The 576716-nt window shown below is 42.4% G+C and overlaps 12 protein-coding genes, 1 long non-coding RNA gene and 2 pseudogenes across 41 annotated transcripts; 7 read left to right on the top strand and 8 right to left on the bottom strand.

The window, feature by feature from the left end:
• Positions 1-42095: 42095 nt before the first annotated feature.
• On the bottom strand, positions 42096-80293 carry PTPN11 (protein tyrosine phosphatase non-receptor type 11). The gene is made up of 16 exons (XM_084648712.1): positions 80118-80293; positions 73477-73599; positions 71237-71431; positions 69811-70003; positions 66004-66120; positions 65152-65265; positions 57210-57306; positions 56600-56679; positions 56312-56470; positions 52893-53024; positions 51329-51483; positions 51090-51157; positions 50040-50191; positions 46459-46571; positions 44949-45050; positions 42096-42321 (listed from the first exon to the last, which is right to left on the bottom strand). The coding sequence occupies exons 1-15, from the start codon at positions 80129-80131 to the stop codon at positions 44978-44980; spliced, it is 1785 nt and encodes a 594-aa protein (XP_084504838.1). The 5' UTR covers positions 80132-80293; the 3' UTR covers positions 42096-42321; positions 44949-44977.
• Positions 80294-81422: 1129 nt separating this feature from the next.
• On the top strand, positions 81423-89743 carry RPL6 (ribosomal protein L6). The gene is made up of 7 exons (XM_084649473.1): positions 81423-81503; positions 82500-82664; positions 82761-82859; positions 84029-84172; positions 84807-84855; positions 85505-85689; positions 86480-89743. The coding sequence occupies exons 1-7, from the start codon at positions 81438-81440 to the stop codon at positions 86630-86632; spliced, it is 861 nt and encodes a 286-aa protein (XP_084505599.1). The 5' UTR covers positions 81423-81437; the 3' UTR covers positions 86633-89743.
• A 24616-nt stretch (positions 89744-114359) lies between these two features.
• On the top strand, positions 114360-236329 carry HECTD4 (HECT domain E3 ubiquitin protein ligase 4). Its single transcript, XM_084649331.1, has 76 exons — positions 114360-114723; positions 138764-139281; positions 142625-142714; positions 143108-143238; positions 146305-146413; positions 147796-147934; positions 149561-149731; positions 156024-156216; positions 157876-158037; positions 158145-158258; positions 159929-160069; positions 160461-160693; positions 161216-161361; positions 164725-164795; positions 170320-170425; positions 171144-171264; positions 172382-172510; positions 173691-173815; positions 175213-175366; positions 177001-177101; positions 178158-178356; positions 179842-179961; positions 181254-181358; positions 182200-182363; positions 185654-185887; positions 186208-186400; positions 186565-186669; positions 187116-187204; positions 187764-187939; positions 189027-189162; positions 189313-189454; positions 189580-189746; positions 190759-190905; positions 191680-191864; positions 192728-192881; positions 194026-194306; positions 194665-194854; positions 197285-197366; positions 198126-198328; positions 198521-198656; positions 199307-199489; positions 199587-199757; positions 200159-200328; positions 200800-200915; positions 204165-204268; positions 204558-204719; positions 204814-204962; positions 205268-205347; positions 205473-205636; positions 206181-206418; positions 206889-207025; positions 207195-207321; positions 210106-210243; positions 210671-210807; positions 210960-211120; positions 212135-212316; positions 214116-214321; positions 214686-214816; positions 215101-215306; positions 216258-216437; positions 218059-219362; positions 220762-220969; positions 221855-222078; positions 222163-222314; positions 222603-222709; positions 223643-223766; positions 224623-224813; positions 225218-225364; positions 226568-226687; positions 226834-226989; positions 228629-228732; positions 229662-229883; positions 231405-231571; positions 231981-232176; positions 232922-233144; positions 233856-236329. The coding sequence occupies exons 1-76, from the start codon at positions 114562-114564 to the stop codon at positions 233990-233992; spliced, it is 13248 nt and encodes a 4415-aa protein (XP_084505457.1). The 5' UTR covers positions 114360-114561; the 3' UTR covers positions 233993-236329.
• Positions 236330-238808: 2479 nt separating this feature from the next.
• Positions 238809-273838, bottom strand: TRAFD1 (TRAF-type zinc finger domain containing 1). 6 transcript variants are annotated; one of them, XM_084649338.1, is made up of 12 exons: positions 273816-273838; positions 259228-259290; positions 256437-256572; positions 256308-256361; positions 252559-252973; positions 248136-248402; positions 247090-247160; positions 246174-246401; positions 243276-243405; positions 241827-242139; positions 240253-240325; positions 238809-239850 (listed from the first exon to the last, which is right to left on the bottom strand). In XM_084649338.1, exons 2-12 carry the CDS (start codon positions 259275-259277, stop codon positions 239806-239808), a joined length of 1782 nt encoding a protein of 593 aa, XP_084505464.1. In that variant the 5' UTR covers positions 259278-259290; positions 273816-273838; the 3' UTR covers positions 238809-239805. The 6 variants fall into 6 exon arrangements, with proteins under 6 accessions (XP_084505464.1, XP_084505461.1, XP_084505463.1 ...); XM_084649335.1 differs by lacking the exon at positions 273816-273838 and adding an exon at positions 272629-272775; XM_084649337.1 differs by lacking the exon at positions 273816-273838 and adding an exon at positions 261069-261141 and having other exon boundaries at positions 259228-259328.
• LOC311531712 (N-acyl-phosphatidylethanolamine-hydrolyzing phospholipase D pseudogene) lies at positions 249995-250822 on the bottom strand (annotated as a pseudogene). The gene has a single exon. The product of its transcript is annotated as an N-acyl-phosphatidylethanolamine-hydrolyzing phospholipase D pseudogene (transcript).
• NAA25 (N-alpha-acetyltransferase 25, NatB auxiliary subunit) lies at positions 272580-320983 on the top strand. 3 transcript variants are annotated; one of them, XM_084649333.1, is made up of 24 exons: positions 272580-272598; positions 278530-278615; positions 279511-279649; positions 283922-284040; positions 287471-287545; positions 288502-288609; positions 290074-290152; positions 291256-291367; positions 292801-292890; positions 293696-293865; positions 295379-295491; positions 297977-298184; positions 298731-298820; positions 300375-300555; positions 301880-301979; positions 307497-307648; positions 308393-308518; positions 308848-309091; positions 309306-309429; positions 309813-309878; positions 311374-311471; positions 312027-312137; positions 314008-314154; positions 317739-320983. In XM_084649333.1, the coding sequence occupies exons 2-24, from the start codon at positions 278556-278558 to the stop codon at positions 317859-317861; spliced, it is 2835 nt and encodes a 944-aa protein (XP_084505459.1). In that variant the 5' UTR covers positions 272580-272598; positions 278530-278555; the 3' UTR covers positions 317862-320983. The 3 variants fall into 3 exon arrangements, with proteins under 3 accessions (XP_084505459.1, XP_084505458.1, XP_084505460.1); XM_084649332.1 differs by lacking the exon at positions 272580-272598 and adding an exon at positions 272897-273282; XM_084649334.1 differs by lacking the exons at positions 272580-272598; positions 317739-320983 and adding exons at positions 272897-273282; positions 315591-315700.
• A 2871-nt stretch (positions 320984-323854) lies between these two features.
• ERP29 (endoplasmic reticulum protein 29) lies at positions 323855-330529 on the top strand. The gene is made up of 3 exons (XM_084649346.1): positions 323855-324223; positions 326892-327030; positions 328305-330529. Exons 1-3 carry the CDS (start codon positions 324095-324097, stop codon positions 328805-328807), a joined length of 771 nt encoding a protein of 256 aa, XP_084505472.1. The 5' UTR covers positions 323855-324094; the 3' UTR covers positions 328808-330529.
• A 419-nt stretch (positions 330530-330948) lies between these two features.
• Positions 330949-366067, top strand: TMEM116 (transmembrane protein 116). 5 transcript variants are annotated; one of them, XM_084649343.1, is made up of 11 exons: positions 330955-331085; positions 341642-341688; positions 341932-341995; positions 346480-346611; positions 352766-352870; positions 360836-360885; positions 361738-361821; positions 361923-362061; positions 363336-363480; positions 363618-363691; positions 365432-366067. In XM_084649343.1, the coding sequence occupies exons 2-11, from the start codon at positions 341675-341677 to the stop codon at positions 365615-365617; spliced, it is 993 nt and encodes a 330-aa protein (XP_084505469.1). In that variant the 5' UTR covers positions 330955-331085; positions 341642-341674; the 3' UTR covers positions 365618-366067. The 5 variants fall into 5 exon arrangements, with proteins under 5 accessions (XP_084505471.1, XP_084505469.1, XP_084505468.1 ...); XM_084649342.1 differs by lacking the exon at positions 330955-331085 and adding an exon at positions 340109-340456; XM_084649341.1 differs by lacking the exon at positions 330955-331085 and adding an exon at positions 340506-340988.
• A 6071-nt stretch (positions 366068-372138) lies between these two features.
• On the bottom strand, positions 372139-374367 carry LOC311531468 (disintegrin and metalloproteinase domain-containing protein 9 pseudogene; annotated as a pseudogene). Its single transcript has one exon. The product of its transcript is annotated as a disintegrin and metalloproteinase domain-containing protein 9 pseudogene (transcript).
• Positions 374368-377498: 3131 nt separating this feature from the next.
• MAPKAPK5 (MAPK activated protein kinase 5) lies at positions 377499-407664 on the bottom strand. Its single transcript, XM_084649006.1, has 14 exons — positions 407175-407664; positions 402799-402872; positions 400679-400754; positions 399082-399179; positions 397797-397905; positions 394761-394850; positions 393479-393574; positions 391999-392079; positions 388666-388853; positions 385873-385993; positions 385035-385165; positions 382765-382880; positions 381785-381889; positions 377499-381402 (listed from the first exon to the last, which is right to left on the bottom strand). Exons 1-14 carry the CDS (start codon positions 407208-407210, stop codon positions 381308-381310), a joined length of 1416 nt encoding a protein of 471 aa, XP_084505132.1. The 5' UTR covers positions 407211-407664; the 3' UTR covers positions 377499-381307.
• A 1708-nt stretch (positions 407665-409372) lies between these two features.
• Positions 409373-429785, bottom strand: ALDH2 (aldehyde dehydrogenase 2 family member). The gene is made up of 13 exons (XM_084649472.1): positions 429613-429785; positions 423116-423220; positions 420633-420773; positions 419455-419534; positions 418002-418113; positions 416413-416541; positions 415627-415740; positions 414269-414371; positions 413305-413489; positions 412752-412916; positions 412243-412400; positions 411166-411280; positions 409373-410087 (listed from the first exon to the last, which is right to left on the bottom strand). Exons 1-13 carry the CDS (start codon positions 429742-429744, stop codon positions 410055-410057), a joined length of 1572 nt encoding a protein of 523 aa, XP_084505598.1. The 5' UTR covers positions 429745-429785; the 3' UTR covers positions 409373-410054.
• Positions 429786-433581: 3796 nt separating this feature from the next.
• Positions 433582-463234, bottom strand: ACAD10 (acyl-CoA dehydrogenase family member 10). Of its 7 annotated transcripts, none has more exons than XM_084649054.1 (22): positions 463085-463187; positions 462418-462560; positions 462116-462313; positions 460993-461141; positions 459741-459935; positions 457040-457198; positions 456101-456260; positions 454372-454513; positions 452978-453046; positions 451395-451576; positions 450343-450493; positions 448305-448450; positions 446727-446900; positions 443811-444199; positions 442486-442626; positions 440780-440917; positions 439988-440078; positions 438525-438683; positions 437134-437306; positions 435383-435526; positions 434873-434950; positions 433582-434410 (listed from the first exon to the last, which is right to left on the bottom strand). In XM_084649054.1, exons 3-22 carry the CDS (start codon positions 462300-462302, stop codon positions 434276-434278), a joined length of 3162 nt encoding a protein of 1053 aa, XP_084505180.1. In that variant the 5' UTR covers positions 462303-462313; positions 462418-462560; positions 463085-463187; the 3' UTR covers positions 433582-434275. The 7 variants fall into 7 exon arrangements, 6 of the variants coding, with proteins under 6 accessions (XP_084505180.1, XP_084505181.1, XP_084505182.1 ...); XM_084649055.1 differs by having other exon boundaries at positions 463108-463187; XM_084649056.1 differs by lacking the exon at positions 462418-462560 and having other exon boundaries at positions 459780-459935; positions 463108-463234.
• A 60-nt stretch (positions 463235-463294) lies between these two features.
• BRAP (BRCA1 associated protein) lies at positions 463295-484275 on the top strand. The gene is made up of 12 exons (XM_084649059.1): positions 463295-463428; positions 464633-464794; positions 465640-465844; positions 466760-466949; positions 468596-468709; positions 469628-469776; positions 473876-473951; positions 474539-474677; positions 475191-475300; positions 476706-476795; positions 478786-478889; positions 480862-484275. Exons 1-12 carry the CDS (start codon positions 463347-463349, stop codon positions 481220-481222), a joined length of 1782 nt encoding a protein of 593 aa, XP_084505185.1. The 5' UTR covers positions 463295-463346; the 3' UTR covers positions 481223-484275.
• A 15200-nt stretch (positions 484276-499475) lies between these two features.
• On the bottom strand, positions 499476-505325 carry LOC311531811. Its single transcript, XR_014714282.1, has 3 exons — positions 505189-505325; positions 502385-502535; positions 499476-499678 (listed from the first exon to the last, which is right to left on the bottom strand). It is a non-coding gene; the product is annotated as an uncharacterized lncRNA (long non-coding RNA).
• ATXN2 (ataxin 2) lies at positions 505189-575184 on the top strand. 10 transcript variants are annotated; one of them, XM_084649544.1, is made up of 26 exons: positions 505189-505424; positions 516938-516974; positions 519167-519226; positions 519997-520068; positions 520375-520525; positions 527661-527675; positions 529923-530047; positions 531128-531219; positions 539834-540031; positions 540565-540743; positions 542468-542677; positions 544135-544194; positions 545961-546158; positions 547282-547389; positions 549163-549233; positions 550110-550417; positions 550992-551055; positions 552364-552516; positions 554871-554937; positions 556786-556970; positions 557631-557763; positions 562339-562392; positions 569029-569174; positions 570016-570243; positions 573643-573811; positions 574622-575184. In XM_084649544.1, exons 1-26 carry the CDS (start codon positions 505276-505278, stop codon positions 574648-574650), a joined length of 3261 nt encoding a protein of 1086 aa, XP_084505670.1. In that variant the 5' UTR covers positions 505189-505275; the 3' UTR covers positions 574651-575184. The 10 variants fall into 10 exon arrangements, with proteins under 10 accessions (XP_084505670.1, XP_084505667.1, XP_084505666.1 ...); XM_084649541.1 differs by having other exon boundaries at positions 544135-544314; positions 554871-554931; XM_084649540.1 differs by having other exon boundaries at positions 544135-544314.
• Positions 575185-576716: the final 1532 nt, after the last annotated feature.

The following is a 576716-nucleotide window of genomic DNA, read 5'->3' as shown; positions in this document are numbered from 1 at the left end:
TGGTCCAGGAATGAGCTACAGCAGCAGCAATCAGGGCAGCTATTGTAAACAGCCCACGGGAAGCTCTCCGCGGTTAAGGCAGACGGGTCAATAACTGAAGGATACGATGGTGTCAAGGGTTGGTTGTGAGGCTGAGGGACAATACCGAGTGCTCTGAGGGGAAGGAGGGAGGTCAGTCTCTGGGGGGAGATTGGATGTTTTTCCTAGAATGTACACACTGGTTCAGCAGCAAGTTACTGGGGGATACCAGAATCATTGATGGACGCTCTATGCCCCATGATCATAATTGCTTTCTTCTGGCCTTAAAATCTATAACTGAGACAAGGAGCCAGTTGGAGTGGTTGTGAGTGGGGGGTGAGAGCCGTCTAAGTCAGCGCCTAGGTACAGAGCAGAGACAGGAGGGAGAAAGTCACACCAGAATTTATCGGTCTTCACTTTGAAGGCAGTGAGGCCCTGGACAGAGAGGGAAGGAGGCAGATTAAGGTGTGTAAAGGAAGGGAGACGGTGGGGGAAATGGAGCAGCTCAGTGAGCCAGGGGGCAGCTCTGAATTCATAGTGGAAGGGACCCAGGTAGTTTCCCTGTGGAGGGGTCCAGCAGTGCAGGAGCAGAGTAAGAGTGTACAAGAGTGAGATGCAGAGTGGACAGGACAGACAATGCTACAGGAGCAAGGGGCAAAGGAGTCAAAGCTGGAGGAGAGAACAGAGCTGGGCAGGCTGTATTTTTGGCATCTAAAAAAAGCATATTTGGAACAACTAGGGAGGGAGGAGGAATCAAAACTTCCTTTACTCCTCATGGCACGTTTTCCTCCCTGCTGTGCTGGGCATGTGCATGATACACCTTTTAGGCCATTTTACATTAATCTTTGCAAGTTTATTGCTAATGAATAGTGCACACATACCTTCACACGCACACCATCACCCTCCAAGCCTTCGCTCGTTTGCAAAGCTGTCACGTCCTTGAGTAAGCCCGAACAGAGACGCAAAGGCTCCTACCAAGCAGAAGAGCACCTTGGTGACCAATCTGCACACTTCTTTACCTTTGCAGCAATAAACAGATAGCCTCCGCCAGACAGCTGCTGCAAATGTCACCTCTTTGGAGACAGAGAGACGCGGCGGCTGTTTTGCAGCATGTCAGTGCCATGAATTGGGATACAACATGGTGATTGCCTGGGAATTCTTTCCCCTAAAAGCACTTCAGCTCCCTTTGTCACCAGCCACTGAAACAGCAGTCCCGTTGTTTCCCTTGCAATAATGTGGCAGCATAAAGAGTGGGAGCAGTAGAGAATGGGGACCCCGGGATTCTTTTTCAGATGGGCTTGTGCCATGTATCTTCCATCAGATAAGAGTTATTCCCTTGTGGTCACTCTTGCACTGGGGTTCTCAAGTTAATGCACTGTTGTTTGATTCACCCATATGGCACATTGAAATTCTTATCTCAAAGGCCTATCGTGTACTTTGATTTCTGCATATAAACAAGCTATGATGGGGTGGACTAGTCTGAGAGGCCCCCTGCTGGAAGCCTTGGGGTTCTGTTACACCCATCCCAGGAAAGGAGCAGCAGAGCTAAGTCCTCCAAGCAGCCAATCAGAGAGACTGTGCAGGGAGCAGCCAATCAGGGCCCAGGAGAGCCATATAAAAAGGAGCTGTGGAGCTAGATACAGGTAGTTTCTTGCTGGAGCCAGAGGAGTGTAGATCAGGGGTTCTCAAACTGAGGGTCGGGACCCCTCAGGGGGTCGTGAGGTTATTACATGGGGGGTCTCAAGCTGTCAGCGGCCACCCTGAACCCCGCTTTGCCTCCAGCATTCATGATGGTGTTAAATATATAAAAAGTGTTTTTAATTTATATGGAGGCGGTCACACTCAGAGGCTTGCTGTGTGAAAGGGGGCACCAGTACAAAAGTTTGAGAACCACTAGTGTAGATGATGCTTTTGGATGGCCGAAGGGAACTGCAGCACCATGGACAGCTCAGTTCTGCCAGAGACTGTGGGAGCGAGAAGAGCCCTGAGCTAAGGGTGAAGCATCGGTGAAGGCTGGGACCAGGGGGAATTGGGCCAGGGAACCAAAAACAGTTTATTAAAGGGACACAGTGGTGCGTGGCTGCTATTCTTAGGGTCCTTGGGCTGGGACCTGGAGTAGTGGGTGGGCCCAGGTCCTGCGCATAGGCCACTGGAGAAGTGACCTACAGTCAGACAACAATAAAGCCCAGAAGAGGAACTGACCTGTTAGAGGCCCAGCTGGAGAGCTAGGGCCAGAACAGACCAAGAGGGCAAAGCCCTAGGGGTATAGCCCGATACCAGGGCCAGGACTGTTTAAAGACCGCCGACACACCCAACCAGAAGGGTTGCTCATGAGAGGTGGGTGCCACACCATTACATGAGCCTATTAACTATAATCTCTAGCTACATGCACCCTAATGAGGGATAAATCCTACCATCTCCACCAGACTCCCAATGGCCCAAACCACGCAATAGCCCCGTCAAGCCTGCCTAAGGAATGCAGATCATTAGCAAAATGAGTATGTCCCAGAAGCAGTTATTCATTATTTGTATTATGGTAGCACCTAGGAACCCCAATCATGGCCCCACAGTCTCATGTGCTATACATATATGTAATAAAGAAGATATTCCCTGCCCCCAGAGAGCCTACAGTTTACATGGCAGACAAGCCAGCAGGAAGGGTGCAAGGGTGAGGTAACAAAATGAGCAGTGTTGAGTAGAGAAGCCAAAGTTCCTAACTCAATCCATGCTGAATGGCCATTAAAAAAAAAAGACATGATGGCCAGGGAGAGCCTGTGTCCTCACTGCTTTCCACTGGCTATTGGTCAATAATTATTTGATAATTGAGGTGATTTACTCCTGAAAGGTGCCAAACTCATCACCCTAGAAACCAAACTCCTTCATCAATCCCTGGAACAGGCCTCAGGCCATTTCATTCCTTACCTAAAGAGCAAGAAGGTCAAATCAGTCTGTGGCCCATTCGCAACTGGCCTCTTGAGGTGAGGCGCCCAGCAAGCCAGCCGCTCTGCGCCAATTATGGCAGCGGGTTGTGTAACATGCACAACTGCCCAGTTAAGGACTGGGTTGAGACCAACCAATTTATTCCACTTAAGCCACCTGGCAGCCAGAAGCCCTTACAGAACGAGTGACCTAGAAGTGATGGGTAACCCTCAGAACCCTAGCTCCCCAGCCAGCCAGAAACAAAAGGACTCAACATTTTAAATAAAAAGGAAAGATCAAACTAGTCAATGGAAACAATATTAGTTACAAACTTTGACCCCATTCATTTAGCAGAGTGTTTGTGAGCGGAGCCAAATTTTCTGCACGTGTCTTTGTTGGTAGCCAGGAGCCATCAAATTGCCTGTGCAACGCTGCTCCTTGAACACAATGGAAAGGTCACCTGTGCAGGAGGCAGATCTGTGTCGGGGGCCAGTCCCAGACTGAGGAATGAACTCCCACAGGAACTGAAGGCCATCGCAAACCTCATCACCTTCCACTCCAAGCACAAGGCACATTTCTTCAGTCTGACTTCTCTGACAGTCACAGAGCAGTGTGGGTATTTTACTAAGTCCCCACGAATCAAAATCCTACCGAAACAAAACACTCCGCTGTGCGCACACTTCTCTTCCCCTTCCCCTCCAGGAAAGGGGATGAGAGAGAGAATGAACCACGCATGACAGATATCAGTCACGTCACTTCATGCACGACAGAGATGGTCCAATACTGTAGTGCTGAACGGGCCTAAGAACCTCTATCAAATAAAACAGAACCTTTGGAGAAAGCGGTAGTAGCTAAATGATGACCCAGTTAAACTGAAGATGATCAAACTTAAGGGTGACAAATATTCCCCTCAGGAAAAGAGTTCCCATCCTAGGTCAGGTGAGTGGAATGATGGGGGGAAAGGATTCTAAAATGCGAGATTCCCGTCTGGAAAAGAGGATTCTGACTGTTGGGCCGATTTTATTTCCTCTTAGGATGATGACAAACTGAAGGCTGAACATTATGGTTCTGCTTACAAGCATTCTTGCTGCAGCGAAGCCATAACTATGGTGTCCATGCCCCTCCTGTAGATTTACTGTTTTATTATGTGCTCTGCTTTCATGAGCGACTAGGATACTTTGCAAGTAAGGATCCCTTGAAAGCTTTAAAGCATGTACAAACCCTAGGCGGACAAAATGTGGCAATGAGGTGGGAAGTGATGGAAGACTGGTCAGAAATGGGTTTTGTGAAGGTAACTATGGTTATGCAGAGCTACAAGATTTGCACCTTTTGCTGTCATGGAAGAGCTGTGAGGTCCAGGGTATTGTCAATGTCTAGCATTCAAGTCATGAGTTAGGCCTCAAAATCATGAGATTTTAAAATTAATGCAGTTGGGTCCCTTGGTTTTCACATTTGAGTCTTTAGGGTTTACAGTTTCACATTTTTCTTCACAACCATGAGGGCTGAAAATGCATGTTTTATTCGTAGTAGTTAGTGGTATCTCCCACTAAGTGCCAGCCACTTTTGCAACACTTGAGGATGATCCATGCCCCAAGGAACTCAGAATCTAAGGAGCTAACTTTAAAAAAAAAAGGAAACCTGAGAGTCACACATAATCACGACTCCAGGAGCTGAGGCTTCAAGAAAAACACCACATATCACAAGAGTTTGCAAGAATGAGCCTAGGACAGGGCACCACGTACTCTAGAGTTCCAGTCTGGTCTTTGTTATTTACTCCCTCTGTGACCTTTGTCAAGTCCCTTAATTTCTATTCCAGCATTTCCCCAGGCAGGAGAGGATTGACATTCAACACATGGCTGAGGAAGGAGAGGACTCATTAAGAGAAATCCCTTTGAGGGGAAGCAAACCAAGCTACACAAGGCTTATGGGTGAATGAAGTTGGGGGAAAGAACCAACATTCACCCTCCCGGTAACCTTCTCAAAAACATACACTGTCCTAGAAGAGTAAATGGCCTCCAACCCAGCAGCTGGGGCAGGTACAAGCCCCTACTTCCTCTCAGATCCCGCCTAATGGCCCTGACGTGAAAAATATTTGATTAAAGAAGAAAGAGGGAGCAGGAACCCCACAGTGTGTTCTCTAAAGCCTGCTCTCTGGTGTGAGTGCTAGCCTGACAGCAAGGTCTCGTACAGCAGTGGTAACATTGTACATTACACCTGCCTGGGGAAATGGAGAAAGTATGAGACAGACCCATCTGAGCAGCTGAAGTGGAATGTGATATTTATGGCCTACATCTCAATTTGGGACCTAGGCAGCAGAGCTCGATGGGGCACGAATAGCCCAGCGCAGGCAGGGCACGCTATTTTCATTGCTCAAAGTGAATTGCACTAGCGAAATGAGACCCACCTGTTCCTCAGGGCTCTAGTCTCCCCGTCAGATGCATAATTGCAGTGCATTCAAGAGGAGCCAACAGCTGCAGCACGAGCCTGTAAAAAGCTGGCTGTGTGCTTGTCCCAATTTGATAATTAAGGTGATTTACTCCTGAAAGGTGCCAAACTCATCACCCTAGAAACCAAACTCCCTCATCAATCCCTGGAACAGACCCCAGTCTGTAGCCAATTGCTGGGATGCAATGACTGAGATCTGCAGTGGGCAGTTTAAGTCTTGAGTGCTGTCAGGCAGGTACTCCTAACAGGGAAGTTATTAGCTTCTTCTCTGGAGACACTTCTCTGGTCTCATCTCTTTGCACTGCTCATGGTCCCATTATGTCACCCTTCCCCAGTGATCTCAGCACCTTCTTCCAAGCATCCCACACCTCTTGGAACCCCCTTCCTACCCTTGTCTGACAGACCATCATCCTCTCTTCCTTTAAGGCTCTACTTAAACACCTCACTTCCAGCATGGTTATAGGCTTCCCCATAAAGACAAAATAGACAACAGAAACCAGGGGAAATTAACAAGATGTGAGCCATCTACCTCCATCCCAAGAGCTGGAATTGGTGTCTTACATACCTACCCACACCCTATCTGGGCATTTATACCACATTCATCCACATGGTAAATTTCACCACTCAATCACCTTGCTTCTGGTTGCCTCCCATTCCCTTACCTCCATCTGTAAATTGTCTATTTAGATGTTAAGCTCTTCAGGACATAGTCTCCTGTTCATTGTCTCTAAAGCGCCTGGCTCACTTTGGATCCCACATAAATGTCTGATGCTATATAAATAGCAAGCACCATGGGGTAGAATCGTACATCCAATAAACGTGACCTTCCCGTCCCCTTCTGCCTTTCATGCTTAAGGCAAGAAACCACTGTCATCTCCTGAGATATTTATCATCAGCTATGCCGAGCCAGCTCCCACCATGTTTGCATTCTATTGCTCCTAGAACTGACAGATTGGCACGTCTCATGCCTGTCAGGAAGAGCTTGCTATTGCAGGTGCCCATTAAGGGAGTCACACACAGGCACCAGTTGCAAGGTACCTCCTAGCGGATATGGTGTTTAATAAGTCTGTCCCTAGAAAGGTGATGGATGATGAGATTTAGCCAATGCAACTAACGTATAACTCCAGCACAGCAGGGAACCTGGTTTTCCAAAGCACGGGTTCTTTTTCTTTAGTAATAGCCGCTCTTTTGGTGTGGATAGTAAAATACCAGACAGGATGGGCCATCCCTCTGCCCCACAATTCCTCTGTTCCATGGTGTATATTTGTGTTATTCCAGCTGTTGATTTCCCCCCTCTCTCTCCTCCTCCCACCCCTGCCCTTCTCTCCAGCAACTTCACCTGAAAAAGCAAGCATTATTCACAGACCTGGGTGGCAAGTTCACTCTAGCAGCCTTTGACCATTGAAATTATTTCAGTTGTCTCCTCAAATGTGAAATACTCCTGGCAAACTGCATTAATCTGCACAATTCATTAGCTGTTTTATTTAATTGGGAAAGTTAAAAGTGGAAAAATATGTAAAGTTCTCCCACACAGTTCCTTAATGGTCTGAGTGATAAAAAATAGCCTACTAAAAAGGCTCTTAGAAGGGTATAGATTGGAAGTCAGCATGAAGCAAACCTTTCCCTCATCTGTAGCATAAAAAAGTAATCACAGAATCATTGCAAAGTAAATAACTTTAACACAGTCTAGAATTACTTTCAGTGACTTCATTATCGCTTATCCCTGCTGAGTGCGAGTTGCAATTATGTCTCAGTAAGAGACAAACCATTCTGTCCCCATTGTGAGGAGAACAGGAGATGAGCTTTGCTCTGACATGGAAGACACCTGCTGGAGTTGGCACACTATTTAGGATGAGGAATGATTGTTTTCATAAATAGGCGTGTTAATAACAGATTTTTGTGACCCAATGAGTGCTTTCAGTTCTGAGTGATAATTGGTTTCTATGATCTCCCCAGATGCCCCAGCCAAGATCACGGCCCCATTGCGCTGGCAAAATTGCACAGTAACAATGTTTCTCTGAATCATTTTAAAAGAGATTATGAAGGATAATCTCCCCAAAAGTCTCTTGATGGATTTCCATCAAATCTGTTTGTTGTTTACCCATCCAAGAGGCTTTTAAAGCTGACGTGGATAATGAGATACTATGTGTGAAGATTAAATAAACTCATTCGTAGCACAGGAATAATAATACCAGGCCACATTTTTCAAGCATGCCACGTTTCCAGAACGGTGCCACTGCGAACAGATAAGTGTTTTGATTAATGCTCCTTCTCGCTTCATTTCAGATTAAGAGGCTCCCCTTTGCAAACTCCTCCACCGTGACATTCAGCACAATTAAATTTATTTCTGCTTTTGTCCTTTGGAGGCAATGAGAGCTAATCAGGTCTCTACTCATTTAGACCCCTTACCTAAGGGATCAGGTCCTGTTTCCTCTAGTCAGCAAGAATGTTTAGGCTGTTTCCACCCCCTGCTTCAATTGACATTTGGCTGGGGCGTGCCTTGGGAACTATTGGCTGAATTTTTTAAAGATTTAAAGCAGAAAAATGGGTGAAAGCCAGTTGAAGATAAACCATCCCTTGTTATAGGTCAGCTTAGGCTGGTAATTTCAAAGGAACCCGTTAGGTGCCCCAATACCACTGAAATTCAAGAGGAGTCGGATGCTTAACGCCTGTAAAGTCGTTTGCAAATCTCAGCCTGAGCTATTAACCATGTTTCATTTTAAATAGAGTCCTAGAGTTTAAGGCCAGAAGAGACCACCAGAGCATCCAGTCGGACCTCCTGTATATCACAGGCCACTAACCCCCACCTACATGCCCCTGAATGGAGCCAAATCACCTGGAATAAAGTCTGACTGCTGTTTGGAGACTATCCTACTGTGTGCCAACGGCAGCGTGTAGAAGTGTCCAAGGTGCACCAATGCGTGCGGCCCCTGCAGTAGCAGAGAATTAATTTGGTGAGATATAGCAAGATGATCCTGGCAAGAGACCTGAGCCCCATGCTGCAGAGGAAGGCAAACAACAAAAACTCAAGGTCAGTGCCAGTCTGACCAAGCTGGGGGAGGAGGAAGGGACGAGAATTCCTTCCCAAATCCAAAAGTGACAATCAGTTAGACCCTGAGCACGTGAAACCAGCCAACACCGGAGAGATACCACTCTGTACTTCTTCAGAATACCGGTCCACCCTGTCCTGGGGTTAGTAACAAAAACAGATGGTTTTATTACCACCATTTTCAGAGAGAAAGGGCCTGGCCCAGGGTCAGCTAAAACAGGGTTCATTTTAAAAATAAATGTTACAAAACTAGGGTCCAAAATGAGGCTACTCACATGAGTAAGGGATCAGGAAGCACCTAATCCTTGCTATTCAGGTAACGTTTGTAGACGATGCTTTGTGAACACAAAGGGGTCTCTCAGTGTGGCATGATTTTGGCCAACCCATTTAAGAACAAAGAATATGCTCAATATACACATACCAACACACTTAAAAAAATGGACTTCAGGACGTAAAATTTTTGTACTGTCAGGGGGGGGGGAGGAGGGCTGTTTTCTTTGGTGGTTGCTATTTTTAGATTACTATCAAAGACTAAGGATTAAGTCAAACCATAAACTGCCTGAAGAAAGGCTGTGTTACTCTAGGAGATTGTTGTAAGTCTGCGGGGCCACATTATTCACAGTTACTGTGGTGTGGATGACACTAATTATCAGAGCACTTTTCTGTACTTGTTACAGCTTGTAAGTGTACAACACATCTTCACAGTAACCGCATCTGAGACAACTAGCTCCCAACCACCATTCTCCGAAGGAGTCACACATGGGAGTTTTTGCAAGTTAACCATGAAAGGAAAAGGTCTCTGATCCAGTGAATGGAAATAGCCGAACAGTGAGAAACAGCACCATCCTGAGGACAGAGGAGCAGGGTGGGCATTAGAAATGGACAAACCTGCCCCAGCTTTGCTGCTGACTTATTGGGTAACCTTGGGCAAGTCACTGAACCTCTGTGCCTCAGTTTCCCCAGCTGGGGATAATAATTCTCTCCTACCTTAGGCAAGGGGGTGATTGGGAGGATGAATGAATTGATATTTGCCCAGCATTTTGCAGAGTGCTGAAGTTGCATCCACTTACACCAGGTGTGAATTTGGCCCACACAGCACTGTTTAAGCGCTAAGTATAATTATGCTCCCAATGAAAACTAGGCTCATTTTAACAGCTGTTGGCTTCAGTTATTTGTTACTCCAGCTAAATCTCCAAACTCACAATATGGCCAATCCCAAGCACTGAAAAATCATGAGTGAAGACGCCCAAAATTATGAGATTGTCTTAAAGATCATGAGAGTTTTTGTCGTTATTTGTTTCCCCTTAATACATGTTGGGTTCTTTCTTTGCTTTCTGGGTTTTGAGCCTTTTGGGGAGGACCAGGTCACCTTTTCAAGCTTTTCTCTGCAGCCATGAGGGCTAGTAACATTTCTTTGTAATGGAAGCTGAGATTTTTATTTAGTCCCTTGACCACAGGAGCTGGGACTTTAAGAAAAAAAAACCCACCAACTATTGCAACACTCACGATAACGTCACAAGAGTTACTGGCAATGCTGCCATACAGCCCTATGCTCAGAGGTGCATGTCACCCACCATTAGATATGGGAAGGCCAAATCTTGAAAACCACCAAGCAGCCAGAACTCCAGCCCTGTGTGATTTGTTTAACAAGCTCACCAATTCCCCTCACACTTGAGACGAGTTGTGATTAAAGCACTGGGCTGGGACCTGGCCGATCAGAGTTGAGTTCTTGGCAACATCACAGCCTCCCCGGGTGGCCTTGGAGGAGTCATTTATCTCCGCTTTAGTTGCCATCTGTAAAATGGGAATTATAACAACACTTCTTTTCCCTAGCCTTTGTCTGCCTTGGCTGTTTAGATTGTAAACTCTCTGGGGCTGGGAGAGTCTGTACGGAGCCTAGCACAATGGGATGGCAATCTCACTTGGGTTCACAAGGTGCTATCATAATACAAGATGATTATTTCTAGTAGATTGGATGGAAGAGCCCAAATTAATCTACTGATTTCAGTGATGTTATACCAGGGAAGAATTTGATCCCAGACATTAACAGACATCCCTGTAGACTCAAAATTCCTTCAGCGCCAACATTGAGAGACAACAGAAATATTAAAGAAAAAGCAATAGTCCAACTCTTATAGAAGTGTGCCCTTAAAAAGCAACAGTCAAAAGCAGGACTTTCAGAAGAGTTGATAGATTTCCACTCCATACGGCTAAATGCAGTGCCTTGCATAATGACAGGTTTCAGAGTAACAGCCGTGTTAGTCTGTCTTTGCAAAAAGAAAAGGAGGACTTGTGGCACCTTAGAGACTAACCAATTTATTTGAGCATGAGCTTTCGTGAGCTACAGCATCCGATGCATCCGATGAAGTGAGCTGTAGCTCATGAAAGCTCATGCACAAATAAATTGGTTAGTCTCTAAGGTGCCACAAGTACTCCTTTTCTTTTTGCAAAGACAGACTAACACGGCTGTTACTCTGAAACCTTTCAGAAGAGTGTCTCTACTAGTTTTACGTATGATCAAACATTTAATGTAATAGGCTGCCGGGTGGGAGGAAGGGGGAGACAGTGCATAGAAGGCAAAATTTTATGCTGACCTTTACAGATTTGATTTTTCCCCTAGCCCACAGCCAAAGTGAGACATTTGTCATCGTTTTCAATAAGAACTACAACAGAAGAGCAGACAGTGGAAAGTCCCCATAAATAGACAGTGTTGTTTTGTGGTAGGATAGCAAAGCAGGAGGCAGCCTGCAAACATACCCTTCTATATGGTCATATGAAAATAATAAGAAACCCAAGCTGGCTGAAGAGCACCAGCTCCTTCCTAAAGATATACTAGGTGGTGGGGGGTTTACTGTTGCAAATTCAAAAGGCAAGTCAGCCTGGCCTCTGATCCAAGGAGCCCTCAGAAGGGATAATTAAAACTGAGGGAGAAGGCAAGGATTGCATAGTGTTGACTGTTTCTCCCCCACCCCCACTCTGAGCTTTCTATTTCTTTTCCCTGACAGCCGATTGAACCATGCTCATATTGAGCCAAGCTCTCCTCGGAAGCCAGCTGTCCTCCTACGCAGCTAGCAAGGAGCAACAAGAGCTAGGCATTATAGGTACTTCGGGCCAGGCTAATTCTCAACATTTTGTGCCCTTGCTAGCCATCTTGCTGCATGAGCCAGGCCTCCTGCTGGAAGGCCCCATCACACCCATACAGGGGAAAGAATAGGAAACCAAGCTGCAGTGCTTGTCCTGTAGATTCAGAGGGGGGTCCTGTCACGGGGTACATAACTCACCAGTGGTCTGGCGCCTCCTCCGGGTCACTCTGGGGATTAACGCTTGAGGTTGACACCCCACCTCTGCTGCTTGCTCGCCGTTGCTCTGTCTCTCTCACAGGTCTGCAGCTCCTCTCTCGTCCCAGGAACCGCAGCGTCCTCTTTGTGACTCAGCCCTCCGGCCGGGCCACTCACAGGTCCTCCCTTCCAAAGTAGCGAAGTCCTTTCTCCCTAGGAGTCCTAGACAGTCTTCCCTCTCACTGCACGAGGTGCCACTCCCTCAGCGGCTGGCAGGAGAAGCCAGGCCCACCCTCTACTCCAGGTTCCAATCCAGGGACCCTCAGCTCAGCAGTTCTGGGCTTTCCTCTCCAAGGCCTCACTGCTACCTACCTCACCTGGTTCCCCTTCTCTCTCTGGGTGTACTAGTTCCAAACCCCTTTCCCAGGAAGGGACTGCTGCTGCTGCCTGCCCCCCTGCAGCCTTTCCGAGCAGCCCGTCTGTTGCTAGATACCTGGCTTTATACAGACCCTGCCTGTTCCTCCACAGCTGAACCTGCTTCCCGCTAGTTCCCTGCTCCCTGGGTTTTCCTCCAGGTGCAGGCTGTGGAGTTAATTGGCCTGCCTGGCCACCTTAACCCCTTTCAGTCCTGTGTGGGGTGGTCACCCCATCACAGACCCACAGTTAGCACAACTTTCATGGCCACCCCCCTTCACTGAGTATCGGTAAATATCTGCCGCAGGCAAAGTTGGATAGGCTGGATTCACCAATTCCTTACTCCAGATTTGAGCAGTGGCGGATACATAGATTTCAGCAGAGTCACACCAGCATGAAACGGGACTAAGCCATAGGCAAACCCAGCCCTGGGACTGGTTTACTCTGACCTACGCACAGGCAACTGGCAATTCTCTTCACACTTAGATCAGTCTTACATCACGTGTCACTGTTGAATCCAGAGGAGAAACACCTGATTTATCAGTGGTGTAAATGAGATCAGAATCAGGCCCCTGAAGCTGTTTGTAAGCCAGTTTCTTGCATCATTTTACATATGAAGGAGAAGTGGGGAAGAGGGACGAGCCGCTCTGATCACAAGATTACTGTTGTAATGTAAACCAGAGCCAGAGGATTCAAAGTGAAGGTAGAAACTCTTTCCTTAACAGTTATACTGAAGCAACGCATCCCCTGGGTCTTTAGAGCCAACGCTGGATGATACTGAGCTCTTTATGGGAGGTGCTAAGTGCTCTCAGCTCCCACTCCGGCATTGGGGGCACTGTGTTTGTCACAGAACCAGGCCCGTCCACAAGAAAATGTCACTGGTTTTCGAAATGTCCGCACTAGATAGCGGTAGGCGTGATAGCAGAGGACTGTAAGCTCTTCGGGGCAGAGACAATCTAAATAGACAAGACAAAGGGGGGTAGGGGAAACAGCCATAAAAAGCCCAGCTCCCCCCGGGCTGCTCAGTGGTTGAATCCGGCCACATGACTCCACAATGGCTTATCTGCCCCGGGCCAAATGTTCCATTTCTAGGCACCCATCCAGCCGGGATCTGGATTGAAGATCTGGATTTTTGTTTAAATTAATTCCCAAGTTTACCCAATTAGGAAGTTTAGCTGTAGTTTTCTAGTTTACACTGCAGGGCACTGGATTAATTAGTCCAGAGATGATACTTCTCCTGCCGAGCATCCCAAGGCCTAATTACATGCGCTAATCCATGCTGCAAGACACTGACTGTATAAGATGATGCCATCCTGGAAACTGACCAAAGAGCTTTAGGCTTCATTCTTCCTTGTTAACTTATTCAGGTCTTTCACATTTACAAGAGGGCAAGAAACGTAAAATTTAAATTTAAACAACTGCACTAAAGCCTGTGACACCATGCAGGATGTGTGGAGCTAGGCTTAGAGTCTTAAAAATTATTATTATTTAATATTTATATTGCAATAGGACCAAACGGCCACACGCAGACTGGCACTGTTGTGCTAGGGTCCAGCACCAGGAATTGAACCAGAGACCTGCAGAGCTAAAAGCATGAGTTTCCACAGCTGTAGCTAAAGAACCAGGCTCTATAGAAACTGTAACAGACTCTCATCCTCTGCTGATTGGCCACAGACAGGGCTATGTAAGACACCCCGGGTCACACCAGATGCTGTACAGATACAGAATGAATGAACATCCAGAGGTAGCTGTGGGAAACACATGGACAGATGTGGCTGGTGTTATTCTGAGGTTCCCAGATCACAAAGAACCCACTGTTTTTATTGTTAAACTAGCCTGTGGGGAGGGGAAGAGAGAGAAACACAAAGATTTTTTTTCATGAAATGCAAACTACGCTACCTGATTCCCTTCGTAAGCCTATGAGCCAGCCCCTCAGCTGAGGTCAATCAGAAGGGGGCACACAGGGTGTGTCCTTGCACAGAGGAGCTTGCAGTGTTGAAAGTATACAGGCAAACTGGGCTGAATTTTCAAACATAATAAGTGATTTGTGAGACCTCCATTTTAGGGTACCCAACCTGACACATCCTTTAAGGGTCAGACTTTCAGAAAGTGCCAAGTACCCATCATCTGAAAGGTTTCAGCCAAACCAGTCTGAATGTACTAAATCCACATTACTTTGCTGCCGAGCTGCCATGGATTCAGTGCCAGCTTTTTTAAAATTCAGCTCCCCCTGTCTTCCGTTATTTTATTTCCACCTCTTTGATTCAACAGTCCCCCAACCTCATGTGCAAAACACAGCTTTGGGATCTTCGGTATTAAATGCTGGAAGAGAAAGACCAAATTTAGGATTGAATTCTATCCTCAACAGCTCCGCCTCCTCTCGAGGTGGGCTCTGCCCTTTATGTTTGGGACCAGTCACGTTGGCCAAGTAATGGAAAGGTTCCTTCGCTTCACCAAACTGATTTCCCAGTTTTGAAGAACGTGCCAGTTCTTTGTGCTTTGACTATGCGAACCGCCACCAGGGGCTTGTCTACACTTGAAATGCTACAGCGGCACAGCGACACCATTGTACTGCTTCAGTGTCGACTCTACCTATGCCAATGGAAGGGGTTCTCCAGTCTGTGTAGGTAATCCACCTCTTTGAGAGATGGAGCTAAAGTCAACAGAAGAATTCTTCCATCAACCTAGTACGGTCTATAGGGGGACTTAGGCTGGCTTACCTACATTGCTCAGGGGTGTGGATTTATCATACAGCTGAGCACTGTAGTTAAGATGACTGAATTTTCTAGTGTAGGCCAGGCCTCGGACCATGACAGCAGTGTCAGTAGACTGTAACCTGCCAAGCCCCTCTGAAACCTCCTCCTTTGGAAATGGAGTGCCTCAGTGGCAAGAGTGTCATTGCCATGAATTGGGACTGCACCTGTTCAACTTATGAATTCGGATTGATATTGTGAAGTCGTATTCCGAATAACTGCTACATCACGAGTACCTCTCTGGATGTGGATCAGCCACTGCTGATAAGCCCTGCAGCAGGCACGTACCAGACAGCTACAACAGGAAGTGTTGAGAAAAGCGTGGCAAAGAGATCTTTGCTGCTGGTTTAAGTCAATGCAAATACCTGCATAAGGCCGCATTACATCGACGACGAGTGCGAGGAAAGATCAGTGGCTGAAAGTCTCTCTCTCTCATCTGGCTCCTGAGTCCTTACACTGTCCCCTGAACCAGTTGCTATGGAGATTCCCTCCGATACTGGCCTGCTGTGCAATGAGAAATGCGGTGAGGCCGCGCCTGACAGTGCGTGAAAGAGCAGCGGCAGCGCTGGGTCTCCAGGGTTCATCCTGCCAAGGAAAGGAACGGAGAAATAAACCAGTTTCCGAGGAAGAGAGAAACAATTTTGCTGCCATAGTAATTCCTTTCAGGGCTCCTTCCTGGGAAAGATTATTAGCTGCTTTTTTCCTTCTTCAGTCTCACCAGCTTTTAAGAATCGACGGCCTTGCTTTATGGGAAATTCCTGCAGCACTGATGAGGAATTAAAGCAATATGTTCCTAGAGAAATTTAATAGGAATGACTCCAAACACAGAGAATTAGCTCCTTTCTATAGGTTCTTGGAGCCATCCTGTAGAAGCGATATAATTCTCCATTGAATTCTGTAGGATGGTCCAAACATTCTCCATTGAATTCTTCAGGGCTTTTCCAGGAGGGTAACACTACAGCCATATTTACAGGTGGTCAAGTCATAGAATCTCAGGGTTGGAAGGGACCTCAGGAGGTCATCTAGTCCAACCCCCTGCTCAAAGCAGGGCCAATCCCCAATTTTTGCCCCAGATCCCTAAATGGCCCCCTCAAGGATTCATAGAATCATAGAATATCAGGGTTGGAAGGGACCTCAGGAGGTCATCTAGTCCAACCCCCCGCTCAAAGCAGGACCAATCCCCAATTAAATCATCCCAGCCAGGGCTTTGTCAAGGCTGACCTTAAAAACTTCTAAGGAAGGAGATTCTACCACCTCCCTAGGTAATGCATTCCAGTGTTTCACCACCATCCTAGTGAAAAAGTTTTTCCTAATATCCAACCTAAACCTCCCGCACTGCAACTTGAGACCATTACTCCTTGTCCTGTCCTCTTCTACCACTGAGAATAGTCTAGAACCATCCTCTCTGGAACCACCTCTCAGGTAGTTGAAAGCAGCTATCAAATCCCCCCTCATTCTTCTCTTCTGCAGACTAAACAATCCCAGTTCCCTCAGCCTGTCCTCATAAGTCATGTGTTCCAGACCCCTAATCATTTTTGTTGCTCTTCGCTGGACTCTCTCCAATTTATCCACATCCTTCTTGTAGTGTGGGGCCCAAAACTGGACACAGTACTCCAGATGAGGCCTCACCAATGTCGAATAGAGGAGACGATCACGTCCCTCGATCTGCTCACTATGCCCCTACTTATACATCCCAGAATGCCATTGGCCTTCTTGGCAACAAGGGCACACTGCTGACTCATATCCAGCTTCTCGTCCACTGTCACCCCTAGGTCCTTTTCCGCAGAACTGCTGCCTAGCCATTCGGTCCTTAGTCTGTAGCTGTGCATTGGGTTCTTCCGTCCTAAGTGCAGGACCCTGCACTTATCCTTATTGAACCTCATCAGATTTCTTTTGGCCCAATCCTCCAATTTGTCTAGGTCCCTCTGTATCCTATGCCTGCCCTCCAGCGTACCTACCACTCCTCCCAGTTTAGTATCATCTGCAAATTTGCTGAGAGTGCAATCCACACCATCCTCCAGATCATTTATGAAGATATTGAACAAAACCGGCCCCAGGACCGACCCCTGGGGCACTCCGCTTGACACCGGCTGCCAACTAGACATGGAGCCATTGGTCACTACCCGCTGAGCCCGACAATCTGGCCAACTTTCTACCCACCTTATAGTGCATTCATCCAGCCCATACTTCTTTAACTTGCTGACAAGAATACTGTGGGAGACAGTGTCAAAAACTTGGCTAAAGTTAAGAAACAATACATCCACTGCTTTCCCTTCATCCACAGAACCAGTAATCTCATCATAGAAGGTGATTAGATTAGTCAGGTATGACCTTCCCTTGGTGAATCCATGCTGACTGTTCCTGATCACTTTCCTCTCATGTAAGTGCTTCAGGATTGATTCTTTGAGGACCTGCTCCATGATTTTTCCAGGGGGGATTGAACTCACAATCCTTGGGTTTAGCAGGCCAATGCTCAAACCACTGAGCTATCCCTCCCCCTCTTATTCAAGTGGTCCATGGCAGATCTTGCAATAAAATTCTGACTCCCGCTGCCCTATCTCAAGCACTGGACGCACATTCCCATAGCATACATGCTATTCCCAATGTATGTTCTACAGGATGCTCCCCTTAAAGCATCCTAACTCATGTGACAGAGTATTTTTCCATTGGTCTCCTTATTTTACCTGCCTCTGATAGTCCAGCCAAGCCAATGGAGAGAGATTTCACCAGGATCTGGAGAAGTCAGATGATTAATGTCAGCGCTGCCAAATGCGGAGGTTAATTACTGTGATCGAAAATATCTCGAGGGAAAACGCTACACACAGGTATTACCAATTAACCCAAAGATCTAAACTGCTGCAGTTAATAGAACACTACATTCGCTCTAATTACAACCTCTGCACCAGAGGCTGATACAGAGAGGAAAGAGAGAGTTTCTCCAACAGTAAAATTAAAGGTCTGCGCATTTCCTCTGTGCAGTTCAGGAGGGACGGATTTACTCCTGTCAGGAGGAGGGGACCTGCTCAGCTGATCACAGCATCCTGTGCTTCTTAGTATTAATGTGTACTATGGGTGTGCCGCAGGGCTCCAATCAGGATCAAGGTGCTATGCGCTGTACAGGTACTTATTACAAGACAGTCCCTACCCTAGAGGGTCAACAATCTAGCTTCCTTGCTGCTGAAGAATTAAACTACAGCAGAACACGACAAACAAAGCCAACTCCCTCCTCCATTAATTAACCTAATTATAGTGCTCAGCACACCCACACAGTGTTTTATCATTCCAAACCCTAATGCATCCTTGCAGCACTTTGGGGAGGTTGGCGAGCAGTACGGGGAAACTGAATCACAAAGGGAGTCAGTGGCGGTGCTAGGATTAGTACTCAGGAGTTCCTGGCTCCCAGCTCCGTCCCGGAGGACACTACCTCTTTGGCCTGTTCTATGATGACAGAGATCATTTAGCTGACTGGAGGGCCTAGTATTACAGCTTCCTAAAAGCCAGCTTCCAAAGGTACGTTGGGCAATGGACTAAGCATCGACTGAGTGCTGGTATCTGCCTGGGGATACTCAGCCCAGACAGCAGCCGAAGCCCTGACACATGGAGCCAGCCAAGCAGGAGCAAGAGATCTTGGCCTTTAACATGTATTCCATCACACAGAGACAACGATGTTGCTCCCCAGGTACCTCTCCTCTTCTTCGGGCTGAAATGCACACTCAGTAGTTATCATTGCTGGGGCAGTTACGCACAGGAGCGGCTAGCGTTTTCCTGGTCATACACACAGCATGGAAAACACTGCACCTAGCAGGCCATGTTCTGCTCTCAGTTACCTCCTGCCACCAGGCCCGCCGACAGCAATTCTGGGTCCCAGGGCAGAGTCAATGGGCCTGCTGGATGTGCTCTTCCGGCACGGCCAGGGTTTCCACATGCCCGCCTGACTGCCTTCGCCGCCACCGGTACTGGCCCGCCCGGGTGATTTAAAAGGGCCTGGGACTCCCAAATGCTTCCGCCACTACTGCAGCAGCGACTAGGGGCCCCAGGCCCTTTTAAATCGCCCCCTTTTCCACCCCCGTCAGCGGGCCTGCCTGCCACACCCAGTGTTCATTCATATTTGTGACAGGGGATGCACAGGTTTTAACTGGGAACCAAATTCACTCCACTAAGGGCCTGATCCAGAGCCTGAGGACATCTTTCTAGTGACTTCAGGGGGCTTTGGATCAGGCCCTGGATATTCAAAGACTTTAGACACAAGAAGCAAGGTTAAGAGTGTCAATTGTCTTGTGTGTTTCAGACAATATAGCTGCTCCAGCTTCTTTGGCTGAGTGTTATAGGAGAATTTACGTTGTCCCCTTGTTTCGCACATGCAGAAAGGGCAAAAAAGTGTATTTCAAGGCTAGATACAATGTGCAGGAAAAAATAGCCATGTCTTATTCTTATAGACAGAGCTCAGAATAACCTGTTAGCTCAAAATTTATTTCTCTCTTAAAATTGGCAGAGAGACTCTCTGACTGCCTGTCTTGGGTTTGTTGCAGATTCACATTGCATTTAGACATTGGTAACTGGATTGCGAAAAGAAATTTGGAGTTAGATTTGTACTCTTCACAAATATTCTGCTGCAGCTCTCCGTGTTTATACATGCCACCAAAAATTCTCCTCAGAAAAGAAAAATATGGAGGTCTTCAGAGCTGAGTGCGCACAGATATCAGGGGACCATACAGTCCGTCCTCAGGCAAAACTCCCATTGACAGCAACACAGCAAACGAACAGCAGTCCATGGTGATTACAGCACCTTCCAAGTGAGGATCACAAAGCACTTTGCAAACATTAAGTGATTCACCAGCACTGCCCTCTCACCTGGGTAAGTGGGGTCTTGCTGACCTCATCTCACACTGGGGCGCTTGACACAGAGGTGAAGCGATTGTCCAAGATTGCAGAGCAAATCAGTGTTAGAGTTAGTATTAGAACTGGGCTCCCAGTATTGCACACAGCCCCCGCCTCTCATGGTACTAACACTGACTGATCCTTCACACCATGGTGTGATGCCTCCCAGCAGTACCCGGGGTTGTGAGGCACCAACACATGCAATGGTTGACCACAGGGATAAGCACCTCCCACCTCCTGTCTGAAGAAGTTGGTCTCAAGGCACCCTACCTTCGAGCGTCCTGCCTTTAAACTACAAAGCCTAGAGAATAATGTTCAGCCTATTTGCATAACTCTTCCCATATCTGCCATGCGTACATCTCACAATCATTATGGCCACCCGCGTTCAGTAGAGACCTTAGATGACCCCATTTGGTGAATCTAGGCGACCCCGTACCCTCTGCCAGTTGGGATCAAGAGGCCATTGGGTCGCACAGGTGATTCATTGAATCTCACAGTACCAAGGGGTGAAGTGACTCGCTACCAATCAGAATGATAGCAGAGGGGGTGGGAAATAAGGGATGGTCACCAATGTTGCTAGGCAGTAAAGAACCAGGTCTACAGTGTTGGTGGCTCTTGAAGAGCTGAGTTCAGTGGACACCCTGAGTGACTCGGCCTCTCTGTGCCTCAGTTCCCCCCATTTACAAAACAGAGCTAATGACGCTTCCTTTTGCCCATCCTTTGTCTGCCTTGTCTAATCGCATTATACATTCTCTGAGGCAGGGACTCTCATATGTTTATACAGTGTCTAGCCCAAGGGGGTGTGATCTCAGTTGAGGCTTGTACATGCTGTTGTAATGGTCATTGTTCAGGTGCAGCTACGTGAGAAATGAGGAACTTAAATAAAACATACGTATAGGATTGTCCGTACCACCCTCCCCACACTCAATGGGCCAGAGCAGCTTGTGATGCTATTTTTAAAGCAGAGCCCCCCCCCCCTTAAAAACCATGGAGATTTCTGCTTAAAAACAGAGAGCAAGATAATATTTCACTAGAATATCATTAATTTCTTCAGAAAAGAGAGATAAAAGGCCATTTATACAAGGAATATATTCTCCACTTAACAATTGCATTACTGTTTAAATAATCTGTTTGTTCGTATTCCAAAGGCTGCAGATTTATACATCAGGTAAGATACAGTGTAATATAAGGGATGCAACATCTGAAAAAATTAAATCAAATGTCAGCACAGTTTGAGGAGGAAATATACTCTTATGATGTACAATCCTACCTCATCACAGCCTCGACTGTGCTAAATGCTAGTATTTTATCACGTCTATCAGCTTGAAAATTGAGCTGGGCAACTTGACTAATTAAAATGGTCCCTTTAACAAACTCTGGTTTTTACCATGCACTTCATTTTTCAGGTGGGACTGGCAAACATACATTTGCTCTTTCTTTCACTGAATATGCTGTGGCAAGGTTTGATATATTCCCAGGAGAAAGCAGCTCTGCCTCGGAAATTCTTTTAATACTCCCTCCTCCTCCCCGCCGCCATCCCTCATCTAAAATAGACAGTCTGGTCTCTGAAATATATGAAGCCTACCCCTTCTCTTATTAAAACTGATGTAGCTGTTGTACACCTTAAAAACAAAACAAGAATCTTTCATTTTCAATAACTGACCTACTTCAGAGCTGCTCACTTTGGAGAATGAGGTTATGTTTCCAGTAGAAATAGGAAAGAATTTATTATCTCAAACCAGGTACAGCATATTCCCATTGGTAATAACTGCTCAAAAAATTCATCAGGTGATGTGGCTCAGTGGATGATCAGCCAACCATTGGCTGCAAATACAAACAGCAGATTATGGGACGATAACAGTCCACCAAACCTGGATTTGTTCGTAGATAACATTTGCTGTTATAGTCTAATACACCCTACATAACTGAGCCTGATGAAACAATTCAGGAGGATGAATTTTCCAGTGCAATTGTGCAACTGATCTGAAACATTCTCTGTTATCAGTTTAGAAGCAATAAATCATAATATAAAAACACTTGGTGCAACAATCACAATAGAATGCAACAGGTACGTCCTCTATAAAGAAAAAATAAATTTTAAAAGGTTCATATAAAAATATTATACTATGTGCACATGGCTTTACACACAGTCAACAACAACCTCTTTACTTTTACGACTGATACAATTGCATAATAAAGAGAAGGACAGCGAGTGTATTTAGTGATAAGAACACTAACAAATCTCATCCAAATTCATTTAAATACTGAGAAACAACCCTCATACACTGGGCATACAGGAGGTGACATAATACATGTGAGTGTTTGCAGGATCCCAGCCTAAAAAAGTACCCAAACAAGGCTAGGCTTTTCGTAGGACCTACAAAATATTTTGTACTTGGCTTATTGTTGCTGCAGAGCTCACAAGGGAACAGATGATTACATTGACACCAACCAAGATGTTTGGGCACAATACTGTGCTATATAAAATAGTTTTGTTTTTTTTTAAAAAAGCTAGAAAACAATCTTAAATGGTTGCCAAATGGAAGGGTGAAAAGATTGGTAGCAGCAAATTGGCAGCAGTTTTCAGACTTGGGATCAGAAACAAAGAAAAAAGTAGAGCTATTAAAAAGGACCAGTCAATATCACTCGTCATTTTTTTTCTTTAATGACTTCTGGAAAATTAAATCTTTAGTCGGGGGACTTGCTAAGGCCACAGGTAATGGGCTGCAGAGTTTGATCACCTCTAGGTTGCTGGTTCAGATTCAATCCATGTTAGTATTGACCAAAAATCTTTACCATCTAATGCTGGGTAGCCTAGGCAAAAGGAGCCGCTGGTGTCAGTCCAGGTCCCAGCGGGACAGGTGTCCAGATGGATTAGAGCTGTGCTGAAAGCAAACCAGCCTGTCAGCTCTAATAACTGGCCTGCCCAGCTTTCACTGTCCCTGACTGCATTGTACCTGCTCCGAGGGCGAATAATAGGGGACTTCATTCTCAAGAGCAGTCAGTCTGACCCATTTCCCAAGCCCTGAATTCAATTTCAAAGCTTTTCCGTAACTAAAGAGTTAAATATTTATATCATGAGCAAAACTAAAAGAAGGAACATGGTCCCTGAAGAGCAGGTTTCTATCGCTTTCCATCCCTGCTAATAAAACAGTCACCGGCTGGCCTGTAGGATCATTACAATGAGCCATTTCATTGGCTCTCATTATTGCCTCTTTCCAGCCCTCCTGCTGGGAGGGAACGTTAAATGAAAAAAAGACTTCAACTCCAGCAGCTGCTGCTCTGCTCATAAACACAAAGCTGAGACGTCCAGTAACGTGCAAATCCAGCTCCCCGAGCGAGCAGCCTCCTCAGCATTGCTGCCCCCTCCTGCCAGGGCAGAATGGCCTCTCCCCCCCAGGATGGTAGGGCATCTTCTCAACCCCCATTTCAAGGAGACGTCTCTTGCTCACAAATAATAAAGGGGCACCCGGTAACTGTTAACGGTTTAAATGAATCACAAGAATGGTCTGTGACAATATTGGTACCGACCACCACATTTGGGAAGGGTGATAAGATCCAACAGGGCGGAAGTTTAAGCCAATCTCTAACTATTTGGAGTTAGAATGAGGCCTTCATGGAAGGCAGATGACTCCACATCTGCCTCCTGGAGCGTTTCTTGCACCTTCCTCTAAAGCACCTGGTCATTGTCAGAGCCCAGACACTGGACCGGGGCTCTGATATTTCTGGCAATTCTTACGTTAGACTTTTGCTTCCTGGCCTAATTTTTCCTCGGTCCTCTTTGTTCTTTGGCTGCATTTCCTTTTTCTGCACCAACCACTTTTCACGCTCTCTATCTACTTTTGCTTCTCTGCTTGTTCTTCCTGCGTGACATGAAAGCCTCCCCCAGAATGCTCGAGTGAAACAGCAAAGCACGGGCTGACTTTGAGAGGTGCTGAGCATCGAGGTAACAAGGGCTATGGGGCCCTGGCACCCACCTCTGAAAACATACATCAAGCCACAAGGAAATTGCTACCCCGCTGGCGTGAGCGCTTTCAAAGCTGTGGCATATCATTTACTGCCAAACCTCTCCTAATGAATACCAGACAGCCTGCCAACCGGTCATGTTATTTACCTGAATGTCAGATGCAAATCAGAGGGAAAAGCTTTGCCTTTCTCCCACATAATTTAGCCACAGTCTCTACAGTTTAAAAGGATTAGCCGCCCCTTGGTTTCCTGTTCCTTGTGCAATAGGCACAGCTCAGCAGGAGAAATAAATGGGGTTGGAGGAAGGGAGAAAACACAGACACATTTTAATGAACCAAGAGCAAAGACTGCTGCAAGAATGTGCTGGTTTCCTTCTATTTCCGATTCTCACTCCACTCCTAAGACGCTAATTCTGTCACTCACCAGATGATTTATGTACTCCACTTAGATGTCCCAAGGCACAGCTTGACAACAAATCCAAACGCAACACAGAACTAGAGCAGCGGCAGGCTGCTCGGAGACTGGGCGCACGGTACACCCGGACCGGCTGTGAAGCAGCAGTGTGGGCAGACCCTCACCGCATGTCAGTAACAGAACTGGAGACCCAGACGGGAAGCTTCACGGGCCAGTGGGTGAATTTGCACAAAGTGACCCTCAGCAGGGCAGACGGGCTTGAGTGACAATGACTGTGACTTCGGGTGGGGTTTTTTCCCCCAGTTCAAACCCTGGCAATAACTTGGTGAAATTCACCTGCAAGGACCAAAGATTGAATTTGGCAGTAAGCAATGCAGTGGGCAGATCCTTGCCCCTGCTAAGTCTCTGTGCTATTGGAGTGAGGTAGAGGTACTATAAACCTGCCCTGGAAGAGTGTCTGAGGGTTACCCCGGCACTGGAGGGGCATAAATCTGGTATAATCAGCCCCTGCTAGCCAGGGGGTAAGTGAGGACTGCCTGGGCTGGAGTGCAACGTGCTCTGTAGATCCCTGGCTGGCGCAACAGCCTCTAGGGAACCACTCAGGGTGACATAAAATAGAGCAGCCCTGTGGCTGCTGTAACTGGCACTAGGTCTGGTTCAGACTTCCGCAATCTCAGGATCGGAGGGCACATCAAGGTGGCTTAGAGCAACCTTTGCAAGATGCATGAGCAGTCATATGCAACGCTGTCCCAATAGAACCTTGAAAGTTTGCTGCAGATGCAAAGGAACCCTGTGCTCTCATTCAGGCCCATCCAAGCTTACCTTTCTAGACAAACTCTGGGAAGAGGAGTTATCTTGTTCATTTGGGTCTTTGGTAACTCAGACAGAACCAGCTTCATGGAAGATAAATGTGGAGGCACTATCTGGCCGGAGTCCCTCGGAGGCATGAATGACTCAGCTTGTGTTGTAGCACTGATTGCTCATATTTTAAGTGTGCTAAAATCTGAAACAGGCTCAAAATACAGAACTGCATATATTATCATCGGAATGTAAATATATCACATCACATGCATACTGTCAGCACTCGGCATTTATATATATTTTGTTACACTGTGACAAACTTTTTGACTGGCCAATTTTCATGACAGAATATATTTTGGGTGGGGATTACCTTTTGTATATATCACACCGTGTTATGCATTCACACACACAGACTGTATTTCATGAAACCCAAGTCTAAGCCATGATACTTTTTCCATGAGGATTTTTACGCTTCCCCGCATTTGGAAGGTTGCTCTCAAATTCCCTTCCTGTCGTTCACAATAAATGATGTGTTCAGTTCCAGGGTAAATAGGCAAGATGGGGAAAGTGTTGCCATAGTAACAGAGGGATGTCAGTGATGGGTATCCATGGCAATTGTTGCTAAGTTCTGAGAGATTTGTAAAATGCTTTATTTAAAATCATAAATTACCATGCAGCTGTCTAGCATGTTGTCTGTCCTGGTGTGAGAGACAGGGTGTGTGCACGCACACGCTTCTGGAATGAATGTTAATCATGCATGAGGAATGAGGCAAAGTTATTTTAAGGACACTCAGATACTGTGTAATGCTGTTTTGTGCTGTTAGCCAGAGAAGATTAACCCTCATTTTTGACGATTGTCTCTCCATACTGGTAAACTGCTGCTCCACCCTTAGGAGCGCCGGCTCTGAGGCCTGCGTGAGACAGGGAGATGAGAAACTAATGGGGGCACCACCCCAGACCCCTCCGGAGTCCATGGTTGGAGCTGGAGGCTGTAGGGACCTAGAACTGTACTTTGAATGCAAACTTCAGCCCACCAACTTCACTGGGCAGTACCGTGTCGGGATCAATACACATTAGTCCTGCCTTGGGACCAGCCTGGTTTTGTGGCTGTTAAAGAAGGAGCAGCAATTGTCTCCTTAATTATAAGGCTGCTGGACAGGACACTGAACTGCATGGACAACCCAATCAGGAGGCGCTTTGCTGTCCAAAGCAACATCCTACCTCCAGCTGTGGGGCTGTGAGCGGCATCAGGGAAAGCAGAGAACGCTGCAGACCAGCCCAAGTGACGCGGTCTGTTCGGTGACGAGGACCAGACAAACCACCGCACTATGCCAGCACCTCACCATCTGGAACCTATCTATCCTCACACCCCACTGTGAGGTAGGGCAGTGCTGTTATACCCGTATCACAGATAGGGGACTGAGGCACAGAAAGATGAAGTGACAGGGAGGCTGTGGCAGAGAAGAGAACTGAGCCCACATCTCCGGGTCCCGAGCCACAAGAAATTTAATCTTCACCCGGGGCATTTCAATAAATAAAGAGAGTTATTTTTTTAAAGTGAGACTGTGACCTCATGGCAAAAGGATATTACTCATTCCCTTAGCTTCTGTCGGGAACACAGCACAGCTCCATTCTACAGGGTCTGGTTCATTAGCTCAAGCAGCAGGTGACTCACACTTTGAACTGGGGCTGCCCAGAGCTCAATCCCCGCTGTCAGGCAAGATGGCATTCGTCACACGGACACGTTTGTAGCTGCTGGCTCTCGACAGTTAGTGGTTTTATCTAGTCCCAGTGACAGGAGCTGTGGACACACACATCCCACATCAAACCTACAGAACTACCACCAGCCTGCCTATCTGCTCAAATGTTGCACCAGTTTCTTGTCTTTTCAGGGGTGAATCCTCCAGGCCAAGGATCATGCCTTCGCATTTGCTTGTGCAGCCCTGGCACATTTTGGGCATCACTGCAATTTAAATAATAGAGCTTGTTGCTAACTTTCCAGTAGACGCTTTCCGCGCTGATTCATTTCATCCTTCTCTTCCTGGGCTGGAAAATCATCATCAACACGGCTTTAGTCTCCATGTAAAATTACAGCTGGTTCAAAGACATCTGGCAGCATGAGACTTCCTGGAGCTTGTTCCACTGTGTTTTTACTGGAGCAGCCCTAGCGGTGTGAATGTCCTGCCACCTCCCAGCTTCCCACTAGAGGCAGATAGCGTGTCCCCTCTTGCCACATCATGATCTACTCAGAATTCCTTGTCACTGAAATAAATTAAATACTTAAAACATACCAACCTCAAAGAAAAAGACATGCCCAATAGTGACTGAGCTAAAACAGAAGATTAGAAATGCTGTCTGCTCTCTGTGCTTTTCACGGTCTTTCCTGAGCCATTACTGATGCTCCGGGCAGGTTTGAAGGACTGCTTGTGTGTCTCAAATGTGTAATCGTGGGCCTTCTATCAGGAGAGATCTAGATCCCCAAGCAGTCTGCTGGGAAGATAAAATAAGGATTCAAGATCCTCATCCATGTACAAGCAGCCCACTTTAAGAGCATAGTGCAAGCTTGAACACAGTCTCTGCTTGGTGTGAATGATCCTTTGCCTTTGGCCACACTGCAAGCAAGACTGGATTTCAATGATGTACCAACCAAAATAGGTCATTACTTCCTCGAGGGAAGCCTAGCTCCAGGGACACCCTCTCCTCCTACACAGCAACACTGCAGGGTAGAAAGAAGCCATGAGCTCCACCCAGGGGCATCCTGCCCCATGCCCTGCTACAACTCCCACTTGCCCTCTTAGCCAAGACCTCTCCATTCACGGTTACAGGGAGTTCTTGAAGTTTGTAGTCTCTTCCCCATGTTAATTACAGCCTATTCTAATTTAACCACACTAATTGGCTTCTTGTTTTGAAAGCAAAGTGTGTCGGATTGGATGTCTGCATTAAACAACTCTCAACTTGGAAGAGGGCAGGAACTCACATTCAGTTGGACAATTATCACATGTAAGGGATAAATGGTTATTTACGTTGTTTTGTATGTGAGGATTCATAGATTCATAGATATTAAGGTCAGAAGGGACCATTATCATCTAGTCTGGCCTCCTGCACTATACAGGCCACAGAATCTCACCCACCCACTCCTGCGATAAACCTCTCACCTATGTCTGAGCTATTGAAGTCCTCAAATCATGGTTTAAAGACTTCAAGGTGCAGAGAATCCTCCAGCAAGTGACCCGTGCCCCATGCTAGAGAGGAAGGTGAAAAACCCCCAGGGCCTCTTCCAATCTGCCCTGGAGGAAAATTCCTTCCCGACCCCAAATATGGCGATCAGCTGAAACATGAGCATATGGGCAAGATTCACCAGCCAGATACTACAGAGAATTCTTTCCTGGGTAACTCAGATCCCATCCCATCTAACATCCCATCACAGGCCCTTGGGCCTATTTACCATGAATATTTAAAGATCAATTAAATTGCCAAAATCATGTTATCCCATCATACCATCTCCTCTATAAACTTATCGAGTTTAATCTTGAAGCCAGATAGGTCTTTTGCCCCCACTACGTCCTTTGGAAGGCTATTCCAGAACGTCACTCCTCTGCTGGTTAGAAACTTTTGTCTAATTTCAAGTCTAAACTTCCCGATGACCAGTGTATATCCATTTGTTCTTGTGTCCACATTGGTACTAAGCTTAAATAATTCCTCTCCCTCTCCAGTATTTATCCCTCTGATATATTTATAGAGAGCAATCATATCTCCCCTCAACCTTCTTTTGGTTAGGCTAAACAAGCCAAGCTCCTTGAGTCTCCTTTCATAAGACAGGTTTTCCATTCCTCGGATCATCCTAGTAAGCCCTTCTCTGTACGCAGCCCTTGCTTTTCCCTCTGGCAAAACTGATATCAATCGACAGCAGGTATGAAGTAAGGACTATATGTGAGAGTGCAGTGCTCTGTCTTTCTCTCCTACCCCTCCTAAAAGCAATGGTCCAGTCTATGCCTGATGATCCAGATAGGGAAACAACAATTGGCTTAATTTTAGTACATGGTCTGTCTCCCCCACCCACCTCCAATCTAAATTATGCAGAAATTTCAAGTTCTATACCAATGAATCAGGGCTCAACAAACCTTTAAATTTATTCTGCTGTATCACAGGAACATGTTGTCCTGAAATTTATAACATTAGGCAGATCTAGGCCTACAAAATGGTCCAAGCCCTAGAAATTTACAGTCACCAATGATTTGTACAACTATGAATTGCTATGAATCAAAAGGTTAATCTGCAGCCAGATCCTTGCAGAAGCATCCTCAGAGATCACTTTGAAATTTCATATAATGGTTAGCCAAATCTCTTTATTACACAGAGACCGTAGTCATGGCATTATGTAAATGACAGATCAGGAGGCTAAGCAGGGAATAGAAAATTGGTGCAGGAGAGCTGGAGCAGGAATTCAACATTAATCAATGTAAAGAGGGTCTTTTGTGGGATGCAGAATAGAGAGCAGCAATGCAAAAGAAACTGGAGCAGAGATAAAAATGAGTACCCCCCTCTCTGGCCCATGTGATGGATGAGGTGCCCCAGCAGAGAGGAGATATAATCTAAAAATCAGACTCACCTTTGGGGAATATGAATGGCCTAGCACAGTTCCAGTTAAGAAATCTCTGCTCGGTACATTAGCTACAGAGAATTCTTACTTGCCAGTTGGTACTGGAAAACATGGGTCTGGCTCCATGTCTCTTTAGGAATCTAGCTCTTCCAGCCTTGAACTATACCAAATAGCCATTGGTGGACCTATCCTCCAGGAACTTATCTAATTCTTTTATGAACCCGGTTATAGTTTTGCCCTTCAAAACATCACCAGGCAATGAGTCCTGCAGGTTGACTTTGCGTTATGGGATGAAGGTCCTGCCTTTTGTTTAAGCCTGCTCCCTATTAATATCATTGGGTGGCCCCAGGTTCTTGTGTTATGTGAAGTGGCAAAACAACAACACTTCCTTATTCACTTTCCCCATACCAGTCATGATTTTATAGACCTCACTCCTATCCCCCCTTAGTCATCTCTTTTCTAAGCTGAACAGTCCCAGTGCTTTCAATATCTCCTTGTGGAAGCTTTACTCACTTTTGTTGCCCTTCAACGTATCTTTTTCCATTTCTAACGTATCTATTTTGAGATGGGGCAACCAGAACTGCACGCAGTATTCAAGATGTGGGCGTACCATGAATTTATATAGTGGCATTATGATATTTTCTATCTTATTATCTATCCCTTTTCTGATGGTTCCTAATATTCTGTTCACTTTTTTGACTGCCAAGGCACACTGAAGGGATGTTTACAGAGAGCTGTACACAATGACTCCAAGATCTCTTTCTTGAGTGGGAACAGCTAATTTAGACACCATCATTTTGTATGTGTAGTTGGGAGGTTTTCCAATTTGCATGACTTCACATTAATCAAAATAATTTCATCTGCCCATCTGTTGCCCAGTCATCCAGTTTTGTGAGATCCCTTTGTAGCTCTTTGCAGCCTGCTTCGGACATAACTATCTTGAGTAGTTTTGCAAACTTTGCCACTTCACTGTTTATCCCTTTTTCCAGATCATTTATGAATATGTTGAATAGGACTGGCCCCAGTACAGACCCCTGGGGGCCCCTGCTATTTGCCTCTCTCCATTCTGAGAACTGACTATTTATTCCTACCCTTTGCTTCCTGTCTTGAACCAGTTACTGATCCACTTGCAAACTACCCCAAGAGTTGCGGATGCAAGTCCCTTATCTGTCTCCCAGCACTGCTAGCCTTCTCGGTCATGGGGAAGTCCAGTTTAACAGTATGCAGAGTGAATTCCTAACAGCTCTCTAAAACCCAGGCTTGTGCAGACATTTTGAGCAGCTGTCACTCTTAACAGCTTACTATTTGGCCCCTATCTCTGGGTGTAAACTGCAGAGAATCCTCTGAGCTCTATGTGAATCCTGGGTGTTAAAGATCATATACAATATATACCATACGTACCTTAGAGTATCCTGGCTTCCTTAACCCCTGCCCTTCTAGTGCCTCATTTACACATGCAAAAAGTGTCTCAGGATATTTTAAAGCAACTTCAACATATTTGCAACCCGGTTGGCTGAACAATACAGAGAGCGGCATCCGACTTTGATGCATTGTAAATACTCCAGAATCATTATCTCTGGAAGCATGATGAATGTGAATGGAGTGCGATATATCGGAAAGTCACTAATTACTATTCCTGAGGTCACTGCAAACCTCTGTGATTAATACAATAAAGTACAAGAGACTAAGGGAATTCGCACCGCTATCCAACTGAGGGCAATGCACAGTGAGTAATGCACTCTTCCTGAGCAGGGCTTTGGAGCGGAGCCCGGAGCTGGAGCGCAGAGAAGCTCCAGAGCAGTGGAGCTGCAGGTTTTTGCCTGGAGCTGGAGCGGAGCCGGAGCACAGCTCCAAAGCCCTGGTGCTGAGTGAATATTATGCACTCAGAACAAGATGGCATTCTGGGGAAAGACTCTGGGAGTCGGTGTGAGTTTGTGTCTAAGAAGCCCCAACAGATAGCTCTACTATTTACACACAAGCCTACTGAGAATACCTCAATCAGAGCAGCTGTCTGATGTGTTTAACCAGGAAAATTCCTTCAGTGTCTGCCTGAGAGTGCTAGCAGCTTATCGGACAGGAGCAAGAAAAGCATTTTGGTTGTCTAAGTGCATAGCCCAAGGGCTAAACGGTCCCTCTGCTCTTCAGGAGGATGGTCCCCTCCAGCTCCATGAAGAAGGACAACGCTGTGCTGCACAGGGCTGTAACAGTTCACGGAGGTCATTGTGAGGGGCAGAGCATTCACACTTGCTGCTCCAGGAGCACTTGTACTCTTCTCTTTCCCAGTTTCTGAGGTAGAGGCTCTAACTCCTGGCTAACAATCTGGACCTGCCATAAGCAGGAGCACCAAGACGCTCCCTGAGCCTCAGTTTGAGAGCAGGCCATGAGAAGCGTCAGTCCCAGAGCAAAGATTGGAAAGCAGGAGGGTCTCGCTCGGCTTCTTGGTCTCCAGCCAGATCAAAGTGTTACAGTCACAATATTTCCCACAGAGCTGGCTGGTTTGTTTCTTGTTTTTAGCATTAACACAGCTCTCCCTGCTTTCCATCATCGTGAGACGTTTCACAGTACGGAGTCAATAGAATGCAATGAACGGCTTCAAAAGACTTAACGGAACGAGCACCCTGTGGTGCAGGCAGGCTAATGGATCCAAGCACTCTGGAGCGTGCTCTTATGGAGATCATACCCATTCACAGAACCACCCCTTTCATCAGATGCCTTCCAGAGCAGCAGCAGGGTACCCTACTAAAATTCACCATGTGGAGCAGAGCTTTAGGAAGAAGAAATGCAGGGTCCTGCTAAGAGCTGCGTTCTTCTCCCTCCGCTTGGCATCCGTGAACTATCACCAGTACACACAGCAACAGGGATAGCTGGTGCAACTCAGGGCCAAGTAAGTGTGGACTGGGTGGGAATTCTGGATTTTAAAAGAGCTTGACACCAGATTTTGGCTCCACTCGGAAGATGCCGTACCCAACCAGGATGGGTGTCCAGGTTTGTATGTTGATGTGGCGGGGTGCACAAACCCCAGAGCTGCCAGGCAAGGGTTTATGAACTGCTATAAGTACAAGCAGTCCCACCCTGTCACTTCTGTAAGGCACAGCAGGCCGGTTGGGAGGGCATAGAAAGGGAAAACCCAGCTCACATGGGAACAGACCTTCACACCCCAGCTCCCAGAGAAGGGCATGGTTGAGGACAGGGACTGCTAAGACCACCACTGCCTGTCTGAGCCCCATGAGGGGGAAGATGGACCAGACCCCAAAGAATTACTTCAGAACTTTTACAAGTGATCCGCCAGAGGGCACTGCACAACGGCCTGCTGCAGGCTCCATGGGGGAAGGGAAGCCAGCTGCCAGCTTGATACAGTTGGGTTGTTCTCCTTTTCAGACCTTTCATAGCCTCGGATGGGAAAGACTCTTGCAGTCCTCCTCACCCAGACCTGTGCTGCCAACAGCCCGGACACAGAGTCCTGGAGGCCAGGTGAGTGTAGGGCCAAGGGGGCACCAAGGGAGACCATGTCAATGACCACTGGACTGCAACACCCAGCTCATTGCTGGACATGATCACCAGCAGGAACACTCCTCATGTGGCATGGAACACAGTAAAGACATTATTTGTGCAGCCTATTATCAAGCAAGTTCCTGGAAACTGAACAATGATTTAGATGCTGAGAAACCCATTTTACTTGGGAGTCTGCTACTCTCCAGGGGAGGCGTAAGGAGACATTGCCACGTTCTCTTGCCTGCTCAATTGCTGCTAGTTAAACTGTTTACATTTCTATAGCACCTTCTGTCCTAAAGTCCCTCGCAAACCACATGTCCATGCCCCACCACATTCAGATACTTCTGGGTTGGAGGACATCGAGCAGGTAAATAATTGACCCACTGCCCATTATAGCGTGGAGAGAAAGTGAAACAACCGGCACAAATCATTACCTATTATGAGGAGCCATGGGAGATTCAACACCTGTGCACAGGAGACAGGACCTCAGCTTTTCAGGTGCATCTGAGGAACACAAACTCTAAATGGCGTGGTACTCATTTTTATGAATGGCTGAGTCAACCATCTGGGAGTGGAACTGCATGGTTCCAGGGATCACAGGAATTTCAAGACTGCTGCTTCAACCACTAATCCATCCTATTCCAACTACTTAGGAGAAGGGAACTGCCTCCATTTATGAACGAGACAAGGTGGGGGAGGTAATATCTTTTATCGGAGCAACTTCTGTTGGTGACTGAGACAAGCTTTCAAGCTTACACAGAGCTCTTCTTCAGAGGCATTGCATTTCTCAAGTTTGTTTCCCACCTCTGGAATCAAGTTGTCTTTTGGGACACTGACTCTTTTGCGTGTCATACTTTCAGAGGGTCACAGATGCCCATTCTTCATTGCAGCAAAGTTTCAGGCAGGGAGCTCCATACACGCAGTATTGGGAAAGACAGCAGCCCACGGTGATGGTTTATCCCAAACGCCTAGCATGTACATTACTGAGTCAGTTTGGTTTACTAGTGATGCAGAGCTGGGAGCGCCATGTCCAGCCAGAGGCACAAAACAAAAAATGCAAAATCTGGTACCAGAAGTTCAGATGATGCATGCACACACACACACACACACACACACACACTTGTCATAAGTATTGAATTAAGCAGAAAAAAAATTAGACAATTTAACTAACATTCCAAATCTGTAGATTTCACCCTTCAAAGCTTGTCCTTTATTTAAAATGCAATTGAAAACATTCTTCTACAATAAGATGATATACAGTCTCCATTAAGATTTTATTAGGGACACTGTTTTCCCCACCCAGCTTCTTGTTATTACAGTGGAACAACAAAAAGCTGAACATTTTCTATAAACTTTGATTTACAACATGGAGACAATTAATTAAACACAAGATTTGCTATCCTTGGGCAGAGCTAAACCGGACGCATCATCAACAGTGAGCATAATCAATCAATATATCTAAGGTAGCCAATTGGTGAGCTGCTTTGCATACTTGGTCTGAAAGCAGCAGCCAAGATGTAGCCATTTGCTTATTTTAAGAACATTTAACCCCCTTCCCTGTAAGAGCCTTAAGGGGAAAGAAGGAGCACAAGACGTGCCAGTTTGATAAACATTACCTCTTGTGCTTCTTAACTATTTCTTCTCTCTCCTGTCTTGGTTAAAGCAGGAAATGAGATGCTGTATAACTATCATGGATACAAGGTGGATGTGTCTCAGACCCTGGGACCAACACAGCTACAACAACTCAGCAAATATCATTTACTCATGTTGCTGACCAGTATGCCAAAGGGCCTATTGCTAAGTAAAGGCCTATTAACTGAGCAAAACCCCTAGCAAGCTTTACAAATAATATGTACTCATAATGTTAAATTGTGTAGCCTTTATTAGGAACGAAAAATATGCAACATGTACCAGACAAGGGGAACACACGTAACGGTCACATGTATGATAAAAGGGAAGTTATAGAAAGTAAGTTTGCGTTATTGATCAGAGCAAACAGAACTGGGCTCAGACGGTTGTCAGCTGCAAATGTGGTTCCATAAGGATTGAGTACTGAATCTCACTCCTTGTTATGTGCTATTCTTAAATAATAAAAGCAACTTTATTAATAAGGCAATCAAGCTTCACTAATGCTGTCTCACTATTTTATTGTTACTGACTAAGACCAGATTACTAATCAATTTATTTTATATATAAAGTAGTGCTGTATAGACAAATAAGAGACAGGACTGTAAACTAAGCTTAGATACAACACAATTACTAGATGTTAAGGTCCAAAGGGCTCATTATGGTAACTTCCTGTATAATGCAGGCCAGAGAATTTCACCCACCCAATGAGCAATGAGACCAAAAAGGAGAAGGGGGTGGGGGAAAGCATTATGACACGATCCAGAGGATCTCCCTTATGTTAGGGGTAGATGTACTTACAGTTCAGAGAAATTTAAACATGTGAAGTACAGCAGAGCATATCACCCCTCGATGACATTCCTCAAGAGAGCTGTGTTCTCTTCACATGCAGAGTTTTGCTCAATGAACTGTTATGAACCCTACTCCATGGTCAGGCATGCGCCTATGGTGCCTCTGGAAATGGCTGGAACGTCACCTCCTTAGATGACTGTCAATGGTAACTTCTTCCACTACTACCATGAAGAGAGGTTTATACATATTTTATGTTTGCCCTTTAACAAAATGCAGACAAAGTTTCAGGCAGATGAAGCAGAGACACTATTCAACGTGCCTGAAGATGGCTCTAAAAACGAAGAGACTAGGTGTTGGTGTGCTTAAAAGCTCAGACTGCTGTAGCGTACAAGGACTTAACATGAAAAGTACGTCGTCCTGGAAACAAAATAGCAGCCTTACGCTGGCTGTGCTTTGCAAGACAGACATGTGCCAAATTGTTTGATTATAAACAGCAAATAAGCTGAGTAAAGGACACCTTCACTTTCCACCTTTCTGAAATCCAATGGTCTGAAATCTTTCAGGTTTATTTTGTTACCTATATGGTTGTCTGATCCTTTGTACAGCCAAATGTATAAAGAAATATCAATGAAATTCATCTTTCTAAGTACCCCACCCTGAACACTAGGGGCCAGATTTTTAAAGGCGTTAATGTACTCAGCATGGCAACACCTAACTGATTTAGAAACCTAAACCCCATTTTCCAGGTGAATTAAGGCACTCAGACACCAAAACCCCATTGACTGTGAATGGGATTTTGGTCACTAAGCACCTAAATCTTTTTAAAATGAGATTTTGGCTCCTAAATCAGCTAGGCATTGCAATGCTGAGTGCAGCAACACTTCAGTACCTTTAAAAATCTGGGCCTAATTTGTTGTATCATATAGTTTCTACCAAAGACAGGACAGGTGGGCAGTCTCAAGGGGAAAGACAACAATATGGTCATTAACTAGTTAACCACCCTTCTCGGTATTTGTATTTTTCATTCATCACCACTGTATCGGAACATTAGGTGGAACCCCCTGGGAAGCTCAGGATTTTCCTGTAATGGTTATCAGATATTCATAGAATGATTCACTTGTATCACGGTAAAGCCTAAAGGGTTCAGTAAGAGGGCCCCAGTGTGCAAGGTGACTGCACACACCTATAGTAAAGAAATAGTCACTGCCCAACAGGGCTCAATCTTAGTTACTGACAAGCTGCTACTAGTGGATGATACAAATGAGTAGAGATTGGTGGGGCGGTCAAAGTAAAAGAAGCCTGTTTGTACTTAAGTAGCTGGGTGTGTAACATATTGAGCAGCAGGATGGTGTGTTAGGGAGTGTGGTTCACGTCTATAAAACAGATTAAGACAATAAGTGTGGGAGGAAAGATATTACTAGAATTTGTCCAGGGAAGTCATGGGGCAAAGGTGAGAGGAACAGGATAGGAGCCATTACTATACCAGTCTAAGTCTCAGCCCAATACCTTAACCGTAAGGACAATCATTCCTTTGTTGATTATTCTGATTTCTGAAGTACAGTTCTCAAACTGGACTGAATCACTCTAACCCCCTAAGTGGTATGCATTTATCATGTAATACAGAAAAGTGGATCCAAACCCAACGCGCCCTTGTTAGACACATTCATACCATCTTACCCTGCAGGATTATAATCTTAAAACAGAGATGCTCTACGTGGCTACTGTCCTCATTTGAATTCAGCTTGTATTTAAAGGCTCCAGCAGTGGAGATTTGCTTTCTTCCCGATATTTCAGTGGATTATTTTTATGCCTTTCCATTGCTTTGAGACTGAGTTTGTTTTACAACAAACTTGGCTGATATTTCCTCTGTGTCCAGCTGGCGTCTCCTCACGCTGTCCATATCGCAATGCAGCGCCTGCTTCTTAAAGAGCACAGATTGGCTCATTTATATTTCCACAGATCAGCATCTGCAAGCACAATCTACCAAGGGGTTCGACTCAGTGTCATTGTTCCATTCATTGTAATTAGTTCATATTACTGTGAAACAGACTCAATATTGCAGGCTGCTTGGTTCTGGAGAGCCAACAATGGTAACAAAACACTGAGTAAGAGTTAGTTCCCAATTGCTTTTATGGTGTGATACTGCCTGGGTTGGTAGGTCTAAAATTAGACTGAGCTGCTGTATTTAGGCTTGGGGGCACGCATATCCTCTGCTCCACTCCAGGGAACAGGCAGAGCACTGGATTTTAAATGCACCCTGCTCCAAGTGCTTCAGAGATCCAAGGATTTCAATAGCTTTTGAAGGGCCGCAGCAGCAGCAGGCAGAAAGAAGCCTGAGGTGCAGCACAGCCCCTCCAAAAGCACCAGCACCTCCTCTGAATCACTGCGGGGTGCTGGCACACATCAGAGCCCTGCAGACGTGAGCGGTATAGTCGACATCTCTGCAAGAAACAAGGAAGCAGCTCGGAGAAGAAAACATCAGAAATAAATGAAAGCAGCAGCTTCCCTCCCTCTACAGTACTCAAATGAAGTTCCCCAAATACACAAAGGGAGGGGTGGGACCTCTGTTCTCTCTTCTCCTCCCCACTGAACTTTATATTCCCTTCTCCCTTTAAAAGGGTTCAGCAACACATTAAACATTCAGCTGGAGAGGAAGCTATTGCCCATCATGGCTTTAGGGATTTTCCCTGCACTATTTGAGTGCAAACAGCAGCAGATTTACACAGGTCCAGTCAACCAGGCACATGTCCACAAAGGGAGAGGAGGGAAACCAGACTCTCTTGTACATGTCCGATGAGGCACACAAAAAATCACAGGCCTCTGGAAGTTAAATGGATGAGTTGTACTGAGATAGAACTGAGTGTTTTGCTACAGGGCTATCCAATTTGCAGTGGGCAGTAAAAGCAGTGGGTTAATAACACTGAAATACCATATATTACAAAAGAAGCTTCGCTGTGCTCAAGCTGTTCTTGTGGGGAGCAAAGGCCCTCTACATAACACAGAGCTACACCATGGAGGGAGGCTGACTGGACTTAGATCAGAACCTCTTCCCAGTCTAGAGTGGGGTTACCTAACAAAAGAAACCTTGACTTTAATATAAGCGCTACAGAAAAAGAGTTGGAGTAATGGTCAAAAACCATCTTATAAGAAAAATTATTTTTATTCCTAATTTTTAACTCTGCTGTTTACAAATATGCTTTTATTCTGATAATATAACCTTGCAGCAATAAAAATCACAGCGCAGCTCAAAAAGCAGCTGAACTAACACCCATAAATACCAGCAGGGAAAACAATGAACCACCACTAATATTTCTATACAGGATCTAGTCTTTTAATGTCACATTTTGACAATTGTAAATGATCTACAGAATGTATGTGGGCAAAAGGCAATAAGTGAGTCTTTTGAAACACTAAATGTATAATAAAACAGCGCATCATTATTAACATTTACATGATTCACATCAAATTGATGACATCCTAAATGTCCTCCTTTTAAAGGATAGAGATTTTCAATAAAATATTACATTTCATTTAATACTCTGGTACAATACTTCATACATTGCAGGAAAAAATAAATGTACGGTCTAGTCCACCTAATAAAGGATCTTTTTTTTCCATTAGCCTGTAGTACTGTAATAAAAAAATCACAATAGTGTCATAAATAACCAGGTCTGCAATTAATTACATGTTTTGCTATTTTAAAATGGAAAAAAAATAAAAATTAATTTGAAATAATGAAGTTATGAAAAAACTGTCCTAGTACCAACTGTTTGATCTATCCCATCCCTACAATGAAAAAGGAAACAAGCTGTATAGCTAGGATACAGCTAATGAAGTTGTATTTTTGAACACACATACCTCAAGAGAAAAAAAAAGTTTGGTCAATAGAAGAATTAATCAGTCCTAATAAAGGTTACCTGAAATTAAAGTGTGTGTTATAAAACATTCAGTAAATGAGGGTCTGCAGCAGATTCTTGCTGGCATACAATATTGTGCCTTCGGAATTGGTTTAAATTTCCCTTGTGGTATAAAGTCTTCTACAATAGAACACTTCAAAACTGTATCCCTTTTCCATTCCATTATTACAGCAATAGCTTGTACAGTGATGTTACATTCGTTTTTAAAAACCCACTAAAAATACTAAATGAAACCCAAGTATCCATTTTCCCCCTGTACCACAGAACATTTATATCTTTTGTTTGATTTGTAATAAAACAACCAATGTTTAAAATAATACTAAAAGAGAAAGACACACTAAAAGAGTTACCCCTCTGTCGGCTATGTTTGAAAGGCAGCTGGTTTGTAACTTGCAAGATCCCCCCCTTTGGTTTTCAGCAGGGCTAGACACTCCAATGCAAAAGAAACAGCTTTCCCTAGCATACAATCTTTTGGAATCTTTTCTAATTTAAAAAAACAAAACAAAACACATTCATCCATCATGTGCTCTTTAAGATTAACACACATTCTAGACAAATGAGATTTCCCCAGTTCCAAGAACAAATAACTACAGAGCTGAGTTCCACAGACTTTAAATGCTATCTTATGATAGGCAACTTTATGCTGAATACATCACTATATTATTGGTTGCAGCCAATACAAGTCAATCTTTAGGACAAGTCACATTAGTGCAGTTCATAAGCTACTGCTTAGAGGATCTTCCTTTGAACTTTCATTTTGATATACACTATTTCTAATCCTGAACATGCTCTCCATTTCCTCCTGATTTAAAACCTGGCAGCATCCAAGGAAATATAGCACCACATAATGCTACACAAAATTTTCGATTAACAGATATTTAGACTGTTATTGAATTACTCAATTCAAAATCACAACTTGGCACTTAAATGATCCCTATTTAACCTTTGCAGAAAACGTCAACATGATGAAACTGTACACGGAGGCTGGGGAAGGAAGGGGACATAAAGCAAATATTCTATTTGTGACTGAACGAACACAAGTAGATGAAAACGGACTATCCTTTCATCAAGCCATAAGAATTTTAGCTCTACAGAGGGTGCAAATATTAACGACTGTGCTATAGACAATGACATTAAGACACAAATATTATGGTGTGCTGGTGACAGGAGTTCCAGGACCAGAAGACAAAGAGGTATTATAACAAAGTACAAGAGGCAAAGTAACAAAGTTCAGCGTAAAGTTAAGATGCACCTTCATTCAGTTCAGACAAAACACAAAATGTGAAGCATTTGACATTGCAAAGCATTCTCAGGGAAAGCTAATGCAATCCCCACATCAATGTAGGGAACACAAATGCTGCACTAATTACATTCCAGGCTTTTGTGTAATTTCACTAATATGGCCAATAATGTAACTTCATCACTCCAGCACCCTCACTGCACATACAGCAATGCAGTGCAGAGATTACCATTATCTGCACACTCTAAATAAAAATGATGATAATTCCTCAATACTACCTGATGGCGTCACCACAATTCTCAGAACTCCACCAGCAGTGAGGGGAAAGATGCTGCTAAGACACCACTGGACTAAGACACTCCTCGAGCCCCATCCTGCCATGAGCACACACTCAGCTGCTATAGGCTCCAATGGGAGATCCAGATTCAGACAACAGGACAGGGCAAAGTTTCTTTCATGCAGGAAACTGAGAGGCGTTTACAGCCCTTCTTCTGCAGATGAAGAAACCCATGGCACTGGAACAGCATCTCTCACTGCTGACGTCACTCTGGGAGGATTTTGTTTCATTAATAACAATCAAAGAAGTGTTTTTAGAGATAGATGCAGTATTTTTTTTAATTAAAACATGACAGCAAATTGGATGTGGCTCTGAAAGGCACTTTAGGCAGAATGTTAATGAAACTCCTGCCTGATGAAACAGACCAGAACAAGAGGCTGTTGACTGGTACCTGCGCTGCCCTTTTCATTAAGGCAATTTTAGGTGATAGCTAGTTTCCATAGAGTCCTTTTCCCCAGGCTACCGCCATTAGTGTAAGGCCTTACTGAGAACCAGAAGGCCTAATAACTGTATTTTTTAAGACGGGGTTCGTCAGCCTAAGGTAACAGCCTGCATAGGGGGTTACTAGTTTCATCGTTTTAATACGATGTCAAGGGTCATTGTGGAGCTTCCTAAAATGTCTCAACTCCACAGGTCAGAGCTCCTGCTTAGTAAATGAACACTGAAAAATTCACATCGGCAGCGTCCCCACAGCTGCTAGACAGCTGCCTTTTTTCTTTTTTCGACAGAGTGGCTGTAAATTGGTCTCTGGGGTACAGGTCGTCTAGAGAACGTTCTAGTCTGATACAAAGGGTACTTTTTGTAGTTACTCAAAAATAGCCCAGCCAGCAACTCAGCTGTCACAAAAAACACCTTCATCTCAAAGATTAACTGCTCCCCCCTGTCAAACTCAGACCAGGTTTGAAATGTATTAGGACTAATTTTATCATGTAGCTGACTATTAATGTGGGTGATCCACTGTCTTCGAACAATCAAGAATTGTTCCCATTAGTATTTTATTTTTATATAATCGGCTTCCCCACTCAAAAAAAATCCCCACAACTGCTCTGAGAAGAAATAATGCTAATAACCAGATTTTGAAACAAAAATGCTATTTGAAGGAAACGAACGCCAGTCTAACAGTTGGCTGGATTCACAATTAAGATTCTACAAAATATCTTTCTACATTGTAGAGAGGATTTCCTTTTTATTTGAAAAATGAGCAATTGTAAATCAGGTATTGGCGAGAAAGGATATTATGATCTTTAGATGGTCTTAAGTTTTGCTTATTATTGAAGGGTTAAACACCATAAATAAAAAGGTACCAAGCCTTCAAAGTTCACTCTTCATGTGAAGCTTGTTCCATCTCTTTCTTGACCTTTTTTAAAAAACAATATTCATTTCTGGGAAAGGGAAAAAAATTAAAAGCTCTTTAGAACCATATACTATAATAATTCATCATTCTGAATTTACATGGAAATACTTCATTTTGACACTTCACATAGAGGCATCCATCAGTTTAAAGAGATATAGTCTGGTCTTCTCCCAACTTTCATGTGGAGTGGCATATCCCACCTGTTCCATGTTTACTGTACAATTGTAAACATGTTCTGTCAAAGGGACAGTGACAGGTCTGAAGTCCTTTTTTAACACAAAAGGAAGAAGATTACCAACTTCTTAGTGCAGAAGCTGAAAGAATTAAGATCTAATTTACTTTTCACTATTTACGCTGTTCATTTTGCATTTCAGTTGGCTTGGACAACAAAAAAAAGTCTAAACTGTTAATTCTTGAAAGGGTCACCATAAGGTAGCTCTGGCCCAAAACGTAAGAATGCATCAAAAGAATATAGAAACCTAACTTTAGAATAAAGTTCACTTAAAACTTAAATTCAAATTGCAATGTTTCCAATTGAGAACAACAGTAGTAGGCTAGTTTATGAGAACCAGAAAGAGTGAAACAAATATATCCAATTACATTTGACTGGGGAGCAGCCAAAAAATGATACGTATTTAAATATAGGTTTCAGAGTAACAGCCGTGTTAGTCTGCATTTGCAAAAAGAAAAGGAGTACTTGTGGCACCTTAGAGACTAAATTGGTTAGTCTCTAAGGTGCCACAAGTACTCCTTTTCTTTATTTAAATATAGTGTAAGACAAAATCCAAGTACTTATTTGAGTGATGGTAAGGGTTTAATTTAGTGATATTATATCAATAATAGGATGAAGACCCTTCACTTCCTACTCCAGAGCTTTGGCTCCAATCTGCCCTGAGCTGGCAATGACAAAGTCATTCGTATCCAATTGTGACCTGAAGTCAGTCAGTGGTTTCAGTCCAGTTTCTTGTGGACACCTGTCCACATCATACAAAGACAGTTGGCACTCTTCTGACAGTGTCAGTAAAGAGGCCAAGGATTAGACAGACTGCTGCCTTGTCTCTTTAGGTGGTCTTCAAGTCCCCTAGCGTAGGCCAGGATCAAAGCGTACTTCCAAAGCAGCATGGGCAAGCTTACATTGCAGCTGTCTATGTTGGATCTGTTCCAGAGATAGAATGTTTTAGTCTTCAGAACTGTCTATGTAATTTCTTCTGTAAGCCTGCAGTTCACTTAAATTTGAAGGAAGGAATTCCATTTCCAACACACAGAAGTCAGGCTATTCAGAGCAAAGACCAGAGATCAGAGCTAATATTCCATCTTGCTTATGAAGTTTGAAGACAAACTCCCATTGTAAGTTAAAATTGGTTTTAGTAGTTTAACTCCCTTGAGGGCTGAGTGGGTGGCAATACATAACTGAGAGGATTTTAAGATGTGTACTGTTCCCTGGTTGTAGGGAATACTAATTAGGGAGCTATTGAAATGTAGACACCAGAACAGGATATACTGCAAAAACCCATTAAACAGATCATCAGACCATGACTTATCTAACAAATGCCCAGTTTATGGACCACTTTCCAACTCTGATACGGGTTACAGTCTATTGGGTCGGGGTGGGTGCTGGGTCCTTTCTATGCCATAATGGCTCTGACAGACCATTACAATCAATCATATAAAGGCCGACATAAAATCGTATATTTGCAGATTACTGGCCCAGCCACCTCTTCAAAGCAGAGGTGTTCTATCACATAAGCACATTAAACCCATATGCTAATATATTGTACAAAGTTTTAATTTAAGAAGTTTGAAAGTTCAATTATTCTCTGAAAGGGGGCTCCATGTACAAATGACCTCATGGACCCCCTATATTTATTCTATCACTGACCTCCAGAGTAAATTGGCTCAGATTACAAGTCCAAAATTATTCAATGTGATACAAAAGTGGCTGTTGTTGCAGACTCTTCCTGAAATCTAAAAGTTTATCTCATTCTTGCTTGCCTCTTACATTGGTGCCAAAAATAGAAATTCTCGTCAGAGGCAGAACAGCATCCACGCCACCCTCCCATAGCTGTATCAGCTCAGCAATGGGAACATGAGCATAAAACATTTTGAGTCAATAGATCAAAATGAGAGGATTTAAAAACACTTACAGCCCAATCCAGCAACGCTCACGAATACCCACAGACACAGTGAGTGCCACCGTCTCAATTCTGAAATGTATTTAATCCAAGAATCTTTTCTGTAGTGTGAGTTGGTTTAGCAGTTAAAGTTTCAGTAGATCCTGCAACCCTTGCTGACGTGCAATAATCAAAACCAATTTTAACTTATAATGGGAGTCTGCGTTCAAACTTTATAAGCAAGGTGGCATATTAGCTCTGATCTCTGGTCTTTGCTCTGAACGGTCTGACTTTTGTGTTGGAATTGGAATTCTTTCCATTAAGATCTGGCTCCGCTGGGTCCAAAATATTACCTTCCTCAATCAGTAAATCGAGTTGCTGTGAAAATGATGTTGAATACTTTAGCTGCTAAACCAACTGACACTATGGCAAAGATTCTTGGCTTAAATCCATTTCATGATTGAATTGTGATTATGTTAAAATATGCCATAGTGCAATAAAAGCAGCTTTCGGCCAGATCATACTAGAATTTTAATGCACATACCTTCCTTCGCGGGGAAGTTTCTGCACATCTCATCTGAAGCTTTTCTGCTGCTGCTGCATCAACCCCACGTTTTCATAGACTCTAGCACTGTCTTCTCTCATTCTAAAATGACAGATTTTTATAGGGAAAAAAGGTCAGGTTTACTACAAAATAAATACCTGTACACGATTCAATGAAGTTAGCTAATAACTTGTTCAATTCACTTCAAAGCACAGAGCATCTGGATTCAGAATATTGGCTGCATGACCCAGTCAATGGGGGCAGATTCTGTGACAACTCCACTCCATGCAAGCAGTGAAGTTGCCCACTTGAACATCAATACGGTTGCACAGAGTTAAGTCAGCACAAAACCTGGGACAGGCTGAAGTCAAGATTACAAGAGGGTGGCATCGCAATCTTATTACAATTCTAGTCACTGAGTAGGTTAACAAGAAAACCCAACACAGTAGGGAAACAGAATGACAAAGTATTAACGGATTTTCTCCTACCTTTCCGGCCAAGCTTTTGAGAACCAGGGGCCTTTTTCTTCACCACTGCACCCTCAAGTATGGAGGTATTAACCTTGGTGTCCTGGCTAAATTCTAACCTCGGTCACTGAATTCTTTCAATCTACATTTCCCCTAAGCTCAGATACCACAGTAATTGTCATCGTAGAAATACACAAAAGACAGACAGATCATTTCAATGGGGTATGGTATTCTTTACTTTCTGTCCTAAACTATTGTTAGGCAATACTGATGTATGCTTGCTAAACAGTTCCTCTATTCATTGGTGGTTGCAGGGACCCATGTACAATTTGTGCTCTATGAATAGAGCCGATATATTTTTCAGATCTAAGTGCTTCACACCCAAGATATCCTTTTCATATGTTTTAACCCAGGGATTCTCAACATTTTTCTTTCTGAGCCACCCCACTCTTCCAACGTGCTATAAAAACTCCACAGCCCACCTGTGCCACAACAACTGGTTTTCTACATATAAAACCCAGGGCCGGCATTGTGGGGTAACAAGCAGGGCAACTGACTGGGGCCCCTGGGAAGCTAAGTTGCTCAGGTTTTGGCTTCAGCCTCGGGTGCCAGTGCTCTGGGCCCCATGTTTCAGCCCCATGTGGTGGGACTTCGGCTTTCTGCCCTGGGCCCCAGCAAGTCTAACACTGGCCCTGCTTGGCGGACCCTCTGAAACCTGCTCGCGGGCCCCTCAGAGGCTCCCAAACCCCTGGTTGAGAACCACTGTTTATCACCAAGGCCCCACTTATGTCAAATGAAAAATCAGTGCATGATTGAAAAATTCCGTTTGTGAGGACACCAGAAAAAATTAATAAAGGACCCTGAAGTGAAAGTGAGTAGAGAAAGAGAGCAAGAGTTTGCTCAGGAAATTCCTCTTTGTTCTAGGATTAGAAATAAACTTTTACGAGGAAAACAGTCCACAATTTGACTCTCTATTGCCGGATCTGCTTGAATTCACAGGCATTTCAGAACTCACTTGTATACTTTGAGAAATTGCTACTTACTCTGGACAGGTTGGAGTCGGAGTGCATGGTGGAAGTGGGCTCTGATCCCCGCTTGTCTGGTCCGATAAAGAATATTTAATGTTCGTATATTCATGCCCTTTCCTCTTACTCTTCTGAAAAAGGGGAACACAAAAATTGAACAGGTTTAGAATGGTCAATGAAAACAGAACCCTACATTTTTAGAAGAGAAGAGAACAGATCTAAAGTTCAAGAAATTAAATATAAATTAGCCAAACCTACTTTTTTCCCAGAAAAGAGATTTTTTATTTTATATAAAAGTTAAAGCCTGAAAGATTTCACTTCTGTCACTACAACATGCAGTCTGGATATTGCTAGAGGTAATCTATTGGCAGCTTTTGGTAAAAATCTTCACAGAATGCTCAAACCCTGCCTGCCTGCCCGCCCACCGCCCCCCGTCTCAAACCAGATGTGCCAACTTCATGAGTTCACACACGTGAATATGAACATGAATGTATTTTCTTCATCCAAACCTGGCAAAAAGATCCGCCCTTCATCGTACAGTAGGCAGTGTCAGCCAGTGGGTCTCTAGGGCAAATGGGCATCATTCTCCAGTTTAGGATAGACATTAACAATAGCTAAATATACACCAAAGTCAAGGTTTAAACGGTCAAGTACGAGTGCAAGCCCCACTCCAGACTTTTCCAAGGTGTATTCTTGAAGTGCTCAGACCAGCAGCACCTAATGATCCAATGAATCCTATGACTGAGATTTGCAAAGCATCTTAGGAGACTTGGGACAGGTCTACACTGAAAAAAATACATCCCCATACCTATGTCCCTCAGGGGTGTGAAAAAACCCTACCTGAGAGACGTAGCTAGGCCAACGTAATCCCCGGTGTAGACAGCACTAGGCTGATGGAAGAATTCTTCCGTAGGCCTAGCTACCGCCTTCGAGAGGATTAACCACAGCAACGGGAGAACCTCTCCCATTGCTGTCGTGAGCGCCTATGCGGAAGCACTGCAGCAGGGCAGCCGCAGCAATGCCACCATAGTGTTTTCAGTAAAGACATAGCCTTGGATTCCTAATTCCCATTAAGGCAATTCCGAAAACCTCAGCCTATCTTGCTATATGTAGCTGCCACTAGAAATGGGATGTTCTCTACCACTTCCGCCTCCCACCTTCTCCTGACAAATCACTTGGCAGGGACCACGAGTCAAAACTAAGTATTTAGTTGTTGTAACCTTCCAAAAATCAGATTTAAGGGGAATAAAGGTTCAGACGCTGCCCCAATTTTAGAATCTGTGAGGTTCACACCTCTCACCTAGACACAGCTAGTAAAGGTCAATTTTATGCTGCAGGCTAAAATTGGATTTTGAATTCTTCTAACCCTGTGATAAATGCCAATTCAACCGGCAGGCGTATCTTAAGTGTAAAAGCAGCAGAGAAGCAGAATCAGAGTCTGCTCTGTTCTTTGATCTGACTAAATTAGAGAAAACAAACCATGAAGATGTAAATCTGAGGCTTTTCTTCCTCTGACTTCGCTAATTCGTTATAATTATTTCTCCTATTTAGTTTAATTATTCCTACCACATTTCCATTATTCCTCATTAGAAATAATAACTCAAGTTACTTCAGTGTTATAAAAAAAAAAATTACTGCTTCCAAGAAGAAAATTAACCAAACAAGTTTACTTTGTAGTTTTCATATATCCAGAAGAGACAGGCAATATTTAACATGCTACTTGATTACATCGAGACTCCAGAGGCTCTCAATGCCGAAAGGAAACAGGGAAGATTTCTAGAGTAGAGCTGGGCAAACGACTCAACACATTTTCTGAATTAGGGCAAGAATAAGATACTGAACTTGCTTTTCTTTCCACAACTATTTTTTTGGGAGGGGAGGTTGTTCCACTGGCAGAAAGGATGACGGAAACAGTAAATTTCACCCCCCAAATAAACTGAAAATTGGGGACAGAAGACACTTAGCTGCTTCCTTCAGTCTACTGCTGCTCCCAACCCATTTCCATCCATTTTTGTTCTTCTCTCTCATTGCACATGTGGAGCACCATCAGGTCATCACAAGGCTGCTCAGGATCACATTAGCTTCCTACAAGAGCTTCAAAGGGCTTTTTAGTCCAAAACTAGAAGCACTATTACTGTATTAGAGTAAAGAAAAGCTTAGAATCCAGTTTAAGTCTTGTTACCATTTTAGCACAGTAGTATAAATTTTACATGACTACAGATTTAATCTGACCATCACAGGAGAGAGAGATTCCTCTGTTCTAGTATCAGATGCTATTTAAAGGCATTAGTTCCATTTATATTGGAACTAAAAACAAATGCCAAGAGACAGTAGAGGCAATTTAGTGAAGGGCTGCAAGTGTATTGAACAATATATAATATTTGAGGGTAAGAGCTTTGCAGAGAACTCCGTGCATTTTCAAACTTCAGTGAGCTTTAAGGCAAGGTAGGACAGAGTCATAAAAGAAAAATGTTTGAAGCGCCTGGGGACTCCTGTTCTGCAGGTGGTGATTAGGTGTGTAACAGATGGTGTGAATAGTCTTGGAAGAGGGAGAAAGATCAGTAGCTTTAGCTATATAATCGTTGCAGCAGTATGGAGAACTGCAGAGGAGAACAGCCCCTGCTGTTCCAGACAAGGCTAAGAACCCAGGATGGCAGTCATTTAGGGTAAGGATTGAAAGAATGAAAGAGCCAAGGAAGAAAAGGACAGAAAAAGAACGAACGCTCCATCACAACACAATATAAACAATCTGCAAAGGCATTTTGGGGAGGCTGGAGCTTTCCAGAGCAAGGAATACCTCCATGATTCCACTTTAACTAATCCTGAGCTGACCAACGCTCATTCCAATGCAGTCACTCTACCTTGTTCCGAGGGGGTCTGCTCTAAATGCTCTCTCTTCCTTGGCTATTCTGCTGCAATAACATTGGCTCCATTGTTTAAAAATATTTCTTTCCAAAGACTTAAACTAAGCCCAACATATCCACCTTTTAATCACTAAACACTTAAAACGTTAGACTTCCAAAACAGATGTTGCCGTGACTGCTGATCGAATACAATTACTACACGTCAAACAGAGATTTAATGGAGAGACTTGAAATAACTCTTGAAATCCAGGTTACATACAATGAAGCAGAAGGGAGTCTTCTTTATTAAGACTGAGAGTCTTACTTTTCATTCCTTACACATCCTAACCTAATCAGTGAAGTTAATAAGAGTTCTGAGTGCACTAGGAATGCAGGACTGGGCCACAGATGTTGCTGCACCTTCCATGAAAATACTGGAGGTAGAAATAGTGATGGAGGAATCTTCTCCCACTCCTAGATGGCCGAAAACTAAGTGTTCTTACTACTTTAGAATTATCTAAATCCTTCAGTTTCAACAAGTCTTTTAAGATAGTGACTTGAAATAGATAGTAAAGCTCTTTGAATGAATAGTGTAATAGAACAAGCCTTTTCATGATATATATATAATCAACATACAGTAGATATGCCTCAAAAAGTCAGACGGCAATAGGGCAATTCTGCTTGTTCCCATCATCGCAGCAAGCTCCTAATCAGAATCACTGCACAAAGACCGTGGTAGGTTTGCGACCAACATACCTGCTCCTCTTCAATTCTACGCTGTAGCGTTTCAATGTAGTGCTGTACTGCCATGTAAATAAATCTGTACTGTGCTTCTGTTTGAACCATCCCTGACCGCTGCGATCTCACCATCTGAATGGTCTTTGGAACATCAATATCACAGTCCACACCTAGAAGAGACCACCAGTGTTAGGGCAGCAGTGTAACACACGCTCTTTTTGTTTAATTGTCAACTCTTTGGGACAGAGACTCTGTTTCCCCTTGTGAATATAAAACACACAGCACATTTGGGCACTCCTGTAATAATGATTTGGTGTGGAAATCTAAGTTTGACAGCCTTGCTTAGCCATTTGTACATAAACTTGCAGTACTGTAAAGACAAGATATCACGCTGTTCTGGAGGATGAAGGAACCGTCACTTTGTATTGCCATATTAGACTCCAAATGAAGTCACATCCAGTCTTCAGCTGAAAATGTTTATCATAATACAGAGGCACCAAGGTAAAGGTGGAATACTTGGAACTTAAAGAAAAAAAGTTCACTCCACCATAGCTGAGAAAGGAGACAAGCGATAAGCAGCCTTCAGATCAGGAAAGGCCTTATATCAGTATAGTATTAACTTTATGTTGAGTTATATAAAGGGATATTAACATGGCATTGTCTGTCCACTATAACTTCAGAAGAAGACCTCACAATTTGCCCTTGCAAATAGGAAACCAAGATCATTAAAATGCTTTCGACAGCAAAGATGGCAAACCGTAGGTACAAATGGATAGTCGCAGAATAAAGGTGCTGGCAAAAATTGGGTATGCCAGCAAAAAAATATGGAATTTACAAAATCACTGTAGGTGAAATGCAAAATCCTCGTTCTGGGCTTTGGCCACCGGTCTGCCAACCTAACACCCTCCCATCCCTTTGGGGTCAATGGGAGCACATCTCAAAGGATGTGATTTGTGCCAGGCACAAACATACACTTTGCAGCTTCTTCCTGATCTTCACCAATTGTCTCCTTCTCACAGATAATGGCACTTTCACAGCACTTGTGAAGAAACTAAACTGGGGACCTACCTTTTTCTCGGATTATGTCAATAAGAATATCAATCACAATAAAAGTTCCTGTTCGTCCAATCCCAGCGCTGTCAAAAAAAAAATTAGGAAGTGATTATGGTTTCCTTTCTGAATAGGCAATAAAGTCAGAGTAGCCCAACCTAAATAAGTGTCCAGTATAAAGATGTACTGGACTTCCAGACGATGGTATTAAGAAGAAGCTTATTGCAGACGCTAGGAAATAAGTTGCATTATTGTACCTGCAATGCACCACAACAGGTCCTGAATCAGCGATGCTTTCTTGCTTGTGGTGGACTTCCTCTAAGAAGTCAAGGACACCACCAGGATCACTGGGTACTCCATGATCGGGCCAGGTTCTGAAGTGATATTGCCAGACTGTTCTCTCAGTGTTCCCCTGAAAAAGAGCCACCACCACACGTGTGGAAAAAATATATCAAGAGAAACCCAACCAAAAGCATCCATTTACTCAGGATGAATCAGTCTTGGTTTTAAAAAAGGAAAACACAACGGATCAAAAACTAAAAAGGCCATGCATTCCTCTTGATTACAGTAAACTTCTCTCTAGCCTCCCCAACACCCACACTGCTTCCTTCCACTCCAGATGAACACAGCCTCCACAATAGTTCTTCCTGGCCTGGCAATCTGACCATGCCATCTGCTTTCTTGAATCCCTTCATGGCTCCCTGCTTCTCTACTGCATCAATCTTTAGCTTCTTGTCCTCACCTTTAGGACTCTGCCCCCAACCTTGACCTGACCTAACCTAACTTCAGTGGGATGATCTGCATGCTTTCGTACTTGCTGAATCAAGGTCTTAGTCTCTTACCACGTTGTGCTCTCCTCCCACCCCACCCACCATTCATGGTCTCATTCTGCCAGTGACATCAGCCTAAGCAACCTGTTTGCTTATCCCTCAGCAGTTTTTGCACCTTTTTCCACCCTCTCCCCTACACATAGAATGCTCTGCCAACCTAACACCCTCCCATCCTTCAAATCCTTCCTTTGAGAGTCACTTCTAACACTTTCAAGAAAAGTCAGTTTCCTTCTCATTCATACGTAAGTCAAGCACGCCATGCACATGCTTCTGCTGCATAATCACATACAGTAACCACGGCTATCTCCTCCCTCACTGCCACCCCATCGGTATGCAGCTCCTTCGGTCACAGACTAAGCTCTTCAGGGCAACGACCCTGGGCTATATACCCAAACTTAGCATGCTTTTGCGTACTGCAGAATAAGTAAGAAAAATAAAACAGTAAAACAATTAAACCTGGCAATATGGCAGTAGTGAATTGCTCTGGTACTGGCGAACAGGAAGGCTCCCACATCAGGAGCAGACTAACAACAGTCATTGCACAGGTACCTTACGAATGAAGGTGATGCAAGGCACTCATACTATAGTGAAGGGGCACATGTGAGCACCTAAATAGATTGAAGGATGGTTTGGTTTGCACTTAAGGGCAAGATCACCTTAACTTCGGGTCTCCCAGTAAATCTACAGAGACATGTTCTCTGCTGAAGTGCTTAAATATTGGCTACAAGAATCTGGAGAATAAAGACATTATTCCAAGCTCAGAAGACCAAATTCCTTGACTTAGAACTCGAGCCTCAAAGAGGGGGACCGGGCTTGATTTATTAAAACTAAAAGCCTGTTCCTGGACTCTCTCTTTGTGGCCAATAGAAGGTTTAGTCCTTTCAGCAATTATTTTTTGCAGCCTAAATTAGAAGATGAATATTTGTTAGAAACTCTAAAGGACTAACCAAAAAAAAAAAAGGGAAAAAAGAAAAGGTACTGACATACTTACCTGACCAACTTTAGAAAGTTTCAGTTCTCTTAGCGTATAGTCATGAGCTGCACTTTCCTTAACATTCCTAACACGCATAACCCCGTATTCCTTTAACGCATATTCATCAGGCCAGTACTTGACACACTTACTCTGGAAGATAGGACAAAAAAAAGTAATTACTATCTGATTTCATGGTCTATATAAATACAAAGTTCAGATAGTTACTAGCATGGTGCAGATTTGCTAAGACTAGCTTAACAGGCAAAGCTAGGTTTGCCTGTCTCACCCAAAGTCCATTCAGGGTGAATATTGCTTTTTCCTGTGCAAGATGGGGGAGAAAAGAGAATGTAAGAAAGCTCAGAGGGTCCAAGACAATAAGGATAGATTGGGGGAGGAGGGTTTGCTTTCTGGCACCATTCCTGATGATGTTAGCTTCAGCAGAGGACAAAACAAAAACAAAAAAACCACATCACAGTGACAGCGAAGAGGAAAGCCTAGAAGCATATGACACACTCACCTCAGAAGTACTTTTAATACATGGAAAACTTCAAGTGGAATGCATTAACCTCACAAGTAGCTCTAAAACCTAATATTTAAAGCTAATTTTAACATAAGTCAAAGGAACGGGCCATTTTTGGAAGAAGTTTGTCCTTCACCTCATTTAGAAATCAGAGCACAGAAGGTTCACTGGGCTCTTCAGGTCATCCACCAAGCAATGAGGAATTGTTCTCCATGGGGTGCAGAATGCTGTCTCTGTTGCTATGTAAGCTTGGTTCAGAGTGCTCCACTTCCCTTGGAAGACTATTCTATAGTCTGTGATGATGTATTCCATATAAAAAGGAGCAAGTCCTCCAGAACCAAGTGAAACAGTAATAGGGAATAGCTAGATACAATAATTCTTGAGAACCTAAGAATGCAAGCCTAGTCCATCTGTAGTAGACAGAGACAGATTTTCTAGCAATATCAAACACAGACCACCCACAGATTGCTGTAGGGAACAACTTCTCCATAAATGTGCATCTGAAGGTCAATAATTTCACTGCCAAAACTCAACGGCAGATAGAAAACACAACAGAGGAAAGGATCTTGCTGCCAACATGAGAAGATATTATGCTGGATGCATAAACATTTGCCAGGATGCTTTGGATCTAAGCTTTGGTTTTTCTTTGTTTGTTTGTTTGTTTGTATTTTCTGCAAAAAGCACAAGCTGCCCTGAAACCCACATCTTGTATTTAAGCAGACAGAGATAACAATTTGCAGTTTTAATGCACGATCCTGAACAAGGAAGCAGCTGCTGGCATAAAGAGTCTCAACGGTAATGTGTAATCTTAAAGAGTCATCAGTGTGGGAAAGGGGATGCATTGTACATCAACTCAGTGGATCCCTTCCAAGACTGCATTATTTTAATTTGAGAGAGACAAGGTGGGGACAATTATTGAGAGAGAGAGAGAGAGAGAGAGAGAATTATTTTAATTCGTAATGATGTGCTTTAGTTTGCTTCTCCTACTGCATATTTTGCAGTCTTAAGAGTCCTAGATAGATCTGAGCCAGTTTCAGGATCCCCTACTGCCTGAAGCAAACTGTTCCTAAAGTCATCCTCTCTGAGAAAGATACTTCCCTCTACCTCCTGCATATCAAAAAGCACCTTGGCCTGAGGTGTCATATCCAATCAGGCCAGCAATCAGTGTCTACTGAAGAGAAAAGGCTGAAGCATCTCTCAAAAACCCTGGACACATGATGCAGCACTTTAACAATCTGATTACTGAATCATTTTAAAGGGCTACGTCATTAGTGTGGAGAGCAGACCGGCACGATTGAGAGAGAGGTGCCAAGAAACTTGGGGAGTGTGCAGCAGAAGTGTTGACTGGTGGAACAAGGCGTGAAGCCTCTGCAAAATGGCTATTGCTAGAGCGGCAGCAGCATCTAGCAATCCTTTATGAAAGACAGAGCAAAAACTGAAAGTCAAGATGAGCCTGGCCCACTTGGTCAAACATCACAGAAGTTACAGGATCCTGAGAGTGCTCTGAAGCAGGACTCCTTTGAAGCCACCCAAAATCTCTTAATTTTGTTCCAGGAGTGAAGAAGCCAAGGCACAGCTCCTTCCAATGGGCCAGCTGGTCTTTCTTCACTGCACTCTGTACAGAGGGAACCTGTCACATAGTCCTTCATCAAGCCACCCCGGGAGAGGTATTGATTTTTTTTTTTTTTTAAATGAAGGGCAGGCAGGATTTTAACAACTCAGAAGTCAAAACCAGTTGCTAACCCACAGCCCTGTTGATGACAGGCTGGAGACTTTAAGGTGGGGGGAAATGCCAACAAAAACTACAAATATCCAGCTTCTGTACTAAGGGTATTAAAATTCCTCATTATTTTATATGGTCAAGCAAAGGAAAAAACATTGTCAATTATTTGTTACATAAGAGAGTACTAGCTATCTTCTTACTCAGCCTTCTTCCAGGCCCTCATCATGCTGAGTGAAAGGATATTTTCTTTTTACTGAAGACATGAGGTATAAGATTCAAACACAAAGTATCATATTCACAAAGAGAGAGAGGAAAGAATGCAGAAAAGGCACAGAAATTACAAGAACAAGTACAGACTATCAGCAAAAGTGTTTGCAAAAATCCAAGGCAAAGGACACCTGAGAGAGAAAACCAGGCTGCACACAAGTAGTGGGGTACTATTGTTACACTCTGTCAAGATTTCTGAGCCATTTCTCTTTCTTCTGTTTCCCTTCATCCACCTACCCACATGACAAGTTTAGGATCCAGAAACAGAGTAAGATCGCAGGACGGGGGAACAAATGAGATCTCTCTGCATTTAAAAGAAACAAGATGAAGTTCTGGGATACATAGCTGTAAAAGTTCTCTTTCAAAGTAACAAACATGCTGGTATTGCCTGAGCAGTTCAACCCTAGTGATCTGTGAGTCTCTAGTGAGCGAGCAGCTGTGCTCACGCAGAACATGGCTCGCAGACGGCACTTGGAGGCAGAAGACAGGATGTTAGAAATAAAAGTGCTAAATCATTCCTGCTTTGGGCTTGATACCAATAAGCAGCAATATTTCAGGTTCAAGCACACGGCATTAACTCCCTTACAGCGTATAGTCTGCCAGCCTGGCTGCACCAGTTCCTTCACTGTCCCCTCCCCTTAAGTAACTTTGCAGTAAGTAAACTCATGTAAGGCAGCTGTCACTTAGTCAGCCTTTATTAAACAAGAGCTTGATCCTGTAAGACGAGTGTGCCCCTTGATTCCAGTTGCTATCAGCGAGAGGAGAGGGCACTCTGCATCTTGCAGATCAGGGCCTGGGTCTCCAATGGCAGCTGCACCATGTCACCATTTTTAAGCTTGTAAGTCAACATGACTGAAGTCTGGTTAATCCTTACTTGTGTTAAAACTTAATGACTTTTACCGGGGTCCACCCAAGGTTCCATTTTACCTTTCCTCTTTCGACTTCTTTTGTTGTCATAACGATAACGCGAGAGTTCTCCTGGAATACCATTCTCCAGAAGTCATTCACTGTGTTCTGCAGGCAGCCTTGAGTAGCGATGTAACTTTTTTTTGGCTTTGAATTGTTGCATTTACTTTCAAATTCAGGCTAGAGATCAAAACAAATATCAGTGAATGATGTGATCTTAAAATAATTTTAATTTGTTTTTAGGAGGGGATACAATAGCAAGCATGCTCTGTGCCAGTGACAGATTGAAGGAGGCAATAACACACTTACCATAATAATATTAGCATTGATATAATCTGAAACTGGTTCATTTGGATCTCCATCATGTAGAACAACTCTGGTATGATCAACTAGAGGAAGGATAAGTAAACAGCATGTTAAACTGCTGCATTCTGTGATTGCTAACTAGCCAACTTGTAATTGGTTCCTTAGTACCAAACAAACAAACTACATAAAGGCCAACTTTTGCACGTACTTGACTACTTACCATTTCTAATAGCTAAGAAAATGGCCAGATGACTCAACCTTTCCTCTCTCCCTGCTCCCTAGGACAATTTCAAATTTCCGAAGAAATTAAAATCAAACATCAAGTTGTTTGTGTTCTCTTATTTAGTCAGTGCTTCATATTTGTAATTAATCTGAATATGAGATATATAAAAAGTATATATAATTATTCTGTCCTGCACCACTACAGCACAAATTAATCCTCAAACTTACTGAGCACTAGTGCTGATCACTGAGCAATAGTTTAGCTTGTTGGTGTTTTAATAGAAGAGCACTGTACTACTGGCCAATAATTATTAGCTTCCCCATGAAAGGATCCGTGAGAGTACCAGCCCAATGTTAACAATGAAACAAGAAAAAAGTGAATACTACTTACAAGGTAAAATGTTTTTGTATCTATTTTTGTTTTTGCTTTCTTGCCGTTGACCCTCTTTACGACTATATAGAAGTTTGCATTCTTGCTGTTGTAAAGTCTAGATGAAAAGGGCACAAACAGCTGGTTTCACTAAAACTTGCACCACACTGGGAATGATGAGACAGAGCACACACAACAGTGGCTGTAGAGAAAAATCTGACATTTGACTATCACATTAGACATCATTAGAAAAATGAAATCTCATGAGTCAGCATTCAAGTTGGTTTAATAAGCTTGGTTCAAAGGGTTAAACACACTGAATTAGGAAATTCAAAACAGCAGCGTTACTAGAAATAATATGTGATGGCTTTGAAGGCAAAAGCTTATGTATGGAATCCAAACTTTTGTAAGTCAAGTAACCATTGCAGCAGTAAGTTTCCATTCTCTTGCTTTGAGGCAGGTATCTCCATGTACAGGTTGGTCTTTTTTAAATTCAACTTCCTATGGAACTTTATATACAGAAACAATATTTGGTTACATAAACCTGGCATAGAATTTGTTGGTTTTTTTTAAATGCAGAAGTTTGGCAGTCTGAAGGAAACAACAAGCCAACTGCAAAATGAAAGTGAACGCCTGAAAGTGAACAGACTGAACCATGGGCCAGATCCTCCAAGTGTTAAATCTTCTGGCTAGATTTCTAACTTAAGGTAAGCATTAAAACATGATCACCTCAAGTCTAATTCCTAAAATCCACTATTTAGTGGTAACATGTTACAAAGAATTCAGAAATGAAGGAGTCTACCCATATGTGGCCATTCAGCATTTAAACAATTAAGTTAAGGGACCTCCCAAAGCATACTCAAAGAACTTGTGTCATCATATGAAGCAAGAAGCTGGGCTGGCATTTTCCAAGCAGTTTAACCAGAGAATCGCAAATGCTTTTACAAATGGTAACTAAGCTTCATAACACACCAGTGACATAGTCATGCCCATTTTGCAGATGGAAAGAATAGGCAGAGAATGATTTAAAGGGACTTGCCCAAAATCACAGACACTGGCAAAGCCCAGAAGAAAATCCAGGAATCTCAATATAAAGTCCACAGCTAACAAACAGCTAGTTATTGTTTCCTAGGCAGTGACTCACAAAGGGGTAGGAAATGTAGTCTAGGGGACTGAGCAGAGAAATGGGACCCAAGGAGCACCAAGTTCTAACCCAGTTTCTGATATGGACTCACTGCAGGACACAGAGAAAGTCTTAAGAAGTAAGGGGCAATCCCTACCACCTCAGACAGAGTTGGGAGTACCAATCAATGTTCACACTGCTTTGAAGGGAAAGTGCCAATACAATTAAAGCAAACAAAAGAGAGATGCTTCCCCCGCCCCTGCAATGACATGAAAAAAGAACTGAGCATTTCGCTCAGACGATACTAGATTTTTGCTAGAGTAGCTGCCTACATTAAGAAGGAAATTAAACATAGGGTGGATTAAGGAGTGGAGGTCCTCAAGGAGAAAGCGTGGGGGTGGGGGAGGGGGGGAGAGAAGAGAAGAAAAGAAGCCAAGCAGAGTTTCTGCCAAGTAGGTCTGAAGAACAGAGCCACAGATCATTGGGGGTTGGTCTGAACCCTCCTTCTAAGATTTAAAACTAAACATAAAGACACTTGCTTATATTTCTCCCAGCTGCTGAGTTAAAGGGAGGAGAGAAAGTCTGCTTAGCAGTCTGGTACTACTTTTAATGCTGCTAATAATTAACTATTAGAGAGACAAAGTGGGCAATGTATTATTTTTTATTGGATCAACTTCCATTGGTGAAAAGACAAGCTTTCGAGCTACACAGAACTCTTCTTGAGATATTACCTCACCCACCTTATCCCTCCAATATCCTGAGACCAACACGGCTACAACACTGCAAACAACAATTAACTTTGGTAACCATTTGAGCTCTATAAAGATAGTGTGGCACTTTGTGATCTGGACTTCTCTACCTGAACTGGATTCCTTCGGGCCCTATTTGGCTTTCTTCCTCCACTTCCGGCACTACCAATATGTAGCAATATTGCTGGGAAGTGCCAGAGACAAGCTGCCAGAGATTATATTGCATTGCCACAACACAAGCTTTCAAGAAGAGGAGTGGATTCTTGTAAGCAACAGCCAGGCAAATCCTAAATAACGAGGGAAGATTGCAGGGGGGAGTGTTAAGAGAAAAACTAACAAAGACCCTCTATAAGCAACTCTAGATGAAAACTAGAAGGCGATAAGAAGAAACATCCTTAAAATAAATATTACAGACTTGCTACAAACTATTCTCTCATCTCAATGCATGCCATACTAGAATAAAAATAATCAAGGCAGACATGTGCTACAATAGGACCAGAGAGCAAAATTAGCCCCCAGAGCAGTAACAGGACTTACACTTTTGCATGAAAAGTGCTATATATGCTTAACCTTAAGGAAGCCTTGAGGGAGGCAAGTATTATCATCCCCTTTTCACAGATGGAAAAAATGGTGACATAGCAAAAGTGAGCAGAAGGATGGTCCTGTGGCGTTGGGAAACCTGGATTCAATTCCCCACTCCAGCACAAAACTCCTATGTTATCTTGGACAAGACACTGAGCCTCTCTGCCCTTCAGTTTCCCCATCTTTAGAATCCAGATGGGATCTCTGTAGTGAAGTTGTGATTCTTAATGTTTGCAACATGCCAAGAACAGAAGATGCTCTATTAGTACAAAGGAGTAGTAGCAGTAATAATTTATGGTGCAAAGTTCTACAGAAGGTTCACTTCAGCTGATAACATGTGCCTGGCATAATGCAAGATTCTTCAGGGGCTTGGATAAGCCGATTACGCTGAACACCTAGTGTCTAAGTAGCACTTTGACGCTACTGTCACTGCACATTGAATTGTGTCCATTTTATTATCTGCAAGCAAAATTTGCCCCCGGGTTCTTTCAGCATGGGATTCAAACAGGAAAGACTACAAACATGTCCTTGCTTCATACAATTCATTATTATTGCTCTGTGCATCCCTGAGGAGAGACCCATAAGCAGCAGTGACTTGTAGCTAGCCCATTAAAGTTGTACGTAGTATGATAATAAATCTGGTTGCAATTATAAATGAAGGTTCTCAATTCACTATACCATCCAAGCACTAAATTCACCAAAAAGCCTTTTTTCAGAAGCAAAAGAATAAAGAATGCTGCCAACATCTCTATCCAGTAGTTGACAGGAAAACAGGGATTACATCCTTAAATATACTTAAAGAGAAAGTAATTTATAAGCACCATCTGGGTAGTAAGACCATAAATGGCACAAGCAGAGTTTCATGGACATCCTAGAGTCTTCCACAGAGATAGACAACTAATGGCTGTCAGAGCTGAATTAAACAGCAACATGAACATTTTATAAGATGGTTTCATTTCAGAGACCACCATATGACACTGTAAAGAGACATTTAGGATTAACAGAGCAATTTCCAAAAAGGCAGTGAAGGTGAAAAGAAGGAGGGATAAAATAGCTCACAATAAAGATTTTCTGGTTTTATAACTTTTTCCCTTTCCATAAGTTTTTGGCCTGGTGAATATATGTATTCAGGAAAGTCAGCGCATTTATCTACCCCATTTCTCCAAGGGCCAGCCACAATGAATCAGCTACATTACGAGTTTCTCTCCCAGTACTCCACCAGGCCACAAATCATCTCAGGCCAGGCCAGAAGGGGAAGCAAGAGGCACACTGACAGTGCTAGCTCTATGGTTACATAGATGATATACAACACATTCAGAAGGACACTGTATGGGAATGCTTAGCCCTCTGGATACATTACATTACACCCCTCCTGCACCAGTACTGACACACAGGGTGGAAACCAGTCTCTTCCATTCCTGGGCAGCACATAATACCACCACCAAAATCATTTAATCAGCCAGCACCACCTACAACAGGGAGAGGAGGAGGGAAATCAAGAATCGCTTTGGGACCTTTGCTAGTGAAGTCTGAGTACTGGAATGGTAAACTCAGAGTCCCCGGGAAAGGATGAGAACTGCAACACTCGTTTTTGTTCTTCAGCCAGATTGAAAAGCCAATTTATTGTGGGTTCAAACCAAGTCATGTAGCTGTCACATGCAACACAGTTTAAATGCCACGATATGGCAGCTATTAAAGTATACCACTGACCACGGTTTCTGCAGACATGCTCTTGTTCACATCCACGTGGAAAATTTAGCTAGAGCAGAATGTGGCTGCTTGCCTGCTTTGTGGAGCATATTTGCCTGTTCTGTATGGAAGCCAATGAATGCTAGTTTGATACACAGACCCTTATATCTCCTGGGCCCTTGTTATCCAAGGCTGCAATCCTTTCTCTCCACCGTCCCTCATTACAGTGATCAGCTGAGATAATTCTATTGACAGTCCCTTTTCTGACCTCAGAGGGCAGAAAATTCGTGGGAAGAGGAGACACTCAACTCTGAAAGAATGGTGACCAGAAACTCTGTTTCCTTCTTCCTCTCGCCTTTGTCTGATCAAGACCAAGAGACTGTTTATTTCACTCTCATGTTGGTAGAGAACAATTTCCTACCTCAGCTAGTGATGCTCCTTTGTGCTTTTCATTTAAGTCTCCCATGATGCCCAGCTGGCTGAATAATAATCATAAGGACTTTATTCAGCTAATGAATGCATTTGCAAATATATCCTCATCTGACAATAGTTATGCTCCCCACCCACTCTCAAACCCCTACAGTGTGCAAGAAGTTTCTCAAACAGTATTATGCAGCCGGAACCGGCCTTTTTATAAAAGAAGTTGACATCACAGGATTCCTTGATTTCCTGTCTCCATCTGCTGGTGGTATAATATATATTCCGTAATCAGTTAAAGAAATTCTTCACTATAAACCTGTCTTATGGGAACCACTTCACTATATTTACACCAGGGCCTTTAGAAATGGCTATCATCTTCATTCTTTTCCTGAATCACTCCAGTTAGTAGAGAAAGTTTCGGAGCCAGGAGTATCTCACTGTGGTTTGGAATATGGTATACCATGGTTGTATTTAACGTTTCTTCCATTTGAGGGGGAAAATAAGGAATACTGTTGAAACTGGTAATTTACGTACAGAGAAGCACTCAAATCAATAGGTTTTGTTTGTTTTTTTAAAGGAAGAAACCAGCACCAGATGCTATTAAAAATGTAGAAGGTACATACAATATCGCATGGAGAGGAGGAGGTGTCCCCCTTACTCCCTTTCTGGTAAGATGACGGTAATGCTAGCTCCAGATGGGAGGGGTTGCACCCAAACAAAATAATAATAAATTCCTAAGTAAAGCATACAGATTATACAGCTGTCATCCCAACACTATTTAAAATTAACCTGGAAAATGGCTCAAAGGGTCCCTCTTTGCAGTAGTTTTATTTTAGCATTCCCAAAATGTGAGTGTCAAAGAAGCAATGAATTCAAGGGCAAGAGAGAGTGTTTTATATAAATTAGCTGGACAGGAAGATTTGTATTGCAGTGAGTGTGTTTGACCAGTTGTCCATCACCATCCTGCCATGGTCAGCACACTAATACTTGGGGAGTTTTGTTTTCTAAATTGTTTATTTCTTTCCCCTCAGTTTAAAAAGGTATAATATAAAAAACTGAATGGGACAGCTTTTAAATGGATTATTTTCCCCATTTGCAGCCATATCAGTATTCACACATTAATTTCTTATTACTACTAAAAGGAACACTGAAAAAGCAACATGCTATGTTGGAAATTTTTACTAGTATTTACTGAGCATAAACTCAGGTCTGACATTTTGTTCTACTGCACATAATTGCTTAAGCAAAAACTTCACGGTCACATTTGTGGATTTTTTCTGAAATTTCTAGCAAGCGGAGTTATGTGAAAAATTATCCTGGATTCTATTTTCATAAGACCATTGTTGCTCAAAATGCATAGTCGATTGCCTGACTACACAAATATAGCCAATTTATACTTGAAGTCAATAGCAGAACAGTATAGAAAGGAAAAAGTTAACACAATATCAATCTTTCTCGGAAGTAGTTTCTCACAGTGCTGTTCAGGTCACCTTACACAGTAAGTGTGCTTCAAAATACACCCCTAAACCCTCTTATATTTATAACACAAGTGCTTACAAATTAGAAAGCACTTTATAGGTCACCTAAGATCTAACACAGTTTGTACCAGTTCTTTAATTTGTTGTTCTATATCTTTTCCTATGTCCCATATTTTAAACCAGTTGCCTGTGAAGGTAGCTGCACTAGGACATAGAACAAATATATCTTGCCTTTGACAGGCTTTATATTTGCTAATGCCAAAAGCTACACTTTGTTTTGCAGAGTGTTGACAGATATACATCTCTTGACGTAAGTGAGCGAAGTGGACAGAATTGTAGGAAAGACATAATACAAGTCAGTTAACTGTCCACAAGTTGGATGGAATACAATATTAATATGGTATACATATTAATATTGTATTGGCTAACACCATGTAACATATATGTATTGGCTAACACCACGTAATTGTAAAAACAATGCAGTCTTCAATCTAAACCACTGGAAACTTTCTAGTGCCATCAAGTATGGTTTTTAAAAAAATCTTTTCAAATTAACTGGCAATTTAAGCAGAGAGTTTTCTTGGGGAACAACTGCATTAAATTTTCTCCATGCAAAATGCAGTTTTTGCAGAAGAGAAAAGCAGGAATTTTCAAAAAAAGAACCAAAAGGCTTGTCTGCGTGAACACTTAGCTTACGGCAAGATGGGACGCGATACGACCCTACACTAGCCAGCCGCAGACTAGCTATCCCTGCTGACATGCATCAAAAATACGATCTAGTCCTCTTTGAAAACGGGAGTAGATCGAAGTGCAACTATTAATACAGGCCAGCAGAATCCACATAGACAACTAGACCATGGCAAGCTAGTGTAGGGTAGATTCACTTCCCAGCTTCTTGCAAATTAAATTTTTGTGTAGAGTTAGAGCTTGTCTACAAAAGCTACAGTGGCGCAGTGTAGATAGCACCTATTCCAATGGGAGGGGTTCTCCTGTCGGCATAGGTAATTCACCTCCCCGAGAGGCACTAGCTAGATCAATGGGAAAATTCTTCTGTCAACCTAGCACTATCTACATGGAACTTAGGTTGGCTTATCTATGCTGCTCAGGGGTGTGGATTTTTCACACCCCGACCAACATAGTTAAACTGACCTCATTTTCTCGTATAGACCAGGCCTCAGATGTCCAAATCCTACCAAATTTCAATAAGAGTTGGGCATCTATCTCCCACAGGCTCCTCTGAAAATCACAGTCAAATCCTATAAAAGCATAAACAAAAAAGTCACTATCTTGACTATTACGTCTAGCACAGTTGCTAACCAGCCATCGAATACCAGACTTGTTTGTACTTCACTTGTAAGGAAGGGAGTGTCATCTAGTAGTTAGAGTGGGGAACTGGTAATCAGGACTCCTGGGTTCTGCCACTGACCAACTATAGTACTTCTGCCTTTTTCTACTCATCAGAAAAAATTATCTACCACACTGGGATGTCACGAGGCTTAATTTTTTTGTAAAATAATTTGAAATCCTCTCACAAGAAGAATTAGAGAAATGCAAAATTATTCTCCTCTGGGACTTTCAGGAGAGCCTACAAGAATTCCCACTGAAAGACAACAGGACTTGGCGCCAAAATCCCAGCCATTCCTGTTAAGCAATGTCTTCCTTAGCCCAGCACAAGATCAGCTCAAACAGGGTTGGGAGACAATGCTCGGGGTTAAAAGAAAAGGCACACCTTGCAAGCACTCATCTTTGGCCGACACATGAGTGGAAGTGGCAAACTGGAGAAGGTGCAATATCTGGCACGGGGTGGGGAGCAAGAATAAAGATTTGAGGGGCGGAGGGCCCTAAGCAGCTGGGAAATTGTGGTAAAATTATAGTTCTATCACTGAGACTCACCTGCTTTACATTTGAAACATTTAAATTACCTCAAATTCTTCCCAGAAGCCTTGCTTGACTTTATCTGTGGTCTCTGCTAGCTTGCTTAGTTCTCGCACCCGGCTTTCAATCTCTGCAGCATTAATACGGGTTGTATTCAGGGGCTAATCAAGAAAGATATTTTATATTAAACCACAGCACAGCAATAAGAACAGGAGAAAGCTAGTTTACACAGATCTCCTGTATTAAACATATTGTATGTAGGTACCACTCAGGGTTTTAGGACCCAGACTTCACTCAAGATTTTGAAGCCCTTTTCTTTTTTAAATCAGATTCATGTGGTGGTAGTCACACAGTTTCATGGTTCCAGTTTCAGTGCATTAAGCTTTTTGGATTTTAAAATCCTTGTAGACCCAGAACTCCAATGAAGCCAAGGGGAGTTCTAGATGCAGCAGAAATGGAGAATTAGGTCCTTTATAGATGGCTAAAAAAAAAACTATAGCAGCTTAAATCCAATCATTGGATCACCCTGAAAGATTAAGATGCTGTTGTAAGAGAAAAGGAGTACTTGTGGCACCTTAGAGACTAACCAATTTATTTGAGCATAAGCTTTCGTGAGCTACAGCTGTGAGCTGTATGCTCAAATAAATTGGTTAGTCTCTAAGGTGCCACAAGTACTCCTTTTCTTTTTGTGAATACAGACTAACACGGCTGTTACTCTGAAACCTGTTGTAAGAGAGGACGGTAAATTCACTTTTGGTTTTAACACTGAATGAATGTCTTCCAACACCTTACAGAATGTAAGAAAAAGGTTGATCTCCCCCCACCACCAGCCTTCCCACCCCTATCTCCTGAGTTAATTAAATGTTTATGATCGAAGTTCTAGCATTTACTAAGCTCACCTGCTTGAGCTGTAGTACTGTGCCCAAAGTTTCTACCATGGGGTTCTTCTTATAATGTTCCACTAGATCTGTTAGAGAGTCAAATTTTTCCCCTCCGCCAACATCATATTTCAGCTCCTTCCAAGAAAGATATTCAAAATGTGCTCATTCATAGCAATGTACACAACAAACAATATAAAGTCTGCATTAATTACCTCTTTCAACTGTTCAACCAACCACAAGATCCCTTAAATGAGTACTTAAAAACCTATTTAACTATCCCCTGCCATTCCCTACTGAAATGATAAAAGCTTACTTGGTACAGTCATATTCCACTGAAAAGTTGTAATACATTTCTAATTAGAACATTTTAATGTTACCTGCTTTTTTTTTTTTTTTTTTTTTTTTTAGGATAACAGTGCCCCTATCTGATACTCACCCCAAGTAGAATACTTGAGGGATACAATCAGAGACTCAGATGTGAATTTGTGAATAAATCGAAACAAAAGCACCACAGAATCTACACTGGGTCCTGGAACGCAGGTATTGGTACTGTAGTCCTTGTTTAAAAAGCAAGGCAGCAATATAGTTACTATCTCATCTACCATTAGCATCTATGAGGTTGCCACAGATCAACTGAGGGCCTGGAGAACTCTAACAGTAACTTTAGTTCCCAAACTTTCATAAACTCAAATAATTAAACATGTTAAAACAGCTAATATACATAAAGATAAATGTTCATAAAGATCTGCAGCCACCTAGAAGATAATAGGGCGATAAGTGACAGTCCTCATGGATTTGTCAAGAAAAAATCAGATCAAACCAACTTAATAGATTTCTTTGGCAGGGTAATAAGCCTTGTGGAGAGGGAGAAACCAGGAGATGTGGTATATCTTGACTTTAGTAAGGCTTTTGATACTGTCTTGCACGATGTTCTCATAAACAAACTAGGGAAATACAACCTAGATCCGGGGTTCTCAACCTTTTCCTTAATGAGGCCACCCCCCAACTTGCTAAAAAATGCTACAGCCCACCTGGGCCACAACGGTTTTTCTGCATATCCAGTAGATTAAAAGCCAGGGTTGGCGTTGGGGGTAGCAATCAAGGCAATTGCCCAGAGCCCCACACAACAGAAGACACCGTGAAGGTAAGTTGCTCTGGCTTCAGCTTACAGACCTCAGCGGGGCTTGGGCTTTTTGCCCTGGGCCCAGCAAGTTTAACGCTGGCCCTGCTCTCTGGTTTATTTTGGCAGACCCCTGAAACCTCTCGCGGCCACCCGGTGGGCCCTGGACCCCTGGTTGAGAACCACTGACCTAGATGGAGCTACTATAAGGTGGGTGCATAACTGTTTAGAAAATCATTCCCAGAGAGTAGCTATCAGTGGTTCACAGTCATGCTGGAAGGACATAACAAATGGGGTCCTGTAGGGATTAGTTCTGGGTCTGGTTCCATTCAATATCTTCCTCAATGATTTAGATAATTGCATGGAGAATACATTTATAAAGTTTGCAGATATACCGAGCTGGGAGGGGTTGCAAGTGCTTTGGAGGATAGGATTAAAATTCAAAATTATCTGGTCAAGCTGGGGAAACAGTCTGAAGTAAATAGGATGAAATTCAATAAGGACAAATGCAAACTACTCCACTTAGGAAGGATCAATTCCACACATATAAAATGGGAAATGACCGCCTAGGAAGGAGTACTGCAGAAAGGGATCTGGGGAGTCATAGTGGAACATAAGTTAAATATGAGTCAACAGTGTCACACTGTTGCAAAAAAAAAAAAAAAAAAAAAAAAAAAAAGCAAGCAAACATCATTCTGGGATGTACTAGCAGAAGTATTGAAAGCAAGACACGAGAAGTAATTCTTCCGCTCTACTCCACGCTGATTAGGCCTCAACTGGAAATACCGTGTCCAGTTCTGGATGCCACATTTCAGAAAAGGCATGGACAAATTGGAGAAAGTCCAGAGAAGAGCAACAAAAATGATTAAAGGTCTAGAAAACATGACCTATGAGGGAAGGTTGAAAAAAAATTGGGTTTGTTTAGTCTGGAGAAGAGAAGACTCAGATGGGACATGATAACAATTTTCAAGTACATAAAAGTTTGTTACAAGGAGGAGGGACAAAAATTGTTCTCCTTAACCTCTGAGGATAGGACAAGAAGCAACAGGCTTAAACTGCAGCAAGGGCTGTTTAGGTTGGACTTTAGGAAAAGCTTCCTAACTGTCAGGGTGGTTCACCACTGGAATAAATTGCTTACGAAGGTGTGGAATCTCTGTCACTGGAGATTTTCAAGAGCAGGCTTGACAAACCCCTGCAGGGATGGTTTAGATAATACTTAGTGCTACCCTGAGTGCAGGAAACTGGACTAGAAGACCTCTCGAGGTCCCTTCCAGTCCTACAATTCTATAAATAAAGGCAGGAAATTACACCTCTACCCCAATATAACGCGGACCTTGGGAGCCAAAAAAATCTTACTGCGTTACACGTGAAACCGCGTTATATTGAACTTGCTTTGGCCTCTAGCATTTCCATTATTAATAGTCACTTCCCACCCCCTGACTGACCGCTTAGAACCCCCGACCCATCCAACCCCCACCGCTCCCTGTCCCCTGACTACCCCGACCCCTATCCACACCCCTGCCCCCTGACGGGCCCCCCGGGACTCCCACATCCTATCCAATGCCCCCGGTCCCCGTCCCCTGACGGCTCTGCCCCCAGAACCTCTGAACCATCCAACCCCCCATCCCCTATCCCCTGACCGCCCGCCGAGACCCTCTGCCACTTATCCAACCCCTCAGCCCCGGCCCAGCACCCTTAACATGACGCTCAGAGTGGCGTGTCAGATCAGACACGCTGACGCGCTGGTCTGCCGGAGTGCACAGCCCCGCCGCCCAGAGCGCTGCTTTACCGCGTTATATCCAAATTCGTGTTATATCAGGTCACATTATATCAGGGTAGAGGTGTACCTTGAAATTTGGACAGTATTTACTGAATGCAGCCAAAAACACAAAAACCTCTAACAGGCACTCTCAATTAGTTGCACCATTTCTGCCCCAAATTCCTGATTTCTCTATACTAGGCATGTGGGGAGGGTTGTTTTTGCTTTTTTAAAGACAAATAAAGGTATTACAAGAACTGTATTTTCTAAAATGGATTAAAGTACTTTCAACAGATTTGACCCTTTAACACCAATACTCGGGCACATATTAAAATGTTTTCAGAATAAAAATAACCATCAAGAATTAATCCTGGCATCAGATAGTTTAAACACATTCTTTAGTAAAGGCAAACTACCCTACCTGAAATTTAAACTGTAGGACAAGGTTTCCTTGGATTAAATATTTGCTGTATTTTGGTTGTTATTATGGAAAGACATTATGAAAAAGACAAAATATCCATCCTCCATAGTATAGCTACAAAAAAACCCCACCTGAATGGATTCTCAGATCTATTATATGAAAAGAGAAGTAGTAAGACAAGACTGCAACAAACTTAAGAGAGATTCATGAACGCGAAAGGCTACATCAGCAGAGGCTTTGAGACAGACTCTTGATGCAATCAAAGGGAAACCTCTTAGAAGCTCCTCAGCAATATAGATATGCTACGGCACGATTCAGTCAAAAAACCAAAATGCTACTAGAATTCTTGAAATTAGCAAAGAAGTCAATTTAAGCAAACAAACCATATGCTATACATACAGCACCATCTGACCAAAATCAGTGGACTGAATAGTATTGAGAAGTCTGTAATGCCTCTCCTGACAGAATAAGCATGCAAACCAGGAAAGAAGCCTTTACAGTCAAGAAGTTCCAGCTTTACTGTACCTGGCACCGAATCATGACATGGGTCACTTTCGATTTCCCATCATTACTCTCGCCTTTATCATCTCCTGTCCGGACTGAAAGAACAAAGTCTCCTGGGTGGCTTTGACTCTCTCTCACAAGGAAGCTTCCATGTTTTCCTTTTTCTGTTAATAACTTTTCAGCTTCTTTTCCAGAAAGGTGTCCATGAAACCACCTTAAATTTACAATAAATTAAATAAATAAATATAGTTGCCCTTCTCTTCACTGTACCCATGACTTAGCCCACCTGCTTTAAACAGCTATAACAAGCCAAAATGTTCATTCTAAACTGAGGTTTCAAGGGCTACAAGAGTTGCTAAGGATACACAAAAAACCTGGCAAAGTATAAACTTAGAAAAAATATGAATTGAGAGGGCGTGTGCGCACATACAGAAATACTTCACAAGTAATAAAACATTATCCAGAAAACAACTCTCAAAACAGAACTTTCATACACAGAAAACTGATTAAGATACTTGAATTCTTATGCATTTCAACCTTGGAAGAACGCCACCATTGCTTAATAAAAATCTATACAGATCACAAGAAAGAAATCCCAAGAGAAAAGTCAGCAAGAACTGAAGTGGGTTCTAATAAAATTTCAGTTACTGCAATTAGATACCTCAATTTCTCTCACGTATTTTGCCATTGCTTATTTTATGCACTTGCATGATTTCAGGGCTCTTATGTTAACAGAAAGTTTTCCTTACACACTATGAAATACAATTTCATCAGCCCTTATGATGGCGTGGTTCCATTATTTTTCCCTGCTTTTTCACTTCTGAGAATAAACTGACATCTACTAGCGGTAATGCTGACTAATGGGTCAGCCTAATTAATTCCAGTTTCTGAAGAGAACTAAATACATTTATTTCTGAAGAGTTCCTTCACTATACTTCCTTAGTAAGTATTCAAAGTCTGAGATCCTACTGATCATTGCGGTCTTGTTAAAAATGTCAGTTTCAGCAATCTGTATATTTGCATTTGACTTTTGTTTTCTTAAACCCACATATAATACACTGTTACCAAAATAAAATTATGCTCTGAAATATATACTGAAGTCACTGCAGTAACACATATAATTCTCTGAAGCTTTTGCAACCAATGAAATTTTCCAAGAAGGATCAGAAAGCAGGTTGTGTATTTTACTTATTTTTTTGTTTTAGTTACTGCAAGGTATAGGGCCTATCCTCTTCAGTCCAGATTCTCCCACCCTTACTCAAGTTGAGTAATAGCTTATTTTGCAAGTAGTGCCAAAGAAAACAGTTGGACTACTTGCAAGGTAAGGTACTGCCACCCTTACTTACACTGAGTAAAAGCAAATACTTAATGTTAATAGGAATCACATGCATACGTGGAAAGGAGAATGGACTCCTTCATATTTTTCACCACAATTTATCTCTCTAACCTTTCAGATGTAGGATCAGCACAATTCAGTGGATATTTTAACTCTATTACGTCTCCATTCTTTTCTTTGAGCTGCCCATGGTGTTCCATGTAATATTGGACTAACTCAGCCAATGTGGCAAATTTTTCTCCTCCATACAGGTCGTAGTAGTCTCCTGTGTTCTGGATCTTGATGTGCGTGACAGCTCCATTTCGCCTAAATGTTTATTGCACCAAAAAAAAGGCAACTTAGACAAGTTCGCCAATTTCAAACCAACCACTTTAAAATATTCCACTCTACTAGCTTGGAAATTTCAGTAGTTCAGTTTTATAGGTCAGTCATCTTCCAGCCGATGAATTGCAGCATATCTAAATTACTGAACACTGTGAGTGAAGAAACTATACCTTTAATAGCAGGGCAATGAAACAGTATCAAGGGTTACAAGAAGAGGAAGTGGTTGTTTAACAGTTAGTAGAGAAATAAGATTTTTTTTTTCCATTCCTTAATGGCTCCACTGAACCAAAACAGTCTTCATTACCCCACAGGGTACATCTACACTGTAAAAGAAGACCCACACGGCAGCAAGTCTCAGAGCCAGGGTCAACTGACTCAGGCTTGCAGGGCTCACGCTAGAGGGCTAAAAACAGTGTCGACATTCGGGCTTGGGCTGGAGCCCAGGCTCAGAGACCCTCTCCCTCCCCGGGTCTCCGAGCCTGAATGTCTAGACTGCTGTTTTTAACCCTGTAGCATGAGCCCCGCAAGCCTGGGTCAGTTGACCTGGGCTCTGAGACTTGCTGCCATGGGGTTTTTTTGTTTTTGCAGTGCAGATATACCCACGTCGTCCAATAGAAGCTGCACAGACCTCCTGTCCTCTACTTACAATTCTCATGACGGAGGGAAGTCTTCAGCATCCACAAGATGCCTCATTAGGGGTTCTGTGCTACCACTTTCTCCAGAGTGGAGTCCAGCTCTGCCCAGTATAGGAGTCAGGCTCTAGGAAAGGCTGGACAGACTCCAACTGCCACGTTCAAGGAGCAACCCAGACATCCTAACACGGTTCCCCAGCATGGGGATTTCCCTTAAAGACACGTCTGCTCCCTATAATCAGCCAAGAATAGCCATTGATGTAAGCAATTTGCCTCTACCTCCACTAATATCAATGAAGAGCAGAGATCAATGGCCATCCTGAGACCACCCTAGGTAGGACTTAGCAAATGGAATTCTCAGTCAGGAAACTTCAGCCTCCCCGCCCGCATAGATCTTTGATGAGGTCTCCTTCCCTTGACTCAGGTCCACTAAGACTACCTTAAAATCTAAGGCAACAATGAAGTGTCAGACATGCCTGTTTCCCCTTCCCTGTCCTCTAAGACAATGTGGGGATATGTACTCCAGAAGTCACATTTTAGATGAAGCTGGAATGCACGAGTTTACCTTAAAAACTTGGTCATTTCTCCTAACAAACATTACCTCAATACTTCCTTATTCTTGTTATAGGAAAGTATTTTGAGTGTGTGTGTGTGGAATGATCTCTATTTGACAAGCCACCATCCTATTCTAATTCAAATCCCCCTCACTTCTTCTGCAACCCCTAAGAAGTGAGACATTATGGAGGGAAGAAAAATTATGTTATTCCCTCCTTTGGGTTTTCTCCATGAGCCCTTTCTTATATGGGTTTTTAGCGGGTGGGCTCCTTGGGGAAAAGACTATATTTGCATGCTGTGCTGTACAGTGCCAAGCACATTTTTGGCACTAAGTTACACTGCAAATATCTATCTAAGGTACCTGGCAAGTTTTTAAGTACTATCAGCATAGCTAACGGGGTGATGAGGGGAGAAGAGAAGCCAGAATGCGGTATAAAGGAGCACAGATCTTACATGCACGATCTTGCTAATGCTGTCACCTCTGCTACTTTCTGGACAGGAACCCTAAGGGTTTTCTTTAAAAGGGTAGGGAATGGAGAAATTATGAACTGGCTGCCACATCACCTCTACCTTTCTGGCTCACTACAGAGCCAGGATCCACAGTCTTCCCAGCTCTGCACAACTTGGAAAACCAAAGGCATTTGGGTTCCTATGCAGAAGAAAATGTAAAACTATCAACATAACAGACTCAGAATTCAGAAATGGAGAACTTGTAGATGACACAAGGTCATCTCTCTACCCAAGCAGGATTGCTCTCCACAGAACAATGGCAATTGTAGACTTCTGTATGTTTGGGACAAGTGGGTATTAAGGACAGAGCCTCTCAAACACTTAACTTACCGAACAGAAAGTGTAAAATCTCCCGGGTTACTTTTACTGGGCCGGGCCAGAAAGCTGCCATCAACGCCTCTTGTCAGCAGTAAATTTTCTGCCTCCACTCCAGTAATATTCGGGTGAAACCATCTACACAAGATAAAGAAGGAAAATAATTTAAAACCAGAATCTCTCTTTAGATGATGCCACATTGCCACACAAATATCAGATAACATTAAAATCACTGGATGCAATATTGGATTTTAAAGAATTTTGTTATGCTCTGAAAAAAATCATCTCAAAAAAATGTCAATGTAATTCTAACTTGTACTTTTCATGTCACCAGTTAAAAGCAGGTTTTCTTCTACATATTGCTGAGATCCTCTGATAAGAGAGGTCAGATAAGTGAAAGTACTATACCCACACCATTGGAAACTGTTTATTTCAGAGGAGACATGATAAAAAGTATATAAAACAAATGGTATAGAGCAGAAGTCAGGCACTTGTATTTATCCTCTCATAACACAATAGCAAAATCACATTCAATGAAACTGAAAGACAACTAATAAGAACAAATACACGCACTCCTCACCACCACCACACACACAACTTGTGGAACTCGATGCCACTGGATTCCATGGAGGTCTACAGCTTATTAGACATACATAAGAATACTGAAAACATCCAAAGTAACATTAAGATAGTTTTATTTAAAAAGTAAAAATAAAACAAAACCTCATGCTTCAGGGCATAAATCGATCACCGACTGATGATGGGGGAATCAGGAAAAAACTTCCCTTGTGGACAAATTATTCCACAATTGTCCAAAATATAGCTTTCTTGCACCTTCCTCTGAAGCATCTGGTCCTGGCCACTGCCAGAGATTGGCTACCTGACTAGATGGAGCAATGTTCTGATCTGGTCTGTCAATTCCTATGGTCCTAAAATATCACACTCTTAAAATACAAAACACAGAGGAACATCATATTGGTTTTCACCACCCACAAGCAGCCTCCTGAATGACAAACAGTGGACCTCGCCGGAGAACCATATATGGCTTATATCTATAACTAAAGAGTTCAGCATCACCACCTATGGCATTACATTTCAGCAGACGTATTCGTAGTGATTTAGTTAACAAGTCCACGTTTTACATATCATCACACAAGTTTTATTCCTCTGCTGCAATACAGAAGTAATGCAGCATTAAGATGGCCAGCAACTCTACTGTCCACAAACACCTGTCAGGGATGCTCTTGATAATACTTAGTCCTCCCATGAGTGCAGAGGACTGGACTAGATGACCTCTCGAGATCTCTTCCAGTCCTATGATTCAGGTAACTGGAAATGACCTCCAGGGACATGCTTTGTGAACTAAGGAGAGACTGGGATTATTATACTATCAATGCAATCAACTGAAGAGAAAATCTGAAGTTTGCATCAGCCCTCACTATCCATTATTTCCCTCTCCATCACGGTTCCCCTGTACAGGCCAAAGGATGCTCTCTCACAAGGAAATGACTTAGGGAAATATAGTTTGGAAGCTGAATCAATACAGTTGTGTACATTAAAGACACATGAAAATGCACACATACTAATAAGATCAGCTCCTTTGCCAAAATTTCAGAAACAGAGATAATACTTAAAAGTTTGTGGGTTTTTTGTTTTGTTTTTTTAGATGAGTTCACCTTCATGCAGAGACTGAGCATGGAAAATTTCGACCAAAAGGTGTTCGAGAAAGTTACAACAGAAACTTAATTATACCTGTAAATATCTACTATTTATATTACCTTTTGGACCAAACCAGAAGTCTGATTCCCATGGTACAGCTGGGGCAATGGAGAAACAATACACAAGCAGATGTTTGAGGAGAGTTCCCAATATAACCAGACATGTTTTAAAAGCTGAGAGACTAAAAGCAAGGCTGTCTCCACTGCCACCCAGACGGCCAAGACAGAACACAGAACAAAATACAGTACTGTCACAGAAATGCAAAATTCTGGGCAAACAGCGTGCAACCATTTGACTGCAGTGGCTTTGCCAGACTACTTTCTTGGGTTTTTATTTTCACGTCAACTCTTGAAATTAAAGTCTTCCTAGACATTTGAAAGGCTTCCTTATTTTTGTAACTGCTATAAATCATGCACCTCGGACATCTGCACTTTGATATTAGACTTGCACAGCATATCTGAGAGAAAGCAGCAGAATCCACTGCTCTTGAAAAACCCAATGAGTTTTTCCCTGAGTAAAGCAAAACATCACAGCAATACAAACACTTGGCTGCTTTGCAGAATCTGCTCTGTTACACTTATAAGAATACTATAACTAAAAATGTACATAGCATTTCTGATTATTCCCAACATAAATCCACATTTCACAGTAAGCTGCCATAACAGAAAGCTGTGCAAGTGCATGCAGCCACTTTGCTCTTTTGATTGGTTCAGCAATTCATGAAAGGCAGCTCAAATTGAGAAAGACTTGTTATCATTATTCCAATAATATAATATTCCATACTCCCTGCTCTGGCAAATTTTTTCATAAAGAATACTCTGGACACTTTTAGAGCTTCCAAAACAGCCAAGTCCCTAACATAGTCAGTTTAACTAATATACCCATGGAAGCTAGAAGTAAAGGTGCCCAAGTGCAATTTGAAAAGGAAGTAATCCTACACGGGAACCTTAAATCTGTCTGTGTATATCCTATCTAACCAAGAGAACCCCGTTCAGAATATTGCACCTTTAGCAGAGCCACCAAGAAAATAACCTACTCTGGGTATAGCTCAAACCAGGAAAATGTAAGTAAAAATCCAACTACTTTGAGTTGTCACAACAGACTTGAGTTAATCCACTGACAGATAATCTTATATTTATCCAATGTCCATGATCCTGAAAGACCCCAAAGCTTTTCAAACTATAAATATGCAATACCACTGAAATGCAGCTGCTTTTGGGCAGTAACCGATCAGCACAACAGTGAGACATGCATTTTGGCTAAAAAAATCGGGGAAAACCCCTACTCTTCCCTAAGAGAGTCATGGGATCTTCAAAGCCCACGCAGGACCTCAGCTTTCCTCATCTCCTTTGAAAAATACACATGGTACATGCATGATATTCAACATAGTTACTTTGAAAGATTGAAGAGAGTAAACCCTGTTAGCTGGATTGGCAAGTTTCTATGATCACCAACTAAACCCAGCAACATAACCTGACTGTCTGCTACTCACTTTCACCCAATTAAGTAACTGATAACTTTAACCTCTTCTGGACCACAGATGATCACACTTGCTTAGAAAAGAGGAGTCTATGGTAAACACATAGTGTGTATTATGTGGACTGTGGATTATGAAAGACAGACTTATCCCACACTGGTGATCAGCCATTAAATGGTAATAGGATGACGGACAAGATGACCCTGCCAAAAAAATAAAATAAAAAATCTTAGGGTCAGAAGGATTGAATTATGAAGATTATATGGACCAAGGGCTAGATTTTTAAAGGTATTTAGATGCCAAAAGATGCAGGCAAGCACCTAGTACAATTTTCAAAGCAGTTATCTTTAGACACCTTTAAACATCTGGTCCTAAATGTGTACACCTAGACCAAGCAGCTAGGTGGAGAACACAGAAACATTCTACAAGTACCTGGAAAGTGTAAACTGCAAGAAGAATTTTATGTGGTATACAAGGAGACACAGGGATAGAACTAGGATGAAATTAATAATGGGAAAATTTTGCCTGAATGTCAAGAAAAGTTTCCTGATGGGGGAAATGTATTAATCTTTGGAATAGTTTGCCAAGAGAAGCAGTGCAAGCCGCATTGCCCGGGATTTTAATAACCAGACTGGACTGGATGCTTGAAAATGTACTCCAAGTAGGGTGACCAGATAACAACTGTGAAAAAACAGGTCAGGGGGTAAGGGGTAATAGGCGCCTATATAAGTCCCAAAAAACGGGACTGTCCCTATAAATACGAGACATCTGGTCACCTTAACTCCAAGGAACAATCTGGCTATGAAGGATAGGCAATACACTGGTTCATCTATTAGGTTTCCAACAATCATACCTCACTATAGAACTTCTACGAGAAGCAGTAACTTCAAAACATTGTCATGTAGGACTTTTTATTATATGTGGGATTTAAGTGACGATTTCATTGAACTTTAATTATAATTACATGAAAAAGAGAAGCGTAGATATAGGAATGTGAAAGTATTGGAATCAATTCTACAAGCATGCCACATGCAGAACTTCCACTAACTTCACTGCAAGTTTCCACACATGCTACTTGCAACACCTGGTCCTACAAGTACACAAATATACATACCACCACATTACTAGTTATACACATCATGTAAAGTTATGCCAAAAGACAATACATCTCAGTGAACAGAAGGGACCATAATACAATATATTTGAAAACTGGTTACGGAATCATGTAAGATTATAAAAGGAGGATCTTTCTTCCTGTAGCCCACCAAAGCTGGGGTTTGGGACCAAAAAAGGTACATGCAGGAAAGTGACCAAGTTTTTGCACATGTTATAACTTCTGTTCTAATGGTAACTGGTTCTCCTGCTCTCTCACTCTTGTATTTTTGGCTTTGAGTAGGAAGATGCATTTGTCACCCACCCCAAATAGAAAGAAATGGGGGTGTTAGCGATCTGTGTTAAATGGTTCCGGACCGGTGATCAGGATAACCTCATTTGGCATACTGCCACCACATTTGCGCTTTTGAACCATGCTGGCCACATCCTTTCCAACACTGGTGGGAAAGCAAAGAGGATTGCATAGACACAGATAGGAGTAATATAAACCCTATAGAGGATTTTCACTTATGTTTCCTTTCATAGGAATGGAATGTATTTTAGATTTTTTTTTCTTTCCTTTTCTAGCTCTGTTCTAAGCAGACACAGGAGTTATTCCTAGTGTAAAACTGACCAAGAGCCTATAATACAATCAAAAATCAATACATAGCAACATATTCTATTTATGCCCACAATGAGAACAGAGGATTTCATGTTCCCCAAAGCATGATTTAATAGTTTCAGTCATATAGCATTCTACTTGGCATTTTACAATAAGACAAAAATGCTAGTGGAAAGATAACCAACGAGGGACAGTCAAACATCATTTACAACAAGGACGACGGGGATACCAGATAAGAAGGCGGCCTTTTCCAAGAGTATTATATAACAGGGAACATGCCCTTGTTTCAGATAAAGAAATATTCTGGAGAACCAGGGTATGACTGTGCAAAAGCCCTCTTTGCAGAACTCAGAAGGTTTAGGACATTCTTGAATCACAAACTACATTAACAGTTTTCAGAGTAGCAGCCGTGTTAGTCTGTATTTGCAAAAAGAAAAGGAGTACTTGTGGCACCTTAGAGACTAACCAATTTATTTGAGCATAAGCTTTCGTGAGCTACAGCTCACTTCATCGGATGTATTCAGTCCACTGAGTTTTGGATGACAAAACTAGACAGATAAGGAAAGTGGTGACTTTTAGTTTAATTATTCCTACTTATAGGCTCACTGGTTTGTCTAAATTTCTAATCTTTATTCACTCTCTCTCATGAGCCCCTTTCAACTTTAACTTTTGAATGGGCTAAGAGGGCTAATTCTCAAGAGTCAGACAGAGAGCAAAGATGAGCACCTAACTAATGCAGGCACATGTATTTTAGGCTTTATTTTAAAAGGGGGGTGGGAAAGTGTCACTGAAACTGATATGAAAAGAAATACTTAAGATTCCACCCCCACCCCCCATTTCAATTTTTAAATTTCCCTCCCACTTTAAACATCTACCCAGCTGCTGGAGATCCAGACACAATAACATAGTGTTAAGAAGGAAGAGAACCCTACAATGAAATTGACAATCTAGCTTCATCATTGTAAACTGAAAAAGAAAAAGTAAACAGACAGTGTAAAGCAAATCAGATTTTTAAAAAGATGGGTCAGTTTTCATAATCAAAGGAATTAAATACAATTAAAATTAAAATATGATATTTCTATCTTGACAGTGCTCCTTTAATTCAATTATTGTGATAGATTACCAGACCAAAAAGAATAAAAGAAAATAAATGGAAAATGTAATGACAAAGGATAAACGAGTGTCTTCTACACAGTAAAAATGAGATGTGGGAAAACCACACGCATCTGCAATAAACTCAAATTTAACGGAGATTTTCAAAGTCTAAATCCAGCAATCCTGCAGGTATTTGGAAGTAGATTGTACGCTGCTAAACTACAACGTATCGGCCACCTAAAACATGAGCCTGCAGTTGATAACTCTAGAAGCTGATTCACGTTTTAATTCCCAAACCCGCACGCTCAGTAACGCAGCTGTTGCTAATGCCCACTGCCACACGGGAGGAATTCTCCATAGCCTGGAGTGCCGGACGGCCAGTTTCCTGGGCCACTGGGCACATTAAACCGTGATCTGCAGGGGGAGGGCCCCTGCCTGCACCAAAGGACACCGGGGGGGGGGAGAGGGGAGGAGGGGGGCTGGGCTGCTGCCCTTTAATTCACCGCAGCAGAGAGCGGCCCCGCACCAGGGGGAGGGGGGGCGCGGCCTGCCCCAGGGGAGTCTCTGCCGCCCACCGCCGGGCCCTTTGCTCCAGGGGAAGGTGGGGCCCCGCCGCGAAAGGGGCAGCTGGCCCCGGCCCCCTCGCCTCACCTCCGCGATGTCATTTTCCCCCGCGGCGCCCGCAGCTGCCCGTCCCCCCGAGTCTCGGCCTCTCACGGGGGGGGGGGGGGGGGAAGGGCCCTCCCCCGGCGGGACGCGGCCTGGGGGGGACCCGGAGGGAAGCGTGAGAAGCAGCCGCAGCCAGGCCGCGGAGACACAGAACCGCGGCGCAGCCTGCCCGGACGTCATCCGCCCGCGACCGGCCCAGCCTCCATGGGCGGGGGCGGGGCCGGCTGGGGCGGGCCGCGAGCTTGCACGCGCCCGTCGGCCGGGAGCCCTGGTGGCTGCGCAGGGCGGGCACGCGGGGCCTGCGGGCACGCGCTGATAGCTGCGTTTCCTCGTCCCGGGAGCTCTGCTGGCCTGAGGGATCCGCGCGGGACGAGGGCTGGGTGTTTTAGAGGAGCTCTGCGTGCACCCATAGGTGCATCTTCTGAGAACTCTCTGCATGCACAGGATCCAATTTCAAATGTCTCGTGGTAACACCTTGTACTTAAAGTAGCACCTTTCATCTAAATCTTTTGCAAACACGATCTGAGGCGATACGTTAACTTGATTTGAATGAGTATTTTTTAAAAATCAGTTTGCTGATCGAGATCCTTTTTTAAACAGTGCTATTTTTTAAAAAAATCCTCTTCCAAAAATACGAGGCATCTACTCCCCCCGCTGGAGTCACCCTACTGCATGAGAGGGGAACCGCAACTAACCATCTACAAAATACTTTACTGTATTAAAAATGCTCTCAAAAATTCAAAGAAACAAACGTTCATTTATAGTTGGGGTCACACATAATAGGTACAATTTTTGTCTACAATTGTGTTTTTCAAGTCAATAGTGTCGCCTTAAGTAACCTTTATACAACTCTGTGAAGTGGCTACATACAGACTGGTAAACTAAACTATATGGAACCATGACGCTGATAGGTGTAGGTTTATTATTAATCAAGGCCCCAATTCTGCAGATTAACACAAACTTAACTTTTACAAGTTCCAGGTAATGAAGTTAAACACTTAGCTGTTTGCTACGTTAGAGAGGGGGGTTAAGTCATCTGCAGAACCAAGAACAGAACCCATAAGCCCTGTAACTTCTCAACACATCACATACCTTCTTCTCCAACCCCAGCCAAGATAGAATCCAGGCAGTCCCACTCGTGACCAAATCCCCCTACCCCCTTCTATAACCAGAGGGCGAGAGTGTCCTCCCTTTGACCCAGATCTTGACCCTCCCCCGCTCCGTAGTGAAACCTACAGGCAGCCAGCAACCGCTAGAGACCACAAACTACATCTCCCAGCGTGCCCCGGAGTGGACGGGGTGATGTCAGACGCTGGGCTCGCTTTAGAGCCGGGTTCCCGGATATTGCTCCCTTTCCCTTCTAGGAAGGTAAGAATGGCGGAGTGGCGGCGCTTATTGCTGGGGAGCAGTAACTACTATCTGCCGCCATCTGCCCTGAGGAGGCTCTGAAGGGCCCGCGGGTCCGGCTCGGTGGCTCCGGGGAGGCCGGAGGCATGCGGGGGCGCACGTATGTGCGGAGTTCGCGGGCCCCGGTGACTCCGGGGGTGTAGGCCGCGGTTGGCCCGCTCTGGTGACTGTGTGGCTGGGGATCCGGCAGCCGCCGCAATGGGTGGAAAAGCGCCTCGGGTGGGGGGTGATCCTAGGAGCCCCTTTCCCCGGGCGCCGACCAGACTCGGCCGGAGCAGAGGTTGGGAGTCTGTAAAGTGCAGACCCAGCCCGGCTTGAACCCTTCGGTCCGAAACGTATGAGGACGCTCCAGCCGGAGGCAGATCGTATGGGTGGTGGGCACAGAGAGGAGGGGGATTCTTCTTTCGCCTCCAGTCTCTTCTCCTTGCGGTAAATCATGTCGGAGCCTTGCCTAGGTTGGGGACTCTGTCTAGGGCATGTATAAGAGTAGAGCATGTAAAAGCCCCAAGTCACCATGTTGCTATGGCCTTGGGCATGAGAAGCTGGCTGTTGCCCCTCTCTCTACTTCCCTAGTCTATGGGCTGTCATGCAGTTGCAGCCCCAACTTGTATGTGCGTTTTCCTCTTACCTGGGATCTCTGCTTTAGTACTTTTGGACATGGTCAGGTATCTGAATTGTAGCCCCTATATTTACTATATAGGTGGCCTTGTGTTACAAGCGAGATGTAGTGGATGTGGTGTCCTGTGCATCTTGATTAGGCTCCATGTAGATTAGGTGGCTTTGATGCAAAAGATAGTACAGTAAATATAGCCAAATAGTCTCAAGACCACCGTAGGAACACCATGGATTTTTTTAAAGTATAATTTGCTTTTGTTTTTTGCAGCCATTACATTTTTTCTGTGCAGTTTCTTTCTTTGATGTGACACATCACTTATACTTTATTTTGATATTTGGTAGATGGCAGGCGAGAAGAAGGCAGGTGAGAAGAAGGCAAAGAAGCCTAGAAAGCACCATGCAAGCCGTAACCCAGTGCTGGCCCGAGGAATTGGGAAATATTCCCGATCAGCAATGTATGCCAGAAAAGCCATGTACAAGCGCAAGTATGATGCGCCAGAAACAAAGGTATAAAGGGGATGAATTTCCACGTTTAACTAATGACGTTGTGTCTCAAGTTTCACAAGTTACCTTGTTTGAAATTTTTGTTTGTTTTGTTAATAGATAGAAAAGAAAAAAAGAGAGAAAGCACCTGCTACCCTCACAAAACCAGTTGGGGGAGATAAGAATGGAGGCAACCGTGTGGTAAAAGTTCGTAAAATGGTAAGAATCGATTAGTGGGGGAAAAATAACTACATTGAACAAGCAGAATTTTGTTCCTGCTAAACACTGAGTTACAGAGTTGCACTGACGTAGATGACAAGAGAATATGCTTCCTATTTTGTAATGAAAAACTTCCATAGAGAGTGCTGCTGTTGATGTACTTCTGGGCTATGAGACAGTATAATCTCCACTATAGATTGCCTGTATAGCACTGTAAAATTGTTATGTAGATACTTGCATTTAAGATAGTGACTCATTAATATATCGGGTTTGGGGGGGGGGTTAAAAGAAGTGGGGTGGGGAGTAAGAGTCTTGCTTTTAAAGAGAGATGCACATCACGTTTATATTTACTGTGGCTTTTGTGAACAGGTGTTCCCTAACTGGTGTGTGCGCCACTGATGCTATGGGAGCTTGATGCCCCATACATTTACTTCACAATAATTTTTTTATTAAAAAGAAGGTGGTACACTTAACAATAAAGCTGGGGAGCAGCTGTTCTAGGCAAACTAGGAACCTTGTAGTTCACACCCACAGTGTTCACATGGGGGAGCTACAGCACTGCTATTCACACCTCTGTGGGGCAGTGTAGACATGGCCTGAATCAGAGAATGTGTACCGTTGGCTTCTGGGTGTATATTACTGGGCTAATTGCCTGTTGACATGTAAGGGAGACTACTACATGCAGCATTATGGAGATTTCCATGGGAATACCCTGACACCCTCCATGATGGACTAGATTCATTGTCTGAATGGGCATAGGCCTATGAATGAGGAGCACAGTAGGGCACAGTCTGGCATTTCTTCTCTAGTGAATTGTAAACACAATCACAAATAACATACTTTTATTTTTTTCTATGCTGTGTAACTGATTAGCTATCTGATGCAAAATGCAACATTGTGTACCTAATATGTATCACTTAGAAGTGCCAGTTTCTATAAGAGGCTAGCCTGCAGCAAAGTGAATCCTGGGTACAACAGAGAAACACAAAATCTAAAGGGGGATAGGGTGGAAATGGCCTTTTAGGAAAGATAGTCTTCCCATGAGAGAAGAGGTGTTGCATCTGCTAAAAGCAGAAGGATCAAAACTCAGATTAAACTGTTTTCACTAAGTTCACTGATGGAATAGTAAAAGTGCGGTTCTCGCTAATAATTTGCTGCTTTTTCTCTAGCCTAGATATTACCCAACTGAAGATGTTCCTCGCAAGCTCTTGAGTCATGGCAAAAAGCCCTTCTGCCAACACAAGAGGAAACTGCGGGCTTCTATTACTCCAGGAACTGTTCTGATCATTCTCACTGGTCGCCACAGAGGCAAGGTACAGGAGAATTGTCTTTCATATACCCTTCCATGCCACATCTGCTCTACCAATATTTTGAAGAAGTTTCTGTATACTCTACAGAGCCTCTGATGGCAGAGCCCCTATTGTAAATGCAGCATACACCAACAGAAGGAGTTTTTCAGTCAGTGGTAGGGGCGGCGGTTTTCCCCACACCCCTGACTGACATAGGTACATCAATTTATAAATTGAAGTGTAGCCCACGCCTTTCTTATACCTCTGTGATAGGTAAAGAATTGGAGGGACTTGCAGCTGATTGATTGCTAGACTTTGCCCAATGTAAACCCATATAACTTACAAAAGGGGCTGCTTAGGAATGCAGTTGTTGGGTCCCAAGCCAGTTCCTGTTCTGTTCTAGACAATTAAACATAGTCCAACTACTTACGTTTCTGGTTTGGTTTCCTTAGCCATTGGAAATGGTCCTGTCAGAATAGTTTTTGTTCTACAGTGTTGTGGATTTGGTACTGTTCTGCCGTTCGCCTTTCTGGCTAAAGTGTGTGTCTCCTCCTTTGAAATTTTTTGTACAAAAATCAGCTCCTGATATTTTCCCAGACATCAAACTGCATTTAGCTTTGCTGTCTGAGACTAATGTCCTATTGTGTTTGGTTTTCAGCGTGTGGTCTTCCTGAAGCAGCTTGCTAGTGGTCTGTTGCTGGTAACAGGTAAGAAACTTTATTCACTCAAGTCTGTTGAATTCCTGTTGAATTCATTGTAAGTCTGTCTTCAGACTCTACCATGATTAGCGTTGTTGTACTTCCCTAATAACACCAAACCCTTTGTCTGTGAATAGACATTTTTCTGACTAGCCTGAGGTACCTGTGATATGACTGTTTAAGTTCTGATATCATTCAGTCTTCCAGTTCTAGAAACACTGGATAGCACTGGAAATCTGAGAAAGGGAGTGAAGTGCCCTTCCTTTAGAAAAAGAGGGCACATCATTGGCAGTAACAATAACTTGCAGTTAAGCCTTGTGGAGCTACTGAGAGATTCGAAAAGTTTAACATTAAAGAACACATTTTTAATAAAGTATCACTGTGCTTTAATACCTGGAAATACTGACAATGCAAGGAAACTCTTAGCATTATCAGAAGCCTTGAGAAAGGCGTCTCCTAATTTTATTTATTAGTTCGGATTTTAGTAAGTGAAGCCAACTGTCCTCTGCAAGAAGACCATCACTTCAAACTAATCATCCTAATGGAAAGTGACCTTCCTTTTAGTGTAGCTAAAGACACAAACTAGAAAGGGAGTACTATTTCTCCAGTGATAAGCTGACATTGCAACTCCTTCTGAGTATTTTTTTTATGCCACCAGGACCCTTGGCTATCAATCGTGTCCCTCTGCGCAGAACTCACCAGAAATTCGTTATTGCCACGTCTACCAAGGTTGATATCTCTGGGGTGAAACTTCCAAAACATCTCACTGATGCGTACTTTAAGAAGAAGAAGCTGCGTAAGCCCAAACATCAAGAAGGCGAGATCTTTGACACTGAGAAAGAAGTAAGGAAACAAATGTAATATTTAAGAATTTTTAAGAACATTTTAAAAGAAAGCAAGGTCAAGTCCACTAAAATGCATGAATCTGACAACAGCTGTGTTGGTCACAGGATATTCGAGACAAAGTGAGTGAGGTAATATCCTTTTTTTTTTTTTTTTTTAAGACCCAACTTCTGTTGGTGAAGGAGACAGACTTTCAAGATATAGTGCTTTTCAGATATTACCTCCCCCCCGTGTGTGTCTAACACTGGGGAAAAGACATCTTAAAATGTTGCTGTTTATCAAAATAACTCCATACTGAGGAGGTGCTTGAACACAGCTTCTTAAAGCAGCATCTCCAGTGTGCATGGACTCAATCGTGTACTGTAAACAGAGTCATAAAATAGCCTTGAATTTTCTTAATGTGCATTCTGTGGTCTCTTGTCCATAAGTGTTCCATGTATTGTGATTTTAGGGGCTCCGTTTGCATCAGCTGATAAAATTTAGCAACAGCTCTTTTAGCTAAGGTCTATTTCTATTCTTTTAGATAAACTCTTATCAGTTGTGTAAACTCAAACAGCTTTAATTATCTACTGGAGGTGACTTGAGTCCTGTGGCCCTGATAGAACTATTTTTGGTTGGGTTTTTTTGTTCCCTGGAAAGGAAAATTCCAAGTGAATGCTGAGAAATGCTTACTCAGTGAAAAAGCCCTTGGCATGGCAGGAAGCAAGAAGCCAGCCTTAGCTCTGTAGGGATAACCAACTGGGTCTAAATCTCTGTAGTATTTTAACTCTCTCTTAATTTTGTTCTTTAGAAATATGAGATAACAGAACAACGCAAGGCAGATCAGAAGACGGTGGACTCTCAAATCCTGCCAATAATCAAGAAGGTGCCTCAGCTCCGTGGCTACCTGCGTTCTGTATTTTCTCTCTCCAATGGAGTTTATCCTCACAAATTGGTGTTCTAAATTTTCTGAAAACACATTAAAATTGGGGAAAAAACTGGGGTTTGTCTGATTCCAGTTATAATTAGCTTTGTAATGTACATATCTTAACAGAGTTTGGATTGAATAAGCAATAAGAAAATTGCTAGTGGTTTTAAGTTGTGCTATTTTGAGGAATGTGGCCCTGCATTTTGAACAGATGGAGTTTCTTACATGACATGAGCAAGTGACAGCTTTCAGAAATGCACTGTTAAAACCATTAGTCCCATTTAAAATCCAAATGATAAGAGTGCTAGGCTTGGTGCTCACACTACTTGGGAAGGATATCCTCTACAGGTCCTTCTGGCTAGTAGTAGTGACAAATTGGGGTAAACTTTTTCAAGGTTTTTAGTCAGTGTTCTTATATTTTTCCATGTCCTGCCATAAATGGACCAAGTGTCTTTCTTGACAGGAAACTTTCCAAAACTATTCTATCCATAACTATTAACTTTTTAATGTTCACATGTGTATGTGTGACTCCCCTGGTATTTCTGCTTTCACTAACATTGAACTTCCTTACTGGTGTTGTGGGAGTAAGTCCTGTTTCAGTTTCTGGCTCTGACAGACTTGCTGGGGGTGTTTTGACAAATCACCTAAGCCTCGTGCTTCCATTTGTTCACGTACAAGAGCTAGATCCTGCAAGGTGCTGAGCGCTCTGGTCCTGATCTAACAAACCACTTAAGCATGCAAGTAGTCCCACAGAAGTCAGTAGGCCTACTGAGGTGTTCAGTTAAGCACATAAGTGCTTGGAAACTTGCAGCATTGGACCATTAGGCATGTTCTTACTCACTGGCCAAGGTAGATGGAGCTCTTAAAAATCTGCCACTGCAATGTGCTACATAAGGGCAAAGTAGTCTAAAAATGTACATCTTGGCATCTATCAGAATACAATTTAATCCACTGCTGTCAAATTCCTGAGCAATAGACAAGATAGCAGCCCACTCAGTGTATTTTTATTGCCTTCATAACATTCAGATTTCTGCAAAATTTTAGAAAATCTTTTATATTAAAAAAAAAAAAAAGCAGCCCACATCATTGCAAAAATAACTTCATATGTGACCTAAGTGAAGCAATGCAGTGATTTCTTCCAGAGTCAGCAACATTCATTATTTCATTGCTGATCATTTTAGCAGATGGAACATGAGCTGGGAGTTGCTATAGGAAAGGGAGAGGTGGAGGAGGCAGAAATAGTGAGGGCCCTAATAGTGAGTATGATCTTCCATTGAGCAAAGTTGAATGTAATAACAGTAAGTGAACAAATTACTGATTTACAAGCCAAAGGCAATATTCTACCCAGTGGGATAGGGGGAGAGTTTTGTTATTTTTACAGTGCCAGTATAGTGGGCCCAGCCTGTGACTAGGGTTCCTAGGCCCTACTACACTACACCTAAATACAGGAGAGGATCTAGGGCTTGATGGCTCTGCGTAGTACAAAATTATGCCCCAGCCCTCTGAGTGAAACTGGATTTTGGCTCCCTACAACATAGGTGGCACTTCTAGTCCACATAGAACCTCCCATTTGCCTTGAGGTAGGCACCTTCTTTCCACTAACAAGCAACATGTTTTAGTACAAGTAAGATAAATAAGCAGTTTAATTTTAGCTGTCTTCTTTTTAAATACAAATGACTCGTCTGAGGATCTGTCCGTATAGGGAAGTTTACTGATTTATTACAAGCTCCCACTAAGGACACTCATACCAGTAAACTTCTTTATGTAGAAAAGCTCTTAGCCTTTGACCAAGGCTTCAGGTATCCTTAACTGAATAACCAGAGCCCCTTCCAAGCCACTGCTACATAATTCACCAGCATTTTAAGTTTTCCTGCAGCTTTGTTCAGCTAGGATTTGAAAAATGCACCTTTCATTCACCAATCACTGTAGAAATCTCAAAACAAATTATACCAGTTTTCTTGCAGGCCACAACAGCTAGATACTACACATTTAAAACAGGATATCCTACCCAAGTGGAATCCTGCAAAACGTAAACTGCCCAAGTAGCACCATTATCCTGACCAACTTCCTAACATGCCAGCTCTTCTAAAATCCTATACTTTCTCCTTATTCCCTCCTGGCCCCAGTATCGGCTATTGCTTCATTAGCCTGAGCACAGAGGACTCTCTGCTCATAAGCATATCTCTGAGTTTATTTTGAAACCTGATACATTATTCTACAAATACCTAGAATTCTGGGTTCCTATGAATGTATGCACATCATCTGTACTTAAGGGGAGATTCACTCTTTGTCCATTAACAGGAGCAAATTGCTCTAAAATGAAGAAAGGTCAACCCTGATTGGTTCCAGTTTTCCATCTCAAATTGCACAGAAATATCTGGAAGACGATGGCATTAGTAATATAAATAGTTCTCTCAAAAATCACAGTTGTGTACGCAGATTCGCAATCAACCTTCTGCCCAATTACAGAGAAAAAATGCTCACTTTCAAATACCTCTTGCAGAAATGCCTGCGTAGTTGGCTTTCCTACTTAATGGATGTTGTTTTTCTTTAGTTAGTATTGGCATAGGGCTCAGTGCGGCTGATCATATGTATGAAGTACATTGTACAGCAGAGGGAGTTGATGAGCAGTTTTCAACCAGCCTTAAGCAGGTGGGGCCCATAAACATAGGTCCTGTCACTCAGTGTTGCAGGTTGACCTGTGTGTTATCTATTCCTGATGTCTCTGAAAATATCAAATATTATTCTACATTAGCTCTAGAGCAGTGGTTTTCAATCTGTGGTCTACGGACTCTTGGGAGGTCTGCAGACTATGTCTAAGATTCCAAAGGGGTCCATACCTCCATTCAAAATATTTGATGGGTCCACAAATGAAGAAAGGTCAAAAACCACTGTTCGAGAACATCTATATATAATTTTCTCTCATTTGTCCCATTCTTCTTTTAACCTGCCTGTCACAATCAGTGTGTACTAGATGTGCTCTTTGTCAGTGACTCATCAAGGTATGTGGGTAGTTGAGGTATGTGTTGGGGTATATTCAGCATTTTCTTAAAATAACTGAGGAACGGTCATATGACAATATTTGACAAGATTGAGGAAAAAACCCACAACCCTATCTATCTTTAAAATAATAAAATCTCACTTAAATCCTGTTGTCCATCACAATTTGTAAAGTGACTCTTACCTTTCTAGGATCAGGTTCCTCAGTGATTCAGATAGAACTCCTATTGAAGTTATGTGCAAGGGGCAAAGGGAAGCATATGGTCATGAGCATGGAACAGTGGTTCACAAACTTCATCAATCCGCGAACCCCTTTCACTAAAATGTCAAGTGTCACGAACCCCCTCCTAAAAATGAACATTTCCAGGGATTTTCTCCTCATGACAGTATCTTTATTACCTTATGAAAATGGTAACACTCTTCCAAGATCTCACTTCGGTCGCTTGTATCACTTTGAATAAGCCTGTTATAAGACAAGGCTCCTAGCTTTCATCAAGGAGTATCAGATGTGAAACAACATGCAGGAATTTAAAAAGACAGCTCAAATCAAGAATTCCTCCTACACAAACATGCAGGTCTTGAGCAGTCCAGGCAAATCATGCATGTTACAACAAAGCTTAAACTTGTTCTTCATCATAATTTTAAAAGCAATACTAGCTGCCTGTTTCATTTTAAAAACAGCAAAAAATATCCACCTCCCTTTGCATTTCTTATAAGGAGTCTTTAAGTTTAAATCTCCTCAGTGGGATAGATATGCTTGCTTTGATCTGCTTAGCTCTCGGAAGTCCAGGGGCTCCGGGCTGCTGGTCCCGGGCTGCCCAGGGTCCCTAGGGACAGCTCTGTCCACCATTAGGGAATTTTTTCACGAGAACCCCCTGTAACATTTCACGAACCCCCAGGGTTCACAAACCCCAGTTTGGGAACCACTGGCATGGAAGAACTTCAATATGCCCTAAATTTGCTCAAGTAAAATAAATCCGAACAATGGGGAAAAACTCTCCCTCGGGGAGAGTCCTCATAAGACAAGTCAGGTGCAAGCAATGTTCTGATTCTTTCACATCCAGAAATATTGAGTATGATCCTCCAATGTCTCGAGATTGAGAATACAGTGTTCAGACTGTGTTGATAAATTCTTAGGAAATATCTGGGAAACTGTAGTAGCAATTTTAATTTTTTTCACAAGAATGTTTTATATGGGAAAAATTGCTATAGCTGGATCATACTCACTCTTTGCTCAGCTGATGACCACACGTATCTAATTTTCTTAGGCAGTTCTAAAGCAACCATCACTATTGTATTTAAGTGCCTAATGTGTATGGTGATACTTAGCATTTATCTTGAACGTACTTTTTAAACAATTCTAACATTTCCTGGGGAACAGCTGGACGTTATCCCCGTTAACAGATGGCAAAATAGAGGAAGAGAGGATATGTTACACTCAAAGCAATGGAAAGCATTAGAGACAGAACCTGGCTCTTACTCCATTCTTAGATCTCCAGATAGGCCCCCTCATTCTTTACTACATAAAATGGAATAGACTGTAGCTCCTTCAGCTCTAATAAGGTGGTGCAGCATGTAGACTACGAATCCAATTTTACTTTATCCAAATCTATTTTAATCTTTGTCATTTTAAAGCTATTGGAAAATTATTTTAATGTTTGATGTTTCTGAGACACTCCAGGAATAGAAAAAATAGGAAATAAAAACACCCACCAAATTACTGACAGAGAAAGGATTTAAATATTTGGAAAGACCTTTAAAAGCTAAAATATTACATTCACCACTACCATCACCTTCACAATACTTCTGTCAACTAAAGAGCTGCTTTTGTGTTCACTATTTTGAACATGTAAACAATTCTACTGTCCTGACTAGCTGAGTCACTGCTTTATACTAACAGCGTGGCCCACAGAAGAAACTAGAGAAATCTAAAATCCTAGCCCCCCCCCCCAGTCAAAAGTGCTGAAGATATTCAGGTCTAAAAATAGTGAAGAGATTCAAACATAGCACTTCATTAGCATCAACTATGCCCCTTGCTTCAGCTTCCTAATAAAGTGACATGTAATTAGCAGAGTAAAGCATACAGTTGTGAGAGGAAGGATACAGGGATTTTGACTTTTTCAGGAAATTGGTAATGAGGTATAGAGCTTTTCCCCTCTAAATCACAAGTCAAGTTTTGCACCAGACAAAATTGTTAGTATCTGAAGGCTGTTTAGTGGCCTGGGCGAAATGAGTGGGTGGACTCAGTCCATTCCTGGAGAACTACATGAGAGCAGCCATCTTTGTTGGCAGTTTCAGAAGAGAGGCCGACTTTAGCTATACTTTCATGACTAGAAGTCCTGGTCAGGGTTGAGGCACATTTTCAGGAGGAAGTTTGGAGAAGATGTCCCTGCCTGGTGGAGACTTAGGTCTCAAGAGCCGCAAATGCAACACTTTTCATCACCAGCACTAAATTCTCTATTTTCAAATAAAAAGACAAAAAAGTCTAAAATTCATTTTAAACACAAAAACATTCATTTTATCGGTTAAGTGTTAACAGTGTGCGCTATGAATGTGCTCTCAACAAAGGGGACTGGATCCTTTTATAGCAGTGCAGATTAATGTGTTTGGTTCCTCCCCCTAGCAGATATGAACAAGAGAAAGCAGAGTTCCTAGCTAGTTCATTTTTTTTCTGCCTGCACCATGTGGAAGAAGGTCTAGGTCAGTGTAGGAAAGTTAGGCATGATTGGCTGTTTAGCTGTATTGTTATTTTTTCTTTTTTACAGAATTATTGGGAATCAGTGATCGGAAGATCTATTAGCTCACCTAGTCTTCCCCCAGCCAGTGCAAGAGTTCTTTCCACTGCGTTCTCAACTGTTCAGTCCCATCTAGTTTAAAATGATTCAAGTGATGGATTCTACACCTTGATAAATGCTGCTATAAGGCAAAAAATTCTAATACTGTTTATTCTTCCTCTGTTAATGTTCCATATGCTTTATCTCTTCAGCCAAGAGGGTTCTTCCTTTGTCATGTAGAGACTCATAAGTATGTTTTTTCAACATAATAAAAAAAAAATTCTCAAACCAGTGCCACACATTCTTTGCAAGTGATTTCCCCTCTTCATATGAGTCTGGCAGAGTCCTCTTATTCTGCCTCTGGCTCACCATGAAGACTGTGTTTAGGATTATTTTAGGGTTCCATTCAGAGTCGGAAGCTGAATAACACTCAGTAATAGCAATCATAATGTAATTAAATTTAACATGGGGGAAGAAACTCACCACAGAGGGGTGGGGAACTGCACAAAAATGAGAAAGCTAGTTAAACAGAAATTAAAAGGAATAGTCACAAGAGTGAAATGCATGGAGACTATTTTAAAACACCATAATAGAGGCTCAAACTAAATGTATACCATAAAAAAATACAGAAGACCAAAAAAGAATGCCACCAGGGCTAAACAGAGTAAAAGAGGCAGAGGCAAAGAAAAAAATCCTTTGAAGTTTGAATTCAAATCCCACTGAAGAAAATAGGAAAGGAGCATAAACTCTGACAAATCAAGTGTAAAAGTATAATTAGGCAGGCCAAAAAAGAATGTAAAGAGCAACTAGCAAAAGACACAAAAACTAACAACAACAAAAAATGTTAAGTATGTCAGAAGCAAGAAACCTGCCAAACAATCAGTGGGGCCACTGGATGATGGAGGTGCTGAAAGAGCACTCAAAGACAATGGCATTGTGAGAAGCTAAATGAATTTTTTGCATCAATCTTCACTGCAGAGGATGTGAGGGAGATTCCCATACCTGAGTCATTCTTTTTTAGGTGACATATCTGAGGATCTGTCCCAGAATGAGGTGTAGTAGAGGAGATTTTGGAACAAATTGATCAATTAATAGTAGTAACTCACCAGGACTAGATGGTATTCACCCAAGTGTTCTGAAGGAACTCAAATATGAATCTGCAGACCTATTAACTGTGATATGTAACCTGTATCACCTGTATATATATATATCACCTGTACCAAGTGGCTGAAGGATAACTAATTAACACCAGTTTTAAAAAAAGGCTCCAGCAGAGATCCTGGCAATTACAGGCCAGTAAGCCTAACTTCAGTACCAAGCAAATTGGTTAACACTATAGAAGAGAATTATCAGACAAGATATGTTGCGGAAGATTCAGTGTGACTTTTGTAAAGGGAAATCATGCCTCACCAATCTATTAGAATTGTCTGAGGTGGTCAATAAGCATGTGGACAAGGGTGATCCAGTTGAAATAGTGTACTTGGATTTTCAGAAAGCCTTTGACAAGGTCCCATACCGAAAGCTCTTAAGCAAAGTAATCTGTCATGGGATAAGAGGGAAGGTCCTCTCATGGATCAGTAACTGGTTAAAAGACTGGAAAAAAAGGATCGGAATAAAGGTCTGTTTTCACAGATGAGAGAGGTAGATAGCAAGGTCCCCCAAGGATCTGTACTGGGACCAGTGCTGTTCAACAAACTCATAAATGATCTGGAAAAGGGGGTAAACAGTGAGGTGGCAAAGTTTGCCAACAATACAAAATTACTCAATATACTGAAGGCCAAAGCTGACTGCAAAGAGTTACAAAGGGATATCACAAAACTGGGTGACTGGGCAACAAAATGGCAGATGAAATTCAGTGGCGATAATTGCAAAGTAATGCACATTGGAAAACATAATCTGAGCTATACAGATAAAATGAATGGGTTTAAATTAGCTGTTATCACTCAAGAACGAGATCTAGAAGTCATCAGGGATGGTTCTCTGAAATCATCTGCTCAGTGTGCAGTGGCAGTCAGAAAAGCTAACAGAATGTTAGGAACCAATAGGAAAGGGATAGATCATAAGACAGAAAATATCACAATCCCACTGTATAAATTCAGTATATGCCCACACCTTAAATACTGAATGCAGTTCTGGTTGCCCCATCTCTAAAAAGACATATTAGAATTGGAAAAAATACAGGGAAGGGCAAAAAAAGTATTAGGGGTATGGAACAACTTCCATATGAGGAGACATTAAAAAAGACTGGAACTATTCAATTTACAAAAGAGATGACTAAGGGGGGATATGAGAGAGATCTATAAAATCATGAATGGTGTGGAGAAAATGAAGAAGGAAATGTTATTTACCCCTTCACATAACACAAGGACCAGGAGTCACACAATGAAATTAAAAGGCAACAGGTTTAAAATAAACATAAGGAAGTACTTCTTCACACAATGACAATCCATCTCTGGAACTCATTGCTGGGGAATGTTGTGAAGGCCACAACTATAATTGGGTTAAAAAAAGAATTAGGTAAGTTCATGTTAGCCAAGAAGGTAATTGACGCAATCCCATGCTCTGGGTAACCCTAACCCTAACCCTCTGACTGGCAGATCACTTGATAATGGCCATTTTGTTCATACCCTCTGTAGCATCTGGCACCGCCCACTATCAGAAGACAGGATACTGAGCTAGATGGACCATTAGTCTGACCTAATATGGCCATTCTCATGTTTTTATGATAATCTGACTGTTCTGTTTGGACACCCAAAGTAGGACTTAGTGGCTTATATACAGGCTCTGAGTCTCAGAGACTTTTGAGATTTTAATCAGAAACCTCAGCTAAGGTCCATTCTGTTACAGCTAGTAATCTACATCTTGGTCCAAGAGAGCAGTTTTTGTCCTTTAGAATTGTAAAGGGCAAACATATGAGTATCAATATACACTTCCTTCTGTTACTATTGAACTGAAGTAGCAGCTTACAATGGATGTCACAGTCATTTAGACAAGGAGACAACCTATTTATGTGTTAGTCACCAAGGTGCCACAAGTCTTCCTTGTCTTTTTGCAGATACAGACTAACATGGCTGCTACTCAGAAAACAGTCATTTAGGTTTACCATATTAATTGTTACTCACATCTGTTTTGGTTTGTATGCTAAGTATAGCTGCTGAAGTTCCCCCTGACCTGTGCAGGAACAGGAGGAGACTGGAGAAAGGTATTTGTTAGTTTGGTTTCTCCAGGTCCTCCGATACTAGATCAGGCCAGGCACTCTACAGCTCAAATTGTTTATGCTGCTGAAGAGAGACATGTTTTTTTTCAGAGGACATTATTCATAATAGTTCTGACTGCTTTTTTTGTATTGCTCAGGAAGACATTAATTGGGCAAAGTGATCCAGCCCCATCACCTGTAATGAACATTTGTCTAGACTGAGTCACCAGGGCGGATTAGTCTACGATGGCTGCATGTAGAACTCAACACAGCAAGTTTGCCATACAACAGGAATGATAATTTCATACCTGTTCAGTTGGTTTCTTCATGTTCTCTTATGCCAGACCAGTTCCACCCACTAATAGAGACAAGAAAAAGCGTTTTGGCCATCTCACTTCCTTTTATCAATTCATTCCCACTAGCGACTGTTTCTTGATACATTTCCAATGGCTTGTTTTACCCCAGACCTCAATTTTCATATTTCTCAACTGAAATTATTTCACACACTCTGCACATGATGGACCGTATACCCAAAGCCAGCAGTGTCCATGTGCTGACCACAGTTCACACTACACTAACTGCAAATGCAATTATCAGTAAATAATGAAAGAAAAACCAATATTTCTCAGGGTAAAAATGTAACTTACAGACGTACAAAAGGGCATTCAAACTAGTGCTTTGTTCTGACTGATCTGACAAATAGACTGTGACCCAGTGAAGGGCACTACCTAACTCCTGGTGAACTTCAGTTTAGAAGTTCAGAGGAATGGTTCTAAGAATGACTGTCTAGGAGACAGAGTGGGAAAACGGTTTTGGGATGGCCAGGCTCTACCTTGGGGTCCCAGTCCTGGGCAAATTCCCATGTTCTTTTAATACAGTATTTTAATTTTGAGGAGATCTTGCTGAACCACAAATACATTTTTCAATTTTTTTTTCCTGCTGAGCTATTCCACTCGCTCACAGGGACAAAAGAAAGGGAAAGAAACAGGTGACTAGTCAAATGATTCCACTAAAACTCTGTCCTCTCTGGAATCAGAGCTGTAACAGTCACCACCATATTTCAGCGTGGTAATTGCTAGCAAGGTTTCCTTGACCAATGTAGACAGGGATTACAGACTACCCATAGAAGGATTTGGCTAATACAGTTCTCAGACAAAACAAAAAATAAAATAAAAATCCCTGTCTCTTCTGGTCAGGGATAGCAGGCTAGAACAATGCAGCTGCCACAACATTGGTAGTAGCAACAAGCTCGTATCAATGGGAGTTAGGTGCCTAGATGCTTTTGAAAATCTCTCTAGGTGCCTATCTGCATCTTTAGGCACCTAAATACTTTTGAACACCTGGCCCTTGGTCCTTATCCTGCTTTCACTGAACCCAGCTCTCTCATTGGCTTCAATGGGAACTGGATTAAACCCATCATGGACACAGCCTAATTTTTACATGAAAGTTAACATTATAGATATTGTTAATAATAAATACCCTTATATAGGATTTTGTTGAAGACAAAACATGCCAAATGCTAAGAACACAGCCTCCACCACAATGGTACATTGCTCAGCAGTGCACCTCATAATCCTCAGTAGGGACACACCAAGTAAGCAAACAGCCAGGCAAGCTAACTCATGCACTGCCCTACATGTCTGAATGGGGGAGGGGGAGTTAACAAGAACAAAAAGTTACTTCTCTGCTAAAGACAACCCATAAAGAAAGGCGTTAGTGAACATTTCAGACCTGAGCTTCATGAGCTACGCTGACTCCCCCTCTTCGCTTCAGAACAAAATTCAAACCCCTGGTGTTAATTGACAAAGACCATAATAGACTGAGGCTTAGCATACTCAGAAACTGCCCACTTTCTGTGACCCTTCAACTGCACTTCACAAAATCAACACAGATGGAGAGAGACTCATTTAGACTGCCAGGAGTAGTGTTCTTTGTGGCAGGTCCCCAACTATGGAACCCCGGACACAAGATACCAGACTCTGTTCAGTCAGTGTGAGTGTCAGACACACCTTTTCAATAAAGCCTTTCCCCAGGAATAACACACTTTAAGAAATATTTTTTAAAAAATTCTTTCATACAGAAATTCACAAACCCAGGAGAGCCAAGAGAGTAAATGATTGTTGTTCTAGACTTTTATAGTTCTTCACAATTTTGTTTGGCGCTTCAATAACAAAATGATAGCCATTTTATATAAGTACCTTAGATAGATGGGTACTGTTATTACTGGGGTTCCTCTACATTTTCCAAGAGTTGCATAAGATTTACCCATATTTGGCCAAATTCTGCCTTCAGTTATTTCTATGCAAACCTAATGACTCCAGGATCAGAACTTGGTTCATGAAGGAGGGTGGCTGAAATGGGACTTGGAGTAAGAAGATCCGGGTTCTTTTCCCTGCTCTGCTACAGACTTTCCATATTATCTTGGGCAAGTAACTTACCTCACTGTACCTCGGTTTATTCACCTGTAAAACAGGGATAATAATTTTTTATTTCTCAGCAGTGTTGTGAAGGTAAATTCAGTCAGATTAGTGACATGTTCAGATTCTACAGAGATAAGTGTCAGATAAATGCCTAAAATCAATAAGGAAAGAACTAAAAGTATTTGTATGAGTCTCACTGAGAGCCAAATTTTGCCCAGTCTTTTACAAGGTCTCCTCTCTATTGTGAGAGTGTTTATCTAAATACCACTATTTAATACTAGAAAAAAAATAAATTAAATGTGACAAGAAGGGTTTTGAAGAATGATGCTTAAGTGATATGAGAACTTAAAGTGTTTATAATCCTCTTTATTTGTTATCAATTCACAGTGCAGAACTACCAAGTCCATTTTTGCAGGATGCTATCCATATTTAGATTTGTCAAGAACAGTCAGTTGAGAGATTGGCAATCTCTGATGGAGCTTTAGACCTCAGCTTCTTTCACAACTAGCAAGGCCCAGATTGACTATGATTCTTTGCCTAAGGAATTTATTAATAATCATAATTTGCCTGCACCTTTAATCTGCTGACAGATGCTAATTAAACCAGCCTCCCAACACCCAGCTGAGGTAAAAATTGTGGTTATCCCCATTAGGAAACTGGAGCACAAAGGTTAATGGACTTGCACAATCCCACTCAACAAGACAGAGGCAGTGCATGGAATAGAACTAGTTCTAGGTCCCAATCCCAGTTTACTGCTCATTCTACTTTATTGATGAAGAAAACATGAGATTAAAATAAAAGAGCTTATATTTTCAGATATCAGGTTTTCGTTTATGTGACAGATATACTTGGGATGTAAATATTTTTTAAAATTAAAGCTTTCAGATATCAAAAAGTGCTTTATTTGGCATCCCATTGTTCAAAATGCTCATTCTCACAAGGTATTAAAAAAAAGATAAAGGTACAAAAATAGTCATATGTAACAGGTTCGTGTCCTTGCTACATATAAAGGGGGAGGGTTGTTTTTCTAGACAATTTAATATTAGAGTCTTTGAAAGGGTATTATAACCAAGCACAAACATCCCACCGTCTGTATGTACGGGTTAATATTCAAAGTTATCGATGCAACCATACTGTAACACTGTGGGCAATGCCTCACTGAAGCTGGTGGATGTAACCACCTCCCTTCATTTAGGATCCATTTAAGAAACAATCAGGTGTTTGGGGATTAATTGGTTTTGGAGCTGTGTGTCCATGTGTGAGAGAAACACCGCAGAAACAAAGAGAGAAGGAACAGAAAGCCAAGGAGACAGCAGAACAACCACTGGGGACATGGCCCTGAGAAAAAGCCTAGAGAGAGGGCTTTTGGGGCAGAGTGCTGGCTGAAAGAGATTTGGAATTGCGAGAAAAGAAACTCTCTCCTGTTTGATTCCTCCCATGGTCAGGGAAACAAGACTTTGTACAGTAGTCTTTTTAAACAAACAGGATTAGATCAAAGAAATACCTGACTCCATCATCAGTTTCTCCTCCTAACAGAAACAACCCACTAGACCCCAAATTTTCATTCACCACCTGGGTCAAAAAGGGGTAACAATACAGTCAGAAGCCATTTGGTTGGGGTTTAGTTTATCCAGTAAGACACAGATGGCTTGACATCTACATGAGAAGAGTGGCCCAATGAGTTTAACACGGGAAGTATAGCTGTCTCTTGAAGAATTATAAAAATAGTTATTAGAGTTCTTGTCATTCTTCACGTTAAACCTGAAATTTGATTTGGCAGCCAGTGTAAGCCAACCAAATTGGATAAGCAAGCATAGGAAACATTTCTCATATGTGCTTGTCATGCAGAATCAACAGCTAGCCTGCGTCACAACAATCTGGAAGCACAGGAACGAACACAATACAGGTATTATGCTCTCCGCATTGTATGTGAAATGCTGGAGTGAAGCACTACTACTTAGTACACAAATAGCCTAACGATGGAGGTGATGCTGGTACAGTCCTTCAAACGCTTGGCATTGGGCTTTGGATAACTGATAGAGACGGCATTGCTGTCGCTTGTTGGGTTGATTGGTCATTGCAGTCAGATATATTAGCTGAAGGACAATCTTTGTGTCTTTTTTTGGTACGCCAATTAAAAAATTCCACCTTTCAAACAGGAGTGAAAGGAGGGTAGTGAAAGGTAAACCTAGAGGGGACAACAACTTTGGAATTGCTGGGCCTCTAACTCCAAATCAACCCATCGCACAGAATAATCACTCTCTCCAGAAGAGACTAACACATTCTATGTCTCACTGCATTGCTTCAGTTGTCATTAAAGTGGTTTTCAGTTCTTAATTTAGGATTCAAATATGTGTCACCTGAGAGCAGAACACACCAGTAAAGTGTGAAGCACATACATGAGGTCACCAGGCATTACACCAGCATGCCTTCATTTTCTCAGGGAACAAGGCAGTGCTGCAATTTTAAGTAGCCCTGTGAGAATCTGTTAATTAAAACCTCACAAATCCTTGTCAGAAGTTTTGGATTTCAAGGACAGGATGAAAGTAATGAAAGCTTAACAAAATATCCCAAGCCACTCATCATTTTAACTCTTCCCTTTTTGGCTTGTTATTTCACAAACCCCAATGACTAGGTAACCTTGCTAATTCCACTCTCCCACTCCCCCAGGAGAAGTAATTTTTTTGAATTAGTAAAATATAATTAGTTGTGTTTTTTCCCATTATCATCATCATGGTAAGAATGGATGAGTAGCTTTTGTACCTGTTAAATTTTTACCTAATAGTAATTTTAGCTGCAAAATCTAGCCTTTTCTTAAAAAAAAAAAAGAACGAAGAGTACTTGTGGCACCTTAGAGACTAACAAATGTATTTGGGCATAAGCTTTCATGGGCTAAAATCCACAGCATGCTGTGGAAAATACAGTAGGAAGATAGATATATATACAGAGAACATGAAAAAATGGGGATTGCCATACCAATTCTAATGAGACTAATCAATTAAGGTGGGCTATTATCAGCAGGAGAAAAAAAACTTTTGTCGTGATAATCAGGATATGGCCCATTTCAAATAGTTGACAAGAAGGTGTGAGTAACAGTAGGGGGGAAATTAGCCTGGAGAAATAGTTTTTAGTTTGTGTAATGACTCATCCACTCCCAAACTTTATTCAAGACTAATTTAATGGTGTCCAGTTTGCAAATTAATTCCAGTTCTGCAGTTTCTCATTGGAGTCTGTTTTTGAAGATTTTTTGTGGAAGAATTGCAACATGATGGCATATACCTAATCACATCAGCCACACCATCAGTGGCTCATTCACCAGCACATCTACCAATGTGATATATGCCATCATGTGCCAGCAATGCCCCTCTGCCATGTACAGTGGCCAAACTGGACAGTCTCTGAGCAAAAGAATAAATGGACACAAATCAGACGTCAAGAATTATAACATTCAAAAACCAGTCAGAGAACACGTCAACCTCCCTGGACACTCAATTACAGACCTCAAAGTCACAATTCTGGGAGTGGATGAGTCATTACACAAACTAAAAACTATTTCCCCATGATAATTTTCCCCCTACTGTTACTCACACCTTCTTGTCAAATATTTGAAATGGGCCATCCTGATTATCACTACAAAAGTTTTTTTTCTCCTGCTGATAATAGCCCACCTTAATTGATTAGTCTCATTAGAGTTGGTATGGCAACCCCATTTTTTCATGTTCTCTGTATATATATATATATATATATATATATATCTTCCTACTGTGTTTTCCACTGCATGCATCTGATGAAGTGGGTTTTAGCCCATGAAAGCTTATGCCCAAATAAATTTGTTAGTCTCTAAGGTGCCACAAGTACTCCTCGTTCTTTTTGCTGATACAGACTAACACAGCTGCTACTCTGAAACCTAGCCTTTTCTAGTAAACCATTAACATTTATTCACTACATAGTAGTTCAATAAAGTACATGTTAAAGTTAATTCAACATAAATGACATTTTGCTAACAAGACACATTTTTGTACCCTGAGTTTTGATTTAGACACTGTATGATCCTTGGTTGTAAGTAAAATTCATAGACCTTTCACACTTGGAGGATCTGCATGGATGTGGCTGGAGAGCTGTTCTTTCACTTAAGGGGCACCTGGAATATTTTCCTCTGCCCCTTTTGAAAAACATATATTTTTTTCTTATTCCTTAACATTTATATTGTAGTAGCACCTAAAGGTCATAGCTAGGTTAGGTCCCATTTTGCTGGACACTGTACAAGTGTATAATAAATGACAGACTCTGCTCCCAAAGAGCTTACAGACTAAAAGACAAGATATAACATAAGGATGATACAAACAAAAACTGGGCATGGAAGGGGAGATGGAGTAACAAATAAATATAACAGCTGTGATTACTACTGCTCCTGACCAGGAGTAATCAGCTCTGAACCTGCCAAGCCATTCTCAGGTTTCATTTTTCTGTATTTATTTCACTACATTATATGTATTTTCAATCTCAATGTCAAACATGCCAGGCCTTTAGTTTGTGGTGGATCCTCTCTGGGAAGTGTGAACAAAATTAAATTATGTTGAATTGTATGAATACTTTCTTAGACATTATGACTTTCCTGTACTTTCCTGGGTCCAGATAGTCTTGAAAACATGTAATTTATTCTACTCTTGGTTTGTGTCCTGTAATGAAACAAGACTCTTATCAGCATATTCTTTGGAGATTTTTACAGCAATTTGGTCACATGGATGAAAAAGCCAAGATGCCTCCATTTCTATTCCATGATTAGTTCTACTGTGTAATAGAGGAAAACGAACATTCTTACTTGTGACTAGCCGCCTCTTCATTGACATTGCATTAAATCTGGTTATAGTGATCAGAATTATTCAGTGCAACAGGAAAATGCTGAGCTGCCTGAGAGAGAAAACTAGGGACCAAAAACTAGAGATAAAACCTATGTGCTGGGACTTTTTAAGTAGGAAAAGCAAATTACAGAAGAATCCTAGCGGTTAATCCGTAAATTTCTTGGCCTTCCCTTAGAGATACATTGGAAATAAACCTTTGTTCTAAAATACAACTGATATGAGCACACCAGACTATGTATGTTTTCCTTATTCTGTTTTTTCATTTAATTCTGATAGTTACCCCATTCAGTTCAATTCAGGAAGACTTTATTGGTGTGATGAGCTATACAAGTGGTGCCAAAGTGACAGACCCCTCCAGTACTTATCAGAGGGAGGTGCAAACCACTCAGAATGGATTTTTTTTTTATATGTAGGTACAACCGACCAAGGTTTTGGGGGGGTTGTCCATTCCAAAGGCCAACCCACTCCAATGAGGGAAAAAACAACTTTCGCCAAGCTGTTTCTCCTAGAATTTTTATTTACAGTCCTTAGAGTTCCTAGCTGGAAGGAAAAAGGCAAAACAATATATTTTTTAAACAGCAGGAAAGAGGAAAGCCACAAAACAACTCAGCTCTTCTGTTCCTGCTTATGGAATGCTACCTCCTCACAGGCTCTCCTCCTCTCACAACCAGGCAGCTGCTTTTATAGAGCTTCTTGGTTTAATTCAGAAATGGGCCAGTTCCAGCAAATCTGGGACACCCCTGCAAAACCATTTATCAGATCCTCCCAGCTGTAAGACCCAAGATTCAAAACACTGACCTCCTCTAAGATGCAACCATACCACACCCTGCTTTGCTCTGCCGGCAGAGAGGTTCAGACCTACTTGGAAAAAGGCAACAAAGGATTCAGCAGCGGCATATGGGTTTGTTAATCTAACAGTGTTTCTGTTAAACTGAAGGAAGAGAACTGTGTGATGTTCTCTAGCAAGGGCCATGACAAACACCTTATCTACACTGGCATTTTCCCCAAAATCCCCCTTGCCACCACTTTGCCACCACCAGTGGTAGCAAGAATGGGAGCATTAGTGTAGGGTAGACATGAGCATTTTTACCCCTGTGTTATGTACACCTGCCATGAGCAAGGTTTGATGATATGGTAATAAAAAAAAAATCCTATATCCAATTTTGTCTCAGGCTCATGTCTTTGCTATAACTGGTGGAGCGGAATGAAGGGTGGTATACCAGTGGGAAATTTGAAGAAAAATGTAGACCTGGTTGATTATTTTGCAACTGAATGTTTTTCCATCAGAAAATGCCTACTTGTCGAAATCAAAACATTCTGTGTTAATGTGGCCAATTCAGATTAAATTTCTTATAAGAAAACAGAAACAATGAGTTTTGATAAGGTTGAAATGGAAGGTTTCAAAATACCTTTTAGTTCAAAGATGGACTTTATATAAAAAATTATACTATAAAATATAAAATCAAATACAATAATACAATATAAAATAAAAGTAACAAAAATATATATGTAAAATTAAAAATAATATCGTACTTAAGAAAAAGTCAGAATCGAAATATTTCAATTGACCTGAAACATTTTTTCATGAAAATTTTACCTAGTGGGAAATTTTGGCTTTTTGTTCTGATTCAAAACAATTTTTTCCCCAAAAAATGTTGGAATTTCCCATGGATCAGAAATTCCAGTTCCCGACAGTTCCAATGGAAAAAAATTCAGTTGTAAAAATGTTGACCAGGTCTACACCAGTATACCAGTGTAGACACAAGCAGAGGGGGAAAGGAGAGGTCCTGACTTTCCTGAAGGCTCCAGCTGCTGGTACCACATACTGCTCATTCAGCTCAAAACTCCTTGTACTCAAAACCAGGAGTGGGCAAACTTTTTGGCCTAAGGACCACATTGGGGTTGTGAAACGGTAGGGAAGGCTGTGCCCCCGCAAACAGCCTGGCCCTTGCCCCCTATCCACCCCCTTCCACTTCCTGCCCCCCTCAGAATCCCTGACCCATCCAACTCCCCCGCTCCTTGTCCCCTGACCGCCCCCTCCCGGGACCTCCCACTCCAACTGCCCCCCCAGGACCCCACCCCTTATCCAACCCCCGCCTGCTCCCTGTCCCCTGACTGCCCCGACCCCTATCCACACCCCTGCCCCCTGACAGGCCCCACTGGAACCCCTGACCATCCAACCCCCCCCCATTACTTGTCCCCTGACCGCCCCCTCCTGGAAGCACCCCCTCCACCCCCATCCAATCCCCCCTGCTCCCTGTCCCCCGCCTTCCCAGGACCCCAGATCCCCAGGACCCCACTCCCTATCCAACCCCCCTGCTCCCTGTCTCCTGACCACCCCCCCCAAACCTCCGTGCCATCCAACCACCCCCTGTCCCCTGACTGCCCCTTATCCAACCCCCCTGCTCCCTTACCAGGCCACTCAGAGCTTATTGGAAAGCCTGGGAGGTGGGCGGGCGCAAGGTGTGCTGCCCACACGGTGGTGTAGCTACAGGGGAGGGGGGACGGTGGGGGCAGGGCGGGGGGTGAGCCTCCCCGGCCAGGAGCTCAGGGGCCGGGCAGGATGGTCCCGTGGGCCAGATGTGGCCCACGGGCCATAGTTTGCCCATCTCTGCTCAAAACACATAGTGAAGCAAGCAAATGAAACAGAACACTAGTATTATAACTGGTCTTTGGTGGTGTGGACATCCTCCTGTTCCCCCAGGACCTCTGGCTGTAGGTTTGAAAGCTTGTTAGAACTTGCCCTGACTGAGCATCTGAGTGAACATAATGAGTCAGCCACAAACCCTGGCAGGTCACTGCACTCTTCACCTGCAGGAGAGTTAGATAGATAGGGAGTTAACATCCTGTTTGCCTGTTTTCAGGCAGTGCCTCTACACCCAGTCACAGAGGCATCATGAAATTGGCTAATAAGCCTAATTTTCTGCATGGTGTGGCGGATGTGACTTTGACACTGCAATTTCCCATGAAATACAAAGGACAACTAAAGCATCTCTGTCCTTTGCCATTTAAGATTATATCATGCAGAGAGACAAGCTTGTATTTAACAGGTGTTCAGGTTCAGAAAGGTTGGGGGAGTTTTAATGTATTTAACTGATTTGCACGAGAAGACTTTCTTAGAATTTCTTAGGCATCAGAGAAAACAGATCTAAAAGCCATTACTTAGAGCTGGTCTACACGCAAAAATTGCACAAGTTTAACTGAATGCAAAGACAAGGTGTTAGATAACAGATACAGTATTACAATGATTGACATTCTAGATGTCTTCCACTTAGAACAAAATATATCTATGAAGAACAAAGGTAATGATCCTAGAAAAATGGAGAGATTATCTCGTGCAAACAAGCATTGGAATTCTCTCCTGTCTGCAACACAGAGGCTTTTATGTTGTCAGTTAACATTTCCACCAATCAATGAGGATAATTAGAGAAATACGAATGTGGAAAACGGAATTATTTCTTGAGATACTAACAGAAGATCAGCATATGTTGCTGTTTTCTTTCCAAGAAATTTATATAACACTTAATACAAAATAAGCACCAAATATGAACCCACAGATATTTCTAGTGGAAGATTCACTTTGGATTTGTGTCCAAATATTAAACCCTGCCTATAAGCAGACCTTTTTAGCATCATACCAATGTATGCCAGCATTGCCAAGTAGTCCTTTTCTTACTCTACAAGAGGAAGGAAACTGTGCAGATTTTGCAACATACATGGATTTAACCAAACAATATTTTTGCAATTGATTCCTGAAAACTTCAATTTATATCCCTCTCAGATCTCAACCAAGCTAGAATGGATCTTTAGAGCACAGACATAACAAGGTTTTGCAATAAAGAAACCATGAAGTGTCATATAATAGTGGCCTGAGCAATAATGAGAATGAACAGAGTGCCTTCCCCTTGCTATAATTGTTTTTGATGATATCAGGCAGAATGTTGCGGGAGAATCTGTAGGATTTTTTTTTTTCATTCCACTGCACCAGTTTTACAGGAAGGCTGAATTTTAAACTGCATCAAATAATAGTTATTTAGAATCTACCTATTTTGGGATATTAATAAGAAGCCTTCAGGGACATTAGAAATTTTGAAATTCATGCCATATTTTAAGGGATCTGTTCATCTCCCAAGCACCCCTCCTCACCAACAGGTGGCATTTAAACACCTCTCTCCTTAAAAGGGCCATTTTAGTTGAATTCTTGAATGTGAAAATTGCAGATGATAATAAAAAAGGCAATGTTAAACACCTTCTTTCTCACATTCTAGCTGGGTTACACTTGTAAAATGCAATGCCACAGTTTTATTATAGCACTAAAATATACTAGCTTCCAGTTCCTCTCACGTTTAACTCTGTGTCAAATACACATTTCATTAAAATGTTTGCCAGGAAGATTGTTCATTACTAAAGTTTTCTATAAGAAACTGTTCTCGCTTCTTTTAATATCTCTTTCTGTCTTTTTCCCCCTTTCTCAAACATATCCTGTTACCAAACAAAGTGTTACCCAGAGATTATCATTACTCAATCCGAATGAAAGAGATGTTACTTTTTTTCTCACTGCAGTTATGTGAGAGAAGTTTGAAACTATTTTTTCACTATTAATTTTGTCCCTTCTTCCTTGTTAAATACTGATTTACGCACCCTCTATGTTTTGAATGAAGCAAAAATTTACAAGGCTGTATTTGTTTAATTTGTTGAACAGTTGCTTCAATTCATGTGACACCTTATCATGAAAACACAGTCTTTCTTGAGTAGCAGTGTTATTAATGATGGCAGTATGCTCTATGAATAATATTTACGAGGTACCTACTGCTGAAGAGCAAGGAGGTAGAGCACTAAACACCATTTACTTCAGCTCAGATAAAATAGCAACTATTCACAACTTTTCTTGTGAACATATTTTAATACCACAATGGTACATTTAAAAGCAAAAACACTCAGAATCCAAAGTATTTTCATCATGTTAGAACAATTTTATAACTGTGGGCCAAGACAATGTTCCTTTAAAGGAAGTTATAAAATAAGCAAAGAGTGAGTTTCAGGTGAGAGCGGTGAGGTTCCATGTTCAGCTCACCAGAAGGCCATGTGGGCCATGAAGGTGATGGGCGCCACATACACATTGCACATCCGCTTATGGGACTGGGGACTCTGCTGCTTGGCTAACTTCATTCCAGAACCTGGCTCCCGGGGCAGACACAACTACAACTAAAGAAACTCCAAGAGACAGTTTTTTCTGAGGTTCTTTTATAGCAGTGGTTCTCAAACTTTTGTACTGGTGACCCCTTTCACACAGCAAGCCTCTGAGTACGACCCCCCTTATAAATTAAAAACACTTTTTTATATATTTAACACCATTATAAATGCTGGAGGCGAAGCGGGGTTTGGAGTGGAGGCTGACAGCTCATGACCCCCTGAGGGGTCCCGTCCCCCAGTTTGAGAACCCCTGTTTTATGGAAATAAAGATAAAGCAGGCAGGTGGGTGACCAAGCAGATCAGAAACAATTAAATCAATAAAATCATTCTGACTTTTTGCACAAGTCTACTAGTGGATTTTGGTGAATTCCACCTAATATTTGAAGTTTTATTTCTCCCACCCATGGAAATAGTTGAAATACCAGGTTTCATCATGATCCATTGAAGGCATTATGCTAGTCACTCCTTTCTTGGTGAATTTTTCCCTCGCTGACACATTGACTAAGACAAGCTACTGGTTTTCCTTTTCCTCACAGCAGGTTGGGGGCTTAGTGGCGGTCAAAGAATGAAAGGGAGGGTTAGGCTATGATGTCACAACTCATTATGTAAGCTTGGGGCGGATGTCCAGTGTAGGGAATTGATATGGTGATCAGATAAAATGGATTGGGATGACAAGATTCAAGGTTCCTATGACTGGTATAACAGAGAGCCAACCCTCCCTCCTTTATAGTTTCCCTTAACCCTCCTTCAAGGTGGGATGGCAAGGTCCCATGAGTGGACTGGCTAGGAACCAGGATGGGTAAGGGGGAAGGCTGCAAGCAGCCCCCCAAGTAAATATAAATGATTGTGGAATTACCTGCACTGTACAATTTTATCTGCCAAATACTCCCAGACATTTAAGAATAAGTTACAGCCTAATGAAACCACATCCAGTGTCTTCTGTCCTTCACACGGCATAGCCGGACAATGATACTTATGTAAAATAATCCCTCTTCCCACCCTATCTAGGAATGAGAGACAGCAAGGATATCAGAACACAAGAAGAACATAATCTTAAATTTACTAACAATTGTTTATTAATTTGCAATTAGGCAGAACTGCACTAACAAAGGATAAATTACCCGTACTTACTGCTATATATTAATTCAATAACTGATAGTTAACCAGATAGCTCTTTGCACATTCTATTAAACCAAGCTCTCCACAAAGATTAAATATAATGATGAATGGCAACAACCCCTAGTGTTCATGTGGCAAAGTATTGAGTCAAATTTCACTAAAGGGGATTTCTAAAATTTCTGCACTGTGTAGGGTTGCCAGTTTTGGTTGGACATATTCCTGGAGGTTTTCGCATATAACATAATCTTTAATTAAAGATTAATCTTTAATTCCTGGAGACTCCAGGACAATCCTGGAGGGTTGGCAACCCTAGCACTGTCTCCCATTTACAGTTAAGTGGCGTTTTAGTGACCAAACTGCAGGTCAGGTTACTTACCTCTTGCAGAGATTCACAACATCTGACTGTCTGGAGACTGGCCCATTGTAGGGACGGAAATCTGGAGCCTGAGCAGCTGCTTATCTGGAAGCTTGGAGCTGTGAAGTCTATGGACTGGAAGTGCAGTGAGCACCTGACTGCTCTCCCCAGTCAGTTGTGAAGACAGTGCATGGGAATCAGCTGTTATAGGATGTGGCTGCCCAACTTCTCCATGGCTTGGGTTGCTGTGACGATATCAGGCTCACATGTAAGTCCCTCTAATGACTCCCAGTCAGCTTCTGGTTACAATTTAATGCCTTGGGCCTAATTTTCAAGGCAACTAATGGATCAAGCCCCAGCTACATTAAAGAACAAATTTCAATATATAAAACACAGTGAGCACCTCCGGCAAAATGCAGATCACAAGGCACAGAATTAAGCCTGTGAGAGCTGCGGACAAAGCATTCTAAGTCTAGGGGATCCAGCTACAGAACAGTCTTCCAGAAGAAATAAGGTGAATCTAGTCAGCCCGGTTTTGGGAAACATTACAAAAGCTTCCTTTTTCAGGAAGCTCTTCCACCATAAGTGATGCTCACAATACAAACATCCTCTCCTAGTCCCATTCCCAACCCCCACTAAAAGAATTATGTATATATGTAAATGATACCTCAAGCAGAGTTTAGATCCCAAGAAGGGAGACGTGTCAGAGATTCCATGAAGTCTGCTAGGAACCTCGCTATTGCTATGGAAAGCACTCAGATACTCACTTGATGGGTGGAAGCGTATGCAGGTAAGCTAGATAGGTAGCCGTCATTAGTTCTTCCAATGTTACTTCCACTACAATATACGCATACTTATTTTTATGATCGCTTCCTTTGTTCCTATCTTATAGAAATTAATGAAAAAAGTAAAACTCCCACACCTGGTTACAAAACACTCGGCCCAGTTACTATTTTGTAACCAAACACTGTGAATTAAACTAACCTCAGCAGCTTCTCTATTTCTCCAGGGAGATGCTGTTGGAGCAGCTTGTTTAATCAGCCAGGATGCAGTTGCCAGCCCCCAACTGCCATAGACTCTTCACAACATTCCACCACTTCTTACTGTCTGAGGTGCTCCAGCGTGGTGATCAGGTGACCTAATGGATACGTTCCACGGGGAAAAGAAAAGGAGGACTTGTGGCACCTTAGAGACTAACCAATTTATTTGAGCATAAGCTTTCGTGAGCTACAGCTCACTTCATCGGATGCTGTAGCTCACGAAAGCTCATGCTCAAATAAATTGGTTAGTCTCTAAGGTGCCACAAGTCCTCCTTTTCTTTTTGCGAATACAGACTAACACGGGTGTTACTCTGAAACATTCCACTGTGGTCACTGTTTTCTTTGTTTTGCATTGATCAAACATACAACTATCTTCTACGAATCTATGAACTACTATTCCTAATTGTCACAAAACCTTCTTATTCCAACATTCCATACTTTTCCCTTTTAAAAAGGATTCCCTGAATGACAATTCGTTTTCAACTACCACAAAACCTTCCAGTTCCAACTTTCTGCATGTGCAGTGCAGAGGAAAAGAAAATCCCTTTCTATATCAACACATTACTCCTGCAGCAGCCTCTTCTACTCCCCTATCTTGAGCAGATATGTGGCAGTGGTGTGATCTGAAATATTGTACATCTGTGGTTATCAAGCTTTTACACGGTCAGTGTCCAACTGTTGGATTGAATCTGTAAACCCTTTACAGAGCTCAAGGACAAGCCGTGTTCAACCCAGGTGGCGTGTGTATCGTAATGGTGTACACCATCCCCCAGCCTCATGGAACTCATAGGTATAGAGCGGTTTTATTTTGTGCTGAGCTAGAAGAGCTGATCATTTAAGTGGAGAGAGGCCTGTAATTCTGAAGCCCACTCCTCAGGTTTATATATACACAGCAGAACCTCACTAATTTGTACTATGCTAATCTGATATATTACAATTCCCACACAGATCGCAGCTGTCTCCCTCATCTCTCAGCAAAGATGTGGATAAGCCTCATATTACTATGGCTTCAAGATTTTTGAAAATAAAATACCACAGAACATTTACTATGATGCAAGCAATAGTATACTTACAATCATGGCTGTTTTCAGAGTAGCAGCCGTGTTAGTCTGTATCCACAAAAAGAAAAGGAGGACTTGAGGCACTTTAGAGACTAACAAATTTATTTGAGCATAAGCTTTCATGAGCTACAGCTCACTTCATCAGATGCATGCAGTGGAAAATACAGTGGGGAGATTTTATATACACAGAGAACATGAAACAATGGGTGTTACCATACACACTGTAACAAGAGTGATCAGGTAAGGTGAGCTATTACCAGCAGGAGAGAAAAAAAACCTTTTGCAGTGATAATCGAGGTGGGCCATTTCCAGCCGTTGACAAGAACGTCTGAGGAACAGTGGGGGCGGGGGGGAATAAACATGGGGAAATAGTTTTACTTTGCGTAATGACCCATCCACTCCCAGTCTTTATTCAAGCCTAAATTAATGGTGTTCAGTTTGCAAATTAATTCCAATTCAGCAGTCTCTCATTGGAGTCTGTTTTTGAAGTTTTTTTGTTGAAGAATTGCAACTTTTACGTCTGTAATCGAGTGACCAGAGAGATTGAAGTGTTCTCCAACTGGTTTATGAATGTTAGAATTCTTGACGTCTGATTTGGGTCCATTTATTCTTTTACGTAGAGACTCTCCAGTTTGACCAACGTACATGGCAGAGGGGCATTGCTGGCACATGATGGCATATATCACGTTGGTGGATGTGCAGGTGAACGAGCCTCTGATAGTGTGGCTGATGTGATTAGGCCCCGTGATGGTGTATATGTGCACATCTGTGCAGACACCTGCACATCTGCCTCTACATTTTTTGGTGTGCATGTCTGCACACAGGTCTCTGAACTGGCACTGAGAGAGGGTTGAAGCAGTTAAGGGTGAGATTTGATGGGAGCTGTATTGGTTATAGGACTGGTGATGAAATTATGTTTGGTCGGGTAAAAGGAAGAAGCGCTTCACCTTGGGTCAGTTTTTACTTTGGACCCCGCTATATCCTTCTCCTTTTAAATGTATGTCAAAAGTGCCAGTGTTGGGAAGGTGCCCTTTGGTGTGGAATAAAATCAAAATAAATCAGATAAATGTGGGCCTGTCTGCACGGGTGTGCGCCGAGGACCCTAGGTGACAGACCCTGGGAGCCCTGTAATGAGGGACGGGAGGCTATGGGAAGAAGGGGAAAGTGAGTCACAGAGAAAGCAGGTGGAACTAAGGGGGAGGCAGGAAGCTCAGGCTAGGAGGGGTCACAGAGCCATGGTGAGGAGGAATAAATGGGACCCAGACTTGTAGGGGCCAGGGAGCTGGGGGAGGGGGGGCACCAGGATGGCACAGGCATGGGAGGGAGAGGACAAAGTGGGGTAGGCAGGGAGTCGGAGGGAGGAGGGGCAGGCGAGAAGTCGTGGGGGGGGGGCGGAGTGGGTGAGGCAGGAAGCGGAGTGGGACAAGCGGGGAACCTGGGGGGGGGGAAGGAGCGGAGTGGGGCAGGCGGGGAACCGGGCGGGGGGGAGCGGAGTGGGAGCAAGCAAGGAACCGGGGGGGAGGTGGGAGGGGGGAGCGGAGTGGGGTAGGGGAGGAGCGGGGAAGTGGAGCGGAACAAGCGGGGAGCCGGGTGGGGGGGAAGCGGAGCGGAACAAGGGGGGAGCCGGGTGGGGCAGGGGAGGAGCGAGGAAGCTGAGCGGAACAAGCGGGGAGCCGGGTTGGGGAGAAGCGGAGGGAACAAGCGGGGAGCCGGGTGGGGGGGAAGCGGAGAGGGGCAGAGGAGGAGCGGAACAAGCGGGGAGCCGGGGGAGGGCGAGGAAGCGGAGGAGCGGAACGAGCGGGGAAGCGGAGCGGAACAAGCGGGGAGCCGGGGGGGGAGCGGGGAAGCGGAGCGGAACAAGCGGGGAGCCGGGGGGGGGAGCGAGGAAGCGGAGCGGAACAAGCGGGGAGCCGGGGGGGTGCTGGGGGGGGGAGCGGGGAAGCGGAGGGAACAAGCGGGGAGCCGGGTGGGGGGGAAGCGGAGAGGGGCAGAGGAGGAGCGGAACAAGCGGGGAGCCGGGGGAGGGCGAGGAAGCGGAGGAGCGGAACGAGCGGGGAAGCGGAGCGGAACAAGCGGGGAGCCGGGGGGGGAGCGGGGAAGCGGAGCGGAACAAGCGGGGAGCCGGGGGGGGGGGAGCGAGGAAGCGGAGCGGAACAAGCGGGGAGCCGGGGGGGTGCTGGGGGGGGAGCGGGGAAGCGGAGCGGAACAAGCGGGGAGCGGGGAAGCGGAGCGGAACAAGCGGGGAGCCGGGGGGGGGAGCGAGGAAGCGGAGCGGAACAAGCGGGGAGCCGGGGGGGTGCTGGGGGGGGGAGCGGGGAAGCGGAGCGGAACAAGCGGGGAGCCGGGGGAGGTGCTGGGGGGGAGCGGGGAAGCGGAGCGGAACAAGCGGGGAGCCGTGGGCGGGAAGCGGAGCGGAACAAGCGGGGAGCTGGTGTGGGGGGAGCGGAACAAGCGAGGGGCCGGCAAGGGCAGAGCTGTCGGGGCAGCCGGGGGGGACAAGGAGGAATAAGGGGGGGTGTCTTCTAGGAGGAGACGGCAAAGCAGGGGGTCCGCCGCACGCCTGAGGGGCGGAGCTCTCGGGGGGCGGGGCCGCCGGGCCGGGGGCGGGGCCTTGGCGCGGGGGGCGGGGCGCTGGGGAGCCGCGGGGGGGGGTGTATTGTTCCCGGCGCGGGGCATGCCGGGCCCGCCGCAGCCCGCAACATGGCGTCGTGCTGTCACCTGTGTGTGTGAGGAGGGGAGCAGGAGCTGGACGCTGCGCCCCGGGCACGGCCGCCGCTAGAGAGCCCCGCGGCCCCGCTTCCCCTCAGGGACCCCCGGCGCCCAGCTCCCTCCCGCCAGCGCGCCAGGGACCCCTCTCCCTTCCCTCCCCTCCCCACCTCCCCCCGCCATGCGGGGGTAGCGGGGCCCGCCTCGCTTCTGCCCCAGGGTCGCCCGGTGCCAGCCCCATGGGGTCCCCGGCGGCCGCCGCGGCTGCGGACTCGGCCCAGTGGCTCTCGGTGAAGGAGGAGACCATCTTCCTACACGACGGGCTGATCCGGGTCACCGACCTGGCCGAGCTGCCCAGCGAGATCGTCGGGGTGGCCGAGCCCGGGGACACCGAGCTGGAGGTGAGGCCCCCCTCCGCGCCCCCACCACACACCCCTGCCGGGAGGGGGCTGCTCCATGGGGCAGGGTGGGGGCTGTTAGGGTGAGTGGGGGGGGGTGAGGATGGAGAGGAGAAGGCTGCCCAGCGAGGGCTTGGGGGGACTGGGCGAGGATGGAGGTGGTGGGAATCCAGGTGAGGAGGGTGGTGATAATGAGGGGCAAGGATGAATGACACAGGGAGGGTGGAGGTTTGGGGAGGCTGGGATGGAGAATGGTGGATGTGAGGAGGTGATAGATGATTTTGCGGGGGGGGGGGTACTAAATCCAGAGATCTAAGTGGCCCAGGGTATTGATCAGTCCCTAACTAATGGTGACGGGGATGGAGAGGGAATGTTGATGGAGGGTGAAGGATTGAATCAAAATCTCCTTGTTATGGGTAGGGTTAAAAAAAAAATCTGTGTATTCTAGAACAGGCTTTGACATATTGATTTTTATTTATGGTTTTATCTTGATTTTAATGGTTGTTTTTGTATGGTTAGTAATTAAATCTATTTGTCTTATTGCAAAGCATCTGGGATACTTGGTTATCTAGGTGCAGTATTTAGGCTGTGGTAATGATTATTATTAAAAAGCAAGAGGAACAGCTGGGTTCTTCATCACAGTTTCTGCCCCTCCCACAAATGTTGGTAGCTCTGGTGGAAGGCGAATTGTGCATCTGTGTGTATTTATGTATTATGTACAATAGGTTTTTTTTTTCCAGTGGTGTTTCCTGTGACTGTGTGTAGATTGCATCTATTCGGTAGGCTGTATATTTTGCTGTATGTCTCTCTTCTTCTCCTCACTCTGTCACCCCACCCTCTCTCCCAGGCAGTGTAGCTTGCAATGACACAGGGTCTTTGTCAGAGAAGCAGAGTGGTGTTATCTAAGTGGGGATGGTTCAGCAGCTTTATCTATGTACTGTGTTAGGTCAAAGGCATTTATTTAGGCCACAACCCCTTTACTGAGGGTTTGGCTGCGTTCCAAGGTGTTGCCAAGAACCCACAAGCCACAGCAGGTGCAAAAGCCTGCAGTCTTGACAAAATCACTGCTAGATTCTGGTGACAGGCAGCTAAATTTGCTGTTTATGAAAATTTCCTCCAGCATTATCTAAAAAAGGAAGGTTACTATTATTATTTATTATTATTTTGCTGAGTTTGACTCTTTCCTCATTGGGGGTGGGTCTTGGAGCATGGACTGGTTGTCATGAAATGGATATTGGCACAAGTCACCCACCATAAAAGGCTCTCCCTATTTGTGTGATATCTCCTGTTTGTTTATTTTTATATCTCTGTCTAAATGCCATGACTCCTCTCTTGTGATCTGAATCCACTTTGATTTTCAGTGAAAATGTATTCAGAAATTGATTTAAACCTCAGTATATACTTGTGGAAGTAGTAGTGAGCAAATCATCTAATTACTGTACTAGAATGTCTCATGGGCATGCTTAGATCTCTAGTGTGCTTGTTCCCCCATACAGGATTCCTGTTTTTTCTCTGATACACTCTTATTTTTACGATTTTACAAACTAGACCAGAAACTTGCTCCAAAATGAAACGTGACATGGAGGGCCTTAGTATTGGAACCTTATTTGTCTCTAAAACTTTAAATAACCCGCCCTAAACTTATTAGTAGGGGAGGAGTGGAGCAGAGCAGGAAATAAAGTTTAAGGCTATCCTGTCTTTATTACAGTTGTGTAAGGGGCTGTTAGCATGGTATGGGTGTGGTTTAAAACAACAACAACAACAAAAACCTTCTGAAATGGGAAGGCTAGAGTTTGAGTACTCTGTGTGCTTTCAGTATGAAACCTTAAAAATAGCAGTCTGTTATGATACCTTTGCTTGGTTGATTCGTAATCTTGAATTGTGGAGCATTGAGACTCCAATATTTTGTGACACTGAAAATAGTTGGTTTCAGAGTAGCAGCCATGTTAGTTTGTTTCCGCAAAAAGAAAAGGAGGACTTGTGGCACATTAGAGACTAACAAATTTATTTGAGCATAAGCTTTTGTGAGCTACAGCTCACTTCATCGGATGCATGCAGTGGAAAAGTGGAAAATACAGTGGGGAGATTTATATACACAGAGAACGTGAAACAATGGGTGTTACTATACACACTGTAACAAGAGTGATCAGGTAAGGTGAGCTATTACCAACAGGAGAGAAAAAAAACCTTTTGTAGTGATAATCAAGGTGGGCCATTTCCAGCAGTTGACAAGAATGTCTGAGCAACAGTGTGGGGGGGCGGGAGTGGGAATAAACATGGGGAAATAGTTTTACTTTGTGTAATGACCCATCCGCTCCCAGTCTTTATTCAAGCCTAAGTTAATTGTATCCAGTTTGCAAATTAATTCCAATTCAGCAGTCTCTCATTGGAGCCTGTTTCTGAAGCTTTTTTGTTGAAGAATTGCAACTTTTAGGTCTGTAATCGAGTGACCAGAGAGATTGAAGTGTTCTCCAACTGGTTTTTGAATGTTAGAATTCTTGACGTCTGATTTGTGTCCATTTGTTCTTTTACGTAGAGACTGTCCAGTTTGGCCAATGTACATGACAGAGGAGCATTGCTGGCACATGATGGCATATATCACATTGGTAGATGTGCAGGTGAACGAGCCTCTGATAGTGTGGCTGATGTGATTAGGCCCTGTGATGGTGTCCCCTGAATAGATATGTGGACGCAGTTGGCAACGGGCTTTGTTGCAAGGATAGGTTCCTGGGTTAGTGGTTCTGTTGTGTGGTGTGTGGTTGCAGGTGAGTATTTGCTTCAGGTTGGGGGGCTGTCTGTAAGCAAGGACTGGCCTGTCTCCCAAGATCTGTGAGAGTGGTGGGTCGTCCTTCAGGATAGGTTATAGATCCTTGATGATGCGTTGGAGAGGTTGTAGTTGGGGACTGAAGGTGATGGCTAGTGGCATTCTGTTATTTTCTTTATTGGGTCTGTCCTGTAGTAGGTAACTTCTGGGTACTCTTCTGGCTCTGTCAATCTGTTTCTTCACTTCAGCAGGTGGGTATTGTGGTTGTAAGAATGCTTGATAGAGATCTTGTAGGTGTTTGTCTCTGTCGGAGGGGTTGGAGCAAATGCGGTTGTATCGTAGAGCTTGGCTGTAGACAATGGATCGTGTGGTATGGTCTGGATGAAAGCTGGAGGCATGTAGGTAGGCATAGCGGTCAGTAGGTTTCTGGTATAGGGAGGTGTTTATGTGACCATCACTTATTAGCACCGTAGTGTCCAGGAAGTGGATCTCTTGTGTGGACTGCTCCAGGCTGAGGTTGATGGTGGGATGGAAATAGTTGAAATCATGGTGGAATTCCTCAAGGGCTTATTTGCCAAGGGTCCAGATGATGAAGATGTCATCAATGTAGCGCAAGTAGAGTAGGGGACGAGAGCTGAGGAAGCGTTGTTCTAAGTCAGCCATAAAAATGTTGGCATACTGTGGGGCCATGCGGGTACCCATAGCAGTGCCACTGATTTGAAGGTATACATTGTCTCCAATGAGAGACTGCTGATTTGGAATTAATTTGCAAACCTGGATACAATTAACTTAGGCTTGAATAAAGACTGGGAGTGGATGGGTCATTACACAAAGTAAAACTATTTCCCCAAGTTTATATCCCCCCCACCCCCCGCTGTTCCTCAGACGTTCTTGTCAACTGCTGGAAATGGCCCACCTTGATTATTACTACAAAAGATTTTTTTTCTCTCCTGCTGGTAATAGCTCACCTTACCTGAAACAATGGGTGTTACCATACACACTGTAACAAGAGTGATCATGTTCTCTGTGTATATAAATCTCCCCATTATATTTTCCACTGAATGCATCTGATGAAGTGAGCTGTAGCTCACGAAAGCTTATGCTCAAATTTGTTAGTCTCTAAGGTGCCACAAGTCCTCCTTTTCTTTTTTTGAAAATAGTAGAAGACCTTAAAATGAAAAGATACCTCATTCTTAAAAATTGGATTAGTATAGTATGCAGACTTAAATGTGTCTGGCCTTGGGGTGTGCAGAATTTTGATCAGTTGAGATCTTAAGTGACTAGTAAAAATGTTCAGTACCTACCTACTATAAATTTTTGATACTTTGCATAAAACTTCTACTGTGCATTTTATACATAACTCTTATCCTTCCCTGGTAAACTGTACTGGATTTGTTCCAACAGTGAATATATTAAAATATTTCAATGCATGGCTATATATTCATCCAGTAGATTGAGCCATTGCTTTTCTGATTTGATGCATAATAAATAAATTTCAACTGTCCAAATACTCATCTGTTGTGAGATGTGACTGGGGTTAGGGAAGATATGTTGTTGCTGCTTTGATTAATTAACTTTTATTTATACTTTTAAACTTGGAAAAGGGCACTCACTTCTGGATGGAAGCTTGTTTGGTATGTACTCTTTAAATCTAAAACAATTATATAAATGAATGGATATCCCTAATTCTAGGAATCTCTGTATTTACCTGAGAGAGAATAACATCCAAATAAGTTACTTTGGTTTCTTCTGTATGTTTATTTGTAGTGCTTTAAAGTCTCATTCTCTTTTAAAACAAATGTAACAAGAAAACGGTTGACATAACACTAATATTATGACAAATTGATAATAAACAGGATATTTAAAGTTTAAACCTGACATTCCCACTCCTGTAAGATTTTGTTGGGTTTTTAAGTGGAAAGTTATGAAATGTTTACACTCATGAGGAGAAAATACGTTCTTGCAGCAGTGGTGCTGGAGCTGGGGGTGCTGCTGTACCCCCTGACAGTAGTAATAACAAACACCAAATACATGTTTTCCATCATCAGCACCTCTGCTATAAAAATTGTTCCAGCACTCCTGCCTTGCAGTATCTTTTAAAGATTAATTTCCAAATTTCAGTGTTTCAAAATAAGCAGTCTTTTAAACTTGTGTATCTGTGCACATGCAGAGTAAATATATGTACTATAAAAAGTCTAGGAGGACTTGTAGCACCTTAGAGACTAACAAATTTACTTGAGCATAAGCTTTCGTGAGCTGCAGCTCACTTCATCGGATGCATTCAGTGGAAAATACAGTGGGGAGATTTATATACATAGAGAACATGAAACAATAGGTGTTACCATACACACTGTAACCAGAGTGATCACTTAAGATGAGCTATTACTAGCAGGAGAGAAGGGGGGGGGGAACCTTTTGTAGTGATAATCAAGGTGGGCCATTTTCAGAAGTTGAAAAGAACATCTGAGGAACAGTGGGAGTGGAGGGGGGATAAACATGGGGAAATAGTTTTACTTTGTGTAATGACACATCCACTCCCAATCTCTATTCAAGCCTAAGTTCATTGTATCCAGTTTGCAAATTAATTCCAATTCAGCAGTCTCTCCTTGGAGTCTGTTTTTGAAGTTTTTTTTGTTGAAGTAGTGCCACTTTTAGGTCTGTAATCGAGTGACCAGAGAGATTGAAGTGTTCTCCGACTGGTTTTTGAATGTTAGAATTCTTGACGTCTGATTTGTGTCCATTTATTCTTTTATGTAGAGACTGTCCAGTCTGACCAATGTACATGGCAGAGGGGCATTGCTGGCACATGATGGCATATATCACATTGGTAGATGTGCAGGTGAACGAGCCTCTGATAGTGTGGCTGATGTGATTAGGCCCTGTGATGGTGTCCCCTGAATAGATATGTGGACACAGTTGGCAATGGGCTTTGTTGCAAGGATAGGTTCCTGGGTTAGTGGTTCTGTTGTGTGGTGTGTGGTTGCAGGTGAGTATTTGCTTCAGGTTGGGGGGCTGTCTGTAAGCAAGGACTGGCCTGTCTCCCAAGATTTGTGAGAGTGGTGGGTCGTCCTTCAGGATAGGTTGTAGATCCTTGATGATGCGTTGGAGACTAATTTGTTAGTCTCCAAGGTGCCACAAGTACTCCTTTTCTTTTTGCGATACCTTAAGTGATCACTCTGGTTACAGTGTGTATGGTAACACCCATTGTTTCATGTTCTCTATGTATATAAATCTCCCCACTGTATTTTCCACTGAATGCATCCGATGAAGTGAGCTGTAACTCACGAAAGCTTATGCTCAAATAAATTTGTTAGTCTCTCAGGTGCCACAAGTAATCCTTTTCTTTTTGTGAATACAGACTAACACGGCTGCTACTCTGAAACGTATAAAAAGTCTGTATTTTCAGTGAAAAATGCATCACAAAAAAAGTGAATGTAGTACGTCTAAAAGCTGCTGCAGTGATCCGTATTAACAATGAAGTCCTCTGCCAACAGAATAGATGCAACATTTAGCCATTGTACAAGCTTCCCCACTAATGTTCCTCAAACCTTATGTATTGGGATGAGAGTTTCAAGGTGTATTCAGTCCTTGGCTTCTCTGAGACTAACAAGTGTGCCAGCAGTGGAAATTGTTAGTCTCAGTCAAAGCCCCAGGAAACAAGTGATGACATTACAATGTTTTTTCACATAGCCCATCAAATGGTAATACATTTTTGCTCTGTGCCAGGTAGGTTGTATTCAAATCAGTCAGTGACTTATGTGGAAGGCCATCAGTTCTGGAGTTAACAAGCGGGAGGTTCAGTTAATGTAAAATGGCACTTACTTTGAAACTTTTCCACTGGGGAAATAAGTGTGAGAAAAGTCCAGTTTCTTTCATGTTAGTCATAGGATTAAGTAAAATATAAACGCCAGTGGTCTCACTGCTGTCTTAATTCTTATACTTTAAACTTCACATATCTGCTTAAGAAAAACAGAAGTCATTGGGACACCCTCTCTTAATGGTCTTCAGGGTTAGCCTGGGAAAATCCGAAGGACCCTGTTCTTGGAGCTATAAATGCTGCTACACCTGTACCTGGCCACCTAGGCCATGTCTCTGTCCTCATCTGGTGAGGATCTAGTAACCTGTGGCCTTCTGTGATATGAATAGAGTCAGTGGGGTAGGTTGCTGGAATAGTGCTTTTCATAGACATTTATTTACCTGTGGGGGAGGGAGAGAGAGAGAGAGAGTAGTGATAGCAAGACTGCTGTTCAGATCATGTATGTTTTTGTTGCAGTAGCCATAGGTTGTAGTCAATGCTTGAATCATCCACATTGGGATCTGCAGTAGGTTGTTTTAGTTAATTTAGGTTTGACCCATCTGGGATTAACCACTTGTCATGGGTTTTAGCTCTCTGCAGGAGCCACAGCTGGATGTGCCTAGAAAGAATTACTATTCTTCAATAAGTGTGACTGTAGCCATATCTACTATTCAGACTTGAAAAACTTCCCAGATGCTTACTATTTGATGGATTAACCCTTGAGATTATAACAGAGCATCAGCTCTGCTATAGTTAAGGTTGACACATGTTGGTGTGCTCAAGGCCCCCCAGATTGCTTCATATCACAATCACAGTGCTGCCAACTTTCTCAAGCTAATCCCTCCACCATTCAGTACAGCTACACTTAATACAGGGAACGCAGCTGAGGGGCATGCAGATAATTCCTAATGATTGTCAGCTCCAGGAGGGCAAAATTAAGGTTTTATTGGTGTGTAGTGTAACTTTATATTTCCTAGTTTTCAGAAGTTTGAGTTTTGTTAAAAAGGATGTTCTGGGAGGACTCAAGATAGCATCAGGCAACCTTACTCTGCGTTAAGGAAGGTTTTTTTTTTCAGTGAATAGATACGAAAGACAAGGGTGGGATCCCCATTAGCAAGGGGCAGTACCATTTTGAGAAACTGAACACCTGAATTCCAGTGTTGGGAATTATAGCAGAATGCTGCTCCTGGAACTTTCTTGTGGTACTTTCTTTCACAATGTCTTCTGGCTTAGCTGGTGTGTTTATAAATTCTATCTCAATGGCTGCAGAAAGAGGGGTTGGTAGTTTACTACTGTTTGGGCATTTACATCATGCTTATCACTGTAATATGAGTACCTTTTCTACTCCTACCATAGACCCTGATTTTCAGATCCTCTTCCACTGTAAATACTCCAAAATCTGTCTCTGCTGGTGCTCAGAGCTTTCCTAAGCAGCAGCAGTATGAAATTATCATGGTTCTCCAAATGTAGCTCTGCTGCCCAGAAAGATGACACTGGATCAGTTTACTACTTGGCTCACATTTGGAAGGTTATCTTTGCCACCATAAATGAAAGCTTAAATTCTATGTAAATTGACAATACTCTCATTCACCAGGGCAAATTATCCACTTGCTTTGTGAATGGATTTTTCAGCCCGTTCATTGTTTGTTCTTTCTTATGAAAGCAATCCTGAAATCTTGGCCTGTCCCACCAACAGTCTGACTTGATCTATAGTGTGGATGATACTGTTAAATGTTTTTTTATCACCAGTTACCTTTATTCAGATTTCAGTCATATTTAAAAAAACAACAACTCTGAAAGGCTCTAGTCTAAATTATAGATCAGCAGCCTGAAGAACTTCATTTTAAATCATAATCTAGCTACCTCATATGGAAAATATTAGAGAACATATTTTATGGAATTTATTCTGCAAACATCTATTATGAAGCATATTGCTTATTGCCAACTTCAGTGAGACTACTTACTGCAGTAAATGCTATACTCTGTAGTGGGTGCAGGATGAGGGTCTGGATTCTCCCCCCTCCCTTAGTAATTTGAATCCAAATATATAAATAATAAAAGCCAAATCAGTATTTTCATATTAAAATAGATTAAAACCGCCCACATAGATTTTTCTTTTATTAATATCTGTATGTATTTTAAATCTGTGCTGAGAGACAGTAGGATTGTTAACAAAGGAAGTGTAGGTAGAAAAATTAGATTACATTTTGATTGATATTTGTGTATTCTTTTTATATACTGTGAAGGATACTAAGGATGTTTTGAATATTAGATTGTATGTGTACATTTTAATTATTTTTGCTTATTTCTCCTATGGCATATTTCAAAGTGAGTGATTAAACTTACAGTGCTTCCACAAGGGAAACATGGTTCATGCTTTTAGCTGAGCAGTTAATCATGCTTCTATATACAGCATAATATGAATCAGAGATTTTGGAGGAGATATGATTAAAATTACTTGACATATTTTGAAAAACTAGAGCAATCCCCGAACTCTGATTATAAATTGAAAGTTCATCCTGCTATGTATTGTGTTACAGTAGCTGAAAGACTTGTTAGGCGCAATGGAGTACAGCAAGAGTATTATGTTACAATTTTAAAATTGTATGTATTTTCAAAATTTGAAACATCAAATATTACATGTGTACATATGCATCAAATGTAATATCAGTATTACAGAAACATTTCCATATACAATACTATTGATCTAAGAAGAACGAAACATAGAAATTCTCTTACTATTTGCAAGTAACAATGAACACAATCTTATAACCAAGAAATTCACTTGAGTAATGATTTTCAGAGAGTCCAGGCCAACACCAACAACCAGCAGACAAGCATGCAGTTCCCTAACCATCTGTGTGCTGTGCATCCCTGGTTCAGCACTCTGACCCCAGCAGCCTGCCTACAGCACAACAGCCCCGACCTGGTCTCTACCAGCCTTCTTTACCACTTGCAGTGTGATCCCTCAGTCCCAGATTTCCCCAGAACCATCTGTCCTGAAATGTCAAGCCTTCTCCTGGAACATTCACAGGAGTAATAAGGGGCATTGGTCCTTTAAAGAGACAAAAGTGCAGCAGCTTGTTTCTTTAACTGGAGTTAGTAATCACTGCAAGTCAAACACAGTAGTGGATTGATTTAGAATAAAAGTAAAACAAGTTTATTAAATTGAAAAGAGAGATTTTAAGTGAATTCAAGTATAAGGGATAAAGACACAATGGTTACAAGCCAATAAAAGTAAAATACACTTCCTAGTGGCTAAGACTTACCAAGCTACAGCCTTGGTTCAGCGTAGATTTCCTACCAATCTTTTTCTTTTTTGCTACATACCAGGGAGTCTCTTACCATCTGGCATAGGTGCTCTTAGGGTCACACCTCCCCCTTACCAAACTGCAGGAAGATTAGCCACTGGCTGACCCAGAGGCAGCAGGTCAGAACCCTCTTTTGTTGGCAGGGCATCTGTCACTATATTTTATTTCCCCTTTATAGAGAAAATTCTGCTTTGTCTCCTTTGTTGGTTTACAGTCTCCTAGTAATAATATCAGTGTATCCATACTTTCACTACATTGTTGTTACAAACATTTCACGTGATATTAATGACCAGTGTTGTTAGATTTCAAATTGGCATATTGCACGTCACCTTTTAAATAAATATCATGACACAGTGTGTTAGGTATAGTGAGTATGTCAGGCCTGACAAGAGTAGCTGACAGAGGGTAGTGAACCACCAGTGTGCCTCTGTGTCACAACCTCTTATTCAGTTGGTGTATTTCTTCCCGTCTATGCTGAGGGCAGATTTTAAGAACATATCCTTTACATATTTTGCATATCTGAGATTGGCATATGCTTGGAGTAAATGGTTTACTGGGCTGATTCTATGATGTTCATGGGATTTATGGCTTACTGCTCTTGAAGGCTTTACTGTGATTCCTGTTGTGTCTCTTCAGAAATTGTATTAACCAGAATTGCTAGATCGTAGTACAGTGACACAATCCATCAGGCTGAGGGTTGAGAGTTTGTACACAGTATAGCTTTTTGGAGCAGTTTAAATTTTGATATACTTTTGCTATGCATTTTACTTTGCAAGAATGTCTTAAGCTAAGAAATGCTGGTATTTCTATCACAGAACAATTTGGAAACTTGGAATTCACTATATTGTACTAGCTTTCTGCTTAAAGAATAAGTGACCACATAAGAAAGCAATTGTCCATATATGTTACATGTGCTGGGGAGGAGAAGTATGACCTTTTGGTTATGGGATGGGGCTGGAAGTCAAGAAGGTAGATTCTATTTTTGGCTCTGCTTTAGAATCTCTCTTCTGGCTATATGAATATATACCTTTGTAGCAAGCTTCCCCCCGCCCCCAACATACCACCTGTTTAATATACTCTTTGATATATTTGGGAACATAACTTTCTTTGCTATGTTTTTTATCATTTTCTGTAATCTCTTTTAAAGGCAAAGAAATTGACAAATTTAGTGATAAGGCACCTAAGAAGCAGTTAAGACTCCTTGTGGTAATTTGAATAGATAGGTATTCAACTACTTCTGCTTTCCTTCTTTTATCCTAGAAGTACTAATCAAAGCTTAAATGCCACTGTTCTTGAGATATCTGGAATTCTTGCACACTTAAAATTGGTTTAATCTCCTCTTGATATAGGCATATAAATTCCACCAGCATCACTGAGAGAATCGAGTGAGTTGGTTTCAGCACAGACTGTAAAAATTTGGTAATGGTTTTTGTACTGCAGCAGAAATAATATATCCGCTTATGGTTGTATGCGCACACAGTGTACTGCTGTCTGCAGAGTTATGAGAGTCCAGTCTTGCTACAGTTCACTTTCTTGGAATATAATCTTTTCTGTACAGAAGCCCGTGCAATATTTTGTAGGTCTGAGGAAAATAAAAAAGTACTGCATCATCTAAAACCAAATGTCAGGAAAGGAAAAACCACAAGACCAGACTCTGCAGGATACATCAAGTTAGGGACCGGAACGTAGGAGGTCTGGCCTAGTGGTCAGAACAGGAGTTAGTTCTAGTGTAGTAGTTCTCAAAGTAGTCTGGTACATGTGTAACCGCTTTCTGCCTAAGATCAAGAATCATTTAGAGTTATGGCAGACAAGTGTGACCATGTATTATATAAAACATCAAGGAGGAGCAAGATCCCAATCCTTGCACACAGAGACAATAAAACTGTGTAACTGGTGCATAACACACCAAATTGACATCTCAGTAGCATATCTTCCAGGTCTGCAAAACACCATAGCAGACATGCTGAGCAGACATTTCTGCCAGCACCATGAATGGGAGCTGAGTGATCCTATCCTACAGAAGATTTTTTTTACCTGGGGCTTCCTGGAGATATAAACCTCTTTGCGACTCCATCTAATGGGAAATGCCGATGATTCTGCTCACGATGAGGTCAAGATCTCGATTCTTTAGGAGGCACCTTTTTCACTTCTTGGCCTCGAATTCTGCTATATGCCTATCCCACAACATTGTTGTTCCTCAAGGTCCTGAGCAAACTGAAGCAAGAGAAAGTGGTTATCATCCTCGCAGCACTGGCAAGACTGAGGCAGGTGTGGTTCCCAGACCTGATTCACCTGACTCTGCGGCCACCTCTTCACTTCCCCTGACAGCAGATCTACTGACCCAAGAATTCAGCACAATAACTCATCTCAACCTCTCCTTGCTACATCTCAAGGCCTGGCTCCTTGATGTCTCTTGGGCATAAAAAGGGATTGTTCTTTCGAAGTACAAAATGTGCTGTGGATAGTAGGAAACTCTCCACAAGAGAGACTTACTTGCGGAAGTGGAATTGTTCCCATTCTTGAGACATCTAATGAGCATTATCGCCTTGAAAGTCACACCTCAGTCATATACTTGAATATCTGTTGAATTTAAAAACCCTGGGCTTATCTCTTAGCTCCATCAAAGTTTACCTGGTCTGCTGTTATAGCCTTCTACCTACCGGTTGACAAGTTATCAGTATTCACACACACCCCACAACTTCAGGTTTCATTAAGGGCGTGACCAACCTTTTCCCTCACATTAGAGAGCCAACTCCACCTTAGGACCTTAATCTATTTCTCAGTGCATTGAGGAAGCCACACTTTGAGCCTATGAGAAGCTGTTCTCTCCTCCTTCTTCAAAAATGCATTCCTCGTAACCATCACTTCAGCCAGAAAGGTGTGGGAGTTGGGAGCACGTGTGGCAGATCCACCCCTACGTGATATTTTATTGGGACAAGGTGACTCAGTGTTCCCACCCTTTCTTGTAGCCCAGTGTCTCTTCAGACTTCCATATCACCCAGGAAAACTTTGTTAGAAATTGAATTAGATCCTTGACATCTGCTTGAGAGCTGAAAACACCTGACCCTTTTGTTCAACATCAGGATTCAGGATCCTCTGCCTGAAGTAAGCAATAGCCCCAGCATCCGCTACTGTCTGTACCAGATCTGGAAACACTATCACTTGGCATTCAAGAACGAGAAATTGATTTTAAAAGAGCCCTTTTAATGTTAACAATATGTCAAAGTATCTTTTATAGTAAATAGGGCAGTAGCTGATATTGGGACTGTTGCTCACTTAATCATAATTGTCTTTTTGATGCTGGTTTTGGTGGGGTTTTTTTTTTTTGTCTTGCTGCTTATTTGTTAGATTTCAAAATGTGTCCAGCTATACATTATGGAGCATATAGTTTATTTAACAAAGGCCACGATATTTACGCAGTAAGAGAGTCATTGTCGCCCCTAAAACAAGCAAATAACAGTACAGCTTGACCACTAGGTATGCATGAGAGAAAGAGAGAGGGAGTGCAGAAGCTCTAAACATCTGTTAGTGGGTTTACCCTCTCTTATCCCATAGCCTTTCTTCTTAAGGCACTGACTTGGGGATATTAGAAGATCTAGATGAGCGTTTTAAGATTTTGACTCTGCACTTCATTATGGACTGTTCCATTTCATTATTCAGTCCCCCTACTTGTATAGGAACAGTTATAATTTGTGATTGGTCTGCTTTGGTTCTATTTGCCACAGACAAGCTTTGTGAACTCATGCAAGTCACATTCTCTCGCTCTCTCTTTCTGTCTCTCATGCCCCTCCCAACCTTTATATTTCTTGCTTATTTTGACTGTGAGCTCTTTGGGTCAGGAATTCTCTCTTACTATGGGTCTGTCTACACTACAAACACTGCAGAGGCACAGCTGCAGCACTTTAGTGTAGACAGTTATTACAGCCATGGAAGGGGTTTTTTCATCACTGTAGAAAATCCAGTCCCTTGAGAAGTAGTAGTTAGATGGACGGTAGAATTCTTCTGCCTGTCAGAAGCAGGAGGTGTGAAAATTTTTCACACCCCTAAGCAACGTCGCTAGGTCAACCTAAGTTTTTTAGGTGTAGACCAGGCCTATGTGTTTGTACAGTGTCTACAACAGTGAGACATCAGTCTTGACTGAGGCTGTAGGTGCTACTGTAGTATAAATAAGTCTTTGCAGAATGTGCAGATTCTTTTCTCCATTCTTTAGGAATGCAATGTATTCAGTCAGTCACTCATAGGTGAAGGGATTTGGGGTTTGGAATTTTTTCATGCAAGAAATTGTTGTACTTGTGATTGTCATAGCATTTTAAAAGACCTTGTATAAAAGATCTTATATAAAAAGATCTTCTACACTTTCCACAGTATGCATCCGATGAAATGAGCTGTAGCTCATGAAAGCTTATGCTCAAATAAATTGGTTAGTCTCTAAGGTGCCACCAGTACTCCTTTTCTCATAGCATTTTGTGATCTCAAATTGGAGGTGTGGTGGTACATTCAATTGTGCATAGAAGTGGAGGTCCTTATATGTATTTAAAATGTGGTCTAGACATTTGTAACTTATGTTTTAAAAAGCTTATATTGATTAAACAAACAAAGCTTTGACATTGCAGTGCCTAGTAGTCAAAACACTATCTATATAAAAAATCTTTGGTGTACTTTATGTAAGAATTTGCACATAATCTATTTCAGAAATTGTGGGATTTTTTTTTAACATCTCTTCCAGCATTCGTTTATTTTTGATCTTTCACGCTTTTCTGGGTATAGCAAAAATTTTGTTGAGGTAATATTGATGGGATTTGAAAGCTTAAAAAAATGTTATTTATAACAAATGTTTTATCCCTTACTCTTAAAAGCCTGGTCTCTATCCACAACATTGTAATGAGTTTCTCCTTTGCTCTCTTTGTCAGCAGTGGGTAGTAGTACGAATTATTTCTTTTTAAGTTTCTCCCTGAATAGCAAACTGTGCCTGTGGCTCAACTTCTCCTTCTCACTTTACTACCTTTCACTGAAATTACTTGTGATTTATGAAATAGTCTTTTGCAAGCTCTCTGTGCAAGTATAGAGTGAGCCTTGTTAGTGTCTGTTCTGCAGTACTAACTAAGGATATGTCTATACTGCAAAGAAAAACCTGCAACACAGAGTCTGAGACTGGGTCAATTGACTTGGGCTTCGGGTGCGGGGCTAAAAATAGCTGAGTAGATTTTCCCACTCAGGCTGGAGCCGGGGCTCTGAAACCTGGTGAGGTGGGAGGGTCTCGTAGTCCTGGCTCCAGCCCAACCAGCAGTGTCTACACTGCTATTTTTTAGCCCCGCAAGCCCAAGTCAATTGGACCCAGGCTCTGAGACACGGTGTCATGGATTTTTCTTTGCAATGTAGACGTATCCTTAAGTGCTGGCCTGTGCTCTCCCCTGTACAACACATGGAGTAAATATTATTTATACCAGTTTACCATTTGTTTTCTTACCTTGGCTGCCTCTGGTGAAGAAAACTATAGCTTGTGCTTCCCTAAGTGAACTTCAGTTGCCAGGACTGTTAAACTTCACACCTTCCGTGAGCACTAAAGTCCTGTGTATTCATCCACTGGGATGCAGCTTCCTCACGCTTCCCTGTCTTAGAGAGATTAGGGAAAAGAGGATAGTTCTTGGATCTCTGCTTTGAGGTTCTGAGTGTAAATTAGGCACTTACTGGAAAACAGTAACCTTAGAAAGAAGAAAGCTCACGAAAGCTTATGCGCAAATAAATTTGTGAGTCTCTAAGGTGCCCCAGGTACTCCTTTTCTTTTTGCGAATACAGACTAACACAGCTGCTACTCAGTAACCTTAGAGAAAACAGTAACTCTACCTAGCCTTTCACACCTACCTTCTTCCTCTCTCCTAAGGATATTTAAGGTGATACCATGCTACTCAGTTACTTTTGACTGCCATCAGCTACGAGCACAGCCTTGGCTGTGTCCATCCATACTGCTGTCTGTTCCTCTAGAAAATTGCCTCCGGTTTTCCCAACTAATGTTGGGATAGTTTAGTCTGAACTTCTGGCCTGGTAGGGACCTCCCCCCATTTGTGGCTCCTCTGAGCCTTGTCTGCTTTGTTGAATCTGATGGTGTGAGCCTCAGCCATCTGTAACACAAAGGCTTTCAGTTGTGTCCCATCTGTGGTAGCACTATGGCCAGAACCAAAGCCCACTGGAGTAAATGGGGAGGGGGATTTCAGTGAGCTTTGGATCAGCATGTTTGGTGCTTGTTCTGTCTCAAGAAAATGCTCAGTCTGAGATGCTCTCTAGCCATCGCATCTCTCAAGGATAGAGAGCCACGCCAATATTTTCTCATTGTTTCCTTGTTCTCTCGTCTGTCTGTATCCATCTGTTGTAAGCTCTTTAGGGCAGAGATTGTCACTTCGTGTTGAAAAGCATCTAGCATAATGGGATCTTGGACCATGTCTAGAGCTCCTGAGGCTACGGTATAACTACTACTACTAATAATAATTCAAGCTCTGTTCCGTGGACATCAACATGTAGGCTTTATCCCCCAATGCTGAGCACCTGGAGGAGTCAGCCTTAAAGTCTTGATCCTGGTCAGCCAATTCTGGTCCCAATAACTATGCACCTTTGATGCTTAGGGACTCCTCAACATCATCCCATATAGCAAGCTTTGTTTTCAGAAGGTTGGTTTTGTTCCCCGTGTCTTCACATTGGGAGTTTAAAGAGGACTATTCTGCCTTCAAATGTCACATTTATCTGCTTGTCAAGTCCATGTAAGAGGCCTGTGGAGCCCTGAAGGATTTTGCTCCCCAGCATCTGGATTCTTTCTTTGAGCCAAGAAGTTGCAGCAGTTGAGCCATGAGCTCCATGAGTCTATCCAGCATGGTCCTGAGTTAGCTTTGACATTAAGAGGTATAAGGAGCTGGAGGAGGCATAGCAAAAGGGGAGGGTACAGACTTCTAGATTTATTTGCTTGTTCTACTACAGACTATAGTAAACAAACTACTGCGTGCATACTCTTCTTAATATACCTGTGCTCTCTTTCAACATTGAATGTCATGGTAATCTGAGCGAGAATATCAAAGCAATCAGTAGAACCCACCAGGTTTCATATGGTTTCAAAATTATTTTGAAAGAAAATCACAAATTGGGCCAGGTTTGCCAAAAGGTGTATGCCCTAAAGGCCCATCAGCACTACAGTGATAACCAATTCAGGGATCCAAAATTTTTATCAGGTTATGGAAACATGAGACATCTATACTACAACTTTTAACAATATTAAGGCTCAGTCCCCTGACTCAAAAAGAAAAGGAGGACTTGTGGCACCTTAGAGACTATCCAATTTATTAGAGCATAAGCTTTCGTGAGCTACAGCTCACGAAAGCTTATGCTCTAATAAATTGGTTTTTCTCTAAGGTGCCACAAGTCCTCCTTTTCTTTTTGCGAATACAGACTAACACGGCTGCTACTCTCCCCTGACTCAGTTATAGTTTTAAAGGTAGGGGCTTAGTGAATCTTCCAGCCAACCTGGTTTATGTTTACAGTTTTTATTATAAAATATGGAACCCAGCAAGTTTTTTAAAGTTTTGTGTTTCAGTCAGTAAACATTTTAAATCAGCTCCTTTCAACTTCAATTAAAATCATTGAATTTTACTATAAAGTCTCATATGACATCTGTCTGTACTGCAGACATTTTTTATTTTAAAAATCCTATGCAGTGAGCATTTTAACATCTCTCAAAAACAAATATAAGTTGCCAAGATGCAAAGTGGCTACAAAATATATGAAAGAAATGACTTTTTCTTTAGGCCTTTGCTAACTAATTAAGAAGTTAAATCATCTAAATTTATAGCAGACCACAATGTCTCCAAACAAATGACATTTGTGTCCAAGATTTACCAAATACAGATTATACCAACAATAGACACTTTGAAAACTATAGATTTATAGATTCCAAGGCCAAAAGGGACCATTATGATCATTCTAGTTTGACCTCTTGTATAACATCAGCCCTAGAACTTCCCCAAATAATTCCTAGAGCCGATCTTTTAGAAAAACATCCAATCTTGACATAAAAATTGTCAGTGATGGAGACTGTGCCAGGACCCTATTGATAAGTCTCATGTTATAAAGCCTCTGAATTCCACTGCAAAAAAGAAATAATTTTGTAGCCAGTTCAAGAAATGCCTTCAGCATTGTTACAATTCACTTACAGAACCAGCTGTTCGTTGTGGAATATCAGAAGTACTATTTTTACAGTTCACTCAACTTTCTTATCAATTATTAGTGAGTGAGTTGTATTGAGGAATGTGCACAAATGTTGCATTATAAGAGCAAGACCAAGCAGATGTGTCCATTTCTGTTTGTGGCAGATAAGGATTCTGAAAATGGCTAGAAGAAGTAAACCATTCAAGGTAGGGAATTTTATATAAACTGATGCTTCTACGAGCAAACCAGACACAACCTTTCTAGAAATTGCAGCAGCAAAGCAGTACATCTCTATATTATCAGTGTCCAAATGATAGTCTAATCTGTCAGGTTTCAGAGTAGCAGCTGTGTTAGTCTGTATCCGCAAAAAGAAAAGGAGTACTTGTGGCACCTTAGAGACTAACTAACGAATTTATTTATCTGAGCATAAGCTTTCAGGAGCTACAGCTCACTTCATCGGATGCATGCAGTGGAAAATACAGTGGGGAGATTTATATACACAGAGTATATGAAACAATGGGTGTTGCCCTACACACTGTAACAAGAGTGATCAGGTAAGGTGAACTATTACCAGCAGGAGAGCGGTGGGGGGGACCTTTTGTAGTGATAATCAAGGTGGGTCAACTGCTGGAAATGGCCCACCTTATCACTACAATAGGTACACACACACACACACACACACACACACACACACACACACACACACACACACACACACACACACACACACACACACACACACACACACACACACACCCGCTAGTAATAGCTCACCTTATCTGATCACTCTTGTTACAGTGTGTATGGTAACACCCATTGTTTCATGTTCTCTTTGTATATAAATCTCCCCACTGTATTTTCCACTGAGTGCATCCGATTAAGTGAGCTGTAGCTCCTGAAAGCTTATGCTCAGATAAATAAATTTGTTAGTCTTTAAGGTGCCACAAGTACTCCTTTTCTAATCGGTCAGTGATTCTAAGAGGAAAGTAAAGAAACATACCAAAGAAAAGGAGCTGGGGAGTCCTACAAACAGTAGGTAATTCAACTTGATATAAATTGTGTCGGTTTGCAGGGAGAGTCCTTAATTTAGTTGAGAACTAAAAACTGGAAACCTTATGAACTAAAATTCAGAAGCTGTATACTTTATAAACCAAAAGATGTAAGCGGGTGTATGGATGCAAATCTGTATCTAGCAATCCTTAGAGATTTATGACCAGAGACCGTCAAGTAAGCAGTGTTATAAAAAAGACTGAAATTTAGCAAATACTTTGTCATTAGATGTTCAGGTCTACAAGTGCCTTGCTCTACTTTGTTCGAAAAAGTAAATTTTCACTTGGTTAATCTTCTGACTTTCAATCTTTGAAGACTTGGGGACAGATCCTCAACAGGTATAAATCAGCACAGCTCCAATGATGTGAATTAGCATAGCTCTATTAACATCTGCTGAGAATCTGTACCATAATTATTTGCATATAGGAATCAGAGGTAGATTATTGTATAACAACACCAATATAAACCATTCAAGCAATAATTAAAATTTTTCTCCTGTTCCTCCCCTTGTTTCCTGCACAGAGACCTTTTCCTGAAAACTGAGGGGAAGAACCCAGTTTTAGTCTTCGATTAGTTAGATTGGTCACTTTTAGTGACCAAAGCTTTTGTCATTTGTAATGACAAGTGTCATTTTAATTGTTAAATTGATCTTTGCTTCAGCTAAGTAGCTCATGTTCTGATCAATTTACTTGCATCCCTAGAGATGTTCAGTTGGCTAGTTTGCCATTTGGATTCTTGAATAATTCTGGAATGAAATGTTGTTTCAGATGCTGCCTCAAAGATTACTGCTTTCATATTTATGCACAAATACCAAAAATCTGTGTGACTTTTCCTGTGTGAATAAGAAACATGTCTTTGGAGTCTTTTTCAGGTTTGGCTCCATAGTTATGATTTCTTTGATATTTGTGTGCTGAAATCATGTTTTAAAAGAAAATAGTAAACTTGATAAGTTGAAGGTAAGTGCTCCTTCAACTTACCCAGTTATGTTGAATCCTGCTCTGGAGCAGTGGAAAATTTGACCTATTGCAGAGATGATGAGGGTGATCTCTGTAGTCAGTTACTACTTATGCACCCTTCCCTCATCTGACTGATTACAATAATAAAGTATTAATGTGTGTTTTCCCTGTAAAATGCTTGTGGCCTCCCTGGTTGGTTGCAATGACAAGGGAATGTATCTGAGCCCAGGATGAAACTTATTTTGTAGCTTTAAATGTTGTCACAGGCCATACATGCTTATTAAGCATGAGAAAAGACTACAAAAAGAAAAGGTACTCAACATTTGCTGAGAAGAAAAAGCATGAAATAATTGTTATAAAAATATTTTAAGGCTGACCTTACTCTAAAAATTAGTGTCTGAACAACCTAGCTTTATTAATAAATGGTCTTTCTGGTGCTTATAAGGTGCCATTTAAAATGGGCTAATTCTGAACAATCAAACAGATTTTTAAAAGCTCAGTAACCTGTGGGCACTGCTAAATCAATATATGTAGCAGTCACTTAAGTGTATGCACATAAGATGTCTATTTGGTTAATTATCTCCCAAATCTTTTTAGAATAATCTTTCTTGTTGTTTGTAGATAGCATTCTAAAAATGTACCCTTACAGAAGATACACAAATAGCAAAACGAGGAATTTTTTAGAATAATGAAGATACTTAATGACATTTTTTTCTGTCTGCAAAACGATATTTAAAATAGGAATTTAACGTTTACTTGGAATTAAAGTTAAAAATACCCAATCACAAGTGTCAGAATAGTTGTGAAGAAATTTCAACTTAAATATTTGATCCTGATCATAAAAATACATAGCAACAAAACTTGTTCTAATTCTTTGATCTTGCAAAAGCTTGTTTTTGATTTCTTCAGTGGTTTCTTTGTGTAACATGAGTGGATTAACATTTTAATAAATTTTAAAGCACAAATTAATGTATGTGTCGCACATATGCACTTTGTATCAGGTTTTATTAAAGCAGAAAAATTACAAAATCAATTATCAAAAACATTCTTCTGGGAAGGAAGAAGTTAAACTGTCCTCCAGCTGTTCAGACACAAAGGACACTTTAGATTAGCAGGTGCATAATTTTTGCTTATTTTTCACAGGTTAGGAATTAAATGGAATTTAAGGCACATGGCTTTCTATTCAACAGCAGTCCAGAGAGCCCTTCCTAAAAATCAGAGGGGTAGCTGTGTTAGTCTGGATCTGTAAAAGTGGCAAAGACTCCTGTGGCACCTTATAGACAAACAGACGTATTGGAGCATAAGCTTTTGTGGGTGAATACCCACTTCGTTAGATGCGTGGCTGGAAATTTCCACTACATGAATCCGACGAAGTGAGTATTCACCCACGAAAGCTTATGCTCCAATACATCTGTTAGTTTATAAGGTGCCACAGGACTCTTTCCCACTCTTCCTAAAAATGTAACATTTGGGGGGAATTGTACTGTGACAGATTGTTGGACTGGGAGATCTGATGGTCCATGAGGAGATCTTTAAAGCCCTGCAGATCTGCGGATATTTACTTTAGTGGATCGGATGTGGATACAATTTTTGTATCTGCGCAGGGCTCTAGAGATCTTTCCCCTCATGAAGTTGGTCTTCTGAATTAAAAAGTTGGAGAGCTTTTGCTATACAGTATATGGCTTGGTATCATTGAGTTGCCCTACTGATCCCCCTTGTAAAGGTCTACGCTCAAAGCTGTTCCCATGTTGTTAAGGCTATCTGTGCTATATAATTTATTGGTTAGTATATAACGTTTTAACTGACCGAAGACAAGATGTTGAGTTTGGGCTGAAATTGAACTTTGATTTGAAAGTTCCACTCAATCAATCTAAACAGTTTGTCTTCTTTCACTTCCTTTCTTTTCTTCTTCCTCCTTGGTTTTCATTTCATATACATTAATAAGATAATGGAATAGTAATCTGTACTCCGGCATTCTCACTTTGAATCTCATGCTTTAGGTCCACTGAGTGAATAACTGTGTTTCAAAATAGATACAGACTTTGTTTATAGTCCAGAAAGGCTGGAGAGAGTTCTGAATCAATAGTGCTATACAGGAACTTATAGCTTAGCTAGGCACAATTACGTGTTTAAACCTCATCTGGCACACACTTTGAAGACGCTATTATTTTTGTAGAACAAAAAAGCAAAACATATTTGATCTAAAAAGATCAAACTAAATGACATAGTGTTTGTCACAGTATCAAAGGAGAACCTAAATAATAAGCAGGTAATGATTCTTTTGTGTTGCCTGTGACATTTGTCTCGCAAGCATTTAAAAAACAGACAGACAAAAAAAAACAAACACCCCAACAATATCTTAGGTGTTTAACCTTTGAGGGGAGTCACCTTTTCTTTGGAAGACCTACTGTTTAAAAATATTATGTTAGTTTTTAGAATTGGTCTTCATTAATTGTTCTTCCTCTTTGCTGCTGCTGTTTGTTACTTTCCATTTGAGAATTCATCCTAGTGAGTTGGAAGTAGAGAGCACTGTGCAGATACAAAATTTGTACCTGCATCCACTCCATGATCTGCAGACATGGTCTGTGGATATAAAGTGGGTATCCGCAGATTTGCAGGGCTCTAGTTACAAGCAACACATTTCCTGCATATAAAATTGTTTGACATTTTGGAACAAAATATTATAAAGTATGACAACCTCTAATACAGATTAATAGAGTATTCTACCACGGAGGAGAGCGAATTCACAAAGCTTAGCACTTTAGCAATTTAATATAAACAGTATTTATTGTAAATGTATTATTCAGTGTAACGTATAGTTTAGTTACTAACATTCTTAGACTGGAAATATTGATATACAAAATTTACTTGCTAATACTTAACCATTAAAATGTATCTTTACTAATGTAAATTCTGTAAGAATTTCATTCATTTTTTTAAATGAACGCTTTTATTAGTAAGGCTAAATCCTGCTCACTATATTCAGGTAAAGTAGTTTCACTGACTTCAGTAGGTTGACTCATGAAAATGGTGAATATGACATGTCCTGAAGTGATTTATCTATTCTTGTTCATCAAATTTATAAAATTTATCTTTATCTTCCTATTTTATATTCTGTATGCCTATCCTGTAACTTAAAAAACACAAAAGATAAAAGGACTGCCTGTTAATATAATCACCGCTGCTCTTAACCCTTTCTCTCCTCAATAGCATGAGTAAAGAGAGAAGACAATATGGGCTTTGCATCATTCCTGTGGGCTAATAAATCCAAGGACCTATCACAGAAAATGCTCTGCCAGCAGCTCCCTCTTATTTCTATTGAGGGCATGCCAGCTCAAGTGACTCTGCTGATCTCAGATGTGGTACCATGTCATATGAGGAAAAGAGATCTATTGTCTCTCATAGAAATAATGGTTTTCTGGCTTAGTACTTGGAAGAATTATCCAAACATTGCTTTCCATCAGGGTTACTTGATTTTGTTGTTCCCACTTTGTTTCACATTTTCTTTGTAAGTGCCAAGATAAAGGCACCATTCTCCTCTTAAAAACATGTAAGATGTATGTTTGGTGTGACAGCAACTATCAGGGAGGAAGAGAACATGATATAACTGCAAACATTTGAAGCAGATGTAACAGAATAATGGGATAAAAGTGAAATGAATAGCAGGAAAAAAACTTTGCAGTGGGAGGGAGCTGTTGAAGTTAGAAAATTGGGGGAAGCTCTATCACTTGAAATGTTCTAAAACTGGAGAAAGCGCTACAAAATGTGCTTCAGGGAATAAGTGTGCACTTTTTGAGGCATGGACTTAAGACTTGTTTTCTTTATAAAAATATTCTAACACCTTAGATTGGCATTATGTTTCAGTCTAATATTTAGAAGTTATGTTACATGTATTATGTTGGACTTTGCTTTTTTTAAAGCATTTCTAATAAAAGCAGACATGTTTGCACTAGTAAATGTGACCTTGTTCTCCTCTTAGATTCTAACATTTGAGACTAAGAATCCAACGGAACTAGCTGAGCGTTTGCGTTCTGTATGCGGAAACCAGAGCAATGCCTATGCCCGTCTGCTTGAATACCGTTTAAATGCTCTGCGAGGACTCTGGAATGCCCAGCGCCAGCTAGCCTTGGAAGAACAACATGAACGGGAAAATTCTGGGGATGAAGAAACATTGGCCTTGCTCAAGCGTCAGGGTTTGTTACAGCAACCTGAGCAGGCACCATTTACTTCACGAATGGGACTTCTATTGGTCTTTCCTCTCATTCAGTCTCAAAGTAGAACAGACCCTTCTCTCTGTAACATAACTGCTGAGGTACTGTTGAATTGCCTTCGAGATTGCCAACCTTTGAGTTTGACTAAGGAACCAGCTGACTGTCTTAATGGAATTGAATCTTTGCTCTGCTCCTGGTTGGAGGAAACATCTGCCTCAGGCCAACAGATTCCATATAAGCAAAAAGAGAATGCTGCTGCTGCCCTTGTTGCCTTGGCCTGTGCAAGGTAAGAAGAATCTATATTAGACACATGTCATGGTTGATGATGGTAGCATGTGTTTGTGCTAAAGAATGGCAGAAATTATAATGTGGTCATGCTGTGGAAAAGCTTTTCATTTTACACTAACCAGTAGTCTCTTCATATTAAAAATTGGTTGGAAAAGATTAAACCAATATGAGACTTAGGTCATGTGGAAGCAGAAATATTTAGGTTAGGACTGTCTCTTGTCTATGTGGTTTCCTTTACTGTGTTGAACTCCTCTGTAAGGATGGTTGACACAGGATACTAAACATTCTCTTCATCCTCTTTTAATAAATGGGGAAAGGTTTGTCTGACCTCTCCCTGTGCTCTGTGTCCCTGGTCCTGCAGCTTATTTGTCCTGGGCTTATATAGAGGTTGATGTACTGCAGGAGGTCTTTTTCATTCAATTGCCACTTTACATAGACAAGCCCTCAGAGGAAGTAGGTTGTGCTAATTCAGTTTTTCTTGGACAAAAAATGGTATAGGCTAAGACTTTCAAAATTAATCTTTGTTTGTGTGTGTGTGTGTGTGTGTGTTTGTTTTTTGTCGGTATCCTACTTCACTTTAAAGGCTCCTGATTTTTAGAGGACTGGTGTTTAGCAATTTCTGAAAATCATGACCCTCTAATGTACACCAAATCGCTTGTCACATCTGAAAATCTTGACATCAGTTTTTTAAATACTTCTGGGCTGAGATGTTATCTGCCAATTTTAACTGAATAAGGTGCAAAGGTAGAATTATAAACCCAAGAAATGTATGTTTTATAATGGAAACTAGCAAATGGTTAGAGAAGTGTTATCAGGTGATGTTGTAATAGGTTTCTTTATAAAGGCTACCTGTGGAAAAAGACTGATGTAGTTTGACCTACTGGCTTATAGGTAGACTGAATTTGAATACGAACACCATATTTTTTTACTATATCTTTCAAATTCCCTCTGCTTTGAATAATAGCCTTCTACATAAAGTGTATTTGGCCAGCTTTAGGAAGGATTAGCTGAGGTAAACTCATGATATTTTTTAAAAAATTACTTTGATCTGAACCGATTGATAAACTGGGCTCAAGCAAACAGTATGACTTTTAATAAGTCCAAATGTAAAATTATACATCTAGGAACAAAGAATGGGAGACTTTCTCCTGGGAAGCAGTGACTCTTAAAAAGACTTGAGGGCCATGGTGGAAAATCAGTTGAACATGAGCTCCTAGTGCGACATAGTGGCCAAAAAGGCTAATGTGATCCTCGGATGTATAAGTAGGAATCCTGAGTAGGAGTAGGAAGGTTATATTACCTCTATATTTGGCACTGATGCGACAACTACTGGAATACTGTTTTCCATTCTGGTGTCTGCAATTCAAGAAGCATGCGATAAATTGGAGCTGGTTCAGAGAAGAGCCACGAGGTGATTAAAAGATTGGAAAACTTGCCTTATAGTGATAGACTCCAGAAGCTCAATCTGTTTTGCTTAACCAAGAGAAGATTAAGGAGGTTGGGGAAGAGATTTGATTCCAGTCTAGAAGTACCTATATGGGGGAACAAAACTTTGAGAATGGGTTCTTCAGTCTAGTTGACAAAGTTATAATAAGTGCTGGGAGTTGAAGCTAGACAAATTCACACTAGAAATAAAGCACAATTAACCACTGGAACACCTTACCAAGGGTTATGGTGGATTCTGTATCACTGGCAATTTTAAAATCAAGACTGAATCTTTTTCTAAAAGATCTGCTGTAATTGAAACAAATTAATTCAGGGAATTCCTATGCAGGGTTACATAGGAGGTCAGATTAGAATACCACAGTAGTATCATCAGGGTTTATAATCTATTAGATGCATTAAATAAAATGTACGTGACAAATAACATAGCAACAATTGACCCCCAACTGGAGCAATCTGGCATATCTAAGTTATTATCAAAAGGCATTGATATTGTCTTTGTGAATTTAAATGGTTAAAAGAACCAAAATTAACTAGCATTGATTTGAAGATCATCTTCTTAGCTTGTCTTTGCAAAGTTATCTACATAATGCTACCTACAGTGTTATAAGAACAGGAGTACTTGTGGCACCTTAGAGACTACAGTGTCATAGTATTTCGAGTTTTGTGTTTACCTACAAAAGCTATGTACTCCTCCATGCATTGGGCACCATTTAGAAAGAAAGAGGCCTTTGAAAGGAGACTGCTATTGATAATCCTCTTTCAATTCTGGGTGCTTCATTTTCCTAAGGATATAAAAGCAATGGGATGAATATTGTTTTAAAAAACTGATAAAAATTCTTGGGGGGAAATAGAAATTGAGCATTTCAAAGAGGGAATGCCAAAAGACTGTCAACCATTAGAGGCTTTTTCCAGGGCGTAGCACTACTAAAGTTTTGTACAAAACTAATGTAATCTGCTTTCTTAGTTTCTATATGGACCTGCAAGTTAAACATTTTGTAGAAGCTACTAAAGAGAGCCCCTTCAGTTGGGGAAGAACCCATTATAAGAAAATTTTGGTAGTGGTCTAAACAATTAAGAGATCTACTGTTCAACTTCTTTGACAAACACTTGCAAGTGTCAGAGTAACAGCCGTGTTAGTCTGTATTCGCAAAAAGAAAAGGAGTACTTGTGGCACCTTAGAGACTAACCAATTTATTTGAGCATGAGCTTCCGTGAGCTACAGCTCACTTCATCGGATGCATACCAGCAGTTTCCACGGTATGCATCCGATGAAGTGAGCTGTAGCTCACGGAAGCTCATGCTCAAATAAATTGGTTAGTCTCTAAGGTGCCACAAGTACTCCTTTTCTACTTGCAAGTGTATACCCCAAGTTCTATTTCCTAGTCTTGAGATTTTTAAATTCCTGTTAAGGATAATCAATTGCGGAAAGTACTTGACTATCCCTTTGAAGCCTTCATTTGCAACACTTATAAACCAAATATAGTCCTTCAGGCTGCATAGACTTCATTATTGTTCTTAAATTATGAATAAAAAGAATCTGAGATGCTCTAAAGGTGATTCCCAGTTGCCCTACCTTGTATATTGTTTATGGAGCTGCCTGTGGCAGCTGATGCCCAAAATAAGAAGTGGATTCAGAGCTGGCAGTTAGATAACATCCTTCCTTCTGTCCCCTCTTTGTTTGTGTTACCCCAGAGTGGGGTGGAAATAATGCAGAAGAAGAATGCAAACAGGAAAGAAGTTGGCTTATTGAGAGTGAAAATATCATTGAGGTTTTATAACAAGTTGTCACTGGACATTGTGTCTTAAATGTCTGTTGTCCTTTGTTGCCTTGCCTACAAATTAGTGTATTTTCCATGAACAAAGACTTCTAACTCTTATTTTAATTATTTTCCTAGGGGATCACTGAAAACTTTTGTTCACACAGTCCATCTATTACAGAAACAGACAGACCTGGGATCCTTGCCTGTGGCTGATATATTGTACAGGTGGGTAATAACTTTTCTAGTTGTAGCTCTTTTGCATCAACCTTGAAAATGTGTAAATATTCAAGATAAAAGATCAGTCTCAAAATGTGATCCATCAACACATCCAAGACTTTATAGTTACTAAAATGAAAATTTGGAAGCCCTAGGAAAAATTGGAAATCTGGTTAATTGAGGAAGGATAATGATAAAAGGCTAATTCTCAAGGTATGTTAATTTTTTAAAAATTAAATGACTAAAGTTCCCTTAAAATGGCTTAGTTATGAACTGTAACATAGAGATAAGAAATTTCCGATTTGAAAAATATCTTTAATCTTAATTTTCAAGCTGGTTAATTGTTGCTTTTATTATTACTCTGAAAACATTTTCTTGCTCTGTATTCTTTTTGGTTTAAAGGTTGCTGCTTCTGGAAGGCGGGCCTGGATCTCCCTCCTGTTTGCTTGGGGGAAAACACATGGTATCTTGGGGGTTTGAAGATATGTTACCTGCACCTGATGCCAACAGTGGTTCCAGCTCTGAAAACAAAGGTGAAGAGTTTGTTTTATGACTATACTAACGTCACTTAAGAGGATCAGATATTTTTTTTGCATTGATAGTAGAGTGTTTGTTTTTTTCTATATCTAAAGCTTTAGAATTTGAGAAGTTTTTTCTTTCTGTTGGAAAGAGTATAAAAGCAGTCACGAGGCATAACAAAGAGAACACATGGGGCCATGTTTTTCAGAAGATAGCATAACTGGGCATCTGTAGGAACATGCAAGCACCTGTTATATCTGCAAACGCCCACTTTTGTGCAAGAAGATGGCTATGTAGGCACCCAGTTTTCCAAGTTGCATATTCAAAAACAGACTAATGGATATGGACTTAGTTTTACAGGCAGCCTGTTATTACTGGGTCATCTTTGTAAAATAGACCAGTAGTACACAATCATGTAAACTTGATGGAGATGGGCACATGAGTGGATAGTGCTTCCTTTAGTTGCTGGTTTGTTTGTTGGGGTTTTTTTTGAGTTGGGGGTTAACTGGAAGAAACGAGTCCACTTATATTAAAATTAATAAAGTTTTAGCTGGCTAAAGGGACGTTTTAAATCTGCATGTTCATGTAGTGCAATAGATTGTATCACTTTACTAAACACTAGCTATTGGCTTCAATGTATGGGTACAACTCAGTTACTGGTGAGGACTGAATGTCATTTTTAAACATGGCTAGTGATCTGGGGTATAAATTTAGGATACTATTGAGCAATATGCATAGCAAAACTCATTGATTTCAATGGGAATTTTGCACAAAGATTAAATTGAGGATAGTTTTTATAACAGAACTTTTTGTTTTTTGTCTAATGCATTATTGTCACATTTAGCATCTGTTAATGGGAAAGTGATTAACTTTAGGACTGCCAATGTTTCTGTCCTTTCTCTTCCTTACCCATCCTCCTCTGCTCTCACTTATCTCTTTCTGTGCCTCTCCTGTTCTTTGCTCTGTATTTCCTTGCCTGCGGCAATTCCCACCACTTCCCTAATTATGTTGCTATAAAGATAAGCAATGAAATAGTTAATGTTGGTGTTGAAGTGTCATCAGACTTCAGTTGACATATCAGTGAGATCACTGGAGATGAAAGGAATTCACACCTCTGAGTCATTGTGTCAGCTTGCCTACAGACTCAGGAAGACAAATATATTGGTTTACACTCTAAACCTTGTTTGGAAGCTTATGTTTGCAACCATGAGGACTAGGAAGTTACTTGTTCTGAAAAAAAAGAAAGCTTAGATTCTGTGATCTGAGTATGTAATAAGAAAAGGAGGACTTGTGGCACCTTAGAGACTAACCAATTTATTAGAGCATAAGCTTTCGTGAGCTACAGCTCACTTCCTCAGATGCATATCGTGGAAACTGCAGCAGGCTTTATATATACACAGAGAATATGAAACAATACCTATTCCCACCCCACTGTCCTGCTGGTAATAGCTTATCTAAAGTGATTTCCAGCACAAATCCAGGTTAAAACCTGGATTTGTGCTGGAAATCACTTTAGATAAGCTATTACCAGCAGGACAGTGGGGTGGGAATAGGTATTGTTTCATATTCTCTGTGTATATATAAAGCCTGCTGCAGTTTCCACGATATGCATCTGAGGAAGTGAGCTGTAGCTCACGAAAGCTTATGCTCTAATAAATTGGTTAGTCTCTAAGGTGCCACAAGTCCTCCTTTTCTTTTTGCGAATACAGACTAACACGGCTGCTACTCTGAAACCTGAGTATGTAATGTGAACTACCTAAATACATTAAGTGGGCTGGTTATTTGACATCCCTGCATTAATATTATATCTTGCGTGCCATACATGTATCATTGCAGCCAGATTTTTCCATTCTCCCCAACCACCCTCTTACCCCCATACCTTTTTTTGCTTGCTTGTTAGTTTTCTACTTCTGACGTAGATGAGTTAAAAGGTTTGGTAGAGATCTCATCCTCCTTGATCAAAGATCTTTCTCTCTCAATTAACAAAGATCTGAGAAACAAGCGTCTAGATGTAAGAGCAATACTGAGTTCCACTAGCATTTACTGGCACCAACACTTATATCTTAAATGCACTGGGTTAGATTTTTTTTCACACAGTTACAGATGGTATGTTAAGGTTACAGTAGTGGTCTTGAGCAGAAAAGCGTGCCATATTCATAAACCTTGGGTGTTATCTCCCTTTCCAGTATGCTGATGTGTGAGCAACAGTAGCCTCCTCTTGATACCCTAGAAACAGGAGTTAAATCCTTCTGTTCTTTTCAAGCAAAACCAAAGAAAATGGTCTTTTTGCTCCATTACAACCTTCAGAAAGTATTTAATAGAAAATTATGTTTAAAATGTATTGTAAGGAATAATTTTAGATTCTGGCAGTGAAGGTAAAGCATTTTCATCCGAAATGAGTCCTGTTGATGATGTCTTATTACTGAGCACGGTTAAATGCAGCGTTCTGACTTGCACCGTAGCCAGGCTTGAATAGTGTGCAGCCAGAAATGTGCAGGGGCTCTCTGATCCTGTCCTGAACTCTGAGCCAAAACACATGGCGGGTGTTAAGATTAGACCTTTAAACTCTGAGCCATGTTGCATAACAGCTAAGAAAGCAATACAGAGGTAGGGAACTTCTCAAGTGTATATCATCCATATCTGAGAAACCAGATCATTACTACCTGATGCCATTTTGCATACTTGATTGAGCAGCTGGGTGCATGTTACACTGTTCTCATTCAAGTTGCTTGGAAGCACTTCACATTGTTTGTATAATTTATTTCATATTTTAATATATGTACATTAGCAATCTGGGGAAATTGTAAATACACAGTTATGCATAACTGGGTACAGTCATGGTAGAGTGCCTGCTAAAATGGGGCATTGGTCCTTGACTGGTCATCTTAGAAGTGACTGTAATACAAATAATAATTTATATATAAGTATAAACTTTACCTCTTCTGACTAGAGAAGAAGAGGAGCTCTCATTGGTTTTCAGGCAGTGTCCTAAGAGCTGCAGTGACACATTCATTTTAGATAACCATTGTAGCTCTGCTGTCCGTAAAAGGTCTCCACTCAATGCTTCCTTCCTATTTCAGATGCAGACTTAGGGCGCTGTCTTGCAGCAGATGGACTTTATCTTTATACAACTAATTCAGTAGGCAGAGGAGTAAGCAAATTAGGATCTGGATTACACGGAACTTTACGGTAAGCCACAGTATTGTGATATTTCTGCCTTTGCAGATCTATTATCCTGTCTAGATAAATCTTTGTTGTCAGAGGACCTGATATGCATATGAAGCATCTAATATTTTGTTCACTAAATCATTTTTCAGTGATTCAGATTTAGTGATTTGATTTCCCCCCTTCTTATACTGAAAATTACTGCCGTTAAATATTTTCCTCATCTAACATGGCCCATATTTTGAGATGTTTTCCTTTACAGAATATTGTAGGCATAAATTTATTCTTCCCTGGGAGCAGTTGACTGTGGCAAGTGGGACAGCCTCTGTACCTAGGGAACGAGACTGACTGAGCGACACCAAGAAGCTTCTCTTTCTTCTCCCCTCCCCCCCCCCCCCCCCAGGGTCTCTGATATCCGTTGGCCAGATGGATCAAGGGGAGCTCACTCACCAACACTCAGCAGCTACCAGGATTTAACCTGTGTCAGGGACCACGTGGAGCTCTTTTGACTCTGTTCCAGTACCCCCACCCTGAGCTAGGCCTGGGAATCTGGCCTGACTGGTACTGTGAGACTAGCCAGTCACCCATTCGGGAGTCAGGAAGGAATTTTTTTCTCCCATGAGCCAATTGGCAGAGGACGAAGGAATTTTTCCTCTTCCTCACAGTACCTTCAAGCCACAGTAGGCTGAGTAAGAATACGCTTAGTACCTAAATGAGGTACTTGGTTGAGTTATGAATTCATTCATGAATTCAACTTGCGGCCCTTTTCCAGTGGAGTTGAAAGGATAAAATGAATGGTTCCCAGAGGTAAAAAACCTGGGATTTTGGTGGTGGCCTTGGGCTCATGGGATAGGGTGAGTCCCTCATGGGTTGAGGTCCTGTTCCTTCTGTACCCTCCATCCCCCTCGTGGAGGGGTGGGTGGTTGGACTCGGAATGAGCTGAGCCCTGAGGAGAGCCTACCCCGAGTTACTGTTTATACAGTGGGGTTACAGGGCTCCTACATTGGAATCAATGAAATGCCGGTATAGGAGAGTATCGATGATGGGCAGGTTGTGCCCCTTTCTTGCGTTTAAGTTTAGTAAAAGTTGCGACCTGCTGCTTAAAATCCATCCATCTCATTTCACCACCATGTCCGCATCAAACCTTGGTAGTTAAGAATTTATATCTCCTACGTTACAAATTTCAGTCCTGTGCAATTCACAATACAAATTATTAGCACAGATGTGACTTGTTCTCTCTTCATTCTTTCCTTGCTTATGATTCTTGAATCTTCAGAGTCTTCACATGCTTAAAACCACTATGTTAAATAGATGCATGGATTTGTAGCTAGGTTCAAATAAAGCTCAAGAAATGTTTGAAAAGGTGCAGCGTATTTAAAGGTTGTAATGTCTTGCTTTTTCCCCAGAGGCTTTGTATACTGTCGTAATGAGGAGTTGGAGACTGGATGGGTTGCTTTTGGCAATGGCAAACTTCTTCATCGGCCTGTCTCTTTTGATAATAAGCCTCACTCCCTTTTCCAGGTCATTGACCAGAATACCCTTCAGGTAAAAAACAAAACAAAAAACAACCTACCAAAACCCTCATGTCTTTATTTCATAATATAGTAAGGAAATATTCTTAAATTATCAAAAATAATAATACTGATGTACTTTCAGCAAAATTTCTAATTTAAATGTAATTAGTTCTCTTGTGCTGGGAGTTTGCTTTTTCCCTTCATGAAACTGCTTCTGCAGATCCCCACTGATAGAGTTGCATGTCTGTGACAAAGTGGGAATGTTCTTAATGTTTTCTCTGAATACTGTGTGTGTGCCTCAGTTTCCCCTATGCAGTTCTTAAGTATCCAGGTGGTGGGATAAGGGTGTGTGATTGTGGCAGAGCCCTAGATGGCCAGTGTGATGGTGTCTGCACATAGAATGGCCGACACCCTGTGTTCTGGGAACTGATGGCCTGGGCCCCTCCTCTGCAAAGGTGCCAGCTGAAGGTGTTGGAGAACAAAGAGATCAGGTGGCCTCCTGGCCCGGGAAAGAGACAGAGGAGAGGAGGGGCTGGAGAGTTTTAGTTTGGAGCTGGCTGGGGAAATGGGGGGAGGCTCAGATGGGGCTCTGGTCTCCCTGCCTCCCAAGACGGACCTGACTGAGGGATCCTGTTCTCTGTACCTACAAGCTCTGTTTTAGACCATGTTCCTGTCATCTAATAAACCTTGTGTTTTACTGGCTGGCTGAGAGTCGCGTCTGACTGTGGAATTGGGTGCATGACCCACTGGCTTCCCCAGGAGCCCCACCTGTGCGCACTCACTGTGGGAAGCGCACGGTGTGGACAGGGATGCTGAATGCTCCGAGGTCAGCCCCAGGAAGGTCGAAGTTGTGTAAGCTTCTTGCCCTGGGGAGAGGAGGCTTCCCCAGAGTCCTGACTGGCTTTGTATGGAGTAGTTCCAGAGCATCGCCCGGTGACTCCGTGACAATGTCATGCCTCACAAACCATCTTACAAGTTACATTGTGTTACAGTGTTTATGCGCACACATCGCAAATTAATAGTATTTTAAAACAAAGCACAATGATCTTTATCTTTAAACCAAATCTATTTAGAGCCCCCGATGCCTCCATTTTTCTTAGTACAAAAATGGTTGGCACCTTCACTTCTTGCTATAATTGTGTTTTGCAGACGAGCAACTATCCCTCTTGACAATGTTTTTCCATTGTGGTTTAAAGAAGTTTCACTGAAGAATAAGGAGTAAGGCTGTTTGTCTGTTTCCAGCCATATACAATGTTTCCTCAAATTAAGTGTTTGGATTCCTCATTAAATGAGTTTCCTTCCAGAATTTTGAGCAGAGATTTCAGTAAAGTAGGGTAAAGCTGATAACTATATTAATATTTACATTTTTCTAATGGTACTACATACATTTTTCAGCAGTTTGAAACCATGATCTTTTGTCTATTTTTAGATGGATAACTCTGTCTTGCTAGCATAGAATTTGTTAGTGTACAATACATCTATTTAGCAAACTGCATTCTCTCTCAAATCATAGCAAATTATAACTAGATAAGTAAGCATAATGAGCCTTGCTCAAGAATAACTAAAAAAAACTCACTTTTTAAATTAATAGTCTGAAGAACAGCTTCAAAATGTGAACTGGACTCTCCTTCTTTCTTGCTTTCCTACTGATCTCTAGGTATGTCACGTACTCCCCATGCCAGTAAATCACTTCCCAGTTGGCAGTACTATGACCACAGTACATCTTTCTTCAGATGGTACCTATTTCTACTGGATCTGGTCTCCTGCAAGCCTGAATGAAAAAACACCAAAGGGACACTCTGTCTTTATGGATATTTTTGAACTTGTAGTAAGTGTATTTTCAATTACATTAGCAATTTGTGTGTTTATTTGTAGCAGACTTAGTTTAGTGACATGAATAACACTTCTTAAAATAGTAACATTTAATAAAGTTACTGGATATGTTAATTGTTCATTTGAGTGCTAGTACGTAACTTCAGGAATGCAGTTAAAACATTACAAGCAGTTGACATAGTGTTTAACAGGATGAAAAGCCGTACTATAAAATCTGCACTTCCAAGGGACATTCCAGTATTGCAGGCTTGCTTGTAACATGTGGTGTTAGTGTGAAATATATTATAGCATCATTATTACTCTGTTTCATACCGAAACAGTAATTTTAGTGTAAGTGCCTCATACTAAGTGGAGATTGCTTACTCTGTATTATTGTTTTCTATTAAAATGATCTTATTGAATTTTAAGTTGTGTATGTAAGGCTAAAAAAGTGCACTTTATCACTCAAGTCTATAAATTTTGTACTGATTTTTTTTTTTATTTAAATTTTGGAGCTATATATGACAACAGTTTGAATTCCTTTCCTCTCAACAGCTCCTATACATCTTTGGTTGATTCTCTTGAGGTGCCAAAGAAATGTTAAAAATGTAATACTCAGGTTTAAACCTTGCATGTAATTGCTGATATTTATTTAAATGACAGTCTCCAGCAGTTTAAACAACTTCAGTCCTATAGAAGTTGAAACCACATCAATTTATTAATTTTTTTTTTGGCATTGGTACAACTCTTAGCCCTGGTCTACACTAGGAGTTGAGGTCGAATTTAGCAGCGTTAAATCGATTTAACCCTGCACCCGTCCACACGACGAAGCCCTTTTTTCGACTTAAAGGGCTCTTAAAATCCATTTCCTTTCTCCGCCCCCGACAAGGGGATTAGCGCTGAAATCGGCCTTGCTGGGTCGAATTTGAGGTACTGTGGATGCAATTTAGACGGTACTGGCCTCTGGGAGCTATCCCAGAGTGCTCCATTGTGACCGTTCTGGACAGCATTCTCAACTCAGATGCACTGGCCAGGTAGACAGGAAAAGGCCCGTGAACTTTTGAATTTCATTTCCTGTTCGGCCAGCGTGGCAAGCTGCAGGTGAGTGCAGAGCTCATCAGCAGAGGTGACCGTGCAGAGCTCATCAGCACTCATCAGCAGAGGTGACTGTGCAGCGCTCATCAGCAGAGGTGACCATGACGGAGTCCCAGAATCGCAAAAGAGCTCCAGCATGGACTGAACGGGAGGTACGGGATCTGATCACTGTATGGGGAGAGGAATCCATGCTATCAGAACTCCATTCCAATTTTCGAAATGCCAAAACATTTGTCAAAATCTCCTAGGGCATGAAGGACAGAGACCATAACAGGGACCCGAAGCAGTGCCGCGTGAAACTTAAGGAGCTGAGGCAAGCCTACCAGAAAACCAGAGAGGCAAACGGCCGCTCCAGGTCAGAGCCCAAAACATGCCGCTTCTATGATGAGCTGCATGCCATTTTAGGGGGTTCAGCCACCACTACCCCAGCCGTGTTGTTTGACTCCTTCAATGGAGATGGAGGCAACACGGAAGCAGGTTTTGGGGATGAGGAAGATGATGATGACGATGATGAGGTTGTAGATAGCTCACAGCAAGCAAGCAGAGAAACCGGTTTTCCCGACAGCCAGGAACTGTTTCTCACCCTGGACCTGGAGCCAGTACCCCCCGAACCCACCCAAGGTTGCCTCCCAGACCCGCCAGGCAGAGAAGGGACCTCTGGTGAGTGTACCTTTTTAAATAGTATACATGGTTTAAAAGCAAGCGTGTTTAAAGATTAATTTACCCTGGCATTCGCGGCCTGTACAGCTACTGGAAAAGTCTGTTAATGTGTCTGTGGATGGAGCGGAAATCCTCCAGGGACATCTCCATAAATTTCTCCTGGATGTACTCCCAAAGCCTTTGCAAAAGGTTTCTGGGGAGGGCAGCCTTAGTCCGTCCACCATGGTAGGACACTTTACCACGCCAGGCCAGTAGCACGTAGTTGGGAATCATTGCAGAACAAAGCATTGCAGTGTATGTTTGCGGGCATTCAAACAACATCTGTTCTTTATCTCTCTGTTATCCTCAGGAGAGTGATATCATTCATGGTCACCTGGTTGAAATAGGGTGCTTTTCTTAAGGGGACATTCAGAGGTGCCCGTCCCTGCTGGGCTGTTTGCCTGTGGCTGAACAGAAATGTTCCCCGCTGTTAGCCACGGGGAGGGGGGAGGGGCTAGCCACGCGCTGGGGGGAGGCAAAATGCGACCTTGTAATGAAAGCACATGTGCTATGTATGTAATGTTAACAGGAAGGTTTACCGTAAAAGAGTGTAGCCATTGTTCTATAAAATGTGGCTTTTTAAAAACCACTGTCCCTTTTTTTTTCTCCACCAGCTGCATGTGTTTCAAGGATCACAGGATCTTCTCCTTCCCAGAGGCTAGCGAAGATTAGAAGGTGAAAAAAATGCACTCGTGATGAAATGTTCTCTGAGCTCATGCTGTCCTCCCACACTGACAGAGCACAGACGAATGCATGGAGGCAGACAATGTCAGAGTGCAGGAAAGCACAAAATGACTGGGAGGAGAGGTGGCGGGCTGAAGAGAGTAAGTGGCAGGCTGAAGAGAGGGCTGAAGCTGAAAGGTGGCGGCAGCATGATGAGAGGATGCAGGATTCAAGGCTGAGGCTGCTGGAGGATCAAACCAATATGTTCCAGTGTATGATTGAGCTGCAGGAAAGGCAGCAGGAGCACAGACCGCCGCTACAGCCCCTGTGTAACCAACCGCCCTCCTCCCCAAGTTCCATGGCCTCCTCACCCAGACGCCCAAGAATGTGGTGGGGAGGCCTCCGGCAACCCGGCCACTCCACCCCAGAGGATTGCCCAAGCAACTGAAGGCTGGCATTCAATAAGTTTTAAAGTTTTAAACTTTTAAAGTGCTGGGTGGCCTTGTCCTTCCCTCCTCCACCACCCCTCCTGGTGCTTCTCTCCTCCACCACCCCTCCTGGGCTACCTTGGTAGTTATCCCCCTATTTGTGTGATGAATGAATAAAGAATGCATGAATGTGAAGCAACAATGACTTTATTGCCTCTGCAAGTGGTGATCGAAGGGAGTGGGGAGGGTGGTTAGCTTACAGGGAAGTAGAGTGAACCAAGGGGTGGGGGGTTTCATCAAGGAGAAACAAACAGAACTTTCATACCGTACCCTGTCCAGTCATGAAATTTGGTTTTCAAAGCTTCTCTGATGCGCACCGCGCCCTCCTATGCTCTTCTAAACGCCCTGGTGTCTGGCTGTGCATAATCAGCGGCCAGGCGATTTGCCTCAACCTCCCACCCAGCCGTAAACATCTCCCCCTTACTCTCACAGATATTGTGGAGCGCAAAGCAAGCAGTAATAACAGTGGGAATATTGGTTTCGCTGAGGTCTAACCGAGTCAGTAAACTGCGCCAGCGTGCTTTTAAACGTCCAAATGCACATTCTACCACCATTCTGCACTTGCTCAGCCTTTAGCTGAACAGCTCCTGACTACTGTCCAGGCTGCCTGTGTATGGCTTCAGGAGCCCTGGCATTAAGGGATAGGCTGGGTCCCCAAGGATAACTATAGGCATTTCAACATCCCCAACAGTTATTTTCTGGTCTGGGAATAAAGTCCCATCCTGCAGCTTTTGAAACAGACCAGAGTTCCTGAAGATGCAAGCGTCATGTACCTTTCCCGGCCATCCCACGTTGATGTTGGTGAAACATCCCTTGTGATCCACCAGTGCTTGCAGCACTATTGAAAAGTACCCCTTGAGGTTTATGTACTCGCCGGCTTGGTGCTTCGGTGCCAAGATAGGGATATGGGTTCTGTCTATGGCTCCACCACAGTTAAGGAATCCCATTGCAGCAAAGCCATCCACTATGATCCGCACATTTCCCAGGGTCACTACCCTTGATATCAGCAGATCTTTGATTGCGTTGGCTACTTGCATCACAGCAGCCCCCACAGTAGATTTGTCTGCCGTTGCTCTGACAGAGGGAGGGGGCGACTGACAACATGGCTTACGGGGTTGGCTTACAGGGAATTAAAATCAACAGAGGGGATGGCTTTACATCAAGGAGAAACAAACAACTGTCACACAGAATGGCCCCCTCAAGGATTGAACTCAAAACCTTGGGTTTAGCAGGCCAATGCTCAACCCACTGAGCTATCACTCCCCCAGCTATTTCAGGCAGGACTGAATCTCCATTAAACTTTTCAAGGTGCCCTTGACAGACCTCACTGAAATGATTGTTGGCTGTTGATTTCATGGAGGGAGGGAGGGGGAGCAAATGAATACAAAACAAATCTGGTGTATTGCTTGTTTTGATCCACTCTATCTATCTTTTACATCTTTGGCTGGCAGCAGACGGTGCAGTAGGACTGCTAGCCATCCTCATCTCCTGGCTGCTCACTGTAAGATGGTACAGTAGGACTGCCGGCAGGGCTAAAGAGAATGACCTGGTCGAGTCACTCGTATTTTAGTCCCTGCGCCCATGTCTGCCCAGGCGCTCCTGACCGACCTTACCGAGGCAGCCAGGAGCACCTCGGACATGATGATGGTGGTTATCAGGCCTATTGCACCATCTGCTGCCACAAGGCAATGGGTTGCTTCTGTGTAGCAATGCAGTACCGCGTCTGCCAGCACTCAGGAGACGTACGGTGACAGTGAGCTGAGCGGGCTCCATGCTTGCTGTGGTATGGCGTCTGCACAGGTAACTCAGGAAAAAAGGCACGAAACGATTGTCTGCCATTGCTTTCACGGAGGGAGGGAGGGCGGGCCTGACGACATGTATCCAGAATCACCCGCGACAATGTTTTTGCCCCATTAGGCATTGGGATCTCAACCCAGAATTCCAATGGGCTGCAGAGACTGCGGGAATTGTGGGATAGCTACCCACAGTGCAATGCGCTAGTCTCGGTACTGTGGAAGCACTCCGCCGAGTTAATGCACTTCGAGCATTTTGTGTGCGGGGACACACAATTGACTCTATAAAAACAACTTCTAAAAAACCGACTTCTATAAAATTGACCTAATTTCATAGTGTAGACATACCCTTAGTATTGTCAGTACCAATAGACTTGTGCAGTGGGTATATTGGAAGCGGTATAAATAGAATTGATGAGCAAGAATCGGAAATGTAGGACTGAAAATCACCTCAATAGGTCATCTAGTCCAGTCCTCTGCACTTAGGCAGGACTAAGTATTATCTAGATATGATACAGCTGTGGGCAATAGTGCAGGTTCTAACTCCCTAACTTGCAGCAGACTCCCACTGTACTGGCCCCCTGAACTATTATTCTCCAATTTGCATGGAATCTTAAGAAGGAGTTAAGGACTTAAAAATAAATCTAATTTGGCAAACATATAAAGGTGAAGGGTCTTCCCATTAAGGTAAGGGATTCTCCAATTCATTTCCTTTGTGTATTGCTAGAAAAAATGAGTTTCAGTTTCTGAACGACCTCCAGTTGCTTCCCTTCAGAATGTGAGCACTCTGGGCTGGTGTTTCTGGCCTTGGTACTCTGTTAGGAATGTCTTTTGCAGGGGAATCACTTTAGAAAAAGCCTTCATTCATTCCTGTTGACAACTCAGCCACTGTCTGACTTTTTGTGGCATTACTAGTTAAAATACTCAATTTATTAAATTTCTGATCAACATAACTGTGCTGGTAAAAATATTTAGTGTAGGTTAGGGGTGTGCTTTAAAAAAAAAAAAGACATAGCTATATCCGTGCTTATGCTAATGTAACTTACACTGGTATTCAGAGAACAGATATATTAGTATAACTATACTGGTAAAATCTTCTTAGGTTAGACATGGCCTAGAACTTTCCCAGAACTGCATTATGTAGGGAAAATCTTCCGTTCAGTTTTTCAGCTAATGTGTGACTTAGACTTTTACAAAACTTACTCATAAAAATTTATTTTTATTTTAGTATATTATATTTGTTATAGTTAAAAATCTAACTACTGGATTTTATATAATAACTTTAATTTTATTTCTGGAAAGTTATTTATGACAACTGGACTACTACTTTTCTATTTTCCAAAGTAAAAAATGTCTAAAGATGATCAGTCATGATATGATTTTGGCCATGATATTATAATCTATATTTCTAGGTATTTTAGTCACATCATTCACCATGGTGTCAGATTTCCTTGCATACATCTGGATCTGGTTTTTGCTTCTCTTCTCATTTTGTGAGCATGGAGGAATAAAATCCTCAATCTGTTAGGGACTTAAATATCTAAGGATCTTTTTTTTTTCATTTGCATAGGTAGAAAATGATATATGTATAGCAAACCCTCTACAGGAGCGCATTATTCTAATGAGAAAAGAGGGAGAATCTGCAAAGAGTATAAATGAGATGCTTCTGAGTAGGCTTTCAAGGTACAGAGCCTCCCCGTCAGCAACACTGGCTGCTCTAACTGGCTCTACAATTTCCAATACATTGAAAGAGGACCAAGCAGGTCAGAAGAGTTCTCTTCTTCTTTACAATAATTTTTCACTTTTGTTTGCAGTGATGCATATTTACAAAATTATTTCTCTAGCTGTAGAATTCTGAAAATCCTACATACCTGTACATATAGTGTCTTTAAGTTTAGGCTCTTTACACTGACATCATATACATTACTTTTACGAATTTCTTAGGATTTATTAAAATTCTTAAAGTTGTGTGAATTTGTTGTAAAGATCATTGCTTTTGGAATACCTCATGCAAATACATACTTCAGTACAAGTGCTTAACACTCAAAGTTCTAATAGCAAAATAACAGTTCATATTCATGTAAAATACACTGCTGCAAGGGAAAAAAATTGATCATGCAAAAACTGTAGCTGTGGTAAACACAGCACCCTTTTGTTGCTACTTTATGGTTCAGTTCTGCCACCCTTACTCTGACTGATAGTCCCATAGCTTTCAATGGGACTATTTCAAGAGTTACTCCTGGGGGAATTCTGTGCTTCTGCATGTGTGCATAATTAATGAGCCAGGTAATGCCTCTTCATTATTGGTGAAATAGCAAATATGTGTGACATGGTTATTGGTATACTGATTGTTTATATATTACAGTATTACTATTCTTTATGACTTTATTGAAACTACTATATTAGTTTCACTTTAGTTTAGACAGGGTGTTTGAGTAGTGTACTGATCACTTTCTTTGCATTCTGGGGATTTTTTTAAAGTTCCTTTTCTGGACAAACTTTCTACGTGTATGTCTTGAATAGTTCTCTTCCTTTCTTCAAATATGCATTAAATAACCTGGAACCCTGGCTTCACTGACTAGTGATGAGATTACTGTATGCATATGGATTTTAAAATATCTCATGTATCCAGTTACATGTTGTTTATAAGTTCCTAAATTAAGAAAATACTCTAACCAGTGGAATGTATATTTACACCACTGCAAATATTTTCCTAGTGTTTTTGCACATACCCTTTAGATTGTTACAGGGAGTGGAAAGAGGTATAATGGAGATCTTGAAAAAACTTTGTTGCCTAGTAGTGAATAGGAGTGCTTCAGAAAATAAAATATGGGTTCCTCTTGAACAGTCAGTATTCAGAGCAGTGTTGATCAGCTTTGGCTGGAGGCTAGATCACCATGATTTAATGGATATGGGACAGGGTAGGGGGATTTCAAGGGATTAAAAAGTGGTAGTGAATCCTAGAGGGCCTCTTGTCTTAAAACTCCTTGGGCTTTAAAATGTTGCTTGTGATATTTTGCCATCTTAGACATCCTTAGGGCAGATTTTTGTTTGCTTCTCTGTATTTTATACTTTCTATTAGCTTTTAGATTTTTTTCTGATGTTTTTGTTGTCGTCATTATGGAAACTAGGGCTTCTTATTTGTATTCATATTTAAAGATTGTTTTATTCAAATTATATTTTAAAATGCCACTGACACCGTGCATGCCCTCTGAGGAATTATCTCCTAATGAGGGGGGGAATCTTTAGAGTCCACTGGCCAGCCCCACAAGTAACTTCCAAAAGCTGCAAAAATGTTAGATTTATCAGTATTTCTGATGGATTTATTTAAACTCCAAAATATATTGTATTTAGGACTTCTGTCTTGCTTGCTCTCTATATCTTACTAATTGTTTGATTCATTGCTTTATTTAACATTTCAGCTGCTAACACTAGTTGTGGGCTACCACTAAAAATGTTACGAAAGACTCCAATGTACACATGTGGAACATATTTGGTGATGTTGGTCCCACCTCCAGGTGGGTCAGGCAGCTCTGCGACACGATCACTGTTTGGTGGGACAAGTGGTTTGTCATCTTTGAAAAGTAAGTTGTTGGCTTTTTTGTTATCTTTACAGCAGATTTCAGAGACTCTCTTTTTTATCATATTTTAAACTGTTGAGAAATTAATTTGAGATTTATTTTTTTTAAAGTTCTTGCTTCTAGCTTGGTATACAATATTTCAGATGGGCAGTTCACAAGCCGAGCGGATCTCATTGATGCCGCAGGAAGTTCGCTTGGACGTGGTGCCCTAATACCAGGACTTGGTAAGAAATACATTTATTTTTAGGGACATTCAGTGTTAGAGATAGCAATCTCTATTTTCTAAATTATTTCTTTCAATTTACAGTAACTTCCACTTTCTTTTGTAAAATTAAATAAATAAAATTACAACTTAGAAAATGTGATGTGAAAATTCTAAAGAGAGGTTTTTTCCTAGTTTCTTATGCTTTGGTTTGCAAATTTTGAAGGTGCACTCTCTCTTCTAGAGAGTGAGAAGAGGTATTTACCCTAGGTGGAGAGAACTTGGAAGATTTTTTAAATATCCTTTGTATTACAAACTCTTAAAAGAAAGAGTCAGTGTTTAGAGGATTTGAACTTTCCTATCTTCACTTTAAAAAATAAATGTATTAACCAGGAAGATTTCTGCTTATATTTTTTTATTTCCCTGTGACTTTGGTTTTCACAGCTTCACTTGCATTTGCATTCTGGACTTGGATTACTTCTGCCAGCTCAATAGTCAGAATGATACAAAATAGAATAGGAATAAATTGTTAAACACCAGCTACGCTAGGTACCAACAGGGTTTTAAACAATGCTTAATTAAAATGTTAACTAGGATCTATATAGGACTCGCGTTGACAAGGATCAAAGGTATAATTTTTTTAAATGTTCGCTAAAATACTTTGGCCAACATGTTTTGAAACTCTAGCGCAGACAGGGCTAGGAGTATTTTAACATGCTAATCAATCAAGCTGAAGGTTCACCTCAATCCGCTTAATGTCTGTCACAATACTACTAGTCCAGTCTACCCTTGAGTTTTGAAATGTGCTTAAATATCTTCTATCCTAGTCTAGACAGGCCTATAGAAGAATTTTCTGCAATCTCATGCAGTGGGGATAGTGCCAAGTTCATACTTTTCCTCTCTCTCCTTCTTATAATTTCTCAAGATCCAGCTATGACGCTCTCACGCCATTCTTGTTTTTTCAGTCTATTGTGCCCACTTGTAGGCTCCTCAGGGAAGATGTCTATTTGCTTACCACTCTTCACCAGTTGCACAGCACCATACATGCCACCAGCTCTATAAATAATCTGCCAAAATGGTAACAGCAAGGCTATTAAATTCAAAACAAATGCAATTAAGTATGAATAGAGATAGCTAAAGTATTTGAAACTGCTTTACCAATTTTTCTTGAACAGCAGCATAAGCAAGGGGTAAAAATTTTGAGGTCCGTGGTAACTTTTAAAAATCTTGAATGACATAACCACCTCCTCCCCATGTCCGTCACGAAGTACGGTAATTTTGTCAAGTGTCCGTTGCGCAACATGGTGGTGCCAACCCCTGAGCATAAGATGCTAGCCCCAGCATTTCAGCCAGATGACTAATTGGTAGCAAGCAATTTGAGTGATAAGGACACTGAGGAATACTAAATATAGCACTTAAGGCATTTATTTGTTGGCGCGTGAGGGGTTTGCACTAACCACATTAAGAAATTTGCTTTAAAAGACTGTTATTCTTAACCCTTATCCTTAAGCACCTTGATGTGTCACATAATGTAATTGAGTTAACTTTAGAAAACACATTAAATCCACATCTGATATAGCAATGTTTGAATTGCTTTCCAAGAAAAAAATTCTAATAGAAAATACTATCATCAGACAACTTTTTAATAAATAAAAACTATATTGACTCTTTTTTTGTATATTCTCTCTTCAGGTGCATGTTATGATACTATGAATAACATGATATGGACGTGCTCTAATGACTATATTGATCAGTGGTGTAATCCTGGAAACCAAGCATTCCATTATGTCTGTCAGAGGCTGGGAGTTAGTCATATCATCACAGAGCCCAGAGGTGAGCATATAGTCAGCATTTTGTATAAGTGTAAGTAAAATATGAGATTAACATAGTCGAAACTCACATAAAGCACTGAACATACTTTCTTTAGAAAGCCACAAGATTAGTTACAGCATATTAAAAAATTACTTGATCGTTATTGAAGATAAGAAAAAAGCTTTTTTTTTGTGCATGTTTATTGGTTTTCTGACTTCTGCCTTTAACACTTTTTTAAAAACTTGAACAGAAATCTCTTACCTTTAATGCAGACGATAGCTCTGAAGTGCTGCAGAATTTCAGTGATGCTAATGATGGTTTCATAACATATTTTAAAAATGAATGTAAACTTGATATATTCACCTCTGTGTTCATAGAGAGAAGTGTGGTCATTTATTTTTTTTTCTTTCAGGAGATGCTATAACCACAAATGAGGTTATCAACCAGTTACTGCACCACGTTGGTGCCATGTGCATACACCAACTAAATCTGCTTGCAGCCAGTAACAATCTCCCAATAACAAATTTTTTGGGCAAACAACATCCAATTGAAGCACACCATCTCAGCAGTATTTGCGACATCATGGAGAAAGCTATGGTGAATGGAGATACTTGCATTATACGCTGCATCCTTGTTGTCTTTCAGGTATAAACAAATCTTAAATATATTTTAAAATTAACTCTGTAAAGGAGACTTTAAGAATGCAGACCAGCAAGTAAGCCTTTTTTTAAATGAATGGTGACTTTGTATTGAGTGGAGAAGAGCTAATGGACATTAACCTAGAGATAACTTCTTATTTTGCATTTCTAGAATGTGTTATAACCTAAAATTAGACCTCTTTGAGTTCTCATCTATGTTTTACAAATTGGATAAGATCCAGAGAGGTTAAGTTATTTGCTCAAGGACAAGGGTGGTTTGTCTAGTTTTTGTTAAGACACTGATCACAGATTCAGTAGATCTGGGTTCAATTCCTGACTACCACCAACTTTGAGCAACCTTGGAGAAATTATTTAGAGTGTTGGCCATAAAAATGTTTAAAGTTGGCCTAACTCTGCTTCCATTTGAGCCACTATGTTATAGGTGCTTTCCTGTATGAAGCACTTGCCTTGAGTAGAGAAGAAATTTGTTTTTAATATTGCTGTATTTTATAACTATTGTTTTTTGTAGGTGATTTTTAAATTTTTCTTCAGCCCCCAAACTGAGAGAAATAGAGACATTATTAGAAGGTCTGGCCTTTTACTTTGGCAGTTACTGATGGCACCAAAGAGCCAGATTTGCCCTGAAATTCAGAAGGAGGTCTGTCTAGCAATCAGGTAAATACCAATGTTACTTTGTCAAAACAAAGTGAAACTAAGATCTTAAAGATAGTTATGAAAAATCATAACCTGAATGTAATTTCTTATTTCTTAGTACACTGAGCCATTCAAGTTAAAAATACAGCTAATCTGAACTTTATTATAAGAATCCAGGATTTTGTGTGTAAACTATGCCTTTGGCAAATTTTAGATAAATATTATCAGATCTTGCAAATTTGGTTGGTTTGGAGGGGAAGAAAAATGCAAGATGTTATATTAAGTGGTGATGGTGATGCAGTATGCAATAACTACATTATGCCTACTTTAAATTGCTCCTGCAGTTCCTACTGGCTACACTTTTTTTCTTTTTCTTTTAACCTAATTAGGAATATGGTGTTACATAGCTGTCATGTTTCACCCAAGAGTTGTCTGCATTCAGTGACGGGTGTAGTGTGTTTGTGTGTGTGGTTTATATATGCTTTGGGGTGAAAGAATCTATGTAAATGATGGTGGTTAGAGCAATGTTTCAGAAAGCAGATTTGAGGTTTTTTTGTGTGTGTATGTGGGGGGGGGTGAACAGGAGTGTGGGGACAAGTGAAGTGAGTGGGGTTTGGGGATGCTATAGGTTGAGGATGATTTTGGAAAAGTATGAAATGGGTTGCAAGGGTGTCCAGGTGGCTTGGGGTGGCAGGAGACTTGTGTTTAGAGATGAGAAACCTGTGATGTATAGGAGTCCTGGGATGGGGAGAGCCCAGTGTCTTTGTGTTGCGGCATCAGCACCTAACAGATGCTTCAGCTCCCCAGCACACTAGGCAGTAGTGCTGAGGGAGCAGTGTCACAGAGCCTGAAAGGCTCTGCTGTCTCATTTGAGCTACAAGCTGTGAAACCTTTCTGTGGTTTGTCATGACAGCAGAGTGACCAAGTAGAGGACAATAAAGTGGAAAAAATGCAATTGTGTATCAAGAGAATCAGAAAATGTGCATCTCAAGGGCAAATAATGTTGTCTCAGGTAACCTAATCACAGATTGCAAATCTGCTTTCAAGTGGGAAATGTTCCAAAGCTTGAGAACAAAATCTTCCAAAGATCAACCTGTGTGCCTTTCTTATAAACCACTAAGTTACAAAATGTACACAGCCATTTAAATGCACTAGAGAATAGTAGTACGTGTTTGGTTTGAAGGCCGTCTTTTCAGGTTTTATATATGCTGCTGACTGTGTTTACTGCGGATATTGATAGAACAACAGTTAAGTAGTTGTTACAGTATTTGACTAGATTCATTGTTTTTGGTCAGCAAATATTTTAAAGCATTGTATCTTATGTAAGCAAAGGAGCAGATCTGTAATGTTCAGGAAGGATTTCTTCTTACTGTAGTAAAATAATAAATTCCAAGTTAACTTTGAGGTTCATATTTTCTGACTTAAATTTTGAGTTAAATAAATTGTGTTGTAAGGTACTATGAAATGTAGAATCTCCATGTGGTGATGGCTATTCTAAGTCTACATTTCAAAGTGACTTGACTGTGATCAGTCTTGGGTCAGAGACTGAGTTGGGGAAAAAACTGCAGAAATCTTGGCTCCAGTTCAGTCTTGTAAAATGAACAGTAGACCACACACTTATGTTTGGTATGAGACACATTTAATAAGGTAAAACATGTCCGTATAGTAGCTCCTTTAACACTATAAGCCAGTGGTCTCCAAAGTGGGGTGCGCAAGACAATCAATTGTGGGGGGCGCAGTAGGAGGAGCACCGCAGGAGGGAAAAAATAAAGGGGGGGGAGGTGGGGCGGCCCTGAGTCCTCCGGCCCATGGAGGAGCAGGGGCAGCCGCGCTGCTGACGGCCGGAAAGAAGCAGCACTTTCCCCTTCAAAGCTGGCCAGAGAGAAGCAGCGCTTTGAAGGGGAAGGCGCTGCTTCTCTCCGGCCGCTGGCTGCGCGGCTGCCCCTGCTCCTCCTGAGTCCTCCGGCCCATGCTCTCAGGGCTGCATTCCGAAAGGGGCTTTAGAGTGCAGGCCAGGGCCCCAGGGCTCCTTTAGCCCAAGGCCCTGAAGCCCCTAAAGCTCCTGCGTTCCGGGTGGCCCTGCCCGGGTTGGGGAGGCAGCTCCCAGAAGCGCTGCGCAGAGCCACCTGCACACACCCCTGCACCAAACAGGAGCTGCTCCAGGTAAGTGCTCTGCACCCCCTGCCTGCCCCAGCCCTGAGCGCCCTCCCACACCCTAACTCCCTCCCAGACCCCGTACCCCCACCCTGAGCGCCTGCTGTATCACAAAGTGTTAAACCAAGATTTTCAAAAATTGTAAAGCATATTCAATCACATTGCTCCCACTAAAAATATTATTATTAATCATTTTTTTTAGTGACAGCGAAAAGGTTTTTTGTACCGTTAATAAATAAAAAAAATTATTTTAAAAATATTGTTTTTCATCTTTATCTCATCGTTTTTTAATTTGTTTTTGTGTGTGTTTTATAATTTACATAATAGTACAGTAGTACATGTCTATAAGTTATACATATATTGGGGGTGCGTGCTCAAAAAATTATTACTGATAGGGGTGCGCGATCAAAAAAGTTTGGAGACCACTGCTATAAGCAATCAGGAGCACATGCCTGTGCACAAGGATGGTCTCTTACCCTTGATATGGTGAATAATTTATGCAGAGGGGACAAACTATTAAAGGAGTGGAAAAGACCACTTATTTTGAGGTGTATCTATAGCAGTGCAGTTCCAACACTACTGTACTTCTGGCTCCCTATTTAGTTTAAAGAAGGATTTCCATAATGGGTCAAAGGTTAATGAGGTTAAAGGAGTTAATACCAGTAAAAGTTCTTGGCTACTGGCTTTCATTTCCTATAGCTCTTATTTCAGATATTTGATTAGCGCTGGTGGAGACAGGGAGAAAGCAGCAATTCTGCTTGGATTTGCAGTAAAGCTGTCATCCTGTGTTTGACATTGGTCTGTTTGTTACAGAAATGACTGTGCTTTCGTATGTTACAATGATGACTTCACTGTAGGATTTGTCAGGAGGGAGCAGATGGTTCTGAGGGGGGAAATCCTCTGCTTATTCAACAAAAATTATTTGATTAGCAGAAATCACAGAGGAAGAATTTGCAATTCTATGACAAATTAATCTAAATGTTAAGATATGTTGGATGTCTTTCCTTAGTATAAAAATGTCTTTTTATAAAAATTCAGGCAACCATATAGAATAATTCTAAGGGTGATAGCTATACAATTGTAAGTTCCAAATTTTTAATGTTCTGTTTCCCATGTTTATAATGGAACTATTTTCCTGTCACTCATTATAAACAAATGTTAAATTTGACTTTTGATTTCCCCTCTTCTCCCCACCCCACCCCACCCCACCCTTTTTTTTTTTTTTTTTAGCTCTGGCTTAAATATCCTATATCCTGGAGAAGTGGAAATTAATAACTTACTTAAGTTGGTCTTGACGGAAGGTGAGTTTTTATTGATACTCTGGAGGATAATTTTTTTAATTTAAAAACTAAGCAGAGAGAGGGCGGTTTTGTCTTTTTTCCTGTTAGTAGTTTTTATTTCTGGGATTAAAGAAGTTCAGGAAAGTGGTTGAATGTTAGACTATCATAAACTAACACTTCCTTGGAAGTTATAGAATGTTTTTAAGTTCTCAGTGCTTTGTCTGGATATGTGGGGAAGGTGAAACACTGTATCAGAGTAATGGCAAGGTCTAACTTAAAACTAGAAAGGTTTACAAATCTGTTTTGACACTATTCATAATGTACTTTGTCTAGCCTGAATATCGTACCTAACAGGTATGCAGCAATTCCTCAGAAAGGGCCCTCATCTTACACACATCCCCACTGTATATCATTTGAAAAATTATTTTATGTATGTGTAGATGAGGGACGATGTGGAACTGTCAAGTGGTGTCCTAAATCTGTAGGTGAGGTGAACCAGTGTTACGCAAATTGAGTGTCATTTGTCCCCCGCACTTCCAGAAACATTGCAACATGACTGATTACAGTTTTTACTGTTTATGTTAATTTCAGTATCTTAATGTGGTGTTTATTGGTAAAAGCTACCAAATGACAACATAGTAAAATATTCGTATTGGTTTTACATGGGCAAGTATTTATTTTCCCCAGAAATTATGTAGCTGTTTAGCATGTGGCAAAAATGGTGAATACCAACATTTTGCAGTATACTAACATGAATTGTTTTCACATTGCATATTCTTATTTGTCAAAATATGTCACAAGTGATGTTAATCGTTCTCTATATTTAGAACTGAAATTTGCTGACCAGATCAGTCTCTCTCTGAAGGTTGTGCACCAGTAGCAGTAGATTGTGTGCCCACAGTTTGTACTGTGTAGTGGATAGATATAAATGTATGTGAATTCGTAATATCCTAGACTATCAGGGTTGGAAGGGACCTCAGGAGGTCATCTTGTCCAACCCCCTGCTCAAAGCAGGACCGATCCCCAACTAAACCATCCCAGCCAGGGCTTTGTCAAGCCTGACCTTAAAAACCTCAAAGGAAGGAGATTCCACCACCTCCCTAGGTAACTCATTCCGGTGTTTTAGCACCCTCCTAGGGAAAAAGTTTTTCCTAATATCCAACCTAAACCTCCCCCACTGCAACTTGAGACCATTACTCTTTGTTTTGTCATTTGCCACCACTGAGAACAGTCTAGATCTATCCTCTTTGGAACCCCCTTTCAGGTAGTTGAAAGCAGCTATCAAATCCCCCCTCATTCTTCTCTTCCGCAGACTAAACAATCCCAGTTCCCTCAGCCTCTCCTCATAAGCCATGTGCCCCAACCCCCTACTCATTTCTGTTGCCCTCTGCTGGATGCTTTCCAATTTTTTCACATCCTTCTTGTAGTGTGGGGCCCAAAACTGGACACGGTACTCCAGATGAGGCCTCACCAATGTCGAATAGAAGGGAACGATCACAATGATCAAATCGCTTCGCCATTTGTAAGATTTTGTACATACAATGTAGCATCTAGTCTGCCTGGTAGAAGGTTTTAATTTGTAATTGCCTATGCATGCAGTACTAGCCTTTGAAATATTCTGGAAACTAGCTTTTAATTCAGTTACACGTATGCATAGGCCAGTATTAGAGTTAGAGATGACAGTACACAGCTTCATATTATGAATATGCAAAAGCTATGAGAGAAAGAAGTGTCCTAACAAGAAGTAATGAAGACTAAGTCCGCAAACAAGTCCTTGCCTCTGCACCTGAAGAGGGATGAAGAGCATGTTACAGGAAAAGTTATTTACTTGTTTCCATAATATAAGAACTAGGAGCCACCAAATGAAACGAATTGGTAGCAGGTTTAAAACAAAAGAAGGAAATTCTTCTTCACTCAGCGTACAGTCAACCTGTGGAACTCCTTACCTGAGGAGGTTGTGAAGGCTAGGACTATAACAGGGTTTAAAAGAGAACTGGATAAATTCATGGAGGTTAAGTCCATTAATGGCTATTAGCTAGGATGGGTAAGGAATGGTGTCCCTAGCCTCTGTTTGTCAGAGGGTGGAGATGGATGTCAGGAGAGAGATCACTAGATTATTACCTATTAGGTTCACTCCCTCTGGGGCACCTGGCATTGGTCACTGTCGGTAGACAGAATACTGAGCTGGATGGACCTTTGGTCTGACCCAGTATGGCCATTCTTATGTTCTTTTACCAACCATGTCATCAACAACATGACAAACCCATTTGACCTTGAAGTACATCCAAGGATGCTTATCAAAATATCTACTAAACTGCATGTAACATCAGTTGTATGGGAGCTCTACTGAAAATAGCAGATGTTGGTGAAGAACAAATGGAGAGAGTTGTGAGAGGTGCACTTGATTCTGAAGAGACACAGCTTCTGCCCAATCAAGAAATCTGGCATCAAAATACTTGCTGACATGGCCAAGAAGAACAAATTTAAGTCTGGCAAGGGAGGGACAGTCACATTAGATACTAGTTTTCCACAGAGCCTTGTCCTTCGCAAGATGCAGTGATGATGTTTCAATGGGAACTGTTCTTAGTCAGCCAGTAAGACCTGTGCCTTTGTCCCACTGATGGAACAATGAGAAGAACAGACAAAGCTGAATTAGGGTTCCAGCTGTAAAATCAAGCTGGAATAATTCATGAGCTAAGAGCATGGAACAAAGAAACCACAGTGTACATCCAAGATGCCATAGCTGTCATACAAATGATGACTGAAGACAAGTTCCACACATTTGATGAATGGGCTGCTGAATATTTGAGGCAGGTCCAAAAAGGATTTGACAAAGCTAATTCTGTAATCGAAGTCTGTGACAGATATGACAACAGTAACTCTGTGAAAACTACAAAGAGTCCGGTGGCACCTTAAAAACTAAGATTTATTTGGGCATAAGTTTTTGTGGGTAAACTTTCTGTGAAAAACTGCAGAAAGACAGCGCTGGACAGGATTTAAAGATGGATGCAAGAAATACCAGGCGATTGGTGGACATCCTGTGCCTCAGTGGAAAAAGTTTCTAAAGTTGACATCCAGTAAGCAGTCACTTGTAAAATTCCTCTGAGTTTATGGTTCAAAATCTACCTGTGTGTGTAGGAGCACACCCAACAGAAACACTCCTCCTTGACTGAGGCTTTTCCAGTGGTGAAGGAGCAAAGTCCATTGCCAGTAGAGGTATTGAAGAAGCCCAGGACTTGCACAGTACTCAAGTGGAAGTGGACAGAAGGATGCTTCTGCATGTTGTATGTACTAGTATGGCATTTGTATCAAAGACACTGTAGTAATTAGGTCACCTGATACAGTTGTTTTGATCCTTGCTGTTCTCTACTTTCCAAGAATGGAACATATAGATAATGTGCGGATTGAAACAGATACCATTACCAGCACAACTGACAAGCGTTGCTTCATACCCGTGCATGCAAATTGTGATGCACATACTTCCGATGAAGTGAGCTGTAGCTCATGAAAGCTTATGCGCAAATAAATTTGTTAGTCTCTAAGGTGCCACAAGTCCTCCTTTTTGTGGATACAGACTAACGCGGCTGCTACTCTGAATACTTCCTATTGTACACATTAACAAGATGACTGTGTCATCCCGATTTGGTGCTCAGAAAAAAATTGTTTAATGTTGTCAAAACAAAGGGATCTTACCACTTAAAAGATCTTGCCAAATTGGAAGAGAGTGCTGGACAAGCCACAGTTTTGGAAATAAGGAAGTTGGTAGCAGTGCTGCGGTCAGACCAAGAAAGAAAAGATCTATAGAGACCTGAATTGCTTGTGCCTCAATCTACTCTCAGTCAACTCATTCCCTTTGTTACTGCATCAAAAAGGACAAGTCACTGGGTCACTAAAGAGTCAACTGTCTGTAGCCAGGACAATCTTCCCTGCATAGACCTATGTACATGCCAAGGCAGTAAAGTAAGTATGGTAACCCACTCACTCTTGACAGAGATCATAATGATGAACAAGATGATGATAACTAAAAATGTCACTAGTGCTAAAAAAAAAAAAAAAAATTATATAATACACAAGTTAAGAAGAGAGTGTCTGTACATCGGATTATCCACAATACAAAGTTTGTTTTAAAAAGTCATAAGATACATATAGTGCATAATCAGCAATAAGCCAAATTAAGGTGAATAAATTTAACAATACAGTTTAGATATTAGAATCCGAATACTCGGGTACATCACTAATGAAAAGTTATACGGAGAGTTGGTTGTAGAAAGCAAATATAGGAATGAATGTAGATTGTCCCTCAGTAATTGAGCATTTAGGGTAGATTGTCCAGTTGGAAATACAATCCATGAGAAAAAAGAAAAGGAGTACTTGTGGCACCTTAGAGACTAACCAATTTATTTGAGCATGAGCTTTCGTGAGCTACAGCTCACTTCATCGGATGCATACCGTGGAAGCTGCAGAAGACATTATATACACACAGAGACCATGAAACAATACCCCCTTCCACCCCACTGTCCTGCTGGTAATAGCTTATCTAAAGTGATCATCAAGTTGGGCCATTTCCAGCACAAATCCAGGTTTTCTCACCCTCCGCCTCCCCACACACAAACTCACTCTCCTGCTGGAGACATCATCAAACACACACAAACTCACTCTCCTGTGTGTGGGGAGGGATGATCCGATGAAGTGAACTGTAGCTCACGAAAGCTCATGCTCAAATTGGTTAGTCTCTAAGGTGCCGCAAGTACTCCTTTTCTTTTTGCGAATACAGACTAACACGGCTGTTACTCTGAATCCATGAGAAAAGTATTTCAGTTACTTTCCCCACTGCGCTTCTCATCAGCACTCCAGCTCATCCGTCCTGGTATTGCCAATGTCCGGTGATGCGTTCTAGGTAGATGTCCCTCGACCACCTGATGGCGTCCGACACCATGAGTTGCTGCATCAGCCAAGCGTAGCGCTGACCGATTCCACATTCTCTCAACACTCACTTATTACTGGGATCCCATGCACCCAATGATACCTGTACAAATTGATTATTAGATTTTGTTTTACCTTTTAGATTCTTGTGATGCATTGAGGTCACAAAGAGATCCAGTGTTATATCCTGAAATAATACATAGCATCTTTAAATTAAAGAAACGAATGCAAGTACTTCCGAGTGGTCATTTTAATGTGTTGATGGTGTCATTAGTTATCCCCATTTCTGTGGTAACGGCACCGCTTGACAAGTCCATATCATACCTCATCTTAAAGTAGACACCATAAACGTTGATATACATGTGTGTAGAGAGGCTACATTATCGACCACAGTGGTGGTATCTTCCACTCAACTAAAATCAGTGAGTCGTTCAAAATTTAAAACAGTACTGCATATATGCAGTAAGTCTCAAACTGCTTATATGTCTGTGGAGAATCTCAATAAATTGTAAGCATAGTTACTGTTAGTCAGAAGTGTATGTCCAGCAACATTCCTTATGAATTAATAAAATGTATCTAAAGAAGGCTGTTTTACAACATTTTTCATATTCTGCCATTGTAGGAGAGAGAAATAGTGGGCTCTCCCAACTTCGTGATGTGATCCTTACTAACTTAGCTGAACAGCTTCAGAACAACAGATTTGGAAGTGAAGATGACGATCATTACAGGTAAAGTGAAATAACACAGTTGTCGCTGTTAATTTGTATTGAGGTGCATTTGGCTTGTCAGCATTATTGTAAACTGAGCTACTTCCTGCCTAAACAACTCATTCCCTTTGTTACTGCAGTTTGAGCTAATGCTAGCCTTGTGTACATACTGTACCATTTGCTGAAAGCGCTGAATTCCCCTGGTGGTTTGAAGTATTATGGAACTTTTGGAAATTTCTGTAGAACTGCATAAGTGGTTTGGAGGAGACTTTTGTGAATTCCCTGATAGTTAAATGAGAGCAGCTGACGTTTTATTAAGTGTCACTCTTCAGCACTAAGACTATCACCCTCAAGAAGCTCTAATGTTTACTTAAAGATTGACATTTGGAAGGGGTTTCTTTTTATTAAAAAAGAAGGCTTCACTTGATGTGGACTCTTTGGAGGTACAGTGAGCAAAATGAATGCAGAATGTACTGATATTTTAAACATGCCAGAGCTATATCTGTCTTGTATTATACTGTGGTCAGAGACATTTTATTTTTCAAACATCTTTGATATCAGAGTGCTTTGGTTGAACATATTAGTGCTTGAGCATCTCTGATGCAGTCATTCAGTCAGTGTAAACTAATTTGTAATATGGTTTGTCAAGACTTCTCAGGTGTGTTGAATGTATCAGTCATTAATTTTCTTTAATTATAAATCATCGACATCTTCTCATGTCTTTCTTGCATTTTTAAAGACTAAACGATGAGCTTTTGCACTACATTCTCAAGATCGTTGTTCGAGAATCTTGCATCTTAATCACCAAGTGCCAAACTGTATCTAAAGATGAATTTCAAAGACTTCTTTCAACTGTGCCTGTAAGTAAAATGTATTTGTTGAAAATAGTCAATTTGATTAAGTTTTCTTTCTATTTCTTGATTCCAGCCACCCATTCTCTTTTGTGTAGAAGTGTAATGAATACAATAATGCAGTCTTGAAAAGGAATAGGGGAGGGAGTTTTTAAGTGCATATTGTTGCAAAAATAAAACCTGATTAATATTACTGAATTAAAATGCTCATGAATAGAAAAGGGGGCAGGACACTTCCATTACAAACTGATCTTGTATAATAGTGTTAAAGCAGGTTAACATATTGATACGTTTTCCCTGGCATCTTGCAAACTGTTTCAATTTTAACATTTATTTTTGTATAAGGTCTTTCAAAGTTTCACAGAATGATTTACAAAATGGATTAGAATATAGAGAGAGCCTTTTAGAGTTGTGTTTAATTATGCATACAAGTAGAGAGGAAAACTGTATGCTCAGAGTTGGGAGATGAGTAAAGAGCTGAAATTTTGAGTAGTAAAAATTTACATAGATATTCTTGCACAACCGTTAATGAGTAGGAGAACATGAGGTTGCAGCAATGGGGAAATAATAAGTGGGATGAGGTTTGGAATCTTATGTTTTCAGATTTACTGCAGTACTTTACTATGTTAGTAAAGTTACTAATTCTCATTTCAGTTTCATTGACCTGCACTCCTCGAATCTCACACCAGAGACTGTGCGTCTCCTTTCAGCAAAGATTTCATGGTTGAGCTCTGCAGTTGAGGTCTCATGTTAAGACTTCATTACCTTTACTATAAACACTCAAAACATATACGCATACATTTAGTGTTTAATTACAACTACATTTTTGAAACAAATTTAGTGCTTTATGATGCTTCATTCTTTTTAAATGTTTCACCTACTTATTAGTTCACTAAATACCTTGGTCTCCCAGCCTTCAGTATGAATTAGTGAGATTCTGCTGATTCAGCAAGGACTATGTAACTCAGTGACAATAATTTGTTCAGTAACAGGAATTGTGTGTCTTTCTTGTACTTTTTCCCCTGTTTGTTTCCTTTTTCATACTTTGAAAAAGCACAAGGATTGCCTGTGCCAAGTCTGATTTAAAGAGTTCAGATAATGTAAAATGTGCTTATTTATATTAAAGGCTGCATCTTCATGTTTGCGGTATCTGATGGCTGTACAGAACCACCTTCTGAGTAATACTATTTTGATTAAACCTGATGAAAATGATGACAGTGACAGCTCCTTGCAGGGAGAGACATTGAAGGTACAGGTAAACACCGAGTTTTATTCTAGTATGCTTTCTACGGCCAGTGTTCTTCTGACAGTTCTTATGTTTCAGCAGTGCAACTTACTGGTAGAGTCTACTTGTGTTGTCAGTTTTTGTTGTGTTGAAGAAGTTACATAGTGGAAGTCAATACTGTCCCATACTTCAGCTAGAATCTGTGATTGTTCTTTGTATAGTTTCATTTGACACTATATTGTTAGTCTGCCAGCACTTCCCTTCTAAAATTCTGTGTCAAGGCATTTCAGATTTGGCTGTTAAAGGACGTAGGTGTCTTCTGGACTTCATGTATTTTTTTAATTTCATATTTAGACTAGCTTTGGAATACAATTTTAGACATCATCTACTCTAGAGATTTTTATATGTAAACTTACCGCTTTCAGAAGATATTTTGGCCTCCTATAACTATTGACTTCACTCACAAAATTTTTGCTGTTTTTTTTAACTAAAAATGGAATGGTCTTTCCCCTGATCTCTATCAGCATGACTTTGCTAATCTTCAGAGCTTGCTGCTAGGCCCATCTTTTCTCCCTGTCCCAGAGGGAGCTGGGGGAAAGGTGAGATTGGGGAATTATGATGGTTTCATTGATTTGAGGTTTACTAAATTGTGACTACATTTACACTGCTGCTGGGGTAGTGCTGTCATTACATAAGTGTCAGTTTTGTCCCAAAGCTCAGGTTGTTTTTGTAATTTATCTCATAATCTTACTAATTGTATTGCTAAAGTCATTGGGCTGTTTCTGTCTGCTGCTTTTGATAGGCATTTGTATGCTTGTTATCTAATGCCATTTATGTTCAAGCTTATTGAGTAAATTCTAAATGTTTCAATACTATTGTCTGTCTTTTTCACTATTCACCCATGTTCTCATTGTTCAGTTTCTCTCTACAGTTATCCTCATACCTTCTAGGGCATTCTATCACCACTGCAGTACTCTGGACTGGGGACTCCTTCCCTCCCTAGAAATTGCGTGTGCATCCTGTAAAATGCACCTAGTTTCTCCCAGCACTTTAGGGCTTAGCATTACAAATCAAATTTAAGTCTTGGATGAATCTACTACCATAGGGTTGCCAGGTCACATTATCATTATTTAATTTGGAAACCCATCATTTTGTTCAGTTGTTTATTGTCTGGGAATTTAAGTATTATTGTATAACATTTTGTACCTAGGAGCTAAAGACCAGTATTTTGGCTCTTGCTACACAAATCCTGACTGGATGTGATGAAGTTTTAGAAATACTGCAACAGGTCACTATAGCTGTTATAAACAGCGACATTTCTGACAGAGAGCAGAGGTAAGACAACCTGAATTCATACTTTTAGCCTGAAATATGTGTGCTGCTGCCCATTGTGTGAACCAGCTTGCTTAGTAAAGGGAAACTAATACTATCAGAATTCTTACCTCCCTTTATTTTTGTTTTTAATTTAATAATCAAATTATTGAAGGGCAGGAGCTATTTCTTAATATGCATCCGATGAAGAGCAGCTCACGAAAGCTTATGCTCAAATAAATAAATAAATCTCAGGTGCCACAAGTACTCCTTTTCTTTTTGCGGATACAGACTAACACAGCTGCTACTCTGAAACCTGTTCTTAATATGAATTATCCTTTGGCATCCCTAAGGCAATCTTCCTTTGGAGAGCTTTGAATTGGGCTTTCCGTAAATTGATTTCAGTCGTGTTAACATAATATACAGATCAACAGAGATACTTGAAAATCATAAAAGTCTCTTTAGCACTATAGTTAGTCCAGTTACTTGACTAAGTATCATAAACATTATAATAAATGGAAACAACCTTAATCGCCAACACCCTTTTGGAATCCATCCTGCTAGAATTTCTGTAGGTTAGGGTCTTTATCTCCTGAAGATCTCTTTGGCGGCAGCATTTGTATCCGTCACATTCCTTAGTGTTACTCGAATATCCTTCATATATCATCCAAGCAGCACCCTCTGCCCTCTTTCTTCAGGCAGGAAGTGAAAGCTGGGAATGGAAAACAAAAAAACTCCCCAAAATCTTAAGGGTTTTGAAAATGTCTCCATTTTGAAAAAGGAAGAGTTAGGCCTAAAAGTTATTTGAAATATCCAGAATGAAGAAGACTTTTCTAGAAAAAATCCTGTTTCAGATTCTAGCCTTTGAGCTGCATATTGTGTTTGCACCCTTAGGGTCTGTGTTATGTCTTTTGGAATACATCCCTTTTTTGGGGCTGCTCTCCATACGTACAGACTCGGTTTTTGGTGGTTTTTTTCCTCATACGTAGTCTTGGAGACTCAGATGCCTAACAGCACTTTTATATTGTAAGGAGTTGTGGGCTGGGCCCTGCGTCTGCCTTTGTTGGTACAATGCATAGTATATTGGGGGCCTTGATCTCAACCAGGGTCTCTGGGCACTACAGTAAATTAAGAATTTAATTATCATTCACCAAACAATCTTCTAGGACTGTCATTCCTAAATAGGAATTGCTTACCAGAAAAGACACTGAATCTTATCGTATATGTTATGAGACACTGGAGTGTTCAGTACGTATTAAAATAGATATTCTCAGTACACTTGCACATAAAAGTTTTCTGCTGCACTTTGAATCATTTACTTACGCAATCTGATTTGGTATTAAACTCATTTCTTTAAATAAAAATAGTAGTGGCATTCTATGAAAAGAATTGTTAGTGTGCACTTTTGACTCTTGTTGCAGGTTAAAGGGCCTGGAACAAGTTACCAAAGCTACTATGCTTGGTCACCTGCTTCCGGTATTACTGACGTCTCTGATGCATCCAAATTTACAGACGCTAACCATGGCCGATGCACTGATGCCTCAGCTGGTACAGCTGGTACTTTATACCAGTCAGGTATGGCCATTATACAGTGGATTGAAGTATAGATTTTTAAAACAAGTTTAATATTTATGTGTTTAAATTTATCAGTGGTATTCTCATGAAGGATACCAGGGTAAAATATCAAGACTAAAGAATAATGGTGAAATGTTATCTATATTAGCTCTCCAAAATGAGCTGTGCTGTTGGTGGGGTTCTTCCACAATACAAAGATTGATAAAAATGTAATAAGAACTAATCACTTGTTATGGTTTTGGATCAAAGCTGTCCTTGCGTTGTTCACATACAAGGAAACACATGTTAAGATCTAGTATGAAAAGACCAAGTCCTTAAAAGTTCTAGCTCAGGGGGGTCAGAGGCTTACCCCGTTCCCCACGGCTCCCAGGAAGCAGCAAGCATGAACCCCTTCTGGCTCCTATGTACTATATGGAGGTGTGGCCAGGTGGCTCTGCGCTCTGCCCTGTCCTCAGGCGCTGCCCTCGCTGCCCATTGGCTGCAGTTCCTGGTCAATGGGATCTGCAGTGATGGCGCCTGTGGTTGGGGCGGCGTGCAGAGCCTCCTGGCTGCGCCTCAGAGCTGGCAGGGGGACACGCTTCTGGGAGCTGCTTGCGGTACGCACCGCCCGGAGCCTGCACCCCTGAGCGCCTTCCTCCCCCTCCCCCCCGCACACCTATCCCCTTCCACAACCCTGATCCCCCTCCCGCTCCCCTCCAAACACTTCGATCCCAGCCAGAGCCCCCTCTTGTTCCGCAACCCCCTCATCCCCAGCCCCACCCCAGAGCCTGCACCCCCAGCCAGAGCCCTCCCTGCCCATCCCTGATCCCCCTCCTGCCCTCTGAACCCATTGGTCCCAGCCTGGAGCCCCGTCCTGAGCCACAAACCTCTCATCCCCAGCCCCACCCCAGAGCCCTCCCCCCGTGCCCCAACCTGGAGCCCCCTCCTGCACCCTGAACTCCTAATTTCTGGCCCCACCCCAGAGCCCTTACCCCCAACCACACCCCACCCCCAATTTCATGAGCATTCATGGCCTGCCATACGATTTCCATACCCCGATGTGACCCTCAGGCCAAAAAGTTTGCCCACCGCTGTTCTAGCTAGAAGCAAATTTCTCCAAATTATTAACACATGGAGAATTTTCTAATTTGTGATGGTGTTTATACAGCTACATTAACTAAGTTTTTCCCTTAATTTGTTAGCTCAAAGGTTCTCAAACTTTCATGGTGAGGACTATATCCTACAAGAGATTTTCATAAACCCACTTCCCTTCGCATGGGCAATTTGACAATGTCCCTGTGGCAACAACAGCAGTTGTTTATATGGAAAAGTAATAATAGGAAAGCATTTAATTTATTTTTAGCTTTTTAAAAAATATGTGATTTAGCCACTAGAAACAATGAGGAGAGCTGGTGGCATGTTTCCAGCCAGCTCTCTACAAACCATCAGCAAGTGGTCCATGGATCACAGTTCAAGAACTGCTGCTTGGCAACTACTAGTAACAGAAACAGATGCTATCCATTGTGCTCTATCCAGTTTAAGTTACAGCATTAATAACTATGCAGCGTAATATTAACAAGCTTCAGAAACCTACACAGTTCTTACAGTGAAACATGGTCTTCATGTGTTTATAAAGTTGTTTGTGTTTGTTGCAGACGGCCTTGTTGCTTAAAACCCAGTCTCCAGTTTTCTCAGAGGTGGGCAGTTCCCCCAGTGGTACCTCAGAGCAGAAGGGCAAGCTGTTCCCTGATGAGAGGTGATTGCCTCTTACTCCCATTATTCACGACTTTTTTATTGAAAACACTCATTTTTTAATTTTGTTGCTTCTGGTCTGACCATTGCTGAAGAGTGAATGACTCATAGAAGCAAGGATCTTGAGGGGTCAGCATTACAGTAGTCTGAATCTACAAAGCAATTTTACATAACAAGGCTTTACAAAGTGCATTTAATTTTTTGAAAAGAAATAATTTCCCATAAAGAGTAGAAATATGGGTCTAATGGGAAGCGTAGATGAAGTATAGCATGCGTGTGTGCTCTCGCTAGCTTTTGAAAAGGATTTCTGCATGCTTGAGTCCCAGGTCAATGTACAGAATCATAGAGAGCTTTATAACAAAATGTGGTTCACTGTAGCTGCATAGAGTATTCTAAATTCATTGTAATTTTTAAGTAGTAATGGGCAGGATGTAATTTATCTCTAGTCCTGGTTTTAAATCTTAGGTCACAAATGAAAAGAATATAGTCTCAGCTTAAATCCAGTTATCATGTGCAAGTTTTGTTTAATTTCACATTTAAGCTTTTGGTATTTGCACTCGTAGTTTTGAAAGCAGTTTTTTGAGATATGTGAAATGCAACAACTTCCTTTGCACTCCAGACTTACATAGACTTGAATGAAATGTTACGTATATATTCTTCTATGATGGTCTTATCTTTTATCAAGTATTATCCCAGGAGGGAAGATGGATTATGTATTAACATTCAAAGACTGGAACCAGTTTATAGTACAATACATTACTTGTTATATATAATTTTTTCCAGGGCTTTCTAGATTTCTAAAACTGTGACATATCCAAGTTTACAGGTTACAGCTTGGCATGTTTTATTTGTAATGTAAAGAGCTCAGGTTATTTAAACAGCCATTGTACCCTCAACACACCTGCTTTAAAGTGATTAGACAAATATTTTGTTTGCTGTTAATAACCCAAAGAGAATTATTAGGCTTTTTAAAACATCTTATGGTGGTGTTTGAATATATAATACAAAACTATATGTGTACATCTTCAGTACTACCTTTTAGCTTTTTCTGTGATTTCAGAATATTAGAAGAGAAAGAGGAGCCAGGTTTTCTCACTGGCTTGAAAATCCCAGCTCCCTGGGCTGCTGGGAAAACTGTAGAAACAGTGCATCCTGTCAGGGACAACTATAAGTTTAAAGAAACTGTACATATTCCAGGAGCCCGCTGTTTATATCTTAGATTTGATAGCAGATGTTCTTCACAGTACGATTATGATAAGGTAAGCAAGGGCCAGTACAGAAACTTCTTTATTATGTGTCTTTCATTAATGTTTCTCATTTTCATCTTTGCTGCTCCTCCTCACCCATGGCACCTTATTACTAGTAACGAGGATGATGTGGGAGGTTTTTACTGACAGCAATGCCAACATACTGTAATTCCACAAGGTCTGATTCTCCGTAGAATCCTAGAATTTAGAGATGAAAAGAAATTTAGGGTAGTGGGCAGCTGTGAATAAGGGTGTCAGGGGAAGGGTGTCAGTCTCCTCTCTTAGCACGTGTAAAACTAGGTTGGATTATAGACTAGAAAATACACAATGAGGGAGCTATTTTGAAATGGCAGGAAGATGGGACTGGATGACTTAATAGATCTTTTCCATCTCTGATTTCTGTGCGGGATAATTTCTATAATTCTATTAAGAAAAGGTCAAAAAGTATGGGCTAAACATTTACAAAGGACTTTTTAGAACGTAACGTCCAGTGAATGTCACTGTTGTCTAACAGGAAACTTAGTTGGTAGATCCTTAAAAAATTAAGCTTCGTACAGAACATTTCTCCTAAGGTGCCGGAATGTGGTGATGGTAATTCAATGGGAGAAATATAATAACCCTCAGAAAGGTTACCTCCTCCACAAACTCAGACCAACATTCCCTGTTGACATCCATTTCATGACTGCTTAGATTATTCCTCTTTATTGTAAAACATGTTGAGTTCGTTCTCCTTTTTTCTGTCACCCAGTTTTCCTTATTTCTTTAATTTAGTTGTCTCCTTTGTAGATCAGCACAGTTTGTTCAAACTGGGCAGAACTGGAAAGGATAACTTTCTGATTATAAATGGCTTGTTTACATGGATTAATATGAATATGTCTTTTCAATTTCAAGAATATAGCTAATGAAATACCACCCTTCTTTTCTGTGTAATCTAAGAGCCACTTACTTATACTGCTTAGTAATTGTGGCTTTGTATTCTCTAACGTAGTTTAAGTCCTGTGATACCTAATCTTAAACTTACTGGTTTTGTAACCATTAACTTTTAAGCACTTTTTTAAAAAAAAAAAAAAAAACCAAAAAACTTTGGGCCTTATCATGTCCCCACTGAAGTCATTTGCAAACTGTTAACTCCCATTTACTTCAAAAGGAGCAGGATCCAGCCCTTTATTTAGAGAGGCAGCATGTTCTTGTGGGCTGAACATGGGACTCTGGGAGCTAGGATTGAATTCCTGATTTCTATTCCAAATTCTGCCACTGACTTCCTGTGTGACCTTGGGCAAGTCACTTAGCCCTCTCTGCCTCAGTTTCCCCATCTGTAAAATGGGGAAATAATACTTGCCTGGCTGCCTATCAACCTCACAAGGCTGTTGTGAGGATTTGTTTCTTAATGTTTATGAAGCGCTTTGAAGTTGTAAAGCGCTGTGTAAGTGCTAAGTATTATTATTAGATTTTTTTGTTTTTCTTTTACAGTCTAACAGTGTATTTTATGTTTTGAAGTTGGTGATCTATGCTGGTCCTAACACAAACAGTAGGAAGGTTGCTGAGTATGGAGGCAATACACTGGGATATGGCAGCCGTAGTGTCTTAGGAACGGGTTGGCCGAAAGACTTAGTGAAGGTACAGTATTACAAAACAACAATATTTCACATAGAAAAGTCCCTTTTTGAAAACTGTATCGAGATTATTTTTAACACTTATTTTTGAAGTAGTCGAGCCCAAATATTTTAGTGTAAGCTTATCTCTGAGAGCGCTCGCTAGGATGGTGTTTATGTCCTTGGGGAAGGAACTCTTGTCCCATGCAACATTACTGCTGCCCGTATTTTATAGGAGCATGGCACTCATTTTGGCAGTAATGGCATTCCACGATTAGCATCTTGTAGAAGAATCAGGAAAGAACTGCACTTCCAATCTCAGAGACTTTCAAGACACTACCATTCCCCATGAGTATATATAGCAAAATTTCCTGCTGACCCTGAGGCTGTGCAAATGGTCTCAAGGACCATAGGGGCATAGTTTTAGGACAGCACACAAGCCACTAAAAATATTAAGTATAACCATTTCTGTTCTCCTACCCATTTGTCTGTTTTTTTAAAATCAGTTAATATGCATTTTTTGGGAACATACATTTAACAAGAAATAGAAATCTGAGATTCTCAGAAACCCATAGGAATTTCCAGAGATCTACCAAGATTGGTGAACTTAGAATGTGTTCAGTATGTTCTCTCTGATTTATGTAATATCACTTCCCTTATGTAGTTGTGGTGAAGCATAATCCTGAGTGTTGTCCTATACTAAAATTGGGTATGTACTTGATAAAACATGACATTGTCAAAAAGGAAAGCGAGAGGCAGTTGTTCAGTTAGACAGCAGTGCTTTGACTTGCAACTTGGAAGTTCTAGTCTTGGGAACACTCTGTTCCAGTGGCTCAAATTAGCGACGATAATGTTATTTTGTCAGAAATTACATAGTTTTGTTAGCAGCTCCTGCTGTTTACTTACGTTATTTTACTAGCTTCCTCTACTTGAAGAGCTTGCCTGCCTGTTTGGCCACAGGAAAGGAGCTGGTGATTATTGCCTGCGCTCTCAAAAAAATAAAGAAAATGTTTTAGTGGATATTTGTCTGCCTGGGTTAGCTATCATTGTAGCCATATGGCGACACATTCTTTCCTTTGCCCCGCTATAGATAGTGAGCAGCAAAACTTAACCAAAGTGTAATCAGAAATGGATATTTGCATGAAAAGGGGAAGAGCTTAATTAGCATACATAATTGGAAATAAAGAGAATTTTTGAAATAAAGCAACGGTCATTCTTTTAAAAATTAATCCATAAAATAAGCCAGTTTTATAAAAAAAAAAAAAAAGTTTTTGCATTGTTTTAAGTGTCTTTTCCCCCCTCCCTTTAAAATTTAAGGTGGAAGGGGATACAGTCACCTTCTCCTTTGAAATGAGGAGTGGCCGCGAGCACAACACTCCGGACAAAGCTATGTGGGGCTTTGCTTGCACTGTTCGAGCACAGGTACTGTCAATATAACCAGTGTTGTCAGGCTGAACTTAAATTTTTCTCTGATTCACATTATGTACATTATTTTAATTTAAAAAAAACAAAGGGTGGTTGTATTTGTGAAACAGACCTAAATGTTGGGGTTTGGGTTAAAAAAGAATCAGACCAGCTGTTTGGATAGCCATCTCTGTACAATGGAAGGGAGCTACTGCCTTAGATCTCTCACTTCATTGGCGAGGTATGGTTAGGCACACTTCCTAGTATGATTAGGCCTTGGAACAATGGATGACAGTTTTAAGTACTCTCTGCTTATCTGGTATGAAGCATCAATGGTGCTGGATTTGGAGGAGACCACTAGATATCCATCCAGGCTTGTAGGAGGTGAGTTCAATGTGGAGTATCTACTAGTAAGCTGGGCATCAGAGGTAGAAATAATAAATAATGGCTCTAGGACAGAGAAAAAGACCAGACTTGGGAGGAGAGGCAGGAAACAGGGATCAAGTACTATGAAGAAAAATTCATACCACTGTGCCCAGGAGATAAGACAAAGTCTGGTCTAAGAGAAGATAAAATGGAGTTTTCAGAGGTGATGAATTGCCTGCCCTCAAAAAAATAATTTAGTCCTTTTGGATTATGTGACTTCCAGTTTTGTAAGCCCATGAATTTCCTAGTATTCAAATTCAGTTCTTATACATACTGATTTGTAGTGTTCTATAAGTAAAAAATAAATAAAATTGTCAGAGTTTGTTATATTGTGACACTGTATGATATGCATGCCATATTTTGAAGTAGATTGCTTAGAGAGCCACTTTAAAGTTAATTGGATTGTTGTGGTTTATCCCTATCAATACTGCAGGAGTCTTCAGAAGATGTGTCAGGAGGATTACCATTCTTGGTTGACCTGGCTTTAGGCCTTTCTGTGTTAGCTTGCTCCATGCTAAGGATATTATATAATGGACCAGAAATGACCAAAGACGAGGAAACATGCCAGGAACTCTTAAGATCTAAACTGTTACAGAGGTAAAAAATCTTTGTCTTAATCTGAATTTAATGTAATTGTGTGCAGTGTAGTTGTCACAGTGTTGGTCCCAGAATATTAGAGAGACAAGCTGGGTGAGGTAATATATTTTATTGGACCAACTTCTGCTGGTGAGAGAGACAAGCTTTTGAATCACACAGAGCTCTTCTTCAGATCTGAAGACCTGAAGAAGAACTCTGTGTGACTCAAAAGCTGTGCTCTCTCACCAGCAGAAGTTGGTCCTGTAAAAAATATTACCTCCCCGACTTGTCTCTACCTTAATTCGTATATTGAGGCTAGGTAGTAGCTTTCAGAAAGGGTAAATTTGCTGCTGCGCTTAAGCCAGCTGTCATGTATCTGACTGCTCTACCACTTTATTTGTATACATAACTAACTCAGCAGTGTATTAATTCTATAGAACTGTTGGAAAGTAAGGAAATAATCTCAGTTAAAAAAATTGTTGTTTTCTTTACTAAAGCTGAGTGACTAACGGGAAGTATATTCTGTGAAAACTAATTAATATTTTTACAGAAAACTTCCATTCAGCCAGGTTCAGAGCCTTTCCATATTAACTTTTAGCAAACATTTTAAGCACTCAAGCGTTACCAACTCAAATACTTATGAAAAGTAACTTCTTAGCCAATAGTCAAGAATATGAGCTAGAAGCAAATGTTTGTTTGTATTTCATTGTAAATTTCCCAGTTTGTGCGGTTAGCTAGTTAAATAAGTCATGTGGCATTTTGAATGACTTAAGTAACTTCCTAGCATCCTTGAATTACAAATATTTCCTTCTAATATAAACTGAGAAGTTTGTAGTGTGTGTGTTAGGTATGTAAGTTACAGCACATATTGTGCATGCATCCGATGAAGTGAGCTGTAGCTCATGAAAGCTCATGCTCAAATAAATTGGTTAGTCTCTAAGGTGCCACAAGTACTCCTTTTCTTTTTGTGAATACAGACTAACACGGCTGCTACTCTGAAACAGCACATATTGTAAAATCAGTTAAAGTATTGACCATTTCAATAATCTGTGAACACAAAGAATCATTCCTTGAAGTTAGTGAGTTTTAGAATTGTATAATCTGTTCGCGGATAGTTCGCTAGCAGAGAAAAAGACAAAATTTGTTGAAAAAATTGTCTGGCTATGCTGGAATAAGGACAGGAGACACTGGATGTGCTTTAATTAGGCTGCAACTTTATTCCTAAATATTAGTGAGTGCGTGGCAGAGAAAAGTGTACAGTACAGGTAATTCCATAATCATTTACATATACCTAAGAGGTGCTACTGTCAGCCCTTCCCCTTGACCCATCCTGTGCCTCAGCCAGCCTGCTGCTGGGACATAGAATATCAGGGTTGGAAGGGACCTCAGGAGGTCGTCTAGTCCAACTCCCTGCTCAAAGCAGGACCGATCCCCAATTAAATCATCCCAGCCAGGGCTTTGTCAAGCCTGACCTTAAAAACTTCTAAGGAAGGAGATTCCACCACCTCCCTAGGTAACGCATTCCAGTGTTTCACCACCCTCCTAGTGAAAAAGTTTTTCCTAATATCCAACCTAAACCTCCCCCACTGCAACTTGAGACCATTACTCCTCATTCTGTCATCTGCTGCCATTGTCTTTGGAACTTCCTTTCAGGTAGTTGAAAGCAGCTATCAAATCCCCCCCTCATTCTTCTCTTCCGTAGACTAAACATCCCCAGTTCCCTCAGCCTCTCCTCATAACTCATGTGTTCCAGTCCCTTAATCATTTTTGTTGCCCTCCGCTGGACTCTTTCCAATTTGTCCACATCCTTCTTGTAGTATGGGGCCCAAAACTGGACGCAGTACTCCAGATGAGGCCTCACCAGTGTCGAATAGAGGGGAACGATCACATCCCTCGATCTGCTGGCAGTGCCCCTGCTTATACATCCCAAAATACCATTGGCCTTCTTGGCAGCAAGGGCACACTGCTGACTCATATCCAGCTTCTCGTCCACTGTAACCCCTAGGTCCTTTTCTGCAGAACTGCTGCGTAGCCATTCAGTCCCTAGTCTGTAGCAGTGCATTGGATTCTTCCATCCTAAGTGCAGGACTCTGCACTTGTCCTTGTTGAACCTCATCAGATTTCTTTTGGCCCAATCCTCTAATTTGTCTAGGTCCCTCTGTATCCTATCCCTACCCTCCAGCGTATCTGCCTCTCCTCCCAGTTTAGTGTCATGCAAACTTGCTGAGGGTGCAATCCACACCATCCTCCAGATCATTTATGAAGATATTGAACAAAACCGGCCCCAGGACCGACCCCTGGGGCACTCCACTTGATACCGGCTGCCAACTAGACATGGAGCCATTGATCACTACCCATTGAGCCCGACAATCTAGCCAGCTTTCTATCCACCTTATAGTCCATTCATCCAGCCCATACTACTTTAACTTGCTGGCAAGAATACTGTGGGAGACAATGTCAAAAGCTTTGCTAAAGTCAAGGAACAAAACGTCCACTGCTTTCCCTTCATCAGCCCCTGCGCCAGGCGCATCAGCCGCTGCTGGGGCAGTATTGGGTCACTGTGCCCCCTCCCACACACACACACAGCAGCAGAGTTTGGTTGTGGGAGGGAGCAGGGGGTTGGGGCACTAGATGGGGTAAGGTGGGCTCTGGGCGGTGCTTACCTGGGAGCGCTCCCTGGAAGCAGTGACCTCCCCCTCGCTCAGCAGCTAGGTGGAGGAGTGGCCAGGCGGCAGCAGGCTGCCTCTGCCCAGAGTGCTGGCTTTGCAGCTCCCATTGTGCCCCCCCCCCACCCCAAGTTTTATTCACTGGTATTTTTATTAAAAGTCATGGACTGGTCACGGACTATCAGTTTTTGTTTACTGCTCGTGACCTGTCCGTGACTTCTACTAAAAATACCTGTGACTAAAACGTAGCCTTAGTCATAATCCATAAGGTAGACTTTTTCTGTGCTGTGGGGCTTTGGATTCATGTTTTGTTCCAAACTTTGACATGTGACAGTTCACTACAACCTTGAGGTAAAAGGTTTGTGAAAATTTAACTCAATAAAGACTGCTTCAGGTTTATGCATTGTAAGACAGATTCTGTTCTCGTTTACGTCAGTGGCAAAATTTTCATTGGTTTCAATGGGTGTGGTGTCCAGCCCTTGTGAAGCATGAACGTCATACTTTCTTCATGTTTTGAAATAAAGCCATATATACAATATTTTTAGGTAGGGTGTTGCATTATGCCTTTCTCAACCTGAAGAGTAAGAGCTAGAAAGAAACTAAAGGCTCTTCAATATGGGTAACTGTTCATCTTTATTTTCTCAGATGCCAGTGGCAGGTGGAGGCCAATGGGGTAATATCTCCAGCCCTCACTCCAAGTCCTTCTCCACTGCCTCTTACTATAGATGAGGATCGAGAATTCACATATCCTTCTGACGTCCTAGTGCCTCCTGTCGGACATCACTTTGATCTGCCTAGGATCAGGTTGCCTCCAGGAATCATGATAAAACTCAGGGAAATATCTGGACGTGCTCGGCCTCAGTTTAGACCTAGTATAAAGTAAGTAACTGTTTCTTCACCACTGTTTTGCTAATTTATGTTTTATTATTATTGAAATTGATACGCAAAGTGCTCTCAAATGCACAAAGCAAAGAAACTAAATAAAAATATTCTCCAATCCCTCAGTAGTAGTAAGTGTAGAACGAATATTTGTAACAATAATATTAGGCACAGAAATATCAGATGGAAATAGATAATTCTCAACTTGGTGTGTGTTCAGTAGTTCCTAAAGCGAAATTTCTTGAATACCTTGGCTGGTGAACTGTAAATACAAATGATGTTGTATCCTTGCTAATCGGTTTGGTTTCCATCTGTAACAGGGAAGTGATTCAGCCAGATGTAATGGAGGAGATGGTAGTTTCGTGTGTTATTAAACATTTGAACTTGGTTGATGCACTCCAGTCTCTAATAAATTTCCAGTATCAGGAAGAACATGCTGAGGAATATGATTTGCTGTGTAAAATTATGGGTGAGACCTTTAAGAAGCTAAATGCCATGGAAAGACAATTGCAGGTAAGACAGCTAAAGAAATAACTTTTATTACTAACTACTAAGGATATTACTAACATAAAAATGTAAAAAAAACCCTCAAAATGCACTTGAAGACCTCTCTTCTCTTACTGAAGCTAAGATAAATGGATGCTTATGTATATTCAATATTTTTGTGTCTTTACTAGAGTGTAGCTGAACTGGAACAGAGATGGCAGAATGAGGTAGATGATGCCATACATGGGAAGCTGGAAAACAATGTTCCATTCTTTTATGATTATCATTTCAATGAGGTAAGCATTGCATTTATCCCATTCATTCATAGAGGTAAGAGTTTGCTATCTTATTTTTGCATTTGTGGGCTACAGTATAATTACTCTTTTCATTCATTTACTGCTAAGTTTTTTTCAGTATGTAAGTTTATTGGTACTAAAAATTATAGTGCATGCTTTCAGGTTGTCTAATGTATTTGCTGACAATAGGAATTCATCATAAATGTTGATCACTGTTGCTTTTTGGAGTAGTTTTTGTTAGGAATATAAAAAGAGTAAGATCGCCCAAAAATATATTATGATTTCCCAGTGTCTGTATCTGCATTAAAAAGTTGGCAATTAGATATGAGTGATTAATATTCTTGGTTTGTATCCATGGACATTTTTAATGCATATGTGTAAAAAAAAAAAAAAAAAATTCCATGATCCTACTGAATCAGATACATTTTCATCCTGTTCTTCTCTAGAGCAAAATGAAAGAATTGGAACTTTTATGTTCAATGAAAGAAATTTCCTTTGATGGAAGTGATATTGAGAATATGGTCCTGTCATTGAGGTTAGTAGTTGGATCTGTTAGCTGAGCGTTCTAGGCCCTGATTCAGCCAAGGTTCTTAAGTATACGCGTTACTTTAATCACATGCAGTCTTACTGAGTTAGGTAAGACTACCCACAGGTTTAAAGTTATGCATGTGGTTAAACGCCTTTCCAAATCAAGACCTAAGTCTTGTATGAAACTTCTTTGATTTTGACCTACCAAAGTGAAAAAGAAGCCTTGACTAGATTGTTGTTTTGAAAATAGAATTGAAAGGCCTCTCCAAATTGCTGGTAATTCTGCATAAAGAGGGTCATCTTTGGGAACATCACAGTTCATCAAAATTTGAAATGCTGGAGACATAAATACAGTTAACTATTTATGGATGTTATGTAAAGGGGCGGGAGAAAGAAAAAACAATAGGATTGTTCTGTTTTCTACTTGAATATATTTCTTAACTCAAAAACAATAATTAAAGAGATTACAAGATAGACATCTTTAAAATTTTACCAGTTAAGATATGTTATATCAGGAGGCATAAAGAACAACTAAGTTTACACTGGTTTTTCATTCACCATTTTAGGGAGAAATTTTTTCAAGAAGTCAATTCTCTGGTTCAGAAGCCCTCACATCCCTTGGCTAAAACAAAAACATTAGTAAAGAGCTTGATGAATAGAGCAGAGCTACTGTTGCATGTTACTATTGCAGCACAAGCCGGTATCACAAGAAGTATATCTGGTACCCCTGCGGAGACACCAGGTATGAATTTACAGTGCATCTGATTATTAGACCTGAATGTTTGCTGTTATTATTTGCTATGAATATAAATAACACTTGTAATTAATGTGCTATAATGCCTCTTAAAATCATATTCCTCTACCTATTTTTCCTTTTCTATTTAGCAAGCGGTGAATTTGTTTTTATTGAACTAACATGGCTCTGTTTACTATTTGCATACCAGGGTCACCATGTTACCAGCATAGCTTTGTGAATAGTGTTAACTAATTTCAAAACCAATAAGGGGAATTTGCAACATTAATAACAATTATATTGCAAATATAAGTTGTTAGTCTTTTAAATTTCTCATTTATATAGCTTAATTTAAAAAATAAAATAATTAAGTCTTCTGATTGCTACAATCTTGTACACCTCAATCAAATTGCCTCTGATTCCTCTCCTTTCCTATTGATAGATAATTCCAGGCTCTGCAATTTCAATAATAAGTAAATATTTCATTATAAGACTATTATTAGACGGTGTAAAGAAAGAGGATTAAGAAGGTTGGTAGCCCGTCTACAATAACTTTTCTATCAGAGGTTGCCTTAATATAGAAACTGGCTGTAAAAATGAAATGCAGAAACTTTAAGAATTACCCGTTAATTAGATGGTCCTGAAATGTTAAGATAAACATGGATGGAAGACAACTTCTGAGGGAAGTGACCCAGTGTTAATTAACATTTCTGGGTCTATAGAAGATATTTGTTCTTTTCCATCCAAAACTTATTAGGTACACTCTGAGTTGCTGATGTAAAATATAAGTGAAATTACATATTTTCCACTTGCCTTACCTAAAGCTGACTCAATGATACTGCAGTCTCCTAAAATGTAAATGCTACACACCGTAATAATAAACCAGATACCATGAAATAAGACTTAAAAACATATGAGGTTGCCAGCAGGAAAGCCATTTAAATGGAATTTCAGATTCTCGCATGGGGTTAGGGGAAACGCATTTGGTGTTTTGTGTAGGTTGTTGTTTTTGTGTTAACTTATTTCCTAATTTGTTTAGAAATTGCTTTACTCTGCAAGACCAGCAGTAACAGAACTTTGTTTTATAACATTGCAGCTTGTAAATCAGCATCTGAAACGAAAGTGATATCTCATGCTGTCCGCCAGCCTGTCTTCCTTCGTAGTATGTCTGCACCTTCTGACCTAGAAATGATTGGAAATGAAGATTTGGAGTTCACTAGATCAAGTCAGAGGTATGCAGATGCTAGTTCACTGAATTGCTGTATGAAACACCTAAAAGTATATTCTGTATTTCTGTTAATAATGTACCATGGTTTTTAGAAGAACATTTTTCATAGATCAGCTTATTCTTAAATTCTCTAATAAGTGTTGTTTTCCCATAGGAGGCGCCATGTTACTAGTCATAGGAGTAGCTCTTTTACTCTTCTTCAATCTTTGACCATCGAAGATAGCAGAGATAAACCTACATACAGTGTCTTGTTAGGGCAGCTGTTTGCTTTCATTGGGACAAATCCTGACCAAGCGGTATGTCATGTTAAACATGCTAAATCCCTATATACTCGAGCACAAATGTAACATCAGTTTTTAATCTAGGTTGAAAGGTACAGATGTGGGGCTTATGTAGTAAAACATAGACTTTTCTTTATTAGGTATCCAGTAGCAGTTTTCTGTTAGCTGCTCAGACCAGGTGGCGTCGTGGGAACACAAGGAAACAGGCACTGGTGCATATGAGAGAGCTCCTAACAGCAGCTGTTCGGGTTGGTGGTGTTACACATCTTGTGGGTCCAGTGACTATGGTACTTCAAGGAGGACCAAGGTAAGATGTTCCTCAGAACTTTATTAAAGTTTTGGGGCTGGATGGTGTGCTTTATGCAAGGAGTGGTACTGCATTATACCAACAGCAGCTAAGGAGATAACTGGCTTTCCATGCCCAGGGCACAAGTTCTCAGACTTTGTTATGACCAGTCCTCTTATGAGGCATCTTGGAATTCCTTTTAATATTTTCCACAGTGCTTCAAAAGAATTTGTAGGTCCTATCACCTGTCAGGAGGTGCAGGTATCACAGAGTCTTATGGGATACTGCTATTTGAGGACTAGCTGCAAGTGATTTTAGTGAATTCATCTCTGTGTATGACTAAAGACAGGGAAAGAAGTAGGAATTGTAACCCCACCAGATACCTGCTGCTGCCTCTCAACCACTTTAGGCCAATGACCCATTTGTTGAGAACAGCTGACTTAGGAGAATTGAGTGAGTGGAGACTTGGATTTGGTTTGTATTACGTTGTTGCGGCCTAGCGGCTGTGTGCAGGGCTAGGGAAGTAAAATGTTCAGGTGTTAACAATTGTATAATGCATTTTCAACTAATGGCAAGAACACATAGAGCACACGAGAGAGATTCTTTGACGTTTGTGGTTTAAATCTAAACACACACCAAATAAAATGAATCAATAAGATCTGAACGAGTGGGTTTTATGGTATGAGGTAGCAAAATGGGATTTAGGCTCTTTTATAAAAACTTTTTTATGTAACTGTAAAAATAAATTCAAAGAGTTTGTTGGGCGTCTGGAACCAGTTTCTCAGTTAGGTACTGTAGTCAGAGTAGTGAGTTCAGTCAGTATTTTGCATGCATTTTGGGAAGCAGAAAAAGAATGCCGTATTTTGTAGCATTAAGAATTTCTTACATTTTATATAAATCTGGTATAGAATTTTGTCTTCAAATCTTTCATGAATTCTTTCAAATTGTGGCAATTTCCTGTAGCTATGTTTTGGAAGCTTTTAATTTTACTTGGCACAAAGAGACATGATTTCAAATCTATAACTTCCAACAGAATCGAAGAACTCACTTGTGGCGGGATGGTGGAACAAGTCCAAGAAGCCTTTGGAGAGACCATGACCTCGGTGGTTTCACTGTGTGCTCGTTACCCCATTGCTTGTGCAAATAGCATTGGCCTCTTGTGCACCATACCATATACAAGGTAGGAAAGGTTTTGCTTCAAGAAGGAGACAGAAAAGAATGATTAGATTCTCTTTTATACAGTTGTGCCGTACAATTAAGTGTTGCTTCAAAGGGAAGTATTATTATGTAGAGTGGAATGGACTTGGTTGTTGTTTTTTTAAAATTACCCTGTAATATCTCCTGGCAGTATATTCTGGCAGAATAAGCACAGGGATGGACATTGGGAGGGACTGAGTCTTGGCTCTGCCACTGATTTGTTCTGTAGGAATGGGCAAGACACTTCAACTTTCTCAGTTTGCCTAAAGTAACCATAGTACCTAGCGAACTATCTCTTGGGATGTTGTGAGGATTAGTGAACATCATGAGAGCATTTTGAACATATAAAGTTCTATATAAATGAAAAATATTACTGTTATGGTGAGGTATGAACTAAAGATGATCAATGTGTCTTCCATTTTTAGCAGGTGGCATAACTCAGAATGATGCTCTGTAGACTACACATAGATTTAATAACCCTTTATATAGCACTTAATCTTCTACTAGGAACAGCTTGGCATCATGACCATGACATTCAGAGATAATGCTGGATGACAAACTTGAATAATATCCTGTTACATTTTGTCCCTTCTAAGGATAATATAATGGAGGAAACATTGAATTGTCCAAAGCTACAATGAAAGATATGATCAATAGATACAGTACGTGTGCTGAGAAATTTGGGGTAGCTTGTGTATGTTGAAAATGGTTGAGAAGTTACTGCAGTACAACCTTAGTTCTTTGTTCTTCTGAACAGGAGTGAAGAGAAGTGCTTGGTACGCAGTGGCCTGGTGCAGCTTATGGACAAGCTCTGTAGTTTAAGTAGCCAGACGGAATCCAGCTCAAATGAAAAGCAGACTAAAAAACAGAAGGTGGCTACTATGGCCTGGGCTGCCTTCCAGGTCCTAGCCAATCGCTGTGTTGAATGGGAAAAAGAAGAGGGTAGGAGCAATGTTGATATTACATATTGTGTATTTTAAAATCGCTGCTAGATATTGAGTTCATGTATGAGAGGAAACAGTATAGATTTTTTTAAAATCTTGCATTGACCAACCACTGACATTTAGGAATAATTATTTTTTATTAAATATAAAATATTTTATTATATATATTAAAGATTATGAAGCGCTCTGAGATCTATTGATGAAAAGTGCTGTATAAGAGCTAGGTAGTATTATTTATTATTAGTTATTTAGAAATACTGTTGAGTTGGGATTTTAAAATGAGTGGGAGGGGTATTGTTTTTAAATGAATCGAAGTTTTTCATTCTATAATTTTTTAAAAGGGGAGAGGCTTGAGTGGCTTAGTGTCAGGTTTAATCAACAGTAAATGCAATAGCTCAAATTCTTCCTTGGTGGAACTCCAATGGAATCATTTTGTCATTTCAGTATTTTTTTTAATCCGACATGCTGTTGGTGAACTTGAAAAGGTTCTGTTGACTCTTGTATTCCCATATTTATAGAAAACCATCATGTACGTTTAGACACCCATCTGAAATTTCTGGAGCCTGGGCTTTCTCTAAATTGTCTTTATGTGAAATTAGCAAAATTAGTTTGGTGGGAAACTTACTCACTTAAATATTATCCACATAAATAGAATAGTATGTTCAACTACACTGTGTCATAAGACTGAATGTCGATTTGTTACCTAGCAACTAGATGTTATTGCAGGTTTGACTTTAACTCAATATGATTTTTTGTAAGCAATTACTGTCCTCTAAATGAACGTGTCTAGGTTTTTCCAGTATATTACTTTTTTTATTGTGTATACATTTACAATTGTACATTTTTGCATTACCTTTGAAGGTGGTTCAACAGAGGCTGTTCATTCTGGTCTGGCTCGTCAAGTCTCTAGCCTTCTTACCAATCACCTAGCGCGAGCGACAGAATGTTGTGGTAATCAGGCCGCTGGAAATGATGCCCTGCAAGATGTACTTAGCCTTCTTAATGACCTGTCAAGGTACTGGCAGTACTTCGATAAAGTCATTTTTTTTTCTGGCTTACTCTCCAGTGTTGGAAAGCACTTCATTTCCTCTAGCGGAAATAGTAAAGATAATGACACCTCTTTCGATGCCATTCCAAAAGCTTGAGGCTATTTTGACATGTGGCCTGCAGCATAAACACACTTGTGTTAAATTTTAGGATCAATCCGTTGCTGACAGCAGGTGAGAGTGTGGAGACGTCCAGTAGTACTTTCTGAAATTGAAATCTAGACTCTGTGTGACAGAGTCAAGTGACTTGTTTGACCACGTTAACGAGCTTACTTGTCACATGCCTGTATATTTTTAAGATATATGCTGTAACTGAGTAATAGTCTATTCATTAAGAATGAAACCATTCAGTATAATGCCATTGTAAACCTGACCCTGATGTCCTTGGTGTAGTTTTTTATTGACCTCAATAGGAGATGTACACTGGGAACAACTGCGAGATTGAATATGAAGACTGCAGTCTCACGTGCTGGTTTTGGCATCTCACTTCGTATGGAGTCTTTTTGTTGATGAAAAGTGACACACAGCTGCAGTAATACCACAGTTAAAGAACTTTTTTTGTATTTGTTCAGGGACGTGCAGGACGTACTGAAATAATACAGTACTGACATGTTACAAAGGAGATGAGGGGAGCGGAATATCACAGACTTCACAGTTGCTCTTATGTTTATAAGCTTTGGTGCTTAGGGAAGCTGTCTTGGGTTTTTTGAGCTGGAGGATTAATGGGACTAAATAGCAACATTTAAACTGTTTTGCTCTAAAATCTGTCATGAAATTTCAAATAACGGAACTATCTTCAAGAGCTGTTTTATGAGCGTTTATATGGGAAACAGGCAAACATTTTTATGGGGTTTGTATAAGAGGCTCCAGACACCTGAGCAAAATAATGGGGTATCATACCTCTTGCATTTGAAATTGATTACTGCTTAACTCTGATGGATCATTTTATGTGTTTAATTTTTAAGTAAAGTCTTTAATAATATAATCATGTATTGCCATAAAGATCCTTTACCCATGGCAGGATGTCATCTTATAGTTTGTATTTGATTTCAGGAGTGTGATTTAACTTTCCTTTTTTGCCGTCAGAGAGATGACTATGCTCTTTTCTCTCAGGAGTCACATAGGTAAAGCTATCCTGAGCCAGCCCGCCTGTGTGTCCAAACTTCTCTCGCTGCTTTTGGACCAACGCCCTTCTCCAAAACTCGTCCTTATAATCCTCCAGCTGTGTCGTGCTGCGCTTCCTCTCATGAGTGTAGAAGACTGTGGAAATGTTGAACTGCCCCCATGGAGTTACTCAGTGCCCTCCTTGAACAGTGAACAGGATGACCCCAGTGACCCCGCCTCCAAGATTGCATCACTACTCTTAGCAAAATTGGCAGATTATGTGGTGCCAGGTGCTAACCGTTTCTCATGTCTAAACGTTTGTTCTTATTATGTGTAATAAGTGTCAGACAAGCTTGAGAAATAATGCATGATTGTGCAAGAGGCGGGTGTTGACAAAAGGCACAATTTGGATAAATGTGTATTGAATGATCGTGTTTAGAAGGTTAACTTGCCAAAAATTTAACAGCAGGATGAGTTCAAATATCCGGTAGTAGGCATGTTTCTATAATCTGGCATTCTGACTGTTCAGTGTAGTTCAGTTTTCTGAATAAGGTGCTTATTGCAGACATGTGAAAGAAAGCTCAGATAAATCTAAAGGCAATGCTTTTAAAGTATCTGACTGTTGCACTTTTTCTTTTCTGCTTGGAGGCTGTCAGACAGTTCTGTCTCCAACTGCGTCTGAACCAGATACCTCTTTGACAAAAATGAGCCCAAAAAATTCCATAAAAGGAGATAAAGATCCTGGAGAAGAGAGTGAGGCAGTGGATGGTAAACTTTCTATTTTTATTCACAAACGGGAAGATCAGTCATCCCATGAAGTCCTTCAGCCCTTACTGAGGTAATTTTAACTCAGTGGATTAGAATTAACAAAGCAGTTCAGGGGTTTCCATCTTTATTTCTATACAGTGCCAGAACTGTAGGAAGATTTTGTGTTGGAGATGATCGTAACTGAGCAAAATACTTCAAATTCTGTTTTCTGTTGCTGCTTGTAAATAGTGGGATTTTTATCCAAAAGTGAGTTTTGGTGGTGATGTGCAGCTACATAACTAGAAACTCACACAGCTACATTGAAAGTTAAACCACAGTTCCCCAAACTTGGCCCACTTATGCACAGACACCATCAGCTCAAAAATTTCCATTTGTACTTTACTTGTAGATTAGAGGAAGAAAAATCTTTTATTTTCACCAATTTGTTTTTCAGAGTAACAGCCGTGTTAGTCTGTATTCGCAAAAAGAAAAGGAGTACTTGTGGCACCTTAGAGACTAACCAATTTATTTGAGCATAAGCTTTTGTGAGCTACAGCTCACTTCATCGGATGCATACTGTGGAAAGTGTAGAAGATCTTTTTGTGTACACACAAAGCATGAAAAAATACCTCCTCCCACCCCACTCTCCTGCTGGTAATAGCTTATCTAAAGTGATCACTCTCCTTACAATGTGTATGATAATCAAGGTGGGCCATTTCCAGCACAAATCCAGGGTTTAACAAAAATGTCTGGGGGGGGCGGGGTAGGAAAAAACAAGGGGAAATAGGTTACCTTGCATAATGACTTAGCCACTCCCAGTCTCTATTCAAGCCTAAGTTAATTGTATCCAATTTGCAAATGAATTCCAATTCAGCAGTTTCTCGCTGGAGTCTGGATTTGAAGTTTTTTTGTTGTAATATAGCAATTTTCATGTCTGTAATCGCGTGACCAGAGAGATTGAAGTGTTCTCCGACTGGTTTATGAATGTTATAATTCTTGACATCTGATTTGTGTCCATTTATTCTTTTACGTAGAGACTGTCCAGTTTGACCAATGTAAATGGCAGAGGGGCATTGCTGGCACACGATGGCATATATCACATTGGTGGATGTGCAGATGAACGAGCTTCTGATAGTGTGGCTGATGTTATTAGGCCCTGTGATGGTATCCCCTGAATAGATATCTATTCCACATTTGTGCTGGAAATGGCCCACCTTGATTATCATACACATTGTAAGGAGAGTGGTCACTTTAGATAAGCTATTACCAGCAGGACAGTGGGGTGGGAGGAGATATTTTTTCATGCTTTGTGTGTATATAAAAAGATCTTCTGCACTTTCCACAGTATGCATCCGATGAAGTGAGCTGTAGCTCATGAAAGCTTATGCTCAAATAAATTGGTTAGTCTCTAAGGTGCCACAAATACTCCTTTTCTTTTTGCAGTTTGTTTTTGTGTATTTGACAGCATCTGGTGTATAGTCAGGTTCACTACTTTGTTGATGGTCAAATGCACTTCAAGTCTAATTCACTAACATAGTGACCTTATCTGTGCACTAATCTAGGGGAAGCTTATGTTCATATTCTTCCCCAGGACCTGCGTGAGTGTGTGAACCAGTGACGACAGCGGCAAAGCTGAAACTTCAGAGGCAGATATGCAAAGAGGGAGGGAGATGGTAGAGAAGTCACAGCCTGTTTTGGGAGTGTAGCTCTTTTATCTGCTCAGAAACCACAGCAGGGGAGCAGAAAAACCCTTTCAAATGTGTTTTTAAAAGAATTAAACACAGGACCCACTACTAAATGGTACTCTCTCAGAAAATTTGAAGGTCCTCCTGTTATATTACAAATAGTACAATCACCAGAAGAAAAATTATTTTAAGTGTCACTCTCAGTAAGGCTGTCCATTAGGATAATTCCGTTAGAACTTCTGAAGTGATCTTAGTATTTAGTCATACCAACTCAGACTTTGATCTCCGTAAAACTCACAAGAGACCCCTCCAAAATAAAAGTAGGATTCTGGAGGAAGTGATGTTGGTAGTTCATTACATGACACCCCTTGCTCTGCGTCAGCCTTGAGCCACTGCCTCAGTATGATGCTAACAGGCAGTGTTGTTAAACCATTCCTGCCAGCAGTGCTCTCTTTCAGATGAAATATTAAAACCAAGACTCTTAGGCATTCATGGCCACTAAAAGAACTCATGGTTCTATTTTTACAAAAAAAAAGTATTAACTGCAGTAGCATCGCCAAATTGCAATGTGAATAACTACATTCTATATACTTACATTTCTCCTGCTGTTTCAGTACAATGGTAATCTTCCCATTGTGTGTCCTCAACTCTTTAGAATTGCTGTGATATTAAGCAGCTCAACTGGAGAGAATTCTTTTCACTACAGGGCTGGTTGAGTTCTTCATGTAAATAAAGGCTTTAAGGTGCTTTGAGATCCGTTAGAACAAAAGGCTAGTTAGTTAACTAATTTTACATAGTAAAGCAACATTTAATAGGTTTTATTCTTACGTTTGTAGTAGTTCAGAAGGTCGACCATTCCGACTTGGCACTGGAGCTAACATGGAGAAAGTAGTGAAGATGGATCGGGACATGACTAAAGTAAGGAAGTAATAAAGATAATTATTTAACATCTTAGAAATCATTAGACAGTCAACGTTCTCACTACCCCAGTGTTCTTAAGCCTTCTATAAAAGAACCAGAAAATTAAATTTAATTCTCTTCCAAACAGATAATTTATTGGTTAATATTTATATTAAACAAGTGAAATTCAAGAAAACGTATTCATAAACTTTAACATTAGAATGATGTTGTTGACATAAATATGTAAATCCTTGAAAAACTGATGTTTTGTATTACTGCAAAAATATTTCCACTAATGTTTTCTCAAACATGTTTGGGTCATGATTTTGTGTTCTTTCACAAGTATTTAAGGAGTCTGAGTTTTACTGGGATGAAAATCCATAAAAAGTAAATTTCAAAGATCATGTTAGAATATTTAAGGAAATTGGTTTTAAATTCATATTCGTGAGTATTTGTGTCAAAAGTACTCATGCATTCTTTGATCAAAGAACAGAAACAACACCATGTGACTATCTGACCAACTAAACTAATAGTATTGAATCCACTCCTTGATCAGTTCATTGATTAAAAAAATGAAATCAAACAAAAAACTGTCCAATGTGAATAATGAATACAGTTTGAGGAAGTGTTGATTTCTTTGTGGTTATACCACAACTGGGGTCAGATAAAATGGGTCAGATAAATGATTCCCTTAGCTCTGGCTACCCTGGGTTATGATTGGTCTGAATAGAGCTAATTAAATAGTCACTTTGAATATCTTCCATATTTCTTTTTCAGAGTGGCTGCTGTGAGGTTATTACAGAAGAGGCTGCTGCAGCTCTTCGGAAGGCTACCAAGTGGGCACAGTCTGGCCTAATTGTCAGTGTTGGGCCACCTATTGAATCTATCAGTCCAGAAACCACTAGCGGGCTGTCAATTGGTGACAAAAAGAAAACTGCTCAAACCTCCATTTGCAGGGAGAGGAATTCTGAACTTGCCAGGTAGAAACTCACTGTGGAGTCTTCAAAATAACATGAATGTCTTTGTAGAAATGTAGAGAGTAACTATTAGTACCCTAATCTTACGTCACTTGTGTTGAGCAGGAGTAACAATTGAAGCTTCTCTCTCTCTCTCTCTCTCTCCTTCTCCCCTGTTTTAAATTATTGGGCAAGTGACATTTTTCTTCCATACAGAACAGATCCTGTGCGCCCATTTATCAGTGGTCATGTAGCAAACAGTATGGCAGCAGAGGTGATTGCTCTGCTTCATAGCTTATTGATGGCACCAGAATCGAATGCAGCTCAAATATGGACAACAACGGCTGAAAAGGTAAACAAAGGAGGATAAGATATCTAAATGTGTGATGCACAGTATATTAAAATATATCCACTGCAGGACAATTTTTAACTGTTGGCATTCTTCCTCTCCTGCTTCCTTGTTTAAAATATATATTTTTAATTGTCGCTATCCAGGTAGATACTGTCTGTCCTGATAGTCCTCCTTGGGCCCATCTGCCATTTCAGAGAACGTGGGGCAAGGATGGGGGAAACAATTTGTCAAAACAGATCTGGAAACAAGGAACTGACTGCTGATAAATGGCAGTGTTACGTATTTTTATACTTCATAAGACTGTTTATTCAGGCAGTCATCCTACCTTGACAGACCAATCCTCTCTCACCCAGACCCCTAAGGGGCCAAAGTAATGGTTGGAGGATGAAGTCTTTGCTTCCAGATCCCTTAGCATACATTGTGGCTGCTCGGGGTATGTGCTGGAGAGAGGGGGACACATCACTGCACTTCTAACGGTTATGTGGGAATCAGCAATGGAATGTTGCTTTGTTATTCACTGATCAAAGATCTTATTTTAAAGTATTACTGTATACTTCTTGAAAATTAAAATAGTTCCTCTGGTGTATTTTAAAAAAAATTAAGCTGTGCCCTACACTTTTCTGACCAATATTTCTCCTTTGACTATTTAGGTTCTGTCTCGGGCTCTGATGTACATTCCACAACTTGGGAAATATGCAGAGAGTATCTTGGAAAATGGGAGCAGCAGTGGCAGGAAACTTGCTAAACTTCAAAGAATTGCTCGACAGGCGGTGGCTGCTCTATGTGCTCTTGGTGGCTTTAAAGAGACAATTAAAATAGGTTCTGAAGTGCAGGTAATTAACTTCTTTTCCTTTTTATACTTCAAATGAGATGTGATTCTTTTCATCATTTTACAATTTTAAAGTTGTACTTCCTTGTTCATTGTTGTAGGTTTTGGGTAGAGGAATAGCAGGAAGCATTGGAGTGGTGGCTTCTATTAATGAACAGGAAGGTATAGCAACTGTCAAATTTCCACCTGCCAGTATAGACTCTAGAAAGACCTCACAAGCATCAGACACATTAACTATTCCATTATCTAGGCTCTGTGTTCCAAGAGCTGAGGTAAGGTCATTTTAAAATCCAACATTAAGTGTAATAACAAATTGTAATTATACTGTTATTATTTAACAACAACAACAACAATCTGCAGCATGCAAAAGCCTAATTCCTGTTTTGTTAAAGATGACTTGTGTCATTTACATCATTGTTTTAAACATTTCATAGCAATGTTTATATGTAATTTCTCATCCAAATAACATGATATTATTCATCCTTCAGCACTTAAGGATGTTCCATAGCACATTGTGTTACCTTTCCTTTTTGGCTTGTGATTTTTGTGTGGTGCTGTTTTTGTGATAGTACAAAATGAGAATTAACTCCAGGTGATGAAACGCCCTCATGTCTTAGAAACTAACTACTTGAATTTAACTTTCTACCGTGCCCCCCACCACCACCACCATCAGGCATTGCCTCTTCATAAACTGTCCATTACTGAGAAGGTAGTACAGGCAGTCCAGTCCATGTTGCTCCCTCAGGAGGGAAGTCTATCTATTCATACCTCACTTCCTGCAACAGGAGATGGCTCAACTCCAGTAATGGCAGTGGTCCGGCTCCTTGGTGAAATAAGAACAAGGTGAGGTTTTGTTCATTATTTATAAAGGGCTCTAAGTGTACAAGGTGCTGTACAAAATGTAAATGCTCCAGCCAATTGAGGTCATCTTGAGGCTTGTTTTTCCTATGTAAATATTGGCATCTTGCTAGATGGAACAATTGTCTGTTTAATAAAGAATCATATTAGTTTCCAAAAGGAAATAAAGTTAACTGACTTTGTTACAATGGCCTCCCTGCTAATAAGGAGCCCAAAGCCAGGAGTGGACTTGGCAACCTGTTGAGCTGGGTGTTTTATTAATATGAAGTTGGTCAAGCCATTTCTGCAGTCCTAACGAACAACTAAACAAACAGAAGTAGACCAGAATGCACATTTTGTTGAGGCTAGTCCTGAAATTATTTTCACAAGTATTGACATCAAGTTCACCACATAATGTACATTTTTAATGTTTATAATTTTATTTTATTTTATTTTTATTTTTTTTTTTACCTTAAGAGCATGCCTGGTGATGGCCCAGCTATTAGAAGACAGTTTATTTTGTGAAGAATTCATACAACAATGTCCAGCTGCTGTAGAAGTTCTTAACCTGGTGGCACAAGAGTGCAGCCCTGGTATGTATTTAACATGACCCCACAGTTTTACTGTTGTATTTTGTCAGTGCATTGAGATAACAGATAAGTGAGGTTAATTTTAAACTTTAGATACTAGGCTATATCCCAAATAAAAGTGATCTATTTAAATGGAAGACAGTATTAATAGCGCTTAGTAATATAATACAGTGTGGCTTATTACAGTTGCAGAGATCTAAATAAATTTGTGGTGGCTAATAGCTTGACTTCTTAAAATTAGGTTTTAGGTATAAAGGGAGTGGATTTACACCTAGTGTGAATATGGCCGTCGAGTTTTGCCCCTCATAATACTCTGGTCTCACGGCTGGTTCGCTGGTTTTGTGTCTTGTTTTTGATAAAGAATATCAGAAGTCTCTCTTGTATTGATACATACATCAGGGTGCAGGTATACTCAGTTTTAGTCAATAGCAAAGTCAAGCCTGAATGAAATTGCAGGTGATTTACTCAAATCTGTGAGAAGTTATCATTTTATCAGTAAGCTGTGATGTTGATTTATTTATAAACTGTGGTATTTACATGAATGTACCCATCCATACTAATGTACAAACTGAGATGAAGGGAAGTCTCTAAATCTTGGACTTTTTTTTTAAATTTCTCCGTAGTTTTTGTGAGTGTAAGCTGCTGTTTTTCCTTCATTATTCTCTTTTATTCATTCTTTAGTGTATTGGTGCTCTTCTTGCCTATTTTAAAGACTGCTCTTATTTTCTTTCCTTATTTTTAACCTCCCAATCTCCTCCCCTGTTTATGAGTGGGCACTTGGACCCAGCAGAAGTTCTAGGGTTGAGGACAGATTAAAAGATACAGCCAGAGCTTCTTAAGTGGAGGAAAAGGACTGAAGAAAAGGAAGCTGTTAGACTGTAGAACAAAATGGAATTCTGTTAGGCCTCCAGTATGAAATTAGGTGTGCATAATTTATGGCACAGGAATAATTTAATTTCATCCTCATGCTGGGTTGTAAACCTGGTGGCTCTGCATCTTATTGGTTCAAAACTAACTTCCAGTAGATCTTTATTTATTTATCAATATACATATTTGCTGATCAGACACTACAAGTTAAATGCAAGCAAAACCAAAGTTTATGTAAATAGCACTTTTTTTAGTTTGTTCATGCTCTTCAACTCCTGATTGCTGGTTACTGTGGAACAGCCTGCAATAAGTGACATCGTTTTGTTGTAAGTTTTAATGGGATATCGACTGCTGACATAATTTCAGTTGCAGGGGGACAGACAAGGCTGATTAGGTGATGTAAATTTCCAAATTTTTTTTTTTAATGGTGCTGTGAATCTGACCATTTTTTTGAATGTTGAGATGTCTTCCTGAAATTTCAGAGTGATTATCGGTCACTTTGCTGTTGATTTCTGCCTTTCTCTCCCCAACTGTTGTTTAACAGTAATATAAAAATATTCAGCATTCAGGTTACTCCCCTGCTGTCTTTGGAACTTTTATTCTTACAAGTTGTTTTTAATCTTTCACTTAAAAATATCTTGGCTTTGTAGAACTGTGTTATGACACATGATACTGTTCCCAATAGTGATTATACTCAGTGTGGTTAGTTTAAATAAAACACAAAAAAAAAATTCTTCCTGCCTGACAAAATTTGTCTTTTCTCCTTAAGATTTCCCTTCCCCATGTCACTGACATGGCTCTCCTGCTTCCCAAAGCGGATGCTGTCTTGGGAGACATTGTTTTCATTGGCTTCTAATGTTCCAAATCTCAATGTAATCAGAAATTAAGTTTAAACCTTTGAATCAATTACAGGTGACCTGAATAGCATAGCTTCTTTAACAAGTGTTTTTAACCCATACTTTTTAATCTGTATAGCGACTAGTGAAAACATGTTGATTTATGTATTGGACAAAGCTACAGATAAAGTAACAATAGTTAACAGCCAGGTGAAATGGTTACTTTACCCCTTCAGCTTTTCTTACTCATTTCAGTTTTTAAAAGGAATATTATGTAAATTTAAAAAATACGATTTACTGTTCTGGATGCTAATTTAAATTTCAGTTTTAGATTGTTTGCTTCATTTGTAGTCATTTGAACATTAGTTTAAATCCCCTTTGGCACAACTCTTCTTCAAATGTAGTGTTTTCCTTGATCAAGAATTCCCTGGCTCACAGAGTTCGGTCTGTGCAAGGCACAGTACCTTCAAGGAAATGTTAGCTAGGCCCTGAAGAGCTCAAGCACTATCTGCACTCAGCTTCCAGGGGAGACATGCACGTCATGCCAGTCTTGTTCTTTCAGTGTCAGTTCAGCCGTAGGTTAAATATTTTAATAGGAGAGCCAGTTTATCTGTTCTCATTCAGCCAAAGCTCTGTGGCCTAGTTTTTTAAATAACTAGTGATTTGGGGCGTCTCAGCTTTTGGGCACCCAACTTGACACTTAATGCTGCTTGATTTTTCAGAAAATGTTGAACACCCTTCCATATCTGTCTTGGTACCCAAAATCACTAGATACTTACGAACAATGTGGTACTACGCTTAACTTTAATAGTAATCTATTCTGTTCCTAGTGAGTATCTCCACTGGCCATTTTATTCCAATGATCAACCTATAACTTGAAGGTTGCCTTACTTGAAAGTATCCTATAAACTTCAGCGCATTGAAGCATCTTGACTACCTGACAGCAAGCGGGATAGTTTGATTTGATGGTGTCTTAGTCAGTTTCATTTGCAGCTGTAACAAGCTCATTGATTTTATTTTAAATAAATTTAACACAAACATGTATTGTCATAAGGAAAATTAAACAAAACAAGGACATTCTGAATAGCGACTGTGGGGTGTAGGTATGAGGATGTCTTTCCACAGTATGGATGTCAGGTGCTGTAGTGCTGTGTAGTACTTCTTTACCTTCCATGCTAGGTAAGGATGGAGTGACAGCCCTTAATGCAGATCAGCTGCTTTTGTTCACCTAAAATGAAATTTTCGCTGTTACTTGGAAATAATTTCCATGTACTTTTTAGACTTGTAATTCCTCTCAGACATGACACTTTCGCTGAAATATAAGCCAGTCTCAGGTGTACTTCTTAGGTTTTTCTCAGTTTGTTTTTTTTTTTATTTTGGGATGGGGAGGGGGAAGAAGTGAGGGGAAGATTAATTTCTGAAATGGACCTGATTGTCACATTTAGAGATTTTTAGCACAGGTGTAATCTTTAGATCTCAAATGACTGTCTCCAACTAAACTCTCACATTCCCAGTATTAATGGTGTTGGTTTGGTTTGTATTGTTATAGGGGAAAGGCTTCTCATTGTAGAAGTGCAATGTGAAAGGTTAAGAATGTTGTATCGAGATTGTGCTCGTCCCCCACCTCCGCCTCTCCAGGCAGACAGAAGACAGGTAAACATATCAACACGGCGCTGCTTTTCTGGCTCTTTCTCTAATGGATTCAGTTTCTGATATGGTGGTCTAAGGATGACAGGAGTCAAACCATTACAGTGGTTTAAAGGAAAAAGAAAAATTCATCACACTTAAACATGCTTGAATGCAACATATTGGTTATTTATTTTATATGCTGGGTCGAGTATGCATTCCATAGCAGATCTTGGACACTGGATTTCAGCAGAATGAAATCTAGCTTGTGACCTCAAATGCAGTCAGACTAAAACACTCTTTACCTCTTTTACAGCCCAAAGAGATTACTTGGAGCCCTTCTAGAGTGTTTCCACCTGTGCGAGCCTGCATGTTCTCATCACATCTTACAGCAGTGACCTTTTTGGCTGACCCTAGTGCTGGCGGGGGACTGCCTCGTGGCACGTTTATCTACGCTACCTCCCCAGTTCCAGTACAAGTAAGAAATCACAGTGATGGAGCAAATTTCTGTGGTGTTTTACCTTCAGTTTTTTTAAATGACCAACAAATTTTCTGCGTGGCTGTTTCCTTAGGCCCCATCATTTTACTGGGAGATTGAAATAGTTTCCTATGGAGATACAGATGATGACACTGGTCCAATAGTTTCATTTGGGTTTGCCACTGAAGCAGAAAAGCGGGACGGAGCATGGACAAATCCTGTTGGCACATGTCTTTTTCACAAGTATGTTGCAAATATGTTCATTAAAAATTACAGCCTGGTGCACTACATAAAATGAGTATAAGCTCCTCTGGACTGGCACCAGGCTTGCTTTTTGTTCCTGAATAGTGCCGAACGGATAATTTAAATGGAGCAATTAAAGTTTTGAAATATAGTAATTCCTTATCAAAATGAGGATAGTTCCAGTTGCGTTTTAGCAGTATATAGCAACCACCTGAATGCTAACTGATGGTCATTTACAATGATATTTTTACCCTAGAGGTCTGCTCTTTTATGTTTAACTTTCTTCTTCACATTTACTTTCTTAGTAATGGACGAGCTGTGCATTACAATGGCTCCAGCTTGCTACAGTGGAAGAGTGTTCGACTAGATGTGACCCTTTCTCCTGGTATGTCAGAATTCAGTTTATTTACTTAGCTGAAAGAGCCTAACACCTCTTAAATATAAACAAGGTAATGGATGAAAAACAGAAAAATCCTTGTTTCTCTTTGGTCGTGTTTTATTTTCCTCTAGGTGATATAGCCGGAATTGGCTGGGAGAGAACAGAAGGCACTCCTCCCCCTCCAGGACAGCCAGCTAAAGGAAGAGTGTACTTCACATATTGTGGACAGCGACTTGGGCCTTATCTGGAGGATGTCTCTGGTGGAATGTGGCCAGTGGTGCACATTCAGAAAAAGGCAGGTTTAACAGTAAAACACCTACTTTGGGATGTATTTGACTTTCACCAACACTAGTCAATGTTCCTGGGTGGAAACCACGACCTATTTTTAATATCATTTTCACCTTTATTTATTCATTTGGTTTAAAACTTGTATTCTCACCCATCAAGACAATAAAGTAAAGCTGGTCTGATGAGGAGACTGAGTTAATCTTTATATACTAATAGGCCTTACTTTACTATTAATTCACTTTAATCTTAACAGTGACCTTGCTGCAAATTGCATTTGTCCAAATGACTGTCTCTTGAAAGCACCAGGCTGAACAATTATAGCTCAAAGACTGTATTGAGCAGCTTTATATTTTTCAATTGTGTATTATCGGACTTATTTTTTAACCTTTATGGTCAATAATGCAAGGAAATCCATATCACTAGAGGATATGGTAATAACCAGTGGGGATTTCATCCTGTGGCCAAGGTTTAGAATAGGAAGATCACAGCAAAGGGTTAAAATAGTACTTTAAAACAAAAACTTCTTATGCTTTATTTGAATTTTGTTACAGAATACAAAAGTCCGGGCTAACTTTGGATCTCGCCAGTTTGCCTATGCTGAGGGACAAGCTCACAGGAATGCTGCTGATCTGTGCATTGACCTAGCTGAAGAAATAAGTGCCAACTTTGAAGCATTGCCTTTTGCCATGGCTTCCGATAGCGATAACGATGCTGGTACCAGCATAGCTTCTGACCCTGGAACCCACGGACCTCCTTGTAGAATTGCTGCTGTTGCCACAGCTCAGCAACGTAAAGTGATCATTAGTCGCATTTAAATCGCATGCTCAGTGTATTTCAGCAAAACCGTCTAAATCCACTTAAATGTTCTCAAACTGAAATTCTCAGGGTGCTTCCCAGATAAAATACAATAATCGTTAAAGAAACGCAATAGACCGTGGCAGATAAATGCTCACTTCATTTTAAACAAAGCATTCTAAAAATCAGTTATCTTTGTTTTACATTATACGGAATAAAGCATTCAAATTGTTCTGAGTTAAAGTAACCATAATGAAAAATTATTTTATTAGGGCTCTGAATGTAGTTAGATGCCTCACTTGATTGAATTATTCAATGTGCTACACTATGTCAAAATGCATTAAACTTCCACCAAGTGATTGGAGAGAGACCACAGAATGCAGCATATCTGAAGAACTTCATGAAATATTTTAGCATGTCTAGTAATGATTGGGAGTTCATTATTTCCATTTGGTTGGTTGCAGAATATGACAGTGACACTTCTTGTCATTATAAAATGGAACTCAGCTATGAGAACTTGTTCATATCAGGCCCAGATCCACATCCACCTGCTATTGCAGACGATGAAAGCGATGATGATGATGATGACGACATCCCCCGGGTAAGGAAGATGGGACACCTCACATGTTACAGAGCTGCTCTCTAGCTACAAGTCTTGTATTTAAAAAAAAATGTGTCATGAACTGATTTTGTTGCTTTGAGAAACTAGAGTTTCCATTAAATCTCTTGTTCTAAATGCCATTTGTTTTTTGTTTGACTTCTCTTCCCAGGAGGATCACTATGCCCTCTTGGTTAAAGCCTGGGAGACTAAGGTTTTCCCTACAATTAGAAGACGGTTCCGCAATGAAGCTGAGAGGAAGTCTGGTCTGGACCAGATTAAAGGGGCTTTACAGCTAGGTATGACTATCAAATGTTTATTTCTATGATCACAATTGTATGTGGCATATAACAGATGCAGGAATGAAACTGTGGGAGCTGGATTGGTCTAGCCAGACCCTTGTTGCACTTACTAGAGTCAAGGCTGCAGAACAGTTTTAGTCTTCTGTTTTTCCCGTGCTTGTAACTTACAGAAACATTATTTTCCATGCTTGGTTTCTGCTCAAAAGTGAGATTTTGTGTGGGGTAGAGGATTGTGGAAAGTTTCTGCAAACTCTTTTCTGTTTTTTAGGTTATGAGCTATGAGTCTTATGAGAACAGAAAAACATGTAGTCGTTGGGAGTTTAAAACACACTTTTTAGACACAGCTATATCAATACTGACTGAAGTGTGAAAAGTGCTGAAGCGTTTTTAGAAAGAAGAAAGGTTATAGATGATTGAAATGGTTGGCAGCTTTTTAGCATTTAGCAGAGCTTAATGACATTTCTACCCCCTTATGAGATAGTTGGGCAAGGAATAGGGGCTGATGGGACAACCAGTAAGAGGGAGTTTGTGTAAGTACCACACTGAAATCTCCCCACAAAAAAAACAGAACTAAGCTTTAACACTGGGCACAAAAGGTCACAAATGCAGCAATAATAATAATTAATAAAGTATTACATGATTTTAGGGGAGTTTAGCATTTTTTGCTAGATTCTACTGTATTCAACAGGGTCACTACTTTCATTTGAAAAAAGGTTCTACATTTTTCATTGCAAAGATCTAACCATTACAACATAAAGATATGGGCTGCTGACCTGTTAACCTAGTTCTGCAGGAAACCATTGCCAGGCAAGGATGGGAACTTCAGGACTTAATTTGGCTCATTTTCAACACTAAAATTAATGTTATTGTTGGTACCTTAATTTCTCTACTTTATGACATATTTTTTTTAGTTGTATAATCTTGTATGATCAGAGATTTTTTTCGTTTACTTTTCTGTAGAAGTTCTTTTAATCAAAATTACTTGGTTAAGGAACATAAAATCTTGACAAAAAATGCTACACAGTTCTCGTGAACTCCTGGTGGTGTATTTGCTTTTGATACTTGATTTTACTTGCTATTCAGGAGCTATTGGCAAAGTGCATGGCTGTAACCTCTATCAGACGTATGCTAACTCATTTTATTTTTATGGCTAGAAACCTTAGCTCTAGTGTTAGGGTTTTTTCCCAAGATGTGTCTTCTTCCATGTTGATAAACTAGTGATTTGGACACAGGGGAATGCTGCAAAAAGACTTTTCATTTCAGTACAAGTTTGGCAGCTCATCCTCACATACAATTACTTGCTCAGCGGGAGAGTCAACAGCCGCCTTCTACAGCTTATGTACGGGGACCAATCAGCCTGAATATTCAATGACAAATGTGCTTTGTAAATAAGTTTTTCTCCTCTTTGCTTTAAAAGTCCTTTTTTTTTATTTCATTGCCACTCCCAAGTTAATTGCACTTGGTAGGTCAAAGTTTATACAGCAGCTAGCGTGTGAGTGACTGAGTATGTCTTTGTTCCTAGTCACTTGACACTGAGGTTCCTAGTCACTTCTTCATGCAGATTAAAATAAAACATTCCTTTAAAAAAAAAAGTCATGAAAAATGAAGTAGATAAACATTTCTGTTCTGATAAAATCAAAACAAGCTTCTGTGCTGTGGTTTTCCCTTTATAATGCTCTTTCTTAGTTTGTTTCATGATTATTATAATCCATTGGCTCATTAATCTTAGTTTAATGTACCCCTGGGTAGCGGAGGTTAAGGGTTCTAATGCAGGATATATTAGCTCATTGTTAGGAAAGCCTCCCTTCAAATCAGCCTGGTTGGTAGAATTTCAATAATCAGTAAAATCTCCTGATGAGGATGAGCAGTAGTCTTAGTATTTTGGAAGAATCTGTTTATTTCTCACTTCAGCTGGGAGGCAAGAGTAGAGCTTCTGCCACTTCTGTTTTCCTTTCCTCTACTCGTTTACTCTAGGGCCCTTGATACGCCAAGTGCAACATTTCCAGATATGGAAGCCATTCAGGCATTAGAACATAGTGCAAAAACTTGGAGGGCAGGAATTCTAAAGCTCTGCTAGTACCCCTTCTGGTGCTCTGAGGATCTCAGGTTGCAAAAGGAACTGGGACTTTTGCATGTTTCTTTCCCTTTTAAGTGAGCATAAGAAGTATTTAAATGACTGAGGAAGGTTATCTTTAAGACTTATCCTAATGGACCCATGCCATTCTTATTTTGTTTCCTATGGTAGTTCTCTCTCTAAGTCTCTCTCTAATTAAGATATCCCTTAGAATGTTGCTTTGAAAATGTCTACTCCTCATAAATTTCTATTTGGACAGCAAATCTACAGAGGTAAATACTAAATGAAAATGACTTTCTTTGTCCAAAGTGCACAAACTTAGTGCTTGAAACACTATTTAATATAATGCGGCAGTAGATTATCCACAATGTTGTCTTTATCACTGTCTTTTCAGAATAGCTTGTAGTCTGCAGGTAAACATTTAATTTAACTATGAAATAGTTATCATCAGTAGTAAACTAACTTGTTTCCTGAAACAGATTAGCTCTATAAATATTCTCCAGAAATCGGTATAATATTGATTTCGTCTTTTTGAGTGCTAGACATAAGGCCAGATTTTGCTACCTCTTACCCAAAGAGATGAGTGAGGGGGCAGAATCTGGCTTGTAATGAGTAAATGAGACTATGTTGTGATATATTTGTTAGGTTGTGTGGTTTGTTACAAGACCAAGGCCAGCATCTAATCCAAATGCTATTCTGTTTATCAGGAATGGTCGATATAGCCCGACAAACAGTAGAATTCCTTTATGAGGAAAATGGTGGTATCCCAAGAGACCTCTATCTTCCTACCATTGAGGATATCAAAGATGAAGCAAATAAATTCACTATTGATAAAGTTCGGAAAGGTATGTCTATTTCAATCTTTATTTGCCAGTAGGAGAAAAGTTAGGACTAAACACCCTTTGACCTTGGCGCACATGGGACAAAATCATTATTTGGTTAAATTAAGGCTGCAACGTTTTTAGTTTAATAAATGGATAGAACTGGAGGGGTTAAATCACTGCTTTTGTTTTGCTTTTTTTTAATAACTTTTCTAAAAAGTGAATCACTTGTCAATGCACGTGCTGTGCACGAAGTGAACGTGTAAAACAACCCACCAAAAAAGGCTACAGCTTGTGCATTGTTAATGCAAACAGTCTTCGTGCACTCTGAGCCAAAGACTAGTCTATCAGATTCTGGGTGGCAGGAGTCAGTTTGTATATACTGTTAGTTTATTCGGGACCTTCTCATGTTAAAGGATGTTTTGAAGACATGTTTTTCCTTTATCTCCAGGCCTCACAGTGGTGACTCGCTCCCCAGACAGTAACAATGTGGCCAGCAATGCTGTGGGAACGGCTTTACCTAAATTTGCTATTCGTGGGATGCTGAAGACATTTGGTCTCCATGGTGTTGTTCTGGACGTTGATTCGGTGAGTAAAGCTATATTTAAGTTTTTTAATGGGTTATAGCATTTTTCTCTGATCTCCATGGTGAAACATGCTAGTTCATGTAAGATGCTGTTTTCTGCTCTTTGAGTAAAGATGTGTCCAATGTATTGATGGCATTGTTTTTGACATTTCAGGTAAATGAATTGGTGCAAGTAGAGACTTATCTCAGAAGTGAAGGCGTGTTGGTAAGATACTGGTATCCTATTGACATGTTAGAAAGGCCACCTGCTGGCTATAGGAGGACTGCAACAAATGGATTGGTTACTCTGGATAATACAAACATCCAAATTCACAGGTAAATAAGAAATTAATGTAGTGTATTTAGAGCTCTTATATCAATATTTCCATGCATATTATTTGGATGAACGTACAGTGTTTCATACAGTAAAATCTATTACTTATTGCAGCTTTGCTTTAAATAGTAGATTTCAAGAAAACTGCTGAACACCTTCTTAGTACACTCACTAGGTTTAAACCTAAAAAGAGGTCATTTGATCTCCACATAGTATTGGCTAGATCATCTTTTTATAAAAGGAGTTATGATGATCTTATTAGGGTTTTGTTAAAACAAGAATGATCTCTAAATTATTCATAAATATTTAGCTCTAGCAAGGATACAAATATCTTGTCAAGTACAGTCACTTTTTGTGATGGTGGTAATTTCTGTTTATCATCTATGCGCTCAATCCTGTGTGATTCTGAACACTTCAAATTCCTGCTGACTTCAGTGGGACCTCAGAGCACTTCACAGGATTGAGCTCATAACTTGGAAGACCAAGTTGTAAAAGCAAAGACCACTAGTGGAAGAGACCTACCGTATCTGAGGTCCCAACTGAAAGTAAAGGGAATTTTGGGTAGGAAGAATTTATACCTTTACCTTGCCAAAAAGGGCCATCAGATCGTTAATTAAAACTGAGGCATTGATCACTTCATCTCTTTTTAGAGATGAGAAGCGTGTTTGTTCACTGCCCTTGTCTCGAGTAAAGTTACGAGTAAAGAGAGCTCTGTTCCTGTCATCAGATCCATACATGTGGGGCCCCGTGACTATGAAGAGCTCCATAGGGGTTTTAAACTTGTGGCCTGCTGGTGCCCAAAGATTGGATAAGCAGTAGTGAGAAGTTTAGAGTTTCTCATATAGAACCTACCTATTCAGTCACTATTGATTTGCTTTCCAAAGTGAATAAGGAAGATCTGGGTCTATTTAATAAATTATTGCTGTTTTTAAGTTCATACGCCTGTTGTGGGTCCAAAAATCAAGGTGCTAGGTATAGTTCCTATTTTAATGAATCTGTATCTCGCTTTTTTGTAGAGAACTTTTGCGATGTGAAGCCTCACTTGCGCGATTGTACTGCCGCATGGCTCTCCTCAATATTTTTGCCCCCAAATCTCCACATATGTTTACTCGTCTATTTCATATTCCGGCTATCCGTGACATCACCCTGGAGCACCTGCAGCTGCTGTCCAACCAACTTCTTGCACCACCCCTTCCTGGTAAAATAATACTTGAAAAATGCAGCAGCTCTGTTGCTTTTGATACGCTAGTATAGCAATGCCCATGTCAGTGTGCGCTTACAGAGATCTGTGTGAAAGACTGATTAAGTTTAGGAGTTTCGTGAAACTGACCATTTTCAGTTTGTTTCATGAAGCCATTAAGAGCTATTGTTTTTAAATTAAGTTTTTCAGACTTGCATGAACATATGAAATAAGCAGTCTCTTACTAGATCCATGAGTAGCTAGAGAAAGGGCTAACCACTGTGTAAAAGCAGTCAAGTAAATTCTAGGCTAAACTGAGGTGTGTTCATTGCAAATGTTTATTAATGATCTCATGAAAAGTAAGCTGTAGGAAAGACTTCTCCCTCCTTATTCCTCCGCCAAACAGATTCCATTTAATATGTTGCTATTCTTCTTTTAGTTTGTGGGATTCTTTGTGAGAAACTGAAAACGTTGTACAGTTTGAATTCAGTATAGGTATATAGCTGCCAGTTGGGTCACTTCATTTTCAAAATTCAGCTCATCTCCAGTTTTGCAGAACATTTCATCCTTTTCCTAACAGAGTCATGAATCTGATAACTAATTCCTCGTGAGTCTAAGAGAATGCACATGGCCGAATTCTGGGAAAAGATCTTGGGTTAAATCAAATGTGTGTTAATGGTGGAAATCAACCTGTCAAATGCCATTATGCATACTAAGAGATGCACGCAACATGGCAGGGCACTTAAGAGGAACTAAAAAGTAGCTAAAAATAGGTTGTTAATACCCAAAGTTAATCTAAAGCGCTTGAAGATCTTCCCTCCCCCAAATCATTCTGAGACTGGATTCGCTCTCACAGAGGCTGCATCATGTGTGACTCCTCTACAGAGTACAGAGTATTTTGAGGAATTGCATGGCTTTGGGATCCTTTTCTAGACTACAATTTAAATACTTGTAATTAAGCACACACCGTCCCTCCATACTTCCTTGCTTCTCCTGCCTTCTTAGCAATATTTTTTTTCCATTTCTGCCCTTGTTTAGCTAACCTGCGAGTAATTTGAATCATGTTAATATGTGTAATTGCACCCCTCTGAGTGGGATTTCTGCAAACAGGCTCTATAGGAATTGCTTTGTCTAGTGCCGCCATGCACTGCAAATTGGCCCTCCGCAGCTCCTGGAGACAGCAGCAATCTGAAAGGGAGGCAGTGATAGGGAGCCTCCTAAAAATAGCTTGCTTGTGAGTGGGAGAAGCTTGAGGACAGGGACACCACTTCTCCCCGCTTCATCTCATGGAATGAGCGGGGAAAAACCCCAAGCACCATGGACTCATTGTACAGCCTCAAAAAACCTCTCAAGCTGGAGCTACTCGACCCCTTCTGTCTCCCAGGCCATCACATGGATGGGGATACTCCCCCACCCACATGGGCACTGGAGGAAGCAATGTCTACGTATGTGATGCTGGGTTAGGGAGATATCTGACTGCCTCCAGGGTGGGGCAGAGTTGGGTGGCCCCAGAGCCCTTGCACTGCTTTTGTTCCTGGGGGAGTCCATGTAAAGATTGGAGTAATGCTAGGACAGAATGAGACCAGGCCTTCGACCCTCCATTCAGTTCTGTGTCAGCAATGTCAGGGGCACAGGTTTGGCCCTGGAAGAATTCCTTATACTGCTAAACCTTAGGAGGACTTGCACTTGAGCAGAAATGCAGATATAAAGGCTTGTGATCTGTGAGCTTTTTAAAACATGCTCTTGAGTGTTTCTTTGACTGCTTATAAGTTCAGAGGATCTTCCAATATGCAGTGTATTGCATTTGTTCTTTACAGATGGAACAATCAGTTCAAGTTCTATTCTTTTGGCCCAGTCCCTACAGCATTGTATCCATTCCCAGAGCTGTTCTGCCACAGATCTTTTCTACCAGGGCAATTCACAACAAATCAGGGAGTGGCTGACTGTAGCCATCACTCGGACACTACATCAAGGAGAGGAGAGTCTGTTAGAACTAACTAAACAAATCTGTTCCTTCTTTCAGGTAAACAATATTTTTTGATGCTTTCTGAATGTTTATAGTACTGTGAAGAAAATGTGAATTTATTAAAATATGTATTAATCTTTTTCCTCTAGAGAGATTGCCTTTCTTGCTAGAATACTTTTACAATACTTATTACTGTCCTTAAATTCAAAATTCTGTGAACACACTGCAATGCTATCTGGTCATACCGTACACTTTGTGCACACATGCAGGGGGATAGCCTGTGTAGTACTGAAATGAATGGTCTCAAGTTATGTAACTACTTTGCAGTACTATTTTTAGCTGTAAAATAAGGGGCAAGGAAGGGGTTTTGGCTTATTGCTTTGCTTCTCCGAGGCTTTCATTGTTAAATGTCATTTTACAGACCGCACCAGAACAATTCCCCGCTGAAGACTTCCCTATTTCAGAGTCCAAAGTCAATATGGATGTTAATTTTCCTGGGGCTGCTTTTGTAGTTGTGTCCTGTAAGGAAAGTCAGTCTGGATTCCGCAAAGAGTAAGTTATTAAGGAAGTGGGAGAGCAACCAGTTATAAAGAGACCCTGTTTAGGCTGCTGGGCCTGGATTGTGATCTGCCTCTCTCTAAGACCTCTTTGGGAAGTCTGTGTAATGCCTGTGTTAATTTTTCGACACAAACCTTTTCAAGGATTTATCTTGGAGAGGTGGGGGATGATAGTGCAGAAGGATACGACATACCCCTTGATTGTGTCCTTTTTACGTTTGGGGTTTTATTAATTTTAATTAATTAAATTAATTTAATTGTTTTCTGGTTATTTTCTAGTTCCTCCCTGTATAAGGCTCCATGGGCTCGCGTGTTTGTCTATGGTCTTGGTCATAAAATAAAGAGGAACGGTCAGTTAAACCTAACTGAGGCAGTATGTTACCCTCGGGATGCCTCTCCAACCAACACAGGCTTGACACCACCCCCAACAACCAATCAGTATCCTTCAGTGATTATCTCCACTGACAAGGTCCACATCAAATTAGGTAAATGTTTTTAGTATTTGCAAACTGAGGACAGGCTAAATCACCTTATTTATCAGAGTTTCCTGAGGCAGCACCAAACTTACGTTCTGTTCATGTGTTCTGTACAAGGTACCAGAAAATACCAGGCAAGAGGAGTATACTGTCACTAACTAAACAGGCAAGGTTTGATACTGTCCGGGCAGTTCTAAACTGACAGCACCTCACACTGCAGTCTCATCAGTTCTCAGAAGCCAGCCGATGCTTTTCCAGGGGGTCTTCCCTGCTTGCTGCAGGGATTGGGGTGGGTGACTGAGCAGGCTGCACTCTGCTAAGTTCAGTCCTGATCCATTGCCCCAGGTCGGTGCTTTATTTGAGATGCCACATTCTAACCTAGTTTTAGCTATGTAGATAGTTATATGGCTGGCCGTCATCACTGTAGGATCAGGGCCCCTTGGAAATATTTCAGTAGAAATAACATTCTTTCTTCCCGCCAGCCTGTAGGAGAAATAGCTTGATTGGTTTATAATTTGGGGGGAGGTGGGTAGAAAAGGCAAAAAAGCAAGGTTTATTTTTTTCAATAAATTCTTCAAAGTCTCACCACTTACGGTCACTATAATTCCTGTATTCCATTTTGCACTAGCCCTAGTGTCCTGTCAATATTCAGGAAACCATTGTCTGTAGTACAATGAATATGAAAGATCTACACATTTTAATGAATACAAATACAAATCCAGAACTCTACATCTGGCTACATCATGAACTTAATATTTTCCTTTTCTGTCTTTTCATTTCTGTTTAATGAGAGGATTAGTCGATTTAATCAACTACCTCACTTAACAAACTCTTAAGCTTAGAAAAATTTAAAACAATGTTTGAACCTGGCCTAATAAGACTTTGCTTTTTCTTGACACAGTTGTTGCCTTCTAGTTTATAGAATTGTAATGGGAATTCCTCTCTGTCGTCTTGTTTAAGGAGTATCCCCCCCTCCTGGTGCTGTCTTAGTTTTGCACTCTCTTCCGCTCGAATTCCCTCTGGCTATGGCATTTACGGAACAGCTGTTAACGTGGAAATTAGAGGATGGTGATGTAAAATCAGAAGATGAATTGGATACTATCCCTGCTTCAGTTCTCCTACAAATGGTGGAACTCTTAGGTGAGAGTACAGTATTTTTTGAGTATTTACTGACCAATGAAACAGCTGATCAACTGGAATGTTCAGAAAGAAAAATTACAGTATTTAAACTTCCTTTAAAACCATAAATTCCATCATAATTACTAAACTCCAAAACAGTATGCATTCGCATGGTTTAATAATGCCAAATTCTAAAATAAACTCAGTACTAGAAAAATCACATGAAGACTTTCCAGCTGATATCTATTTAAGTACATTGGGTAAAATTTTCAAGAGCACCTAAGTGCCTGAATCACTTTTGAAAATGACACTTAGGAGTCACTTAAGAGCTTTTGAAAATTTTACCCCTTATCTCATCAATGCAAGGATGTGTTGATAATGAGGTTACTTAGTAACCAGGAGCCTTTGTATTCTCCAGTACTGCGGCCAGTGCTTTGCCAGAGAAGCCTACGTTCTGAGCTTTCATTTTAAAAAAATCTAACACTCATGGTTGTGAAAATGATTTTGTAAATCTGAATAGAGTGTAAACTGCTAGAGTGCTGTCCTCCGAAGTCTCCAGGTGGCTTAAAATCATGAACGTGGCCGTTTACACCACTCATATTTATCTCATTGTATTAACTATGAAACCTTAAAGACGGGAAAATCTAAGTATAAACACTAACTGCTTCTCTGCTGATCATTTTAAGAGAAATATCCAGGTCGTGGGCTTATCCCAAAATTAAGTCTATGATTTTGCCATTCAAATTTTTAGTCAATTTCACTGCAGAGGTGCAAGGGAAAAAAACCCCAGAGTCATGAAAAAATCACAGAGACGTGGGGGTGTCGGAGCGCGAGAGTCCACCGCTCCCTCCTCCTGCAGTGGCTCCTGTCCTGTTGGGTTGGGCCCCGCTTCCCGCTCTAGGCATGGTGACCTGGTACACTACGTCACAGCGCCACTCAGGTTTGGCACATCCCCGTCCCCCATCTCCATCTATGACCGGGTGTACGCAGCAAACCAGAGTGGCATTGTGACCTCATCGGCCCTGTCACAATGCCCATAGCAGGGAGCCAGGCTCACAGGAGCCATCACTGCAGGTTTCACACACGTCATTAAAATTCACAATTACTGTGAACAGTTACCATGACCTCCAGGCCAAAATTGTTGCCTTGCCCATAATCACAAATGGTCTCCGACACTTTCCCAAATGCCACAAAGCTTCAGTTATCCCTACCCAGCTGCTAGTACCTCCAGCTTCTCCTGACAGCTTCTTGTGATGCAATTATGCGTTGTGAATTGAAAAATTTGGAGTAAAACAAAAACTGGAAATGTAAAGACATCCATCACAAGATAAACTGAATGCAGTAAACACAGGCCCATTGATCAGATTGTATTCTTGCATTTTTTTAATTTTAGTCAAGGTGATGCATTTAAAGCCTGCTGAACTTGAGTGATGCAAAATGTAGGTTTGTTTTGCCATAGGACCTTCTAGTATTATGTATTTGTTGGTTGCATGAAGATGTCTCTGTGGGAAGAATATCACTATGGGTTTGTAAGTGGCCTTGTTTGATTTTACGCCCGTTGAATGTTGTCATAATTCATGTAATAAAGCCAGTCACATTGGAATAAATCTAATTCCCATGTCTTTCTGTCTTCCATACATAGGGAACTTTCTCTGGACGACAGACATGGCAGCTTGTGTGAAGGAACTGATATTTCATCTCTTGGGAGAGTTGCTTCGCAAAATTCACAATCTGGAACAGAAAAAGAACCCAGCAGGGTTGTCTTCTTCCATTGCACTTCAGCTAAATCCCTGTCTAGCCATGCTTATGGCTCTTCAGTCTGAACTGCACAAACTATACGATGAAGAAACTCAAAACTGGGTGTCTGGAAATGCATGTGGTGGCTCTGGTGTGGGAGTGGCTGACCAGGGAAGATTTTCAACCTACTTCCATGCTCTGATGGAAGGCTGTCTAGCTGTAGCAGAAGTGACTCTGCCAATCAACATGAGTGTAACAGCTAGTGTGATGTCCTCAACAAATGCCCCAAATCTAAGTGATTCCTCTTCCTCCTCTTCATCTTCTCCAGGACAGACGCCCCAGAGCCCAAGCCTCCTGTCAAAGAGGAAAAAAGTCAAAATGAAGCGGGAAAAGACATCGTCTTCAGGTAAACGGTCTTCATCCCGAGCTGCTGAAACTGACGCTGCAATTCTGAATATAGGAGGAAGCAAACCTGAGGATATGTTATGGTTTCATAGAGCGCTGACCTTACTTATAATTCTCAGACACCTAACTAAAAAGGATCCACAAGGGCTAGGTGTGACAAATGATGCTGTAGCTGATGCTTGCCAGGCACTAGTGGGTGCAACAGCTCACAGTCGGTTACTTGTGATTTCTGGAATACCAACTCACTTAGAGGAGGGTATTGTCAGAAGTGCAATCCGGAAGGCGTGTAATGCACATGGTGGAGTCTTCAAAGATGAAATCTACATCCCCTTGCAGGAAGAGGATCCCAAAAAAATCAAGGACAAAGCAGGAGGAGGAGAATGTAGGACTGAATTGGAAAAACCAACTGTGTCTAGTAGTGCAGACAGTCTCGATATCAGCAGTTCTAGCAGCGTCACACCTGCCATGAGTGTTAGTGCCTCAGCCTCTACAAGCCAGGCCTCCCTCTGCAGCTCGCAGGGTATCTCTCGGACAATTAGCGATATTTCTGTAGACCAGTTTCAAGCTGGACTGGAGTTGGCCATTCCACCAGGACTGCTAGAGCCACATGTTGTTTCCAGCCAGGAGAGCTTAGATCTTTCACTTTGCAGCACTGGAAGCCTTGGCAGCCTTGGCAGTCTTGGGGAACAACTTGACAATGTAGAAACAGCGTCTGTATCTGATGTTGGATCAATGTACACTGTCACGTCACTGGACAACCAGCCACTGATGTCACGGCCAATCAAGGGTTTTGCAGTAGTGGAGGTAACAGCTTTCAGGCAGTCAGGGATTCATTTGTAGCTCCCCTTTCTTGGAGCAGTCAGGCCAGATTTTGTCCTAAATGAATGATGTCGATTCTAGTAACTGTCTTCCCCCAAACTCAAAAACAAAACAAATCTTGTTTTTCACTTCTCTCTACACCATATTGTGGGGGTGACTCACAGGGCCAAAGAGGGTGTTTCCTTTCCATATAGACTGGTGTGGGGGTAATACTACAACATGAATAATTCACTTTTGTATATTGGATGGAGAGTGGCAGGTACTATAAACAAGCAATAGTTCAGCACAAATTATGCTGTCTAACTAGGACACAGCATCAAATGCATTCCAGTTAGAATTTGATGGATATGCTTTCTTGTACTACATTATCTTCAGATTTGCCCCGGGATCACAGTGCAGTGACTCTAAACACTTTCTTTTGCCTTTATCAGAACCTTTAAAATCAACATCCTTTCTGAATGCAACAGTGTAAAGTCACTGTGGGTTTTTACAGTTTATTACTTCAGTAGACTTTAAGAATGTACTTGATTCCCTCAATATTATGGTTTGACATTGAATGATTTTGAACTTTGTTGCCAAAAGAGTAGCATACTTGGGCTAACGTCTGCTTGTTTAAAATTCTCCTTTCCAAAGGACTGCAAATGCTATTGAAGGTCTAGTGCTCCTAAATCCCTCATTTGAAAAATCTCCCCTGGGCTTCCAGAGGCTTTCAGTAACATCTGCCTCAAGTTTGTTGCAGCTTCAGAATTAGGCTTGTGTTTCAGCTCATCTTATAGAAGAAAATATAGTTTACTCCAAAGGAATATATTCAGCTGTCTTAATTTTTTACTGAGCCAAAGATATTCACATTGAAATAAGCAATAGATCCTGTAAAGGAAAATGGTAACATAATCATGCTGAACCGTACACCTGGTCTGTAGCTATTCCGGTAATGATGCATTACTGATATTCACAGCTTCCAAGAAAGTTAGGGAGGTGGAACAATAGCTCTGCTTCCAAGGGCCAATTTTATGTAGATATTTTCTAAATACCGCACAGTTGAGGAGAACTGCAGGTGACCCTGAAACCTTCAAGTTGATCTAGAACTAATATTTTCATATCTCAAGGCTTCTTATCTCAAGAGTTACCTCCAAACTTAAGAAATGGAATAGTCATTTCTCAGAGGCCTGTGTAATTAACCCAGGGTGTGGTGGTTTCAAAGACCCCACTTCCTAGGGTGGATGTATTGCCAGTAAATCTGAATTCTGGTATCAGAGAATTAATGTAGCACATGTATAATGTTAAACCTCTGCAAGAAAAGAGAATGCAAGACTTAACCAATATGAATGACAGATAATATGTTCCCCATCAGAATTCCTTGTAACTACTTTCGTTATTTACGCAGATAAGGTCACGAGCTAAAATAGAGAAAATCCGAGCCAGTTTATTTAACAGTAGTGATCTGATTGGTTTGTCAAGTCTGGATGGTGAAGATGAACTAATGGAAATGTCAACTGAGGAGATTTTAACTGTATCTACTGTAAATCAGAGTTTATTTGATACGCAAGGGAGCCCAGTCCTAGAAGACTATTTTAATGATAAATCGATAAAAGGTGTGTATCTTTCATATTGGCAAATACCTTTTTTCCAGGTTTTATGCAGTGGTCACATTCTTCTCACGCTGGTGTAAATCCAGAGTAATTCATTGACAGACTGACAATGGAAAAAATTGTTCTCATATAAATTACTTGCCAATAGATTGGGGGGAGGAGATTTGTGACAATTAGAGTATTCAACAATCTCTAAAGCTGGTCAGATAGTCATGAATAATTTTTTATTTACTAATTTATTTAATAGTCGACAGGGGGAAAAAATTGTGATTTTAACCCATTTACAAATATTATTAGATCAAACTATTCCTTGACTTGAACGGAGTTATGCTGGAACGAATCCAGAGTAACTGAGCAGAATTTTACTCATAGTCTTCGACTTACATTAATCAGTGGTTAATTTTACTCTAACAATGTGATCAAAACCTCTTGAATCAAATCATAAAGCTATAGAAAAGTATATCAGTTGGATGGGCCCTAAATTCTAAATGAGGGGGAGAAAAGATTAATTGGGGCGGGGAGGGAATAGCCTCAGAGAACAATTAATTCAATTATTGACATAAACACTCTTGTGTACCTATGCAAATTGTGATGTGCACCCAGGAATCAGCTGGATAACTAAATCAATTGTTGTTATAATTTTGAGTGACATCAACGTAGTGGATCAAAATAAATGGAAGGCACTGTCTGTAGTACCATAAATTGAACTTTAAAAATGTTGTGACTGCTGTGTATACTGTTTTCTAAACTATTTGCTGTCTAGTATTTTAGAGCACAAGTTTTTTTTAAATAATATAGTGAATGAATAGAACCATATCTTCCCAGTGTCTTAATTCTAAACTCTCTTTTCATGTTGGATTTGTACTGTATTGCAATTTTTTGTATTAGGTGAGAAATTGGTCCCAGGTGCTCGAGAAGTCCTCACAGACATATTTAAGAGCTGTGTTCACTCTGAACAAATGCTGAGCCTAACTCCAGCAAAACCCATTAAAGTTGCTGATATTTATCTGAGCAAAGAGCAAATAAATTCGCAGACTCCTGGAAACCTTCTCCATGTTTTCTTCACAAATGTCCGCCCACCAAAGAAGGTGCTGGAGGACCAACTCACTCAGGTAGCCCTGTGTAAAACACCTCTTTAATTACTCTCCTTGTGTAATTTGGAAATATTGGGTAATCATTCATTTCTCTTTTGGAAGATTTTAAGGAAATACGGTGTGCCCAAGCCTAAGTTTGACAAGAGCAAGTACAACAAGGCAGGCAAAGAGCAACATCCAGTGAAAGTTGTGAGCTCCAAACGTCCGGTTACTAAACCACCTGCAAAGGAAAAATCTGTGCTCAATAGTGTCAGGTTAGTGCCTTGAACTTTTCTGCAGTCATAAAACAGCTGGCCTCTCTGCATGGAACTAGTTTTTTCTTTTCAGTATGTCAGAACACTGGTGTGCAGAAGATGATTTTAAAAAAAAAATTAAAAAAATCAAGAAGAGACCTAAAATAACTCGTGGCTTTGAGGGCATAAATCCTCTCTTACGTTAAACAATATTTCATATTTTATGAAATATATATATAATATTTCATACCACACTCAGTCATTTAAGGAAATGTATATTCTCACCAAAAAAATGTTTCTGTCCCATAGCAGAACAGCTTTAAGTGAGAAGAAACCTACTGTAAAGCCAAAATCTCCAGAGAAGGGCAAACCTGATGAGAAGGACCCAGAGAAGTCTCCTACAAAGAAACAAGAAGGTAGGGGCTGTCTAGAAATTCTTCTCATTACTTTCTATCTGAAAACATGCTATCTAGCAAAGGGTAAAGATTTCAAACATGTAAATTGGCCAGGTATTTCTAGACTAAAAATGAAAGACCACTTGCTTTTTTTTTTAAATGAGGTTAATTTATAAGCTGTCTAAAAGATTAAACTAATTGCAAATGTGGGCCCAATTTCCACTCTCACTTGTATCCATGTGAATCTAGAGTTCCTGGGGATGAGTAAATGAGAGCAGAACTTGGCACATGATTATTATTATAACTCAAACAGCGTACTAAGCACTTGGGGCAGGGAACTAGGGCAGGGAACTTCCTCGACTTCCAAAGAGCTTAAGGTATAAAGGCAACGTGTAATGGAGATGGAATGTGATTGAACAATGGGACTATTAAGCTGAAATAAAAGCTTCAGAAATGCTACATAGATAGCATGGCAATCTTGGGTCTGGTACAGCCAGGCAGGGGAATGGAGTGCAAGGCTCTCTCTTGGTATTCCACTCCTGGGCCAGCAGGGCTTGAGAATGAGGGTTCATTCTGTGGCTCCACCCTTCGCTTTTGGAAACACATGGTCAGATTATAGGACACTAACCTTGGAGAGCTAGCATAGCTCCCTCTCAGGCAGAAATGCTCCTTGATGGAATTGCAGGGATGGAGTCATTAATAAGGGAGAAATGAACACTCTGGATTAAACCCTAGCAACCCTAACAGTTTCAGATTTTTTTCTGGGAAAGGCTGTCTTGGATTTGTCCCTTGTGGAGAGGACAAGACCAGTGGGAAGCAGGCAGGTAGCTTGAGTTTCGGATGTGAGTTGAGGGTAGCCAGACAAAAGCAAACACTCTGGAAATAAGCCTGCATGATATAATTTTTTTTTCTGGTAAATTACTAATTGTTTAATACTTACATCTCTGTTGTCAGTTCCAGAAGAGAAGTATTTGACACTGGATGGATTTCACAGATTTGTTGTTGATCGAGCCAAACAGGACATCCGTAGTGTCTGGAGAGCTATTTTGTCCTGTGGATATGATCTTCATTTTGAAAGGTGCAATACATGTTTTGTAAAAGTGGTATAGAATTCAATACTTAATCTGAACGTGTTTGGAATGGCTGAGTTTTACTACAGGTAGTCTGAAACTTATTAATGCTCAGTGCACTTCTGGATGTGGCTACGATGCATCAACATAGAATTGTTGAATAGTTTCTTAGAATGTTATTTAAGGGACTTGATTCATATTCAGCTGCCAGGATGTCTGTTCCTGACTTCCACGTGCACATGCTCGCTAGGAGGATCACACCTGAATTGTGGAAACCTGGTTTAAACAAAATTAGTTCATTTTGTCCCTCTTACTTCCAAAATCCATAATAAACTGACCTGTCAACAACTGCACTGCCAGCTGTTGCCTAAACTAACCTTCTCTGGCTTCATGCCACATCAAAGCTGCATTCTGTGCCTCATGGTATTGAAACTGCTTTGGTAGATTTCTCCACTTGTTTTGAAGGAGCTAGTACAGGGTAGACTGTTTAGTCATCATGTTACTTTCCTCCCTGTTATCATTTCAAAGCAGAGAAGTCCCTTAAATGGATCTATCCTCTTCCCTGGTATTGAGCTGCAAATTGCCTGCCTACTATATCCCACTCCCATGTCTGCTTATGAGCTCAGAGTAGAGAGTGCCCAGTGCAGTAAGTAAGCCTAGTAAGCAGGTAATGAAAGTCAGGCAAGGAGGGATGATAATGATAATGATTCGTTCTCCCTCATATCTGAAGCATTCTAATGTCTAGGCTAAAGGAGCTGTACTTAGGGAAAGGGAAAAGGAGAGACCTAAAGCCACCTGGCTTCATGGTTAATGCAGTCCAGGGGAGCATTTGCATTTAACAGTTCTAATCCCCTTGTTCTTCAGGTGTGCCTGCATTGACGCAAGACATGCTCAGAAAGCATCCCGGAAGTGGACTTTGGAAATGGACGTAGCCCTTGTGCAGTACATCAACCGACTGTGCCGTCATCTTGCAATTACCCCAGCACGACTGCACCCGCACGAAGTTTACTTAGATCCAGCTGACGCAGCTGATCCCAGAGTCTCTTGTCTGCTGAGTATGCACAAATTGGGGGTTTTCTAGTTATTACTTCATACGCTTTGTATTCCTCTTCAGTTCATGGTTATAGATTGCTTATGGATTCAGTGTGAAACACTTAGTGAAGGGCTGTGAATTCAGCACTGGATTGACAGCCCTGGAAACTGAAGTCCTCTGGGTCACCACAGAAAAGGAACAGCAAAGGCAATGACAGTGCAGGCTTCCCCCCAAGCCACAAAACCCTGTCAGTGTGTCTCTACCCTGGCATGTAGGGGCCACCTCTAATGGACATGGGGGTAGTTCATTCTACAGGGCCCATTCAGTCTGTGGTCACTATGCCAGAATGGGTGTTGATGTGATGAGTTTGAGGACTCCTGTCCTGTCCTTTAGCTCTCTGTTTCTGAATTTTTTTCCCCATCTCAGATGTTCCCATTGAGAGTCTACGTCTACGTTTTGCACTGCTTCAGTCTCTGAACACCATGCTGGAGACCTTCTTCCTTCTGCTGGTGGAGCTGCGACAGACAGAAATGTACGCTAATAGTATTGCTGTGTTACTGCGAGAGGCCAAAGGTCAGTGTCTCTAGGACTGCGTGAGTTCTGTGACTGTCTGATGCTTGGGGGAAGTTTAGCATCTTTTGCAGGTTCTCTCATTGGTACAGACTGGAGAAAAGATTAATCCACACTTACCTCAGAAATCGGAGAACTTTGGGGGGAGATAGAGAGGGGATCACCATACTGTCAAAAGCTCCTTGACTTTGCTTCTCAACCAGATAACCCAGTACGCTGACTGAATAGGGTGACTGTCTAAGAACAATGTGAGCACATGAGTAAGAGCTGTTGCTAGTGTTTTCCTGGATTAGGGAGAACCAACCAGGGCAGTGCTATGTTTCAAATGACCTTGCTGAAGTACTCTGAAAAACGCAATAGGAATTGCTGTAACGAGAAGGCTGCCGTATCTCACTACAAACATAAATATTTAGATGGTATGGTTTGGAGGATGGAGACAGGCTGTTCTATTGTGTATAATGCCCAGCACAACGGACGTTTGTCCTGCTTGGGGATTCCATGTGCTATCACAATATAAATAACCATATGGCTGAAATGGTATGTTAGCCCCAAGAGCATACAATATAGTCAAGGGTTCCAGAACCGGTGAGCCTGCTAACTGCTACAGGAGTGGTAGGCTTACAAAGATAGACCTTCATGAGAACCTCCAATAATCATACAATGAGTAAAAGATTTAGGCTACCCTGGCCAGACCAGTCATTTCATTTACTCTGGAGAAATAGCTGATGTTGAGTCTTTGCTTCTACCCAACCAGAAAAGAGCACTTGCAAACCTCAGGTGTGGAAATCGAGTGTTCACAGTCTGTGTGTAGTGTATGGATTTAGGGTGCCATGAGATACACTGATTGATATCTTCTTGTCATTAGTATCCTCCTCAGAGCATGCCAGATTTCAGAAAACTATTTAGAAATGTGCTTTTCTATCTTATTTGCACAGCTTATGGTTTGGCTGACAGGAAATAATCATCTAATATAAGAAATCTGATGTACAGAAATATTGTGATAAAGTACTTACTTGACATGTGTCTTCCGATAAACATTAACTCTGAATACAAAAAGTGTCCAAAGGCTTGTTTGGGTTGGCCAGCTCTTAGACTGAGGCTTACAGAAGATTAAATCAGTCCCAAAATGTTGTTCATCAGATGATTTCAGGAAATAAAATTACAGAAGGACCAATAGTAGACATAAACATGTATTTCTTTATTTAGGTTTAATCTTTTATGACACAAAGGTGACTGTAATGAATCGAGTGCTGAATGCCACTGTGCAAAGAACAGCAGATCACGCAGCGCCGGAAATCACACTGGATCCATTAGAAATAGTGGGAGGTATTTGCATTATTTATTCTCTCTAACCTTAATTTTCATTTACTGCCTATGATTTCAAATTGGTCTTAAAATAACTAAGCTCAGACTCTTATGAACACAAAATACTCACAGTGGATTCAGTTTTTTAAAATGTTTCTTTTAAATAGGGGAGATCCGTTCTTCAGAGAATTCCTACTTCTGCCAGGCAGCTAGGCAGCTAGCCTGTGTGCCATCCTCTCAGCTCTGTGTTAAACTGGCCAGTGGTGGGGATCCCACATATGCCTTTAACATTCGCTTCACTGGAGAGGAGGTGCATGGAACAAGTAAGTTATCGTCTGACAGAACAGTAGTGACACACGCGGCATGTTGATCAGAATGTATCCAAAGAAGGCAAGGAAAACTAATGCTAGCGAGGACTTGAGCATGTAGTCTTCACTAGGACCAGGTTCCAGAAAAGTTAACGAGTGTTTAGACTGAATGAGTAGTACAGGGACGGATCGCTAGTGACTCTGCAGTGATGTTATACTTAAAAGAACGTTCGTTAGGTAAGAACTTTTTTTGTTAAATACGGCTGACTATGATATGTCTCCTTTTCTCCCAACACTTTGTGTTTGTTTTTTGAATCCAACTTGGCTGGGACACTGAGAGTACGCTGGTCAGTTTCACTTTCTGTTTTTTGTGATTAACCCCATGTTACAATAGCTGAGTTTCAGACACTCCAGGGGAAAGGTTTAAATTAAGCCAATAAAAAAAAAAAGTTCATTTTTGTAAAGTTTCCCTTCTTTTGAAGGGGAAAAACAAAAGCCTACGTATGGGGTCTAAGCTATCTGATAGTAGTTTGGTTTATCTGACTAGACATTTCTATTTAATGTATATAATCTGCTTTATAGTACAAATCTTTCTTTGGAGACATGGAATGCTAGTGCCTGCTATGCTTTATGCTGATGCTAGAAAGAAATTGGGAAAACATCGTATCTGAAGCCAACTAGTGTTCTGAACATACGGACGTCAGGGAGAGGCTTATCTAAATGACTTCATCACTAAACTTTGACTTAGAGACACTTTCCCCAGTGCTACATACTGTTGGGTGGACTCTCCAAGAGATACTGGGATAGGAGCCAGGAGAAAGCTTCCTGTTTTACTGATTTGTTGCCATCCTCGGGGTATATGCAAGGGCAAGGGAAGTTTAAAGAACAAACTATCTGAGAAAAGAAAATCAATTCCTGTTTGCAAGATTGATGCAATCTGCATGTACTGATTCTAATGGGTCGTCTTAGGAAGTTAATGACTGGATATAGCATGAGAGATGGCAAAATGGAAATTCTAGTTAACACTTTCCCCACTACTTACTACTCAGTTCTATCAAACTGCATGAAGTCATTGGAGGTGCACGGAAGTATTGTTAAAGAGCTGTTTGAAGTATCCCCTCAAAGTATTAAATCCATCTTTTCTTTTTCGTTATGATGAATAACAATACCTGTGATGTGATGCAGAGGTAACTTGGTTTGTGTTAAGATTCTAGCAGTATTGCCTGATTGCATTTAGCTAGATTGTGAGTAGGCCGCCTGCGTGTTCCATCTTAATGAGGTGGTGATTTCTCCTTAAAGTCTAAACAGAATAACAAAGGTATTGCATCTCTCTAGGTAACCTTAAATAAACAACTAGCGATTGAAGCCAAGACCATTAGCTGAGAATGCAGCGGAAAGCAACACACTGAATGTTCTTTTATGCAGTTAAACAGTTGCAGTGCAGATATGCACATGAACAGGTTAGGGATGGCTGCCATCTTCCCCATTCTTGGTTATCCACTATACACAATGAAACATGTTTCACCTGTAGAAATTTGAGTTAAATGTTGATTTCAGGGGGCTGGTACACTGTGGACAAGAAGGCAACAGGAGTGAGGCCAGAGAGGGTGTATGTGTGGTTTGTTAGAGTGAAAGCTTTGCATCTTTCTTTCAGGTGGTTCATTTCGTCACTTCCTGTGGCAGGTCTGTAAGGAGTTACAGAGCTCTTTGCTTTCCCTGCTCTTGCTGTGCCCCAGCTCTACAGTCAATAAGAATAAGGTATGATACCCCAATGGAGATTAATAAACAAGTGCTTTGCTCTTACTAAGGAAATACTCGATATCAGCACTCAGTGACTAGGATTAGAATGCTCTCAATTGCTGACAACTAGGGGAGTTTTCAAAGAGATGCATGTGGGAGTTAGCCACACAACTCCCATTAATGACTGGAGGGAATGTGTAGGTGAGTTCCCCTGCATCGTGTTTAGAAAAGTCCACAAGAAGTAAGGTGCTTATCTGTCTGCTACATGCTGTAGTTCTGACCTTAGAACAAAGCTCATCTCCTCTAAAGCACCCTTTAAAGTGTTTGATTTCAAGATTGTCTCTTGTATTTCTTCATGAGAAGTTATTTATGGGCCAGATTCTGCCACTCTTACTCCACAAATGTCCACACTGAAATCAGTAGTACTACTTGTGGGGTAAGACCCAACTCAGTATGAGTAAGGGTATTGGAATTTGGCCCCTATTTTGCGTGCTTGACATTTTACAGAAACAAGTAAAGACATGGTCCCTGTCCCAGAGAGCTCACAGTCACTGAGGCATGGTTCCTTCCCTGCAATGCTCCTGAGGTGGGCAGCCACACATTATGCAGAGCAGACTGCATAAACACAATCCAGTTCTGTATGTAAACTACTGCAGGGCCGTCTAACACCTATATGCTTTAGACCTTAAACTATTAAAGCTAACACACAAAAAACTAGGTCAGCGTTTCCCGAACTTTTAAAAGCAGAGCCCCCTTCAACACCCCAATATGTTGTTAAGGGCCAACGTTTATATACCTTCGGGCCCCATGCTTTGAGAAACTGTTCTAGGCTACTAAACAGGCTTCAATGTGTTTGAAAACCTCTTACCTGACCATTCTTTCTTCCTGAAAATATTCACCTCTGGTGTTTTCTCTAATCATTAAATGTTTGTGTTTGTTTTATTAAGGGGAAGTATATTCTGACACCTAGTCCTATAACCTATGCGGAAGAGCAGTTGCTTCATTTCTTTGGACAGCTACTGGGCATTGCAGTTAGAGCTGACGTTCCTCTTCCGCTGGATCTCTTATCCTCGTTCTGGAAGACCTTAGTAGGAGAACCACTGGATCCAGATGTTGATCTCCAGGAAGCTGACATCCTTACCTACAACTATGTCAAAAAATTTGAAAATGTAATTTTTTCCCTCTTTTCTTCTTTGTCTCCTTTACCCATAGCCCTTGTGCACTGGGTCTTCGCTGCTGATAGAAACCCTGCAGTAATTGTACAGCCTGACTGAGGGCCTGATCTGTCAAACTCCTGTTAAAGGCCAGTAGGGCTCCATGTGGGTGCAAAGCTTCATCACCATGCATGGAACGGCAGGATGAGACCCTGAGTTTTAGTCATTTTACATCCTGTTGGCATGGGAAAGGCACTCTATCATGCATTGTCATCCCTCCCCAGGATGGCCACGCTCTGCTTAAATTGAGACTAGGAACTTTTACAATTTATCTTTAGGTGCCACGATCAACTGTGTTAGGGCTTCCACATTAGGTAGCAACAGGTTTTACTCGTTAGCCAGCTGATGTGTTGATCCAGACTTCACCAATTCAGTAATCTGGAGAAACCTAATGCTGTGAATCAGTTGCATAACTCAACTCTTTGTTCTTTGTTTCGAAACATTGCAGGCACTAGGTGATCCCATGCACAAACGTTAATAAGGTGCCCAGTTGTCAGCAGAACTATAAAAACAGTAGTAACTTTAAATTGTCTGTGAAATGCTCTTTAGTTTTTAAACTACTTTTTATAATATTCCCTTAAAAATGTGAAAACTAACATTGCTTTTCCTAATAACTTGGTGTTCTATTTGGCAAATGTTAATTTCCCATAAGACCATGTTCCTAATAGAATTTGTAATGGTCCTTCTGCACAGCACAAAGCAGATGTTAGCACAGTAAAGGAAATGCAGCAGTGTCTGTTCATTGGGCTGGCTCAGCAATGGTAGGCGCTGTCCTTAAAACATTCTGTGTGACACAGGGATAGTTTGGGGGGGTTTTAAGCATAACCTCTGAGAGTCCCCAGCAGATCCTCGCAGCTGGAATGCAGGTCAAGTGACATGCTCATGTTCTCCTCCTTAAATATTTTACTTTATGCAGCATGTGAAATTTAATACCACATTCGTAATCTGTACAGGGCTAAACTAGAATGCTGGCTTGCTCCTCATACCCAGATGTGATCTCTTACTCGAGGACAGGTTGCCTTTCAGTGCCTGTGCCATTGTCATTGGATGATGTAAAATGTAATGGGGCCCTTTCATAGGCACCGCCTCCTTAAGTGCTCCAACACTGGAGCACCCATCAAAAAATAATAGTGGGTGCTCAGCACCCACCAGTGGCCCCGCTGATCAGCTCCTACCCCTCCCTCCCAGCCTCTCCTGCCTGCTGCGGATCAGCTGTTCAGCGGTGTGCAGGAGGCGCAGGGGGGATCGGAGGGGGCAGAACAGGGTGGGAAGAGGTGGAGCAGAGTGGGGCCTTGGGGAAGGGGTGGAGTGGGAGTGAGGCCTGCAGCGGGGCAGGGGTCGAGAACCCCTGGGGAAATGAGGAAGCTGGTGCCTGCCCTTTTAGTCATTATGTTGGCATGATGATGTCTGAAGAGATTAACAAGAACAAGGTACAGTAAAGTGCAAGTTACTAGATATTATCCCGTGTCATCCTAGATAAACGATGAGACTGAACTGGAGGCCTTGTGTGCCGAAATTGCATCCCAGCATCTAGCGACAGAGAGCCCTGATTGTCCTAACAAACCATGCTGTAAGTTCACCTACCTGAGCATGACCGGCGAAGAGCTGGAGCTGTGTCCTAGAGGCAGGCACATTCCCGTAATGTGAGTAACACCATTATTGGGAGGATGTTTCATGAGAGTAAATGCGATGGCTTTTCAACCCTCAGCTAAATAGTGCTGTGACATGATGAAAGCGAGGGTGCTGGGAATACCCAGTACCTTTGACTGGCAGGAGCTGGGAACCTCCAGCATACCGCTGTTCATCTGTAAATAATGGAGGGCTGAGCATGACAGCACAGTGACCGCTTCCTAGTAGTCATCACTGCATGCTGTGTGTGTGCGCGTCCCAGGATCCGCAGGTGCTGCTGCATGTGGGGTTAAATTGGGAACAGTAGATGGCATCAGAATGGAAGTGACCAGAAGCCCATGCCCAGGAAATGGGATTGCAGATTGTAATGGGGAGTAAGACTTTTCCTCTCAGACTCCTTTCTTTCTAAATCCCTTATGTCAGCTGGGAGAATAAGGACATGTATGCAACAGCAATCCGGAATCTGAGGCTGCATGAACTGCAGAATCCTGACTGCATGACGGCTGTGCGTGCTGGACTAGGATCGATTATACCCCTGCAGCTTCTAACAACACTGACTCCTCTAGAAATGGAGCTAAGGACGTGTGGGCTACCTTACATTAACCTGGAGTTCCTAAAGGTATCTTGGGCTGAAGTCCCTTTGGAACATGCATATCTAAAGTTAGGGTAATGAATTGGTAAGCACCTTCTGGCATAGTTGCTTGTTTCAAGAAAAGCTACAATTCTGTTTTCAGGCAGGGATTAAATTTGTTTAAAATCAATATTTAAATTATCAAACTCTAAAAATGTCCACGTCCCCAAACTCTATTCAATACCTGCCTCTTTACTAAGATTAAATTAGCTGTTTAAAATTTCATAACAGGATATAGCAGGATAATTTCTGCAAACATGTACTTTTTCAGAATTACTCAACATTGGCCTGTAAGTACATTAATATTAGTACTACAGACAATGCACCACAAAGAGGGGTTTTTTTGGTTTACGTTATCAAACATCTTTAACCCGTTGTATTAAAATATTGTGCGAAGATGTGTTTGCCTTGCAACAGCAGCAGCCTTGAACTGGTATAGCACAGTGTGCAAAAACCCAGCCTGGATGCAGTTTAGAAAGGGTCTGTGTAAAGGTCAGTCTGTTATAGAAGCAGTTGGGGTAGAATGATAGATACTGGAATTCTATCTCACTGCACCCAAAGCAACAATTTGAATTAATCGATTTCTAGTGGAACTTGTACTGGTAAAACTGATTGTTAGGATACCCTGCTGTGATCGATTTCCATTATCACTGATGCAAGACTTGAAAAGGAGAGTAATACACATCATGTTCTTCATCTGTATCTAATTTCACTGTCCTTCCCCTTCCCTTAGGCGCACACCATGTACCAGGTGGGGCTGATGGAAACAGACCAACATATTGAATTTTTCTGGGGTGCATTAGAAATGTTTACTCAGGAAGAACTCTGCAAATTCATAAAGTTTGCCTGCAACCAGGAACGAATCCCCTTTACGTGTCCATGCAAAGATGGAGGACCAGATACTGCACATGTCCCACCTTATCCCATGAAAATTGCACCCCCAGATGGAGCTGCAGGTATGTTGTCTACTGCACATTTGTATAAATAAAATCAGCCTCTCTTACCTTGTGACCTTCTGTAGATTTGAAATCCTTATTGCCTTTTAAAACTTCCTTTGTCTGACAGGTTCAGGGCTTGTCTGCGCAGTGGAGTAAAGTGCACTAACGTGATATGGAGTGCTGTTTAACTTAGTGCACACCAGCAGGGTCTGCACGTACCAGTTAACACACACGTTAGTGTATTTTAGAAATCACACCCCCGTAGTGCACATTACCCCACTGTGTAGACAAGGCTGCAGAAGAAAGCGCAATGCAGTTAGGAAATGGTTGTAACTGTGACGAGAGAATGTGGCTGTTCTTAAGCCATGCCCTAATAAGATGCTTCAAGCAAAAATAAATCTTCTAAAGACTCCAAATATCTGCCCTTTGGCCATCTATGCAGAGGCGGGGACTGTGGTGGAATTTCGTGATGTGGCTCCTGCAGAGCAGAATATCTTCTATGCTTTTAAAGTGACGATACTGTAGGCCCAGTGTCGGCCCCACGAAACTTAACCGTATAAATTCCATTGGGCTTTTTGGTGGGTCTCCTGAACCTAGAATTTACAGGATTCTATTACTTTCATGTGCGTTAATATCAACAGCGAGAAGATTACATCCTTGGAAAAGAAACTTCACTAGAATGTCAAAGTGCACAGGCTCTTAACAAGTCTTCATGTGGTTCCTTTACAGGTTCCCCAGATTCTCGGTACATCCGTGTTGAAACGTGTATGTTCATGATAAAGCTTCCTCAATATTCCTCTCTGGATATAATGCTAGAAAAGCTCCGGTATGCTGTTCACTACAGAGAGGATCCACTTAGCGGCTGAGCTGGGCAAGACCAAGACCAGGGACGCTTTTGGGAGGCTTGTTTCATGACTGCTCTGTTAGAAACCCTGTGATTCACCTGAAAATGCCTCCAGGGACACTACATAAAGAATTGGAGACTAATTTATTTTCTGAACTTTTGTTCACATTACAGTAATTATTGGAAGACTTATGTTTTGTATTTGTAGATTTTTGTGGTGGACTGGTTATTTTGCTGCCTTGTTTGTGGAATGTTTGTAGGATAGTTTAGTACAGACCGGTTTGATGTGTGTAATTTAATTTTAAAAGACCTTTGAACATGTACACTTCTAATTTTGTAATTTAAAATTGTGTTGCCCATGCAAACACAACAAACTTGGCTATTCTGAGGTTGAGCGCTCAGATCTAAATGATTAGAGCTCATTCTCCCTCTAAAACATTTTTGAGTACAAAAATAGAATTACTTTTAAAAAGATCACTTCACATTTTCCATAAAATCAGAACAAAATACCTCTCATATGAAAGCTGGGAGAGTTCGTTTTCTGTACTTGATACACTGAACTTCCAGCACATACACACTTCGGTTTTGTAACAGAAAATATGCTTCCAAATTACATGTGTTTACATATCCTGAAATGTTCTTGATTATTTAAATCCAAATCAAACACATTGGTAACTACCACAGTAAATATCAGTGTTTTATTTTCAAACTTTCCTCTTCAGAGTTGGATAGCTGAAAAACCCCGAACAGTGAAGAACCATGATACAGTTAGATCCTAATCAAGACATTCCTGGATTGAAACTAAACCTACTAACAAAAATTTCTTCACTGATCTTTGACTTTTAAATAGTGGAAGGAACAGAGTGGGTTCTCTAAAATACCATGTTCAGAATATTAACCAGTAAGTGATTAAAGTACCTTTGATTTGTTTTATGTACTCAAAAATGATTTATCTAAAATGAAGCAAATTATCCTAAAAATGTGACACCCCCTAGCAGGGGGACAAAGACACAAAGTTGCTGAATTGAAGCTGTAGCTTCTATTTTATATAGAAGGATAATGGTGGCATACAGGGAGGTGACCATTCTGTACGTTAAACTGTTGTATGTTCTGGAATGAGTTCTGCAGTGGTAAAACGCACCACCTCGATCTTCCTTCACTAATGCACACAAGCGGTGCCCTCTGCTGGGTGTATTTAAAGTGCGGGAGCACTTTGCAAACCATTTAGAACTGCACTCATGAAAACCCTATTTGTGCTCAAGAACCGAAGAGAACACGGACATTACTGCTGTACGACTTGGCTCAGCACTATCTGTAAGTTAAGTGCCAGTACTGAGCTGCAGATTAGTCATTTTCCTGCTGGTGCACATCTAGCCACATGAGGGTCTGGTATTATGTGTCTCTTTAGGAGAGAGACATACACTAATTGTTTGGCTGGTCAGTTGTAATGGGAATTGAAAAGCTGTATTTTTTTGTATATTATTGTGAATATTGGGAATTATTATGCGTGTGGTATGTTTGGAGAGCAGGATGTGTGAGAACAGAGAAAGCCACTAAGTGTGTATGTGTGTGGTGTTCTGAGAGCGAATGGAAAGGGGTGTGTGTGTGTGTGTAACAGCTGAAGTAGTAGTAAGTGGCATACAATGGCTCCAAATCCTGTTGTTAGAATTGTCACCATTCTATAGCATTCCCCTCCCCTCTGAGAAACATGTAGGAATAATATATACTCTTGAATCTTGTCCACTTTCTGGTAGAAGCATAGATATAGATTAAATCATTCCAAGCAAGGCAGACATATGTAAAGTTTACCAAGACCAGAGGAAAACTAAGCACGATATGTTGCTTGAAATGCTTTATTCCCATCCAAAAAGTGCATTCTCAAACAGATGCTGAGCAAGGGGAACATGAAGAATGTCATCTGAGTTTCATAGCAGAACTACTGTTGCTGACAAATGCTTTGGTTTTCTTTCTGGTGGTTTGAATAGTATTTTTGTACTGTTTAAGTATCTCCTTTCAAACCCCTAACAACTTGAGTGGACTCAAAATTCAGTGAAATACCTCACTGGTAGGGGTTTGAGGACTTTAGTATGCCAATCCTTTCCAATGATAGGATTACAGCTGTGAGTAAGATAACTGCTGCTAATGTTTCTGCTTCTCCTTCCAGAAAGCACATGTGAGTAAAGCATATCACATCTTGGCCCTGAAATGTGTGCTGTAAAGTTACTTGATATATATTATTTATTATAGTTATTTATGGTTGCATTTAACAAACTTTTAGTCAATGCTGTTTACACCCTGCTGTGTAAATGAAGCTTCTTACTACAGGAAAAATGAGTCAACAATAAATAACCTTCATCTACTTTTGACTGATTTGAAAAATGGTGTGATCCCTTAGTAGGAAGAACTGGTTAAAGGAATGAAGTGCTACTGTGGCTTAGAACTAAAGCTTTTCTAATCCTGGTTATTTCCTTGTGCTCAGTCTCTGTAGTCAGCCTGTCTTTCTAAGCAAACCTTGCTGTGTGATTTTTATTTTACTTAGATACTCATTCAGAATGTAAAATTATACAGAGCAGTGGAAAACAGTCAGGTATTTATTCTAGTACCTGCAAGGTGTCCATCTTGGTACTGTACACAGCATTACTGAGTCTTAACATCCATCTTTAGATGTATTTTGTGTCCTTATTACTTGAGGCTGGATATAGAAAACCTGACCTTGAAGTTGCATTTTCTGAGAGAATTAAAACTACTAGAAATTCTTCTTTAAACCCTACTTTTATGGGCTAATAGTCTTTATATTTCTTTGCAGCAGAGCTATAAGTCCAGACACTCTTGAACAGGACAAATGCAGTGCATCTCCTGCAGAGAAAACCCACTTGACAGTTCAACAGTTGTAGTTAATTTATTCCATGCTTTCACCCTACAATTTCCCCATGAATAAGGTATCCAATTAAACATCATCTAGAGAACAAGAGGTGGAGCCATAGTATCCTGCCCCAGGAACTACCCTTGCCTCTTGTGTGTAATAAATGCTTACTAGGAATAGAAGCATCCTTAGCATCTTTATTTGTAAACAGATGTTAGTTCTGTTCTGCTTCTGGCTTTAGTTAGATTGCTTGCTGCTGGCAGAAGCAACTTCCTTGGTATTAAGTATGTCATGTGACTTTTCTAAGGAAAAACCTTTGACAGTGCTCCCTCCCTGACCAAGCCCTCCTTATCAGTACCATCTGCCACTGTAACCCAGGCCCCAGGAATAACATTGAATGGCACCAGTACAGACTTGTCCCCAGGACAAGTTTCTGCCTGACAAGCCCCTGTGTGGACAATGATGCCTTGCACTGAAAGTCCTGCAGCAACAGCTGCCACAGGGGATGTTATTGAGTAATAAGCTGGTCTGCTGTACATTCCACCCAAAAGTTTGGCTGTGAAGCAGTTACAGCAGGGGGCTTGTCTATACAGCAACGTTTAGCACCAGTTCCCCATTCCCATTACTGAAATACAACTGCTAACTGCTTTAAGGAAGCAGGCTTCCCTGCAAACATGTGGCTACTTTTACTTTTTACAACTTGTATTAATGCTTTAACAATTCCTTATCTGAGATGTGCCTATAAACTAATTTTACATTTTAGAACACTTAACTTAAGGTTTAGATTTATTAGGAACTGGGGAAACTTTTGGGAAAGGGGGAGCCTATAGAGGAAGTACAGGTGCCACCTAAATCAAAATGGAACGAGATTGCTGGCACTTAAAATCAAAAAGGTTATTGAGCAGTTTTTAGAAAAAGGGCTGGGGGAAAGCTAACAGGGGAGGATCTATTAATGGAGATTCTCTATGCCCTAGTAAGGAAGAGAGGCTGGAAGATAAAATATTTCATAGAACTGGAAGGAACCTTGAGAGGTCATCTAGTCCAGTCCCCTGCACTCATGGCAGGATTAAGTATTATCTAAACCATTCCTGACAAGTGTTTGGAGATTTTTAAGAGCATGTTAGACAATGCTGGAGGTTCCACAACTTCCCTAGGCAATTTATTCCAGTGCTTAACTACCCTAACAGTTAGGAAGTTTTTTCCTAATGTCCCACCTAAACCTCCCTTGCAGCAATTTAGTATAGTATATCACGATTGACTGGGTACAGATCACCTCAAGATGGGAGGCAGAGAAAGTTTGACACCTTAAATGACTGCTTCTTGGAGCAGCTACTCCTGGAACCCACCAGAGGAGAGGCAATTCTTGATTTAGTCCCAAGTGTAGCACAGGATCAGGTCCAAGAGGTGAATATAGCTGGACCGCTTGGTAATAGTGACCATAATATAATTAAACATCCCTGTTGCTACAGTGCTGGGCTGCTGTGGTTTTCCCTGCATTTAATTTCAGGGGGACTACACAAAAATGAGGAAGTTAGTGAAACAAAAGGTACAGCACAAAAAGCTACATGGAAACTTTTTAAAGACACCCTAATAGAGGCTCAACTCAAATGTATACCCAAAATTAGAAAAACAGTATGAGAACCAAAAAAAAGTTTCCCTGTGGCTAAACAGAGCCCAACTGTCTACACTGCAATTAAAAACAGCCCCCTTTGCCCAAGCCCCAGTCAGCTGGCATGGGCCAATTGCAGTGTAGATGTGCCCTCAGAGCCCAGATAGTATGCCACAATCAGTTATGGCTAAACTGAAGAATAAGCTGGAAATTTTGAAGCCAAAGATGGCTGATGGGGAGAAAAAAAAAATTAAGTTTCTCCCCAGAAGAGTAGTTTTCCAACCCATTCTGCTCAGCATAATTTTCAGTCAGTCACTTTCTAGTGTCTGTCTAGATTTTGTTTCAGTTTACAGAACAAAAGACAGATCAGTAGATACAAATTTTATTACAAGGAATTTAAAAAGTAAGAGCTCCAGTACAGCAAAAGAGCAGTTTTGAGAGAATGGAAGCCCTGTGGGACTGAAACTCTCGCACTGTGGATCACAATCCCTCTGTAGATGCCTTTAGGAATACTGGGCACTTCTGGTATTTAATAGACTTAGATAGGAAGACAGAACCACCATAAGTTACAATATGTATGACTTTCCCCACCTGATTCCCAAGCCAGGTCTGACCAGATAGAAGGCTTAGGGAAAAGTCTTGACTTCAGAAATAGATAGTTAATGCAGAATTATTGCCAACAGCAGCAAGCTAAATGGCTGAAGTGGGAATAGATTTAAAGCCAAGCTACTGAACTTATCCCCTGATCCCAAACCTCAGTGAAGATAATCATTAAGATCAACTGTTCATTACAGAGAAGTATGTTCTGCAACCCACCACTGAGGAGTCTGACTCTGAACAAGTTAAACAAGTACTGAACTCTACAGTAACTTACTATGGCAGGTTCTTCATCCAGAATAGTTCTGGCTGAATGTTTTGGGTTTAACAGGGTTGCTGCTCAGACATCTATTCATTTACTTCAATGACGAAGCAATGGATTACTTCTGCTGCACACTGCTGAGCCAAAGCCTAGCACATTAAAAGGAAACCCCTCTCAAAACAGAAACAAGCAGATGAGATAAAAACAGATTGGGCCTCTGAGTACTGACTGACTTAGGATAATGCCAGTTTGGACCACCCAAATAGCAGCAATATAAAATTTACACTTTGACATTTCTGTACAGCAGCTATAGTATGCATTACTCCCACAAACTTTTAAAAAAACCAAACAATTATAGAAAATCACTGCCTAAAAAATTTAAAATGAATAGAAAGTCCCCATTGATGGTGGCAATATAGCAAGTACTTGCGCTGGGATAAATAAGTACTATAGTGCATAGTAAGAGAGCTTCAAGTGCTAAATATGCGCTTCATAAAGGATAGATTATTCTTCCTCAAGATGGCCAGACTCTGGTTTCTGGGATTTTGCCTGTGTAAGGAGGAAACAGTAAGTGAAACATACATGTCATTTTAAAACAGACAAGTTGAATCACAACAAGCTCTGTCTGCCTCACTCAGGCTTGATCAAGGAGCAAAGGACAGCACACCAAGTAGAATAGTTCAGACTCCTGCAAACACCAAGCAATCGTATATTAGCAGAAAAGGTGGCTCCTCGCCAATCCAGACGAGATTGAGGACAACAGGCAGTCAGCAGTGAGTGAGTCACTAGCAACTACCTGTGTTGCATGTTAGAGTTCCACAGGGAGTCAAGCTCATGCTTGATGCTGTCTGCTCAAAAGACAGTAGTAAAAATAAACTAAACGTTTTAGTCAGCCACTGAAATGCAGAAGAGAAGCCATCCAGTATAGGGAAAGAGCTCTGAAAAACTTACCTTTGTGCTCCTGTTTCTGAAATTGACAGGAACATTTGCAGTCCTAGGACTCCTGCCTGCTTCGTTTCTCACACTACAGAGGAGAGAAGTTGACACCATTAGACGAAGCAGTTCTACAAATTCAATCCTCTTACAGGAACTGGTTTAAGGAGGGGGAAGGGGAAGAGCACAGTCCTTCTGAGAAATGAAGTGTTCCATCATAAACCCCCAAAACTCTCACCCTTGGCCTGTATCCCAAACTGCTGAATCTTGGGATCAGAGAACAAGGTCTCTCACTATTTCACCTTTGGATACTTTGATACTAAACATGCAGAATTCACAGAGCTTTTGGCCATACATACTGGAGGCTGGACCCAATAGCAAGGGAAGTAGGTGTTAAAGACAGAACTATTTCTAACCAGTGGCATCCCAATAGCAAGAATGCTACTGAAATATTAGAAAAAAAAAAAAAACATTTCCACACAACAAGATTAGACTCAGTTTCCATGAAAAAGGAGAGTGCATGTAAAAGATCTACCCAAATACATAGGGTACTACCAAATTCAGTCCATTTTAGTCAATTTCACAGTCATCAGATTTTAAAGAATTGTAGATTTCATGGTTTCAGCTATTTGAATCTGAAGTGTCATGTGGTGTTGGGGGGTGGGGGAGGGTTGTGGTGCAGCTACCCTTCCTTGTGTTGCTGCTGGAGGGGCGCTGCCTTCAGAACGGGACGCCAGCTCAACAGCTACTGCTCTCCGGCAGCCGAGCTCTGAAGGCAGCAAAACCATGACCTCCCTAAAATAAAATCTTGTAACCCCCCCGCAACTCCCTTTGAGACAGGACCCCCAATTTGGGAAACGCTAGTCATGAAAAAAATCATGGACAGGTCATCGGCCGTGAACAAAAATTCATGGCCCATGACCCGTCCAGGATTTGTACTATTTACCCCGACTACATTTTTTTTGGGGGGGGGGGGGGGAGGGAAAGGGGGAGAGGGGCACAGCCCAGGGGTGCCACAGGTGCTTGGGGGAGGGGTTGTAGGGCTGGCAGGCTCCCTAGGCAGCTCCCTGAAAGTAGTGACATGTCCCTCCCTCAGCTCCTAGCTCCCCACACTGCCCCTGCCCCAAGCACCAGCCTTAAAGTATGCAAAAGACCAGATTTCATTGGGGTGGGGGGGGAAGATACAAGATTTCATGGTCTGTGATGCATTTTTCATGGCTATGAATTTGGTAGAGCCCTAGAAATAGGTGCCATAAAAACAGTTTCCTAGAAAATCTGTTTTCCTCTTAAACTCATTACTTACTACAAACCCAAAAAGACACCAGCTAGTCAAATTGAGTGCAGCCTAACCCAGCCATAGGCAAAATGTACACGGATCTGTGGTGGGGTGATGAGAGGGCCAGTGGACGCAGAATTCTCCTCCTCCTGCCAAGTTTTGATGTCTGCACTAGCAGAAACACTGAAGCACTTCCTCACCATAGCAGAGCTAGATCAGAATGGACTAATTGTCCATTCATAAAGATGCACCCCCAGGAATCACTTAGAGCTAAACATTCTCTTTACACCACCACCACGCTGAGTGGAGAAGCTACCTTGGTCGTGTTGGAGACACCCTTGGGAAACTAGGCACGTAGCTTTCAGGGTGGAAGTTTTGAGTGGATCGCACAACTGGCCTGGGGCCTGTTCCAGATTCAGCTGTGCCTCTGCTTCTCAGTCTTCTGTCATTACCGTCTAAGTTGCTGGACTTCCCTTTTTGAATCAGAGCATCATTAGCTCTTGCGGCACTAAGAGAGGTTAGTGGTACGCTTCTGGCAACTGCCAGGTTGCTTAGCGATTGGCTCCCTCGTTCAGCATGGGCAACGCTCTGCTGCCTGAAGTCTTCTAGATACAGAGGTGAAATTTCCCCTAAAGGAAAGTCAGATAAAATAAAGCATACTAGGAACAGCAATGAAATAACGGATCAAAGCAAGGGGCATGGATCAGAACAAGAGGCAAAAAAACCAAACACCTTGATAAAAGCGTCTGGATTTCAAAGCTATAGCCTACATTTTTAATGCAAGACCATAGAATCTGTGAAAACCGACCTGCACCACAGAAATATTGGCTTCACTGACTAGTACAATTCCCCCATGATGGGGAACACACATTCTAAGCAGCTTTGGAGAACTTCAGTATGGTACCGTGATTGCGTTTAGGTCAGTGTTGTAGTGCTTTTTAAAAAGCAGAGTTTTGTCCACGAAGGACGTTAGGACAAAAAAGTTACACATTTTACCAGCTTCGCATGGACGTCAGATGCCAGTTACGGGCATCCTGTTCATTGAGGGAAGCTAGTATAAAAAGTTGCTTTACTTGCATTTTAAAACTAGCTTATGGACAAAGTCACTACCTTCCATAACATTGTTAAATTTATATACTAACTTCAACCAACACTGGATGACCCCATACACAAGTTAAGTAAACTAGTCCATTTCCTTTGGGCAATTTAAGATAATACATATGCTATGGAGTTTCTATTCTGTGATTTATTGGGTTTTTTAAATTTAGTAAACATTCATGACGGATCAGCTTCTACCCTCTCATACCCACCTATGATTTCTATTGTCACTTAAACCTCTCTGCATGCAACTAACTACATAATTTGACCCTAAGAGTGCAATTAAAAAAATGAGGCAAGAAATTCAAAGTTCACCCCAACATTCGTTTCCCCACAACTGCAATAATTATGGATGGAGCTAGCAACATATGCAGACTATAATCAGACTTGTCAGGTTCCACTCTTGCCGCACAGGGTTTAGTAATTTCAAGTTTCTCTTTGGTTTTTGTTTGTGTTGGGCTCCATGTTTATGATTTAGCAGCATTTTTAATGTATGTTGCAAGTTATGCCATGCAAACCAGAACAATGGTATAAGGGTGGAGTTAGGACATTCTAGTCCTTATCTAGATTAAATATGCCTTCTTGTTCTGTTTTGCAGTTGGAGGAAATGATCTTAAAAGCATGAATAGAAAGACGCACAGGCTGGAAATCTGTACTTTGCCAATACCTTGATGCCGGATGCGTCTTCTAAATTCTGGCGATTCTGCTCTCTCCAAGTTGTCTTTGGGAGGCAACAGTTGCGAGGATGCCAATCCCTCCCCTGGGCTGGCAGTGGCTGGGCGCAAGTCACACTGGTCCTAGTGCAAGAGAGATTTTGATTGTTTCTGGACACTTAGAGAACACCTAATTCCTGTGAAAGCTTTGAAGGGTACATCTTCCCTCAAATGCCAAGGAGAAGTAAAGATTTGTTTTGAGAAAAGAATGAGACACTGGCTTGATAACAGCATACTCACATCTTCACTTCTAGGTCACCTGTTCAAGTCCAGCCCAGAAATTGTAACTAGTGGACATGTCACCTATGCAAGATGGAGCTGATGACCTCAGTCTACTTCCTGTAGTAGAAGTCACCACACCATAATTGTGGTCATTCTTTATGTCCAGTCAATGCTTAGCCAGTCATCCTTAGAGATGATCCCTCCAAGCCAAGCTGGAGCATGTGAGCAGGCAATCTGCATTGCCGCTAGTGTGACAATGAAACCTTGCACCCACCCCGTCAGCAGGAAAGTCAGAAGAAATATTGTGACCCTGATATCAGTGTAGCTTAAAAAGCCAAGTGAGAAATATCTTCAAGTGCTATACCTGCCCCAGAGCATTCATGCTAGTTCCCCTCAATTTTACAATCTTTTTTTTAAAATAGATATAGTTTCTCTCCCTCTGTTGCTATGTGAAAGGCCTTCACTAAAGAAGGGAAACTGACTGCACTAGGTGCTGTCAAATGCACAAACTGAGAACAGAATGTATTTGCCATCTTTCAGTTATACATATTAGGGATTATCTGCAGTACAAGAAGTTTAAAAACAAAAAAGAAGGATGTCCCTTTTAAATTTGATAGCCACAGGCTAAGATTACTGTAAGAAAGTTGTACGTGACAGCGGCTCAGTCCCAGGCACTCAAGACACTCTGAAGGAGCCCCAAACAGCATACTATGATCAGACATAAAAAGGAACTTTATCCAAATGCTCTTCTACTTTCAAAAGGCAAAAATCAACCTGATGTGGAAAGCCATAGCCATCAACTATGATCCAAGATGCACTGAAGCTCCCCCTACTATGGAACACATGCTATAAAGCAAAGAGGTAAGCTATGGAAGTTTATCAAATTAACTTTGAAAGACTACTACCAAGGTCAAGGGGGTAAAATTACAACTTCTCTGTTCCTAGAAAAAATAATGCATAACTGATCTACACAGGGACTAGGGCATTTTAACTGCTCCCCCTGCCATTGTTTTGCATGGCACAATTTTCATCATACTTGAAGACACTACAAAACCATCCCATTTGGATCTTGGTTCATGCATTTCTCAGTTCACTTCAATTCCTTTCAATATTCTCCCTTCTTTATCACTAGAGACGTCGCCATTACCTTCTGTCTCCCAGGAATGTAATCTGTATGTGGGAATGAGGAAGCAGAAGATACAAAGACTGCAGGTTTGGTCTCCTCTTCTCTTACCTTCCCCTTGTTCCTCCTCAGTTTCACACTTTGCAGGATAGGTTACACCTTCTGGTTGGGTCCATTCCACCTGCAGGGTAACTGGCCACTCAGCCCAGTCTTACATCTATCAGGGCCCTCAGATCTGCCTGCCCCCAACTCCTGCTCTATGCTTGATCTTGTCTGTGTTAAACTAAGCTCTTCACAGTGGAGACTATGTCTTATTCCATGAAGATGACGTGTGTATGTATTTGTGGCACTATTGAAATATATAGTTATAGGAAGACATTTCATCCCTTCATACTGATGGCAGTGGCCTTTCTTCAACAGATTGCCAGAGTGAATTAGCGTTCCTAGTGTCTCTCACACATACACACACACACACACAATACTGGTCTCCCCTCCAGATTTAAACAAGCTGAAGCCATGCTGCAGCAGTGTTGGCAGACTCTTGAGCTAAGTAACAGAACAACTCTCATATAAACGTTGTGATACATTTACTAGGCAGGTTTTCACTTTTAAAAAAAAAAAAAAAAAAAAAAAAGAAGAGGAAGGTTTAAATAAGTTTGCAAAATATATCCTTTGTGTCACACCTCTGACAGTCTACCGCTCATCAGATCTGAACATGCTGTGACAGGAAAGTTTGCAACAGTGTCGGATTATGGCAAAATGTCATCTCTTTGGCAGCTTTTCACTGAACAGTAGTTAAATCCAAATACATCATGAAGTCGGAAAAAAGTCAGCCAACAGTATCTGAATTTAGGTCAGACTCTAGTCTCAGATGACCTGTGTGCATGCCATCTTCCCTTTCAAGAAGTTCTGCATCAGAGAATTGAATCTGTTCATTCATGTGCATTAAATTCAACAGGTGCATGAGCAAGAGGCCAAGATAAAGGAAGTGTAAGTCAATTAAAATGTTATGAGTTCAGGTTTGGATAGGGAAATAAAATAGGTCTCTAGTGAATACTTCAGAAGAGCCTAATGGGAGAAAGATTCAAGAACTTAGACATTATGGTTCTTTCTGCGGAATTATTCGCCCTCACTCTTAGAGATGGAAGATGGTCATGCAGAGGAAGGTGTTATAGCGAAGGAGTGAGAAGGTGGCAGTCAGGAGCTTCTAAAATGTGAGGATTTATGCTGTATTGCTTGAATGCTGTTTGCTCAGACTCCATTATTTGGGAAAAAAATATTTCCACAACTGTTCCTTTAACATGAGCCCCAGTATGCTCCAACATCTTGGGGTACAGATCACAACCCCTGTGTTGAGAGGGGACAGATTCAAATGACAATTGTGAATCCCTGGCATCTGCAATCCCACTTGCAGCCTCTGAGCATTACCACGATTTCAAATATTTACTATTAAGGAGTCAGATTTGTTAGGTCTTGTCAAATTCCATCCTACAAATAGCATTTGTACCTGGTGGTGGAAGAGTATTTCCTCTTCTAACTGAATGCCACAGAATTCACATGGAATGATAATGCTCCCTTCGGTCTGTACAGCGTGTTGCTGCAGTGGATATGTAGATCTGCTGCTGTGCAGTTGGTCTAAGAAATCTTTAGCATGTCTATTGTATTCCTGTTGTTGACTTGGGGAGGAACCTCTTTTACTGAACGAAGCAAAGGCGCTTGCTGGATTACAGCCTGTCTGTTATGTGGGCAACATTGGAAAGAAGGTATTAGTTATACTTACAAAGTCTTCATGTGCCAAGTAATATTTGAACACTGACAATACTACTGCCATTTCACAGAGTAAAACAGATCCACCCTCTATTTCCAGTACATACTCTTAGTATTATAATCACCCAAAATTGTATTCCACTTCAGATATCCAGTTAATGGGACAATAAGGTTAAAAGTAAGTTGCTATGCATGGTGAAATTCAAAAACTAACATCAGTAGTTAACTTATTTTTCACAATGTATGTGGTTTATTACTGGCATTTCACTTAGCATGAACAAGAATGTTAAATTTGTTTCTAGTGCTAATCCAAGGAACAGCACAGTGAACATTTTGATGAAAGTTTTGTATTAAACTAAAAATACTATTAAGACATTTCTACTGAATATTAGGCTTTGTAAGGTTCTATGCAGACAGTGTCCTGTAAGCATTGTTGGAGTTTGTTCCCACTATGCTAAACTGCTCCAACAAAATTCAGTTTCTAAATAGAAATTGTACTCAAAAGTGCTAACATCCATTTCAGTAAGCCTCCTGCATATACACCTATAAAATGGGGATAATGATGCTTACCTTCTTTGTAAAGCCCTTTTAAATTGACTGACAAAAAGCACTTTAAGAGCTAAACATTATTGTTATAGAATTCAGAAATACCAAACCTGATGGAGAATCAGGTCTTCTTCAGGGTAGAGTGCCTCACAAAATTCACATGGCAACATGATCTCATCATCTGTGAGGTAAGTAAAAGGATTAAACCCCCTACCATAAAAAGGGGTAACAATCAGACTAACCAACCTGTCTTCAGAATTTCTAGTCCATGGGATCATTCTGTTCTGCACCACAGAGGAGGGATTATAGCAAGTCTCAGGGCAGTAGTCACTCTTTCACATTTATGAGTTTTACAAGGGGGGGGGGGGGGGAGAGAGAAGTCACTTTTTTCCTAAAAAGTTTGAAAGATTTTTTTGGCCTCAAAACCTCAGTTCCTTGGTCCAATACAAAAAAAAAAAAAGAAGAAGAAGAAGAAGAAAACTCTTGCTATCTGCCTACCTATGCATATTACATCTTACACACAAAATTTCTTTTAAAAATAATCTGGCACTCGCATAATACAGGAGAGTTCCTCTTTAACATATTTAATCTTAAATGTAACGTCACCTACTCAGTTGTTACATCTCACTACAAGCAGGAATAAGGGGTTGTTTTATTTTTAAAGACATGGCAGAACTACAGCAAGTTGAATCTGAGTATACAGTTTTCAAAAAAAGTCACTTTTACCTTCCCATATTAATATGCTGAACTCTTGTCCATTTAAAATCTTTTTGGTAAGAAAGGAACTTTGGGATAGATAGATAGCAATATCAAATTTCACTAGTTAACAAATCTTGAGACTATGGTCTATGAAGTTAAATGTTACTATTTTAACAGCCAGTACAGTCAAAAATGTAGGGAGCTGAAGATATAGTTCCAGAAAGGAAGGAAAGACTCCAAGAACAGGAAAGGCTTTTCTGCACATTCACAGAGAATTTCTACATCAGATGCAGGAGATATCTAAAGCAGTTTAGAAAGTCTCAACGTGCTACTGTTCTGGTACTGAAAGTCAGAATATCTCCAAGGAGCTAGTCCTGAGAGTCCCCCGATCATCAACAAAATCAATTTTGGGGTTTGTTTTGTTCTTTGTTTAAGAAAAGCTTTTTTAAAAACTTACTTTTTAGCTGATCCGAAGTGTTAATAGATGAAAGGTCATGGGAGAAAGTATCCGATTTGTTTATTTCATTAAGATGCTCAGATGGCTTGGACTCTTTGGAGTCGAAGTTCTTCCAGAAGTCACTGTGAATTTCAGCTGCAATATTGTTGTGGGGATTATTCTCACGTTGCAGGCTAAGGGCTAACATATAGTCCAAATTGGAATTCTGTTCTCCATACAGAGAGGACTCCGTGTTTTTATTCCTCTCCAGCTGTTCCAGCTCATCCTCTTAAAGAAATATCAGAAGCTATAAGAATCAACTGCATAGTTTAACAATAATTATGATTTTAAGAACAGACTAAGTAAATAAAACAGAAGTTTTCATATATGCAAATGAGGGCAGAAATGGGCCCCCAAACACAGCACTCTTGTTTTAAAAGAGATAGTCAAAACCTCAGAAAGACACTTTGTGACTTATATTTTGGGATGAATTAAGGGAAGCGAATCCTTGCCCTTTCCTGTATTTTTCCCCCGTCTAGCCTGAGAGGAGGAGAACTTTGTTTCCTATACTAGCTATACAATTCTTAAATTTAAACAACTTGCTAAAGGACATCATGTTTTTTCCATCCCTTGCAATCTTTAAATCACACACACAAACACACCCCTAAGAAATAAGCTCTAGTTCAACCAGAAGTTGTAAGCTTGATGCAGGAACTACTGGAAGAGATTCTATGATGTGTATGATTCAGGAGGTCACAGTAGTTCAACATGGTTCCTTCTAGTCAAAGATCTATGAACCTGTAACAAGTCTTATGTTTTCAGTCCATCACTGAGAAAAGTCCGTTTGCCTACTGATGCAAGCATCTGACCCAGATGCAGGTTAGTGGAATTATGGCCATACGAAGTGAAGCCTCTAAACATGTCAGGAAGGAGTATTCAGATTCTAAATGCCTGCAATGACATTTACATGCTCTGATCTCTTGACCCACATGAAGATTTCAGCACACTGAAATCAGTGGGGTTCTAAACAATAGGATTTATTTTGTAAGTTAGTATGGCAATTTGATACAGATGCATTTAGCCAAGTATTACAAGACTGAACAATTTTGTAATCCCACAGTATGTTTAGTAAAAACACATGGAAGCTGTGAAAATTTTTCTACACCTCTGTGGTGTGAGAATTCCTTGCGCAACTCACTTTTTTTAAACAAAACAAAACAAAAACCTTGGTTTTTTTTAATATACAAGATATGGCTGAATCACAATTTTAGAGACCTATATTTAAATTGTACATCTCTTTTAAAAGGCACATTTCTTTACACCATTTTTAAACTCAGCTTTCTTAGTTTCTCATTAAATGAAGATACAGGTGATCAGTAAGATAAGGATTTTACTTTAAACATGCTTTAGCAACACATCTGTGTTGGAAGACTCTACCCAACAAAACCATGTATTTACAAAGTACAGGACGCTTCCAGGTGAGTGAGTGTGAGTTAGATAGGAGAGGCTGTTCTGAAAAACCGTTCAGCACTGACATTGTATTCATTCAACATTCATTGTAACCATTCAACATTCAGTCATTAACTCCCAGGCAATGCACATGCCAAGGCTGTTATTGCTCTTAGACAAGCTGAATATGAGAAAATTAAAAAAAAAAAGCATTTGATCTTTTTATGGGTGATGTACACAACCGTTGAAATTACAAGACATTTCTATGCAATTAATACCTTGTGCATTAGTCAGTGTTTAAATCAACTCAATATTCCATTCAGACAAATAGCAATTTTATGATTAAAAGCTTGCATATCTGCTTAACCTATGAAATTAAACCTGGATTCTAATAAAAAATATCCAGTTCAATTAAATTCATAATCCTATAGTGAAATCAGACAAACCAATACACTCGGAAGGAGCTGCCAGATTTTTTTTTATTATTATTTTATTGTTGTTCAAATCCATCATTGCTGCTCTTCAAGTCTCGTGACTCTCCATGGTTCAAGACAAGAATCTTCCGTTTTTAATCTATATCTTCCAAAGGGCTTCATTCAGTTTAACCAGAGGATCCAAATAATACTCATTTGCTAAAGCACAACAACAGTTCCTCAATGAATCACTACACAATTCTCTCTTTGAATATGAATTCTTACCACTTCTTCAGGATTCACACATTGCTATTTCATAAACCACCTTAGCTCATAAGCTCCAATGGGAATAACTGCAAGACAAGGTCCAAATCTTTCCCCTATCTGTTCAAAAGCAACACAGTAACCAGTATCTCCTGCAAAAAAAAACCTATTTCAGGGCCCCAAGACAGACCAGCTGCCCCATTATCTGTTGACATTCTCTTCCACCGGTGTTAAGAAAGGGTAAAAACAAAAAGTAACTGCATCATGACCAGGGAGACAGGTCTCTTCGCACTAGTCCAGCTCACTCTCACAACCACATTTCTGCATCCAGTCTAGGAGACCCAGAAGTACAAATCATCTCAGCTCACTGCCAAAGAACTCATTTGAGCTCATACTACGGTAGTCCAAAAGCTCATAGTTCGTGTGGTTGATCATCATTGCACCTATTTTGGGGAACTAGTGTGCACAGAGGTCTTTGGAAACGTTTTAGACCCATGAACTGTGCTGGGGTAGCCCACTGCCTAAAGATGGGGTAAGAAAGAATTACAAGTTCACCCATTTCCACCCTAACTGACTATGTCCCAACCATCAGAATTGCATGCCAGCTTCACTCTTTCCAACTGGCAGGTCTTGGAATGAAGGAAGGTTTTAACACTGGAAGCTCTTTATCAAGTTCCTGTTCTGAACATGGGATGTAGCTGTTTTTTCCCACAAGGGCCATCACAAAATATTGAAAGCACAGATGGGCAACTTCCATGTTGGCCAAAGGTTGACAAGTGTTCCATCTTTACCTCTTCTGTAATCCAGCCTGTAGCTTTTCCTGGGTGTCCTGGAAAAGTTGCTCTCTGGAAACTGGACTGGAATTTTGGTATTCCCTTACTGCTTAAGAATGGTTATACTGGGTTAGATCAATGGTCCATCTAGCCCAGTAACCTGATCTTCTGACAGTGGCCGGTACCAGGTGCTTCAGAAGGAACAAACGGAACAGAGCAATCTATCAAGTGATCCATCCCCTGTTGTCCAGTCCCAGCTTCTGGCAACTTCCTTCAAGCACTGGTTACACGCAGTAAAAAGTTGCTCTTCAAGAGTCTTGGTCTGCCTTCTCCACGTTTTTTGGTGAAGAGCTTGTGGGTTGCTGCTTGGAGGAGGTGTCCCATCTTGGTCTTCCTCCTCCATGGGGCTGCTGCTCCTCCTCCCTCTTGGTTGCTCTGCAGCTCCCCAGACATTAAGCAGCTGCTGCTGCTTCCTACCTGACCAACAAAATCACTAAGGGCAGCGAAGAGAGATCCAGGCAGCAGCTCCACAGCACCCTGCTGCTCATCATGGTGGCAGCTGTTCCTGCTCAACAGCTCCAGCACACCCCCTCCCAGATGCCACCTACTCCCCCAGCACAGAAAGCTTGTCAGAAGCCCAGTACTACATCACACTGCAGCCCAAGAAAGACTGAACTCCTCCATGCTGCCAGTTAGAAAATTAAATTGGTATTCAATCTGAACTCTCCATATGATCCAGAATTTTTTTTTTTTTTGGGCACTGAAATCTACGTAAGAGGGGGGAATTCAGTTCCTTCCAAAATGTTCAGTATTAAGCAGCCCAATTCTAGAGGGTCTCTTTCCAATTTGGAAATTAAGTCATTTATCTTCTCAGTTTTATAAACTAAATCTGATTAGTTATTTCATAAGCAGGTCAATCTTAAAGCAAAAGGCCATCCATTCAGTCTTCAGCAATGCTACATACTTTGAATACCTCTGAACATAAAGCAAAGCATGTGTTCATGGAAAGGGTGTCTTAAAAAGAGATATGACCTTAGGCATGGTGATTTGGGAGATTAGAACCTTAGGTGGAAAGAGAAGAGACATTTATATCACCTATGTCCACATAGGCTGTTGCTGCAAAAATGCTCATCAAATATGAAAAACTGCAGAAACATTTTAACTAACCTTTAAGACAATCACAGAAGAGTTTGACTGCAAAATAAAATGGATAGAATTTGAATGGATGCAAGCCAAATTCTGTTTCTAGGTAAGAGATTCATTCTAGTAATTAATATTAGTAAGCTACTTGTATCCTACCACCAGATATTTCAGAAGTCGTCTACTCAATCGTTTTGCATCATTGAAGTTCTATTCTGTAGTAAAAAAAACTAAGCATTCATATGTGAACTCTAGCCACACTTCATTAGAGGTTTCTAATTATCTGACATTTCTACACAGTGCACAGGTATGGAGCTTTCACTCCACTTAGTTACATAATTTTAAATTAAAGGTAAAAATAAAAAAGTTATGAATGTATAATTATTGCCCTTGTCCACACTTTACCTTGGTTCGGATCTCTCTGCATTGCTGATGCATTTCTTCTGTTAATATTCTTAGAAGCCTGATCGCCTCCAAAAGTGCTATAAAATCGGCCTTCCAGTGGCTCAGACATCCTCTGCAGAGGCCCAGCATAGCTGCCTGAACTCAGAAGATTTCTGATGCTTTGAAAGGTACACAGATTTGCAGCCTCATCTTTATAGTTATAACGTGACATTGCTTGGCTAACTCTTCTTTCTTCCACCTCCTTGCCACAAACTTCAGGATGCTCTTTCAGATCTTTCACCATTATGTTGCGACCGCACTCACTACATGTTTCAGTCCTAGTGCCACAGTAATCCTCGTGGTCCTGAAGTCTATTGAATGCAAGCTCTATCTCACAATGCTGGCAAATTGCAGGACGCAGAGGGCATGCTGATGCCTAAAACAGAAAATTGAATAATTCTTGATATATGCAGTCTTATAGTTATGCTATGTTTACTTACGGACCAAAAAGTACCCAGTTCACTGTGTTATTACAGAAAGATGCATTCCAAATTGCTTTAGGAGATTAATTGGGTCTTCAACTAGAAGCCACCCAGCTCATAAAAGTAGTAGTAAATTACTATTTAAGACAGGGAGTACAAACTCCTGAGTAGTTATACACAGTATGTCTCCAGTGTATTTTACATAGGAAAAAGGAAGCATGTATTTACAAGACATCATACTTCAACATAACATCCCTAAAAACTAATCTGAATGCTCAAAGTGGATTTTTTTGGTTGTGTTTTAGATGCAACTGTCCTGATCCCCACTGTTCATATTGCTTCATTAATAGTTATAGTACATGAAGTGATTTGAGTAAGTTACTACAACAGAAAATCAGAGGATCAAAACGGCATGCTTTAAAATAAACCACTTGATCCAACTCCCTTCACATCCCTCCATGCCCTAGCTTTGCATTTGATGCTTATGCTGAAACAGAACCTCATTTTCCTGTGACATACTTTTGTTCCACTGACAACGTTAACTGCAGTGACAATTTGTAATTAAGAAAATCATAGAAAGTAAGTGTTTATTGTTCCATGATGTTTAAAAACGGTTTAAACAAGACAAATCTTCAGGTCCTGCATAAAAGTCAGTATGAAGGGGGGCGGGAGAACCTGAAATAAAGAAGACACTGAAAAGTGATGTTGCCAAGATCAATGCTACTATAGCCACAGGCAGAATTTTTAGCCTTAACCACTACTTAGGGACAAACCTAGGCCACCAACCCAAGCTACCAATGTACATAGACTCCCTCCTGTTAGAGTCATAGAGTCATAGAATATCAGGGTTGGAAGGGACCCCAGAAGGTCATCTAGTCCAACCCCCTGCTCGAAGCAGGACCAATTCCCAGTTAAATCATCCCAGCCAGGGCTTTGTCAAGCCTGACCTTAAAAACCTCTAAGGAAGGAGATTCTACCACCTCCCTAGGTAACGCATTCCAGTGTTTCACCACCCTCTTAGTGAAAAAGTTTTTCCTAATATCCAATCTAAACCTCCCCCACTGCAACTTGAGACCATTACTCCTCGTTCTGTCATCTGCTACCATTGAGAACAGTCTAGAGCCATCCTCTTTGGAACCCCCTTTCAGGTAGTTGAAAGCAGCTATCAAATCCCCCCTCATTCTTCTCTTCTGCAGGCTAAACAATCCCAGCTCCCTCAGCCTCTCCTCATAACTCATGTGTTCCAGTCCCCTAATCATTTTTGTTGCCCTTCGCTGGACTCTCTCCAATTTATCCACATCCTTCTTGAAGTGTGGGGCCCAAAACTGGACACAGTACTCCAGATGAGGCCTCACCAATGTCGAATAGAGGGGAACGATCACGTCCCTCCATCTGCTCGCTATGCCCCTACTTATACATCCCAAAATGCCATTGGCCTTCTTGGCAACAAGGGCACACTGCTGACTCATATCCAGCTTCTCGTCCACTGTCACCCCTAGGTCCTTTTCCGCAGAACTGCTGCCTAGCCATTCGGTCCCTAGTCTGTAGCTGTGCATTGGGTTCTTCCGTCCTAAGTGCAGGACCCTGCACTTATCCTTATTGAACCTCATCAGATTCCTTTTGGCCCAATCTTCCAATTGGTCTAGGTCCTTCTGTATCCTAACCCTCCCCTCCAGCATATCTACCACTCCTCCCAGTTTAGTATCATCCGTAAATTTGCTGAGAGTGCAATCCACACCATCCTCCAGATCATTTATGAAGATATTGAATAAAACCGGCCCCAGGACCGACCCTTGGGGCACTCCACTTGATACCGGCTGCCAACTAGACATGGAGCCATTGATCACTACCCGTTGAGCCCGACAATCTAGCCAGCTTTCTACCCACCTTATAGTGCATTCATCCAGCCCATACTTCCTTAACTTGCTGACAAGAATACTATGGGAGACCGTGTCAAAAGCTTTGCTAAAGTCAAGAAACAATACATCCACTGCTTTCCCTTCATCCACAGAACCAGTAATCTCATCATAAAAGGCGATTAGATTAGTCAGGCATGACCTTCCCTTGGTGAATCCATGCTGGCTGTTCCTGATCACTTTCCTCTCATGCAAGTGCTTCAGGATTGATTCTTTGAGGACCTGCTCCATGATTTTTCCAGGGACTGAGGTGAGGCTGACTGGCCTGTAGTTCCCAGGATCTTCCTTCTTCCCTTTTTTAAAGATTGGCACTACATTAGCCTTTTTCCAGTCATCCAGGACTTCCCCGGTTCGCCACGAGTTTTCAAAGATAATGGCCAATGGCTCTGCAATCACAGCCGCCAATTCCTTCAGCACTCTCGGATGCAACTCGTCCGGCCCCATGGACTTTGCACGTCCAGCTTTTCTAAATAGTCCCTAACCACCTCTTTCTCCACAGAGGGCTGGCCATCTCTTCCCCATTTTGTGATGCCCAGCGCAGCAGTCTGGGAGCTGACCTTGTTAGTGAAAACAGAGGCAAAAAAAGCATTGAGTACATTAGCTTTTTCCACATCCTCTGTCACTAGGTTGCCTCCCTCATTCAGTAAGGGGCCCACACTTCCCTTGGCTTTCTTCTTGTTGCCAACATACCTGAAGAAACCCTTCTTGTTACTCTTAACATCTCTTGCTAGCTGCAGCTCCAGGTGCGATTTGGCCCTCCTGATATCATTCCTACATGCCCGAGCAATATTTTTATACTCTTCCCTGGTCATATGTCCAACCTTCCACTTCTTGTAAGCTTCTTTTTTATGTTTAAGATCCGCTAGGATTTCACCATTAAGCCAAGCTGGTCGCCTGCCATATTTACTATTCTTTCGACTCATCGGGATGGTTTGTCCCTGTAACCTCAACAGGGATTCCTTGAAATACAGCCAGCTCTCCTGGACTCCTTTCCCCTTCAAGTTAGTCCCCCAGGGGATCCTGGCCATCCGTTCCCTGAGGGAGTCGAAGTCTGCTTTCCTGAAGTCCAGGGTCCGTATCCTGCTGCTTACCTTTCTTCCCTGCGTCAGGATCCTGAACTCAACCAACTCACTGTTGAGGAGCTTGGAGCTGCTTATTAGGCATGTGAGTACCACCACTTCAAATTAATACAGCTAGTCTCTTACAAGAGTATCACTGATTAGCATGGATTTAGAAAGCGGATTAAACATGGGGAGAGCAGACCCAAGACCCATCAGTTAGCACAGTAGCTACAATCTGAACACTAAGACTCTAGTGTCAGTACTGGAAATACACTGGAGTATTATCAAGAGCAAAAACCAAGCATACCAACCTCGTGATCCTCTAAGTGGCATTTTTCCATCTTCATATTACACTTACAGGTAACCTAGGATAAACAGAAACAATTATTAAATGCAATTCATGAAGATCAGCTATTTTAGAGTAGAATTTATTTTATTACCTGCACATGTTCAGATTCAATGTGGTTTTTTATTTCAGATTTAGGGAGAGACTCCTTGCAGAAATGACACACCCCAATATTTCTACTACAGTGGATTTCATGGATGGTGAAGTTAGCTACAGGAACATCCTTTTTGCTACAAGAAAGATACAAAAAAGTTACTCTTCACAAATGACACTGAAAATAAATTCAAACGGATTTCGGATTCAAGAGAGCTGCCTAAAAGGAAGAACCAATGGTAAAAGCAAATAAGCCCTTCAGAAATTCATAGTTTCCGTGTATTCAGGTTTGTAAAAGAAAAAAAGCCTATCTAGGACTACATGTTGTATACAGTCAGCACACACACACTTACCAAGTTAGACACCCAAAGTCTCCCAATTCATCAAAATAAGTCAAAACTCTGTTCAACTCCACCTTTGGGGAAAACAGACAAGTCTTGCAGCATACTCAGGCAGTCACCAGATCCAGGCTGTCAGATCAGGAGTAACCAGAGGTGAAAGTAAGCCGGTACGGCGTACCGGTAAGAGCCGGTGCACCGTACCAGGACCAGCTTTTAGAGAGGGCAATTTAAAGCCCTGGGATAGCTGCGGCGGGGATTTAAAGGGCCGCAGAGCTCCAGCCGCTGCTACCCACCACCCCCCCCTTTAAATCCCAGACTGAGCCCTGCTGCCCAAGCCCTGGGGTAGCAGCAGTGGGGCTCTGGCGGGCATTTAAAGGTCCGGAGCGGTACCAGTGGCTGGAGCCCCACCAGTGGCTGGAGCCCCAGGGCCTTTTAAATCCCCGATGGAGCCTGGCCACCGCTACCCCAGGGCTCAGGCAGCGATTTAAAGGGCTCGGGGCTCCAGCAGCTGCTACCACAACAGAGCCCCAGGCCCTTTAAAGCTCTGCCAGAGCTCAGATTTAAAGGGCTCAGGGATGTAAGGCCCTGCCTCTTCCAGTTGAGGCCACGCCTCTTCCGGTTGAGGCCACGCCCCCTGCTCAGGACTCCGGCGTACCCGTAAGTCCTCTAACTTACTTTCACCCCTGGGAGTAACAGTTACAGACTCTTTGCAAAGAGCATTCCGCCATAGCGTAAAAGTCAGGCAATCCTTCTTCAGCTACGCTGCAATACTGTTCAATGGTTCAACCAACAAAAGATGCAATATCCCTGCCGTTCTGAAGTGAGGAATCCCTACCTTACTCTACTTTGGATACATCTATTGCTCTGTCCTGAACTATGTGCAGACAGACTTACAGGTGGGAAAAATCCATTCAGCTATTTGAGAAGCATCTGACAGGGCAGCACTGGCCCTTTAAGAGGGAAGAGTACAATGCACCTGAGACTGGTCAGCTGACCCCAAACTGGGCTTAAGAGAAAAGGGCCTGGGCTCTAGAGTGGAGGAAGACCAGAAAAATCAGGTAGGAGAGGGGAAGAAAGCAGAGGTGGGGCTCTGATGGGCTGAAGCAGAAATCTCTGGAGGTGCTAGAGAGAAGTCAGAAACCAGGAGGCCTGGATAGTGGGAAGAGGAGTCTAGAGCAGCGGTTCTCAAACTGTGGGGCGAGTCCCAGTTTTAATGGGGTCACCAGGGCTGGCTTAGACTTGCTGGGGCCCGGGTCTGAAACCTGAGCCCTATCACATGGGACTGAAGCCAACGCCCAAGGGCTTGAGCTCTGGGCAGCAGGGCTTAGGTTACAGGCCCCCTGCCTGGGGCTGAAGCCCTTGGGTTTTTCCCCCTTCCCAGAATAATGGGGTTTGGGCCCCCTCACCTGCGGCAATGGGGCTCGGATGGGCTCAGGCTTCAGTCCCCTCCTGAGGTTGTGTAGTAATTTTTGTTGTCAGAAGGGGGTCGTGATGCAATGAAGTTTGAGAAAGAGGAAGGCAGAGGGCATCACCTCCATGGGGTGATGTCCCATACAAGGAGCAGGGAAAAGCCCAGAAGGGATGAGAGACTTCTATTAAGCCTAAATGGGTGGATGTTTCTTTATTTGGGCCTCTGAAGTTACCATGTAGTATAGATATTCTAAGCTTAAGAGAGCTGGAGAAATAATCCTGAAGAGCCCTGAGAGGGGAAACAGAGTAGAGTGCCTGAAAGGCTACCCCATGTCATAGAAGCAAAAATGGCAAATCAGACCAATTGCAAGCAAAGTACTTGAACCTCTCCCACTCTCTACCTATATCAACTTGATAGCAGAAAGTTAAAGAGGGAGTTTGACTTAAGGGAAAAAATGTTCACAAGAGCAGAAGTGAAGTCATCAGCCCCCAACAAGACAATTATTTTTACCCTCCCTGACACAAGATAAAAACCTAGCCCCTCCAAAAACAACAACAATAACCTTCATTCTTATCCCATCTGTTCCTAAGAACCCAACAGGCTGGGACATCAGCAAAATATTATATATGTATAACAAATGCAGAGCTATAATAAGCCACAAAAATTAAATCCTGTATATTTCAGCTTTCTTGAAACTGATTTTAAAGAATCATTTTAAAAAATGCTCTGAAGGAGAACCGATAGTTTTAGTTGATTTCTGCTTCTTCTAGGGTGGAGTAGGGGAGAGGAAACCACTACCAGCAGGTTCCATCAATATTATTCTGCTATTCTCAGGGTGACACAGCAAATTCTGAATATCAGTGAAGTACAAGAATATTTTCTATTCTTTTATGGTCATTAGAAAAAAAGTTTACATACCACTTGCTGCTTCCATCTCTGAAGACATTTGCCAGCAATACACATGTTTCTATGAGTTTATGTAGGGACACTAACAACAGACAATACCCTTGTGCTAACAGTGTCAGACATTTGTTTCTTACCAATTGCTGCACAGGTGGGTTTCCTGTTCATTAACTGCAGCCATATCCATATTCTTTTGAATGCTGGAGCAAGGGACAATTAAACATTTTCAGTTTCATTTCTGTTCATAAGAACAAATGCGATTATTCATTCTGCTACTTTCTGTTTCTTCAGATACTTTTGCATTAAATCACATAATCCATTATTATAAATCACTGCTTTCTCATCAAGCAGTCAGCAAGACTCTCCCATCATTTAGAAACAATTGTATTATTAAACATGGTTTCAAGCAGCTCTTAAGAGTGTAAAGAACCCCAGCTGGCTAGTGAGGATAATCACCTGCAGATGTTTTTCCTTGAGATGTGGAGAGTTTCTTCTTAAAAAAAGTTTTTATATATATATATATATACACACACACACACACATGAAAAATAACTCTGCAAAACTGTGGGCTGTTTATGGCCTGTAAAGCATAATTTATGCAATATAATTTATACAGCAAGACCTAGAATTAAGACAGCACTCAAAAGATCAACAAAAATATCTTCAGGAAGACAAGCCTTAATAAAGATAACTGAAAATTTTACTAGGAAAAGCCTTGACTCCTGCCCCAGGTGATCATATTTATTTGATATCAAAAACAATATTTAAATAAAAAAATAATAACATAGAATAGATGACATTCCTTTCAAACAGATTTTTTCCCGTGTATAAAAGCCAACTTGTAGCCAAAACACTGCTCAAGATTTCCAGTTACCCGAGAGAGAGGTGAAATGGGTAGGAGTTTGGTCTTCATAATCACAGACTGGCATTTCTAGCATAAAAACTGGCAGGAATAAAAGCAACCCACAGACCTATGCAAGCACCCCCAGAGGCCCCAGCGGGGTGTGGGCTGGGGGGGAGGAGGAGAGGGGCCCCAGCGGGGTGTGGGCTGCGGGGGGGGGGAGGAGGAGGAGGGGGAGAGGGGCCCCAGCGGGGTGTGGGCTGCGGGGGGGGGGAGGAGGAGGGAGAGAGGGGCCCCAGCGGGGTGTGGGCTGCGGGGAGGGGGGGGAGGAGGGAGAGAGGGGCCCCAGGGGGGTGTGGGCTGCGGGGGGGGGGGGGGGGAGAGGAGGGGGAGAGGGGCCCCAGGGGGGTGTGGGCTGCGGGGGGGGGGGGGGAGAGGAGGGGGAGAGGGGCCCCAGGGGGGTGTGGGCTGCGGGGGGGGGGGGGAGAGGAGGGGGAGAGGGGCCCCAGGGGGGTGTGGGCTGCGGGGGGGGGGGGGAGAGGAGGGGGAGAGGGGCCCCAGGGGGGTGTGGGCTGCGGGGGGGGGGGGGAGAGGAGGGGGAGAGGGGCCCCAGGGGGGTGTGGGCTGCGGGGGGGGGGGGAGAGGAGGGGGAGAGGGGCCCCAGGGGGGTGTGGGCTGCGGGGGGGGGGGGAGGAGGGGGAGAGGGGCCCCAGCGGGGTGTGGGCTGCGGGGGGGGGGGGGGAGGGGCCCCAGCGGGGTGTGGGCTGCGGGGGGGGGGGGGAGGGGCCCCAGCGGGGTGTGGGCTGCGGGGGGGGGGGGGAGGGGCCCCAGCGGGGTGTGGGCTGCGGGGGGGGGGGGAGAGGGGCCCCAGCGGGGTGTGGGCTGCGGGGGGGGGGAGAGGGGCCCCAGCGGGGTGTGGGCTGCGGGGGGGGGGAGAGGGGCCCCAGCGGGGTGTGGGCTGCGGGGGGGGGTAGGAGGAGGGGGAGAGGGGCCCCAGTGGGGTGTGGGGGGAGAAGAGGGGCCTAGCGGGGGGGAGGCGTTGAGGGACCCCAGGGCCCCCATGATGAGGGGCCGGTCTCGCAGTTCGCTGTGCCTCGCCCCCCTTCGCCCCCCCCGGCGGCCCGTTGCCCGACTCACCCGCTCCTCAGAAACCAAACACCGGGCCCCGCTTGCGCCCTGCTTCCTACCCGCCGGCTACACCCGCCTCCCGATTGGCCGACTGAGACTCGGCTAACGAGCTGATTGGTCGTAGCAGCCGCCGTTTACCGATTGACTAGGGCCCGCCCCTACCGCGGCCGGATTGGGTAATGCAGGGGTCACTGGAGTTAGGCTCCGCCCCCTCGTGATTGCCCCTCTCTCCTCTTATCAAAAAGGGCCTGGGATTGACCAAGGCTCAGGGTGAGCACATCAGGGATGAGAGGGGAGTGTCAGGACTCTAGGCAATTAAAGCAAATTAGTTTCCTGGGCAGGCCTTTAAGCTGCAGGGGAATGAACCGGAGGGAAGCTGTGCACCACTAGACAGACAATATTACACAGGTTCCAGACACACAGGCCTCTGAAATGCCGTAAGGAAGGCAGTCTCTGTTGGCAACTTTGAAAAACTAAATTCTAAATTGTCTATTCTTTGCTACAGCCCTTAATTTTTTCTGTTGGGGGGGTAGAAAAGGGGATCGTCTCTTTTTTTTAACTTTTGGGCAGGGTGGCTGGTTGTTTGGGTTTGTTTGTTTTCTGGCTGTGTGCGTTTGCTATGTAAATTGTGTTACGCTACAGAAATCTGACTTTCTTTGTTCGAAGCTGGTTTAAGATTCTGTTCTCATATGACATCCCCTTCAAGTATGTTCTGAGAAGGAGCCCATATACCTACCTAACTAACTACACTTGAGGTACAGTTATCCCCAAAAACAACAAGGAGTCCTGATGATCACTTTAGATAAGCTATTACCAGCTGGACAATGGGGTGGGAGGAGGTATTTTTTCATATTCTCTGTGTATATATAAAGTCTGCTGCCGTTTCCACGGCATGCATCTGATGAAGTGAGCTCTAGCTCAAGAAAGCTCATGCTCAAATAAATTGGTTAGTCTCTAAGGTGCCACAAGTACTCCTTTTCTTTTTAAGGAGTCTAGTGGCACCCTAAAGTCTAACAGATTTATTTGGGCATAAGTTTTCTTTCATCTAAAAAAGTGGCGTTTTACCCACAAAAGCTTATGCCCAAATATATCTGTTAGACTTTAGGGTGTCATCAGACTCCTTGCTGTTTTTATAAATTCTTTTAAGAGCAGGAAATTAGGCATGATGTCATGAGGAAGGGAGTAACATAGGAGTAACCCAGCATCAGAAAGACTTAATCTCCTCTAGACGACTTGAGGCATCTCTAAAAATAGAGTATAGCAACTTGACTTTTAGTCAGCTACAACTTATAATTTTAAAAAATCATTTCAGTGCTGATGAAAGTTGGAGGATTGTCAGCTCTGGAGAATGAAGTCTTCTGCTTATCCAAAGAACAGGGACAACATAATCAAGCTTCCCCTGCATCAGTTCAGGTTCTGTTACTGCTCTGCAATGAGGGTATCCGCTGTAGAAGTGTTTTTGTAATGAGGACATCTGCTTACTGAAAACTGGATTACGATGACTATCACGTTCATGTTACAGATTCCACCAAAAAGTCCTCCAATAATAGTGTCAGCTAGTCTGGACTGGATTTGTTCTGATCACCTAATAGTGAAACATTCTGCTTCCAATTATCAGTCCCTGAACCAAACAGTACCCCTTCTCTAAATCTAACTTAGAGCGGTTTTGGTAGCTATTTAGAACACTTGTGACAGCTTCTTTCTTCTGTGATTATAGCCTCAGAGTCATGCAGACTCCTGAAGTCTGAAAGCATTTTTGAGAGTATAAATAATAATAATAATTAATACATACTTAGCACTGATTATAACTTGGGCCTCGATGTGAGATTGAATTTCTGATATTGGACAATACTTATCTACAGAGTTGCAGTGGACAAGACTGTCAGTTATTATTGTGTTACATGGTTATTTACAAACTTCAAATTCAAATGATGAAGAATGAAAATCTGAGGCAATTTTTGAACTGTCCTACAGCTGTGTAAAGTGTGATGAGTGAGCTGTGTTAAATTTGGTGACAACAGTGTGATTTGATTTTTGGCATTTGGTGAGGACTGAAGACGAAGGGCAAACTTCACTGCTAACATAAGGAGAGGCAACTCAAGTTACACCACTGCTAAATTAGGCCCAGAAGCTGCTCCCTGTGTGATGCCTCATCCTTCATAGACTAATTTGTATGGAGGAGTAAATAATATACATACTTTACTAATTTACTGTACCTGAAAAGTGCCAGCTTCATAGCCCCAGAGGCTGAAATTCTCCCTATAACCTCCTACCAGATACATCCTGGGAGTAGCAGTGGAAGCTCCCCCATGCTGCTTCAATCTTAACTTGAAAAAACCATCTCTTGGAGTGAGAAGGAAGTTCAGATTCTGAACCATTCAGTCCTTGGACTCTCTGCTGAGAATGCCAACAAGTTAGCCAATCAGTGTCAATTATTTTTGCCACCCTGAAGCTAGAGGGAGCTCTAGAAGCAATTGTGCCTCAACCAGTGCTTCAGCAGAGCTCTGCAGAACACAGGAAATGCATGCCTGCTGGGAAATTTATGACTGTGCATCATGCTCTCTCCACATCGCAACTAGCCACTTAATTAGTGTGGCATGGGGAACACTGCCCTGGCCCCACCACCTCACTGTTCCTCTGGAAAGCCTAGGGTGCACTAACAAGGAACCATGGTGGCACAGAGACTGCAATTGTTCCTTGCCCCTCCACAGGAGACAGAAGAGCCAAGCCACATTGCCACCTTTCTCCTGTGTGGAGAAGGCCAAGAGGACCCACCGCAAAGGAAGAAACTAAGGCAGGGATGTTGCAGGGCTACCCCCCGCTATGAGGGGATGCTGTTACAAGGTACAATACAGAATAAGAGTAGCACATAGCTGGTACTGTTAGAATGCTTTACAGAAAAAAAAATGGTTACTTACCTCTCGTAACTGTTGTTCTTCGAGATGTTGCTCATGTCCATTCCAATAGGTGTGTGTGCGTGCCACGTGCACGATCGCCAGAAGCTTTTCCCTAGCGGTACCCGTCAGGTCGGTTGTGGAGACCCCTAGAGTGGTGCCTTCATGATAGTGTATATATGTCCCTGCCGCCCCACCACCTACTCAGTTCCTTATTGCCGGAGTACTCCAACAGTGGGGAGGCGGGCGGGATTTGGAATGGACATGAGCAACACATCTCGAAGAACAGTTATGAGAGGTAAGTAACCATTTTTTCTTCTTCGAGTGATTGCTCAAGTGCATTCCAATAGGTGACTTCCAAACAGTTACCCTGGGGGAGGGGTCGGAGTTCACCTTGCTGAGTGCAGGACTGCCCTACCAAACCTAGCATCATCCCTCGCCTGCTGGGTAATGGCGTAGTGGGAAGCGAAGGTGTGGACTGAATACGGTTGCAAATGTCCTGGAGAGGCACCTGCGCCAGGAAAGCTGCGGACGCCGCCTGCGCTCTGGTAGAGTGCACCGTAATCAGCGGGGCTGGAACTTTCGTTAGGTCGTAGCAAGTCCTGATGCAGGACGTGATCCATGACGAGATGCGCTGGGATGAGATTGGGAGCCCCCTCATTCTTTCCGCAATAGCAATAAAGAGCTGTGGTGACTTACGAAATGGCTTTGTGCCTTCAATGTAAAATGCTACAGTCCGTCTAACATCTAAGGAACGGAACATGCGCTCCCTGTGAGTGGCATGGGGTTTCAGGAAGAACACAAATAAAAATATGTCCTGGTTCACATAAAACTGGGAGACAACCTTAGGCAGGAACACAGGGTGGGGGCATAGCTGCACCTTGTCTTTATAAAATACCGTGTACGGAGGTTCAGAGGTCAGTACCCTGAGTTCAGATACCCTCCTAGTGGAGGTTATAGCCACCAGGAAAACCACCTTCCAGGAAAGGTAGGAGAGAGGGCAGGTAGCCATAGGCTCAAAGGAGGGCCCCATGAGTGAGGACAGGACCAGGTTGAGGTGCCAGAGGGGGACGGGCCAACATACTGTAGGAAAAGTCTGTCAAGGCCCTTAAGAAACCTGCTCACCATGGGATTACCAAACACTGAACTCCCTGCCATTCCCGGGTGGAAGGCCGAAATGGCCATGAGGTGTATCCTTAGGGATGATATTGCTAACCCTTGGTGCTTGAGATCTAAAAGATAGCCCCAATTCCCCTTATTTTGGGCTGATTGCAGCTCAGTTCCCCTTTGTCAAGACCAAATGGAGAAACGCTTCCACTTAGCCAGGTATGTGGCTCAAATGGAGGGTTTCCTACTCCCCAGCAGGACCTCCCTAACCAAGTGCGAGCACTGAAGCTCAAGAGGGTTCAGCCATGGAGCTTCATGCCATGAGGTGGAGTGACTCCAGGTTGGGATGCTGTAGACGGCCGTGGTCCTGTGAGATTAGGGTTGGACAGAGAGGGAATGCTACTGATCTGTCCACTGAGAGGTTCAGTAAAATGGTGAACGAGTGCTGGCGGTGCCATGCTGGTGCTATGAGAATTAAGGAAGCCCTGTCCTGATGAATCTTGAGGAGCACCCCGTGTATGAGGGGAATGGTGGGAACACGTACAGCAGGTGACCCGTGCATGACAGATGAAAGGCATCCCGCGGTGGAGCCTGGGCTGTGGTTCAGGAAGGAGCAGAATCTCTGGCACTTCTTGTTGCTCTGCGTCGCAAACAGGTCCATATGGGGAGTGCCCCACCTCTGGAAAATTGAGTGAGTGATGTCCGATCTGAGGGACCACTCGTGTGCATGGAACAAGTGACTGAGGCAGTCTGCCAGCTCGTTCTGTACCCCTGGAAGATGCAATGCCTGCAGGTGTAAGGAGTGCGTGATACAAAAGTCCCACGGCGTGAGAGCTTCCCGACAGAGAGGAGAGGAAAGAGCACCACACTGTATTGAACATCACTGCAGTATTGTCCATGAGCACCGATATGCACCTGCCCTGCAGACGAGCCTGAAACACTTGGCATACCAGGAGAACTGCCCTCATTTCCCTCACGTTGATGTGCAGCGATAGCTCTGCATGGGACCAGAGGCCCTGGGTTCTGATATTGCCCAGATGCGCTCCCCAACCGAGCGCCGAGGCATCTGTGACAAGGGAAGCGTGGGTTGGGGTTTTGCGAAGAGTACTCCCACACAAACCAGCTGTGGTTGCAGCCACCATTGGAGAGAGTGGAGAATTTGAGGCGGGAGGGTCACAATTGAGTCCAGTGGATCCCTCTCCCGTCTGTGCACCTGGACTAACCACGTCTGGAGGGGCAGGAGACGCAGCCTGGCATGCTGTACCACGAACGTACAGGCCGCCATATGCCCCAGCAGTCTCATACAATTCCTGGCTGTAGTTGTGGGGAAGCGGAGGAGGGTCTGGATAATGTCTGTGAGTGCTTTGAAACGCAGTTCTGGAAGGAACACCCTCGCGCACGTGGAGTCCAAGAGAGCGCCAATGAACTCTATTGTTTTGTGTGGGGGTCAATGTGGACTTGGGCTCATTCAATACAAGTTCCAACCTGTGAAACGTAGCCCGGGCCAGGAATACATGGTCCACCACGTGTGCTTAGGACTTGGCCTTGATGAGCCAGTCGTCCAAATACAGGAACACTTACACCTGGCAAAGGGGAACACCCTGAACTGGTAGTAGTGGCCACTGACCACAAATCTGAGAAAGTGTCTGTGGGCTGGAATAATAGCAATGTGAAAATACGTGTCCTTCAAGTTGAGGGTGATGTACCAGTCTCCCGGATCCAGGGAGGGAATGATGGTGGCCACAGAGACCATGCGAAACTTCACCTTTTTTATGTATGTGTTGAGGTCTCGTAGATCCAGGATAGGCCAAAGCCCGCCCTTGGCTTGGGAATAGGGAAATAGTGGGAGTAGAACCCCTTGCCCCTGAATTCCTGAGGAACCTCCTCTATTGCCCCTAGAGCTAGGAGTGATTGTACCTCTTGTAAAAGGAGTTGTTTGTGAGAGGGGTCCCTGAAGAGGGACGGGGAAAGGGAGTGGGAGGGAACAGAATTGGATAGAATATCCCGCCCCCATCATGCTGAGGACCCAGCGGTCTGACACGATCTGAGACTAAGCACGGTAGAAGAGGGAGAGCTGATTCACAAAGGGGGGGGGAAGGATCCAAGAAGGTGACTGGTGCACCGTCCTCATGCGCATCTTCAAAGGTTGGGCTTGGGGCCGGGGGGCTGTTTGGTCGAACCCTGGCCTTGGCCCAAGGAGGATTGCGGTGGGCACCTCCTGTTATTTCTGCCCCTCCTCCTAGGTGGATCCCACCTAGGGGGCCCCAGGTAGAAACGGGATGGGGGCTGAGGTCTAAAGGGCTTTCTCTGAGGCACTGGGGTGTGTAGCCCCAGAGACTTCAGAGTTGCCCAGGAGTCCTTCAAGCTATGCAGGCGCGTGTCCGTATTTTGACGTGTGCCCTCACAGTCAAAGGGGAGGTCCTGAATTGTATTTTGGACCTCAGGTGGGATCCCTGAAACCTGAAGCCACGTACTGCGCCTCATAGCGATGGCAGTGGCCACAGTTCTAGCTGCAGAGTCCGCTGCGTCCAGGGCTACTCGGAGGTTGGTCCGAGAGACCACTCTACCCTCCTCAAGGAGCGCACCGAACTCCCTGCGAGAATCAGCCGGGATTAAATCCTGGAACTTAGCCAACGAGCTCCAGGAATTGAAAGCGTATCAGCTAAGCACCGCCTGCTGATTTGCTACCCGAAGCTGGAGCCCCGCAGTTTAATAGACTCTACGGCCAAAGAGATCCAGCTTCTTGGCATCACGTGACTTAGGTGCGGGGCCTGGTTGACCCTGTCGCTCCTTCTGGTTTGCCGCATCAACCACCAGAGTCCCCGGTTGGGGGTGGGTAAACAGGTGCTCATAGCCCTTTTGTGGCACAAAGTAGCATCTCTCGACCCCTTTCGCCATTGGTAGTATAGAGGCTGGGGTTTGCCAGAGCATCTTCGTGGTGTTCTGAATTGTCCTTAAGAGGGGCAAAGCTACTCTGGAAGGACCCTCGGGGGTGAGGATGTCCACCATCGGATCTGAGTCCTCCATAACCTCCTCTGCCTGGAGGTTGAGGTTAACTGCTACCTTCCTAAGCAGGTCCTGGTGGCCTTTGGTATCCATTGGTGGTAGAGTGGTGGAGGTACCTGCCACCGCCTCGTCCAGCGAGGAGGAAGAAGAGGTTCTCGGGACAGGGTCTTCCTGACCCCAGATTCTCTGGAGTCGGGGTCACTTGTGCAGGTCACTTGTTGGCATAGGTTTTGCACACCTCTCGCACACTTTAAACCCCTGCGACCGAGGCATGCCCCGGCGCCGGGGAGAGTAGAACTGGGGGAAACCCCCCGAACTACGCTAAACTAATCTAATCTATAACTATTAACAACTAACTAACAACTATGTACACCAGAAATAAGGGAACCACTAGGTAAGGCACTTGCAAAGCAAGAGACTAAGCTGTTCCAATGACCATCACGGGCGGTATGAAGGAACTGAGCAGGCGGCAGGTCGGCAGTGACATATATAAACCACCATGAAGGCGCCACTCTAGGGGTCTCCACAGCTGACCCATCGGCTACCGCTAGGGAAAAGCGTCCGGCAATCGTGCATGCAGTGCGTGCACACACCTATTGGAATGCACATGAGCAATTACTCTGAAACCTGTCAAAGAAGAATGTCTCTTAGGAAATCACTTAAACTTTGGACATCATATTTGGATTAAATGCTGATCCTGTATTCAGTTTCATCAAATGTAGATCCTGTTTGATTTGTTTTTCCCTACAAATGTTATTACTAACTTCTTTTCTACCTATTCTGTATTTTTTTTTTCCTAGATCCACAAGTATTGCCAGATCAGGACAGACATGTGGCCCATCTAACTCAATATTCTGTCTCAGGCAGTGGACCAAGTTTTAATTAGTGAAAAAGAAGATGACCTTATAGATGATCTCAATGTTTAGAGGCCCATGCTCCAGAGTGAATAAAATATATGTCACTATAGAATTGTGACATTTAAGATGCTGGCAGCATCTAATTGATGGGTTGTTTTGGTTTGGGTTTTTTTTGGTCAGCTCTTACACTGTAAACATTTATATCGGGTATTTAGCTGCATACCCTACTGGGCATCCGAGTTTTAGATCCTGTGACATTCATAGTGGGTACTGTTTTGTTTTTTTCCCAGCTCCAGGCAATACCTAGTCACTTCCCTTTTGCAAACATTGGTCAGACACATACCTTACAAAACATTAGATTATTTTTATGGCCTTGATTTAAAGGAAAATTGTGTCCTTTTAATGTTAGCTGTGGAACCAATAAAATTTTGCCTGGAAAGTTGCTAAAAGCCTCTTATTCTGCACTGCTGGAAATCCAGTAAGTGAGAATGTATAACGTGCAGTCCGTTTACCACTACAGAACCATTATTATAAATGGTTGTGAATGAGAAAGTGGTATTACTTCAGACTTCTTTATAATTCAGTATTAAACTACTTACAACACTGATGTTTCTGATCAGCAAAGATGCTCCTAAGTATGACTGAATCTATGTTATTTGAAAGGGCCTCAAGGACATCTGAAAAGCAGTTTAAAGCAATTACTGTCTCTTCCCAGACTGTGCAGGCTAACACAGACTGAAGAGCTGCAGAAAAGTAGATTCTACACTGTACATATTATCAAACTCTGCCACTGATTTTGTTGAGAATCAGAACTTATGTTTAAATTAGTCTCATCAAGTGAAAGTAGTTTCTAATAACAAAATCACTAACCTTTTATGTTTACCAAATTAATTTCAATTTATACACAGTTCCTTTAATTGTGAAGAATCCTTGTGCATTAAATAAATATACTTCATATGCTCTTTACACAAACTATAATAAAGAGCCTTATTAAGCTTGCAAACCCAGTCACTCAAAAGTTTGGAAATTACAGAAGTAATGTTGCCTGTGATGGATTTGCTGTGGGGATGAATCAGAGTAGTGCAGTGAAGGAGACTCTTGTCTGTAGAACCCCTGCTTCATTTATTACAGAAGTTGGAAGATGGCTGCCTCTTGCGGGTACTGGGGGGATGGGTGAGCCTAGGCTTGCCCAAAACTAAAGGCTCCCCCCCTCCCATGAGGGGATGGAACCACATATCCCAGATACCAAGTGATTATGGGGTCAAGAAATGAAAAAAATAGGAATTGCAGTGCAGGTCAAAGGTTGAAAATCAGTGTTCTGGGTGGGGAGTGGATGAGGCAGAGGATCGCAGGAACAGACAGGATGCTCAGGTGATTAAGGCAATTGAATGCTGTGCTGCATTCTATCTGTGTCTCTACCATCAAGGAGTTCTTGTGTGAATGATGCTAGTCAAATTGTTTAAATCAAACTCAACAACTGGTCTCTAATTAATGACAGGTTTCAGAGTAACAGCCGTGTTAGTCTGTATTCGCAAAAAGAAAAGGAGGACTTGTGGCACCTTAGAGACTAACCAATAAATTGGTTAGTCTCTAAGGTGCCACAAGTCCTCCTTTTCTTTTTGGTCTCTAATTGTGTTTCTGACTTTCTAGGTACTTGACTTCGGCTTCTGGGCTCTGATATGCAGGAGTGCAAGTCAAAGGGAGCTTTACTTTGAACATCTAATGTATTGTGTTAACATAAACAAGTCCTAGATGTCTCAAACTGGGTAAAATTAGTGGATGCTTTTGACCTTAATCTCTCTGTGCCCCCATATCCCACCTGCAAAATGGGGCTAATACTCCTCACAGAGATGTGGGAAAATTCATTAATATTTCTGAAGCACTCCAATACTATAGTGGTGAGTCCATAGAAAAGCCCCTGAGGAAACTAATGATTGTCTTCAGAGCAGGGTTTGAGTAGTGTGCAGTAAACATGTCATGGAGCCACACAGCGAACAACAAGGGGAAAACAAAGCATTGTATTCCTGCTTGTTAAGCAGAAAAATAAGAGTGTTCTAGCAAACAGCACTGGACTAGGATGTTGAAGACCTGTGTTCTATTCCAGCTCTGCCAGTGGCCTGCTCAGTGACCTTGGGAAAATCATTTCCCCTCTTTGTGCCTCAGTTTCTCCAGCTGTTAAATGAGGATAATGATGCTGACCTCCCTTAAAAAGTGCTTTGAGATCTGCTGATGAAAAGTGCTATATAAGAGCTAAGTATTAAGTGATCACTGAACGAAGCAGGAGTCCTGTGGAAAAAATAGTATGTGATCATGTCATTAAACTGTATTATAATTTGACCTCTTTAAATGCATGCATTAAGGCTGCACAGGCAACCTTTAATTCTGGCATTTCCTAATTTTTGAGAGCTTGAGCTTAATTTTTTTATGTAATTTTTATGTATGTAACTTCCTAGCTTTTTAAAAAAGCAAACTGAAAAACAAATTCTATCCCATGGTATTACATTGGCTGCCCCATAAGTCTTAGGTTGGAACCTTTAGTTATACTATGGTATAATGGGTAGCTGATAGCAGTAGTAGGTTATCATCCTTGATGTGGCCCAGCTCTGGGAGGATGAGACATTTTGCCAGTGGGTTTCAGATACTAGCTGACAGCTCAGGAATGTTGAAGAATATTGAGACTCAGGTGGGAAGAAAGGAAAGTGTGCCCCCTAGAACAGGGATTCTTCTGCTCTTTCCCCCATATGTGACCTCTTCTGCTCCATCTCCATCCTGTCTTGCTTCTGTCTCATTCCCACCCCAAGCTCCTTGTCCCAGTCTCTGCTCATCAGGCTTCTTCTCATCCCAGTGTCCCTGCCTTCAGCTCCCTGACCCTGTTCTCCTTGCCCAGTCCCAGGCCCTCATACAATTTCTCTCCCCTACCTGTCTCTCATGTCCTCCACATACCTTGTCCCCACTGTCTCCTATTCCCACCCTCTGTCCCTGTGCTACTTGTCCAATATCAGTGGGGATATTGGACATATATATCTCCTATTCGCACCCTCTGTCCCCCTAGCTCCTTGTCCCAGTCTCTTTATCGAACATTCCCAATTCTCACCCTAAATAGTAAAGTTTGGCAAAATTATAAGCAACTGAGAACAGGGTCTTACAGTGGGAAGTGGCAAGCAATTATAATAAGAGATAGTACGACCAGCCCTACCTGCAATACCCCACTTTAGTCTTTCAAAGTGTTGTACAAACATTAGCTACTGCAATTAATATATTTAGGGCTCATTTAACCAGCCACTAAATGTAACAATGGCCAGACTGGGTCAGACCAATGGTCCCTCTAGCCCAGTATCCTGTCTTCTGAGGGTGGTCTATGGCAGGTGCTTGACAGGGAATGAACAGCACCCGACAATTATCAAGCCAGCCGTCACATTGTCCACTCCAAGCCTCTGCACAGGACTGGAGAGTGGATGACAGTAGAAATCCAGCTCTCTGTTGAATGCAACATGCGGCTGGCGGGGAGCTGAAAAAGACTTTATCCAACTCAAACAGGAGAAGGAAGTGAGCTAGGAGGAGCATGATTAATAAGACTTTGCGTTTTTCTACGCTTCTCATGCAAAACCCTCGAAGTGCTGTGCAAGGAGCAGATAAAACTGGCAGGGCTCCCTCTTGAAGTACTAGCCCGATGAGGTGTGGGTGCGCACCCAGGCCCCGGCTTACCAAGGGGGGTGGACGGAGAGCATCTCCCCGGCTGGACATGGCCATGGGCCTCCCAGTTACTTCAGGGCCAGGCGGAACAAGCCCCTAGGGGTCTGGGTTGTCGCCCCAGGGCTGGTGTGGAGCTCCGAGCCGGCAGCCCGGGCCGCGGAGAGGGGGCACCACCCTGCAGCGTCGGGCGAGCTGCGGCCCTGTCTCCCGCCACGCTGCGGGGGGACGGACCTCGCAGCAGGCCAGGGGCGGGAACGGGGGGCGTGTGGCGGGGCCCGCGCAGCCCCTGGGCTCCCGTGGCTGAGCTCAGCGCGCCGGGCCGCGGCGGGGGGGATATCGCGGCAGGCCCAGCCCCGGCAGCCGTGAGGCGGCGGCTATCCCCGGCTGGCGCGATCACCGCAGCCCCCGGGCTCTCTCGCGGGACACGGCCCTGGGCCGGTCACATCGCGGGAGGGAGAGTCCGGGCCCGGCGAGGGCGAAGGCCGCGGCCCGGGAGCGTGAGGCCGCCCGGCCGCCTGCCAGACCCGGCCTCCTCACCCGCCCCCCGGGCCGAGCCTGGCCGGTCCCGCCGGCGCGGCGGCTGCGCACTGCGGTTCTGCGCTCTCATCATGGCGGCGCGGGGCCATGTGCAGGACCCCAACGACCGGCGCCTCCGGCCTATCTACGGTACCGACCCTCGCCCCGGGGCTGCCCCCGTACCGCGGCTGGCACCCGGTCCCGTCCCTGTCCCCCTCCGCGGCCCCGAGCAGGCCGCGCCGCAGCCACGGCCTCGCGTGGTTCCCTCCGCCGGCTGCGCCCCGCTGGGCCGGAGGCTCGGCCGGGAAGGGCTAAGCCTCGCCCCCCGCCCCCCCGAGCGCCTGCCGGGGAGCGGGGCTCAGACCCCGGGCGGAGCCCCTTGTGTGGCGGGGAGGCGCCCCTCGCCGGCTCCGACCCCTCGGGCGCCCTTCACGCCCCTAGCCTGCCCCTCTGCCCCCACAGGGGCCCCTCACCCCGTCCCCAGCCTCTGTCCCCCCCGGGGCTCCCGACCCCCATGTCTCCCCCCAAGCCCTGGAGGCGGGGTGTGTGCCCCCTTGATTTCCCTCCTTCTCACTTAGGGTGACCAGATGCCCCAATGTTAGGGGTTTGTCTTATATAGGCAACTATTAACACCCCCCCCCCTCCAAAAAAAAAAAAAAAGAGCGTCCCAAAATTTTTCATACTTGCTCTCTGGTCACCCTGTCCCCGTTATAAGCTCTGTTGTGCTGGTTTGCATCTGATATTGGAAATAACATGTGAGCAGGGACTGATCACTACTAAGCTTCCCTCCCTGAAGCACGTGGGGCCACCATGGGGTAAAGAGGCTTTACACAGTGTACTGCAGACCAGACCCTCTGCTTTGGCTAGGGAGGAGAGAATTTTCCCACTTCTCCTCACCCCTTACAAATCTGTGATTAATCATTACTGGTATTTTGAAGGGCTAAGCCAAGGATTACTGAAGGAGCTATTATTGCGAATTGTCAGTGATTTTATTTACATGGGGAGAAACTGAGGGATTGGCCCTTTCTTCCTCTACCTGGTTGGTCTTTGGCCCTATGTTACTGTTTAGCCCTCAACACCAAGTTTGGTACTGTTCAAGGCAAAATGTAAAGAGAGTCCCTGCCCCAATTAGCTTGCAGTCTGTTAAGGTAGTATGTAGTTTATATCTAAAATTAGGAGCTGGGGAAGCTATTAATTATTTGCATGATAGTAGCACCCACAGTATACTAAATGCTGGACCCATCCCTGCCACAAATAATTTCTTTCTCCTGCGTCCCCCATCCAAAAGCTGATCCCTGTCTTTAAATATGAATTTCTCACCAGCATTAGAGAATGTATTTGGCCTATTCCACTTCTGTATATTTTTCTGTAGGTTGCATTACCTTTGCTAAATATATTACCCCATGCTTTAACTTGCTGTGCAGCTTTGATATCCTTCCTTCCTTGTATTCCCACACTTGGAAACCTCCCAATTCTCTATCTCTTTTTTGGGGAGAGAAGGGAATGGTATAATTTCTTAATGCAAAACACCCTTGGACAATTGCCATGTTAATTTCTTTTCCTCCTGGTTAAGAGAATTGTGTTCCCAGTTTATTTTATTTTGCACAAAAGATTGAGAGACTTGTAAGAGTGGATGCATATTTTTTAATGCAGAATTGAGCTTTCCTTCCCTATCTGCCTTTGCAAACAAACATCAAATCTTCCCCATGCAAAACTGATTTTTAAGTTAAAAACTCATTTATCTGTTAAACTAAAAGGGGTGAGAGAAGCCACACGCTCTTTAAAGCTGTTGATTGAAATATTGGGGCACCTAGATATCATAGTGATGGCTATACAAAAATCAATAGAGAGAGAAAGTGGTGAAACTTTACAAGAGAGTAGTCTTGTTCAGCAACCTCCTGTCTTAAAAGTCTGCCCCAAAATATCCTTAAGTTTTGCTTGCAGTTCTTCTCCAGCTTTATTAGGAGACACACTGGTTAAGAAAGTAGTAGAAATTTTTTGCTCTATATTTGTGCATGTGCCACACTGGGATGTTAAACTTCTAGAATCCCAGAACAGATAATTTACAGAGTGCAGAAAATGTGTTTGACTTCCAATATACAAATAAATCACTGGTTAGAAATACAAGGGGAATTGCATTTGGTTAGGGATGAACTTGTTTTCTTAAGTGCACCATTCATGGTTTAATTACTTGTCTCGCAAAGAAAACTTTGCAGGTAGACCCCTGCATCCCAAGCTGAGTTCTGGTGAAGTCAAGGGATGCAGTTCTCTTTATGGGATTGGGGCCATAGCTACTTCTGCTGGGTGTTAAATTTTTATTCTTTACAGTATTTTAATTAAGACATGATTATATTAAAGAAAAATAAACATTCCTTACAGAAATTGTAATTGCAGCACTGTAGTTTGGTTCAGTGTGATGAACTGAACGTTTCTCTGAATTTTCTGTGGCATGCTCCGATTGCTGGCTTTGTATGTAGTGATACGTTTCCAAAGTAACTTCTTAAACTGGAGAAAATTCAAATGTTAACTGTTAGAAAAACTGTAACTTAAAAAAACTAACCTAAATTAAGCCAGAAGACACTGAAGTATACTGACATTTTAACTAAGATGTATTTCGGTGTTTCAGCCCCTAATAGCTGTCAGAGAGCGTGAAATGCCTTTTAAACATGCAATGTGCTGAGTGCATAGTGTTGGTTCTAGAAAGCATCACTGGGAACCTAATGTGTTGTATTTAATATTTGGTATTTATAGTCCTTAATAAATGAAGCATGGCTTCTTAAAAATATAATTGTGTGGCTTTCATTAAAGGCCAAAAAGTAAACAGATTTTGTGTGGGGTGAAGGTTCTAGTTACTTTGCTTGTAACATCACTTTTCTGTTTGTCCCGTGCACTTGATTACTCAGGATGCCTTGACAGATATGTCTATCTTTTATCTTAATTTGTTGTACATTAATCAGGAGGTTAATTATGTTGCATTTCCATTCATTTAAAATCTCCACCCATGGACTTGCTATTAATAATATGTACTTTAATATTTTTCTTTAGTTGAAGTTCTTTTGTGATAAGTGGAAGATGCCAGTTCTTTTAGTTCCTGAGAAACTTGTTCATATTGTTGACAAGACATAGTCCTTATTCTGCTACTATTTAGAAAGCCCTTGTGGCTTGTGTGTTACACTGCTACCTATAGCAGAGATCTTATCAGTGCAGGCTAGATAAGTTTAACAACACCAAGGCAGTCAGTGCAAACTGGATACTGAAGGATTGTGAGTTTGTGTACCATGAAATACAAATCTGTGAACCAAAAAATGTATAGGGGTTATAGTGAGGTTACTAGCTTGGTCTATTTCAGAATTTTTTAAACATCTGTATTCGGCAAATCTTTAAGGTCTAACACCAGCCTGGAAGGGCATAGGATAGAGGTTGCTGTGCATCCTTTTCACAACAGCCACCTCTTATAAAGTCATAATACCATTTTACTCTGTTAGTTGAAATACTTGAAAATTTTGTTTTAGTTAGTATGGACACACTGCACAATGTGCACTTAACCTATACAATCCCCCCAGTTCATTTAGCAGTGGTTCGGTTCTTTAGCATAGATACTACCGTAGACGCAAACGTTAAAGGCCATTGAATGTAAATCTCGGTAATATGGATATGAATTTTGTAGGCTGTGGCAGGAAATTACTAAAGGTCACCACCTTAACTCAGTGGAATCCATCCTCATAAGAAATGCAGTCCTAGCAAGAAAGTGTATAATTTAATTTCTATTAGCTAGTGTTAGCTCCTCACCAGGAAATTAGAAGAAAATTAGGAACACTTCACCTATGTTTTTTGGCTCATTGGATACATCCCGGTTGTTTTACACTAGGTTTAGGTTAACGAATCTCAAAAAGTCTGACGTGGGGCAAAGATTGAGTGGGTTTATTTCTCTTCTCAAATTAATCTCTTATTCTGATTTCAGTAATTTTCAAACAATCTGACTGTATCCCATTGGAGGTAGAACTGAGAATAATGATATGAAAATGAGAAAAGAAAAATTTAAACCGTATAGCCAACATTTTTCTAAAGGTATGTCGACACTGCAAAAAAATCCACTGTGGCAGTAGGTCACAGAGCCCTGGTCAACTGACTCAGGTTCACAGGGTTTGCACTATGAGACTAAAAGTAATAGTATAGACGATCTTGCTCAGGCTGGAACCCAGGCTCTGAGACCCTTCCCCCTCAGAGCCTGGGCTCCAGCCTGAGCGGGAATGTCTACATTGCTATTTGTAGCTGTGTAGCGTGAACCCGAGTCTGTTGACCCAGGGTTTTGTGCAGTGTTAGACAAACCCTAAGAGATGAGAATAACGGAGTCTTGTTCCATGACTTGGGGGAAGTCTACGCTACAGAATTAAGTCGACCTAAGTTATGACGATGTACAGCCGCCCACAGTAACGAAATAACTTTTGCACGTCCACACTGTGCTCCTTGAACTGGTGATGCATGTCCTCACTAGGAGCGCTTGCACTGATTTAATTGTCAGTGTGGGGCATTGTGGGATGGCTTCTGAATGGCAGCAACAGTTGATGTAAGGAATGCAGTGTCTACACTGACACTGCGTGGACCTAACTACATTGACCTAAGCACTACACCGCTCGCAGAGGTGGAGTTAAGTCAGTGTAGGGGGTGAGTTACATTGGTGGGAGTGACATTTTAGTGTAGACGCTTACAGATTTAGGTTGATGAAAGCTGCATTACGTCAAACTAACTGTAGTGTAGACCAGGCCATGGGCTCTTACATGCTACAGTAATAGAAAATAATAAATACTAATTGTGGAATAGTTTCCATAGCACCAATGAAAGCCTCGTTATTTGAGTGCTTTAAGACTTGACTAAACATAGCATATGGAATATTAGTAGGGTGTAAACCTGCACTGATTGAGGAATGGATCATATAACCTAATAGGTCTTTCTATTTACTGTAATGATAGATTGCAAATGTCTTTTAAGGTCTGATCCACCGCCACTTAAATCCATGGAAAGATTCCTATTAGCCCACCAAATTCACTTCTACTTGTAACTAGAGCAAAGGATGTTAGCCTACTCTTAAGTGGAGAGAGGCTCATTTCTGAATGCATTGTGCCTTGTCATATTATAATAATGTATCCTGAGCTTTTATCAGGAAAGACCAAAAGAGTCTCTTACTGTACTTTGTGTTGGGATGACTGAAACTGGAACAAATGAGATATAGTTCTAAGATGCACTGTGGAAATGGTCACTGAACAGGAGTTCATTAGTTATGAACTGAACATTCATTATCACTCTTCCAGCACAGACCTTCCGCCCTCCTTGAGATTAGGGAACAGGTAGCCATCTTTTCTTTGCTGTCAGTTGTAATCACTGTGTGTTTTTATGTAGATTATCTTGATAATGGCAATAATAAAATGGCAATCCAGCAGGCAGATAAACTGCTAAAAAAACACAAAGATCTTCACTGCGCTAAGGTAAGTCTGAGTGCTCTTCATTACATTATTTTACTGAATGAACACAGTTCTGAAATTTGGGGAAATTCTGCTGTCCCATTCAAACTTCCAATAATTAGTGATTTTTTTTATTTTTTTTTACAGAGGCCACAGTGTTTCTTAAAATATTTCAGAAGGTTATTAGAACACTTTAAATCCTGTAATATCATGTTTGTTTGAAAATGTGTTAAGAAATGTGCTTTCTAAACTGAAAAATTCTGCCCTTTGACTGCTATGATGTTACCAGAGCTTCTCCTGTTCTAGCCTTCTTCCAGGCTTTTGGCTACTGGTGCAGCTGCTACTTGTCAAAGTTTTCCCAAGCTGCTGGAGAGTGAAAAAGATGTGAATATTGTTAGTTTCTCTTCTGACCACATAGTTCTGAATAGCAGCAGGGAAAACTGGTGAGACTAGTTGGTTTTCACTCTGCTACAGCTAGGGAGAATTGAGCAGCAGCAAAAGCACTGAAACTGGCAGTCTACAGACTGAGGAAGGCAGCACTGCATCATTTTGCACCAGTGGTTTTCAACCTTCTTTCATTAGAGGGCCCCTAAAAAATTTTGAGTGAAGGTGTAGACCCCATTGAAATCTGAGACGTAGGTTGAAAACAACAGTTTTACACTACTCACATTTGGAAGATTTTCTTCACAATTATAAGAAAATATACCTGCAACCCCCACCCCCTTTTTAATAAAATTTTATTTTATTAAATGGAAGCTTAGATTCTTCAGAAATTGATGGCACTCACTTAGACAAGTCCCTTTCTCACCATGGGCGAGTGGATTTTTCTCTAATAATGATCCTTTGTTTCAAAATAAGTTTTTCTTCTGTAGATGTTGGCAATGTTTTTTGAATAGCTGCTTTTTTATTACATGTTTAGGTTTTAAAGGCAATTGGCTTGCAGAGAACTGGGAAACAAGATGAAGCATTTGCTCTCGCACAAGAAGTAACAGCACTCGAACCCACAGATGACAACTCTTTGCAAGCACTAACTATCCTTTACCGGGAAATGCATAGACGTAGGTTTTTTTATTTTACTTTTCTCCTGCAAATTTCAGCTTCTTGATCATAATTATGTAAACTTTCCTTGGGCCTTTCTTTAAAATGAATTATTGCCCAAAATTCAAAGGGAAATGTACAAAGTCCAGTTTTCAAACATAGGCACTTTAATAGGTGGTTCAGACATGGGATTCAGATGCCCAGTTTGGCACAGAACTGCGTAAAAATGCCCCTTTGACATACAAGTTTCTATTTGATCATCTTAAAGCAAGATGTTCTGGTTAGGCTCCGATTATTGAAAATTGGGCCTAGAGTAATTTTAACATTGTATGTTAGTCATAATATCAAACAAGTTCATTCAAATTTATTCCAGCAGAAACCATGTGATGTTGTTGTTACTTTAAATAGGAATCATGTAAATCATAAATGGCTAATACTGTATATGAACTTCGAAGAAGCAGACAATGTAAAATGTATATAGACACAATCAAGGAATTTAGCCCCTCAAAATGGCTTTAAAAGTTGTGTTGCAGACTTAGAGGGGAAATCCTGACCTCTCCCTTTCCTGTTACTCTTTTGAAAACAATTCATCTGAATCTTAACTTCTTGGGTCATTCAGTAAACAAAGCTATGAAAGAGAAACCATATGTGGTTTGGTTAGTCTGCAGCACAAGGAGATACCTTATCACTATCCTGAGGATGTGTCAGTAATGTTCATCATCAGGTTTATTGCAGAAAATGATTGTAGACTGAAAAACTGATTTATTTTTTTTTCATGAAGAGATGTAACTGCCCAGGGCCATTTCTTGACAAATAGCAGCCTCTTGTGTCCTTTACTAGTTAATTTCCAGTACTTAGGCTTTGCTTTTTTAAAGCACTTTTATTGTAATAGTATGAAACCTCTTCATATCTGCCTTTGAATCTTTATTTCTACAATTCTCAACTTAAAAACCAGAAAAATATAAACATAAATAGAACTGAATGTAGTACACGTGGAAATTAATTATTCAAGAATATATAAAATCATACTAAACCTTATTAACCTTGCACGTATATAGTGCTTTTATGTGAAGAATAATTTGAATTTTTAAGAAAAGATTAAAAAAATTTAAGATACAGACTAACACGGCTGCTACTCTGAAACCTGACGTTAAATAATGATTGTGTGAGTAAGTACAAATAATTTTTGGGTGCGAGGAGGAGGAGCGATGGTAAAATCAAATACAAATAAAAGTGTCTAGGTATCCTAAATATCCAATCATAATAGGTCTGTATTAATTTATTTCAAGATAAACCTATTATCTTTGTATTAAATTATTAAAGGAGATTGAAAGCAAGAAAGTCACTTGGGAAGTATCAGGGCTTTCTAATGTATAGCATAGTCGCTCCTAATACGTTAGACAGCGGTTCTCAAACTGTACGTTGGAACCCCAAAGTTGGTCATGACCCATTTTAATGGGGTTGCCAGGGCTGGTGTTAAACTTGCTAGGGCCTGGGGCCAAAGTGTCCTGCAAACCCCTCTGCCTGGGGCCTGAGCTTTCAGTCCTAGGTGGCAGGGCTCAGGTTACGGGCCCCCCCCCGCCAGGGCTGAAGCCCTTCGGTTTTGTGCTCCCCCCGAGGGCTGCGGGGCTCAGGCTTTGGTCCCCCATCCTGAATTGTTTCAGAATAACAGCCGTGTTAGTCTGTATTCGCAAAAAGAAAAAGAGTACTTGTGGCACCTTAGAGACTAACCAATTTATTTGAGCATGAGCTTTCGTGAGCTACAGCTCACTTCATCGGATGCATACTGTGGAAACTGCAGAAGATATTATATACACAGAGACCATGAAACAATACCTCCTCCCACCCCACTCTCCTGCTGGTAATAGCTTATCTAAAGTGATCATCAAGTTGGGCCATTTCCAGCACAAATCCAGGTTTTCTCACTCTCCGCCCCCCCACACACACATTCACTCTCCTGCTGGTAATAGCCCATCCAAAGTGACCACTCTCCTTACAATGTGTATGATAATCAAGGTGGGCCATTTCCAGCACAAATCCAGGTTTTCTCACCCCCCCCACCCCCATACACACACAAACTCACTCTCCTGCTGGTAATAGCTCATCCAAAGTGACCACTCTCCCTACAATGTGCATGATAATCAAGGTGTGCCATTTCCAGCACAAATCCAGGTTTTCTCACCCCCCTCCACACACACAAACTCACTCTCCTGCTGGCAATAGCTCATCCAAACTGACCACTCTCCTTACAGTGTGCATGATAATCAAGGTGGGCCATTTCCAGCATAAATCCAAGTTTAACCAGAACGTCGGGGGGGGGGGGGAGGGGAACAAGGGGAAATAGGCTACCTTGCATAATGACTTAGCCACTCCCAGTCTCTATTTAAGCCTAAATTAATAGTATCCAATTTGCGAATGAATTCCAATTCAGCAGTTTCTCGCTGGAGTCTGGATTTGAAGTTTTTTTGTTGTAAGATAGCGACCTTCATGTCTGTGATTGCGTGACCAGAGAGATTGAAGTGTTCTCCGACTGGTTTATAATTATGTTATAATTCTTGACATCTGATTTGTGTCCATTTATTCTTTTACATAGAGAATGTCCAGTTTGACCAATGTACATGGCAGAGGGGCATTGCTGGCACATGATGGCATATATCACATTGGTGGATGTGCAGGTGAACAAGCCTCTGATAGTGTGGCTGATGTTATTAGGCCCTTTGATGGTGTCCCCTGAATAGATATGTGGGCACAGTTGGCAACGGGCTTTGTTGCAAGGATAGGTTCCTGGGTTAGTGGTTCTGTTGTGTGGTATGTGGTTGTTGGTGAGTATTTGCTTCAGGTTGCGGGGCTGTCTGTAGGCAAGGACTGGCCTGTCTCCCAAGATTTGTGAGAGAGTTGGGTCATCCTTCAGGATAGGTTGTAGATCCTTAATAATGCGCTGGAGGGGTTTTAGTTGGGGGTTGAAGGTGACGGCTAGTGGCGTTCTGTTATTTTCTTTGTTAGGCCTGTCCTGTAGTAGGTGACTTCTGGGAACTCTTCTGGCTCTATCAATCTGTTTCTTCACTTCAGCAGGTGGGTATTGTAGTTGTAAGAATGCTTGATAGAGATCTTGTAGGTGTTTGTCTCTGTCTGAGGGGTTGGAGCAAATGCGGTTGTATCGCAGAGCTTGGCTGTAGACGATGGATCGTGTGGTGTGGTCAGGGTGAAAGCTGGAGGCATGTAGGTAGGAATAGCGGTCAGTAGGTTTCCGGTATAGGGTGGTGTTTATGTGACCATTGTTTATTAGCACTGTAGTGTCCAGGAAGTGGATCTCTTGTGTGGACTGGACCAGGCTGAGGTTGATGGTGGGATGGAAATTGTTGAAATCATGGTGGAATTCCTCAAGGGCTTCTTTTCCATGGGTCCAGATGATGAAGATGTCATCAATATAGTGCAAGTAGAGTAGGGGCATTAGGAGACGAGAGCTGAGGAAGCGTTGTTCTAAGTCAGCCATAAAAATGTTGGCATACTGTGGGGCCATGCGGGTACCCATAGCAGTGCCGCTGATTTGAAGGTATACATTGTCCCCAAATGTAAAATAGTTATGGGTAAGGACAAAGTCACAAAGTTCAGCCACCAGGTGAGCCGTGACATTATCGGGGATAGTGTTCTTGACGGCTTGTAGTCCATCTTTGTGTGGAATGTTGGCGTAGAGGGCTTCTACATCCATAGTGGCCAAGATGGTGTTTTCAGGAAGATCACCGATGGATTGTAGTTTCCTCAGGAAGTCAGTGGTGTCTCGAAGGTAGCTGGGAGTGCTGGTAGTGTAGTAATTTTTGTTGTCAGAAGGGGGTCGTGGTGCAATGAAGTTTGAGAACCGCTGCATTAGAGAAGTTTCCTTAAAACAATTTAAACTTGAGAAATTATTCTGTCTTAATAAATCATTTATTTAAAGTAGACAGTCTCCACGTGACCCAAGTACAAATCTTGAATTGGTGTAATGCCCCAAAATGGGTGAATTTTAAAGTTTTTTAACCCCAATATACGATGTACCTGAAAGCATTCAGTACATTTCTGAACGTTTTAATCTTTTTTTATTTATGTTTACACAAACTCTTTTTTTAAAATATTTCTCTTTCTTGCCTACTGTGTGTTTGTGGGGCTTGGGGTGCTGGGGGAGATAGACCAGTTCCTATAGGTGTTGAGTGTAATTGAATTACTCTGCACAGTATCCCAAATGTTATCTTGAGATAGTTGCTTTATAACTTTATATTCCAAATGTGTCTGAACTGAAACATCTGTTTTTGGTTTAGCGGAGTTGGTAACAAAACTTTACGAGGCAGCTGTAAAGAAGGTTCCCAACAGTGAGGAGTATCATTCTCATCTCTTCATGGCCTATGCCAGGGTCGGGGAATACAAGAAAATGCAACAGGTACCTTCACCCATTTCAGTTATAGTAATCGTAGGTGTCACATTTAACAATAGTGGTGGCAAAGTTCTTAGACAGAAGTGTGATTTTTGTTTTGTTTTTCCTCCAGTTGATGGTTGCCCATGAAACAAAGTAACTAATCAATCTAACATTTCCTTAAGGCTCTTTTCTGTATCATACTGTACTAGTGACCAGCACCTTTTAAAATTATATTTAATTTTCTAGAAAGCTGAGCTGAATCAATGCTAAATTTCTACGTCATGATTAAATATTTGATACAGGGTTGGTGAGAGAGACCACTACTCAAATTTGTGTTTTTTACATAAAAGACAATTGCTTCCTTTCCCCTCAAAAAGAGAAGGTTAACTTTATGAACTGTAGTCCGTACTGATGCAGTATGTTGGTTGGCCGCCTTGGCATATTAGCTTCCTATTGATACCTATATCAGAGAATACTAAGCTTACACATAAGGGAGTGTATTAGGCAGGAATATTTAGCTTTACTGAGAGCTCCTGAGGGCAACAATTTCAAATAATGTACAAACTTAAGTTTTGTTTTCTTTTTTTTTTGCCTGCACTCTTATCTCTAGGAACCAGTGTAGAGTTAGACTATGCAGCTTGTATTTTGATAGAAGAAAAGCTTAGTTGTTTTTTTCTTTACATGCATCTTGTTTTTCAGTTGGCAAGACAATCTCATGCCTGTTAGTTTTGTTTTTCATTCTTCCCAAATTAGGTGCCTGGAGAATGCCTATAAATGGAAGTCTCTTTTCAAAGCGTACACACACTCCCTCTTTTATGTATAAAAACGCACAGGGAAGCAGGCAAATTGATTCCAGGCTCTCTCTTCCCACTGTGTTAAGGTGACTTGAATCTCTATACAAAGACCATATCTTCGCAACCAAAAAATAGAGTTGAACAATGGTGATTAATCTCTGTGTGGCCCAGCTGTAAGTGGCTAAATTCGATCGGGCCTGAATCATTGGTATATATGGTGCTTTAGAGAATGATTAACTTTTTATCAAATGACTCTTTATAAAAGGCTTAAATCTGCAATATCATTGTAAAATCATTATGTCTCATCTGAGATCTGTCCTGAATTGGTAGGTTAATTTAGACTGCTACTTAAAAATAGTTCTTATTGTACTAAGTACTTTCAATATTAATTTAAAAATAGCTGTAGATTTGACCAAAACACCAAGGAATATATCTGGTTTGCTAATCCCTAAATTTGCTACGACTGTGGTTGTTACCCACTTGACCCATGTCAGCGAGCAGCAAGACTGAAGTCTCGGAACAGCCAACTACACCAGTCTCTAGCAATCTGTGACATTGCGCTGGTATGTGTATCTCACCAAGTTACAGCTTTATTAATAGGAGGGAAATATATATTTCCTGCAAAGTGCTAAATACCAATACAGAGAGATCTGGTTTATTCTTGTTTGACATACCTGCATCTGAATATCAGAACAATTTTGGATTTACAATTTTTGCATCTTAAAAAAGGCTAGATTGTAGTCTGACTCGCAATGTATCATGCAATACATGATATTGCACTTGTGCAGAAAGAGAACTTTTGAGATATGCTGTGATAGTTGTGAGTTGGATATTAATCTAATCTTAAAATTTTGCTTGTTTTAATGGATTTTTTTTGTTTGCTCGGATAGAGGCTTCAGATAATTCTTGATCGGCCTTGACTTCAATTTAATGTCTTAAATAAGGATTATATTTATACTGATAAATGGAACACAGAATTAATTTGCTTCATGCCTGCTTATGTTAAAAATGATTATGCATATCATTTTTATTTTGGGTCTTACAAAAAAAATCAGTTACTGCCATCATTTTTATATAGGATACTCTTTATATATAATTCTAGACAGCCCTCTGTGTGTTTTCCATTTAAAGAACTTGTTGATTTCAAAAGAAACTGGCATAAGCATGCATATACATTTCAGGGTTCAAAATCAGTAGGATCCTGAGATTTCTAATAATGTCAGGTCATCTAAAAATGAAGTGTGTTGCTCTCCCAGATAAGCAGTGATAAAGGTAAAAGGTCTAGAAAATGAAGAATTGGTCTATAGGTGAAGTGTGCTTTATTTATGGCTGAATTAAGCAAAGTCCTTTTTTGCTGCTCTGACAGCTACATTGATTGTGTGGAATTCTGACCAGAATTTTTTTTTTTAAAAAAAAAAATGCTTTTTGCATAGATTTGCTGTGATGCAAACATCCTTCAGTAAGAAACCTCATTGTTTACTCTAGGCTAGTATATAATACTACTTTACGAGCTGTATGTGAAATCTAAAATTCAAGCATTTACCCTTCTAATAATTGTACTCTTAGTCAGAATAATGAATGGAAAATACCCAGTCTTATACAGATACAAAGTGTCACATAAATGCTAAATATTCTGTTCAGACCATTGTATAAACATGTATCTGATTAGATTATCTAGATTGGTAATGCTCTTAAATGGCAAATATAGGGTGGTTTTGAATGGGTATCTACTACTGCACCTAAGGACTCAAAGGGATGCAGACTTCAGACAGAGAGTGACTGAATGGAGGGTGAAAATGAACCATCTTTTGTTGCATCCTGTCAAACTTTAAATGAAAGGCATGAAAAAGTCTCATTTAATCTGAAAACAGACAAGAAACAGTTTGTAGAAATGAACAAGGAGTAGAGTGTGTTTCTTGTAAAAGTAGATTAGCTAATGTAAAATATTATATTCTGTGTGTATATGTAATTTCTTAGCAATTTAAAAACTCGGAAGTAAATGTAGGAAAGTTCAGTCTTCATTTATATAGAGACACAATGCTTGTGTGAGGGATGTGTGAATAAGAATAACTTCCATTCTAAATTAAGTGACTGAAGACTTGGCTGTATGTTGATATTTAGGGCCATATTTTCAACTGGGCATCTCTTCAGCTGTCTCTTGTGCCACATGCCTTCAAAATCTGAACACATGCGTGTGCAAGTTAAAAATGTTCACGTGCAGGTGTTTACATTCACGGTGTGGGCTTGGTTGTATGTATACAATTGAACATGTGCAAAGATGTAGACCAGAGCTGAAAACTTCCCTTAATCTGCAGAAATAGGTAGTGTGTGTGCACGCACGTGCACCCTGTATCGAAAGCTATAGACTCTTCAAATAATCATTCTTCTAGAAATGCCTTTCCAGGCCAGCTGAAGCTATAATACACTGTAAAAAAGAAACCGCAGCAGATGGAGGGAGAGAAACTGCATCACGACCAAGATAGATCTCGGTGGAGGGTGTTTCCTAGGGAGTATATCCAGTTGGAGTTAATAAATTCTTATGTGGTCACTAATCCTCAGGAATTGTTTGTCACTGGTGTCATCACTCTTTCACTTTCTATAATGCAGCTTATAAATTGAAGCATTTTTGAAATGATGGATACATGTCTTATATTTTTCAGGCTGGAATGGCACTTTATAAGATTGTCCCCAAAAACCCTTACTACTTTTGGTCTGTGATGAGCCTAATTATGCAGGTGAGTACACCATTTTGATTGAATTAAAGACTTTAATAGTGGCTGTAATGTTAACATTGAGATGTTCTGGGTGTTTTCACATTATGAAAATACCCAATAGCTTTCTTAAGTAAGCTGGCTGGCTGCCCGCTAGCACTGTAGGGTGCTACTATTTCTGTATAAAGTCAGTGTAAACACTGAGCTCTCCTCAAATCTGTATTTTCTGTGTGGTCCAGAAACTTACCTGGTATTGCTTGTCTCTTAGATGTCAAGATCCGTGCAACAATAAAAATCAAAATAAGCCATTTTGGACTAATACAGATAACAGACTTGAGCGTTAATCAAACTTCCTACCAGACCTCCTTTAGGGTATGCCTGTGCTGTGGGCCTTACAGTGGTACCGCTCCAGCCGTACCACTGTAAAGTCTCCTGTGTGCGTGCCAACAGGAGAGAGCTTTCCAGCCAGCATAATTAAACCACCCACAACGAGCGGCGGTAGCTGTGTTGGCGGGAAAGCGACTCCCACCGACATAGCACTGTCCACACCGGCACTTCTGTCAGTGACATTTATTTCAGTCAGGAGGGGGGGAAGGTTCACACCCCTGATGACAGAAATGCTAGTATAGATATAGCCTTAGTCAAGCAAAAAAACCCCATGGAAATAATAATTGTATACTTCAAAATAATTTGATTGTAGAATAAATGAATTAATTTTTTTTTGATTGATAACACGTTGTCTGTTACGTTGTTCTGAGACTCAAGTTGGAAAGAGTGAGCACTTCATTGTACCATCAGTTGCTTCCCCAGCAGCGTGTTTTACAAAACGCTGTGTCCATGCATGTAGCTGATGGTAGTCCTGATGGGTATTTCATGGGTTGTGCGTGTGTCATGTTTCCCACCTGATGAAAAAATTAATTTTGAGTTGGACAATACGAAAGGCTGATAAATTGCTACAGTAATTCTTCTCTCTCCCCTAGTCTATTTCAGCACAAGATGAAAACCTCTCCAAAACAATGTTTTTGCCCCTAGCTGAAAGAATGGTGGAAAAAATGGTGAAAGAGGATAAAATTGAAGCTGAGGCTGAAGTAAGAGTTGCAAATGTTTTCTGTTTGATTTGAGCATTGTTAATAGATTGTATGAGCTTTATGTTATGCTAACAATTTATAGCATACCTAATACTGAGTCTGGTTCCCATTATAGTGCTCTGTTAAATTTTTTATTATTAAGTACACAAAGTAGAAGGCTTGCTGGTGATCCATGGGGAGCTGGCTGGCCAGTGTTGGCTCTCCATTTCCAGCTGGTAACTCACAATAAAAACAGCTCCAAATATTACTTTCCTAATATTCCAGTTCAAGGGAATCCATTGCTGTCGTTGCCACAGGGATGTTATATGATTGCTAGTGCGAAGGAAGGTGCCTATGCAGACATGACTAGAGAGGACATGGTCTGTGAGACAATCTGTTAAAGCTTGACCCACTCTATGGATGTTTAAGAACCCCTAAGACAGAAAACAACTTCCATGTCTCAGAAGAACTCACAAACTTAATAAAAATACATTGCAGCCAGGGATTCTACTTTTCAGTTTAAACCAAAAACAGTAGCTGTTGAGACAATCGCAATGGTAGCTTTTCAAAAGCTAACTTTGAGAAATCATAAAATGGTCAGATTCTTTCAAAGGGACTGTCAGTGAAATACATGTCCTGGTCATTTTCCCTCCTGATACGCATCCTGTCCGTGCTCTCTTGGCTTCTCCTCTTGGTCAAACAAAGTAGGATGGTCAGCAGCTTTTCTTGTGTGGTTACACACAGTGCGGAAAACATGGGAGACAAAAGAAATGTCAATGTTCACATTTGTTCAGAAAATGGATTTTCGTTGCTAATTAAACAGATTTCTACGGTTATAATTCAAGTGAACCTTTAACAATTTTCTGGGAAGTTCCCAAGGTGCAAAAGAAACCAATAACGCGATGAGCGTGAGTAAAAATCAGAACTGAAAACTGGAATTAGTTGAACAGGACAGCAATGTAGATGCAAAGAGGGGGAGGGGGAATATCAGCAATGCATTTATAAGCACAGGAGGCCCCATGACCAAAAGGAGTTTTGAGAAGCGATATTGAGAAAGGAGAAGGTGCTTGGTGTACAGAAAGTAGGAGACTGCTGCAAGCGTCAGCATGAAATAAGGTATGAAGCAGGGAGCAAGAGGAGGAAGACAAAGGGAGCAGTGTGGAGAGAGGATATAGAGGAGCCTAAGGAATGAAAGGGTGTGGAAGGAAGTGAGGGCAGAGGTTGTAGGTGGTGTGAAATTGTGAAGAGTTCATTGCTAGATGAAGTGATTCCTTTGTAGTGTTTGTAAAGCCCAGGGGATCCTTTGGGATTAGAGGGCATTAAATTAAATTAATGAATTTTCCTTTCTGGTGGCTGTTAGACATTTTACAGGCAGCATTGACTTTCTCCTCTTCCTAATGACAGAAGCACAAACTGGTTTTATTTCCAGACACTTTTCACTTGTTTTACTTCCAAATGTCAGTGTATCCAAATCTTTCTTCTAAGGTTGAACTTTACTACATGATCCTGGAACGTTTGGAGAAGTATCAGGAAGCCTTGGATGTTGTTAGAGGAAAACTAGGAGGTAATTTATCTTTCAACGCATTCGGTCAATTAACAACCCCACCTGTGTGGAGGTTTGACTGGGTTTTCCTGCTTTTGCCCCAGGTCTTTATTATGGAACTTGTATTATGGGGATTTAATTGATCTACACATGTACTCGTTTAAAGATAGGTGTAGATTAACTTAATTCATATCAACAGCACACATTGAGCCCAATTCTGCAGATTTTCGCACTGGTTTCATCAGACTGCTTGTGGTATTACTACACTCAAGAGTGTTTGCAGCATCCATTCTATTATCCATGTTAAAGTAGCAACGTTGTACAAAGGGCAATTATCAGATTATCAGTTTCATTAATCAGATAATTGCCCTTTGTACAACATGTTGCTTCTTTACAACACAAAATCCCATCATGTCAGCTCATGTTACCATCTTAAAATCAGTGCTGCTAGTGATGGCATTATGCCCCTTTCTCCTGGACGAGTTTAGAGCTTTATTTTTCTGCCACAAAAGTGAATTTGTAGCTTAAGAGCAGCCAGAACATTAAGGTTCCAGTCAGACTCTACAGTTCTGCACCCAGTCCTATGTACTTTTCAAGTGAAGGTTTTGCACCATGGGCCCAGCAGCTTCTGAGCCTATACCGGTAACGGAAAAAGGAGGGTAGTTGTGTTGTTGAGAAGATTGTTTTAATAGAATTTCAGTCCCTCCTTATGTCATATGTTGGCCAATAATTAGGCATAAAATGTTTTCTTTCTAATCACAGGTTCAGCACTTTCCTCAGTTGGAAAATATGTGCTGATCCAGCAAAGAGTTTCAAGCGCTGATGCAGCTAGTTGAGGTACCAGGCCTTAAAAATGATTAAATGTTAGGACTCCCAGTTTTTCAATAACAAAGCACTAATTTCTAGCACCGTTGACCTGCAAGATATAGGACCTTAAATCTGTTACTGACCTCTTGGTTTAGCAGTGCTTTTTGGCATTGGTCCTGGACTTAAGTCCTGGCCCTCCAGTCTCAGAGAAGAATGTGTTTTCTCTTTTCCATCCTATATAGGATAAAATACTTTGTTCTGAAAGTTGTTAAAGAAAAATGATGGTTGAAATAAATTCACAACTGTTTCTGATTTAGAGAAGTTGACTAGTGAGCTCCAGAGTAGAGAGAATAAGTGTATGGCGATGTATAAGAAGCTGTCCAAGTGGCCAGAATGCAACGCACTGTCCAGGAGGTTGCTACTGAAAAAGTAAGTTGTGTTCACATCTATGCCACTGACTCACTCTGTGGCCTTGGATGAGTCACGTCCCCACTGTACCTCAGCTGCTTGTCTCTCAAGTTCTGAGACTGAATGCTTGAAAAGTGTTTGGAGATCCTCTGATAAAAGGTGCTAAGACTGCAAATTATCATTAGTTCACATGGAAGCTCCACTAACTTTCACAGTCAACAAATGAGTGGTGCAACGTGTGTTTTCCTGAAATAAACTAATTTCATTCTCTATTTCCAGAGGTCCATACCTTGCTATCCAACATACTAATTTTCAGAAAAAATGCAAACTTGTACTTGAATTTCATTTCCTACAACTATTTCCTACAACCTAGTTCTCTTAATCTGCCAGGCTTCCTTCTGGTGGCTGATTTACACTACTGCATAAGTCGATGTAACTTATGTCGCTCGGGGTGTGAAAACGACACCCCCTGAGTGACATAAGTTACATCGACTTCAAGAGGTGTCTGTACCATTCTGTATCTGTAGCAGACTGTCTCCCACTGGCACAGCTTCCGCCTCTTGCAGAGGTGGAGTAATTATGCTGATGGGAGAGTGCTCTCCCATCGGTATAGCGTCTGTTCACCAGATGCACCCAAGTAGCACAGTAGTGTAGACTTGCCCTAGGAAATGCAACTGCTGCTTTGAATATGTCAGAACAGAGCAAATCAGGATGATCGGATCTGCCTCTGAGAGCAGTCATGAGGGATTGTTTTCAGGACTAGGACACAGTTAATGAGATTACAGTGAATCCTGTCTGAAGCTGCCATCCAAGAGATCAAAAACTTCTTATTTAAAAGAATTGTTCTTTAACAAAAGGTTGAACGTAACTATAGTGGAAATCATGAGGAGACTTTAAAGCCTAAATTCTTGGTGGGGGGAAGGGGCGGGGCGGGGGAAATGACCTAGCAACAGCTAAGGTTACTACAACTGAAACGTTAGATAGAGATAGACAAGTTTTCTGTTTACTTTGGGCATTCTGCAGCACTTTGTACATAGTCGGTTTCACTTGTTTGTTGATGGTCAGATGCATTTCCCAGCTCCTACATTAGGAATTTGGTGGTACTACTCTTGAACCTGCTCATTCCTTTTTTGGAAAGACCTTTATAAATGTTAATGGGAGCCAAAATCCCTTTTAAAAAATTGTGAAAGAACTTAAAATATAAATCTGGATAAGCTGTGTCAGAAACTTAAGTTTCTTGAAATACGTTGGTTTTAGAAACCTCTGGTTAACAGTGCTCCTTTAAGATGGGGAATTTTCTAGTGGAAATGGTTCTTAGTGTGATTTTTTTCCTGTGTGTTTTAATTGTTCTGTGTCTTGCAAGATCTAACAATGTTTTTATAAAGGAGTAGACTTTGCATGTATGAGTAACATTATTTGCACTTTCCTTAATTTTGCTCCTTGCCTGTTTTTAGCTCAGATGATTGGCAGTTCTATATAATTTACTTTGATTCAGTCTTTCAACTCATTGACAAATCCTGGACTCCTCCAGCAGAAGGAGAGCAGTAAGTCAACTACTATCCCTGAGGGTTTTTTCCTTTTCATACAGTAGATGTCAAAATCATAGTTTGTTCCTTGATGGTTTTACTTTAGTGTAGGGATGCGCAATTTTAAGGTAGTTGAGGGCCACAAAACCCACTGAAACCATTGATGGGCTGGGGTTTGAGACTCGGAGTTTGGGTCCTGCCCCCCCAAGGGAGTGTGGAGAGTGAGCTTACCTTGTGACAACAGCTCCTGTCCCTCAGAGCTGAGCTCAGCTCCCTGCTCTGGCACGTTGGCTTTTGCCACAGTGTCACATAACACATGAGTAGGCAGGACCCTCCCCCTGCAATATAGTGCCCTGTCTCCTTCCTGACCCTGGCACTGCCAGGTTGCCTGCCCCGATCTGGGCTGCGGTAGGAAAAATAGAACAATTTGGCAGGCCAGATGTGGACCCCAAGCCGCCACTTTTCCCATCCCTGCTTAGTGTATCCCATATAGGTAAATAGCTAGTGTAAATGCATGCTTATGGAGAGCTCTCTATCTCAAGAGTCATCATGGCTGCTGGTACATAACCAAGCAACTTAGCTGCGGAAGCTGGTCCCTGTTCCAAGAGGGCACTGACCCGCTCTGGAAGCACGCATATAATGCTAGTTTTGACTTTATTAGAGCTTCCTTAACCTGCTCCCTGCTCTGAGTCAGAAAGTCAGTCAAACCTGATTGCTTTGAGGGCGTGATGTTAAGGCATGCTTACCACTTGCTGCCAGGGCCTCAGAAATGGCAATGATATAAGAATACTTGAAATCAATACTCATATCTTTAACTGCACAGCTCTTTGGAAGGAGAAGTGCATTATTCTACAGAGCAAGCTGTGAAATTTATAGAGGAGAGGATAACAGAAGAAGCTAAGAGCTCTCGGCCACTTCGGGGACCCTACCTAGCCAAACTGGAGCTGATTAGACGTTTGCGACACAGGGGTTGTAATGATGAATATAAACTAGGTAAGAGCCACTAATTGGAAGATAAATTAAACCTTAAGGGAAAGAACACCAACCTAGAACAAGCTCTTTGTACTGGGATCATCAATTTAGTAGTGCCTGATGTAAAGTGTGTGCAGGGATTGCATGCATAAAGCACCTTCAGATGAAAGGTGTTATAGAAGGTCAAGTATTATTCTGATAACAATTCTAGAGTGTTTTAGACCTTTTAAAACAAGGTCTTTGGGGGAGATTTCAAAGGCACCTAATTGGTTTAGGCGCACAAACCCAGTGACTTTCAGTGGTAGTTGTGCTTTGATAAATCCCTTAATACTTTTGAAAATCCTCTCCCTTTGTCATCCTTAGTGTAATCACTGGCTGATATTTCTTTGGGCTCTTTGGCAGCCTTATAAATGAGAACAGTAATCCTTGTTAAATGCACTTATTGGAGGTTTCATAATTTAAAGAAAAAAAAACACTTTTGGAGTGGTGTAAGGAAGAGAATGTGGTTTAATATTAGCAAGATTTCTGCAGACCCTATTTAAATTAACTCATTTTACTTTTAGATGCAGGAAAGTAAATTTCATCATCAGACAAATTGTGCGTGGGTAGCTTGAAATATTCTCCTGGGTTTTTTTCATCTCTCATTCTTTATCAGATGGGTTAAGCTTTCTGATTGACTGTAAGATCTGAAATGGAACTATCATGGTTTGTAAATCACTGTTTAACTTTGAACATAAGAAATTGCTATGAATAAGTTCATTTCCAGGAGTAAAAATTCCTCATAGTTATATTGAGGTTTGACAGAACTCTACTTCTTTTTCTTTAAATAATTTTGACAGAGAATATCTGTTTTTAAGCATTTTTTTTTTCTATTTTTATTGGTGTAAATTTTCACAAGTGCTGGAAATTATGGGTAGGAGGATCAGACAGTAATTATTTAATGACAGTTTAATACAGTGGTTCTCAACCAGGGGTCCAGAGCCCACTGGGGGGGCCCCAATCAGGTTTCAGGGGGTCCGCCAAGCAGGGCTGGTGTTAGACTTGCTGTGGCCCATGGCAGAAAGCTGGAGCCCTGCCGCATGGGGCTGAAGCCTGGGGTTCTAAGCCCTGCCACCCAGGGCTGAAGCAAAAGCCTGAACAACTTAGCTTCACAGGATCTCCTCTTGCCCTGCTTGCCACCCCCCTGATGCTGGCCTTGCCTTTTATTTGCAGAAAACCAGTTGTTGTGGCACAGGTGGGCTATTGAGTTTTTATAGCCTGTTGCAGGAGCCTCAGAAAGAAAAGGGTTGAGAACCCCTGGCCCAATACGTTCTCTAGCAGTTTTTTTTCTTTCTTTGATAACAAAAATGTGTAGTTAGGCAAAGGAAATATTTTTTCTTCAGTTTGTGTATGGTGAAACTGATGCTCACCAGGATTTACCAATAAAATTCTAATCCTTCCAAGCCTCGTTATATTATTGACTTCTAAGTGAGCATTTAAAAAAAAAAATAAAAAGGATTGAACTGGCTTCTTTATAACTGAGTTTCTTTGTTAGGTGACCCAGAAGAACTAATGTTCCAATACTTCAAAAAGTTTGGGGACAAACCCTGTTGTTTCACTGATCTCAAGGTATTTGTGGACCTCCTCCCATCCACCCAGTGTACAAAGGTAAGAACAATAGCACTGGGTGAAGTAAAGGGAGGGGTGTTGGAGACTGCTGAGTGCACTAGCTGTCTGCAGAATGCAGCTTTTGACTTGGTGATATCAAAAGGAAACCCCCTTTCAGGGAGGGAGCGAATCAGTTTTTAGAAAAACAAAATGCCAAAAATGTAGAATTGGTTAATTTTATTCAAAATTCCGCTCTAACCAGAAAAAATAGTGTTTCTTAAAAAGCAAACATGCCAAAGTTCTGAATAACTTCAATGGGAGTTTTCAACACACACACTGCACAGTGACGCCCATGACACTATGAGTATTCATGAGTGGTTCTATTGGAGTAATTGGGGAATTATTTGTGGGACCGAGCCTTTTCCTTGCAGTTCTGTGGTGTCCCATCACTTCTGTTGATTTTAGTGGCAAAACCTCTCCTCACTCTTGTTCAAGTTGTTACAGTCTGAGATATACAGTAGAGCCCAAAATATCTATCACCATAAAAAGGTTTATTCTTCCTGTATAAACATGCACAGCTACCATTGAAGCAATGTGAGTTAAATATGAGCGTCAAGGGAAGATAGACCTCCACAGAATGAACTTCAGGGCATGGCTATACTTGTAGACGTAGTGCGCCGGGAGTTAAACCAGCGCTCAGAGAGCGCAGTAGAGAAAACGCTGCAGTGTGTTCACACTGTCAGATTCAAGTGCACTGGCGTGGCCACATTAGCAGCTCTTGCAACGCCATAGAGCAGTGCATTGTGGTAGCTATCTCAGCATGCAAGTGGCTGCAACGTGCTTTTCAAATGGGGTGGAGTGTGACAGGGAGTGTGTTGTGTGTATGTGGGGGGGGGAAGGAGCATGTCAACATGCTGTCTTGTAAGTTCAGACAGCAGCAGACCCCCCCTCTCCCCAGCCTCTCTCTCTCACACTCCCAGCACCAGCATTCCACAGTAATGGTTGCTTTGTCCCAGAGCAGATAAGCATTCCGGGTGTCAGAAACAGAGCTTTGAAAGGGCATATCTGCATTCCTACAGCCAATTCCAAATCAGTGAGAAGAGTGGCCACTTGACTTAAGGGGATCATGGGACGTTTCCGGAGGCCAATCGCAGCGCAGTAATGCAACACCTCGTTCACACTGACGCTGGGGCGTTTCAGCCAAGGCGGACAAAGCGTCATGTTTCTCGTGGAGGTGGAGTACCAGGAGCACTCCAGCTGCAGACTCCAGGCGCTCTAAGTGCTTTGCCAGTGTGGACGGGTCGTGAGTTAGGGCACCTGGGGCTGCTTTAATGCACTCTAACTTGCAAGTGTAGCCAAGCCCTTAGTTTCTATCTAAAATATCAGAATGAATAAGATTGGCTTGTTAAGTAATACGACTTATGTTACTATTGTGTTGAACATTGTCCTTCTTTCCTTCTCCCCTTGTCTGTCCTTGTTCATGCTCTGTGTCTAATTGTAAATACTCTCTTGGAAAATGTCTTTCTCTTAATCTCTGCCAAGCACCAGGCACAGTTAGGGGACTAAGTAATAACACTGCAGCAGATCCAAGTGACAGAATGGGCACATCAGCATCAATTGAAAGAGATGACTGGACACTATTGGTAGTTCTCCCAGAATCTTTCTGACCCCTACCTTATTTAAACTTAAATTGAGAGAGGATTTCAGCAGAGTCACAAGCAGCTTGGTAGATGACTTCAGCAGCTGGGAATCCTGCCACTCACCCCCTTGTTCTTCTAAGCTATTGTGGTATATTTCTCAGGGATGGGAGTTAGATAAAAAGTCCTGGATCAGTCAAAGGCTGTTAACAAAATCTGTGTAAACTACATATGGGCATTGTCCGTATTAGGGATCCCTCTGTTGCTAAGATCGGCTCAGCTCCCCCAATGGTGGAAATGTCGGTAGCCTTACTATAAACAGGCTGCTGCCAACACTTTAAGCCCCATGTTATCTATCTTGTTCAGAGCAGGTATAATCATTGTGATGTTAAAGCCATTTTTAGCTAGGAGAAATTGATGGTATCATTGCAAGTGTAATTTTCAAAATGACTCATTTTAATTCCTAAAGTACTGAACAGGTTTAATTCTAACTTACAGTGTCTTGAGAGAGTTAATTCCTTGGAAAGAGTTGTATGGTTGGTACTGATAAATATGATTTTTAATGAATAACAATAGAATTTAATTTCTACTTGGGGCTTGATGTTAGCAAGGCGTGGAGCATTCTGGCCACAATCCAGCAAAGCACTTGAAGACATAGTTAACTTTAAGCCTGTGTGGAGTCCCATTGACTTTTTTGGTACTTCCTGCCTTCTCAGGATCCGAATGTGTACCATCTTGAGGAGTGAGCCCTCTAACTTCAAACTTCAATGCCATTTTATTTATGGAGTTGGTACCATCACCTCCATAATCTCATTTTGTCCCAGTTTCTGAAAAGGGATATAAGACTTGTTATTTTCTTGAGGTGACTAAGTGCATTGCAAAATTTAACACTTGTGTTTCTTTTCCAGTTCATCAGTCAGTTGCTGGGAATCATTCCTTTGTCAGCATCAGAAGAGGGTAAACTTGCACTACCAGCTGACATCAAAGCTTTGCAACAACACTTGTGTGTGGTTCAGCTAACAAGATTGCTTGGTCTCTATCACACCATTGATAAAAAACAAAAGCTGAGTGTAGTCCGGGAGTTGATGTTAAGATACCAGCATGGATTGGAGTTTGGTAAGAAAATCTTGAAACTAGTGCATTGCAGTTAATTCATATTTGGACTTTCTTATGGGCCAAATTTCCAAAAGCTTGTCACTTTTTGTAAGCATTTTCAATTTTACCAAAACGAAAGTAGTAGTTGTATTTGTATCTGGTTGAAAAGCTCTTTGTCTTTAAACAATCCTCTGTGGAGTCTGTAACCCTAGACCCTGCAGTACTTAGCTAGTATAGAAGAGCCTGGAAGTGAAACTCACTAGAAATACAAATGAAATGGACTCATTTCCTGTCCTCTTTGGGGGAACTGCAAAAAGCATAAATGAGGAGAAGGAACACGTTGACAATTCATTCACTTTTTATAATCTGACATTAGTAGCAGATGTGAGGAAATTTGGGATTTCAAAAATAATTAACCTGACAGTGTCCCTTTAGAAATGTAATCTGGTGGGCTGAAAGGCTGCCAATTTACATAACTATGTAAGAAATGATTGGCCCTGTTTATTGCATGTAATGATTTTGATAATATATGAACTATGTGGGGTGACGCTTTTTTTTCCTCTATAGGGAAATCTTGTTTGAAAACTGAATTGCAGTTTTCAGATTATTACTGTCTGCTTGCAGTTCACCTGCTTCTGGATATGTGGCTAGAGGCAGGTAAGTCCCTTCAGTCTTACTCTTCTTAAAACCTATATGAATATTTTTCTATTTCTACATGTGTGTTCTGCATCCCTTGAACAGGAGGGTTGAACCTTGCATCCTTTAAATCTCAGTTGTAGTTGCTACTTATTGGGCAGAAGGTGTCACTGTTGAGTCACGCAACGTTAGTTTGTTGTTTCTGAGCGTAGCCAGGGTCCATCTCCTTGAGGCTTAACTCACTTCTTTTACAAACAGTGCTTGAATTGCTTAACTTAGACGTTAGTTATTTAAGGCTATAACAGAGATGTGTATCTAACTATTACTATTGATTATTTGTATTACATTAGCTCAGCGCTGTTCTGATCTATAGGAAGATACAGTCCCTGCCCCAAAGAGCTTACAAGCTAAAGACAAAAAACAAAGTTTGGGGGCAAGGATACAATGTTACAAGTGAAGGGCTGAGTGTGTGGGGGGGGGTGGGGGTGACTGAATGGTCAGCATGTGGCTTGTTAGTTCTGTGTGTTTGGGATTTTTTCTGCATAAACTATCCCCGGCTGTTTAAACTATCCTCTTCTGAGCTGGTGTTTCCTTACCCAAACCTCGTTTGAAACCTGACATTTTTAAAGAATTTCAATTTTTAAGTCCCAGTAAAATCCTTGGAACTCTGCCTCCTTACTTAGGACTCCCCCCATCCTTCCTCAGACCAGCCTCTCTCTGCATTCCTCTGCAGAAAATCTACCCCCTTCCTCTGCAGAACCTCCTCTTCACTTAAGAGAAATTCAAAAGTCCCTTCTGACATCAGACTGCTGGCATTGCTGGGCTCCAGCAGCTGTAAAGACTTCACCCTTTGGTATTATTGATTGAGGAACCATGGCCATGGAAATCTCCCTAAAGTCCTGGCTCCATAGTGGTTGAAGGTTAGGAAGCTCCTCCTACCCCCTGGTGGTGTGACTGCTACTGCCTCTCCTTTCTGGAGAAGGCTTGGTCCTTCACCTGGGAAATATCATGGAGGGCTCCACCACACAAGGTTCTCCAGGGAGGATGGCAGGTGGAGCCACATGCCCCAAAATTCCTAGTTCTGTTGGGGGCAGGGTGTACCTAGTTAACCCCCCTCCCCCTGGTACTTAAAGGCACCCTTAATCTTCTCATGTGGTTACAGTCTAAATGGTCCAGGAGTCATTTACCAGAGGGTCATTCTCTCACTGTCATACACTGCTGGAGTGTGGAGTCTGCGCTCTGTGGTGGATGGTAGCAGAGTGTTCCCAGTGGAAAACCCAGGCGCCTGGAACTAGTTCCTTCTAGCAAGTGCCTGTTGCATCCAGATTGAATTGTAATAATGTATTTTTAAGGTACCTACATGCCTTGTTTTGGTGCCAAGCGTAATACAATTTATTTAGACGTTTGTATCATTCAAAGCACCTTTAAGTGAGGAGAGTAACGTGCAGGCAGCATGGGAAATGTGTTTGAGGAACAATGAAAGAGGTTTTTCAACCCAGTGTAACTGTGCCAGTTTCAAACCTGCTCTCTGTTAAATACCCTGTTCACACCTAATGTTTGTCTCTTCATCACCAGGTGAAGAGATGGCCGTGTGGCAGTCCTTGACTTTATTAGAAGAAGGATTAACCCACAGTCCTTCTAACGCTCAGTTCAAATTGCTGCTCATTCGAATTTACTGCATGCTTGGTGCATTTGAACCTGTTGTGGAGCTTTATTCCAGCCTTGATGCTAAGCACATACAGCACGACACCATCGGGTGGGTAGTATATACTCAGAATAACTGGTCACACTGGCTCTCCGCTAACCAGCCTCAACATTTTAAAATGTTCTATTTTCCGTTTCCTTTAGAATTACAAACCAGTAATATGTTATTAAAAGGATCACTCCAGGCTGGTAGGGTCAGCTCAGGCCTTCCACCTTATGAAATGGATAAAATGAGTACCATGCTGTTCACGCTGGAGAGGGGAAGAGAGGTCTGTTAGATGAGATCTTAAAAACCAAGATCATGTCTTTTGGTGGACAGTGAAGATCCCATGGAGTTTTTAATAAAGTGGGGGATTTAGCCTGGCACCCTCGGATCAGATTTCACCTATTGTCCCTATGGTTTTGCAGGATGCTTTGCCACTTGGGTGCTGCCTCCAGCTCCTGAGGGAGACATGTTTCTGTGAGGCTTTATCAAAATAGCATGTGGAATTAATGGTGCTTCTGTAAATGTGAGTTAGTATTACATGTAAAACACAGACCTCTAATCTTTTTCAGCTCCACCATAGTGTCCCTCAGTCCATGTCTAGTTCTGCCATATGTTTCTTATGTGGTTTTATATTGGTTACTTTTAAATCTTGGTACATCTGAATGAAGGGGACCTACTTATTGATTTCCTTCTTTGAAAATGCCTTTTGAATTTGTATGCCTGGTATGGAGGCAAAGCTTAGCTCTGTCATAAAGTGCTGGTCATGCAATCTCAAGACTGTGCTGTGGTAAAACACAGGTCTGGTCTACATTACAGACCTATATTGGTATAACTACATTGCTCAAAAAAATTCACACCCCCGAGCGACGACATTATACCGACTTAACACGCACACACGTGTAGACAGCGCTATGTCAGCAAGAGAGGTTCTCCCACCAACATAGCTACTGCCTCTCAGGGAGGTGGAATAACTAAGCTGACGAGCTTAGAGCATCTTCATTAAAGCAGTGCAGCTGTGCCCGTGCATTTTAAATGTAGACTTGCCCACAGATCACAAGTGCATGGAAGGATCCTGAAGCTTTTTTTTGTGGATATCAACTTAAAAATGCTTTTGCCCCTTGGATCAGATAGGAGGAGCTCTGTGTCCTGCAGATCATGGTTAGGCAAAATTAGAATTTAATAATAATAATAAAGAGGAACCTTTACATTAAAAAAAAAGAGAGAGAGATGAACATTGACAAATTCCCATTACCTTGTAACTCCCTTGAGAATTGTATATGAAGACAGAAGGTGTGCTGTGATTTCCTGGTCAATGTGACCCATAGTGAAATGCATCTTCTCAGGGCATTGTGTGACAGTGTATAATTCAAATGACTGTGTTGTATTTCAGTTACCTTCTGACACGCTATGCAGAGGCCCTGGGTCAATATGCTGCTGCATCCCAATCCTGCAATTTTGCACTCAGGTTTTTCCACTCCAACCAGAAAGATGTAAGTGACACTCATTTCTCTCATGACTCCTCCTAACAAAGCAGTTGTGTCCAAGATACTTCAAAAAGAACACGTGTCCCATAGAAAGATTTATACAGGATTTGCTGTGGGTGGATCACAATAGAAAAAATGGATCTATAACATCGCAGCTTGTTGTGGCTATAGTAAAGGTTTGTCTCAGCTTTTTGTTTAGAACGGTTTGTAATTGCACCACAAAACTTCATTGCTTGCTGGAATTCTGCATTCTTTCATTTTCTAAAAGCCAATATATTATAACTATATTTCAAAAGTACTGCTATGGCCATTTTAGATGTAATCACTAAAGAATAGTGATTTCTCTATTCCTATAACTAAAATATAACATGGCCACGATGGCATAAATTCATATTTAGCATTTTGGAAAGTCACATGGCAGCACAGGTTGATAACATAAAGATCCTGGTGGCATGAACAGGTGGTCCTGACGCCTCGCAGTAGACTGGAGCAGGATAATTGATGTATGGTTAGTCTCAGTAGTGTAGGTTGTCATAATAGTGCAGTAAATACTTAGGGAATAGGGTGAGGGTATGAAGAGAGGAAAAATTAAACTGACTTTATTGAAAACTGGCTTCAATAAAGCAGAACAGAACTAAAAATTAGCTGCAATACTTTGAAACAGTGAATAAAGATCAGGATTTGGGATTCTGCAGTGCTAATGGAAACTTATTTCAACTGCCACCATCAGGCCAGCAGAGTGAAAAGTGGTGTGACTTTCAGGAAAGTCTTCCTGATTTAAAGATGATTCTCTCAACTATAATGGGGTTCTTTGGAGTGGGGCTGATGAAAGAGCAGCTGAACTCCCTGAAGAGCATTTGATACTCCTTAAAACGCACATGCACATGGTTGGGCCTACAGAGAAATTTAGTTGCTTGTTTGTGACTGTTAACACTTTTTAAGTGTTAGTGTCATGGCACTCTTATTTGTGAAATACATTTCCTGGAAGAATCTTGGTGTAGCTGTGGGAAAAATATCAGTGTTCCACAATTGCATTGTCAGGGTCTTTTTGTTTGTTTAAACATACCTAGATATAGAAGTACCGATATTTAGGCTCATTTCTTTGGTTTTGGGGTGAGTATTTATTAGGCAATTAGGAATAGAAGAAATTGCTCTAATGCAGGGGCAGGCAAACTTTTTGGCCTGAGGGCCACATCGGGTTTCCAAAATTGTATGGAGGGCCGGTTAGGGGAGGCTGTGTCTCCCCAAACAGCCAGGTGTGGCCCAGCCCCTGCCTCCTATCTGACCCCCCTGCTTCTCGCCCCCTGATGCGCCTCCCCTCCTCCCCCCGGGGACTCCTACCCAATCAACCACCCTCTGTCCCCTGACCACCCCCAGACCCCTCACCCCTGACTGTCGCCCCATCCAACCCCCCCTCCTTCCTGACTGCCCCCCCGGAATCCCTGCCCCCGTTCAACCCCCCTGTTTCCTGCCCTCTGACACACCCCCCCAGATCCCTGTCGACACTCCCGCCCCCTGACCACCACCCCGAACTCCCCTGCCCTCTATCCAACCCTCCCTGCCCCCTTTCCACGCTGCCTGGAGCACTGGTGGCGCTACGGCCGCGCCACCCAGAGCACCGGGTCAGGCCGCGGCTCTGCAACTGCGCTGCCCGGCCGCCCAGAGCATTGCACCGGCAGCACAGTGAGCTGAGGCCGCGGGGGAGGGGCCGGGGGCGAGCCTCCCGGGCCAGGAGCTCAGGGGCCGGGCAGGAGGGTCCCGCAGGCTGGATGTGGCCCGCGGGCCGTAGTTTGCCCACCTCGCTTCTAATCTGTAACAGTTGTTACATGATTGTATATACAGTGTTGCTCCCTACGATGAATTCAGGAGGTACATTTTTGTACCACGGAATGAATTTTAATACCTAGCCCTTACATGGTAATGCTTTACCAATGCTGATCATCACAACATCCCTGAGAGGTAGGTAATAAAGAATTATCCCCATTTTACTAATGTGAGGAAACTGAGGTCCAGAAAGACTGACATTTCCACACTTTGAGTCATTGTCTGAATTTAGGAATTCTTGGTTGTCAGTGGATGGTTTAAAACTCACTTTGTCCTTCTAACATCAAATAAAAATGTAAGGGTTATCTGTACTGTGTAGAAATGTGTGTATGATACATACAATGCAGTCATTGCATAGACGAATCTCCTTGGTCTGTCAATAGCGAAGTTCTTTCAATGTGTAAGGTTTCTGTAATGCTTTAACTGTCTTCTAAGGGTGGAAATCGAGGTGGTGATCTTATTTGCAAAATGTGGCTGCAACTGATATGAAAACGATCTTGTGACAATGGGGCAGAGAACCTCACTTGTGCGGCAGACATGCTGGATAGATGACATCTTAGCTTTCTCTTATGTTATCTTTACTTGCCTGTTTTTTTGTTTTACTCTGCTGAACTTATTTGTCAAGATCATTGGGACTGTGTGTGATGGGTGCACTCTCATTATACTGAAACAAAATTCTGGATGGAAACATTAATTTTTTTGATAGCAGAGTCTTGGATTTATCAACGTAGTGGTTTTTCTTTTTGTTTCATTGAGAACTGACTTGCTTTTGTTAAGTCATGTTTGATCTGTTTCCAAGTAATTCAGTGGAAGAGACTGCAAATCAGGACAAAGTGACTTTCATTGATGATAAGTTTGACAGCAACATGCCAAGGAATAAAAATAAAGATTTGGAGAAAACACCTAATGGACATAATTCTCTTAACTGAGCGCACTAAAGACTGTAAAGCAGCAAGAAATCATATTGATTGGGAAAACAGCTCAGATTCAACTAACATCAGGCTGCATTACTGCCTCTGGGCACCAATTTAGGATAAGGTTATTCTGGTTAGTATGAATTATAAAAATGCTTGGGATGGAGAAGACCGTGTTGCCCTTTTCAGTAGCTCAGGGGACATATCCACATAAAGATCTATTGAACCACATTCAATGTGGTATTGGGACACTCTAGGCAGGAGGAACGCTCTTCAGAATCTGGTGTGTCAGTTCAGTTTTCAGAATATTTTGTAGAATACTTCTTATCTGGATTAGTGTATTGGTTTACTGTCTCATCTCAAAGAATTGGAATCAAAGTGGGAAAAAGATGCATTTGGACAATCCCCATCTTCCTACTATTAGTCTGAAGACACAGTTTTGAAGACCTACACCTGTCATTTTTCTTCTCATGGATGCAGCATTTCAGAAAAGTCATTAAAGGCGGCTGACTAGTAGTGTCTTTGATTTCCGAAAGACAAGCATTGATTTACTCTATCGTCTGACCTGAACAATTTCCAGTAGTCACCAGCTTAGGTATGTTTAATGGAAACTACACTACTGTGAGCATTACCAGCTTGCCTGTAGTATTGGTCTTTAAATCCTGTCTGTTTTGCAAATTGCAAGAGAGAGAGGTTCATTTCCAGAGTTCTGTTTGAATAGGACGATGTTATGTCAACAATGGAAAAATAGGGCTTCTAACAGAGGTCACGCCTCAACTGTCATTAGTTCAAAATCTGCCTGCAGTTTTCATTCCCTCCTGCTGTTCAGTTAGGGGGCTGTCTCTTCATCCTACTAACAGTTCTGACGTCAGCTTCCCGGATCCCCTTCTAGTTCCACAGCAACATCTAACTGCAATGTTAAAGGAGGACTATTCTCTAAAAGTTACCTTTTTAGTTGGGTTAAGATGCTGCCTGATGCTTGTTCCTTGCTTTTTAGATTCTTGTTTAAAAGGCTTGAAATTTCACCAGAACATGTCTCCACCATACTGTCCAAATACAAAACACACTGAACATGCCCTGTAGAGTTTTGTTCATGGGACTTTGCCTGAAACAATACATTTTGGGTTTAAATTGAGTGATCTCACATAAAAGTGCATTTGTTCTTAGTGAACAGTACTGATCATCTTAAACTGATGCATTTTTCAGCTTCCTTGCTGAATGTATGCCCCATGGTAAGATGAATTAAACCCCTAGCAAGGTGACCAACATTAAGGAATCCTGTAGGGTGCACTATTCAACAGTCTTGAATATTCCTGTTCTGAGAGAGACCACAAAGGGCAGACAGGAGGAAAAGAGGCAGTATTACTGTACTTGACCAAAACTAAAAAGGCAACTTCATCCTTTTCAAGAGAGTCCTTCTTTAAATCTGCAGAATCACAAGTAATCTCTTTAATTTTCTTGTGTCCGTCCGTCTTTAATTTCTCCAGATACTGCAGGCAAACAGAGCACCGAGGTGTTCCATGGGGATTTAAAAGCCGCGTCGATGCAGTTGAATTAGCGCCCATGGCGCAGTCCCGCAGCCTGAAATGAATTCTGCAAGGCTGTTTATCAGAGGGTATGTTGTTGAATATTGGCATATTTTTCATATTATGCAAATAACCAAATTGCCTGGTAAAAAGACAGGGAGAGAACTGGCTAAACGGACATTCCCTGTTTTTGGCAAACATACGGTGACATTTGGCTGTGTTAAGTACAAGGTTCTAGTCTCTCAAGCTCTTCAGACCAGGTTGAATCAGTTGGTATAATGTATTATAGACACACACTGGTGACTTGATCTGGTGTATGTCAGGTGTGAGTTCATCCCATAATCTTTCATTTGTGGTTTTCATTCTGATTTTCCAGAATGTCTCATTGATAGAGTAATTCTGGTAAAGTATCGATCTTGTCTTGGTGCATGAATTGCTTCCTATGTCTTTATATTTTGATACTTACATCAAAATAAATGCTCGTTTTGGGCTCCCTACTCATATAGATCTCGTCATGGGTAACGCTTGGATGGGCCCGAAATCTTGGTTTAGAGCTTTTACTGTTGCATTTCATTGAAGAGGGGAGGCAAACTAATGCTTGAATTCTGATGTTTCCTTTGGGATTTAGATTGTATTGAGATGTAATGTGTACACACCTCATGGTGTTATCCTGTGATGCTGTATTCAAAACCTAATAAAAATGAGAAGCAAAAGTGTAGCATGAGTAATTTTTTAAACCTATGTGAAAGTAACACACAATGGCACATGCCCAAATCAGTTGCAGGAAAATCTGGGGTAGATTTATTTTCATTATAATGGATTTTCTCAATGAAATGGTTGTATTTTGTTCGAGATGCCCCCACTTTCTATAGCGTGCACAACAAGATCTGAAGAAAAGAGGAAGCTTCCACAATTAAAAAAAAAGTTGTCTTTCAGTTTTAGGGGTGGCACCAACTTGAGGTTTCTTAGTGTTGGCTCATTTATTTAATAAAGAAATTGGTAGCTTGCTAGACACACTATCCCAGGGTACAGGCTGCTTTTGCTAAAGGAAAGCAGCAAAGCTTACACCGCTGTCTGTGTCTGGGAGGCTTGGGCAAGCAGAACTGCACATTTCTCCCAGGTGATAAGTGCTTGCTAGACTCTACACCTTCAGATTCATGGCAGTCACAAATTTGATTTGGCTGTAACCCTGTTAAGACTCGAGTTGTTTTTACTGTATCATGGCAACTAATACAGAGATGATGTGTGTTCCTTCCCAGACCTCAGAATATATTATTCAAGCCTACAAGTATGGTGCATTTGAGAAGATCCCAGAATTCATTGCTTTTAGGAACCGGCTGAATGCCTCACTTCACTTTGCACAAGTCCGCACTGAACGGATGTTGTTAGACCTCTTACTTGAAGCAAATATGTAAGTATGGCAGAGACAAAAGTACAGTAACTCAAACAGTAAACCAGTCAGGGATTCTGCATGGGAAGGGCAGCCTTTCCTGAATGGGTGCTTCTTGTCTACCTGTTACAGGTCATCAGAGTTGCTTTCCTTGTAAGCCTTAGGCCTGGTCTACACTAGAAAATTAGGCTGGTTTAACTGCACCACTCAGGTGTGTGGAAAATCTACACCCTTGAGCAGCATAGTTAAGACAATCTAAGTCCCTGCATAGGCAGGGCTAGGTGGACAGAAGAATTCTTCCATTAACCTAGCTACCGCTTCTCGGGGAGGTGGGTTGCACTATACTTGTTCTGCTGTAGCATTATAAGTGTTGACAAGTCCTTAGTTTCCCCATCTGTAAAATGTGTTGTACTACTAGGGTACCTCAGAGGGATGTTGGGAGGTTTAATGTTTGAGGTGCTCTGCTGGAATGTACTATTGAAGTACAACAAGGACTCATTTATTATCCTAAAAACTTTATCCAATACTTCTAATCCCTCCAATAACATTTACTACCTTCAGTACAAGCTCCAGTTAGTCCATGTGAGTTGCTAGTTTGCTGTCCCTACCAGCATTATCTCTTTAACACTAGTAGATAGATTTGACTTTTATATATGGTAGCTAACAGTTATGTGCTCTGTAGAGAATATAGACTATATCAGTGGGTTGGGCTTTCACCTCAACTATTAAACATTTGGTTTAACGATACTAATATTTATGTGCTAGATCAACCAGTTTAGAAGAAAGTATAAAGTCCATGAGTCTGAGTCCAGAGGAAGATGATATTCTATGGAAAGATTTGCATGACAACAGAGACCTAATGGTCTTATTTAATTGGGATCCAAAAGACAGGTGAGTACAAAGGCCCAGAACTGCAGGGGTCAGTATTTCAGAAATGTTTTAGAGAGAAAATCATTTCCAGATAAATTCCAAGTGTCACTTAAATATTTTCTAGGCTGGCTAACTGGGCACATTTAACAAGAGCACCATTTACAATGTCTAACAATGCTCTCATCTATCTTATTCACATTAATACCACTCCCTGAATTTCCAGTCATTCCCACCTCTCCACATGTGATTCCAAAGCTTTGCACCAGAATAGGATAAAGGACATTCATGGAAGCTTGCTACTGTTATAAATATAAAACATTTGTCTAAAAACCCATGGTGTCTTTCCCTAGGGACATTTCTGAGGAGCATAGGAAACTGTCATTGGAGGAAGAAACCATCTGGCTGCAAATCCGATCTTTAACTTTAAGGCTAGTAAGCGGACTCCCAACTCTTAGTCATACTGTTCACCCAAAGAACTCTGAAAAGACTTCTGAGAATGGTGTCTCATCCAAAATTGATACGATACGGTCTCTGCTTCAACAACTGGAAGTGGCAGTGGATTCAGGAAAGCGGTTTCTTGAGCAGAAAATTCAGGTACCCGCTAAGAAAAAGTGATCCCAGAATCTTTAATGACCATGAATGCAAGCATAGAAACTCAGTGCATCTTGTAACGTTCTGCAGGCTGCAAAACTCACTTAACTGATCCTGAGTTTGTAGCTTTTGAAATCTGAGATGTGCCAAAGAAAAACACTGTTTTCTGTTTAAGGAAAAGCTGCAACATCTTTCTTTTTCTTTGCTTGTTGCCTAGTATCCCGTCCTTGGCCCTCCTCCTACCCGAATGGCTGGCTTCTTCAGTAATGGCAGCTGTCAGTGCCAGAGTAGCTTGTTTTATCTTGTTAGTGATATTTATGAACTAGATACCAATGGCTTAGGTAAGTGTTTGGGTTGTGGGGAGGTTAAACCAATTTGTGTTGGGTGTCGCATGGGGTGGAGGTATCTAAACAGCTTCAAAATGGCTTTGCATTTAGTTAATAAAGTATATTAATGAGTCGGAAACAAATTGATCAATTATGTGTAGATTTTTTGAATGACACTTTATGTTATGAAGAAAATCACAGCTTTATTTAGTCTTATGTGCTTGATTTGAAGTCTTCCTGAATTATCTTACAATGATATTAATGTACCAGTCATTCACACTTGAAGCATCCATACAGTGCATATTTTTGTGGGTTTTTAAAAAAAAATTGTTTTGCATTTTTGAAGCAGAAAAACCATTATTTAGAAAATATTTATTTGTAACCTTTTTTTCTTTCAGAAGATTCAACAGAAATCCAAGAGAGGATAGGGAATTGTTTTAAATCTTTACTAGAACAATTAACAGGTAAGTAATAGTTTGGGAATAAACATTTATAGCCAAGGCAAACAGTGATTTAAAAATGCTGGGACTCACTTAGGCTCCTTTGATAATATCCTTAAATCGCTGGAGGCTGAGAAAGCTATTATGTCCTATTGTTTCACTGCCGTCCCCCACTCCCAAAAAAAAAAATAGAACCATGGCTTTATACCAGTCACACGCTGGAATTCTACTTTGCTGGTTTGTGGTGATATAAGAATAATCCAAATGATTTATCTGCTGTTTAGAAATATTCTTTCCTCGTTCCAGACATTAAGGTAATTTTGAAGCAAAAAGTCAGTCATTACAGATCTAGATTCCATTTTTAAGCACAGAATGTTTTTGTTATACTACCCAACACCCTATACAGCAGCAAACCAAATGCTCTGGCACTTGTGTGTGTGTGGTTATAATCTAACATTTGTGTAAAGGGGAAGAGAAAGCCCTGAAATGATTTTAAAGAAATTTGTCAATTTGTAATGGCCAAAAGTTACCAACGTATGATTGCTGCCTGGTATTATGTGAAATGGGTTTGAACTGAGTCCAGTTCCCAGCATATAGGTCTGTATATCACACAAACCATCATGGCACTAACTGGCAACCTTGTTGACAGCCCTAGCAGAGGGAGCAAGGAGTGAATGAACCTTCCCTTCAAGTCAAGGTTAAGGCATTCTGGTGAGATGCGGTTGGGAAGTTGGTACTGCCTCTGCTGGATCAGATTTGTGCATAATAGGGAGCTGTGTTCCCTGGGTCTGTCAGTCCAGCACCCTTCAGAAGCACTAAAATCCCACACACAAGGTTTAAACTAATCCTCTAACTGAGTAAAAGCACTTAGCAAGCTTAAAGGTAAACTTCTCTCTGTAAAGAGAACTGCCTGCATGATAAAAGGAAAAACACCAAGCCACCAGAATATCAGTAAGGGGAAGAGAGCTGGATTTCTCTCACTGATGTTAGTGAGAATGTTGTGAAAATGCAGTAAGAGATTCTGAATCAGTCAAAAAAGGACAGTCATGTAAAACTGGCCTTTTACTGTTCTTAACCTTCCTTATATTCTCCTTCATCTCCACCTGTAGCTATCTTTCTTCTTGTAAGCAGACCGCCTGGGTTTTGATTTAAACCAGTTTATTATTAAAAACCTGCAGGTGAACCTGTTTGCTGGTAAATGTTGGGTTATCTGACTTCCTACTCCATTTCTGGCTGTACTGATGTGAAAGGTGCACGTAATTACAAATGCACAAGACAATAGAAAAAAATCCTATACCAAGTTTTTGACAAAGGCTTTGCATTACAGATTCATTCAGAAATTATTTTAAAACTGTATCCACTCTAGAAGTAGTCTTTGGTTAACTGTATCCTGTCATACACTAGTTTGAAATAGGTCTTTTTGTAGCTTCATGTAGTATAAGATGTGTACCACATAAAAATATGTAAGCATCTTTGTTGATCCTTATTCTGAACATAAGAATTGTCTTCCTTTTTCCAGATTTGTTCAATAAATGTAAAGGTGACTTAATGGAAGTCAGAGATGGCATCTTGAAAACTCATCCTAACATTTTAGAAAACTTAGTCTTCTTTGTTGAGGTAAGCATTTTTCATTTACTGCAGTTCTTGGTTGCTTTGGAAATTCCTGCTGTTCTAATTTAATTGTTCTCTTTTACAACCATCCAAATTGCAAGATGAAATCTGTATCCTGCTCCCTTCTGAGTTCTCCCATGTGGCTCCCTGAACCCTGCCTTTTCACATTGAGCTTTATACAAATAATCATGATGATGATGACAATGCAAAAATAAAACCCGACTTCCAGACTTGGAATTAAAACAGGAGCATGTTGAGATTCCTAAAGTTTTGTTTCTTGAAGGGGCCTGGTGTAATTTTTGGGAAATGAGATGCAGATGAAGATAATGGTAAAATATTTTAGAATTGACTGTGCTCAGGACTTTAGCATAATAAATGAAGTGCACAGATCCCAGGTTTTTTATGTACAACTATGGAAGCCGCCATATCTCCATTCCCTTCATATCCCAGTTACTGTATTTTAAGTCTTTAATAAAGGACACAATTTTGAACTTAAAAATGGCTCCAATAGTATTAATTCTGTTTGTACCATACTTGTACATCTGTTTTTCTTCCTTTCAGACAATGTCCATCACCCTGTGGGTGTCAAGTTACTGTGATAGTGTCCTGCGACCCTTCAAATCAAGCTTACAGAAAAAGAAAAAGAAAAAAAAAGAAACCAGTGTAGTTATGGTAGGCAACTAACTCAATGGAGACATGAGTTCTAATCTTATGATGCTTCCCTGAAGAGAAAAGGAGTACTTGTGGCACCTTAGAGACTAACCAATTTATTTGAGCATGAGCTTTCGTGAGCTACAGCTCACTTCATCGGATGCATACCGTGGAAACTGCAGAAGACATTATATACACACAGAGACCATGAAACAATACCTCCTCCCACCCCACTATCCTGCTGGTAATAGCTTATCTAAAGTGATCATCAAGTTGGGCCGTTTCCAGCGCAAATCCAGGTTTTCTCGCTTTCCGCCCCCCCACACACAAACTCACTCTCCTGCTGGTAATAGCCCATCCAAAGTGACCACTCTCTTCACAATGTGTATGATAATCAAGGTGGGCCATTTCCTGCACAAATCCAGGTTCTCTCACTCCCTCACCCCCCTCCAAAAACCACACACAAACAAACTCACTCTCCTGCTAGGGAGAGTGGTCACTTTGGATAAGCTATTACCAGCAGGAGAGTGAGTTTGTGTGTGTGGTTTTTGGAAGGGGGTGAGGGAGTGAGAAAACCTGGATTTGCGCTGGAAATGGCCCAACTTGATGATCACTTTAGATAAGCTATTACCAGCAGGACAGTGGGGTGGGAGGAGGTATTGTTTCATGGTCTCTGTGTGTATATAATGTCTTCTGCAGTTTCCACGGTATGCATCCGATGAAGTGAGCTGTAGCTCACGAAAGCTCATGCTCAAATAAATTGGTTAGTCTCTAAGGTGCCACAAGTACTCATTTTCTTTTTGTGAATACAGACTAACACGGCTGTTACTCTGATCCCTGAAGAGAGTGGGTGCAATTTTCAAAAGCACCGAAGTCCTACTTTCAAAAGTGGCTAAGAGCTTAGCCTCCATTAAGGGGCTCTCCTAAGCCACTTTTGAAAGTGGGACTTCTAAGTCGCTTATGTGCTTTTGAAAATTAATGGGAAAATGCAACATTATGGAATATACCATAACCAACACTGCTGAGTATCTGCATTAGCCTGTTGGATAGAGTTAGTATGATTTCTATTTTGTATATAACCATCCTAAGTCCAAGGTTGGTGTGGTTTCCAAACTGTTCCCACAAAAAAAGGTTTTTCAAGATAAAGGCTTCTAAAATGAGGATACTATCAAGTTACATAACATTTTTCATCTTCAGAGGGGGTTTTGTTTTGTTTTTTTACAAACATTAACTACTAAATGAAATGTCATTTTGAATAGTGCTAGTTGGGAATTTTTCAATGAATTTTTTTTCCGTTGGAAAATGCCAGTTGGTCTAAACTGAAACTTGTCATGGAAACGTATCTATTTCGATGAAACTTTCATCAAGAAGGTTTCTTAGATCCAGGCTGGAATCGGGCTGAGCAAGGATTTGAACCTGGCTTCCCACATCCCAGGTGCATGCCTTAACTATTGGGCAATAAAGTCAGACTCTCTCTGGCCAAATGACTGTTTGTTTATTTATACCAAGTGGAACAGCTCCAACAGGAGTGATTGAGCTGCTGACTGGCTCTATGGCTTGGTGGTTAGGGCATGCATCTAGGATGTGGGAGACCTAAGTTCAAGGCCCAAACCTGAGTCTCCCAGGTACATGCTTTAACTACTGGGCTTATAGAGTCAGTTTCATTACATAGCAGAATAAAAACAAATTCTAAGAGCTCAGTTTTTCACACAACGGAAATGCTTGCCACCCAGCCAGCCCTACTTTTTAAGCTATATTTGACTAGCACATTTGTGGGTTTGGACACAAATGAATCATTTTATTTTAAAATAGTGACTTGAGTGTCATATACAAAAATATTTTAAATGGGTGTAAAAATGTGTTTTAATATCACTTCTTACTGTTTCCATAGCCTCCTGTATTTACCAGTTTTTTGGATTATGTTACTGAGCTACAGACATTAACTTCCAATGTTATAGATCATATCAAAGGGCTCGAAATAATTCTGACTGCACTTAAACTTGAAGAATTGTCCATAGATGACACTTTACTTTCACAGGTAAGAAACTGTACCTTATTTTATGTGATTTATTTTAAAAACAAAAAAATAAACCTAGAGAATATCTCTTGGCTAACTTCACCTTTTTCTTTAAATGTTACCTATTGAAAAAGCTTTATAACCACTGATATGATTGACGCAGTTGTTTGCTATTAGCTAAAAAGAATAGGGTCACAATTGGTTGAAACTGACCCAGAGTGGTAGAGTTCTAGTTATAAAGTTCCTACCATGTGGAGTCCAGCATAGTAACTTTCCCTAAACTGATCATTTCTTGCTTATTTCCACAAATTCATTCATTTAAAAAATGCTACTGGAACCTTAGAATTGTAAACCTATGTATCTTTATTTTTTTTTTTTTAAAGTGAGTTGAGTATGTGGACAACAAAATGCCGTGAGTGACATTAATTTGTTGCCATGAAAATGGATGTTCTTATTTTCAGTCTAGAAAGGCATGACAACATCAAATAATAAAGGCCAGCACAGTTGTGACAGAAAATCCTTGTGGTTCAATTATTTCTGACTAATAAAAGTTGCCAGGGAAATTACTGAATCCATATGAAAGAAAATAGCTGTCCCTTCTAACTCTTAGCTGTTTAGAGGGCATCGAGGACAGGAATCTATAGGTGCAAAACACGTCAGGCACAATATGTGTTAAGATGTATATGAAAATTATTCCCAGTGAAGAAATCTCTTTGAAGCCGTGAATGCTGCTCTGATTAAATGAGGGAGAAGATGCCCTGAAGGACCAAAATATTATGACACCAGGAAATAAGCACATTCAGGATGTACTCACTGTCCGCTTCTTGAATCTGTCTTTCAATTAAATAATGGCCTGCCTCTCTTCAGCACCTCAAAATATCATTGGTGTTGAGTGGTGGAGGATCAAGTTCAGATGTACAGATCTGATTTAGCAAATAAAGGACAGAACTAGCCATTTCTTTATCTTTAAATGTGTTCTGAGAGTCTTCTCTAAAGTGCAAGACTCAAAAGTAGATTGGTGTTCTTGCCTCACCTTAGGTTATGAAAGTTGGCAACAAGTTGCAAGTCGTAGCATAATTCAAGTGAGGTGTGGTTTTTGAGAACCATGACTTTGTGCTATTGCCAAATAGGAATGAGTGTAAGAATTGCTCTCTGTTGGGAAATTATGCTCTCCTCACCTAAAATAGCTGGGGGCTGTTACCATTTTTAATTATAAGAATTGTATGAGCTGATGTAGACATGTTTCCAGTGGGACTGAAGAGAAAAACCCAACTCTGAGGAACAATGCTGAGAAGCTGCTCAAAACACTGAATGAGCAGTGTCTGTAGCCCCAAAACTCTCATTGACTCTGGAAAATAGGCACGTAGCACGGTTACAGAATCAGATCTGTGCAGCTGTTGCTTTCAGACAAACTCTTATCAGCTTGTCTATCCCGCCATAACTTTACATCCTTCTAGGAGCTCTACCGACTAATGTGAAGACAAGCTTCCCTGGAGTGTAACTACGGAGTTTGTTTAAAAGATACATCATGCCACTTAAAAATCACACTTCTGGGTTTGCGTTCAAGTGCTGCTTTAGTCATCTTTGGTCTGTCTTGTAACTGAAAGATTAGAAAAATAAATTGTATTTTTCATTGTTGACTTTATGCATTTGATTGCAGTTTGTGTACAATTTCCCCCATTTCTGTTGGTCTTCTCTACTGTTGCTGTGTGAAATTTAATATCTTAAATATGAAAATGTCACTGTAAATTAACAAAACCTGGTAGGGAGCGAATGAAACTCCTTAGATTTATTTTTTCTTAATTGACTAGGCTTCAAATTGTATTATCCCTTTAAATTTTCTTTGAAGTGTTTTCTAGAATTGCCTTAGCACTTCAAACCTTATTGTTTTTCTGGTTCTTTAATGATCTAGGAGTGGCACAAGTAAATTTTCTGCTAACTCATTCAGTCAGCAAATTCTACACATTTCCTTTATGTTCTGCCAAGCATTGAGGGAATTTGGAAATCAGAAATGCAGGGGCCTAAAGAAAACATAAGTTTCACATGCATTGATTTTTATGGTACCCTGGAGAATGCATTGGCTGGGAGTTTTATGGGGTTTTCCTACCTGCATACTATGTTTGCTATGCTATTTGTTATTTATACTTTACTGGGAGAGTGTCAAACAGTGTGTATAAGCTGTATAACAATACTTGGGGCCAGAGTTCCAGAGAGGTGGGGGGGGGGGGTGTGCACACACACGCATGCACGGCAGAGATTGTGAATGCACGCAATTGCTGGTGCTTTTTAAAAGGTCATTGAAGTTTGTGTCAGCTGAATCAGACAAGAATTTGCTCTTTATGGAACATAACTAGTGATGCACTAGCTGAGATGTAGCATCAACCCTTTAAATATGCACAAATATCATTGTACTCGGCACAGGAAAGTCAATGTCCATCTCATATTTTACCTTGGGAAATAATGCCAAGGAATGTTGTTCGTAGGTGGGAATTAAAGAAGCTCTGAGAAGACAAAACTGCTCTCCGCCATTTAACTCATGCATGTTTGAAGAACTTGGAAAATAGGGGTTGTGAGGGTGTCTAGAATAGTAGACACTAACGGTACGTCTACATTACACGCTTCTTTCGGCAGCGTATGGGGTGCATACGTGCATAGTCCCTCCTGGCATGGGTATAAATAGCAGTGTAGCTGGTGAGGAACAGCTTAGGCAAGTAAAGACACTCCCGAAGGGTGTGGGTATGTATGAGCCTACACGGCTCTCTGCTTGGCCTTCGCATCTACACTGCTATTTTTTTGCAGTGTATTATCCCACTGCCTTCCTGCAACTGGAGCCTTCCCCCCCCCACAGGAAAAGACTGCGGTAGTAGGGGGGCAGTAGAGAGAGTCTCAGGCAGCTCTTCATTGTTGGAGCCTTTCCCCGCAGGGAGAAAAGACTCTGGGAGGAAGATTTCCCTCCTGCCAGTCTTTCCTCGCTTCAGTGAAAGGCTCCGGCGGCGTGGAGCTGCTGAAGCCTTTTCCCAGTGCTGGAGTCTCTCCCTGACATGTGGAGCTACAATTGCAGCATGGACACAGCTTGCTTTTCACTGCAGCATGTAGCTACACATACCCTACATGCCACCACCAGTGGAGTATTTTGGAGACGTAGCTTTAGTCTTACGAAATTTTGATTTCAGCCATTTGTTTTGTATTTACGAGGCTTCCTGCTTTAATAAATTATTTCTGGATCAGAATGTCTGTCTTGTAACTGACTTGGGTTTAAGGGAAGCCATCTTTTGGCATTAAATTCATTATACAAGGATGTTTCCTGCAAGTGTCAAGAAATGTTGATGTGCTAATAATCCTGTGACAGGTAAAACTAACATTAACTTACATTTTAAAAGTACTGCTTGTGGGGCTTTTATTCTGGATTGACGAGCTTTCCTATCTTTGTAGTTAATTCAGACTATTACTACAACCCCCTTACGATGTATTGAGACTTCAAACTGAACTTTTTTCTCCATTTCAATATTTGCAAAGAGAGGGTGTGAGGAATTTTACAGAGGAATTTAAAATACAAAATGGTTTTTAGCCTGCAGGATGAATGACTCCGTTTTCTTGATTTGCAGGAAGAAAAAAAGTTTACAAAGACTGTGCAAGGAAAGGTCCAGAGCAGTTACCAGCACTCAATTCAGGAAATTGGGGAGCTGCTGAAAAAGAGACTTGATACCATAAAAAAACTAAAGATTTAAGAAATGCACCCCAGGCATAAAGACTTCACAACAGAGTGACACCATAATCCCAGGCAGAAGCAACATCCAACATACCATCACTTTAATCCAGAACTTCCTCATAAATGCATGAAGGACTTTAATCATAAATATTTTTTTTAGATATTAAAGATATATTCAGCTGATTAAATTATTGTACATAAACCAGAAGCAGGGACCCTCCATCAGGGTTTGACCACTTTTTATACATGTTCATAAGTATATTGCAACAGGAAAAAATTCGTCTCCAGAGACAACTGGAGATAATCCTTAGAAGCAGCAATAGAAATCCAGTATAAAGCATATATCTCAAAGGAGTTGTATTTTCATCACCGTACAGTGTTTATAGGTTTTATATGGTCCTTGCCTTAGAAAAGCAGAAATTGTAGATGCCCACATTCAACCTTAGAGCATATTGTGTGGCCTCCTCCACTGAAGCAGGTTAGTTCTGGAGCTGTCTATTCTATTGACAAGCCATGTGGCCCTGCTGGAAAAAAAGACTTGATATCATGTGGGTCCAGCAAGGAGCGATGACTTTATATTGGGAGCACATCTTTTATGTAGGCATGTACTGCCTTCCAGTGATGCTCATCATTAACTGCAGATGGTCAGAGTAAGTCATGCTTAGTACCGATGCAGTTTCCTCTAACATTGAACCCCAACAATTGTTGGAGGAAGTGGGTGGTGTTAGTTTACATACAGATTGTTTCTAATGGAAAGGTGGTTCAAAAAATTACAAGCCTGATCAGTGTTTCAGCAAAAAGCTAGAGGCAATATACATAATATCTGCAGTGAAGTCTGACACCACTGACTCTGATCTCATGTCAGTTTCATGTAAAACAGTAAATCCTCATGATTTTAAAAGGAGGTTGAAACTTTAAGACTAAGTACTTAAATAATTTGTAATGGAATTGAGTCCTATCAACTTTCTATGGCTGTAAGTTGGCAGAAGTAATTTTTGCTTCCAGTGGTATGAGGCTGAGAATTACTCTTGTTTGTAACTGTTTCCTTTTGTAACTGATCTTTTATGATTATCCAAGTATAGACACATTAGTCATTCTGTTAGAGAAATGTAATTGCATCATCTGATACCATAAAATCTGCATTTCTGCTATTTTAATTTAAAGAGTAATACACACTATAAAACGAATAGGCACAAATATGAACATGTTGCACCTAGGATGTGAGGGACACTTGAGACTTTTACAGATTTCTTATCTTCTGATTAAAGAAAAGCAAGTATAATCTGAAATCTATATTTAAAGTTTTAAGAGCGCTGACAATCCTAGTGTTGTCATCTCTTCTGAATACATTTTGTTAGAAATGCTAGAACGTTGACGAGAGTATTTTTTTAAAAGCCCTGTATAAAATTTCAAGTTGCTGCTCTTGCTGGATTTAGTTTTACTTTGCCCCTTCCTAAAAGAGAAAGAGGACTTCCTACAAGTTGTTTGAATTGTGATGGATGTGCTTATGATGTAGTTGCAGTGTCTGGTAAGTGCTTTGGGCCAGGAGAAAACAATACCAAAATGTATTAACTCTGTTTGATAGTGAAACACCTTTCCTGAGCAAACTATCTTATACGTTTGTATGAAAATACTTTTGGAAAGACAAGTGTGCTATTTACATTAAAACAAGACTCATGACTGAAGTTGATCATTTGAAGTGAAACAGTCCCATCACTAAGATTGCACAGTGACTACAGTGGCACTGAGGTGAAGTCTGCACTAGGCTTTTTGGCTAAAATATTCACACCTTGCCATCACCAGTAGGACTCGCTAGTGTCTACAGGGCTCCAGGCAAACACTGACACTTTTAAGTACCACGTTGCAGACAGCTCTGAATAAGACCAGACAGTGCAGTAGTCTATGCTGGAGCTCCCATCCATGATTGCTACTACCAGTGGAGCTGAACAGTAGAAAATCTTAGTGAAGTAAGTTGAGACTACAAGCCTTAAAGCCTTGTGTACGCTAGAAAGCAGAACTTACTAAACATGTTTTTCAGCATCAGTTCCCTTTGAACAAGATTGAAACCAGTGGGTTATACATCTGGCTGTGTTAATTTTAAACAGCTGGCTTGAGTTCTGAGAGTGGGTGGAACCAAGCATCAGTCACGCTTTCAGAAATGGCATTGAACATGCTTGTGTTCAGTCTGCACTAGCATTTAAACCTTTCTCAATACCAGTTCAGGAGGAATGTTCAGTTTTTCCCAGTGTACAGCTGTTTTCCCACTTCCACTTGCAGCCACCCAATTGACCCTAAGCCTAATGTCAAACTGTGATTCTTTTGTTACACAGTAGATGTTTCTATACTAATTCTGTTGCATGAAAATCAGATTCCAGCTCTTAAAACTCCAGGGTTTCTCTATAAAAGAGGCAGCTAGATGGGTATGCAGAAATGGCTAACTAATTACTGAGCCTTTGGGAATCTTTTCTCAATCCCTATAAATTGTGTACAGTTAAATATATATTTCTTACTAAAGTAAAGAGCATTTTCCCCCTCCAGCACATACACCTTCACTGGGATTTGATAGGAAATCCAGGGTATAACCCATTGCTGCTGTTATCCTTTTTGTGGTTAAATGAACCATGTGTTTAGAAAAGCTACCAAGACTACTGTTTACAGACTGAAAATTATTGCTTTTATACTACTGGGATCATGAGCCAAGATCCTTCTACAGATTTCCTCCTCAACTGATTTATTTGCTTTAAATCATTTGTCTGATGTGGATAAAGGTGAAGAGTTCTCCATCTACCTTTCTCTGCATAAAGAAAAATGTACAATGCCTACCTGTATTGCCCATTGTTTTTGTATCTTTTTAGCAGTTTTAACTGTTCAAAAATTGCATTTATATTTTGCAATCAATATGTTAAATCATGATTTATTTTAACCTTCATTAATATAAAAGGGTTTTTTGGTTATATCTGCAGCCTTATCTGAACTTTCTCTTCCTGATTATTTGTTGTAATTTATGACTGTGGAAGTTATGTATGCTTCAGCCTTCTATGGAATTAAGTGACACAACCACAAGCGATCTGCTTTAAACTGGATGGGTTTATAATTTATATAAAAGTCAGTTTCGTTATAAATTAATTTTGCTGCCTTTCATTTTCTGTCTGGATCTTTGAAAATAGTTGAAGTCCTTGTCTTCACCATTTTGCTTTATAATGTTAATCTCCCATCATACTCCAAGCCAGATCTCCCCTTTATTGCATGAAGGGGAGCAAAAGTTGCCTGAAAATAGAGCAGTGGGGAGGGAAAACAAGCTTAACTGGAGTCCTCTGAAACAAAGCACTTTGTGCAAAATAACGGAATGGCTTGCTGGCAGGAGTGGAGTTGGGAAGCAGATGTTCTATGGCATGTTCATATGGCAGAGTGCTGAAGAAACTTTCATTGTCAGTTTATGCATTACTCACTTGCACCCCTCCCAAGTTTTTAAAGACAAATGAAGGAAGAAACAGAAACTTGCAGTATGTTTGGATGCAGCCAGTGGAATTATGATAGAGTAGCCCTGGCAGTCAGGGACAGTTTGAACAACAATATGTGGCATCTGGGCATCAATATCGCTACCCCCATACGGCTGGCAGTGCGCTGTCCACTCCAACTCCCAAGACACTGATAGAAGCAATATGTCCTTGTTTCCTCAAGCCAGGTCTTGTGCTGCTTTCTTTCTTTCCTTACAGAGACGATCATCTGGCCCTTGCACACTCAGAACTTAATCTCGAGTTTACTCTCTCCATTTACCCTCTTAAATGTTATGTGAACACAGAGATGTTGAAAGTTGCCAGACTCTAGTTATTGTACCAGCAGCAGCATGACCAGTTTCCCCTAAACCCCATGGCTCCGGATGCAAGTCAACCCTGATGTGGACGGGAACAGGTATGGCTAATCAGTTACTATCCTGGTGAACCATTTGCTAAAAGGACATATTTGAGGTGACAGTTACACTTGTTAAACTTTTCTCCTCTCATTCATGTTTATAAATGTACCACTTGAAACTGAAACCTGTTTAACAGAAACTTCTGCACATTCATGCCTTGCTGACCTGCTGCCACTTCTTGTTTTTGTTTTAAGTGCTACAATATTTGTGGATAAGAACACAGAAATCGATGAGAATACATTAACAATATGCTTCCCTTTATCTTCCCCCCTCCTCCTTTTTGTGTGTGTGTAGTGACTCAAACTGCTCATCTGGATAGGTTTGGAGGAACATAGACTACATGAGAAACTGTAAAGCTGCACTACCAAAGGTTTAGAAAAGTTTAACTAGGAAGTAGCAAAGAAAGGTTCCCTTTATGTACACACATGGGGACCAGATGGCCTGATATTGGGACCCTCATGAATTAAGGGTTTTGTCTTAAATACACAGCTATACCCACCCACCCGTTTAAAAAAAAAAATCCCAATTTTTCACACTTGCTACCTGGTCACTTTATGTACACAGAACAGATCAACCCTAATTATCCAAATAGCTCAAGGGTCATTTCTGAAATGTGGCTCAACTTAATAAATAAGGCTAGGTCTAGGGGACCTCTAGTGGCATTGCATTTTGTGTGCATGTCAGTTAAGTACTTTTCACCACCGTGTAAGCATCAGGTGCAGGGAAAGGTTCTCATATTTCTCAGTGTAGACCTCCCATCTTAACAAAAGTGGTCTTGTAGTGTTCTCCCATTGGCCATTACACAGGCCCACTCTTCCATTCACAATTGTTTCACAGCATAGAAAAGCAATATATTATTGAATGGTTTAGCTGTTTACAATACAATGTACCAGCTGGAAACTAGGAGAGGAGCCTGCACCAGGTAACCAGACTGCTCTCCACACGTCAGCAAGCACTTTCCCTATGCTGGTCTCTCTACCATAATTTAGGAATGGCTGTTTTAAGGTTTTGGTTTTTTACACTAGGAAATTTTAGCAAAAAAAACCCTCCCCCCTGGTACTTATCCCCAGCTCAGCTGCACAGGGGCGAAGCCTTTGTCTAGCAAATTTCTGGCACAGTGGTGCCCTTTGTTTTTTTCACGTCAGCTAAGGCACCGGTTTAATTAACATAATAAAAAATGCCCAAAGGGGCTGCAGCCTTGTCTATAGGGACAGGTTTCAGAGTAACAGCCGTGTTAGTCTGTATTCGCAAAAAGAAAAGGAGGACTTGTGGCACCTTAGAGACTAACCAATTTATTTGAACATGAGCTTTCCTGAGCTACAGCTCACTTCATCGGATGCATCATCGGATACTTCATTGGATGAAGTGAGCTGTAGCTCACGAAAGCTCATGCTCAAATAAATTGGTTAGTCTCTAAGGTGCCACAAATACTCCTTTTCTTCTTGTCTATAGGAGGGTTCTTCCTCCTGCAGCCCAACCAGTGGTAGGGTAAGTACTGAGGGTAGTTCATTGGGTATTTTTATTGTTTGTTTAGGTGTATGGGGAGAGGGGGTGTCTTTTGCTAAAATTCCCTACCAGGGAGCCATCCCTGCCCTCACTTATAATTAAGCTATAACCACTGTTTGAGTTATAGCTGGGGGGGAGGTGATGAGACACACACACTTTTATTTCAGTGCTTTCTAGTGTAGGGCGGAGGCTCCTGGCTCTGTAGTATGCCTTCTCCTGTAGTGCAATGGATCACATATCTGTGTGCTCCTTTCATTACCTAAACAATAACTCAGACCTACTCTGGGTTGATGGGGGGCTGGTCGAAAGCGATTCACGAAGAGAGATTTCCAGGGACCACCCCGATCGTCCACAAATGTAATTAAAAGATTTTGCAGCTGGCTAAACCGAGGTTACCTCTGAAGAGGTCCTGCTCTGGGACTGAGCGCCGGGCGTGCCATCGCACGGCAAAGATTAGGTTTACGAATTAATTTTTAACAAGGGGGACGGGGTGACTTCATGGACCTTGTTGTGCCATTGGCCAGCGCGAAAGAGCCAACGACCAATGGAGCAAAGCAGAGAGGGGAAGAACAACTAGTAACTGGGTTGTGCAGTGGAGGTGCTGGTTTTTCAGAAGAGCCTCTAACCAGGAGTTTGCCCTGGGGTCCGTGGGCAGCCCGAACCCGGCCCCTTTCTCGGTTGCTCCGCTGCCCGAGGGCCGGGAGGCCCAGAGGTCGCATTTGGCGCTCCAGCTCCTCCGAAGCGTCTCTTCTCCTTTGGGGGGAGCCAGTGACACCAGATCAGGTCACGTGAACCGCGCAAAGCAAGTCCTCTCCGTCTAGATCCTTCTCGCCATGGCTTTTGTGAGCAGGGCAGTCTCGGGCTCCTCCCTGCTACTTTGCTGGCTTTCCTTCGCCTGGGAGAGCAGCAGCGCTTTGCATACCAAGGGCTCCCTGCCCCTGGATGGCATCACCTTCTATAAGGTAAGGGGCATGCTGCTGGTTGCAGGTGCCTGTGTGTCTGCTCCTTCTCCCTCTGCATGCATGGTGCGGCTGCACGAGCGCTGGGGCTCACACAGACGCGGGCTGTTGGATGGGGAAGGACCTTAAAGCCACGGGCCTTTTCAGGAACTGCAGATCGCTGTATTGAAAATACATTTCGGCACCAGCGCAGGTCTCGGGCGGCTGCAACGGCAACGTGCCCTGGACGCTGGGCTTTGCAAGAGGCTGTTTGGGAAGGGTTGGTGGGTGGGTAAAAGAGACCGTGTGCGTTCCCCCTTTTTGTCAGCTCCGACGTGGGGCAACCTCAGGCACTCTGCGGGTAAAATAGCACGACCGGCGCGCTCAGCCCTGCAGGGCTGTGACCGGAAGCCTGGGGCTCGGCTCGCGGCAGGAACAGATACAACGCCTGCCCCTTGCAGCGGCGCAAGGGCCATTTTCAGAAGCTGCAGGCGGGCAGCCGCTGATGCATGGCTCAAGAGTTTGCCCCTGGACCAAGGTAGCCAATGGGGAAAGGACAGAGGAGAGGCGGCCTCAGCAGCTGGCCAATCACAGGCGTCCAAGTGTCTCAATTGCACCGCGAAAGTGGTTGAACGTTTTTGCCAAGGCTGCGGTGCATCGCTCCGGGCAGGCCAGGCGGTGTCCTGAGCACCTCGGAGCTTTCCTGCTGCAGCATTCGCTGTCTTTGTCTGTAGCAGCTGTGCGATTGCCGCATCCGTCAGGTGTCCTTCCGTCCACAGCACGTGCCCTCCCCCTAATGCAGCGCGGGGCACCGCCGCCTAGCCTACGCCAAGCTCTTGTGAACGGACGGAGCATTCCGTGTCCAGCCCCAGCCGGGCTCTGAGCATTGCATGCGCTTGGGCGACATTCCCAAAGAAAGAAAATCCAGAAACACCCTCTTCTATCTCCGTATATAAGAGCCATAGTAGGTGTATTTGCTCACCTCTGTGAGCCTCTCACTCTTATCTGATGCTTCTTAGCAGCCTCTGGATGGGCTACGTAGTCTGTCACACAGCAGTGAACTCTGCCCCTGAGTTCACTGGTCGGATCCGTACAGATTTTTATTTTTCCAAGTAAGAAAAGGCAAGTAGCTTAAGCACTAAATTTAAGTTGTGGGAAAGGATTTTTCCAGAGCTAAGTAGAAATGGAAATACCTTCCTGATTTTGTTTCCATTTCATTAACAGGGTGTACTTTTGTTATTTAAAGGTTTAGGTTTCTAGCACTGCAAGAAACCATGTTTAATCACAAGAGCCAGGTTTTAGAAATAGGAAGGGAAATTGATCAGAAATAGAAATCTCTGTATTGTGAGAAGTGGGACTGAAGTACACCAGCTAAATTGAGCCAGCTGTCATAGGACAGGCTTCCAGTCCACACTGGAGAAGGGGTACTAGGCACCTACTGTCAGACCATGCAGTAATAACACTGAATCAATATCAGCTTATTTAACTTGTTTCTCAACGTATGTAAGGAAGCATCCACCCTAAGCAAGTAGCTGTGATAGGGGCACTGACTGCAAAAGGCTGCAGGTTTTCTTTTCTTATGACAGTTCATCTCATCCACTTGAAATGAATCTCCACTTTGATAGACCAGTTTTGGTGTATTTGCATTCTGGGACCCCTTAAGCACTTGTTCCATAGCATCTTTTGCTAGGAGCAAGGACTTGGGTAATTTCCAAATATGAAGCACTACATTGTGGGATGAAGCTAAAGAGACTGGCTGACAGGGTGGAGCTACAGTATTTGCAAATTTCAGCCATGCTGAGGAGGGGAAGGAGTGTAACTGGCAACTACACTGGTCAGCAGGATCAGAATTAAAGACTTTGTTCCAGGTGTTGCATACATTACTTCGAATGCTTATAAAATGCCTGGGATGGCCTTTGTGGTGTGGTGGTGGGGGAGCAGTGAGTGCAACAAATTCTTGCTAGGAATGTTCTGAGATTGCAGGATCTTCCCACTTAGCATAGAAAAGGCCAAGACATGTGTCAGGTGTAGACACAAACCAGGTTTTGACTGAAAGCAAACAAGTCCATTTCCAAGCTGACCTCAAAGAGCCAGTGTGTTTGGTGCCAACCTGACAAGGCCAGTTTCACTGTCCAAGCAGAGTGAAATTAAAAACCAGTAGCACAAATGACGGCAAGTTAATAAGATGTTTTTCAAAAACTTTCACTTTAGCAATCCAAGGTGCTTCTATAATCCTACTTCCATTACTCACTTGAGATATCCCAGTGAAATCAGTGGGGGCTGATTCTACTCTTTAAGTCAGTGGAGCTCCCTACCAGTAAGGTGAGCAGAATTTGGCCCATTATGTCAATCAATTTGACACCACATAAGCAAAATGAAAGTAAAATCTTTCAGGGTATAAGCCATTTTAACAAAATACTGAAGTATACAATTTAGAATTCCTTCTAACAGCTGGTACAGGAACACACATGCACAGCCCATCTACTTCTTCCTCTCACCTTGACAGCCACATTTATTAAATTAAGAGGTGCTTGATTATTAAACTAATTTCCCCCAATGTGCCTCACAGTCAAATAATTATTTCACAGGAAAAGTGAAAACTGGCCAGGACATCCTTATATAATTGTATACTGCATGTTTATGAAATATTCAATAATTCCTCCATTAAATCTTTTTGTTTTTCTTGTGCTAGGTGATTCCAAAGAATAAGTTTGTCCTGGTGAAATTTGACACCCAATATCCTTATGGTGAGAAGCAAGATGAATTCAAAAAGCTGGCAGAAAGCTCAGCTTCCAGTGAAGATCTGCTCATAGCTGAAGTGGGAATATCAGGTGAGCTGTAAACAGACTAATACAATATCATTTGTGGAGGGAAAAACAAAACGTTGGCACAGCTTGACCTCTTAAGCACTGTGAAATGTCACCCAGCTCTCTGCTTTAGCTGGGTTTTGGGTGTAGTTGGCACGCTGAGAGATCATAGAGGAATTAGGATGGCCCAAAATGGGGGGGATGGGGACCTAAGAATAAATGATTGAAAAGTTCATTTTTAGTTACTGATATATTGAATGCCACCTTAGCCTTGTTGGTAGTGGAGCTGACTGCCCTCACAGCCTCATGTGAGGTGGGAGTAGGAGTGCTGGATATCTCCAACCCCCTTGGGCCAGTTAGTGAAGTCTCTCAGCACAGTTATGGAATTAAAGTTGATTTGCAGTTCCTCTTGACCAGAGGGAAATCTGGCCTTTTCTTAGCCTCTTGGCCCACTTCTATGGAATATGTCTTGTGAGAACTCTTTCAGCCATAATTGTGGTCACAGGCAATAAGAGGTACATTGTTAATTCACTCTAGGGAGCATTGCCATTCATTGCTGACATTATGATAGAGGTGTCGGCATCACAACTGGCACTAATTGACATTGCTATGGTAGTCTCAAGAGAAGAGCCAAGGCTTGTATAAGTAATGAAGACCTAAATTCCCATCACCCCTGCTGCTGCCTGTTCTGTAAACACAGGATTTAAACCTCTTCAGACTGCCCAGGTGGCATACATCACTAGGCATTGAAGTTTACCTAAACACAAACCCTTTATACTTTAGTAGAATATCTGAAATCCCTATATTCATATTCTAGCTTCAGGAATTCACATGGGATTTATGTTTGTTCAGATGTCATCTTACAAATTTGCTTGGCATATAGCATATTCTCAATAAGAACTGTGTCTGCAGGGACATCAGCTAGAAATTATAATCAGTATTATCAGTCTGTATGCTTCAGGCTACAAACTAATCTGATGGGGATCAGGAAGGAATCATTCCATCCCACCCCAAATCCAAGAGACAAAATCAGTTATAGAGTAAAGCAAGGTTAAATACGTACATTGTGGGGGATTTGCATCTTCCTCTGAAGCAGTCGATAATGGTTACTCTTGCAAGCAGACTTGCTGGACTTTTGGGTTGTTCCATCCTATGGCAATTCCTAGTAGAGGGAGGATGCTTACAGAGTTGTAATTACGAACATAAACATTAATTGCTTTGGAGAGGAAAGGATCCTACTTACTGATTTTGCTCTGAGTAATGTACTGATCCTTTTCATGTTTCGTTTCTGTTCCCAGATTATGGTGATAAACTGAACACAGAGTTGGGTGAGAAATACAAGCTGGATAAGGACAGCTATCCTATTTTTTACTTGTTCCAGGATGGGGACTTTGACAATCCCTTACTTTATAGTGGCCAAATAAAAGCTAGTGCTATTCAGCGTTGGCTGAAGAGTAAAGGCATCTATCTAGGAATGCCAGGCTGCCTACAAGAATATGACATCCTGGCAAGCAAATTTGTGAGTACCACTAAAGAGTTAGAGCGTCAAGCTCTTCTCAAACAGGGGCAGGAGAGTTTAGCAAAAGCCAAGGAAACAGAGAAGAAACGGGCTGAGCAGTACTTGAAAATCATGAGTAAAATCCTGGAGCAAGGAGAGGAGTTTGCTGCTAATGAAGTTGTCCGGATCACAAAACTGCTTGAGAAGAACAAAATGAGTGACGGGAAGAAGGAGGAGCTCCAGAAAAGCCTAAACATCCTTGCCTCTTTTCAAAAGAAGAATAGTGAAAAAGAAGAGCTTTAACAGGCTGGAGAACTTTGTACAAGCTGTGATATTCTGGCACAAGGTCCCATCCAGTTCTCCTTATGCAAGCAAACTTTCCTTTGACCTCCAGGGAGCAGCAGAATTCCTTCTAGTGTGTTTGGTGCTTTAGAAAACTCAGAGAAAGGCATGTTGCCTTTGAAAAATGACAGTATTCTGTAGTAGGGATTCAAACAATCCCCTCTTAAAGTGAAACTGATGTGTATTAGTTGATAAATACTATTACACACAAAAATACATTAAAAACAAACTTCAGGTTGCAAAGTCAAGCACTCAAAAATTTAGGAAATAATATAATTAAGGTTGCCTCTGCAGAACTGTCCCTCCACTGCACTGAATGGGGATAGGAGTCCTGTGGAAAAAATATGTGATCATGTAATTAAAGACTATCATAATGCACATGCACAATGGGGCTGAATTGAGGTTGTACAGGCAACCTTAATGTTGATGTTTCCTAACTTTTGAGTATTTGGCTTTGCAATCATAATCTTGTAATGTAGTTTTTGTGTGTTTAATTTCCTAGATTTTTTAAAAAAGAAAATTGAACCAGCAGAAATCCTACCATGTAGTGTATATTGTCATACACATGGTTCAGCAGCAGCATTGAAACCATTAAATCCACCACACAGACATAGTAAGTGATAGCAATTAGCAAGTTGTCATCCTCTACGGAGTCTACATGACCAGTACTAGAAGTGGAAGATACACCTTGCCAGTGAGTTTCATAGATATTTGTTGATAGCAAAGAATGCTGAGTGAGATTCAGGAATCTTGGGCTCTATCCTAGGCTCTGGAGGGAAGTAGGGTCTAGTGGGCACAGAACTTTTCTCCCCCAAGTTTACCCCTTTCTACCCCACCCCCAGCTCCTTGTTCCAGTCTCTGCTCTTCAGGCATCTCATCCCAATCTCAGTCCTTCCCCAGAAAATCCTAGTTTTCTCTTGCACCCTAGCTCTTTCTCAGATCTTTTTCTTCTCTCCCATTTCCCCCCACCCCCTGAACACTGGTTCCTAGACCCAGTTTCCATGAGCTCCTTGTCTCAGTATCCCTCTAATCCCCTGGCCCCCCCACCCCGCCAGCCCATTGGCTTCTACTCACCAGCTCTCAATCCCAGCCTACCCTCCTCCAACCCTCAATCCCATCCTGGTAGCAGACTCTTGGGGCATTTCAGATAAATGGTCTCAGAAACTTAACATGGGCCAAACAACATTGTTTTGCAAGCCTTGTTCTGAAAAATTACAAACTGTTTTGGCTGAAATTTTCCACAACTCAGCCTGGAGGAGATGCCCATTGTGGAAAAGTTCAGCCCAAATGGTGAGCATTTGGCAAAATTCTAAGTGCATACAAGGTCTTATAAGGGAAACAGTTGGGCATCCAGAACAACAGGCAGTGCTACTAGTCCTCCCATAATTTTTTTTTAAATAATACCTTTTCCAGAGATCATTTTGTTCTCTGTGAACAAGCAGATTCTGCTGCCCTAGCAAGTGTTACTGCATGTGCTGTTCCCACGTGAAACTCAGGTAGCTGCCCTAAGACTCTCTGTGCATTTGTACTCAGGGCTTAACACAGGGTCTGCAGAGGACCAGGCTCGGCCTGGACATTGCTCTACGCTACGTAGTACGTACCAGGCTATCTGAGTGCAGGGGTGGGTGCAAAGAGTGAGTACTGCTGCAAATAAAGACGGTGCATTACTACTGCTACGTGAAACCTGTCTGCGTCCGCTCGCGCCAGCGGCCTCCTCCCCGTCCCAGGGCTGCAGCCCTAGGACCGCCGCGCGCGCGGGAGTCTGGCGGAGGCGCGCGGCCCGGCAAACGCCTGGGGGTCGCGAGCCCGGGGAGGGGAGGGGAAGGGGCGTAACCCCATCCCGGGCTCCGCCCAGCGCATCGCCTCAGCGTCTCGTCCAAACAGCGGCCCTGGCCCCGCCGCCTGCCTCCCTCCCTCGGGGCGGGAGCCCCCACGGCTGATCTCGGGGGCCTGACCGGGAACCGCTGCCCGAGGGTCCCGCTCTCACCCCATCGTCCGGCCCCGGGAGCCCCCTACCTAGTGCTGCCCGCTGCAGGGCGGCCGGGGCGACTCGCCCGGCCCCGCGGGAGCCGAGCCGCCCCGCCGGCCACCTCCTCGGACCGCCCAGGCTGAGGCGCCCGCGCCAACGGCTCCGCGCGCGCGCTCTTTCCACCCCGCCCACCCTGTGGCTGCCGCGTGCACGAGCGTCTGCGAGACCCTCCCAGCGCGTGACGCCAGCGAGGGCGGGACTAACGAGGAGGTAACGGAAAGGGGTTGGGAGGGGCTCGCCTGGGGGAGCAGTGGCGCGTAGGGAAGCTAAGCAGGGGCTTTTGGGTGTAGCTGTGTAATGGGTGACCGACGCTCAAGGCGGCTGGCCATGAGGCTGGTGTTGTGCAGAATTCTTAAAGGAACCCACTCAAGCCTGCAGAGAGGGACCTGGTTGTGTTGTTTCTCCAGCTTAGAGTACGCCGGCCAGGGGGATTGTCACTAGCCACAAAGTTTTTGATGAAAATACCAATTTGTTAAGTGCTTTTGGTTTCAGCGGGGAGGGCCCTGTGGCCCAGAGCCTCCAAGGACTTCAGTGGAAGTTAGGAGCCTAAGTACCTGTGTGGGTCTGGGCCTATGCCCCTGGTAGACCATTCTCACGGTCACTACACAAAGAAGGCACAAGGGGGAGAGCCGTACGAAGAGTGTATATTGTAAAAGGAGCCTACACCGCTAGGGCCCAATTTGTTTTACAATAACAGTTAAAAACAGGCCCAGGACAGTCAAAGGAAATGCATGGAACTGAATGAAACACGTGGAATAGAGAGGCATGCGAGTGAGGATTAAGGCCCTGGGAATCCTAGAATTTAAGGCCAGAAGGGATCACTAGATCAAATAGTTTGACCTCCTGTATTTCACAGGCCACACACTAAACCCAACAACCAAAATCAGACCAAAGTATTACATCCCACTGGAGACTAGACCATTGTCTGCCACAGGCAGTGAACAGGAGGGATCAAGGTGCACCAGTGGTTGAGGCTCCCGCAATGGCAAGGAAATGATTACGTAAGATATACCTGGCAAGTGACCTGTACTCACACACTGCAGAGAAAGGCAACCCCCACCCTGAATCACTGCCAGTCTGAACTGAGGGAAATTGCTCTCCAGCCCCATGTATGGCAGTCAGTTAGATCCTGAGCATGTGAGCAAGAACCAGCCACCCAAGCACCATGCCTCACCTGTACCTGTGTTCAGTGATCCTAAATAGTACCCCCAAAACCTGTAGTGTCTGATACCTTTATCTCTTTGGATGATCCCTCAGCATATAGCAGAATCTTATGGCCACCTGTCCAATTTGCATTCTTTTCACGTTATTTTGATTCCGTGATATCATCCCTGAAAACTCTACTTATGTAACGAACAATAATGGAGACAAAGGACACTCCTGTCTAGCAACTCCCTATAATACAAAGGGCCAGGAAAAATGAGTCACTTGAACTTTCGCCAAAGGAATAAAGTAAAAGGTTTTATTAAATTGTCCCAGAGCTCAAACTGAGTGAGTACAAATGACAGATAGCCCCGTTTTCCTCTAGTGGCTTTTCCGCCTCTAATGATAGGGTAGACACTGGTTCATTCATTTCCTCTGAGTCCCACAAGACATGTATTCATCTCCGTAAGCCAACTGTAGCTGGTCTCCAGCATAAACCCGAAGTGACCATCAGCTGTATAGTGAACACTCTGTTAGTGCATTAAGCCTAGACATCATCCTTTCTATTGCCTTTTATAAAGGATATTGGCCAGGAGTACTGCCCCAATAGTTTGTGCATTATTTAGTCTTTATCTGCAATTTAAATACAGTGGATTATTGCATTGGTGAATTGAGTCTCTCAAGAGGAGCATATCTCTCTGCCTGTCTTTATGCACCCATCACCATGGTATCACAGCCAATGATTGGGTGTATGAGTGTCAGTGTGTATCTATGTGTTTAAATATGTGTTTGTCAGTAGTATTTGCAAATTCCCAAGACTTCTAGTAAATGTCCCCTCCATAACCATCCTTACCTTACTGGAGATTCCTCATTTTTCTCTAAAAAAGGATTTGAAATTTTAAAACTGTTTGTTTTGGATTTCAACATCCTCTTGTAGTGTTTGCAGCCCAAACACTGCAATACTCTGTTAGGTCATGAAAGCCACTGACTAAAACTGACTACTGAGTGAAATGCAAAAACTGATCAAACAGCATAAACAGTGAAAAGTAAATGGTAATTTTTTAAATGTTACTTCAGCATTAGTAACCTTCAACATGATTGGGAACACAGATCATGATTTGTTTAAAAGTTTTGCAGTGACTCACTTGTGGAAAATTAATCATAACTTTCCACATGTGCAATAAAGCATTATCATTCTTGAGTTCTGACTTATATAAACACTTCATGGTCAACAAAAGCTTTCTTTTTAGCTGTGATATCTGCAACTACAAGTCTCATTTACATTTCTTTTTTTTTTTAATAGCTGGAATTTTCTTTGCCTGGCTAGTAACCGACCCCCCTCCTTTAGCATAAATTATGCCTGTTCTATCTTGGGAAAGGAAAATTGGTCCAATAAATAGGATCTGATGTTATTGACTATGTTATCATTGGATGATAGAATCTGATAAACTCAGATCGCTAAATGTAGAGGAAAGATGACTCAGAATATTGGTAATGGGATCTAGAATCTTTCTATTGGTCATTTTATGATCACCCTCCATCCTCGTTCATCATAATGTTTCTTCTTCGAGAGATTGCTCATGTGTATTCCACAATAGGTGTGCATGCTCGCCACATGCACCGGTGCCGGAAGTTTTTTCCCTAGCGGTACTCATGAGGGGGAGCGCCCCCCACAACTCCTGGAGTGGCGCTTGCCTGGCACGGTATAAGGGGAGCTGCGCGCTCCCCTCCACCCTCAGTTCCTTCTTGCCGCCAGTGAAGGTGCGTTGGAACTACTCTGCTCCAGCTTTGCTGTAGCTCGTCCCCAGAACTGTTTGTTCATTCAGTGTTAGTACCTGTAGTTAGTTAGCTGTTTAGCTATCAGCGAAAGGTGTAAGATTTGCAAGTTCTTTAAGCCTCGGACCAAAAGAGAAAGGGACATTAGGCTCCGGACCATCCTGATGGAGTCGGCGCTGACCCCGACTCCGGCATGCCACTCCAAACCGGTACCCGGCACCACAGCGTCAGTACGTGGTGACTCTCTGGTGCCATCAACCAGTCGGCACCACTCCCTGTCCACAGGGCACGCTAAGAGGGCCAGGAAGACTCCCTCTTTGCAGCGGCACCGAGGGAAGTCTGGGACAGAGTCTAGGCCTATGTCGGGCAGTCCTTGATCCCCACCAGGCCCCAGGCCTCCGACTCACATTCAGAACAGGCCTCTCCGGATATCCGGATGCCATCCACACCTGAAGCCCTCCGGGCGGCCTGGGACATTATGTCCATGCTGGTGCCCGGAGCACCGCCGACGTCGACCCCATGCTCCAGAGGCAAGCCGCCGCTGGGATCTCCGCAGTCGCCTCCGGCCCAGTACCGGTCTCAGTTGAGGGAATGTTCCCGATGCTGTTCACAGCCCAGCGACTGCTTGGGGCAGAGTCCATATGGATTGCCCTCGACGCCGACCAGACTGTCTGGCTGAGTCCCATCCGGCTGGGACTCTCTGCACCGCTCATCCTCAAGGAGCGAATATTGATGGAACTACAGCGGGCATCGCCAACAGTCCTCGTCTCGGAGGGGGTACCGCAGTTGGTCACGGCACAATCGTCGACACCGTTCCCACTCTGACTCCCGCTCCGAGTCTTCACCAAGACATCGCAGCCCCGGGCGTTGATTGCCAGCGTCTCACCATCGTAGGTCCACCCGTCGAGGCCATTCGCAGAAAAGCTGTTACCCATCGGTATCGGTCCTCCGTGTCGAGATCACGGTCCTGTGGCCATTGTAGATCCCGGCACCGCCACTCCTCCTGGTCCAAAGACAGCAGCAGATCTTACGCCAGCCCGGTCTCCATTCGTAGCCGTCCTTCGAAGGGCCAGGCCAGCCAGCCTGAACAGCCGGCCCCGCCGGTGCCGCAGCAGGTGCAGTGGCACCGAGTGTCGTGGCCGGCCCAATGGTACCAGTGGGCTCTGTGGCCTCTGGCGCAGCCCCTGGTAGGAGCTCGCTCGGTGGCCAGAGCTTCGGAAGCACCATCAGCCTCCCTCTCCAGACCCCCGAGAAAGGCGTCGGTGGGACGTACATCCTCGGGACTGTGCCCAAAGTCCGATCAGGTGGTGGACCCTCCAGTACCGGCTGACACCCAGAGCACTGCACCGGCCTCTTTGCCCCGCCCGGAGGAAGCGATTGCGGCCCCACCCCCCTCCGCCCCGCAGGACGACTTCAGGGCCCACCAAGAACTCTTAAAGAGGGTGGCAGCAAGCCTCTACCTCCAAGCAGAGGAGATGGAGGAGTCCTCAGACTCCCTGTTTAACGCATTGTCCCCATCGGCACCGGGTAGGGTGGCCTTGCCTCTCCGTGAAGGGGTGGCTAAGATTTCAAATGCCCTGTGGCAAACACCGGCCTCATTGGCCCCCATCTCTAAAAAGGCGGAATGCAAGTACTTTGTACCCGCTAAAGGGCATGAGTACTTGTATACCCACCCGGCGCCCAACTCCCCAGTGGTCAAGTCGGTCAACCACAGGGAATGGCAGGGTCAACCAGCCCCAACCCCAAAGAACAAAGACTCTCAGAGACTGGACTCTTTTGGAAGGAAAATGTATTCGTCTTCGAGCTTCTAGTTACGAGTTGCAAACCATCAGGCTTTCCTGGGCCAGTACAAATTCAATCTGTAGGGCTCCCTGCCCAAGTCTGAGGACTCCCTCCAGGAGCGCGATAAAAAGGAGTTCAAGGCGCTAGTGGAGGAAGGGGCAGTGGCCACCAGGGCGTCCCTGCAGGCAGCCTTGGATGCTGCAGACATGGCCGCATGATCAATGGCCTGCGTGGTGTCCATGAGACGGGCGTCATGGCTCCTGCTCTCTGGGCTGTCCAGCGAGGCACAGTCCTCCACACAGGATCTCCCGTTTGACGGGAAGGCTCTGTTTGGGGAGGAAACAGATACAAGGCTGCATGGCATGAAAGACTCCCGCACGACCCTCCAGACTCTGGGCCTCTATGTCCTGGCTCCGGCAAAACCAAGTTAAAAAAAAAGTTCAAACCGCAGTAGACTCCAGCCCAGGCCACCCTCCTGAAGTATGAGGCTGCCCAAAAGAAGCAGTGGGACTATAAGAGACGCCCTCAGAGGCAGTCTCGACCTGCCCCCAGCCTGAGTCCTCCAAGGGCAAGCAGGCGGGGAAAAGGTGTTTTTGACGGGACGCTCGGAGGCACCCCGCTAGTCCTCACCAGGGATCTACCCCCAATAAAGCTCCCCTTCTCCAACCGGTTGTGTGCTTTCCTCCCGGAATGGTCGCAGCTAACCTCGGATCAATGGGTCCTCAACACCATCTCCTGGAGTTACATCCTCCAGTTTACTTCCTCCCAGCCCAACCACCCTCCGCCCCCGTCCCTCTTGGGGGATCCCTCGCACGAAGCTCTGCTTGAGCATGAGGTGGGGCAGCTCCTAGGACTAGGAACGATCGAGACAGTGCCCAAGGAGTTCATGGGCAAGGGGTATTACTCCCGTTATTTCCTTATCCCGAAGGCCAAACGGGGGCTCAGGCCCATCCTGGACCTGCGAGGTCTGAACCAGTACATGGTGAAACTCAAGTTCCACATGGTCTCCCTGGCCTCCATCATCCCCTCCCTGTATCCTGGGGACTGGTACGTTGCCCTCGATCTGCAGGACGCGTACTTCCACATCCATGTATTTGAGGGGCACAGGCACTTCCTCCGTTTCATGGTGGGACAGAATCATTACTAATTCACGGTCCTTCCGTTTGGTCTGTCCACTGCCCCCAGGGTGTTTACAAAGTGTATGGCGGTGGTAGCGGCCTACCTCAGACGGTGCGGGGTCCAGATATTTCCCTATCTGGACGATTGGCTTGTCAAGGGTACCTCCCGGTCACAGGTGAGGGATCAAATGGCGCTCCTCCTGTCCACCTGCACCGCCTTGGGCCTGTTGGTAAACTACACCAAGTCCACGTTAGTTCTGGTCCAATGCATAGAGTTTATCGAGGTGCTCCTGGACGCAGTGTCGGCCAGGGCCTCTCTCCCGCCAGACAGATTCGAGACCCTGAAAGGTCTCATCGACTTGGTCACAAGGTTCCCAGTGACAACAGCCGGGGTTTGCCTGTAACTCTTGAGTCACGTGTCGGCGTGCACGTACATGGTCCATCATGCCAGACTTAGGATGAGGCCCCTCCAGCTCTGGTTGGCCTCAAAGTTCTCCCAGGCCACGGACAGGATGAACAAGGTCCTCACCGTGCCAGACTCTGTGATCACCTCCCTACGGTGGTGGTCCGCTCCAAACAACAAGCTCCGAGGGGTCCTGTTCAGGGACTGGGCCCCATCGTTGGAGCTGGTGTCCGATGCATCGGACCTGGGTTGGGGGACCCATGTGGGGAACTTTCAGATCCAAGGCCTGTGGTCGGCTCAAGACCTGACCCTACAGTTAAACGTCCAGGAGCTCAGGGCGGTGTGGCTGGCATGTGTGGCCTTCCACTCGCACCTGGAGGGCAAGATAGTCAGGGTCCTCACGGACAACATGGCCTCGATGTTCTATATCAACAGGCAAGGCAGGGCCCGATCCTCTGCCACGAAGCCCTCAGGCTGTGGGACTTCTGTATAGCCCACAACATCCACCTGAAGGCCTTCCACCTACCAGGCGTCCGGAATGAGAGGGCGGATCGCTTGAGCAGGGACTTTTCCTTGCAACACGAGTGGTCCCTCCACCCGGAAGTGGCCCACCGGCTCTTCTGAAGGTGGGGAACTCCCCAGGGGGACCTATTCACAACTCGGCAGAACCAACGATGCCCCCGGTTCTGCTCCAGGGGCGTCCTGGGGAGGGGCGCTATCTCCGATGCCTTTCTCCTGTCCTGATCAGGCTGGCTTCTCTACGCCTTTCCCCTGTTCCCTCTAATCAGCAGGGTCCTGGAGAAGATAAAGACAGACAAGGCCCGGGTCCTCTTGGTTGCCCCGGCGTGGCCCAGGCAGCATTGGTACGGAACCCTCATGGGCCTGGCAGTAGCTCCGCCATGGCCATTGCTGCTTCACCAAGACCTGCTCTCTCAGGACCAGGGCCGCCTCCTCCATTCCAACCTAGCGGCTCTTCACCTTATGGCGTGGCTGCTCAGTGGTTAGGCGGAGAGGAAAGGACGTGCTCAGAACAGGTTCAGCACATCCTTCTTGAAAGTAGACGGCCCTCCACTTGCCGCACTTATTTGGCGAAGTGGTCCTGGTTTTCTAGGTGGGCGGTGGACCAGGGTGTCTCCCCGGTGGCCGCCTGATCCAGCTTATTCTTGATTACCTCCTCCACCTGAGGGCCCAGGGCCTGGCGCCCTCGTCAGTCAAGGTGCACCTGGCAGCCATATCGGCCTTCCATCTGCCAGTGCAGGGCACATGGTATTTTCCTATGCCATGAGTGGCCGGTTCCTTAAGGGTTTGGACCGTCTTTTTCCATATTCTAGACCCCCGGTCCCGCAGTGGGACCTAAACCTGGTGTTGGCGGGTCTCACCTCTTGTGGAAGGTGGCCTTTCTGGTTGCAATCATGTCGGCCAGGCGAGTCTCGGTGCTCAGGGCCCTGACCTGCAAGCTGCCATACTCGGTCTTTCATAAGGACAAGGTCCAGCTCCACCCACACCCCGCATTCCTCCCGAAGGTGGTCTCCACCTACCACATGAGTCAGGGCATTTTTCTAGCGGTCCTCTGTACCAAGCCCCATGCATCCAGTGAGGAGCGCCATCTCCACACGCTCGATGTCCGGCGGGCTCTGGCTTTCTACCTTAAGCGGACCAAGCTGTTCAGAAAGTCCTCGCAACTGTTTGTCGCCTCAGCTGAGCACACGAGGGGCCAGACGATTTCCACTCAGCGGCTTTCCAATTGGATCACTTCGTGCATCTGTTCCTGTTATGAGCTGGCGGGTGTCCCCCGCCACCCATTGTGAGGGCACACTCGACTCGGGCGCAGGCCTCGTCGGCTGCCTTCTTGGCCCATGTCCCCATCCAGGACATTTGTAGGGCCGCCACACGGTCTTCGGTTCACACGTTCACCTCGCACTATGCGCTCATCCCCCAAACCAGGGATGACTGACTTGTTAGTACAGCAGTCCTATAAAGAAGGTGTAAAATGTAAACAGCCCTGGAAATGGTCGTAAATGCCGCTTGTCCTGTGGTAGAAGGAGGATTTAAACCAAGTGAGACAAAATCTAATTCATGGTTTGGGGGAAGTGCTGGCCAGGTCAGCCTTGCTTCAGATTGACTCAGGCTGCCATAAAGAAAATTGGGAGCTGTGGAAGCACTGAGGCCCAGAACCTCAAAGATAGTTAGTTGCCTTATTCCCAGTAGCAGTTATCCTGAGTTGGGCCTAAGCCACCACGCTGATGACCAGGGGTGTCCTGATGTCCTGAGTTATCACTTATTTACTATTCATATTTCAGGAATGTCAGGAGATTCCAGTCCAGCTCAGGAGCCCATTGTGCTAGACACATAGGAAAACACACTGCTGCAAAAAGAAAAGGAGGACTTGTGGCACCTTAGAGACTAACAAATTTGAGCATAAACTTTTGTGAGCTACAGCTCACTTCATCGGTTGATAGATTTCCACTCCATACGGCTAAATTCAGTGCCTTGCATAATGACAGGTTTCAGAGTAGCAGTCCTGTTAGTCTGTATCCGCAAAAAGAAAAGGAGTACTTGTGGAAATCTATCAACCGATGAAGTGAGCTGTAGTTCACTAAAGCTTATGCTCAAATAAATTTGTTAGTTTCTAAGGTGCCACAAGTACTCCTGTTCTTTTTGGGGATACAGACTAACAAGGCTGCTATTCTGAAACCTGCCCCAAGGTGCTTACAATTTAAGGAGCCCAATTAGATGCATTTCTAGCAACCCCTCTCATTTCCCAGTTCAGAAGAACTTCCACAAGCTGAAGCTCCCATCATTTCCAATTTCTTAGGAGGAACTTTCCACCCCATTATCATCATTCCTTTTAGTCAGCGGAGTAAAGCAGCCTGCTTGGATTTTAACCTCTTCTTCTCCCCAGAGCTCTCAACAGTCATGCTGCTCCCAGAGTAGATTCAATTCCAGTAGCATTTTTCCACCCTATGCTCTGTTTTGGTTTCTCCCCAGTGCAGTTTCTAGAGCCTGCCAATGACATCTCCTGGCTTCCCATCAACTTGAACTGCACTGAGGGGCTCAGTCTGCTTAGTGACCGCGGTGCCTTTGTGACGCGATGGTCCTGATCCTGCCCATTTTCCGAGCAAGATGCAGGCAGCCACCTCTTCATGAAGCCTTCCTTGAATAATGCAGGCTGAAGAACAACAGGCGTCATCGGGGCCCCCAGAGAGTTGAGGAAGGGGAGGGAAATGGAAACAAGACGAAGGTGCGAGGGAGCGCCCTCCAAGCAATAGCCACTGAGAAGAGGAGAGTTTATACAGACACATCCAAAGGGAGCTGGCTACTGCAGTGACAGGTTCATGAGCAGTACAACCGAGGGCTGCGTATGTTAAGAGGCGATTCCCCTTCTCTCGGCAGACAGACAGCATTTCCCCCGGGGACTGAGCGGGCTGCCGCGGGGCTGGCCAGGACCGCGCACGCTGCTCGGCCGGAGCCAGGATGTGATGCGGAGCTCCCGGGGCGCTGGGTTCAGGGGCAGTTTTGCCAGAGGACGAAGCGAGGGGTAGGGTCCCTGCGAGGCAGGCAGGGGCAGGGTAAAGTCGGAGCGGAGCCTGCTTCTGCCCCGTCCCTTCTCCGCCCTCCCTCCTTTTGGCTTTTCCCCCTTCACCCCCCGCCCCATCCCTGCTCCGGGGGGCTCTGGCCCCGGCTGGCGGGGGGCGGCCGTGCCCAGCGGCACCGGGGCGGGGGCGCTCAGCGGCGGCCGGGGGCAGGACTAGCCGAGCCGGGAGGAGGAGCCGGCTCCCGGCCGGAGCGCAGAGCTCAGCGCCCCGGGGAAGGGGCTGCCGGCGCCCGATGGCCCTCGCAGCGCAGGCGGCCGGGCTCAGTGTCACCCGGCTGGACGGGGACTGGCAGGAGGTGAGTGAGCGGGAGAGGCCAGGGGGCTGCGGGTCCGGAGCCCCCAGGGAGCAGTTCCCTAGTTCCCTAGCTAGCCATTGCTCGGATCTCCCCAGCCAGTCCCTGCCCCTCCCGTCCGTCCATCCGTCCCCTCGGGTGGCCCTGTCAGCTCAGCCAGCCGCCCCTCCGAGTGATCTCCCTGTCCGGATCCAATCGTCCATCCTTCACTCACCTCTTATCCCTATCCATCCTGCTGAGCGCGGTCTCTGGCTTCACCTCCGCTAGAGCAGAGCTGCTTCTTCTCTGTCATCGGTCTTTCTCGTCCCTCTCCGTCTTTCTAATCCCTCCTTCTCGTCTTCCATCTGCTCTCTCTGTCGCTATCCATTCAGCTAACGTAGCCCCTCCGTGATGCCAGGGCACCTTACATAACCTAAACTCTCCGTAAAGGAAACCTCCTTAAGAGAAATCTTGGGTAAATGGTGGCGGCTCTCTCCGTTTTAAGGAACAAACATGGCTTTGAGTTTTCGCCTAGGCATCTCAGGGTTTGCACTGCCACCCTGTATTTGTGATCGAGTTTAGTCAACAATTTAGTCCTTTTTATTACAGACAGAAAATGAGATTGCAGAGTATGTTTACAGCTGCACTTACCACCTGCATTTTTAAATTTCCCCCAGATTTATTCTGCTGTACAATGGATACAGTTTGTCATGGCCACTTTAAGGTACAGTATGTTGTTTTAAACTAATAAGCAAATGTCAGGAATGACAGCCTTCCCTGCAGATTGCTTGAAGGTTTATTACTCCCTTTAAATCTCTTTCATTGGAACACAAGAAAATAATTTATTAATTATTGTTTTCTTATTAATAAAAGTATAAAAAAGAGAATAGCAACCCAATAGACACAGATCAAGTGAAACAAGACCCAAAGTAGCACTCTCCAACCAGCCTGCTCTTTATTTTCTCAGTGTTATAGGTTCCAGCTCAATTATTGCCTACGCTGTCTTCCAAAATGTAGTGAGATCCCCAGAGGTAAGGATTCTGCCTTTCAGTTTTTAAGTTTGAATGTTTGTTACCCTGAGGATAAACCATATTTTATGTAACAAAACAGATGTGTGGGCATGAGTTTTCCACTAGGAAGGCTTCAAATTTTTAGGCACCTTCTCTTTTTATTATTAATAGGAGTAAACCAACTGTTTAATGCTGTGGGGCAGATGAATAAACAATTCATGGACATGTTTTGCTGTAATTATATACTGCTTTATGAAGCACATATGCTTTCAGTGTTTTTTAATCCTTCCCCATTACATGTATGTAAGTTAAATTGTGCCCATGTGGTCTGAGTCAAGGACTGGGAGCCAAGACCTCCTTAGTGCCAGTTCTTGCTCTGATATTGACTCTTTCTGGGCCTTGGGACAGTCACTTCACCTCTCAGACTGAGTGTTCCAGTCTGTTAAATGGAAACAAGAATAAAACTACTTCAGGAGATAGAGAAAAAGGGTTGTGAGGATTAACAATTTATAGATGCACCGCAAAGGTTATAAGGGCTGAATATTGTTGAGTCAAATTCTGCATTCAGATACACACATTCAACTCCCATTGACTTTAGTGGGGACTGTGCACCTCTGTTTGAGAGCACAAATTGACCAAATATAATTACATGTAAGGATATAAGCATTATCCTAACTGCAGCTGAACAAACGATTCACAACAAATAATTTCTTAATTGAATTTCATCTCTTTTTCTGGTCATTAACAGAAACGCTTAGATTTATTCATGATTCAGAAAGATGCATTAATTTATGCTTAGCATTTCTCTCAAATATGAATGGCCTCCAAATATTTGCTGCAAATATTTGAGATTCAAACTTCAGAGTTCACAGGGTTTAGTAGATTATGTATGTCACATGGTGTCTCTTTTCCCTGACTGGATGACCAGTGGAACTAACCAGTAAAATGTAAATAACAAATGTTCCAATCAGAAATAATTTAAAATTCAGTTTCAATCAAAATGTTTGAATAACATTTGTTTTTCACAAGAATACGCACTAATAAGACTCAAGAACTTCAATGTTCATGGAAAGGTGAGAGAGGCTGAATAGTAATTTTCTGTCAGAAATTAGGTGAGCAGTACTTCTAAACTTGTATTCTGTTATAATGATATCAAAGTTTTCTATTTCTATATATATCTTCCTTATCTCCAAAGCATGTCACATGTTATGGGTCCCACACACCCAAAACTCCTGTGGAACACAGTGTGTGTGGGCCAAGGAGTCCATTGCAAACTTACAGGACTAATTCTGACAAAATGGGGGATTTTCATCCACAGAGAGCAGACTGGGGCTCAGTGTTTTAAGATCTTGTAGAAAGAGCCCACCCAATACACAGAGTAAACTGCCTGGAACTCCATTGATTTACCTTAGAAGAATGAGGGCTGTGTCACCCCTGCTAGGATTTGAGGCAGTGGCTCTAGGGAACCCAGGTATTTCAAGCCAGATGTCTAGAGGTGATTAGACCATCCCGTCTGTGTCAGAAAGTGTCTTATTTCAAGAACTGTGAGGTAGCTAGTTTGGTTACATAAGAACACAGCATTGGTAACTTTGTGTCAGGCTTTGAGACTTGTACCCTGCCTAGAGTGGTAGTTAATTCCTGATGCTTCAGAGGAAGCCAAGTACCTCAATGCGCTCCCACTTCTACTCACGCCCACCATGCACCTGACCAGTTGTGCAACTCTGTAAATGAAGGGCATAGGGTGAATCCTTCCTGACACTTGCTGTGATCAGATTGTTCCCTGATACATGATATTTAAAGAGTAATACTTTTAAAAGAAAGGTTTATTTCCCAGTTATTGAGAGGTATGGGAATCATAGATACTTATCTTTCCACACTAGAACTTGCAGCTGAATGTCTAATTGTTGAAACATATTTTCTGGATCTACAGAATCCAGAAAACTCTCAACATTAACTAAACCATGTTTAAGGCATGACATGTTAACAAAAGAATCTCCGTTTTGTGATAAAGAAAAAACAGGGTGACTCAAAAATATAAACAGGGTCTAACCCTAGAGCACTTGTGGGTGCAGCACTGAAGACACAAGGATTTCTTATGCAAGCAGATGTGCTTCAAAGAGTGCCCAGTCTGAAGATATGTAGTAATGGCTACGCATTTTGTCCACCTAACCAGCAGTTCTAAACCATTACATTTCTTTACATTCCGTTCCCCCAGTTTATAAACAATTTGGCTTTTCTTCCTGAAAGAACTTTAACAACACCCTCGCCTATTCCTCCAACTTCCTTATATATGCCTATACCTAAATAACCCACTAGATAAACAGTTGGGTTTCACTATACTTGCGCAGACCTGGGTCAGCTGTTCACTCATTACAATTGGTCATCTACCTTCTTCCAGGGTTGTTAGTTTTTAATATACTCATAGTAACAACCATGCAGAGAAGTCTAGACTGCTGTATACCTACTGCTTGGTTCTGCATGGAGAAATACGTACAAGTGTTTTTTAAAATGTTTTAAGAGGGATTAATAAATACAATGAACTAGCTGTAGCTATTTAGTTAGCAATAAAAGGTATCAGAGTAACAGCCGTGTTAGTCTGTATTCGCAAAAAGAAAAGGAGTACTTGTGGCACCTTAGAGACTAACCAATTTATTAGAGCATAAGCTTTCGTGAGCTACAGCTCACTTCATCAGATGCATATCGTGGAAACTGCAGCAGACTTTATATATACACAGAGAATATGAACCAATACCTCCTCCCACCCCACTGTCCTGCTGATAATAGCTTATCTAAAGTGATCATCAGGTGGGCCATTTCCAGCACAAATCCAGGTTTTCTCACCCTCCACCCCCCCACACAAATTCACTCTCCTGCTGGTGATAGCCCATCCAAAGTGACAACTCTTTACACAATGTGCATGACAATCAAGTTGGGCTATTTCCTGCACAAATCCAGGTTTTCTCACATCCCCTCCACCCCCATACACACACAAACTCACTCTGGGTGGGGGGGATGTGAGAAAACCTGGATTTGTGCAGGAAATAGCCCAACTTGATTGTCATGCACATTGTGTAAAGAGTTGTCACTTTGGATGGGCTATCACCAGCAGGAGAGTGAATTTGTGTGGGGGGTGGAGGGTGAGAAAACCTGGATTTGTGCTGGAAATGGCCCACCTGATGATCACTTTAGATAAGCTATTACCAGCAGGACAGTGGGGTGGGAGGAGGTATTGGTTCATATTCTCTGTGTATATATAAAGTCTGCTGCAGTTTCCATGATATGCATCTGATGAAGTGAGCTGTAGCTCACGAAAGCTTATGCTCTAATAAATTGGTTAGTCTCTAAGGTGCCACAAGTACTCCTTTTCTTTTTAATAAAAGGTATGATTCACTGATTTATTGGGGTGACAGGTAATGTACGGTGCTAATAAAAATAAAGATATTGAGATAGACGTTTGGTTTCTCTGACACTGTATAAAACAGAGGTGCTTAGAGTACTCCCTGAAGGAAAAATATGCCCTAGAAAGACCTTAAACGGAATCTACCCCACTCTCTATCTGTAACTACAGAGTAAGGACAAAACAACCTGCTGGCAGATTTTTTATTGTTGCTGAACTAACTAAATCTACAAGCCATTACTCTTCAACTCTCAGGAAAGAGAAAAGTTCAAGCAAATACTGTGATAGTGCACATTCCTTTTTAATTAAAGGACAATATCTGGTCAAATTCAGCCCACAATGTAGGTTCTATAAAATAAATAACGTTTCCCAGAGCTAAGACCTGTATAAATGTTTGCATGTTTTGTTTAGTTTTAAAAATGCCTACAGAAAAAAAGGCTAAATTTTTCACTCCTGGATGCTGAAAGTTAGGCACTGAAATCCACATTTCGGCACCTAGATAACTGGCCTGGTTTTCAGAGTGGCTGACCATCCACAGCTCCCACTGTCAATGAAAATGTGGTCATCATTTTTAAACAAGTAAATCTTTCCCTGCAGTGTTTACAACTCAAATGCAGTGGTCTTGTGCCAGTGCATGAGAACTTGAAATTGGCTAGAAACTGACCACAAGCTAACTAAAGTGATATTCCATTTTTCAAGCTGTGCTATGTAGCAGGGAAACAAACACACCCATAGACAGAAAAATGAAGGATTTTTCAAAATACTTCAGTCTTTGTCACCATGGATGTTACTAATAACACAGTGAAGGAAATCTGTTTTATTAAATCATAGGATTTTGAATCCTCAGAGCCAGATTTGGTGCAGCTCTCAGGTACTTGGGCAGTTGATAATGTGGCCCATGATCATTAAATCTTTGTGCTCTTGGTGTAAACATCTCCTGAGTGCACAAATCAATCCAGTTTCCTTGTGTAGGGATAGCAGCATTCTAAGGCTAGGCATAAAAGTATATCAGGAAAAGGAGGGTGAAAATTAAACCCTTGTTGTAGCTGACCATTGTGGGACTATGTACAATATTCACTAAGCCAAATTATCACTTCAACTTTTCTAGATGCGCCCTCTGTTCTACCTGAGCCTCTCTGACCTGTTTCTGGGGATGTGCTGGCTCATTGGGGCTCTTCTCTATACCACAGAGACCACAAATCAAGACGTTGTCTGCTATAACCTTCAAACAACTGGTCAGGTGAGTAACTCTGGGTTATCAGCTTGTGACGTCAGGTTGCTTTGCACAGAATTGTGTCATGAGCTGGTCTAGCAATTAGAGCACAGGACTGGGAGTTAGGCGGCCCTGGGCTCTGATCCTGGCTCTGACACTGACTTGCTGATTGATCTTAATAGGTAAGATCTCTGTATCTCATCTGTAAAATGAGGATAATTGTATAGACCTACCTCACCCAAAGGTAAAGTCTATTAGAGACAGAGAGTAACTTGAGGGTTGCTATTGGGAGTGTTCAGTTATCTATGTTAAATGAGTTGGTCTCATCTGTTGAGCAGGTACCCACTGCTATCTCTGTGACTAATGTACTGTTGTATTTCCACACTCCTCTTTCCTGTAAAAGAACAAACAAACTCTGGTATTCTCCTTGGGCCCCGCCCTGTAAACCTTACTCCCATGAGTAGCCCCCATGGGATCTGCTCCTGTTACCCTTATACCAATAGTCTCCCAAGCAGTCCCGTTGGGTTACTCTGTCTGTGGGCTGTGGTGCTCATGGTAAGCTCAGCCTTCTGCCCTGAAGGTCAGCTGTGTGTCCTATTCTGTGCTGAATTCATGTGCAGGGACCTCAGTGAAGCGGAAGCATTTTCCTGGCAGTTCTTTTTGTCTCGTTGGGTTGCCGCTGCATCATTAGGGTTTCCTCCTGTCAGAGTCTATTTGTAGATGTCTGAAGCACACCAGGTAATGACTGCAGGGAGAGGAAATGGGTGAGGGGCTGCAAGTGGGACACAATGGCAGTAGCAAAGGCTCTGTGCAGAAACCCATTACCCTCCAATGGCTATGGGGATTTGGAATGGCTTGTGCTGAAAGGAAGGGAGAATATTTAGGAAGCCATTTGCATTTAGGACTTTGGGACTATTTAAAGCAGGCCAAATTAAAGATGAACTGTATTCTGGGCCGAAGGAGCTTAGCTGGGAAATACAGTGAAGCCTCTTAGTGCAACAAACCCTGCCTTTGCCTTCATGGCCAGGGAAGTCCCCAGATGCAGAGGAGCTGATGTGTTTCCACTCCATAGAGTGTGGGAGGGCGATGCAAAGATTTGGGTAGCCTATGTGTCAGAGACCCCATTCTATGGGAGTCACCAGCACACTGGATTTGGGGTTGGGAAAGGGGAAGGACTGGTTGATCTGTCACTTTATAGATCCAAGGCCATTCACCCAGTGGAGAGGGAGCATGCTGGTTGTGAAGGCCGCTGTGCTTGAGAGGCAGGAGTGGTGGTCATGAAATTGCTTCACTGCCTGGGATTGATAAATCCTTCCTCGCTGCCCCCTGAGAAGCTCCCAGTTCACAGCCTGGCTTGTGTCTGCGTTAAGCCAAAGAATTTCACATACAATAACTAAGTCTCACACTGGCCCAGGAATCTCTTCACTGTGTGCAAATTATATCAGTAATTGATAGAAATTTACCCATCACTCCAATGTGGTGGAATATGGCAGCTGGTTCACAGCACACAGCAATGCATGGCCACAGTGGTAAAGTGAGACGTAAAGAGTACTGCTATCCCATTGAAACTACAGGGGGAATTTAGGGAGGCAGCTTTTAATTACTTGAACTTCAGTTTGGCCAAGGCACAGCTATTACCACCATCACTCTTACAGGTAATGTCATGAGATCTCTGGTCACAAGCAGCCAGGAGCTCAGTTTTATGTCTAATTTGGAATATTGACTCAAGTAATTGGCTTTAAAAAAACAATCTACAAAGGCTGAAAACTCTAAAGCTACTGTTAAATCCTCCTGAGCGGTGTCCCTTAGAGTGAGGTCCCCCTCTAGGTGTGCACCCGAGAACAGGCAAGGCAATGTACTGAAGATCACACTGTAAGGAGCAGTGTTTCATTGGCCTGTGGGATGGTAGAGAAAATTACCTAATAGGTTTTCTCTTCTTTAATTCCTATACTGCAGTCCAGACTTGAATCAGGTTTGTTCTGGTGTGTAGGCCACACATTTTCCATGGAGGCTACCAGGAAACCTCCCACCCCACTCTGTCAAGCCAAGCTGGGGGGAGCTGGAAATGGCTTTTTGCATGTTGTAGAGAGGGCAGGAAGGTAACTCAATGTACAGCATGTGAGAGCAATCACATTGCTTTGTATGTGGTTGTCGGGTTACTGTGGCATAGATTTGTGTTGGGTTTTTTTAAACATCAGTACACATGGGTAATTCCTATTACTCATGACCCCAAGTACTGTACTTAGGTAGCAGCTATTCCACTTCCAGCTTATCTCTGATCTCTCTAGCTCCTCTTATGCTGCTGTAAAAACAATGATATACATTCACCTTGAGCCTCCAGGTAAGGAACAAAAGGTTTGTATGTAATTTGGCCATTAGGAAAGGCATGGCAATGACCCCTTGACAATGAGGATATAGTCTACTTGGGGGTTATACAAGGAGAATGAGCTGGTGCAGAGAAGTGAATATATGAGAAGATTCACTAGGCATGTGGCTGCAGGGCGCTTGCAGGACAGGTGTCACTTCACAGGCACATATGCAAATTTGCCATTGGAATACTATCATGAGGCCATGGTTCTTATTGGTCAAACACGACTCAAAGAGGTCATGGGATTAGGTTGTCTTGGTACATACTTCTCTGGGGAGTGACAATGCCTCCCATTTGTCTGGTTCTATTTACTCTAGACTACTTTGAGAAAGGTTGGAATGCATGTTGGCCTGGCGTCAGAGCTCTGTATTGTATCACAGGAGATGTGGGTTTGGCAGTGACTTCAGAGACATCTCCCTTCTTGACCGAAGTGCAGTAAAGGAGACTGTGTGCTCGAGACAATGCTTTGTCACCACTGAATTCAGGGGATGGCACACTCTGCCTCCCAGGTTTGCAGCAAAGCCGCTTGGGGGCACCTGCAAGAGGCTGGAGGAAATGGAGCCTAAAAGGGTAGCTGGAAAATGAAGGAACTTGACGTTCCTTTGAAGCATAAAGTCTTGGTCACTGATGGAGGCAGGATGCTTGACTACACGGACCTGCAAGGTACAGCAAGTCCTGTGTCCCTATGAAAGAGAGCCATCAGCACCTGCCTTTGTCCCAACCTGAGAGATGGCAATAAGTGAGCTGCTGTTGAGATGTTTATGCTACCACTGCCAGCTGTTGAATGCAGTGAGTGTGAGTGAATCTATTACCCTGATCTTTTGTGGTTACACAAGCACATATAGCCAGTGAAGGGGGCTACAGGGGACTCACTAGCCCCCCATACTGTACCCAGGTAAGGACAAAGGCAATCCCTCTCTGATGGGAGGGTGCTTAGGTCTGGCAGATCCAACTTGCACTCTGGCAAGATCCTTTTTTGCTATTTACTCTAGGACAGAATTAAAACTACTTGAGTGATTACCCTAGCAACCCCTGCCTCACGTGGGACTTGTGATAAGATACAGGGCAGGGAGGAGGCAGGGTGAGAGCTCTGGCACATATGAGACAGGTTGAGAAGCACCTCAGCAGGCTACACGTGAGCTGTAAACTAATGAAATGAATAAACCTCTCCCCCTCCCCACCTTCCCTGTGCTGGGCTCAAGAATCTCAGAGATGCTGCATTCCATAGACGTGCAGCAAATAACAATGGCATTCCTTTTGTCAGAATGTTTCTTTGGGCACTAATATTTGTAGAATGCCACGAGGGGCTGGAGATGGGCACTAAAGCCAGACTGAGACAGCACACACTTCATCATATCAACCACTGAACAGTTGTCATATGGTAACATTTTCAGTCATGACCAACCTGTACTGGATTATTCATTTTTCAGTGGTGCTCATCGCTGTGAGGCCCTCAAATGTGTTTAGCCGCTCAACTCCCATAGATTTCAGTGGGAGATAGGTAGTTAAATGCCTTTGAGGTTTTAGGCCTGAGCTCCTCAAACATTAATAGTTTTCCCTCACAACATCCAGTGAGATAGAGAAGTATTATCCCTCATTATCCCTGTTTATGTTTTCAGACAAAGACTAACATCATAATTCTACTCTGCTTTACCAGTGGGGCTCATAGAATTTCTACTGCTTTCTTAAATGGAAGATAATACAAATCATAGTTCCTTTTCCCAAACGCAGGGCCAAGTTTACCCCAGCATAACTCCGCTGCGGTCAGTGGAGTTACGATTGGGGTCAATGGATAATTCACCAGAGATGAGTTTGGCCCATGCTTTTTGTTTTATTTCCTCTTCCTTGACAATTTCCTCCACTTCAGTCCCCAGCACTGAGCTGAACAAATGAAATTCAAAAGTAACTTATTTTCTCTTCTGCTGTCCCTTTCCGGTCATAACCCTTGATTTCCATGCTACAAAACAGAGAGGATGACATGCTGTAATTACGCACTTCGTCTACAGTTTCCCCAATTAAATTCTAATGACCTAATAACATCTTCTGGTAGATTCCACTCTGTTTGGCTGGCACAATGGAAAATCGCAAAATGATTATAAGTAGCGACTGAAGAGGGATAAACAAAGGGCTCCTGGTTTCTCCTATGCTCCAGCTTTATTTCTGTATGCCAGGCTCTGATGGGGACCAGGGCCTTAGGCCTGCAGGATTATACCCAATGCCAGAAGCTGAGGATAGGGAGCTAGGAGAGCAGGGCTGTTTTCCTGGTTCTACCAAAGACTCAATGAGAAGCCTTGGCTAAGTGTGTGTGTGCCTCAGCCCCCTCATCTATGCGATGAGGGTGATAACAGTCACCTAGCTCTCGGGGGCTGGGAGGTAGGTAAGAAGTAAAATGGGTTACATTTGTAGAGTGCTTCCCGAGTTGAGAACTTCCAGAAAAAAAAATTTGTGGTTTGCCTAACACTAGCCGGTCACCCAGTCACTTGTCTGAGCCTGGTTGCCACTGGGGTGTCCTGGGTGGGCACTCATCCAGGCATTGCCATGTCACGGCAAACAGTGTCAAAGAAATTTCTTTTCCCAGCTGCCCAGAACTTCCTCAAACAAATTCTTTTTGTGTTCAGATTCTCTATGCTTGCTCTCAGTCCAAAAGGTGATTCTCGGAGCGGGCGGGGCAGAAAACACCTCAGACCGAATAGCTCTAGATTTCTTATTACTCTCTCTCTCCCTCTCTTTTAATTTTTTATGAGGAAAAAACCCATCTCCTCTCATGTAATCTCAGCCATGTTCCCCACTGGCTTAGCGTTCTCCATTGCTGCTGTCTTCATTAAATGCGCTCTGGTTCGTTATTCCCACCAATTCAAGGGAAGCAGACAGTGTGGCCAGATCAGCACAATGGAAGCAAATGTAGTCACAGAGTCTGTGCTGTCTCATGAGAGAGACATCTTTGGACTGTCTCGATTTTGGACTGCTGTGGGGGTCAGACTCGTCCTGACGTAACCGCTGGGGGCTGCTCTAATTTAAGGCCTATGAGCTGTGCCATGGTGCTGGATGCTATGGGCGTGCTCCCTTCTGATCCCAGCTCCATCCCCCACCATAGGCGCTGACTCCGTGGGTGCTCCGGGGCTGGAGCACCCATGGAAAAAATATAGTGGGTGTTCAGCACCCACCAGCAGCCCCCCCGATCAGCTCGTTCCCATCCCTCCCAGCGCCTCCCACCCATCATGATCAGCTGTTCAGCTGCGTTCAGAAGGTGCTGGGAGGAGGGGGAGGAGGAGGGGCAGGGGCAGAAAGAGGGGGCGGGAAGAGGCAGGGTGAGGGCTTGGGGGAAGGGACGGAGTGGGTGGGAAGAGGCGAGGCTTTGGGAAGAGTGTGGGGTGGAGCAGCCCCTGGGAACTGAGGAAGTCGGTGCCTATGCCCCCAGCTTAGCCCCTTCGCTGGGGCCTGTGAAGGAGGCAGTGCTGGGTTGCCTACTTCAGCCCTATGCTGCTCCAGGAAACTCTGCCCCAGCCCTTTGTGGCTCCTTTACTGCCGCTGGAGCAGCATACAAGCTCAGGAGAAGGGCCAGAATCAGCCTCTTAATTTTTGGCCTGTCCTGATTGCTATATCTAGCTCGCCAGTCATATCTACCACGCTCAGCACTCTGATAGCTGAGCACCTACTGAGCGCTTTAACACTCCCTCAGGGCTCTTTTTACAGCTTGTACAGCGTAGCTTTGTCAAGTGCTCTGGGTTCATAGGCGATGAAAGCAGCTAAGGTGCTATAGAAAGTGTGAATGATTACTGATGGAATAAAATAAGGCCTGTTTTTATTTTTCAGATATTTTATTTAGCCTCTTTTCTGTACACAGTCAACTACACCCGGCATCTGTACGTGGATTTAAAGGTGAAGTACAATCAGAACCTGTACAGCATTTCCCCCTTGGTGAGTGCCCCCTTGGCAGGTTTTCATATTATTTATTATATGTTAAGAACTAACATTGTGCTCGTTGCTGTACAAGCATAAATATAACGGCAATTCTCACCATAAGGAGCTTACAATCTACAGCTGATTCTGTGTGGGTTGGTGCCTGTGACCATGCAGAGCCATTGACGTCAACAGGGGCTACTCGTGGATCTGCTCTTGTGTTCTGATTGCGGGACTAGGCCTGAAAGTCCAAAACAGAGAAGACAGTAGGTCTCAGGAGGAAAGAATAACTGGGTGGGCCAGATCTCTTAAAGTCAATGGAACTACACTAGTGACACCAGCAGAGCATCTGGCCCTGTGTGGTTTATTATTGTCATTAACCCACTTCTGCTGGGCATTGCAGAAGAAACAAATCTTCAGGAGGAATTTGCAGGAAAGGGATGTGGCTTGACAGGCCAGACTTGTGGGGAGGCAATCCGGGCATGAGCAGCATGGAAAAGGGCTCAAAGATGGACCTTCATGTCTCTGTTTTTCAGTTTCCACGCCTCTAAAATGGGGATAATACTTACTGAGTATCTCACAGGAGTGTGGTAAAGCTCCATTCGTGAATGTCTGTGAAGTGCTTTAAGAGCGTCAGGTGAGCAGTGTAGTGGAAGTGAGCTGGCATTTAAAGTACTATTCACACTTGGAGCAGGACAGATTAGCTCTGCGGAGAAGGGGTCCCTACCATCGTCATTAGCCTTTAAAAATGACTCTTCAAGACCAAGTGTAATCTTTGGGAGCAAAGGAACAAGGACACAGTCCTCAGAAAAACACACTTTGAGTACAAGCTAAACAAACACTTCACACACCCTGTGACCAAACTTGATCTTCTCAGAGCAGTTTCCTTGTTGTTCACACCTGACTAAACTCTGAGCAGCTTCTGTCTCTCCGAGAATTCCTCTTGATGTATTGCTGCAGAACAACAGGCTCTTGATACACTTATACGGTTCATCCCAATGATACACTGGCTAAATTTCTGCATATCATTCCTCTTCCCAATCGAGAAATCACATAGACTTCACCCTGCACATCGTAGAGTTAAATTCCTCAGATGGCTCCCGTTCTGCATGTCTGTTGGGGAGCAGCAGACTTGACAGATGAAAATGCACTTTTGAGAACTTCCATTCTTAGATTTTGGATCAGCTCACAATGGCGATATTTTCCTTTCTTCACTAGTCCCTACACTCAGATCCAAATTTCTTTTCAGACTTTTTATTTCTAATAATGAGCCACCCAAACTCTGGGGTGTGTGAAACTTAGTTCTGAGTGTTGTGACTTGAGACCATCTCTAGTCCTTCTGTGCTTAGCTGTCACTTCTCTCTTTGTTTCAGATTTAGGGCTCAATCCACCTGGACAACTCTGGTCTCAATAATACTAATAAACCATCTTAACCTAAGGGCCTCTTTTGCCTAAAAACCCTAAGAGCTCCATCTTGTCCCTTCTTCCCTGCTTCTGGAAAAGAGGATGTGACATATCCAGGGCACAATCTGGACTGATGAACAGCTGTGTCACCTCAGATCTCTAACCTGGAGTGCCTTTTACACTACTTTGCCGTGGTAGCTACCTCTCCTGGTCTGCTCACACAGCCTCCAGCATGTAAATTATTCCCAGTTATATTGTGAGTGCTGCACCCAACCACTCTTGATTTCCAGTGCAGAGCAATACAAGTGAACTCCCAATCCCAGGGTTTCCCCAGAAATGTACGCCTTGTACTGCCCAGTTCCCTCCTGGACATTATTCATAGAAAACGATATGCACAAATCTTGTCTTCCCAAATGGAGTTTCCCAAACACTTCAATTCAAACACACTGGGTTTAAATAAAACAATAAAACAAGTTTATTAACAGCAAAGAGAGAGATTTTAAGTGAATACAAGTAATGAAGCATAAAAGTCAGAATTGGGTACAGGAAAAATAAAAGTAAAATGCAACGAATGCCTAACTTAACAAATAAGAACAAATTCAAAGCAAAGTCTCCCTCAGCACAAATTTCCGCAGTCTACTGGCTGAACTTCTTTCAGTCAGGATCCCTCCCCCAGTCCAATGCGGCTTCCTTTGTTCTTCAGCTGTTGTGGATGCCATGGGCAGAAAGAACGGGAGACACCCTTTGGGGGGTTTTCCCTCCCTTCTTCTAGTCCTTTCCCTTCTTCAAGAAGCATCTCCAGCTGAGGTTCAGGAGACAAAAGTGTGCAGATGAGAACCCCATGCTGTTTGTTTGCTAAGATGTAGATTTTTTGCCCAAACCTTCTTTCCTGCCAAAGAATGGCCATTTAAGCAGGTGATGGCCCATTTGACCTTTTTACACCTAGCTTAGGCGTCAGCTTGTCCTTTGCCTCTGAGGAACTGGTGTGGCCACTCCACAGATTTGTTACCTGTCTTAGTAACACCATACAGTGAAATCCTATAACTTTACAAACAATGTGCCACACATATTTTATCAGGACAATAGTGGCCAGCAAGTTACGAGTTTTTCAGTGATACCTCACAAGGCATACTTGCAGAAAGATTATTATAATAGTGTGCAAGGGGCGAATACAGGGGTACAGACAGTCACACCTCCCCGCAACAAAGCTGCAAGAGGGTTAGCCACTGGTGACCTGGAGGCAGCAACTCAGGGGCCTCTTTCCTGGACAGGGCATCTGCCACCATGTTTTCCTTAACCTTTACATGCACAGTTTCCGTATCAAATTCTTGGTGTATAAGGCTCCAGCACAGAAGCTTGGAATTTGAGCCTTTAGTTTTGTTTAACCAGACTAATGGTGAATGATCTGTAAGGACCCTGAACTTTCTGTTAAAAAAGATAGGGCCTTAATTGCTTGACTGCCCATGCTATGGCATAGCATTCCTTTTCTAAGACAGAATAATTCTGTTCAGTGGGTGTCAATTTTTCATTTAAGAAAGCAATTGGGTGCTTCTTGTTATTCTCCCCTGTTTGCATCAGCACAGCATGTAGGCCGATGCCTGATGCATATGCACATGGTTCAAACATTTTGTCAAAATCTGGACTAGCTAGAACAGACTTTTCAGACAAGCTTTTCTTTACCTTATCAAATCCTTCCTGGCATGCCTTCGTCCAAATGACCTTGTTGGGTTTAGTCTTTTCACATAGATCAGTGATTGTGGATACAAAGTCACTGAACCCACACACAAACCTTCAGTACTAGTTTACCAGACCTATGAAAGATTGGCCCTGTTTCTTGGTAGAGGCACAGGCCAATTTACAATGGCTTCAACTTTTAAGGGATTGGGATGTTTGACTCCCTCTACCCAGTGTCCCAAATAAGGAACTCTGGCTGCTCCAATTTTACACATAAAGAAGCTTTTATGGGTAGGCCTGCCTCTTTGAGTTTTGACTGCACAATTTCCAAGTGTTTTTTGTGATCAACCCAAGGGTTGCTAAACACTATGGTGTCATCCACGTATGCCCCTTGCAAAGTTCTGTAAACCATTTAACACATGGTTGATCAGCCTCAAAAAGATGGTTCCAGCATTAATTGAACCAAATGGTAACTCTGTGAACTCAGAGTCTCCTATATCAAAGGAGCATTACAAGTATTTTTACCATAACACACTTTTTCTTTGGATTGCCTGTCATTGAGGTTAGTTTGAACAATAACCATCATATCTTTTAACTCCTTTCTGAGCCTTTGTACATATTCAGTTACTGTCTCTTCCTTTACCTCAGTGCCTGCTTTCCAGGAGTCTCTGATCAGATCTAGGGGTCCCTCACCTTCCTTCCATATAGGAGATCAAATAGGGAGAACCCCTTTGATTCTTGAGGTACCTCCCTACAAGCAAACAGCAAAAATGGTAATAATCCTAATTTTGAAGCCTTTTATTTGCATACATTCCTAGCATGGATTTTAGGATCCCATTGGTTTCTGGGTGATATGAGGCAGCTTTTAGTTGTTTCACCGCACATCATTTCCATAGCTCACTGAATAGCTGGGACATGAAATATGTCCCATGGTCAGATAAAATCTCTTTTGGGAAACCCACTCTGCTAAAGATAGTGAAAAGATCTCTTGCTACAGATTCTGCCTCAATGTTAGACAGAGCTACTGCTTCAGGATATCTCGTGGCAAAATCCATGACCACCAAGATATATTTATTCCCTCTGCGAGTCCTTGAGTCTCCAGGAATTAAAGATTAATTTTTAATTAAATATTATGTCCTGTGATGAAATCTCCAGGAATTTGTCCAACCAAAGTTGGCAACCCTACATAGAACCCACAGTGTCCATTGCTACCCTCAGAAATGCCTCTTGTATAAAGGAAATTTCTGGGGTCCTGCAGGTCTTTAATTTTTTTGACATAATTCACAAGACAGGAGGTATTGTTTCATATTCTCTGTGTGTATATAAAGTCTGCTGCAGTTTCCACGGTATGCATCCGATGAAGTGAGCTGTAGCTCACGAAAGCTCATGCTCAAATAAATTGGTTAGTCTCTAAGGTGCCACAAGTACTCCTTTTCTTTTCACATCATTCTGTATTCCTGGCCAGAACAAATGTTTCTTTAACCTGTCATAGGTTCTCTGTGCCCCTAAATGACCAGAAAAAGGATAGTACCGTGCTAACAACATTAATTCCCCATGGTACTGGGTGGGCACAATCAACGGGGATACTACCCAGTACCCCTACAGTCACATCACCTTCTAAACCTTCCCATTCCACATGCACCTTAGCTAAAGGTACAGGAATCTTATGTCCACCCAGGGCCAGAAGCTCTACCTTTTGGTTATGTAACATGTCCATCTTTTGGAGCATGCTTTCCTTGACCAGAGCAATCTGTGCACCAGCGTCTCTCCACCCTATGCACTCTGTGTTATTCACTCTGGAATCCTTGATAAATTCCATATCTATCCCCTCTGGGTCAGCCCTCACAAAACTCATTGTATAACCTGGGAGTGTCTCTGGCACTCCTGTGTTAAGAACAGCTGCATTAACATGGGCTGGATGAGGCTTAGTGTATTTTAGCTCAGGGCACTGATTTCTCAGGTGCTCAGTGGAGTTACACTGGAAACACCTTTTTGGACCCTCCCACTTCACAGGAGTTTTGTGATGGGGATTTGCAGGAGGGGAACAATTCTGGGGGGAGTGGGAGGGAGGGAGGCTGAGGGCATAGGCTCCCGACCACCCTCCTTCTTCCCAGGGGTGAAACCAGATCCCCCTTTACACTGGGTTTGTGCCCCTCCTTCTGTGACTTGTGCTCACTGGATATCTGGGTTCATACAAATGCATCAGCAACATTAGCCATTTCTAATACAGATTGTAAAGGTTTATCCCACAGGCTATTCCTTATATCTTCATCACATATACTTAAGAAATGTTCTTGAGCAAAGAGATCAGCTAATTGGCCATAATCCTTTTCCCTTTACCCATTTTCTCATTAGGTCACACATCTTATACGCATATTCACTATGACTCATGCCAGTACTCTTCTTAACATTTCTAAAATTTGACCTATACACTTCAGGAGTAATTTGAAATCTTTGTAAAACAGCTTTCTTAAATTCAGACTATTTCGAACTTGCTGAATTGGCATTTCATTAAATACATTTAAAGCTTTACCAGACAGTTTTGCAATCGGTGTGGGGACTTTCTTGTTCTCAGGAATATTATGAACCTCACATAGCGTTTCAAAAGCAGTGAGATAACCTGGGGATCTCTTTTGCCTTCAGACCCCAACAGCTCCATCTTGTCCCTCTTTCCCTGCCTACATGCTTCGGGAAAAGACAGACTCAGGGGATGTGACATTCCCAGGGCACAATCTGGACTGATGAACAGCTGAGTCACCTCAACTCTCTAACCTGGGGTGCCTTGTACACTGCTAGTGTAGACAAAGCCATAGGAACACCATACAGTGAAAACTTATAACTTTACATACAGTGTTGCCACCCATATTTTATCAGGATGTTATAGACCAGTGAGTTATGAGTTTTCCAATGACAGCTCACAAGGCATACTTGCACAAAGATTATTATAACAGTGTGCAAGGGGTGAATACAGGGACACAGACTGTCATGGGGGAAGAGGAAGGAGTAATACCAGTTAAATTCCTGATCTTAGAGGGGAAAGCACGCGGTGTGCAAATGTATTCATGGCTACGTGCCTCCATTTTCCCAGCTATAAAATGGGAACGATGATCCATGACTGCAGCACAGGATTGTGTTGTATTTTTGTAGAGTGGGATAATTCTGCCCTTTCCTAAAGGCAAATTGGTGCCAGCACCCACAATACATTTCCCGGCAAGCAGAGTCTCCAACAGTCAGAATTGTTTGTGCTTCCCTTCAGAGCTTCATTACACTTCTGCAGGACTGTGCTAAATTATGCTGCACAAAATAAATAAGCTACATGCAAAGATCTCATCAAGAGTCTGTTACTTTTCCAGTTTGCTTCTGGAAACTGGAATCCTCTAGCTTTGGAGGAGCAGCCGTTCAATCAATTGGTGGAAGAAGCAGCTGCACAACCCCCCAGGTTAATTTCCATGACATCATGCATTCCTCAGTTTGACTCAATAAAAAGTTCTTTGCCATGAGCCCACACTGGGAAAATACCTCCACATCTTGTAAGCGTGGCCAAAGAAAGGTGTGACCTAGTGATCTGATCACAGTTCTGAGAGCCAGGAGTGGCTCATTTCAAATATTTACCTACCTCTGATATGGTCTGATATAGAGATTAATGGATGTTTAAAGCATTTTGATCTTATAAAGTTCTCTAAGTCTTATTATTTATAACTCCCTTTTGTTTTGGGCAAGTACCCAGTCATGGGAATAGAGGGGAATTTGGTTCAGAGGATGTTGAGTATTAAAAACTGACTCATTCTCCAAAGGAGGAAAATGTTAGTCCACATACAATGAGCAGCTCTAATTTGTTTCCTGGCCCTTTTCATGGATTTTCACACTAATATTTATTACAGCATCTGGTAAACATATGCCCATAGCTGTCTCTGGAACACCAGAGTCTCATATGCACACAGTCTTCCCAAGGAAGAGAGCATCAAGACTAAACATGCATCCATGTGTCTTGTCCTTTCCTTGATGTGACATGATAAACTGGCACGTGAGGGATAAATCTTCAGCTGGCAGGAAAGTCACATGTTGGTAAGTCGGTGAAAGTTGGTCAAGCAAAATTCCCATTGATTTCACTGGGGGCGTGATTTAGTCCAGGGAATGAGTATTCGATGGTGTGGCTTACATGCCAGCAGGAAGAAGGGCTGGGCCTGTAGCAGTAGAAAACAACTAAGGCAGGAGATGGATGAAGCTTTAAAATAAAGCATCCCTCAGCTCTATCGTACATGCACCTGATTGTGGTTTTTCCTGATGCAATCCATTTCTCCCCTTCAGTTTACAATTGATGCCTACTTACAATGTTATAATTGATGCCCATTTATGCATGTGTAATTTAACCCATTATTTATGTCACTGACCTCAGAATTGGCCCATTTTCTCTGTAACATTTTTCAGAGCAGTCAGAGTTCTCTGACAGCCACACAGTCATGTTCCCCTCCTCGGGTGGCTTTCCTGGAGGAAAATGCTTACGTGGGAATCATTCCTGGAGAGGAGTGCAGGAGTTGCTGTTAGGGACTAGTGCTCTCATCAAGCCAAAATGTTGACCTTTGAATTTACACTAGTAATCTGGGTACTTTCCCTCCAGTGATCCCTCGGGACTAGGGTTGCCAACCCTCCAGGATTGTCCTGGAGTCTCCAAGAATTACAGATTAATCTTTAATTAAAGATTATGTCATGTGATGAAACCTCCAGGAATATGTCCAAACAAAATTGGCAACCTTACTCAAGACTGGCATTGTATCCCTACTGAGAATTGGTGCCCTGAGCTATTCATAATTCCTGCTTTGATGAGCCTGGCTGAAATGTAACTAAATGATGGTTGCACTGAAATATAAGGAATGGTCATTTAACTGAGCTTTTTCATCTGTACAGGTTTTAGATCATGCAAATCGCATTGGCCGAATAGCAACAATTTTGTCCAGGTAGGCTTTAGTTCTCTCTGACAGTGTTAGATGTTTACAGTAAACTTGAGTGTTTTAGACCCAAACTATTCTTTATTGAGAAACAAATCTTATTCAAACTTGACTGTGTATGCTGTAATTTGGTAATCACGGTATTCTGGGCTGACAAAACTCAAAAGGTCCAGATCCTCAGCTGTAAATTGTTTGATCTCCATTCAAGTTAGCTATAATGACTCAGACTGCAAAGAGCCAACTTTTACGTGCACGTGAGAGAGTGTGTGCGTGTGTGTGTGTATATATATACACTCATGCACGCACGTCTTCCCTCCAGTGCATGGAATCAGGACTTTGCTCACCTGTGTGTCATTGGCCTCATGCTGCCAACAGCTAATGGTGATTCCCCTTTCAGAGGATCAAGGTCGTATTTTCACTGTCACCATGAAGTTCAAGTGGCCATGATGTGTGACATGGTGACAGCCACTAAACTTTGGGTGGCCACGAATTTGTTACTGTTGTCCCTTACCTATCTAACAAGGATTAATTAATGGTTCTAAAGTTCTTTGAGGACATAAACGTTATTGATACTAACAGTAAGATGTTGAGATGATAATGTCCTTTTGAGGTGATCAATAATAGAATCTGAAAATACATTGAGACAAATTCTGCTCTCAGCTAACCAGGTACAATTCCTCCCGTTACCCGGGGCCCTTTCTGTATGCCACACACAAGCTGTAGGCTAGAACACTTGAGTGCTAGAAAAGTACAGTTTCAGGCTGTTCCATAAAAAGCAAAACGACCTCTCAATAGCGACAGAAGAGAGGGTGAGTACAGGAGGGCAGTTGTAACTGAGCTATTGTCATTTTCTCCTGTCAGCTTGATCCCTTTCCTATTAATGGTTCCTGTGCTTTGTCTGGGCAACAGCAATGATTGCTACCAGAACTTCAGCCAGAAACATGGGTAAGCTGCAACCCCCACCTCTGAGAGCATCCTACTTCCTCTGAGGCTGATGAAAGGAGTCACCAAAAGTAAACACGCAGGCTTCCCCTTTCTAACTGCAGGTGTCTCCTGATGCACACAGAAACGGCCATGCTCACTGGCCAACTGCAAACCCGTGGTGGCTCTGTTTGTTCTGTGATATATTTCTATGGCATTGGAGTCTTCCTGGTCTCCTTCCTGATCAGCTTCATAGCCATTATGGTAAGAAATATTGTCCTTGTCCATCAAACAGTGAGTTGCAAGGATGATAGTGACTGACATTTATACCGAGCCTCCCATTCAGATGATCCCTAAGCTGCTTTAAAATCACTGATGGACCATATCAGCAGTCCCTAGATTCACCCCCTTGAATAGAGGAATCTGGGCACTGCCACTTTTCCTCTCTGTGCCTCAGTTTCTCCATCTATAAAATGGGATAGTGATACTGACCTCCTTTGTAAAGTGCTTTGAGATCTGCTGATGAAAAGCTCTATATAAGAACTAGTCATTGTTTTTATTATTTTGGGCCAGGCCTTTGCTTGAACAGGTCAGAATTATAAAGGCATTTTCTTTTCCTTTCTCCTATTCTCCTCTGAGGCTGGGTAGTATTGCTTCCCTCTGTTGGTAGTTATAAACAGAGGTTGGTTTTTGTGTGTGATGTGCCTAGATGCCAAGGTGAGAGGCAGAATATAAATTATTAAAATAAATGAATGTTTTATTTAGTTTGTGTGTGACTGTCCCTTTCCCACTGAATATCTGTAGAAGTTCCATCCAAAAAACATAGCCCTTTGTGGGCACAGGAATTATTCCACCCACCTCTGAAATGCCCCTTCCTCTGTGGTGGAAGGCAGCAACTATTTAACAGCACACAACAACATTATACAACAGTATAAGGCAGGAAGTGAAGAAGAATATTGAATCCATCTGAAAATACAGGCAGAATGTCTGATTTAAAATTGGGTCAGGATACCAGAGTTAACACATGTCCCAGAGGATATTTAATGACCGCAAGTGGTCAGGACTTCAATCTTGCATCTCATACAAAAGAGGGATAATTTGTTTTAAAACATGTTAAGGGTGATTCATTGTTTCCTGGAGTCCAGTTATATTATCTGCTGCTACACTAGCTAGAATACAAATCGTAATTGGAATCAACTCTCATGCATTAAAACATAAATCAACCACAACTTCTCTCATAGATGAGTTATGACATTAATTGTCCATTATACTTTCTTCAGAAGTGTGTTACTGGCCACTGCTGAAGGCAGGATACCAGACTAAATGGACCCTTGCTTTGATCTAGTACTGCAGTGTCTGTTTTCCAGATATTTCTTAGAGCAAATAAGTACCACATGAAGAACAACCAATTAACAGTATACTAGTGCTTTGAGGCACCAGATGAATACTTCTTAAATCAGCCGGTACATGAGACACAATGAATCGTACAGTTGCATTTAAGTAATCATGTATATTAAGAAATGCATTTTATTTTCTAGGTTCTTCTCATCCAAGCCCGAGCTTTGTACAAAAGGTTCATAAACTCAACAGGATTCCTGGGTGATCAACAGTGGGCAATGATAAAGATAGTGGAACAACAAGTAGTTTTCTACCCTATCGCTTTCTTCTGTTGTTGGGGCCCAGGTTAGTAGAGAGCTAGGTTACTTCTGCCGGGTTCTAAACCTCATGTTCTGGCCACTAGGCAGAGAGAGAGAGATAGTAATAGTGACTGGAAAGAATGAAGGCTAAAGCATTATCATTTTATCAATCCCTTTTCACAGCCGTGCTCCTCGGAATAGTGAAGTTGACTGTTTCAGTGAACAGCAGAATCTACATGGCTCTTTATATTCTACAGGTAAAACCCTTGAGGGTGAAATCTCTTAGAACTTGTCTTCTCTCCTTTGTCAGTCATGTGAGCTTTTGGTTGGTTCTGTACTCCAACAGGAAATGTACAGTCTGATTCCACCCACACAGACAGGGGCCAGATGAGCTTGTGTCTGATTTATGGATGGAATTGAGGAAGGCTCTTTGTAGTTGTCCTTATGTTTGTTTTTTACATGCTTTTTAAGGTTGCAAGAACCAAAATAAGTAAGAGCTAGTCTCCTCACACTATTAGGGCTTCTAGGTGCTGGAAACACTGTGAGAAGATCAGATCTTATGTTGTTCTGGTCCATAAATGGAGTCCTAAGGCATTAAAAATCCTGGTGAAATAGGTCAAATGCAGACTCTGAGATAACTTTATTTGGGTTGAATACTGCTGTTTGGGTTTCTACAGAACCTGAATGCATAACCTTGGTTTGTGACACTGTTAACCAGGAGTTTTCTTGGAAGGCCATTTCCTGATGCCACTGAAGCTGCAGTTAGCATAGGGCACTAAAAAATTCCAAAATTAATCTATCACACTGGGATGCAGACAGATCAAAAACTCAAAGAAAAATGGAGGCAGTTTTATGAACAGACAAACATGCAAACTGTTGAATCTCTTAGGGCCAGATATTAATTATCTTACATTTCTGTAGTGCTTTTCTTCCCCTTAGGATTCCCCAAAGCACTTTGCAAACTTCACTCTGATACACAAACTATACCCAGGGATCATTTCCCCTCCCACTGAATGGCAGCTTCCCCTGAGGTAGAACCCAGCAGCTGTTTTCTAGCCCAGAACATCACCACCCTGCAGTTGAGGCCAGGAAGACCTGAAGAATCCTGTCTCCAACTGAAAGTGCAGAGAAAATGGAGGGAGACCAAATAATTACCCTGACATTTGGCTAGTTTACATCACAGTTAACAATCATCCTTTTGTGAAAAGAACCAGTGGGAGTTTTATAACCGTGAGTGGTCAGGGCCTCGGTTTGGCATCTCACTCAAAAGATAGCAACTCCAGCAGCACAGCATTCCCCTCGCACCACCTGGGGTCAATACTGTCTCAGAGGGAGGAGAGCCATCTACTGAATCATAAATATCAGTTCCTGCAGCAGCCTATGGTTTCCTCATCTAAGCACCGAACAAGCTCGATTCCACTGAGTTTGGTGAGTGCTCTAAGTGGAACAGCTACAGGCAGATTTTGAAACTGGCCTCGACCATGGCACCCATAAACTCCAGGGTGGTTGCAAACAAGCATCTGCTATGGAATGGAGCTTCTAACTACCTATTTGTGCCCACACAGGTTGTGGGCACAGTCTTTGGGGGCACTTTGAAAACAGGACAGGTGGGAGGATCCTGCACGGATTCCAAAAGGTCCATGTCCATGTGCTGAAGCACACTTAAAGCTTGAGCTGAAGCCCGCTGAAGTCAGTGGGAGTTTTCCCACTGACTTCAGCGGGCTTTGGATCAGGAGCTCTATGATTAAGCCCTGATGGGGCTCTTCAGATTCATTCCAATTTCAAGGAAATACTGCTTTTCCTTGGAAATGCATCCTTATCATGGTTAACTGAATCCAGTAACAGAACTGCAGCTCTGAGTCCAGTACAGACCCTGGCCCAATGGGCATGGTGAAACCTAGGGATTAGACATTAACCACACCTGATGTGCAGGAAGCTGCGTAGGGCAGGGGTATATCCGATGTAAAGAGAGATTTATGCTCTGGGTTCTCTCCTAGGCTCTAACAGCAGCTTCCCAGGGGCTCCTAAATTGCATCGTTTATGGGTGGACCCAGCACATGTTCCGCTGCATGAAACGCAAAGCTTGCCGTGACATCGACACACAGACACCTCTCTTACGGTCCCAGAAGAAGCACTATGCCAGCACCCAGGCAGCAGCTGTAGCTACATCCACAGTGTTGTGACAATTCTCTGCTCAGCAAGAAAGGAATGGGCAGCATGTTGCCCTGCAACCCTAGCCCGGTCATGTCTATGAGACATCAGCCAGACCTATTCTGCTGATTTTCTTGTTCTGAACTGTTTTGTCAGTAACACATGCAGAGTTAAGGCTGGAAAAGCCTGAGCACATCTAGCTGGAGATTAGCTGTTTTCACTGAAGATCATTATTTATTTTATAGTTTTTTATGAATTTGTAATGCATTATTTTACCTTTGTAAGCCATTTAGTGCAGTCTTTTCCTTATGAAAACATCTCCAGGATTTGCTGGGAATTGTATATGAGAGATCCTTTACAGCTCCTTAAAGACCTTTCTCATAAGGGTAGATGACCAGGGGATGTTTTTCTTACCTCAGTGATTATCAGATATTTGTAATTACAATTGAACAATAAAGCCAAGATGACTATTTATAAATCATGCTCTTCTACCTCCATGCAAAAATGCAAACAAGTCCAACACTGGTAGCTAAAAGTCACACTTTCAGGTTAAAAATCACTGGTCAGTTTCATCCCTGTGCCCTGTAAACCCATTGAAGTTAGATCATGTTTTTATAAACTATATATCTTTGCTTTAAATTAACACAGAAATTACTCTGAAAACGGAATTTAATTTTCATCATTGATGCTGTTTGTTTACATTTTGTGCTTCACTCGGCTTTGAGAATGAACAAACTAAATTGTTTAATTTCTGCTCCAAAGACCAAATCATGCTCAGCTGACAGTACGTAAATGAGTAGCCCTATTTAAGTCAATAGGGCTCTTCACATGAGTAAGGTGAGCAGGATTTGGTCCTTTTGTAATAGTGATATGTAGCACTTCTACAGAGCATCATGTCTTCAAAGCATTTTACACATTAGCTAATTATCCCCAAAACACCCCATGAGCAGGGCTGCTGGAACAATTTGTATAGTGGGGGTGCTGGGAGCCATTGACTCAAACTGTAAACCCTGTGTATGATGGAAATCACTTCAAGCCTGGGGGTGCTACTGCACCCCCCCAGCACTCCTAGTTCCTGCACCTATGGCTGTGAGGTAAGTTCTATTATCTCCATTTTACAGATGGTGACCTGAGGACAAGTATGTTTAGGGGATGGGGACTGGGTAGAGACACTTCCCTCCAGGGAAAACTAGCATGGACAATTGTGGCGGTGAGTATTGTGGCTGTGAGTGATTGGCTATCAAATGCCCAACTCCTAGTGCCTTAGACAAATGCCACGCTGGAACAGGAACAGACTATTGGCCACAGACGTCTCAAGCCTCATTGGCTGGGGCAAGTGCCATCGCTAGAAACCAAGGCCAAGAGGTTGGCTACAGACCACCTGGGAGACTCTGGACAAATGAGCAGACAGCATAGGGCTGGAAAGCAAGATTGCATGCAGCTGGAGCGGATTTTGGTTTTGGAGAGAGAAATCAAGATCTGCCATGGCCATTACAGAGAGGGAGCAATGTAGACTGCACAGCCTGGAGCCAACAGGACAGCTGAGACCAGTTGGCAGGACCCCACCATTCTGAGTGTACAGCGGACCCCAGCTCCAGAGTGCCAGGCAGGTAGGACTGACTGAAGGGGGGCATGGATCAGCTCAAAACAGAGAGCAAGTGCTTATCTAGGAGGGCTGTATGATATATGCTGTACCAAGGGGAAAAGGACCTTGTGTAACCCCTGATGGAGATCCTTCCCTGGGGTTAACTCCTGGCACTATCTGAGCTAGATACAATGATTGTTCTGTTGTTAAGTGGAGTACTTGGTCCAGAGGTCTAACAGTCCTCTAGGAAAAAGGGTTGGTACTTGTGCAGAGGTACGTGGCTGGGGACCCAGGACCACCTTCCCCAACTATGGGAACTTCCCTTCTGACAGTACTATTGCTCCCATTTTATAGATGGTGAAACTGAGTCACAGAGACATTTAAGGGATTTGCATTAATACAAAGCTCCAGTGTTGAGGCTTAGAATGCTACAGGGGACATTTTAAAAAAATCCATTGAAATATTTTGTTTAGATTAGATATCTTAAATCTGTTTATTCGCAGAGCCTTTATATTAGTTCTGACAGTGTGCATGTAGAGGTGGGAACAAGCTTCATTAGTTATGGATCAGTCCTGCAGGGAGCACAGACTTTGAACCAAAGGGAGAAAGAAACGTAAGACTAAGTTAAACAGGTCACAGTAGGAGTTTCACAGAAACCTTTCCACCAAAACGCTAGTTGAGTTGAGGCTACCTTCTGCCAAGGTGCTCACAACTAAGAGTAATGGGAGCAGATTATGGCACAAACAGAACATGTCCAGGGCTGCTACTGCTCCATAGTAGCTGCTCTGTCTCTCATAAACCAAGATCAAACCTGTACTTTCAATCCTGATGACTTTATTAAGGAAAATGAGAGAGAAAGAACACATGTAAGCTCCATCACAAACTAAGTACTCTCAGCCTGGAGATGCAGGCTAGAGAGACTCAGTAAACAAACCTGCCACATCTCCTTACAATGACATAGCAGCAGATGCCATGGGAATGAAAGCCGATTTCTCTGTTTTCATTAGCAGTGAGGTTAAGTAGATCTGGGTAGCTACAAGGGGCAAACCTCCAAAATCACGCATGCCCCTGGCCTATGTTGTCTCTTGCAGTTGTATCCCATGTCTTGTCTCACTAAGTTCTATAACAAATACATTGATGGTTCCTGGTGCCTGGTTCCTCTGATGACTGTAATGTGATCATTCATTATACAGCCCGGGGTGCATATGGTGCTGTATACACAGATAAGTTAGCCCCTGCTTTCAGAAGCTCCTAATCTAGAAGCTAAATTCTTAGGTTCCCACTGAGATGGTGGGAATTCTGTTCCATGGGAGTTTTTCCCAAGTAAGGACCTCAGGATTTGGCCCCTGGTTACCTAGGATATAGATTCTCAGAAAACTATGAGCCAGGCTCAATTCTGTATGCGGTATTCATCGCTGGAGTCAGGCCGGTTGTTAGTAGGACATGAACGACCGTCAATGCCACTGCTGACAGGTCTTCACACTCCCCCAGATGCCATCATTGGCACAGTCTGTCCTTCTCAGCATCTGTGCTCGGGTCTGGAGCTGGACGTCTGACTCATTTTCAACCACAGGAGAAAAGCCATCATCGAACTGCACCATTTCAGACCAAGAAACTCCAAACCTTCCTGCATGTAGTAATGCTAACCACTGGATTGCTGGCATTTGCCACGTTACCATCCTACTAAATATTTACCAGGAGGTGCATTAAAATTGTGGATACAAACTATCAGGAATCAATAAATACACATATAAGGCTAACATTTTATCCCTAATTCATACTATCCCTTAAGAGGAAGAAAAGACTTTTGAGAACTGTAATTTTTTGTAGCAAATCCAAAGTTAACTATGACTTCACTGTTATCCATATGCTGGACTTCACAGCAACAGTGGGATATGTAGCTAGGTTCTCACACTGTCCTATCACTGTTACCTTAGCACCTCTTTTTCCTACACATTCCACTTCCACAATCACAGGCCCCTTCTATTTGGGCTAAAGGAGAATCACCCTTCACTGTCAGCAATATAGCACCAATGACACACAGGTGAGCAGTTCTGATTCTATCTAGCACAGGGCAGTGTAGCACAAACACACACACACACACATTATGTCATTGCTGTGTTATTTATATAGCATCAGGAGTTTTTACACTCAGAACACTGTACAAACTAACAAATGTATCCTCATAACATCCTGAAAGGCAGGAAAGTCTAGTCTCCACTTTATAGATGTGGAAACCGAGGCACAGAGTAGCTAAGAGACGTGTCCAAGGCAATGTCGCAAGTCAGTGTCAGGATTAGAGCACAGGCACTCTTGGCTCCAGGTCTGTGCTCTATGCACTAGACCGCAGCAGCTCCAATGGTTAGGCTAGGGGTGGAAGGTTTCTGATGACTTTAGCTACGTGGTAGTTATCTGGCACTGGCAATTCCTAAAGATGCAAATAGACAATGATTGGTTCCAAGCCAAATTTCCACAAATTATAACAGAGAAAACATGGATTTAGTTAAACCAAATGCCTGACTTGTCAGATCCAAACAACCCCGAGTCAACTTTCTTGGCTTTTTCACTATACCCAGAATCCACTGTTCTTTGGCAGTCACTCCAACTACTATTCCTCCCCCAGAGGAAATTCCAGTGGGTCCATTAGAATCCTTCAGCTGGTTACTGTCAAAGGGCAAGTAGCCCTAAAACCAAGACCCCAATCCAGCCACCGGGTGTACATTGGCAGGCCATTACACATGCACAGGTTATTCAGCTGCAGCCCTGGAGCCTTCGTTGCCAGCTGGAAAAAGCTGAAAAAAATTCCACTGCTCGCCTAGGCTATTTGGTGAGAACAGAGGCTTTGGAGCAACCTCCAAAATCAAAGCATTGCATTGTGGGACAGAGTTAGGCCCAGCTGAGCGCATGCAGCGGGAGCACTTGGATGACCATATTGCTGATGTACTAGTTCAACCTAGACTTCAGCTAAAGGCCTTGTCTTAGGTGTTATTCCCAACCATTATTGCTAATGCTTGTAAAACACCTGGGATGGTTATTGGATGAGGTTACAAGAAACTTTGAAGGGTGTTATCACATAGCACAAAGCCAGGGGCCAGCTAAAGGCTCCCCTTTGCTCGATTCTGGAGCACGGAAATACTGACAGGCCTCTGTAGTGTGGTCGGAAATTCAGGCTTCTAAGCTGGGAAGAGGAAGAAAAGCATTTTGGCCTTTGCATCTGAAACGCCAGCTGCAATGGAATGTTTCAAACAGCATTTTTTCTTCTTCTTTCATGTCTGGTTGAAGGTGAACAGTCTACAACATGTGACTGAGGCTAAAGAGGCCTGAGACTATAGCCGCACGAGTCCCCTGTAGGGAAGGACATTAGGGTTTGCAGACTGTTTCACGTATCTACAGAAGTTTTATCAGTTGCTGTGTGTAAACAGAGACTGGTCTCCCTTAAAGAGATGGCAGTATCACCCATCCCAACCATCAGTGGCCCCCAGCGATGTCAGTCTTCCACTACCTCCTTTTCCAACACCTCCCCACCTTAAGATAATGAGTAGTGTGTGCTTGGAGAAATCCTTTGATGTACTGGAAAGGGACAATTTGGTGAATGGGGTGCTGGACGGCTGTCAGCAGCTACTATTCTGAGGCTTTGGGCAGGGGGCAGGAAGCTTGAAATAGGAGCTTGTGAAGGGGAGAAATGCAGGAGGGCCATAGGCTGTGTGGCCGAAAACAAGCATTTAAAAATCATGACTCAGCTCCCCACATAGCGGGAGACGACTTTAAACAGTGAGAGACTTTTTTTTTTTTTAAACAATGTTTTTTTCTGGTCTGCGTTCTGACCTGTGAGCCTACAGGGTGAGGTTGGCTTCAAAATTCAACCTGAACTGCCAAAAACCACAAAAAGGGGTAAGCCCCTCCTCCCCCCTTGCTGGCTGCTTGGAGGGGATTCCACTTGCCTCTCCTATGCCCTGGGGTGGGGTAAGGCGGGAATGGCTGCCATTGAGCCCTCTCTAGCCTTTGTCCTGATAGATAACCCACCTCCCTCCTGACCCTCTCTAGGAAGCCTCCACGGCTTCTTCCTTCACTCACCTATATTTGCCCACGTGCACCCGCCCACACCAGTGTCCTTCCCTTGGGGTCACCGACCCTTTCTCCCCACCCTGGCCCACCTGTTCTTCACAGTGCCCCTCTCTGCCTCCTCACAGAATATGGGGCTGCCCTCTTCCCTCAGGGCAGCAGAACTTCAGCCCCACGGGTAACAGTGGGGGACACGGACCGTACCCATTTCTTTTAAGAGCTGCCTAAAGTCCTCCTCCACAGGCTGTAGGGAAATGGTAGCCATCTTAACCAAGGGCTGCCTGTGGCTTCTGTCTCACTAAGAACAAGGAGAGATGGCCATTTGGAAAGCTGACTTTCGCTGAAGGGGACGATATTAGGTGCCAGCCTCTGCTGAGGGAAAAACCTGTGGGTTGTGAAGAAAAAAATGGCAAAAAATAGGAACCTTAGCCCTAAATATTAAGTTTTAAAAACTCCCAACTGGGTCTTGCCCCTTCTCTGCTAGCTTCTGTGTCAATTCACCATATCCTAAAAAAACACAATGGTGATAAACAGGGAAGCAAGGCTGCCAGATTCCAGTCAGACCCCAGTTACAAACCCTGGCACAGACAAGCTGTGAATTGCTTAGGGCCTGTTTGGGGGTCGGGGGGATGATATATTGATTTAAATCCATCAGTTTTTTAATTTGATGACCGTTTTGCTATTTGATTCCAAGACCAAATTTATTTAAATAGTTAAAAAACAGAACAAACTGCCAAAAGTGTATGTGTGTACGTATAAAGTAAATTTACATGAGTCCTACAGAAACTAGTCATCCGGACCCATTGATTCTCCGGCTGGGTTCCCCAGGCATTTCCACAGCTGCTCTGAGAAACCCTAAACAATGGACTTGCCACTCTGCACTGGCTTTTTGAAGCTAATGCTGCCTTATTTTGACATGCTCCGGATAGGTGGATTTCTTTGCCCAATGCGTTCAGATGCTCTATGAATCACTTTTGACACAGGCTTTTTAAGTAAGAGAGCGATAACTGCAGTGACTATAGCAGCAGCAATGGTTATACCCAAAATAGTCCCAACAAAACTAAAGAGTCCAATTTTGGAAAGTGGTGGGGGCCCACTGTCAATGCTTCCTCCAAAGCCAGCAAACTGACAGTTCGGAGGGGCCCAGCCATCATTACAGTGGCAGTTCTCATTGCTGTTGCAAACCCCTCTACTGCTGCACTTCTTTAAAGAACAGTTGGATGTCAGCACAGTTGTCTCATTAATACATGTATGGTTAATACAAATCTTGTTTGTACCACACTTTGCGCCATCTTCTACTATACCCGTATCAGAGAGCTCCATCCCCAAGTGAAAGTCTGTCCCCCAGCACCACATGTTGTCCACTGGTGTTTGAATTATGGTCATATGATCCTCCCGCCAAGGTATTCTTTTTACATTCACACACTGCAGCCTTCCGCACAAGATGTTTTCCAACGTACATTTCTTAAACTTTACATCACCCCCATTCCCTCCACAGTTGCCAAACCGATCCCCTTTTACGTTCACTTCTTGGAAGCAACTTTCTGGAGCTGCCTTGGCTGCTTTGCCAAAGAGGTGTTGACATTGCAAACTGTGAGTAGAGCAAAACCCATGAAAACAGTAGCCGTTGTCACTGCATAAAGTCCCGTCTTGCATATACACATTCTCTTGGCACCATGGAGACGTCCCATTGCAATACTCAGGCAGGTCACATTCATTTGTCTTCTCTCTGCATGTTCTTCCTTGTTGAAGATACTGACATTTGTGACAGCACTGTCCCAAAGCACAAATCGCTCCTGGCTTCAACTGGCAAGTGTGATCACAGCAAGGGTCCTTTTTACACTGCTTTTTGGAGCCACAATCGCACTGTTCTCCTGCATCTACTATGAAGTTGCCACAATGCTGCACATGAAATAGTTCCTCAATTTCTGGGATGTTGTTCAGACAGTGTCCTTTCCTGGACACTATTAGGTCAAAATAGTCTCTAGAACTGCAGTTACTGAATTGATGGACTTGTATATGATGCGCATTCATGATGCAGGTACTGTCATTGGCACATACACATTCTTTTCCGTCATGTTTCATGCCAACATTATGTCCCAACTCATGAGCAACAAGTACAGCAAACTCCCTTGAAGGGCCATGCAAGAATGCTTCGACACCGGATGCACGATTCTTATCACAGACACTTCTCAAGTACGCTTTTCCAATGTTTGCTCCAAAGTTCATATACACAAACAGGTGTCCTACATCATGTGGCGCCCGTGGATAAATGTGACGTTTTCTCCAAAGGTTAAAAGTAGAAAGAACCTCACTTATATTGTGTGTAATTTTGATGGGGTTGCTTTCTGTCCAAATTTCTAGTCCAGTTAGTAGTACACGAAGACGAAAAGGATAAAAAAGCTCATCTACCATACTGACTACATCAACAACTTGCATTGAAACATTAGTTATATTTCCTCCTGAATATTCAAACCGCAGTTTGTCCACCACTATAAGAAGCTCCATATACTTAGTGTGCGTCCAGGGATGAAATTCTTCCGCTTTGGGAACCTGCCTCCTCTCTGTTTCAGAAGCTTGATATTTTATCTCCTTGGCGGTTAATCCACACATCACAGCCTTGGGTTCCATCTCCTCTGTTCGATAAATACGGTGCTGGAATGTAAAGGAAGTCTCTACAGGTTCAATGCCATAGTTTAAGCTCCCAATCTGGAGAAACCCTCTGAGTCCAGAGCAGGTGCTGAGGGCCACGTGAGACTCTGGGGTATCTTCCACGTACCCATGATAGTAGCAATCATCTGGAATATGGGGCTGATCAACTCTCAGTTGACCTCTAGCATCATAAGTGAAGACTGGAAAATTTTTTACTAGGAATCCTTTCTTCTGCTTTAGGTGAACAATGTGGTTCTTTCCTTCTGCCTTGATGACATAGGACATCTCATCCTTGGTGGCTTTGCCTTCCTTGGCTGCTAGCTTCCTTGGAACTATCACTTCATAGGAAGCAAACCGTGGAGGTAGATGAGGACTAGAGACTGTGCTGGGAAGAAGAGGCCCCAGCAGCACCATGGAGACGCCCAGTCTGAGGAGCAGCCTTTGTCCCAGCACTCCGTCCCTGGCCATCAGACTCCTCCGCATTAACGCTGGATTAAACTGAATGCTCTCTGGATCTGATTTATGGTTGCTGCTACACAAACTGCAGTAGAGAAGGGAAACCTTAGGGTGTTAATGCAGCAGTACTGCCCTTAATTCAATCACAGAGCAGCTCCTTCACCCAGTACAGCCCAGCATCTTAAAAACATACAGGTAATGCCCCTCTCTCCATTGCTAGTTGCTACCCATACCCCTTACTAACTGCCTCCCTCCCTGACTCTGAACATTTTAATGACCAAGTTATGTTCCCCACACTCTCCTTACATATCACCAGCTAGATCTGCCTGAAGTATCAAAGCTGCCTGCTGCCTTTCACATATATTTTTATGGGCACCCTCCCCATGTCTCCTTTGTATTTTCAGGGGTGCTCTCTCTTTGTCTGGCAGGGCAATACTACGTCCAACAAAGCAGCAGGCCAGCCAGAGAGCCCATCCTGCTATATTATACAGCACAGAAACACTAACAAATCTCTCTAATGTGAAAGCAAATTTAGGCTTCTAAACTGGGAAGAGGATAACACTTATAAAATGTTACTCCTGAAACTTCTGCTACAATGGAATGTCCCAGATGGTGTCTGTTTCTCCTCGTGCCTCTTTGAATATGAACATTCTACGGCATGAAGCTCAGAATGCAGCCATGTGTTCCCCCATGCAGGGATGGGCATGAAGTGGAGATTTGGATCCCTGGGATTCTACTCTATATAAATTTTGAATGAACAAGGCAATGGAAAGATAAAGGGTGGTGAACAGTGCTTCAGTCACTCATTGGGACCTAATATAGCAACAAGACACACCTTGGGTTATTAATGAATGATTTTTGGCGCACGGGCTAGCATAATGCCCTTTTCTGTACATCCTATTGCTGCTCAATTAGAGGCTGACATTTTATTAATTGTTTTTTGGAAAGTGGGTTGCATGCATTGAGCCTTCTGCTCTGAAAGTTATTCTCACAGTAGGGTGAGAAAATAAAGAAGAGGGTTGTAAGCTTCCTGTCCGCTACAATTTTACATATATACAGCTTGCTTGTGTTTTTGTCATCTCTCTTCTTTCAAGTTACCAGGACTTTTTAGGCCTGTTCTTTCCTCCAGCAACATGGATGCTGTGTCACAGCAATGCTTTATAGACCAAATAGCCACTCACTTTCTATTATGCTAAAGATTAAAAATAGTTTTACTGAACAGTTAGGTTATTTACAATGGAAAGTGGATTGGAGAGGCAGCAATGACCCAGAATTGCTGTCACTGTGTCTTCCCCATCTCCCTCCATCACCAGCCTGCCTATCTTCAGCACACAGGTCTCCCCTCCATTCCCTGTCAATTTTAGGAGTGCAGAGATTTCTTAAGCATTTTTGACTGATGAGGTCCTCCTTGGGTTGGTGTCCCCGTGTAACAAGGCCAATTAGAATGTGCCTTTGGACAGTCACTGTTTTCCTGTCTTCCTGCCATATTCTAACAGGGCTCTGAAGATATCTGACTGATATTAAATGCAGACTGTAATACAGTGAAGTATGAGTTAACTAACTACCCAAGAAGCAAGAAAACACATCAGTCTCCTAGTAGAAGGTGTTCTTTACTGAAAGGTTGAACAAAATTCTCCTGGAAATCTTGGGACAGTTCCCATTTGTGTAAAGTTCTTATAAAAGCAAAATCATTCCAGCTAGTGAACACAGTGAACTCAAACATAGTGAACTCAAAACCTTGCAATGCCTTCCTTTGCTTCAATTTAATTTTCTTTAATGCAGTGCCTTGAGAGTTTTCCCTTTACGCAACTCATTAAGGAAATAAGAATAACTACCATAGTTTCTGCTTCCAAGAATACCCTTACAGCATGGGGTCACCAAACGTAAAAGAAGACATCAGATTTAAAACATTTAAATGGAGTCTTAGCTACCACAGTAGAAACACATCAACTTTCTCTCCCCAACTCAAAAATTACAGCTACAGTAAGTTATCCAGTAGAACCTCACTCAGAGTTACAAACACCAGAGTTAAGAACTGACCAGTCAACCACACACCTCCTTTGGAGCCGGAAGTTCGCAAACAGGCAGCAGCAGAAAAGGGGAAAAAAAGCACCTACAGTACAGTACTGTGTTTAAATGTAAACTATGGGGAAAAAATAAAGGGAAAGCAGCATTTTTCTTCTGCATAGTAAAGTTTCAAAGCTGTAGTAAGTCAATGGTCAGTTGTTGATGTAAACTTTTGGAAGAAAAACCGTAACTTTGTTCAGGGTTACAAACATTTCAGAGTTACCAACAACCTCCATGCCTGATGTGTCTGTAACTCTGAGGTTCTACTGTATACACTGACAGAATGGGGCTAAACTGGATTCTTATTTCAGAGTAGCAGCCGTGTTAGTCTGCATCTGCAAAAAGAACAGGAGGACTAGTGGCACCTTAGAGACTAACAAATTTATTTGAGCATAAGCTTTTGTGAGCTACAGCTCACTTCATTGGATGCATAGAATGGAACATATAGTAAGGTATTTATACATACAGAGAACATGAAAAGGTAGAAGTACCCATACCAACTGTAAGAGGCTAATTAAGAGGAGCTATTATCAGCAGGGGGGAAAAAAACTTTTGAAGTGATGATCAAGATGGCCTGTAGCCCACAAAAGTTTATGCTAAAATAAATTTGTTAGTCTCTAAGGTGCCACAAGTACTCCTGTTCTTTTTGTATTCTTATTGAGCGTATAATACTGCCATCTAGAGGGAGGCATCACAGTTACTAAAGAAGAGATGACAGGTTATCTTGCCCCACCTATTAGCAGTGTGAGATTGTCACCTACCTTTATTTTCTGGTGCTTTGTCTAGCCCAGTTTTGTAGTTTGCCCTTAAACACAGCACATTACAAATATGAGTAAGTTAAGCCGCCCAGCACTCTTGTGAGGTACAAAGGACTGTGACTATTCCATTCTACTACAGGCAGGTAAAACTGAAGCAGAGAGATCAGATGACTTATAGTGAGAGAGAGCCCAGTTGTCCTTGGTGTTGACCACAGGACTGTCCCTTTCTCCCTTTGGGCTACAAAGATTTAAATTCAGCCCTGATCCAAACAAAAAAGCCAGATACCTTTTTAAGTTTAGTAAAATCATTTTTTATGTACACTGATGAATAATATTTACAATCTAATACTGATCCAAAATAAACTAATATTACAAATACACTGAAAAGGAGAAATGAAAATATTCTTAATACACAGAAGATAAACATGTCATATGAAGGGTTCCAAGAGAGATTTCCAAAGGAAAAACACGTGGTAATGATATCAAAACTTTAATATCTTCCTCTTTCCAAGCCAACATATTCTCCTTCTAGACAAGTTCTTCTACTCTTTTCTTTTTTAAGTAGCCCCAGTCAAATCACAAGATAAGCCAGATTTATATTTAAAAAAAATATATAAAAGGTCAAATGATTTCAGGCAAAGATTTATTTTAGAGTTTTACTTAAAAACAAAAGAACCCCTCACATACTAGCTTCCTTCATCATTTGTTTTTTTAATAAAGAAAATTTTATGAAATTTTTATCTTTTATGGGGTACCATCCATCAGACCCTTTCAATTCAAGATATTTAAAATATTACAGTCTGCTAAGGAGGACTGGTGGAGTTTATTACCAAACAAAAATATGCACAATCAAGACAAAATACCTGGCAGTTTCATCCACTGAAAAATAAAAATGTAGGGCAGAAAAAAATAAAATTTACGTACACTAATGGATTTCATTTAAATAGTTTTATTTAATTTTGAATTCAAAAATTTAACTTAATTTTTAAAAAGTAAAATAAATCAGTTTTATCATTTTATAAAACCATTTGACCTTCAGTTTCAACTAGTGTCACCGTAATCTCTTCCTTCCTACACACATTTCAGATTAATCTCTTCTCAATTAGGATATGGACAATATAATCGAAGTAAACTTGCAAAAGGCAGTTTTTCCACCAGAGACTTGGAAATTTTACTTCTCCCCCTCCAAACCTGCACCGTTAAAATACTGAAACAGTTCTAAGTCAGATCTGAATTTACCCATCTTGCAATTACTAATGGCATGAAGTCATCCTGTCATTTTAAATAAATTAAAACCGATAAATGGAGAAGGGACTCAGTCACAATGTTCAGTAACTAATCAGCCAGTTATAGGTCTTCCTTGCCATTTTCTAGCCCTGGTTTGGATTTCTCCTAGAAGTAGTTGCCACAATATTCTCTAAGGTTTTCTACAAAATGGATATTTTGTATTGTGGAAACAGTTTGAAGCTATTTCTTACAGGTGATTACACAGTAGCAACACCAAAAGCCCATTTTGGCTTCACTTCCAAAGCAAAGCAATATGAAAATACCAGGTCACTGGTTAAGGCAGTAGTACCCAAAGTTTGGCCAGTGGAATTCTACAAGGCAAGCCTGGTCATGATCACCTTTAATACCGGAGGCAACCTGCATGAGAGAACAGGTCCCTGCATGCTATACTCCATCTTGCTCACAAAGGAGAAATTGGCTGGACCACAAGAGAGCATGGCATTCTGGGACCACTATTTTTTGTTGCCTAGCATTCCATATTAAAGATGAGGATAACTACCATCTGGTCCATTTTATATGCGAGCTACATGTGGCCTTATGCTCCTGGGAAGATGCCAGTGGGGTGCTCAGTTGGGCAAAGTTTGGGCATCCTGGCTTACAGGATAAAACTTCAAAGTGGTCTGTGGGGAATTAGCTACACAATTCCTATTAAAATGACATGACTGCCTTGTTTAATTCTCCATACACCACGCTTAAAAGTTGACAATTAAGATGTCCCAGGAAAAACAGATGTCGAGTGAAAGTTTAAAACAATCTCAAATATTTAAAGACTTTGTGGATGTTGACATGAGCGAGAGATTAGTGCAAAGGAAAGGTGTACAAGCCTGGAGCCTTGCAGCTGCTACTACAGAGAAGTGAAGAATGCTCATTTCTGCTAACGTATTGTACCTATGCCTTAATCTGAAGAGGTCATCTCTTTTATGGGGGAGGACAGTTAAAGTATCCAAATTCCATTGTGCTATGGACCACAGCCTTGGAAGTTATTCCCATCTCGTTTAGTTTTATGGGGCAGGACAGTTACTGATCAGAACTAGCCAGAGATCAAGTTCACTTTCCCAAAAAATTAGGTTTCCAGCAAGGAACCATTATTCATTGCCTGCTAGTTCACTACCTTTCTCATTAGTATGTATCCGTGCACAAGTATTCCATGTAGTGTTTAAGGGTGCAATTCTTACTTAGGCAAAAATCTCCCATTGTAGTCAGGGAAGGTGCTAGCTAAGTAAGGACTGTGTCCTAAAATTACAATAATCAGGCAGTTTAAAGCTTTAATAAGTGGGTGTACTACTGGAAGGGATTAAAACCGCCAACACACAGAAAATGTACGCATTGGAAAAGAATGCAAAGTGGAACATCTCCTTTATGTAGGAAAAACCAAGTGATTGTTTACAAAATCCTACAGAAAGGATCCGATGCAGCTTTGCCTGCCAAAGCAAACAGGTAAGAGGAAGTCTGATTTAGAAAAAGACAGAATGTGGCCCAACTGCCATACTGAGTACACTGGGAGATTTATGGCTCAAGTTGTTAAATGTAAACCAAAGAGTAATGAGCTATGAAATGTAACAAAGTTCAAGAGTAATTACTCCTAATAGCCCTGAATGGGCACTTCAGACGGCAGACCATAATTCTTCTATGGCTGCACAGGTATAGTACCAAAATATCTCTATAAAAAGCCTTCAACGAGTCTCAAAAGAAAGGAAAGTATTAGAAGATAGAAAACTAGAAATATTTACAGATTTTTTTTTAAATTAAATTAAAAAAAAAAAAAGCTTTTTTTTTTTTAAGCCAAAGTTTGATTAGTGTAAGGATTTGCCCTTGGTGGCCTTCACAGTGTGCTGCAGCATAGGGACTTGAGTCGGGGGCAGCTCTAGGTCAATCCCTCCCCAGGCAGATGAAGTTCAAGAAAATCATAGAGCGAATGTGCTTGGACATAGATGGATCACCACTATCCATCTCGCACAGTGGCACCGTGATTATACACAGGATGATCCCTTCCAGCCAGGAGGACAAGCTTGACTCCATGCTTCGCCAGGGTTATATATTCCAGAAGGAAAATGGTGGAGTGGTGGAAAAAAAACAAAACTCAGGCTCAACTAGTCATCTGGGGAAAAAGCAAACAAATCCACCCACATGTTGCTGCCTGAGAGAGGTATCACCATTAAAATAAAAACAATACACACAAGTTACTGAAGTTTTCCCCTACTGTTTTAAAATAAAGAAGAGGAGTCTGATGCTGAACAGCGACTCAAGTCCTGGTGAAGCCAGGAAGAAGATGTGGAGCTGGAGGAGAGAGATACAAAATTACCAATCACAACTAAAGATTATAGCAAGAGTATGGACTTGAGTGCATGTCTCCTTAGCAATGCTAAGAGTGGCTCTTGGGTTATCTGGCAGAGGAGAAATAATTCTGCTGTCACTACAATGCTGCAGATTTAAGGTAAAAAGGGTGCCTGTGAAGTTTTTTCCACAGCACTTGCTTCAAATATTTACTGAGCAAAATGCTAAGAAACTGTGGTTGTCTCATTCATGTACTTAGTCACTGCAGCTGTCTGTATAGCAGATGGAAGGCTGCTTCTGCATCTGGTTATTAAGAAAACAAACTGTCTTTAACAATATAATTTGTCCCGTTCAAGGGACTCATGAATTAACAGTACATGAGTGATCATATATACCTTGAGGAACTGAGTTTTAAAAAAATATTACAGTACCAATGATTTTTGTATCTACAACTATACAGGATTTTCAAGCAGTGTGGAAATTTAATGAAATAATTATGATTTATAAATTTACATAAAAAATATTTTACAGTTAAAGAATAGCTCTCAAATGGTTAAAAAAAATAAAAGAAGAAGCTCTAGCTATTGTGAATCATGGGAGTTTGTCTGCTCTTCAATAACTTGTTTCACTATTTCTGCCAGCTTTAGCCGGTCCACCTTATCTGTGAATCCTCTGCCTGAAATTAAAGAAAAAGCAAGTCAGTTTCAGTGCAGTGCAGTGCAGGCAGACAGTCATAACAGGCTGAATACAAACTGATGCTTTGATCCCAGACAGTAAAACTTAGGGTAACATTTTCAAAAGCCCCCAACTGACTCAGAGGCCTAACCCACATTCAAAAATCAATGGGACTTAAGTGCTTTTTGAAAATTTTACCTGAGCCTCAAATATAAAATTTAACAGGTTTTAAAAAACCATTTAATTCATGCTCTGTGCTGGCAAACTGACACCATTTGGGGCCATCTAAGCCTGAATGGAATTAAAACAGGTTCGTTAAAACGGTTTCAAAACATACCCTGCATGTAAGAGCAGTCTCTGTCTTAAGAGAAGGTGCCACTTACCATTCCAGCTGAAGCTCTGTAGAGTGTCTCGTAATAACTTACACTCCCTATTATATTTCCATGCTTCCTGCATCACTTCATTCAGTTTCTCATCTTCATTCTCTCCTATTTAAAAGAAAGACAAGATAAAACAGAGATTTGTCATATAAATTCTCAGCAAAGGAGGCACCCTTTTTCTCCTGCTTACTGGTTTTGGGAGCAGAGGCTTTGTTTAGAAAGCCAGTTTAATAGCACCACATGCCACTGTTAAAGCAAGGTGTTAACACTTTATTACACAGATAATTTACAATCCACATGCCATTACAAAGAGCAATCCTATTCTTTTAATTGGAAAGTTTTGCAGTGATCTTGCCCACATCTCAATCCCTCTTTCTCCCAGGTCTCCATTGGGCTGTACCAAGAAGAATCCATACAACTGCTGTGAACAGCAACTCATTCCCCAGACTCTGTAGATCGGCATTCTATCCTCTCCTGCCTCTTGACCAACAGGGTGGTGATTTCCTTCAAAAGGCTGCACAACTGACAATACAGACCTCCACTGATCCCCTACAGTGGCATGGGTGACTCCCAAGCACTGGAAGGCTCTTCTAGCTAGACATCCCATCACACATAAATCAGCAAAGGGTCACACCAAAGTTATGCATATGAATCAATCTTCTGCAGTGAAGTTTCATGTATAAGGTGCCATAAAGATATACGTTCTAGGGCAAAAGGGCATTGATTCATGTGTGTTAGCTTTACCTTCAGGGCTGGTAAAAAGGGACAATTCCAAAGATGCTGGGCTTTTCTGCAAAGAAACTTTTGTCCTACAGCTATAAAACAAGCCCCTTTAGGACTCTGTGTCAGGCAAAGAGCCCCCTATCTCCTGAGACTGACTATAGCAATAGGAACGCTGGGCATACTCCTTCACTGCTGACACAGGGGCTAAACTGGCATCACACTAAACGTGCATTAGCTTTCTTAAAAGCGGTGACCTTTACCAGCCTGTGGTAGAATACACTGTGCAATGACATCTCTGAGTTTTTCCAGAGCCACATTGGAATCGTCGCTTCCATTCTCAGGATCGTGGATATAGACACCATCCTTTGGTTTAGTGCTGTAACAGATGGGAGTGAGAAGGAAACACTATGACTGTCTGAGCACAACACAGCCATGTAACCAAAAGCCAAATCTAAGGTGAAAATAACTGCTAATAACAGAAGTTTGAAAGAAGTCTGATCATATCCATTACTCAATACATAATTCTGAACCCATGTATATTTCTCTTATGGGATCTGGAAACCTGTAAAAGAAAGTAGATTTATCAGAAGTTCTGACAACACTCTGTCATATGATGGCACCTTAGATCAGAAGATTAAGACTTTTACTAATGTCAATCAAGTAACATGCTCAATATTCCTAGAAGGTAGGTAAATATCCTAATTGTCAGATGAGTAAACTGCAGCAGAGCGAGATTAAGTGGTTTGCACAGTGAATCAGTGGCAGAACCTGGAACAAATCTTGAAATCCTGATTCCCAAGCTGTCCTGCTCTAATCACTTTCTTATAGCTAGGTCTGCTCCATTCTAACTATAAATGATATAGAATCGTAGGACTGGAAGGGACCTTGAGAGGTCACCTAGTCCAATTCCCTGCACTCATGGCAGGACTAAGTATTATCTAGCTCATCCCTGACAGGTGTTTGTCTAACCTGCTCTTAAAAATCCCCAGTGATGGAGACTCCACAACCTCCCTAGGCAGTTTATTCCAGGGCTTAACCACCCTGACAGTTAGGAAGTTTTTCCTAATATCCAGCCTAAACCTCCCTTGCTGCAATTTAAGCCCATTGCTGCTTGTCCTCTCCTCAGAGGTTAAGGAGAACAATTTTTCTCTCTCCTCCTTGTAACAACCTTTTATGTACTTGGAAACTATTAGCATGTCCCCTCCCAGTCTTCTCTTCTCCAGACTAAACTAACCCAATTTCTTCAATCTTTCCTCGTTAGGTCATGTTTTCTTTAATCATTTTTGTTGCTCTTCTCTGGACTTTCTCCAGTTTGTCCACATCTTTCCTGAAATATGGTGCCCTGAATTGGTCACAATACTCCAGCTGAGGCCTAATCAGCACAGAGTAGAGTGGAAGTAGGCAGGGCAGGAGCAGGGCCTTATGGAAGGGGTGAAATGGGGGCAGAGCCGGGGGGGGAGGAGGGTCTTTAATCGAAGTAATTCTAAAAGTAAATGCGTGTTTTGTCGTTTGAGTGAGGTGAATTACTGAGTATTTATATTTTATTAAAACCCCTCTTCGCATTACAGTTTTAAAAAGTTAATACATTGACTTTTAATAGCATACGATATTATGCTTCATTTTTTTTCATTTTTGACTATACAGTACTTTTGTATCATTGTATGAAAAAAAGTTTCAGTGATGCGACCCTCGGACCAATGTACTAGTCCTCATGTGGCCCTTGTGGTGATTTGAGTTTGAGATCCCTGATCTAGAGAAATAAGAATAGGGTCAGAACCAGACATTCCAAACCCATGAAAAAAACACAGAAATCGGGCTTGTTTTTGGCTTAATTGGTTTGTGAGTTCCTTGTTGGCTAGTTTTTGGCTTGTAGCTTGTTGCTTGTTTGGCTTGTAGTTTGTTGCTTCTTTTTTTTGATTGTCAAAAGAGGGCAAGCAGGGGCAAGGGGGGGCGTGGGGGAGAGAGTCAGGAGTGCACAACGAGCCCACCATAGTCTCAGACTGCACACCAGGGGGATCTAGTCACATAGAACATTGGGGTTCTTAGGAATTGGCTTGTTTTGGCCTTGTTTTGAAATAGGATTAGCTTGATTTTTTTGGCTTATTGTGAAAGTTGGCATGCTTATTTACCACATGAAAGTTGGCAACTGTGGTCAGAACTCAAACAAGAGCGTTCAAAACCAGGGTCTGCCTCTGATTTGCTGGGTGCCATATCACTTCTCCTACCTGCCTCACTTTCCTTATGTATAAGATGAGGATACCACCACCATTTTCTTACCTCACAAAGGTGTTGGGAGAAGCTGTGAAGATACAGCATGCTATACATGTATTATTGTTACTAGGTTTGACTCCAGCTGTTTCAGCACAGGAAGTAGGAACCAACCAACCAACCAACTAGACATTTTAGGAATTTCAGTCAAACAAACCTCAACAGAGGTTTAAGTGTTAAACAACAATTGAAGCACCCTGGCTTCTGACATTTAGGAATTATTAGATTTAAAACATTAAAAAAAATTTTTTTAGGAAGTTACCCTAGCAATTTTCTCTTGCGTAGAATTGGATTGTTGACAGAGTGGAGGGGTTTGAGGCTGACTTTGAGGTCTTGGATTCTCATGTTAGCAAGTTGTTCTGCATGAGCCTGTTGTATCCCAGCAACCATTGCCTGGAATGGAAAAAGTTACACATAGTGTTTTAATTAGTTCCTTTGTGTATAAAAGGCTAATATAAGCCAGTACAAACACAGTTCATAAAAATCCTGCACACATTTCAGGGATACACAATAACATCAGGCTTGTGCTACACAAGACCAGCTCAGTACTGAGCAGTGATCCAGTGGGGGATAATACCCTGACCTTGCAAGGGCCTGGACTCAGTCTAATGGGTCTTCTCCATGTCTAACTTCCATGATCTTAGAGACCTGACTGTGCAACCGCCTTTGTGCAAATGAGTTTTCCACTTAGTCATTTAAAGGGGGGATATAGAGCACACAGCTGAACCCCTGCCTGCCGACCAATAGACTCATACCTTGGATCTGCAGCTAAACAAAGGAGAAAAAGGATGCAATACTCAAGTGAGCAAAGCACCTAGAGATAGAAGAGCCCTAATAGATCACATTTACTAGAATTGTCCATCTCCTCCTAAGCCTCAGGGTTGCTCTTTACAGCCAATCTTCAAGCATTTTCTTTCTATCCCAGTTTTAAATGAAACTTTTTGGTTTTAGGAACAAAGATTCTTCTTCTCTTTCTGAAGGTGATTAACCTCTGAGCTCTTAATCTGCAGGACGTAGTTTTAAAACAAAATGCTTAACAAATATCAATGTGGCCCGTTTCCAGACTTGACCTTTTTGAAATAATAAAATGTTATCTAAACCTTGTCCATCATCATTTGGGAAGAGGGCAAAATGTTATCGAGAGCTTCGGTGGAGTTTAGCCAGGGATGGTCCAGGACTCCTTCTATAGTCAGCCGTTCCTCGGGCTTTACCTTCAGCAGCCTGAGAGAAAAAACAAATCAGTCCTTAAAGATGCTCTGTTCTTTCTATGCAACAACCTGCTGTTCTACCTAGAATCAGAGTGCTTTTAATTTTGCAGTTACCATCCCCAGAGATGAGAGTTCTCCTTTGACTAGAATGCCAACAAAACCTCTCTCAAACAATTTGCTCCTTATCAGTCATTTTATTCCAATGTCCCTTTCTGGAGATCTATTTAAGCACTGCCGAGTTACAGTGGGTATCTTCAGTGACACAAAATGAGATAGGGATCCTGTAATGACTGCACTCAGCTAACTTGTACCTTCAGATCCTGTGGTAGCAAAAGTTCTCCTCCCTTAAGAAATACCCAATGCAAAAAGGATCAACATTCTCTGGAAATGCACTTCTACAGTTTTGTCAGGTAGTGGGACTTACTTAAGGATTTTGTGCATGGCGGAGTAAGGCAGAATTGCAAAGTTAGGTATGTGTTTACTGAACAGACTCTGCTCCTATAATGCAACTTCTTAGCACTGTTTCCTCAGCAGAAGGATGGACAAGTGGACACCTCTACAACAGAGACCATCTCTGGTGAATTAGCAGCTCTTAGTTAAAAGAACTCTCCAGTGACGTACGGACTCAAGCAATTATTTAATGGTTGTGCTTGCAACAGATGGATGGCCTCCTTTCCCTTCCGTCCCTGACACTTACTGCACAGCCTCCAGAATACTCAACTCTCCCATGTTAACAGTGTAAATTAGCTATTTCCACCTAAGTTTCTAGACTGTCAGATATCTGCTTATTCTTTGCTTTTTACTTGTACCAACACTCAAAGCACAATTTTACTATAATGTAACAATTGTAAAGTCCCAGATAGGATTGTAAAGAAGAGTTGCATTATGAGATTCTGTGAAAACCTTATGGATTGTTATGGAGAGTATGTTTACAGTAGTAATGTAAGAAAGACAAATCACGAGACACTCACTAGAAAGAGCAGCCTGAAAAAGATTCTGCAGGTAAATTAAAGCTCCCACTATTAGGCACAACTGTTTAATAAAAAATAAGTTGTCGGTATTATGGCTGATATATTATTGGCATTGCTGATGGTCAAAGACAAAGGTCAAGTTGGAAATAGACAAAACAATACGGTCAAATTAAGGCACAATTTACTTTCTTGGACAACTATACCGTAAACTGATTGTACAGCAGAATTGTTCAATATAGAAAGAAAAAGTAAGTGACTTTTACAGAAGTGTCAGCAGTGCTCCCGGCTAGTCCATAACTTTAGGTACAAGGCACAGGTAGCAAACAGGCCTCCATTTCAGTTTTGATTCAAGACCCCAAACCATTTGTATTTTTTCCTTTAGATTTAAAAGGGATAATTTATATACTTAAGTAAAGATCAAGGCCACATACCAACTAAACGTGCTCCCAAGCAAGCAGCCACTTGAAGGCAGAATGTGACCTCCAGAGCCAAGGCTCATGTGAACAACAATTTTTTTTTTAAACTCCAAATAAACAGAAAACAGCACACATACAGGCTAAGAACCTCTCTCAAACAAGAAGATCCCCTATACAGACTTAAATATCTTCCTGCACATCAAGCCATAGACACAGGTTCTGACATATTTGCTGGAGAAGGACAAAGAGAAAAAGTAGTTCTGATAGTTTATTAAAGAGAATGAAAGAAAACTGACTTTATCCAAATTAGTGACGGTCTGTGGAATCCAGTATCGTGGCCATTTTGAAATACAGTGGAACCTTCTTAGAGTGAAGCTGCTGTATGAAAAAAGCTGATTTTACTCTAAGTGTAGGTTTCAGTGAAACCATAACTGCAATTTGTATGTCAAAGCCCTTCTGGACTTTCTCTACCATTATAAACAGGTTCCTCCAATATTTACAAAAGTATGCCATTGGTTTAAATTCCTGGAGTTTTTACAGTGCCTTAAAGGGGACAGTGTCAGGTTAAAATAATTGAATGGATTTGATTTTCAATATTTATGTTGCTTTTAATTGTTTGTTTTTCATTTCTCTGACTGAACAGTGAAAATGCAACTAGTCAGTTTCACTTTTAAAAAATGCAGTTGGATTCTGATCAGTTCCATTTTCTGGTTATTGTGCAATAGCAGAGTGCTGCAATGTTTGAGTTGCAAACACTTCAGGAAATATTTATTTGCTTTTAAAAAAATGCACAGAAATACTTTTTTGGGGGTCTTAGGCTTTAACAGGTTTTAACGCTCAAATTTTAGGCCAAATGTGACCTGACAGTGTCCTTTTGATAAAATACATATCAGAAAACCTGTTGCACTGTGCTCAAAACCCTTTTCTGATCAGCTGCTCCTTTTAGACTGGGTACACGTGCACTACGCACTGAACACCTGCACTTTTCCAGAAGTGTTGCTTGAGGATTTAACCGTACCACTCCTGTTAAAGGCTACATCTCCATGCAACTCTAAATATTTTAGTGGTAGGAGCTGATTAAAATTTGAAGACAGTGGTCTGGAAAAAGAGAAACAAGGGAAAACATTTACCAACCTTTGTTCATGCTGAATATGAAATACAACGTTCCAGCTTTACACACGGCAGACAATTTTTTCCCTTTTGAAAATGGAGCCTTTAGTGACAAAATATTTAGTGATTTTCCAATGTCTTGATATAAATAATAAAGAGTAATATAACATTTTCCTCAACTGACTCACTTTCTCACAATGTCTTTTGCCATTTCTGAGATCTGGCTCCATTCTTCCTCTGGAAATTCAAAACTTCCTGTCATGATCTTTTTCCGCATGTCCTTTGGAATTGTCCGACTGTGGTGTTTGGAGTAAAAAGGAGGGTATCCGCACAGCATCACATAAATAATGACACCCAGGGACCACAAGTCACAGCTCTGAAAGCAAGGAAATTATCACTTTTGGGGCACAACTTACGGCAAAGCACTGTGTAGCCATGTTAAAAGATCTACACGACTTCTTATGAAATGCTGAAATACATTTTGGTCTCTCTCTAGTGGTCTAGTCTGAATTAGTTTATTGGAGAGGGAAAAACAAAATCAACTAAAAGTGTCCAAACTCTATAAGAATTTAGATTTTAAAAGTGTTTTTCCCCCTCCCTTTAGATGCTTAATACTTTACCTTTTTCTTAAATAAAAAGATTAATTTTAAATACTTTTGTCAGCTAAATTGGTTGTGTATTTTTTAAAAAAATCTTTACTTTTTTAAAAAGAGTAATCTCCCAGTGTACTTTGTAATGTTCTGATAGTCACATGCTAAGATTCAAGTATCCTTGTATATACATCAGTCAAAAAAAAAAAAAAATGTACAACACTTCGCAAGTTTGCCCAGTATACCTGCATGTGCCTCTGACTTACTGAAGGCCCTTCCGACACCCAGATCCTCAGGGTGGATTTGGAAAGTAGACACCCAATGTATTTTGCTTCTACAAAAAGTCAGTTGTTTAAATTTTTTTTTTATAAACAAACTCCTCTGTGGTTTCACCAGATACCTTTCATGGACAAAATTTTCCCCAGGCTTCCATTGATTTCAATGGAAGATCGGAGCTTAACTTCTTTTGAGCATTCCACCCTTAGAGTCTACATCTTAACAGCCAGTTCTGTACTTACCAAAAAAACCCCAAAATATTTTACTTACCCCCACCCCCCGAACCAGTACACACAAAATTTACAAAAAAAAACACCTCAAACTCAAGGGAAGGGCTTTTCCTCCAATTTAACTTTGTAGCAAAATGACATGCAGCATTTATTACTTGTGAAGGTGGATCATTAAACATTTGCAATCAGAGTAGTCTAAATTACTATGTAAAGACAGTTTACGTGGGAGTTTATCACAATCTATTTCAGAGAGCTGGGCATATGCTAGGTGCTCTTTTTGCAATGAGTCACATTTGGCAGGAGGATACTGGTAAGAACATTTTATACACCATTCCTAGCTAGTTAATGAAGCCGTGACTGAAAGCTGTTCAAGAACGAGCTGGAACAGTTCATTAAGTGATCTTTGTCACATACAAACAAGACTGATACATCACAGTATAACTCTAAAGGACAAGACAATAACTAAACTGGATGAAAAGGGATAACACACTGGCAACAAACTGGTTAACCTTGTCAATACAGGTACGCACTGTGGAGTTCATTCCTATTCTTCTGACTTTCCTTTATGATAAAATATGATTCATACTTTGATAATGTACAGATTTAATCCACTAAAGGAACAAAACTGCTTTCAAGCTCTGTATCAATGTGACAGTGAAAAAAATTTTCTTTTTAGGACTCACAAGGGTTACATTTGACACTTCCGTACTGAAAGGGAGAGAAATTAGACTATCCAATAGCGGATAAGTACCTGTTGCAGTCCACAAAAGTGCACCCATGTCCCCCCATTGTGACTTTTAAGAGCTTAACAAAAAGCAGTTGGACCACTTTCCCTATCACTGAAGCTGTGACGGTATGTCAATCACTATATTGAAAGAAACTCCTGCCGGACACCTGCTCTGTCAGTTCCATTATTTATGTAAGTGTCTGGAAAGTACTGGTTTCTTCCCGCTCAACTCTGCCCAAGGTACTTTTCAGGGATTCCTTCTGAAAAGGAAGACATATGGGGTAATGCAAGAGAGATCACCTCTGTGTATTGCCATTATGATTTCTGATATAGTCTACTCAAATGTACCTCCTTATACCAAAGACTCCCTTAGTGTATGCTGAGCTGAAGAATTGCCCTTGAGAGTGATCTCAGTGCGAACATTTTCCCTTGCAACCAGAGAACTCTAGGCTTTCTTCAATCAAAGCTGAAAACATCACAGGAAAACACTAAGTGGACAAAACACCACTAACTATGGAGGGAAAGATGCCGATAAGCAGACTCAGTTTTTAGGAGAAGCCAAAAACGAAAGCGACCTTCCTGGTTAGCCTTGAGTGCTCATAAAAGAAATCTCAGGACAAATTCTATCACAATCTTTGTCAAGACAATCCTAGGATCAGCCATGATACCTATGACTTTACGGGTACAGATATTAAAGTAGTTTCCCATTGTATAATAGAACTATTCCTCATCTTAAAAAAAAAAAAAGACAACAGCATGAATCAGAGAGAGGCTCAAGTTAGCAGGCTCTGCTATTGTGTGATCAGGAGCCCCTAATATCAACAGAAGAGAGGATTCTTTTGGAAGAGCCTTTGACAGTGGTGAAAGAATTTCTTCCCAAACAGGTATATCCCAATGGAATAATTTTCCTTGCAGTTTTTAATACTGTGAACTGTGCTGGCATATTTCTCGTTTGATCGTGCTATTATGAAGGAGTTCACACTTCAGACCAAGAGCTCACTTCCATCAGAAAGAACTCCTCAAAGCCAGATGCACAGTTAAGCATGTCATGTATCACTAGACCTGGGACAGCTAATCTGCGCAGCCCAGTTAACAAGCAGAAACTAATCACAGTACCTCTGAAATCCATGAACCCTAAAATAATAATTGGAGATTGAAAAAAGCAACTATGAACAAGAGGGACAGATGTGTTTTGAACTATTAAGCGAAGCTGCAATTAATTGCATTTTTGTGGCAACAGTTTACCTTCCTCCAGACCATAATACTCACCTGCACACAAGTCTCCCAGCCCGCTTAAGGAAACCAGGCCCGCCATATACTCAGGGAAGACTACTGCCAATAGTGCCAACGTACCACCTGCTCGGTTTTTTAATTTCTATTTCCCAACACTTGCTACATTGTAAAGTAGCCAAAGCAAAAACTCTGTCCCTGGGGTTATTCCATTCCTGCTAAGAAGCAAAGTGACAGGTCCTTAAGGTTTGTTACTGTTCCTGCTTTTCACTGGGAAACTCGGTGTTAGTTTTATGCATTCGGAAGCCTAGAGTCTGAACCTTTTTACTGCTCCTGGTCGCAGATGCCCCACTTCATGGCAGTGGGATAAGCTGCTATTACAGTTCGTTCTATGGTGGCATCTACCTGCAGAAGGGAAAAGCACTTTCCTTAAAAGACATCAACACGCAGGCTCCTTGAGAAGTTTACCTTGTTATAAGTGTAGGGTGTTGGCGAGGTAGGGATAATACCAGATTTCTCCTTCTGATGTCGTCTTTGTGCCTCCAGTACCTATTGCAGGGAGTCGAAAACAAGAATCCACCTTAGAAATTACAGTACAGATCTAAATCACATGCCTATAGTTAAAGCTGCCTGACACCTTCCATTACACGACCCTATTTTCAGCTGCTTAAAACTTTTCCAAACAAACAGTTCAGTCTGAAATTTTCTGGGTAAGTTTCAGCTAAAATGGCTTGGCCATTTCTGAGAATGAGGTTAGCCAAAAAAAATGAAGTTAGAGAATGAAGGTTAGTTGTTTAGCTAACGTTACAAAAAAGCGTTGGAAGAATTTTTTTTGTTGGGAAGCTCTAGTACGTCCAGCAGCAGGGTGTTGCGCTGGAGTCAGGGATGTGCCTTTTTTGCTGCCCTTGTGAAAAGCTAGCCAAGTTACAAGCCTTCAAAAAATCAGCTCCTTAGAGACTGGGCAGAGTTAACAGCTAAATTTTCCAAAGAGTCCATCTTCACTAAGCATGCTCCAGCCCCTCACACATCTATATGCTGAGGGGAATATGTATGCACCGTCCCATCGAAGGAGTGAACATGCTCCCTCATGGGGCTGCAGGGGCTCAGCAGGACTTTCCCTACAGTTGCTGCTCCTGGCTGTCAGAGGCTGCTGTCATGCCAGGCACCATAACAGAGCAGGGAGCCTGCCTCTGCTATGCTCTCAACGCTCACCCTACTGGTGCCCAGGCAGCAAGGAGGAGGAGGAATTAATCTGATTTGGCTGCAGAGGATTGAGGAAAGGAGAGGGAAGGGATCATATAATTAAAGACAGCATATGTGCACCAAGGGGCCATATGAAGGGTGCATGGAGAACTTGATTTCTGGCATTTCCTAACTTTTGACTACTTGGCTTTGCAACTTAAGGTTCTTGTAATGTAGCTTTTTAAAATGTAATTTAATATAGGCTTGCACTGGGGCAAGGAGGCCCCAGAACACCTGTATTAACACAACCAGAGCTCAGTTTCTGAGACCCTAAGTCTCAACGCAGATGCAACAATAGGTTTCTGCCCAATTTACAGATGACCCTCCCCTTGAGGGAGATCAGAATTCAAGATTTAAAATATATCCTTTATCTCCATTTTACTAATACATACTAACACCATTTTGCTTGGAAAACTACAAACCAGAAAGGCTAATTGATTGCAGCAAGGCAGAGTCCAAGCTAGAAACAGCCTCTAGAACTCGTGTCTCACAGTCCCCTGCTGTAACCAGTAGATTGCAGTGGTGTAAAGCAATAGGCACTTCGTTTTGAAAGGCTATCCATACTATCCATTTATTCATGACTCCCACCCGAGAGTCCCTTAGTAGTCTCTAGAAAGGGGTATTAGACTGGCATGTGTACAAAGGCATGGCCAATAAATACTGCATGCATTATTTCCCTATAACTGAAAGTACAATCATTCATTACCTGAGGTGCTACATAGTATGGAGTGAACTGGGGTGTCATCAAGTCACCTTGGTCTATCTTGGCAAACCCAAAGTCGCACAACTTAACTGGAGCGTCCTGAAACAAGCAGCAGGAGGGATTGTATTATGGAATCTTGTTGTATTTGAATTTCTTTTCCTTTATGGTAGAGAGTTCTTCCTTCCCTCTTGCATTCAACTCTAATCTCATTCCTGTTGTTGCTTACTCCTCTTTTTCAGCTATTTCCTTCCCACTGACACCAGGCGGCTATCATGAATTGATTTATTTGAGCAATGAATACCCTTTGTGCTCCAGGCTGCTCTCAGAAACTCAAAGTATATCCCACCGCCTTGTCTGGAAGGTCCTTCCCGCAAAACTGTGCAGGTTCCTTTGCATATGCAGAGTGGGTCGCGGGTAGGGAGGGATGTGATGGGCCATCAACAGTGGTTCCACAACTATATGGATCCTCTAGCCCAGGGGTGGCCAAACTTACTGACCCTTTTTAATAATCTTCATAACCTTGAGAGCCAGGCACGCCTGCCAGGACTCGGGGCTTCAGCCCTGGGGGCTCACCTGTCGGGGCTTGGGGCTTCTGCCGTGCAGAGGGTGGTGGGACTTGAGGCTTCTGCCCTGTGGGAGGTGCCTGCCAAGGCTCAGGGCCCCAGCAGGCATGCCCCACAGACCAGAAGCCCTGAGCTCCCCTCCCTGCCAATCTGTGAGGGGGAGAAGGGGGGTTGCGGTTGGGGTCTCCAGAAGCCGCACTTTAACTGTACAAGAGCCACGTGTGGCTCGTGAGCCACAGTTTGGCGACCCCTGCTCTAATCAAAACACTCGTACTGTGTATATTTGCAAGTGTTTGTTGGGGGTGGGAGGGATGGAGATGCAGTGACTAAGGTAATAAAAACAGAGTAGGAAGGATTCTGTCCCATTCAAACCCTTGAAAAGATCCCTTATGTAAGGTCCATTTATCGTGGCTAGGCACAGGATTTGGCCCTAGGTAAGATCTCAGTGGTGCGGACATGTTCTGTTCTGAGCAAATCACAATGGGATTTCATTGGGGCACTGAGAAGTAGGAATCCAAAGGAGTCAGTCATGTGCTATCACCAAAAGATTGGGCTGATCTCACTGCACAATGACCGCTCTTTGTAAAGCACGTTGAGAACTACTGATGAAAAGCACAATATAAGAACTAGGTATTATTATTATTTTCCACTTTTCTAAGCATCATCTTCGATCATGTTATAAAATTCACCAAGAACGGAAGAAAACTAAGTCCGCATCTTACCAAAGAGTTATCCTTGAAGAGGAGATTCTCAGGCTTGAGGTCTCTATGTGCAATGTTTAATGAGTGACAGTGCTGCAAAGCCAAAGCTATCTGAAAAAGGGCACAATAAATCAACTAGTTATAGACTTCTCCCTTTGCCTTGACAATATATTTGCACTTTAAAGAGACACTGTAACATAGTTTAGGCCCCAAATGTTTTCAGAGAGAAGTTTAAATATTTAATGAAAGTCAATTGTAGATTCAGACATTCCTGTGCAGTACTGGAAACCCAAACAGCACACTGCACTAGTGCATGGAAATCAGGAAGTGAAACTGCCTAGAAGTAGACACACTGACCAGTCTATTCAATTTACATTTCATTAAGCTTCGACAAAAGGAAAACAAACAGCATAAATTCTTTTTCATTACGTAAATAAGCCAGAGCAGTATTACTAACCCAGGTATGTAATGCATTTTCAGTACTGAGGTTTTATCATGACAGTGTCCCTTTATTTGCTGACTTGGTCAGCAGTGTCACTAACATGCTTGCAGTTACTCAAGCAATTACATTCTGCTTAACTTTCAACAGTAAAGTTCTTATTTCAGGACTTCAGCTACGAAAGTTGATTTCAGCCAACGTTTTCTCTCTTTCATTACTTAAGAGCTAACATTCAGGCCACTTTATTCTTTAACACGTTAATGGACTGTCTACATTTCACCTGTTCCATGTGACATAGAAAACTACTAGTAGTCCTTCCAAGGTAAGAGGACGATAGTTTTACACTGCTGCAATTGCTTAGAAACTTGTTACCTAGTCTTAAGACTCCACAGATTGCACATGTGAAGGTGCAATTCATTTAAACAATGAAAAGAAAAAATGTTTACATAACATCATTGAAACAAAACAAAATTAAGGCCCAGTCAAGCAGTCCTTATTTGGGGAGAATTCATTGATTTCAATGGGACTTCTGCCCAAGCAGGGACTCAGGATAGGCTTCATTAACTGGGAACACAGGGTTAAAATTCTCTAACTGCAGATATTATTCAGGAAACACCAGACATAAGAATAACGCTTTAAAGTAGTTTCTAAAACCCCATTCTTGCAAAGGCTAATGCATTAATAAGTAACTTTATGCATGTGTGTGGTCTCATTGAAATCAATGGACTTCACACATGCATGGTTGTAAGACTGGACATAAATGAACTGAATTCCGTCCATGTGCTTAAAAAAAAAAAGTTACTTTTGACAAGTTCTTCCTGGAGACTCTTGTTCAGAAAGTGTGCTGTCTTTTACAACCAAACTTCATAAAACACTAGTAAATTTACTGCGAAGAACAATCCTGCACTTCTCATCTAATTTCTGGGCTGGTCCATTGCACTGAATGGAAAGCCAGAAAGATAATTGCAATTAACACTTCATGAGAAACAACTTACAAAACATAAGACAGTGGTTTTCAACCTGTGGTCTAAGATTTCCAAAGGGGTCCAACACCTCCATTTGAAATGTTTTAGGGGTCCGCAAATGAAAAAAGGTTGAAAACCACTGACATAAGGTATTTTATAGAAAATTAAGTTAGAAAGAACAGAATTTGCTCCATCCCCTCCAAATCTCCCCTCCGCCTCCCCCTCAAAATACAGCACCCAGCACAGTCTCCCTAATACACTGGAAGCACAATCATGACATCAAGGTATCACTATGCAGCCATATCAACAGCTTAAAGAGCCAAACACCCTGTGGAAAACGTTGAAAAGCATTCAATTTAGAAAGAATTATGTGGTATCCCTGTCTGCTTTTTCTTTTTAAACCCACTATGGTCATTTTCAGGGGACCAGGATATTTGTAGCTTAGAGTTTTCATTGAATCTTGCTCCGTATATCTCCCATCTCAATTCATGCATCTTCATTTTGGGATGTCATAATTCTCTCCGCAAGAACGAGGTGAGGGGGACTGTGTTCCTGATATTCACATGCAGAGGAGCCCTTCAGCATGTGGAAGGGCTCAAACACTTTTGTAGCCATATCCTCCTTTTCTGTGGCTCCTGGTAGAGGCCTTTCCTGCCCCACAGTGGTTCTCTGGAGAAACGACAGCCTAAGGCTAGATTATTTTTTCTGCAGCCCTCTCATGAATCTGGGCTTTTCTGGGTGGGCCCCACAGCTCACCCAGAAGGGTGGGAGGAAGAAGGAACAGTTTCCCTTCTCAGAGGAATGATATGGGGAATTTCCCAAGGGGATCCTTACAGAAATCCTAACCCACTGAGCCCCTCCTTCAAACTTGACCACATCTGGCCCCTCTGATGGGAGATGAGCAGATGAACTGATAAGCAACAAAGCATTTGATGGATGCAAAAGTCCTCAGTAATACAAGCTGGGGAGATGCCAAGATACCACAGTGCTGAGTGCGTTCTAGTTGGCTAGGGAGAGAAAAGAAACACAGAAGACATGTGCTATACATACTGGTAGACTCATCTTGGAACTCAATGGATTTTTAGGTCTTCCACAAGACATTAGCAGATCCTTGACGCTTAGAGAGAACACTGGTATTTTCTAGACTTCTAGAAAAATGAATGCTTAGGGCATATATACATAATATGGTATATCTGCTGTCTCCCATGGGCTGAGAGAAACACTACTAATTAGTAATTATATCTGATAGTTAGCAGTGGTTCCCTGCTAGGCCTGCGACCATCTGTTCCCCATGAAGACCCTTCCTGGTGGTCTCCTGAATACAACATTTTGAGAACTGCAAAGCCAGGGACAGGTTAGGAGGGTCTCTCTCTCTTGTGAAGTGCTCAGGAGAATGAAGAAGCTGGAGAACCACTAATAAGAAGGACTTCAAAAGGTACAAAGATCTTAACCCAGAAAAACTAGCAAAAACCTTAAAATTCTTCAGTTCTATCAAAACTTTGGTATTATCAGATTATAACAAAGCAGGCAATGATCATTGGATCAGAACTGAGGGTTATTTTAGCTTCCTTTTTCCTTCCCCGCCCCCATGAAATTGTAACTATTTTAACCATTATTGTTCCTGGTTTTGCTTATACATGGGAGTTAACTTGCCTGCTTTGTTACTTGGCTTGCTTGCTTCTCAGTAAAGTGCCGGTGCTGGCTGATTCTGTGAAATAGCTCTCCCCCTTCCATCATCTCCATTACAATTAGAAGCCGAGCCCTGTTTAAAAGCATTTCATTTCATTACATTAAAAAAATTGTCAAAATATAACAATTGCTAATCTAGAAACGCACATTTCAGAGCTGGTGATGCAGGCCAAAAGAGAGACAGTGTAATTGTCTCATACTGTTGTTCTGTCTACTATAGTTTAATAATTTTGGTTTTTACAGCGTCAAATACAGTATCTTCTGGTCTCCTGCATAATCTGACTCCCTGAATAGTGCATTGTACTATCACACGGGAGACTACAGTTTGCTCTTCACATTAGGCTCTCATGCTTTCCAACTGAAGCGAATGCATGTAGGGATTATTTATGTAGAGCTGTAGGTGTCCATAGCAATTTACAAATGTGAAGCTGCCAGCCACCTTTAAAGTTTTAGAGGCAGGATACCATATTGTGCCTCCCAGTTTTAATTAAAGTTTTACTGTCAACCCCCCTGAGAACAAAAAGACAGAGGATGGCAGTCCTTCGTTTTATATTAAAACAAAACTCTACCCACTCTTAAGTCCTTAACACCCAATTAGAAGCTACTGTCAGTATTTTTTCCTTAGGTCATATCAATAGTTGACAATTGCCCAGGTTCAGAAATGTTATTTTTCAAATGCAATTCAATATACAGATGTATTATTTACACTGGCATTTCTGAACCTGCTCCTGGCCAGAAGACACCAATCTCTTGCAAAGGGATCTCATTTGTGAGCCTGCATATAAAAGGGAAAGTATCAGTGTCAGAGAGATAAAACTACAACTCCTACCCTGTTTTAATACAGGCTTGAAACTGGAAAGCTCCTCAAAGAATGCTGACTCTGAAGCTCTTATGCACCAAACTAGTATTAAAGCAGGACAGAAGCCTGTTTACTCTCAGACAATGTATGTGTTCCAAATTATGGTATTTTTCAACAAGATGATGGCAGGAAATATGCAGCAAAGAAATCAAACTTTAATCAAAAAATGAAATTCAATGTATACAGTATCTGTCTATAAAGCCAGGGCACTGCAATGAGAAAAATGGGTGTAGCTTACTGTGAAGTGTAGTATTTTGCCTGGAAGCTCCAGCTGGGGGTTCCTTTCAGGTTCATTATTAATTATTTATTATTATTAAAAAAGTCTCCACTATACCTGGGCCTAAATATGGAAAGCAAGATGTGGGAATCAATCACCCTATGTAATCTTACCTTGGACTGGATTCATGAGGGAACTGCACACTGTTAGCATAAACTTCAATAATTTGAACAATATTTGGATGTGTTGCACACATCATGTGCAGACGTACCTTAAAGAGAAGGTAAGAAACATTACTGTATACAACGGTATGCATCAAACCGCTCCATTCCTCCCCATATCCCCAAGACTACAGGAACCAATAAATCAAAATGACTTAACTGCTTCCATGTAAATTACACACAGGCTAAAAATTATATAGCCCACTCACTTATTTCAAAACGATGCCTAAAAGCATTTATGTGATCAGCCAAGGAGACATTACATTCAAATAAATAAGACAAAAAGACAATATCAATTTATTTACCTGTCAAGAATTGTTACAGCTTATGGTATCAACTCTAATAAACCACTCAAAGTTCAATCTTTAGAAGATTTTTTTTTAAAGAAATGATCTTACAGTAACAATAAGGATATGGCTTACAGTGACAAACATCTGGAAGTTCACCAATAAAAGTTCAAACTCTAGACCCTGCCTCCTTTTATGACCAGATGGAATAGTACTCATGATACGTAAAGTCACCTTCTATTCAGATATTCTGCCATACTGGAAGCTTCAACCAGTTTTAAACCTCTTAGTTTGGAGGATCAAGCCAGATCCTTGATCTTATTTTCATGTAGCTTTCCCAGGCAATTTAATGAGAATTTGCTTTGTAGCAGGAAAAGGAATTTGCATAAATCTTAAGCACAATTTCTCTCTTTTTTTCCTTTTTCTTTCTAGAGTGGGGAGCATTAAAATTGTAAACTATAGCTTGTAATTTTATGTCGATTGATACATTTTTCAATGTGAGGAGAAGGACACCAGTGCTAGATGTGTAAAGAATGGGTGATATATACGTGTTTTTTTAATTTAAGAATAAATGACATTTTAATGTACACTGATTAAATGTTGCCTGAAACATCACATCTATTTTCATTCAACAAAAAAAATTCAAAAGAACACAGTGTGCAAAATCATAAAAAAATCTGTAATAGCCCTCTTAAAGATCATGCATTCCACATGGCTATTCCCATGTTAGTGTCACTCACACTAATGTAATCATAAATTAAGCTAGTGTGCTCATCTAAGATCTCCTACACCAAATCAACCCTAAATTATTTAGAGTGCCACTTGAAGCATGTCTGACAGTTCTTATTTTAGTAATGCTGGGAGTGAGATGTATGGAAGGTAAATTACCTCTAAACTATTCATATTATGTTACATAATGGAGGGTGAGGAGGGCACTGTAAATTCATACACCTTTCTGAACTGAACCTTCTGTGCATAGACAGCAGATATCCATTGTGAATGCAGCATGTCTAGCAAGACCACAAAAGTGTTCCCAGTAGAAACCAAACATAGGGAGTTCATACGGTCAAAAGCAGAGCACTGCCTAGCAAGCGGTATTGCAAAAAGCAAACCCTTCTTAACATATCGTAAGGGAATCTGCCAATGGCTGACTCACTTTCTACCTTAGCTAATTCTTTTTAATACAAGTGGAATAATTTGCAAAATGGGAGAGATCTTGTACATTTCAATAATTATACAGGTTTTTAAAAAATGAACTATACCTCATTTCTAGCTTTTGGACGATCAAGAAGAATTTTCAGTGCAAACCGTTCTTGAGTAGATTTTTTCATGCAGACTCTGGTATTATAGCAACAAAATCATTCAGTCAGCAGGATTGTGAAAAAGGTATTTTAATTAACTGATTTATAATTACTGGTATTAGCTCATCAAATGGGAGCGAAGATTAACATAGGCTATTTGTAATATACAGGGTGCTTGTTGAGAAACTAGACTAGAAAGCCTCAAAGGAATGACAAGTCATCACCATATTCCACAACGATCACAAGACACACTTGAAATGTGGACATTTTACACAGAATTTATACTCCCAACAATACACAGCACATCTTGATTCAAGAGACGGCAAGGACTGAAATTGGTAAATAGCTTTGCAGATTAGAAACAATATATTATACATGTTAATAATTGAGTAGCTTTTGATTAAAAACTCACTGACAAATTAAACATCTGGAAAGTAGAGTTTAATCAGCAATAAGACACATAGTGTTTCCAATGCAAAGCTATTGTTCTGACAAGGCCACTGACCATGTTGAAAACAAGCACTTGTGCAATGTATATTTAATATTAATGATTGGACTGCTTCAGAGGGAAGGGTCTTAGGCCTATTTGGCAGCCATCAAATATAAAGAACAAAGGAAAATTTCAAACTCGATGGGACAGAGTGATAAAAAATGTATTGTAAGAAATCATCCTTCCTGGACAGGGAAAATAGATGAGATGGCCCAACTGGTCTTCTCCTTCTCAGTCCCCCAGTGCTAGAGACAGTGAAGTTTGTTTTCCAGGATTGTAACGAGGTATATTCTCCACATTGGCACTAAACGGGTTAACTGGAGCTAGAACAGCTCAATTAAGAAACCTGGAGGCGGGGCTAGGTCCCACCAGATGAAGCCCAGCTGGGTGGTGAGTACAAAGGGAGGAAGCCCAGTTAAGAAGGGTGATTTTTCAGTCCATCTCTGGTTGTTAGAGAGTGAAGAATGATCTAGAGAGAGGCAGAGAGAACACTAAAGGAAAGGGCCAGAAGGAAAGCCAAGGTAGAGAGAATTCCAGGAAGCAGCAAGAGTCAAAGGGAACAAACCTTAGCTGCTCACTGTGGAGTCTCTGAATTGGAGCCTAGGGGAGAGGGAGGCCAGGGGTTCCCCTACCTACCACTGGGAAAGGTGGTATGGGAACATCCCGACACAATGCAGGCAGGACTGTTGCATTTGGAGCTAGACCTTCAGGTTAAAGAATCTGTAGAGGAGGGAGTCAGGCTAAGGGCAAAGAGTTATGTCTGAGTTTAAGTTTATTGGACTTGGGAGGGGGACTAAATGTAACCTTGCCAGAGGGCTGAGCCATGAGAAGAAGCAGGCCCCTGCAGGACAAGAGTGACTGTCAGCGGGGGGCAGTAGATGAGACCCAGCCCCGAGCGGCACTCCAGCGGTGAGTGAAAAGGACAGAAGTACAAATGTCTGTTCTGGGGTTCCAGGCTGACAGAGACTGTTCATAGCACCTTGCAGGCAGGGCCCAGTTCTTGCATGTCAGTGATAAGAATATTAACGACCCAGCTAGTTCTGGTAAAAGATACTGGACTAGTTACAGTATCTGAATTGGCTTCACATAAGCTGAAAAAAAGAGCTGGTAAAATTAGCTAAAAGGCATCTAGTGCTGAATAACCAACTGACAATACCATAGATGGGCATGGTGCCCTCTGCATTGTATGGACAGTGTTTTAGAAAGAGAAACAGATGCTGGAACAGGATTTTCTAAGAGCATCTTGCCCAAGCACATAACTATTCCTAGTTTGTTTTAGAAATAGAATGGTGGGCAATGGGGCAAAATGAGAGAGATGAGATGAAGAATTTTTACTTTTATTGCAAACATTCCCAATAGTGGCAGAGTACCCGAGTCACATATACACTCCATGTACATGGTACCTTACATCAGAGTCAAGAACTTGTTACTAACACACAAACTTTTCCTATTTCCTTTTAACTAAACGGGAGGAATTCTTCAAGAGTTACACTTCTTTCTACTATTAACACAGTTAAAATATATACTCACTTCTTTGCAGCTAACCTGACAATTTGATGGCATACACAAATCAGCAGGTGTACTGTCTTACCTAACTGGACCACTGATTCCAGCTCCCAGCTTCTGAGTCCAGTTAATGCTGTATTCCTCTAAAATGGAGGTTTCCTATGCAAAAGGGAAAAAACAATTACCACAACCTTTCTGAAAAGCATATATCTGCAGCCCAGATTTGAAAGAGACATCAATGGAAAAATCTGCTTTTATTTCACTTTACCAAGGAAAGTTACACACCCTTACAAACAATAGCATAACATGGTGCTATAGTGTAAAATATTTTTTGTGCTGCTGGGGCAGTTTGCTAAAGCTGGTCATGCTAGTATTCTGAAGGGGGTGACCATCAATTAATACAAGGGGCCTGGGAAATAATAGTATGCAAGACTTTCTTCTCCCTCCCTCCCCCCCCCCCAAAAAAAAACAGACAAACTGTGGATGAACAATATATTTTTAATTTGAATTTACTTTTTGGTCCCATCCACATTAGCATCTTGCTAAAGAACTGAGATTTCCAGTCTTTGGATCTTTACTTTGCAAATTAAGCACAGCAGAGGCCAGTGCTAAAAACTGGTTTGATCTTGTTTGTTAAGGAACCACACTCAGAATAACCATTTTTTCTCTGATACACACAAACAGGACCAAACCGTACTATGATATGCCTCAGGAACTATCATACTTAAACATGTTCCTTCAACATTACATCATTTGTTGTAGAAGTGGGGGGCCTGAGCATAGACAGTGTGTTGGCTAAAACTTCTACCACTGCTGTTAAAGACAGTCATCTAACAATACCACGGGAGAAGAGTATAGATTTATATATGCTAGCTGTTAATATAGTGCCAGGGAAATATATATTCCATATTGTTCCTGATGCTGCTCCTCCCAGGAAGTAATTTATGTAAGTTTGTTTTCTGGCTTGCTCTAAGGAACACAGGAAGTAGAGATCGACAATGCAGGGGAAAGATTAAACAGGAGAAAAACGTTAAGGTGCAGTGAACAGAATAAACTGTTTGCCAAGCGACTATTTTGACTAGTCTTTCCTATATATTTTCTGTCAGACTTAGTAGTACAATAGTGACCAAAGCCAGGGTCTGAGCTCTCTTTCTGCTCATCATCCTTCCCTCACCCTGCACGATCTGTACTGGTCATTATCTGGAATGTGTGACAAACTTATTGCATATTTTACCACCTGTGTGCTCAGAGCTGTATACAGAGAAAGGCATCTTCTAAATACAGGAGTGGATCACCAAAGTAAAATACAGATGTTCAGACATATTACTGACAGGCTCAAGATGCAAAACTCAAATGGTCAGTCTTTTTAAATTTAATTAATTTAAAAGACCCCCAATATCCACTGCAGTTGGTGGGTTAATGTTGAACGGCCTCCCAGAAAATGTGGTATTTTAAGCAAGATTTGAAAGGACTGAATCACATGCAAGGATAAGGGAATAGGTCCCCGGGTAAAGGGGAGACATGAATTTAAAATTACATTGCAAGCTGTTTAGGACAGGGAGCTTGCCTCTCTATATGACCTGCAGAGTGCTTAGTAAAGTTGGGCACTAATAATAGAGTGGCATGAACAAAGGTACAAGTTTAAGCATCTTTCACATGTCCCAGTTATACCCCCTTAGAAGAAATAGGAGAAAATTAGAGCAGGTGTTTATTACATGGCTTATTGTTTTCAAGTAATAACACTGACGAAGTGTAGTTCTCTTATCAATTTATCAGTTGCAATGATCTTAAAGTCATATAAAGGAACAGATTTATCCCCTTGTTTTATTCTTGGATCAGTTATTTGTATAATGAAAGTGCAGGCAATTAGAAAAATTGCCTTTTCATTCTAAAAAAAATATTAAAGTATAGATGGGGTCTCTTTGAACAATGGCTAACACATCACGCTACACCTCCTCAGCACCTTCCCTGCCCAAACAGAATGGCAAACAATATTCATGGTGTCTATAAGACCCTCCAAGGAATAACTTGGAATTTCCTTGATGCAAGGAGGAATTAAAACCCTCTCTTCAGAGAAGCCTAGCAAGACAACTGTTTCTTCCTGCCTTATATAGGACAAAGAGACCATGAAAGGAGACAGCTGCAGGCGAAAGCAAAGAGCTCAGACAAGACTAAATGCTATTTTAAAGCTTCTGAAATGAACCTATAGATTCTCTAGAGAAACTGAAGAAAGTTTTTTTTGGAAAGGGGGGCGGAATAGATGGAGGAAGTAGCTTCTGAAGGGCTGAAACAGCACCTACCGATGCAGGTAGCAAACCAGCAGTATACTATAGCTAGCTCTCCAGCTGGAAAGACCTAGCAACTTGGGAGGAGCAGTGTAGTGAAGCAGTGAACTTGTAAAGTGACTGGCAGGTCAACTGGAACTAATTTGCAGATGCTCAGAATGAAAGTGCTGCAGCTGCTACTAGTGAAGGGATTTTAAATGTGCTAAGTTGTACCTTAAAATTGCTTCAAACACTCATGCCTGTTATGCAAAGAGGGTGCATGGAGCCTTATGCTGAGGTTAAAAGTTCTCACCTATAGCGGTGGGATTTGTATGCCTTTTATTGTTTTGCGCTTAAAGATGAACTAAGCCTGCTTCCTGGGGTTCACTCTCATTGCCATATATTTCCCCAGACCTCCCTCCATCCATTGGAGTTCCACTGTGGTAAAGAGTTCAACTTCCATTCAATAAGTAGAGGGCACTTAAAAAGAATGGTGTGGGCACTCATCCTACACATCTCATATCCAGGCGCCAACAGAACAGCAAGTGAGTGGCAGTCTCTGAAAACCAACTAAGCTCTTTTCCGGCACAGGCCCTCGCGTGTATCAAATATTTGGGGGAAAAAAGTCTTGCAAGTTCATTCTCCAACACTTTCCCCCTAGACCCGGTGAAAAATTGTAGAGAGGAATTTAAAAAGAACCATTCATATTCAACATCAAAACCAATTCAAAATTTGGAGTAATTAATGCCTGATCTTCAAAATATGAGTGGATTTGCATTGCTCAAATGTACTTTCCAACTTCTGCTAGTTTATGCTGACACAGTGATCTACGTTCACCCAACTTTTGTTGCAGAACTTGAACCAATGGGCATGAAAACAAACTGTAATAATCACATTTGATCAATGATAAATGGGAAGTTCAACCTCATGCTTTAATGAAGGATTGAATTATATTTTGAATTGATATCATGTCTTTTATCCTAAAGAATCACACAGTATCCACTGCTAACTAGCTATCCCGAGAATAACAGCCAGCTACATGGCTGGCACACACCACAGTACACACGGTGGGGGGGGGTGGATTTTTAAACGAAGGCCATCTAGGCAAATGCTTATTCTTACAAACTGTGCCACAGGATTGTAGTGCCTGTGCAAGTCAGACAGATGAATGCTCACTTTTGGACAACAACTGCACTGTCCTCAGTCTGTTACCAACAGGATTAATCACTCCTGAGGTATCTGACTGTATTATACATCCTCTAGTACATTTTTATTGTTGTTTTTGTCTCACTGACTTTCACTATTTTCCTCAGGGAATCAACCCAGGCAAGTGACAGGATTCAACAAAAAATTAAGTTCTTACAATCATTCTTGCTGTGCAAACCTAAGTCTGTTTTGTGCCCTCCCCTTTCTCCCAAAAAGCAGATGTCACACATGCCAAGTTTGTTTTCATAAAGAGCAGCATTTTCTTCTGAAGTGGACAAATTTCCTGCATATCAATTTGAGGACAGACTACAAAACTGGTTAGATTCGGTCCACTACATGGCAAAAGACTTCAGGGAGTTGCTCCTGCAATCAGTGGGACATGGGTACAAGTTTTTATACTCAACATAGTATCAGAGTGCCTACATATTTATTACCCTAACAGCACTCAAACCAACGATCAGCCAATGACAATAGCACAGAGCTATTCTGCCAGCTGGTTAAATTTCCATTGCCAAATTTAACAGCACTGTAATTAAAGTCACTCATATTTAAATATTTTAGCTCTTTATTCTCAGTATCAAAGGACACAGATGGCTGAAGTTTGTTTTCAGAGAGACAGCATGTGCGAAAGAATATGTTGATGGAAAGAATAAGAACAAGGAATAAAATTTGTAATAGGGAGCTCAGATTGCTCCACTCCAAGGTATTTCGGAGACATCTGAGTGAAACAAGATCAGCCAGGTTCTTCGCCCCCCCCCCCAAAGATATTGAGCAAAGATTTGTGGCCCCTGCAGAGACTGCACCCAGCACTAGGGGCGACTCCCCCCGCCACATACCAAGAGATTTTGGGGGGTGGGGTCCAAGCCCCCAAAGCGAAAGGAGTGAGCTGTTTTAAGGGTCTGAAGACCCCGAGCGGAAAGGCGTGGGGGGAGGGGAAGAGGGATTGACGGGGGGGGATCGGGGTCCCCGAGCTCCGGCGCCTCCTTCCTACCTTAATCATTTTATCCATTTCGTGCTCCTCCGACATCCTCCCCCACGGGGCCCCGAGCTGAGCGGGGAGGGGAGGCGGGGGATCCCGCCTGCCGGTCCCCAGGGAGAGAGGAAAGGAGGCCGGGGGAGCAGGGCAGGGACCCGGGGCCGCTGAGTGGTGAGGGAGCTTGGCGGACACGGGAAAGGGGGGAGCCGGGCCGCGCCCGCACTAGGCAACGGGTAGCCCCGGAGGAGCCTTTGTGTCGCTGCGCCGCCGCCTCATCCCCGCGCGGCCGGCTCGGGGAGTGGCCGGGAGGCGCCTCTGAGCGGGCCCCGGAGGCCGCCGCTTAACCCGGTAATCGCCGCAGCCGACGCTCCGCTACGGCCAGCGCTGCCTGGGAGCCGGACATTGCCGGGGCTCTGCTGCGGGACAGCCCCGCCAGGCTGCGCGGCGCACGAAGTCACCCGCTGCGCTACCCACGATAACGCAGCTTGGGGGCCCGCACCCGCCACTAACTCCCCACGCCACTAGGAGGATTTTAGAAGCCACCTCCGCGGCGATTATATAATTAACAGGCGCCCGCATTCCCGTCTCAGCAGGCGACGCCGATACCAAGGACCACTTGGAGGGCCTTCGACCTTTGAGTCGCCCACTTATGACGTAAGAGATTGGGGCGGATTAGGCTACAGAAGAGGTGGAGCCATAAATCAGACTCCCCCCACCCCCTGTAGCTCCGCCCTAGAGCCCGCTAGGACCCGCCCACTGCGCGAAACTGTCCCGAAAGAGGCTGCACCAGCCGGATGGGTCATGGCGGGACAGTCCCGCCCGAGGTCTCGCGAGATTTGCAGGCCAATGAAAACCTAAGCGCGGGCCGTGCAGAGCCTGAAGCGCCATTTTGCGCTGGGGCCGCGTCGGGCGGGGGCAGGCTGCGGCCCCGCTAGCGAGGGGGCGCGGCAGCCGCCGTGACGGCTCCTTGGGGGCGGGGGGATCGGGTAGGGGCTGGCTCGCCCCGCGCGGGCGGAGGCGGCCCCTTCCCCGCCGCATGCGAGGCCCGAGTGGCGGCGCAGAGGCTCCCCGAGGCTGTGCCGTTGGGGGCGGAGGGGGCTCGTTCAGCGGCGCACCGCGCTGAGGCAGGGCGGCCGGGACGTGGAGAGGCCCGGGGTCGGGGCCCGGCTCTGCCCCAGCCGCCCTGGGGGAGCCCGGCGGAGGGGCCAGGCCGCGCTTCTCTGGGCCCAGCGATGAACGTGCCTCCCTCGCTGCGGCGGCGTGAGGCCCCTGGGAGAGCGGGGCCCTGCGGTAGATCAGCCCTGAGCCGTTTACCCAGGCGGAAGCGACGTTAGTTGTGGCCTGTCCCCTTCTGCTTCTTACAGGGGCTCTGCCCCATGGCAGCCGCTGAAACACCTGCGCTGGCTGCGTGTGCCTTGGGCGCTGGCTGCGTGTGCCTTGGGCTCGGGCCCCTGCCGGCATAGGTCAGCAGTTACGAGCATAGGGACTAAGACTGGTAATGTCTGCAAGCAAACTGTGTCTCGCCTAAACACGGCCACATCACACAAAGCCATCAGCATAATTGGCGCGCAGGTAGCCTCGGTGAAGGAAAGTAAGGTGTATATATCTCTTGAGAACAAGCTTCAGTTAAACAGCAACAGCGGTTGGGGTTACAGTCATAGGTGCAAACTTCCCCTAGTATAGAAAAGCTTAGTGTCCTAGAGGTGGCAACCTAATGCCAATCTCCTCCCCCCAGCCCTTTTAAAAAGGGGGAGAACATCCATTTAGCTCAGATAAGAAACTAAATACATTATAGAGGTTACATGTAGTTTGAAGTATTAATCTTCGCCACAAGAAAAAGCCTGTGTAATGAAATTCTGAAGTTTTTTAGAGCACAGATTAATATAAGGATAGGGTATGTTACCCTCCCATCCAAACAAAGTAAAGCTAATATTTCTGCTAGGGAACTCTGAATTCTTGAGCATTTTTTTTTCCCCAAAAATGGAGATGAACATTAAAGGTGGTAGACTGAGGTTTTTCTGAAGTTTAATGTTAAACCAAGACACAGCGATAGCTTTGTTTTTTCATGGACTTGATAAGGCATAATTCCTGAAATTAGTATCAAAATTGGTAGCACATGTTGAGTATCTGATGTGTATGAAAACATTAGCTTCTCTATGCACTTTAATTTGGGTTAACAGTTTTAGAATATAACCAACCCTAGACAACTGAAATAAAGGATTAACCTTACCATAGTCTGGCAGGTTAAATACCAGTATGTTTATTATGAAAGGGCAAACAGTATAAGAAGATATTTCAAGATGACACGGTCTGGAAGAAAAAGCTTAGACTTTACCTAGATTAAGTGTAATTCAGATGACCAAAAAAGTCATATTCAGAGTAGCTATAGTTTAGGAAGATACTGTGTTACACAATGTCTGCTGGTAGGTTAGAGGGCCAAATTCTGCTCATATATGTCAGTGAGAGTACTCTCATACATCAGCCAAACAGATTTACTCCTCAAAAAAGACAACAACAACTTTGTAGCAAGCCAATTATAAGCAATTAATTAGCAGTCTCTAGTAATGGTATTTTCACAAAGCACTCAAATTATTTCAAAAGAGCACATTAGATTCTTCAGACATAAATGCAAACAAGGTTATCCAAATATGTGTAGCACTTGTGCACAAAGAATTATGTTTGGTATAAAAAAAGTTAAAGCTAAGTGAAGTTTCAGACAAGCAGAGAAAAAGAAATTGCCTCAGGCACTTTCTAAAGAATTTTTTTTTTAAACATTAAAAAAAAAGTTACATGTACTTTGCACTTATGGACGTCAGGTTTTGCTTGCTTTAAGAAGGGTTTTCCCATGTTCTTATTCCGTTAAACTTCAACTGCATAGAGCAACTAGCATGTCCCTTAAGAGTTCTTCTGTGGAACTTTGATTGTTACCTAGAAAGAAGAGTGTTGGTTAGTTTCCTATATTTGAAGTGTTATTTAGAAGATTCACTTTGTTCCCTTCCTATTGCAGACATTAGGTCATCCCCGATTACTGATTATTCCCTGTGGCTCACTCATCCTCTATATTCTAGTTTTAAGTGGACCATGTGGTGTGTTTTTACCACAATTTTACAGTCTAACAGAGCTCACTTTTGGAAGGTTTCTGGACTTTCAGTTTAGTCGTTTCCTTTCTTCCAGTATCATCACACGTGCGAAGGCATGGATTCAATCTTGATTTGGACGGAAGAGTGGCATTTAAGTAGCACTGCTTGGAGGTCTCCCATTCCAGTAAACTACACTCCAGCTATTAAGTGGCTGATTTATAAGTGCACTACTGATATTCGAGCTTGTAGGCAGCACATGTTCTTCAGAAATGCAGGCTTAATTCCTTCCTCAAATGAGTTCATTACTAGCCCATTCATTCTTTACAATCAAATGCACTTAAAATGGGGGGATTCAAAGAGGTTCCTTCAAAAATCAAATCTAAATATTTGAATTTTTCAAATATTCCTTCAAATAAATCTATTAGTCTTTAAGGTGCCACTGGACTCCCCATTATTTTTGTGGATACAGACTAACACGGCTACCCCTGATACTTAAGAGGTTTCTTGAAGATAGTGTTCAGTGGGGCAATAAACTGGAAGTTAGAATAGAACCCAGGATGCCTCAGTTTTACCACTGCCTCACTGTGAGATTTTGAGCAATTCACATATCCTCATTTTACAGGTGAGGAAACCTGAGGTGGAGGTAGCTGTCCCACCTCACATAGGTAGTGAAGCTTGTTTATCAATTATGAAGTGCTCTGGCATTCTCTAATGAAACATGCTAAACAAGTGCCACAAGTTTTGTCATTTTAGAAGCATAAAGTTCAGATCTACAAGAATTAAAATGTAAAGTGTTAAATGAAAAGAAGACAGTTCATGACACTGAATGCTGAGGGCCAACTTCCTTCTTCTGGCAGTCTTGTGTCAAACGGTACAAAGCCCATACCTCTAGTGTTTTCCCCTGGCACAAACACATTGATACTCACAGTTTTCACTTCTGTATATGCCTCCAGGCCATATTCCCCCAACTCTCGCCCATTCCCAGATGCTTTGTACCCACCAAATGGGGCCTGAGCGCCAAACACATCATAACAGTTTATCCTGGAATGGAAACCAAACCTTAGAAGTAGTTTGTCGCTCTAGAGCATCTACAGTGCCAAGGACTTTCCATGAAAGTCTCCATGATTAAGGGATGAACATTTCCTCAGATTCAGTTACAGCAAGTAGTTCACATCTACAAGGATTCTCTCCCACACCCCACCCTTTTGGCCAAGCAGATCCAGAGGAGGCACAGTTCAGCATCCATCAGAGAGTCAGGCGGGAAGGATTTGGGGGGGGGGGAGGGCAGAGTGGTGGAAATAAGGTACAACGATCGCTCCTCTGCTGGCTGAGTACTAACCTCATCCCCACTGATCCAGGGAGCAAGACAGGGTCAGGAATCCAGTTCAGGTCTCCCACCTGTCAGCACACCAAGCGCCAAGGCTGCCCCTATCTGGCCACCTTTAAGTACTGACTACCTGCTTACTGCATACCATTTCTGGAAGGGAACGCAAGATGCTGGTGTTCCAGAGTTTTCACTAGATTCCAGTTTGTTTCTACAGTAAAGTTCAAGATGTTTTGAGCTATATACTAAAAGCCCTGACTACCTTAGACACACCTCTCTTTTTGTATTCTGCTGCAGCAGCCAAGACAGCACAAACCCCTCTGCTGACCTAACAGCTTCTAAATTCAAGTGGTAAAGGGCTGGGAGTTGGCAAGGTTCCCCCGCGTTGTATCTTCTGACCTAATGCTGGAGCCTGTTCTTCCATCCCACCCACCAAGCCTCTGTCTACTCTTCAATGCTCATCTCTTTGGACAGATTTTGCCAGAGAAGGTTGGGGATTTTATTAGAGTTTGAGACTTTTGACATTTTGGTTTGGTTTTAGTTTTGTACCTGCACTGAGGTGTGTAATAAAACACAGTTTATATATTGAATGAAGGAGGCCGCTTGAATGAGAAAGCCACAGCTTTTAAAAACTCAGGGGAAGGATTTGGCAATAGAGATCCTGTGTGTAGACTCTTACCAGACAGTTCCAGCCCGCAATGCCTGGGACACGTAGTTTGCTTTGTCAAGATCTTTTGTGAAGACTGCTGCTGCCAGACCATACTTGGAGTTATTTGCTCTCTCAATGACTTCCTCAATGGTTTTGAACTTCAAGATCTGCATGACTGGCCCAAATATCTATGAAATCAAAACAGAGCATATAAAAAAACCCCATGGCCTAGCCTATAGCGCCAACAAAAATTACAGGCTTGACGCAGAAACTACTAGGTGAGGTTCTCTGGCCTGTATTATGCAGGAAGTCAGACTAAATTATCACACTGGTCCCTTCTATCCTTAAAAATCTAAATGAAAAACATTTCTGGATGATAGCTTGTCCATTTTTCATCTGATTCTAGCAAGAGTTAGAGTTCAGATAACAATCTATGGAATTCTGGTACTTGTAGTCCCTAGCATCAAGAGAGAAAAAAGAAAGAAGACACTTGGCAGAAAGTTAGAGAAAAGAAAGATTTACAAATCAGTTGTTCTGACCTCCTCTGTAGCAATGGTCATGTTGTCCTGCACATCTCCAAAGATGGTCGGCTGGATGAAATAGCCCCTGTCTGCAGCAGGATTGCCACCACAGAGCAGTTTGGCTCCTTCCTGCTTCCCAGTGCTGATGTAGCCAAGGATCTTCTTAAACTGCTCTTCATCTACCTATGATCAAAAAAGAATAGTTTGATCCTTATGGAGGGAGAAAAGGATTCTACCACATTCTGGTCTATATACACCAGTTCTTTACATGGAGTTAGGAAGGCATTAATAGAACAACAATGCTGCGTTTAGACAGATTCCTAAGCCAGTCTGCAAGGGGAGAACTTGCTGTATCTAATTGTTTCAGATGGAGTATTTTGAGGTCAAAGTGATTATCTAAGTCAGTTCATTCATCCCCATTTCATTTAGACAACGGGCAAAAGTTAACGCAAGTTAGGCATATGAGTGCCAAGTATCTTTTAGCCTACTGGTTCATGGATACAGTCCCAGGTTTCAATGCACAATCAAGTAGCATCTCAAGAGAAGGAAAACTGAAGCTTCATGCTCTCACCTGAGGTCCCTGTTCAGTTTGAGAGTCAAACGGATTTCCAACCACCCTGGACTTGGCTCTCTCAATGCTTCTCTCTACGAACTCATGATATACATCTTCTTGGACATACGTCCGGGATCCAGCACAGCAGCACTGGCCTTGGTTGAAGAATAGGGCAAAGTGGGCTTGCTCAACAGCCCAGTCCACTAGGAAAGAGATGGCAAAAACTCAACAGATGGCTTAGGGGAGAATCTTCCTCATGCCAGCAGCAGGAATGTCAGAGCTATGAACTCCAGTCCACTCAGTCACTTCATATAGAAGATTGTGAATGTGGGTCTACATGCTGAATAAGTCTTTATTTAGATCAGATTCTACCCAAACTGCAGTGTCCATTAGAAATTAACCAAATCTGAAAAGTTGTTTTGGATCCAGCAAAATTTCCTTCCCCCACCACCCCTTAGTGTGTGCCATTTTTTTGGCTCAAGTGAGAGGTGTGCACACACACCTGAGAAATAGGAGAGAGAACAATGAAAAAATGCAAGAGGTTAGAAAGAGGCAGGCACAGCAGTGAAGCAAAACTTAATGGAGGAAAGAATGGGAGGAAACACTACTAGATACAGAAGATAATGAAATAGAGCCCAGAAGAATGAGTAAAGGATGTGAGGTATGCAGGAAAAAAACAAAAAGTGTAATCTCTGGGTAAATTAGTTCCCCCATCCCCACCCATACCCTCTATTGTTTTGTGAGGAAATGCTGATACACCATTTTGGCGGCCCCATTGTGTGTAAGATACTCCTCCCAAGATGCACCGTGCACTCTGTAGGACACTAGCTAGGTGGCGCCATCAACAGGAGTCCAGAGAATCCCTCGGTATAGGAGCTTTTGTGGGAATCACTGTCAGAACCTTCCAGCCCTTCCCAAATCCTGGCTGCAAAAAGCCATCCCGAGAGCTACAATTCAAACACTGCACTGAGTCAGTGCTTACTGTCGGCATCAGACATGATGATATTTGGGCTCTTCCCTCCAAGCTCCAGCGTCACTCTCTTCAGGTTACTCTCTGCTGCAGCCTTCTGGATCAGATGCCCAACCTGTATCGGAAGGAGCAGAATCAAGATTAGGAACTAAACACCTCTCAGCTAGTGTTTCCCAAATGGTTAGTGGATGGAAGGTTCCATGTGGGTTATGAAGGAAGCCCTGGGAGGTGGGGGGCTAGAGAGCAAGCCTGCTGGGCACTCACCCCACAGCAGCAGCTTCTGTCACAATGGAGGGGGTGGCCGGGCCAAATCTGAGTGAATGGCACTTCAACCCATGCACCACAACGCCCAGAGCGAGACGCTGGGCCCAGCCCCCGGGAACAGGAGCTGTTGCTGTGGGGTAAGTGGGGGGCCGGCTCACACTTCAAACCAAACACCTCCCCCCCTCCCCCTCCCCCCCCCCCCGCCGCCTCCACCTCAGGGCCTTCCCTCTGGCCTGGGATTAGGGTTGTGGTGCCAGGAAAGAAGGTGCTGCTGTGGGAGATCAGAGCCTCCTTGGTGGGGCGAGGAGGAGGTGACAGCAGTGGTGAAGGATGTTGGCCTGTGATTCCCCTGTGAAATTTTGATCCTGGGTGGGTCACAAAAAAAAAAAAAAAAAATACAGCTGGTGGGTCACCTTACTAAAAAGTTTATGAACCACTGTACTAAGCAACTCTAATAGCTGCTCTGTGTTACTCTGATGCCCTCGGACATTGCAGTGAAGGGTCTGATTTTGTCCTAATGCTTTTCAAGCAGCTGGTGCAAGGACATACACTGTAAGTAAGAAAGGAAGCCATGTTGTTGTACTCCATTCTGATTTCATTAGGGAAGTCTAGGCAGTAACAAAAATCAACAGTAATGTCAGACATCAGAACCTCTGACCAAGCAGAGCTGGACACAGATGTACAGCTTGGGTGGATTTGATTTTAGAGAGAGAGACAGACAGAATTTAAAATCTAGATATTTCAGCAGCTGCTAGAGCTTATTGCGTCACCTGGCCGGGTTACTGGTGTTAGATATCTGTCAGCAGTTTCCTTGTAATCCCTTCATTGTCTGCATTTTAGCTGAATCATTGAAGTCTGCACAGAGATTAAACTTCACCTACAAAGAAGCAGCCCAAAGGCAATCTTCTTTAAGAAGAACCATTCCAAAAAGACCACCTGAACAGAGTAAGGCTTAGTGTTGTTACAAATCAGTCCTGCTGGTTAAAGACAGCTGCGTTTTTAAAAGGAAGGCAAAACAGTTTTTTAGTGTTTGGTACAGAACATAAATTTTACACAGGCCACCCACACGAAACAGTTGACAGGGATGCAGACATGCCGCGTCTTACCTCAGTGGAGCCAGTGAAGGCCACTTTATCTACTTCCATGTGGGACGCTATGGCAGCCCCTGCAGTGGACCCATAGCCGGGAACAATATTAACCACCCCTGGTGGGAATCCAGCCTGTAAGTTCACCAGCCAAAGAAAACTGATGTTACTTTATTATTCCCTTTACAGCTAAAGAGGATCCGTAGCCCTGTCAGTCACACCAACCTCCAATACCCTGCCCCACAAAAAAAACAGGACTCCTTTCCACTTCACTCACATCCTCCAGGCTGCAGCCTTTTTAGGACTTTGCTAGACCACAGACACCTGCCTCCAGTATCTTAAAGCCAGATTGCCAGCTTAGGTGACCTCTGACTAACTTAAAGGGGCAGCATTCATTTAAGTTCGTTTTGGTTAGTTAGCCCACTGAAGTTCATTGAAAACTCCATCCCCATTCAAAAGCAGAAACTCCTGTTATCTGCCAGGGAGAAGGGCAGGGACAGGAATGACATCTGGTTAGTCTAGATGCTGGAATTCGTTTAAAAAAAAACAAACAAAAAAACACATCTTTCCTCTTTGGCCATGGCAACTTTTTGCTCTGGCTCTTCCCCCTCCCCCCCCGCCATGGCAACTTTTTGTTCTGGCTGTTCCTCCACCACCACCACGCCCTCTTCCCCCTCCCCCCCCTCGCCCACCTCATACGGGTTCCTGTAACCCATTCTTTGTGTTGCTGTGTGGTCACAGCACATTGCACAACCACAGATAGAAGTACAAGTGGGAGGTTGAGTCAGAACCAGCTTCTTCTCTCACCTCTTTGATCAGACTGGCCACATAAAGAGCCGTCAGGGGTGTTTGCTCAGCCACTTTCATCACAACCACATTCCCGGTGGCCAAGGCAGGCCCAATTTTCCACGCCTGCATCAGGAGTGGGAAATTCCACTGCAAGACACAAGGAAACCTTCTTGGCTACATTTGAAAACACTGACTCTCCATTTGAATTCATTGGAGAGATGAATGAGGGTCTGATAGATCCCCAGCTTCTGTAGTTGGTTCATCTCCACTGAAGTCACTTTCACCAGCTGTGGATCCAACCCTGTATGTGTCTCCCTGTTTTACTAACACCCTGGATTATAAATTTGTGGTTCTCCTTTCGCTATCCCAGCCCTTGGTTCATGCGCTGGTAAGAGGGAACTGCAGAAGTTTAAATTTTGATGCAAAAAAGGTGAAAGCCTTTTCATTGACACTTAAAACACCTTCCTGAAAACTTACTTAAATGATTCTACATTCTGGGTCTGACCTCTGGCCTTGTCTCTCAGAAGTTTTTATTCATTTCATTACTTATTAATATGTCATCACACCCCGCCACAGGATCCAGGTATCTCACAAATGGATGAGTTTAGTCTCAACACCCCAGTGAAGTAGAAGAATGTTATTCCCATTTACAGATGTGGAGTGGAGCCACAGATTAAGCAAATTGGTCAAGGTCACACTGTCTGTAGCAGAGCTAAGAACCAAACCCCAAACTCTACATCCCAGTCAAGTGCAGAAACCTCAAGGCCGTCCTTCCTGGGATATACTTGACAAGGATGCAGCATTAACTGCAAGCACCTGCATGGCTCATCTGATGGGGGCCAGAAACAGAAGATTAATTTCCCATAGCTAGAGTTGACTGAACAGGAGAGCTGTTCACTCACTTCTGGAGTCTATCAAATAGTTAGGAACAAAAACAGAAGAGACTAGTAGATAGAGTGAACAGCTGGGTCTCTGCCTCTCAAGATATGCTATTTTTAAAGGAGTGACATATTTTGGGGGATGTCTATTTACAAAGGTTACACCTAACTTGAAAGTTAGAACCTTAACTGTTGGCAACCAGGCCTCTTCTAATTGTTCACAAGTTGGTTTGAAACATTGATAGCGGAGTGTCTGCAAGAGCTTGCTTCTGAAAAAGTTCATGCTAAACTCGCTAACAGATTAAGATTCCAGAATTAAAGGTTTATATCCAATTCCTGCTTATTAGTAGACACAAAAGCACAGTGCATCACAACCATGTCTGATCTCTAACAAGGTAATATTTACACACTATTTTATGTCCACAGCAATTCATAGAAATAAGACTAGATACAAATGAAGTTGCATCAGATCTGAGCTATAAATGTAAATGAAGTACTTGCGGTAAAGAGGGTTAGAATTCTGTCATTCACAGCTGGATGCACAGAGTGTGATTGACAATTACATCAAGTTTGCTTCATCACTGCCAGAGCAATGTAAAGGGCTACTAAGCATAATTTCCCTCAGTATTAAAAGGGAAATCATGCTTAGCAGAGGCCAGAAACTTGCATTTTAATGTTATTCTCTATGCCAAGGTGCATTTCTGTAGGCCCACGATACATTTTACTTACCGGGATGATCTGTCCACAGATCCCTACTGGCTCATGTCTTGTGTAACTGAAGAAGTCTCCATCTACGGGAATGGTTTTTCCATGACATTTGTCAGCCCAGCCAGCGTAGTACCTGACAATTACATGGTTTTAGTCACTGGTTTAGGACAACAAGTCTCCCACTTAGGAATAAGAGTTAACTTTTTTTGAGATCTCAGGCAGGGATTCAGACTCTGACCCTACAGCAGTAGGAGGGAACTACAGAGGCATCACCCCGCATGACCTAATATAACCTTGCCTGAGACACGAGGTGACGCATGACGCACATGTGGGTCAACAGACTCTGCTACAAAAAAATCTCCTGGCTCCAGCACATGGCGCACATGTGTCCCCACATTTGGGATACATTTCGGGACCACGACTCAAAGAAGAACGTGTCTCAAACACTGATTTTAAAAGGGACCTGAATGGAAAGCCACAACATTGCTAAGAGGCTCAGGTCACCTGAAATCATTTTTTTTTTAAATATACAGTGCATTAGGGTTGAGTGAGAGCCCCTTCAAAGCAGTCTAAGCTCAGTTCTCATTGCAAGCTTCACCGGGTATAGGCTTTTTTAGCTCCCAGGATGGAGTGCCCACCTATGTGACTATGTAACCCACTAGTCCAGCATGGTTTTGTTTTTTTTTGATAGGCAAGTAAAAGATCACTGGCATTCCTTGGTTTTTTATCATCACAGTGAGGGCTGGCAGAGCAAGTTGCGTGTTCCTCTGCTAATGATTTCATGAGCATCTGGCACAGCTACTTTTAGCCACACGCATTCCGCTGAGCTATGCCACTGAGCTAAGTTCAGCTCAAAACTGGACACGCCCCAGGGACAGGATTCTGCCAGTGTAAAATACTCATCACAGGAAGCCTCCACCCAGCCTCTAGCCAGCACCTGAACACTGGCCCATCTTCAGACACCAGACTCACAGGTTGGTGTTTTCCTCACTTTACAGACAGCAAATTGAATACAAACAGCAGAAACAGATTGTTTGGGTCCATCCAGGACTCACAGCGGCCCATTACCCTTCACGATGGGTTTAACAAGTTCAGAGGGCTCAGATTTGCCAAAAGCATCTTTCAGGGTTGGTATGTGGCTTTAGGAAGGCAGGATTTGGAGATGCGCATTCCAGGGCCATACTGAGGAAGCAGCTGACTGCACTAGCCTGGCTGAACTGATTAAAAGTGAGAGTCACTGGCTCGGGATGCATTTCGCCCTGCCGCAGGCCAACAGGATGGGACACAGGCTGCCATCAGGTCAGATCAAGTCTAACCAGTTAGCATGCTCAAATTACAGCAGCACCCAGACAGGAATTCCCCCACACAGCAACATTTGCAGATCTCCAGCTACCACAGATAAGCTGAATGCCAGACTTCATAGCACTTCGCACTGATTTGCTCTCCTTGTTGCATGAAGTAAACAAACTCCTACCTGATGCATTTGGTTACCATGTCCAGATCCACTAAGTAGGCAATGGAGTACGGTTTGCCATTATCCAGAGTTTCCAGCTCCTACAAAGAGAGTTACAAACTCATATTTGGATAGTCCCAGCCCCGACTCCCAACCACAGCCCACGGTGAGCCTGACTCTGGGTTTGCTCTTTGGACAAGTTCCGCATTTAGCTCTTCCTACCTAGCCCCAAATGCCCGACACTGCAAAGACTCCCTCCCACTCCTTCCTTGCATAGGCTATGGCTCTTTTGGAGCGTGAAAGGGACTGATGCAAGGTCCTCTTCTCCCCTCTCCTAGGGCAGAGTATACAGACCCCACAGCTATTCCAGACTCCAGGCTGAAGACCTGAGCTTGGATCACCCCCTGCTGCAGCACACGGAGCTGTCAGACCATCAGACACTCCAAAGGACAGAGTCTGGACATTCAGTTATTCCCTTCCCCACTAATGAGACAGAGCGGCGTAGTCGTGATCAATATCATCATGCCTGTGAGCAGTAGGCAGGGGAAGCAATGGGACTGCGGGCTCTTGGCTGGGCTAGATGGGTTTGTTTCAGTGTGTATCACACTAACAGCAGTATGCGCGAGGCTTCACTCAGGGAGACTCTTAGAGGGAAAGTCTGCTCTCAGTGAAACCAGGCTCGCTCCCTGGTCTTTGACAGTGCAAGAGTCAGAGCAAGGCAAAAGCAGGACTGGCCAATACGCTGCAAGGCCCTTCTAGCAGAAGTCACACCTGCTCCATGCTCAGAGCACTCAGTCAAGGTGGAGAAAGAGCCTCCGGCATCTGCCAGTTCAGAGGGTTCCAAGCCTGGGCCGTAGCCACTGCGGACAGGAACAAGTCGGGTCCTTCCTTTGCTCTGACTGCAGGAATGGGTTGCCGGACATGAGGAGTGGCTTGTTTACCCTTCGTACCCCACAGAGCTGCCATTAATGCAGAAGCTACAATAGCCAGCTCCTCTCACCCGACTTGGCAGCTCCCTTTTACACATGCAGCCAAGTGAGCTCCCCTCCCCCTAAGACGGCCGTATCCATCTCTGGCGACACTGCCAGAATCCCTCCCATACCCAGCTGAACCAGACCGGCAGTGCCCAGCAGACAGCTTTATTAGACCGCACCACCCCAGGGAGGCCGGACAGTACATCCAGGGAGCGCGATACGCACGGCCAGGTAGGCCCGATCTCTCTCAATCAGGTCGGCGAGGCGGAGCAGCAGCTTCCCCCGGTGAGAGGCGTCCATCCGTCTCCAAGGTGAGCCCAGCTGGAAGGCCGCCTTGGCCGCCTGCACGGCCTTGTCCACATCCGCCTGAGGAGGAAACCAGACAGAGAGGCTGAGTGGACAGCGCTCCCCGCCCCCACCGCCTATCTGAGATTGAATGGAAGAGGCTGTACTCGGAGGGACAAATAAATTAGAGGGGTTGGGGAGAAGTGGCCCAGGAGAAAGACAGAGGAAGCTGCAGTGCAGCGTGCACTAGAAGTCAGGACTTTCTGGGTCCCCAGCACATGCTCTAAGCTGTACACTTGGTTTCTACACTAGGTCCCTGTGCCAGGTTAGTCCCCTGATGTTCGCCTTGGGGTTAACACTGACCCGTCTCCCAGGGCGGTGGGAGGCCGAGTGCTGTGTGTTGCAGCACCATACTCTAAGTCATGGCATAGGGAGGGGGACAAAACCCTGTGTGCCTCATCACATCCGTGTACTAGCCTGGAAAATGGGATCCTTCCTCTGCCCTAATGCAGAGAGGTGCTGGGCAAGGCCTCGTTGGCGGAAGTGCTGACGCTCAGAAGCCAGCAGCCACGCAGTCTGGCCACCTTCGCTCTCGCTGGAAGGAGAGATGGTCCCCTACGCCAGTGTCTTGGACTACAGGAGGGGACTGCTCTGGCACTAGGGGGGTAGGTGCTAGCCTGTTCGGATTTCCCCCCTTTGGCTCAGTTGAAGGGAGTGGTGGGTCCCATCCCCAGGAGTTGGATAATCCCCCATCAGCACTGCCAAACACTGGCGTTACAGTGGATAATTCACAAACTTCATGCAACTAAAATAAACCCTCCCCCTTCAAAATACAGCTGCCAGCCACTGGCTGAGAAGGTCGTTGGATTGTGGGAGGGAACAGAACGTCCATCCAAGTGACACCAGAGAGCGCCTGTTGTCTCCTTGATAAGACCAGAGGGCATCTTTCATACATGAAAACCCAGCCCTGCTGTCAGCCGATTCTCTGCAGGCTGAAGTCTGATTCCAGCCTGCAGGGATTTTGCAGAGTCACTGTTTGCTAACGCAGCTGTAGCCTTCCCAGCACTACATGCTACATTCAGAGATAACATTATGAAATTATATTTGAAAAGAATGGGTGTAACAGGCTGAACAACTATCACCACATAAAGGCTGCTTTCCTGGATAAAGCCAAGCATGTTTACCCTAGGCATATTTCAGCGGCAGTATCTGCTGGGCTAATATTTACTTTAGATCCTCTGGCAACGCAGGACAAGAGCAAGGGGGGGTGACTTCTGAAGTTTCTAGTTGGATTTGTTTAGATTTAGCATGGCTGATTCAATTTAGAATCCAGTATCTCTCTATTTTATGGTGCTTAGTGTTTCTAGCCAGTTCCCATTTTTGGTGTATGCACCAACCTAACGAAGCTGACTACCAGCGCATGCAGAAATCCAAGCGATTTCCTCCCTCTCCTCCGACAACAGCGTAAATCGACCAGTTTGGAGAGGAAGGTTGGCCTAGTACTTAAGGCACTGAATAGGGACTCAGGAGATCTGGGATCAATCCTTGGCCCTGCCTGGACTCCAAGCGACCTTGGGTGAGTCACTTCATCTTTCTGTGCCTCGATTTCCTACTTGTAAAAATCGAGAGAATTCTTCTCGTGTCTTTCTGGACTATAAGCTCTTTGGAGGAGTCTTTGTTCCTGTACGCGTATGTGGAGCATGTAGTAAATCAGGGGCCTTGGGCACTATGCAATACGAGGCGCTCGGAGTGATCAGGACCCTTTCATTCTGCTGATAAACATCCATCCATTCCATTTCACTGGCACCCCTCCAAGCATCCAGTCCTGTTTTACAGCACCTAGGTCACGGACACAGCCCTCTGGCACATGCCAGTGCTGGCTTCTGTCCTTCCCTGGGGTAGGAACATTCTGCAAAGACTGATCACAACACTGGGAGCTCAGCCCGTTCTTCACCACCCCTCTGCCATTCTCATCCAGGCTCTGATGTTTACTCATTGGTGGCCTTGAGTTACTTCCCCTTTCTGCCGGTCTCCCAGTGTTCAAAATGGGGGGAAACAGCCATTTTTCTGGGAGACGGCAGAGAATAGTAAAGCACCATATAAACAGCTAAGTTTCCTCACTGCTTGTTTGGCTTCCTACCTTTGATTAGGAGCAGAGCAAAGCAAAGCGAGAGAGTTTTATTGTGCTTTTGGGGCGGGGAGAACCCAAATGAATAGGAAAGCTACACTGACACTTCTTTATATACAGTAAATGTAGCAGTTTACCATAACATGGAGTTCAGGCACTTGCAGGATAAAGGACAGAGAGCAAACATGTTTCTGGACGGGGATTATAAAAAGACGTGCACATGATCTCTTTTTATGCCATGATTTTGTAAGTCAATACCTATCAGTCTCAGAGATCTTATAGGGACAGTGTTTACCTTGTCTCCCTCAGCAACCTGGCAGATAACTTCCCCCGTTGCTGGGTTGACAGAAGGGAAGGTTTTCTTGCTGACTGCGTCATGCCATTCATTGTTTATGAAAATCTGCAATTCAAAAAAAGAGAAAGACTTCAGTATTCAGGCCCGAGAGTCATCTAATCTGGAACCTCTATTGTTTGGTGCTGGGCTTACCAGGAAGCCGGAAGCACAGCTCTGCACCTTAAGCAGTTCAAATTAAGTGTGTGGCTCTACACATCATGTTTAACATGCAAAACACTAGAGAGTCATAGAAAAGCTACTGGCCTCCAGGGCTTTTAAAAAAAACAAACAAACCATCAGACATGTGCCACCTGCAAAAGGTTTCTGAGGAGCAGCCATTAAGCCTTACACAACGACTCTCACAGCATTTTGAAACAGGCAAAATTGCGCGGGAAGGGAAGAATCCATAGTCAAGCGCCGGGTCAGGTCAGCATCAAAACCCCTCATTCTAGGGAGATAATCTGACCAGTGCGTGATCCACAAGAGACACAGCTGCAGCCACTGGGACCCCATAACAACAGACTCCCCCCTGTGCTAGACTCTGCCATGGTAGGTAGCCATCTGTGCAACTGTACCATTTTGCAGACATCCCAGCCCACAAATATACCCCTTGGGAGTGAGGCAGAGAACCCCTCCAAGCCCCTGGATACCAGAACAATGAGTGTGGTATCTCAACGAGATCAGTGCACAGATCTCACCCAGCCACCTCTGCCAGAGACCCCAGGGCATGCTTGGCCGTTCCTCCTGACGAAACAAGCTAGCAAGCAGAGGGAACAGCACCCACCGGAAAGACCTTCTGCTTATTGAAAAAAGGCATCTTCCTTTCCTCCCCCCAGTTCTAAACATTTTGTAAAACTAGAGTAAACAGGAGCAGAGTGGGCAGGGAGAGGGCAGGCGACAACCCGAGCAAGACACAAGCCACCAGGAAAGACAACAAAATATACCCTTATTGAGCTTATTTATTTGTGTTCCTTCCAGTCCTACAATTCTATGCCCAGCTAGGGCTCCAGGATATACACAAGGCAGGGCCTTAGGTTGTGCATGTCCTCCTCCATCCAGGCCATGTGACATTCAGATCAACACCTCCAGGCCAAAACGCAGCTACCAAATTTTGCAACAGCTACCTATTCAATGGCATGATATTACTCTTGCCCTGGGTATCGTATAGGAATAGGGCCGTGCCCCTTTTAATAGGGAGTGCGCCCTCCGTCTAGTCATTACTTTCCTCAGTGTTTCAGAAGCCACCAGCCCTCTGCCAGAGCCACAGGGTTTACACGGAGCTTGCACATTGCGTATTTGCCCATGTGGGTTCTTCATATTATGTATGTTGTGTAACAAGCAAGAGACAACTCCTTCTCCCTCCTGTTTGCCACACTCACTTGTTCTATCTTGTCTCAAATTATACTAAGGTCCAGAGGGCAGGAACCGTGTCTACGCTGCTCATCAGGGTGGATAAAAATCAATGATTTAAAACCAAAAAAAAAATTGGATTTTTTTGTAATTTAAATCAGATTTTTTTTGATAAAATGCTTTTTGAGGAAAAAACCTATCTAAAGATAGTTTTAATTAAGATACATTATAGCTCAAAGATATCTCATCATGGAATAGGGATTATAAATTCTAATTCTATAGTATGAGACAATATATTCATGTCATGGTTAAGAAAAGTTTTGTAAATGAGTTCCAATAGTTCATGGATTAGGGACCCAATTTTATGGGTTCCACTGGATTCTGTATAGAAAGATTAACCTAAATAAATCTACCCACCCAATGGGACTCAGTGCTCAGTCTAGAAGATACCATCAGAGATGCTTAGTTTTGCAGTTCTCAAACTGTGGATTTGTCTCTCCAGAGGTAACATGCTTGTTAACAACATAAATGTTTTTAAATAAATAAATAAATAAATAATGTATACAGGTGAGAAATAACAGACCTCAACTCTATTGATCCTCTGCAAATTTGTGTACACAGAGTCAATCCCTTACATCTCTCTAAAAGTGCAAAGTTTCAAAAAGTTCAATGAATAGAAGATTGTTGGAGGCAGAAGAGATCTGGACAAGGAGGAAGGAGAAGAAGTCTGGAGACACATGTGAGAAGCGAGGGACATATGCTTGTTTTGTTAAAATATTATATATTTGCTGTTGAAGAAAAAAATCCAGACTCCATAACATTGTTGCTTTAGTTAAATAAAACAATTTAAATGTATGTCTGGTGACGTTCTCCTCCTAATACAGCAAGAAAATCCTCCAAATATTAATGATTAACCTGTTCAATCGGAGAAAGTTCACCTCCCAATGACTTCATAAATATCAGCTTCAATTACCTTTGGTAAACGAAATAACCAAACAATCATTCATTTTCTGATATAGCTGTAAAACTAATCTGAAAAAGTTTTCAAAATAAATCACTGTTTAAAAATCTATAGTATGTACCTTCTAAAAATGAAATCTACATCTATCTCTGAGTTGTGAAGAATATGTATTAAGATAATGATAACCAACAAGAATGCACTTTTTATGTAGAAAATCATGATTAAATCATGTCTTCCTGACTAGTGATTTAAATCATGATTTAAATCAAATTGATTTAAATCAAATCCACCCTGCTGCTCGTACAGCAAGTATAATAAACACAGGTAACACAATGGAACCCCGCTCCTGATCAGGGCTTTTTACACGTGCTCTAATCGCAACTGCCTAGTTTGTTTAGATGCTTAACATCAGAGTTTGGCAGCTGTATGCTGTTTTAAGCAAGGATACAACACTCCTCCCGCTCCATTGCATTTCCCACACTTGCCAGTTTGCAATGCACTTCAGAGCTGGTTCCTTGGATCTTGATCTGCAGACTCAGTGCCATTAGGCCTTAGTTTATAAACAATTTTTCCATACAAAATCCTGCCTCTGCCCCCCCGCATGATTCCCATTAGAACTAGAGAAGAAGCAGTCTTAAACACAGACTCAGTGTTTTAGCCAGTGAGGACATATTCATGCAACTCCTAATGACATAAAGCAAACTGGCACCTTGGTGCTTCAGTAGGTTGCCAGATTCAGGAATTACAGCCTTCATTTAGGAAGGTGTCAGGATGTATTTACTGGTGTAAATCACTGAAGTTTCTCAATTCCCCCTCACTGCTCAGTTAGCAATGGCTACTGCTGTCCCTTCACACAGTCTCCCCACCACTAGGGCAAGATTTTTCTCTGCAGCTCCTGCTATCTGGAACAACCAAGTAGGACTCACTGTGGTCAGTTTCTGCCTCATCCAGTCTAGCTTCATGTCTTTTCTAGACATTGGTTTGCTATTCTGATGGGAGCATTATACAAAAGCCCCACTCAGGAGCCTGGCTGCACTGTGCTAGGGCCACAAACTATTCCAGAAAGAAAAGGAGGACTTGTGGCACCTTAGAGACTAACCAATTTATTTGAGCATAAGCTTTCGTGAGCTACAGCTCACTTCATCAGATGCAGAATACAGACTAACACGGCTGCTACTCTGAAACCTGAAACTATTCCAGACAGTCCCTGATTTGAGGAGCTGTAAAATTTTTGTCTTTTTAAAAAAAAGAAAGTTCAGTTTCTCTCTGTTGGTACTGTAGCTTTGTCAGAGCGACATGGGATATAGTTTGCATGAGAGACTCAACCCTAGCATAGCTGTCACATTAACTGAGGTGAGAGGTCTTTCAGAAGCCAAACGCAGGCACCCAAAGCAAAGTCTCAGTGCAAAGACTCCAGCCCTTTTATCAGAGCCACGTTGCACAGTCAGCGAAAGCAAGCTAATTCCCCACAGAAGCAACTGATTCATCTACAGTTGTTATTCAAAAGCAGTGATGTAACAGTTGTAAGATTGTACTTGTCCAGGACCTCCTCACATTTCATTTTTCATCATTAGAGCTGACCAAACAGCATTCCCTGAGATAACAGTGAAGGAAGAGTAGAAGATAGTCTAGGCAAAACAACATACCCAGGTTGCATGCTAAATCCTAGCCAATGATGACTTGTTTTCTCTCTGTTCATTTGCACTGGTAACAGCAAATGATCTAATTAAGTGTAGAACACACATACACAGGAGGACAACTTGCTTTACTGGCCAGATTCAGGAATTGATTGCATTGCTTGTGAAGGCCAATAGACTCTAAATTACTTGTATTAAGAACAGTTGGGATGCGTTCTTTTTGTTTTTTAAAAGAATGTCTTGCAACAAAAGACATAGCATTTAAATGCTCTGCAGGCCTGTTCTGTTCAGCTTCCTGCTCACCAACAATAAAGAAGTGGTATTATTCTGACTGTATTATATTCGCCTCGCATTTACATCCCAGCCACTGCAGCTGTAGGCTCGTACATGAGAACCCAAGAGTGACTTGACTTTCGTTATAAAAAGTCAAACTTCAGCATTAATGTAGTTTAACCTAATCTCACGTGTTAAGAAAGCAGGTAAGGAAGCTTTTTAAATGAGGTTTGGCAGTGCCCATTTATGTACACATGGTGATCAAATACAGGTGCCTTGGTAAGCAAGATTAATCCATGAAGAATAAGCAGTTTCAGAGAAAAAAGAAACGGAGTACTTGTGGCACCTTAGAGACTCACCAATTTATTTGAGCATGAGCTTTTGTGAGCTACAGCTCACTTCATCGGTTAATCTACAGTGCTGTGCTGTCATCCTAGCTCTGTGTGGCACAGTCTTTCCAGCACCATGCAAAGAGAGATTATTTTGGACTTTGTCCCTGCTCCAGGAGGCAGATTTCAGTTTGCTTTGCACTTGGTATTTGCACAACCCTTTGTAGACGACAGGTCACAGAGGCAAGCGAACTATTATATAACCCTCCACTTGTAGCACTTTGGGAACTGAGCATTCAGGGACTTGCAAATTTGTTCCACCCTCAACACACCACGATGCAGATTGCAAATGCCAGGCCACTACCATGGCATTGTTTTTACTTTAAAAACCACCCCCACAATAAAGCAGCAGTGACAGCACAGGACAAAACGCAGCAAATCCGTTGCTTGCAGAGCGGACAGGCAGCCTGACTGCAAAAGATGGAACATTTCTGAGGACTCTTTTTATTTGCAAACTGGATACAATTAACTTAGGCTTGAATAGAGATGGGGAATGAATGGGTCATTACACAAAGTAAAACTATTTCCCATGCTTATCTCTCCCCCCCCTTCCTCAGACATTCTTGACAACTGTTGGAAATGGTCCACCTTGATTATCACTACAAAAGGTCGTCCCCCGCTCTCCTGCTGGTAATAGCTCACCTTAAGTGAAAGGAAAGGAGTACTTGTGGCACCTTAAGTGATCACTCTCATTACAGTTTCAGAGTAACAGCCGTGTTAGTCTGTATTCGCAAAAAGAACAGGAGGACTTGTGGCACCTTAGAGACTAACCAATTTATTTGAGCATGAGCTTTCGTGAGCTACAGCTCACTTCATCGGATGCTTATGCTCAAATAAATTGGTTAGTCTCATTATAGTGTGTATGGTAACACCCATTGTTTCACGTTGTCTATGTATATAAATCTCCCCACTGTATTTTCCACGGCATGCATCCGATGAAGCGAGCTGTAGCTCACGAAAGCTCACACTCAAATAAATTGGTTCGTCTCTAAGGTGCCACAAGTCCTCCTGTTCTTTTTGCGGATACAGACTCCCACGGCTGCTCCTCTGAAACCTTTTTATGAGAGGGTTGGTCATACAGTCGCGCCACTTCTTGGCAACTTTTGAGTACACCGTTTACCGCTGCCATAGAGGATTCTCCAGACACAACTTTCTTAGCGATAGGCGCATGAAACAGCTGGAGAGGCGGACTCTGCCTGACCAAGGATATGAACCCTGGACCCTCCGAGTAAGCGTTTGATACGCTACCAGCGGAGCTGGGTTTGCCATAAGGGCCAAGTCACAAGGAGGGCAACCAACTTCGAAGGGCGGTTTGACGGTCCACTGCACGCATCCGAGGACGTGAGCTGTCGCTCCGGAAAGCTTATGCTCTAATAAACTGGCTAGTCTCCAAAGGTGCCCCAAGTCCTCCTGCTCTTTCTGCGGATACAGACTCGCAGGGCTGCTCCTCTGAAACCTCTCGGGGCCGTGCTCGAAGCACGAGACCAGCGCGCTCCGCGCCCAGCCTGGCCCCGGGGCGGGCTCGCAGGGAGGCGAGAAAGGCCCCCCGGGGCGGCGGGGCGGCGGTCGCTGGTGCCGAGGCTCTCGCAGCGGGGACTCCCGGGGCGCAGGGCCGGCCCCAGCGGCCTCCGTGCTCGGCCAGCCCCAGCCCGGCCGCAGGGCCAGGGGCTCCGCTCAGGTGCCGGGGGGGGCCGCTGGCGCCCAGCCCAGCCCTGCGTCCGCCCCGGGGCCCTGCCAGCCCCGGCTCGCGGGGAGCAGCGGCGGGTCAGCCCGGCCCCTGGCGGCTGCAGGGCTCCCGCCCGCCCGGGGGCTGCAGAGAAGCCGGGCCCGGGCCTGGGACCCCCCTACCTTGTTGTAGGCAACCTCCGGGCGGGGGTTGGGGGCGGGGACCGCGGAGGCGGCGGCCGAGAAGCGGCTGCCGAGCTGGGCCGGAGCCGCCCGGCCCCACAGCCGGGAGCCCAGCGCGGCCGCACGCAGCATCCTGGCGCTGAGGAGACGCGGCAGCCGCGGGAAGGCGGCCGCGGCCAGGCGGCCCGAGCCCCGCCCAGCGGCCCCCGGGGGAGGGTCCGGGCCCCGGGGCACGTGTGGGCGGGGAGCCGGCTGCGGCGGCCTCGGTCCCGCCGCCCCCCGGCCAGCCCTGCCCGCGCCGGGGGTCCGTTTGCCCGCAGGCCGGCCGGGGCCGGGTTTGCCGAGGGGGCCCAGCCCGCGTACGAGGTGACCAGCGAGCAAGGGGGGAAAAGCGGGAGGTCCCGAGGCGCCCGGGTAAGACAAGCCCTGGATGTCGGGACTGCGGCCCCTCTCCAGTCAGGACATCTTGCCCTCCCCGCCTCCCCCCGAGTCCAGGGGGCTGTGGCAGGAGCAAGGGTTTCATCTAATGCATCCCCTGAGGGCCCGTGTCTGGCGCTAGATTAGAGGCTTGTGTGGTCCCCCGTCACTGTAGCGTCTGGGCACCCCACATCCTTTCCTGCGTTAACACCCTTCTGAGTCGGGCAGTGCTCTTACTGGTGGGGAAACTGAGGCACAGAGAGGCCAACGGCCTGGTTTGCCCAAGGTCACACCGGGAGGCTGGGGTGGAGCGGGGAATTTAACCCACGTCTCCCAAGTCTCAGGCTAGTGCCCTATCCCCTGGACCATCCTTCCTTGTTGGGATATGTAAGGGTTAGGTAGAGAGCTGGCAAGCTGCTAAAGTGCTGGCATGGCATTAGGGGACAAAGGCATAAGAAGGCTGTAGTTCTTTGCGTAGTAAATAAGTTGCCATATTTTGCCCTTCCCTGTTGCTTGTAAGAATTAACAGGAATGCAGGTGCATGAAAAATATAACTGGTGAATAATGCCCTTTGTGTGAAAGAAGGGAAATAAATGTTATTCCCCCCCCCTTCCTTTCCCAGCTACATAAACAAACCCTGCGTCATGGCCCCTTCCTCCCTCCCTTGAGCATTGCTGACCGGGGTGATTTGTGGCAACAGATTGTTGCAAAGAATCCACCTCTGGGTCAACCTGCTCTTTCTTCTAACGTTCCTCACGTGCATCTCTTGCACAGTATCAGCATGTAGGACCTGATCCTGCTGGTTGTGCCACACAGATGGACTCTACTCCTCCCCTGAGCCCTATTGACTGCAGGAAAGCTCCATGCCCAGGGGTCTGCCCATGCCAAACAGCTCCAATCCTGAAGCCCCTGCCCCGGGCTTCTTAGCCCAAGCCTCAGCGTCAAAGCACTGTCTACACAGCAATTTTGGGAGCACTGGCTGAGCCCCACGAACCCAGGCCTGTGGAACATGGGCTGGGAAGCTCGTTCTAAAATGCATAGACATGCTCTTCAAAGCCTGCAGGTTTGAGCCAAGCCCCAAGACACTGCTCCCTGATTTCAGTAAGTGCTAGTCAAACCCAAGCTCCTCCTTAGCTATGGGAAGCACATGCTGAGCTGGACAGAACGGGACAGGTTACGCATGTCTGTGTGCCAGATTATTCAAAGTTAATGGCAGAAGCTCCTGAGTGCTGTTCTGCTGATCCCTGTAGGTGGAGGGATGTGGTCAGAGACTGATCCCTGGGAAGGTGCTGTCTCTGTGCTATGCCTGTCCACCATATGGTGCCATTCTGCTGCTTTTGAAAATGTAAGCGGTGGTGTCAGGCTGGCATCTTTTGTGGGGGGGGGGCTAGGATTCTTTGTTCCTCTTGGCCAGGGCCTGTTTGGGGGCTTTCTCCGTTCCCCTCCCCTGAGGAGTCATAACGTCTCTCTGAGCAGCACTAAATTCACACACACAGACGCACTGTTGGGAGCCTGACTCTCTGGCCAAAGCATTCTCCCTCAGGGAGTGTGGTGGTGACAGAATATATCTGTGTTCACACCCTAAACACCACTATAATAATGTTTGTACAAGGTTTGCCTTGTGAGGTATTTAAAAACTCATAATTTGCTGGTCTGCACTGTACCCCAGCAAATCACCGATGGCCACAGATCTAGTCCCTCTAAAGCCCCAAGAAAGATGGTAGGGTCAGGGAAGGGATGAGTTCAGCCTGAGGGTTGCTGCAGAGCTTAGTGTTCTCCAGAGCAGTCGTCCAAGTTGGCTGTACACATGGGATAGGGGCCAAGAGACTCAGTTCTGTCAAGTGGAGAATATAAAGTCACCTGCATGTAGGACGGGTGGAATTCCATCCTGGGAGTCCGTGAGAAATATCAGCTGAGCCAAGGCAGAGCAATTTGCTGCCAGCCCCACAATCCACAGCTAGAATTGTGTCTCTGCGTGCCATTGTTCAGGGGCATATTAGTTTAATACCGGATAGGGACCCTGAGCACCGTCATCAAGCTGTGTCCCAATACAGCTGCCTGGGGCTCTGCTTTTTTTGGCCCTGCTGGCAGCATGCTCATTCCGCACACATTCACCAATGTCAGACATGCAGCCTGAGGGCTCATCCGCGCCAGCTGCACTCTGCTTCCAACGACACTGCTGTAAATCCACTCTAATATGGAGATATACCTCTCTCATAGAACTGGAAGGGACCAAATACCATCCCTTATTTTTGCCCCAGATCCCTAAATGGCCCCCTCAAGGATTGAACTCACAATCCTGGGTTTAGCAGGCTCAAACCCTCCCGCCGAATCAGTGGAGTCACTCTGGAGTTACAATGGCCGCCGGAGTGTTTTGCCCTCAGTGCCCACCCTTCCTGTGCAAAACAGGCTCTGCTCCCACACCCCCCAAAGGAGGGGCTCGTCTCCCCCACTCACCCCATTCCACTTCTGTGTTTCGAGCCAGGGAACCGTGGGTCCTTATTCTCAGGGCCTGTCACTGTTTGTTTTGCAGAATACCCGAGTCTCTCAAACCCAGCAGAATGGCCCTTTGCAGGAGCCACCAGCTGGCAGAGCTGGGCCCAGGGACAGCACAGCAGGCTGGAGGAGCACATGTGCACAGCAGGGGCTTCCCCGCAACTCTCATGCAATACTGTAGCCTCCCTGCCCCCTCCCTGAGGCCTGTTGCTGAGCTCCTGCCTCCGCCCTACTTCCCCCTCAGAGCTCCTCTCACATACCAAAATGACCTGGTGCCAAGCACGCTTTGGCGGCAAGTTCAGCACCGTTTCAGAAACCCTTGTTAGAAGCGGCTCTGACCAAGTTTCCTTTATTTTCCTCAGTGACCGGACAGGGGCGTTCGGGTGAACATGATGCTCTGGGATCCTTGTCAGCACATTTCATACCAAAGTTGTATGCGAGCTGGGATGGGCCCTTTGGGTAGGTCTATACTGCAGCTGGGAGTGAGGCTCTGGCTAGCCACCCAAGTCCAAGCCCACCCGGCCAACCGGCTGGGCCCAAGTCGCCACCATGCTGAAACATCCACACTGCTGGGAGGCGCTCTCCCAGCTGCAGCGTACACCTACACTTTGTCTCTTCATCAGGGCCGGCTCTAGGCACCAGCCAAGGAAGCATGTGCTTGGGGCGGCCCATTTGAAGGGGCGGCATTCCGGCCATTCTTGGAGCGGCCCATTTGAAGGGGCGGCATTCCGGCCGTTCTTGGGGTGGCCCATTTGAAGGGGCGGCTTTTTTTTTGCTTTGACGGGTTGGTACTTGGGGCAGCAAAAAAGCGAGAAAGCTCGAGCTGGCCCCGCTCTTCATGATCACTCTCAACCACCCAACCGTGCTTACGTGCATCTCTCCATTTGTCAGAACTGATCATTCCTGAGGAGGGGAGATGGTATAAAACATTCTGGAAAAACTATTGCAGCTTCAGGTGAGGTCTCAGGACGGGGGCACACCCAAGGATGTGGGTCCATTATTTTTATTCTGATTTGACCCAACATCACTAATGAATGGCACAGAAATAAGCGCGACTCCTTCCATGATTCTTTTTTCTCTACAGAGCGGTGTGAATTACAGAAGTGTAACCAAGTGTATGCGGGTGACAAATGGCAACCCCAAACACAGCGAATCATAGAACTAGAGCTCTGCTTCCTTGGCAGAGTCCTCAGGAGCCAGCCAGTTCCCCTCCTGACTTCACCCCAGCCTGGACATCTGTCCCTTCCAAAGAAGAGCAGGGTTCCTTTTGAACCAGTCAGCACCTCTCAGCCAACTGGAGCCTGATCTAATGCCCACTGAAGTCAATGAGTCTTTCCAGAGCAGGCCCCTGGAGGGGCTGCTGCTGGGTGACAAGACTCTTTCCTCTCCATCCCTGAAGGCTGACCACTTGCTAGACCAGGAAGCCTGAGAGCAGGGCTGGGACTTGCAGGGGTGTGCAGCCAGTCCCACCGCAGCCTGGAGCAAGGCCACTGTGTGTGGCTCAAGGACACATTTTCTGCTTTTTGTTCCACCATCAAGCAAGCCCAGCATTAAATCAAGTGGGGAGCATGTCGCCTCTGCCTGAAGGGGTCTGGCAATCTGCAAGGACATTGAAATTAAAGAGCTATCGCCACGCACAAACACACTGTGTTAATCAGAGTACCCCCACCACACAGACACACATCCCAAGGCTGCAGATGGGAATTCCTCTTCCGCCTCCCAGGGGTTGTTTTTCCACAGTGGGCCAGGGCTAGCGTTTCAGCTCCAATTTAGCGACTGCTGTCCTGTGAACTTCATCGGGTCCATCGGCGAGACGCAGGGCTCGCGCCCAGGCAAAGAACTGGGCCAGTGGGTAATCGTTACTGAGACCCGCCGCTCCAAAGGCCTGCAACAAACCCATGGGACATGTGAAAAGGGCAGGACAATGCCATAGTGGGAGCAGCAGAGCAAAGCAGGGACACTTAGCACTGTGGAAGCAGGAAGGCAAACTCCAGGGGCCCGAGGAGCTTGCTTCCTATAACACGGTTTCACGTGAGTTTAGTGCTGGTAGAAGGTTCTCCACAGAACAGGAACAGCGCATAGGCAACAGCAGGACAAGTTTGCTCTATGCCAGCCCCTGCTAACGTGCCTAAGTCCTGACCTGGAGGGATCAGGTCTAGGAGGAAGAGGTCTGGGAGCAGTTTCCTCCTCCCAGGAGGCAAGGGTAGGACTAACTCGTGAGTTGCAGGAGTTGGCTGAAAGCAGAACCATCATGGGGCTCCAAGCAGCTGCTTGCTTTGTTTGGGCTAAACCCTAACCTTCTGGAATGGGAGAGAAATGAATGATAAGTGCACGACTCCCCGCTCACCTGGATAGCACGATCAATAACCCGCAGAGCCATCAGTGGAGCCACCATTTTGATCATGGCGATCTCTAGAGCCGCTGCCTGTATAGAAACAGGATCAAACACATCAGATCCATCCAGCTTGGTCAACCCTCCTCAGTCCTGGCTTGCAGCCCCAGCTATTCCCGTTCTGGTCTCCCCAAAACAATGGTACCAATGTAAGTCAGGCTAGGCCTGCAGCCCCCGTGCTATCCCAGTCCTGGGCCTCTCCTGAACACAGACTGCCTGTCATGCTGAGCTCCATGTGATATTTCTGATGGGAACGAACATCCAAGGAGGAGAGGGCCCAAGCTCACTTTTCATTGGGAACCTGAGACATATTTTTGCTCAGGCCTCCAGGAAGGAAAAGTTTAAGCATTAGAACTCCCCCATAGCGACCAGACAAGCTAAGCACACTGGGCCGAGCGCTGCAGTCCTTACTGTGCACTTACTCAGGCTGATATTGTTAGCCTCCGGAGGGCCCCAGCCACGCACCTTATTGCCAGCTGTATCCATGAGGAGGGCAGCCTTCAGGACAAGAAGCCGGGCCTGCTCAATCTCAGCGCGGGACTTGGCAATGTCTTCCAGGATAGTGCCCTGTTCGGCTAGGGGTTTCCCAAAGGCCACACGAGACGTCACCTGCAATAGGTGCACACAGGGCTAAGGGCCTCTGAACTTAGGGAGTGCTATTTTTGCTGGTGATAATATCTTACATTTGCAGAGAAGCTTTCATCCCGACTGCCGCTACAAACTAGACAGGGACCCACTTCACCTGTTGCTGGGATGCAGCCACCTCTGAAATGCAATGTGGCTGCTGTCTGACAAGGCACAGTGACACTACATGGCAGTTTGGGACAGCAAGTGAAGAATATTATATCAGATTAGCTAGGGAATTGTTTAGCAGGGTAACTGACACCCTGCCTAAAATGGAATTTGGAAGGACTTGAATCCTGAATCCTGGTTAGAGTGCAATAGCCATCAGAATCTCAAGTTTCCAGATCCCCAAAAAGCAGCACAGCACCCCCTAGCACTGATTCCTTGCTGACAGAGGGAACAGCCCCATTCCCCGCAGCATTCCTGGATGGTCTGCCATCCACGTACTGACTAGGTCCTACCCTGTTTAGCTTGTGAGCACCAATGTGATCATAGGCCAAGGTGGTACAGCTGCAGGTCCACCGCGTAACACTCCCTTGGCATTTTCTCTCCTCTGTAGGCAGCGGGACAAACTGACCCCTGCCATTACCACCCCAGGCCAATAAAGGCAAGGGAGAAATTCAGGCAGGTTCTGAGCAAGGGAAGGAAAAAGGGAAAGAAGCAAGATTCGCAGACTCTCAGGATCCACCTGGCCCAGGTACCTCTCCTCCTTGTGCTATAATGAAGCAGCGTGGGGTGTGACAGAGGGACGGAATAGTGGAGCACCTGAGAATGTGTTTAAAAAGGACGAACTGGGTGACCACAATGATTCTGTTGCCAGCGCCAGGATCCAATTACCTAATGGCCAGGGAGTATCCGAGGATGTTGCAGGGCTTCAGCCCAGGGATATGAATTGCCTGGTTAGTTGCTGTTATGAGCGCATTCTGAACTGACATGGAAAGGGCCCAGAAGCTGGAGACAACTAAGAAGGGAGTCAGAGCTAGGGAGACCAGACAAGTTCAACCCTTAATGAGGAAATGGAAGGAAGAAGATTCAGAGTATACAGGGAGCCTTATTTGGCTGAACAGAGCTGCAAACAGGGGAAGTCGATTTCTCTAATCACGAGAGAAACTCCCCACGCATAAGAAAAAGGGAGGCAATGGAGTGAAACAGCCCTTTGTCCATGGAGTACCCAGTCAGGCAGGGAAACTCATTTGATCAGCTGTGTCGCTTTTGTGAGGCTGTTCTTGTGAAATATTTATTTGATCTGAACTCTCAACCCTGCTAGAGATCTAAGGACTCCACTAATAACTCACTGTAGTTTGGCTTCCAACATCCACTGGTAAAGGCTGAATTCACAGGGGTGGGGATTTGATTCTGGATGCCAGGCTGGAGAAGTGGATTGTTTTCTGCTACCAATGGTGCTGTGGGTGTCAGGAAGGTATGCGGCTAAAACGGATTAAAGGTGTTTACACACTACAGTGATAGTCTGCTGAGAAATATGATGCTAGATCCAATCAGACTGAAATGCGGGTAAGGCAGCACTTGGAATGCGGTTGCATAAGAGAACTGAGTAGAGGACAGGACCCTGTCGAACCCGCAGCAATACTCACTCGCTCCTTCATGAGCGCCAGCGCCCTTTCGGAATAGCCCATGAGCCTCATGCAGTGGTGGATCCGTCCGGGCCCTAGTCTCCCTTGTGCAATTTCAAAGCCTCGGCCAGGTCCTAACAGGATATATTCTTTGGGCACTCGCACGTTTTCAAAGAAGATCTCCCCATGGCCAGCTGCAAAGGGCGGGACAGGATGCACAGAGCTCAGCAGCGTCACTCACTGGACACATCCCCGCATGCAGGAAGTTTGAATGTCTTCCCGTTCCTCTCTTCCTGGCTCTTCCAGAGCCCATGCAGCTCTGAAATGGCCTCTCACCAGCCAGGGGCAGGCAAGTGATCTAATAACTTGGGTTCTCGTCAGGATTAACAAACGTTGAGGTTTGCTGGTTTCTTTCCAGTGTTTGATCAAAAAAAGTCAAAGTCAAGGCAGAAAGGTTGGTGGGAGGCTTTTCCCAGTTCTGTTATCAGCACTTGCCATCTCCCCCCCTCAGAGCCAGCCAATTCCTTGTTATTCCCAGCTTCCCGCACCACAGCCACTGCCTGTAATTCCGCCTGCACAGACTGTGGACAAGAAAGTGTCCAATGCTAAATGGACTGAAATACGGGGTTTGCTGTGGTTTCTCTTTGTCAAAGAGCCAGGAAACATCACTTAGAGACTCAACAGCTCATCTGTAGGGTTTTTTGACTGCAAAAATTAATGAAGTCATTACATATAATGTGATGTTAATGTCACTGGGATGTTTTAACAATGTGCTCAGGCTGTAGCAGGGAATGTAGCCCCAGGATTCCAGGGTTTGTTTTAAAAGGAGGTAGCATCGTAACACACTCCATGAATGATTGTTTCTCACACCACTGGTCTGCCTGTTTCTACTACACCTTTCACCCCCAAGTCTTACACACAGCCAGTAAACTGCACTGACGCCTTGGGAGGCAGCTGTTATTGAACTGAGGCACAAAGAAGTCATGGGATTTGCCCACTGAGAGTTAGTGGCAGAACTAGGAAGACAACCCAGGAGCCCTGACTCCCAGTCCCCTGCTCTGGATAATAGACAGCCCTGCTCGACTATGTACCAGGGACAAGGGAAGAGTGTGTGAGTGATGTAGAGAACTGGGAGTCAGGAGACCTAGGTTCTTGTCCCAGCTCTGCCACCACTCCACGTGTCCTCCGGCAAGTCGTTTCCCTGCTCTGGGCCCCGGTTCCCTGATCCACAGGACAGTAATGCCCAAGTCAGAGGATATGGACAGGCAAGGCACAGTGGGGTCCCACAGAAGCTAGGGCCAGCATATCAGAGGTGCACACAACATGTGCCCTTTCAAAACCAGAATAATTCAGTGGACAAAGCGGAGCTGTCAAGGCAGTCAGTTACAAACTGAGCTAGCTCCTTTCCTCACCTGGGGGATCTTCTTCGCCAAATACACTGAGAGGCCTGGTGACTGTTATGCCTGGAGTGTCCATGGGAACTAAGAGCATTGACTGCTGTTTGTGGCGCTGGGCTTCAGGGTCGGTCTTCCCCATAAACACACAGAGCTGGCAACGAGGATCCAGAGCCCCTGCCGGGAAAAGACACAATGAGAACTAGACTGACTGGTGCTGAAAATCTCAGGCCCAATTAATCCACATGGAAACATCACTGATTGCAGCGAAGGCACATCGGCATGAATTTGGTGCCTGTGTCTAACTTTGACTTAGCCCTTTAATAGAACAGAGCAAATCCAGCCACTTTAGCTGAAGCTAATTCAGGACGTGGTTATTTGGTTTAATAGTTTGTTTCAAGAGTTAACAGAAGAGAGGAATCATAGAATATCAGGGTTGGAAGGGACCTCAGGAGGTCGTCTAGTCCAACCCCCTGCTCAAAAGCAGGACCCATCCCCAAATAAATCATCCCAGCCAGGGCTTTGTCAAGCCTGACCTTAAAAACTTCTAAGGAAGGAGATTCCACCACCTCCCTAGGCAACACATTCCAGTGTTTCACCACCCTCCTAGTGAAAAGGGAGAGCTGGCATGAGAACTCTGGGCTCTGATAAAGGCTCTGAAGTCCTTTATCCACAATTACTGTGGAATTACCAGGCAAATTCAAGCTTTCCCACATCACCCCACCCATCCCTGTGACTCAAAGACATGGAGGGACCACCTGGAAGGGAGAAGGCTCTTCAAGGCTCATTCAGACCTTGGCCTCTCTGCTGGAACTGCCAACATAGGTGCTCATTACTTCCTACTGGGAATTGAACCGAGAACACCCGACTCATTTCACAGCCAGCAACCAGTGGATGATAACAGCTTGCAGTCACTGCTGATCCAGGTGGGATTAGAACTGGCTGCCTAGAGGTAAAAGCCTCAGTATCCCATTAGCAACCCCATGTGCCAGCCAGATGCCCTGTATTTTCTGTTTAACTCATCCAAAAAGGTGATGTTTTCCTAATGATTAACATAAAGCTGAAGACTGCAGCAAAAGCATTTCCCAGAGGGGCCCCTGAGAGGTCACAGCAGCATCTAATGCACAAATGCCTGTCACAGTCACAACTGTGCTTGAAACCGAACAGTGCTGTCTGAACTCTGCAGTCCCTGTTGGTTTAGCATATAGAAGTTCTGCTCTCCATTACTCTGGTGTAAATCCATAGTATCTCCATTCAAGACAGTGGAATTATGCTGGATTTACACTGGTGTATCTGAGATCAGAATCTGACCCTCCATAAGCGAGGGCTGAGTGCAAGTCAGGGCCCAGGGCCCTTTCAAGAACTGTTTTAGATCAGCACACTGGAGAAAAGGTCCAACAGACAGGACAGTATCACGCCACAGCAGGCAGCCATGGGAGCACATGGCCTGTGACGGAGACCGTGTGTGTATTGGAATGTACCTGAAATCCACCATTTATGCCCATTTAGAATGTAGAAACCCTTTTCTTCTATGACTGAAGATTCGATGTTGGTGGCATCAGATGAAGCAACCTAAGTAGAAACACTTTCAGTTCCGAATCTGTCAGCTCCTCTCAGCCTCGGAGGGGCTGGAGAGAAGTTTCAGACATTCTAATCAAGTGGCTCGGGAGGCGAGAAATCATTGCCTGAAGCAGGCAGAGCTCAGCACAGCACTGCTGATGCACACCAAAGGCTGGGAACCCCAGCTCAGCTGAACGACCCAGTGAGCAAACACCTCTAAAAGCAAAGCTGGGTAGTCACAAAATGGACTTCAGCACCACCAAGAGTCAAGCCTGAGCACCTGCAACTCCCCTAGAAAGAGGTGCCCAGCCCCTCTGCCAATCAGGCTCGTCAGCTGGTTGAGTCTGACAGCTAGGCAGTAGTTTAATTAAAACACTTTGTTACACTTCATAATTACCACTAACTGCCCAAGAGCACAGCTTAAGAAACATGGTGGCCAAGATTACTAGGAAGTGACTAGTGATTTTGAGTGCCTCCAACAAATACTTTAAACGAATGTGATTTTCTGAAATTGCTGAGCACCTGCCCTCTGAAAAGCAGGTCCCTTTGAAGGGCCGCAAGTTGGGCTCCCAAAATCACGAGCCACTTTTGAAAACCTTGGCCAGTGAGTATAATAACTGCCAGCACTGAGAACAGGGAGAGCCTTTGTATGGTGTGGATCAGCAAGGTTCTACTGTACTCCATTGTGTGGTTGACTGGACAGCGATACTGACCTGCGGCTCAGTCATAGCAAAGCACGAGCGTATCTTCCCATCCAACAGAGGCTGCAGCCAGCGTTCCTTCTGCTCTTCCGTCCCATATTGAACCAGCACCTCCATGTTCCCAGTGTCAGGGGCAGAGCAGTTGAATATCTGGAGGGGGGAAAGCCAAGCACCAGTCAGCACAGCAGAGGCATGTTTGTTGGGAAAGGGAGTTTGTTAGTCAACCTCAAACTGCACAGCTACTTCTGCCTGCCAAAAGCCCATTCCAAAGCATCAGGAAATTTAGACGACACAAGCTCATGCTGGTTTCAAAAGGCCAGAGCTAAGGGCAAAGATTTTACACTTGGGGTGGAAACTGCATTGCAGAGACAGGTCCCCGAGCCAGCACACAGCAGAATGCCAAGGGGGAGCAGCATGCATCTGAGGCTAGCGCACACAGTAGCCTATACAGATGATGTTTTCTTATGTTACATAGAAATATAAGTAGACCCAAAAATCTATTTCCTAAAAATGGCTTGACAATAATCAAGTGAGGCCAGGTAAAATATGAGTAAAGTGAAGTGAGCCAATTCACAGGCCAGTTAGAGATGAGTGACAGCAGAACCCCAGGTCATGTTGTAAACACAGTTTGATCTTAACTGGTTTTTACAAGTGTTTTAAATCAAATGTTAATGTTTTGAAAAATGCGCTCTCTATTTAGAGTGATTGGTTTGGCATTTACACACATTAATTGAGATGATGCTTAAAGTTAAACAGTCAGTGAGCATGTAGAAAATCTTTAATTCTAGCAACAAGGTGGATTAAATGCTCATTATTTAAGGGCCGCTATCATCATTGATTATAAAAAAGGTAGTGAGCTGGTGTCAGATAGGCGTGCCCATCCATTATCAAAGTACCCTTAGAGAAAGGGTTAAACCCATTCTTCCTGCCAGGGTCTGACCACCCTGGCGTCATCATTCCATCCTAGAATGTGAGGATCAGTGCAAGGCCTGTTGGCTTTAACTAACTATAAATAAAGTTTTTTAATTTTAATCAATCACCCATTGTGTCATTCACACTCCTCCACTCAATTAAATGATCTGTAACTGCCCCGGAGGCTCGAACCTTAAAGAATAAAACCAAGCTGAATTTTATCTTTTAAGCTACTAAGTGAGAATACACAAATCAAAGAACTGCACACTACAGAGAAGCTGGCCAAGTCCCCTTACTGGCAACCCTCCGGGGTGTGGTGTGTGCTGCAGCAAGCTCTCCCTTCAGCATCTGGGGAGATCCTGCCCTGCTGCTGCCTGAGTGCACTGGAACAGGGAAAAGGCTCCTACCCCACTCCCCAGGCAATGCAGGGCAGGGCGAAACCCTTTGTAGGAGCCTGGCTAGAACGGCTCCATGCTATACTGGAAACCCGCACATGAGGTTCCATCCAGGGCTGGGGCTGGGCTGACTAGCATAGCGCACAATAGGCCACATTCTGGCCAGCACAGGCCCTTCCCAAATAGCACAAATACACACTGCAAAAGCAGCATTAGCATTCAGATTCAAAGCAGCCAGGTGTCGGGGTAGGCGCAATCGGGAGGGGAGAGGGGAAATGTGTGCAGGGGGCACTAGCAGGGCAGGGGATAGGCCTGTAAATATTCCAGCAACAGGGGGCTAGCTAAGAATCCCTTACCCACACTGCGTGTTTCCTCTCCACCACCCCAGATGAAAAGGCTTAAAGCAAATACCTCAGGCGCAAACAGTGATGTTCCCATGAGCTCACACAAATGGGCAAACTCTTGGTTTGTGAGGCCCGCTCCATATTTCACTTCTGGATCATTCTCCACGGGTAAGAAAAGGTTCCACAATCCTTCAGACTTTGCTTTGTCCTTAAAGAATGGAACAGCATGACACTTCGGGCACAATTCTGCTCTTAGATGTAAGGGGCCAGCTCCCTGCCCATAGGGACTCCCAAGGGGCATAGATGCAAGAAGGACAACCCGAAAATGCTGGGATCTCCTGAGCAGAGCTGAGGCCTGAATCTGCCTTTCCCATTCATCAACAGACAAACACGCAAAGCTGTGAGGAAGAAACGAGCTAAAGACTCAGCTTGGTGTTGGCCTATTGAAGTCAATGGAGTTACACCAGGGGTGAATTTAGTCCAATGGGTCTATGGAAACATCACTTGCAGCCTATAAGAAGAATAAATACTAAAGATAGTACAGAGATGGCTTTGAAGTGGAGAATGATTTGGACTTGAAGGGCTTGATTCTGCCCAGTTACATCAGCATAAATCAGGAGTAAGACCTTTAAAGTCAATGGGGACATAGTGATCAGACTCTGGCCCCAAGACAAATCTCCTAATGCTGAGGCCCTCTTGTATAAAAATGAAGATCACAGTTACACTGTACTTATAGAAGTCCCTCCCTCAATCCGGCTTCCACAGCTCAAGAGATCAAACGCAGGAGACAGCTGGTGTGACATGTAATGGAAGACAGCGCCCGTTAGGTCAGGAACTGTGTCGGAACAAGGGCAGGTTAATACACACGACAGGATTTTGAGTGAGCAAGTCACTGAAATAATGCAGCCCAGACAACTGGGTCAGAAGCTGGGGCTGGCTCGTATCCACAAGGTGGGAGACACAATAGAGGGGCTACACCTACCAGAAGATGCCCAGGACAAATGTTTCTCTGAAAAATGCAGCTTTAGTCAGTCAATTTATATGATGATGCGGGCTCTGGATTTACTGCCTCTCTCCAGGACTTCATTCCCAGCCCTGTAAACTTTCCCTAGGCTCTGGGAGTCCATCTGGTTCCCCACTTAAGTCATTGCCACCCATAATAAAGATTCTGCAGTCAGAATTGAACTGATGGTGTGCAAGCCAGATGAGGCTCCAGCTCCCCCTCTCTTACTGTATTGGATCTGTGGACTGACAGGAGCAGATAAGTGATTTGATCAGGAAGTGCACAGCTCTGGCGCAGAGGCATCCTGGGCGCTGACCTTTACAGTCAATGTGCCATCTTACAGACCCATGCTTGGAGGCATTGTTACTTTAAGCAGAAGTATGACTTACCTTCAGCTCTTCTATAAGAGGATGTGGAGTCCATCTAGACTGTGAAACCTGATGATCTCTCAGAACCTGCTCAGCAGGATAGACATAGCTATCCATGAATCTCCTCAGCTTGTGGTAAAGATCCTGGGCTCTCCCAGGAAGGCCGTCAGGAGAAAGAATCAGATGAGCTTTGGAAGTGTGAGCTGGTGTGGAAGGTGCCATGGTGACATAGTTTCTCCTGGAGAATGCCCCATTCCTGGTCCAGGTACTGTAAGGTCTTGCTAAAGGTTTTGCAGCTGGACATTCTTTAAACACTCGAAATCCTTCTTTTGTAGCAAAGTCCCACGCTAAGTTGGCCATGAGCTCCGCCTGCTTTCCGCCACTTTCAGCTGCGGCTGAGCTTGCTTGACCTGCGGGAAATGAAAGTTAATAACCACCGTCTGCCTGGAGAGTCCACATGACAAAGTACAACAGCGAAGGCCCAAAACACTAGCACGCACTAGCCCTTGGCACGGGCGCTGCAGGGTTATTTTATAAGGGATATGACAACGATATCACAGTTTCTCGGATTAAACACAAAGTCTATCAGCGCCCTGGCAAGTTGCCAACAGAGTCCCTAGTAGGGTCAAGTTTGAGGAGCCCAGGTCTAGGAGGACTAAGTGCCTAGATTCAGCCCTGAATTCCCCCGTGGGTGAGTCTGCAATGAGCAAAGCAAGGGGCACATTCTACAGCGGCGGGAAGAGCTGAGCCCAGGCAGAAGGACGCACTGGGCTGCAGTGAAGGGGGGGGAAGAACACTATATAGGGCCCAGGGTGATTATGGATTCCTCTCTCAGCTTAACAGACTTGGCGGCACGTTGTTTTTAATTGCATCCATCCCTTTCCGTGGTTTCCCTGCGCCAGTGAACCAGCAAGACCACCAGCTACTGGTACGAAGCTTTTAGCATAGGCCTGGGCTTTGCTTCTGTGATCTCATGCAAACCCTCAAAAATTTCTCCTCTTGTTCACAGATCCATCATCTGCAGCAGCAGTCACCCCACTTCCCTTCCTCCAAGGCACAGCAGGTCAGGCGTACTCTGAGCTGTGTTTCCTGGTCCTCGACTCGGCACGTGCTCCACTGGTAACAGTGGGCCAGGTGCTGGGTATGGTTAATATTGCTCCCAAAGCTCTTCACAATATACGTGCAGCCTCGCTGAAAACCGGCCAGCTCTGGGGTAGAGGGCAGCAATCAGGCATATGCTAGTGCTCACCTACAGCAGCCCCGCCCAAAAACCACATCAGACTTTGCAATGCAGCAAAAAGCAACAGCTAATAAAACACACCCTTCTCTCCATCTTTGTGTTTGTTTGCAGAAACCACTGCTTTATTATAGATGGATATCTGAGCAAACACAGCCCGCTGCTTGGCATTCGAACTAGCCTCCATTCCAAAGCCTTCCAAGGTCTATGCAAGGGGAGGATTTGTTCTGTAATATTGTTGTGAACTCTCTTTGAATCATAACCTTTTGCCCCTCTCCCACACCTCACAGACATAGAGGAATTAAGTCCCCCATCACTCCTCTGAGGAAGGGTACATTTTCAGGATGGCACCCTTTGGGCCTGAAACTGAAATGCAAGTGCAAATCAGAGTATCATCATCAAGGCAAATCCCAAAGGAACACAGCCTCGCAGACTGTGCCAAATCCGAGTGTGTGCCCCTCCAATTACATTCTTTTTGCAGGCATAGGCTCTACTGGCATGGACTCTGACTATAAAAAGTGGGGGCAGTGCTCAGTCTGACTGTAAAGGTACCCCTGAGCGACTTGCCCATCATCACAAAGAGATTCGGATGCAGAGCTGGGACTTGAACCCAGGTCTCCTGATGTCCAGCTCTAAACTGCGGCCACAAGCAACCTTAGCCCTTCTAGAAAAACCTGCTACATTTGTCCTTCGATCCTGCCACACTGTGTAAGTCACTATTGCCTTCTACTGGCCAGAATTTCAGAGGGGCTCAAAATATATAGGTTTCAGAGTAACAGCCGTGTTAGTCTGTATTGGCAAAAAGAAAAGGAGGACTTGTGGCACCTTAGAGACTAACCAATTTATTAGAGCATAAGCTTTCGTGAGCTACAGCTCACTTCCTCAGATGCATATCGTGGAAACTGCAGCAGGCTTTATATATACACAGAGAATATGAAACAATACCTATTCCCACCCCACTGTCCTGCTGGTAATAGCTTATCTAAAGTGATTTCCAGCACAAATCCAGGTTTTCTCACCCTCCACCCCCCCACACAAATTCACTCTCCTGCTGGTGATAGCCCATCCAAAGTGACAACTCTTTACACAATGTGCATGACAATCAAGCTGGGCTATTTCCTGCATAAATCCAGGTTCTCACATCCCCCCCACCCCCATACACACACAAACTCACTCTCCTGCTGGTAATAGCTCATCCAAACTGACCACTCTTCAAGTTAAAATCCAAGTTAAACCAGAATATATAGTTATGATGCCCTCTAGGGGTACAATACTGCTACACAAGCTACTGTACTGACGTCTGTAATTAAAGTCGGAGATCGTTTCCCAGGCTAGTGGTTAAACACTACTACACTGGAACAGCACTGACATCTCTTCAGTGTGGTTGTGGGTGGACAGTAAGAACATAAGAATGGCCAGACTGGGTCAGACCAAAGGTCCGTCCAGCCAAGTATCTTGTCTACCGACAGTGGCCAGTGCCAGGTGCCCCAGAGGAAATGAACCTAACAGGTAATGATCCAGTGATCTCTCTCCTGCCATCCATCTCCACCCTTGACAAACAGAGGCTAGGAACACCATTCCTGTATCTGTGTTCATGTCACCCTCTAGTAGCTGCAGCATATAGAGGATAGGTAAGCCTCCATCCTAATACATGTGGCATCAATTGAACATTCAGGGGCTGGCTTGTTTCATTTTCTCACCTGTGAGCGAGCGTTTGTACACACCCTGCAAGATCGCGGCCACTCTGAAAAAGGAAAAGGCCATGTAGAAATTCCAGTTCTCGATGGGTGGAATTCCCATGTGCCCACAATACATCTGAAAATATTCCTCTGCTGTGGGAATTCCCAACTGCATTACATCACAGTCCTTCAAACCTGAAAGAGAATCCGGCATAACCATGACTAGGCAGGCGGCGTTCTCAAAGAGAGACAGACAGTTCTACGGATTCCGTTAGTTTCATGACTGGCACACATGCTCAGTGGATAAAGCTATGGCCTTTCTGCTCTCAGGTTCTAAACTCTGGTGTGTCTGAATCATAAGACCACCTATAACCAGGGACAAATTAGCTCTGGAGAGGCTCAGGACTAAGCTAAAATGAGGTGAAGTTACCCTCTGCCTCTAACAGATACTTGAATTTACATTGGCAGAAGAAGACTGACAAGTCTCTATAGGGATTTGGTCTTTAGCAAGGCAGGTAGCATGTGATTGCAATATCTTTATCCCAAACCACTCTTCTTATAAAAAGAACAAAACCACTGCCAGTTATGGTGGTTTCTACTGTATCTGAGTACAAACAGAACTAACTTCCTGCACTAATCACTAACTATTCTGAATGTGTCCTGGGCAGCTTTGAATTTCATCAGGGGCCATTTTTCCTCTGTTAATCTTCTTCCTACTTGACGCAGCAGTAAATTTCTGATCTTTCTAATCTCTGGCTTTGCAATACCACTACTGGTGTGACTCTTTTTTATAAGCCTCTAATTTCATGGAGTTTATAAATGGGACAAAAATCCTTTTGGTCTGAAGCACGGCTCACAGAATTTCAGCCCGAAAGAAAAGATCTTTGCTTCAATCCATTTTTGCAGAAAATGACTTCCAGAGTTTTAAGATGACTTTGGTTTTGATAAAGACAGAGCAACAGGGATGGGGGAAGGAGGGGGGGATCAAAACCTTTTTTATTTTAAGTGGCATTTACAATCTGCAAACCAAGGTTTTCCTCAAATCCTTCATGCTGCTGGCCCCAACACCTGTATTTTCTAGTCCCATGTTGCTTTGGGGCTAAATACAGAGACATCACATCACAAAGCAGAGTGGTGACAGTTGCTCTCTCAATGGTTCCGCAACCAGAACAATGACAGGAATACTGTGTTCACTTCTGGGCACCTTCATATTAAAAGGATACTGACAAACAGAAGGAAGTTCAAAGAACAGTAACAAAAAATGTTAGGGGGTTGGAAGGATTGAGTACTGAGAAGATTAGAAGGGCTAAATATTTTCAGCGAGGCTAAGCAATTGGACACAAGAATCAACTATACATATCTGAAGATGTTAACACCAAGGAGAGAAGAGGATTCTTTAGGGAGGTAAGAAAAGGTAGAGGTGGGAGTGATGGGATGAGACAAGAAAGGGAGCCCTTGTCTGAAGCACTGAGTCAAATTTCCAGCTGAGCACCCTTCACAATGTCCTGGCAGTTTCTAAACAATGTTTCCCAGCTCTTTATTTGTAAAACGTTCAAAATAGGAAGCAAATTGTGTGTTCCCCAGGAGGACACATTGTACCTTTCAATATATCAAAGTGAGAAGGCAGATAGTGGGCCATGCAGTTGTACGCCACATCTGAGATGGGATCTCCTAAGGTAGAAAGTTCCCAGTCGAGGACAGCAAGGACTTCTGGACCCTCTGGATGAAAAATCAGGTTATCCAGCCTGGATCAGAAAGGGGAAGGGTTTAGATAAGTCCTAAGAGAAAAAACACGCATCAGAGGGAGATGCTTTCCTGACAATCGCTTAGTTTCAGTTAAACAAGTGACCTGGAACTCTGTGCTAGCTGGGGGATCGATTCCCTATCACTAGCTCCCTTGGGAGGGCTGTGGAAGCGGAGAGCTCAGCTCTGGAAAGTGATGGACAGAAGAGGCTTATGTTGTTCAACCTTCTGGCTGGTTAACTGTGAACTGACGTGGTTTAAAAAATAAACAAGACAGTTTAGGATCTCAGATTATTAACAGAAACTATGGTACGTGCCAACTGGAAAATGACAGACTTCAGGTCAATTTCAAAATGGATTTATTGGTCACTTTAAGCCAACACTTGTCATTTGTTATTGATTCAAGATCCCAAACTGTTGTCTGCTGACTTTTTGTGTGGTGTAGAGGCTTCCAAGAGTTTGCACAGAGGTTGGCTATGATATGGGGGTGTGAAAGGCTCCTGCTGAGATGCAAAGAACGCATTCACTCCACTCCCAAATGGGAGTTTTATTGGTGAAGGAAACTGTAATGCTTCATGCCTGGATGAGTTAGTGATCTGCCATTTGGATCCATCATGCAGCATCAGAAATGCAAAGGAAGAGCCATGAGCTCCCCTAATCCAGGTCCTTGCCAGGCAAGCGAATGAGAGCTGTCTGCAAGGCTGGATGGGAACATCCAAGAGGTATAATTAGTCACAATGGGATGATATTAAGACAGGGGAGAGTCGGACGGATTAGAGTAGGATACTCTACTGGAGGGGAAAGGTAGGAGCAGATCAGTCAGGTCATTGCTGCTTATTTATTTATAGACTGCATGCCACTTCCCAGGCACTTAGAACTAGGAACGATTTATAGGGGCCAATCCTGCCCTGGCTCCCAGGGCACAGACTACATGGGAGATAACAGGTCCTTTCCAGCCCTAATTTCTACAGGTTAGAGGAGCAGCTCCTATAGTTGGATTGTAAGCTCTTTGGGGCTTTGTTCTGAGTTTGTACAGAGTCAAGCACAAGGGGTTCTGGTCCATGACTAGGGCTCCTAAGCACTACGGTAATACAAATAATAAATAACAATAATTGTTCAGCCAGTAGATTGAAGTATTACAGAGAGGTAGCTGTGTCATGCTCCAGCAGACGGCAGTGGTGCACAGATCTGCAGGCCAGCCTATCCCCTTTGACCTTTTAAAGAGACAAATGTAGTTCATGCTCCAGGCAATTTTTTTAGCTCATGATGAAAGTAGTTCTCACCAGTCAGAATTTTGACCTCCCCACCTGCATCCATCGTATTACTGAAGGGTGATCTCCTTTGTAATACTGTGGCATTAGCTCACCCGCTGCCAGACAGGCAAGGCTCCATCAGAAACACGGATCTAGGTAAACTCTCACTATTTTACACTTCACATCACAAGGTTCTTTCTCTCACTGCTAAGAGTGAGGCAGAAAACATCATCTAATCCCCAATGTTATGTCTCAATTAAGCTGAGATCAGCAATGGTGCCGCTTTGCAGTGGCTGAGTCCGAAAGAGAATCCAAACTGCTGATCCAAAAGCAAAGCTGGGACTAGAACCCAGGTGTCCTGACTTCTAGTTCCCTAAATTACTAGATTGCACTCCTCTGCACCAGAACACACACTGCTTTAATCTGCTACAAATGCACTAGGCAGAGGCAATGGGGAGCGAAATGCTGCATGGAGCTCTTGTGAGCTCTCAGAACAGAACTGCTGAACAGAGCAGAGCTTCAGCTTCCTTTTCAAATATCACTGGAGCATCGTGCTGGGGGGTTCTCGGAGATCCCCCTTTCTTCCTCCCTAGGTAACACAGAGTGCCTTGTCCAAATGGGTGCTGGCAGACAGCTAGTACCTGAAATCTCCATGCACAACTGTGGTCTTCTGGTTCCCTGGGAGATGCAATGGGAGCCACTCAATGAGTCTCTCCATGGCAGGAATAGTGTGGGTTTCTGTGGCTCGATACTGCTTCGTCCAGGTTTGAACTTGCCGTTGAACATAGTTACCTAAAGCCAAGGGAATTAAGTCTCTGGGGTATAGTTCCAAATAAAAGGAGGCCTTTGAAAATAACCACAAAAGAGCTGCATCTGGAAACAGTCTAACCACCAAAAACAAAGCCAGTCTCCGTCCAACCAGACAAACGTACACTTCTCCAAGAGAGCGTTTGGCTGCAGCCATGGGCCACAATCAGTCCCAGAATAATTGGGCAGAACTCCCAGCAGCCCAGAAGATTTGCCTGCTTCTGCTCAGGCTGCCTTTGGTCCTGTAAGTCTGGTGAAGCAGAAATAGCCGTCACCTTTTTTACACCTGGCAGCTTTAAGGGGCAGGATAGGTAGAGCATCATGTAGATTGGCTTATGATGAGATGGTCACCCAAGTCATGTTTTGTTGCTGTCTCAAGAAGGGAGTCTCCTCCTCTACTACAGGTACTCCCCTGGTTTGGGTTAAGGACCCTGTCTGGGCACTGCATCGTTTCCTGGCAGGGGATGGATTAGATATTCCAACTGGCTACAAATAACTGGGATCCTAAACAAAAACTATAATTCCAACAACGGCCAAATCCTGGCGCAGCTGCTCAGCAGGACCCCTCTGCCCCCAGAGGCGGCTCTGCGAGAGGTACTATTGAACCTCTGGGGCAGGATCTGAGGGAGCCCAGTCACGATGATAGCAAACAAATTACTGGCAGGAAGGGCCAATGGGAGGAAGTTCTGGAGACTACTTCCAAAAAACACTGACTCCTGGAGGATCTCAAGCCACTTTTCCATGCACCCTTGACTGGCCTGAGGCTCCGTCATGCTGCTGGACAGCTCCCCTTCCCCACCACTGCCCTAAGGATTTGGCCTTATGTGACCACACCCCTTTAAAAACTAACACACAGGAAGAGTATGACAGCAAATTTCCTTCTCACCATGCTTCCCATAATCCTCCAGTCCAGCCGCTTTGAGGTCTACTCTATGGATTTTACAAAGGACTTTGTTCATAGCCATGTAAGTAGCCCTCCGCTGGCCAGGGTCCAGGCCAGGAAGAGAGGGGTCCTTGTAGATGTGGCCAGTGCAGTATTCCATCAGATAGAATGGGGTGCCAATGACACTAGAATGACAGAATTGAAACAACTGTATTTCAGTGACAGGCCTCAGAGATGAGTGGAATATTCCTGCATCTATTGCATCAGTGTATAGAAGTTATTGCCAAGTCTGAACATGCTCTAATTCTCGGATTTGTTCTGTGCAGAGCACAGTGTTTATGCCTAACGAACAAAAATCAGAATAGTTATAATAAATAACGACAGAACTCAGTTAACCATTAGAACCATCTGATGTAAATATCACTACAAAACAAAAGTGCAATTAAGGTTAGAAACGTGATTATGTAAAAATAATGCCTCTCTCAACAGAGGGACTGACTTTAGGATCAGAAGCAAGTTTGTGCTACTGTTTACACCTATTAGTCTTGCAAAATCAGCACAGCAATGGGAGAGGGAGACGGATTCTATTCCTTTTTATGCAAGAGCCTGTAAGAATTGTTAACCAAAGTTCCAGTTGCAGAATCTTTGTTGATCATTATGATGATGCAAAAGCCAGAAAGAACTCAGCTTTAGCTCTCCAGGCGAGTATGCAGGTCTGGCAGGTAGAAAAATCATCTTGTTACTTGGAACCTGAGCATATATGATCTGGAACCACACAGGGAGTGCCATTCTGCCATTTTTGCAGTCTCTTTTCAGAGCGTAAGAGCGATTTTAATTAATTGCAAAAATAAAATACTCAAGACACACCCAAAACAAGCTGAATAATAATATGTTATGGTGCTTTGCACTTCTATAACCTCTTTCATCTGGAGAATTCAAAGTGCTTCACAATAATTATTAGTTAAGCCACAAAAGCCCTTTGTGAGGTAAGGACAAGGGATACATAGGTGAAGCATCATCCACCACTGAATTACAGCAACTTCCAGGGCAGATCATGGCAGCTGTTTAACAGCACCTAGCAATGCTATAGAATAGAGTGGGAAACAAAATTCATATACCCAACTGGCAGGCAGAATGGAATTATCTGAGTGGAAACTGGGTCAGAACACCTAATTAACACCACTATTTTTGCAAGAAGTGCGAGGGGATCATTAGAGGCCAGAAACAGGCAGGACCATCCAAAACACAAATGCCCAATATTTCAACATATCTGCAGTAAGACATTCTCCACTGGCCACACAAACCGTGCCTTTTACCTGTCTCCTCCACAAACCGCCAAGACAGGGGTCCTTCCTCCTGTGTTGGTTTCAACACTTCTTCACAGGTCTGACACGGTCACTGAAGTTACTGCACCTTTGCTGTTTCTTTCCACATGAACAGTTCTATCTATCTAACAAGGTTTTTCTACAGCTTCTGTCACCTTTGAGTCTGACAGCTGCCTCCTCCTCTGCTCTGCTATAAACTGGGAGTGGAAGTGTCTAACAACTGTCACTTACTTTTGATGTAAATTGGAAAAAAAAAATTACCTTGAATCTTCACAGAGTGAGAGCACTTTAGGAACAGGAACTCCGGCCTCAGCAAGAGCCTTCAGTACCCTGCCAGGACAAGCAACCCAGAGAGACTTTGTCAGGAGAGAAAGAATTGATCATTTTTTGCCTGCCGTATTGGTGGTGTTAAAAAAGGTGCTGTTCTTGATCTTTAAAATACGATCGTAACATGCTTGATCAGTGGTTCTCCCTTTTGTACTGGTGACCCCTTTCACACAGCAAGCCTGAGTACAACTCCCCCCTTATTAATTAAAACACTATTTTTATATTTATCACTATTAAATGCTGGAGGTGAAGCGAGGCTTGGGGGTAGAGGCTTTCAGCTCACGACCCCCCACATAATAACCTCGTGACCCCCTGAGGGGTCACGACCCCCAGTTTGAGAACCCTGGTGCTAGATGGACATATAGAAATGGAATCATGCTATTAATGTAATATTTAGCATTCATCCCCACTTTATTACTGGCTTACATGTATACAACACCTTTTACCTAGCAGGATCTCAAAACACTTTAACATACACACAGAGAGGAATCACTTCCTCCACCACTGAAATGCAGCCACCTCTGGGGTGGAGCATAACTATTTAAAAGCACACAACATTACCAAAACAATATTTTACAATCCCCTGTCTAAATTGTGAAGTGTATCTATGTGCCACTGCCCCTCTGCTGGACAGAATGTCAGACTTGCCAAGTATGTCACCCTTTCGAGGCCAGAGGCTATACGTCTTAATCCTACTATGGCTACAGGCGATTCTCCTTCACATCAAGTAGGGGTGGGGCGAGACCTGTGGTCTATTCCCGATGAGGACTGTGAAATCTAGACATCCACAGAATCATCATAAAGTGGAGGCACCTTGTGTCCTACTGAAGCTGCAGGGTGAGTTTAACCAGACAGTCTACTTCCAACAAGAGTAATTACATTCTAAGTCAAAGAGGCTACCACCCCACAATGCTTGCAGTGTGCACTCTCAGAGCGCGAATTAGCAGGAGCTCAGTTTTATGCATCATCGTAAAGGAGGCACCACCCGCAGCACAGTGCCTTGTAATGCCATGCCGATTCACTGGGGCAGTATTAACGCAGACTGAACCTCTTGAATCACACGTAGCACTTCCTTAAATGTGCTAAGAGGAATATGCCTGTCACATACACTACAAAAAAGGATCTCTTTCCTTCATGTGTCCTAAGCCTGCCAGTTTCCTACTGACAGCTACTCTCGTGGAGCAGGGCTTGGAATAGAAAAGGTGAGACTGGAAAACAGCACTGTCTACAGGATGTGCACATTTGGAATTGTGTTACAATAATCAGAGAGCACCTATGTTGGCCAGCCAGAACTGGGAACGATTCTGTAGCACACTGTGCCTTTTCACCTGTACTCTCTCTCCACAGCATGAGCAGATGGAAGTAGGCTGCCAGGAGGTTTCTTCCTGAGGACTAAGTTACGATCCCCAAGCTTGATATAGTAAGTGGGGTTAGATTGTCCATGACTGAACTGTCGTAATATCAGAGGACCTGAAAGTTTGAAAAGGAATGATCAATGAAAAGTACAGGAACTGAAATTATTTCTCATCTCTTTCCCATGTTTTATTTTACTCTAAAATGGACAGAGCTAAAGACTGTAATTTGCATCAGCAGAAGACTGAGCACTGCCCCATTGTTATGGAATCAGTATGGGGCCCTATTGAGTGACAGTGGTCACTCTTGGATGGCAGAGGGCCAGAAATCTGCTTGACTTTTGCTCTGTATTTTTTGCCCAGCGCTCCTCCCCAGCTCCTCCCATCAGGAAGTTCTAAGCACAGGTTGTTTCCCAGAGCAAGGGAAAGGAGCTATTATTCTGCATTAATAAGAGCTGAACACTGCAAAGTGTAGAGCTCGCTACAATCGTTTGGGCCTTTGTCACTGAAGACTAGATCACTGCAATAAGTTCTGAATGTGGGGGGAACATCTGAAGACCATTTGGAAACTGCAGCTAGTACAGAACGCAGCAGTTTGCTTGAGGCTTAAAGCCCTCTGCCTTGGACTATCTTAAGGTTTTAAAAATACTGCTTTTTAAGCTCCAAACCAATACAGAGCTTTAAAAAAGTGTCAGGTGTGGTTCAGACACGCAAATGCTAGGATTCTGGATTTCTGTAAATGGGTCCTCCAAGCCCTACTCAAAAGGATAATTGTCAAGCAGCAGAAATTCAACATATAAAGTTTTTCAAGCCAAATGTCAAAAGAAATATTTTCATTATTTGTTTTTAAATATAAAGGTGGGTTTTGTAGAAATTTAGTTAAATATTACCCATGCAATGCTTGCCACCCAAAAGTTGCACAACTGTGCTAGTGCAAGAAAACCCAGAAATGAAACTGACTAGAAACCAACGTTAACTGATCTATTTTCATTGTCCAAGCAGAAGGAAGTATGCAAGTAAACAAATAGCATGAATAATGAAAAGGAAACTAGATCTGTTGAATTCTCTCTCTTTAAATAATCTTAGTAGTTATTAATAGTCCAGATATGGTACTTTCTTGTATTGAAACATGACTTTGAATCTGACATTGTTGCTTTAAAACTTGACCTAATCCAATACTTTAATTTCTAGACTTTTTAGACGATGAGGTGTTTACATTGTGGTCCTAAATGGCTATGTAATACCTGTGTGCCTGAGGCAGCAGCTGGAATCTCCTGGCAGAGAAGCGACCTCCTGCCAGGGAGCATCATTCACTGGCTTTTACCAATTTTACAAGTGTTGGAGAAGAACCACTATAAACAACAAATGCCTTTTAAGAAAGATGCAATGTCTAGAAGCTTTTGGTCAGGGAGCACAATGCTACACAATACAGATACTCACTGTATAGGCAGATGCATGGGCATAGAATTCAGCATAGTCACAGAGTAGGTTTTCCTCTAACTATCCAGGTAAATACCAATAACAATGTTTTAAACAGTCTAGCATTTCACAAAGAGCTTGGAAAGGTACCTAAACAATGAGAGTGGCTTTGCAGTAGTTGATACTATTAATATTTTTAAAAGTCTTTTTGTCTTATGCTGGAAAGAGCCAACAGACCCAGAATATGTGACCTTTAAAGTTGTAAAGTATAAAAGAGCTAAAATACCGGTTGTCTGGCCACCTAGGACCTCTTCCAGGTACTTCTGTAGGGGACCTTTTGGAATTTCCATTGTTGGTCTCACTAAGCGAGTCTGTGGAACAAATCCTCGCAAAGGGAAGCCCAAGTAGGTTTCTAACTCTTTGAGAGCTGCTTCTGGGTCATCAACCTGATACCGGCGAGAAAAAGTTGTATGATAAATAGCTAATTAGATTCTGATCTCTTGGCAAAGACAGGGCTCTGCATCCTTGTGACTGCTCTGTAGCATCTACTATGACATTATACCAAAGGTAGCACCAACACTGCCTTCCCTCTCCTGATCTAAGCAGCTACATTTTGCCTGGTTTCTGTCCAAGGGGAAAGCGAAGCAATTCCAATGGGGAGAGGATGATCATATTGCAAGCACAAGCTGCGATCACAGTGGGACAGGCAGAGGGAGGTCAGAACTCAGTCCATCAAGGAGTCCCATCCTTACCCTTCCACCTCCTCACCATCGTTTGGAAGTTAGCCAACCCCAGGTGACATGTACATGAGGTTTATCTAGCTTCCACAGGGCTAGTTAATGAAGCCTCACAATCCCATGTTTGGCAGGTGTCATTACTGCTGTTTAACAGATGGAGAACCGAGGTGCACAGGGAGGGAGGAGTGACTTGCCCAAGGCCCACAGGGAGTTGGTGGCAGAGCTGGACATGGAACCCTGCAATCTTGGCATCCACAGTTACCCCTGCATTAACCCTGTGGTTATTTGGCTTACTGGTGTCATGCAGGACAATGGACATGTTCAATGCGTGAAGCATGGCAATCTGTATCGAATGCCACTGTGTGAAAATATTAAACACATTCATGTCAAATGCAGAATTTGGATTTAGAAACCAAACCAAAATATTTAAGACAATAAATGTTCTACCAACAACTGTCCCTATGCACCCCGAGGGTGCTGCTTTGTACCTTCACTGTGTTAATGCCAAGCTGAGCGGCTGCTTTCAAGTTCTGCCCAATATCATCAAGGAAGATGGATTCCTTTGGCTGAACACCCAAGCGCTCCAAGCATAATGTATAGATACGAGGGTCTGGTTTGCATATCCCTTCCCGGCAAGATTCAATTACCTATGACAACATACGATCAAGACAGGTATGCACAAGGCCACTGTAATTCTCGTTCATGAATATCAGGACAGTTCTGGACATGGAGGACACAAGTATGAATGAGCGTGTGACTAACATGCAGTGCAATAAATGAAACAAAGGACCACAAGACTGCTGCACAAACCTAAACAGTGGTAGAGCGGGACTGGTAGAGAGGCTATGACCTAATCTGATGAATCATTGTTCTGCAGACATATTGCCTCAGCTATGATCTTGTCAGATCAACCAAGCTAAGCAGGGTCAAGTCAGTACTTGGATGGGAGGCCTTCAGGGAATCCTCATGGTGCAGGTGACTCCATAGGTGGCACTCTTTCCCTAGTCAGTACTACACCAATCCTTTGATCTTGTGCTAAAGGCGGGTGGAACTCCTGGAAGTGTCATCTTGCAGCTGAAATGCAAAACTGCGGTCTTGACTGTTATGCTCATCAGCCATCCCTACTCAATTTTCACAATAGTAAAGATGTTAACCCCAATGTCCTGTCCAAATTCCAATTTTGGGAAGTACATACTGTCTCCATAAATACTGCACTTACCACGGGATACAATATTAGCTTAGAAACCACATTGATGGGCACTTTAAAATGAAAAATATCTAAAATACAGACATTTTCCTTAATTTCCTGTCCTAAATTATTGCGTAATATTGCTGTGCATTGTTAAACAGCAACCACATTCCAGGGGGGATGACATTTCACTGCTAGGCGTGTCCTATATACATATATATATATATACAGGGTATGTAGCTATAAAAACGCTTTGAGAATGCTTTGAGATGAAAGATGCCTTTATTATAATAATAATATATTATCTTAATAGATACTGATTTTTCTAGTAAAACACATACAAGGAAAGGTGAACAGAAAATGATCCAACATCCAGATGTTAACAGGATGACTTTAAACAGCCATAACTTTTAAAAACATAGATCTGATTTTCTTCATGTATGAATTGTCTTTCCTTCCTCAGTGAGGGCTATAAAACAAGCCTAAGTTATGAGTGAACTTCTGGAGTTCTGTCAGTGCAAAAATGTGAGTTGGCATATATAGGAAAAGTGTATTGTTAAAAAAAAAAAGATTTAAAAAAAGAAATTCCTTCCTTACAAAACATCCTAGTGGACTGAAATCCACAGAATTGTACAGTTTTGATTTCCTTTTCCCTCTGCTATTTGCTTCAGTGTTGCGTGTCACTCAGCCAGGCCTGTGACACTATATTTACATGTTTATGAAGTCAGTTTCACAGTCTGGGTCTCCTCATATACTGTAGTTGGGATTCAACACATACATAGAAAGAATTCTACTCATGGTAGATTTTGTGAAATCGTGTAAAATAAAACTTAAATTGTGTCCAGACTATAAACTGATATGGTCTCTAAATCTAGGTGCAGCAATGACTGTTCCCACACTTAATATGCAAAACGAATTGACACCTGGTGACTAAAGCAAATGCAAGGAAACTGGGAGTATAGTTTCCTGTATAGTTTCGAACGTGCTGAAAACTCAGCCAGATTTAAAATAACTGATCAGCAAAAAAGAATTATTATTAACTTATGTTTAAAAAGAAAAGCCCCAAAGTAAATATACATTGTACCTATCTATGAAGTGAACATGTACACAACTGGCTATCTGAGAGTTGAAGATGAAGCTATTGTGTCTGGAGCATTCAATGACGGAAGATTCCACTGAGCAGTAGAGGAAAGGTTAATCATTTCATATAGAACAGACTTAAAGTCTGAACATCAAAGGTTTCAGACTTCACAATGCTGTCCACATTCCTTGCTCACGCTTAGCATCTGTGTTCATATACAGCACAGGAGAGAGAACATTCACTGAAGACAGCCAAAATACTTTACTTTAAAATCCATCCCTCTTGATAAGTCCATGGCAGAGCGAAAAGCTCCCCCGACTAGATTTAAGCTTAGATTCTAGAGCATGAGATGGCAGCATTCCAAAAATAAATTAAATAAATAAATATAAATAAATAGCTTGCTGAATCAGCACCAGCTTGCCTCGTTCAACCTCTGATAAGACCAAAAGCTTGCCCCTGTGTCCCTGGCCAAAATTTCCATTCCTCTCTCCAACTGTTGAGATGGCTGTCTACCTGGCTGCTGTCCACCTCCCCAGATATGACAGCATTTCAGGGGCTGTCTGTATGCAGTGTGTGAAGTACTCTCTGGGACCCTTTGAGATGAACAGAGCTTTGGAACTGTTAGAGCATTCCATCTTCTAAGCCTTTTACAGGCATTATTAGATATGTAATACACTAGCTAATTGTGAGCCTCTTTGTAATGAATCCACTAAATGCACAGGTGGCTGGAGCTCACTCTAACCCTTGCTATGGGCTAGTCACTAGAAGGAGATGCAGCTGAAGACACACCATGTGTTACACTAACACATTATATTACTGTTCTACTATCTTTAATTTGGACCTGCACTTAGAGAATTCTGCTCAGTGCTTTTTATAAATCTAGCTACATAAATGCATTTTTTAATCTGTTCAGGCTTACCACATCAAACTGGTTTCGGTCTAGGGGCAAAAAGCTCACCCCACTGTGAAGGTAGAAGTTGTTGCTTAGAACAGCTGTCTTAAGACCTTCTGCCCGGATACACTCTAATGCTTCAGTCATAATGGGGAGCTGTTTTGACATCTGACTACTGGTTAGGTCAGAGAGAAAGGAGTCCACTGGAACAGAGAAGTTTGCCTAAGAAACAAGAGAAACCCCAACAATGATCAGCAGCAGCAAATGGAAGAAAATGTGAAACTTTGTGCATAGCCTGAGACTGGCTGATCATTTTAACTTATTGCCCCACTTTCTCCTGTAACAGAAGGCAGTCAGTCTAGCTCTCCAGCTAAACTGCTCAAACACAATAAATAAAAGTTCCTTAGGTTACTAATTCTACGAAGGAAGGAAATGAAGAGTTGAGTGTTAAAGAGATGACCCTGGGGAAGAGAAACAACTAGAGACCCTTATTTATTTATATTGCGCTTCCACCATAGCATCAGGGCGGATCACAAATAAAGCCATTCATTACAACTCAGCAATCAGAAAAAGAGCCTTCCTTTTAGACTGATCTGTTTGACAAAAGCTTGGTTGAAAAGCTGAACCTTGCTCCACTACAGACGGAGTATGTTAGCTTCTGGAGCATGGTGCAAGTTCCACTGAAGCTACAGACGCTCCACCAAGAAAGTTGCTTCTAGCCATTAAGAACGTCCCCCTAGGCACTATCAGCAAAAGTCAGTCTCTGCCACCTGGATGATGCCTAAGGAAGGAGGTGATCTTTTTGCTGAGGAGCCTCTACTTCTCTTCTCTCCCTGCTGACCCTTCATCAGAGGCGGATATCACACATCTACAATAGCTCTCATGGCACTGGAAGTGGAAAAACTAAGAAAAAAAGCTATGACACAAGGAAGGCAGAAGGGAGGGGACCAGGTTAAGGCAGCCTCTGCTAAAGTAACAGAATAATGACAGCAGTGTAAAAATCTAGATAGACAGATAGAGTGGACAGCTATGTCTCTTAAATGCATGAGAAGATGCTATCGGAAAGTGCATTGTGGACAGAAAAGTCCACACCTGCCCCAGCGCTATATATGAAGCAGCAGTGGAAGCAGTAACAGAACCTTCTACAGACAGGACTCTTTTAAAAATTATCTTTTGTTAGCTCTATGCTTTCTATACAGTTTAATGGATCTGCACAAAACCCCATTCTCCTGTGAGGAATCAGCGAGAATCAAGCAGGAAAGCTGGGAGCTTGGCTTACAATCTCAGAGCACTGCTGTCCAAATTCGTGCAAGAACTCCACTGATGTCAGCTCCCCTCTCATGTACCTCAGCCAGGGCCTGTTCTCCCCTCCAGATATTAAGGCTTGTTTGATTGTGCCACGTGGAATACGATTCCGCACCTCCCATTCTAAATAAAGGAAGGTAGCAGAGTGAGGAGACAGCACTTATAACATTGTCAGGAGTGGGAAAGCCCTAATGGATAAGGCTGTGATTCCGTCACAGAGGTTGCGGAAGTCACAGATTCCGTGACCTCAGGCTGGTCCTGGGGAACGCCGGAGCAGCGGTCCCGGGGCCAGCTGCACCAGCCACTGCGCAGGTGGCGCCAGGCAGCTGGCCCGGCAAGTGCCCGAGCAGCGGGTGCCTGGGAGTAGTTAGCGCCCGTGGCCAATGCAGGGGCTAGCCATCAGAAGCAGTGGCGCCCTGGGGCCCCAGGAGCTGTTAAGTTTTACTCAGAGGTATTTATATACTAAAGGTCATGGACAGGTCATGGGCCGTCAATTTTCATTTATTTCCTGTGACCTGTCCATGACTTTTACTAAAAATACCAGTGACTAAATCTTAGCCTTACTAATGGAACTGAAATCCCTCAAGACTAGTTGGCATTACTATAAAGTCTAGCACAGAAAAGGCAATATTAGCATTCATGAAAGGTGCTGAACTGACAACCCGGGTGTCTGATGTCCTCTATGCACCCATAGAAGAGATACAGTAACAGTTTCCCCCAAGCCATCCTGCCAATGTGCCTCAATCCTGTACTAGAGGGTAAAAGGATTAGTTCATTTTCATAGAGTAGTCGGAAGCACTACAGGACAGTTTAATCCTCACACCCCCCCCAACCCTTGACCTCCCACCTGCAAATGCCAACAAGATTGCCAACTATGTCAACTTTAATAGTTTTGATGATGTGTATGAGTGTTCACTGGGAATTGGAACCACCACCATCATGTCATGTAAGTCCCCAAAGAGGAAGTAAAGTTGACCATCACTGTATTGGAAACACCAATAAGAGTTATAAATAAATGTGAAATATACTTATATTAAATGCACGAAAAGGTCACTAGTCAGCTACTCCAGTCAACATGTCCAGTCAAAAATACTCACCTACAGCCATCCGGTAAGGGGAAGGGAGAAGAACTCCCCCCATGTCAAAGATTACAGCTTTATAGAGACTTGATCCTGAATGCCTCCACTGTACCAAACTTGGAGGTTTGTATCGTACATGCTTTAGGATTCCTGATGTTCTGGCACATTGGAAATAAGAGGCTTGGATAAACCTCCTAAGGCCCATTCTGCAAAACTCTGTGTGGGGAAGGGAATGTTTTAGAGACATATATTTAGGGTTCTCTGGCTTCTTCTTCAGATTATAAGTAGTTGCACTGAGCTCTTTGTATAACACCACTTACACTTTGGACTGAGTTCAAGCGTAGTATCAATTTTATTAGTATCACAGTTTTATTACGCACTGTTCTAAGGTGCCCATCACAACACTATTTGAGCACGTGTAACATACAGGCTCCGGACAGGTGATCATGTTGCCCTCCAGCTGCTGGTCCATGGGAAAGATAAGGGAGACAGTGTGCAGGAAACTCACCCAAGCAGGTGGCCCCGTGTCAACGTGATACAGCAACTTCGCACGGCAGCTGACACAATTACACAATTTCCCCTCTACTGTGCCGTCCCAGAGCCCACAAACCCTTGTTCATGCTGCTCAATTCTACCCTCACCACACCTGAGCCCGAGGAGGAAATTTACCTGGGGCACCATCCCTAAGCAAGGCCCCACTCCATTCCCCCCAAGTCCCTTCCCCACCTTGCACCCAGCCTCCCCCGACAAAGCCCAGCCGTGTCCCCCCAAGGCCCACCCCCCTGTGCCCCCAGCCTCCCCCCAAGGTCCACCCCCCTGTGCCCCCCACAAAGCCCAGCTGTGTCCCCCCAAGGCCCCCCCTGTGACCCCCACAAAGCCCAGCCGTGTCCCCCCAAGGCCCCCCCTGTGCCCCCCACAAAGCCCAGCCTCCCCAGACCCATCTCCAGCCCGCCCACCTCCGCCTCTAGGCCCCAGGGGAGTTAGTACCACAACGGCTGGTGACCTCTGACCTTCAGCGAAACGAGGCTGCGGCCCCAGCGGGGGGGAGCCCTCTCCTAGCAACAACACCCGTCGGTATAGGGCATTGAATCTCACGTGACCAGGGCCCCCTGCGCAGCGCCTGCGTGACCCCGGCGGGTCAGAGGGCAAAGGTCTCGGGGGCGGAAGCGAGCGGCTCACAATCCCCGGCGTTGTGCTGGGGCCGGCCCGTTCCCGCTCGGGCCCCGCCGGCCCGGGATCCCCGGCCCCTATGAGCGTGTCACTCGTTGTGATCCGACTGGAGCTGGCCGAGCAGTCCCCGCTGCCCGCCGGCTTCCCCTACAGCGCGGCCGGTGAGCCCCGGGGGGGGATGCCGGGGCGGCGGGGCAGAGAAGAGGGGCGCGGGGCGCTGAGTCGGGCGTGGCGGGGTCTCCCTCCGCTGGGGCTGGCGAGTCGCTCCTCCCCCCCGACGGTCTGATCTAAGGGGGTTGGCGGGAAGGTGACCCCCCGATGGAGCTGGGGGAGCAGGGTATCCTCTTCCCCCCCGCCTCGTGCAAGGGTAGGGGGCCGGTGGGGGAGGGGGAGCAAGCTGTCTCCCCCCCCCCCGAGCAAGGGCTGGGGGCTAGTGTCTATGTGTGGGAGGGGAGCAGAATTTTCTGTACCTCGTTCTGTGCAGTGGAAGGGGACTGATGGGAGGGGGATCAGGGTGTCTGTCTCCTTCTGGGCGGGCGGGGGGCGGTGCTGGGGGAGAAGGGTGCCTGTCCGCAGATCTCTGAAGGGGGTTGGGGTGTGAAAGCAGGTGCCCCCCTGCCCTTTGAAGGAGAAGGGTTAACATGTTTTGGGGTTTTTTTTAAGCTTTCACTTTGTTTTGCAGTTTCTAAAAGAAAACAACTTTGCTCTGGGCAAACTAAAACTTGTGGCAGCAGCAAATGGCGGGGGGGGGGGTGTCCCCTCGTCAATGGCTCTGAGACTAAACACTTAGTACGGTTATTAAAAGTGTTTTCCAAAGTGCATTGGGGTATAGGTAGATAAATGCAGTCAAATTTGACAGGAGTGGCTAAAAAGGGACCACTCTCCTGTATAAAGGATAATAAATCAAGACTCTCTTTGTTACCAGATAAAGACCCTATGAAATCTGACCTGGCGATAGCTGCCACTGATATATATGCAGTGATGGTGCTCGTATGACTCCTCAGAGTTGGTTAAGTGCACTGTTTGGAGGGATGATTAACTTGTCCTAATATCTAACTACATTTTGCCCTTTTTTAGCTTCACATCTGTTTAATATAAAATAGAGAGATAAATTATTTTAAAGAGTGACCGACCACACTTTTGTTTTTGAGGAAATAAAATATATTCTCGGAACGGTGCTCTTCTGTTTCATGTTTTTGCTGGCCAGAAGAAGGAATAAAAGCAGTTTCAAGAATTAATGTAATAAGCTAGTAGTGGCCTAATTGCTGTTGTTACACAGGTCTGTTCTGCCCTTGCTTGAGTAGAGTTGTTTGTTTCTGCTTCTGGGTAGCTATTCCAATGACATTAATCATTGTTTCTACTTAGCCACTGAAATGTCTGATGAGGAAATCAAAGAAAAATCACTAGCTTCAGCCAGAGCCTGTCTAGAAGAAAAGGCACCTATGGAAAAAGCAGCAATTATTCACCAGCATATTGGTCGCAGAGAGATGACAGATATGATCATAGAGACCATAAAGTCCAATCCAGGTACCCATTCCAAAAGTTTGAAAAGGGAGGTTTTGGTCCTGTTAATTTCTCTGGTACATTTGTATGGCTATGCTACAATTTGTTGCATAAATTGTCTCTTACAAGTATTTAAAATTGGACTGATTTTCCAAAGTGCTGGGCATGCAGGAGTGGCCATCGACCAAAATCTATTGTGTTACAAATGTAAGGGCAAGAAAATGCCAGCTTTTTTTAAGAATTTTTTTGGGGAGTGGATAGGCGAATCTATTTCGTCCGGCAAAGCACTACCCAGCAGGGACAGCCACTTGCCAGTAAACGCAAAGCATACGCTCGTTTGTGTGCGTGCCCATCAGAGTACCCTATCGTGATTAGCAGGCAGATTTCAAAACTCTCTCAATTGTTTAATGTAAAATTCTATAGCTTCTGGAAAACTAACTTCAGAATGGAGAGAACATTCAAAACTAGGTGATATTAAATTCTGTAGCCAAACAAATCCCAAGGAAAATTGTCCTGACGACATTGTTTGTTTTTCATATTTAATTCAATAAAATCTGTTTTTTAACTGTAGAAAAGTAGGTGTGCTGCAGAACTTAGTATGGCACCTTTCAGAGCTTGTCTAGCTGGCTTCACAGCACCCCGGGGCCTTGCCAATAGCTCTCTAATGCTGTGGATTAAAGATGCTTAGTAGCTATGTTGATGTTTATTGTATGTCCAGACCCCATAGTTTAGAAGTGTCTTTAATTCTGTTTTGAAAGGGAATTATTTGACTTAATAGCTGGCTCTGTTGTACATCAAGATGACAATTAAAGTGCAATTGATGTTTCTGACGTGTGGTGTGTAATCTGAAAGCTTTTGATTTGTAAAAGATGAGACAAAAGCTGCAATGGAAGGAAGAAAATCTTCAGAGGCTTCATCTGTTGACGATAAAAGTAAACGTGATGGTCAAACTAAAGAATGTGTTGAGGCTGCTCCAGACTCTCCATCTAAGCAACTTCCTGACCAGATTTCCTTCTTCAGTGGGAATCCATCAGTTGAAATAGTTCATGGTATTATGCACCTGTACAAAACAAAGTAAGAACATGGTTAACTAATTATAGACTTAGTGGGAACAGTGCCATAGAATTATACTGCAATCCAGAAGAGTGAGTCAGTAACCACTGGGACTGCTGCTCCTTGGGCTGGCAGAGCAGTGGCACACTGGCAGTGCGATATATTGGCACCCAGAAAGGGTTACAGTGCCACCTGAATTGTATAGCTGCATTAATGGCAGAACCTGAAGCAGGTCCAGGCCTTCCAGCCATGGGTAAAGTCACTTTTGAGTGCATGCTTGTGCCAGGGTTAGAAGCAATGAGATAAGTAAAAATAGTGGCTGCAGACAGACTGGTTTTGAGAGGACTCTGTTGAAGGATATCCCTGCATTCAAATTCCTACAGCAGAAATAGGGAGAGAACCTGCACTTTCAAAATGTGTTTTGTTTTTTTTTTTATTATTTTTATGGTAGCACAATTCTATACCTTGGGGAGCTGAATGAGAATGTCAGTCTCCGATATTCATCGTGAAAGTTACCGGGACACAATGACATGTTGTATGCATACTCCATTTTTAGTGATAACCGTGGCTCACTTGTTCTAGGAATATTTTGAGCATTTGTGGTTTGCAAGTTCCAACTACTTTTCTAGAACTACAGATGTCACTTTGAAGGGGATGATCTGTCTCTTCCAGTGCTGCACATATCTTCAGCAAATGGTTCATGACAAAATTTATATGGGCATTTTTAGATTTGTTACCACAACCTTTTGTTAAATCTTAAATGCTTGCAAATATGTAAAGAGCTTTGAGGTTGGTGTTTAAAATAATGTTAATAGCTAACCATTTGAATTATGAAGCATCAAGTTTTCTTTTGTCTTCTATGTAAAATGGCATTGTCTTATAATAGGATGTCTAATTTGACCTCAGTTTAAGACCGTCTAATTATTGTCTTATTAGTAAGATGACCTCCTTAAAAGAAGATGTAAGGCGCAGCGCCATGCTATGTATTCTCACAGTCCCTGCTACAATGACCAGTCATGACCTTATGAAGTTTGTGGCCTCATTCTATGAAGTAATTGAACATATGAAAATCATCAGAGATTCCACTCCAAACCAGTATATGGTGCTGATAAAGTTTAGTACACAGGTAAAACCTAAGATATTAGACTCCTTTGCCATAGGTACGGTTTTAGAAATGGCTTGCATACTGCTTTATAGATACTATTTGAAGGTGCTATCCAACCTCAGTGGTCTGCTGTGTTATCTGAGATCACACACCTTATCCTCTTGCTGTGTAAAGCGAAATGTCTTTCTCAATCTTTCCTTAAAGCAACACTGAGCCTGGTAGGCCTGGAATTAGGCCTGCAGCTTGAATGGCTGTTATGAAAGCAAGTGCCTCTCTATCCTACTTCATACTTTCTCACAGCAGACGGGGTGTTGAAATCTAGAATATACTGCTCTCTGGTGCTTCAGAAATGGCTGTGCTTGTAGTAAATAGACAAGGATGGAAGAAAAGTACAACATGCCTATAAACATACTCTGATATCTTCATGAGCGCATAGTGCAGAGCAGAAAGAGCTTGATCAGTGTGGCGTCATTAGTTTGAATAGAAATTAAGGATTGAGAGGACCCATTACCTATTTAGTCCACTGTTCTGAGGAGAGTGGGGCATTTGTCAAGATCAGCAGGACAACTAAACGTACTTTGTGTAAATAAGCTTCCTTTCTCTCAAACTTGGGTGAGGTGGACTAGATGACTGAATACTGTAGTTCTCATCCATGGGGTTCTCACAAGGCTAAAATTCCTATATGTGTTGTGTACATGTTGTATATGCACCCAGAACTGCAGAGAAACCCACTCAATATCAACTTGCTTTGTTTGCACTAGACATTTTCCAAGCAATCTTGCACTAATTCAGCAGAACTGTCTAGAGTCAATTGACTTGGCAACTTCTCATCTGTCTATCAAAAATTGCTGATTTCTGCTCCAGTAGGACCTCAAAGGCAATTGCTGCATGCAGCAAAAGGCCATTTGAATTACACTATATCATTATTTGTTTTGTGGAGCTCTGTGGCTTTTATATATGAAGCAACTTGAAACAATGACATGGACAGACTGGAATCACTTCATATTTTACCATTAAAGCACTGGGGGGGCAAGGAAGAGCTAATGCCCTGAAATCTAGCTCACTTCACTTGATGGTAGGATCCTTACTGGAATATCCGAGCATGTTAAAATGTTGCACCGAGTGTGAGGCTTCCTAATCGTTCTGAGGCAGGTAAAGTTTTGGGCCTGATGTCTGTGAGTGCCTCTTTCTAAGTCGTCCTCTATTATTGGTGGCTCAACAAATATCTGAGCTGCTCATAAGTTAAATGGATTCTCTCCAGTTAAATTATATGCCATCCTTTTCACCTACATGAATGTGAATGTTTTTGAATAGGGCCCTCTGCAGCAATCCTTTTACTCCAAGTTTTTGCAGAGAGACAATATTTGCTTTCCACCCGTGCTGAAATTGCTGACTAGGAACAAAACTGATGCTAAAGAGAGATTGGCTATCGCTGTTGAATATTAAGATCATAATAGCTGATCTCATTGTGCACTTCAGTTCTTCCTGCCAATTCAACTAGAAAACTATTCTGCTGAAACCAGTGTGGAAATGAAGGGATCCTGACTAGCAGGAGAGCTCAAGAGATTAACCTATGAAATGGCTTTCTTTTTGGTAATATCCTAGTACTTGGAAAAGTCTCATTTGCCTTACTCCTTGTCAACTGGCTTCCTTTGGTTTGTGCATAGGCTGATGCTGACAGCTTTTATATGGCATGCAACGGTCGACAGTTCAACTCCATAGAAGAAGACGTGTGCCAGCTGGTGTATGTGGAGAGGGCTGAAGTCTTCAAATCAGAAGATGTAAGTTTTTGTTTTTTGTTTTTTTTTTCTTTTGCTGATATTTTACAAGTGGTTTAATAGGATTATCTGGGAGTGGGCAGGGCAGGCCTGTCTGTGGGGCTGGAGGATACTTAACTGCTGCAACCCCAACTCTGCCTTTGATTGTTGCAGTACTTCCATAGGGGAGAATGACCTATTCTCTGACCTGATGGGGCTTAGCCCTAATAAGTGATCACTGAAAATTCTCCAGGTCCAAATTCCTCACTCTTGTAGTAGATCTTAGTGATTCCCGAAATCTGAATTGGGCATGGTGCAGATACATTTACCATATCATGTCTGTGTTTTTGAGAGACAGTTGTATGTTCTGAATCAGTAATGTCGGGGCTAGAATAGCTAAGCAAAGCATTTCCCCCAAACAAATGGATTATTTTCCTTTCAGATTTATCAGCTGGTATCTTAACACACAGTAATTCTTCACCCTTATCCTTGCAACACCTCTGTGTCATGGAATACGTTTTAATGTGATCCCTATGGGGAAGCTAAAGCAGAGCAATTAAGTGACTTGAGCAGGGTCACAGAGACTGTACCAGAGCTGGGAATAGAACCCATGAGGCCTGGCTCCTAGTCATGTCTCTGACATAGCTCGTCTCAGATGTTTAGGAAAAATCACTGAAATGTTTTGCCATGCATACAGTTGAGTATTAGTTGTGCACTGTCAATGGTTAGACCAATAATCAAAATAGCTAACGAGGTTAGCCACTGTTGTGGTTGAATTTTCTGTCTGCATTTAAACTTACTGGAACATTAAACAATCCATTTACTCCCTAGCCCCCACAGTTACGAAGCAGTAGGGTAAGAAGTTGTGTAGCTAAACGTATGTGACTTACCTATAGCATATGGCGTGAGCAGCAATAAGCTTGTGCTCCTCTTCCTGTGAAGGGAGCCAGCCTTCCTGTAATGGATCTGACGGAGCTGCCAAAGTGCACGGTGTGTTTGGAAAGAATGGATGAGTCTGTGAACGGGATCCTTACCACGGTGTGTAACCACAGCTTTCATAGCCAGTGTCTGCAGCGCTGGGAAGACACCACGTAAGTGGCTTTTTATTCCCCTGATTCAAAGCAGTGTGTTTAAGGTGTGGTGAAGCTTTTCCTTGTCCACATTGACAGGACCAGCTCTGTGTCTCTACTGCAGGGATGGGAGCTGCTCCAAGCCCTAGTGATCTTTGCCTTCCCTGTTAGGAGGCACAGAAGATAAATCTCCTAGACAAGGATAGTTGGATAAAGCTCCCTCTGGCTCTTCATGGCCATGAGCTATTTGCAGAGCAACACGAAGAATTTTAAAATGCTGTAGGATAGAGATGTCAGTTTTCACTGTTTCCGACACAGAGACCCCATCGTCTGTCCAGTCTTGCACAGCTCAGCTTCTCCTTATCTACATTTAGTCAGTGTCCTCTCCAGTGGCTGTGTGGGAAGGGTAGTGCAATAGGTGTTTGTCTCAGATGTTTCCAAAGCGACACAAAGACTCTGCTCTGATGCATTTTCAATATAACTTCGACATTACAATAATGACAAAGAATTGGGCCTGATAGCTAGAGTAGACTGTGTCCAAGGGGAGATCTTAGCTGTAGTGCTAAGCGAAGCAGAAGGGAAGGGATCAAAAGCCAATAAGGTTACTTGGCAAATGGGAAACAGGAGGCTGCTTCAGTCAGAGCACAGCAAGAAAAAACGTGGCCTAGACTGAGACCAAGGGGATATGGGCTCATGTTTCTAGCCAGGGAGCACAGGATCAAGCTTCAGATTCAGACTGATCCCTTGCATGCAGCGCTGCTAGCTGCCATCACCATTTCATTACAACTCCTCCTGGGTTTTTCCAGAGGCATTGTATTTTAGCTAAAGTTGTACCCAGCTGCCTGTACCTGACCCCCTTACTCAAAAGTTTTTAGAAACAAAAAGGGGGGGCGGGGGAGTAGGACCTATGTATAGAAGCACAAAATCCTGGTCTGAATCTTGGCCTCTCCCTTGCTTCTCAATCCAGTGGAGGCTGAGTGTGCTGAAGCTGTGATATGCCTAGGCGGTAATCTGGAGGGAGTCAGCCTTGTATTGCTTTACAGTGACCTCTGCTGGAGTAGCATTAGCTAGGCTTTGCAAGGAATCTTGCAACAGAAACTACATGGAAAGTGCAATATAAATTTCCACTAAAGAGTGAAGTAGTGTGTAACTGCCATTTAACGTTACAAATGTGTTGCTGAAGCATTCAAGAGATCTTATCCTTAAAACTTGTGTATTCTTGCCTTTAATTACTTAACTTTAATCCTTTAGAGTATTTTTGCTCTTATTAGTTCTACGCATTCCATTTAGATAGTGCAGTCAGATTTGAACATGTCTGAGTCCTTCAAAGAATCTCCCAATGAGAACAAAGTCCTTTTATCTATCATACATATTTTGCATTCCTCTTGGTAATTAGTTGCAATTTGTTGCAGTAACTTGGATTGCCTGATATGTTACAGAAAACTAAATACCAGAACCGACCTCAAATTCTTTATTGCTTTCCTGTCTATAGTGGCGTCGTTCCTTTATTGTTACAGTTAACATTTCACTGTATACCCTCTTTTGCATGCCATGTTTCAGCAGAGCTAATTGTTCTTGTCCCAAAGTAAACTTCTCACAAAATGTCAGCAGGACTGAATTAATAACTTGTCCATAAAAATAGCTTGGTGCCTCATAAATCAAAAACAGTTTAAATTTAAAGAAATTAGATTTTGCCAGTGACTGACTAATCCAGATCCCTCCCAGCTCATTTTTAACCAAAAACTGGCACAATATCAAAGCTTAAAACGTGTATTGCACAAGGCTACATCTCCTCGCTAAAATTAAATCTCTTGCATGACAATTTTTTTCTGATTATGTTGTTTTGCTAGACTAGAATATCTTCAGTAGTGCAGATTTGCAGCATCCTCCCATGAGAATGTGTAACACTCCACAGGATCCTGTTGCAGATAGTAAGGAAATCTGGGCTCTGTCTTCTCAAACTGAGAACATCTAAGTAACAAGGAAGTGGCTGTAGAAAGAAGGGTGGCTTTTTCTTTCCTTTGAATGAAAACTCTACATCTAACTACCCAGATGATTCTGACACAGCCCACCAACCAGGAGTTTGCTCCTCACTGTCTATCTGCACAGCTCTTACTTCTCACAAGAGCCAAATACGTGACACAGACCCAAATCAAGATGCATTAAGAATGAAACAGGAAATGTGAGATGGATAATGATCGAGGGGGCTAGCCCCACTCATGGTGAGCAAAGGGGCTAGTCTTGTTTTTTCTGGTTTCAGAGTAGCAGCCATGTTAGTCTGTATCCGCAAAAAGAAAAGGAGTACTTGTGGCACCTTAGAGACTAACCAATTTATTTGAGCATAAGCTTTCATGAGCTACAGCTCACTTCATCGGATGCATTCAGTGGAAAATACAGTGGGGAGATTTATATACACAGAGAACATGAAACAATGGGTGTTACCATCCAGACCACACCACACGATCCATTGTCGACAGCCAAGCTCTACGATACAACTGCATTTGCTCCAACCCCTCAGACAAACACCTACAAGATCTCTATCAAGCGTTCTTACAACTACAATACCCACCTGCTGAAGTGAAGAAACAGATTGACAGAGCCAGAAGAGTACCCAGAAGTTACCTACTACAGGACAAGCCCAACAAAGAAAATAACAGAATGCCACTAGCCATCACCTTCAGTCCCCAACTAAAACCTCTCCAACGCATTATCGAGGATCTACAACCTATGCTGAAGGACGACCCATCACTCTCACAGATCTTGGGAGACAGGCCAGTCCTTGCCTACAGACAGCCTCCCAACCTGAAGCAAATACTCCCCAGCAACCACACAACGGAACCACTAACCCAGGAACCTATCCTTGCAACAAAGCCCATTGCCAACTGTGTCCACATATCTATTCAGGGGACACCATCACAGGACCTAATCACATCAGCCACACTATCAGAGGCTCGTTCACCTGCACATCTACCAATGTGATATATGCCATCATGTGCCAGCAATGCCCCTCTGCCATGTACGTTGGTCAAACTGGACAGTCTCTATGTAAAAGAATAAATGGACAGAAATCAGACGTCAAGAATTATAACGTTCAAAAACCAGTCGGAGAACACTTCGATCTCTTTGGTCACTTGATTACAGACCTAAAAGTTGCAATTCTTCAACAAAAAAAACTTCAAAAACAGACTCCAAGGAGAGACTGCTGAATTGGAATTAATTTGCAAACTGGATACAATTAACTTAGGCTTGAATAAAGACTGGGAGTGGATGTGTCATTACACAAAGTAACACTATTTCCCCTCCTACTGTTCTTGTAAACTGCTGGAAATGGCCCACCTTGATTATCCCTACAAAAGGTTTTTTCTTCCTCTTCTCCTCCCCCCGCTCTCCTGCTGGTAATAGCTCACCTTAAGTGATCACTCTCGTTACAGTGTGTATGGTAACACCCATTGTTTCATGTTCTCTGTGTATATAAATCTCCCCACTGTATTTTCCACTGAATGCATCCGATGAAGTGAGCTGTAGCTTACGAAAGCTTATGCTCAAATACATTTGTTAGTCTCTAAGGTGCCACAAGTCCTCCTTTTCTTCTAAGATCAAAATCATCAAGGTGGTCAATTGAAGGAAGTAATAATTGAGGCTGTCCAAAATAATCAGATAGTTCACTATACAGAAGAGTTTTACTGGGTACTTTTTCTTTTAATGTTGAGGACAAGTAATGTTTCATGACATCAGTTGACTTGCATTGCATTCTCCATGGAAAAGACTGGGTGCATTGACAATCTTGTCTCCCGGCTTTATCCCAGCTGTTCAATTCCTGGATCACAGTTAAAACTAAGATTATTGCAAGATACTTCATCTGGTTTAAGAAATGGCATTCATCAGTTTTACAGGAATAAATAGTGAGAGAACAGCTGGTTTGTGTAGGAGGAAGGCAAATTTTGGGTTAAACTAGTGAGGAAAAAGCTGAAAGATGGGCTGGGGTGGGGAGTGTCCCACAAAACCCTAGGATGTAACCTCTGCCTTAAGCTTCCTGGATATGGTCAGTTTCTCCCCATCTCAGCACTAACCATCGGGTTCCGTGTATCTAACTATATCTGCTTGATTGTTATGGTTATAGGTGTCCTGTCTGCAGGTACTGCCAAACACCTGAGCCAGTGGAAGAGAATAAATGCTTTGAGTGTGGAGTTCAAGAAGTAAGTAGGTGGGGTGGGAGATGAGTGAGATTTATTAGTTTTGATCCCACTGGTGCTTTTTGTTGTTTTAGTTTCCTAAACCCCTAATGCCCGGGGCTGCTGGGTTGGCCCATCTTTCTTCTGGCTAGATTAGTGCACCCATTTTCCATTGGGGTCAGCCCACTGGGAGGGGATACTGTCCCGCAAAAAAGATGTCCTGCTGTGTGAAAAACCTTCCCGGGACCTTTGAGAAGCGTAGGAGATGTTCAGAGCTTGCTTTCAGGGTTCTTTTGGGATGCCTTACTTTGGGAAGGTCACTCTTTGGGCTGCCCTTGCATCTGGTGCACTGAGACTTCTTTCAGTAGACTTATACTGTACTTCTGCGGTCTTGCCTTTAGTCTTCACGGGGTTTCACAACAAGCAAACCCTGTGCCTTGCCTAGGAAGGTGACTGGAAATACAAGCAGCCATGCATGCTGTCAGTGGAGGATGCTAGCAATTGTCCTTGCCGGATGCTTTCTCAAGCCTCTAAAACCACACAAGCACCTTTTTCACATTAACAAATTTTACTCTTATACATGTGCAAAATCTCTCTCCTTCTGTTGACAGAACCTTTGGATTTGTTTGATATGTGGGCACATTGGATGCGGTCGTTACGTGAGCCGGCACGCTTACAAACACTTTGAGGAGACTCAGCACACTTATGCAATGCAGTTAACCAATCACAGAGTTTGGGACTATGCTGGAGGTAAACCTCTTCCTTCTGCTCTTAACGGTAACCTTGCTTGCTTGGACATAGTTCTCAGAATCTTTCTGCAGTGGCATTTTTAACACCGTCCTAGTAATAAAGTTAACATGAAGATTGGAAGGGAGTTTTTGCAGTGTTAATGTCCCATCTTCTGGGACCATCTGTTTTCTCTAGTAAAGCCATTCCAGATGCTTCAGTGGGAGGCCATAAACCCATAATGCCATGAGACCACCCTGTAGCATTGGTGGAATGGAGAGGCCTGTCTCCTGATCAAGTTGTCCTGAAGCATGACTGAGCTTTTGTAACTATCTTAGCTAGTGTCAATGCAGATTCTATTAAACATGGAGTACATTAAGTAATTACTAACCTCTTTGCCTCAGTATTACTCTGTGGCATCAAGCTGCATGATTAACTGTGCTGTGTAAAGTATTTCCCAGCGTTCCAGTCAAGTTATAACACCTGGGTTTTCTCAAATTGAAACTACCCTTGGTTTGGTTGCTTTTCTCTCTTTAGATAATTATGTCCATCGACTGGTTGCAAGTAAAACTGATGGGAAGATAGTTCAGTATGAGTGTGAGGGGGATTTGTGTCAGGACGAAAAAATCGATTCCTTACAGTTAGAGGTAAATATTTAGCTTTCTTCAGATACAACTTTGTGCTGCTATATGTAAACATGCATCAACTCTAAATGTGACTAAAAATGGCATATGGTTTACTGCTTTTTACTCCTTTTGGCTCTGCAGAGCCAACAGCGAAGAGTTAGCTGGATTCTGTTCCTTTCTGTGCATCATCAACCGAAAGGTCTTAAAGTTCAGTCAGTTACACCTGTGCAAACTCAATAAAGTTGCAGAGGTGTTACTGATGGCCCATTCTTGCCAGTGGAACCTTCCTTACTGGTGATGATACAAGAGAAGGGAAGACTCCTGGTTTGACTTCAGGAACCCAGGTGAGTTTGTGGGCAGACAGAAGTAAGCTAAGCATGCTTGATCTAGAATCTAAGTTCTAGGATCCCATGGTGACATTATTTTCAGTGCAAAACCTTACTTGATGGCTAAATCACTATAACCTTATTTTTTCTGAGAACTTGAATTCTGCCATCTTAATTGGCCTTGGGTTCAAATTCAGCATACAAACCATCAACAGAACTTAACGTAGGATTTTTAAATGAACACTTTGCTGGTAGAGCAAACTAGATCAAACATTTGTAGAAAGAATTTACTTGACTAGCTATTTGGAGTGTCTACTGAAAATGTTTAAGGGCTTTGTCTTCCTGCTTAAACCTGCATTGAAGTCCTAATCTGGTGTCTGTTAGTGTGCAGCTAAACAAATTATCATATTTTCCCAAATCCTCATTATAAATTTACTAGAAGATCAAACTGGAAAAGATGGGATGTAAAGCAATAAGTCCTTGTTTTAAACACAAAAATAGCATTGGTAATGAGCATTCCTGGTCAGAAGAAAGCACAAAATACTGAGGATAGTTATCCACAGCTGAAGATCCATTCTTTCTCCCAAGGTGCAGATCACATGAGATTTGCACCTAATCCCTCTTCTTAAGGATTTTAGAAGCCTGTACAGTTGTAGAGTAAAACCACCTGAAAATGGAAAACAACTGACTGACTCAGAGATCCTTCAGTAGCTCAAATGCAGATAGCAGGTGTGATTGGTAACTTCATGTTCTCGTTGAAGGTAAAAGCTGAAGGGGACTTACCCCTTTTCCTAGGGTGCTTGTATTGTCCTTTCCCCTCATTATAAATCACTTACTATTGTGACGCTAGCAATGGCCCATTTAAAACTCACAGGGGGAACCCCACGAGCATGCAGTAAAGATTTTGCAGTTAATTTTTTTTTTTTCCATTGTCTGTGCACTGCATCTGCAGTTTGTCCCCTTCTGTGAAAAGTTTAGAGCGTTGCTTCTACACAGTGTAATCGTATTAGATTTCTGAAGCCCTTTGGGTTTATTGGCATCTGCGAAATGGTGGTAACCTGCCCTAATTATTTACCTTTGCATCTCTTGTATGATTGTAGTACTCATATTTGCTTACAAGCCAGCTGGAATCTCAGCGCATCTACTGGGAAAACAAGATTGTCCGAATAGAAAAGGATACAGCTGAAGAAGTAAGCTTTTTTTCCTTCCCTAGTCTTGTTAATTGAACATTTGGCCTGATTCTCAATGTGCTGAACACCCCCAGATCCCATTGGCTGTAATGGGAGTTGTGGTTGCTCAGCACTTCTGAAAATCCGGCCATTACTGTGCAGTTTTAGTGTCAGGGAATTACGCTGCCATATGAAGGAGAGCTCCTTTTCTTCTTTAGAGGGAAATTAGCACCGAGATCCCTCCCCTGTCTTGTGCACCGACTCAGAAAATTGCTGATGAGCTGTGCAGAAGGAGGCAAATCATCACCCAGATTGAAGCCTGACTTAAATTTGGTGACTTTGAAATCTGTGCAACTAGTGGAAATGTTAGGAAGCTCTGAAATGAAAATCTTGGAAATGTCACTCTATGCTACACTAGCCCTCCCTAGTCTTTTGTGACATTAACCTGCTCCACTGAAGAAAGCCAAAATAATCTCTGCTCCGCACATCCCCAGAAAGATGTGTGTGTTTAAAGTTCTATGATTTGTGGAGTGTTCTATGGGCAGGACTGATCCAAAATGTCTTGGGCAGAAAGGTACAGAGAAGCTTTAGTGAAATTGGAGAACATAAAAAATATCCATAATCTGTGCAGATCCGATTGGTGTTTGTGCTTTAAGTGAATCAAAGCTCTTGGATAAATCCTCAACTGAACCTTGTCTGCATGCTGTATAAGATTACATAAACTTTGTGGCTTCCAATTAATCATGCACTGTATCTGCAGTTAAGCCACTCCATAAACATATAAAGAATTCATTTAAAACTAGCTACGGGTAGTGGGTCCCGAAAACTTGATTTTCAATAAGAAATGGCTGAAGAACCTTATCTGTGTGTCTGTAAAAGAAAATTTTATAGTTAAAATCCTCTTTGAAATAGCTGCAAACACAGTAGATACAACTCTAGTTTTAAACTAAAATCACTAGGACATGTATTCTGAAGACTGCTTCTTATTCTAAAGATCCCTGTAATTGTTCCTGGAACTCTGTCCTTATAAGGGCCTTTTGAATTAACTGTACAAAATATTCCACTATCCACTGGCAAGTGTGCCTCCCAAAATTAACCAGAAGTTGCATAAACATTAAACTATAAGTCTGGAAAGCATAAAACCTGACCTGCTTTCACAGTGGCTCCATTGAAATCAGTGTGTGTGTGTGTGGTGGCTTTTAAACTTGTCAAGGCTGCTGCTTCAAAAAAGCAGTGTCCGTTTCAGTCCATGTTGCCAGTATGTGAAAGGTTTTTTTATTAGATATTGAATGACATCTCTCTTTCCCCTCTTTGAGCCATCATTTGTTCACTGGGTTAGGATACAAAGACATTCCTTGTTTGTTTTTGTGTTTTTTCATATGTCATATTTAGTCCACAGATCACGTATTGGAGCATGGCTCTCTTTAAGCGAAGCAATGGTGCCTAGTTGTATGCTACATTGGAACAGAACGCATACCCGGACATACCCAACTTTTTTCGTTTGCATTATGCATGACTGAGAGAAAATGTCAATAGGTCACTGTCGTATGACAGAGGTCTGCTGCTGCTTAGTAAATACTGAAGTGGAACCAGCATCTGAGTGTGAATTGCTAAACTAACTCTCTCTCTCAATTTAAACTTCAGAAAAAGAAGGCAGCAATTTAGGGCTTTGCTGCAGGCTTATTTAGTGTCCACTAAGGTCTTCTCCACCCCATCTTTACAAGCTTAGTTGCACTTCTCAACAAGCAGATTCCATAACAATTATCCTCTTGTCAGTGTTTCTGTTAATTCTTTTTTTGGCAAGCAGCATTTATAGGGATTTCTTTCTTTCTTTTTTTTTTTTTTTTAAGGGTGGGGGGAGGATTTTTTTCTGCTGCTTTCAATCTTTTGAACAGTTGCTCACCTGGTTCAGTAATTGGTCAAAGTCTAGAAAATGCTTCAGAAAACATGACTGTCATAATGAAAGTGCACAGGACTTTGACCTGTTTGAAATGTCTGTTTGTTTTTACAGATTAACAACATGAAGACTAAATTTAAAGAGACCATTGAGAAATGTGATAATTTGGAGCACAGGCTGAACAACTTACTTAAAGAGAAACAATCTGTGGAACGGAAGTATGTGTCTCTAAAAGTAGATTTTTAACAAGTCGTCTAGCTCTTTTTTTTATACACACTACTTTAAGACTCAAATTGGATCTGACTTTTTAAAACCCTCTTCATCAGGTTCTCAGGACTTCTTGAATATAAATATTTAATACCCTCAACTGGTGTGGTAAGGACCCTGACTTTAAAAATCCAATGTCCCACCTCTGTGGGTGTCTTACGTATTTAAAATGGCTGTAGCATGGAATGCAGCTTTTGAGCTTCTGCTCTTTCCACATAGTTTGCTTGGTTAGTGTTCATTAAATCTTTCTCCTTCCATGCCCACTCAGAAGTGGAAGCCAGTCAGCTGTGTAGTCAGAAGGAATACAACCTGCAAAGAAAGGAAAGCAGCTGGAAGGAGGCATTCCCCATGAATAAAACAAACTTGGAAGCATCTAAATTTAAAGATGCCTAACATAGTGTGTGTCTTTGTAACAATCCCTAGCGCTCTGGTACAGTACCTGTTCTCCATGGTGCTTTACACACTTTCCTGGAAGTTCGGCAAGCGTTATCCCTGGTATACACACTGATTACATTAGGGCACAAAGGTGGTGACTATCCCATGATCATCCAGAAAATCCGTAGTAAAACTGAAGTCTGCTCCAGCCACTGTACCATACTGCGAATGGAACATGTGTTTATAGGCAAATGGATGACACAACATTGCCAGTAAACTACAGGCTGGATTGAAAAACCTGTGTGATAAGGGATGACTGTTAACCTGTGAAGGTTCTATTGTCCTTCCACACCGTAGCTTGTTGTCCTTGCATCTTGGTGGTACCAGCTGATTCTTCCATCTAGCCAATGTCTAGATCTCAGTTTTAACCCAAAAGAGTATTTTCCTGCCATGAGAAATCAAGGGCAAGGAATCCTGACACATTAATCCTCCTGCTGCTTCACTATTCAATATTGTCATTAATCACTTAGATAATGGCATGGAGAGTATGCTTATAAAATTTGCAGATGACCTCAAGCTGGGAGGGGTTGCAAGCACTTCAAGGGACAGGATTAGCATTCAAAATGATCTTGATAAATTGGAGAATTGGTCTGAAATCAGCAAGATGAAATTCAATTAAAAACAAGTGCAAAGTGCTTCACTTAAGAAGGAAGACTCAAATCCACAGCTACAAAATGGGGAATAACTGGCTAGTTGGTAGCACTGCTGACAAGGATGTGGGGGTGATAGTAGATCACAGATGGAATGAGAGGCAGGAATGTGATGCAGCTGCGAAAAAGACGAATATCATTCTGGAGTGTATTAACAAGAGTGCCAGATGTAAGACATGGGAGGCAATTGCCCTGTTCCACTCAGTACTGATGAGGGACCCTCAGCTGGCACTGTGTCCGGTTTTGGGCACCGCACTTTAGGAAAGATGTGGACAAATTGGAAAGCGTCCGGAGGAGAACAACAAAAATGAGAAAAGGTTTAGAAAGCCCGACCTGTGAGGAAAGGTTAAACAAACAGCACGTTTAGTTGTGAGAAAAGACTGAAGGGGGACCTGATTTCTGTGTCTTCAAATCTGTTAAGGGCTGTTATAAAGAGGACAGTGATCAATTGTTTTCTGTGTCCACTGAGTGTAGGACAAGTAATGGGCTTCATTTGTAGCAAGAGAGATTTTGGTTAGATAGTAAGAAGAAACTTTCTAACTCTAAGGGTAATTAAGCTCTAGAACAGGCTTCCAAGGGAGGTTGTGGAAACCCCATCACTGGAGGTTTTTAAGAACAGTTTGGACAAACACCTGTCAGGGATGGTTTAGGTTTACTTGGTCTTGCCTCAGCACAGGGGGCTGGACTTGACCTATTGGGGTCTCTTCCAGCCTTACACTTCTGTGATTCTATAAACTTTGTCTGACTTAACCCCCCGATAGCTTAACTCCTCTGATAATTAGGCCACTGTGGCTGCAATGTCTCATTTGCTTTTTCCTTCTTGTCTGTTGTGTGTAAGGTGCGTTCAGCTGAATAACAAGGTGGCCAAACTCTCCAATGAGCTAAAGGAGGAACAGGAAATGAACAAATGTTTGCGAGCAAATCAGGCCTTGCTGCAAAACAAACTAAAGGAAGAAGAGAAGGTTCTAAAGGAAACTTGTGAGCAGAAGGACCTGCAGATCACAGAGATACAGGAGCAGCTGCGGGATGTCATGTTCTACTTAGAAACACAACAGAAAATCAACCACCTCCCAGCTGAGACCAGGCAGGAAATTCAGGAAGGACAGATCAACATTGCGGTGGCATCTTCTGCAAGCTCGCCAGCGGGGGGCACAGGAAAGCCTCCTTCTAGGAGAGGCCGTAGCAAAAGGGGCAAGTGAGGATTGGGACAAGTGGATCAACCTCACAGCAATCAGCCCCACTTCTGAATGATGAGGCACAAGTGTCGGGACTCAAGCTGAATGTTACATTCAACACTAAATACCAAGTCCAAATAAGGCTCAGCTAGAAGTTGTTTTCAGAGCTTTTCATAAAGCTGGCTGCCAGCTAATGGGGAATCTACAGTATTTAAAAGCATTTCACTGCATTAGTTAGCTAATGATAGGCAGATTTTAATCACCATTTTGCCTTCCTGTCTTATCTAAGTCCCACTTCATACATTATTTTCTCATTGGAGATTGTGTTCAGTTTTAGCCATGTCTGAACATAAAACAAATCTTCGATCCCCTTAAAAGGACATGACTGGGTAGTTCGGCCCAAAGTTTTAAAGGGGGGTGGTTGTTTTTTTTAAAGCCTCTTCCTACTAACCAAGATCAGAAATGCTCATTAAATAAAAACTTTTAATTGAAAACCTGATTCAGTCCCCATCCCACTTAGCGTGTGGAACCTAAACCCTGCAGCATTGTGCTAGCACAGAATTAGGATAGGAATAGGGGAGTTAGCGTGGACAATGACATGGAGTGAAGTGTGTAATAATCATAAACCATGTTAATGGTGTTGAGAATTGCTGTAAGGGAGTCCATCTTAAACACCTTTTGAAGGTGGTCTGGTGCAGTGCTAACTGCTTTAAAGTTCAAGGGATTGTGGAATGAGTATGCTATGGAAATAATTGAACATAATTATTTATGTGCAGTGTTGTTGTAGCCGTGTTGGTCCCAGGTTATTAGAGAGACAAAGTGGGGGAGGTAATATCTTTTATTGGACCAACTTCTGTTGGGGAGAGACACAAGCTTTTGAGCTTACGCGGAGTTTTCCTCAGGTCTTGGTAAGCTTGAAGGCTTGTCTCACCAACAGAAGTTAATCCAATGAAAGACATTACCTCACCCACCTTGTCTCCATAATTATTTATAAGCATTCCTACTAATTAAAAGGAACCGTATACACAAAGACTGGTACCTGTTGCAGACTAACATTGTTACACTGTTCTGCTCTCTGAAGCGTACTTCTCGGACTAAGATGCATTAGACATTTGCCTTCTGCATATTTAAGTTGTGCCCGTGCGAGGTATCTGCATACTCTCGAGTGCTGTCCGCAGAGTGAGGCGGGAATGATGTGTGTAGTGTGAAAACCACACGTTCACTTTCCTCTCTCTGAATCCGTCACCTTTCAGATATGGCCGTAATACTCTTGGCTTTCACGCTAGTCACTAGCTTGTTACCATTCCAGGTTGCCACGCGCTTGAGGAACTGCTCATACTCCGTGTGCAGTCTGCACAGCCAGCTGCCGGGATAATGTATGTAACATCTTCACGCTGGGTGCATCTGCTGGACCCAGTTCCTGTGGTAGCTGAACACACAAGCCCAGGTCCTGAAAGTTAGTTAGGCTGCTGACTTGCACTGATTTCAGTGGAAGTTAGGAGCCCAAATAGCTTTCAGGATCTGGAACTCAGGGCCTCCCTTATTTTCCTTTAACACCCCTCTTGCTTTTCCAGTGGAGAGGTAGAGACTGAAGCCACCCATTCCGCTTGCCCTACAGCCATCTGTGGGCATGCAGCCTTCTTGGGGAAACTCTCTGGTTCAAATCTGGCTTTGTCCTAGAACACATGATAAACTGGGTACTTTACAGTGTCTCCCTTAAATGAAGGCCTGAAGGTGTCGGATGACATGTGCTGAGCATTTTAAAGGACGCAGACTTACCCTTTCTTACAAATGTGTGGGAGATCTTGTGACTGTGTCCTCTCCATTGGATAAGCTGTTCAACATTCAACTGCAGCGGTTTCCTCAATTTAGGCTGAAACCAATGCACCTGCAGCTGTGACTTACCCAGTTGCTCAGCAGAACCAACAAGTGAAAGTAGCATTAGTTACAGGAGCCAGGCCCAAAGGAGCAAGGCTAGAATTGCATTGCATTAAATCTGCTTCTTGCCTTAACCCATTGGCTGGCTTAATTTTAGGAAGGTTACATTTTCTTACATTTAAAATACACGACTTTTGTTCATGCACCGAATGCATCCAATTCTTTGCTTTGTAGACTTGCCCTCAGCTGCTGAAGCATGACTGTACGTGAACTTTTTTTTTAGGCTGTAGATTGTACAACTGGGCTTCTGGCTCCTGTAAAATATTCTAAAGAATTAGAAATGTTCACCATAGTTTGCTCTCCTATAGAAACTCTATTTTATTTAAAATATATTTTTACACCAGCTGGGATACTTTACCTTTTGCTGAAAGCTTGCTGTGTGTAGAACACTGTATCCTAGAATTCCTCTTCAGAAAATGAGACCTACAATTAAAAGTGTACAGTATTTTTGTTTTGTATCTGATCACACTGTTGAGGGCGAAATCTCTAATTAAGGAAGACGGGCTTGGGGGCGGGGGAGACTAAAACCAGAGCAAAAGGAGAACTGTGAAACAAAATGGGTGTCGGAGGTAAAGCTGTCAAAGAAATGGCGTTAGTAAAGTAAAAGATAAGAAACTCAGCTTAATTCCAGCCAGTCATTAGTATCTGAGAGCTATTCGGGGCCTATGTGAAATGAGTTGATATTACTGGTTAGGTATCTATATCAGACAATCACCTCTCTGCAAATCTAAGCTGCAAGGCCAGCGGTTGAATTAATACCTCCCTAGTGGATATGGGGGCTAAACTACTCTCTGTCCTAACCATGTTTCATCAAGCTGCATGCGTGCTGGCAGGGCAATGAGAGGGGGGAGCTTGCAGGTTACTGTTCCCTCTGTACCTCTGCTGTCGCTAACGAGGCCTTCTGTCCTGAGCTGTCGCTTCTGTCCCCCAGCAGCACCTTTCACAGGCACCTTGGTCATTTTGAGATAGTTTTCCAAGTGTTTGCACAGACTGAGATCGGCATTTGTAAAGGGGTAGATTAGAATCCCTCTTATTTACATTGTAACAGTTGTGTGAGACAGCCCTTGGTGTCGTTCTTACTAAGACTGACACTTTCCTGTACCATCTGAAACCAAGGATATTAAAAGTGCTGAAACTTGGGTGAATAGTCTCTCTCTGCATTTGTGGGAAATGTAACTATGTGGGGGTGTCCAGCTAATGTATGAGGAAAAGATCTTTTAAGGCCGCCTAAAGGAGATGAATGAATTTCAGAGGGGAAGAGAATCCCCTAATCAGTTTATTTTCCTCACTAATTTAACCTGGAACAAGAGTCCAGATTTATCCCATTCAGCTTTCTCTGTCTTTACAAGAATTGTTTGTTGTAGCCAGAGGTGGTGATACTCATTAGGATAATTGTTTGTTTGTCACAGTTACTGGCCTAACCGCCCCTTCCTGGCCTCTTATAGTGCTTCACACTGCCCACCCCGCCCCATCATCTCTAGGGTGGAATCATGCAGATTTCCCACACTCAGACTCGGCTGCAGTCCTCAAGTACTATGGGTGATTACCTCAACAGGCCTGCAGTTCATTTCCTGCTGGCACCTATGACTAGTATCTAGTAACCAGAAACTCTTTAAAGCAAAATATTTATTTAGAACCAAAGAAATTCAGTGGAAATAGGTCTTAAAACTATAAGCATGTGTAACTGCCTCAAAGCTTACCAGCCCCTGGAAAGTGCTTCAGACATTTTTGCAAGGCCTGTGTGTCTGGTTCCTCTCAGGGTGTTCTCCCCAGAAACAGCACACTCCTAACTCTCCCTCCAGAGTCCCTTTAGCTGTTGTGTCCCTTTGGCCTCTAGGCATCCTTGCCAAAACACCTGTCACTTTGGGCTGGAGCCTGGCCCTAGGCCTGTCCTGTAATTGCCCCCAAGAGTGTGTTGGAAGGTTACTTATCTATAGCCCATGTGTTGCTTTCCTGCATGTTTTTCCAACAGCCTTCTTGTAAAGCTAGATCAGGACATTCATGTAGGAAAGTGTAATAACCCATCATACAGTAACTTCATCTCACTGAGCAGGTCCCATATAGTATTCATAAACCTATTACACATCACTATTCTTATCTGATCCACATCTGCCACATTTTGTCATAATGCAGAACTACAAACCAGTGGACAGATAATGTTCTTTGTCTTAAAGAATTTAAACACTTCTTCCCTCTAACCCATTTTCTTTAACATGATTTGAAAAGGAGACATGAACAAGTTTACGCCGTGTGTGTGCTGATGTATAAGGAAGGCCTGAACTGGGGTCATTTTTCTCCCCACTAGAAATTAAGTCTTAGGTGCTTTTTCAAAGGGTACTTACACTCCTAAGTCATTTAGGTGCCTTCTGGGAAATCTTATCCCTTCTCTACATTGTCTTTCCTGGAAGATGTGGTCAACCACCAGGAGTAGTACATCATAGATATTAAGTACAGAGAGAATGACTGAGAGAGGAAGTGACTCTTATTCAGACTGCCCAGCCACCTGGGTGGTGGTTGATATCAACTCACTTAAAAGCCCTGTAGATAGAGATCTGTAGCTAAACATTCAACACCTCTCCCCTTTCTATTAAGGGCTAAGACAGCACCCAGGGACATAAACTCTACCAGAAGAATCGGGAAGATGGGACTGGATAGCCCAGTTCTGGCTGATTTTATTTTTTTTTAACCTTACCAAGAACTCCTAACTTTTCATGCCTCCTGTTTGTATCATGAAGTAAAACTCTCTCCACCCCTTTTACAGTTCATCATTATGAGCCCTCCACCGATGATTTGTTGGACCCCTTATGTGGAGCTAAGTACAGCCCTTGCATGGGGGGCGGTTAAAGCTGGGTACACAGTTGAGGACAAAAGTTAGCTTGTCAGTTGCACTTGTCCCGTAGCCTTTGTTGTACTAACTTATGTTTCATCCCGAAGCACTTCATGCATGCTGTTCCTTCAGCATTTTCAGACTTCGTATGCTTTATACATTAAATGACCACAAGGGCTCAAAATCATTTCCCAAAGACAGAAACCTGAGCAAACCTACCTTCAACACCACAACTGTTGGGACGCTATCAGGGTGTTTTCCATAACTCTTCACATGTTTTTACAGCGAGTTTTGTTTCCCATGGGTGGATAGCGGTGGTTACTGAGCAGGGACATGGTGAGCCAACAACAGAGTAAAACCCAACTTCTGGTTCTTTTTGTAAGCGTCGTGCAAGTCTGGCTGCCCTGGATGTTGAATTGCTCAAGCTGTGACAACATGTCGTGTGACAGCACAAGCATTCCCCTGTGCCCCCCTAAACTGGAGCTGGTGAGAAGCTGAGTTTAGTCTCCAGGTCCATTCAGCTCTTGGCCTAGCCTAGCAAGGGATTGAACCCAACACTGGATTTCACACAGGCCACCAAAGAGCCAGCAGATTGCCACAACTACCAGTCACTACGAATGTGGCTGAAATTTGAAGGGGTGTTCCAGATGTGAAAGGTTCTGTAGCCCACTTCGCAATCCCCTTTGCCAGGCAATTCCCCGAAACTTCACTGTTTATCTATCTTACATTGTGCTGGGGAGGGAAAAGAGACCTAGCAGAAGATTTCCCTTGTTCCTAATAAAGCTAATTTCCCCTGATAGAGCTAGTGTTCTTTCAATTTGTGCCTTCCAACATCAGTGAGAGACAGAGAAAGAAAAGAGGATCCAATGGTTTTTAAAATAGAAAATCCAAAAGATGAGATTTCTCTGTAGCATGTTTGTTTTGGTCCTGATGGGTCATATTCAACAATTAACATCATCCCCAAAGTGGACCCAAAAGTGTCCCCATTTTCTTGAAAACTGTTTTTGATGTTCATTAATAATTGCATCATAATCTGTCCTTCCTCCTTGGATGTTGACTCAATTTTCAGTATCTCAGTAAAATATTTCCTTACCGATCAGATGGATAGTCATCCACTTTTTATCCTCTCTGGAAACATGCAAGCTGGAGGCATCATTAAGCAAACAAAGAGCATGGATGGCAGACATTTTTTCCATAAATAACTGAGCAGACTTCAGAGTTTGCTATTTCCTAGCAAGGTCAAATGCACAGCCATCTTCAAAACGGGCCGGAGCCTCTTTGAGAAAGAAAGTTCTGCCACTATGCCTGCTTCCCTTAACCCTTTCAACACAACTGAGATCGGGGCCATGCTGAACAAGTAGACAGGTTAGGTTGGTTAGTTCTTGTGCTGTCATGAGGATAGGGTAGAGGCCACCAAATGCATCATGAGCCAAAGAGTGCTGGCCAACTGTTTGAGAGAGCAGGACCTGTTTAGTTAGACAATGGAGCTCTTAATGTGACTTACCTTCATATTATTTAATGTTTTCGATAATTCAGAGATGCTTCAACTGAATGGTGTCCATCTTCTTTCCAGTCTTGACACTCAGTGGTCATGTTTCAGTCCCAAAGGTCAGCTTACCGACTACTGAAGCAGCGTATATCCTCTGCTTCATCTCTCTGCCTATCTCTCCTGATTGCAAAAGAAGTTCTTGAGGAGGTGCCCCACTACTGATGATGCTTTTGCAGGGTGGACTTCAACTTCTCTCTCAATGCCACCTATGTTGTCAACAACAGAGCAAAGGAAGGTGAAATACCTGACTCTCTCTGCTGGGTGGTCGCCCACTAAAATGCTAGAGCCTGTAACATGTTCAAAATCACTGACTGGAAAAATTTTGGTTTTACCCCAATTCATTTTCAAGCCAACTTTTGCCGCTGAGCTTTCCAGGGCTTTAAATGCTGCAACTAGCTCATCCACTGATTCAGCCACGAGCAGCATGTCAGCAGCAAAATGGACAATGGTGAGAGGTTCTTGTCATTAAGGCCTCTGTCTAAAATGCATTTACTTAGTGTTGGGCCAAGCACATAATCTGATGGCATTGAAGAGTTCTGGGGTGACAGCTCATCCTGGCTGAACGCCTGACTTAATTCGTAAGAAGGTGATTCTTTCCCCATATACGAGAACACAGCTTGAGGAATCATCAGAGATGGAGCATTCTACAAAGCTTGTCGGAGATGCCGTAAGTTTCAAGATCAGCCAAAGCGATTCCCTGTCAAGGGAGTCAAATGCAGCCTTGAGATCCACCAATGCAATGTGAACCAGATTCTCCTGCCTTCTCAATAAGCTGGCACACTGTGAAGTTTTGCTCCACTGGGGGCATGAAGCCAGCTTGTTGTTGTCTTCTCTTGATCCTTAAGATATCAGTGGTTTGGGCCTATAAGGTAGAAGCAAAAACTTTCCCCAAGACAGACAGAAGAGTACAGCTGCAATAGTTAGAACAGTCTCATTTGCTGCCTTTGCATTTCCAAAGTGGCAAATTGTCTTTTTGCCAGTCAGATGGGACCGCCTCTGTTCTCCAGATGATATTGAACAGCATCTGCAGCCTCAAAAGAACAGCAGATAGGGCAGTCACAATAAAAACACTGCTCTAAGGGATCAGTTTCTGCAGAATTTAAGCTTTGAGTTTTACAAAACATTCCAGCCCTGAGATTGTGAAGAAACCTTCCAAATGTGACCAGATGCAGTGCTGTCTTCCTGAGCCTGCAGAAAGACAAACAATATCATGAATTGTCACTGCACAGCTCAATTTGGATTAACCCTGAAACCTAATGATGAAAATTAAACATCCTTAACTATTTCACTACTGATCATTTTTAGTATTAACATACAGTTGACGTGGACAGAGCTGCGGACATGGGTAGATCTGGAGTAGCTGTCCCAATTTTCTAATCTGACACCTGGTTTGAGAACACATCCAGTATATTGTAATTTAAAATAATTTGCTTCTCTAACTATACTCAAGTTAGGCTTAAAGGGCTATAGATAAGAAATGTTTTCTGTATTCTTATTGTACTTAACTTCTGTGCAGAATATCATTGTCCTCTATTGTTCAAGTGTATATCATAAGCCTACATTGCTGATAAATGACAGAGGTTCTCCTTTAGCTCAAATGGAAGGGGCTTGTGTTTGCAGAGAACTGAGTTCTCAATTACTATCACCATGAAGTTCTGAGCAGCCCTGGTGTTGAGTATGGTGACAACAGTGAAACTCTAAGTGATTGTGGTTTTGCTAAAACATCCCTATTTTCCTCTACAGGCAAATCAAGCTATAGTTTTGCATTTCAGGCACCCTTCCCAGCCACCTTCTGCTTTCATTTACACACAGCTACACCTGCACTTCTACTGACAGACTAGGGAAGCTTTTATAGCTTTGCTCCTTGCTGACCTGGAAGTGATTGATTGATAATTTAGTTAGAAAACAAACCCCAAAGCATTTATTGTTACCAGCGAGTTTTACCACTTTCTTTTGGGCAATTCATGGGACAATGAGATTTCTTCCACACCCAATCAGTTAAAATAGCCAAACCCATGAAGGAAAAGAATGTTGATTCCCCCATCAGGAAGTTAATTCTTGTTGAACTTGTCCCAGGGACAATAGCTACTATAAAGCTGCAACAGGTGACTGAATTGTTGCCCTAATGAAGTAGAGGTGGTGTTTGATGTGGAGCAGGTAAAGGTTTGTTCCTGTTAGCTGGGGTTTTTCCTAACTGTGGTAAGATTAGTGCACAGTAATGATTTTACTTGTATTTGTGTCTTGGAATGTAGTTATTTTGCAAGTGGGTAGACTTGCACGGGTTGAGTAATTTGAAGGTTTGTTTGGGCATTTTTATAGGTTCAGTGGTGTAATGGTTTCATTACTGTTATGGGTCACTACTGTATTAGAGATTGTATGGATTCCTGACTCCAGTATGTGGTTGGTGAGTGATGGGGAAAGTACTTATTTATTTGTAACTGTTCATGTTAAATCATGTACCTCTTGTTCTTTATCTGTGGCTCTTGTCTGCAATACTAATCTATTTTTAATGCTGGTTACTACTTCTGATACTGCTGAGTCCACTTAATTGGGATGCTCTTTTGGCTGACTTTTTAGTCCTCATTAAGTGGCATTCCTGACTGACTAAAGATGCTATTTTAATAGTAATATGTTCCTCTGGAATGCTGCTGAACCTGTTCTGTTCATGGCTAGACCCCTGATGCTGGGAGGTGGTATAGTCTGCCCAGGGAAAGGGTTTGACTCTGCTCTTTATGGAAGATAGTAGTTAGGAGTTGCCTAGCATAGAAGCCCAATACGTGGAGATGATGTGGAGGGAGCAATTCTAACCCTGGAGACCAGTGCTAGGGAAGTACTCTGCTCAATAACTATATGGAAGTGAGCCAACAATGTGATGCTGTTGCATGCAAAAAAAAAAAAAAATCTAATATTCTGGGGTGTATTAATAGAACTGTTGTATATGAGATGTAGTTGTCCCACGCTGCTTGGCAGTGGTGGGGCCTCAGCTGGAGTGCAGTGCCCAATTTTGGGTATCCCACTTTAAGAAAGATGTGGACAAATTGGAGAGAGTCCAGAGGAGAGCAACAAAAATGATCCGAGGTTTAGAAATCCTGACTTATGAGGAAAGGATAAACAAACTGGGCCTGTTTAGTTTTTTTTGGGGGGGGGGACATGAGGGAGAACCTGATCAGTCTTCAACAATGTCAAAGGTGGTTTATAAAGAGGATGGTGTTCAGTGTTCACCAAAGGTAGGACAAAAAATAATGGCCTTAATCTGCAGCAAGGGAGGTTTAGGTTAGATATTTGGGAAAACTTTCCATTGATAAGAATAGTTAAGCACTGGAATAGGCTTTTAAGGGAGGTTGTGGAATCCCTGTCACTGGAGGATTGTAAGAACAGGTTGGACAAGCACTTGTCAGGGTTGGACAAGCACTTGTCAGGAATGGTCTAAGTATACTTGGCCCTGCCTCAGAACAGGGGGCTGGACTAGATGACCTCTCAAGGTCCCTTCCTGCCTGACATTTTTATGATGCTATAAATCAGCTGAAGCTGTTCCTATTAAGCAGAATTAACATCCCTGTTAAACAGCAGTCATTGCTACTATTGGGCTTAAATTGCTTCCCTAAGAATCATCCTAAATATATGACTTTCCCTACTAAATGTGTCCTGTATTTGTCACTAGAGACATGACTTTTCAGTGTCACTTGCACATGAACTGTCTGGATCCATAATGTTCAGTGATAGGACTGTCCCTGCATGTTCATTGTGGTGTTGCTTTGGAAAGTATCCAGCCTAGCAATTGGGCTCCCCTGCTGTTGACGCCCCTACGCGCACAGGTAATGCTTTGTATTTCTGAATGCAAAGCTTGGACAGTCCTTGGCAATTTATACACAACCTTGTGCTGTTTGCATGTGAGGCTACCAAACCTCTGAACATGATCTCTCACTCAGTGAAACGACAGGGTTGTAGGATCAAGATAAACCCATGTATGTTTGAGAAATCTTCTATTGTCTAATCTAAGACACTGGAAAAAGGACACTTGGGAGTCTTGGACTAAATGCAGGATTTCTGCACATTGTTCACAGCCTCTGTTTTGGGAGTGGGGAATGGAAGGAAGAACAATGTAAAATCGAAATCTGCAGATGTAGTATCTAATCTGCCACAGAATCTTTTACAGTGAATAACTGCAACAAAACCCGTATTTCACCCTTACAATAATGTGTTGTAGGTACAAATCTGCATTGGCTAAGGGGGATAGAAAGACAGTTGTGCTGACTAAAGGCAGCCGAGAAGCAGTACAACCTGGGATTGTCAAGCGCCAGTAGAATCCCCATGCTTTGGTGAAAAAGATACTTTTTTTTTTTTTTACAGCAATCCTCAAAGGGCCCAGTCTGGATCAGGACGCTATTGTTCTAGGTGCTGTATGAACATAGGTTTAAAAAGTACTTGCCCCAAAGAGCTTAGTCTGAGGCCCTGATACTGCAAACGCTTAGGTACACGCTTAACTTTAAGCACCTGAGAAGTCCTAGGAAAGTCCATGGGGGAATATGTACAATCTTAGTTAAGCACATGGATATGTGTCTGCAGGATTGGAGATTAATTTAAGATGAGATGCAACAAGCTTGTAACAACAGAAAGGAATCCAATAAGGAGATATTCATCCTATAAAAATTGAATAACTGATGATGGCTAGAAAATAAAACTGGTCAGTTTGGATTCTTTTGCCAAGATGAGTAAAAAGTAAATCATTAAATCCTTTCTGTAGTAGTAACCTAGGCAAAGGAATCTTAAACATGATTTGAGGATGCTCTTTAAGACAGCATGGCAAAGAACGTAGAGTTCCATAAATGTAAGACAAAATGTGGCAAATATGTCTAGTGCATTAAATGTGATCAGACCGATTTTTCGAATGACATGGCATATGTTGTTTGACGTTTCAGTACAGGTGAAACCCAAGAATATTGAAGTCTAGGTTAAAATCAGTGTATGTGCAGAGGGGGCGGGGGGAGATATGAATTGTCTGTTTCCAGTATGGAGTCTCTATTTGGTATGGCAACACCCATTTTTTCATGGGGTGTGTGTGTGTGTGTGTATATCTATATATATCTCCCTACTGTATTTTCCACTGCATGCATCTGATGAAGTGGGTTTTAGCCCATAAAAGCTTATGCCCAAATACATTTGTTAGTCTCTAAGGTGCCACAAGTACTACTCGTTCTTTTTGCTGATACAGACTAACACGGCTACCACTCTGAAACCTATTGAGGAGGTCATTTATAAGAGTAGTAATAGTCCATCTGAGGTGTGATAGGTATGACTGAATGACTGCCTGTTGGCATGGAAACAAACTAGTGTGAACAGCCTCCCTGCAGGGCTGAACTGACTGATTGTTAAAGTGAAGTCTAATCTCACCAAGGATTTTCCCTCTGCAAATGGAATTAAACAGTATAGGATTGTCTGTAACCAGGAGACCTCCAAATGACTTTGACTGCTTCCCTGTCAAAAGCACTTTAGTTGTACCGCCACTTAATGAGGTCATTCTGAGAAAGCCAAAATGGGCTATGCTGTTCAGTGAGGCAGCATGATCTGGTGAACTGAATACAAGTCTGGAAGCAGAAATTCCTGCCTTCTAATCTTGATTTCTTGTGTAAAACATAACCTAGCTGTACAAGGGTACAGCATTTACCTGCCTTAAAGTTACGATGATTGATTGATTTTTGATATATTGAACAGTGCCCTGAAGAGGTAAAGCACTAGATAAATATTAAGCTTTTAGAATACCCCATGGGAATATATGATGTATTCAAATTGTGGCACTCTATAGAGATCCTTGGGTCAAATGGTTAGCAGCAGTTCAGAGGATTAGATAATCATGATCATAGTTTTAGCTAGCACCACTGCAAAGAATAGAAAAGCACTCAATACAAAGACTTGAAGGTGGGACATGATTGTAGGAGGATGGACAGGAGTTCTCCCTCGTGGCATAGCATTTTGGTTAGGTGGGTGCATAGGTGTGCTTGGGGGCCCTGCTTTTTTCAGACATGCTAAATACCCATAGCTCCCATTGACTTTAAGTGGAGTTGTGGGCACTCAGTGCTTCTGAAAGCCAGGCCCTATGCCTCTTTCACGTCTGTGAAGCACCATCAGCCATGACTGGATGCATGATTCCAGACTGCACGGAGCAGTGGTGTTCTCGAATGTGTCAAACCTCATGACTGGCAGGGTTACCTACAGTGAGGGTGTAGCGAAGTCCATAGAGAGCATATTAAAGGCACACTGCCAGGTTAAAATTCAGATATTAGAAGAAAACCCTTACCTGATACCAGTTAGAGAACTGCAAAAAATCACTTCACCATTTATGCAGTTTTAGCCTCGCTTAGCTTGGATAATGAAATGAAACTTAGTTGCACTTTGGTTTGTGGTCACTTTCGCCATACAGTTCTCATGCACTAATGTAATGTTCACATCCAAACAAAGCTACTTGATAAACTACCATAAACACTAGTGATGCACTGCCAACATTTTAACAAGGGGCTCCTACCAAATTCCCCCCAGACCCTGTGACAAGGCCAGTTCCCCAAATGTTATGAGCCTGCAGGCAGGATAGGGTGAGTGCACATGGAATCTATTCATCTGTTTCCCTAGTTGGGGGGCAGGGGAAAAGTGCTCTGGTAACCAAGGAAGAAGACAATTTGGCAAATCAGCCCTTTTGCTCACAATGTATCTCAGTTCCTGAAGGTGGCCCAGAATATATTGCTAGCACAGTGTAGTGCGCAGCATGGATAACTTGCATTAGGAATTGGTATAATTCCTTGTAAGGCAATTGGAGGGTCCTTGTTTGTGAAAAAACTTCTGAAAATGCTATCCAGTTGATCCCATCTGATCCATTCCAAAGACAGGTACCTTGCGGTTCATAAATATTTGTGTGAGCCTCAGGGATATCATCTCTTGCAGGGCTGACCTACTGTTTACGGTTTGACTCCATCAGAGAGGGAAATAGGGTGACCAGATGTCCTGATTTTATAGGGACACTCCCAATATTTGGGGCTTTTTCTTATATCGGCGCATATTACCCCCCACCCCCTCCTCCTGACTTTTCACACTTTCTATCTGGTCATCCTGGATGGAAATCACCTCAGACCTCTTCAGTTTGGCTGCATATGTTTGCTAAGAGGTTATGGGAGCACCCAAGAGCTCCCTCCAGCACATCAGATGGAAACAGAAGAGTAAATGTCAGGGGTAGCAAAGCTTTAGTAATGTAATGTATTGAAGCTGCTGAGAGCAGTTCCAGTAGCTGAGTTTAGCGCTCTCTCTAGATACTGTAGCATCAATCTGCCAAGAGATAGAACACATGCAGCAAAGATTATGGTCCTGAATTGATGGCTGTTGTCTGCTGGTTATGTAGCAGTTTAAATTTCTCTCTAGCCACCAGTGGCAAAGACAAAACCCATTGAAACATCTCAGCCAGAAGTCTAGGGCACCAGTTCAGATTCAGCGCTGGTCAGGTCTGACCGAAAGCTGTTACAAGCTGCTGGCAGTCTACGTGAAGGGAGTTTGGTGCTGAATTAGTTTCTAATGGACAGGTATCTGTAATGAATAAACAACATTTTAAAATTGCCATTTCAGCTGATGTCCTCGTTGGTGTGGCTGTTTCAGTAAAGGGACATGGAGTGTAAAGAAATTTTTCTCTGCCAGTGGGGCAGTGTTGGAAATCTCCAATGCTGTTGCCCGTTGTCTGAAGTGTCAATTTTGTACCAAAACTAGCTTAGCATATCCCTGAGCCTGAATTCCAAGAGTACACCATAGTCCCCTTTCATTCCCATCCATGTTTGCAGTATCACTGCTGTAGGACTGTATCAATACCTGGGTTAAATGTCAGAAAAGTCTCCTTTCTGACTTGACTGGGTGGAAAAGGTTATAACGGGAGCAGCTGGGACATTGTACTGTCTCTGCAAGGAGGGGAGGATTTCTTGTGACACTTCATTCTTTAGCACTATATTCTATATAAAAACATTCAGGTTTCCTATTGGAATCAGCAGAGCAAATCCTACAGGAGAGGTCAAGGCAATCAAATCCATAAACCTAGGTAAGATTAGAAGGGAGGTGATCCCTCCTTCCTATGAGCCCTGGGGTATGGATGGGTCAGTCATCTGGTTCCTGTTCTGGGTGCAAGTCAGAACAATTGATCACATGGCTTGTGGCTTGGCCAATGGCACAATCCAGCCTAACCTTTGTGAACTGGCCTTCAAGGCCATTGAAACCACAAGAGCAAGATGCAGCCTGCTGTGCAAGGGGGGATAAGGAAAAGCCCTGTGGCTCTTCCCTTTCTACTTCTGCACTAGTGACTGAGACTTGGAGGTAGAACCTAGGCCCCTGGCATCTCTGTTAATGGAAAAGACCTTTGCTTTGGGAGGGGGAGAAGAGGTGATCAGGCAAAGCCAGAACACTTGCCATCTCTATTTTGTGGACTCCATCAATGCCAGCTCCATTTTGCCTGCTCTGGAGAAGAGAGGGTTGTGCCTGAGAAAAATATCCTTAAGACAAAGTGGATGAGGTAATATCTTTTATTGGACAAACTTCTGTTGGTGAGGGACAACTCAGAGCTCTTCTTCAGGCCTGTAGTGGAGTGGTCACCCTGCTCCAGTCCTGGAAGGGTTAAAAGCAGCCCTGGAGAGGGCTGCAGCTGGGTAAAAGGGATTAAGAACTGCTGGGGAAGCTGACTGAGTAGCTGATCACAGCTGTGGCCAGCTTAATTAGGGCCCAGCTCGCTCTGATAAGAAGGCTGTGGGCTAGAAGCCCAGAAGTCTCACTTTAGCCCTGGAGCAGGAAGGGTTGAGCTACCTGGGAGCAAGGTACCTGAGGTGGAGCAGTGCTGGGGAAGGGCAAAGGGAGCTGGGGAGCTCCAGCCTGCTAAACCCCCAGGCTGCAGGCCTTGGTGAAGGCCCAGAAAGGTACTGGGGCTGTAGAGGGCCAGCCTGGGAATAGGTAGAAGCAGCTGGTCCTACCCCTTGCCAATGATGAGTGCCCATTAGACTGCAGTCTGCCCCAGTGAATGGGGGCTAGATGATGACTGGCAGTAGCCACTGAGGCAAGGTCAGTTTAGAGGGGTTCCTGAGGGAGGGGAGACCCAGATGGGGGTACTGCTGGGGCAGAACCCTGAGGGAAAGGGGCACTGGGGTCTGGGAGGGACATGGGGCCAGTGGCAGGCGAGACACCAGCCTGCAGAGGGCGCTCCTTAGGTTGGAGAGCTAATTCCTGGGATGATGAGCAGGAGGTGCTGCACTGGTGTGTCCTCACCTTGCTACAAGGCCCTGTGTAGTTCAAAAGCTTGTCTCTCTCACCAACACAAGTTGGTCCAATAAAGATATTACCTCACCCAACTTGTCTCTCTCATATCCTGGGATTAATGTAGCTGCACCACCACTGCATACAGAAATATCCTTGATGTTTTTCTGAAATTTGACTGCATGGGAGAAGAGCAAGAGGATATCCCCAGAAAATGTAGGGGAAATATTGCATTCTGAACCAGAGAGACTGTCTGAAGGGTAAAAGAAATGGGAACTTGCATATGAGGCAGGGATGAAAGGACTCTTCCCTAGAGAGAAGCTCTGCAGGCGAGAATGGAAAAAGTGCTTGTATGGCATGAGACTGTTGCTCTGTATGTAGAGCAGAGCCTTCCCTTTTGGTCTGAGGACTTTTATTTTAGATTAAGGAAAAGGACAGGAATGAACAAGAGAGAGCATGGTGTGTGTTACTCTGTAACAGGCTGCAGCAGCTGAGAACAAAGTGGCTGCTGAAACCCAGTCATGGAAAACTTTCAGAATGTAAAGCAGTGGAACAAAGAAAACAAGGCACCACAAAGTTCATAGCTATATACACCACCATATCCTTTCTCGTCTCTGCTTCAAACAGCGAGCAGCATGTCAAGGGATGGAATGTGGGAACCTGAAGCATTGGTTGGAAGAAAGGCCAGCAGGAAACCCCCTTCAGAACCAGAGAGGAACAGTAAGCAAGGAAACTTTAATACGGAAACCAGGGGAGCTGTCAGAGAGGAAACTGAGATGAAACCAACAGACCCCGAAAGAGTATCAAAGAAAACCAGATAGCAATCCACATGCTAAGTGAATATCATGTCCTGAATGTCCTCCCCCTGCATTGCTGGTATGAGGGGTCTGACTTATCTGTTTAAATGCAACCTTTTTCTCCATTGAGTGAACTCCTTGTTTCTAAAGCACTAATTTGGTTCTGAGAATGATAAACTGGCTGCATGGATGGAAGAGGGGTATACTGAAGTATCTATGGCCTGGCCGACACTTAAAATTTAGGTTGACGTAGCTATGTCAGTCAGGGGTATGAAAAATACACCCCCCTGAGAGCTGTAACTATGACAACCTAACCCCCAGGATAGAGGCAGCTCTGTCAACAGAAAAATACTTCCATCAACCTAGCTACTGTTGCTCAGGAAGGTAGACTTCCTACACCAACAGAAAAGCTCCTTCTGTCAGTGTAGGCTGCTTCTATATGCTATGGGCTCACACCAGCGTAGCTATGAGCATGAATAGGGTATAGTTCATATAGTGTTGATGTACACTATGTAACTGCTTTTGGAGGTGTAGGATTGCAGTCCTGACTAGGTTAGGAGGCTCTGTGTCATCTACCTTGAGATGCACATGTGCTCTGTAGAAGAGTTTGAGAGCATGATGCCTGTAGAACTATACTGGAGATAAGCTTTGAGGTAATAATTGCTTTACCTACTGCTACCTTCTAGTAGTAATACTTGGGATTTTTTATCTGTAGCTAATCAAAATGCATTTATGAAGAAGGGTTAGTAATAATGGTGAAATGACATGCCAAAGAATGAACAGTAAATTGCTTGGCAGAGGTGGGAGTGGAACAGTCTCCTGATTTGTAGTCCTGTGCCCAATTCAATTCGCACTAAACTTAATGTAAGTTTTTCCACATTTTTTCTAGTGACAATCAGATCAGACTCCTAGTGCTCTCCCTGCTGGACCACGATCCTCCCCTAGAAAACATGCTCTTGTTTAAATGGTCCATTCCTGAGATTAACTTTAATTAAAAAAAAAAAATGGTGGTTGTAGCTGGCAAAATATGCTTGTCACATCTCTGTAGCTTTTGTCCAAGGCCTTATCTACATTAACATTTTTCTTAATCTCCCACTGGTGGCAGCAACAGTTAAAATGCTAGTTTAGACTAACCATCGGCATTTTAGCCTTTGTCACCGACCTCTCCTTTGAGCTGGATGACATCATGGTGGTTTTAAAATGCTGGTGGCTGGTCTACATGAGTGGTGGAACTGCACTGATGGTAGTTCAACTGTAAGAAAAAATTATCAAAATGATAGTGTAGACATACCTCCAGAAATGTACGCTGTGGGAGTTAGTAAATCACTTTCGGAATTCCAAGCAATGAGGAGATACTATATGGCAATGGGGTGGGAGGGGGAGGAAAGAGAATGAAGGAGTCAAATATGTAGCAGTGCAGCTGTAGCTGCCTCAGTCCTGGGATATTACAGAGACTAGGTGGGTGAGATCTTTATTGGACCACCTTCTATTGGTGAGAGAGACAAGCTTTCAGGCCTCCCAGCTCTTCTTCAGCTCTTGGAGTACCTCTCCCAGATCTGAAGAGCTCCATGTGGCTGGAAAGTTTTTCTCTCACCAACAGGAGAGAAACTGCTCATCTTTTGACTTACCTGCCAGTTCTAAAACAGAGCTTTGTTTTTGTTCACTGTTGTATAGGTATCTCATTCAGGTTTGGCACGTATCGCGTTCCTTATGTAAAATAAACATTCGCTTCACTGGCTAGTTAAGATGTCTTTCCTGGATGTATTTTTCTCTTCCTTTGACAGCGGGACTTTTTAGGTGCTTGAACAGAGAACTAAAATTTGTGTCTCAAAGTAGGACTATGAATTTGGGAAAGAAGTTACTTAGTCTCTCTTTCTGAATATTTTTATTAAAGATCAACTTCTATTATAATTAGGGATTTAAGCTGTTAGCATTGCTTATATAAAAGGAGAGTGTTACTGTCAGCTGCGTCATCACGGACATGTGTGCATCACCTTGTTAAATATGGTCCCCTCCTCAATGGTTCCAGCAAGAGAACAATACCAGGTAAAGAATGATCATATGATCAGAGATTGAATTCATGAGAGCCTCAGACCCATCATTTGCTGTAAAATAAGATAAATTATCATAAATAGTTGCATTCTTTGAAAGCTTCTTAACTCCTGATCCTTCCCCTAGCTAAACCTGTACATAAATCAGTCATGCTGAATTGTCTAGTATATAAGGTGCCTGCTGAAGGTATCCAAAGGCAATATAAAACTGGCAGTACAAAGTATTAAAAACCCACCTAAATACAGACAACTGAACTACACAGTTGGACAACACCAGCTGCATCTGGCACAAAGGCAAACCCAATAACCATGAGCAGATCACCCCACCAACAAAAGAGAACACTTCTCAACTGCTGCAAAGAGAGTGAGGAAAGGGAAAAACAAATCAATGGACGGCCAACAAAAATAAAAGGGATTTGTACTATGCCCTGAAACAGTGGTTCTTAAACTGCATTCTATAGAAAACATCCAGGTGATGTTACAGATGCTGTGTGGCATGTGCCATTTTTTTAATCCAAGTCGAGGTCTGAATTTGGCCATCAGGATTTAGAGACTTTTTTGATTAAACTAATTGGCTGTCTCGTCTCTCTTGACGTAAGTCTTTCTTTGGCACACATTCACTTGTGATCAAACTTGCAGATCTCACCACAAAGAGTAGAGGCAAAACTCATAGATCAACAGAGCCAAACTGCAAAGTGACTAGAGAGATTATAGTATGCAAGGGAGAGGAAACAAACCTCACAGAAGAGGGATAGGCAGAACATAAAAAAATCATGTACTCAGCACCAGAAGTTGGCAGAAAGATGTGGGATTGAGAGGCAGTCTCTCTCTCCTATGTGGTTCTCAGTTTTCCTATTACAGGTCCAATGTCTTTAAAGGCAGTCACTGAGGAACTCCAGTAGACATCTGTCAAGGTTCCTCCCCCACTCTGAACTCTAGGGTACAGATGTGGGGACCTGCATGAAAAACCTCCTAAGCTTATCTTTACCAGCTTAGGTCAAAACTTCCCCAAGGTACAAAATATTCCACCCCTTGTCCTTGGACTGGCCGCTACCACCACCAAACTAATACTGGTTACTGGGGAAGAGCTGTTTGGACGCGTCCTTCCCCCCAAAATACTTCCCAAAACCTTGCACCCCACTTCCTGGACAAGGTTTGGTAAAAAGCCTCACCAATTTGCCTAGGTGACTACAGACCCAGACCCTTGGATCTTAAGAACAATGAATAATCCTCCCAACACTTGCACCCCCCCTTTTCTGGGAAATGTTGGATAAAAAGCCTCACCAATTTGCATAGGTGACCACAGACCCAAACCCTTGGATCTGAGAACAATGAAAAAGCATTCAGTTTTTTACAAGAAGACTTTTAATAAAAAATAGAAGTAAATAGAAATAAAGAAATCCCCCCTGTAAAATCAGGATGGTAGATATCTTACAGGGTAATTAGATTAAAAAACATAGAGAACCCCTCTAGGCAAAACCTTAAGTTACAAAAAAGATACACAGACAGAAATAGTTATTCTATTCAGCACAATTCTTTTCTCAGCCATTTAAAGAAATCATAATCTAACACATACCTAGCTAGATTACTTACTAAAAGTTCTAAGACTCCATTCCTGGTCTATCCCCTGCAGAAAGCAGCATACAGACAGACACAGACCCTTTGTTTCTCTCCCTCCTCCCAGCTTTTGAAAGTATCTTGTCTCCTCATTGGTCATTTTGGTCAGGTGCCAGTGAGGTTACCTTTAGCTTCTTAACCCTTTACAGGTGAGAGGAGCTTTCCCCTGGCCAGGAGGGATTTCAAAGGGGTTTACCCTTCCCTTTATATTTATGACAACATCAATCACTTAACACCCAGGTTGCTATACCAGGCATTAACAAGAGACTGTTTTTATACAATACCCAAAATGTAAAAGAAAATTTGTTTAAATATCTGCGTTCATACTAGATCTCTTGGAAGCAGCCTATGGCAATGCATCCCAAGTGCACTCATTCCAGCATCTCTGAACTGCAAGGACTGTCAATCTCATGCATGCCAGATCATGCTACTGACCTTCTTTCTAGCTTTGTTTCTGGATCAGATAAGTGTTTAGTACCTGCATATCAAACTGATAGTATGCTCTTACTTAAAATATTTTTCTAGAATTAAAATTTAATATGCAAAAATCTATTGAATAATCAATTGTATGTTGTCAATTTTACTTGCTTTAATTGTATCTGGTCATTTCCTTTACATTCGGGGCACATTGGTACATCACTAGACACAATCCTTTTCAGCTCCAACTAAACTGAAAGATCTAAAATATGCCTTGAAACAAGCTTGAAAGTCTCTTAACTGCTACATTATTTGTATTGTAGTAGCCTGTTGAGGCCCCTGTCATGATTAAAGCACCATATTACTAGGAACTGTATGTATGATGATCTCTTCAGGCAATGCTCTGAAGACCTTAGTCTAATTTAGGTGTTCAGGATACTTGCTTCACTTTATAAAAATATGCAGGTTGCCTTTAAAGAAAATAAAACTTTTTTTTAAAAATTATTTAAGGCTCAAGATCATCTCTAGCAGCAGGCACCAGGTGCGTTACAGAGTTTTGGCATAAGACTAATTTTGCTGCAAATGTCATCGAAACCTGTGCTGGGGTAACTTTAGCGGTCTCCAACGCTGCATACAGAAGTCTCTTCCACAAACTGCATAAATACTTTATGTTCATGACTTTTAATTCCTGCGGTTATGAAATCACTAGTTTCCCACAAAACTTACTGAAAAGGGGAGAAAAAAGAGAGCTTTAAATTTCTGGCTCCACACGGTGCAAGCATTTCCAATTAAATATAAAGAATTCTTTCTTCTGTGTCCACTTCAGTTGGCATCTACTGTCACTCAGCCAATAATGTCACCACATCATTATTCAGGCCTGTAAGATAAAACAAAACAAGAAACTTAGCAGCCAAAAGTGTACACATGTGGGGGAAATTCTAATTTAAGAAACTTAAATGTTGCTGGGTTTCTTACCATTGTGTTTTACCACCCACAACTCTGCCAAACCTATAGGAAAACTTGATTTACAAGCAAGGTGTATAAATAACGCCTGCCTAGCAGCATTCCTTTTCATTACACTTCCATTCTCTGGGATTCCTAGAGAGTTGCCATGAATAGATTAGCCTCAAGAATTTTGAATAACCATGGTTATAAATCAATTTATTCTCCTGGTTTTGAAATTCCATCTGTTCATGCTAATTATGTACATGACAGACTTTTAGCAGGTCAGTCCAGATTTTATTTTTACATATTAGAATGAATTGGCTGCACTTCCATGCTTCAGGAAATGACAAGTAGAATAAAGTAACCAGTACAAGGAACACCTCAAAGAGATCTAAAGTTAAAATTTATGTTTAAGATTGGCTGATTTTCAATACCATACATTAATAAAATGTCTTGCAACCAGGGTTAGTTGGCATTTCAGCACTTACAGTATGTCCTGCCTTCTACCAATTATGGCAATCCAACATTAACTGTATAAAGTTTTTTTTGAATGTCTTAAACTGCATTTAAAAAAAATTAAGAATCTTAAGTACTGAAGGAGTTGGCAAAATGTGATAACCTAGTGGGATCCATTTCAGCTTTGTTTAAATACAAAGCTAATGCTGTAATCAGTTACTGATGTTATGTGGTAAATCTACATTTAAAGGACCACTGATTCCTCAAAATTTGAAACTACTTGTTTAGAAGTTTGCATATATCATTTGAGTTTGGTTTTTTGTTTGGTAGCTGGGGCAATTTGGTTAAGCGGACTGAAATTAAGAAACTCAGTGTAGCCTTGGATAAGTCTTTTAAAAGGTGAAATGCAAAGGCAAAAGAACGATTTGTTCCTTTACTACTTTTCTGACTGCAGATGGGCTTGAGCTTTTTTCAAATGTCTTTTATATAAATATTAGATCTTTATTTCCTTCTCTGGTGGAGGCTCTGAAGAGTGATGTCATACACAACTGTAATCTGAGCTGCCTCACTTCCTCCTCCAGGTGAAGGAAACAGTTTCCTAAAATCCAGAGAGATGAGGGAATGTTACAGCTCCAGGGTCAGCTGCATGCCTATGTGCTCCAGCAAAGAGGGAAGCAAAGATTTTTAAATGTTACCTGAGGTCAATTCTGTAGCTAGAACTAGTAAAAGCCTTAACCTCCATCTCCGTTTTCTTTGCGTAAAACAGGTATACTGTATTTATCTTCCTCACAGGAGTTTTAAGAATGTTTGCAAAAGTGATTTGAAGATGTAAGGTTTCAGAGTAACAGCCGTGTTAGTCTGTATTCGCAAAAAGAAAAGGAGTACTTGTGGCACCTTAGAGACTAACCAATTTATTTGAGCATAAGCTTTCGTGAGCTACAGCTCACTTCATCAGATGCACCATCAGATGCACCCGATGAAGTGAGCTGTAGCTCACGAAAGCTTATGCTCAAATAAATTGGTTAGTCTCTAAGGTGCCACAAGTCCTCCTTTTCTTTTTGAAGATGTAAGGCACAATATAATTAACCACTAATTCCCATAATTGTTTTATCTATTAGCAGTCCTCTAAAATGTGTGAATTTATGGGAGGAGGGGCATACAGTGTTCATAAACTTGAAATAACACACAGTGCATTACAAACCTCCAGGTCTGGGCCCATTTTTTTTTTTTTTTTTTTAAAACCATCTAATGCCCTAATCCTGCAATCAGGCGCCTGCTCTGCCTCCGGGAAGTCTGCCAGGGCCCAGGAGTGCAGAAGTCTCTGCTAGCGGACCCTATTGCAGGGCTGGGCCCGCAACAGCCCCAACCCCAGCAGGTAACCGGAGCGGGAGCAGACAGCCGTGGAGCAGCCGGAGGTAAGGCGGCACAGGGGAGCGTCTGTGGTCCCAGCCTCGCCCCAGGGGGCTCCACTGAGCCCTCAGCTGCCCGGCAGCGGGGTCCGCGGCTGCTGCAGGGAGGGCGGCCGGGGGCCCGGCGCCCCGCCGCGGACGGAGGGGGGCACGGTAAGGTAGGTGCCCGCGCAGCTGCCTCCACTCCCCTGCCCCGGCGCTGCTGGAGGGCGGGCCGAGGGAGCAGCGGCGGGGAGCGCCTGGGCCGGGCTCTGAGGGGCGGGCTGGGGGCCGCCCACACCCCGGCAGGGAACGAGCCAGCGCGGCGTGGAGGAGAGGAGGGGACGGGAAGACGGAGCGTCGCCCCGCCGGCGTTGGTGCCCCCCCGCCGGTGTCCCTGGGCCCGTCCCCGGCCGCCTCACGTGTCCCGCCCGGCGCTCGCTCCCCGGCCGCCCCTTCACCTGCCGCTTCCCCGCTCAGACCCTTCCGACTTCCCGTAAAGAGTCCGGCCGCGGGGAGGCTCCCGGCGGCGGGGCGGAGCGGAGCCGGGCTCCCGAACGCCCCCGGCCGGGTCCCCCGGGCCGCGGGGCTGGGCGCGGCCGCCCGGCGGGGCGCTGTCAGGCGGCGGGCAGGGCTGGGCGGGCAGGTACGCAGCGCGCCTCCCCTCCCCCCGCCGGATCCCTCCGCGCCCCGCTGCCCGCGCGCTCGCGCTCCCCCTCCCTCCCTCCCGGCCCGGCTCACACTGTTTGGGAGCAACCGGCCGAGACAGCGGCGGCTCCGGAGCGGCGAGCGAGCGAGCGCAGCAGGCCCCGGCCCGGCCCCTTCGACATGTCCCTCAAGCAGCAGCAGCAGGCGGCCCAGGCCGCCGGCAACAACCGCAAACCCCCCGGCGGCGGCGGCGGCGGCAGCGGCGGCCCCGGCATCCCGGCAGCAGCGGGGGGAGGCGGCGGCGGCGGCGGGCGGCAGAATATGGGCAGGTGGGTCTGGGGCGCGGGCCTGGGCGGGGGGAGAGCGGGCCGCAGAGCAGCGCTTCCGCGCGGGGCCTTCGGCTGCCCCCGGCCTGGAAGGGAGGGTGGGGGCGCGACAGAGGACGCGGCGCGGGCCGGGCGCTGATTCCCTTTCCCTGCTAGGCCGCGGCGAGGCGGCGGAGCGGGGGCGATTGGGTGGGTGGGTCTAGTCCGCCGGAGATGCCGGGCAGGGGGAAGGGGCCCCCGGCCCGGGGGGGGGCTGGGCCTGGCATCGTGGGGAGGGGGAAGGGGCCCCCGGCCCTGGAGGCGGGGGCTGGGTCTGGCATCGCGGGGAGGGTGAAGGGCACCTGGCCCTGGGGGGGGGGGGCTGGGCCTGGCATCGCCGGGGGGAGGGGGGTGAAGGGGCCCCTGGCCCTGGGGGGGGGGCTGGGCCTGTCATCGCCGGGGGGAGGGGGGTGAAGGGGCCCCCGGCCCTGGGGGGGGAGGAGCTGGCCTGGGCCTGGCATCGCGGGGAGGGGAGGGGAGGGGGGTGAAGGGGCCCCTGGCCCTGGAGGCGGGGGCTGGGCCTGGCATCGCCGGGGGGAAGGGGGGTGAAGGGGCCCCCGGCCCTGGGGGCTGGGCCTGGCATCGCCGGGGGGAAGGGGGGTGAAGGGGCCCCCGGCCCTGGGGGCTGGGCCTGGCATCGCCGGGGGGAGGGGGGTGAAGGGGCCCCCGGCCCTGGAGGCGGGGGCTGGGCCTGGCATCGCCGGGGGGAGGGGGGTGAAGGGGCCCCCGGCCCTGGAGAGGGGGAGGAGCTGGCCTGGGCCTGGCATCGCGGGGAGGGGGGTGAAGGGGCCCCCGGGTCTGGAGGCGGGGGGAGGGCAGCGGCGCGGCCGGGGAGGGGCAGCCCACTCGGGGGCTGGTGGCTCCGCAGTGGAGCAGGCGCTGCTAGGCCTCTGTTTCCCGGGCCGAGGCTGCAGCAAAGCCAAGGCCGGCTCGCGAAGGGCGCTCGTGCCGCCGAGGGGGCCGGCTCCCGTCGTGCGGCCTAAGGCCGGAAGGTGCCGGCTGAGGGGCTCGCTCGGCCGGCCGGCCGGCCGGCGGGCGGGTCCCGCTTGCGGGAGGAGGGGACTAAACCCCACCTGCGAGGGTGGGGGAAGGAGGGCCCGGCCCGGCCCAGCGAGTGGGCGCCCTGCCCGCAGCCAGGCCGGCGCGCCTGCTGCCGGTACAGAGGTGACCATTTTATTTTCGAAATAGGCGTTGTATGGAGACCCGCGTAGTGAGTCTGCTCCAGCCCGGCGGCTCGCACTGCAGTAGGCGGCTCGTCCCCGCCGGGCCGCCTGCTAGGGGCCCTGCTTAAAGTGTCCGAGTCTGCAAATGCCGGTGAAGGTGATTCACGTTAACCCCTGCAGAGGAGACGAGGTTTTTAAGCACACTTGCTCATGGAGTGAAATGCCATCCAAGTCCGTAATGTGAAGACGTTTTTCACTGGTGGGAGGTGTCGGGTGTTCTCATCGCCCACTGTTGGTACTGAGACTCCCCCTGCAGTAAGCTCCCTACTTCTGACCCTGTATCTGAGCTGCTATCCTTTGCTTGATGATTGGTATGATTCTCAGGGCAAAGATATGCTCCCAATTCTTCATCTTTCAAAAGGGTTCCACTGTTTAGTTGTGCTTGCCTCTGTCACCTCCCCCTCCCCATCATGCAGACTTTCTGGTATCTCCTGACACCTTGAGAGATCAGGCATAATGTTTCCCTTTTGGAGTTCCTGGTCTCAGGGCACTTGGTATTTGTTTTCCCTCTTCCATTATGCTCTAGTTTGGCAGTTCTACTCTTACTCAGTTCTGTGTGCTAGCAGTAAAACAAAATATATTAGACAACTGTTGTGGGACACATCTGAAAGCAGGATTTTACTTCATTACCAGTCAATAAAACAAAGTGGGGGAAAAGATCTAGGGTGAAAAGAACAATGCAAACTAAAAATGTATTGACACTTTGAGCAGTTTGCTGAAGTGATTTCTTGCATTCAACATTCCTCTCTTAAAATTTTAGTGGGGACGTGAACCCTTTTGTGAGTGTGTGCAAAAGAAAAGGTGTCAGCTCATGTTTTCTGCCCAAATTCCAATGAAAGCAATTACATTCTTCTTACCTATGTTACCGTTTTGGTTTCAAGTGGATAAATTGTTACAGGGATAGTTAACTTGACATTCAGTTTATGTAACCTGTACAGCACTTTGAGAGCTTTCTAGATGAAGGATCCTGTAAAATTGAGACTTTCTCTCACTGGAAGTCTTGCCAAGGTGCTGAATGAAGCACCTTTAAAACACTCCCACTGGTAGCTTAGAGAAAAATCTTAATTTTGGATTATCAGTGTTATTAAAATTTACCTCATGCTGCAAATTTGTATGTATGCTCTGTTTCAGAGTAACAGCCATGTTAGTCTGTATCTGTAAAAAGAAAAGGAGTACTTGTGACACCTTAGAGACTAACAAATTTATTTGAGCATAAGCTTTCGTGATGAATCTGATGAAATGAGCTGTTGCTCAAATAAATTTGTTAATCTCTAAGGTGCCACAAGTACTCCTTTTCTTTTTATGTATGTCCTGTTTGTGTGCAGAGTTTAAAAAACAGTTTGTTTTTTAAAAATGTGTTTTACAATCTTTGTGCCTTGGTATTAAACTTTGTAATGAAAAATTAAATTGTTTCTTGCTTGTGCTAAGCTGGTTTCTTAACACTTTTATTACTTATAACTCCATAATGTTTACATGCATAATACATTCTTGAGATGCACATGCTGTTGCTTTGCATGGGTAGTCAGATTTTTAGGAGTTGAAATTTGGCCATAAAGCTCATTTGCGCTATCGGAGGCAAAATGTTTATAATGGTAGAAATTAGTAAGGACAAGCACCTGCTTCTCTTTTGACAGTGGGGTGGAATGCTTCCTTGCGTTGCTTAATTCACTAGATTTGCTTTCAGAATGATTGCTTAACTACCCTTATATAAGAAAAAGATTTGTGTGTGTTTTGGGTGGGGGATTAGCAGCCTCTCAGTAAGAATATTTAGAAAACAAAACCTCTCAAAAAGAAGCAGATGTGTCTCTTACAAACTGGCAAATGTGTTAAATGCCATACTTATTTATGGTCTGTATGTGGAATATGGCATATATGGACATAACATGCTGTTGGTATCCTCTGTCCAACCGCTGAAAAAACTATTACAAAAAATACAGACACTGTATACAGACCTGACAAGCTACAGCATGCTAGTCAAACATTCTCAAATTATATTTTGATGTTTGGTTCAGTTTTATCCAATTATAAATTTAGTTATTCTGCATCTCTCCTGTAATCGTAAACAGTTGCATCAGTCTCATCAGGAGGCACCATCCAAAGGAAAATTGTATTATTACGAGGAAATATCAATATTTTTGTCCTCAGGCAACGTTATTTAAAACAATCTTTTAAATCAGGGTCTACTTTGAGTAGTTGAGTTACAATTGTAGAAAACTATTTTTCTGTACTTTAGCATCTTGATCAATTGCCCAACTGTGCTGAACATTCAGTTTTAAAGGGATGTAAGTTAAAAGTATTTTAAAAATTCCTTGCTTATAAACAGATTAAAGCTGAAATGATTGAAAACTCCCTTTTTCACTATTAATGCTAATTGTTCTCTATCAGATTTCCTTTTAGGCGATGAAGAAGGTTAGTCATTTTCACTTTTCAGTAGTCTCATCAAAAAGCCTACACCAAGAGCAGGAGGAAGAATGGTTGTCCCACCTGGACAGAAACTAGTTGAGAATATTCAGTGTATGCTAACTCCTAGATACTATTGTAGTGGCTTCTTTTAAAATGCAGACTGGTTGTGCCAAAGTTAAACCACCACTTTCTCTACCCTAAAGAGCTTACTGTCCTCTGTGCTTGTGTGCATGCACGCTTTTAGTAGTGACCTCAGTTGACTAGAAGCCTTCACCTCTGTCACAGTAACCATTTTATGATATAGTAATCATTCCCTTGGTGTCTTATTGAATACCTGTAACTTTTTTTCATTTTTGTACATTGTGTTAGTAACTGTTTTAGGGAAAGGTGGGCTGTTTTGTGTGTAAAGTGTCTGACTAGGAGTTGATTTGTGTGATTTAGGGTAAGTTACTAAATTTCTCTGTTCCTCACTTTTCTCAGCTGCCGAATTAGGATAATTTCCTATTTTATCTCTCAGTGCTCCTTCAAGGTTTAACTTAACATTTTAAAGCACTTGGAGGTCCTTGGATGGAGGGCACTACATGTGTAAAATATTTTCCAGGATTACATAATCTTCTGTGGTGGTCAAGTTTATAATAAAATCTACATCAAATTAGTTAGTAACTCATATTGCTGGAATGTAACACTGTTAAATTATCAAACAGAATAACTTGCAACCTACAGGTCACTCTTAATTGTAGATTGCTACTAATGTTCATAAAGAGTTATCAGTGTGATGTTTGTTTCATACTTTCTAGAAAGTGCAATTGACAATATGAATGGTTGTGATTTGCAACAAATTATGTGAAGAAGGCTCTTCAGTGCCTCTCTTACCAACAGTCCTCCTTTACATAAGAGGTGTATATAAAAGACACTGATATAAGTTACTGAGCTGTAACTTTGACCTCATGTTCACTGTTTATTTACAGGATGGAGTAAGTGTACTTTAAAAGGAGTTTAGCATTAAGTAGACAGTATTGTAGAAAATCTACTGAAAAATCTTGCTTTAATACTTCATGTAGGATTTTTAATCTGTGATACACAAACATTTTTATAAAGATAGTCTGATTTTGCAAGATGCTGAACTCAGCTGAGGTAGATAGACTTTTGTAGAGGTTCTCAGAAGATGCAGGCAGTTATGCATGCACAAATAGGTTGACACAAGGTGACTACATCGACCTGACTTTGTAGTGTAGACCAGGCCTGAGAGAATCTGTTGGAGAAAAAAGTACAATTGTCTGTTAAGGTATTTCTCTAATACAAGAAACTGGTTTACAGTTTCTAGGCAATTATTTTGTAGGGAAAGCATTCTGAAGCCAACTCATCCCATATATCGTCTTTGAAGCCTTAGTACTACTAATTGATGCCCCCAAAAGTCTTCTCTTTGCTCTGTTCAATTTAACAATTGTAGTTTGCAGTTGCTTGTTTTAAACTGTCTGCCCTAGCTATTTCCATTAAATGCAGTGTATGTATGGAGATGTTTCTAATGTTCAGTCTTGTATAGCAAAATCCATGAAACCAACAAAATATTCCATTTGGAGAAAAATCATGAGACTTTATGTATATTGTTGGAAAACTAAGTTCTCTTTCTTTAAACATTCATGTGTTCTTTGTATGTTTTTTTTTTAACTAGAAAAATTTATAAAAGTTGACAATTCTTTAAATAGTTTAAAGGAACTGCTTTCTGCTTGTATTTATATTCGTATGATATTTGAAGCTTAGGTGATAATAACTGAAGTATAATTGTGTAGCATTTATAAATAGTATGATTTAGCTTTTATAAACCTAGAAAACTTACTTACCAAGAAAACTTACTTACCATTTCACATATGGGATAATAAATACCCTTTTGTAACAGTCTGAATTTTCAATGTGACTTCTGAGCACAACAGACTCGTAATGTAAATATTGACCTGATATGAGAAGTTTGCTATTTTGGCGCTCTTCCTACAAAATAATGGCTTAAACTGTTTCTTTTGTGAGACACATACTCTAACAGACAACGTCTGTGCCTTTATCTGTGATTTTGCTCCCCCACCATGCATGGAATGATTTCCAAGTTTAGTCTGCCAGCTGCTACCCTCTTAGTCAAATCCCTCCTTAACCTCACTTCTGCAGTGCCCACAAGAAGTGAGTAATAATTTATTACATTAGAAACTTAGGTTTCAGAGTAGCAGCCGTATTAGTCTGTATCCGTAAAAAGGAAAGGAGTACTTGTGGTACATTAGAGACTAACAAATGTATTTGAGCATAAGCTTTTGTGAGCGACAGCTCACTTCATCGGATGCATACAGTGGAAAATATAGTGGGGAGATTTTATATACACAGAGAACATGAAACAATGCGTGTTACCATACAGACTGTAACAAGAGTGAACAGGAAAGGTGAGCTATTACCAGCAGGAGAGCGGGGGTGGGGGGGAGACTTTTGTAGTGATAATCAAGGTGGGCCGTTTCCAGCAGTTTACAAGAACAGTAGGAGGGGAAATAGTGTTAGTTTGTGTAATGACACATCCACTCCCAGTCTTTATTCAAGCCTAAGTTAATTGTATCCAGTTTGCAAATTAGTTCCAATTCAGCAGTCTCTCCTTGGAGTCTGAAACTTAGCTGAACAGTCAGGATATGCACTGCTTAGACAATCTGCATGGTAATTGCTGTGATTGCTTTCCCTTCTCACCTCCTCCTGTCCTTACTGGTCGTTACATTCATTTAGGTTATGTCTCAGTCCCTGACCCAAAGAGTTTACCATTAATCTATATCTCTCTGTTTAGTTAAAATCTAATATGCCGTTGGGTGCTATGAACATAATAAATTATAATGGCTCAGAATATTATTTATTGTACTTCTGCAAGGATGCTTTGAGGTTGAGCCTTTTCTTATTGGGATAGAAACATCAAGTTGATTGGCCTCTATTAGAAGGCATGTACCACTGTGGTTGCATTGCAAGATATAAGCAGAATGATTTTAAAATCTTGGTTTCAGAGTAGCAGTCGTGTTAATCTTTATTAGCAAAAAGAACTGGAGTACTTGTGGCACCTTAGAGACTAACAAATTTATTGTGAGCATAAGCTTTCGTGAGCTACAGCTCACTTCATCGGGTGCATTCAGTGGGAAAATACAGTGGGGAGATTTATATACACAGAACATGAAACAGTGGGTGTTACCATACACACTGTAACGAGAGTGATCAGGTAAGGTGAGCTCTTACCAGCAGGAAAGCGCGGGGGGGGGGGGGCGACCCTTTGTAGTAATAATCAAGGTGGGCCATTTCCAGAAGTTGACAAGAACATCTGAGGAATGGGGGGAGGGGGAGATAGTTTTACTTTGTGTAATGACCCATCCACTTCCAGTCTTTATTCAAGCCTAAGTTAATTCCAATTCAGCAGTCTCTCGTTGGAGTCTGTTTTTGAAGTTTTTGTTGAAGAATTGCCACTTTTAGGTCTGTATTGAGTGACCAAAGAGATTGAAGTGTTCTCCGACTGGTTTTTGAATGTTATAATTCTTGATGTCTGATTTCTGTCCATTTATTCTTTTACGTAGAGGCTGTTCAGTTTGGCCAGTGTACAAGGAAGAGGGGCATTGCTGGCACATGATAGCATATATCACATTGGTAGATGTGCAGGTGAACGAGCCTCTGATAGTGTGGCTGATGTGATTAGGCCCTGTGATGGTGTCCCCTGAATAGATATGTGGACACAGTTGGCAACGGGCTTTGTTGCAAGGATAGGTTCCTGGGTTAGTGGTTCTGTTGTGTGGTTGCTGGGGAGTATTTGCTTCAGGCTGGGGGGCTGTCTGTAAGCAAGGACTGGCCTGTCTCCAAAGATCTGTGAGAGTGATGGGTCGTCCTTCAGAATAGGTTGTAGATCCTCGATGATGCTTGGAGAGGTTTTAGTTGGGGGCTGAAGGTGATGACTAGTGGAGTTCACCCATTGTTTCATGTTCTCTTGTGTATATAAATCTCCCCACTATATTTTCCACTTTGGGCCGCATCCGATGAAGTGAGCTGTAGCTTACAAAAGCTTATTCTCAAATAAATTTGTTAGTCTCTAAGGTGCCGCAAGTACACCTTTTCTTTTTAATAAAATCTTGGTGAATTCCCCCCCCCCCCGTTCCTTAGGGCTTAAGATGTAGCTTGAAAACAAGAAGTATGATTCAGAAAGGTATCTAGTAGCTCATAATGCAGTAGGCGAAAACCCAATAGTTAATCTAACTCTTGAACCAATTTAGAATTTGAGAAATTACTGCTAGTGAGGACAAGGAGAATTTTTGCTGAGGACCATTGCTACAGAAACAAAGGAAAAAACAGTAACTTTGTTAATGGAAGTGCTGCAGCAGATGTGGAATTTATAACTTCGCGCACACTGAAAATGTTAAAAGAAAAACTGCAACCATTTTGCTCAGTCCAGCAGCCTAAAAGCTTATAGGCTAAGAAGCACTTCTTACTAGAATAAAACTGTGATTTCTTAATCTTTTCAGCTGTGATGGTGACTTTTAAATGTTGGAGGCATCCAGGTTACTAAAATGACTCTTGACACCAACAAAAGAGGTCTGGTGAAGAATCTCCAAGCTAATTTCTAGCCTGCTTTGAGGCTGGTTGAGTCAGCTGTCTGACTTTTCTGTAATGTTTAAAAGTTAAATGTTTTGAACATTAGTGTAATAGAGCACAATGAAAACTCAGCTATAGCTTCTTTCATGGAGCTCTCACCTCTGATTACATCACTTTTTTGCCTTCTGCATGAGTGGCACAGATGGATGTTCCTATGTTACGGGAACATGAAGGGCTCACCATGCCACAGCATGTAGTTTGACAAGTGATTAATCTAGTCAGCTACTTGTAACCAAAGCTCAAAATAAAGTGCGTGGCACTATTTTGTGATGCTAATGGAGAGGCGGAGAACTCATGCAAATAAACTTTTATTTACTTCCCTGGTTTATGATGTTTCACTAGACTTCTGAAAACTAATTGGGCAGCTTGTCTTCTGAATGACCTGTATTTTATTACTAATTATGGGGCATCATCAGTATGCGTGAGGCTGTGTAAAACAGAAAGAAGGATGAAGTCATGCCTCAAGAACAGTGGTTCTCAACCTATTTACCATTGTGGGCCGCATATGCAGCTCTCTGTGTGCTATGTGGGCTGCATCCACACAATATATATACTACCTGTATGGTCCTGAGGATGTCACATTAGCCACAGCTGTGTGCTGATTGGCCCGCAGCAGGCCGTGGGTTGAGAACCGCTGCTCTAGAAGCTTATATTTTAAACAGGGCAGCCAACAGTTCAGAGTCTTCCTCTTCCCCTTCTTCTTCTTAATACAAAGAGAAGTCTTGGACAGACCAAAAAACACTGAATCTGTGACATTTTATCACAGTGATGAACCTGTAGGGCTACTCGTGAGCAGCTACCTTTGCATTCAGTATCACTTTTCAGGAAATGTGTGATTCTAGGTACTTGTAGGACCACCAGTACTTGTGCTTTTTGTGTGGTTACATGTGCAATTGACCTAACATAGACTTTAAGGCCAAAAGGGACTATTACTATGATTCAGAAAGATATTACACAATATATTCCAGTGTAGAAGATTTCATTCTTCAAATGTGCCAAATATGGAATACGTAAGACAGTTGGAAAATTATTTGTATGCTGGTACCTTTTAAATTGGCACTAGGAATTTAAGACTTGTCTACATGAGGAAGTTATTCTGAAAGAAGACTGGGTGTGAATTTTAAAGTGCCACAGCTATTCTGGAATAACTCCCTGCATGGACACCCTTATTCCAGAATAAGGTCTGGTCTACAGTTAAATTTTTAGATTGGCATAGCTCAGAGATATGTGAAATTCACACTTCTGAGTGCTATAGCTATGGTGACCTAACCCCTGGTGTAGATGCAACTAGATCAATAGAAGAATTCTTCCATCAGCCTTGCTACCACCACTCGGGGAGGTGGATACCTAAAGCAATGGAAAAACCCCTTCTGTCACTGTGGGCTGCATCTATACTATGGGGTTATGGTGGCATAATAGCAGTACTATAGACCACTGTAGTCCCTGTAGCATAGATGAGCCTTAGGAGTGTCCACATGAGGGAGCTATTGCAGAATAGCGATTCCAGCCAGATTCCCTATGTAGACAAGTCCTTATTCAGATAGTTGCAAATTCTTTCACGTTTTTTTTATGCAGCTCTATAAAAGGTAAACACATGGACTCAGAAGTGCTAATATTCAGTCAACTTTTTTCTTAATGTTGGAAATGTAGATCTTTTTCTACATATGAACATCTTATGCTTTATATCACTTTGTAAAGTAATTTGAGTGTAATTCAAAAGCACTATAGAAGTGCTTGTTACTGCTATGCAGGTCTAATGCCAGACAGACTCTCGCCTATAGCTGGTGCCTGGTAGTGTCTGCTATAGGTTCGAGACACTTCCATAATCCCTTGTTTTGAGTTGCATAAAGCATAAGCTTTAGTTTTGGGCCTGACATTTTCTGTAGTTGACGTTGGCCTTTATTTTTGTAAATGTTTGAAGAAAAAATGGTTAGCTGTTCTGGATTTTGTTTTAGTTTTGGAAGGGTGAAAAGTCTCTCATTTTTAAGTATAGCAAGTTGCTTTCTGACTCTTATATAATGAACTGCCCAATATAGTAGTACCAGATTTTCAGAATGGCTATTCAGATCCTTTTTTATTTACAGAAAAACAAATTCTAACGTTTTAGAAACTCATGTTTTGCACAGTTAATGTTTAATATTAGGCATTCCAATTTATTTTACTACTGACAGTGTCTTCATAGTTTATATCTCACCTCATACAGATTTCAGTGCAGAAACAGATTCAGGATTGAAAGCTGTTTGAACTTTAGAATGAACACTTTCTGAGTTTGGGATCACCACAGAGAGAAAGTGCCTTTCAAATTCCTCTAATCTAAATAGCCTCCAGAATTTTTCTTTGGGGTGGCAGGAGGCAAGATGATCAGATTAAAATGCAAAAAACTTACATTATGTAACATTAAGGTTATAAAATTAGAAGTCTGAAGTCAGAAATGCAAAAGTTGTGGCTTAACATGAAACCAGAACACTATTCTCATGGGCATGTGCATTTTGTGATAATACTGTTTCAAAATAAAATTTATTAAATACAAAAACTTTTTTACAATCTTAGATACACGTGTAATATCTGTAATATTGCTATGCTTTATTCTAGAGTACTATGGTATCAGCGCCTTTTAGTAGAATAAAAATGCTATAATTCACACTTATTTGCTTATAAAGTTGCCACTTCTGTTTCTGGATGTACGTTAGTATTCTCAGTTATGACTCTGCAGTGGTACTTGACTCTATAATTTGAAACGTCAAATAATTACCTTTGTGACACATAGCACTTGGTCATAAATACATGATAACTTAAGTAAAAAAAGGGCTAGTATTTAAGAGGTAACACGTCTTAAAGTGAAATTGATTTAGAAATGTTCCTTCACTGCTATGTTCCTTGGTCTGTTGTAGATGTAGAAATGGTATCTTTTTAAGATTAGTAAAATGATTCTAAATTAGGTTTTCTCTTGATAGAGGAAAATGTTAGAGGAGCTTTAATATTTATCTTTGCTTTTTTTTTTTTTTTTTAAAAGATGTAAGGGAAACTTTATTGGGATAAAACGCTTCTTCCTCTTTGAGATTGATATTTTTTCTCCAACACCTGTAATCTGGGTAGGTTTCCTGTACTCAGCCAGTTTCCCTGAATACTTGAGTTCAAGTGATGTCTAATTTCAGCAATCTTATTGTCTTGTTTCTATTGAATCTGATACATATTTAATAATTTCAGAGGTCGCAGCAGTGGCAAAGGGCCACCTCAGCCTACAGTAAGTACATATTTCATTGTTTCTCATAGTACTATGTTGCTTTGCATGGAAATTTAATATCTAACAACTTGAAAATTTCAACTCTTGTTTCAGGAAAACAAACTTAAATCTCTAATATTTTGGGTCATTGTAGATAGGTAATTTGAGAATAGCAGACAGTAAACTGTCTTAATTGTCAAATATCTCTTGGTTTTAATACCTTTGTGGATATTCTAGCCATTTTCACAGACACTGTTAGAAAACATTTGATCAAACATTGAGTGACTCTCTTGAAATTTAGGGCCTTGCATTCATTTAATTCTAGTAGTCTCCCAAACAAAGCACTTACCTATAAAATATAGATCTGTGGCTGTGTAACTCTGTTTTCTGTATATTCTTGGCAACTGCATCATACACGTGCATAGTAGTACCTATATAGGTGTTACTCATGGCAATGGCTACATATTCATTCCTATTTGAGGCCTGTAATGTTAGTCCCTCCCTTAAGTGGAGAAGTCTAAAGCTAGTTCAAGACATCACTGGGTTGAACAAAAGTAGCAAATGTTTTAGCACTATTGATAAGGTTGGTCTAATTTCTCTCTTAAACTGGGAGTTTAGTTTTGGTTATTACAAGTTCCGTACAGCTCTGAAAAATGTTCTACAAATTAGCATAGTTATATAGTTCTACACATTTGGAGTTCTAGTGAAACAAAAATTATGTTAAACTTTGCCTCAGACACCTTTTGGTAAGCCCTTCCCTAAAAGCATGTATGTGTACAACTTTGATATGGTGCGGGTTTTGAGGGCAATTCAATTGTTTAATTTTTTTGTAGGGGGAGAGGGTGACTTGAAATGGCTAAGGTTATACCTAGTGCATCATTTTTACAGATAGAAAAGTGTCTTTATAGTAACAGTAAAGCACACAATTTCCCCTTGTCCCTTCAAACTTCATATACTTTGTCTGAGAGGCTAAAGCTAAACAAACTGTTTTGTGTTTGATGTCTTTAAATCACCCACACTAACAAATATTGAAGTATGAACCTCTAAAGATGGTTTCTAAGAACAATGGGTGATGTCATAAAACATATACTTCAATACATCGGCATAACTGGATTAAACTCAACAGTTTGACACATCCTAAAAGAGATGCAGTCAGTTGACAAGCTCAAAATATGATGGGGTATTCATCTGTTTCAGCATCTGTTGGCTCACAAGAATGAAGCTGGCAGGGAAAGAGGAGAGATGTCGCACCATGCGCACATTCTCATCACTTAACGTATGCAAGTGCAAATCCAATAAATCTAGCATCATGCTTGATATTTGGTGGGGTTGCCTAGCTTAGGATCTTAGATTTTGATACGATTGTAAATCTAGTCTTGGTTTATTTAGAATATGTTCTGTCGTCGTCTTGGGAATTTATAATTTGATGCTTTTAACTGCTGCTAATATGACTGGGGTTGGTTGACCAGATATCCCGATTTTATAGGGACAGTCCTGATATTCGGGGCTTTTACTTATATAGGCGCCTATTACGCCCCACCCCGTCCTGATTTTTCACACTTTCTATCTGGTCACCCTAAACCTGGGTCTGTTAGCTAGTCCCTGAAATGGAGGGGGGAGAGAAGGTATATCAACAGGCTTTTAGCTAAAGCAGCTCTCTTTCTTGGATGGCAGTTGAGGTATTTGCACCAACAGCCTGTAGTCTTAAACTGGAGGGCAATGATAGCAAGGCATGTTTGGGAGGGGTTTGAGGTTTTTTGGATGATGGAGAGGCTTGATTCCTTTGTTGGCATTGAGTCAACTAGTGACCTGTGAATTAATGAATTTTGTGTTTTACCCTTGTCTACAGGAGTATGTAGTTCACATGAAGCTGGGGTGTAAATCTGCCCCATGCTAGCCTGCCTCACACGAACAGTTTCTTGGTGCACTTTGATCTACCCTGCTTTGAAAAAGGAGTAGATCAGAGTGCACTGAGGCACTGTTAGTGCATGTCAGCAGTGTGCAGCAGGCTAGTAGATTCACACTCCAGGTTGTTGCTAACTAAATTTATGTTGGCAAGCCCTGAGCAAGGTATTTGATCCACATGCTCTTACAAACTGGTATGTTCAGTTTTGTAGTAATTGAAGCTGGCAGTCCTTCCATAACCTCATTTGAATTGTTGTGGTGAATAGTTCTGCTTTTTTGCTTTCTGATACAAGCTTTTTATCTTTCAGATTTCTTTTGATGGCATCTATGCAAACATGAGAATGGTTCACATACTTACATCAGTTGTTGTAAGTTGTCATGACAGGAGAGTAAACATCTCTAGAGATGTTGATACAGAATTAATTATAAAATATTAAACTAACCGCAGCTTAATTGAGAGCCTTTAAATTAGCACAGCGGATAGCTTGTGCCAAGATTTAACCATTAAGAACCACAGTGGTGACTATCTGTTTCTTTTTAGTTTAGAAAGTTGCAAGTTGCTTGTGATGGGTATAGTATGTTTCTTCCCACAACCCTACTTCTTTTGACTTTGCCATCTTAGGATAGATTTTGAATGAGTGAAATAAATGGCAGTTTAAAAATCATTAAGTCTGTCTATAGCACACCAAAAAAGTTATGTTTTGAGGAAAATGCTGACATGGTGAAAATAAGAAGTGAATCACCCAGGCAGTCCCACATTCTTGCTGCTAGATACTTTGGGTAAGCTTTCAGCCTCCGCCCTCCCCTTGCATGTATACGTGCGCACACTTTGCTCTTGCAAAAACTTGCATGTGCACTTGAACAATTGTAAACATTTATGGCACACAAGTGTTGAACTGACAACTTCAGACCCCATTAGGACAAACTTGAGTGCACACAGGTGTTTGCATCTGCAAAGCATAGGTGCGTGTTTGTGAATGTATGGAAATGGTGATTGGGTAGAGGCCTGGCTGAAAATTGAGCCCTTCACATTAAATACATAAAGACACAAGTGTAGAAAAAAGCACTCAAATGTCACTTGACAGTCTTTATGCCAGAGTGAGAGAACTTCTTTGATTTTTTTCGTCTTACATTTTAGGGATCCAAATGTGAAGTACAGGTGAAAAACGGAGGTATATATGAAGGAGTTTTTAAAACCTACAGTCCTAAGGTAACTTTTTGTTTTTGTTTTTGTTTTCTTTCTGATCAGTTTTCTACAAAGCTCACTGATTTACTACTCGTTAGTATAGTAAAGCAAATAATTCTTAATAAGTTTATTCAGATCTAGCCTGTCTCAGTTTGGGAATTGCCCACAAGCAGCTTCATTTTGAAGTTCTTCACTATGGGAAATATGCCTAATACTTGTTGCAAATCTTGTTGTGTAGGTTGTTAACAAGTAATTAATTGTTCAATTGTCACAATATTTATTATTAAATTAAATATTTAGATTCAAAGTCACTTGTATTTTTAATGTTAGTGTGATTTAGTGCTTGATGCTGCTCATCGAAAACCTGAAGAATCCAGTCTGGGGCCAAAACGGGAAGACATATTAGAGAGTATCTTGTTCAAGTCTTCAGATTTTGTTATGGTGCAGTTTAAAGATATGGATACCAATTATGCAAGGAGAGGTACGTTTCTGTATTTTAAATGGCTTTTTAAAATTGGGTATAGCTTTACATCATAAAGGTAAACATTTTAAATCTTGATGCTTTGGGTTAGGCTCTGAAAACCAAATGTAAGCACCTGAATAAGACTCTTCAGAAATGCTGAGCACCTGTAGATCTCATTGAAGTCAATAGGAGGTGCAGGTGCTCTGCACCTTTTTGAAATCAGTCCACTTTTATTTAGGTGCTTAAAAATATAATATGTATGTTGAAGCCTAACTTTAGGCGCTCAGATTTAAAAATTTGGCTAAACATTGCCAGTAATTTTATGTTGTCTGAAAAGTTAACTTCCAGAAGTATTAACAAATGTGATGTTACTGGTTCTCTAGAAAATGAAGTAATTTATTCACAGAAATTGCTAGATTTTCTTACAAATGTGGATGGTTTGTTTGCATTTGTTTTAGTAGGCACTTTAATGTTACATGAGAATCCATGAATTCATAAATACTTTAAAATGTATTGCATTCTTCCAGAAGTAATGTGGTCTTTGAAGTCCTCTTAGTCAAAAATTAGGATTTGTCTCTGAACATGCTTGCTTAGAAAGCATTCTCTTTTCAAAATCCTAAGAACTGCTGCAAACAAGTGGAGAGTAAAAAGCTCAAATTATGAGTTTTTTCTTAGGAAGAACCCATCTCTGTATATAAATAACTCACTTTTATTTCTTATCAACTGCATACAGCTTTATAGTTCAGATTTTAAAAAATATAAAAGAATCCAGCTGGACCTGAGACAAAAATGACCTTAATATTTCAAGCCATGGTTTTGTCTGTAACTGCCAGAAATGGTTAATAATATTATAGAATATCAGGCACCTGACAGCTAGTCACAGACTTTTTGTGTCTTTTTCTTTCTTCTCTTTCTACTGTGCAGCCTCCAAGACTTTAGATATTTTTTGGTGTCTACGATGTTCACAGGTCAGGCAGCTCTGCTTCTTTTGAAGGGTTTTTCTCTGTTTATAGCAAATCTCTAAGGTCTCCTTTGTTTGCTTAACGAGTCCTCACTTTGCTGGACCACAAAAGAAGAAAGGCAGTCTATTCCTTCTTGTGCAGTGAAACAAAACTACAAGTGCACCACCTGCAGAGCTTGTACATTGGCAGGCCTCAGCGGGTATCACTGGTAGGTTAGATGTGTTTGCCACAACTGCCTGGGATTTATTGCTGAAGAGACCACCCAGACATGGGATTTCTACGCATCTGTGATGTAGAAGAGACATAACAGGAGGATCTGCTTTAATGCCCTCTGACCTACCATGTTAATCCTAAGAATAGAGGCTTGCTGATTCCAGGCTTTTGAAAGACCCTACCTTTTTAGGGGAAGGTACACGGTCCAAGCACATGGGGCAGTGAAGTACAGAACTTTAAGTGCAAGTTCTTCCAGATGAGTGTAGAGTGCCCTTAGCATAAATGAGAGTTGGGCCCTCAGGCTAATAATTCAGACCCTTGCAGCAAGCAGAGTGGTGTAGATTCTGTTACTTCTCTTCCTCCTGATCTCCTGCCAGGTATCTTTCATTGATAGGAAGTATTTGAGGAGGAGCAGCTGCCTCAGACTACAAGGTCACCTGCTACATGTGGTTATTGGATAGAATCTCTTCTGAGAATAAAGAAACTTTGGAAATACTAGATTCAACTACTTTGAGATCAGAGTTTACCTCTGAGAACTTGGACGAACCTATAGAGATTTGGAGCAAGGTAGATCAGAGATGGCTGCAATGCATGATGATCTGTAGTGGAATATTCATATCCTCTCCATGGTGTCTTAAGAGGAATAGTACCAGGATGGTATTTGTAGGAGTAAGTGAACCTTCTGATCACACTTGCAAATTTGAAAGAAATAGTAAACTCCTTTGAGAAATAAGTAGATGAATAATAAACATAGACTCCCAGGGAGTAATGCATGCTTATGGACATACAGGAATTGTAGGCCATCTGTTTTTAAAAAATAACTTAAGGTTTTTCTTGGTTTGTAGTGTCAGACAGGCACCTGCAGTTCACAGTGAAAGCTAAAGGTTAGTGTTATAGGAGTTTCTTGGCGCAGCTATGCTCCCCTTTAGTATTGTACTGGAAATGTATCCATTGTAGAGCCTAGTTAATTTTGACAACACTATGTGTGATATAAAACACAGCCAACTAAATTCTGTAGATTTCAAAAGAACATGTCCAGAAGCCAACAAAGTTTTTTAAAGCTCTGCCTAGCTCTTGAACTCTCTGCTGTGAAGTAATTAGTTAGTGGACAGTCTGGCCAGAGTGAAAGGGAGCTCAGTTTTTAAAGAAATGGCCCTTTCATTCAGGTGACATCTCTGCTATGTTGCAGGACAGGCTCAGCTGGCAGTCTTTGCATGTAGCGGAGTAGTGTCTAAAAAAATGTTCAGGGTCTAATAGCACTCCCCAGAAAGCTTCAGACAAATGTTCCCTTCATGAGGTCTTAGTTCTAAAATTCTGTAGCTGTATCCTGATTCGGTAAAAGCCAGTCTCCTCTTCAATCCTGTGGATTTTTACCTCTGTACATGCATATTCTGTTCTGCTTCTGTGGAGTTTTGTAATCTGGAAGTGCAGTTAAACAATGGTTCTGAGCCTTAGAGTAGCCCCAAAGACCATGGTCCACAGAACTGAGAACGGTGAAGAGAATTTTGATATTATCCCTAAATCTGCTATGTCATAACCAATCATCCCACAGAAGATTCTTCCTGTCAAAGTGGATAGGACAGAAACTGTCTCAACTCTAAGCTGATATTGGAGGTGGAAGAATGGGACAGCTCAGTCCATTTCTGGTCATATTCAAGGCTTTCTACAGGAGCCATGCAGGTTTCTTGCCTGGAAATGGGGAATCTTTAGTGAAAGAGCCAGCTGAAATTATCACCTTGGCTGAATGGTGTGGCAGATGTGGTGTTTGATAAGTGGAGTCTTTAGGGCCTAGACAGGTAACAAAAGCTAGAGTGCAAGTAGGCTTACCATATTCTCTTTTTCCGTCTACAGGGTTCTTTCCAATTTATTGGTAAAAGTCCGTCTGCTCCACTGGCAAATAACAATTTCCTTTCCCTACTCATTTTTCCCTGTGATGCCAATAGATCATTTGTTAAAACAACTCTTTTCTAGTACATTACTAGTGCCCAATAATTCTAGTGTCTGGCATATTCTAATATACCATGGCAGCTAGGGGAAATGATTGAGTCTCAGACTGTGCAGTTGAGAGGAATGCTTACAGACTACAGAAATTTTGAAGTAGGGAAGAAAGGTAAGAGGTTGGTTGCAGTGGGCTCATTACCAATTTATTTTTAAAAAGTCTGTATGAGCTCATGTTGGCTTCTATGCCCATGTGGACTCCCGTTGGCTACAGTAGAACTCTGTAGGTGAAAGGGTTGGTGCCAACGCATCCCATTGCAGGATTAGGGCCTTATTCTGTGTGGGTAGCTTGATGAATAAAGCTGACTGGGCAGCTCAAGACAGTCAGGCTGCTTCCCTTTTTAGCTTCTGTAAATGAATATGCACAAGGAAATAAATATGAAGCTATTTGTACTTATTCATAGCCTTTGTCACAAGTACCTGCCAAGTATGGGTACAGGTTGTGCTTGTAGAATCCAAAGGCTGAAAATCCAGCCCTTAATATGCAAAACAGAACTTCAGTAATAGGTGACCATTAGGCAACTCTCTATTCCTAAATACTTAGATAGCAGACTACAGAGTACTTAGATTCAGACCAGGCTCATGTACACTTTTCAGCAGCTTCCCACTACCTTGCATTTATGGATCAGCAGAGTGAGTCTCTTCCAGCATTTCTTGTAGTCCTAAAAGCTGTCTTGATTTAAAATGCCAGCTTGCAGTGCCAGCTCTCATGTTTTAAATTGGAACAAGGCTCAGATGTGGCTGATTGGCTTCCCTCTTAAGAGAAAGTAATTCAAGAGGGTGGGTTCTGCTACTCCAACTGCAGGATTCTGAAGTGTTTTGTTTACAGTACTTCGACAGTGCTGTAAATCCGAGCTAGTACCACCAGTTTAAAATATAAAAAAGCAAAGGGAAATAGCTATTAAGTTCTTTTGGGGGAGTGTAATGGTGGAGGTGGCATCCTTCCAGACCAACTGTGTCAGCAGGGGAATGGCAGTAGGCATAATATGAACAAAGGAAAGAAATGTAACTGTGCAGTGGTGGTAGCTTGTTTTGATGCTCTGGGACCGCAGGTTGCCGAAGGGGAAAACATGTTTGGCGTCTGCCATATCTTTGCTTCCTTCAATGACACTTTTGTCCATGTAACTGATCTCTCTGGCAAGGAACCCGTCTGCCAAGTGGCTGGTGGTATTCAGGTGAAGGCCGACAGAGACGAGTCTTTGCTCTATGCTGCTACGTTGGTAGCCAAGGATGTTGCCCAGCTGTGCAAGGAGCTGGGCATCACTGCCCTTCACATCAAGCTGTGAGTTACAGGTGGAGATGGGACCAAGACTCCTGGACCTGGTGCCCAGTCGGCCCTCGGAGCTCTCGCTCGTTCTGGAATGAAGATTGGGCGCATTGAGGATGTCACCCCCATCCCCTCTGACAGCACTCGCAGAAAGGGTGGTCGCCAGGGTCGTCGTCTGTAAACCGTGGCAGGCTTTTGTTTCATCATTAAATCTCTTCCCTCTCCCCGCCCCGCCCCCCCAAAAAAGTCAGTAATAGGCAGGGACAATACACAGCAGAGTTGTTACTCTTAAAACATTTAAGCTAAAACCACAATTTACTTCAAGCAAAAGCAAACTTGGTTTCAGTTTGAGAAGTAATTTGAACATCAGTGGACTATAAAGCACACTGGTTTAGTAAAATCTGAACCTCCCGGTCATGCTTATGGGGCAATAATTAGAATATGCATCTAACAACTTAGAACCTACTTATTCATGAAAACAAGAGCAAATGAAACATTTCATGCTAATCTCCCTAGTCACTCTCTAGCCCTGACAAGCTTGTCTCTAACTTGTTCAAGAACATATTAATCTGAAGCTTCTCAGAACATGTGTATATATATCTCTTATCTTTGCATACCATACAATTTTGCCATGTAGAGAAAGGAATGCCATTGAGATTCTTTACTGCTCAGTTGCAGGATTCAAAACAGGAAAGAAAAGCATTTGAATGCTAAAACTCTAGTGCCCTGGTGAGGATTCTGTGTCCTCATCAGGTCAGAGAGGTAGCATGGGACTAGCCAGGAACTGTTACATCTCCAGCTGTTACTGGCTTCACTTGCCTAAATCCACTCATTACTTAATCTCTTTGCCTCAGTCTTAACAGGTATAAAATGGGATTGATTGTGGACTTGTCTTTCTCTCTCTCACTCGCTCTCACTCACTCTCTCACTCAAAGTGTCATGGGAATAGTTCATGAAGTGCTTTGGTGATATGAAGTGCCATATACAATAGATGCTAAGCATGTTTCACAGTCCTGTTGGTTACCATGCTGCAGATTGACATTTGTAGCAGCACTCCATGTATTCGACTGTCTTCCATGTTAACACTCATCAAAAAATAAGAGCACTTTTTTGTTTTAGGAATTCTTTGCTTTTCTCTCGTTTTCCAGAATGTTCAGTTGCTCATTAACTTTGCTAACTCACTTCTTGTTTGTTTTTTACCTCAGTGTCCTGTGTGTACTTATTTAGCTTTTAGATTACTGCTTCATGTTCTCCATGTGGCTTTCTAAATTAACCTAAGCTATCAAAATTGTCAGATTGCCTTCAGTGAAGTAAGTGAACGTGGCATATTATTGGGATTCTTCTGCAAGGAGTCACATGAGCTTCAATTGTCTGTCTGTGTGTCTGTCTTTCTCTCTCTCTCTCTCTCTCTCTCATATAAAGTTTGTTCGGAGGCTGCACATGAGATTGGAGTCATGTGACTAGAAGTCAGGTTTTTTTCAGTATGGGTTTGCCTTAAGAGTAACTGTATTTTTCGCATTTGAGATCCATCCTGATGGTGAAGCTTGTGGAGCCATGCTCTGTAACTTGATGAAAATGTGTCCAACGTGAGGCATTGGTGAAAACAGTGCCTCTGCATTGCTTCATAATAGTACTGGATTCTGATATTAATCATCTTGATAAGGATGACTATACACAACTATATGTTACTGTTTTTAAACACTTACAAATTATGTAATTTGTAGATTAGAGGCTGCTGCTAGTTCTGTAAACTTCATCAGACAGCATACTTTTTCCCTTTAACCTTTGTAGCTTTTTATAGAGCTCAATTGAATGTTTTTTGTCTCCCTCCACCCCCAATATCTAAGACAAAGAGTGGGTGGGCAAGATAGATAAAATATCATTCAGGTAGTATTTATTCACATTGTAAGTAGCGTACTTCAGCATTGTCTCTTGAGGCCACTTCGTAGAAACTAGAAGACTCAATAACATGCAAAAAGTTATAAATCCCTCTCTACCTGGTTACTGTCTTACCTGATACTCACCATATTCTGTGGGGAATGACTTTTCCAGTTGCTGCTGTGGTGCAGTTTGAAACTGGGTTTCCCTCTTGGATAAACAATGACTCCAAGAGTGAGTTTGGAGACCACTCAATGTCTTGATCTGAGACGATACATTTTGTACTCCATACAAATGTAGGAGCCATTGAGTTCATTAGGTTGCTGCTTTGCCATATAGGTAAATATAGTCATCCCAAGAGAATGTGCTTTTTTTAAAAACAGACATGTTCTCTTGTTACCATTTAACTTTGGCTTGATGTAACACTTACATTTTATTTTGTATTTAATAGTGATAAACATTGAAAGTTATTTTTTTATATACTCTACAAGTAGAAAGTAATGAGGTCATCTTTTTTTCTTGGTGCTGTTTAGATGCTTTTTCAGAACTCTTCACCCTGAAGATTTGTAGAATAGTCTGAGATGCTTTTAGAAGGCAGAATCGGGGGGATAGAGGGAGCTGTGAATGGAGGGACGTGTTTATTAAAATTTGAATGAGACGTATGGCTGTCATATTTTTCGAAGATAAAGGATTCATAATGATTTATGATCATGACTTAATAAATGAAGTTTAACCATGTCTGAATTTAACCATGTAATGTGAAACACTTGAAAAATTGAACGTGTATTTTTATCTGATTTTCAATTTTTTTTTTCTCTTTCCATATCTATTGTAGTTCCTTCAGAAACAGGTAACTTTTTTTAACGGTCACTCTGTTTTTCTGCATCTTGCCTTTTCATAATGTTCTTGTTTCCATAATATGTAATGGAAATTTAATGCCTCTGCTCGCACATTTATGGCACTATAAAACATGCATGCATAATTTCACAGAATCATTTTTAGAAAATTTTACTTTTTTTTGTTCTGAGCCTTGTAGAAAATTGATTTTTAGCTCTTGCATTTTATTTGCTTGCAGTATGCAAAATATTGTCTCAAAACTGCAAAGTGGTATGGTACTAAATAAATTGCTCTGCTCCAGAACAGCTTTCAAGTAGCCCAAGTGCCTTTACAGGCACAACCTAGGTGGCAGTAACAGGTTAAAGTATAACCTCACTAAAAAGTGCCGGCCTTCAAGGAGGAAGGTGCTATCATTGCTTTCATTGGCAGACTCTGCAATGACATTTTACAAGCTGACTTGATACTAATTTTTCACATAACAAGCCCTAAAAGTGACGTGCCCCCGTCAGGGTATTTTCCTCTCATGTGGTTTCTTTTTCTTTAATGGGTCTTTCATGTTCGGGGAAACTTTCATATTAAGCTAATATAATTCAGTTGTCTTATCTTTATACACATTCCTTAATTTTTATACCGTATTTGCTAATTAACAAAGCTGTTTATGCTTAAATGCTTAATCCTTCACAAGTATCCTATTTGGTCTTGCTATGCCATATATGACCTCAGTATGTATTTTATAAGACATAATGCTGAATGTTGTTATGGAATAATTGCCGCAACAAATTGTGGCGATCTAAGCACAGAATTTGACTGTGAAACTGGATAAAGTTGGAATAAGAGTTAGGCTGTGTTGACAGCCTTAATTAAAACATGCCTTCAGTGATTGCAGATGAAATGTAACAGATTAGTGGCCAAGTAAATCTCTTATATAAATGTAAACTCTTCTCACAATGGCTTCAGTGTGCGTTCCTCTTCAGTACAATTTCAGACACTGCCAAAATAAATTAAAGCTGCATTCTTCCACTTCAGGGACAATCTATTGGCTTGGTTCCTACCCTTTCCTAAAATCTTAGGAGAAACCCAGATTTTACTGTCAAAATGACTGCTTGTTTCCATCTGTATATTTTGTAATGAAAAGTATATAGTTCTGATTCAAAACTAGACTGAAAGTCATTTACAAAATGAAAAAATGGGTTTATAAAGTAATTCCTTTTTTAAAAATGCATTTAAGAATCTGCAGGCAGCTTTGAGCTTGTTTAGTTCATAAATATTAAAGCTTGGCTGTCTTAATTCTGAATGGCATCATTTTTAATAAAGTATTTAAATGTACTCTTACAGTCTGGTTTGAATAGAACATAAATGAGCCTGCAAATAAAAGTTCATGATCCAATTACTGATTGGAGTAGCTCAGTACACCTACCTAGTGGTATGTTCATAATACAGTTTCATATGTTTCTAGTTCTCTAGTTTTATAGTTGTTGTATGTGCGTAGAGAGTTTTTGAATTTTATGTAATTTGGGTAAGTTGCTATTTAAACAAGCTTCTTCTAGAAAAATGTGTTTTCAGCAGCTTCACATTGTAATACTGGTATATTAAGCTAATGGATAATTCCAAGCATTGCAGGGCTTTTTTATGGAGAGACTGTAAAGGTGTGAACACGGGTGTCAAGTAATCATTCAAATGGAAGAAACTGAGATTGAGTCAAAGAGGGGAGGTATAATTTAAGACACATCTTAGACATTCTGGGCTTAGGGGTGAGTAAATCTGCACAATGTTTTTTGGTGTCTGTAATATGTTAGAGTATAGTTGTATTCAACAGCATTTTTGTTTCAAGTAGTACGTTAAAAACATCAGTGAATATTTTTATCTCTTAGAACAATGATGTTACTGTCTTGAAGCAATAGTGTATATGATTAAAGGCATATTCCTACTTAATGTTAATGCTCTTTGATTTTTCTTAAATCAAAGGCAACAACAACTCTTTCCTGATGCCTACCTTTCAGTTTTCAGTGTTAGCTGACACTTAGCTGAAATTAAGTAATTGCATCATAACTAAAACATATTTTGTATACAAGTGTACACGATTCAGAAACAGAAGTCTTAACACATCCTAGTTTTGAATTTATTCTCAATATATTAACTCTGACAGTTTTGGATCATGCTAGTGTACTTTACTTATAATGCATTTACATTTGGTTATTCCTCAAACATCTGTGTGTATTGTGTTTTCCTTTGTTTAACCAAATGTGCATCTCGATTGTAGATGCTTTTACTGATTCAGCCATTGGTGTTAAAGTAAATGGTGAACACAAAGAGAAGGACCTTGAACCATGGGATGGAGGCGAGACCACTACCACTGAGGAGCTTGAGGCTTTAGAGACAGATGTTGTAAGTAAAATTTATTATACATTGAAATTTTTCTAGAAAACAGGTTGTTTTGCCCCATGGTGTCCCTTAATTTCAATCTAGAATGGAATTTTAGTTTAAGCTAAACTGTTTAAGTAGCATGGCTGTGTAGTGTAAACATGTATTGTCATGAAAATTCATCATTTGCCAATGGATATCACAGTTTCTCCTACAATTTTAAAAGGAATAACTGAATCTCGGACACCACTGTGGTGGTGGTTAATTGAAGTGCCGAAACACTGTCTCTGAGGGTCCTGAATTACTTGATGGAGACTGGTCTTGAATGAGTTTCTACATCTATTACGTTGTCTTGATTTGCTGTGTATGGTATAGTGACTAGTTCTATGCTATAATGCATCCTTTTACTAAAGGACACAAAGTTCTTAATATGTAAGAATAAGAAGAAATTAGCATTGTAGATTAGAGGAGACTAACAATAATGGTTCAAGAAATCTTTGTTCTGTAATGTTGCGGAGATCACTTACCTTATGAACACTAATATTCAAATAGGTCCTGTTCTTTCTATATATCCACCTTATTGGGTCATCGACTATTAAATATTTATAAAAATATTGTAGTAAACATACTGTATGTTTTGTAAAAGTAACAAAATCTTAGTAAAGCTGTTACTGTGGCACACAACACTTCACTAAGAAATGTGGAGATTATGTTGCTTTTGTGTGAGATCAAGGAGGATGTCCTGTTAGATACTTGTGTTGATAGTGCATTTGAAAAGTTCCGGTACTTGCCACAGGGAGGAACACTATTCCATATTTCAGAAATGGATGCATCTGATTGCCACTTTCTGCAAAGGAATCGAAGCTTTTGGCTAATGTAAGCCAGTACATAATATAGTGCCAAATGGGAATGACAAGACACTAGCGGCAATACTGGGTTTTGAGGGTAAAATATGTGTTAGATACTGTGTTGGGTTTATAATTTCACTATCTGATTGGTAAATCCAGGAGTAAGGGCAAAAGTTTAAAATTTCTGGCAAGAGCCATAAATTTTAGGGAAATGTTTCCAGTGTCATTTTGAAAAATAAACCTCATTTTCTTCTAGTCTAATGGATGGGATCCTAATGACATGTTTCGTTACAATGAAGAAAATTATGGCATAGTGTCAACTTATGACAGCAGTTTATCTTCATATACGTAAGTTCCAAAATATTTTGTTCTTAGATTTGTATTAATATTCAGGTTATAAATTTAGATGCAGAATTTGTACCTACTTTCTGAAGTGATAAATGCAAATGATACACACTGTAACTTTGTACTATTGGGGCAAATTTCAGTAGCGTTGTGATCTCCCTGTGCCAGGTCACAATGTCACTCACTCAAATTTGGCTTGTGTGCCCTTCCATCATGGCAGAGGGATGGGTGGACCAAATTTTAATGAGTGGTGTTGCAATGTGGCACCCAGGGTTGCAGTACTACTCAAATTTGGTTTTGGGGTGGGGTGGGGTGTGGTTTTGTTTTTTTTAAATGGTACTTCAACTGACTGCAACTTTTAAGAAACTGTCCCCTCAATCTTTGAACCAGAAAAAACTCACAACTTTCTTAGCCTTATTTAACAAAACTTTGACCCTGTTGCTGTAACCCTTCTGTACTTTTTTGAACTTTAAATATCTCTCTTGTGTCTGTCTCCCCTATAGATAGCTATGGGAGCAGACGAAAAAAGTAAAGATGGCTTTAAATCTCAAGGGAAAAATTCATTGTTTCCCAGTCATTGCAAGAGCAACACAAGCAAAATTGGCTCTGTATTTCTTCCACTAAATTGTAGGGGATTTTAGTTGGAGGAGGAGGAAGAAGGCTTGCTTTCTTTGAACATGCTAAATTCCTGTTGTTTGAATGTGGTTTTAAAAAAAAAAAGTCTCTGACAAAGGATTCATTGTCTGATTCTGTTGTTCCTGAGTTTGAATACTTATTTTATGTTTGCAGCTGTTCTTCAACAACTTCATAAACTACTTACATGCCAACAAACATCTTTGATTGATTTTTGTGCTGGTAAACTGTTGTATATCAAGGTGGTAGGCACCTCGGTAATGCCTAACATAGGTAGGCAATTGTGTGTTGGCTCTCACCTTCATTTCACTTTTACTGGTCCTCTCCTTGATACAGACTGTGAAAACGCACTTTCTCTACCCCTTCTCAGGTTGCCATCAATAGTGCTGCATGGACAGGCATTTTTTCATATAGAAGTTATGTTCATATTTTTAAAATGTCTGCTGGATTTCCACATCCATTTGACAAGCTTGTTTTGTCTAGAGCAGAGGTTCCCAAACTTTTTTTTATTGCATACCCCCTTCCAGACCTACCAGCTGACCATGTATCCCATCCCTTCTCATCACTGATACTTTGTGTGTTCTTCTTAACACTACCTGTCTTTAGCCATCTGTCCATATTTCACTGTTACAAACAGATATAGTTATAGTGCAACATATACAACTGAAAATACCCCTGACTAGGTTCTGAGCTCAGGTAGAATGGACAGTTGCTGGGCAACTGAACCCGCGCTGTACGGTGATTGGAAGTGAGGGCTCTGTACCTCAGTGTATCTGTGTTCTCATTGGTACATCTTGATGTAAATTAACTACCATATTTTATATAATAAATTCCCATAGTTTTAAAGCTCTAAGTAGCCTATTATGAAAATGCAATAAATAAAATAATTAATAGAGGAAATCCACCATTACACAATTTCTCCTGTGTACCCCCCAGAGATGTCTTGTGTACTTCCTGGGGTACTTCCTGGCATGCATCCGACGAAGTGGGTATTCACCCATGAAAGCTTATGCTCCAATACGTCTGTTAGTCTATAAGGTGCCACAGGACTCTTAGATGCTTTTACAGATCCAGACTAACACGGCTACACCTGATTCCTGGGTTAAGTGTACCGTAGTTTGGGAACCCCTGCTCTAGAGAGAGTGCCATGATATTTGAGAGCTGAAATTATCTGATGGGAGGACCAATTCCTTGTGGTCTAGGTGTTTAAGTCTTACTCCTTTTGTCAAGAATTTAAAAAAAGTTGTTGTGGCCTAAAGGTAGTATTTTGTGTTCTGTTTGTAGCAGCAGCTCCATTTGAGCTCTGTCATTGATGGTCTTTGGATTAAGTGCTGTGTGAGCTGTTACGTTAATTTTAGCTCTGCTTGAAATTGGAAAGCAGGATTTCACTCAGCATTTTAGTGACTGGAAGGGGAGAGATGTTAAATGATTTAGTGTCTGTTGCAGAAGTGTCAAGTTCTTCTTAGAGCAGTGTCCCTGTGGGTGCTCCGCTTCAGGGGCACCTGCACCTTTGATGGAGATGTTTGGTAGCTGTGCCTGTTTGACCTGTGAATGCGCCAAGGCTATCTGGGGCTGTGTGAGCAAAGCCCCTTTGGCCTGAGATGGAGTCTACTGTGTGCCTGTTCTGTAATATTTAGCTTTTTCTCAAATAGTTACTTACCTTATAGTGTTACAGTTGGTGGAACAATTCTTCTCTTCGTTTTATCAAAAAAACCAAACACCCCGCTCCCCCCTTTTTTATTCATAGAGGTAGTTGTATAGTTAAGAGATTTCTCCTTTTAGGGGTTAAATTTTTGCCAGTTTTGCTCAGGAATGCTAGGCTTCCCGTGATTTAAAAGTTGCCTCTCCTGTCGTGAGGCTATTCTGATGAAGCTGTCATGCTTCCCCCACCTCCTATGACTGATGACTTCAGGCAGTTTCAGAACCTGATGATGTGGATTGCTGACATGCAGACTCTCTTGGAGAAGGTTGAGGAGTCCCACCATAAACGCCTAGATATTTTACACACTTCCACATCTATGAAAATTGCCATTCCAGTCAAGGACGTTCTTGTGGAGCCCGCTCAGATGGTTTGGCAAAGCCCTGCTGCCACATTGCCTATGTTCGAGGGAGGATAAAAATATGTTCCAGCGAAACAATCAGACTTCCTGTTTTTTCACCCAGCTCTGAATTCCCTAGTAGTGGAGGCTGTTCATGAACGAGGCAGACAGCATAACTTGAAGCCCACCCTGTTCAGCAGGGACCCACCACAGGCTCAATCTTTTTGGTTGTAAATCTTATGCTTCAGCCACGCTTCAGGATAGCAAACCGTCCAGCACTCGTGGGAAAATGCGACTATTTCACTTAATATAATTGAATGTCTTATAAGTTAGCATCTACCAGAAGAATATCGGGGCCAGTTTAAATCCATTCTACAAGCTCAGTTCCTGGCAAAGATGTAACTCCAGGCCTCCTTGCAGGTGGCAGTACTGCAGCATGGTCCCTCTCCACTGCAGGGGTCATGAGAAGAGTGTCTTGGGTACAGCGGCCGGGCTTTACAAGAGAGGTTCGGAGTATTGTCGAAGACCTACCGTTTGATGCTTGCAAGCTCTTTCTGGACTTGACAAATACATCTCTTCACACTTTAAAGGACTCGAGCCATGCTGCAATCCCTAGGGATTTACGTTCCTATAAAGAAAAGGAGATTTAGTAGGTCTCAGGTAGCCCAAAGAACACGCCCAGACCCGTATTCAATGTATATTAAACCCTCTGAACCCCCAGCAAAGAAATTAAGATACCCAAGAAACCTCCTTCAGCTACATCTTCTCATCCTTCTGTGTCCTCCAAGCGACAGTTTTGGTGGGTTGGTAGAGAGTCTCAACAATTTCAACTGACAGGTTCTTACAGCTGCAGCTTCTTGCCTCCTTTCCTCCTTTCAGATGCCTCCTTTCTCATTTTCAGGATGCATGGGAGCATATAATGATGGACAAATGGGCCCTGGAAGTTTATAACATATGGTTACACTGTCTGTTTCAAATCTCTCTCCCCCCTCTTCAGGGACCTCTCTTATGATCACTTGCTAGAGCAGCAGGTGACCTCTCTTCTACATTTAGGAGCAAATAGAACCAGTTCCTGTGCAACACAGGGGAAGAGTATTCTGTTCAGAGTACTTCCTGATTCCAAAAAAGAATGCAGGGTGGAGGCCAATTTTAGACCTCAGGTCTCTAAACAAATATGTAAAGCAACAGAAATTGCAGCAATAATTCCTTCATTAGTAGTAGGAGATTGGATTGCAACTCTAGACCTACAAGATGCATATTTTCATGTCACCATTTACCCTTCACACAAGTGGTTTTTGTTTTCTAAAAAACGAGAGCTACCAATACACGATACGCCCTTTTGGCCTATCTTCAGCACTGAGGGTATTTTCAAAGATTCTGTCCGTGATTACCACTCACCTACGTTGTTTGGGTATAATCATTTTCCCATACATGGGTGATTGGTTGATCAGGGCAGATTGTGTTGGGAAGTGTTAACATGAGTAAAGATCATGTGTTCTCGGTTTCCCAGCCTGCGCCTTCAAATCAACCTAGAAAAGTCCATTTTGATTCTACTACAGAGTCTAGGAGCTTCCCTGGATGCAGTGACAGGCAGTGCTTACCCACTGCCAGTACTAGCCTGTTGGGGGTCCTAAGCAGGAATATTTTTTGGCCCTCCCAAACATATTAATAATGAATTGGGGGTTCCCTTGAGCGGCTTGGGGCCCTCAGCAATTGCTTAGTCTGCTTATGCCTAGCGCTGGCTCTCAGCTTACCTACTGTCCAGCGGATTTTTCTCCCTAGTCAATCTCATCTCAAAGATTCAGGGCAGTGCTAGGTAACAGTAAGAGATTGTATTCAGCTGCTGAGACATGTCTGTATGCATCTTTGTAGTGCAGCATCCCAGACTACACTTCTGAGATCTACAGGGATGGCTTTGAACGATTTACAAACCAAGAGAACACAGTCTAGACCTGTTACTGTCTGTTCTACAGTGGGTTCTATGATCAGTCCACTGGGATAAGGACCAAAATCTGCACAGGTGTTCCATTCTTGCAGATTCCCCCTACTGTAGCGATAACATCAGATGCTTCACTTTTGGGTTGGAGGGCACATCTGGGACCTCACAAGGTACAGGGAAAGTGGTCATTACAAGAATAGCTTCTCCATATCAATCTTGGAATTGATAGCCATCAAAAATGTTTGCCTACGCTGTCTACTATTAATCAAATTGAAATCAGTAAAGATAATGCCAGAAAATGTAGTATGCATGTATTAAATCAACCATCAGGGAGGCACATGTTCCCTCATCTCTCTGTGCTGAAGTGATAAAACTCTGGAATTTGTGCATAGCCAACCCCAGTCATCTCAGCTTTTTACAGGCCAGGTATTCAGAACACCATGGCAGACAACCTCACCACATGTTTCTTCCTAAATTATGAATGGGAACTAAACTTGAGTCCTCCACGTGATATTCATAGCCTAGGAGTTCCTGGAGGTTGATCTGTTTGCTATGGCAGCCAGTGCAAAATGCATCAGGTATTGCTCTGGAGGGGGGCTCGATCCCCAATCCATCAGAGACATGTTCCTCATTTCATGGGTGAAAGCACTTCTGTATGCATATCTACTAACACTGCTACTGTTAAAGGTTCTCAACGAGATAAGATTGAGCCATAGTCCTATTGATTGCACCAATGTGTCCAAGAAGGATCTGGTATCGCTACTGATCGCATCTCGCCCTTTTTGGAAGCTTCTGATCAGTCCTCACCTACTGACCCAGAATGCTGGTCCAGCACTTCACTCCAATCCTACAGGTTTTGAGGCTCTGGGCATGGTTCCTCAATGGTTCTTGGGAATAGAGATATTTGGTTTGTCAGAGGTACAACACGTTTGATTAACTAGTAGAAAAGAATCTACAAGAAATACTTACCCCCAGAAATGGTAGCCATATTATCTTTGGTATAACAGTCGTCAGATTTCTCTAACTGGCTCTCCTCTTCCCAGGGTATTGGATTACCTATTGGAACTGAAAACATGGGGTCTTTCTATGAATTCCATTAGGGTTCAATTAGCAGCATATAACCGCTTTTCACACACCCATAGGGTTTTTTTCATGCTTTGCTTACCTAACTGTGGCAAGATTCCTAAGAGGTTTATCGAATATCTCCCCACAAATCAGAGATCCTACTCCGATCTGGGACTTGAGCCTAGTACTTAATTGCCTTATGAAACACCCTTTTGAGCCACTAGCTACGTGTTCTTTATTAGATTTGTCAATGGGAGCAGTCACTTCTGCCCAAAAGGTGGGAAGACTGGGGGTCTTAATGACAGTCGAGCCGCCTTTTATGATATTCACTGGAGAGAAAGCGTTGTCATGGGCACATCCAAGATTTTTACCAAAGGTGTCCTCAGAATTTCATGGTAATCAGGCCATTCATTTCCCAGTTTTCCCCCCAAAATCACACTCGAGTACTCCAGAAGCCATATTCCATACCCTAACTGTCAGGAAGGCATAGCTTTCTGTCTTGATAGGACTAAACCATTTAGAAGATCTCCTAAACTACATGTATCCATTGCAGACAGACAAGGGTTCAGTAATTTCAAAACGGAAGTTATCAAAGTTGGTCTTTGCTTGCATTAAGATTTGTTTTGATAAAACTCATGTTCAGCCCCCTTTGAGAATGATAGCACATTCCACAAGACCACTACCTAATTCTATAGCCTCACTTACGGAGGTACGAATTGCAGACATCTGTAGAGGAGCAACTTGGTCATCTTCATACTTTTTCTAATAAATACACTTCATACCAGCGGCAAAATCAAATGCTGCTGTAGGCAATGCAGTTATCTCTCTTGTATCTGGCTCTGCTCTGAACCTCATGCCTCCTTAACTGGGGGTATTGCTCAGGAGTCATCTGAAAAGCAGCCACAGGGACACCGCTGAAAGGAAGCAGAGGTTACTCATCTTTCAGAGAACTCTAGTTACTGCACGATATGTGTTCCTGTGGCTGGTCCACTACCCAACCTCAGTCTCCCTTGTTCTTCTTTGCGGTGGAGAAGGAACTGAGTGTGGTTTGCTCGTACAGCCGTAGATAGCTTGGGCACGGGGCACAAGGATGTGTGGGGCACCTACGTGGTCCAAATGGGCAGTTACCAGAAATCTCTGATTAAAGGAACAGAGCACAGGTGCCCTGAAGTGGAGCCACCCACAGGGGGGACACATCTTTAAGAACGCCAGTTACAGCGCAAGGAGAGTAACTTCTCCTTTAGAAATATTGTGGTCCAGTGCCTGGGACTCAGGAAACCTGGGTTGTATTCCTGGCTCTGCCACTGACCTGGTGTATGATCTACATAAGTTACTATAGCTGTCTGTGCCTGTATCCTCTCTCACCTTCTGTTTTATTTGTTTACACTGCGGGATCTTTGGGATAGGAACTGTTACTCATTATATGTCTGTACAGTGCTCAGAACAGTTGGAGCCCCTCAGTTGGAGTCTCTAAGTGCTACTGATACAAACATGAATTTGTATTTAATTTATCTGTTTCTGGCATCCTTAAATGAATTAAGGACTGGTGGGTGTCTTGAGAGAGCCTGATAGGGCTGCTGCCTTTTTTGGAGCTTAGTGAGTAAACTTGGTTTGCCAACCTGAAAATGAGGGAAAGGAAATGATCTCATGCTTCTAAAGAAGATATTTCAGGTGCCAGAATAACCAAAACAAAGCACTACCCTACCACAGTTTATAAAATGACCTGACAGTATCATTTTCTAAAAAAAAATAAAATGGGAATTAGAATAGGCTGTTTTCTTTTTTTTTGTTTCTTGAATAAAACAAATTGCAGGTTAAGGCTGCTTGGACAGTCCACAGCTTGCCTTGTTCTGCCATTTCAGTGGTCTTCTAACTGTTACATATGTGCTAGAAGTGGGCAAAACTTTTAACCAAAACTTGTCTTGGCAAAAAATGTGGATTCGGTATCACCAAAACATTTAGCTAATTTTTGCCATTTTCACCAAATTGTTTTTTTTTGGGGTGGGGTGGGGTGGGGACTGGGGGGAGTAAAAACATTTTGTTTCTATTTTTTTCCAATTCAAAGTAACTTTCTGTTTTGAACATTTCAACTTTATTTTTAAAAATATGCAAAATCAAAATGAAGTATTTAGTTGCAGATTGAACTTGTTTTGATCAACCTGAAATGAAATTTAAAAACTTTATTTTAATTGCCGGTGAACCTAAAAATGAGTTACTAGCACAGCTTGAATATGCACAACTCTTCTTCCATGTAGCACTTTCATTCAGAGAGCTGTAGGTGCTTTGAAAAGGTGTATAGTTACCCAGTGTGAGAGATGGATAAGTTGGTGGTGAGGTCCAAGGTCACATGACAAGTCTGTGGTAGTAAAAAATATAGAGCCCAGGATTCTGATTTCCAGTTCCCTGCCTCTGATTCCCAGTAACCACTGGTCATAACAGCAAAAGCCAAAGATCTAAGGCTGGAATTTTCAAAGGAGTTAGATGGTTTACTTTCACTGAATTTCAAAAGGAGTTGGACACCTTATTTCCTTTGGCTTCTCTGGAAATTCCAGTTATAGAGCTTCAGCTTTAGAGTTGAACTGAAAGGAGAAACAACCTTAGCTTCAGATCTTGATAGCTAAATCTCACATCTTTAACAGTGTTGAAAACTGGAGTCTTACTTGACAGTAGTGCCGAGGGACATCTTTAGTCCTGGGGGAAATGCTGCACCTTGAACTCGGACTTTGGTTGGCAAAGAAATAACTTCGAATTTTGTCAATTTCTAAAATTAGAAGTAATGTTTAGGTTAAAAAACAAACAACCTTTCATTTCATCTTGAACTGCTTTCTTGCTCTTGTGGGTTTGTTAAACTTAGCTTTATGTAAATGTATTTTTTGTGGATTATCTATAGGCTTATAAATTTCAAATATATTTTTCTCTGCCTTCCCATTGTATCTTTTAGTGTGCCCTTAGAGAGGGATAATTCAGAAGAATTTTTAAAACGGGAAGCAAGAGCAGCTCAGTTAGCAGAAGAAATTGAATCAAGTGCCCAATACAAAGCTCGGGTTGCCTTGGAAAATGATGACCGGACAGAAGAAGAAAAATATACTGCTGTTCAGAGAAATGCAAGTGAACGAGAAGGACATGGTGTGAACACTAGGTATTTAAAGGGAAAAATACTACTCGTAGTATGTTAAAGATAAACGTAGTACAGTAGTAATTTATGCATTGAGATTTATTTGTCTTTGCCAGTTATTGGGCTGTTTTTTAAAAAGAAAAGACAAATTGTTGGAGAGTGGGGGAGAAACCGTGTAATCAGTGTATTGAATTCACACAGACTTCAGGAAATAGCAATGTAGGCTCTGCATGTTACGTATCAAAGCATCTAAAATGCCTCAGAAAACCTTGAAAATTCAGCATTAAATTATCCAGTGTCCTGTAGGATTATAGAAACCACACTGTGAGGGCTTAAATACAGTATCAACAGCTATGTAGTGCATGTAAATATTCTTTTTGTTCTGAAATTTAACCACTAAAAGAGTACAAAATTTGAACTAGGAGGTGTAGGATTTACTTTTATTTTGATTGCAGGGGAAGGTACATACAAGTAAAGCTTATTCATTCTTTGAATGGTCAGATAATCTCTTATTTTCCATCTCTGGCTATAACACTGAAAGGAATTTTCTGTTCCAGGGAAAACAAGTATGTTCCAACTGGACAACGAAATAGAGATGTCCTGTCCTGGGGAGGAGGCAGACAAAATTCACCAAGGATTGGACAGTCTGGATCGGGCCCCTCAATTTCAAGATCTGGATCCCATACTTCAGACTTTAGTCCTAATTCTGGAGCAGACCAAAGAGTAGTTAATGGAGGCAAGTATCTCAATTAAATCAACAATCCTTAATTGAGTGAGTTCTTGTTTCTAAAAATCTGGCCACTATGAAGTTATGTGAAATACTGACCACAAAACAATCATACAACTAAAATAGCAAAAACTGACGTTCCCTTTTCCAAGAATAAATCAGACTAGTATATAGAGTTCATGGTTTTCACTTTGGTTTAACCTTTTATTGCTATTTGATAATGAACATTTAAATAGTTACTCAACTATATTGTGGATAGTTTCATGCAGCTGAGAACTCAATTTGTTTACCTTCTGCTAAAACATCTTAAACTTGAAGGAAGATGAACCTTTAGATGACTGATATACATTTCTGTAGTGTTACATGAAGTCTTCTACATATTAAATTAGCAATGATCAGCTTTGTGTTGTGGGTGGGTGTGAGAAGAGTCGAAGTACTGATCTCCAGATGTCACACAAGTCTCTGGTGCGTCTTGGGAAAGAGGCAGCAGTATTAGAAGAAATATCACGCTGCGCTCTTGTATGAGGACCCAAACGAACTTCCTATGAAGGCAACGTAAAGGCTCCCATTGATTTCAGTGTGACTTAGTGTGGCGTGATTAAGGTCTGCAATAGGAAGGTAAAACAACTGGATATAGAGAGGGAAGTTCTCTAGAAGTTTTCTCTCCAGATAAATACTCTTGAGTATCTTTGGCTGTGTGTACGTTTGTGTACTTATATATATATAATTTATTATATATATAATAAAATCTGTAACTGAGCGAAGTGCAGCACTATTTCCTTTAACAGAGCTAATTGAGTCCTATATGCTGCGAACGGGACGTTCAGTTGTTGGCATGTGTTGCTTATTGAGTTCAGTAATACACCAGCCTCGTTGGAATACTTTTATTTTTTTTTAAAACCTAACATTTAAAGATGTGGAGAAATAAAACAGCACATAATACTCAAGTGTGACGCTCTGGGGAGGAGATGTGGGCAATACCTAGATAAAGGTAAGTGATGTTTACTACTTAAATATTTTTCCTTTAAACATTTTGATCTGCAGCACTCAACTACTGCCCAAACAATATAAATTTTGTTTGAAATCTACATATTGTACCTGTATTGTTCATTGTATGAGTTTACTGAATGCACATCAGTCAGAAGTTTATGCATTATGTTCTTAAATTGTGAAGTTGGTTGCTTTGTTTCAAAAACAAATTTTAAATAAGCCCTCGACAGAAGTGGTAGGGGCACAAATGTCCGACTTCAGACACTGAACACCGCTGTTTTTTGTAAAGAAATATTTTCTGTAGTTGATATCGCTCATTGTCATTAAGTTTGAAAAGTAATAGCTTGCATAGTCAGTACTGTATGTGAATCGTTGTATGAGATCCTTTAGTAGTTATTTGTGCATCTTATCTAGAGAAATGTGTACGGAGAAATGTGTATAGAAACAGGCTAACAGATTAAGCTTTAACTATCTATTCCTCAGTAGTATTTTTAGATCCTAAATTAACCCTTTGGGGAGCTCATGAGACATTCAGGCATTCAATTTGACCAGTCTCAAAGAGGGGAAAACAACCTAACAGGGATTATTCTACCACTTGTAGAAATGAAGGAATTTGTCCCCACAGGGTTAATTATATGAAAAATCATTTTTGTCATATTTTACTTTTTTTTTCTGTTTACCTTTTTCCCCACATAATTTTTCTTTAGTTTTTATACTTTCCTTCATATCATTTGTTCTGTCAGGTGTTCCCTGGCCATCGCCTTGCCCATCTCCTTCCTCTCGCCCACCTTCTCGCTACCAGTCAGGTCCCAACTCTCTTCCACCTCGGGCAGCCACCCCTACAAGGCCGCCCTCCAGGCCCCCCTCGCGGCCGTCCAGGCCCCCGTCTCACCCCTCTGCTCATGGTTCTCCAGCTCCTGTCTCTACTATGCCTAAACGCATGTCTGCAGAAGGTACAATACCACAATTTGTTCATGTTTTTGTTTGTCTTTGTTTAACTCCTTTGTGAGTTTAATTACAAAATTGTTTTTCCTCTTCATTACTTAACCTATAATTTGTGTTTAACTTTAGTTTATCAGACTATTTCTATTAACCTTTTTATTTAAAGAAACTTTACAAAAACAAAATATGAAGCTGTGAAATTTCCCGAGTTGGTATGAAATCAGCTCAGCTTTGTAACGCTGCTCAGTGTCTTTATCTAGCAAACAGCAACACACAGGGCCTCGTAGTTTTTTAGAAGGCTTTCTTAGGAATGTTATTTTTAGGATCGCTGTAAAAATCTCAAGCATTTTGTCATGTTGTACCACACACAACAGTTAAATAAACCAGACTCATTCCAACTGCTTCCTCTCGGATCCCCAAATCCTGTTTTTGATAAAAGTGCACTGTGAAAAGAGATTAGAATGTGTTACTTTAAAATGAACCTATAGAAAATATTGACATAATTGACCCTTACGTCAGTGGGACAGCAGTGTGGTATACCTTTGGTAGCTAGCAGTACATATAAAGGATCATATTTTTCAATCTCATAGTTATACATGGAGAAGTGTTTGAACTAAATTTATATATGGTGCACTCCACTATTATGGTAATGGGCATCTCCTGAATGTGAGATTCATAGTCAAATATGTAAAGAAATAGACAATACTGCATACCAGTGCACTAACTGGAAAGTTGATGGCCCCTCAAAATAGGTATTTCAACAGAAACTTCAGTAAGAGACACAGCAGTCTCCGATCAGCTGAATCGATTACTAATATGCCGTGATTTGCCTGATAGAATCTCAAGATCATCTCTTTCAAAGAAGATGGTAATAGACATACCCACAGGAGTTTCCTTCATTGCTTTTGGCTATCATTGCTAGCCTTATTGACTAAATAAAATCGTGAGAATCCAGCATGCAAGTTCCACGGTTTTTTAGCTGCTCTGATTCAACAAGTGTGGAATGAAGCATGTTATTTGATTGTTCAGATTTCAACACTCCTCCAGAGGAAGCTAGTAGACTAGTTTGTTTGGCCCAGGTCACAGTAAAGCAATATTTAAAATGCACATAATTCTTGAATTTAAAATTTCTCCGGAATTAAATTGGTGCTGCAAAACTTCTTTGTTAAAGGTTAGTGAAGCTTGTAACTGCTAGTGAATTCAAGCTCAGATACCAAGATGATTGGCAAGTTAGGATTCCTAGATTGATTGGACAAGTAATATTCACCCATGTGTCCAATTGCTCTGTACCCATGGAACCCTGGTTATGGTCAAGTCCTATTTAACTTGCTTGACTTCATTGTCCTACTAGAGCTTACTGGAATTGGAGCTTAGATCCAGTTGCAAAAATGGATACTAAACTTAGCTAAACTTTAAAGTAAGAGAAATATTAGGTATTCATAGTGTGGGGATGTGTTCTTCTTCCCAGGGCCACCACGGATGTCTCCTAAGGCACAACGGCACCCTCGAGGTCACAGAGTCTCTACTGGTAGGGGTACAATTTCAAGTGGCTTAGAATTTGTGTCTCATAATGCACCAGGGGAAGCATCTACTTCTACAGCACGAGGCAGCCCATCAGGTGGGACGTGGTCATCAGTTGTCAGTGGGGGTAGGTATAGCATGGCTTATTGCAGATGGCTTTCCAGGGATGTTTTTAGAATATTAATGTTAAGCAGAATCTTCAACTTCCAGGCAGTTCAGCCTTTGAATAAACATCAGGTCTGCTAAATGATTGTATTTTATTGTTTTAACTACAAAGGGGTGGTTCCATCAACTGTTTGCTGCAATTAAACATACCTTAAAGGAAGGAAAATGCCTAGGAGTTAGCTGAAAGGAAGTGTGGTCTTGAGAAAGCTATTGGAAGAGGCAAGTAATGGGGTGTGTTCCCCACTCCCACAACTATACCTCAATAACTGCTGTGTGACTGAATTCATGTGCAGTTGTATATGAACAAGAACCTTGGGTAGAGAGGAAAGTAAGAGTGATAGGCCAAGAAAAGTTGGAATTCTACTTAAGGTGAAGCCTTTATAAGGGAATTCAAAATTACATGTTTCTCTTAAAACTGTCTTAGGTTTTAAATTGCTTCCTTTCCATTCTTATAAATCAGGATTACTGTGTATAGTCAGTACAAGTAGGTCTGTCTGGTTCTGTTATAGCTCAGAATTCTTTCAATCAGAATTTTCAGTTAACAGCCTCTTAATTGAAGGGATAGTATTTAAAGCTTATTTTTATGACACTGAATGTCTACTCTAGAGGCTTTTAAACTCCTTTATAGTGTGGACTGTGTCTTAGTGATTTAGCAGCAGTCAGCCCCCAGCAAGTGAGATACAGTCTGGAGCTTGAAGCTTAGCGCTACTAGACCTCTAGAAAATTGTGCAATGGAGACACTATTCTAATGAAAGAATATGTGAATAGATAGTCTATCAAAACATGGCTATGCATTACAAAATGACAAAGGCTATTTCTTAGACCTGCTGCCTTAAGCTTTCTATTTCAGAACAATTCTGTCACTCTCCTTGGTGGTTTTTCTTCTCTTTTATTAACATACAATAGGGCTATTAACATGAAAACAGGATCTTTTTTTAGTCCTTTTTCTTTTGTCTCACTTGAAGTCATAATCTTCGGGCATCACAGCTAGTTGCTTTCAAGATGATCAGTGTCAAAGCAGATTATAAATATGTGGTGAAGAATAGGCAGGAGGAGCAGGTGGTCTCCTAAAGAATATTTATTCTGGTATGCATATATTTCTTCTTAGTGTTAGAACTTCTGGGGTAACAGAAAATCTTATATATAAGTATCTGTCCCAGTGGAATACTTCAGTTTTCCAGTAGGCATCGATCTCTAAAGAGGAGCATGTAAAGCAAGTCATGTGTAAGATACTTATGTCCCTCAGTCACTTTTAAAAAAGTGTTTTACATTTGTTTGTATAGAGGGCCACCGCTTTGCTGTGCCTGAAACTGTGTGTTAATCTGAGCTGTTGCGGTTGGACCGATTTGGAATTGCAGCTTCGTTGTAGGACTGCAGGGCAGTGATTGTGTATTGAGGGAATCTTTTTCTGCGGACAAATCCTACATGTAATCTGAAATGCTGCATTATAAAGAACTAAAATGTACTTGAAAGGTAAACAGGGTTTCAGTAACTGTATTCTGTTGCACTGACTATTTTTAAAGCATGTTCTTAGGCTTCATTTTTTTTAAGCACTTAACAGCTATAGGGGCTCAGCTATCCTATAACTATTGTTTCTATTTATTCTAGTTCCAAGATTATCCCCTAAAACACACAGGCCTAGGTCGCCAAGACAGAGCAGTGTTGGAAGTACTGCAACTGGGCCAGCTCTGTCCTCTCCGCAAGCTGGTACTATTCCTACTGAATCAGTTGCCATGCCTGTCCCAGCTGCATCTCCCACACCTGCCAGTCCTGCATCCAATAGAGCAGTTACCCCATCCAGTGAAGGTAAACTGTCCTGATACTTTAAATTCTTCAGTTTTAGTGTTAAGTGAGGGGAAAGAGTATACTGATCCAGACTCTACACATCTCTCCTATGTTTTGTGCATTTGATTGCATTGTATTCCACTGTATATAGTCAGTTTCATGATATTTGAGTGTCCGGGTGCGTATCTTACACTGCAACGCTGCTGAAAAGCATTTTGATAGACTAAGGCTATGTCTACACGACAGAGCCTATGTTTGCATAGCTATGATGGCATAGCCCCCACTGTAGATGCAGCATACACCTCCAGAAGGAATTTTTTCTGCTGGTGTAGGAACACCACATCTGGATAATGTTAGCTATGCCAGCAGAAGCACTCTTCTGTCTGCATCTGTACTGGGGGGTTTGTTGGCATAGCTGTATCAGTCACGGTTGTGGGTTTTTTTCCATGTCTCTGACTGATGTAGCTTTGCTGACGTATATTTTAAATGTAGACCAAGCCTAAAAATCTTCTCCCCATTCCTCTGTACTTCTCTTAACAGAATGTGTAGCGTACAGTTATTGTCATACTTTTGTTAAAGGTAACCTGAAAAGATTTTTAAAAAATTGAATTTGCAGCCTTTTCTTGTGCCCAAAATATCAGCAATATAAAATCCATTTTTTGTTAGCAGAATACTTGAAGGTCTCAGAACTCCCAAACATCTGTAACACCTTAACTGAAGAGCCCAGGTGGTTCATTTTTCTAACAGTGGCTTTCTTTATCCAAACTGTTTAAATCTTTCACTTGACTCTTGTGAGTTCTTTCCACTAGTTCTCCAGTCACCATAGTCCTTCAGCCCAAGCAGGCCCTGAATTTCTAATGGAAAACAAAGTGCACATTTTTTTCCCCAGGTTCTCATTAGACATCATAAAGTATTTTAAAAAATTAAGCCTATTTTTTTCCTTTGCAGCTCACCTTTCACAGAATTTTCGTAAATGTAAAATGGTTGTTAGCTTCCTCTTTTTCTTCTTATGTTCTCTTCTGGCCTAAAGTTTTCTCTCAAATATTTCTTCCCCTGGAGTTCTTGCCATATTCTTTGAGGTGTGTGTCTATACATAATAATATATATATTTGAAAGTAACTTTGAATTGAAATTATATTTCTAGCTAAAGATTCCAGGCTTCAGGACCAGAGGCAGAATTCTGCAACTGGAAACAAGGAAAATGCTAAGCCAAGTGAGATTTCTCCTAGCTTTACTAAACCTGAAAGCAAAGGTTTGTATCTAAAAGTTCCCTTAAATATTTATAGCATAATGTAGGGAATTGTAAGCACGAATGCCAGTATCAACTAGTGAAGTTAACATCTTATTACAGTGACTCTTAGGTAGTTGCTTCAGCTTTCTACAAGTAAGAATTTTTGTTCATGCAGCTGTGAAAGTGAACAGCATTGCAAACTTTGCAGGGGGATTATTATTCCTTAACCATTCCATCAACATTAAAATAAAATATGGAAACGCTTTAGTTGACTAGTTTCGTAAAGACTTGTTTTTAACCAAGCTTAAATGGACCAGAGTTTCCTTTGAAGGTATTACGTTCATGATACATAAGATCATAGAATATTAGGGTTGGAAGAGACCTCAGGAGGTCATCTTGTCCAATCCCCTACTCAAAGCAGGACCAACACCAACTAAATCTTTGCTTCTTGGATATATTAGTTCTCATAGTAACAAAAGTAAATGTATGGTTTTAATTTAGCTTTCTTTATAACCTGCTCCATGGTTGCTCATACAGGTCTCAAGAAATCTTCTGTGGTATTAGATTTTTTCCAGTTTGGTCTCTAGTCTTAAAATTTTAATGTTTCTGGCCATATGCAATGTAAACTTTAAGGTTATATTATTGCATTGGCGTCTGACAGATTGCACTGCAGAGTTCCTTAGCTCTACAGCTAGGAGTGTGGTGTAACAAAAACCTATGGATCTGCCAAAAAATAACCATGGTTTCAGTGGTAAGGATTTTTGTGTGTTTAACAATGCGGTTTGTGGAGTTGTGCAAAACTGTACAGCTACAATGAAGCAGCTGAGTGTTCTTTTTTTTAAAGAAAAAAATAAGCCCAAAGATCTACATTAATGTGGCAAATTTAAAATAGGAAATGCAGAAGTTATGTTTCTTAGAAATGGCTGAATAACATGTGAGTGGAGAAATCAACAACTAACAGAGTTACTCGGAAAAATTCATTGACCTAGTCAATTATTCAGTCAGCTCTTAAGTTTTTGTAGTTAACTCGCACACAGGTTGTACTTTGAATTACTAGTTAGGCCTCATTATTTTGCATTAAAGTTTTATAACATTTGCATTTCCTTGTTTGTTTTAAATTTGTAAGTTGATGTTGTATTAACACGTGTGTGTGTTCCTTATTGTGAATTATGGCCTGCTGTCATTCCGTTGTTGAGTTCTAGTAATATAAAGCACAGAAACCTGTTTTTGATTTTTTTGTGGTCTCCATAAAAAGAGTAACAGCCCTATACTTCAAATGGTTTAAAAGTCATGGATTTGACATAACCAATTTGAGAGTGGGGAAAAAGCAGAATCAAATGAGATTGCTTCAGTTTGGGGAACAAGAGTGAGTGGCTGCAGTTCCTTGAGATACAGAGCTGCTTGTACTTCTCTCTCTGCTTTGTTTAGAAACGTGGGCAGGAGGTTGATACATTACTGGATCTTTCCTCTTTCATACAGCTCAAGATTCTGGAGGCTGCATTGTAACTAAATTTAAGTATCTCAGCAGATAAAGAACAAACTTTAACTTTAAAATCCCAAAAGTGTAATGTATTTAAGGGAGCTTTTCATTTTCTCTTATGCAGTGATTTGGATTAGAATTGCTACTGAATGTTTGCTGCTATCGGAGTAACAGCTTTCCAAATCAAAGATATAATCTTTCTTTCATTCTTGGAAAACTGATATTCATGTTACTGACATAACTCCAGTTATTATAAGGTTTGTTTTATGCGGAGTAGGAGTTTGGGTTTTTCATGTGTATATTATGTTTGGCAGGTGTATCTTCAGTTGTTTCAGAACATAGAAAACAGATTGATGATTTAAAGAAATTTAAGAACGACTTTAGGGTAAGTGTCTTTCATGTGGGTGTTGACTAAAAAGAGAGTTTTATACCGTCCTTTTCCATTGACGTGCATCTATATTTTCAGTTAGGGAGTTGAGCATATTTATCAATAGCAAAATAGGCCCTTAAATTAATGAGTACATATTAGAATGTCATTCAAACAAACATATCCATATAAGATTGTGACACAAGCCAATATGAACAAAATCAGTGCTCACTCTCCTTAATCTGTATGTGGTACTTAGGTGTCTCAGAATATTCAGCATTAGCAATATTGAGCAATTTAGATACTGTCTATTGGAACACTAGTCAGAACCCTTTTGTGTCTCACTGTAAATAGCTCGAGCAATTGGGGCAGGTATAATTAACCGTGTTGTAGCTGTGTTGCACATCTTCCCTCCCAGAGAACCTCTACATCCCAAAAGTAGCTATGCCATAATATGTCTAATAGTTAGCCTAATTTAAAACATTTAATTGAACCGGTTAGCTCTCTGGGGGCAAAAATGGCTTCTTAAATTGCTATCTCATCATTAAGTGTTACTGTTACATTGTATTGAATAGTGTCTAGTACTGCTTAGGTGTTGCTGTGATTTGTACATTCATTAGAAAATGAAAAGGAAGCCTCTTCAATCCCATCAAAGTGCTTCTTTCATCTAAGCCTCCTTAAGTTTATAGACCCATCACATGTGTGTGCTTATTTCTGTTTTTAGTGATGAAACTTGCATCTTCCATTAAAATAATTTCAGGCTCCTGCAGCTGAACAGTTTATGGAAATTTTCCTTTTTGATTGCATAAGTATTGTTGGTAGTAATTCATGTGTTTTCTGTATCCCGGCATAGAGATGATATTTATTGAAAGTGTTAACTATTGGTGTTTTCAGTTACAGCCAAGTTCCACCCCAGAGACTGTGGATCAACTGCTAAACAAAAATCGAGAAGGTGAAAAATCCAGAGATGTGATTAAAGAGAAAACAGAATCAAACTCTAAAGAATCTGTCATTGAAACCAGCAGTAATGCGAACTCAAACAGTGGCAGTAGCAAATCAAATAGTCCCAGTATTTCTCCATCAACTAGTAGTAGCTCTGAGCAGAAGCGAGGGCCAGAGGTAACCTCTCAGGGTGTACAGACATCTGGACCTGGAAGTAAACAAGATAAAGAGGATAAAGAAGAGAAGAAAGATACCTCTGAGTGAGTAATTGTGTTCTTAATAAGCAAATCTGGTGTTTTCTCAGTTTTTAGAATCCCCTGCAAAGGGGAGAGCTACTGTTTGAAAAAATTAACTCTTAGTATTTATATAGGACTTTACGTTAATGAATTAATCTTCACAATGCCTCTGAGTTAGGTGGGTAAATATCTGCGTTTTACAAATGAGGAAAGAGTGGCAGAAGTTAAATGGTTTGCCCAAAGCCACGCAGCAGGTTGGTGGCCGAGCTAGAACTCTGGTCCTCCTGACACCTAATCCTGCACTCATTTGTCTAAATGCTGTCCCTTTGTCAATCAGACTAATCACTATCAAAAATATGCTTTGTAGAAATAAGTGTAGTAGTTGAATTTTTTCCCTTTTCTTTCCATATAGTGTGATTAGCTGTGTGCCCTTTAGTTTCCCAAAAGTCTTCTCAGTTGTAAAACCTAATCCGACAATATTTTTATGTTGTGATGGGATTTTAATAACTCTAACAGTTGAACTGTGAAAGACTTCAGGGGAAATGTTTGTGAAGGAATATCTCTGAACTTTAAATCATTTGTATGTTTTTGTGTTTAGGCAAGTTAGGAAATCAACACTTAATCCCAATGCAAAGGAGTTCAACCCTCGATCTTTTGCTCAAGTAAGTTGATGGTTGTATTAAGCGATATTGCATGTGGTGGCATACAACCTCTCAAGTAATTGCACAGTAATAGTTTTTCTTTGTATGCTTGGGTCAAGTACGCTGTATTCCGCTAGTTGAGTCTGAGGGCTGGTCCACGCTGGGAATTTACATTGCCATAGCTACGTCTTTCAGGGCTGTAAAAAATCCACACCCCTGGGAGATGTAGCTGTGCTAACCCAACCCCTGGTGTAGAAAACAGTGCTACCGACTCTCAGGGAGGTGGATTACCTACGGCGATAGGAGAGCCCCCCCGTTGGCGTAAGTAGTGTCTACGCTGAAGCGCTAAAGCAGTGCTGCGCTAGCATTTGAAGTGTAGACATACCCTTTGTGTCTCTGACCAATTCTCCTTCATGGTTTAACAGTGTACCAGACTAATTCTGAGGGTTTTTAAGAACAGCAGTTTGGTGCATGAAACCATAACACATTTTGAAGGGGGTTCACTATATTTAGTAAACAGACTACACCAAATGTGGTGTACTGTTTTATTTAATAAAAAAGGCTGTCTTAAATACCTGGCCTGAGTGACTGTTTGGGACGCTGTATTATATTTATTTCCTTCAGATCTTCACCACATATCCTCTCATCCCCTCCCTCACCCATTGTCTAAACTGGTTCCTAATTACATTCTTCTGAACTCTGACAGTATTTAAGTTAATGGAACTTATTCACAGATGGTCACAAGTCCTCTAGGAAGGCTTTCAAGATTTTGGTTTTGACAACAATATTTGACCTGGAGCTGTTGCCAGGGGGCCCAAAGCCAGTCCACCTTTCCCTTGAAAAGTTTCCTCCTCCTCCTAGTGAGGAAACAGCAGCTGTGAATGTTACATCCAGGCTACCACAAGGAGGGTGTGCGGCATCTTTGAAAACTGGTGCTGCTAGCAAATGTGGAGGCATGATGTGCTGCTCTTAGCCCCTGCCTTCCCCTTCCGCACAGGCGGTGTGCTATTTCTGTCGTGCTGTCCTCCTCTTCTCAAGGAGCAAGCATTTCTGCTTTGAAGTACTTTGAGTCAGAAAACACTAACTCTAGCACTAGCCTTCAGTATCTTAAAATCTTGATAAACGTTTTCTTCTTTGTCTTTTTAACTTCACCATGCAATCAGGTGAAAAGAATTTACATATTTTAAATGCCTGTATTTAAAGAAGCATAATCCGTTCCACTCCTATCTGACCGCCATGTGCAAACTCTGAGCATAGGTAAAACTGGCATACATGGTATACATGAGTGAATTGTGCGCTGACAGAGTGAACTCTTTCATTTATTTGTAGCCCAAGCCTTCTACTACACCAACCTCACCTCGTCCCCAAGCTCAGCCTAGCCCTTCTATGGTGGGTCATCAACAGCCAACTCCTGTGTATACTCAGCCTGTTTGTTTTGCACCAAATATGATGTACCCAGTCCCAGTGAGCCCAGGCGTACAGGTAAAATAGACTTGTCTAACAGCTTAATTAAATATAATATTGTTGGCACATTTAAGATCATGATTAATAGGAGGTGGGACTTAAAAGCAGAAGTAAGCTGTTAGTGCCCTGTTGTGCGAGGTGCTGTACAGGGATAGATGTGCTCTGTGATCAATATTTACACCATTATTCATATGTATATTTATCTAAACAGCCAAAAATTAGGAAACTTCCCCAATTGCCTCTCAGCGTAACTGATATATTGCTTGATTTCTTATAGGTGTTATTGCAGAAGTGGGTTTTGAAGGGACTTCAGTTCATATATACAGGCGTACCCTCATGCTTTCACTTGCCCAAATACTAGTGAAGATAGCTCTGAGTTTTGTGCCTCAGGCTACCAAATACATAGTGGTCTAGCTCTCTAAATTCCAGCCTCTGTCATTGTAGAGGCTACATCCTATATCAGGGGTCAGCAACCTATGGCATGCGTGCCAAAGACGGCACGCAAGCCCATTTTTAATGGCACACTGCTGCCTGCCGGGGTTCCGGCAGGCAGCAGTGTGCCATTAAAAATCTGGCTGGCCCCCCTGCCTCTTCCCACAGTGTGCTGGGTTTCTGCCCCTCCTCCTCCTCTCCCTCCCTGCTGGCCCTTGCGAGGGAGGGGATGGGGGAGGAGCGGGATCAGCGTGCTTGCTGCTCCTGGTGGAGGCAAAGAAGAAGCGGAGGCAGGGCCTTGGGGAAGCGCTGCATTTGGCCATAAATCCAATACATAAGCTTTCTATTGTAAATGTTGTTCAAAGTAGCACATCCAATCACTACTAGCCTCAGGAGTGGATTATTGGAAATTTTTAAGAGCAGGTTAGACAAACACCTGTCAGGGATGGTCCAGATAATACTTAGTCCTGCCATGAGTGCAGGGGACTGGACTAGATGACCTCTCGAGGTCCATTCCAATCCTACAATTCTATGATTTCTACCCTGTGGTCTGTAGATGTTTGGACATGCAAACTTAATAATAGTAGCTACAATAGAATGCTATGTATTAGGCAATTGGAAACTTGAGCTGTGCTTACAAGCCTCAAACATTTATTAATCTTCTGGTCCCTTGCCAAAATTTCGTGTTTTTAGTCACAATATAAAGACTCAATTAATAGTCTTTCCAATGAAATATTTTTTTGGAGAGAATGAGAGAGAGAGAAGGGTTATTGTAGTAATGTTGAAGCTATCCTTCTGAAATGTTAAATGAAGGTGCTTGTACCGTATCTGGTAGCTTCCCAAATGCAAGTTAGATCCCACTGTTCTGAATCTACACAAATTCCTGGCTGACAAATAGCTGGTACTAGGTAAGACACTGAGCGTTTCAAATATTGATACCTTGAAACCCTAGTCTAGGGCAAAAAACCATCAAATGTGCAAATTGCTGCAGCACATTTTCTTGTTAGCACAGCTGTTCATCCTTCTGTTACTAGAATGTGACAGGGTTGTTTTTGGTAACTACTAAATAATGTACCCTATTGCCCTTTGAATGGTAATGGCTTTCCAGTGATGTCACATAAAAGGCGACAATTAAAATGCTAAGATAGCAGCATAAAGTTTTAAATTCAAATTAATAGTGGAATAGCTTTCCAGCCAGTCTTTAAGATTTTTTTTTACTGAGATGCAAGTGAGGTACAACATTCTAATCACTAAAACGATCTGTTTTACTGTCATCTTAAAATTAAATGTACTTCACTGCTCCTTTGCTGTTTTTTGTATCCGTTGCCTACATAGTGTCTGCAGTGACTTATTGTTTAAGTATGCAAATAAATATAAAACCTAAAATTCACAGGTAATAAATAAATTAATACGGTCTCAGACAAATCCTAAATAATTAATCTCAGATGCTGGAAAAATAGTTACTTGTACAGTTTAAAAAAGGCTCCAAATAGTCATTGGAAACCTCTCTAAATCTGGTAACTTCATAGTTCAGTCTAGTAGCTTCTTAGGTGCTATTTATAAGTCATCCTCGGCATCTTCATAGTCTTCTGTGTTGGGTAGGTGAGTGTAGTATAGATAACCGTGATCACCTACCTGCAGCCTCCTAACAAGTTTATAAATAGAGCTGGAAAACTAGGGTATGCTAGCTTTTATTTCAGGGAGACCTACATAGTAGGGAAGCACTGTCCTTCCCAGGCTGTTAATATAATCATTTGTCTTATCCCATTGTGGGAATAAAAACTATACAGTTGCTCTTAAGAAAAAACAAAGAACATTTCTAATTTCAGGGTGGTTATGAACAATATTGTTAGATTCAGGAGTGAAAATTCTAAAGCTGATATATTTAAAAACCTGTCAAAAAACATACCATAGCTTCACTGCGTTCTCTTTTGTTTCAGCCTTTATATCCTATTCCCATGACTCCCATGCCAGTGAACCAAGCCAAGACCTATAGAGCAGGTAAAGGTGAGAATAATACTGCCTGTTTGGTTTTAGACTGCATGTAGCATGAATAGAGTAACAGACATGCACATTTTTATCCAGTTGATATTAAAGGACATAAATTAACATGAATGTAATTTAAACTGGTACGAATACTTGAAAATCACAATACTAAAGATAAATACATTGCTTTTGTCTGTGTTAAAAAAAAAAAAAAAGCTGTAAGCTTGATTACTGGAGAATTGCTTGTCTTCGAATTCAGTATAGGATAACCAAATTTAAAAATGTTTACAAATATTTCAAATTCTTTAATAGCTGACTGTTTCAATCACTAATGTTTTCCTAAATTTTATTAGTTAACGTTGTTAAAGAGGGACTCTTTCTAGCAATTTGCAGCAGAGCATTGAGCTACACCTTAGTAGGGTATTTTCTCTATACAGTAATCTTTCCACTAAGTTCTACACTGCTCCAGTGGAAAGGGTTTATTTTCTTCCCTCCTTGTTCTACTGGAGCACTATTTAGAACAGCTTACTGCTAGTCCTTGTATCTCACTGTCCCTTTTCATCCCTCTTGCACCCAAATAACTGAAGTGATTGAACACAATACTTTTATGGCTAGGTACTGTTCTCCAATGAGTGAAACCTGTTGCTAGATAAACTGGAAAATTTGGTGTGCGTATATGGCTAAGTGCATTATCTGCATTTTTTTAATACACATCAAGTGAACAAAAGGCAGGAATTGTCTGTCTTGTTATAGCTACGTTTTAGATAATACTCTAATTCTACAATTTTGACAACTCTTGGAAATTTGGTGGCGCTCTTAAAGTCCCAGCTCCTGGAGGCAGTTGATCATGTGAGCATCTCTGCTTTAATTAAAAAAATCAAGTTTATTGCCCCAATGATTGTGGAGAAAAGCCTGAAAATGAAACAAACAAAGAAAAACCCCAGAAGATAAATCAAAACCCCAAATATGTTTTGTTTTGTTAAATATGATTTCTGACCACTTGGGGTTGGTAATACTGATTTTGCTAAATGTATATTTGAGTTTTTTAGTCAACCATGCTCTTATTTCTAAGAGATCCAAGGCTATGTAGAATGTATGAATGTTCAAGCTCTTAAAATGCATATTTAGACTAGATGCAGTTTCCACTTAGAGCAGTCAGGACATCTTTGCAGTGTTAGGTAAGAGTTTAGCTCCACTAATGAAAAAATGTGCACGTGTCTTCCCTAAGGTTCAGTGGCCACTAGTGTAGCCATTTTCTTTCCTGCTCTTGGTTGGCTGATGAGGTGGTCACTTGAAAATATGCAAGTGTTTTCTTGTATGCGTTAAGAATTACTTTCCTCTGTAAAACAGTTCTTCTGTTTAAACAGCTTCCTTTAGAGTCCCTTTGGTAGCAATTTCAGTTTTGTGAACATGGAGCCATACACATTTCTCTTCAACAATCAGGTTTATGTAGAGCTGCTTGTATTTAAATCCTCTGCACTGAAAGCTCCATTTTGTGCTGATGAAGCTACCTTTTTGCATTTTAGAAAGATTTTTAAATTAATATACAAACTCAGTTTATCATCTTTCCTCTTCTGAATCATACCTGTGTAATGTACTTCTACAGACCATGGTTAAAGGTGATAGTGAGGCTGTTCTAGTTGGGCACAGGTTTCAGAGTAACAGCCGTGTTAGTCTGTATTCGCAAAAAGAAAAGGAGTACTAGTGGCACCTTAGAGAAAGCTTATGCTCAAATAAATTGGTTAGTCTCTAAGGTGCCACAAGTACTCCTTTTCTAGTTGGGCACAGTAATTTTGGATTAAAACCTTCAGGAAAGACCTGGTTACTTTAGAGCCTCCTTCCTAACGTGAAATATTCCTTGCTTTGTAGTACCAAATATGCCACAACAACGCCAAGACCAGCATCATCAGAGCACTATGATGCATCCTGCCTCAGCTGCAGGCCCCCCTATTGTAGCTACACCACCAGCCTATTCAACACAGTATGTTACTTATAGTCCTCAACAGTTTCCAAATCAGCCTCTTGTGCAGCACGTGCCACATTATCAGTCTCAGGTAAGACTCCTTTAGTGTGTGGTTGCCTCTTGCTGCATTCGTATTGGAACAGATGTATAATTAAGACTTAATTCGGGAATTCTATATACTGTATCTTTTGTTACATCATGTAATTGCTACAATTAGTATTCAGATACTGCAGAAATATTGATACTTTGCGCTTCACATCATAGCCCTCCACAAACATTAATGTTCCCTTAATAGTAAATACAAATCTTAAATACAGAATATCTGTACCTCATCATTAACTACATCGCATGGTGGAACATCTCTTTCAAATGAGTAATTGGACGTAGATTTAAAAGATGCAGTTGCTAAAATAGTTGGTGTGATAAGATGGATGGGATATGGTATAGTTTAAAACTTTTGTTCAATTTAAAGAGACCCTTCGTCAACTTAAGATCAGCAGAGTAGTTCCTTTTGTTAGCTTCCTTTTGTGGAAGGTATTTCTCATTTTAAGTTTTCAGGAGTTATCTGGATAACAGTGACAGGTGTATTTTGAAATAGTCTTGTAGCTAGTGCAAAGCAAGCTGTAGCTTTTCAAATGATCATTAAGTGCCTTTAAGCATGCACTGTACGAGCTTAATTAAAGGGTGTGTTTAACTTTTGTACAGACATGTTTTTTGACTAATTGATTTGTCTTATTTTTATTGGACACAGCACCCTCATGTTTATAGCCCTGTAATACAGGGTAACACTAGAATGATGGCACCACCAACACATGCACAGCCTGGTTTAGTATCCTCTTCAGCAACACAGTATGGTGCGCATGAGCAGACGCATGCTATGTATGGTAGGAAACGTTTTGTGTTGTTTATAACTTTTTACGTTGTTACATTGTGCAGGGATATATTTACTATCTCAAGCTTCAACCATTGGCATCACAGTGAAAGTTATAACAGTAGACCCAGAATATGGTTCATAAAACTAATAAGCAAGGTATTGCAAACCTGAGTTATTTGATTAGCGTGAAAATAGATCCAAGTAGGCTAGTTTTAATAAGACACTAGTGTTGGAGATGATGTGCCAGCATGAGAGGCTGCTAAGGAATACCAGCTTAAGCAAGTCTGTCACAGGCTTTACTTGATGCTGTGAACGCTACGTCCTTGACTGTTAGTTCATTATAACAAGGACTGTAGTGTTGTCACAAAACTGACTTCAGTTTCAAAACCTGACTTCTAGTTCTCACAACGTTAGCATGATAAAACCACTGCTTTAATAATGCTAATAATATACATTAACAATATAAAAAGATTTGTCGTCTGAGGAAAATATTTCTTTGTGGGCGATTCTCCTTTCCTTGGCAAACCCAAGAATATAAATCCTGTTTTGAACATTTCATGTATAAGTGCTTGCTATATGATTTCAATAACAAATAGAAGTCTCCAGAGTTGTCAGTCTGGCACTTTTCACTAGCACTAACCTCACTGAAATACTTAAGTTAAAACATGAAGTGAGATACCGGTTGAAAAATACAATGCAAAGAATCTCTAAAGCCACATAAACCAGCACTAAAATAATAAGTCATCCAAAGGAAAAACTGGCTGCAAGAACTTGCCACTGAAGACTCAGTCCATGATCTTAAAGGGGGCTTAGGATTTGACACACACATCAAAACAGAAGATTATCTCTTGAAAACATGTTTATTCAACAGTTTTTGTCTGAGTATTTGATGAAGAAATTTTGTGAAGTCAATCATAATGTTGACCTAGGGTGTGTTAAAGGGTGTCATGTAACTTTAGACATCTTTGTATGTTTTTTTGGTGACAGAGTTTTTTGCATTTTTTTCCTTACGGATGAATACTGTCTATTATGAAAACTTGCAAGCCCAAAAATCTAAAGCTTAATGCAGAGTTAAGATTCTGATAACAGAATCTGTCATGTCTGTCCTGAAATATCATACTGAAATCTGATCTTTGCTCATGTGTGTTCATTCAGGAAAAAATAATGCAGATGCAGACAATATCACAGTAGAAAGTTCTGAGACTGGATTTGGAGGAAAAGTATATTTCCGCCGAAGTTTCATGTGATATAGCTGAATTGAAAAGAAAGTAACTTGTAAAGTTTAAGTAATAGGTCTTTGTTCTCACTGGCCCATGTTGACATTTGTTAAAATAGTCTGCTCTTTCATGTGCATCCCTAGTTTATTGAAACATACATGTAAACGGAGCTTTTATTGTGATTTTTATGGGATTACTGTCTTGATTGACTTACTGTTTGAAGGCTTTCAGACTTCCTGGTAAAAAGACAGTTCTCAAAAAATCCTATCTTAAATAAAACTAGATATGAAATAATCTCTGGAATTTGGTTGTTGATTGCAACTTTCCCCAGCAACTCTACGTTGTACATCATTCTTATCTGTCACAATTTGGCAGGTCTTTGAAATCATGGTACAGGAGCAATTTTTTAGTCAATTAGAGTACTTTAATCAGCTATTTCAAATTATTTTTCTCTGATGTTCCAACATACCATAGAACTCTAATTTTTATATTGTTGGTTTTTCAGCTTCAATGCATCATCAGTATCTATTTCAGGCAATCTAATGACGCTTTTTTTGGTTGACACGTGTTTTGGTTGTGTGTCAAGAAACCTGAAAACTCTCTAGATTTTTGTGGTGGGGTGTCCTTCTACCTAAATCCAAGCAGCATTTCTCTTACAGAACTTGGTCTTGCCAGAAGCTAGATGTTCTCCTGAACTCTTCTGGGTGGTTATCAGTTTGCTTTTCTGAACTGCTGACCTTCTCTCTTTTTATAACTGAGTGCTTGAAATGCTTGCCACAGAAATCTTCCTCAGCCCAGTCTGATGCCAGTGCTACATCATAGGTGGCTTGTAAGGAGGCACTTATGTTGGATTATTGCATGTTCTTACCATCTTCTGGCATGTCATCTTTTGCCTGCCTTAACATAAATCAGCTAAACTGTATCTTTAGCCTTCTGGGCTTGCCATCAGGTATTTAATAGATGACTCCTAATGCAGTAGCTCAGATATAGGACATTCTCAAATGAAGTGTGGCATTTAGTTTGGTTACTTTTCCCACAAATAACTACCTTGTTGCTGGATAATAAAACTTCTGCTTCCGTTTAGCAATACGTCGCTGTTTGCTTGAGTAATCTATCTGTAGCATTTAATAGCTGTGCGGCCTGGGGAGTAAATTGCTATAGCACAACTTGCTGGATGTGTTAACAATCCCTTACGTTAGGAGACACTAGATATTTTACGCTTCCCCAGTCACTTTGGACTGGACTGTAAGCAGATATCTATAACCACTGACGTTAGAGTGCAGTATTTTTTTTCTCTCCACATTTTATGAATCTCAAGTGTATGTATAGGATCCATGTAGTGAATACAGCAACATATCCTGGAAATAAACTTCTGATTTGGGTATGTTGCTTAATTCTTCAGGAATATTTAGTGACTCTAAGTGATGAATAACTTCCATATGATTATGCCATTCACAGAAATAACAGCCACTGATTTTAATTTTTAGAATAAATTTGCCCAAGTGAGTTTTCAGATTTTGCTTCTGGCATTTTCATTTACACTGTTGGATTTCCCATTGCTATTAAGATGAACTGTGTTAAGGTCCCCATGTCCTTGAAGCTAATGGGTGCTTTCTTTGTGATATTGTCAAGTGGCTCCCTGCACAAAACACTACCTTTAATATCAGACTGTTGTTCTACCTGAGTGCTTGTGTTACAGAATGAAGAAGTCTGAAAGGACAGCTGCATTGGGGGGGGAGGGTTAATTGCTTTTAAAGTATTCTCCTAACATTTCCTTAATCAGTGAGTAAAATCTCTGAAAGCTTCACCTTCCTGATTAGTTTGAGGCAAGTAAAAATCAAGGCAAACAGTAGTCACTGTTCAGTGAAGGGAATTAAATTCTTTATCCATTAGATTATTTGCTGAAAGTTACTTTTTTCCTTCATGGCAGAGGAATCTGAATCCTGAAATGCATGCAGCGTTCTATACCTGTTAAATCTTTTGGACAGCAAAGGCTAGGATGATGCATTTTTCAAAATCCCATTTAGCTAATGCTGTGTAATTGAATGTTTCTGCTAGATGTCTACAATATAACAGGCAATTCAGGAGATCTGATTGGTGTCTTTGTCACTGCTCTTGAGTGCCACAATTTTGTCATCACTTCAGTTCCTGAAGTTGAATGTTCTTCAACAAATGGAAAGTAGCTAAACTATATGGGCACTATAAATTAGTGGTACTTCTAAACATATGATGGAGCAACACACAAATTCATGTTTTTTCTTAAAACATTGAGAGAATGTTAAACAACTTTCTTTCCTCTTGCTCTTACAAATAAACACTAAAACTGGACATCATTAACACAAAGACTGATATTCACTTGATCTGACTCTAGGTTTTAAATGTTGGCTCCTTTAAATCATATATAAATTCTTAGTGTGAAAAGTTTGAAATAGGCACTTAGCGCTGAAACAAAGCAACAATATATGTATGATTGTTGCTCCTACAGAACTAATTTGTTTATTGGTTCTAAAGAACAATGGCTCAAGCTTTGTACTTTCTGGTAGGTATGGGCTGTTTGTTATCTCCAGAATACCAGCGATGGGTAATCATGAGTTATCAAGTTTTCTATTGACAATTCAAGCTGTGAGGGCAAATATATTCCTGTAACAATTAACTCCCACTAGTTTATTGTTTGGATAAATTGTATATATGTTAGGTAATTGCTGTCCTCTGTAAAACTTCACTTGTGTATGTGAAAGACTTGTGTAAAACAAAATTTTGATTTTACACAGATACATTATTTATTCTTTTGCTTGTTCTTGGACCTCTCCGTCTCTCTTCTGCACATGTTTTATTGGTCTGGTGTTCTCTCTAACCTTATCTGTTTTTCTGTCCTAGCAGTAAGTTCTAATATCCTAAATAGTACAATGGTGGGTATGTTACAGATTTCAAGGAGTCTCCAGGGATTAAGAGTGAACCATCTCCAAAGGTGTCTTTTGGAACTGTTAAGACCTCAGTGATACAGCTGAAAAAAAACCAAACTCTTTATTTATTTATTTATTTATTTATTTGTAACTCTTTTAACTCTACCTCTGAGGTTATTATTGGAGTGTAATAGAGGCTCAGTATCTGTTCATCTTTATTTTTGTATTAAAGTAAAACGTGGAGCCCTCAGTGTTATAGTTCAAAAGGAGGGCTTATTGGGGCTTACTTTATTTCAACTTCACTTGTAAAATTAAGTAAAAATATCCAGCCCTATTAACTAAACAAATAAAAATATCTGCATGAACCTACAATCTTCAAAAATAAATGAATGTTGACCTTTCCAGAAGATTGGAAGTTGTAAACATGGCAAGAGGCTAATTTACCTTTCTATTTCCCAAATTCAGCATGTCCCAAAATACCATACAGCAAGGAGACAGGTCCTTCTTTCTACTTTGCCAGTGAGTTGGGTTTTTTGTACTAATTTTGATTGTACAGAAAATAATTTTTTAAAGGATAGATGTTAAAGGAATAGACATGCTGAGGGAACATTTTTTTTTTTCTTTGCACCAGGCCAAAATATAGAAAATGTAGGAAAACTCTTTTCAAGCAACAAAGTTATTGAATGAATGAATTTATAGGGCACCAAAAGCTAAAGTACAATGTACTTGTGACTTGTCTGTAGAATAGATTTATGTAAATACATTTCTGCGTGCCAAGTTGCATTACATTTTGTGCAACGAAGTCTTGGATCTAACTAGCTTCTACTGTATCTTGAACTGATGAAGACTTAAAGCTTCTTCCTTCTAGTCTACCACCCAAAAAATGGGCATCACCCTCCTTAACATCTCCACGAGCTCCTCTCCTCCCCCATCCCTGCCCAAAATGGGATTTCCAGTTTTCTCAAGGTTGGTCAAATTTCTGAGGGGAAGAAACTCCAGGACTTCAGTAGCAGTAAAACTCTATTTGAGTCCTGTCGTGGGGGAGAGTAACTTGTGCATCCTTTCAGTAGTCATGAGAGAGATCACTCGGGAATCCTTATTCTAGGGCCTCTGAAGAAGCATGGCAAGCAGCACTTCTTGTCATTCCTGTAAAAGTGTAGCATAGTATCAGCCCTGTGTCCCTTCATGGGATATGGTGGGGATGGGTTCCCACTGGCCAGGTAAGTACTGCCAGTTACATTACCTGGTCCTTGTGCTTCAGCATGCTGCCATCCACGTGGTCCTGCAGCAGTGTGCTGAGTAGGGGAGTTTCTCTGCACCCTCTTTCTGCAGTGTGTGTGAGTGGGGCCAAACATAACTAGGTTCTGTATACTTAATGAAAAAGGCAGCGGTCTCTAACCGCCAAACAAAGGTGCCAGATAGTCCAGGTACTGAACAAAGACCTCATGGGTTAAGCAAAACGAGTTGACGAGGAGAATATCGGACTCACGACTTAATTATATGGCAGATAACCTCTGTTTCTCTCTCCTGATAAAGATCCCAGTAACCATACACAGCACATTCCAAAATGGAGTATGTTGTATTCTCTTAGAAATTACAATCTGCTGAGTGAGGTTAAATTTCTATTTGAAGAGTTTACAAAACTTGGGGAAGAAGCTTCAGAAACCCCTGGTGTGCCGGGGTAGGGTCCCTAGTGGAATGGCCATACAATAATTTCTGGTCATCCCATCAGAGACCCTCCACAGATAGGCGAGGTGCAATTCCTGGGCCTCTCAGCTTGCTCCTGTATTGCAGCAAGCTTGTTAGTGTCTCTATACCTGTTCATCATAGTAGTGATCTGTTTCATGAACCCTCTTTCCAGTGAGTCAGTTCATTCAAGAGGATAAGAGGGAACACACGTTACATGATTTTTATTGTTCTTAACAGATTTTGGTTTTAAAGGACTTTGTAGCTTTCATTTTGGCATGCAGAAAAATGTATTTTACAGAATGACTTCCTATGATTGTATACTGGAAATTTACTTTGAGCACTTAAGGGTGTTCACATATTTTGGTTTGGTGCATTGAAATTCCTTAAACAAGTTTCTTCCTTTAATAGGTATTCTTTTAAATGGAGTCCACTGTAAATGTGTAAAATGATTTTGTATGTGTTTATAAAATGAAAAAGACATGCTATATCTCTGCTTCCTACCATTCAAATTGAGGTCTTTAAATGTAGTTATCCTCACCATTTTACTGGGTCTGGCAATAGTCTGGAATCACTTCACTGGTCAGCACCTAGAAGCTATCTAGTAGGTTCTGACTATCAGTGCATTACTCCTCTGACAGTTCCCACTGTGTCCATTGTCAGCATTCCGTTTTCCCCACAAGAGACATTTGAATGTCAGAAGTTCAGGGATTGGTTTCAGTCTAGGCTAGTGGTTGGTAATGCTGTCTCTGATCTGTGCTGCTCTGATTTTTAATGTCGGCCATTTCTGTGGGTTTACAATAGCTGCTTTTCGCCTTTCTTGCTTTGCTCTTGTCAGCAACCTTGACTGTTACTCTTTCCTTCTTGTTTTCGTTGGAATTCAATTCAGTAAACCCCCTCTGGTATAGTATCTTTGTCCAATCCAATATGGAATTGCTTGTTTTAACTGTGCATCAATATCAAAATGATGGTCTAGTTATAAATAATATAGCCCATAGAAAGAAACCATCTGTTTAGAAAGTGATGTAAGTGAAGCAAATCAACTTAGTTCAGTGCTCCTAGGAAAGAAGAGAGACAAGGTGTGTGAGGTAACTTTTTTTTTTAATTGGACCAACTTCTGTGGATGAAAGAGGAAAGCTTTTGAACTGCAGCGCTCTTAAGGAAAGAAGGCATTTCTGACTTAGGCTGTGTCTACACTACAGTCAGGATTGACACTCTGAGATCAATCCACTGGCGGTTGATTTAATGGGTCTAGTGAAGACCTGCCAAATCGACAGCAGATTGTTCTCCAGTTGACCCCTGTACTCTACCCCCAACGAGAAGAGTAAGGTAAGTCGATGGGAGAGTTTCTCCTGTCGGCCCCCCACGGTGTAGACCCCACGGTAACTCGACCTGAGGTGCGTTGGCTCCAGCTACGTTGTTCATGTAGCGGGAGTTGCGTAGCGTAGGTCGACTCACAGCAGTAGCATAGGCATAGCTTTAGACTTCTGCCGGAGGCAGACTATGATTATCAGCGGTGCTCAGATGAACAGAGGTTGCAACACTCTTTGTTATGTGCTTCCATAGAGCTTTTTCAGCACTGTATCCTGTACGAGTATGACAGCTGGAAAACCATAGCACTGCTGACATGTCAAGGACAATGTAATATGATTTCTGATTCCTTTTCTCCGTGATTTTTCTTCCCGTGTTTATTATAGAAATTAGCATGGAAATATTCACCTAGGGTGATTAACTCTGTGGATGAGCATGTAAAACATGGTTTATAATCAGTTGTCATAATAAAGGTGAGTAGACCGTATCTGGGTTGGTACGTTCTCATGACTATTTTGCGAGGCTTCTTTAATGGGTTCATGCGTCTTACTCATCTGAAGTAATCACGTGACACCACACTTTAAATCTCTGTGGAATCTGATGGTGATGTTAAAGACCTGACTTTAGGTGAGAGCACACAGCTACAGCACATAAAACTGAGACTTTTCCTCCCACACATCCTTATTAATAAATGGAAGGAAAGGACTTCAGAAAGTGAAACACTGTATCAGAATCTCTCTTGAAGTTAGCAGGTAGCAGCAGCTCTGTAGAAACTGATATTTTGTAGAACTAAATGGGAAAAAACTCCTACTAATGTTAATTTTCCTGAGGTCAAGTAGAACTTCTGCTATAAATTGAAAAAGGTGGATACATTTGTTTTTAAATGATCCGTCCCATTATTCCTGAAGCCTTCTCTAGTAAGATGTTTATAGAATCTGGTAAAGCCTCAACAAAAATGACAAAGGTGAGTGTTTTTCCTAAATGTTACTATTAAAATATTTGCAGCAGCAGTTGAGTGAACATTTTTAGTACATAATAGTCTATAAACTGACTAGAATAGGTTCTGAAAACAAATGTACAGCTGGGAAAATGTAAATGCTAGATTTTAAACAAACAAAACTCTCATAATTCTCTGCCAAGCTGTGGACATATTGATTTAGGAGAAGTTACTGAAAACTGGTGTTTTGCTCTTCTCCCACTTCCTTCTGCATGTAAAAATGTTCTAGTAAGTTCTGGACTTGTATTAGGTGGCATAACAAGTTCTTTTCAACATGAAGCCTTATTGCATAATATAGATACCTGCTTCAAAATACCTTGCATTTGGGTCTTCTCTCAAGTAATGAAAAAATAAAAGATGAAGCACAGTAATCGCGTTAGGGAATAATAAATAAATTATTTCAGGGCCTCTAATGAATAAAGTATAGATGTGGGAAACCTTGAATACCCTATAACTTCCAGTACATGCTTATAACAAATCTCCTCAAGAATGGAATGGAACTTTAATAAGGAGGGAGGAAAGAAGTTCTTGGGGCTGAGGCACTAGAATCAGACTTGGGAGAGGTAGGTTAGATTTGGAAAGCTATTTACTCCATCTGTGCCTCGGTCCCCTATGTCCCTTTTTTGTAGGGATTACTCAGACTAGAGATAAGCCGTATAAATATTGGATCAAGACTGATTTCATAAGGAGATGGAATGGAGAAGCTTGAAATTGTAACAGTGAGTTGAGTTTTAATTCTAATGTGTGAATTGGTCAGTTTTCGTACAAGCTTGCAGGCAGTGGGAAAAAACCGAAAAATTAGATGGAAATTTGCTGCTGCTGTAAATGGAATGTAAGTGGTAACATTAAAAATGAAGTCACTGTTTTTCTGCTTGAAAGCATAACAGGATACCTTGGCGCTGGAGACTAACTCCTGTTTAGGTGCACAGAAACTTTAGAACTTCCAAAACCCCAACTCCTAACTAAAAACATTAATGGTATGTAAAGACTTAATATTGTAACAAGTACGTCATGGTCAAAGTAGCCCTTGGAATGCTTTACAAATTGAAAGCCTTTACAGTGTAGTTCACAAGATTCATCTGTCCTTTGAGATCAGTGAATGCTGCTGTACTGTGTGCTGGAAACACAGGGTCCATGAAGAGTTAATGATGCTTTCATGTGAGGTGAGCTCTTGAAGGGTTGAGTGGACTGCAGTGGGTGGATTATTTATACTGAAGCAAGCTCACCACTAGCTGAATAAAGTCACTGTTTAAGATTTTGTAAAGTATTGAGCAAACGTGAGGCAACAGAAGTAATAGCAAACTGGACTGGGAAAGGTTGGGACAGTGGGTGTTTGCTCAGAAGTAATTGGAGTACGTCTGAGGCACTTGATGAAGTGGCAAGGTGGCTAGTTTCTGTGCAGGCCTTGTGGCAGACAGTGCTGTACTTTATCAAATGGCAGTATGTTTGGTGTGCTCTCTCCTTCAATCCCCTGCTTTTTAGGATGAACAGATCAAAGGCCTCATTTTATGTGTGTTGTGTGGAGAAGTTCTACTTTTCAGAAACGGTAACGGGTTTTGACATTGGGGAATAGAAGTTAGAGCAATTAAATCTATTTGCTCTCAGAGCTGGGATTTCCTAGTATAAATAGAATTGCTGGCAATGAATATGCAGGTGGTTGTGGCCTTAACTGTAATCTAACTAACCTAAAACTATATCCCAGATGGAGCTCCTTTTTTCCAATGAACTGCTTTGTAAATCTAGAAAGGTACAGCAGAGGTACATGTAGTGTGGCCCTCAAATTCTCGTAATGTTGGCTTTCTTAGCACTTCAGTACAGAACTTTACATGTGTAGCTTTCTGATTTAGCAGGGAATTATAGTCCTGTTTGTTCCTCGAAACAATTAAATTAGGATACAGGCAGGAGCTGGGTTCAGGACCCAAGTGATCGGTTGCTTCAGATATTCCATTTCTAGCACTGTGGGCAGCAAAGCTAGTTTCCATTTCAATGCAATGTGGTATTGGACCAAGATGAATGTGAGCTTGACTTAGTAATGACTTTGCAAGCCGCATACACAAGCGATTGGTATGTTGTGCGTAATCTTACACATAATATAAGATCTAAAAACTACAGGCGTAGAGGAAGCATGTAGTAATTTTTTGGAGACTATTGCTTCATTTAAACTCATTGCTTAGTGCTCTAGTGAAAACCTTTTGAAGCAATTTAGTGTGGCTTCTCATGCTGCCTACTCTTAAAAATTACTGCCCCTTTTACAAAGGGGAGTGAACAAACTCTGCATGGGCCATTTTGTAGCCCAACATGATAGGAATGACCAAGCAGGGACTTGATTACATTTCACTTTGTTGTAGAAGGATTTCCCTAAGACTGTTTCTGCAGTTAATGAATGCTGCTGTTTGACTTGTGTGTTCAGTTTTCTTGCTGTGGGATTGAGTCCATGACTTCCAGAAACGAAGTGTTCTATAGCAACATCAAAAAGTCAGTGGGAATGGTGGTAGTGCAAGAAGGCGTCTTGAAGTGGGTGTTCTATGTAAGGCTCCAACTTCAACTAAAGCTGGTTGGCTTTCAGAGAGCTAGAGTTTCCCAGCTCCTATGTATATACTGTGTTTGTGTAACTTACACACAAGCACACCGTGTATGTGTGTGCTGACTGTACTGCAAACAACCTCCAGAAGAGTAGCATGGTGAGGTTAGCCAGGTAAAAGGCCAAAGACTTTGTGGATGGTGGAAATAGAATAAGTATTCGTGTTTGTGAATTATTTAACTCTGTACAATAGAGAATTTACTTTTTCCAGAACTATAAAATTTAAGAAACTGATTACAAATCACTTGTAGACTTATCTGTTTGACTAAAATTGCAGATTAAATACTGCTTTTGTGTTCTGATATATACAGTATCTTTTATTAAATCAAGCTAGGAAAGCTGAAATATTTTATTATGGTTATTTATTGACTTTCCTGCAAAACCATGTAAACTACATGAAAGCAAATATAAATTTTTAGATCCAAGGTAAGATGTGCAGGTAACTAAAGATAAACTATTTGTAGGGGAAAAAAGACCAATTCACCGTATCACTGATGTGCTGTAAAATCCTCATATGCAATGTGAATTTGGTGAGATGTATATTCTGTGTCACTTGTCAATTTCTTCCTTTTCCTTTTAGTTTCTACTGGCTCACTTGCTCAGCAATATGCCCACCCGAATGCTACCCTGCATCCACACCCTCCTCATCCGCAGCCTTCTGCCACTCCAACAGGACAACAGCAAAGTCAACATGCTGGAAGCCACCCTGCTCCCAGTCCAGTGCAGGTAACAGCAAAACTCTAGAGAGCAAACATTTTGGAATATGTCTTATAGCCCATTGTTTTAGAAGACCCTGCTCCAGTCTGTTACTTCGGCATCTGTTTGCTTTTCATGCAGCTCCAAACATATTCTTCTTGACAAATAATCTTTTATAGCAGCTATGTTCATAGTCCCTCATTCCAGAAGTAATGTGGCTTGGAAATACCATTTCCTTATGATTTGCATGTGAATCCAAAGTGAAGTGCAGTCGGCCTGCCTTTATACCAATGTGTGATGATGATAATAAGGGTAAAGGATAGTGAATCATGACTTAAAATACTTTGTGTAAAAAGCAAGGGGGTGGTTCTTCCCCCACCACCCACGTACACACAAGTCTAGTATTTGGAATTACTCATTTGACCCTTTTTGATCAGGAATGGGGGACAGGTGGCTCAGCAATGCTTTTGCAATTAATTAAGGAACGTCACTCCGCTGGTGCAGTCTGGCTGCAGGTTCGGTACGTGTGGATTTATGGCATGGAAAAGTTAGTCACAGACAGAAGTGCTGAAAGATGGCTTTTGTTTTTTACATAATAGCCTCGATTCTGGAGAACACATCAGGTCTGCAGGCTCCAGTGACTTTTTTCCCCCCGTTCAACGGACTTGGATAATAAGACCTACAGGATCAGAATGTGGCATTTTATTTTGTGTTATTTGTGCAGTGTATATAGGAACATCTTTCTAAAATGTTAGATATTAAGTGGCATTTTAGTAATTTATTATTATTTCCATGGAATAAATGTTTATCATTTCTCCCCTGGAACCAAAACCGAAACTCTCACTAATTCTTCCTCCTGTTTGCTTTGCAGCATCACCAGCACCAGGCAGCTCAGGCACTCCACCTGGCAAACCCACAGCAGCAGTCAGCAATGTACCATGCTGGTCTTGCTCCAACCCCACCTTCCATGACACCAGGCTCCAATACGCAGTCTCCACAAAATAGTTTTCCAACAGCACAACAAACAGTTTTCACTATTCATCCTTCCCATGTTCAGCCTGCATATACCAATCCGCCACACATGGCCCATGTACCCCAGGTAAACAAACTTTAACAACCTTCCAACGACTGAATGGCCTGTTGCCTCAAAGATGTCGCCTTCACATGGAGTAGTGGCCTCTTTTTACATCATTTCTCTTGGCCGACTATTTTCTGTGTTGCTTAGGGTTCTGTTTGCACAGTGCCGTTCATTTAGCAGTCTGGAGGCGTACAGGTGCTCAAGAATCTTGGTGCACCAACTTCATCTAAAATAGCTACTGTAGGGCTCCACTTCGAGCTTTGGAAAAGGTATTTTGTTAAAACACATTTGAATGCAAAGCCACCTCTTTATAAAAAGTCTATTCAATGAGAAATACTCAAGGGTGCTTGGAAAATCCTGAGAGGATTATGAAGAACTTCAGAAGAGTTTAAAGTGAGGTGGGAAGGAAAGATAGTAACACTGATGGGTTGCAAATCAAATTGCCAATGAGGATATGGGGGACAGCTCAGTGGGTTGCAATGGTCAAAAAAGCAAGCTGATCTTGAATGCTGTTTTCAGTTCTGGTCACCCCACTTCAAAATCTATACGGCAAAAATAGGAAAAAAAATCCAGAGAAGGGCAATGAACGTGATTAGATGTGTGGAGAGACCACTGCAGGAGGCACTGCTATAGAGATTGGCACTATGTAATTTAGAGAACACAGATTAGTGGAAACATACAGGTACATCAAAGAATGAACACTTAAGCAGGATCATTCTTGTGGAGGATACTTCTTCCTAACCCCAGGCAGTTAGTGATTGGTTTATGCCTTAAATCAGAAGGGTTGATACTCCTTACGCATGTTACCCTAGCTAGTGTAACTCAAGATCTTGTTAATCAAATAGGAGTCTAATCCTTTTCTGAATTCTGCTAAAATCTTTCCCTCAATCTCTGGGACAGTCTCTGTTCAAGTTAATTAGGAGATGTGGAAAAAAAAATTGCTTTTACCAAATTTCCTTTTACCCATTCTAAATGTATAGCTTTTTAATTTCAGAATCTCCCATTGCCTTGCTCTTGTGTTATGAAGAAACCCCCAACTGACTTTCTTTAGCCAACTTGTTATGGGGCCTTATCTTACTCCGAAGCATCTGGCCATTGACTCAAACAGGATATTGGTGTAGGTGGGATATTGATCTGTCTTAACTTGGTAGTTCTGTATCTGACTAGATTTTCTAGTTCCTTTGGGGTCCCTGTAAAGTCCTGCATTTGGACCCTCAGATGTGCCTAATTGTAAGTGACTGCTATATAGACACCTAGAGCACCAAACCTCAAAAGCAGAGGTAATCATTTCACTTCCATGATGTAAAGGACTAGGTGAACTGTAGTGAAGTGTAACTGACAATTGCATACCTGTGTGCCAGCACACTTTCAGTAAATGGAAGTTAATTGTCTAATCTTGCTGGCTCCTTTTTTGCTTTTTGGGCTTCACAAAAAATTACTAAAGAAAATAAGAAGCTTATTCTAGTACAGAATTAACTAAATGACTGTTAAAGTCTCTGATATTTTTAATGAGCACAGTCAGTCTTCTATATCTCTGATCTTGGCTTGTGGAATTCTGTGCTGTTGGTTTCACAAACATAAAAAGAGCAGGCATGGACATCTCAAAAAATGTACAAAGTTCCAGATGGCTTCTCAGGATGGGGCAATGCCCCATAAGCTTCTAGTGAAGGAATGATATAGCTTCATCTATCTAAAAATCTCTTACAAAATGGCTACCTCAACTGCTTACAGGAAAAACAAATAATAATCCCGAAGCACCAGAGATAGGGATTTTCTAATGCTAAATACTAGCATGAAATTCATTATCGCTTTATGGTGGGAATTCTAGATGTGCTGACACTAAGGGATTAAATTAATTTCATTTTAAAGACAATCAGTAACTTGATGCTAATTGAATCCCTGACTCACGAAACTCTGAGCATGTTACATCATTACCATGGCAAAAAAATTTTATCTGCACGTCTGTATTGATCATGGCTGCTATGGTTATAATAGTATTGCTTGGTCAAAGCAAAAATTCTGGTGTTCATGAGGGAGGTAATGCATGAGGTTTGGAAGGCATGGCTCTTGAACACAAACAAGGTCCTTAGTATGATTTGGGAGTTAGTCCTCATGCCTTTAGGGGCTTCTTGGAAGCTATATTACAACTTGAGGAGTCCCATTAATCAAATGCCAGTCTGATTTAAGACTGGCAGTGATACAGTAAAAGTAGTGCTTATGGAAAGAGTTGCAGGGTTTAGCCACATGGGAGCTTTGCCCTTTCTGCACATCTGACTTGAATGAGTCTGAAGTCCTAGCCAGTGCCTGCTACTGTCTGGAGTGGTGTCTGGCATCTGAGTTTCCTCTACCAGCTTCACTTAAAACACACCCACAACTAAAATGGGAAAACCAAATTTATTTTGAAAACTTGTTTGCATCTAAACATGGACAGTCTTAAATGCTGCCTGGTTTTTGAGAGTCCTCTTGTAATTGAGAAATTACTGCTAGAGATTGATAGGACTTTCCACTAGGAAATATAGATAGTCCCTCTGACCGCCTCCTGTCAGGAGGCGTTACTACTGAGTGAAAGGAGTTTCCCCACCAACCGAGGAGAGACATTACTTGCTTATAAGGTGATAAGCGGTGAGACAGATGCATCTCACTTTTCCTTTGGGGATTAATTATGAACACTTTCAGTACATGAGAACTGTGATATTGTGAGCTTAACTGAAAATAGAACAGATCTGAGCTAGCGGCATTACATAGTGGAATAAAGGGGGAAATTACTAATTTTCAACTGTGTATGTGGGAGCGAATATAGCTATATAGAGAGACTGGACATTGGAGAGACAATGGGCATCTAGGACAGGTGAACGTGATGATTTCTCACCTGTCTACAGTTCCCAGTTTCAAGTTCATTTCATGGAGGTGTGAAGTTTTTGTTGGAGACTTTTGCTTGGGGAAAAATGTAGAAATCTTTGCCTTTGCTTCATGCTTTTCCTTCCTCCTTATAACCATGCGTTCATATGAGGTACTGAGAAGGGGATGTTGGCTCTTCTCATGTATGTAAAGGCCTATATAAGGGCCTATTATTTGTGCGCAGTGTCCAATTCATTCTCTGCATAGGAAATGCTTCTCAATTCTTAACAAAATGTCTAAAGATTTTTTTAAAAATATTCCAAAAGTATTCTTTACCAGTGCTCTTAGTCAGCAATGAGCTCCTGCCCAAACTGAGATGATGTCAGCAAAGCCAAGAATAAGGATTTGACACCTTGTGTTTTAAAATCTCAAACTTACTCCCTATGTGCACATTTTAGCCAATTGACTTAAAATGGAGTAAATCTCAGGATTTACTGTTACAGTTGGAGGACTCTTTGCTAGTCATGTGGCCAGGAGTGTTGCCTCCTTGTGACCATTATACTAAAGAGCTCTTTGTTTCAGGCTCATGTACAGTCAGGAATGGTTCCTTCTCACCCAACTGCCCATGCTCCAATGATGCTAATGACGACCCAGCCACCTGGTGGTCCCCAAGCCGCCATCGCTCAAAGTGCACTACAGCCCATTCCAGTCTCGACAACAACACATTTCCCCTATATGACGCACCCTTCAGGTGAGGAGTGTGTGCGTGGGAGACCTGCACCTTAACTGAGCCAGGTCAAATTAGTGAGCAAAACAGTTATGAGCCAGGTTTGGGTTAGAAACAAAAAAACGTAAGATGTCCTTTTACAGAGGCAAACTGCTGAAGGCGGCAGACAGTATTTCTGCAGTTAGTATTTATATTTTGCTGCTCCAAATGTGAATGTAGTATGCATATAAGATGAATTAAGTTAGCAAAGACTTTACTTCTGTATGGCTGAAACATACGCAGACTTCAGTGTGTGTAGGACAGTATCCGCCTGCCCTTGTCTTGGGGGATAGAATATGTAGGTGGCTTATGGTGTAATGATCCAAGTTTTGTACATGTAAAAGATATAAATTGTCTTGAGGATAGTTGTAAAAATATTGCTCCAGGGATAGGAGTATTCCTGGCAACTAATGGCTGAAGGCAGATGGGATTTTGACGTTGACTTTTTATCCGAAGAGCAACATTTTGCAGTACTGTTGCTTGGGAATACTAGGCCCTACTTGTTTTGTTGCTCTTTAAATGTAACTCCTTACCTAGGTGTCTCAAGTACTGTTTTTTCCCAAAGCAGGGTGTGAACTTGTACAGTGAACTAATACCTGATTTTGTATGGTGTGGAATGGGTGGGGAAAATACGTTGTGCTTTCTTAGGGTTTAGGTAGAAAAACAGCTGAAGGACATCTTAATGCAGGTTTTTTTACAGACTAGAGCTAAATAGTTATCCTGTGATTTGATTAACTACACATTGTTGTATGGCTTATCAATCTGCTATTTACACCTGCACTCTTTTTTTTGCAGTACAAGCCCACCACCAACAGCAGTTGTAAGGCTGATCTGGAGTAACAAAGGCTGGATACCTTTTGTAGGCCAAAAACCTTCCTTCCACTGCTTCTGCCAACTGGAAGCACAGAAAACTAGAATTTCATTTATTTTGTTTAAAAAAAAAAAATTGATTTCTTGTAACATCCAATAGGAATGCTAACAGTTCATCTTGCAGTGGGAGAGATTCGGACTGAGTAGAGGCATGTGGGAACTTGTGGGTTATTCCATAATCCCATACACTGTATCAGAGTCCAGCAGGTGCCCAAACTCTGCTTGCTGAAAACTGGAAGTTATTTATTTTTTAACGACCCTTCAAAGTTATGAACTCATCAGCTAGCAAAAGAAGTAACACGAGTGATTCTTGCTGCTATTATCACTAAAAATCAAGACTTGGAGATCCCTTTTACGTCTAACTAAACTTGAAACAGGTTCAGTAAAAAAAATTCTAATCGTCAAACTGATGGATTATTATTTATAAATCACGTTTGATGAAGTGATCACTATTGCAAGACAGTGATGTAACTTTTAAGTTAAGAAAACTTTTACTTTGTAGATAATATAAAATAAAAACTTTAAAAAAAATTAAAAAATAAAAAAAGTTTTAAAAACTGATCGATCTGGTGTGTGTATGTTACTCTTGCCATACTTGATTCTCTAGCTTTAAGATTCTTTCCAATTTAATGTCAGGTAAAATTGATTTGGCATTATGAAATTTAAATAGTATTTGACGTCAAACCTTTGACATGTGTTTCTGTACAAGATATAAGGAGATTTTGTATAACTATCAATGTACCATACATAGTACTTCAGTCAAAGTATCCTACTTTAAATGCCTCTGTTTACCAGAACCTGGGAATGGGCGACCGGGGATGGATCACTTGATGATTACCCCTGTTCCGTTCATTCCCTTTGGGGCACCTGGTATTGGCCACTGTCGGAAGACAGGATACTGGGCTAGATGGACCTTTTGGTCTGACCCAATATGGCCGTTCTTATGATCTTAGCTCTTGACTCAACTGCAGTAGCTTCGGTCCACAACGTAGCATCTTCTGAGAGAAGCAGAATGGGAAGGCTTGGGGCAGTAGAGACGATGCATAGGTCAGTAGTGTGTGTTGGTGTTTGGGGAAGCTACTTGCCAGGCTGAGCAAGAAAAAGCTGCAGTAGTGATGGGCAAAATGTAGAATGATAGGAAAAGACTAGAAGAAAAGTAAGTGAATTTCATGTGTGTGTTTAGTACATCACATGAACATGAGCTACCTCAGCCCATGTCCATAAAATGTACTGTGATCTTCACCACTGTTCCTTATGGAACATACATCTGCTAACCAAAAGTTAATGGATAGGAGGAGGAAAACAGTGTGACCTGTTAAGGTACAAACCAGTTGTTGCATTTCAAAGGTGGGTTAATAATGTGTTTGTGTAAATATGTACATATTAAATATAGCTGGCAAAGTATACCACGGCTCAGTGCAAGATGAGGCTAAATAGTATAGTTTGTCTTGTAAATCAATCCACTATGTGGACACTGCAATGAAAATGTCACTGCTTTACAGAAGTAATTCTGACAGGCAGTAGGGGGCATAAAACCATTAAATACTAATGGTGTATCTTACTCAACCAAGTGAGTAAATATACCTTGTACTTCTGTTTATCAAATACTCTATTAATAAAGAACACAACATAGCTTGTGGAAGTTGATTATCAAACATTCACGTAACTGGGAGACACGGGGGAGATAATCTTTTGTTGGCCCAACTTCTGTTGGTGAGAGAGACAAGCTTTCGAGCTTACACAGCTCTTCTTCAGGTCTGGGCAACTTACCTGCAGTATCACAGCTAACTACAAGATGGAACAGATTGTTTAGCATAAGTAGTTAACAGATTTCAAGGAACCATTCAAGTCAATGTGGCCTGTTAAAACCCTCCACTTATAGGGAAGAAAGGAAGGGAGAGGAAGTAGCTGGGGGATTGTTAGTGGGTTACAGATTGTTGTAATAAGCCATTGTCTCTTTTCAGTCTGATTTTTAGTATCTAGCAAAGATACAAATTTAAGCTCCCAGGCTCGTCTTTAG

The sequence above is a fragment of the Lepidochelys olivacea genome (genome assembly GCF_965140295.1).
Source record: "Lepidochelys olivacea isolate rLepOli2 genome assembly, chromosome: 15".
Classification (NCBI taxonomy): Eukaryota; Metazoa; Chordata; order Testudines; family Cheloniidae; genus Lepidochelys; species Lepidochelys olivacea.
The sequence above is the reverse complement of the archived record's forward strand: the minus strand, read 5'-3'. Positions and strand labels throughout refer to the sequence as shown.

What these genes read in the sequence shown, in the direction of transcription:
- RPL6 (XM_084649473.1), top strand. Translation starts at nt 81,438, where the DNA reads ATGTCAGACGCTGGGCTCGCTTTAGAGCCGGGTTCCCGGATATTGCTC. An exon ending in TCCCTTTCCCTTCTAGGAAG is followed by an intron (nt 81,504 to 82,499) that starts GTAAGAATGGCG and finishes GATATTTGGTAG; the next exon opens with ATGGCAGGCGAGAAGAAGGC. An exon ending in TGGTAAAAGTTCGTAAAATG is followed by an intron (nt 82,860 to 84,028) that starts GTAAGAATCGAT and finishes CTTTTTCTCTAG; the next exon opens with CCTAGATATTACCCAACTGA.
- MAPKAPK5 (XM_084649006.1), bottom strand. Translation starts at nt 407,210, where the DNA reads ATGTCGGAGGAGCACGAAATGGATAAAATGATTAAG. An exon ending in CCTCATGAATCCAGTCCAAG is followed by an intron (nt 397,906 to 399,081) that starts GTAAGATTACAT and finishes GCTTTTAAACAG; the next exon opens with GGCTCGGCTTCTAATTGTAA. An exon ending in CCCAAATGATGATGGACAAG is followed by an intron (nt 385,166 to 385,872) that starts GTTTAGATAACA and finishes TTTCCATTCCAG; the next exon opens with GCAATGGTTGCTGGGATACA.
- ATXN2 (XM_084649538.1), top strand. Translation starts at nt 505,276, where the DNA reads ATGTCCCTCAAGCAGCAGCAGCAGGCGGCCCAGGCCGCCGGCAACAAC. An exon ending in TTAAAACCTACAGTCCTAAG is followed by an intron (nt 520,069 to 520,374) that starts GTAACTTTTTGT and finishes TTTTAATGTTAG; the next exon opens with TGTGATTTAGTGCTTGATGC. An exon ending in CAGTGAGCCCAGGCGTACAG is followed by an intron (nt 552,517 to 554,870) that starts GTAAAATAGACT and finishes CTTTTGTTTCAG; the next exon opens with CCTTTATATCCTATTCCCAT.
- NAA25 (XM_084649332.1), top strand. Translation starts at nt 273,225, where the DNA reads ATGGCGGCGCGGGGCCATGTGCAGGACCCCAACGACCGGCGCCTCCGG. An exon ending in CCAGCATGGATTGGAGTTTG is followed by an intron (nt 298,185 to 298,730) that starts GTAAGAAAATCT and finishes TTTCCTCTATAG; the next exon opens with GGAAATCTTGTTTGAAAACT. An exon ending in ACTAGATACCAATGGCTTAG is followed by an intron (nt 309,430 to 309,812) that starts GTAAGTGTTTGG and finishes TTTTTCTTTCAG; the next exon opens with AAGATTCAACAGAAATCCAA.
- TMEM116 (XM_084649341.1), top strand. Translation starts at nt 340,926, where the DNA reads ATGGCCCTCGCAGCGCAGGCGGCCGGGCTCAGTGTCACCCGGCTGGAC. An exon ending in TGGACGGGGACTGGCAGGAG is followed by an intron (nt 340,989 to 341,641) that starts GTGAGTGAGCGG and finishes AATTTCCCCCAG; the next exon opens with ATTTATTCTGCTGTACAATG. An exon ending in ACCTTCAAACAACTGGTCAG is followed by an intron (nt 346,612 to 352,765) that starts GTGAGTAACTCT and finishes TTTATTTTTCAG; the next exon opens with ATATTTTATTTAGCCTCTTT.
- BRAP (XM_084649059.1), top strand. Translation starts at nt 463,347, where the DNA reads ATGAGCGTGTCACTCGTTGTGATCCGACTGGAGCTGGCCGAGCAGTCC. An exon ending in TGATAAAGTTTAGTACACAG is followed by an intron (nt 466,950 to 468,595) that starts GTAAAACCTAAG and finishes GTTTGTGCATAG; the next exon opens with GCTGATGCTGACAGCTTTTA. An exon ending in TTGAGTGTGGAGTTCAAGAA is followed by an intron (nt 473,952 to 474,538) that starts GTAAGTAGGTGG and finishes TTCTGTTGACAG; the next exon opens with AACCTTTGGATTTGTTTGAT.
- HECTD4 (XM_084649331.1), top strand. Translation starts at nt 114,562, where the DNA reads ATGGGGTCCCCGGCGGCCGCCGCGGCTGCGGACTCGGCCCAGTGGCTC. An exon ending in TAAGTTGGTCTTGACGGAAG is followed by an intron (nt 164,796 to 170,319) that starts GTGAGTTTTTAT and finishes CTGCCATTGTAG; the next exon opens with GAGAGAGAAATAGTGGGCTC. An exon ending in TCCTACAAAGAAACAAGAAG is followed by an intron (nt 222,710 to 223,642) that starts GTAGGGGCTGTC and finishes CTCTGTTGTCAG; the next exon opens with TTCCAGAAGAGAAGTATTTG.
- ALDH2 (XM_084649472.1), bottom strand. Translation starts at nt 429,744, where the DNA reads ATGCTGCGTGCGGCCGCGCTGGGCTCCCGGCTGTGGGGCCGGGCGGCT. An exon ending in GAGATCGGGCCTACCTGGCC is followed by an intron (nt 419,535 to 420,632) that starts GTGCGTATCGCG and finishes CTCTCTTTGTAG; the next exon opens with GAGCTGGAAACTCTGGATAA. An exon ending in ATGGTAACCAAATGCATCAG is followed by an intron (nt 418,114 to 419,454) that starts GTAGGAGTTTGT and finishes TGTAATTGTCAG; the next exon opens with GTACTACGCTGGCTGGGCTG.
- ERP29 (XM_084649346.1), top strand. Translation starts at nt 324,095, where the DNA reads ATGGCTTTTGTGAGCAGGGCAGTCTCGGGCTCCTCCCTGCTACTTTGC. An exon ending in ATGGCATCACCTTCTATAAG is followed by an intron (nt 324,224 to 326,891) that starts GTAAGGGGCATG and finishes TTCTTGTGCTAG; the next exon opens with GTGATTCCAAAGAATAAGTT. An exon ending in AGCTGAAGTGGGAATATCAG is followed by an intron (nt 327,031 to 328,304) that starts GTGAGCTGTAAA and finishes TTCTGTTCCCAG; the next exon opens with ATTATGGTGATAAACTGAAC.
- PTPN11 (XM_084648712.1), bottom strand. An exon ending in AACTTTCTAAAGTTGGTCAG is followed by an intron (nt 51,484 to 52,892) that starts GTAAGTATGTCA and finishes GCTCTTTTTCAG; the next exon opens with GGGAACACTGAGAGAACAGT. An exon ending in CCTGTTGTGGTGCATTGCAG is followed by an intron (nt 51,158 to 51,328) that starts GTACAATAATGC and finishes TTTTTTTGACAG; the next exon opens with CGCTGGGATTGGACGAACAG.
- ACAD10 (XM_084649052.1), bottom strand. Translation starts at nt 462,302, where the DNA reads ATGGGCCTTAGGAGGTTTATCCAAGCCTCTTATTTCCAATGTGCCAGA. An exon ending in TCACTCTGTGAAGATTCAAG is followed by an intron (nt 451,577 to 452,977) that starts GTAATTTTTTTT and finishes CTGTCATTCTAG; the next exon opens with TGTCATTGGCACCCCATTCT. An exon ending in TGGCGCTCATGAAGGAGCGA is followed by an intron (nt 435,527 to 437,133) that starts GTGAGTATTGCT and finishes CACCTATTGCAG; the next exon opens with GTGACGTCTCGTGTGGCCTT.
- TRAFD1 (XM_084649335.1), bottom strand. Translation starts at nt 272,651, where the DNA reads ATGCTCTCCGTCCACCCCCCTTG. An exon ending in AAATACTCTTCCACCACCAG is followed by an intron (nt 243,406 to 246,173) that starts GTACAAATGCTA and finishes CTCTTGCACTAG; the next exon opens with GACCAGTGTGACTTGCGCCC. An exon ending in TCAGAAACAGGAGCACAAAG is followed by an intron (nt 239,851 to 240,252) that starts GTAAGTTTTTCA and finishes CTCCTTACACAG; the next exon opens with GCAAAATCCCAGAAACCAGA.